The sequence below is a fragment of the Felis catus genome, chromosome C2, assembly GCF_018350175.1.
Source record: "Felis catus isolate Fca126 chromosome C2, F.catus_Fca126_mat1.0, whole genome shotgun sequence".
In the NCBI taxonomy this organism is placed as follows: Eukaryota; Metazoa; Chordata; class Mammalia; order Carnivora; family Felidae; genus Felis; species Felis catus.
In genome coordinates, this window is record NC_058376.1 from 8,550,416 (window position 1) to 9,093,011 (window position 542,596).

A 542,596-nucleotide genomic window follows, 5' to 3' on the forward strand; every position below is an offset into this window, starting at 1 on the left:
TATATTATTCAAATAGACCTCTGGAATATAAAGAAAAATGATAATCTTTTATATAATTTCAGAGAGAGTTTTATGCCTTACTTTAAAATCTACCTAAAATGTGGGCGCCTGGGTGGCTCAGTCAGTTAAGCATCCGACTTTGGCTCAGGTCATGATCTCACAGTTCTTGAGTTCAAGCCCTGCATCGGGCTCTGTGCTTACAGCTCAGAGCCTGGAGTCTGCTTCAGATTCTGTGTCTCCCTCTCTCTCTGCCCCTCCCCTGCTCATGCTCTGTCTCTCTCTGTCTCAAAAATAAATAAAAACATTTAAAAAAATTCTAAAATCGACCTAAAATAAAATCTCCACTTCCTTTGTAGAAAGCCCACCAGAATTTACTCCAAAGTCCTGAAAAGTAAAAATCTGTGAGCCTACTGGTTTGTCAGTGGTACATATTTTATTTCGTTGCAGCCTTCTTCGAGGACTAATGTTGTTTCCCCTGAGGGAACATAATGTTATTGAAGATGGACTGTAAACCAGGTGGTGGAACATTCCACTGGGGAGCAATGGGTCAGGTGGTACAGCAAGGCCCTGCAGCCTTATCTGTCTCTCTCCAGGCCGATAACAGGAATTTGCAGAACAAGGATTTGCTTATTTCTTTATTCAGAATGAAATTTTCTCTGAGCTAGTGTAACTGGATCGTATAGAAATCACATCTGCGTTGGGGAAGCCGTTAGCACTGTGCCTTTAACCAAGTCGGGGCTTCTGCACAGTGGGTGCACACAGCCCAGGGGAAGGTGCAAAGAAATCCATAAGGAATATTGGGAGTTCTGGAGTTTTAGAAGTCTAAAAAATTTTTAAATAATTTAATTTAGCCTCTATTAATTTATTTTATTTAAAAAAAATTTTTTACGTTTATTATTTTCGAGAGACAGAGTGTAAGTGGGGGAGGGGCAGAGAGAGAGGAAGACAGAGTCCAAAGCAGGCTCCAGGCTCCGAGCTGTCCGCACAGAGCCCGACGTGGGCTTAAATCCATGAACCGTGAGCTCATGACCTGAGCTCAAGTTGGACACCCAGCCGACTGAGCCACCCAGGCGCCCCTCATCCTTGTTAATTTAATGCACAGATCGACACTGGTACCTTTGCTTGGCACCTGGTCATGGATCATACAAGGTCTCGTGAGACAGGAAGAGGGTTTGCCTAACAGCAGGTGATGGAGTCACCTGTACTTATTGGGCCCAGTATATTGCCGTGTATACATGTGTGATGACGTAGATTTATAGGTTGTGTTAACCAATTGTAACTAAATTAACACACACCAGAAAGACAAAGCGTTTTAAAAATAATTCTGCCCAATTATCACAATTCAACAAGAAAAAGACAACCCAGTTAGAAAATGCACAAAGACTGGAATCGACATTTCATCAAAGAAGATGTACAAATTGCCAGGAAGCACATGAAAAGTGCCCATCATTAGTCATTAGGGAACTGCAAATCAAAACCACAGTGAGGTATCCATTCAGACCTACTAGGCTGGCTGTAATCAGAAAAACAGTCACAAGCATAACCAAGGATGCAGACAAATTGGAACCTTCATGTGCTGCTGATGGGAATGGACAATGGTGCAATTGCTTTGGAAACTTCTGGCAGTTTCTCAGGTAAAAAGAGCTATCATTTGGGGGCGCCTGGGTGGCTCAGTCATAAGCGTCTGACTTCAGCTCAGGTCATGATCTCAGTTTGTGGGTTCGAGCCCCGTGCCAGGCTCTGTGCTGACAGCTCAGAGCCTGGAGCCTGGAGCCTGCTTCGGATTCTGTGTCTCCCTCTCTCTCTGCCCCTCCCCCACTCATGCTCTGTCTCTCTCTCTCTCAAAAATAAGTCAACATTAAAAAAAAAAAAAAGCTATCTTTGACCCAAGAATTCCACTCCTGGGGATATTCCAAAGAGAGATGAAAATATTATGTCCACACAAACCCTTGTACACAAGTGTTCATAGGAGTATTATTCATAAGAGCCCCAAAGTGAAAACCCAAGTGTCCATCAACTGATGAATGGGTATATAAGATGGGGTGTAGCCATACAATAAAACGTTATTCAGGCCATAAAATGCAATGAAGCTTTGATACACGCTTCATCATGGAAGAACCTTGGAAACATTATGTTAAGTGAAATGAGCCAGACATAAAAGGCCACATGTGGTGACTCCATTTACACGAAATGCCTACAAAAAGAAATCCAGGGGGACAGAAAGTAGACTAGTTGTTGACAGAGGCTGGGGTGAAGCGGGCAATGGGAGCGACCATTAGGGGCTAATGGATATGGTGGGGTTTTTTGGAATGATGAAAATATTCTGGAACTTGATAGTAGGGGATGGTTATGCAACTCTGTGAATATGCACCGAAAACTGCTGAATTGTTACTCTCTTAAAATGTGATTTTAGGAGTGCCTGGATGGCTCAGTCAGTTAAGCATTGGACCCTTGATTTCGGCTCAGGTCATGATCTCACAGTTCATGAGTTCAAGCCCAGTGTGGGGCTCTTTCTTCACTGTCAGAGTGGAGCCTGCTTGGGATTCTTTCTCTCCCCCTCTCTCTGCCCCTTCCCTGCTCATGCTCTCAATCTCTCTCTTTCAAAATAAATAAACTTTTTAAAAAATTGAATTTTATAGTATGTAAATTATAGATCAAAAAAAAAATTTCTGCCCAAGAAATTGGGTTGAAAATAATACAGGTAATCGAAGCACAGGCAAACCACAAGAAAATGACAAAGCTGAAACCTGCTTTTCTTACAAGCTTATGTTCAGCCACATAACAAGTAAGAAGATCTGATAGGAAGCAAGCAAAAAATAATTGAAATTCTCAAGAAAAAAAAAATTGGGTTATTAACACATGATCATTGAACCTCAAGCAAGGCACAGATAGTACCTCAGATTTTACTGGTATGTTTAAAATCACGTGGGGGCGCCTGGGTGGCGCAGTCGGTTAAGCGTCCGACTTCAGCCAGGTCACGATCTCGCGGTCTGTGAGTTCGAGCCGCGCGTCAGGCTCTGGGCTGATGGCTCAGAGCCTGGAGCCTGTTTCCGATTCTGTGTCTCCCTCTCTCTCTGCCCCTCCCCCGTTCATGCTCTGTCTCTCTCTGTCCCAAAAATAAATAAAAGTTGAAAAAAAAATTTTTTTTTAAATAAAATAAAATCACGTGAACTTCAACCTAGCAGTCTACCAAATTTCACCGACCTTAACAATAAATGTTTAGATTATTTTGCAATTTCTTGTTTAATACAGAAGTTCAAAAAGAAATATAGCACTGGAGAGGATACTTTTTCTTCCTACCACAGTAACAGCGGTTAAAATAGCAAACAGGAAACAATATGGCCACACATTGAAATGCATTTTTTTGTCGGCAAATCCGCTGGAAGGCTCATAGAAAATGCACTGGAGACGCGAAGAAACAAATATTACAGCAAATTACCCAGCGTGGGAGGCTTGTCATACAGCTGGGTGAAAGTACAAATGTTTCCAGCGTGCTTCAGCCCCTGGTATTTGCAAGATTCTGTTTCAATAATCACATTCATTAGGAGCTATTTTTTTGTGAGCCACTAAAAGATGTCTCATAGAAGTCAGCCGGAACCACAAATTACTTATTCAAAATAACACATTTAATGGAAACCTGGCTAATTGTAACCATTGTTGGAGTGGCTGACTTGATTCGAAATTTTTAAAGATTCCGGAGAAAAAGTGTATAGATGGTACCACATGTGATCTCTGTTTTCTACATCATTATCAGGCAAGCTGTTGCAGAAAATGAAGGAGAAATGTAGGTTTTAGAAAACGCCATCAAGGTGACATTTTTTTCTTTTTTGTAAACGAATGGAAATGGAGGTCAAAACAGCCAAACATCAGCAATTTCAAATGGTTCCATATAATGTATAGTTTACAAGTGAATATATGGCAGACCAAGTTTGTTTTCTTGATGGGAAACGGGCAACTGGGCCAGATCTTTTTTTCTCAGTAAAACTGATTTATTGAGAAAACTAAACAAAGCCAAATGTGATGACCGAAGCTTCATCTCAAGCATCAGATGAAGGGACAGTAAGGGTAAGACTTCTAATGTTTTTCTGTTACAACCTGGCAAAATAGGACGCCATCGTAAATCCTTTCTGAAATAAGCCCAGGTAGAATTGTTTTAAAGTTTGAAAAAAGGTACTTTAAACAAGTAAAAGAATCATATTAACAAAAAAAATTTTTGAAGAAAAAATCTGAAAAGAGAAAAAAAACGCCAAAAAAAAAAAAAAAATCAAACAATCCGATTAAAAAATGACCAGAGGCTCTAAATAGACATTTTTCCAAAGAAGACATTCAGATGGCCAACAGGCACACGAAACGATGCTCAGTGTCAGTCACCATCAGGGAAATGAAATCAAACCACAAGGAGATACCACCTCACACCTATCAGAACGGCTAGTATCAAAAAGACAAGGGGCGCCTGGGTGGCTCGGTTGAGCGTCCGACTTCGGCTCAGGCCATGATCTCACGGTCTGTGGGTTCGAGCCCCGCGTCTGGCTCTGTGCTGACAGCTCAGACCCTGGAACCTGCTTCGGATTCTGCGTCTCCCTCTCTCTCTGCCCCTCCCCTGTTCATGCTCTGTCTCTGTGTCTCAAAAATAAAAAAAAAAAAAATAAGACATTAAATTTTAAAAAAGACAAGAAATAGGGGCGACTGGCTGGCTCAGTCAGTAGAGCATGTGACTCAATCTCAGGGTTGTAAGCTCAAGTCCCACGATGGGTGTAGAGATTACTTAAAAATAAAATCTTTTAAAAAAAGACAAGAAATAACAAGTGTCAGGGAGGATGTGAAAAAAAACAAAAAGGAACTCTTGTGCACTACAGGTGGGAATGAAAATTGATGCAGCCACTGTGGAAAACAAGTTATGGAGGATCCTCAAAAACCTAAAAATAGAATCCAGTAATTCCACAGCTCCGTATTTACCCAAAGAGAGCAAAAACACGAATTTGAAAAGACAGATGCACCTCTGTGTTTATGCAGCATTATTTACAACAGCCAAGACATGGAAGCAGCCCAAGTGTCTGTGAAGAGATAAATGGATAAAGATGTGAGATATAGATATAGATTAGAGATAGAGACAGAGATAGATAATGGGATATTACTCAGCCATAAAAAAGAATGAGATCTTGCCATTTGCAACACTATGGATGGACAAATACCATATGATTTCACTTATGTGTGGAATCTCAAAAACAAAGCAAATGGCCAGACAAAACAGACTTTTAAATACTCTTAAATGGTGGTGATTGCCAGAAGCAAAGTGGATGGGGGATGGGTGAAATAGATAAAGGGGATTAAGAGGTACAAATTTCCAGTTACTAAGAAAGAAAGAAAGAAAGAAAGAAAGAAAGAAAGAAAGAAAGAAAGAAAGAAATTTTTATTTTTGTTTTATTTTAGAAAGAGAGAAAGCATGGGACCATGGGTGCAGGACAGGGGCAGAGGGAGAGAGAGAGAATCTCAAGCAGGCTCCACACACAGCATGGAGCCCTATGCGGGGCTTGATCCCATGACCCTGGGATCCCATGACCCTCTTGATTTTGATCAAGAGTCGGATGTTCAACCGACTAAGCCACCCAGGTGCCCTACAAACAGCAATTTTTAAAGAGGTAGACAAAAAACAATTGATGTTGGGTATTTTGCACAGAGAAAGAGCAAAACAGGAGAGGGTGACTTACTATGCAAATGTATACTTTTCTATACTGTTTGGATTGTTAAAATATTTGCATATATTACACCAATTTTTTTTTCTTTTTTGATAGAGAGACCAAGCACAAGGGGAAGGGGCAGAGAGAGAGGGAGACACAGACTCTGAAGCAGGCTCCAGGCTCTAAGCTGTCAGCACAGAGCCCGATGTGGGGCTGAAACCCATGAACCACAAGACCACGACCTGAGCTGAAGTTGGACATTTAACCAACTGAGCCACCCAGGTGTCCCTAGCTCCATTTTTTAAAATATTAATGGACTTTTTGGGCATCGAGGTTACAATCCTGTCTACATTCTTTTTACACTTTTATATTCTTAAACACAATTAATATCATTTAAAGAGTTAAATATGAAAACACTCCGACAAACTTTTAAAAACTTTAAAGCAGGCACTAATTAAAATCTAAAATTGTTGGGGCGCCTGGGTGGCGCAGTCAGTTAAGCGTCCGACTTCAGCCAGGTCACGATCTCGCGTTCAGTGAGTTCGAGCCCCGTGTCAGGCTCTGGGCTGATGGCTCGGAGCCTGGAGCCTGTTTCCGATTCTGTGTCTCCCTCTCTCTCTGCCCCTCCCCCATTCATGCTCTGTCTCTCTCTGTCCCAAAAATAAATTAAAAACGTTGAAAAAAAAAAATTTTTTTTTAAAAATCTAAAATTGTCTTAAACATGGAGTGCCCGGATGGCTCAGTAGGCGAAGCGTGCAACTCTTGATCTCAGGGTTCTGAGTCTGAGTCCCACATGGGTGTAGAGATTACTTAAAACAAACAAACAAACAAACAAACAAACAAACAGGGGCGCCTGGGTGGCTCAGTCGGTTGAGCCTCCGACTTCAGCTCAGGTCATGATCTCGCAGTCCGTGAGTTCGAGCCCCACGTCAGGCTCTGGGCTGATGGCTCAGAGCCTGGAGCCTGCTTCCGATTCTATGTCTCCCTCTCTCTCTGCCCCTCCTCCGTTCATGCTCTGTCTCTCTCTGTCTCAAAAATAAATAAACGTTAAAAAAAATTAAAAAAAAATAAAAATTAAAACAATATAAATAAATAAAATTATTTTACACAAAAAAGGTGATTATCAAACATTTTTCTTTCAAAATATTTATTTCAAGTATAAATTTATATAATGTACTATATATAGGAAAACAACCACATGTAAGATAGTTAAGTGATAAACTTGTGGAGTGCACTCATTTAATCATCAAAATATTAAAAAAATGGAAATAATTTTATATTAGATAATTTGATTGAAAACAGTGTTATTCTATTCAAGTAATAAGCCCAAACCAGTCCCCAACTAAGAGTTAAAGTTCTTCTCTCCATTTATTCATACACTCAGCCCTTAGACAAGAATCACAAATTTTTATCCAGAATTGTCCCCTAAAAATCCACATTTAAAATTTCTGTTACTCTTATGAAAATTGTTCAGTTTTATTTATTTTTCATAAATATTTTGGGAATGCCAGTAAGCAAATACGTCAACCCTGGGACAATAGCTCCACCATTTTTACAAAAGTAGAAATCGCTGAATAAAGAGTCCGAGGTTACGTGAGAGGCACAGGTGGGGTCGTAACCTATACTGGAATAATCTGTCACTTGATGGCACAGTGACAATGGTAAATGGTGCTTTGAAAGTTGGTCCCAACTAGTAACAACCCATGTCAACACAAACCTTCTCCTGGTCCTGGAATCCCTTCTCAACGGTGTGCATGAGTGCCCTGAAGACAATCACCAGGAGAAGGAAAAGTTAAAAGCTAAGTTCTGGCTGTGAGTGGCGTCCTGGCCAGAGGTAGTCCCCGACCCCCAAACACCAAGGGAAATGCAAGGTGTCCTGGCACGGCTGTCCCCAGGAGTGCATGTGAGCCAGGACTGGCGTGGGAGAGAGACCCCATTTATTTGGGTGAGGAACACTCTGTGCTCCCCAGAGAGTCACCATGAGGGAGTAGACCCTTACCACTGAGGCCGCCGTGTCCTACAGACCTCCGTCCCAGGTTGGTGAGCTGGCCCTTGCCCTTCCCTCCTGGGCCATTCTCCGCCTGACCTTCTGTCTCCTGGCACTGAAGCTCGGAAGACTGGGTTTCTTCTTCTTGTTCTTCATCGTCTGAATCGGATTCATCGTTGTAGAAGTGGATTGTGGCTTGCACCGGGAAGCTGGCCAGCACTTTTTCCCCAGAACTCTGCAGATACTCTTGGCGCTTTGAAATGGGTAAATAAAGTCTAATATTTAAGAAAAAAACACACCATTAATCACCCCGAAACAATGCTGAACTCCATCGAGAGGGTCCTCTTCCCTAAAAGCAGCTAACTCCCAATCTCCCTCTCTGATCTTGCCTTCACTGTGCCCGGAGTGTTTTCTTTTCTTTCTTTTCTTTTCTTTCCTTTTTAAATTTTTCTTTTCTTCTCTTTCTTTCTTTCTTTCTTTCTTTCTTTCTTTCTTTCTTTCTTTCTTTTTCTTTCATGTTTATTTATTTTTGAGAGAGAGAGAGAGAGACAGATTGTGAGCTGGGGAGGGGCAGAGAGAGGCACAGACACAGAATCCAATGCAGGCTCCAGGCCCTGAGCTGTCAGCAGAGAGCCTGACGCGAGGCTTGAACTTAGGAGCCATGAAACCACGAGCTGAGGCCGAAGTCAGACGCTTAACCAACTGAGCCACCTAGGCACCCCGAGGTGTGTTTTCTAAGTCACCAGAACACAAGACTGTGGGCAGGTGGAGAGAGCTGGTGAGGAACCCTACACCAGTTCAGAAATGAGCTAAAACGTGAGTGAGCAAATCAATTTAGACCAACACAGGAAAAAGGGTCTGCTTCCGTGAAGGTAAGAGGGAATTGAAACACCAAGTTTCAAGATGAAGAGTCTCACTCTGATCGAATGGAGAACTTGATTTATCCTGGAGAATATATGTCCTATTTAGGTTAGGTCCCGCTCTCCCTAACACCCCTGAGCATGGGGAACATTGTAGCCCTTTGGGCCCTGGAGGAAACTTGACCCTGAGGCCCCAGTCTAGAGAAGCAGCTAATCTTTCTGGACGTTGCTCTAGAAAAGTGATAGGGGTGGGTTCCTCACTTTGCCAGTACAGAAGATGGTAACCCTGGTTATTTGTCTAGTCTAAAGAATAGGAAGAAAGAAAAGAAGGAAGGAAGGGAAATAACCTAAATATATAAATCTGGAACCTCTAAATCCAGGTTTTATAGAATTTATGATTCCAGTTACACATGGGAAGTATTTAAAATACCCCTCACTCTCCCCATAATCCTTTTTTCTTACCATTTACTCACTAATTTATTGGCGTTTTCCCCTGAGGTCTCCTGAGGAACTGAGAGGGATTATCAACTGATCACTACTTAGTTGCAAAGCTGATTTATTTTTTTATATTTTTAAGTAATTTCTACACCCAGCATGGGACTCGAACCTACAACCCCGAGATCAAGAGTCACACACTCTACCGACCGAGCCAGCCAGGCGCCCCTGTAGAGCTGATTTCCATTTCCCTCTTTTTGGATGGAGGAGAAAAGAGCGGAAACACCCTGCTATAAATAATGCGTGACAGTTCTGAACGTCCCAAGATTTCTGATAAGCCAGGGATTCTCAGCCTCCAGGGGACGTGTGGCAACGTCTGGAGACCTTTCTGGTTGCCACAACTGAGGAGAAGCTATTAGCATGTGGTGGGCAGAGGCCAGTGATCCCACTGAACATTGCGTCATGCCCACAACAGCCCCTTACGACAAACAATCATCCAGCTCAAAGTTCAATAGTGCTGGGGTTGAGGAACTCTGCAACAAACAGAAGAAAATATATATATATGTATACATATATGTATATATATACTTTAAATATATATATTTCTATATTATATAAATACAAGTAATGTTATATAAAAAGATAAATTTAAATATAACATAAAAATGTAACATATTTCTACATAAATATAAATAACATAAATTCTATATTATAAATATAAATAACATAAATTCTATATTATATAAAATGTATAAATAAAATATAAACTACAAACATAGTTTAGGGTTTGGCCATATTTTCTTTTACAAATTTTTTTAATGTTTGTTTATTTTTGAGAGAGAGAGAGCAAGTAAGCAGGGGAGGGGCAGAGAGAGAGGGAAACACAGAATCTGAAGCAGGCTCCAGGCTCTGAGCTGTGAGCACAGAGCCCGACATGGGGCTCGAACTCACGAACTGTCAGATCATGACCTGAGCCGAAATCAGCGCTTAACTGACTGAACCACCCAGGTGCCCCCAGGGTTTGGCCATATTAAAAGTTAGCTGTGGGGGCGCCTGGGTGGCGCAGTCGGCTAAGCGTCCGACTTCAGCCAGGTCACGATCTCGCGGTCTGTGAGTTCGAGCCCCGCATCGGGCTCTGGGCTGATGGCTCGGAGCCTGGAGCCTGTTTCCGATTCTGTGTCTCCCTCTCTCTCTGCCCCTCCCCCGTTCATGCTCTGTCTCTCTCTGTCCCAAAAATAAATAAACGTTGAAAAAAGAAAAAATTAAAAAAAAAAAAAAGCTGTAATGCTGAAGTAATTGCAGGGGAATGTGAATTAGTAGGATATCTGGAATTGCTTTAAAATATTCTGACAATAATTAAAAAAATAGGTTGGAGAAGGTGATAAACACCATCAGGTCTGAAGACGGCTGATAATTATTGAGGCTGGTGACAGGCATGTGGGTCCCTGTACCGTTCTCTCCACTTTTGTCTGTGTTTGAAATTTTCTGTAATAAAAAGATAAAATTGTGCACTCAGTTTGTAACGCATGCCTCACCAGTCACTGCATATTCAATGAAACAAAAACTGGGGAGCAGCCCCAGAGCGTCCGTGGCCGGCAGGTCCACGGGTGGGTCGTGCAGGTGGACGCTCACAGGGCAAGACAGAGGGTGGCAGGTTCATCCCCCATGCACACTGGGATCACCTGGGAGACCGTACAAATACAGACACCTAGGCCTTTCCCAGAACAAATGAATCAACACTCCCAGGGGAGCCCCCCAGCGTCTGTATTTTTAAAGCGTCCCCAGTCCTGTGGGGAATAAAGTCCACAGGTGTAAGGGACACTAGGAAAGCTTCCCTTTTCCAGAAATCACTCTTTGACTAGTCTGAAGGTCTTTCAAGTGCATCTCTAGCAGTTAGTATCTCTGGGTTTTACTAGAGCTTTCAGTTTTCCAGGATAACCAGGGTAAAAATACTTTCATGAGGAGTAGCACAGACTAGATTCATTCTGCTGTAGGAAATGAGAGATGGGGAGAGAAAGAGACAGAGAAACATAAAAAAATCCTGAGCATGAGCCACCCGCCTAAAATGGATGAAATGTGAGAGGGATACAGTAGTGAGGGTCCTGATCCCCACCAGGAAGGACCATGGGAGCACAGAGAGGCCGGAGAAGCCAACGGTGGGAGAACCCTCCAACCAATCCCTTGTTCGGTCACACACATATTTTCACGGTCTACTTTGCTCTAGACAATATGCTAACTTATATTCTGGGAAAGAAATAGAAATGTACTTAAGTACTTAAGTAAATAAGCAGATACACATATACAATTCATATCCAATTAAATTTAACACAAGACAGGAGCACCTGGGTGGCTCAGTCGGTTAAACATCCGACTTCAGATCAGATCATGATCTCACGGTTGGTTGATTCGAGCCCGAATCATGATCTCTGAGGTCAGCACAAAGCCCACTTGGGATCCTCTGGCCCCCTCTCTCTCTGCCCCTCCCCTTCCCCAAAATAAATATAAACATTAAAAAAATTTAACACAAGACATAATATGTAGTGAGAGGTATAAACAAAAGACATAAAGGAAAGAGGTCAATCCAATTTGCAACTGAAACACTGAATGAATGAATGAATTCCAGAAATCCAACAAAATATCCTTGAAGTTCCTTTGGGTAAGAACTAAATACAGAAGACTATACTGAATTATTTTCCACTTTGTTGAGAATGTACGCAGGTGAGGACACTAAAGTATACTTATGCTTCTATTAAAAAGAAAGAACATATTTCTTGCTGTGAAGTCATGTTACCTTACAGGATGCTGAAACCCAAAGGCACCCTTTGATCCTGGAGTTTGCCGGTCATCACCAGGTTCAAGCTGCAAAGACAGACACATCAAACACAGATATAGTCTGTCTGAAGTAGCATCCTGAAATTCTAAAAAAATATAATCTAAGTGGTCTGCCCTTCTTTTTAAAAATTTTTTTTTCAATGTTTATTTATTTTTTGGGACAGAGAGAGAGCATGAATGGGGGAGGGGCAGAGAGAGAGGGAGACACAGAATCGGAAACAGGCTCCAGGCTCTGAGCCATCAGCCCAGAGCCCGACGCGGGGCTCGAACTCACGGACCGCGAGATCGTGACCTGGCTGAAGTCGGACGCTTAACCGACTGTGCCACCCAGGCGCCCCAGCCCTTCTTAGTATCAATACCAATTTTAGAGACAATGTAAACACCTTAACAGTATTTGTGGGTTTTTAAAATTTTTAATGTTTATTTTTGAGAGAGAGAGAGAGAGAGACAGTGTGAGTGGGGGACAGGCAGAGAGAGAGACACACACAGAATCCGAAGCAGGCTCCGGGATCCCAGCTGTCAGCCCAGAGCCCAATGCGGGGCTTGAACCCACGAACCATGAGATCATGACCTGAGCTGAAGTCAGATGCTTAATCGACTGAGCCCCCCAGGTGCCCCTCATCCTCCTTATTCTTTTTTTTTTTTTTAATTTTTTTTTCCCAACGTTTATTTATTTTTGGGACAGAGAGAGACAGAGCATGAACGGGGGAGGGGCAGAGAGAGAGGGAGACACAGAATCGGAAACAGGCTCCAGGCTCTGAGCCATCAGCCCAGAGCCCGATGCGGGGCTCAAACTCACGGACCGCGAGATCGTGACCTGGCTGAAGTCGGACGCTTAACCGACTGCGCCACCCAGGTGCCCCCATCCTCCTTATTCTTAAGGGGAACATGGATCGAGTTCTCAATCTTTTTTTTAAAAAAATTTTTTAATGTTTTATTTATTTTTGAGAGAGAGACAGAGTGTGAACAGGGGAGCGGCAGAGAGAGAGGGAGACACAGAATCCGAAGCAGGCTCCAGGCTCCGAGATGTCAGCACAGAGCCCGACACAGGGCTCAATCTTGTGAACCGTGAGATCATGACCTGAGCCAAAGTTGGACGCTTAACGTTTAACCACCCAGGTGCCCCAACACCTTAACAGTATTTGATAAGTCTCTCTTCCTCTTCCTGTTGACAGTGATGTCTTGGGGACTGTAAAGGATTCAAAGATGGAAAGAGGAGTCCGTCTGACACAGTCCTTCAGTTCAGGGTTGTTTTTTCTTTTTTCTTAGAGAGAGAGAGAGAGAGAGAGAGAGAGAGAGAGAGAGAATCTCAAGCAGGCTCCATGCCCAGTGTGTTGCCTGATGCGGGGCTCAATCCCACAACCCTGGGATCATGACCTGAGCCGTATTCAAGAGTCAGATGCTTAACCAACTGAGCCACCCAGGTGCCTCTTCTTGTCTTTGAATCACCTGTTTGCCTACATTCTCTCTGGATGGTCTTTTCCTGTTGATTTGAAACCTGAGCCACCCACACGCCCCCAGTTCAGGCTTTTTAAATATAATTGGAAAAGACACACACACACTGTCAAATAGCCGCACTACAAAGCATCATATAGCAAGATGCCAGCAATTCTAAGCAGGGAGGAGGGAAAGGTTCATGGAAGGCCTGGCAGAGACCTCAGTGGCATTTGAATGTGTGATTCTGAGACCATTCCTGGCAGAGAAGAGCATCAGGTTCTGAGGGGCACAGATGGGGAAGACTGAGGAGCCCAGTGTGGAATGAACGAGAAGCTGTGGTAGTAAAGGGCTCCAACAGAAAGCTGAATCCTCATTACAGGACACCGTGAATACCTGTTTTTTTTTTTGTTAACATTTATACATTTATTCATTTTTGACAGAGAGAGACAGAGACAAGCAGGGGTGGGGCAGAGATGGGGAAACAGAATCCGAAGCAGGCTCCAGGCTCCGAGCTGTCAGCACAGAGCCCGACGTGGGGCTCAAACTCATGAACCATGAGATCATGACCTGAACCAAAGTCAGACGCTTAATCGACTGAGCCACCCAGGCGCCCCTTGAATACCTATTTTTGAGTCTCAGTTTCATTCTGGAGGCAGCAGTAAAGACCACTGCTGATTTTGAAGTCAGGAGTTCAATAGTCAGACCTGTATTTTAAGGATAACGGTGGCCCCTGGGAGTAGTGCATAGCCTAGGTTGGGGAGGTAAGGGCCCAGAGGCACGTAGCAAGAGGTAATAAAGATTTGGACAGTGACAGGAAGGGAAAGGAAAGATGGATTTCAAGGGCACTTCAGTAGTATTCAAAAAACCCTGTGACCACCTGAATATCAGGAGTGGAGGAAAGAAAAGCTAGGCTGAGCAACTAAGGACAACATTGATGGAGATAAGACACAGAGAGAGAGAGAGAGAGAGAGAGAGAGAGTGCCAGGCTTGTCCACGCTGTGACCAGAGTAGGTGCTAGTGAGAGAAAGGACAATCACTCTTCCGGTCCAGGGCTGACCCCTTTCTGCCCATTCTGTGAGGTCCTGAATCTCAAAGAATTTGGCCTGAACTGTGGCCAGATTATCTAAGGGGCTGAGAAGGCAGAAATTGCCATTTGATGTTAGAGCTCTGAAAGTTTTAGTTATATGGAAAGCACGAAGTGGGGTGTCTTGGGACAGACCATCCAGGGACAGCTTGAAAGTGAGCTGAAATGGGCTGGGGCCATGGATCAGAAACCCCAGCCCTTGGGTTGCATGGAGCCAGATCGAGAGGGAGACAAAATCTTCTGGAGTGTGACAAGGAAGGAGTCTGAGGACTGTCACCAATGATCATCACATCCTTCCATCCTGCAGTGATATGTGTGGTCTTTGTGAGCAAGCGTCATTATATATATATATATATATATACATATATATATATATTATATGTACATATATATACATTATATGTACATACATACATATAAATGTGTGTATATATATACACACACACATATATGTATATTTATATTTTTTAATGTTTATTTTTGAGAGAGAGAGCAAGAGAGTGCACATGAGTGAGGGAGGGGCAGAGAGAGAGGGAGAGAGAAGATCCAAAGTGGACTGAGCACGACATGGGGCTCGAACTCACAAACTGTGAGATCATGACCTAAGTTGAAGTTGGACGCTCAACCGACTGAGCCACCGAGGCACCCCAAACGTCATTATATTTTACCAACCATATGTCTTTCCAATATGCTGTGCTGAGCTAATAGGGAAAGAAAATGAGGCTCTTTGAGCAAGACCTTCTCCAAAATGAAGTTCATTTTCTGAGGACTCCAGAGAATCGTGTCTGTGTTAAGCTTTATTTGTCTTTATAAAATAGCTCTAAATGCTCACTCCACCACAGGAAGCAATCCTGGGCTGTTGGAGGTGATTTTCTATCCAGTGATGGCTGTGTCTAATACAACTTTGCACACACTTTGGTGGCACCAAAAGGCAGTGTTAGTACAGAGAAACAGCTTCCTTTAAAGCAAGTAATTCTAGGGGCACCTGGGTGGCTCAGTTGGTTAAGCATCCGACTTTGGCTCAGGCCATGATCTCTCGGCTTGTGGGTTCCAGCCCTGCGTCTGCTTCAGATTCTGCGTCTCCGGAGCTCTCTCTCTGCCCCTCCCCCACTCAAGTTCTTTCTCCCTCTCTCAAAAATAAATGTGGAAAAAAATTTTCAAACAGAATAAACTGAGTAATTCTAACCAGACTCTGAAACATTCAATACACCTTTAAAAACTGTAAAACTTTACCCACAAACATACACAGCCTTAAAAACTTTATGCCAGGGGGTCTGGGTAGCTCAGTCCGTTGAGCACCTGACTCTTGATGTTGGCTTAGGTCATGACCCCAGGATCAGGGGATCGAGCCCCATGTCAGACTCTGCATTGAGCATGGAGCCTGCTTTAGATTCTCTCTCTCTCTCTCTCTCTCTCTCTCTCTCTCTCTCTCCTCCCCCACCTCCCTCTGCCCCCGACTCATGCTCTCTCTCTCTCTCTAAAAAAAAAAAAAAGAACAAAAACTAAATAAATAAAAATAAAAACTTTATGTCACAAATACACTCTAATTAAAGATCCTTTTCTGATGACAGAAATGTCTAAACATTCATATTTTGATGATGCAAGGGGAACAGAAATGCATACAGAGGAAGTATGTCAATGTGTGTGTCCTTAAGAGTAAGAGAAGAGATACAAGCAGAGACTTTCATGAGGGTCTCCCCCTCTCCTCCCCATGCAGCCTCTGACTCCAACAAAGTGCAAGTGCGGGGAAACCTGTGAGATGGGAGGATGGGCCCATCTCCTTTTAGGGAATCACCTCCCTTGCAAGGTCGACAAGTGGCAAGGAGAGAAATGCAACAGAGGTCAACGAAGGATTAGGCTGTCGTTCATTTTCCCCAGGCAGGAGAGGCAGACAGCCCCCAAGGAGAGGGAGGGATACCAAATGGGTGAGGGTGAGTCCACGGCTCAGGGCACAGGGCCTCCAATCCAGCCCTACAATTTCTCCAGAAATACACAACAGGGCCCGGGAGCCAAGGAGTTCTCCCGCGTCGTCGGGAGAGGGCGCTGTTGAGCAAGAAGCGGTCCCTCCCGGTGCCGGGCGGCGCTCACCTGGCCCTGGCTCCCGCTGACTTCGCCCCGCCAAGTGGGCTCTACAAAGAGCTGCCCAGGCGTGCAGGGCGGCGGCGCTGCAGCCCCCACAGAGCACCTCCCCGCCAAATCCATGGACACAACTGCTTTATCCAGTGTGCCATGCTAGCGATTAACTAGAAAGTTGCTACACCTTAACAATTTTCTCACAAATAGCCTTCTCGTCATCATAGGAAAAAATCCACCTGCCTTGCGTTAATAAATGTGCTACAGTATTTTTATTTTTATTCTTGCAACAACCGCTCCATATACATTTCATTTAACAAAAAAAAAAAAAATCACACAATTGTAAACTATATTTTCTCCCTCTCCCAAGCACCTCTTAAATCTTATATTTAAGAACAAACTTAAGCTTGGATGCAAAAGATGAAATTATTTTCCATTATTTAGATATTGCATGTGTTTAAGGCTAATTTTGGCTACAAAATCATTAATTTGATATAGATTGTATTTTTTTTTCATTCTTTAAATAATAGCAACTGAATTAAAAACTTCCATTATCCAGGCTAATTTAATAAAGTAGTCTGGATATCAAAATACAGTCCAAGGTCAGCTTTCCCGCACCTGAATTTCTTATCATATTACAAATAACTGCACACATAACATATGCCACATGTTACGTAAATTAAATACACGGTCCTTCCCAGCCTGATTAGCTCTTCAGCATTATAAAAGTCATCAACTTACATTTTAAGATTTTAAAAAGGAAAGGTAAATTCTATGAAAGCAAGCCATTACTTCAGTAAGTATAAAGCCATTTAGTTACCAGTGCAGGAAACAAAAGAATAGTGGTGGAGATTAATCTTTACCCACAAAGCCCTCAGCCAGAGTGTATTTGCTCAGACAACATGAATTACCCCAGGAGTGCTTGCAGACTGGGCAAAAGTCCTTCAGAAAGGGCCAGATGGTGGGCTTTTAACAGCAACTTCTGGGCACCCCAGACTGGTCTCTGCCCTTATTTGCACTGTGGTACCAGCCCAGCAGTAATGGCACCCTCGGCTTTTCTCTAAGGAGAGGGGAGGCAGCCAGAGACAGCCAACCCCTCCTCTCTCTACCCGCTGGTTTGCAAGGGGAAAAAACAACATAAAAGAAATCTCCCTTTCTTTCTCTCAGAATGCCCTTGAAAGAACTAGGCCATAGCTAGGCTTTGCTTTTCAAGAAAGAAGCAAGCAGGGGCGCCGGGGTGACTCAGTCGGTTAAGTGTCCAACTTTAGCTCAGGTCACAATCTCATGGTTTGTGGGTTCGAGTCCCACATCCGGCTCTGTGATGGGAGCCTGGAGCCTGCTTCTGATTCTGTGTCTCCCTCTCTCTCTCTACCCTTCCCCCACTCATGCTCTGTCTCCATCTTGCTCTCAAAAAATGAATCAAGATTCAAAAGACAGAGAGAGAGAGAAGCAAGCAGGAGCCCAATCTGTGCATGTGACTCAGGTCTGATTAACAGCAGGCTCCCAATCCCAAACCCATAGGCACTTCTGTATTAGACCACCGAGAGAGGGACAGGCCTTCATGGTCATTTCTGAGTTGGTGCCACTCTCTGGCTGAACTGTTGGATACCACATTGCCCACCTTAACCTTACCGGGTTTCCAGTTGCGGGCAGCTCAGTTTCTTGGGGTGTCAGGATCCAAGGTCTCCATGGCGTGGGGCTGGAAAGGCAGGGACCAGAGATGAACCCCAGCATTTTCTGCTGTCTTTCAAAATTATGTCATAAGGGGCACCTGGGGGGCTCAGTCAGTTAAGCATCCAACTCGATCTCAGCTCAGGTCACGATCTCATGGTTGTGAGATTGAGACCCATGTGGGGCTGTGCCATGACCATGCAGAGCCTGCTTGGGATTCTCTCTCTTTCCCTCTCAAAACAAATAAACTTAAAAAAAATAATATCGTAAGAGTTATCATTCTTATCAATTCTAATGTTTGCCTGAGAAAGGGTCACTGGATACCCCAGAAAGTTCTCTCAAGTTCTCAGTCTGTGGATAAACCAGTACCATTGGGGGGGGGGGGGGTCTCTCTCTTTTTTTTTTTTTTCCTCCTTGCCACATTATCAGTTCTCTGCCTTCATTGGGTTTTGAGAAGTCCCAAATCTGATGCAATGATCACAATGATCAGAGGACACATTAGTTGAGGGATTTCTTTCCCAGCCTGACTGGATTCTTCCCTTGATTCCCCACTGTAGCTGGCTACTTTGTGGCTCATTAATTTCTACCGCACCACCCGCGCTGTTGAAGGATCTTGACTTTCGCAGAGACCATTCCACAAGGAGTCTAGGATGCAAAAGGGGCAAATGGTTTTCTCCTGTCAGGCTGCCTAGCCACGCAGCCCCTTCCACGCCTCCTTGGCTAATTCGATTTTAACCGTACTACCTTGAGAGGGCTGAGCCCCAAGCACAGGGCCAACCAAACACTGTCACCAAGCCTGTGACAGTCAACGTGAGGGGACCCCTGTTAGGCACGCCGAGAGGCCCCGAGACTTCAACGTTCCCAGCCCAGTGATTTCAGATCTATGAATGGAAGCGTTGGCTCATTTCCTCGCGGGGCGTTCCTGGGCCTCCGCGCTTCGGCGCTGTACCCCGAAACCCGGAGGACTCTGCGTCCCTGACTAAGGTTAAGGGACTTGCCCTGCGTCGCCGTCGGGCTCCGGAGCTCCGCCCGGATTCGGGGGGACTCAGCGGCGCACGGGGCATCCCGCTCTGCGCCCCCCTCACCGTCGCACCGCGGGGACACCCTCACCTCTCCGGCCCGCGCGGCGGCGGTGGCCTCCGGGGACCGTCGGCGGGGCAGTGACAGACGCGCCCCCGCGCCTCCCGGGCTCCGGCCGCCGCCTCGGGTCTCATGGTGCCCGCACAGCCAGCGCCCCTCCGGCGGCGCCAGCGACTCGGCCGCGCCTCTAACCGCTCGGGCGAGGGCGCTCACCTACCAGGGCGCTCGGCGCCAGGTTTAAAAACGGGGGCGGGGCGGGAGGGGACAGGGGAAACCGAGGAGGGGGCGGGGAGGGCGCGGGAGAGGCTCGGGGAGGGGACAGGGAAGGCGGAGAGGGGGAAGGGACCAGAAAAGGTCCCGAAGAGGCGCGGCGCGGGGGTTGGGGGGGGGGTGGGGGGAGTGGTGGTGGGATATCCTTGGAGAGGACTCTGGAAGCTCGGGGCAGGGGTGTGGCGGGGACAAAGGAAACGCAGGGAGGGTTGCCAGGGCGGGGGCGAGGCACCCAGGGGAATGGGCGACGGGAAGTGTCTCGGGAAGCGCGGGGAAGAGGACAAGTGCGGGGGGGGGGGGGGAGGGTGTATTTCTGCAAGGAAGTCACCCTTATGGGTCAGGGGTGGCGGGACCCTCGCCCGGGGGTGTCCCCCGCCCGCTGCGGGAGGGGAGGGGCCCCTGGCTTCTTCCCGCGGCCCCTGGGGTTCTGGTTGCTGCGGGAACGTCTGGGTCCCCAGATTTGCGCAGAACCTCACGTCCGCCACTTTTAAGCGGCAGGGCGATTTTGGGGGGCGGCTACGGAAGTCTCGGGACCCGGGTGGACCCGCCCTGCCTACGGTGCTGGAGCGCCCGGGACGCCCCGACGGCGCTGCGCGAACCGGGTGGGGTGGAGACGCGGCGACACTTCCAAGCGGGTGGAAGGCCGCGGAGAGGAGAGCGGGAAGACAGCGCGCTCCCCGCCGTCGCGGGCCTTCCTTGCAGAGGAAGGTGGCCCCGCGTGGGGGTGCGTGGGACTTGCCTCCGGTTACCCCGGGGGCCGCGCTTAGAAAGCGCCTGGATGAGCCTGGCCGCTGCCGAACGGTGAGGACACGTCCCCAGGCTGCAGGGCGGGAGCGGGACGCGGGAGCGCGGCCGCCACCGTCGCCGGCGCGGGGTCAGGTGGGAGGAATGCTGGTTTATCAGTTGCCCGGGCGACAGAGCACTGAAGGCCGCGGGCCCGGCCTGGGGGCCCCTTGCTTAAATAGCGTCTGCTCCTCGGTGCCCCACTGACTCTGCGTTTGAGAACTGGAGCTTGCTGCCTGTGATTTAAACTAATGGGGGGTGGGGGGTGGGAAAGCAATGAACTTCAGAGATAAAAATATTTCCACATTAAAAAAATTATATATATATATATATATATATATATATATATATGTATATTTCCAGATTTTCTTTCCTTAAAAGCAACAGATTTTGGGGGCTCCAGGGTGGCTGGGTCGGTTGAGCAGCCCCGCTTCGGCTCAGGTCATGATCTGTGGTTGGTGAGTTCAAGCCCCATGTCCGGCTTCGTGCTGACCGCTCAGAGCCTGGAAACTGCTCCGGATTCTGTGTCTCCCTCTCTGCTCCTCTCCTGCTCACGCTCTGTCTGTCTGTCTGTCTCTCTTTTAAAAACAAATACACATTAAAATTTTTTTAAAAAAAGCAACAGATTTTTTGGCAATTATTTGGTAATAATTAAACCTAATTAAAGGCAGGGGGGAATTAATAACTAAGTTTACTATGTAACATTTCATACAAACGACTAAAGAGGACCCTGAGTATATAACAGGGGTAGAGGAAATCAAAGAACATTGGCAGACATTACAACAATAAAATGCTATATTTAACGTTGGGCAACCTTAAAATGAGTGTCTTTCATATAGCCTGTGGTAATGTAGTCAGGTAACCGTTCTGAGAAAGCATGACAACGTAAATCATGTGCCTTAAAGATGGTCACATCTTAAAGATGGCTCAGTAATTCTCCTTCTGGGTCTATATTAAAGTATATTAGGGGCGCCTGGGTGGTTCAGTCGGTTAAAGGGTTAAAGCTTCTGACTTGAGTCTCTGCTTCTCTCTCTGCCCCTCCCCAGCTTGCACACGTGCTGTCTCTCTCTCTCAAAATAAGTAAATAAACATGAAAAAAATTAAGATATTAATTAACAGATGTTTATGATAGTGTTATTTATAATGTTGAAAATATGTCTAAACATATGGCAATGGCTAAATCAGTGATGATGGAATATCATGAAGGGAGTAAAAAGGTTTATTGAAGCATGCAACTACGTGGATGGAACTGGAGGGTATTATGCTGAGTGAAAGATGTCAGTCAGAGGACAGGTATGTTTTCACTCATATGTGGATCTCGAGAAACTTAACAGAAGACCACGGGGGAGGGGAAGGGGAAAAAATAGTTACAAACAGAGAGGGAGGGAGGCAAACCATAAGACTCTTAAATACAGAGAACAAAGGGAGGGAGGATGGGGGGGTGGAGGTGGGGGAAAGTGGGGGGTGGGCATTGAGGAGGGGACCTGTTGGGATGAGCACGGACTGTTGTATGGAAGCCAATTTGACAATAATATATACATCTATTTTTTAAGTTTATTGAGTTTTGAACAGCACGGAGAGATACATCTGTATAATGTCGAAAGAACAAAATTGGATGAGTGGAACCCAAACCATACAGAGGCTACAAATGACAAAACAGAAGTGGCCACTGACTACTGGGATTACCAAGGATTTAAAACACTTTAAAAAATGTTTTCTAAATTTTATTAAAAAAATTTTTTTTAATGTGTATTCTTGAGAGAGAGCGCAAGAGGAGGAGGGGCAGAGAGACAGGGAGACACAGAATCGGAAGCAGGCTCCGGGCTCTGAGCTGTCAGCACAGAGTCCGACCGTGGGGCTCGAACTCACGAACCGTGAGATCATGATCTGAGCCGAAGTCGGACGCTTAACTGACTGAGCCACACAGGCACCCCAAAAATGTTTTCTAAATTTTAAACAATGAGCATATATTTTTTGCGTGGGGGTAAAGTACACATAACAATATTTACTGTTTTAATCATTTTCAAATCCAGCCCCTCGGCCTTAAGTGCATTCACACTGGTGCATCCATCAGCATTGTCCATCCCAGAACATTTGCATCATCCCCAAGTGAAACTCTGTCCCATTAAACACGACCTCCCCATCCCCACTGGCAACCACTGTTCTACTTTGTGTCGCTGTGGCTCTGACGATTCCAGGCACCTCATACAATTGGGATCATTTGCTCCTTTTGTGGGGCATGTAATTAATTCATAAGCTATCAATTTAATCCTCATCCCAACTCTGCAAATACGCATTATCCTCATCTTACAGATTAAGAAACTGGGGTTCGGAGAGGTTAGGTAACTGGTGTAAAGTCACTATCAGGTTGGAGAACCAGGACTTGTGCTCCTGAGGGCACGTGGGCTTCAGAAACGGAATGCTGCTAAAGTCAGCTTAAAGGACAAGAAGGGGGTGCTCGGTGACTCAGTAGGTTAAGCATCCAACTCTTGGTTTCAGCTCAGGTCATGATGTCATGGTTCATGAATTCGAGCCCCGCGTCGCATCGCATCAGGCTCTGTGCTGACAGGGCAGAGCCTGCTTGAGATCCTCTCTCTCTCTCTCTCTCTCTGCCCCGTCCCTGTTCATGGTCTCTCTCTCTTTCTCTCTAAATAAATAAATAAATAAATAAACTTAAAAAAAAAAAAAAAAGGACAAGAAGGACCCAAGACAGCACCCTCACACAGTAAGCACTCTTTTCATGTCTTTTGTATTTTTCTTCCTTCTACCGAGCATATGTAAGACCCCATGTCCTGGCAGAGCAGGGACAATGACAGCACAGATACAAAGCAGTATTGGATTATAACCCAAAGTATACAATAAATACCAGAGAGTTCATGACGATACCAATAAATATTGAATGAGGAGAAAAAGCAAATCTCCCTAACAGGAGAGCTCTAAAGGATTTTGCAAATATGCCACCCTCAAACAGGTGGAATATAACTCCACAAACGATAATGGAAATGAATAGCGATGCATGTTTTTGCCGAAAATGTATTTAATGAAAAACAAATTCATTGGCAATACAGAATAAAGGTGGTAGTGGGTTTTGGGTTTTGTTTTTTTTTTAAGTTCTTTTTCTGCAGGTAGCGGAATTAAAATACAGTAACAGGGGGCGTCTGGGTGGCTCAGTCGGTTAAGCCTCTGACTTCAGCTCAGGTCATGATCTCATGGTTCATGGGTTTGAGCCCCGCGTCAGGCTCCTGCTTTGGATTCTGCGTCTCCCTCTCTCTCTGCCCCTTCCCCTGCTGTGCTCTCTCTCTCTTGCTCTCTCTCTCTCAAAAGTAAATAAATAAACATTAAAATTTTTTAAAATATATATAGTAAAAAAATGAAAAAATAAAGTACAGTAACAAATAAACTCCCGTTGAGGTAGTTGGGAATTCAAAGGGCTTTTGTCTTATCAAGTATGTTTCAATTATTTCTTCGACTTTTTTGGGTCCAAGGAAGATGTTTATGATAGAGGAAGTAATTTGCCAAAGGGTATAAAAATCTTAAGAAATTTAATTAGGCCCTTGGTTGATAAACCAGGGGAAATTGCATAACTTCAAGTGTATGAATTCCTGCCTGGGAGGTGATGTGGGAAACAGATAAAATTGAGGCTCTATTTCTTGCTCTGTTCTCTTTAATTAAAAATTCTTTTTTCGTTTGCTGACTTTCAGCCGTTGCTTAGAAACAAAGAGTAAAGATGTCAACCCTCAGGGTTTCCGGCTTGCCTAGGAGGAGGATACCAAAAGTCAAAACATCTCAGAGGGCAGAATATTTTTACATAAACAGTGTCGAAGACAAGCAGGGAAATGGGTGTTTCCTCTCCTTGTGTTTAGACCGACCCTGTTTCCTGTTCTCCTCTCCACAAAGTGCTCCGCAACTCCCAAAGCTGATTTAGAAGCTACAAGATGTTGTTACCGCTGTTGCTATTATTTTCTAAGAGATCTTGTGTGTGTGTGTGTGTGTGTGTGTGTGTGTGTGTGTGTGTGACAAAACAAAAAGTATATTTTTTCCCCAGGAATAAGATGCGTTGGGATATTTTTGTTTTAAAAAAATTTTTTTTTTATTTTTTTAAATCACGGTAAGATACAAATAACGTAAAACCTACCATTTATTGTAGTCGACACAATGTTACCTGAGTTACAGGTATACAGCATGGTAATTCACCAACTCTAAGGGATGCTGTGCTCACAACTGTAGCTACCCTCTGTCCCCACACATCACTATTACAATAGCATTGATTGTATTCCTTTTATTCCTGTGACTTATTTATCCCATAATGGGATGTTTTAAGTCTTTTTAAGTGTATAGTTCAGTGCCATGAAGTACATTCACACTGTTGCACCACCATCATCACCATTGTCTCCAGAACTTCTTCATCTTGCCAAATTGAAACTTTGTACCCATTAAACAGTAATTCCCGTTTCCCTCTCCCTCTGCCCCTGGTACTACTTTCTTTTCTACTTTCTTTTCTATGAATGATTAAGTGGAATCATGCAATTGTTGTCCTCTTGTTTCACTTTGCTTCAATGTCCTCAAGGTTCATTCATGCTGTAGCAGGTGTCAGAATTCCCTTCCCTTTCAGGGCTGAATAATATTCCATTGTATGGGTAGATCCATTTTGTTTATCCATTCATCCCTCAACGGACACAGGTTGTTTCGGCCTCTTGGCGATTGTGAATAAAACTGCTATGAACAGCATTCATCTGAGCTCCTGCGTTCAATTCTTTTGATATATATTCAGAAGTAGAATTGCTAGATGATATATATTTCATTTTGAATTATTTTTTAATTTTTTTAATTTTTTTTTTTAAGTTTTTATTTATTTTTGAGACAGAGAGAGACAGAGCATGAGCAGGGGAGGGGCAGAGAGAGAGGGAGACACAGAATCTGAAGCAAGCTCCAGGCTCTGAGCTGTCAGCACAGAGCCTGACGCAGGGCTTGAACTCACAGATTGTAAGATCATGACCTGAGCTGAAGTCGGATGCCTAACCGACTGAGCCACCCAGGCGCCCCTGAATTATTTTTTTAAACATTTATTTATTTTTGAGAGAGACAGAGAGAGAGCATGAGCAGGGGAGGGGTAGAGAGAGGGAGATACAGAATCTGAAGCACACTCCAGGCTCTGAGCTGTCAGCACAGAGCCTGATGCAGGGATCGAACCCACGAACTGCGAGATCATGACCTGAGCTAAAGTCGGATGCTCAACCGACTGAGCCACCCAGGGGACCCTGGTTTTTAATTCTTAAAGCTTGAGTTTGCTTTTAAAACATTTTTTAGTTTAGGGGCTCCTGGGTGGCTCAGTTGGTTGAGCATCCGCCTTCGGCTCAGGTCATGATCTCGCAGTCTATGAGTTTGAGCTCCGCATCGAGCTCAACGCTCTCAGTGCAGAGCCTGCTTTGGATCCTCTGTCTCCTCTCTCTGCTCTTCCCTTGGTCTCTTGCCCTCTCTGAAAAATAAATAAACATTTAAAAAAAAGAAGAAGAAAAAAATTATTGCTTCAAGATGGCCCGGAAAATCAGAACTAGGACATGAACCCAGGCAGACTCACTGGAGTCTGAGGCTTAGCAGGCATACCACACAGAAGACAGGACTCCCTCTGTCATCTGTCACAATTGGTGTCACTCTACCTTCACACTGGCTTCCCAGGGGAAGCCAGTGATAGGAAAGATAAATTATGCTGGAGATTGAATGGACATTGGCCTCAAGACCATAGCTCATTCTCAAATGAAATTATTCAGGATCGGGGTCCCGCAGAAACTGCTTCTATTCTGAGAAGTTGAAATTAAGACCCTCCATGTAAATTCTGCCTCTTTAGGATTTTATGTTGTTGAAAGTGAAGACACTTTTCTGTGTATCTATATTTTAATGGAGCTAGGAGAGGTATGGGAAACATGAAGAAGTAAAAGTAGGACAATCCTAGACATCTATGGCTCCTGAACATATACAGTAATTTTTAAAATATTTTTAAATGTTTATTTATTTTGAGAGAGTGAGCGAGTAAGGGAGGGGCAGAGAGAGAGGGAGAGCAAGAGAATCCCAAGCAAGCTCCATGCCCAACACCAAGCCTGATGTGGGGCTCGAACCCATGAACCCAAGAGATCAGGACCTGAGCTGAAACCAAGAGTAAGATGCTTAACCGACTGAGCCACCCAGGTGCCCCCTATGCAGTAATATTTTCTTCTAACCTTTGAAATAAAGACCAGCAAAACTTGTCCACATCACTGCTCATTCTCTCTGATGAAGAATGGAGAGCCCTCCCAGAAAACGGGCATAGCCTTTTTTTTTAAGTTTATTTATTTTAAGAGAGAGAGAGAGAGAGAGGGGACAAGCAGGGAGGGGGCAGAGAGAGGGAGAGAGAATCCCAAGTAGGCTCTGCACTACTCGAGCTCAAACTCACAAACTGCAAGACCATGACCTGAGCTGAAATCATGAGTCAGATGCTTAACCCACCGAGCCACCCAGGTGCCCCGGGCATAACCTTTTGAACGAAGTGTTTGCAACCTTCTGAGCGGTCTCCGTGGTCCATTAGTTAGGTGGGTTGAGGCTCACACCTAGAACAGGCAGCAGTCCGTTATTTTCCCAGGCTGGCAGAAGTTCAAGCACATGGTCAGGGAGATTGCTGCCCCCCTGTGGCATGTCTATGCAGGCACATGGAAATGGGGGTCTGTCCCGCGGGGCATGACCCTCAGATCATCACACAAGTCCATGACATGAGTCGAGTACACCTGCAAGCTCATCTTTCTGCTGGTGTGGACACCACCTGGATGAATATTCCCAGCCCCAGCCCCATCCTTTCTGATGTCCCCATTGCCTGTTCTGCCCCTGCCCTTGCCCTAAACCTCAGCCCTGCCCCTCTGGTCTGACTTGGCACTCTGTCTTGCTCTTTCGCTCTTTCCTATGGACACTGTCATACATTTGCTCCCGGGGCTCAGGCTCCATCCAGGGGCTCCAGGGACCCTCTCATGCACCTGTCTCCAGCCTCTGGGATTCCACAGTGAACCCAGTTATGCACCAGCTGGACCTGGCCTGGCTCTCCAGGAGGGGGACTGAATACATGTTGCCTGAGAGCCTTCACAGCTCACCAGAGCCCACTGTGATAACCTCTTCTTGTCCTGTCTCCATGGGGTGACAGGCATGGCTCTGTGCTTTGCCACCAGGACCCCATAGAAAAGGAGCCTGTTATGGGCTGAATCATGTGTCTTCCAAGTTAATATGTTGAAGTCCTAACCTCCCATTACCGCAGAACATAACTGTATTTGGAAATAGGGTCTTTATTTATTTGTATTTTTAATTTTTTCTTGAAGTTTTTATTTAAATTCTAGTTGGTAGGGGCGCTGGGTGGTTCAGTTGGCTAAGTGTCTGACTCTCGATTTTGGCTCAGGTCATGATCTCACAGTTCCTGAGATTGAGCCCCAAGTCAGGCTCTGTGCTTACAGCGAGGAACCTGCTTAGGATTCTCTCTCTCTCTCTGTCTCTCTCTCTCTCTGTCTCTCTCTCTCTCTCCCTCTGTACCTCCCCAGCTTGTGCTCACTCTCTCAAAATAAATTAATAAACATTAAAAAAAAATTCTAGTTAACATATGGTGTAATATTGGTTTCGGGAGTAGATTTTCACTAAAATCTTACATCACTTACAACACCCAGTGCTCATCGCAAGTGCCCTCCTTAATGCCCCTCACCCATTCAACCCATCTCCCACCCACCTCCCTCCAGCAACCCTTAGTTTGTTTTCTATAGTTAAGAGTCTCTTCTGGTTTGCCTCCCTCTCTCTCTCTCTTTTTCACTTCCCCAATGTTCATCTGTTTTGTTTATTAAATTCTACATATGAGTGAAATCACATGGTATTAGTTTTTCTCTGACTTATTTCACTTAGTTTAATATACTCTATCTCACAAAAAATACTCTAGCTCCATCCACATTGTTGCAAATGGCAAGATTTCTTTCTTTTTGATGGCTGAGTAATATTCCATTGTTTATATATATGCCACATCTTCTTTATCCATTCATCAGTCGATGGACATTTGGGCTCTTTCTATAATTTGGCTATTGTCGATAGTGCTGCTATAAACATTGGGGTACATGTGTCCCTTTGAACCAGTATTTTTGTATCCTTTGGGTAAATATCTAGTAGTGCAATTGCTGGGTCATAGGGTAGTTTTTTTTGTTTTTTTTTTTCAACATTTATTTATTTTTGGGACAGAGAGAGACAGAGCATGAACGGGGGAGGGGCAGAGAGAGAGGGAGACACAGAATCGGAAACAGGCTCCAGGCTCTGAGCCATCAGCCCAGAGCCTGACGTGGGGCTCGAACTCACGGACCGCGAGATCGTGACCTGGCTGAAGTCGGACGCTTAACCGACTGCGCCACCCAGGCGCCCCATTCAGGGTTCTTTATGCAAATACAAACAAATACACTTACATTTTCTTATCAGCCTCTCTGCCTTTGGCACAGAAGGTAGATTACTATATTCCAGGTATTTCTATTTAAAAAATTGTTTTTAATGTTTTCATTTATTTTTGAGAGAGAGAGAGAGAGAGAGAGACAGACAGAGCATAGGTGGGGGATGGGCAGAGAGAGAGAGAGAGAGGGAGGGAGGGAGGGAGGGAGACACAGAATCTGAAGCAGGCTTCAGGCTCTGAGCCGTCATCAGAGAGCCCGACTTGGGGCTCGAACTCATGAACCGTGAGATCATGACCTGAGCCCAAGTCAGATGCTTAACAGACGGAACCATTCAGGAGCCCCTAGATATTTCTATTTCTATATCAATGCACAGAGAGATTCTTCCTCTTTTTTTTTTTTTTTAAGAGTTGTGCAGTGTGCCAGGGTGTGGAGTACCAACATTTACTTAACTGTCCCTACCTGATGGACACTTAGGTGGTTTCCAACCTTCTGTGACTACACACAATGCCTCAGCCAATAACCTTATGCAGGCAGACAGCATTTTGCACATATGTGACTCTATCTGCAGGCTATATTCTTGGAAGAGGTGCCTGAGTTTGTCATCACTATACCTTGTCCTCTTTCCTTTGGAACCACCTATGGGCCTAGGCTTCAATGCCAGGAGCTTGTCCCACTCTCTTGTCCCTTGGAGAGATTTATTCGACAGCGCAGTTGGAGGAAGTAGCATATTGTACGTATGACTCATGGAACACGTTGAACACAACGTTACCTTTCACCATCTCTTTAAATGCATCCAGGGAAATAGTCTCATGGCCCGGGATGAAAACTCTAAGGGGCTGTAGGAGTTTCCCAGGGCTTCTGTAACAAAGTACCGCAAACTGGATGGCTTAGAACAACAATTTTATGGTCTCACAGGTCTGGAGGCTAGAGTTGGACTAGTAATTCTTAGCAGGGCCGTGCTCCCTATGCAACCTGCGGGGGAGGGGGGGCCCTTCCCGCCTCTTCCCCACTTTGGTGGGTTGCTGTGTCCCTTCAGTCTCTGCCTTGGTCGTCACTGCTGCATCCTTCCTGTTAGGATGACCTCGTCTTAACTCATTCCATGTACAATGACCCCATTTCCAAATAAGGTCCCATTCTAAAGCACTGGAGGTTAGGACTTCAAAATATCTTCTTCGGTGGGGGTGGGGGGTGGGTGGCGGGACATGATTTAACCCCTAACATAGGCCCCACCCTTTTCTGCTCATTTTAGGTAGGAGATAATGTGAGGGTTACTTTCGGTCACAAGCTCATTCTCAGTTCAGAAGCTATTTCTAGTCCTAGCAATTAATCAGTCCTTCAAGCCCCATTCCAAGGCCAGCTGTGGGTCAGGAGCTGGCAGGTGTCTGCCTGCAGGAAGGGGTGTGGTTGGAGCTTGCTGCTCTCTGTTGACTTCCTTGGTGCCCTGCCCATTCGCTCCCCACGCCCACGGGTTCAGCCTCCAACCAGGGTGGGAGAGGTGGGGGGACGGGACAGGTCTGATCCTTCCGACGACGGGAGGTTCCATGCTCTCTGGGGCTGTTGTTCAGGTCTTTTTCCTCTCGTGGGTATTTTTGGAATTTCTTTGGAGATTTCCAACTTGGAGAATTCTTGGCTGCCGATCTCCCGATTCTGGCAAATGCAACTTGATTTGGGGAATTAACTTGCAACTTCTTCAGCCCTAGGAATCCAGCATTCCTCCCTCTGCCCCCAGGCAGCCCTTTTGGGCAGGGCCCTCAGTGATTCAATGCCAGCCTCTGGGGCTGTTGTTCAGGTCTTTTTCCTCTCGTGGGTATTTTTGGAATTTCTTTGGAGATTTCCAACTTGGAGAATTCTTGGCTGCCGATCTCCCGATTCTGGCAAATGCAACTTGATTTGGGGAATTAACTTGCAACTTCTTCAGCCCTAGGAATCCAGCATTCCTCCCTCTGCCCCCAGGCAGCCCTTTTGGGCAGGGCCCTCAGTGATTCAATGCCAGCCTCCTACTCTCCCCCAAGGCCCACAAGTGATTCAAGGACCTCTAGAAGGACTGCAGACAGCTGCATACTTCAAGCCTTGCCACCAAAGCAGTTGGTCAGTCCAACTGGACTTCCTACAGGATATCAGACGCATGTCCACAGGGTCCTCCAAATGCAGGGACACAGACTAAGACACTCTCTGGGCTACTCCTGGTAGGAGGGGCTGGAAGAAACCTCTCAGCAAGCCCAGGACTGTCCCCAAATAAATCTCACCCCACTTCTCTCCTCACTCTGACCCCTTGTATTTCCTTGTTCAGGTTGATGCACTGAGGGACTAGGTCAGCATCACTTCCTTTGCAGCTCTGACAGGTGGGGCTCTTCCTCATCCTCCCTTTGTAACTGATATACAGGTATCATTATGGCATCTCACAGAAGGTTCTATTCTAGTATCTTCCTACCTGCCAGCATACTGACTATAAGTACAAGAAAGTGGTGGTTTATGGGGCACCTAGGTGGCTCGGTTGGTTGGGCATCCAACTTTGGCTCAGGTCATGATCTCATGGTTTGTGGGTTTGATCCCAGAGTCGGGCTCCGTGCTGACAGCTCGGAGCCTGGATGGAGCCTGTTTCAGATTCTGTGTCTCCTCTCTCTGCTCCTCCCGCACTCGGTCTCTCAAAAATAAATAAACATTAAAAAAAATTTTTTTTAAAAAGTGGTGATTTACATATTCTGTCCTTGCCTTTTAAAGAAGGTGGGTCCAGAAAACTGAAGGGCCTTTCCAAAATTAAAAAAAAAAAAAAAAACTTTATTTTTAGAATAATTTTAGATTTACAGAAATTTCGCAAGAGAGTGGAGTTCCTATAAACCATTTTACCGTTATTAACATATTACATTATTACAGTATATTTGTTACAGTTAATAAACCAATATAGATTGTCTGTAGTTTGTACTTTATTCAGATTTTCTGTTTTTCCATAATATTCTTTTTGTGTACCAGGATCCCATCTAGGCACACATATTATATTTAACCATCAATTTAGGCTCCTTTTGGCTGTGAAAACCTCTCAGATGGTCCTTGTCTTGAGTGACCTCGACAATTTTAAGGTCAGGTCAAGTATTTTGTAGAAATTTCCTCTGTTGGGATTTATTTGATGCTTTTCTCATGATTATTAGATCAGGTTATGGATTTGCGGGAGTGTGGTATAAATAATATATTGAGTCTCTGTCCCCAGTTCCTGGCACAAAGTTCCTAAACCCTTGAAGTTCCTGGCAAGGACAACCACAACTGAGTTTTTGTGAATGAGGTGATAATTGTGGGTTCCCAGGTGGCTCAGGATGGGGGCTGGTAGCTGGGAACCAACCGAGTAAGAGGGTTTTCACCTACCTCACCTTCCACCTATCTAAATGAAATCCTAGGAACCCATAAACGGAAGGGTTCGGGTTGGGGCCAAGTGGGGCCCCGGCAAAAGACACGGGAGCTCTGGACCCCCCTTCTGAGCTTCTCCTCCATCGCGCTGTTCCTGAGTTGCCTCCTTCACGGTACACGGGGAGCAGGAAGTGAAGCCCTTTACTGAGGTCTGAGTGTTCAAACTGGAGGGGTAGGTGCGGGAACCCAGGAATTTGTAGTCGGCGGGAAAGAAACGTGGCTGGCGTCTGAAGTGGGGGCAGAGAATCGGAGACCTGGTTGTTGGTGTTGGAAAGGACAAGACACCACGTGTTTTGTATCAGGAGAGAAAACACCCTTAGGGAGACCGACCAGAGAGGGCCAGCGGAGAGCCTCTGTTTTTGCTGAGCATCCCGAGGGAGGACCTATAAGGCAGTTGTAAGGGGGTGAGAGACTGGAGGGCTGCATGGAGGATTTAAAAAAAAAAAAAAGTCTACGAGGGACAAGGCGGGGACAGAAGGCTGGTACAAGAGAAGCACCCAATGGCTGTTTCCCCAAGAGCGTGGTCCCGCGTCTAACGCTAGAGGAGCGCCGGGCGCCGCGACAGCCCCGGCGTTTTCACGCCCTCCCGCGACCCCAGGCGATCCCGGCAGAGGAGCTGGCCCGCCTCCATTCCGGCCGCCGAGGGGGCGCGACAGGATCGGGCCAAGTCGCGGTCCCGGCCGCGGGGCAGGTCGGAAGACCCTCTCCGGCCCGCGAGAGAGGGCGGCGCTTCCGGAAGGGCGAGGAAACCTCTGGGATCCGCAGCGCCGCCGCACTCGCGCCCCTCCCTGCGGGTGCCCCGGCCAGCTCGACTCGCCCGCCAGTGCGCACGCGCGGCGCCGCCGCCCGGAGGCCCCGCCCTCCGCCCGGCTTGGTCATAGACGCACGTGTGCCAGGTGCAAGCGGTGGCGGGAAAGAGCAGGACCGGCCCCTGCGCGGCCGGAAATCGGGTGAAGTTTCTGTAGCGTGGAGGCGGCGGAGGCTTTCCAGTGACCCACATCCAGATACGAGGGGAAAAAAAATATTGGTACGTTTGCCAACATTGAAAAACAAAAATGGTTTTGGGGCGGCTGGGTGGCTCAGTCGGTGAAGTCCGACTTCCGCTCAGGTCAGGATCTCCTGGTTTGTGAGTTCCAGCCCCGCGTCGGGCTCTGTGCTGACAGCTCAGAGTCAGGAGCCTGCTTCAGATTCTGTGTCTCCCCCTCTCTCTGCCCCTCCCATGCTCATGTTCTGTCTCCCAATAATAAATGTTAAAAAAAAAAAAAAAACCAAACAAACAAAAGAGAAAAACAAAAATGGTTTTATGAGCAAACGAAAGCCTACCGGACAGAAAGTAAAAGAGGGGGAGAAAATATTTGCAACGTATGTCACAGGTACAGATAAGTAAATAAGACTGAGGGAACCAGAGCTCAAAATTCCAGTTTTAAAAAAGACAAGAGACATGAATGGACAATCTGCAAAAAATAGTATAAAACGGGCTCTTAAAGTGAAAAAGTTTGGTTCTTCTAATAGAAATGCATATCACTCTGCGATATTTCTAACAATCCAATTTGCAAAGGTCAAAAGCGAGGGACAGGCTGTGTGGCACTCACTGCTGGTGGGATTGTAAGAGCCTACGGCTCCTGTGGAGGGGAGCTTGGTAACGTCTGACAAAACTTGATAGGTGTTTGCCCTTTGACCTGGCAGTTCCACAGCTAGAAACTCAGCCTCAAGAAACACCTACACCAATATGAAAGTTTGTATGTGTACAAAGTTACCTATTGCAGCATTATTTGCAATGACAAAATTTTGGAAACCATTTTAGTGCCAGTACATACATAGGCAATGGATTGGCCAAACCGGGACATCCACACCAGGAAGTACTATGCGGTTGTTAAAACGAGTGAGGAAGATCTCTATGAACTGATACGGAATGATTTCTAGGATATATTGATAAGTGAAAAAAAACTACATACAAAAAAGTACGTACATTATGCTATTTTTATGTAAACTAAGGGTAAAGAGTAAACTATCCAAGTATCTGCTTTTTATTTAAAAAAAAATTTTTTTTTTCAACGTTTATTTATTTTTGGGACAGAGAGAGACAGAGCATGAACGGGGGAGGGGCAGAGAGAGAGGGAGACACAGAATCGGAAACAGTCTCCAGGCTCTGAGCCATCAGCCCAGAGCCCGACGCGGGGCTCGAACTCACGGACCGCGAGATCGTGACCTGGCTGAAGTTGGACGCTTAACCGACTGCGCCACCCAGGCGCCCCTCCAAGTATCTGCTTTTTAGTAAAAAAAAAAAAACCAACAACTTAATAATCAACTAGAAACTAATTGGTTACTTACAGTGGCTGGGTGGGAATGGGGTGAAACTCTAAGAGGGAATGACATGTATTCAAGCATACTTTTGGGGAGTAGTTTTGACTTTTAGAAACGGTGTTTTAAGCAAAAAGTAAAATTAAATCAACAAAGATGAGGGAAGAGAGAACTAAAATTGAATACAAACAGAAGTAAACAAATGAACTAAATGGTATAGTAAATTAACTGCAGGGGAGAAAGTAAACCCAAATTACTTTTGAACACAAATCTTTGTATACCTTCTGTGTGTAAACAAGCAAACAAAACTACAAAGAAATTGTGAACTTCGCTTAGTTGGCAGTGGTCTGGTGTAGCAATTCTGAAAATATTTTCTGCGTTTTGTGGGATTAAGTACATTGACGAACATAATACTGATGGGAGGCAGGATTCTCACTGGGAGTAGGGTGTCACAAACATGGAGGGAGGGATGGCAAGGACGAGCTCTGTGGGTTGGAACCAGAGCTCTGTGGATCAGAATCTATTTCCTAGATCTGCCTGCTGAAAGAGCCTGGGGAACAGGACCACTTCAAGAGCCAGGAGCCTTCCTGTGTCCGTATCTTGGTTTCTAAACACCATTGTCCAGCGCTCCCTGGAGTAATGGCAAGGAAAGTGAAAGATAAGGTAGGAACAGCTTGGAGTGCCAGCTGAGAGCTAAGAGGTGCTCAAATAATGATGGAAACAGGTCAGGAAGGACACAGTGGGGGCAGATTGACAGGGCTTCCAATGGCCAAATTTGCAGCAATTTGAAATCAAAATGAATTATGACAGTGGTGAATTATGACATTGGAAAAAAAAAAAGGATCCGGGAGCCTCGGTGACTCGGTTGAGTGTCTGACTTCAGCTCAGGTCATGATCTCACGGCTCCTGTGTTTGTGTGTTCGAGCCCGGCATCAGGCTCTGTGTTGTCAGTGTGGAGCCTGCTTGGGATCCTCCGTCCTCCCCTCTCTCTCTGCCCTCTCCTGCTTGCTTGCTCTCTCTCTCTTTCTCAAAAATAAAATGAAAACAAAAAGAAAAAAAAAGGACGCGTAAGTCCAGAATGATACTAAAAAGCAGATAATCTTACAAATACATACACAGAGGTAAAAGGGACAGCCCTTCTTTACGGTAGAATGCCAGCTAATAAATACTAAAGGAACAGCAGAGTTAGAAAAGTAACTGCATTACAACTATTATAGCAATCACTGATTCAGGCAGCAGTTGTTAATGGATGCTAAATCCACTGGTTGAAAGCTTGTTGGGGAATACTATGCAGGCTCACTCCACAGGAAACTTTATAGTGTGTGTGTGTGTGTGTGTGTGTGTGTGTGTGTGTGTGTGTGTGTGTGTGTGTTTTACTGTTTATTTTTGAGAGAGAGAGAGAGAGAGAGCAGGGGAAGAGAAGAGAGAGAGGGAGACACAGAATCTGAAGCAGGCTCCAGGCTATGAGCTGTCAGCACAGAGCCTGACACAGGGCTCGAACCCACAACCTGAGCCGAAGTCGGGTGCTTAACCAACTTAGCCACTCAGATACCCCTCCAGAGGAAACTTTATAGTGGAAAAATCTGGTAGATACCACTTTAACCGAGTGATCAAAGTCAGCATCATCAATAAGGGTAACCTGACATCATGTGCCCAAAATGCATAACCTGAATTGGATCATGAGGAAGCCTTAGACAAACTCAAATTGAGGGATAATGATATGAGATGGATTCTTAAAAATTGTCAAGATCTCGAAAGACAAAGATTAAGGAACCATCCAGATTAAAGGGGAATAAAGAGACATGACAACTGCATGAAATGTATGACTTTGGAAGAGAGAATATTGCCATAAAGGATGTTATTGGGACAACTGGCAAAATATGAGCATGTACTGAACGAGATATCGGCCTTTGATCAATGTTAAATTTTCTACATTTGAACATTGCAATGTGGTTGTGTAAGAGAACCTTCTTATTCTTAGGAAATTTATCCTGAAATACTTAGGGGTGAAGAGACACGATTTCTCCAACTAATCTCAAATGGTTCAGGGAAAAAGAAAAGTCTGTGTCACACCTTGTCCCACTTAGTGGACACACCCACTTTGCATAATATATTCCCTACTATTGAATGTTAAAAATTTTCCCATTAAGGGAGTGCCTGGGTGGCTCAGTCGGTGGAGCATCTGATTCTTGGTTTCCACTCAGGTCACGATCTCATAGTGTGTTAGTTTGACCTCCACATCAGGCTCTGTACTGACAGGGCACAGAGCCTACTTCGGATTTTCTCTCTCTCTCAAAATAAATAAATAAACTTAAATAAATAAAAATTTCCAGTTAAGGAGTGCCTGGCTGGCCCAGTTGGTAGAACATTTGACTTTTGATCTTGGGTTAGGAGTTTGAGCCCCATGTTAGGTGTAGAGATTACTTTAAAATAATAATTTGGGGTACCTGGGTGGCTCAGTCAGTTAAGCGTCCATCTTTGGCTCAGGTCTCAATCTCATGGCTTGTGAGTTTAAGCCCCACATCGGGCTCGGTGCTAACAACTCAGAGCCTGGAGCTTCCTTCAGATTCTGTGTCTCCCTCTCTCTCTGTCCCTACCCCGTTCACATTCTGTCTCTCTCCTTCAAAAATAAACAAACATAAAAAAATTGAAAATAAATAAATAAAATAATTAAAAAAATAAATTTTCCAATTAAAAAATCAATGTTGCTATCAATATCTTTATGAATATAATTTCTTCTTTTGTTACCATTTTTATTTGTTACTACTTTTTAATTTTTTATTTTTTAAGAGAGAAAGCGGGGGAGAAGGGTAGAGGGAGGGAGAGAGAGACACTTAAGCAGGCTCCCTGTGGAGCCCCAACACGGGGCTCAATCCCATGATCCTGGGATCATGACCTGAACCGAAATCAAGAGTCGGATGCTCAAACCGACTGAGCCACCCAGGCGCCGGTTGTTACCATTTTTAGAATAAATGCCCACAATTATGAATCCCAAATCGAAGAGTGTGTGAGTGTTTTTATGAGCTTTAAGAAGAGTAGTAGTTCAAGATGCCAAGAGTGGCTGATTTAAATAGAAGGTTGTGTGTAACAGGGTCGGTGACGGCATAGAGCTACAAATAGCAGGAGATTCTAAAAGCAGCTGCTGGAGCTACGGTGCAAAGGACTCTTGTGTCACACTCCCCACACCAAGCTCACAGCAGGACACTTAGCTGACTGAACCACCCAGGCACCCTACAGCAGACCTCATAGGTTAGTAACACCCCTGCCATTGTCCTGGGAACCATGGGTCTGATCGAAGCCACCGTGGCCTAAATTTGGTGCACAATAAGGGATTTGTGATAAGCTGGCTCACTGCCTCCAGAGGATTCTTGTAAAAACCACAATGTGAAGTTTTGTGTTTGACAACCTCACAATTCTCCAAGGCAGTTGTGAAAATCAGTATAACTTGCAAATCAGAAAGAACAAGCATGGGGTGCCTGGGTGGCTCAGTTGGTTGAAAAGTCCGACTTCGGCTCAGGGCATGATCTCGCGGCTCGTGAGTTCGAGCCCCGCGTGGGGCTGTGTGCTGACAGCTCCGAGCCTGGAGCCTGCTTCAGATTCTGTGTCTCCCTCTCTTTCTGCCCCTCCCCCGCTCATGCTCTGTCTCTCTCTCAAAAATAAATAAATATTCAAAAAAATTTTTTAAAAGAAAGCGTCTGGCTCTTGATTTCAGCTCAGGTCATGATCTCACGGTTCGTGGGTTCGAGCCCTGTGTCGGGCTCCTCGCCGCTGGTGAGGAGCCTGCTTGGGATTCTGTCTCCCTCTCGCTATGCCCCTCCCCTGCTCACTCTCTATCAAAATAAATAAATAAGCATTAAAAAAAAAAAAGAACAAGTATTTGGCCTAAAAGATATTCAGTTGAAAACAGATAAAAACCACTGGTAATTGGAGGTAAATTGGTATAACTATTTTGGAAAACAGTTTAGCATTATCTTTTAAACCTGAACGTTATTAGCTCAGCCTAGCCATCCCTCTCCTGGGTCCACACCCGAGAAGTGTTTGCTCACAGGCTCTGGAGACAAGGGGACGTTCAGAGCAGCGTTGTCTGTCACAGCAAACAAACTGGAAAAAACTCCCATGTCCATCATTTGAACAGTGGCTAAATAAATGATACTGTAGTCGTGCACTAGAATATTAGCCGTGAGAAGGACTATAATGCAGCTATGCAAAATTATATGTGTCAATCGTAGAAAGATTGCATAGAAAAATGCAAGGCTCAGAAGTGCACTTACTGAAGAAAACGTGCACGTACTTTTTAAAAAAAATGTTTATTTTTGAGAGAGCTTGAGCAGGGGAGGGGCAGAGATGGGGGGAGAGAGAGAATCCCAAGCAGGCTCCTCTCTGTCAGCACAGAGCCCGATGCAGAACTCGAACTCATGACTGTGAGATCATGACCAGAGCCAAAATCAAGAGTCAGACACTTAATCGACTGAGCCACCTGGTGCCCCAAAAAGTGCACTTATTGAATTTAACCCCAAACAATGTACTTTGTAGGGATACGCTCATTTGTATTTAAGATCTATTTTTTAAAGCAAGGGAATGATAAATGGAATAATAATGGAAAAATAAATGGAGGATGAGGAGTCTGTGGGATGAGATAGATAAGAAGTACAGAGGTATTGGCAATATTCTAGTTCTTTTCCTGTTTAAATGTGCATTGTGAATCTCCTTCACAGGTGAAGAAATGCAAATGGCCAGTAAAACATAGAAAAACAAAGTTTTTCTGGTAATTCAAAAGGAAAGAAGAACTACTCTTTTAATGTTTATTTATCTTTGAGAGACAGAGCACGAGTAGGGGAGGGGCAGAGAGAGGGAGACGTAGAATCCAAAACAGGCTCCAGGCTCTGAGCTGTCAGCACAGAGCCCAACACAGGGTTTGAACTCATGAACTGTGAGATTATGACCTGAACTGAAGTCGGATGCTTAACCAACTGAGCCACCCAGGCACCCCAAGAACTACTCTTTCAAAGAGAGATATCATGGGGCACCTGGGTGGCTCAGTCGGTTGAGCTGCGGACTTCAGCTCAGGTCATGATCTCACGGCTCATGGGTTCCAGCCCTGAACCGGGCTCTGTGCTGACAGCTCAGACCCTGGAGCCTGCTTTGGATTCTTTGTCTCCCTCTCTCTCTCTGCCCCTCCCCTGCTGGTTCTCTCTCTCTCTCTCTCTCTCTCTCTTTCTCAAAAACACTTAAAAAATTAAAAGAAAACAAAGAGATACCATTTTTCATTAATGGAGTAAAGATTTTTAACTTTATTTTTAATTTTATCTTTTTAGCAAAGACTTTTTAAAAAGGCTGTGCTAAAATAAGCCCCTAATCCTCCATTAGGAGATAAAATGATAACAACACTCAAGAAGTTTGGCCTTAGGTTGCAGTAGTCTTAGGTTCATATCCTTTGACCTAGTAATTTCACTTGTAGGAACGTAGGAATATATGCTGAACAATTACCAGAAAAGTGGCTAAAAAGTTTTGTATAGGACCCTGCTCTTCAGCACTGTGTGAGCAATCACTTGGGGAAAAACAAACAAAAAACAACAAAGCAGCCCAACAGAAGACTGTTTAACAAAATCATGGAACTCTCAGATGTGGAATATTTTGTATCTGTCGGCAATTATTCTTGAAGACATGCACTCTGGTCACCCCTGAATTCTCCTTTTTTTATGAGAATCCTCGGCAGTGATGGTAGATCTCAAGTTGAGGTTTTCTCTGACCTGAAGCCATCCCCATCCACTTACCTGGAGGTCAGACTGGATTCCTTTTCCCAGATGCTTAGTCTTTGCATTTATCTCCTTTCTTTTCTTTGGGGGGGGGGGGGGAGGGCGGGCAGTATTCCTGATAGACATCATGTGTCATTGAAGGTCCTAACACAGGATAATGAATTCCCTATTCCCCAAAACACAGATGGGGAAGGCTCAAGTTCTTGCTGGCAGAATCCACGCTTGGGGTAGCAATGGAAATCTACCAGGGGCCCCTAGGAAAGGAAGAGTAAATCCAGATCTCAGTCACTCTTGTGATGAAGAAGTGACACCGGCAAAGCAATGCACTGAATAAGCAATTTTAAACCCATACTCTGCATCTCCTTCACCAAACATCCCATCAAGAGGGGCTCAATTTGGCTACTTTTCCCTCTTATTTAGCAAAACCTTTAGCCACCTTCATTTCACTATGTACCAGGAATAAAGACAGATCCCGCCCTTGCCTTTGGAGAGTTTCCAGCCTCAAAGAGAAGGCAGACGCACGGTTCAAGCGATTACAAGGTGGGTGAGTTGTTGCTGGAGTGTGTGGAAGGTGGGGAGGGGAGGCTCACCTAGCCTAGGGGTCGGTCCAGCGAGACCTCCCTGAGGAGGTGACACTTTGACATTTAAGGCAAGACCTAAGGACAGGCAGGAGAAAGTTGGGGCAGGCCAGGCAGTGTTCCGGGCGGCCAAGTGGACGAGCGACGCGAGAAGGTGCTCTTGGTGGAGCCAGAAGTCCCCGTTAGTGTGGCCAGCGGTGCCTGAGCGGTCAGAGTTTGGGGTTGTGCGGCGGCAGTGGGGCCCCACCGAGGGGTATCCCTACCTGGCCTTTCCCACTGTCTGTTTCCGACGCCCCTGCTGCCACCTGCTTTGCTCTTGGCGGCGACGCCCCCGCGCCCCATTCGGGTGCATTTCACCGGGCAGGTGCAGGTGCGGCCCTGCCGCGCGGGCCCCGGGCCCTGGTAACAGGTACGTGCTTGCGCGGATTGCGGGGCTCCGTCTTGCCAGGTCAAGTGCCGGTCCGGCTCCACCAGGCACTAGGTGCGGGCGCTCCTCGGTGGGTTCTCCAGCTCGGGTTTCCTGCCTCTGAGCCTGTTTATGCCCCTAGGGGGAGTTATTTATAGAAAGGAAGCGTTTGATCGCCTCCTGCTCTTCTGGTTTTGCTTTTGCTTTTCTTATTCAAGATGCCTGACTGGGGGCTGGATGCAATCATCTTTTCGGGGTTGAAATCTAGTTCAAAGCGGGCTGTCTACAGCAGCTCCAATTCAGCTGCGTCATCTGCTCTTGGCTTCCCTAGGAACGGGCCCTTGTCTCTATTTAGGGCTTTACGAGCATTTTTAAACACTGTACATATAACTCTGTGGTTACTGAGTTACTTCTTCCTTTTCCACAGTCTGAATTTCTCCTTTATTCCACCAGATTTATATTATTTTATTGTAAACTGCCTGCAATGCTTTTGAGGCTAAGAAGTGGGATTTGCATAAACTCATTTTATTTTTTTGTTTAGCTATATTAGTTTCTTTTTAAAAATTTTTATTCAAAAGTTAGCTACCATAAAAAAAAAAAGGTAGCTAACATACAGTGTAGTCTTGGCTTTAGGAGGAGAACCCAGTGATTCATCACTTACATACAATTCCCAGTGCTCATCCTAACAAGTGCCCTCTTCAATGCCCATCCCCCATTTTCCCCACTCCCTCCTCCCACCTCTCTCAACCCCCAGTTTGTTCTCTGTATTTACGAGTCTCTTATGGTTTGCCTCCGTTTTTATCTTATTTTTCCTTCCCTCTTCTATGATCATTTGTTAAGTTTCTCAAATTCCACCTATGAGTGAAATTATATATCTTTCTCTGACTCACTTATTTTGCTTGGTATAATACCCTCCAGTTCCATCCACATTGTTACAGATGTCAAGATTTCATTCTTTTTCATCGCTGAGTAGTATTCCATGGTGTGTGTGTGTGTGTGTGTATACACCACAACTTCTTTATCCATCAGTTGATGGACATTTGGGCTCTTTCCATAATTTGGCTATTGTTGATAGCGCTGCTATATTATAATTTTTTATCTGAACTGTAGTTGACAATGATTTAGGTGTACAACATAGCAATTCGACAACTCTGTATGTTATGTTATGCTCACCACACGTGTGGCATAAATACATTAAAAAAATCACAGGTTGGGGTGCCTCGGTGGCTTAGGTGGTTAAATGTTGGACTTCGGCTCAGGTCATGATCTCACGGTTTGGTTTGTGAGTTCTAGCCCCTTGTTGGGCTCCATGCTGGCAGTGTGGAACCTGCTTGAGATTCTTGCTCTCTCCTCTCTCTGCCCTTCCCCTGCTCATGCTTTCTCTCTCCATCTCAAAATAAATAAATAAACTTTTGTAAACAATCAGGCAAACAAATAAATAATCACAGGTCAACCTGCAAAGCAAAGGACACCAGAAAGGGCCATGGCTGCTTTTCTGGGTCCCTTCCTGGAGTCATGATGCTTGTGCCTCTATGGAAACACAAATTCAGTGAAAATAAGAAACCAAAGCCATGATGGCCTGGGAAAGTGGGGGGCTGCATGTAAAACGCTCCTATTTTCCCACCGATTCTTTCCCCCAAACTTTGCTTTCTGACCCATGAAATTTCCAGTAGCAAAAGTTTATAAAAGGACTTTTTTTTTTTTTTTCTTGTTTAAGCAGTGATTGGCTTTCCCTCAGCACATGTCTTAGTTCCTAGGAAAAAAACGTCCAGGTTGGCTGAGGGACAAAATTCAGTTATGATGTGGTGCTTGCAGCCACAAGGGGAGAACTCATCTGTGCTGGTGTTACTGAAGCGTCTGTAATTTCCGGCTGAGTTTGCTCTTTGCTAAATTATCTGCATCTGTGCTTTGCTGGGTGACATTATCAGGGTGCTCTGCCGAAGGGCTCTTGAAACTTTTGACCCTCAGTCCTGTCACTCTCCCAGTTGTCCCTTGATGTCCCTTTGGTCTTTCTTGCCCTTTTCTAAGGGCTCAGACAGGCTCTGTCCTGGGTTTTACCCAACAAATTGTATCCCAATGGTTCTGTCCTCTTTCCTAGACATTGGGTGGGCGTGAGCAGAGATGGATGTCTACTCTGAATTTTCTAAATTAATGTGATAGATACTAATACAAGCAGTAATCCAGAACTTGACACCGACTTCTATTTAAATCTCATTCTGTTGGGACATTAAATGACTTAACCTACAGGAGGGGTTCAAATGGTAGAGGCGTGAGGCATAGTGACTGATCATCTCAGGAACATTCGGGGGCAAACACACTTTTCCATGCCTCAGAAGGCAAGCTGATCCTCTTGAAAGAACCCTGCTTTGGGTAGACCACAGCCCGAATTTCCTGTGTTAGATGGACATAATAACATCCTAAAAGGATGAAATGAAAGCACCTTGCCCATCTATTCCCCTCCTGTTGACTTGTCCAGGTGGGCTGTCCCTGGATCACATCAGGCACTACTCAGCCCTGCGTGCCCACCTCCTTCTTAGTCCTCACCAGCACCACGTGGGTACTGTTATTCTCACAGTAGAGCTATGGGTACAGAGGCACCGGCTCACGGTCATATGATCACTGTACGTGTCCATGCCCAGGTGGGGAATTGGGGGTCTGGGGCAAATCTGAACCCAGGATGCCCGAGTCCAGATGAGGGCCTTCACTATACAAACTGCTTCACTATACAAACTGCACCTCACACAGGCTCGGGATACAGTGCTGATGCTCTTTTCATTTTGGTTGTAAAGGTTTTAGTCAACTGCCACAGTCATTCATTTGACCTTTTACCAACCAGCCTTTTAAAAGTGAGACCTTTTGGGGCGCCTGGGTGGCGCAGTCGGTTAAGCGTCCGACTTCAGCCAGGTCACGATCTCGCAGTCCGTGAGTTCGAGCCCTGCGTCGGGCTCTGGGCTGATGGCTCAGAGCCTGGAGCCTGTTTCCGATTCTGTGTCTCCCTCTCTCTCTGCCCCTTGCCCGTTCATGCTGTCTCTCTCTGTCCCAAAAATAAATAAACGTTGAAAAAAAAATTAAAAAAAAAATAAAAGTGAGACCTTTTGTTCAGGAAATAGGAAGACAGCAACGATGTACTCGAGGCGAGTGGGGCTCCCCTGTTTGCAGTTCAGTCTCTGATCTATTGAGGGGGTTTAGACTTTTGAAGCTGCTGAGTACCATGTGTGTGTGTTTGTCTAATCTTCTGGAAGTTTATGGTACTAATCGCCCCAACTGGAGGTCCTGTCTGATGGGCAGGAAACTATTCACAGATGGTGACTCCCTTCCCCCAACCAGGAATGGATTTTTATGTACTTGGGATGAAAAGGACCACTCCTGTCTGTTGGATGAAGATAACTTTGCTTTCAGGGGAGAGAATTTTGTGAGCACTTCGCTCTCTAGTGGCCAAATAGGCAAAAGAGGTAATAGTTACACCTCCTCTTACAAATTGAGATAGGAGTCAGCTTAGTTTCAACAACTTTTATTGAGCACGCAGTACATCCTAGCACAGTGCTAAATACCAGGATTATGAATATGACTAAGATGTGACTGCAAATCATGTCCTTGTAATGTCAATCACGTTGTAAATGTAGTAGGATCCCAGAATTTTATTTATAAAAAAAATTTTTTTTTAACGTTTATTTATTTTTGAGACAGAGACAGAGCATGAACGGGGGAGGGTCAGAGAGAGAGGGAGACACAGAATCTGAAACAGGCTCCAGGCTCTGAGCGGTCAGCACAGAGCCCGACGTGGGGCTCGGAGTCACGGACCGTGAGATCATGACCTGAGCCAAAGTCGGATCCTTAACCGACTGAGCCACCCAGGCGCCCCAGATCCCAGAATTTTAGAGCTTGAAGATGATCTGGTGTGTGTCACTCCATTCTTTTTAAATAGTTGAGAACTTGGGGTCCAGAGAGAAAATGATGTGAAGACCACATGGCCAGTTAGGGACAGGGGGAAAAGTGCCAATGAAATTCAGTAGAAGGTCATCCCCCAATTTTTTAACTTTTTGAGATAATTTTAGACTTACAGAAGTTGTGAAAATAGTACAGAGTTCTTTGCTCAGCTTCTTCCAGTGTTAACATCTTACACAACCATGGATTTATCAAAACTAGTACATTAATGGAACTACCAGACTTCAGATTTCACTAGTTTTTCTACTGAAGTTCATTTAATTCCAGGATCCAATCCAGGATACCACATAGCATTTAGACGGTCTTAACCGCTTAATGTTCCTATACTTGAGATTAAGATGTTATTCAATCAGTGACATTCAGCTGTTGTACAGAAACTGTATCCCAAGCCTCTTTTGGCTTTTGGAGCAGGCTTTGTTTTCGGAGCCAGCTCTTTGCCTGGAGGATCTTGGTGCAATCTCACTTACAGCTTTTTGGGTGTGCCCAAGTTCTAGACCATCCCAGCCTGTCTGATCTGGACACAAAAGGCTGCCCTCAGGGCTGGCAGCTCAGCAGCCTGAACCTTCTGTCCCTGTTCCCTCTCCAGTCTGATTTCTATGTATTATTGTTGTGCGTAGAGCATTCTTTGCTCTCACGTGTCTAGTTTATCTGGTGAAGGACTTTGGGGTCAGAAAGACAGAAATTCAGCCTCCAGCTCCCCCATGCAGTCGTGGCACCTTGAGTGAGTCACTCAACTGCTCCTCCGCAAGATGGGGGCAACAGCCACCCTGTGGAGCTGACAGGGTTAAATGGAAGACTATACGTAGTGATTAGCCTAGTGCATGGTGCACTGATGTGGAGTGAATAAAGGAACGGGTGGATGGCACTCCGAGACCAGGCTAGCTGGGTACAGTGCAAAGTTCTCGAATGCCACGTGAGGCCCCCCCTGAACTTCCTGGTGGGTAAGGGCAGACCCTGAAGGGTTTGAGTAGGGGAGTGATGTGGTCAGAGCTGACTTCAGAAAGTCACAATGCAGAGATGGGCTGGATTACAGAGCAGTGGGAAGCGGAAGGCCCAGAGGGAATCCTTAGGAGGTTATTATGTTAGTTCTGGAGAGGAGATTATTCTGTTCGTTCTGAAGACAGGAGGTAGGGAACTTGGCCTGAAGGAGGGGTGGGATGGAGATCTGGAACTCTCTGGAGACTAGAGATAGTGTGGAGGTGCCACACGTATCATTTTGTGGAGCATTTTCCTTTCTCCAACTGCTGACATGCAGTACTGTAGTAAATTTCTTCCTCCTTATAGACATACCACACATACAATTACATCTGTATATTTATAGATATGCTTTTCTAGAGATTGTAACTGCTCTCCTTCATGAGAAGAGACAGAAGAGACACAGACATGGTGACAGGTGGGGACGGTCCTCCTGCAGTGGGTATTCAGCATCCCTGTCCAGACCTCAAGTCCTTCCTAAATTAAATTTCCTTATTATGTACTTCAATTGCTTGATTAAACAGTTTATATAAATTAAGCTTATCAGTACGGCAAACCTGATGTTGTCTTAGATGTTTCAATATTCTTTAAAAATCTTAGTAAGATTTCAAGTTAAGAGCTGGGCCTAAAAAAGCCTCATTGTCTAACACATTTCAGGCATATACATACTAAATACACATAGATTCCTTACTAATCCAGAAATATACATCTATGGTTTTGTTTCTTCTAAGCCTGTCTATATTTAACTCAAAATTTTATTGGATTGGGGGTGGATTTATTTATTTATTAGATTTTATTTTTAAGTAATCTCTATACCCAATGTGGGGCTCAAATTCACAACCCTGAGATCAAGAGTTGCATGTTCCTCTGAATAAGCCAGCCAGGTGCCCTAGAAGATGGATTTTTTTAAAGAAAACAGTTACTGCCCTGGTTAACTGAGATCATTTATCATCAGAGAGTTTTGCTGTTTTTTTTCCAGTCTTTAATGAGACACTGAATCCTACCAACACGATCCTATCAATGATTCTGTAATCTCTAAGAGTGCAATCACTTAGCCCTTCTCTGGATTCAAGTCAAAGCATTTATTTCTGAACCAGAGAAGCCTGTAGCTCCCACACTGGGCGATCAATTCTCAAGATTCATCGAAATTTTAAGATCTTTGGACCTAAGGACATCTTGTACTCTGCTATATTTTTAGGACTACCCAACTCTTCAGGAGCCTTAAAATGAGAGCCAACTGAATTCTGGCCCTCTCAGTTCTGGCTTCACAGCTTATGGGGTCTTTGTACTGATGATTCTCCCTTGGCTCAGAAATAGCCTTCTAAAGGAAGAACTTAGCATTTACTAACTTTCCTTCGATAGGATAAATGAGTCAGTACAACTGTAATCAAATAACAAGACTCACAATACTTTTATTGTGGATCATCATGAACTCATGGCTCTTCATAAATTTAATGCATTTCAATTTGATACTCAAATTGTCCTGATTTGGCTGGGGGGGGGGGGCTCCTGTATCCTTTTGACACAATTCTATTTTTCTTTGAAGCTTACCTTCTTTCTGGCACTGCCTTAACACCTGCACCAGGAGTTTCTGCGAGGATCTCTGGTTCCTTTTAATGGAGAAAACAGCACGCACACTGGGAGCGGAGCACTAGGGTGCATTTCAGGGTAAAGTTGCTTTGAGGCCATCTTCGTGAGCAAAGCTGGAAGAGGTACTTCTTTTTTTTTCTCTTAAAGACATGAGTTTCTATTTTCGATAGTTTGAGGTGTTCTTTAAAAAAAAATTTTTTTTTAACGTTTTATTTATTTTTGAGACAGAGAGAGACAGAGCATGAACGGGGGAGGGGCAGAGAGAGAGGGAGACACAGAATCAGAAGCAGGCTCCAGGCCCTGAGCCATCAGCCCAGAGCCCGACGCGGGGCTCGAACTCACGGACCGCGAGATCGTGACCTGGCTGAAGTCGGACGCCTAACCGACTGCGCCACCCAGGCGCCCCTAGTTTGAGGTGTTCTAAGTCAAAATTCTTTTGATCCTCTAATTTTATCTCCTTTCCTCTTTATGTTGATTAATCAAGTTGTCTTTTGCTTGATTTAACAATGTGCATGTTCTAAAACAGTATACTAATGTGAGCATTAAAGCTCATATTGAATCATATACTGAACAGATCTCAAGATTTTCCTACAGTTCCCTTGATGCTTAGTATCCCAGAAAGGATGTTTAGTAATTCATAAACTCTTGTTTGGTGTGGCTCATTGTATATTTATCTGATGGAGAATTTTCTGCCACTGTTTTCATTCTGCTTTCAACTTACGGGTGCTGGTCTTCTAATAGCTGACAGTTTCAAGTTCGTACAAGGTGGTACAATTTGGCAACTGGTCCCCAGCATCCTCCAGATATGGACTTACTGGAGGAGGGTCCACCTGGCCATTCTACCTGGAAATCAGCTCAGTCTACAACGTTCTCTAGAAGTTTCATTTCCTCATTACCATGTCCCTATACTGTCACTTAAACCGCAGTTGTAAGATACATGTGTGTGCGATCTTTAGCCAAACTGGTTCTGCCTATTATCGAACAACTGATATTAGAATCAATACATTTTACATAGTTGATAAATAAATTTTAACTATGCTGAATCCTATCTTAAAACTTACATCTTTTAAAATATATGTTAACACTCTCTTACCAATTTAATGTGTTACATACTGTTATGCCAAGATTTAGAATGAATAAATTAAAATGATTTCCCTAGTTAGCATTATCTTGACCTACTCCCAGTCAACATGTTTATTTTTACTGCAGGGACATAGCTATTATTTTGGCATTCCATATAATGAAGAAATGACATATTGAATATAAGCTCTTAAGGTTTTATGTGAAAGCATCCTTTAATTCTTGGGTCAAAATTCACATTTTGCCTTTATTATTATTATTATTATTATTATTATTATTATTATTATTATTTAAGTAATCTCTACAGCTGATCTGGGGCTTGAACTCACGACCCCAAGATCAAGAATCACATGCTCTTTAGACTAAGCCAGCCAGGAGCCCCTATTATCTGTATTTTTAATTACAGATAACTGTGTAGAACTTAGAGTCCTTTTAATAAATGTAAAACTTCCAAAAGCAACAATATTAGAAAAATAACCAAAGTTTATAAAAATAAAATGCAATTAAAATAGTAAGTTCTCAGCTTTCTTATATAATTATAAGGAATAGTTTATGGAACTGTACAAGGCATTTAATACAAAGGTTTCCTATTTGGAATAAATGTTTTTAAAAATTGGGATTCCAGAATCGATCCTTGACCAAAGGTGGGGTCTTTGACCAAGGGTGGGGTGTTGGTTGGTTTGATCTGTACCTTTTTGGGGCCTGGCATTTGTTAATCAGCAAGATTTAAAATGACAACTTTTTTCCCCCTTTGAGGCCCTGATCACTGCCCAGTTCTAATTTAAACGTTTCCTGGTAGCTTGTTTCTATCAGTCCAAATTGTAGTTTTCTTTTTGGTTTTAAACCAATAATAAAAAGGATTATTGGCTTCAAACTGTTTAACTTACTTAACAGTTAACTGCATATGCCAATAGTCACCCTGACACTTTCTGGCTTAATAAACATACCACAGACATTCAAATAGTTAAAGAATGTTATAGCTTTTACTAACAAAAACCTCATGATTTCAACCAAATTTGTATTTAAATAATTTTTCTGGAGGACATTTTTTTCAAACGGATGGTCATTCTTGAGACCCTGGGCTCTGTGAATATCATTTGTTTTAGCACTCCCAACACCGACGTGGAGGGAACAGAGTCTCTTACGTATAAAGCAGAGACTATGTACTTCAATTGCTAAACGTGAACTGTTTACAGTTACAGCTATTTAAAATTCAGCATCTGCTAAACGCTTCCCATTAGACTAAGCTCCCTTCACAAACTATCCTTCTCGGCTCTGGCCATCTGACTGAGTTCAGAATGCTTTCCCAAGGCAGACAGAGCTAATGTCAGTAGGACAGGCTTCCCCTGGGGAGGAACAGTTAATCTATTTAATGGGGGAGGACAGGTCCTCTGGGGGAGTGACACTCTTTTGGTTAACACTCTGCCTTGTCCCTAAACCATCATTTCCAGGGCATGCCTCCTAAGTGCAGACTAGAGACTGGGTCGGCTTTTCCCGTAGAAAGCCAGTCATGGTGAGGAGTTACTGAGCTGGTGTTCAGTTGCTGGCTGGTGAGCACTTCAATTCCTTCCTGCAGTGATGTTCTCCTAAATGACAGTGTCTTGCTTTTAAACTTCTAGTCTGTGGTTCTATTCCTAGTCTGTTCTCCACAACCATTTGGAAGAGTCTAGTTAACGGTCCAGAGCGACCCAGACCCAGGGAGTGATAGAAGTGGACTTCAACAGTGCTCCAATTTTTAACGTGTTTGTGAATCACCTGGGGATTTGGTGAAAGTGCAGATGCTGATTCAGTAGGTCCGGGGTGGACCCTGGGGTTCTGTATTTCTAGTGAGCTCCCAGGTGATGCTACTGCTGCTGGTCCAGGGACCACAGTTTAGAGTGGCGAGGGACTGTAAGTTGTGAATCAGGTACACACACAGTGAGACCCCCTGATGTCTTAGTTTTGCATCCTTCCCTTTTTCCTTTACTCTCTGGGGATGATGAAGCCAGGCTCCATCCTTGAGCTCGCCCTGTGCCTGTTTACTCCTCTGTCTGCCTTCCTGGGCGTGAATGGTGACAGTGCTCCTCAGTCCAATGGTCAAGAAGGAACCTCACCCACTTCCCAGTTAATGTTCACTCAGACCATGTTTGTGGTCCCCATTCTTTATAACCCAGAGCTGTATACAGAATTGATGCTCACATTTCCCCATGATGTCTTCTGAGACCACGACATCTTGAAGCATCTGAGGGCAAACCTGGAGAGTTCCTATTCTGGTTCGATGGAGTTACGGTATCCGGGAAGGGGGGGGTTACAAAGCTCTTAAGGAACGTGGAAAAACTAGAGATGCTTAGGACTTACAGACAGAAGCCATGACCTCTCCATACCAGGAATGGAGAGACTGGTCCTTAGAGCCTTAATTCAGCAAACTCCAAGAAGGCTATCTGCAGGGTTTGTCCAGTGAAACATTAGGGTTATCACTTTGTTAAGCCTTTTCATTTTCTTACTCCTAACTTGTTAGCCCCGTGTTATCCTGGAGGGGCTAAGGCCTTCCTCAGAGAGCATTCATTCGTGTCTTTCTCCAGTGACACAATTTCAGGCCTTGTGTCTATGCAGGAACTCCCTTCCCAACTGCCACTGTCCTGCAAGGAAGTGGAAGATATGGCTTCACCCTTGCTCATCGCTTACTTGTCTTCCAGTTCTGGTCCACCGTGATGCTTATCTAGTTTTTGAGCCCAGTTATTTCTTTTTGGATTCTCTCTCTCTCTTAAAATCTAGTGTTGCTGTATGCAATGAGAAGTTCCTATGTTCTCTGACTGTAAGTTTGAAGCTCTAAAAGTGGGTTATCTATACTGCTATTTTAAAGCAGACGAATAAATGGTCAGTGCAGTTTAAAAATCTATCCTTGGATTAAGTGAGATTTGGGAGTGGTGTACCTGGTTGCTACTGTATTATGCCGTCCACTTACAACGAAGGCCAGAGTAGGAAGCAGCACAGAGAAAATCCTTGCTATGCTTCAGAGGTGCTGGGGACGCCGTGTTTTGCAAACTGCCATTTAAACAAATGCGGTTCCAGGGGAGAAAGCTCTGTCACTGTCAAGAATAATTATGCTTCTCTTAGGGGACAAGAACATCGTGAAACATAACTGGTAAGTTTCCCTTTTTTCTCCTGGTGTTAGGATGCTCACAAATTGGTGACCCACATGTGCAAGAACACCCGACAGCCTTTTTAGGTCTGTGTTCAAGTCCTTATTTTAAAATATTTAGAGACCAGAATACATATGTATATTATGCGTGTATTATGTGTGTATATACGTATACACACATGTATCTGTATATATGTATATCTACATTTGTATATATAAAATATATAATTGCATTGTATGCATTTATGTAATTTATTGTAAAATCCTTTTTGCAAAAAGGCCTAGAATAATCTAACAAAAACCAGTCTCACTTTATATTCCCAACCGGACTGGGCAGAGGCTGTATGTTAGTTGAATCACAGTAGGGTGCGGATTAATTAATGTAAAAGTACCTGCAGCCCTTCTTCAGTCTGCCTCCCAGCTCTCCAAAGAAGGGAGGTTCGACTTTGGCTTAAAGCTGGCAGCCAGTGGGCCTAAACCCCCGGTCTCCAACCTGTCAACCCCCTCTCTCTAATGCCTTTCTCCCTCCATCATGCCTCCTGCCTCCCTCACTGCCGCCCGCCCTCCGCACGCGGCTTCCAACCTCACCCAGCCCCTCCTCACCCCGCCCCAGTGCGGCCTCCCTCCATCCTCAGCCGCGCGCGGCCTCCCTGCTCCCTCCATCCTCACCGTACACCCCCTGCTCCGCTCGGCCTCCCTCCGTCCTAAACCCCTCCTCTCAGCGCGTCCTCCCTCCATCCTCGTCCCCGCTCCCCCAGCGCATCCTCCCTCCTCCCACCCCCCACCCCCCACCCCCCACCCCCGGCGGCCTTCCCCAGCCCTCGCGGCCTCACCCCCACGGGGCGGCCTCTTCCGGCCAGCGGGAGGGCGGGCGGCGGGGGCGGGGCCCTGAGGGAGGGGCGGGCCGGTGGTGCGAGCGTCCCGGGCCCGCGCCCCGCCGCCGGCCGGCCGGTCGGTCATGCTCATCACGCTGTGCTACCTGTACCTGTGGGCGCGCTGGGGGCGCCGGCCGGCCGCGCTCGTGCGCGCCACGGTGCAGCGGCTGCGCGCCTCGCGCTGCTCCTTCACCTTTTGCGGCGCGGCCGTACAGCCCAGGGGCGCTCGCGTGTGCTTGAGCCGCGGCGGCCGCGTCTTCTGCGTCGGCGAGAGCGAGGTGGGCGGGCGCGGGGCCGGCGGGGCGCGGGTGGGGCCGGAGGCGCGCGGGGGGCGGGGCCGGCGGGAGGCGCGGCCTCGGGGCTCAGCCAGCCGGAAGCGCTCGCGGGCCCCGCGCTGCACCGGGGCTGCACGCGTGGGGGGGAGGCCCCGGGCTTGGGGGTCCCGGGAGGGCTGAGCTCGGGGGCGCTTCTACTGGCTATGCCCTCGGGAGCCCGGACTGGGGGGACCGGAGGTCCGGAACTGCGACAGGCGGCTTGCCGGGTCGAGTGTATGGGGAAGATTAGCACCCGAACGCCCTGGGCACTGTCCGCTCGGAACGTCTTTTCTGACATCCTCTCCTCTACTGTGGGTTCTACAGGTTCAAGTTTATGAACCTGAATTCACAGAAAGACAAATCCTCAGTCTTATGTCAGATATCTCCTAAGTGACAAAAACGGCTCAGTCAGTCGCGAGTTTTGCCGACCAGGGCACCCCGCTGATTGTCTTTGCATCTATTTTATTTCGGTTTGCACACGGCCTTTGTTTTTTGGATTAGTACTTAGCCCGATGGCTGCAAGTTCAGCAGGCCCTTTCACGTGGCGGTCGTTTAATCTATGCGAAACCTCCGTTCCCTTTCTGGAAAAGTGCGGTGCTGCGCAGATTTCCACTGACTTCACTAACACTGTTTTCGTTGACATTTAAAAGTGTTTGCTTTTAATCGGTTTCCCTTTCCTCTTCGTTCCGGAAAGTTGGCTCACTTGGCGTTAAAGTTAGGTTTCCCATGTGTGCGAAACCGTAGCACCTGCGTGGGAATTAAAATCTTATCTCAGGTTGAATACTTTGTTGTATGCTTAGGTACGGAATTATATTGTGCTACTAACAAATCAAAATTACCCTTATTTGTTAGTATAAACAGAGAATGAGTAACTTTTCTCAGTTGTGAAAGAGTATGCAGCTACTATCACCTAGATGCAAGACGTTTAGACATTCATTCTGCCTGAGGGTCTAATTAGGGCTTAATTGTCCAAGGAACCTGGATTGAGAGAATTAACAAAATAAAGAAAAATTGAGGGGTGCATTTTTCTATTGCAGTTTCCAATCTGGACTCATTTACTTAAAATAGAACCCTTTAGATTAAGGATTTTGGACATTCAAAAATATCGAGATGTAAGTATTTTTAATTTTCTTGGAAGACAGTTTTACTTTTGAACATCTCTATGACTTTATTGGCCTTCTTTTTAACTACCGTACCCATAACTAGTGCTTCTCAGCCCTTTCTGATTGCTCCAGCCTGGTGTGGGGGCACCCCGGCCATACTAGCCTTGGCCTTCCGGGATTCTGTAACCTGATGTGCTCTTGCTATTTGAAGTTAACTTTGCCTCATCCTAGAGCTTTGCTGAAATATTGTCTCAAGGAAATGTTCCCTCATTCTTCAGACTAGATGGGACTGTTTTGCACTGTGCCCAGATAAACTTTAAATTATCCTTCATATTTCCAGTTTTTTATCTTTTTCTCCCTAGGAATTGGGTCTCTTTCGCTTGGTAGCTTGCCTGTGATAATCACTCAGTACTTCAATGAATGATGGAGTGGTTAGTGGTTGTGGCCTGCGATTGGAAAGCTTGGCTATTTGTGATTGGCTGCTGTTAATTCAAGATCTAAAATATTGTGAGGCTAATGATCTGGTTCGTTAAATACCTTATTGTCAGTCTACCTACATTGAAGTAACTTTATAGAAATCAATCTTACGACTTTGTTGTCTCCACATTTTGCATGCTTAGAATCCGATAAATAGAATGTGTATGTTTATATAATTGAAGGTCCCACAGAAATTGATAAGTATAACCAAAGAGTTTTTTTTAATGTTTATTTATTTATTTTAGAGAGGGGGAGGGGCAGAGAGATTGCAGAGAATCCCAAGCAGGCTCTGCAGAGCCCATCACAGGGCTCGAACCTACGAACCTGTGAGATCATGACTTGAGCCAAAATCAAAAGCCGGCTGTCCAACTGACCACCCAGGCGCCCCCAAACTGGAAATTTAAGGTTTTTGTTGAATATGTACATATTCTGTGTTTGAGTAAGATGGACAATCTGTTTTTTGTTGTTGTTTTCATAAAAAAATGTTTTTAAATGTTTATTCATTTTTGAGAGAGAGAGTGAGAGAGAGCAAGCAGGGGAAGGGCAGAGAGAGAGAGAGAGAGAGAGAGGGAGACAGAGTCCAAAGCAGGCTCTGCGCTGTCAGTACAAAGCTGGACACGGGTTGGAACCCACAAACCTCGAGATTGTGACCCGAGCCGAAGTTGGATGCTCAACCGACTGAGCCACCCAGGCACCCCTGTTTTTTGTGGTTAACTGCTATATTAATAATATAGTTTACCCATGGAGAGGAGTTTTTTCTCCTTCAAATTTTCATTTGTTAATTAGCTCAGTAGATATTTATTAATACTGTACTATGTGCCAAGTTATTAGGCCAGGTAAAAGTGCCTTTTGATCTCCCAACAAGGGCGGATTTGAACTGGACTTGTGTGGAGCTTGACCATTTTGCTATTTTTTTGTTTTTTATTAAAATTTTTTTAATGTTTATTTTTGAGAGAGAGAGAGAGAGAGAGAGAGAGAGAACACAAGTGGGGGAGGGGCAGAAAGAGAGGGAGACACAGAATCCGAAGCAGGCTCCAGGTTGTCAGCACAGAGCCCGATGCCAGGCTCGAACTCATGAACCACGAAATCATGACCTGAGCTGAAGTCAGACGCTCAATTGAGCCACCCAGGTGCTCCTGAGCTTGACCATTTTCTGGTGGCGGTGACAGGGCTCACCTCCTGCAGCCTTAGAGTTCAGCTTTTCTCCTCTGGATATGCCTTGATTTTAGTGGGTCAAAGCCTTTTAAAATTAATTTACTGGCCTTTTGGAGGGATTTCAGGAAGGAGAGCACAGGTAAATGGACATACCCAATCTGATAACCCATGTTGATGCTATAATGGCTGGAGGAAGTGGAAGAACAGGGAAGAACAGGTCTTCAGGTTTCTGTTGGTAATGGGCTTCGTTTCACGGCTACGTACTTCTGAGCCTCCTCACCTTTATTTATTTATCTTTTACATTTATTTATTTTTGAGAGACAGAGACAGCGTGAGCAGGGGAGGGGCAGAGAGAGAGGGAGACACAGAATCCGAAGCAGGCTCCAGGCTCCGAGCAGTCAGCACAGAGCCCGACGTGGGGCTCAAACCCACGAGCCGCGAGATCATGACCTGAGCCGAAGTCAGACGCTTAACCGACTGAGCCACCCAGGCGCCCCGGGGCCTCCTCATTTTTAAATGGGCTTCTGAGTTGTAACTTGGAGAGCTCTCTGTACTGTAAGCAGTAAGGAATGGTGGGGGTGAGCCCAGCTTCAGAGTGAATTGTTGATAACAAATATCTAGAGATGTTAAAGTTGTCATGAATCATAGAAGGGATGTTGCAGGTGTTTAATAGCCACAGTTCAACAAGAAACACAGGGTTTATGTGGTCTGCAGGAGAGCATTTGATAAACTTGTATTGATCTCACCTGGGGTTCCAGAGGAAGGGCTGTCCTGGATATTGATGTAAGTGGCTGTTGTGATTTGAAGTGATACTGAATCCCCTCCCCTTTTTTTGTGTTTCTTTCCCTCTATGCAGTCCATTGACGACTTGAACAAATGGGCCCTGTTTCTTGTTTCTCCTTTTATACTCGAAGCAGAACACATAGCATTTGTGACTGAGAGCATCTGGGTGCAAGGTGAGACTTTACAGAGACCATCTTCCTCTTCAGAAAGCGTGAGTAGCATGTTTTTCACTTGTGTCCCATAAGAAAACTATGTCTTAACCAAAAGTAAATTTGTTTTTTTTTTTCATTTTCTTTAAAAAAATTATGTATTTTTTTTGAAAACAATTTTTTAATGTTTTATTTATTTTTGAGAGAGAGAGAGAGAGAGGGGAAGAGCGAGCGAGCAAGCAGGGGAGGGGCAGAGAGAGAGAGGGAGACACAGAATCCGAAGCAGGATCCAGGCTCTGAGCCATCAGCCCAGAGCCCGACGCGGGGCTCAAACTCATGGACTGCGAGATCGTGACCTGAGCTGAAGTTGGACGCTTAACCGACTGAGCCACCCAGGCGCCCCTTTTAAGCCCTATTTTACCACTCTTAGAAGTTCAGCAAAAGTTTGGGATCACTTTTTTTTTTTTTTAATTTTGTTAATGTTTATTTATTTTTGAGACAGAGAGAGACAGAGCACGAATGGGGTAGGGTCAGAGAGAGAGTGAGACAGAATCCGAAACAGGCTCCAGGCTCTGAGCTGTCAGCACACAGCCTGACGCGGGGCTTAAACTCACGGACCAAGAGATCATGACCTGAGCCGAAGTCAGACGCTCAACCGACTGAGCCACCCAGGCGCCCCAGGGATCACTTTTAATGGCATTTCTGAATAATATTTATCCTGTTTACAAGCTCAAATGTCTTAGAATATTTTATTTTATTTTTGGACTCTAGCTACCCAGACTTGGATTAATCCTAATCAAAATGTACTCTCATTGTTGGTTCACACGTGGCCCTCGTTCACTCATGACTTTGAAATTTGTATGATTAATACCCACAAATTTACCACTCAATATGGAAATGGAACACGTACCTATGTGGTCCCCTGGAGTCTATCCACCTGTCTACTTGCCCTGCCCCTCCCTCCCCAGACCAGTTTCTTTTTAGATATGTAAGTCATCTAGGTGAACAAACACCATCTTTCTGAATACCCACATAATTCTTATAAATTACTATTTTTTATTTTTATTTATTTTTATTTTAGGTTGAGAGAGAGAGAGAGAGAGAGAGCGCGCGCGCAAGTGGGGGACAGGGGCAGAGGGAGAGAGGGAGAGAGAATCCCAAGTAGATTCCTTGCTCAGCACAGAGCCTAAGGTAGCGCTCGATCCCACAACCCTGGGATTATGACTTGAGCCAAAATCAAGAGTTGGATGCTCAACCAATTGAGCTACCCAGGTGCCCCAATTTTATAAACTATTAAGCTTATAGTAAGCTTGATGTTTTCTTATATATGCTGATATTTATATGTATATTTTGTAAGATTTCAACTTAAAACCAAGGCCAGCACAAAATATGACTGCTGTGCTGTTAACTTCCTAAATCGTTGTTACTTAACTGTACTTTTTTTTTTTTAAGTTTATTTATATATTTTGAGAGCGAGAGGGAGAGCACACAAGCAGGGGAGGGGTGGAGAGAGAAGCAGATAAAATCCCAGGCAGGCTCTGCACTGTCAGCTCAGAGCGTTACATGGGGCTTGAACTCGCAAACTGTGAGATCCTGACCTGAGCCGAAAACGAGAGTCAGATGCTTAACCGACTGAGCTACCCAGGCACCCCTTACTTGTATTATCTTTATAGGGTTAAGAGATGTATAGCATCTGAAGGAACACAGTTACTGTGCCATGTAGGGTAGAGGCTAAGCTACTATATCAGAGACCCAGAAATGCAGCTATGCAAATAAGGTAGAATTTTCTCTCTTTCTCGGGAGGTGGTTCTGCTCTGTAAGACCATCCAGGGACCTAGTTCCCTTCTGTTTTATTGCTCTGTTATCTGCCCTCTGCCAGCCTTGTTCTCTCTCTTGGTAGAGACTGGTTCATACTGCCCCAGCCACCTCTGTTAACCTCATGCACATCTAGCCCTCAGGATGGGGGAGTAGAGAAGGTGGGAGCCAGCCAGCTTCCTCTTTAAAAACTGTGACTCAGAAGTTTCACGGGTCACTTCTGCTCCTGTCCCGTCAGCTGCAGGGCAGGCTGAGAACTGCAGTCCTAGCTGGACAGCCACGGGTTGAAGGGAAGAAAGACAGACTAGAAGACACTGGGAGATAATTAGCATTTCTCACAGTTACCATTTCATTTAATATATAGTCTAACAAAGATTTAATTAAGATCTTGCTTAATGGCGGGGTGCCTGGGTGGCTCAGTTGATTGGGCATCTGACTTCAGCTCAGGTCATGATCTCACGGTTCATGGGTTTGAGCCCCGTGTCGGGCTCTGTGTGACAGCTCAGAGCCCGGAGCCTGCTTCAGATTCTGTGTCTCCCTCTCTCTCTGCCCCTCCCATGCTCACGCTCTCTCTCTTTCAAAAATAAACATTAAAAAAACCCAAAAATTAAAAAAAAAAAGATCTTGCTTAATGGCAATACCTTACTTATTTCTGGATTTTCTGAGGTAGAAAGATGCCTGCCCACCAGGGAAGATAGCTACTATCCAGTTAATTCATTTCTTTATGATTAGAGGCTTGGTTGGTAGGTCCTGCAACCAGAAGCTGGAGACATTTAGAGCTAATTTTTGGACCACCCTATTACACCGAATTCCATTTTATAAGTTGGTCCTTTGGAAGGAATTGATCTCCGGCCCCTGGCTGGCTCAGCCGGTAGAGTATGCAGCTCTTGATCTCAGGGTCACGAGTTCAAGCCCTGTGTTGGATATGGAGTCTACTTTAAAAAAAGGAGTTGAGGGGAACCTGGTGTCTCAGTTGGTTAACGTCTGACTCTTGATTTCAGCTCAGGTCATGATCTCTCCGTCCTGAATTTGAGCACTTGAGTGCCTTGCTGGGGCTTGGGATTTTCTCTTTCCCTCTTTCTCCTTGCACCTCCCCCATGTGCGTGCGCGTGCACTCTCTCTCTCTCTCTCTCTCTGTCTCTCAAATAAACTTAAAAAAAATAAAAAAGGAGTTGATCTTGTATCTCACTGTCCTCATTCAGGTTGATTGCTTAATGGGATTTCGCATGGGGGGCTGTTATCAATCTATTTTGCACTTAATTCTAAAGTCATTTGAGTTTAACAGGACCCTAAGATACTAAGTTGAAAATATAAATGTAAGAAAAGACTTTTGAACTTAATGAAAAGTTACATTCTTCCATATTCCTAGGATTATAGAACTCCTACAGATACTTAAAATATCTTTTTTTTTCTTTTTTATTAAAAAAAAAATTTTTTTTTAACGTTTATTTATTTTTGAGACAGAGAGAGACAGAGCATGAACGGGGGAGGGTCAGAGAGAGGGAGACACAGAATCTGAAACAGGCTCCGGGCTCTGAACTGTCAGCACAAACTCACGGACCGTGAGATCATGACCTGAGCCGAAGTCGGCCGCTTAACCGACTGAGCCACCCAGGCGCCCCTTAAAATACCGTTTTGAATTTGGGATAGCTCAAATGGCTTTCGTTTGTGGTCATTCTATAGACCGTAACAACAAATAAGTGAATCTTGGGAATTCAGTTTTTCAAAAACCAGCATTCATATATTCATATTTTCACTTACTTAGTCATTCATTAACCTGTTTGTTGACCATCTACTATGTTCCAATTATTTTGCTAGGTGCTGTAACAAATACCAGTGGAGCATGATACATTCAGCTCAATTTTCAATATCTTCTGTACTGATATCAGCAGTCCTATTTAGTAAGAATTGATGACCCAAAAAACTTACATAATTCTTTGCTGCAGAAAATTCACTTATGTTCCTTGTACTCTTACCGAGGCATTCATTCACTCATCCAAGGTTTATCAAGTGCCTATTATATGCCGGCTTGTGTGCCAGAGCTGGAGTTATGTGTCATGTGGAGGTGACAGATGCATTCAGAGATGATGGTCCCTGTCATCTTAAGGAGCTCACAGTGTGGGAGGGAAGACAGCTAAGTAAAGGAACAATTAAAGTTTCAACATGCTAAGTGCAGTGAGAAGGCATGGATAGGGGTGGTGGGCAACCTGTCTATGTAGGGGTGAGGACAGGAAGGACCTTTCAGCAGAGGTCATGTCTGAGCTTTACAGGAAAAAACAGGAATTTGGTGCAGAGGAAGGAAGGGCTTCCCAGGCAGAACAGCAAGGGCACAAGCACACAGAAGTTTGCACCTGAGGCAACCGCACATGGTCCAGTAAAATTGGAGTCTCTGGTGACATGAGTTGGGGGAGTGGTCCAAGATAAGGACAGAGGGGAAAGATGGGGCTGGACTGCTGTATGGGAAATTACCTGGGTGCAGCAGTAGCTTCTAGGAACATTGCCAAGGCAAGGGTGCCTGGCTGGCAGTCAGTGGAGCACACGACTCTCAATCTCAGGGTTGTGAGTTTGAGCCCCACATTGGGTGTGGAGATTACTTAAAAAATAAAATCTTAAACATTGCCGGGCAGGTTCTCTCAACAGTTACAGAGTCGAGAAGCTTGCAGATCAAGTTAAGATGCACAATTCACAGCTTATTAAATAATTTTGGAACATGTACAAGGAACACCTGGAGAGATTAGGGGTCAGTTAACACTTAGGATCAGGGGCCTGCAGTGTGGAAGGACTGTACACCTGAATCCTGGGCTGTGCAGTGTTCACACATCCTGCCTCTTTGCTGCACCAGCCTTCCTCACCAAGGGCCTAGGTACAGGAGCCAGAGATGAGGTTAAAACTGGGGGCTCAGCAGATGGAGGGTGCATGGGGCCAGCCACACTTGTTCTCTTGGAGAGACTCAGGACGTGTATGTGCGTGGGGCCAGCCACACTTGTTCTCTTGGAGAGACTCAGGACGTGTATGTGCGTGGGTCCCCCCCACACTTGTTCTCTTGGAGAGACTCAGGACGTGTATGTGCGTGGGGCCAGCCACACTTGTTCTCTTGGAGAGACTCAGGACATGTGTGCCTGGAAGTGCTGTGCTGTGCCACCTGTGCTTCTTGTCTGTTTTTAGAGACTATACATGGGGCCCTAATGGGTGACTGATTTAGGGATGATATACTGCCAATCTGGAGGTGGTGTAATTTGTGTGTTAAATTTTTTTTTAACGTTTATTTGTTTTTGAGAGAGACAGCGTGAGCAGGGGAGGGGCGGAGAGAGAGGGAGACACAGAATCCGAAGCAGGCTTCAGGCTCCGAGCTGCCAGCGCAGAGCCCGACGTGGGGCTCGAACCTACGAACTGTGAGATCGTGACCTGAGCTGAAGTTGAACTCTTAACTGAGCCCCCCAGGGGCCCCTTAATATTTAAGATTTACTTGGTCCGTCCATGACTTTCTGCCTAGGGGTAATAAATACTCTCTGTTCTTTCCTTTTTATCTGGGTTCATTACAAATATTTTCCATTTGTTTCATCTATCTTTAGGGTGTCTGACAAGTTCCTAACTTGATGTACAAGTCCCATCCATGCTGTTGGTTTTTCTTGTTTTCTGTGTAGCAGAACTGAATATCCTTCAGTCGTACAAACACGCATGTGCACAGATCACGAGAAGTTTATGTGTGCTAGTTAGGAACTTGGACTTCACCCAATGGACAGTCGTTTTTGGTGGATGCTGGATCGTTCGTGGAGATCGGGAATATGGCAGGGAGGGCTGGTGGAGGGACTGCTGAAAGCAATGCAATTTTGTGCGTTGTTTGGTCAGCTTTGCTGAAGTAACACATGGCCCTAGCACCTCAGTTGCTTCTAACAAATATTGGTTTCTTGCTCATGTTACAATATAGGCTCAGCTGATTTGCTGTATTAAGCTGTGACTCTGCTCTGGGCTCTGCTCCGTGCATCCTTCTTGTGCAGGGACCCAGACTGAAGGAGCATGTCCGTCTGGGGACATGCCATTCGCGTGCAGATGGCAGGAGTACGAGCTGGCAGAAACTCGGTGTAGTAGATGGTTTGTACACCCAGGGTTATGTGGTGGAATGACGTTCTGGGACTTCCAAGGCCAGATCATAAGAAACTTTGCAGCTTCCGCCTGGGCTCTTGGAACTCAGCTCCCATGCTGCCAAGTGAGGAAGCTCCTGCTGGTGGGCAACCATCTTGGGGAACCATCTTGGATGGGGATCGTCTGGGCCCAGTTGAGGCACCTTAGCCGCATGGAGCGGAGTTGAACTGTCCCTGCCAAGCCCTGCCCCTATTGAGATTGAGCAAAATGAACGATTAGCCTAAGCCACTAAATTTGGGAGTTGTTGCCCAGCGATGGGTAACTGGAACACCTGGGGTATCTTTTAAATCTTCTGCTCTCAGCTTCCCAGGATCAGTGGGGTGGGCACGTAAAGTGGGCAGTGAGCACTTGGGGATGCTAATGCAGTATACCTTAGGGGGCCTCAGGTGCTTAGGGGACACATACGGAACCCAAGAAATAGAAAAAGGGTGTGTCAACAAGGGTATTTCTGTTATTTTCTGACTCTCACCTACTCAGAAGATTAAGGTACCTGAACCCTCCTTTTCCTTGGGTGTCTGCTCAGTCCTGGTTTTCAAGTACCACTTGGTTTCATCCATCAGCTCATTATAGCTCCTGCTTGCTATGGAGTTGTGACGCCCCTTACACTGTCACTCGATTTTCCGGTACCCTTCTCCTAAAAGTGCCACAGGGCACGTTATCCTTGGAAGTAACAGCGTGAGAATGAAGTTTGTCGTGATCCTTTCCCTCTGTGTTTCCAAACCTGAAGTCTGCAGGGTTACCCTCACGTCAGAGGTAACCCCCTTCCTTCGCTCTCCCAGCGTCACACGCTTCCCATCTCTGCGTGCCTCACACTCCTCCATCCAGTTTGTCACTAGAGATTTTAAAAACCAGGTGCGCCTGGGTGCCTCGGTTGAGCGTCTGACTTCGGCTCCGGTCATGATCTCACAGTCGTGGGTTCAAGCGCCACGTCAGGCTCTGTGCTGATTGTTCAGAGCCGGGAGCCTGCTTTGGATTCTGTGTCGCCCCTCTCTTTCTGCCCCTCCCCTGCTGACACTCTCTCTCAAAACTAAAATAAACATTAAAAAAATTATAAAAACCTAACGTGTGATTAAGTTGATTTGGAAGAAAGGAATAAGAGCCAGGTACATTAGCAACATCAATTATCTGACTGGAGAACTGATTGTAACTTGTTGTAGTCTGGGTTCTTCAGAGAAGCAGACCCAACAGGGAGTGTGTGTGTGTGCACCACAGTAGGTGTGGCTGTTGAGTCAGGAGGTCATCTGAGGGCAGAATTCCTTCTTCCTTGGGGGACCTCAGTCTTTTTCTCAGAAGGTCTTCAACTGATTGGGTGAGGCTCACCCACATTATGGTGGATAAACTGCTTGACTCAAAGTCCACTGACTTAAAATGCTAATCACATCTAAAAAACACCTTCACGGTTACATCAGGATGGAAATTTGGCTACATGTCTGGGTACCATGGCCTAGCTGAGTTGACGCATAAAATTAGTCATCACTTGGTTAACTATCAACTGGCTATTCCCACCTTTGCTGTAGAACTTAAGCCCACCGTGTGCTGCGGGCGGCCTTGGGAAGGACAGTTGGTTAGAGAGCCACCCCTGAGAATTGAAGCGAGTGCCTCTTGGCCCTGGGCCTTCCTCATGGACGTGCGCTGAGTGGAGCAGGTGCACCACCGCTGCCTGCTGTCAATCAGGGTGACGACAAGTCAGGAGCTTTGGTTATGGAAGGGATTTCTGCCAGGAAATCCCTTTGTGTAGGGCTGACCAGGGCTTCCTTAGCTTTGATCTTTGGGAGTAAGCCTTGGGTTTGACTTCCCCTTTCTTTCTCGGTCCCTTTGTTTCCACCTTGAAGGGCAAAGTGGAAGTGCCCTGTCTGCTCTCAGACAAACGGCCCTGGATGCATCAGTGACAGTGTGGCTTTGCTTTGATGGAGCACACAGCGCTGCTTGAGGAGTTTGCATGGTCTGTGGCTCCTGGACCACGTTTCTACAAAAAGGAAATGCACTTAGGTGAGGAAACAGCTGGCTGAGTTGAGAAACTTGATCAGGGACCTGTGTGTATTGTTCTCTGGCCGCTTCCTGTCCTTCCCCACGCTTCGTTTATCTCCCACTTCTCTCCTCCTGGGGGCGGGGTGGGGGGAGGATTTAATTATTGGCTCCTTTTACACTAAATGCTTTCTTCAAGGCATAGTTCCCCAGCAGTGCCTGCTCCAGCAAGGTGCTAAATCTGCTTTTGAGTGACTAAACTCTGGGCTGGGTCTCCACTGGCTGAGTGTTTTTCCTCATTCTTTGATAGCCAGCCATAGCCCTGAGAACACCGGTGCTTTTAGCCTCATTCAGGACGTTGGTTATCCTGTTTCTTTTCACGTTTCCCATTCACCCTCATCTGCAAAGTCCTCTTGCCAAGGCGATAGTTTATCTTCTTATCCTCCTGAGCTGACATCCTTCCTCTATTCTCAAAGCTGGAAATCAGCTAAATATGTGTCTGAACTGTAAGCTTCTGAGCTCTGCTCTCATCTTGGATCAGAGAGGTCAGATTTGAAATGCAGAGTCCTACTGAAACGCTGGTCAGGTGAACCCTACTCTGGCTGCACATCTGGTGGGAGGTAGAGAAGTTGGTGATCAAGTGGAAGGAAGGCCACATGTAGAGCCAGAAGGAAATTCTGAGGATTTTTTTTCCAAATATTCTAGACCCATTAGTGGGTTTCCACCTTTTTTTTTTTTTAAACATTCATTCTTGAGAGACAGAGCATGAGCAGGGGAGGGGCAGAGACACCGCACGTGCACACACACACACACACACACACACACACACACACACAATCTCAGGTAGGCTTCAGACTCTGAGCTGTCAGCACAGAGCCCGATGAGGGGCTCACACTCACGGACCGTGAGATCATGACCTGAGCCCAAGTTGGACGCTTAACCAGCTGAGTCACCCAGGCGCCCCAGTGGGTCTCCACCTTTTGACTGTGAAGGACTTGCATTTGTTATTTTTCCTTCTAAGACAGTGATTCCCATCTTTTAAAATGACTTCCTGAATTAGAAACATTAGATTCAATTTGGAATCTAAGGAGAGAAATGAAATACTAAGGAATAGGATTTTGTGGGGTGGAGTTCACCCTTGGAGGGCTACAAACTCTTGTGATATCTAGAACTTTTTCACCCTCCACCCCCACTCCCCTCCATCACCCTCAAACCAGTTTTGTCCCATTTGGCGGGTATACCGTCCCCACTGAGAATACCTGTTTTGAGGACTCCATGTTTAGAATAATATGACTGCCTCTCTGTGGACCAGGTACTTTGCGTATCACTCCCGTTGATCTCTCCCAGTAACCTTCTGAGGTAGGTAGTCTTACCACTTCTGCCTTACAGACAGGAAACCCAAGCATGGGTTTGAGTGACTTGCTTGGGTCATTTGGGTCATATAGCTATTAGCCAGGGGAGCCAGGACTCAGTTCCGGAAGTTGGGCTCTGGAGTCCTCCCACTATCTAGACTGCCCTGGAACAGTGTGGAAATAAGTCAACTGCCTTGATTCTTTTCTTTTTTCTTTTTATTATCATTTTTTTTATTAAAAAAAATTTTTTTAACGTTTATTTATTTTTGAGACAGAGAGAGACAGAGCATGAACGGGGGAAGGGCAGAGAGAGAGGGAGACACAGAACTGGAAGCAGGCTCCAGGCTCTGAGCCATCAGCCCAGAGCCTGACGCGGGGCTCGAACTCACGGACCACGAGATCGTGACCCGGGCTGAAGTCGGACACTTAACCGACTGAGCCACCCAGGTGCCCCTCTTTTTTCTTTTTAAAATGGAGATACAGTTCACATACCATAAACCTCATCCTTTTAGAGTATACAGTTATAATTCATTAGCTGTGCGGTCATCACTGCTACCTAATGCCATTTTCATTGTGCCCCAAAGAAACCACGTATCTACCAGCAGCTGCTCTCCACTCCCCCATCCCTGGCCTGGCCACCCCTAATCTACTTTCTAACTGTTTAGATTTGTCTGTTTTGGATAGTTCATACACATGGAATCGTGTAATATGTGACCTTTAGTTATTGGCTTCCTTCACTTAGCATCATGTATTTAAGGTGCAGCCATGTTGTGACAAGTAGGTGTGTTGTGATGTAGTTGTGACATGTGACATTCATCTACATGTGACATTCATTCTTTATCATGGCTGAATAATACTCCATTGTATGGATATATGCACTTTGCTTATCCCTCCCTCTGCTGATGGACCTTTGGGTTGTTTCCACTCTTTGGTTATTGTGATTAATGCTGCTGTGAACACCTGTATACAACTTCTGTGTGTGGACGTACATTTTCAGTTCCTTTAGGTACATACTTAGGAGTGGAATTGCTTGGTTGTTTGGTAATTCTTTTAAGTTTTTTTTTTTTTTTCAATGTTTATTTATTTTTGGAACAGAGAGAGACAGAGCGTGAACGGGGGAGGGGCAGAGAGAGAGGGAGACACAGAATCGGAAACAGGCTCCAGGCTCTGAGCCATCAGCCCAGAGCCTGACGCGGGGCTCGAACTCATGGACTGCAAGATCGTGACCTGGCTGAAGTCGGACGCTTAACCGACTGCACCACCCAGGCGCCCCGGTCGTTTGGTAATTCTATGTTTAACTTTTTGAAGAACTGTCAGGCCTTTTTTTTATTAAAAAAATTTTTTTAATGATTATTCTTGAGAGAGAGAGAGAGAGACAGAGTGTGAGTGGGGGAGAGGCAGAGAGAGAGAGAGGGAGACACAGAAACCGAAGCAGGCTCCGGGATCTGAGCTGTCAGCACAGACCCCGATGCGGGGCTCGAACTCACGGACCGCAAGATCATGACCTGAGCTGAAGTCGGAAGCTTAACCGACTGAGCCACCCAGGCGCCCCTAATGTTTGTTTATTTTTGAGAGGGGGAGAGAGAGACAGAGAGAGAGAGAGTGTGAACAAAAGAGGGAGGGAGGGGGCAGAGAGAGAGAGGGAGACACAGAATCTAAAGTAGGCTCCAGGCTCTGAACTGTCAGCACAGAGCCCTGTGTGGGACTCGAACTCCTGAGCTGTGAGATCATGACCTGAGCCAAAGTTGGATGCTTAACTGACTGAGCCACCCAGGTGCCCCAAGCCTTTTCCAAAGAGGATGCGCCATTTTATATTTCTGTCAGCAATGTAGTGGGTTTCTGATTGCTCAACATCCTCCGTAATACTTGTTAGTAGCCATCTTTTTGATTATATCCATCCCAGTAGAGGTGAAGCATCGCACTGTGGTTTTGTTTTGTTTCCCTTAATGACTAATTAGGGATGTTGTGCCTCTTTTCAAGCGATTATTGCCCCTCGTATCTTTTCTTTGGAGACCTGTCTGTTCAGACCTTTTGTTTTCTAGTTCTTTATGTGTTTTTGTAGATTGAAGATGCAAGTCTTTTATCACGTAAGTGATTTGCACACATCTTCTTCCATTTGGTGGATTGTCTTTCTATTTCCTTGAAGCTGTTCTCTGAAGCATAAAGATTGTGATGAAGTCCAGTTTATCTGGTTTTTCTTTTGTTGCTTGTACTTTTGGTGTCCTATCTGAGAAACCATTGCCTGATCCAAGGTCATGATGATTTACGCCTGTTTTCTTGTAAGAATTTTGTAGTTGTAGCTCTTACATTGAGGATTTGATCCAGTTTGAGTTGATTTTTGTACCTGGTGTAAATAGCGTTAGGTAGGGGTCCATTTTCATTCTTTTGCATATAGATACCCAGTTGTACTGGCACTGTCTTTGAAAAGTTTGAGGTTTCTCCGTTGCCTTTCTGGGCAACCTTGTCCAAAATCAGTTGTCTGTAGATAGGTGTGTTTATTTCTGGGCTCTCAGTTCTGTTCCATTGATCTATATGTCAGACCTATGATGCCAATTGGACCTTGACTTTTGAACCCCACGTTTCCTGGATGAGCAGGTAACGTCACGGTTTGACTTGTGGCAATTCCCCTTACTTCTAGGGTTGGGATTTGCCCCAGCCTTGGGCCTGACCATACTTCATTATCTAGTTGTTTCTTCAGTGCTGTTAGGATGATGTTCTATTGATGTTACCCAGCGTGTTTTCACTGTTTTCAGCAAGAGTCACTTCTAAAAACCTAACCTATCAATATAAACAAATGGAATTCAAAATCATTTAGGAAATTTGGGGCAGTGTATCGCCGAGACAATTTATTTTGGGAAGCAGAGAAATGATTCATGGCATCTTAACAAAAGACCACTCTGTTGCTTTTAAAACCAGCTTCATTAATAGCTAATAATAGTGGCTTTCACTAGTTGAACACTTTTTCTGTCCCAGGCTTTCTGCTGGGGGCATTACATATATTCTTTAATCTCATTAACACAACAAACCTAAAAGATGACTGGAATGAGGAAGCTGGGACTCACGGGGTTCTGAGATTTGCCTGAGGACACACAGCCAAGATAAGCCCAGTCTGACCCAGACCCAGGTCCTTGACTCCAGAGCCAGGCTCCTGTCCCTTGGGGCTCCCCTTCTTGTCCTAGTTTCACATTCTTCTTTTACAAAAACTGGAGCACATCAAGGACGGAGTTTTGAACCGGGACAGGCGGGAGCTTTCTGGAGTTTTCCAGTTTTAGGAATCGCTGGGAAGCCCCTTTAGAACTTCTGATTCCTGGGCTGCAGCTGCAGAGTCCGGCACGCCAGACGGAGCCCGGAGCCCAGACGGGAGGTGTTCACAGGCCCCTGGGGAGTTCCGGTGCAGTTGGTCCTGGACCACACTTAGAGCAAAGCTGGTCTCCAGGTTACATTATAAATCACTGGATATTGTGGACCTGTTGCTTTCTCCTATTTCCTGTTATTGAAGGCAAATTGATGTGTTTCCATGTCTGGAGAATGGCCCTTTCCCCTTTCAGCTCCTTGAAAAGTGGTTGGGACCTCAATCGCTTTTATTTATTTATTTATTTATTTATTTATTTATTTATTTACTTACTTACTTACTTACTTATTTTTTAGCGTTTATTTATTTTTGAGACAGAGAGAGACAGAGCATGAACGGGGGAGGGGCAGAGAGAGAGGGAGACGCAGAATCTGAAACAGGCTCCAGGCTCTGAGCGGTCAGCACAGAGCCCGACGCAGGGCTCGAACTCACAGACCAAGAGATCATGACCTGAGGCGAAGTCGGACGCTCAACCGACTGAGCCACCCAGGCACCCCCTCAACTGTTTTTAAAAGAGAGGATTGTATTTAGTACTTTGGAAGCCTTGTTGTCCGGTAGAAACAAGAATGTTCCAGCCCGAGCCACTTTGATGTTAATAAAATGCGATATCCGGTAACTCAATATGTTTGACTGTAATTTAGTGGTGGATGTGGAAGGGAAAAGTAAAGTATCAGGTTATTTTAGAGAAGAACAATCTCACCCTCTCTTTGTCTTCCTCCTCCTTCACCCGTGTATTCTCAGATCGTGAAGTGGTCCGACTGTTGTTTGCCATTAGCTTGCAGACCTGGGGATCCTTACCAATTAATCGCTGAAGCAAGTGTGGACAACTTCAGCAAGCTGGGGGTGGCGTTCATGGAAGATAGACTCCAGATGGCTGATGGACTGGTACCCCAAAAGATCGTTTGTAAGTGACTTTAGAAATGTTTCCAAAAAAAAAAAAAAAAGAAATGTTTCCATCAGGGGTGCCTGGCTAGCTCAGTTTTAAGAGCATGATACTCTTGGTCTCTGGGTCATGAGTTCAAGCCTCAGGTTGGGCATAGAGATTACTTAAACAAAAACTTAAAAAAAATGTTTCCATCATAGCTGTTGGTTATTAGCTTAAGGACTGTTGAGCACTCTTGTTCGGTGTGGCTTAAGGTCGATGCTTATCTTTAATGCATTAAATGGGTTGGATATAATTATAATAGAATGAGGTTCATACACATGTCAGGTTTTTTGGAGGTGTCTTTAATTTTTTAAAATTTATTTTACTTGTTTTTTAAATGTTTGTTTATTTTGAGAGAGAAAGCACGTGAGCGAGCATGGAAGCTAGCACACCGTGGAGGGGCAGAGAGAGTGGGAGAGAGAGAACCCCAAGCAGGCTCCGTACTGTCTGTGCAGAGCCCGACGCAGGGCTTGATCCCATGAACCTCAAGATCATGACCCAAGCCGAAATTGAGAGTCACGTTCAACTGACTGAGCCACCCGCCACCCCCATTCTAAGTTTTTAAACCAGGATTTCCCATAATTGCACTGTCCATGAGATGCTGTGCAAATGTAGAAGCCATATAGTATTTGTTTCACACAATCTAAAAAATATAACTAGTTTCTAGACTGTAGTTTGACTGAATGGAAAGCATAGCCAGTGTTACTATAAAGATATAAATCTAGGAGTTTTCAACTTAAAAAATATATATATTACAATATATTACAATATATATTACAATATTACAATGTCTTTTTTTAGGAAACATGCAAAATGTTTTTCCTTAATTAGGCTTAAAAATTGGGTTTCTATGTCCATGAAAGCCTTCATTTGTATCCTGAGCAAATGTGTATTACTAGCTCCGGAAATCTGTGTAAATTACTTAATTTTCCCATTTGGCATGTGCATGCGCCTGATACCATGTCAGATGTGTAACAAGTGCTCAGTAAATGCTTAAAAATTCTTTTTAATATGTCTATTAATGTTTATTAATTTCTGAGAGAGAGAGAAGGAGGGGGAGGGGCAGAGACAGAGGGAGACACAGAATCCAAAGCGTGTTTCAGGCTCTGAGCTGTCGATACAGAGCCCCATGTGGGACTTGAACCCACGAGCTGTGAGATCATGGCCTGAGCTGAAGTTTGATGTTTAGCTGACTGAGTCACCCAAGCACCGTTTTTTTTTTTTTTTTATGTTTAGTTTTGAGAGAGACAGCATGAAGTGCCGGGAGAGGGGAGGACAGAGGATCCGAAGTGGGCTCTTAGCTGACAGCAGCAAGCCCGACGCGGGCTTGAACTTATGAACTGCAGAGATCATGACCTGAGCCGAAGTTGGACTCTTAACCGATTGAGCCACCCAGGAGCCCCATCAATAAATGTTTTTTTTTTTTTTAATTTTTTTTTAATGTTTGTTTATTTTTGACACAAGGACAGAGCGTGAGCAGGGGAGGGGCAGAGAGAGAGGGAGACACAGAATCAGAAGCAGGCTCCAGGCTCTGAGCTGTCAGGACAGAGCCCGACGTGGGGCTCGAACCCACGAACCTTGAGATCATGACCTGAGCCGAAGTTGGACGCTCAACCGACTGAGCCACCCAGGCGCCCCAATAAATGTTTTTTGAATCAGAGATTGTAAACTTCTATTTCAGTCCTGAGATAAGATACTGCAAAGACTCTTCTCCCCCATGGATCCTATGAAGTGTCCCAAGAGCACCTGCTGCCTGGGGTGTGCTTGGACCCACTAGATATAGACCTATTTTTGTTTCTCAGTTTCATTCTCTTACAGGAGATGGATGCCCAAGAAATTGAATCTGTAAGGAAGTAGGCCTGATGACCTCTCTGATTCACATGGGACAGGTGTTGTGGAAACGCGGGGTTTCACTGGGAGGGGGTCATCAGGCGCCGTCCCCCCCGCCCCCCCCCCAGCAGCAGGAGCAGTGACTTGGATCCAGAGGATGCCACAGAGTTGTGGTGGGGACATAGGTGGGACTGGCAGGGGGCTGCCCTGAAGCGAGAGTCACAGAGTGCGGAGAGCACCGTGCGGTCGTGAACTGAGCTCTGTGACAAACCAGAAGCGTTGATGGGCTGTCTGTTCTGTTTGTATTTTAGCAGTGCACTTGCAGGACTCCACTCTGAAGGCACTTAAGGATCAGGCCTCAAACAAGCAAGCCCAGATCCTACAGCAGAATCCTGAACCTTCCGTTGAGAGTAAGCCTGAGCCAGACGTTATGGAGCACGTTGGTGGAGATGACCTCAAGGTCCTTGGTGCACAACCCACAGAAGGGGAAGATGGTACCTCTGGCCGCGAGCCTGCTGGGGAGGGTGACGTAGGAGTGGGCTCCATCGAGCACTGTCACCTCCATCTGTCTAGTTGCCATGAGTGTTTGGAGCTTGAGAATAGCACCATTGAATCTGTCAAGTTTGCATCTGCGGAGAAAATTCCAGATCTCCCATATGATCACAATGGCACTTTGGAGGATGTTGCTGATGACATCTGCCTGGACAGAGAAGGGAGGAAAGTCAACATCACGGGGAGGGCACCCAATATCCTCTTCTACATGGGTTCTGCCTCCCAGGAATCCTTGGGCAGGTTCCAGGAGGTCCGGTCCGTTCTGGCTGACTGTGTGGACACCGAGAGCTATACACTGTACCCCCTGTCAAGGGAAAGTGCTCTCAGAGACCCGTGGTCGGACAACTGTCTGTTGTTGGTCATTGCCACCAGGGAGGCGATTCCTGAAGATCTTTCCCAGAAATTCATGGCCTACCTTTCTCAGGGGGGGAAAGTGTTGGGCCTGTGTTCGCCCTTCACGCTTGCTGGCTTTCAGGTGACGAGCAAGAGTGTGCTGCGGGAGACAGTCCAGAACTTGGTTTTCTCCAAGGCTGACCAGACCCACGTGAAGCTCAGTGTCCTGAGCAGTGGCTATGTTTATGAGGAGGGCCCTGGGGGACAGCTCAGCATGGGCAAGCTCCAGGGTCACCTGGAGAATGAGGACAAGGACAGGCTGATAGTGCAAGTGCCTTTTGGACCACGTGGAGGAGAAGCTGTTCTTTGCCAGGTATGGAGACCGGCATCCATGTGATGACCTTTGGGGATCTCTGACTGAGAGCATGCTCTCTAAGGTCGCACACTGAAAGGCTCAGGAGTCTGTGTTCGTGGGTTGCTTTTTGATCCTTGCCTGGGAGTTTTTGCTGACGGGGAGTAGGTTTAGATGAGGGCTTTCCTGTCATTTGAATATCCCATTTCACCAAAATATTCGTGATGGAAGGACATAGCAGCAGGTGTCATGGCCAATTAGACTCCTGGTTAATGGAGGATTAGTCAGAAAATTCGTTCCTGTTTTGATCTGTACTGTTATTACTCTTTTCCAAAATATATTAGTTTACTCTTTTGTCTCAAAGCACAATATAATCGAACCTTTAGTTAATGTAGGGAGTTGAGTGCCTTGGGCTGGTGATTTTAAGTGTTAGTAACCATCACGTTACATTATAGGTGATGCCAGGGACTACATGAATGAATGAATGCTCACCAACTTCTGGGGTAGTGAGTGTTGAAAACACTTCAAATCCTCAATTCTTTTATGATTCTGTCACTCTTAAAATCTAAGTGCTGAGAAAAGTTGCAAAGAGAATATTGAAGCGATTTAGTTTTGTGGCAGATTAATACAACCTACCCTCAAATAATACGGCTTTAAACTGTGTGGGTCCACTTGTGTGGATATTTTTGGTTAAATACAGTACAGTACTATAAATGTATTTTCTGTTTCTTATGATTTTCTCTCTCTTTCTGTCTGTCTCTCTTTTTTTTTTTTTTTGTGAGAGGGAGAGAGAGAGCTCACGTGAGTGTATGCGAGTGGGGAAGGGGCAGAGAGAGAGAATCTTGAGCAGGCTCTAAGCCCAGTGCAGAGCCCGATGTGGGGCTCAATCCCATGACTCTGACCTGAGATCACGAGCTAAGCCAAAATCAAGAGTCAGACGCTCAACTGACTGAGCCACCCAGATGCCCCATGTTCCTTATGACTTTCTTAATAGTTTCCTTTTCTCTAGCTTACTTTATTGTAAGAATAGAGTATATAATACATGTAATATACAAAATACATGTTACTTGACTATTTTATTGGTAAGGCTTCTGGTCAACACTAGGCTATAGGTTAAGTTTTTGGAGAGTAAAAAGTTATGAGCATTTTCAGCTGCGTTGTAAGATTGGCACGCGAGCCCCCACATTGGTGAAGGGTCAGCTGTATGTAGGTAAGGAGACAGCGGGAAGGAAGGACTTGCTCTTTCCCTTCCCAAACCTTCCCTTTGGCTCATCTGCTAGGTTTTTTTTTTTTTTTTTTTTTTCCCACCTTCTTTTTCCTTTTAGTTTTTTGTTTGTTTAAGCAGGTGGAAGCAGGAGAGACTATTTCAAAATCCCTGATCATTTACTGCAGACTTTTTAATGCTTCAGGGCAGAAGTTTTTGATAGAGTTAGATGAACACTTGTTCTTAGGATTTTTTTTTTCTTTTTTTGAATGTTTACTTACTTTTGAGAGAGAGAGACAGAGACAGTATGTGTGGGGAAGGAGCAGAGAGAGAGGGAAACACATAATCCGATGCATGCTCCAGCCTCTGAGCTGTCAGCACAGAGCCTGATGTGGGGCTCAAACTCACAAACTGCGAGATCATGACCTGAGCTGAAGTGGGATGCTTACCCGACTGAGCCACCCAGGTGCCCCTTTAAGGATTTGTTACCTTAAATGAGAAAACTGAGTGATTGTAGGTATTTTTCCCAGAATAGTTCCCAGGATGAGTATAACAGATTTTGTTTTATTACAGGGATGTTTTTATTGAATTAGATAATCATTTCCTTTTTTTGTTGTTTATTTTCATTTCATATGTCGTCCTAGGAGCTAAGTCTTTTGAGGTTTTCTGACCAAATATTCTTCATGGAGGTATAAATTTGTCTCTTTACTATTCCAAAGCCCACTCATTTGTTCTTAAGCTAATGCTCGGGCAAAGATGCCTGCAGTGAAGAAATCTGGACATCAGGGTAGGTAAATGTGTGCAAACCAAGCAGGTTTCATGGAGGCTGCAAAGCACATGAATTAGTTTGGAGGCCTAATAAATGTTCCTCTTATCTTTTTCTCTGCAAAGATGGTAACTATAGCAACTGTGCATTCTCAGAAAATCCACTTAAAAACCTGACTTCCTAGAGCCGTATTTCAGTTTTGAATAGTGACTTTTACCACCCCTGTGCACAGACTTGTACTAGAAAATTGATTTGGCACCGTTGCGATGCATTTCTGGGAGTTACATGGCAACTCTGTTGGCTGCACCATTTAAATTGACCCCGTTACTGTCATAAAATTTGAAACTGCACGCATCGCTCTAGAAAAAAAGGCAATACGATGCAGCTTCAAAAATCAGATTCAGAGGATTAGAATGTCATTTTTGATTTTAAATCACTTCCAGTCTCTGTGTGACAGGCTCACTGCTTTCTCCTTGGGCCTGTGTCACTACGGTACCTCGCCACCGAGATCAGCCAATAAATGTTACCACAGACTGGCCAGTTTCCTCTTTCCTTGGTCAATTTCACAGTCTTCATCTCTAATAAATGGAGTAATGATGTAACCCAGTAAGAGGGTGCAAAGCACTTCAAGGGCAAACCACACCACAGCCGCACAGTAGGTGGTGGTCTCATGGCCTAGGAGCTGCGTGGGGATGCCTTTACCCTTCATCGTAATAATAAATGGAGTAATGATGTAACCCAGTAAGAGGGCTCGTAATAAAGAAAAAGGAAATTTTCGTGTGCTTGCTATAATGATCAGGTTTGCAGGGGAAATTTAAGGCTGTGGGTTCATGCTGACATTTGATTATCAAATGGACCAGGACCTTGGCATGGAGTTGCTCAAGTAAATGTCTCTCAAATGGATTTAAAAATATTTTATTTCCTTCTGTGGCTTAGCACATGGCAGCAGTGGTATGGCGTTTACAGTGGGGTTTCTCAACCATGGCACTGTTGACATTGGGGCTGATCCTACCTCGTTGTGGAGTCAGTCATTCGTGCATTGTAGGGTGTTAGCAGTATTTCCCAACAGATTCCTGTAGCAGCCCCCACCCCCAACCCCGCCCCGGTCCTCAATTTGTGACTGGAGATGCTTTAGTTCTGGCTTTTGGTCTGGTCAGAAAGCCTTAAGTTCAGAAGAAGCCAAGTTATAAAAATGGACCCATCAGTATGGTAACAGTATTCCAGCCAGAGGATGTAACATTCGTCAGATGCCATAGAGAACCAGGAGTGCAAATCCAGAAGCACATGCTTTTCTGTCCTGGGAACTGAGGCACAGAGCCCCAAATCTGTCATAGAAGCGCTGACTCTTGAAGTCCACAAAAGCACTCCTTGCACAATGTCTGTGTCACCTCCTGGAACCCTGGAGGCCTGCCCGTGGGGCTAGCCCTTCTTGTCTTCCTCAGTGAGTTCAGCACACCTCACGTGTGTGCTTGGATCTTGTGTGTATCACTCAGGCTGGGGTGTGCGTGTGCCATTCGTCACTCTCACGCCTTTCTCCTGGGCCCACTTTGCTCATTTTATTTCCACACCTGTAAGGGGTAAGCTCCAGGAGAGCCGCGTGCTCACATGAGTTGAACGTGACCCACAGCTCTGCTCATTGCCCCAGCACTGGCTTTGTCCACTGGAGAGGAGAGGCCACATTTAAGGAGAGAACCCAGGGGAGAAGGAGACTCGGCAGGCTTTGGATACTTTGAAGGATTTTACTTTCCTCCCTCCTCTTCTCTCCGGGGCTCTTTGGAGGACAGACTCACCCCTGCTTCAGTGGCCAGCTCACCCGCTGTAGTGGCAGGACAGTCTCTACAAACCTTTTCAGATTGACGTTGACTTTGAACAGTTGGACCATTTTGGACAGTATTTTTGACTTGGTGAAGGCTTGGGTGGGAATTGAGGGATTTTATATCGTCTGAAGGCTGGCACTTTGCTTTTTATTTTCATAATGCTCCTATAATATCAGGTCAGGAGCTCTGCGTACAACAGAAACCCACAGCGGACCCCTGTCAAAAGCAAAATAAAGCAAACATGCTTAGGTTGCTCAATGTTGTGGCACCCTCCAAGGCTCTAAGGGCCACTTAAAATCTGATCTCAAGAGGGCCAGAAGTTCGAGTCTGTTCCTTTATACCAAGGCACACACCACTGCTAGGAAAGTTCTAGGTGAAGGGAGCTAGAAGATCTAGCATGTTCCTTCAGACCATGTTGATAGGTGGGACTGGTTTGATTTTAAGTGGACAACAAAGCCTAAACGAGACAGATGAAGTCCTGAATCTTAAATTCAATCAGAGGGTGGTGGGTTGGGCCTTTCTGGGGTCCCTCAAACCCCACTGCTATGTGAAGGCCTGCAGACACTCTTACAATGGTGAATAAGGCTATATTCCTCCCTGGTATTGTTCCCCAGTGGTTGTGACTAACAGGTAGAGTGAGAGTTTCAACATGACCATCACGCCTCCCTGAGTTCAGTAGGGACTTCACTTGGGTTCTCAGCCTGATGGGATTTCTTTCTTTTTTTCTTTTTAATGTTTGTTTATTTTTTGAGAGAGAGAGAGAGAGTGAGCTTGCACGCACACGCCAGGGGGAGGGGCAGAAAGAAAGGGAGACAGAGAATCCAAAGCAGGCTCCACACTGTCAGCACAGAGCCAGATCTGGGGCTTGAACCCACGAACCATGAAATCACCACCTGAGCCGAAGTTGGAAGCTCCACCGACTGAACCACCCAGGCGCCCCGGAACTATTGTATTTCTAAGCATTTCGGTCGAATGATCAAGTTAAGCGACTTGCCCAGGATCCACTGCCTGGTTAGTGATAAACGTCTGGACCTGGACAGAGTCTGATCACTATCCAGGCTCGTTTCCGGCATCGCTTTTCTGCCTGACAGTCACCGTGTCAGTTGGCTCCTTTGCATCTTTTTATTGCTTGTCATTACTCTCCAAATGTTCAACATTTACATGCTGTTGATAATTAGGATTCCTGTTTTAAGTTTTCAGAAGAGCCGGCGAGGATATTGTTTCTATTGAGGTCGGTAAGTGCCCCGATTTACCAAGTGGTATCTTTTTCCCTCAGGCGCACTTAGAACTACCTCCCAGCTCTTCCGTGGTGCAAGCCCAGGAAGATTTTAATCTGCTCAAATCAAGCAATACGAGAAGATACGAAGTCCTTAGGGAGATCCTGACAACGCTCGGCCTGAACTGTGACCTAAAACGAGCTCCTGCCTTAACGCCTCTGTACTTACTGCCTGCTGCCGAGGTGAGTGTGTGCGCTCAGCCCAGAAGGGGGCGCCTTGGATGCCTTTCTTCCACACGGTGACCCTTTTCCTCAGGGGTTCCGTTGCGGTGGGTTTATGGTGTTGATTTCTGTTTTTATTTTGACTTCAGATTTGGGAGCTGCCTTAAAGATATCCAAGTATAGCTGATATTTTTGGTGTTTGTTAAGGGAGAGAGGGAGAGAAGGGAGTTTAGAAGGTATTAAATCTTAAAGGTCACATCCTATCCATTTTATGGTTAAAAAAAAAGGGTCACTCTTTTATGTGTCAAGAGTGTATTTGGAAACCACATTTTATTCATTTGGGATTAAAAACCTCTGTTTTGGTTTGGGCCTTTCTCAGTGAATATTTGGATGGGAAAACCCCAAGTTTTGTTTCATTTGTGCTGACGTCTGCCATCTTGTGGCGGAAGGGCTCTGGATTTCAGTTTAGATCTAGTTGTGTCTGAAAGGAAAATGCCCGTGGAGCTGGGAATGTATTCAGGAATTCTCCCGGTCTTGTGTCTGCACTTGATGCCTGTGGTTGTTACCTGGTTTGGGCAGGTTGCCAGGTTCCCTAGGGGTGTCTCCTGCTCACCCCTTTGCTTTGTTTTGTCAAGCTGTCAATTTCTTGTTAATTGTGGCAAATGATTTTGCGGGTCTTTTTCTCAGCTCCCCTAAATGGGGAAATTTGTGAGTTTAGTGATGTAACGGTGCAGTTTTAGCAAATATCTGATAGTCCAGGTGACTCTAAACACCAAACTTACCTGCTTTCCCTTGTCCCCCATCTCTCTGTCCCACTCACCCCCCGCTGCTGTGTGTGTGTGTGCACGTGCGCATGCACATGCTCTCCCTCTCTCTCTCTCAAAAACAAATAAACATTAAAAAAAATAAAAAAGAGAAGGAACTCCCTTTTAGGTTGTACTCTGTCCCTTGGCAAACTTAGTTTTCAGAGGAGAACAGAGCTGCAGGCTATCTGGGTGGGATTTGCTCACTTGTAGGAGACTGGTATGAACTCTGAGGGATCTAGTATTAAGATACCTTATAGGATTGGGGCGCCTGGGTGGCACAGTCAATTGACTGTCTGACTTCGGCTCAGGTGGTGATCTCGTGGTTCATGGCTTTGAGCCCCGCGTCGGGCTCTGTGCTGACAGCTCGGAGCCTGGAGCCTGCTTCAGATTCCGTGTCTCCCTCCCTCTCTGCCCCTCCCCCACTTGCATGTGTGCTCACTCTCTTTCTCTCTCTCTCTCAAAAATCAATAAACATAAAAAAAATTTAAAAAGATAGCTTATAGAATTGTATGAGGTCTACAGGAAGAAATTTCTACAAGAAATATGTGAGGGGTGCCTGGGTAGCTCCATCGGTTAAGTGTCCGACTCTTGGTTTCAGTTCAGGTCGTGGTCTCACGGGCATGGGATTGAGCCCTGTTTTGGGCTCCATGCTGATAGCACCGAGCCTGCAGCCTGCTTCAGATTCTGTGTCTCCCTCTCTCTCTCTGCCCTTCCTCCACTTGTGCTCACTCTCTCTCAAAAATAAATAAATAAACTTAAAAAAAAGCCCAGTGATTAATAGTATTATTATTAGATTGTTGAGAGTTTTGATAAATTACATGTGTATAATGTGCCCAAAAGTGCCTGATGCCCAGTCTAAAAATAGACTATAGGTAATAATTTTAAATTTTAAAAATGAATAGTATTGCAATGGATGATTTTTTTTTCATTTAAGAGACATTCTTTTATTGCATTTTCATTATGGCTTTCAGCCAGTTTGCATTCTTTTTATTTTATTTTTTTTATTAAAAAAATTTTTTTTTAACGTTTATTTATTTTTGAGACAGAGAGAGACAGAGCATGAATGGGGGGAGGGTCAGAGAGAGAGGGAGACACAGAATCGGAAGCAGGCTCCAGGCTCCAAGCTGTCAGCACAGAGCCCGATGTGGGGCTCGAACTCGTGAACCACGAGATCATGACCTGAGCCGAAGTCGGACGCTTAACCGACCGAGCCACCCAGGCGCCCCAGTTTGCACTCTTTTTAATGGGTGCTCTTAGGAATTAATGATATGACTTTGGTTTTGTGCCTTCAACTTGGGAATTCAAAACTCCACGTCATTTGTCTCTGTGTGCTCAGTTAATAGAAGGAAAAGCATCAGCTCTGTCTTGTGACTTTTATCAAAATAAAGTGGGTTCTCAGAGCTCCAGCTCCTTTAGATGACCCACGTGTGGTCCCTCCTGCTTTGGGGGGATGGGGCAGAGCCTCGTGGATAAGGGTTACTGGTCCCAGGGGAGATGTGACTGTCACTCTCCTAAATCTTCTCTGTCCCCCCTTTCCTGATCGTGGAGGGCTGAGACTGGAAATGTGAGGAAGTGCCTGCTTATTCTGAGGTCATGCAGCCAGAGAGACCAGGACTGCCCTTGGCAGTGGTCTTTGACCTTTCTCAGGAATTCTGACTGCGCTGGCCTTGGGACTCGCCCCTCTGGACTCTTTGACTCTCGCCCCTCTGGACTCCTCAGTGAAGAGGAAAACGTGTTCCCAAGGTTTGGGTTCTAGGCATTTCCTGTGTCTTTAAGATGGGTATGACCCGAAATACCTAAGCAGAGGCTGTGTGTTGCATGTCTGCTTATATTAACATACCCAGTAGATGCTTTATATTTTTGTCCTTTTGGTTCTTTAAACCGTCTGCGGGTGTGGGGGAGACATTTTCCCCCTACTGATTGGTAACCCTCATTCACAAATCTTGGGAATGAATGAAATGTTTGAACAAATGAAAACATGTACTTGTTCTACATACAGATTCACAAATACCCTATACAGGCACCAAACCGACCAAGTTCCTTATTACATAGTAACTTTGGGGAAGAGCAATTTTCAGAAATGTTCTCTTCTCATTTTGGGTCATCCAGTTGGTCTGCTAATCCTGTGCATTACATTTTCTCCCGATTGCCTTTCTCTGAGTTCCTTTTTACTTTGGGAGCCCAAGGAGCTGAGGGAGTGGGCATATGAGTGTTGTGTATATCCACATTTCTTAGTTTTATTACTCTTCTAGAAGACTTTGAATCTGCTGCTAAAAGAAATACAAGAATTCAGGATGTTAGAGCATGTTTTCCTGGGATACAAAATCTTTAAGGGATTATCATGCAAATGAATATGAAAGCAGAAGGATATTCACCGACTTTGATGGTCTTTCTGGAGGCAGGTGCTCATTTCCTCTGGCCATCCTCTTAATGTCTAGGTGGAGACATTTAGGAACATCTGGTCATTGTGCCGGTGATGGCTCAGCACTTCTGGCTTTTACAGATAGTTGGGAATGACAGATTGGGAACAGAGCTGGGTCGTACTTTCTATTTGATTTTCTTTCCCGCAGCCTTCTTACTAGGTCTCATTGATCCCCATGTAATGAAGGTGCGTGAGAGGATGTTGGTATCCTGGCATCTGTAATACACGGCCCATCCTTAGATTCATCACCTGCCTTGCAGATTCGATGCCTGTGCGGGCCTCTGCTTCCTGCTCCCTGTAAAATACTCTGTGCTGTTGAGAATCAACCACCTCTCACCGCACGGTGTCGCTGCTGAGCTAGGCTGCCTGGTGGACAGACTCCCTGGAATCTGTTCAGAGATTTTTTTTTCTCTCTCTGCATCAGCTTCACATACTGTAGTAGTTTTCCATTATATTGGTGGCACTTTCTTTTGGATGTGTAGGAATTATTTCAGTGCCACAGTTAATAATATCCATCTTCCATTAAACATTTGCTGGATGCTAGGTCCTATTACAGGATGGAATATGAAAGAAGAAAATAAACACACTAGTTATCTGAATAGTTTTACTGCGTACCAGCTGTGTTTACACAGTTTGGTGCCTAGGCCCTCGCTCTTCATAGCAAATGGTACAGAAGATTTATGAGGCACCTATGAGCTTCCACATTACTATGATACAAATGGAAAAGAATAGCATGGTGATCCAGGTAGGGGAAAAAAAAAACCCACTCACCCAGAGTACAGTCGACTCTTGGTGTTTGCTAGGGATGTGTTCTGAACCTTCACCGACACCCACACGCCACAGCAGCATGTGATTTCCCCTATAAAATCCAGTCATGTATGGCCTCAGAAGCGTCACCATGCATGACACCTTGAGGAAGCAGGGCTCCGCTGAGGTGCATTCTCTGGGTGAGCGGGGCTTCCCATTTAATTGAAACTCCCAGGGGCAGGATTGAAATTCAGCCCTCGGCAAGATTATGCTCTGTCAAAGCAGACAAAACACATGAACACATGTACACCACACACACACGTCTACAGAAAAAAGACTGAAAGGAAATACAGTATGTATAGGGCGTATTTCTAGATGGTGGGCTTAATTAGGGCTGATTATACTAAACTTTTGTGTTTTTTACACTTTCTGTAATGTACCTGTATTTTTATTATGAACAAACCTGGTTACTAAAAATACATACAAATTACTGTTACTAGACTTCGAAGACAGCCCATAAATGGTCACCACTTGAGTGTTAATGCTCAAAAAGTGAGAAAAGCCATTAACCAGGGACAGGTTCAATACCAAAATGGAAATATGATTATGCATTACCATAAGTAATCACTGGTGCCAGTAATATTGTGTATTCCTGTGCTTAAATAGCTCCTCTTTCAAACTATAGAAGATGCTTTTTGTGCGTTGTCCTAAGGCTCCCATACCTCAGTCCAGGTAGATGAGGGGATGGGTTAAATAGATGATGGGGCTTAAGTGATGAGCACCGGGTGTTGTATGTGAAGTGTTGAATCACTAAATTGTATACCTGAAACTAGCATTACACTGAATGTTAACTAACTGGAATGAAAAAAAAATTTTTTTTTTAATGTTTATTTATTTTTGAGAGAGAGACAGAGCACGAACAGGGCAGGGGCAGAGAGAGAGGGAGACACAGAATCCGAAGCAGGCTCCAGGCTCCGAGCTGTCAGCACAGAGCCTGACGCGGGGCTCGAACTCACGAACTGAGATCATGACCTGAGTCGAAGTCCGACGCTCGACCGACTGAGCCATCTAGGCGCCCCTTAACTAACTGGAATTTAAATAAGAACTTAAAAAAAAAAAAAAAAGTAAGGACTGTTGTGTAGATACGGATAACTTATTTAATATTTGACATCAATATTATTTTTTTTAAAAATGTTTATGTTTTTGAGAGAGGGAGAGAGAATGCAAGCGGGGGAGGGGGAGAGAGCAAGGGGGAAAGAGGATCTGAAGTGGGTTGTGCACTGACAGCAGAGAGCCCGATGTGGGGTCCAAACTCATGAACCATGAGGTCGTGACCTGAGCTGAAGTCGGACACTCAACCCCTGAGCCACCCAGGCGCCCCTATATTAATTACCTTAGAAGCGCTAGCTTTGTTAGTAATGACTTGACTCTGGTGAAAGGCTAGTTCCTGCTACACTGCTGGTTTAGCTGTGGCTCCCATGTTCCTGTGTGGGCACCATGGGCATCAGCAATCCGTTCATGCCTGTGGGTGGAAGGTACTACTGGGGGGCCTGTAGAAGTGCGTAATTCGAGCGCCCTTGCCCCCGCGTGGATGTTTCTTGACGGAACCCCTCGAACTGTTCCTCAGAGAGGACCACACGTGTGCTGACATCTACACAGTGAGTCCTTTCAAACAGATAACCTCCTTCCTGGAGGCGTGTGTTGAGTGAGAGAGTCAGAAGCTATGCGGTTGATCCTAGATTACTGGGTGGCTGCCGCACGGACCTCCCGCCACTGGTGCTGGTGGGAAGTTAGCAGGAATACACCTTTCCGTGGGGGAAGCCATATGCGTTTGTGAGCGACCCCGATTGGGTAGAAAACCACAGCTCTTTCCCTGGCACAACCTGAAGTCCCATGGAAAAACTCGCCTTTTTGTTTCTGTTTCTCTGGGCTCTGTTTCCGTTTTTCTCTCCACCGGGGGAGGGCGTGGGGCAGAGCCCGAGGCTCCGAGCAGCAGCTGGTTGATGGGGACGAGCCGGGATGGGACCTCCGAGCCGGGATCGGACCTCCGTGCAGAGTGGGCTGCCAGTGGATCCCTTTGGATCCCCCAGCCGGCCAGGGGAGGGGGAGGAGGGTGGACTGTGCACAGCTCGCCCGGCTCGCTCCCCTGCCCTGGGACATCCCTGTTTGAGGCCTGGGGCTTTCTGAAACTGCAAAGCTGGCATTCTCTTGGGCGTTCCTCATGGCTGATGGCTGATGGCACCGAGGTGTCCTGCAGGATGTTGGGGGTCCTGCCACGTGGAGGGGTGTGCGGTTCCTTTGCCTTGGGGTCGCAATGTCACCGTAACAAGAAGTGACAACCAGAGTTGTTGTGAAAGCAGCTGGGCGGAAGTCGTCCTGTTGTGTCTACGTGTGTGATTTGGGTAGTGTGTGGGTGTTGTGGGATGGGACCTGCATGCTTTAAAACAAAAACTAGTATCACATTTCATTTTGATTCAACCCCAAATCATTTGCTGTGGAATGCCTCCTCCCCCACCCAAAAGGCAGGTGGGAGTACTTTCCGTATCTGTCAACGTATTAATATCTCCTAACACAGTCCCTTCCACCCTGGGGAGTTCCTCTTCTGATGTTGGTTGCCTTAGGGAGAAACTGAGACGAAATCATGCTACATGGTTCCTCCCTCCTCCTCTCACCAACCTCTGCACTTAGCAAACGTCTGAGTGCCTACTGGGCGTGCGATGTTGCTGTGGAAGTTTCCGGCCGACAGAGACATTCCCATTTTGTGGCATGCGGCATAAGTAACTAGGTGCCTCCCCAGGCCTCACGTGGGTCTCACAACGGCCCTGACAGGTTGGAAGGGCAGGGTGGGGGTCCTTCCCCCTTCGGAAGAGCAAGCCAGGTTGTGGAGCAGTGAAGCATCTCTTGGGTTTTTCGGAGTTAATTAGAATTCTCCAATTAAAACAAAAACAAAAACCTTTGCTTTCCACGTTTTAGCGTAGGCAGTGCGTCCTCGCTCCTTCTGCCTTTCATCTTTGCTCTGAATCTCCAATAAGTGCGGTGAGATGGAAACTCCCCGTGTTACTTTAAAACACAGCTTAGAAAATAATTTTTAGGGGTCCAAATTAGAGAGAAACTCAGAATTCCAGGTGCGCCCTGAATAGCTTTTGACATGTGGCTGACGTGGTGTTGTGGTGACTCTTTTACAATACAGCACCAGCTCAAGAGCAGCTGGCAGATTAAAGCAAACATTTAAAAGCTTTTATAGCTACGAACGTTTCAGGGTCCTTCGTATACCTTTCTCTCCTTTTCTTTCTTCCTTCGCCCTTCACCTAAACTGGAAATGTTTTGTTCGTTTTAACTGACTTCCTGTTATCAAACATAATGCCTGTGTCAAAGGTGACATGATGTGTTTTGATGTTGAAATGCTAAAGAGATCATAGCTGGGGTGTTTTCCTTAGCTGCCTTTTATTTTGGTCTATCTTTTGGCGGGGTGGGGGCGGGACGCTTTTCGGCTACTGTAGGTACCATATTGTTATTTGAATCTTATTTCCACAAGAGTGCTTCCAAGCGACTCCTGCAGGAGTAGATACTTCTGGGCCACAGGGAAGGCGGGGACCGATAATTTGCTTGTAGGAAACACAGGCAGTCACGACTTTGGTTGTTTTCTATTGTGATGGGTGTTGTTTTCGTTTGGTTCTAGTTTGGTTCTTGCTGGCTGGCGTGGGGCAGGGGTAGGCGAGAGCGAGCTTCTCTCTCTGCAGTTTCCTTCTGGGGGGTAGCACTCTATCTAGGAAGGGCGCTTTTATTTCCTCAGACTATTTATATCCACCGCTTATGCAGTCACAGATCCGTGGATGGGAAACAGGCCCTTTTGGAAGAAAAAGTCCTCCCAGTCCAAATGCTTTCTGTCTCCTACAGCAGCTCCCTAATAGCTGCCATGTGTGAGCGGGGACGGATTATGGCGTTGCCTCCTGGGGAAGTCGATTGAAGCTGTCTCTAGAAGTCTTGCAGCACTCTTAGGAGCAGATTTTGGTCTCCCGGGCGTAAAAAGTACATCCCAGGGAATGAGCCCATGCTGGCACCAGGCTGGAGGGCATGGCCCAAGGGTCGAGCTCAGGTGCAGAGCCGAGATCCCCGCCCCCCCGGGTCAGTCCCGCAGTGCTGGGTGCTGAGACCTGAGCACCATCGAGAAATGTTCCGCTTAGTTTTCCGGTGTGTGAATTCCAGACAGGGAGCACATTTTGTTTCCATTCATGCTAAAAATTCGGGAACATTGCTCGGAGAATTGTGCCGTCTTGCAAAAATGTTTGATCCCGTTTCGGGGTTTCAAAACTGACAGGCAATTTGTGGCCCTGAAGGGTGTGTAATCTGGTATCCCCTGCCCGAGTGGGAAGGTAGAGACAACCCGAGGTGGTGGTGATCCTGTGTTGGACCTCAGCCGGGAGTACAGGCCAAGACCTCTCTGGCTACCGCTCCAGAGTGGGCAAACCCGGCTAAGGTTAGTCTGTCTGTCTGTCTCTCTTTCTCTCCGAGGTACGGGAATGCTATCATCCCTTGTTTAGTTTCTTCTGGTTCCGGCTCCTCGTAGCTGCCTGTGAGTGGATGCTTTTTCCCAGGCGCTGTTGGGCCAAGTTTGGCCACACACAGCCTTCCAGATACTGGATGTTTCTAGAACAACTCTGTATTATTCTTCTGCTTGTGTTGTATTTTTTTTCTTGAAACGTCTGCAGGCTTCGGGTTAATAATAGAATCAGTGGAAGAAATCCTGGAGTATGGGCTGTTCTTTTAGTTCTTAATTGATTGTTAGAAATATTGCCCTTCGTAAAAAATTCTAGGGGTCAAACCCCATTTGATGACTTGGGGAACATGGATTTGTATGAATACAATTAAGGGTCTTTAGAATATTTGTTTTAGGGGCACCTGGGTGGCTCAGGCGGTCAAGCATCCGACTTCTGCTCAGGTCATGATCTCGTGGTTCGTGAGTTCAAGCCCTGCATTGGGCTCTGTGCTGACAACTTGGAGCCTGGAGCCTGCTTTGGATTCTGTGTCTCCCTCTCTCTGCCCTTCCATTACTCGTACTCTGTCTCTCTTTCTCTAAAAAATAAACATTAAAAAACATTTAGAATATTTGTTTTAACTGATAGTTTTTAGTAGTATTTGAACCTTTAAAATTTTAATATATGAATTAGCATAAATAATGAATGAATTAATTAAATATATGTGTATTTTCCTCTGTTTGCTTTAACTAAAACTTGTAGAAAATGCTATACAATCGCTGAAATAGAACCTTCCTTTGTGGGGAGGTCTTTTTCCCCGAGGATGAGAGATTTTGGTGAAAATATCTACAGATTTCTGCTAAAAAGGAAACGTACTTTCCCATCGGCACATGGAGATTTACAGTTTAATCTTGTGACATGAGTGTCAAGTTCTCCTGTGTGTCTCCTGTTCCTGTGTCCGGGTGTGGGGAGATCGGGGTTCTAGGTGAAGAGAACAATTGTGTGGGCATTTGGCTCTTGTACCTCCAAGATTTAAATTCAGATTCTAAATAGAATGTCTTGCAAAGGTGGACTGACACCAGCCCTCCCTGGTCAGCGGGATCACTCGATTCTGAATGGGTGCCTCCCCGGGCTGTTTGCTGGTGTCAGAAACCACAAATCTCTCCTGAGTCCTGAGCTGTGAAAGCGTGTAGTTTAAACCTACTTGCTTCCTGCGGGCAAAGTAAAAGTTTGAAATGTAAAATTAAAGTAAAAAGTATTGTTCTAAGAAAACTTGCAAAATTTTCCAAGTATTTGACAAGTTGGTTTCTTGTCTTTGAGCAGAAATGAATCCATACGGCAGTTTATTAATGACTAATTAGGTGATGGCACCACTAATCCCCCCTTCCTGTTTTTAATCTCAGTAAATAAGGAAATATGTCTTTTAAAAGAAAACACTCAACTGTGGTTTCGTAAATTAAAAAATGATGGTCCGTTTTTTTTTGAGGGGAATGTCCAGACCCATTCTGCCTTAGAATTGTCTAGATTATTACTCCAGATCGTTGCTTTCCACAGGCAACCTTGATCTGCATGAATATTTAAGTTTTTCCTCTGGCTTTTTTGTCTGTAAAATGTTCTAAAGGGCAAAGGTCTGTGATTTTGAGGATTCCCCTTTTGGTGTGTACTTTCCTTCCGTGATGATGGGATTGCGTGTGCTCTGTCAGGTTGGCCAAGTGAGTTTGTCACGCAAGGTGGCTTTTTAAAGGACACCCATGGTCACCACATTGTCATTACCAAACCCTCTCTGTTCTTCGTGGGAGGATAGATGAGATGATCTTTCACATTCTTTCTAGGACTCTGGTATTTATGCTGGTCCCAGCAAAGCAATCAGATGCACAAAAAAAGAAAAGAAAAGAAAAAGTTACTACTATTTTCATCCTTATCCTGGCATAATTGAAGCAAAGTGAAAGAATGTTTTGCTCTCTGCTTTATTTTCTTTAGGTTCTTTCTCCAATGAATTTCCCTGTTAATTTATCAACACAATATACAGGAGCCTCAAATTTGCAATCAAGTTATGTTTTCAGAATATGTGTGCTAAGTTGGCTGTTGTAAAAACATCGTTATTTATGTCATTTGGGTTTCTGTACCAGCTCACATATGTTCTCATGCTCCGTAATGCAGTTAAATACCATCCTGTGGTGCTGTTTCAGCCAGACCCTGGCCTGGTTGGCTCATGAACGCACTGGGAATGCACGGAACATCTCTCTCTGCTTCTCCAGGGTTTGACTTGGAATTCAATGGCTCTGTTTCAGACGTTGCCCCAAACAGTCCTGTTGGACGCCTAATAATTCTGTAGTACATATATATCCTTACAGGGAGTCAGCGAATTTGTGTCGGTAGGTTAATACTTTCCTCATATTTAAGAAAATGTTTTTTTTTTTTTTTGAAACTGTTCTTTTTCTTTTTTTGTAGTAACTGTTGAATTGTATACACACATAAAAGGAAATGTTTTGCGGGCACCTGGGTGGCTCAGTTGGTTCAGCGTCTGACTTCAGCTCAGGTCATGATCTCATGGTTCGTGGGTTCCAGCCCCGCGTCGGGCTCTCTGCTGGCAGCTCGGAGCCTGGAGCCTGCTGAGCCTGGAGCCTGCTTGGGATTCTGTGTCTCCCTCTCTCTCTGCCCCTCCCTTGCTCCTTCTCTGTCTCTCTCTGTCTCTGAAAAATAAATAAATGTTAAAAAAATTAAAAAAAAAAGGAAACGTTTTGTAGAAAATTTGAAATGTACAGAAGTAAATGGAAAATGTAGTGAACTCATGAACTCGATCAGTCTGCTTCCTAGGTTTTTATTCTGGCCAGTCTTATTTTGTCTAATCCTACCCACTCCTCCGTATTATTTCGAGGCAAATCCCAGATATTCTGTCAGCTCTCTCATTTTAGTATGTGCTTCTAAAAGATAAGAGCTCTGTTTAAAATCATAACCAGAATACCCCTGACACACCTAAAATAAATCAGTTCTTTTGTATAGTCTCATAGCCAGTGTTCCATTTTCTAATTAGACAAATATAAAGGCTGGCTGTATTGTCTGTGCACAGTGTATAAGCGTGTTGGTTCCTTTATAAAACAAATGTAAGAAGAAAGCAACTAGATATAAGCCAGTATAACTTCTGGGCAAGTAATTTGGAAAGTAGATTTCCGTGTCTCTCGAAATGCTGTATTTTAGCTCTTGCTACTAGGGTGTTCTGAAAATAGCAGCAAATACTCATTTGTAATAGCATGCAAGACAGCCATGCGTTGAAACACGGGAGTTTTGTCTGACGCTCGTCCGTTCAGAGTGAGGTACGAGTCTCTCTCCCTCTCTTTTCTGCATGAGGAGTCCTGGCTTCTTCAGCGGGGACGGTATTGATTTTTGCTCCGTATGCTTTCAGTTCGGGTTGATGTTTAGCCTTTGACCCAGCCACTTTCTTACAATAAACAGTTTGTTGATGAGAGCAGCTGCCCACCAGATTGTTTCCAGATTGTTCTCTCCTGGCTGAGGACAGAGTGCACCTTACGAAGGAGTCGGCTCTAAGCTTGTGGCTTCCCCTTCTTACAGCTCTCCGCCTTTGAAGCCAACTGTCAACCTCTGAACATTCTAGTTGTATCCAGTAAAACGATGAATCCGCGACACTGGAAATCAGGCCTCCCTTACATAAAATTTTGACTATTTTATTTCATTCTCTGAAGGAATGATAGCATTTTCTAGAAGTTATCTGCCCTGTGGACCGGTTCCTTATATTACAGTAAGAATTCCCAGCATTTGGTATGTGGAAATTAGTGGTAGCGGGTGGATCTGCGTAGAGAAGTGGACAGAACACGCTTGATTTTGGGTAGGAGTCTCTGCTCCTTGAATATTTAACTGTTTTCCACACAATTAAGAAACGAGGTAACCTTCAAAACTAAGGTATTACCTGCCTTGTGTTATGATCTTACCCCTTTAAAATAAATTCTTTTTTTCTAAATTCTGTCTTTTTTTCAAAAGACAGTACTACATTTTTTTTTTTTTAATGCAAGCGACAGGTAACCTAATGACTTGTCAATTTATGTGACTCAGAGGTGCACCTTGGTTTGAATTTTTGCTGCTTTCCCTAATCACCCCACAGCTGTTACCTGGAGTGGACTGTCTGCTCGCAGCGACCTTCATTAAGACAAGGTTGGAACTTTCAAGCCTCAGAGCCAACACTTTTCGCTAAACTGGCCACCAGGGCCTGCTGTCAGAATGGCGAGACTGAGCTCACCTCCCTAGAGGCGAGTTTACTTTTTCTACAACCAGTAAATTTTGTTAAGCTACCAATCCTGGTTTCAAAACTCAGGTCTCACTACGTAGCCTCCAGTCACCAAGCATGCTTACAGCTGTATCCCTTCCAGCCAGGTATTACGTACGGCCTGGACCCAATTCAAGACCTAAGATTAAGACTTGTGTGTTTTTCATTCAGTGCCAATAAGCTGTTATTAATACACTGATTCCACATATACTGAAAAGCTTCACGAACGTACTGGGGTTTGTGTTCAGGGGGAGTACGTCCTGCGTTTGGACCGTTCAAGATCCAGGCCTCTGGAGGAACGGCCCGTGGCGATGGCAATCTGGATTTTCAGGAAGATGTTCTTGCCCCAAGTGGCCATAGCCTCCCTGCCCCAATGCGGGGGTCATGCTGATTCAACTAAAACGTGAAACACTAGAAGATGTTCTTGGTGGTGGTTTGGGTTTTTAAAATTTTTTTTATTTTTTATTGGAGAGAGAGAAAGAGCAAGAGAGAGAGAGAGTACACCAATGGGGGAGAAGGGCAGAGAGAGAGAGAGAGAGAGAGAGATTGATTCTCAAGCAGACTGCGCTCAGCACAAAGCTCGACTCAGGGCTCGATCCCACAACCTTGGGATTGTGACCTGAGCCAAAATCCAGAATTGGACACTGAACTGACTGTACCATCCAGGCGTCCCTGATTTCTTTTGATTTTTAACTTTTTTGTTATAAAGGCTGTGCCCATGATGATTCTAGGATTAATAGCAGAACAGAAATACATAGTGAATGTTGGAGCTGGAGGGGCCTTAGAGCCTCTGGAACAAATCCCTTCATTTGTCCTAAACTTTCTATTTAAAAAAAAAAAAAAATCTAAGAAAGGTGAAAGAATAGTACATAAACCACATGTAGCCTTCACCTTGATTCACCCTTGTTAACGTTTTTGCTACATTTTCTTGATAAAGAGTGTTTGGGTTTTTTGGGAAGATTCCTACGTTACTGCCTTTAAGTAAAACGTAAATAACTTGTAAGTTATTTATGAAAGCGTGAGGCTTTGACATTGTTGCTTCTAGGAGTTGGCAAGAGAGTGGTGCTAGTCTGCATTTGGCCCTGGGCTGGTTTTCTTTATTTGAAGTAAAACCATAGCCTCCTGGTCTGTAGTGGTTCTGGGTGGCTGGTCATCGCCCTACGGGCACATCCCCTCCTCACATCGGCCAGCATGTATGAAATTCTTACATTATAATGTGTCTTAAAATCCTGAATTATAAAACATAAAACATCTTGGAGCCACGTGTTAGGAAGACAACTAGTTGATCTTTTATGGCTAACAAAGGGTTTCTACCCCTGATCTAGGAAAATTCCACTGATGACCACGTCATGAGTATAGGATTTACAATTTTTCTTTCAACTTTCTAACTCAAGTATTGCGACTTGGGAACTTTAGATCTCATTGCTTGCTTCCATAAGAACTTTTTTTTTTTTTTGGTAAACTGTAAGTAGTGTACAAACGCTGTTGTATTATTTATGTGAATATCTGTCTGCCCCATTAAACTGTAATACAAGATCATTTGAAAGCAAGGACCATATGTTGTTAATCTTCCCAGTATTCGGCCTATAGTAGGCATTTAGTAAGAGCGTTTTGTTTGAACACTTAAGAAGCGTTTTGGCTTTTCCCACTAACGTATTGTGAAACGTTTCCCCTGCTCCTGTGTCTGGGACACCCGAGGGGCCTCAGGGGACAGGCTAGCAGCAAACAGCCCACCCAGCTCGGACTGGCTGCCCGTCCAATCTAGTTCTGTCACCGTTTATTCAGGTAGAATGGGAATTTCATAAACAACCATGTTAAACAGTTTAAAAGAATTGGCTGTTGACGTGCCCAAGGAACACCAACCAGGTGGAGTTTAGGAGAAAGGCGGAAGAGTTTTATCTGTTATTAACATGCTTTCCCGTGTAGAAATTTTAGCGTGTTCTCGCTGGTTGGTCAGCCGCTCGTTGCCGTGAACGAGGAGTTACCGTCTGAAGCACAGGCTTCTCCTGTGACTGTACCGAGGACAGTGTCCTGTGCCCCCTCCCCACCCCCCGCGGGTGTGGTGTGCCCCGGGATTTTCTGGGCTTTCCAGAATGTTCTGGTGGCAGCCAAACACATGAACCTTTGCTAAAATAAGTGGACTGGAGTAGGAGGCACTTGGTCTTCTCTGAATGCACCCCCAGCCGGCTCGTAACACGTGTTTTTCAGTATTGGAATCCTAGAGATGATGGTACAGTTAAAAAAAAATTTTTTTTTAAACGTTTTATTTATTTTTGAGACAGAGACAGAGCATGAGCAGGGGAGGGGCAGAGAGAGAGGGAGGCACAGAATCCGAAGCAGGCTCCAGGCTCCGAGCTGTCAGCACAGAGCCCGACGCGGGGCCTAAACTCACAAACTGCGAGATCACGACCTGAGCCGAAGTCGGTCGCTCAACCGACTGAGCCACCCAGGTGCCCCGATGACGGTACAGTTTTAACTGAGCATTAAACATTTGGGACTAAACGTTGAATAAAAAAAAAAAAAAAAAATTAATGTTTATTTTTGAAAGAGTGAGAAAAAGAGAGGGAGAATAAGTGGGAGAGGGACAGAGAGAGACAGAGACACAGAATCTGAAGCAGGTTCCAGGCTCTGAGCTGTCAGCACACAGCCCGATGTGGGGCTTGAACCCACATACTGTGAGATCATGACCTGAGCCCAAGTCTGATGCTCAACCGACTGAGGCACCCAGGTGCCCCTAAAGGTTGAATCTTGAACCTGAATCTTGAATGTCAAAACTGAAAGGGATGTTCTAATTTTCTTTCTTTTTTTTTTTTTTTTTAATGTTTTAATGTTTATTTTTGAGAGAGAAAGAGAGAGAGAGCATGAGCAGGGGAGGGGCAGAGAGAGAGGGAGACACAGAATCTGAAGCAGGCTCCAGGCTCTGAGCTGTCAGCATAGAGCCCACATGGGGCTTGAACTCTTGAACCTTGAGATCATGACTTGAGTTGAAGTTGGACGCTCAACTGGCTGAGCCACCCAGGCACCCCCAATTTTCTTGGTTTAAAAATGAAACTGGGGCTCCTCCTGGCTGGCTCAGTCAGTTAAGCATCAGACTTGGGCTCAGGTCATGATCTCGGGGTTTGTGAGTTCGATCCTTGCATTGGGCTCTGTGCTGATGGTGCAGAGCCTGCTTGGGATTGTCTCTCCCTCTCTCTCTGTGCCCCCTCTGTGCCCCCCCCCCCCCAGCTTGCACGTGTTCTCTCTCGCTCTATTAAAAATAAATAAACATTAGAAACATTTTTTTAAATGAAGAAACTGAGGCCCAGAACAGGCAGGGGCCTGCCCGCTGGTGGGGAGCGGAGCTGTGGACCCGATTCCGTGCTGGGTTCTGCTGCTTCCACGTACAACGACTAGAGGGCTGGAGGCCAGGCCCAGGGCTGCTGGGCCGGTGGCTCGAGGGGGGCCCTGGAAATCAGCCCGCGCCTGGCATCTTCCACATCCGCGCACGTCAGCGGGACACGCTGTCTGGGGTGAGCGGGACAGGCTGCCCGTGGGCGCCCCCACTCGCGTGGGCCCACCTGCTCCGTCAGGCCTGCTTGTGTTGGCCCGGGACAAAGGGCGTTTCGTACAGGCAGGCTTAATGAAGGCCCTGGAGACTTCTCCGGATGTGGAGCCCGGACCCGCGAGTCCTGTCGGTGGAAGTTAGCGCCTCTCGTGTGGAAGTGCCGGTGGAGCTCCGGCCGCAAAGCCTCCCTTTCTTTTAGTGCCGTCCACGGCTCCCTTCTCCTCTGCGCCTCGCGGACTAGATTTCACCTCGAAAACGAGCCCATTTGGCCCCGCCGAGGTGTGATGCCTATAAAAGCAGCCTTGTTAGAAATGCCTCATTCATTACCCCTGTTTTACTGCTCCGCCCGTGCCTTTTGTGGTCTCCCCTAGTTGGCAGGTAACAAAAAAACGCAGTAAATCTGTGGCCTTTCGGAGCCCGAGCCTGAGTGATACTTTCACGCAATAAAAGGAATACAGCTTCACAGACGTTGGTTGGGGGCCTGCTGTGTCCCAGGCACGGGGACCTGGAGTGACCGTGGCGAGTTCAGCTCACGAGGGCCGCCTGTCGCCGGGATTTGGATATCTGATGCCATCCTGAGGCCTCTGGAGTTGCTGGGTTGAGGTCCCTGGTGTGGTCTCGACTGGTGAAGGATCAGCATGTGTGGAAGGTCAACCTACTGCAGGGCCCAAGTGGAACTTCTGGGCCGGTCTTTGAAGACGGTCGGGTCAGAGAGAGCCACCCCGTGGGCTCCGAGCAGCTTTGGGTTCTCCCTCGGCAGTTGTGTGTCGGCCACTGTCCAGTGTGCCCTGTCCCCTTGTTCCCGGCCCTTCCTGGGCTCTGCTTGTTCTCGGCTACAGGGTTGCATGGGCAGGAGGGGAGCAAGGTGGGTGGATTTCCTCTGCCCTCTCGGCCTACGGCCCCAATGGGCAGCTCTGTCCTCCTCCTCCTGCAGGCCCGTCGCTGGCCCAGGTGTTCCCCATCACCGAGCTCTTAGCGTCTCTTAACTGCCCACAGTTCCGTAGGTGGCCCTTCTAGATACACCATCTCTCCCTGGCTGAAAGCAGAGAGGATGAGTGATAACTCACTTCAATGGTAAAACTTTTGTTTCTTTGTGAAAATGTCCTGGGGACACCTGGGTGGCTCAGTCGGTTAAGCAGCCAACTCTTGGTTTTGGCTCAGGTCATGATCTCACAGTTCATGAGTCTAAGCCCCACATCCGGCTCTGCGCTGACCGTGTGGACCCTGCTTGGGATTCTCTCTTTCCCTCTCTCTCTGCCCCTCCCATGTGTGCTCTCCCTCCCTCCCCTCCCCACCAAAATAAATAAATAAACATTAAAAAAAAAAAAGTTGGACTTAACTGGAAAGCAGCGTCATCGAGGGCCCCATGGGAGATCTTGCTGCATTGGGGCCAGACTTGATACAGGACCAAGATGAGTGGTTTCAAACCCAAATGCCTATGGGGCAGAAGGGATAGCACACCAGAGTCCAGCTGCAGAGTGTGTCCCCAGGTGATGAGGGCGGTGCCGCTTGGCCCCAGCCAATTACTACCGTGTGGGAAAGAGTTTCCATTTACTCCAAAGCCAACAGGATATTTGATGTGAAATGTCCTGGTTTGTGAGTGTTAGCAACTAGTTCGAAATGAGTGGGCCAAATAAGATACATCCCCTGTGGGGTCATTTTGGCCTGTGGGTAGGCTAACTTTTGGCAGTGGGTGACCTGGACGTGTGTGGGGATGGGTAGGTTTCAGCAGTGTGCCATTAAACTATCAGCCCCTCAGGTCCAGTCCATTCATTGTGGGGTAACAGTGCTTGGGACTGGTGGCCGAGCCTCTCTGGAGAACCAGTAAGGCAGGGGTCTTGGGAACTCAAACTGGGATGCAGTGCTGTCCAGAGTGGAATCTGGACAAGTTAGATGAGGGATGATCAGACTGCAGCAGGGTCAGGAGGGCTGGGCCAGAGGCACCTGCATGGGGGACCCACCGGGTGAGGAGGAGAACACGTATTTCAGACCCTGCCCTACTCTGTACCGGTGCTCCGAATAAAAGTCCACCCGGCAGTTGCCAAATGAGCAATCCCTACCTTAACTGAGGTCAGGACCAAAACTGGTCCTGCTCTTCCAGGAGTGACATCTTTTGATTATAAAGATCTGCTGCGCTGTGTGCTTTCATCACCTGCGTGAAGTCCACGTGAAATTGGCTCTGAATATTTTGTTTGGAAAATACTGCTAATAAGCATTGGGTTGCTTCATATAAATTCCATGAGAGTTAGAAGAACATCAGCTCCTGTTTCCTTGAGAGCATTTAACTGGGAATGGGACACCCATAAAAAAGAGCGTATAGTGCATGTCTTTGTAGACTCATTTTCTGATCTGCCCGCTTCCGGTTGCCTAGCAACGGACAGTGTTATGACTGAAGCACAACTAATTCGATTATTTACAATGAGGCACATGTTCTCTGAGATAGGAAACCTTTATAGGTTAAGATCAGTTATTTGGCGTTCCTTGGGAAAAGGAGCACCAAAACACAAACAGATGACAATCAATATTTTAATACATCCATCACTGAGTTTTCACCGGGTGGATCTTGTTAGGTGGGTAAATGTAGCAGATAAAGACGAGTGGTGGGGTGAAGTGGCTGTACTGTGACGTGACACAGAATCCAGTATGCCTCTGATCTTCGTGGCACTTCCTGTAGCAGACGTTACAGTATGTTAACTAACCATACAGCAGCCACTCCTGTGTATTTACACTGAATATAAAAGTAAGCATTCATCTCTCCAGAAGTTGGGATACTGGTAGTTTTTGGACATTAGTGAGTAATATTGAGTCTCATGGACTCTAGTTATTCTTCAGTGTTGCGAGGGCTGGTTACTATTTGCGTTTTTCAAAAAAAAAATCAACTTTAGGTATAAGTTAGATTTAAGAAGATGCACTCATTTCAGTGTAAGGTTTGATACATATATATGCCTGAGTCACCATCATTACAATCATGCTATAGAGTGTTCCAGTATCCTCCAAGATTCCCTTGTTCTCTTCCTCAGTCAGCCCTCATCCACTCCGCACTCCCGTACCGTGTCAGCAGTCACGGATCTGCTTTCTATCACTGTAGGTTAGATTGGTCTTTTTTGAAGTTCTACCTGAATAGAATCCTACAGTACATACTCTTCTCTGTCTCTTCTTTTTTAAAAATCAGAATTATGATTTGGCAGAATATAGCATCCATTCTTGATAAAAACCCTCAACACAGTAGGTATAGATGGGACGTACCTCAACATCATAAAGGCCATATATGAAAGATTCACAGCTCATATCATCCTCAATGGGGAAAAACCGAGACCTTTTCCTCTATGACAGAAACAAGACAGGGATGTCCACTCTCATCATTGTTATTTAACATAGTACTGGAAGTCCTAGGCTCAGCAATCAGACAACAAAAAGAAAAGGCATCGAGGGGCGCCTGGGTGGTTCAGTCGGTTGAGCGTCCGACTTTTGCTCAGGTCACGAACTCACGGATCATGAGTTCGAGCCCTGTGTCAGGCTCTGTGCTAACAGCTCAGAGCCTGGAGCCTGCTTCGGATCCTGTGTCTCCTCTCTCTGTTGGCTCCTGCTCTCTCTCTCTCTCTCTCTCTCTCTCTCTCTCTCTCTCTCAAAAATAAAGGCATCGAAATCGGGAAGGAAGAGGTCAGACTTCCACTGTTTACAGATGACATGGTACTCTATGTAGAAAACCCAAAAGACTCCACCAAAAAAATTGCTAGAACTAATACATGAATTCAGCAAAGTTGCAGGATATAAAATTAATATATAGAAATCTGTTGCATTTCTTCTATACAACAGCAATGAAGCAGCAGAAAGAGAAATCTAGGAATTGATCCTATTCGCAATTGCACCAAAAACAATAAGATACCTTGGAATAAGCCTGGCCAAAGAAGTGAAAGATCTGTACTCTGAAAACTATAGAACACTTATAAAAGAAATTGAAGAGGACACAAAGAAATGGAAAAGCATTCTATGCTCATGGATTAGAAGAACAAACATTATTAAAATATCTATACTACCCAAAGCAACCTACACATTTAATGCAGTCCCTACCAAAATACCACCAGCATTTTTTGCAGAGCTAGAACGTACAATCCTAACATTTGTACGGAACCACAAAAGACCCCGAATAGCCAAAGCAATCCTGAAAAAGCAAAGCAAAGCTGGAGGCGTCACGATTCTGGACTTCAAGCTATATTACAAAGCTGTAATCATCAAGGCAGTATGGTACTGGCACAAAAACAGACACACAGATCAATGGAACAGAATAGGAAACCCAGAAATGGACCCACAACTATGTGGTCAACTAATCTTTAACAAAGCAGGAAAGAATATCCAATGGAAAAAAGACAGTCTCTTCAACAACTGGTATTGGAAAAACTGGACAGCAACATGCAGAAGTATGAAACTGGACCACTTTCTTACACCATACACAAAAATAAACTCAAAATGGTTGAAAGACCTGTGAGTCAGGAAACCATCAAAATCCTAGAGGAGAACACAGTAACCTCTTTGAGCTTGGCTGTAGCAACTTCTTACTAGACACATCTCTGGAGGCAAGGGAAACAAAAGCAAAAATAAACTATCTATCGGGACTTCATCAAGATAAGAAGCTTCTGCATGGAGAAGGAAACCATCAACAAAACTAAAAGGCAGCCTATGAAATGGAAGAAGATATTTGCAAATGACATATCTGATAAAGGGTTAGTATCCAAAATCTCTGAAGAACTTAATCAAACTCAACACCCAAAAAACAAATAATCTAGTTAAGAAATGGGCAAAGGACATGAACAGACATTTTTTCCAAAGAAGACGTACAGATGGCTAACAGATGCCTGAAAAAATGCTCAATGTCACTCATCATCAGGGAAATATAAATCAAAACTACAATGAGCTATCACCTCACACCTTTCAGAATGGTTAAAATTAACAACACAAGAAACAGCAGATGTTGGTGAGGATATGGAGAAAGGGGAACCATCTTACATTGTTGGTGGGAATGCAAATTGGTTCAGCCACCCAGGAAAACAGTATGGAGGTTCCTCAAACAGTTAAAAATAGAAGTACCTGATGATTCAGCAATTGCACTACTAGGTATTTACCCAAAGGGTACAAGAACGCAGAGTCAAAGGGGCACATTCACCCCATTGTTTATAGCAGCATTATCAACAATAGCCAAACTGTACAAAGAGCCCAAATGTCCCCATCAACTAATGAAAGGATAAAGAAGGTGTGGTGTATGTACACACACACACACACACACACACACACACACACACACACACTGGAATATTACCCAGCCATCAAAAATAATGAAATCTTGCCATTTGCAATGACATGGGTGGAGCTACAGTGTATTATACTAAGTGAAATAAGTCAGTCACAGAAAGACAGATACTCCATGATTTCACTCATATGTGGAATTTAAGAAACAATGCAGATGAACATGTGGGAAGGAAGGAAAAAAAGAGAGGGAAACAAACCACAAGAGACTCTTAATGATAGAGAACAAACAGGGTTGCTGGAGGGAGATGAGTGGAGGATGGGCTAGATGGGTGATGGGCATTAAGGAGAGCACTTGTAATGGGCACTGGGGGTTATATGTAAGTGATGAATCACCAAATTATATGTATTAACCAGCTAGAATTTAAATAAAAACTTGAAAAAAAAACCCCAGCATTATGTTTTTGAGATTCATCCATGTTATTGCATATGTGGCTAGTTCAATCCTTTTAATTGCCAAGTAGTGTTCCATTGTATGGATAAGCCTTAACTTACTTATTCATTCACCTGTTAGTAGACATTTGGGTTGTCTGTAATTTTTGGCTATTGACCATTCATGTACAAGTGTTTTTGCGGGCACGTGTTTTTATTTCTCTTGGGTAAACACTTAGGAGTAGAATTGCTGAGTCATACGGTAAGTGTATGTTTAATTTGAAAATAAACTGCCAAATTGTTTTCCAGAATCACGGTACCATTTTATATTTGCATAAGCAATCTCTGAGAGTTCCCAGTTATTTCACTTCTTTGCCAAAACTAGATATTGTCAGAATTTAAAATTTAACCATTCTAGTGGGTGTGTAGTGATAGTTCATTGTGGTTTTAATTTGCATTTCCCTGGTGACAAACGATAGGAAGCTGTTTTTCATGTACTTATTGACCAACGGGTATTTTCTTTTGGGCAGTGTTCAAATCTTTTTGTTGATGTTGTATGTTGAATTTTTTTCTCTTATAATTCTGATTTAAGAATGCTTATTTATAGATTCAAATCTTTTATCAGATATATACTGAGAAGAGTTTCTCTCAGTCTGTTGTTTACCTTTTCATTTTTTTAACATTATCTCTTAATGAGCAGCAGTTCTTAATTTGAATTAAGTCCAGTTTATTATTTTCTTCTTTTATGGTTCATGCTTTTGATTTATCTGAGAAGGGCTTTACTTTTCCCAAGGTCAGAAGTTTTTCTCATTCGTTTTATTTTGGAAGTTTCATATTTGGGTCTGCAGTTCATTTCAAGTTTTGGGTACCTGGAAGGTATGAGGGTCAAGGTTATTTTGTTTTGCATATGGATGTTCAATTTTTTCAGTACCATGTATTGAAAGATGATCCTTTTTCAGGTGAATTACCTTGGTGCTTTTGTCAAAAATCTATTGAATATGTATGTGTGGCCTTATTTCTGGCCTCTATTCTGTTTCGATTATCTGTATCTGTAGGCTAATACCATACTGATTTGAATCCTGCAGTTTTAGAATAAGTCTTGAAATCACACAACGCAAGACTTCCAAGTCTTTTCTTCCCAAAATTGTTTTGGCCATTCTAGGTCTTTTCCATTTCTGTGCAAGTTTTAAAATCAGCTTATTAATGTCTACAAAAAAAAAAAAAAGGATGGGATTTTGATGGGATTGTGTTGCATCGATCAATTTGGAGAAGAATTGACATCTTAACAGTATTGTGTCTTCTGATCTATGAACATGGTATATCTCTTCAATTATTTAGGGCTTTAAAAATTTAATTCAGTAGTGTTTTGTAGTTCTGACACATATTTTAAATTATCCCTAAATGTTTCAGATCTATTGACACCATTGAAAATGGTATTTGAAGGGGCGCCGGGGTGGCTCAGTCGGTTGAGCGTCCGACTTCAGCTCAGGTCACGATCTCACGGTTCGTGAGTTCGAGCCCCGCGTCAGGCTCTGGGCTGATGGCTCAGAGCCTGGAGCCTGCTTCCGATTCTGTGTCTCCCTCTCTCTCTGCCCCTCCCCCATTCATGCTCTGTCTCTCTCTGTCTCAAAAAAATAAATAAACATTAAAAAAAAATTAAAAAAAAGAAAAGAAAATGGTATTTGAAAAAAAATTTATATTCTCAGTACTAATTGCTAATATATAGAAATACACCCAAGTTTTGTGTATTGACCTTGTATTTTGCAACCTTGCTAAACGCGTTTACTAGTTTAGTACTTTTTTTTTTATAGGTTCCTTGGGGATTTCGTGTTGTATGCAACATGTCCCAAAAAGAAAGAAAGCTATATTCACCTCCTTGAGAATGGCTAGTGTTTCCCCACTGCTGTGGCTAATTCAAAGGGCCAAGCATATATGTAACTATAAAACATTCAGTTTTTGGTTTCACCTGAATTGCATTCATTTGGGTTGAAATCTTGGGAAAGGTAAGTACTAAATTCTTGTGGTTCAAATGTTAAAAGAATAATATTTATCAGAAGGTTTTTATGAATTTCATTGTGGTGAAATTTGATAGCATTTGTTTTGTTTTCAATAGGACTGACTTGACTTTCAAAGATTTCAGATTTCTTTTTGAGGCTTGTGTATCCATATCAAGACCATCTCTTATCAGTGCTTTTTTTGGATTTTACCTCTTGGGATACAAACACACATTTATACATGTCTGCATCTATACGTATCTACATCTGTATATCTATATCTATTTCTATATCTATCTGTAACTTGTGGAGTTTTGATAAGGACTTTAATGTGCATTTATATGGTGAATGCTTACTAAGCATGGACTATTTGCCAGATCTCGTACTGGCTGCCATGGATACAGTTGGGAGCAAGACTGAAATGTATGTATGCTGTCTTTATGGAGCTTACATTCTAGCAAGACAGTGGGACGTTGAATAAATGGTTATACAGATTATGGAATTACAACTTGATAAGTGCTGTAAAGTCACTGTTCATGAATAAGAATCCTAGCCTAGATTGGGAGGATCTGTGGGTCGGAAAAGACTTCCCTAAAGAAGTGACATTTAGCTACACTCTGGTCATTGAATTCAAAAAGGTAGGTTTGGGGGTGGCATTTCCACACTGCCTTAGTGGTCATTAGTAGACTTAAGCCAAGAATCATGGATTAATTCTTTTTTCCTACGTGTGTTAGCAGCTACTTCCACAGCTCTTAAATCATGGTAACTTGAGTGCATCTGAGAGGATGTATCAGGCAGATTTGCACCCAACAGGTAGTAATTTTGATATGTCTTGTAACCAGAATTTTATTCTCCTGTCCAGGGATGATGGACTGTGTGTACTCAGTTTTACTTGATGGCGTAAAGTTGCATTTGTCTATCGTGAATATAAATATTTAGGAGATTTATAGGTAGTATACAGTTATCTTTCTTAAGATGTTACAGGTCTCATTTTGTATCTTTTAGAGTATCTTTATTCTGAGTAATATATTTGGCTCTGAGTAAGTCCTGAGAGATTACGTGAAAGAGGCATAAGAACAAAAATCCATGTTCGTTGCTTGCGTCAGTTTATTTTGCACGTTTGTGCATCTCAAGTATTGGTTTCAGAAACAAATAATTTGGAATATCACTTTAGTAATTAGTAGACATAACAGTGATAATGTAATTCCTTGAGAATCTGGCTCCCAACTTGTAGGCAAATAAGAATAAGTGGTTAAATTTAATGAGCCATGTTGACCTACTTTGCCAAAGGTTATGTATATTTGAATAGTTTGAATGAATTTTTTAAGCACGTGTCATACTAGGTTTTAGTTGTGTGTATGCATACCTGTATTTCCTCCTCTCTTTATTCTGTGGTACTATTTTTGAGGAATAGTGGGTGCTTGGGGCGCCTGGGTGGCTCAGTTGGTTAAGTGTCCAACTTCAGCCCTGGTCATGATCTCGCGGTTTGTGAGTTCAAGCCCTGCCTTGGATTCTGTGTTTCCCTCTCTGCCCCTGCCCCACTTGCGCTCTGTCTCTGTCTCTCTCTCAAAAATAAAAATAAACATTATAAAAATTAAAAAGAAATGGTGCTCCATACGTCTTTTTTTTTGATAACTTTTTTTTTTAATTTACATCCAAAATTAGCATATGGTGCAACAATGATTTCAGGAGTAGATTCCTTAGTGCCCCTTCCCCATTTAGTCCATCCCCCCTCCCACATCCCCTCCCGTAACCCTCAGTTTGTTCTCCATATTTATGAGTCTCTTCTGTTTTGTCCCCCTCCCTGTTTTCATATTATTTTTGTTTCCCTTCCCTTATGTTCATCTGTTTTGTCGCTTAAAGTCCTCATATGAGTGAAGTCATATGACTTTTGTCTTTCTCTGACTAATTTCGCTTAGCATAATACCCTCCAGTTCCATCCACGTAGTTGCAAATGGCAAGATTTGTTTCTTTTTGATTGCCGAGTAATACTCCATTGTGTATATATACCACATCTTCTTTATCCGTTCATCCATCGATGGACCTTTGGGCTCTTTCCATACTTTGGCTATTGTTGATAGTGCTGCTATAAACATATAAACATTGGGGTGCATGTGTCCCTTTGCAACAGCAGACCTGTGTCCCTTGGATAAATACCTAGTAGTGCAGTTGCTGGGTCGTAGGGTAGTTCTGTTTTTAGTTTTTTGAGGAATGTCCATACTGTTTTCCAGAGTGGCTGTACAATGCAAAAGAGATCCTCTTTCTCCACATCCTCGCCAGAGTTGTTGCCTGAGTTGTTAATGTTAGCCATTCTGACAGGTGTAAGGTGGATGTTTGTTTGTTTTTTTAAATGTTTTATTTATTTTTGAGAGAGAGAGGAGAGAGGGGGAGACCTCATGTGTGCATGAGCATGAATGGGGGAGGGGCAGAGAGAGAAGGGGACAGAAGATCCGAAGGGGGCTCTTCGCTGACAGCAGCGAGCCCAATGTGGGGCTTGATCTCGTGAGTCATGAGATCTTGACCTGAGCTGAAGTTGGACGCTAAGTCAGCTGAGCTACCCAGGCACCCCTTTCCTCCTCTCTTTATTCTGTGGTACTATTTTTGAGAAACAGTGGGTGCTCCATATGTATTTCTTAGATGAATGATGTGTGGGTGGCCAGTTGAATAATTCACTCCAGAGGAGATTCCCTGCTTTGTTTCTTTCTAAGTGTTACCTGGTGCCAACCGTTTCTTTTTGGTTTCGTCGACTTTGAATGGAGATTTACGTTGCCTCCAGCTGCTGGATCGCCACTTAACCCTCTGCTTGGATTAACGAAAACTGCAGTTAGTTAAGAAATACTTGCTTTCCAGATTATTTTCCCTTTATTTTTGTTACTTAACCTATTCACCCATATGTATGTTTAGCCTTTGTGGTGCACTTGTGACGTCCTGCTGACCTGGGGAATGTGAGGAAGGCAATACCTTAAGGGTGTTGACCAAAGTTTAAGGTGTTGGTCATAACTAATGAGGTTTGGAGCTATCTTAGTTCAGGTTGCTAAAACAGAAGTGCGTAGGCCAGGTGGCTTATAAACAACAGACATTTATTTCTGACACTTCTGGAGTCTCCACGTCTGAGATGAAGGTGACAGCATGGTTCGTTCTGGTGAGAACCTACTGTTGGGGTGCAGAGAGCTGTCTTTTTGCTGTGTCCGTGGTTGGTTGGAGTGGGTGAACGATCTCTGGGGTTGCTTTATGTATATGTATGTATATGTATATGTATATGTATATGTATATGTATACATATGTATATACCTATGTAGTTTTTTAAGTTTATTAATTTAGTTTTGAGAGACAGAGAGAGTATATGTACAGGCGTGCAAATAGGGGAAGGGCAGAGAGAGGTTGAGAGAGAGAATCCCAGGCAGGCTATGCACTGTTAGTGCAGAGCCTGATGCAGGGGTTGAACTCACAAACCATGAGATCATGATCTGAGTGGAAATCAGATGCTTAACTGACTGAACCATAAGAGCCACTCCCATAACCCATTCAGGAGGACTCCCCCCTCATGACCTCATCACCTCCCAAAGGCCGCCACCACCTGATGTCATCACCTTGGCGATTTCAATTTCAACATGAATTCTAGGGGGACGCAAATGTTTAGTCCATAACTGGGGGTTACCTTAGTATGTTTTTTATTCATTCATTCTGTCTTCTTTCTCCAGTAGAATTTGTATCAAAGAAATAATAGTGAACAGGGAATACTGTGTTTAAAATTTATCTTGGTTCTTTGTGCAGAGGTGGAAGGTCAGGGCTATCGCTTCTGGTAGCTCACGTCAGCTTGCCCTCTTCCCACAACTTTTCTGGTGCTTGTTCGAACAGAATCACTTCCTTTTTGCATTGCTCCTGGGCACATTGCTTTTCCCTCTGGAACTGTCCTCCGCTGTTCTGTACTCCTCTTGCTGTCCTTCCCCCTGGCTTGTGAGCTCATAGGGCAGGATTATCCTGTTTTCCATCTTTATGTCTCCATAGGGGCCTCATTTGCAGGAGGTCAGTAACTTTATATGCCCCCTCAGCCTCCTCGGTACCTATTCCACATAGCTCTGTGGCTGAGTGTGGCTGAATAAAAGCACAAAATTGTGCCAACGGTTCACTCTAAATTGAGAAACACTAACCTGGAGCGGACCCTGAACACTTCCAGTTGCTCATTCTATTTTCCCTGCTTCCTTCATTTTCTGCCTCTGCCTTCTCAAGCCTCCTTCTTCCTTTTCCCTCTTTGCTGATGATCTTGCCTGTTATTTATGAGAAACATAGAAGGAATCCAAAGATGATGTCGACAGCTCTCGGCCCAGGACTCCTACCTGCCTCCCTGCAGACTGGGAGCAGAGTGCTGGCAGTGTAGATGTGTTCCCAGGGCTGATCTGGATGGCTGTGTGGCAGGCAGGGGTGAGGGAGGGCTGCGACCCAGTGGGGGAGCAGGCTGGGTGTCTCCATCGGGGATGTGAGCCCTGTCCATCCCGGTGGGGGAGGGCTCCGCCCCCGAGGCCGACCTCTCTGCTTGAGCATTAGGATCCAGTCCTCACCTGTTCACCTGTTACCTTTCTGGATAGGACCATTCTCGTCATCGTTAAAAAAACGTGCTGTTACTTCTCACATTTGACCAAACCATACCTGTTTGGACCCCCTTCCTCCCTGCAGCCACTGCCCCAGTCTGCTTTTCCTCTTGAGGAAACTCCTTGCCAGAGTTTTGTTCTTGGAGTCTGTAGTCTCTTTCCTTCCCTTATTATTATTATTTTTTAATGTTTATTTATTTTTGAGAGAGAGAGAGAGAGCGCATGTGTGGTGGAGGTGGAGAGAGGGGGGATCAGAGGGTCCGACGTGGGCTCTGTGCTGACAGCCAAGAGCCCGATGCGGGGCTCAGACCCACGAACCGTGAGATCATGACCTGAGCTGAAGTCGGGTGCTCAACTGACTGAGCCACCCAGATGCGCTTCTCTCCTTCCCTTATTAACATCAGGTGTTGCCTGCATCCAGTGGGCTCTGTCTTGAGGAGTCCAGTGGTTACGGCTCAGCCCTCTTCTTACCGCCCTCGCGTCATCTTCATGCCTTCTTGCCACCTGTGAAACTGGGCCCCAGAACTCACAGGGCACCCCCCTCTACCTACACACACATGGACACTTGATTTTCCTTTGCCTTCTCGTCTCCCTGATATCTAAGCACTGACACCTGTTGTGGGTTGTATTTTGTCCCCCCCAAAAGGTACATTGACGTCCTAATCTCCAGAACCTGTGAATGTGACTGTATTTGGAGATAAGGTCTTTGCAGACGTAATCCAGTTAAGATGAGGTCACTAGGGCTGGCCCTAATTCAATATGGCGAGTGTCCTTATAAGAAGAGGACAAGAGAGATAGATGGACACGTGGAGGGGAGCCAAGGATTGCCAGCAACACCAGAAGCTGGGAGAGCAGCCTAGAACAGATTCTCCCCTAGAGCTTTCGGAGGGAGTGTGGCCCTGCCGACACTTGATTTTGGACTTCCAGCCTCCAGAATTCCGAGAGAATAAATTTCTGCTGTCTAAGCCCCCCCGGTTTGTGACACTTTGTAACGGCAGCCCCACGGGACCAGTGCAACCACTCTTTTCATCCACAGTAACTTCCTCATTGCTTTCAGCCTGTCTCCCGCCTTCAAATTATCATCCATAGTCTGGAGTTTCCCAAATTGATGTCCTCGGTGTGGACCTCTCCCCTAACTCCCTGACTCACGTGTCCCAGTGCATTTCCCAGTGCCTGTCTCAAACGTGCCGTGCCCGGAGCTGGCTCTTCCCTTCCAAGCCTGTCCTTCCCTGCCCTTGGTATTTCCAGTGGTAGCTCTGTTCTTCCAGGTGGTCAGGCCGGAAATCTTGCAGAAATAAGCCTTTATTTCCTTGTTTTGCAAATAAAGCTGGCTGAATTGGTTGCTTGGGCTCATTTTTGACTCCCCATTTCTGCTGACATCCTAAATGTGATCTCTCTGCCAATCTTCTAGCCACTATCCCAGAGTCCCTTCTCACATGCCCACTGTCACACCTGTCTAGGGGTTGTCGTCACCCTCCCGGGAACTTCAGAGGCTTCCTGACTGGTGTCTGCTTCCGTGTGTTTGTGTCCCTCAGGTTGCTGAGCAAGTGCTCCTGCTGTGACTCTGCCGAGTGGGTTACCACGCGCCCTTCTTCAAAGCCCCCAGGGCTCCTCGTTGGCCCTGGGCCCCATAGCGGCCCTGAAGCCTCTGCGTGGTGTGGGTGCTGCTACCCTTTGCCCTCTGAGCTCCTTGCCCTCCTCCTGGCTTGTTCTGCGTCCCGTAGGCACTTCCCTACCCCCTCATGCTCCCTTGGGGCCTTTGCTTCTCCTTGGAATCCTCTATATAAATAAAGGACAGCGGGGTGCCTGGGTGGCTCAGTTGGTTAAGCGTCTCAGCTCAGGTCATGATCTCTCAGTTCGTGGGTTCAAGCCCTGCGTCGGGCTCTGTGCTGACAGCTCAAAGCCTGGAGCCTGCTTCGGATTCTGGGTCTCCCTCTCTCTCTGACCTTTCCCCACTCATGCTCTGTCTTTCTCAAAAATAAACTAAAAAATAAGGAAAAATAGAGAAGAGTGATTGTATACGATAATAATATACAATTAATAGTATGTATATGTTGCATACAATTAGTAACATAATGTATGGGTTGTATATAATTAGTAATATAATATATACATTGTATACAATGAGTAATGTAATTCCTTCCTCAAGTCCGTCCCGTGTTTGTCTGCCCTCCCTACGATGTCTTACCTCTGAACTACTTCTCTCTCTTCTCTCCTTGGCACTTAGGACAATCTAATGTTCTGTGTCTTGTGCTGATGGATTTGAAAAATTAACTGGTTCCTGTTCTAGAATATAAATAAACCTTATGAGGATGGGAACTTTGGCCCCTTGGTTCACTGCCGAGTCTTAGAACCTCGGAGAACGTCTGCCATGTGGTAGGCGCCCCGTAAGATCATAATATTTGTTGGATGAATGGATTGACAAAACATTTTAGTGGAATGTGCTATTTTTATAATAGTTAATGTTTATTTTACCATTTGTGTGTGTGTGTGTGTGTGTGTGTGTTTGCTTTCTTTTTTACTTTTAATTATGATAGTTTTAAAACCTGGAGAATAGAGAGGATAGTGTAACAAGTACCCCACATATGCATGATCTAAATTTAACCGTTATTAGTATTTTGCCTTTTTTGCTTCATCTAATTTGGGGGTAAATTACAGACATTGTGGCACAGGCACTTTTCTAACATTAAGGACGTATCATTAACATGCCTACTGAACCTGACAGTGAATCTTTGTTATTTGATACATTCTGTCCATATTCAGATTTCCTCATTGTCTCAAAATGTCTCTTCCAGCTGGATTGTTCAAACCAGACTCTGGTGAAGAGCCACTCATTGTATTTGATCATATCTTCTTCTTCTTCTTGTTATCTTTTTTTGAGAGAGAGAGCGTATGTGTGAGCACACGCATGGGCGGGAGGGGGGCAGAGGGAGAGACAGAGAATCCCAAACAGTCTCCACACCCAGTGCAGAGCCCAGTGCGGGGCTTGATCCCACGAACTGGGAGATCATGACCTGAGCTGAAATCAAGAGTCCCGACACCTAACAGACTGAGCCACTCAGGCGCCCCTCTTTTTTTTTTTAAATAATAAAAACCCACTGAGAATTTCTGGGATGGTGATTATCGCCCCCCATCCTGAAGGGAGGAACCAACACTGTAGGAAATCACTCAGAAGTCAAACAGTCCCAACACCTCTGGCCAAAACAAGAAGGAGAAAAATCATTCCCCTGAGTATTGGTCAGGCTTTGTTCATCCAAGAAGGGTTGGGAGGACAGACACAGAAGGGACCCTCGCGTGACACTGGGGGTGGGATGGTGGTGTGCTGGACCCCAAGCTGGCTTCTTTTTTTAAAAAAAAAATTTTTTTTCAACGTTTATTTATTTTTGGGACAGAGAGAGACACAGCATGAACGGGGGAGGGGCAGAGAGAGAGGGAGACACAGAATCGGAAACAGGCTCCAGGCTCTGAGCCATCAGCCCAGAGCCCGACGCGGGGCTCGAACTCACGGACCGCGAGATCGTGACCTGGCTGAAGTCGGATGCTTAACCGACTGCGCCACCCAGGCGCCCCTACCCAAGCTGGCTTCTTCACAAGCTGGGGGAGACACAGATCCACTTCTTCTCTGGGGTTGGAGTTCTTGGTCACCGGGCTCATTTCTTACCCTTCATGAGGCTGTCACTGCCCCAGGGAAAATTTCCATTCTGTAGGTCCAAGACAAGTTTGTCAGTAGTGAGGTAGATACAGTTCTATGATGAAGCCATCATCTGGGAGATGTTCTGGGCTGCCCAGACTTTGTGTGGTCTGATACAGCCAGGGTTCCTGCTCAGGGCTTCTTCAGGGTGAGCAGGTTGGGGTCAAGGGTTCACACAAGGTTTGGTCTCAACCCCTGTTCCCATCCTTACTCCTCTAGCCCTTCTTTGGGCTGTCAGATCCAAGGTTATGCTCAGATAGCTCATGCCCGGTCCCACTTTGGTCCCCACCTGTGGACCCGCTTGCAGGCAGCTGCTGTATTTGGTCGTATCTTCTACGTCTCTCTTCCTCCAGACGGGGTCTCCCCCTCTTCTCTCACCCCCTCTCTTGCCTTTTTGTGCCCTGTGACACTGACTTGCGGATCACTGTTCTGTGAAATGTCTCACCTTCTGGATTCTTCTGATTCCTTCCTTCCAAAGTTGTTGAACTTGTTCCTCTATCCTATGTATTTTCTGTGAACTCAAATGAGTTTTAGTGGTCTGTTTGAATTGAGTTGAATAATATTTTATCTTTGAAGCTACTTCTCTGTGGCCACGTGCAGCTTTGGGACATACCCTCGTGTTAACAGAGGGGTACTTTTTCTCTTTTGAAAGGCCTAGCATTTGCATGAAGGTAGCATAAGAGCCTGGATGTGTGTTTACTGTGACAATTTGATTTTAATACATTTGGTGTTGACCTCTTGGGGTGATGACTCCCTCGACCCATAGTTCTCTGGTACCCCACCATGGAGGGAGGCCTGTGGGTCCTCCAGGGCCCAAGAGGAAGTTGCAGCCTCCTGGGAGGTTCTAGGACCCCTGCTTGTTTTGGGGTAGAATGGAGAGCTTTGTTCTGGGTTAGGTGGGGTTTCTGGTAGGCTCTACTTCACCCCCCCATCCCCACCCCCGAGACCCACATTTGGCAAAGAGAAAGCACGTGTTGGGTTTCCCATTATTTTCCCATGTGAAAGTCAGGTCTCCCCTGCTGGTGACCTGTCAGTGGCTGGTGGTGGTCAGCTTGTCCAGGAGAGGAGTTGAAGGTTCTCCAGAGGCAGAGAGCAAATGCTGTTGTCGCTGTGTCTGGTCTTCTGTGACTGCTTTCACCTGGCTTTTTATGGTATTTCCCCAGCTAGGATAATGAGTTTCCTTGAGGGGCAAAAGTAGAAAGCTGTAAATTTTCTGCAGAATGTATAGACTAGAGGATTACTAATGAATTCTAGAGCTGGAGAAGACATCTAAGGATTTAGGATATTATGTAGGATAGAAAATTTAATAATGAGCTGTGTTTATTTCTTTGGGTCCTGGCTTCTAAACAGTTTACAGGTTACCCTTAAACAACATGGGGATTAGGGGAGCCACCTGCCCCCCAGTGCGGTCAAAAATCCACAGCATATACCTTTTGGCTCCCCCAAAACTTAACTACTGTAGCCTACTGTTGAAGCCTTACTGATCACATAAACAGCCAATTAGCATGTGTTTTGTGTGCTATATGTATTATATACAGTATCTTTATAATAGGGCAAGCTAGAGAAAAGGAAACATTATTAAGGAAATCCTAAGAAAGGGAAAATACATTTATAGCACTGTACGGCATTATTTTTTTAAAGTTTTGTTTACATAATCTCTACACCCAACGTGGGGCTCCACTTCACAACCCTGAGACTGAGTCGTATGCTCTTCCGACAGAGCCAGCCAAGTGCCCTAGCACTGTATTGTGTTTATCGAAAACAGCCTGCGTGTGAGTGGACCCATGCGGTTCATAACCCACGCTGTTCAAGAATCCACTGTATTTTTATAGCATAAACATACTTCGTGGACTTATTGTCGATTGTGTGGTAGCACAAATGTTTGGAATATGTTACTTTAGCTGTTACTGGTTGTGATTTAGGAAGTGCTTCTATTACCAAAATGGCATTTTATTTTTTTTTTTATTTTTTATTATTTTTATTTTTTTTAACGTTTATGTATTTTGAGACAGAGAGAGACAGAGCATGAACCGGGGAGGGGCAGAGAGAGAGGGAGACACAGAACCGGAAGCAGGCTCCAGGCTCTGAGCCATCAGCCCAGAGCCTGACGCAGGGCTCGAACTCACGGAACGTGAGATCGTGACCTGAGCTGAAGTCGGACGCTTAACCGACTGAGCCACCCAGGCACCCCCAAAATGGCATTTTAAGGGAAAGCTACCCTCACCGAATGTAAGGCCAAATTATGACCTTTTCATCTCTTTCTTTGTAACACAGGAAATCTGGGATCCTCTTATGCAGTGGCTGGGGAAGCATGTGGATCCTGAAGGAGTAATCAAGTCCAGCAAGCTCTCCCTTAAGTTTCTTTCATCCTACACGTCCAACATAGAAATCACCCCATCTGCTCTACCCGTGGTGACTGACGTGGAGTCCTTCTTATCAGAGAATTTTAACTTAGAGATCTACCGACAAAATCTGCAGACAAAGCGACTTGGAAAAGTAATTCTGTTTGCCGAAGTGACGCCCACCACGATGAACCTTCTGGACGGGTGAGTTCTGGCCAGACATCGTGCACCGGCTCAGAGGAGCCTCATTATATCGATTGTTCTGTCTAACCAGTGCTGGGGGAGAAGGGGTAAAGATGACGAAGGAGAGTTCTCATCAACCCATTAGCAAGGTGGGAACACCCTTGTCCTGTCCGAGGTAAAGCACAGGGAGAAAAATTAAATAATGATTTCCTTGACCACAGATTCGTATTTTAAAGCAGGGGGATTTTGTACATTGTGACCCACCTCCTTTAGTATCAGGCCTTTCAGATGATCCTTGGCGAAAGAACTTTATGAAAAAATGTCTTTAATAGGTGGCCTTATTACTCAGGCCATCATTTGATTTTTTGTATTGGTATAGCCAGTGTTAAACATTTAGTTGAAAATGTTTTGCGGGAGCACTAGGATAGCAAATCTGAGCAACACGTATGCTGCGCTAGATGGAAACGCAGTGGAGATTTCGTGCTTTTGGAAACCTGTTTTGGTATGTTCCCATCCAGCACATTTTGTCGGCACTCTGCCGTCCCATTCGGATGTTCAAGATTTATTCTTCCTGAGTTTTCCTTCTTATTTTTTCTGTCTCGTGGACTTTTTAAAAAAAAAAGTTTTTATTTAAATTCCAGTTAGTTAACATACGGTTTTGGGTGTGCAATGTAGTGATTCAACACTTTCGTACCTCATCCTGTGCTCATCACGACAAGTGCATCCTTAATCCCCATCACCTATTTCCCCCACCCGACCACCCACATGTCCTCTGCAGTTAAGTGTCTGTTTCTTGGTTTGCCTCTCTCTTTGTTTTTTTCTCCCCTTTGCTCGTGTTTCATGGACGTTGGTTAAAGGTTAAAAAATGGCATCAGATGAAAGGATTTTTTTTTTTAATCTTAAATTCGTATTAATCAGTACTCTTCTATTGAGATAGTTTAAAACGTAGGCTTATAGGGGCGCCTGGGTGGCGCAGTCGGTTAAGCGTCCGACTTCAGCCAGGTCACGATCTCGCGGTCCGTGAATTCAAGCCCCGCGTCAGGCTCTGGGCTGATGGCTCAGAGCCTGGAGCCTGTTTCCGATTCTGTGTCTCCCTCTCTCTCTGCCCCTCCCCCGTTCATGCTCTATCTCTCTCTGTCCCAAAAATAAATAAACGTTGAAAAAAAAAATTAAAAAAAAAAAATAAAACGTAGGCTTATAGAAGGAGTGAATAAGAAAGACATCTTCCCTCAACATGGGACTAAAATTTCAGGAATGTTAAGGCTCCAAAAGAACGACTGGATTTACAGTTTCCAGGCATTTTCTTTCATAGGACTGCACAATCAGACGCATAATTCAATGCAGGGAAATATTTGGGGCTTTCTTAATAATTTCTGGAATTCGGTAATATGTTGATACGGTATGTTGAAATGATACAATACCTTAGTATTTTCTTGACTGTCCTGCTCACACCTACCCCCTTCTCATGGAACTGGCAGTTTTATGTGGGGATAGTATGTAGAGAAAGCACCAGTGTCGTGGAATTGGTAGAGCGAGGCAGCTGTAGTGGGAAGGGGAATATGAGCCATGGTCATGAACAGTTCTTGTTTGCTGTTTTTTCTTGTGTTGTCAGGTACTTTCATTTTTCAGCGTTCCCACCCTCTCCCGCCTCCCCTCCTTCCCAGTCCCCTGTTCTCAGATGAGCAGGAAAAAGCCTGTGTTGGTATATGGAACGATCATTACTTGCTTGTGTGAACTCTGTGATAATCCTTTGTTACTCAAGAGAACACTATATTGAAAATATTGAAAAGGTGACCTATTATTATTATATTTTCCAAATAAAAAATCAGACATAGTACTTAAGATAAGATTCGGAGAGATTAAATTTAAATAGAAAAATATTGGCACGTCTTGTCTGTTTTTGTTGGACAATCAGCGAAGAATATTTTATGTTGGGATGATCTTGAGTTAGTGGAATGACGGCCTCTGAGCTTATATAGCGGGCAGTGCATTACTAAGAGGGCTCTGAGCCCTTTCGAGTGGATGGACTGTGTCTCCTGTGTAATCAGATGGTTGGGTTTCTTTATATCCTGGTGAGCATGTGTTTTAGGATAGAAGAAAAATGCCATGTAAATACACCTGCTTTAGTGCCCTTGGATCTTGGTAAGTTCCTTTTTGATATTGAACTTTTGTTTTTTGTTTTTGTTTTTTTTTAACTCTGTCTTAAGCAACTCGAGTCTGTAAAAATGTGTAGGTGAGCTCAACAGTAGTGGAGTCAGAATATTCTGGAGGATAAAGAGTTTTTATTTTTACCAAAGAAAAAGAATATTTTGGCCTTTCTGAGGGCATTTGGGAAGCTTCTTTGTTTCTCTTCTTGTCTGGTCTCTGTAGAGCACAGAGAATGAAATGGCTTTGATGATTAATGATTAATCCCTCCGCCTGGCACAGAGCAGATATTGAATAAATAAATAGTGGCTGCTCCGTGTAACTTACAGATGTCTTCTTCCACTGCTCGTGTGGGTCCTGTCCTAACACTAACAGATAAAGTTACTCACTGCAGCCTCGTGAGTCAGCAAGCCTGGTGGGAAGTTCCTGCGGGTGGGGTAGATGGACTGTAGCCTTTTTTAGGCGAAGGACTTTGAAGTGGTCACCTTAGTGCCAGAAACTCAGTTGTGCACAAAGGGACCATGAGATAGATATGTGAAATATGTGGCTTATCACTCTCTGAGAGTGAGACCCAGACCATTTCTGTAGCTAATACTCTATTTGATCCCACGTGGGCCGTCCTCATGGAAGCACAGTCTATGGTCGTGGTAATAATAATAATAATAATAATAATAATAATAATAATAATAGCAACTAACACGTATTAGAAGCTTTTATCTTCCAGCCACTGGTGCTGCGTATGTTACACATATCCATCAATTTCATACGTCATCTTTTAGTGCCTAGGGCCATCAGAGTCAAACTCTGGTATCACACCAGCATGTAGGAAGCTATGTATCACAACTTAACTGAATTGTTCCTGTGGACTGACCACATCAATAAGTCCGGGGCAAGAAGACTTTTCAAAACTGTGGCCTGGGTTTGAACTCTGTGTGTGCCTCTCTCTTTACATCTGTTACCTCTGTGGCTCTTTCCTTATAGTCTGGAATAGAAGTAAAATGTAAATTAGATACTCTTTATTATAAGGTTTCTAACATCCTTTTTCTGTGCCCCTCCTCACCCACGGCGACTTATAGCAGCTAAAAATTGGGAGTTCTCTTCCCGAGAAGGGAGGGGGAAAGTACGCAGTGGGGAACAGCCAGCAATTTCTGCCACAGTCCCAAATATCTGTGTTGCACCTTTTTTCCCCGTTTCCAAAACTCTCGCCCCCTCCTCCAGGAAGATAGCCCTGCCAGTCTACTTGTTTATTTCCTCTCGAGCAGATTCAGGATCTCTGGGGATGGAGTCTTCTTACTCAGGGCTGGACGTGGCTCCCTGAGGCCTGGCGGTCTGCTGGTTAAAACAGACGTGTTCTCAAGGGCACCTGGCTCAGTTGATTAGGCTTTCGACTCTTGATTTCAGCTCAGGTCATAATCTCACAGTTTTGTGAGTTCGAGCCCCGCATTGAGCATGGAGCCTGCTTGGGATTCTCTCTCTCCCTCTCTCTCTCTGCCCCCTCCCCCGCTCACACCCTCTCTGTCTCTCTGTCTCTCTCTCTCAAAAAAAATAAAAAAATAAAAACTAAACTACAAAACCCCCCAAACCACAAACGCAGGCATGTTCTGTGTCCCCAGCACTCCTGTGCACTGTGCTGCTATGGGTGAAGTGGGGACTATGGAGTACCCTGGGCGGGGAGAGGAAAGACTCCCTGAGCTGGTGGTAGGCAGGTTTCCCGGCTGTGTCTGGCAGCCCTGGTTCTGTTCTCCAGGAAGGTCTCTCTCGCCTGGTGTCCGTGGGGTCATGGCTTTGCCTCTTGGGGAGGTCTTAACTGCACCACGTCTGAGATGTGCATCAGAGGGGCTGGGCGTATGACATCCACTGTCTATGAGGGTTTGGGGTCTGGGTATTGTTTTGAGGGTGAACATTCACAGCCTTTTCTAGGTCAGCCTTATGGTTTCCATGGAGATAGAAGTTTCTGAAGACTTTAGTAGGCCTCTGATGGTTCCGTGTGACTAGCCGTCAGTGATCTTATCAGGACAGAGTGTTTCAGTCTAAAAACTGGTCTTTCAAAGGCCTGGATACTCGGCTCATCCCCTTCTCTCCCAGTTAGATGGTGGCTCCCGTGGCTGAATGAAACGGTGGCTTGGATGAAAAAAGGCCAGGCCCTCCATGACATCTTTGGCACAAGGCTCCAGGCTGTCTTTGCTGAAGCACCTGTCTTAGCACCTACTGGGGCTGGTGAGACAGCCCCATAGGCTCCATCGTAGATTGCTGGTTGCCAACCGAGAGCCCCTCTTATCAGGTCTCTTTTCTTTTGCATCCTTTGAGGTCAGTTAGCTCTAGTGGAGATCATTTCTCTTTTAGTGAACTTTGCCGAGGGTGTCAGGAAGGACTGACAAACACTGACATTGTACGTTTTCAGAGTTCTTTATTGTAATGGTACAGCTTCTAACAGGTGCGTGGTCTTCTTCCCAAGCTATAGAAAGCCAGGCCTCTATTGAATGCTTTTTCTTTTTAAGTTTATTTATTTTGAGAGAGAGAGAGAGGGAGAGCGCGAGAGCGCGAGAGCGCAAGCAGGGGAGGGGCAGAGAGAGAGAGGGACAGAGAGAGAATCCCAAGCAAGCTCCGCACTGTCAACACAGAGCCTGAGGTGGGGCTCGAACCCATGAATCGTGAGATCATGACCTGAGCTGAAGTCAGACGCCCCTCTTTTGAGTGCTTTGCTACTGCGTGACTCACGATAGTGGTCTCCAGTTATGAGCCCCTGAGACCCATATTCTCTCCAGCTGCTCCCTGCCTCGGTCCTGCACGTTAGACTGCAGTTTTAGGCCTTGTTTTTTGGGACAAGTGTAAGTCCGAACCCTGGGGCACACCCTATTCAGGTACCAATTTCTAGGTCACTTAGGATTAGACAGATATTTCCAAATTAAAGTGTTTCAAGCAGGATTGAAGTTTATTTCTCTGTCCTATAGGTGAGGTAGACTAAGACAGGCAGTTCAGGGGTGGTCAGTGTGTGGCCACAGTGTCAAGGACGCAAGTGAGTTGCACTGTCACCCTCAGCAAGCTCAGGGCTTTTGGGCTTCCCTCTCCAAAAATAAAAAGTGAAAGCCATGTCCGTGAGTGATGTTCCCCCAAAAGTCTGACTTGGCTGAGCTACCCATCCAGTCTGGTTAGAATAGATAATTTCACCCTGTATCCCCTGCTCCGGTCATTTTCTTGGGCATGTGTTTCTGACCATGACATGTATTTTCTACTCCATTGTCAGGGTAACCTTTTAGATGTGATGCTGATGTTGATTGCCTTTAGACACCTTTCTTTTTCTTTCTGCCCTATTTCCTGGTAGGTTTCCCTGTGACCAGTTAGCTCAGCTTGTTGGATAGAGTCCCCAGGGCGTGGATTCAGTACTCTGTCTGGCCCAGTGAACTTCATTGTGTCCCATAGTCACATCCTACAGCTACGTTTGCAAATGTGAGCTCTTGGTGGTGGTGGGGCCTACGCAAGGGGGTATGGCAGGCCACTGCATCCATCGCCACTGCTGGGAGAAACGCTTCCAAGTGGCGTGGTCAGGGTGCCACACTCTGTCTAATCTGGTAAGTGGTGATTGGCCCTCTGCTGTGGGGAAGGCGTTAGGCCTAGACCATGGAGCACAGAGCTTGGGGGTAACTGAGTTGTGATCATTTTGGAACTGTCACTTATTAGACTTTGACTTATGTCATCTTTTTGATGACTTTTACCAGGTCAGTTGAGATATTGAAATAACTCACGTGTGAAGCCACAGTTTATGGAGTGGTAGATGAGGACAGACTTGTTCATACTGATTTCCTCGGCATACTTCTATATCCTCAATAAACTGGTCAAGGGTGGGCTCTTTTATCTGCAAAGGATAATACGGATTTCCTTATTAAATAAATTTATTTTCTTAGTATTGTTTTAGGCCCTTGATTTCTCAGAGGCATAAGTTTGCCTTCATCACTGATGGAATAAGCATTTATGGAGTGCCTTCTATATGCCAGGCCCTCTGTTAGGCACTGGAGGGAGAATGATGGGGAAGGAACTACCCAGCCCTTCCAGTGCATCGGAAGAATCAGATGCCAGTGCCGTTCAGTTCACACAAGCCACGTGTGCCCTTCTTGTTCTGAGAGCTGGGAGTTTGGGCAGAGAGAAGTGGGTGCGGTAGATGATGTGATGTAGGGAAGGAAGCAGACTGGTCACTGAATTGTTTTTGAGCAGGTACTATGTGTCAGGCATCATTCCTGCTACCAGAGATCTCCGGGTCTGGTAGGGGAAGATGCTGGCACTGAAGATCTTGTCACCAGGTAGCTCTGTACCCTTGGCAGCTTTCCTCAGCTGTGAGGTCTGGGGCGCTGGACGCTCCCTCCACGGGAGCAGACTCGATCGGGCCATCTTCCCGAGTCTGCCCTTTCCACCGGCCAGCCTTTCTGTCTTTCCATAACCTCCAGCGCCTTTAGAGGGCTGAAGTGGTTTTGGGAGTTGGGCTCCCGTCGTTTGAGAAAACTTTGTATGGGAGACCATTGCCTTTCTACGGGCAAAGGGAATGAAAAGGAAAAAGAATCCTATGACATAGTTTTTGCAGACATTTGGGGGAAATCGCATTGCGGAGAATGGCCGCCATCATTTGAGAAGGTATTTTTGTTTCAGAGTTTGGGGCCAGTCCCAGCTTTTCGCCTCCGCGCGTGTGTGTCTCCTCAGTCCCAAACGTCTCTTCCCCCTTTTCTGCTCTTCTGGTTCTGCTCCCCTAACTTGCTCTCCTGCACACCCTCCTCCCCCGAAGTCGAGGCCTGAGAGACAGAAATTGGGCTGGAACTAATTTAATGGCTGAGTGACCTCACAGTAGAGAAACAGCCGGATCCTAATAGGGGTCTTTGTCTACATTTCCACCCTGGCTGGTAGCATGCCCGTCAAGAGTCAAGCTAGAGACACAGGTGGAAGCGATTAGACCTGTCATAAGGTTTGAAAAATTGATTCTGGAGGCGAAGTGAATAGATTGAACTTGACAGTGTTGTCCTAAAGATTCTAAGGGAAAATTCTGTAGTTTAATTTGAAATCCCTTGATTATTCATTAGTTTTCCAGATGGCTTTTGTTGATGTTTTACATATTAATGCCTGTATTGTGTTATTGGTGTACTCTTAATGTGCACATAGGTAACGAGCAAAGAATAAATACGTGGTAAGTGTCCCAAATTAATGGGATGTTGGTGTAATCGTGAAGTAAAGGGTTTTTAAAAAGTTGATTGCTTTGGAATAATTACTCTGAGCTCTTTTATGGGCCGGTTTGGTGCTTTTAAAGTGGAAATTATTGAGGAATTTTAAAGAAACCTTGATTTTAATGTTTACTTCTAAACTAAGGTTTAGAACAGAACTCCAGCCTTTGACTCTGGAGGTCATGACTGAAGGGCTGTTCTGGCAAGTTCTCCATCAAATGCTCCCCCCCCCCACCGCCCCCAGTTCAACACCTGAATAAGTTAACCTTTCATGTGCCAAGCTCCTGGAAGTGAACTATGAAGTGGCCTATCATTTTCCAGAGATGCCTCCACGTCAATTTTTAGTGTTTGAGAATGTTTACTTTCACGTTCTGTAACTGATTTTTTCAGGCAGGGTAAACTTATTGTGAGGTTTGACATTTTACGGTGGTTACGGTGCGTTCTGTGTAGATGGCGTTTTCATTAGAATTGGACCTTCTTTGACTCTCTCTCCTCGTTCAACCACATTTAACTGTCCGACGACCTGAAGCGTCCCAGGTCTTACTGTGCGGGAGAGTGAGGGTGAGTGTAGCCGTCAGGCCGATGCCTTGTGAGCAGCCAACAAAGGACAGACTGCCCAGCCGTGACGGCGGTTCTGCTGTGCCCGGCACACGGGGGAGGTTCTTCCTCTGGAACCTTCTTCCAAACACACAACACAGTCCTTTGCATGTTCTCAGTGGTAGTGGTCTCACTCTTTTGAGAGTATACCAGGCTTTTAGAAAAAACAAAACAAAACAAAAAACAACAAAACAAGGTGTACCCCTTGTGCGCAGTATTTGCAAAAACAACTAGTTCCGTGGCTCACTCGTTTCTTCCTTCCTTCCTTCCTTCCTTCCTTCCTTCCTTCCTTCCTTTCTTGGGTATTTATTTATTTAAATTGATTTATTTTTAAGAGAGAGAGACAGAGCGTGAGAGGGGCAGAGAGAGAGGGAGACACAGAATCTGAAGCAGGCTTCAGGCTCTGAGCTGTCAGCACAGAGCCTGACGTGGGGCTCGAACAAACTGGGAGATCATGACCTGAACCTAAGTCAGATGCTTAACTGACTGAGCTACCCAGGCCCCCCCCCCCCCCCCCCCCGCATTTTCCCCCCACTTATTTCTAGTTACTGAGGATAGACTCTTGGTTTAACCTAAGGGCTTAGATCTCGGGATGGGATATTACTGTCCTGGGTTGGGATTCCAGTTCTGCCTTTTACTATATGAGTGACCTTGGGTAAATCAGAGACCATTCAAGCCTCCACTTCCTTATCCATATGATGTAGCTGGTAATAGTCTCTGCTTTCTTCTTCTTCTTCTTTTTAAATTCAGTCGCTCAACTAATTTGTCTTCAGCACCAGCCGTGTGCAGGCCTTCAGGGTAGGCTCTGGGATCCAGTGGGGAGAGGCAGCAGACATGCGAGACCTTTCTTCCAGGAGCCTGCATCCACCCCAGTATCTGAGGAGGATGTACTGAGATATGTCTGCAAAGCTGTCTGTACAGAGCTTATAGTTTTGAAAAATTTTTAATGTTTATTTATTTTTGAGAGAGAGAGAGCATGCGAGTGAGCAGGGGAGGGGCAGAGAGAAAGGGAGGCAGAATCTGAAACAGGCTCCAGGCTCTGAGCTGTCAGCACAGAACCTGATGCGGGGCTCGAACTCACGAGCCATGAGATCATGACCTGAGCTGAAGTGAGCCACCCAGGTGCCCCATCAGCACAGAGCTTATATCGACTGCACTGTCACTATCATTTAAACTTCGGTGTAATCCTTTTTTTTTTTTCTTTTTTTGACCTTCATCAAGCCTTCTTCAATGGCAGTGTGTGCATGTCCATGAAACAAATCAACACTGTCTTCACCCCAGATTGTAATATGTGTTTTCTTGGGGTGGAGTTTTTGTTGAAGGTTTTGGCAGTTTTTTCCCGTCAGACAAGAAGCATGATGGCTCATCACGAGTTACCATTTTGCCAAAAACGTGTTATTTTAGTCCAGCTTTTCTTGAAAGATGAGAAAACATAGTCAGTTGTCCATATTTGTGTTGCCCTTAAAATATGCAGAACGAGTTCCCTTTCTTTTTTTTTTTTTATCAAGCTTTCTCTATTTTAAAATCTTAACAATTTATCATTTTCTTAGGCAACAGCAATCATTTGGAAAAAGCTGGAACGTCTACCCTTTGAACATTTTCGTTGGTCCCACAGATATGCCTTGTGCGTAGCCATGACATGCACGTATCTTCCTTGAGCCCCTGAACCTCTTGTACCAGTTAGAAGCACTTGTGTTTGATGATGCTTCGCTGTCTTCAATTGCTTGAAACATCTCAGATACTTCTTACCCCACAGAGTTGCTCAACTGTATGCTGCACTTGATACTCATTTTGTCAGATGCCTCTGTTCCGTTCGAATGAGTAATAAAATTCCACCAAGGGTAATAAAGCCAAGTTTGCGGTTGGGAAAGGCCTTCACTAAGATGGTGATAGGGAACTCCCTAGGCTTGTTTTTTCCCCAGTTCAGATACATCTTGGAGGGAAAGCCGAGGGTTAACTGCAGTTGAGAAGCGAGCCGCGTCCCGTGGTGGTTGGGACTGTTTTTTCTCTCAGTTATTGAGGGCAGAGGAGTTATTTCTTAGCGACAGGGCCGTGTACATGCCCTGGGCGGCCCAGAGTGGGCTGGTGAGCCATCTGGCTTACACTGGCCAGGGCATCATGGGTACCGACAGCATCTCAGGTCTCGGAGCGTCGTTGGCGAATTCCATGACTTCCCATCTGAAAATGAGCAAATGTAGTGATATCTACTCATGGGAATGCTGCCCATGTTGAAAGGGTCAAAGGGAGTTAGTGAAATGCGGAGCCCTGTGCTCAGTCTCTGACATGAGTGGGTGGTGAATGCTGGTTCCGTCTCCTCTTTGTCTGCCTTCTAACATGGGTGCTTTCTCCAGATGGAGACGGCTGATGCCCACCTGCTTGGAAACTGCAGAAATGAACCTTGAGAATATGTTCCAAGGGTCTGATGCAGTAAAAGTGTATGATAAGTAAACACCATTTTAATTTTTTTTAATGTTTATTTATTTTTGAGAGAGAGAGAGAGAGAGAGAGAGACCCCAAATGTGATTGGGGGAGGGGCAGAGAGAGAGGGAGACACAGAATCTGAAGCAGGCTCCAGGCTCTGAGCTGTCAGCAGAGAGCCCAACGCGGGGCTTGAACTCACAAGCTATGAGATCATGACCTGAACCAAAGTCGGATGCTTGACTGAGTCACCCAGGCGCCCCAGAAAACAGCATTTTAAAAACTTGGTTAGGTGACAACATGAGTAAGGACATTGTGCTAAGGGAGAGAAGGGAGAAAAAGATCAGTACTGTGTGATATAACGTATATGTGGAATCTAAAAAAGTCAGACTCGTTAAAAACAGAGTTAAATGGTGGTTACCAGGGAATGAGGGGTGGGAGACTTGAGCAGATGTTGTTTAAGGGACAAACTTGCAGGGCGTCTGGGTGGCTCAGTTGGTTGAGCGTCTGGCTTTGGCTCAGGTCGTGGTCTCGCATCTCAGTTCGTGGGTTTGTGCCCTGGGTTGGGCTCTGTGCTGACAGTTCAGAGTTTGGAGCCTGCTTTGGATTCTGTGTCTTCCTTTCTCTCTGCTCCTCCCCTGCTCGTACACTCTCTCTCTCTCTCAAAAATAAATAAACATTTAAAAAAAAGGTACAAATTTGCAACAAGTAGTCCCCAAGCCCTCAAATAAGTCCTCATGCTCTAATGCCTAGCACGGTGAATATCGACAACAGTATCACATAACCACCAAACTTGCTTAGAGACTTAGAACCTAATTATTCCAACTGCTAAAAAGAAATGATAAGTAATGGGATAGAGGGGCCGATTATTGCTGCAATAGCCATCATATTACAATATCTAATTGTATCAAATTCACATCTACGTGTTAAATTTATACAATAATAGGCTTCAATTAAAAAAGTAAAACTCTCAATGCAAAAAAAGGTAACTCTCAGTTTGTGAGTTAACATTAGTTTCTGAGTGGAAAAATTTTAAATCTTCTTAGAATTTGGTGTTCATGACGACCCAAGTATGGCCACTTGCCTGTATACACGTGCGGAGGTAGAGGCTGAGCTGTGGATTAAAACATTGGTTAAAATGTGTTAGGTGAGGGGCTCCTGGTTGGCTCAGTTGGTTGAACGTCCGACTGCGGCTCAGGTCATGATCTTGTGGTTTGTGAGTTCGAGCCCCGCGTTGGGCTCACTGCTGTCAGCCTGTCAGTGCAGAGCCCGTTTTAGATCCTCGGTCCTTCTCTCTGCCCTTCCCCTGCTTGCTCTCTCTCTCTGTCTTTCTTTCTCTCTCTCAAAAATAAAAAATTAAAAAAATTAAAACAAATGTGCTAGGTGATCAAGCAGATATTTTTCCTTTGCCTTGTTCTGCATCCCTCTCTATCATTTGCATTTCCATTTCTCCCCTGACGTTGCTTTGTGACTCACTTAGAAAAACTTTGGTTTTTCTTGCACGTAAAACACTTACCTGCTTTGGAGGGGAGGGTTGATTTGCTTTCATCCGCCCCTTGAAAATCCTTTACACACCCACCGTTTATCTGCACACACTCGGAGCTCTGCTCTGCCTTTGTTTCTGCTTTTTGTTTTGGAGAGAAGCATGTTCTATTTCTGCATGAGGGGTATTCCGTCACTCTGAGACCCAGACGCCACATTTTTTCTGCATTGCACAAGGGGTCATTCATCATTTTCATTTTTTGTTTGGCTCTCCCACCAGAGTATTCAAATTAGCGAGAAGGAAAATGATGAAGTCATTGCCTGGCAGAGAAGTGTTTTCTCGGGATGTGGGAAGGGGTGGAGGAGACAAGAGAAGAGGAAGGGATTATGAGGAGGTCTGTACCTTACCTCTTTTTTCTGGCCTTTGGTTTCAGAGGTCACCTGGATGCTAATGTCATTTTCACAGTTTAAAACTGTGTAATATATAAACAGAATTTACCCAAAAATGCAACTACATGGTGGGATGGCAGTGTCAGTGACCTTGGAAACTTAGGCTGTCTTTTTTTAAATTTACATCCAAGTTAGTTAGCATATAGTACAATAATGATTTCGGGAGTAGAATCCATATAAAACCCAGTGCTCATCCCAACAAGTGCCCTGCTTAATGCTCCTTACCCATTTGGCCCATCCCTCCACCCACAACCCCCTCCAGCAACCCTCAGTTTGTTCTCTGTATTTAAGTCTCTTATGTTTTGTCCCCCTTCCAGTTTTTATATTATATTACTTCCCTTCCCTTATGTTCAATCTATTTTGTATCTTAAATTCCACATTGAGTGAAGTCATATGATATTCGTCTTTCTCTGACTAATTTTGCTTAGCATAATACCCCCTAGTTCTATCCACGTAGTTGCAAATAGCAAGATTTCATTCTTTTTGATTGCTGAGTAATACTCCATTGTGTGTGTGTGTGTGTGTGTGTGTGTGTGTGTGTGTGTGTACCACATCTTTATCCATTCATCCGTCAGTGGACATTTGGGCTCTTTCCATGCTTTGGCTATTGTCGATGGGGCTGCTATAAACATGGGGGTGCATGTGCCCCTTGGAAACAGCACACCTGTATCCCTTGGGAAAATACCTAGTGGTACAATTGCTGGGTTGTAGGGTAGTTCTATTTTTAACTTTTTGAGGAAGCTCCATACTGTTTTCCAGAGTGGCTGCCCCAGTTTGCATTCCCACCAACAGTGCAAAAGAGATCCTCTTTTTCCGCATCCTCACCAACATCTGTTGTTTAGGCTGTAATTTTATCTGTGTCGTTCTCACACACCAGCTGTGTGATGTTGGGTGAACCACCCAAATTCCCTGGATGTGTTTCCTTATCTGTAACTTGAGAAGGCTGTACTAGATTGGTGGCTTAATTATATATACATTTTTTAAGCAGTAAAGCCCCTTTTTACATAAACTACCCCACTGTACAGATGAGGCTAGGAAGCCTTCTCAGAGCCCAGTCTCCTCAGGGCATGGGTGTCAAGACCACTGGCCAAGAAAGTGCCCAAGGTCCTGCCATCTGGACACTCAGCACAGCTGACTGGGAGGGTTGTATCTTAATAGCAGGCTGAGTGGTTGACTGGATTATTTCTTTTTATACTCTGCCTTGTTCCAAGAGGATTTAAGGTAATGGGGATTTAAGGTTATCTGTTATAAGTTCTTTCTCCTCCTGTGGGTGTGCTGTATAGCTCAAATGGATTACACTGTGTTTCTGTGGTTGTTATTATATGACACGTCAAAGCTGTATGCATATTATTCATAAAACTCAGCACCATTTGGAGTTTCCCCGACTTCCCCAGACTAACAATGAGGACTGAGTAACTGTGGTTCCCTTCTGGAACCCAGGGAAACCTGTGTGGGTCCCCTGCCCCTGTTAAGCTGAATAGCTATTATCTTCAGGAGTGATTATCCAGTGGTTACTCAGATGTCTCTAGTTACAGAGGAGTGATGTCTGAGAGGAAAAATTTCTGCTGGTGTAGCTTGGGTTTCAAACACCCAGACGCCGAGAGGGGATGACACCATGGTGTAAAGATCTCAGCTTTGGTAGGGAGTGCCCCTCAGTTCCCAAACCCTTTAGGGAGTGTTCTGGGAGGGGATGCAGGGGATGTGGATTGGGGAGAGCTGTGGTGGAAATATGGGTGGGGGAGTTGGGGTGGGTGCATGGTTGTCTTGTATGAGGTCTTAGTCAACATCTTATCTCATCTCATCTCATCTCATCTCATCTCATCTCATCTCATCTCATCTCATCTCATCTTATTGTTTATTCATTTTTGAGAGACAGAGAGACACAGAGCATGAGCTGGGGAGGGGCAGAGAGAGAGAGGAGGACACAGAATCTGAAGAGGGCTCCAGGCTCTGAGCTGTCAGCACAGAACCTGACACGGGGCTCGAACCCATGAACCATGAGATCATGACCTTAGCCGAAGTCGGACCCTCAACTGACTGAGCCACCCAGATGCCCCTTGGTCAACATTTTAGATTTTGAAGTTTCATTAAAGCTTGCTTGACTCATTAACATAGAGTAGAATTTGCCCTGGAATCTGGGTATAGGTTGCGTGTGCTTGAACAGTGGTGCAAAGTTTGGGGTGCGGGATTTATACAAGTGGCTCTCATCCTGGTTTCCTGGAGTTTTTATTTTTAAACTTTCAGTATCCTTCTTACCACTGACAGTACTCTAGGGCACCTGCTCTTTTCTAAACTTCAACCAAATGAAATGTAATTTGATTTTTAACATTCTGTGCTTATCCATGAAGATAACTTAAGAAACTTGCATGGTGCCTGTCAGGATTGTAAGTCCCTGATGAGAAGCTCATCTTACAAAAAGTTGTTTTTGTTTGGGGCACCTGGGTGGCTCAGTCGGTTGAGCGGCCGACTTCAGCTCGGGTCATGATCTCGCGGTCCGTGAGTTCGAGCCCTGCGTCGGGCTCTGTGCTGACAGCTCAGGGCCTGGAGCCTGTTTCGGATTCTGTGTCTCCCTCTCTCTGACCCTCCCCTGTTCATGCTCTGTCTCTCCCTGTCTCAAAAATAAATAAAAGGTTAAAAAAATTTTTTTTAAAGTTGTTTTTGTTTTTGTTCTGAAGCTCAGGTAAATGCTTCCTGTAGCTTTGAGTTTAGGTGTTGTTCTATTCCGTTCCCTTCCCTTCTTTCTGTTGCAAAGTGTAGTGCCTCCCTACTGTTGAAGGTCGACGGAGGCCCTCTTGGGTTTGTCCTGCAGGCCAGTGGAGATAGAGCCCCAGGGTAAGATTGCGGGCACTTTTACTTTTTTGCTGTGGCACCTAGAAAACTATCGTAAAACAGACCAAATCTGTTCAGCGCAATGTTGTTATAGTTGGGATAGAATGATTTGACATCTCGTAAACTCGAGATCAAACCAGTGGTATATGCGAAAATGGTCATGATCTCTCAGATCTGGGGAGGGAGGGTACCCAAACGGCCAGTCACCCCCTGCTGCCTGAATGCCCTTTGCACTGCTTCTGGTGTGTCTGAGTCCTTGATGGTGAGAAGCTTTCTGGCATTTGTTCAATTAACAAATATTTATTGAGCTGTTATACCTTTAGGCAGCTCATTCCAGCATCTTAGGCCAGTGCTGTCTCCTGGGATGGGTCCTTTGAAACCCCTCCCATTCCAAAAAAGAAATCTGTCTTATGGATCCAAGTAGAGAAAATTTAACTTTCTCCCAAATGGTCGTTAAAAGATCTGTTAATTAGCTCAGATAGTTTAAGATATTTGAAGATAGTTATTGGCCTTTTTCATCCCCATATCACCTTTTTTTCTAAGCATCTCCTGTAATGAACATTTAGTCACATCCCTATGGTGGAGATGAAAATTTTAGGTCCCAAGATCAACAGCTTTGCATAAAGCCAGTCAGGGTACATAAAACTAATTATTTTTTCTGGAAATGTTTTTTAGTTATAAAGAGAATTCTTGGACATTGTAGAACACTAGGCAACGTAGTAATATATGGTAAGGAAATGAAAATCATCTGTAACCCCACCACCTGTAAATGATCGTATTAATCTTTTGGTATATTTTCTTCTAGTCTGTTTTCCTCCTACACAATGTATGTAAAACTGTGATTATGTTGTTTATGAAATAATCACTTCCCATGCAGTCAGTCTGTTGAAAACACATTCTTTTTTTTACAGTGCATACAGCTTGACCATGATTTATTTAAGCAATCTCCAGCGAATGCTTTTCTGTCCTTTCCAGCGTTTTCCGATTCTACATAATAAGCATATTTCTTTTTGAGCCAACAGTTCTGTATAATTCTTTAGTGACCCCATTACAATATTTCTTTTCCAGAAGGTAATTGGAAAATTATGAAACAAAAGCAGACATTGATAGAATTGAACAGGATGAGGCTAATAATACTTGTTGTTGATAATATTTCTTACTATTTCGTCACTGTCATGCAATTATCTCACATTATTTCATCTTTTGTCCATGGACATGTCATGCCTCAATAATAGCTAACATTGACTTGGCATTTACTTTGTGGAAGGTATTGTGTGCATTTTTCCTATTCAGTCTTGACCAGAATCCCATGAGATAGATATCATTTTAAGTTAAAAAAAAAAAAAATTTTTTAATGTTTACTCTTAGACACAGAGTGTGAGCAGGGGAGGGGCAGAGAAAAAGAGAGAGACACAGAATCCAAAGCAGGCTCCAGGCTCTGAGCTGTCAGCACAGAGCCTGACGCAGGGCTTGAACTCACGAACCATGAGATCATGATCTGAGCTAAAGTCGGTTGCTTAACCGTCTGAGCCACCCAGGCCCCCAGATTTCCTGTGTTAAGAAATGAGGGAGCTATTGCTTAGAGGGTTAAAATGGCTTGGGCCAGAGCCACATGAAGAGTTAAATGGTAGAACCAGCATTTAAAAGATTTGTCTTGACGGCCTTAATTCTTAGCCCCTAATACTATATTACTACAGGTGCTTTGCTGAAATCCTAATACACTATATCCCCCCTACTTCCAACATCTATGTGTGTATACACATACATACATACGTACATACTAATTTGTTATAAAAGGAAATCAGGTTAGCTGACATATCTAATTCTTAGTGATTTTCTTAAATTTTTTAGGAATTTTTTTTTTGTTGAAATGGATATGATGGGAATCATAAGTGAAAGTCTCAGCTCTGGAACTTACTAGTGGGACATCTTATGGAACTTGTTTTTTCTTCTGTACCATTATCTGTAAAACATGGACAGTAATGTCTGTATTAATGGGCTGTGATCTGGGTTAAATAGAAGTGTTTATATAAAAGTCCCAGTTCAGTCCCTGTACTGTACTTTTACTCAAGTAGTACTGGGTACTCAGTAGTAGTAATTTCCTTATTTCCTTGAATTCCAATAGGGATAGGACATCTCTAGTTAGTGTAATTTCCTCTGAAAATTAGAATGGCATGTTTCTTTTAGCTTGTCTAGTTCATAGTAACCCTTCAAAGATCAGCCATCTGAATTTAATTATATCTTCCTCATGTTCTCAAGTTCTGTAGACTTGAAAATAGAATAATAATAATTACCCAATTTGAAGAAGAGAGAAAAAAACTGAAAAAAATTTAAGGAACCTGGGGGAGAATCTAAAAATGTCCAGTGTATTATAATTCGAGTCCTTTGGGAAGATAGACATAATGAGGCAGAAAAACATATTTGAGGAAACAGTGGCCAAATGATCGCCCTAGTTGGTAAAACACATCAATTGGCTGGTTCAATATGTTCAGCAAACCCTGAGCAGGATAAATCTGATGAAAATACACTTGCGCACATTAGAGTAAAACTGCCGAAGACAAAGATAAAGGGGAAATACTGAAAGCAGCCTGAGGAAACATCACTTTGCATGCCAAGGAATGATGAATTGAATGTGCAGAGTTTCTCATCAGAAATCATGGAGGCCCGAGGAGAGCGGAACAGTATTTTTAAAGGGCTCAAAGGAAAAAAAAAAAAACCCCATCAACTCAGAATTCTACACCCGGCAAAAATAGGCTTCAACAATGAAGGCAAAATACATTTGCAGATAAAAGAACACAAAGACAATTTGTTACAGTGCAGATCTTCTGGATAGATTGCCAACGGGAGTCCCAGAGGGTAGAGGGAAATACACCAGAGGAAAACTTAGCTCCTTCAAGAAGGAATAAAATGGCATGTAACTGAGTAAATTTAAAACACTTTCCCCCACTTAATTGCTTTAAAACATATATGACTGTTTAAAGCAAAAATTACAACATCATCTTGCATAATCTCCTGTATGCTGATGTCATACATATGACAACTGTAGAATAAAGGACAATAGAAGGGGAGGTAAGTGGAGAGGCACCTGGGTGGCTCAGTCGGTTGAGTGTTAGACTCTTGATTTCGGCTCAGGTCATGATCTCATGGTTCATGGGATTGAGCCCCATGGAGGATCTATGCTGACAGTATGGAGCCTGTTTGGGATTCTCTCTCTCCCTCTCTCTCTGCCCCTCCCCTGCTTATTCTCTCTTTCTCTCACTCTGTCCCTCCCAAAATAAATAAATACATAAACATTAAAAAAAAGAAGGATAAGTGGAATTACATGATGGCAGTATTTCTACATGTGATGTGAAATGGTATAAACTCAGTAGATGTGCAAATTAAGCATTTATATTGTAGTCCCTGGAGTAACCACTAAAAACATAAGGCAAAGAGGTATAGCTAAAAAGCCAACAGATAAATTAAAATATCCGAAGTATCCAACAGAAGGCAGCAAGAAAAGGAATCCTGGAACCAAAAAATTGAAGGAAAAACCAAAAACGAACAAAATAGTAGACCTAATTCAGCTTTATCAATAATTATCTTAAATGATAATGGACTAAGCACTGTGGTTAAAAGTCAGAGAGCGTCAGAACGGATACAAAAAAAGAAAGCAAGACCTGAGTATGTGTTCTCTCTAAGACATAATTATAGAGACACAGGTTATAAGCAAAAGGATGGAAAAAGGCATATCACATAAATAGCAAGCTTAGGAAGGCCAGAGTGACTTTATTAACATCCAATAAAACAGACTTCCCGACACAGAATGAGGAAAGATAAAGAGGGATGTTTCTTAGTGATAAAAGGGTCGATTCATTGAGAAGACATAACAACCATAGATGTGCATTTACCTGATAACAGAGCTTCAAAAAAATGGACAGGATTAAAGAGAAAAATAGAGAAGTCCACAACGAAGGCTGGAGATTTTAATACTACTGTCTTAACAGGGGGTGGAGTAAGTAACCAGAAATAGTGAAAAACATAGAGGATCTGACACAATCAACCACTATCACCTAATTGGTGTTTATAGAACATGATATCCAGCTGAATCCACATTCTCTTCAAGTGCACATGATCTGTTCATCATGGTAGATTATGTGCTGGGCCATAAAATATGTCTCCTTAAAAGTAACGTGATGGAAATCACATAGAGTGAGTGCCTTCGCTGTCCACGATGGAATTAAATTAGAAGTCAGTAACAAAAATGTATCTCGGAAAATCACAAATATTTTAAAATTAAGCCACACACATCTAAATAATCCATGGCTCGAGAGAGAAATCAAAATAGAAATTAGAAATTTGGGGGCACCTTGGTGGCTCAGTTGGCTAAGCTTCTGACTCTTGATCTCAGCTCAGGTTCTTAATCTAAGGGTTGTAAGTTCAAGCCCTGTATTGTGCTCCATGCTGGGTGTGGAGCCTACTAAAAAATTTAAAAAAAGAGAGAAGAGAAAAGAAAAGAAAAGAAAAGAAAAGAAAAGAAAAGAAAAGAAAAGAAAAGAAAAGAAAAGAAAAGAAAGAGAAAAGAAATAAGTTAGAGAGGCGCCTGGGCAGCTCAGTTCGTTAAACATCCGACTTTGGCTCAGGTCATGATATCACAGTTCGTGGGTTTGAGCCCCACGTCGAGCTCTGTGCTGGCAGCTCAGAGCCTGGAGCCTCCTTCGGATTCTGTGTCTCCCTCTGTCTCTGTCCCTTCTCTGCTCACACTCTGTCTCTCTCTCTCAAAAATAAATAAGCATTAAAGAAATTAAAAAAAAAGTTATTCTTTTTAATGTTTATTTTTGAGAGAGAAAGAGAGACAGAGCATGAGCAGGGAAGGGGCAGAGAGAGAGGAAGACACAGAATCTGAAGCAGGCTCCAGGCTCTGAGCTGTCAGCACAGAGCCTCATGTGGGGCTTGAACTCATAAACCGTGAGACCATGACCTGAGCCGAAGTCGGATGCTTAACCCACTGAGCCACCCAGGTGCCCTAAGAAACTTTTGAAGTTAAGGAATAATTAAATAAATAGAGATACCATGATTATGAAAGAAAAGACTCAATATTGTTATGATGCCAGTTTTCTTTAAACTGATTTATGGATTCAGCATAAGCTTAATCAAAATCACAGGAGGAGTTTTAGTAGAAATGTATAAGCTGATTTTAAAATTTACATATAATTTACGTAGGATTGCAAGAACCCTACAATAGGGAAACTAATTTCGAACAAGAACAAAATTGGAGAAGTCATATGCTCTGACTTTAAGCCTTATGTAAAATTGTGATAATCAAAGCACATGGTATTGGCATTAACAAGAAATAAATCAATAGAACAGACGGAAGATTTCAGAAATAGACCTGCCCTTGATTGGCCATTTGATTTTTGACACAGGTGTCAAAACAATCCGACAGAGAAAGGAGTGTCTTTTCAAGAAATGGTACTGGCATAACCTGATACATACTCCATATAGGAAAATAAATGAATCTTTTTAAAAACATTCTTTTAATGTCTTATTAATTTTTGAGAGAGAGTACGAACAGGGGAGGGGCAGACAGAAGAGGAGACACAGAATCCAAAGCAGGCTCCAGGCTCTGAGCTGTCAGCACAGAGCCTGATGTAGGGCTTCAACTTGTGAATTGTGAGATCATGACCTGAGCCAAAGTTGGATGCTTAACCGACTGAGCCACCCAGGCGCCCCGAAAATAAATGAATCTTAACCCCTATCTCACATCATACACTAAGGTTGATTTGAGATAGATCATAGACCTTCATCCAGGAGCTAAAAATATGATGCTTCTAAAGGTAAATAGAATATCTTCATGACTTGGTGGTAGTCAGAGATTTCATAAAATGGTTACAGAAAGCAACAACTACAGAAGAAGAAAAAATTGACAAATTAGTCTTCCTAAAAATGAAGACATAATGCTCTTCAAAAGATAGTGATAAAATGAATAGACAAGCCACACACTGGGAGATATTTGCAAAAACCTAATTGACGAAAACTAGTATCTGTGAGACATAAAGAATGTCTACAAGTCAATAATCAAATGACAAACAGCTCAGTTAAAACATTTGAACGCTTGACAAAATAGGAGTGTCGGCGGCCAAGTAAGCACACAAAAAGATCCTTAATATTTTCTGCCTTCAGGAAAATGTAAATCAAAACCAGAATGGGGTACCATTACACGCCCACCACACCCACCAGATAAACTCAAAATAAAAAAGACGGATCACACCAAATATTGGTGAGGATGTGGAACAACCACAGTTCCTAGACATCACGTTGTTGGCGGGAATAGAAACTGATAGAGCCACCTTGAAAAAATGATGTGGCAGTTTTCTCATAAAAATAAACATATACTTCCCTTCTGACCTATCAGCAATACGCTTTCTTAGTTATTCACCCAGGATAAGTGAAAATGTGTCTATACAGTATCTTGTATGTCAGTTGTTCATAGCACTTAATTTTTAATAGCCAAAACCTGGAAACAACCCAAATGTCTATCAACAGATGAATGGAGACACTGTAGCATATTCATACACTTGAACATCACTCCGCGATAAAAAAGGATGACCCCCGATGCACGTGTCAACTTGTATGAATCTGAAAAACTTTACGCACAGCAAAAGAAGCCTTCCATAAAATAGTACCTAGTGTTTTACTCCCATTTTATGAAGTTTTGGAGTAGGCAAATCTAGTCTGTGGTGGGGGATCAGAAGAGGTGTGGTCTCTAGGGGCTGGGTGTGGAGATCAACCTGGATGGACAGGAGGAACCTTTTGAGTGATGGTAAAGTTTCTTGTTTTGATAGAGCTTTTAGTAAGACGATGTATGCATTTATCAGAACCCAGAAGATCTTATGATATCACTGCAGGTAAATTTTACATACAAACTAAAATATTGAACAGTAGTTACATGCAGGCTTAAGTATTAAGAGGGGGATGTCTGAGGGGCACCCCGGTGACTCAGTTAAGTGTCCAACTTTGGCTTAGGACATGATCTCATAGTTCCTGCATTGGGATCCTGTGTCCGAGCTCGCTTTGGATCCTGTGTCTCCCTGTCTCTCTGCCCCTTCTCTGCTCATGTTCTCTCTCCTCTCTCAGAGATCAATAAAAACATTAAAAAAATTTTTTTTCAAGTTAAAAAAAAGAGGGAGATATCTGAAATTTATGTTGTTGTTTTTTTTAATTCATTTTTGAGAGAGACAGAGACAGCATGAGTGGGGGAGAGGCAGAGAGAGGGAGAGAGAGAGAATCCCAAGCAGGCTCTGCACTGTCAGCACAGAGCCCGGCGTGGGGCTCAAACCCACGAAAGCATGAGATCGTGACCTGAGCTGAAACCAAGAGTTGGATGCTCAACAGACTGAGCCACCCAGGCGCCCCTGAAATTTATGTTGAAACGCAAAAAACGGAAGTGGATGCCTCGACTCGTTCACCGATATGTACTAAGGCTGGTGTAATAGCATATTAATGGGAGAGTCTAGCTGGGGGGTACATGAGTGTTCACTCCAAAATTCACCCTTGCTATAATGTGCCCTTAATTTCTGTAGTAAGTGAATCACTGTGGAAGCATTTTAAATAGTCATGATGGTATACTTAAAATAAATTTACAAAAATTGGAGTTGTGTTAAACACTTGGTCCCGTCACTTCCATACGAAAGCCACATCATAAAAGGAAAAGCGTGTTGTTTCCTACGTTCAGACATTTTTCTCCCTCGTCTTCTTTCTTTTACTTAAATGTCCACAACTTGCTCCCCCTTCCTTGAACACAGTAACTTAAAGTACATGAAAAGCATGAAGTTAACGCTGAAGTGTTACTTCTGGTGGCTTGCTGGATTATTTACTCCTTAGGTATTAGGTATTCTGAGTACTAAAATTAAAAAAAATAAAATCACAGTCTGTATTCTCGTTTTCCGAAATCCCAGTGGCCTAATTTCGCTTTATTTATGCCCCTAGTGAAAATATTTTAAAAATCTAAATTTGTCTGCACATAAAGTTTTCATTTCTCACACCTCATATTGTCCAGCCTGCTGTCATGGCCTTTACAAGGGCGTGCTGGATAGAGGCTCCCTGCTGGGCACGCGGTGAGTCTCAGAGTTGCCGTAAAGTGTTCAACTTCGTGTGAAAAAGAGAAGATATAATTAGCAGCGTTCTCGTTATTTAAAATATTCTCATTAATGTACATTCTGAGGTAATTTTACTCCACAGTCGCTCAGAAGAGCCTCTCCAAGCCTCTAGCCGGAGGAGGGGTGGGGGGTGTAGGGGGTGAGTAGGTGCTGAATTCTCTTCTAAGATGCTGTTTTCCAGGCCCTTCTGCCGAGGGTGGACCGGTGAGAAGTTAGCCGCCTTCTCTTAGCGTTTGGGTTTTAGTCGGATATCTAGCTCATAATATTATTGGGAATTCTTCTGATAACTAGTCTTTAAGATATGTTTTCTAATGTGATGTTTTGTCATGAAACAATGTCCCCCCTTCCCCATCCTTAAGACTTTAAGGGGCACTTTAAACTATGATCCCTCAGCAGTGACCCCTGGGAGGAGAATGAGATGAAAATCCTCATTATTTCCAAACTTAGCAAATTTGCCAATAACTAATGGAATGGTGACGCAGTTAGAAATACAGCTTCTTTCTTTTTATTGATAATCTAGTGGTTTTTTAAAAAAATTTATTTCCAGAGAGACAGAGACAGCACAAGTGGGGGAGAGAGAGAGAGAGAGAGAGAGAGAAAGAGAGAGAGAGAAAGAATCCCAAGCAGGCTCCGTGCTGCCAGCACAGAGCCCGATGCGGGGCTCGAACTCATGAAACCGTGAGATCATGACCTGAGCCGAAACCAAGAGTCAAGTACGTCTGTAGTCAAGCCTTAAGTACATCTGAGGAGAGACAGAGGTCGGATGGAGCTTTTTTGTGGGCTGCTGGTGGTCCTAACAACACGAAAGCAGCCAGATCTTGTCAGTGACAGTCCTTCAGAATCAGTTTCTAAAGTCCCTTAAATGAAAAGCACCCATGCTTTGGTGGGGAATTAATTTTAAAATAGCGGCAACCAACTTTGACTCTTGAGATTCTTTGCAGTTTGGGGTTGCGATAGCTAACCAGGGCACAAAGCTTTTATTTGAAGGGTGGGTGTCCACTGCTCCTATCCCTGTTCTATTCCTCTAGAAATTAAGCTCCCTTACTGTTCATAAAATAATTCTAGGTGGAAAGGCCTTCATTCTTTTTTTTGGGGGGGGGGCGGTTTTTTATTTATTTTTGAGAGGGAGTGAGAGCAAGCAGGGGAGGGGCAGAGGGAGAGAGAGAGAGAATCCAGAGCAGGCTCTGCACTGTCAGCATGGAGCCCATCGTGGGGCTGGAACTCGCAAACCGTAACGTTACGATCTGAGCCGAAATCAGGAGTCAGACGCTGAACCAGCCGAGCCACCCAGGCGCCCCCACCCCAGCCTTTTTTTTTTTTTTTTTCTTTTTTTTTCTTTTTTTAGGGCATTGGATTTGAGGCACTACCTTGAGGTAGCACTGAAGTTCGCAGTCTGCGGTTTCAACTCAGCTGATATAAACAGGAGATTATGGATGTCAGCAGATTTAAAGGGAAGGCTTAACAAAATAAGGCTCCAGTATCAGAAAGAGACTTTGGTACGGGGTCAATAATTTAACAGGTCTAAGTGAAGCCGGTAAAGACGAGAACTCTTGGAGGTAGTGTGCTGTGGGCACCATGAAACGTCTGAAGCGTGCCTCCTCCTTCTCATGCCTTTTAAGGCAAAGGCCATTTTGAAAACGCAAAATGCAGTTTACATGGGTAATCTACAGAAAAGAAATGCGATTTGAAAATGAAAATCTCTTTTCTGGCACATCATGAAATAGCTGGAAGCAACTTGTCTAAAATTAAACCTCTTTCCCCTAAAAAAAATTTGACACAGGTCATTAAAAAAAAAAAAAAAGTTGTAATTTTGCCTTTAAACGTTCCAGCTGAGGCGTGAATCCAAGGAGTCAGAGCTCAGACAGTCTCTCCAGTCTGTCCATTTTTCATGGGAAGAAAAGTGCAGCTTGCTGGGAGGAGGGGCTGCTATAAAACCTCTCCGAGCCTCTACCCCAGCTCCTGGCCAAGCCCAGGGCGCCCCTGGCCTGGGGGGGATGGGCAGCTCCCAGGGTCTGGAGACCACACTCCAGACCACACTCCATCGAGACAAGAGTTCTCTGCTTGTGCCGGGCAGTTCCGCGTCTTTCCAAGGGTGTGTGTGGCAGGCAGACTCTGTTCTCTTGGTACTTTTCTCCAGTACAGTTTTTATTTTGGTTGTCATTTTCCTTCTGCTCGGCAGAAAGATGTATTTGCTAGAGTTCCACCGGGACCAAAATACAAAACCCCGGGGAGCGTTTAAGGGAAAGATGGCATTGGTACCGAAAATCACAAAATTATATAGATTATTTTCACTTTTTAAGTTATAGATGTGACACACAAATTTATTTTGCTTCTAGAAGAGTAAAAATTGCAACTGATGTTAAAGGTCACCCAATCCTGTTGCTCCTATTTGCCCCATTCCCACCTTGGGAGGTTGATCTGTCTTTTTCAATGATTTTTCTGTATAGTATTATATAACAGGTGTTTGGCTGTATGTTTCTATATCGAGATAAAAAGGTAAATTGCTAAGTCACAGGAGACCCAACAGTAATTTGGCTTTAAAAGAAAGGCATTAAGTTCTGCCTCGTGAGAGAGTCCAGGGTAAGTAGCCTAGGTCATTGGGCTGCCGTGTTCCTCGCAGTCAGTCATTCGGGGACCCAGGCTGACAGTGGCTCTGCTCTGTGTCTTTAACACTTGGCTTTCTAGGTCAGTCTGGTCATTGCTGTTCTAGCCAGCGGGAAGGGCAAAAGGGTGAAAATAGAGGGCCAGAGATTTCCTCTTAAAACAAGGAGTGTGAAGTGTGGCACAGTGTGGCACACGCTGACTGTTGTTGGCAGGAGCCTCGTCCCTGGCAGCTTGGCTGAAAAGATATGCGGGAGATGCACAGGGCAGCCGGGAGGAAGGGAAGGGAGGATAGATTTGGGTGCCCTGTGCTCTGTCTTTGCTCCTGCCATAGCCTGTCATTCACCAGGCATCTTGGAGACTCACCTGTTACAGTGTATCAACCCAGCCCGTTGCTTTTCACTGTTCCACGATCTTCCACAGCAAGAACAGACCACTGTTTGTTCAGTCATTTCCTGCTAACGCATAGTTCGCTGATTTCCACCACTTGCTCTTAGAATTGCAGCACCCAGGGCATTACACGGAGGGTTACGGACATGTGCGATGTTTCTCTCCTGTGGGAACGGGTCATCAGGGATGTATCTTTAGTCTGGGTAGCTTTTCTTAAACTGCCTACCAAGCCGGGTGGATATGCCCGCTTTGGCTCTTGGGAGTCGAAAGAACCTGTTTTCCTACAATGGCCTGTCAGCTGATTCTTGCGTTTTAATTCTGCCAATAAGGGAGGTTGACCGCCACCCGCCCAAAAAGAAAAAATGAAACACTAATATGAAAGTTCTTTGGAGAAATATTTATGACTGAGTAGATTCATTAGAGCAGAACACTTTTTTTTTTTAAACTACTCAACTTTTTGGCTTTGTTTTATAGCCAGCATCTAATACTAATTTATTTCTACTTAGTTACCCAATTTAGTAATAATTTAAAAATTTGTGGTTGAAGATGATAGTTAAAGATGAAACCAAATTATTTAAAGGAAATGAAAGTTACCTTTTGATTTAGAACCAGCTGCCTTTAGAGCAAGATTGCTTTTGAGGAATTTATGATCGAAGGAATGTGATCCCCGTGTTTCCGCTGTGGATTTGCTCAAATCATGAGAACAGTCATGTAGATTAGAGGAACTGCGTCTTTCATAGACCAGAGCGGGATACATGGTGCTGGCACAGCCACTGAGATCCAGGTGGCTACGTGGACCTGAGTTTGAGCTTGCACAAATCTGTACCGTTTCTGGTAGACGGGCTTGCACACCACCCTCGCGTGAAGCACGGGGACAGAGTCGAAATGGTTATTTAATCAGAAAATCATGTTTATGATCATCTGCGCGTTTGCTGATGTCTTTATTTCCTGGCGTGTATCTTCCTTTGTGCTTTTTAGTTTCATTTTGAAAGGAAGATTAATTTTTCCAAGTCTCACGTTATCGATCTGATTCCGTTTTCAACATTCCTGCCTTCTCTCTTTCTCCGTCCCTTCCCCCTGCTGCTATCCAGAAACTTCAGTGCCTTATTACTCTGCGCTACTAACCAAACTAATTTTGTACAGATTGAAAGGTTATAAAATTTATACAATTCAGGCTCACAAAAGTAAGATAACACATGTGAATTCAAGAAGCTGTTAGTTATGAAGCTCTTTTCCTTTCTGAAAGGAAAGTAGTTTTAAGCTCCATTGAACGGATCTATGAAAAAGGTTGAGTATTATTTTACAATAATTTTAGACTTTCATGACTGGAAATTAAATACAGCAGTTTTAGAGGTATATTTTACTTGAACTTTTACAAGCTCAGGCCATGTTTTTATTAAAAAATCGGACTCAGCACCTTATATGGAGTACAATACCAGATGTGAGATATAAGGGAAGTTCCTGGGCCATCTGCTGACTGTGTATTAAAAACTTGTGTGGTAACTGATGTCATATAAAGTGCACATGATAGGGAATAATTTTGAGTTCTGGGACCGTATCAGCATGGTGGAGATGGAATGGTCAGAACGCTCTGTCACATTCACTATTCATTTGGAAAAACTGGGGTGCAACGATGGCCCTTTGCTTTCAAAACCACAACAGCAAGCACCTTGTGCAAAGAAGGAAGAGATTCTGTGAGCGCAGTCAGGGAGAGACGGGGGCTGGCCAGGAGACAGTCGAGGAGGGCAGACGCCTTCCTTTCACGCACTTCCTTGGGGCAGGTGGCAGAGTGCTCAGTTTTTTTTAAAAGCCCTTCCTGGTCTTTTTAGCTTTTCACCCTTTTCTGACTTTGCTCCATTCTGGCTTCCCTGGCCTTTCTTGGACAAAAGCCTCCTTTCCAGGGTGAACCAGAGTGGTAGACCCTGCAGTCTGCAAAAATGTGTGCCTGGGAGTGGGGGTCTTTTTTTTTTTTTTTATTAAAAAAATGTTTTTATGTTCATTTTTTATTTTTGAAAGAGAGAGAGAGAGAGAGGAAGGGACAGAGAGAGAGAGAGAGAGAGAGAGAGAGAGAGAGGCACAGAATCCGAAGCAGGCTCCAGGCTCTGAGCTGTCAGCACAGGGCCCGATGCGGGGCTGAAACCCACAAACCGTGAGATCATGACCTGAGCCGAAGTCGAACCCTTAACTGTCTGAGCCACCCAGGTGTCCCCCCCCCACTTTTTTTCCCATGTATTTTTTTAAGTTTATTTATTTTGAGAGAAAGCATGAACAGGGGAGGGGCAGAGAGAGAGAGAGAGAAAGAGAAAGAGAGAGGGAGGGAGAGAATCCCAAGCAGGTTCCATGCTATGTGCTGAACCTGACACGGGATCAATGTCATGGCTGTGAGATCATGACCTGAGCCAAGATCATGACCTGAGCCAAGATCAAGAGTTGGATGCTTAACCGACTGAGCCACCCAGACACCTCTGTTCATGTACTTTTTAAATAGATGGTGCTGGGCAACACGTTTTTGTGGTACTTTGATTTCTCTGAATACATTTAAAAGAGTGATGTAATGGTTTTATTTAAAATATCAATGTCTACCCTAAGTCAAATTCCATTCTTGGCAACTATCAAGCTTAGATTGAAAACCTTTATATGTCAACTTAAAAATATGCAAGACACAGTTTTTTGTAACTTTTTAAGGTGATACGTGAGCTGATGTTTAGAAGGGCACTGTTTTGGGACATACAGCAGGGTTCATCAAGTCATAGTAGCATTTCTTAAGCCCCTCGTAGGGGGTTGAAATGAGCTGTTTGGTCTTGAGCGGCAAAACTTCTCCAAGGAGAAGTAATACAAAGAGAATCTTGAACAAGTTTATGTGTTGTTTTATAGCAATTTTTAATTTTCATAACTCTGCTGAAGAAAAACCTGTATGATGTTCTGGGATTCAGTCACTGGAGTGATCTCTTTTTTTTTTAATTTTAATTTTTAAATGTTTATTTTTGAGACAGAGAGATACAGAGCACGAGTGGGGGAGGGACAGAGAGAGATAGACACAGAATCTGAAACAGGCTCCAGGCTCCGAGCTGTCAGCACAGAGCCTGATGCAGGGCTCGAACCCATGAACCTCAAGAACACAACCTGAGCTGAAGCTGACGGAGCCACCCAGGTGCCCCTGGAGTGATCTCTTTAAGTGCACATCTGATCACTTCCCTTCCTTCCTCGAAAACTCGCAAGGTCTGCATTTCCTGATCCACAAAAGCCCAGCCCATAGCATGACCGTAGCATGACCGTAGCATGACCGTAGCATGACCGGGAAGACTCCACCACTTGGCTCCAACCTTTCTTTTCAGCCCTGGGTCTGCCTTTGACCCTGCCGGTGACCCTGCTACTTCCTTCAGCTTCACTAAAACACCTGCTCTGTCCTGAACCTGGATCTTTGAATGTGCTGTTCCCACTGCCTGAATGTCTTCCCCACTATTTCCTGTCTGATCCGAGCCCACTGGGCAGGGTCTGTCAGCCCTCTACTCTGGACACCTGGTCTGTGTCTCCAGGTAGAGTGAGCAGCTCCGTCCTTAGACCCTTCTGCGTGTCCACATCACGCCGGCGCCCGTGTGCCACGTCTCCGCACTGACTGTGCACACCCAGGGACGGGCTTAGTGTTCTGCTGGTGCCACATCAGGCCTGGGGGAATAATGAGCACTCATATTATGGTTGCATGAACGTTTTTGGCTCCTGGGGTTTCGGGAATTTGCGGCAGTTAAGAAATGGCAAGTGTTGACTTAGGGGCGTGGCTTGGCTTGGTGGAAAGAATAGTCCAGAGACCTGGGGGCTTCACTTCATCCATCACTGAGTTGCTTTTGCTTTGGCAAGCCACCCGGCCCTGCCTCTGCTTCCTTCTCTTGTCTGTCAAATGTATAAGTGTTTGATTAGAGCTTCTTTCATCCCCTTCCAGGACTGAAAGCTGAGATTGCAGGTTCTGTGAGGCTCCCAGGCTGTGGCGGTGAGGCGCGGAAGCACAGGGAACGAGGAGAGCGAGGGACACGGGTGCCGAACGTTTGGCAGAATGTGCAATTTGAAAGAATACATAAAATCTTAGGAAGTCCGGTGAGGGAAGACAGATCTGTTCATAAACGCACGAAAAGAGGCTCAACATCATTAGCCATCAGGGACCTGCCAACCAAAACCACAAGGAGACACAGCCTCACACCCACCATTGTAGATGGCTATGGTAAAAAAGACACACCGTAACAAGTGTGGGTGAGGATGTGGAGAAATTGGAACCCTCCTACACTTCTGATGAGAACGGAACATGGTACAGTGGCTTTGGAATACAGACTGGCAGTTCCTCAAATAATTAGTTACCATGGGACCCAGCATTTGGACCCCTAGATATCTACCCAAGGGACATGAAACATAGGTCTGCACGAAAACTTGCACTGTGGATATTTATAGCAATATTATTCATAATAACCAATTGGTGGAACCAACCCAGTGCCCATGAGTAGATGAATGCATTAATGAAATGTGGTCTATCCATACAATGGAATATCATTCGGCCCTAAAACGAAATGAAGCACTGATCCATGCTACAGCATGGATGGACTTGAAACATTACCTGAGTGAAGGAAGCCAGTCACCAAAGACTGTACATTGTATGATCCCGTTTATATGAAGTGTCCAGAATAGGCCAGTCCGTAGAAACAGAAAGTAGGATTAGTAGTTGCCAGAGGTTGGCAGTTGGGGGATGGGATACAGGGATTGAATGCTAATGGGTACGGGATTATTTTGAGGGCAGTTTATAAAAATATTCTGGGATTAGGGGCGCCAGGGTGGCTCAGCCGGTTGAGCGTCTGACTCTTGATTTTGACTCAGGTTGTGATCTTGTGGTTCGTGAGATAGAGCCCCGTGTTGGGCTCTTTGCTGACGGCATAGAGCCTCTTGGGATTCTCTCTCCTCTGTCTGCTCCCCGCTCAAAATAAATAAATAAACTTCAAAATAAATTCTGGAATTATGTAGTGATGGTGGTTGTGTAACATTGAGGATATGCTAAAAACCACTGAATTGTACACACACACACACACACACACACACACACACACACACACACGCTCTTAATGAAACTTACCAAAGTTATTTCCTAAATGCTTAACTGCATTTGTTGGTTTTAGTTTTGCCTTCCAGCAGTCTTCCTGTAGGCTGCTGCACCATTGTTATTTGGAGACGTCCCCTTTGCCACCACCCTAGCACTGTACTTTGTGTCTCTTCTGTTGGGTCCCCTCTTGCACGGATCCCAGGGCATCCTCCTTTTTTGGCCTGCTTCCCAGTTTTGTGGGAGTCAGCAAATGAAGACATCTTGAGTGAGCGCTTAGATGTACTGAGGGGCTTTCCGGCACCTCCCTCTCCCTTTTACTGTACACGTGGGGAAAATGAGGCCAGAGAAGGTAGGCAGCTTCATTGCTTACAAGTAACTATGCCTCCCTCGCCCCTACCCTCCTGCCTGAGGGTGCACAGTCCGTCTGGTGATGCAGGTCTCAGTCACAGGCGTCTCCAGACCGGGGCCTCCCTGCTGGTCCGGAGGAATGATGGCCGTGCCACTCTCTCCTTCTGCTAGTGTCCATGTCTCCTTCTGGATGGCCAGTGTGGCTTTTGCTAGCAGCTGGTGCTGGCCTCTCAAGGCGGGAGCCCCATGCCTTCTCATCCCTTTTGTCTTTGACACTTTTTTTTTTTTTTTGAGAGAGAGAGAGAACAAGCACGAGCAGGTGAGGGGCAGAGGGAGAGAGAGAAGCCCAAGCAGACTCCACGCTCAGTGCAGAGCCCAACACGGGGATTGATCTCACAACCTTGGGACCATCGTCCTGAGCCAAAATCAAGAGTCAGATGCTCAACTGACTGAGCCACTCAGGTGCCCCCGACAATTTTTTAAAAGTATTTAAATTCTAGTTAGTTAAGGGGTGCCTGGGTGGCTCAGTCAGTTGAGCGTCCAACTTCAGCTCAGGTCAGGATCTCGCAGTTTGTGGGTTCAAGTCCCGCGAGCGTCAGGCTCTGTGCTGACAGCTCAGAGCCTGGGGCCTGCTTCAGATTCTGTGTCTCCCTCTCTCTCTGCCCTTCCCCTGCTCACCCCTGCTCACACTCTCTTTTTCTCAAGAATAAATAAAATGTTTTTAAAAAGTAAACATTAAAAAAAAATTAAAATTCCAGTTAGTTAACATGCAGTTGTACTTGATGCTTACAGTTCTCCATCGTGTGGCTCCGTGCTGTACCCAGTGCCCCAGCCCTGTCTGGCAAGCTGCTCCTTCCCCCTGTGCTGCCACTGTGCTCCTGCGCAGGGATGTGGTGTGGCTGCAGGGTCTCCTGTGACCTTCTTGAGGACCTCCTTGCTTTGCATTTGCATTTGGCGATGCTTGTGGGAGTCCTTTAACCTTTACATTTTGAAATAAAGATAAGCATAAAGGTTCACCAGTTGCTAGCATTTGGCCACATTTGCTTTCTCTTTTTCACTCAGTGAATAAATAAGTACACATCTGTTGTGTGTGTGTGTGTGTGTGTGTGTGTGTATTCTGAGCCATCTTGTCCTCCTGCCCCTAAATGCTAAGAACAGCACCTTCTCTTATGTAACAACAGCACAGTCGTAGAACTCTGGGCATTTAATGTTGGTACAATGCTGCTCCCTAACAGTGTGCCTTCACATGGTGCCCCTTGTCCCAGTCACGTCCTCTGTGGTCCTTCCCCCCCCTTTTCAGGATCACTCATTCCATTTTTTGCTGTGTCTCTGGAATCTCCTGTAATCTGGAGCATTACCCCAGCCTGCCTTTGTCTTCCTGGTGTGGATGTTGCGAAGAATATGGGATTTGATTCAGGCATGTTGGGACGGCCACACAGCCTGTGCGATGTGTGTCCTCAGAGCAGCCCATCAGGGGGCTCAGAACACCAGCTGCCTTGCACCGGTGAGGCTCATTTTCATCCCTTGCTGAGGCTGCGAACACAGATCCCCATTTTCCTTTTGTAATAAATAAATACGTAACCCATGAGGGAGATGCTTTGAGGCTGTTCTAAACTTTCACTCCACACTTTTATTATGATTCTTGGAGGAATCAGGTGGCAAAATGGCGAGTTTCTCTTTCATTCCTTGGGTGTTTGTTGATATTCTGTATAAGAAATAGATTTTCTTGTTCTTCGTTCATTTATTCATGTCTGTACAAATGTGCAGATTTTTACTTCGTTCAAGGGCTTATAATGCCTTAGATGTCATTATTTCGGTGCACAAAGTGTCCCAGATTTGCCCAGTGGCCTCCCCGTCAAGATAATTCCTCTGCCCTTTGACAGAGCTGTACCAAGTCTTGAGACTTGTTTTCTGGCACAAGAATCAACTTAAAAAAAAAGTGTTGTTTTATGTTACTACCTACCCCAGTTTACTGTAGCATCTTTATACGTATGCTCTGTTGGTTTACATTTCATTTTTCCATCATGAATTTCAGACAAAATTTTTATTGGTAAAAGGAGGGGTCAGGTTATTATCCACAGCTGAAGTGTGTTGTCTGAAGCTGGTGAGACCCATCAAATTTGACTAAGTTTTACTAAAACCTGTTTGCGCATAGCCGTCTCTGTAGTGTCACCCCAAACTATTTCTCCGTGGCCTTCTGGGGATGGCGATTGGTGGAGGAGAAATCCATTGGCGGAAGGGTCGTTGTTGTTTTTATAATTGACGGTTTTTCTTGGAAAGGGAGGATTCTTAGGGATTTTTGTTTTATTCTTTACGCTCTCCTGTATTTTCCAAATTTTGTCCCATAGCCATGAATTACTGGTGGAGTAAGAAAAAGTATAATTAATTTTTTTAACCACTTGTTTTTTGAGATAATTATGGATTATGCAAAACCAGAATTCCTCTAAAGTTTTCACCTATCTAACATCCCCTTATGTTAAGATCTGATAAAACCACAGTATCTTCATCAAAAGCAAGAGCGGCGCTTGGGTGGCTCAGTTGGTTGGGCTGTTGACTCCGGCTCAGGTCATGATCTCACGGTTTGTGGGTTTGAGGCCCAGCGTCGAGCTCTGTGCTGACAGCTCAGAGCCTGGAGCCTGCTTTGGATTCTGTGTCTCCCTCTCTCTCTGCTCCTCCCCTGCTCACACTCTCTTTCTCAAAAATAAATAAAACATTTTTTTTTTAAAGCCAAGAAATTCACCTTGGTACAGTTATTATGTTGGGGGGGTTCCCAGGACCACTCCCTCTGATTTACTAGGAGAACCCACAGGACACGCAGGCCTACTCATGGGTATTGGTTATTCCAGCAGAAGCATACCAAGCAGAATCAGCAAAAAGGAAAGGTGTGGGCACAGCCTATGTGCAGACTTCCGAGTGTCTTCTCCCATAGGCTCACACAGGACACACTGAGTTCCCCCAGCAGGGAGCAGTGACAACAGATACAAAATGTTGTCTACCAGGGAAGTTCATTAGAGACTCAGTGCCCAGGGTTTTTATTGGGGGCGGGTCATGTAGATACCCTTAGCCTGGCTCTTCTGAAAATTTTAGACTCCCAGAAGGAAAGAAAATGTTCAGCATAAACCATATTGTTGGAACAGACAGTGTAGGCACCGTAAGCCACCCTATCAGTTAGGAAATGGTAAGAATATAGCCCAAATCCAAGTTCCCAGAGCCAGTCCAGGACCCCCTGGTAGCATAAGATCTTTCTGAGGAGAGCATAAGAGGCAGCGTTAGCTCCTTTCTGCACAACTGTTAACCGGTGTTGCAGAACTTACTTGTTTTCACTAGTCTTTCCACTGATGTCTTTCTTCTGTTTAAGATCCATTCCTGGATGTCACCTTGCATTTATTTGTCATGTCTCTTTGGTCTCTTCCGATTTGTGACAGTTCCTCTGTGGTCCCTTGTCGTTCATGACGTTGACACTTCTGAAGACTACTGGTCAGGTATTTTGTAGAGTGTCGCTCGGTTTGGGTCTGTGTGATGTTTTCTCATGGTTAGATGGAGCTTGTGCGTTCTGGGGATGAGTATCACAGGTGATAGCCTCTTTTTGGTGCATCGTCTGGGTACGTAATGTCTGTTACATGATGCTAACCTGGACCACCAGGCTAGGGTGGTGGCTGCCAATGTTCTGTGCTGTAGGCTTACTCTTTTTCCCTTTGTGATTCATAAGTATTTCAAGGGAGATATTTTGAGACTATAATTTACTTTTTAGCATAGACCATCTCAAACATATACAGAAGCAGACAGAACATCCTAGTGAACACCAGTGTTATTTATCACTCACCATGTGGCTGATTTTATTTCACCTCTATTCTTACCCCTTTCCAACCTCCATCTTGTAGTTATTTTTTTTCATTTTTTTAATGTTTATTGATTTTTGAGTGACAGAGAGAGACAGAGTACGAGCAGGGGAGGAGCAGAGAGAGAGGGAGACACAGAATCTGAAACGGGCTCCAGGCTCCAAACTGTCAGCCCAGAGCCTGACGTGGGGCTCGAACTCACGATCCTTGAGATCATGACCTGAAGCTGAAATCAGACGCTTAACTGACTGAACCACCCAGGTACCCCCATCCTGTAGTTTTTTGAAGGAAGGCCCAAACAAGATGAGCTTTTTGGATATCAGGAAAGGGTTGGAGAATTACCCCATTCTGTGCATCCCGCATCTTCACTCCCTTATGCGCCTGTTTCTGGCTCTTGAATGGCACAGTTACATCTGCCCGTGGAATTAGCAGTGAGAGTCAGTGGCTCATTGTCATTCCTTGGGGCTGTAGAGATGGGCTGTCCAGGACCCGACACCCGACTTCACTCCCTGGGTAACTGAGGCAGGGTGAGCAATGTCTAACTTCTCTGTTTCACTTTCTGGATTGTAAATTAGAGAAAGAATATCTACCTTACGGTAGTCATAAGAGTGCTTCAGAACAGTGCCTGGCATGCTGCCTGTGCTCAGCTTACGTGTTGCATAGAAGGCACCAGGGGCCGGGGGAGAAATTTAGTCTTCACCTGATGGGAAGATCACAACAATATTTCAAATTGTTTAAAATACCTAACTGAACACATACACATCTTTATTCCTTTAAACAACCAGAGACAATGGTTGCTTTGGTGGGATAGTAATTGACCAGAGTTGGGAGGCTGGGCACAAGCTTTTGGAGCTTGGAGGGAGAGACCTCTTACCCTCCAGCAAGACAGACATTCCTTTCTCCACTCCAGAAGAACATGATATTGACTGCCTTAGAGATGAGTGGTCCCACAGGGGGATGTCACTTCAGTTACACTAGGACAGCTAAACCAAAAAAAGGCAGACCGTGAGAGGTGCAGAATTTGGAACCCTCGTACGTTGCTGGTGGGAATGTAACATGGGGCAGCTGTCTGGGAGACAGTCAGTCTCAAAAGATTAAACACGGAGTTACCACTGATCCAGCCAGTCTACTGCTATGTATCCGCCCAAGAAAATGAAACATAAAAACTTGTGCACACACAGAAATTGGGCACACACATCACTATTCACAATAGCCAAACAACCCAGATCCGTATCAATGGATGAATCAATGAACAAGACGTGGTCTATCGGTACAGCAGAATATTATTGAGCCATAACAAAGAACGAAGTTCTGATGCGTGATACAACATGGATGAACCATGAAAATGTTATGCTAAGTGGAAGAAGCCAGACACAAAAAATCATGTTTTGTATGGTTTTATTTACATGAAATGTCCAGAAGAGACAAGTCCATAGAGACACAAAGTAAATGGGGAGTTGCCAGGGGATGAGGTGAGGGATTGGGGAGCAGTTGCTAATCAGTAGGGGATTTCTTTTTGGGGTGATGTAAATATTCTGGAATTACATAGCAGTGGTGATTGCACAACTCTGAATATATTAATACCACCGAATCTTATAGTTTAAAAGGGTTGAATTGATGGTATTTGAATTATATCTCAGTGAAGCTGTTATTTAAAAGACATAAGTGTTGTACAAATTCAGAAGCGTAAGTCAGAAGTGACTAACAGGTAGGTACTCTTTAAAAATAAAATCTAGGGGCACCTGAGTGGTTCAGTCGGTTAAGTATCTGACTCTGGATTTCGACTCAGGTCTTGATCTCACGGTTCATGAGATCGAGGTCCGCGTGGGGCTCTGTGATGACAGTGCAGAGGCTGCTTGGGATTTTCTCTCTCTTGCCCTCTCTCTGCCCTTCCCCCACTCATGCACACGCTTTCTCTCTCTCTCTCTCTCTTTCTCAGGAATAAATAAAAAAATAAAATACAATCCAGTAGACACCTCTTGATGAAAAAGTATTTCCGTATCTGAAAGTAGCCGTAAGCAGTGTGCCAGGTATATAATAACCACTCACTGGGAGATTATCTGGGCAGAGCACAGAGGGTTTGGGTTTGTGGAGGTACAGGGGGCTCTGTTGAGGTTGTTGGGTCCAGAATTTCTTTGCCTTTGCCTCCATTTGGGCTGTGGAGGCACAGCCACGTTACAAGGTAGGTTATACGCACTCCTGAGCGACGGGGGACCACATTTCATTCCTCTTTGTCATATCCTGTCTCCAAGCCCTTAGCACCGAACCTGGTCAGCATTCCATAAATGTCTGCTGAAATAAAATGAAGTAATTTTTCTGTCAACATATCCACCATTGGGAGAGGTGAAAAATTGAGAAAATGAATAGAATGTGTTTAACTTATTTTCACACTCATTTTATTGAAGCTCTCTGTAAAAATAAACCCATGTGGATGGTAATTGATTGAGTGATAATTTCTAAGTAGCAAAGTGTTAAAGTAGATAAGTACTTCCCACTGTGGAGAAATTGCCTGGCCAGAATCTGAACCGCTGAGGTGTTTATTTTAACACTGGGAAACATTTATTACTCTAAACTTGTTTCCATTCATACACAGCATCTATCATTCCACATGTGCCGTGTCTAAAGTAGACATGGTTTAAAAAATGCAACAATCCCTGTATCAGGTGAATTTCTAAGAGAAATCATTTTCCTTTTTCTTTATTGCCTGTTTCTTCAGCCACTTTTCCTTTTAAAATAAAGTGAAAGTTGCAATTTGGCTTTTTTTGGACTTACATAATAACTGAATGAGCATTATGGCGTATTTTCCTCAATTAAAAATAGCTAGCAAATCGAATTCTACAGTATATTGAAAGAATTATTCACTGCAATTCATTCCTGGGCTGCAGGACTGGTTCAGTATTCGCAAATCAATGTGATACATCACATTAATAGAAGAAAGGATAAGAGCCATACGATCCTGTCAATAGATGCAGAAAAAACATTTGACAAAATACAGCATCTTTTCTTAATAAAATCCCTCAAGAAAGTCGGGATAGAAAGAACATACCTTAACATCATAAAAGCCATATACGGAAAGCCCACAGCTAATATCATCCACAATGGGGAAAAACTGAGGTCCCTAAGGTCAGGAACATGACAGGGATGTCCACTCTCACCACTGTTGTTTAGCGTACTGTTGGAAGTCCTAGCTTAAATTAAAATTTGAATGTCTCCAAAGAAAAGTTGGGCTTGGGGATCTTAATAACAAAGAAACGTCAGCAGTTTTCCCTGTATCTTGGTCTGACTAGGCCTCCCCACTTCATTAATTCAAACCTTGTCTTACGTGGCCTGTTTGGCGAAGGAGCATTGCGTCTGGGAGGGGCGTGGCTCCCCAGAGGGGTGTGGCTTTAGAGTCTGATGAACCTGGTTTGAGTCCAGCTCTACCGCTTACTACCTGGGTGACCTTGGGGAAGTTACATGACTTCTGTCTGTTCAGTTTCCTCATCTGAAAAATCAGAAATAATAATGCCTACTCGGACAGAATAAGATGAAATCAAACAGTAAATTTGATACTAGGGACAGAGCAGGTGTCAATGAAAATTAGCCCCTCCCCCAACACGTACTACCTACAGGGTACCTGTGTGCCCTCATGCAAGGATACCTGTGCGTTCTTGTCCTGCTAATTCTGACCTGTATCCTGCCATGTACTGGGCTCTGGATAAATATTGGTTCAATAAGTATGTGACCTGTAAGGAACAATTCTAGGATAAGATGAGGGTCAGTGTTGTCCCCAAGGCAGCCATTAGCCTCCATGGCTTGACTGAAGATTGCTAGACCACCTTCCCCATCTCCCTATCACTGTGCTAGAACACCAGCATTTAAGCAACGGTCCTGATGGAGACTTCCCCAGGAACACATCTGGGAAAGGTGGTTTCAAGAAGCCCAACTTGGACACTACACATTCCTTGTTCAAAATCTTTACAATTTCAAAACAAAACAAAACAAAACAAAATCCTTACAATTTCAGTATAAACTGTATTCAAAAGGTTGAGGGATAATGTTGGGTTTGTAGTTGGTTGCTCTTCACACACAAGGCAACCTGTATTAAAGACAGTTGTATGAAATGCAAAGGGTGTTAGGCAGTTCCACAGGGAAGTCATTGCACTGCGCAGTAATGCCCTGCCAACTGCAGTTTCGAGACGAACATTCGAGATCCAAAGGTAAAAATAAAATCCTCAGTCCTGGGACACCTGGGTGGCTCAGTCACTTGAGTGTGCAATTTGGGCTCGGTCGTGATCTTATGGTTTGTGGGTTGGAGCCCCGCATCAGGCTTTCTGCTGTCAACTCGGAGCCCACTTCAGATCCTCTGTTCCCCCTCTCTCTGCCACTCCTCTGCTTGCACTCTCTCTCTCTTTCTCTCAAAAATAAATAAACACGAAAAAAGAAAATCCTCAGTCCTGCTGATGTGAAGTTTCAATCCGCTTAAGCAAAAGAGCAAGATGGCAGCTGTCCCCTTGTTACCCTGCATTTGTGGACCATGTGCGTGTCTGTAGGGAATCTGAGGGGACAGTTGTGGGTTCAAGGCCAGGCCCCGAAACTGTGAAAAGCCAGAGTTTCATGGGAGGAAGAATGCAAGAGACAGTGAAGTTCAAGGCCAACAAGGGGTGATTTAAGGGTGTGGGAAGATCACAAAGCCTGCTGCGGACATCCTGAGCCTGGAGAGGGTCAGAGGGGAGGGTTGGTGAGGGGGTCACTTGGGAAGTGGGCATTAGATGGCTGGTGTGTGGTTCATGTGCTGTCCTCCACTGGAAGCTCTGCCTGCACATGGACATGGCCTGCTCTGATTCCCTTTGACTCTCTGCTCGGATGTCCCCAAGCCACCCTGATGACAGCAGGTGCCAACCCACCCCAGGGACCCCTGTCTACCCTTCCTTTCTTCCTAACCCCCTGCCCTTGTTTACCTTCTCTCTTTCCCTCCAAAACTTAAACCTCTCAAGGTCAGGGAGTTTACTGCTGTATTCCTCGAGTCCGGGTAAGGGAGGGCCTCAGCAAATGTTTGTTGAATGAGCGGATGCATTGAGAAAACACATTTGAGGCTGTTTTGATGGTTTCCCCTCAGTCCCGTGTTGTTTTCTTTTGTTTTGTTTTTTCAATAAGAGATTGATCTTTCCAACCTCAATCTTACCAATAGTGGTTCCTCTTAGAAACAAGTTCTGGTGATTAGGGAGACAGTCCCAACTTTATATTTCAAGTAATGTTTAGCCAGCAGCTACTTTTGGAATTCTCTGATTTGGGGAGATACATCAAAATAGGCTCCAGATGGATTAACTGGAGTTAATAGAATTGACTATTAAAAAAACCCGAGAAAAGAGAAGACAATAAACAGGATATTTAGTCATGCTCATGATGAAATAAGGCTTCTTAAGTTGAGGGGCAACAAATGAGATTTTAAAAAATAAATTTAAAGAACAAAATTTTTTTTAATGTTTATTTTTGAGACAGAGAGAGACAGAGCATGAACAGGGGAGGGTCGGAGAGAGAGGGAAGCACAGAATCCGAAGCAGGCTCCAGGCTCTGAGCTGTCAGCACAGAGCCTGATGTGGAGCTCGAACTCACGGACTGTGAGATCATGACCTGAGCCGAAGTCGGATGCTTAACTGACTGAGCCACCCAGGCGCCCCAAAATAATTTTTTTTTAATTAGAGGGAGAGCGTGTGAGTGGGGGCAAGGGGCAGAGGAAGAGAGAATCCCAAGCAGGCTCCACACTCAGCATGGAGCCCGACACAGGGCTCGATCCCACAACCCTGGGATCATGACCTGAGCTGAAATCAAGAGTTGGACGCTGAACTGATGGAGCCACCCAGGCGCCCCAACAAATGGGATTTTTAATAGAAACTTTTGATGACTTGAAATATTTAGTGAGAATGTTTAAAATATAATAAGATTTTAAAAAAGAAACAGGGCCCCAAGCTACATCATGGCAAGCCAAGAACTAGGCTTTTGTGGAGAAATCAGGGCCACTCTGCTTTGACAAGGGGAGCTTGTAGAAGCAAGCAGAACATGGTCCCCGAGATGCCAACATGGAGCCAGCTCTGAGAATCTGGGGAGCCCCGGGGAGGGCCCTAGAGGTTTGGGGTGGGTGAGCAAAGGGGGTCAAGGCCAGGGCCTTGGCACTATAGCTCACTGTTTCTATGAGGCCTTGCCCCGACTGGCTGGTCTCATAGCTGGGCCAGCCTCCCTCATGAACCACAGATACAACACAAACATGAATCTTTATGGGCCTCTTGGGAACAGGACTAGTGATGGGGGGGTGTAGCAAGGAGACAGAGGGTCTCTGTATTTCTCCTACCCCTCTCCTGCCTTCTGCCTTACTGTCTCCAGCTCTGGGATAGGGTCAGACAGACAGAAAGGGAAGGACAAAGCATCTAAAGGTTGTTCATTTTCTTGTTGCTGAAGCAACTAACTCAGAACTGGCATACGTTGGGTGCCTGAGTGGGAGATGGCCGCGCTGAACAAGAGACAGGCCATCCCGAGACAAGTTGTTACGTGAGTTTCCACGGTAGCAAAGGCTTAAAAGCATCAGCCAACCTATTTCAGTTGACCTGTTTCGTTCCTGACTTTGCACGGCACCGTGTTACCTGAAACCTGTGTATGTTGGAGCAGTGACCTTGTGGTTTGTGAGGACACGGTTCCCATATGCGTGCGGTTCAGTTCGCATGTACCGCGCAGAGTGAGAACTGCCTGTATCAGTGAATAAATACATTTAAGGTAATCACAGTATGACACTACCAGGGAGAAGGACGTGGGGTGCGTGTGTGTGTGTGTGTGTGTGTGTGTGTGTGTGTGTGTGGTTTCACGTGCTAGTAAATCTTAGTTCCTTTGAGCTAGTTTTCTGATTTCAAAATACATTAGCCATTTCATGCTCTGGCTCATACCCACCTCGTAACTAGAGGTGAGGGAACGTGATCTCTAGATGTGGTTTTCTCTTAACTAGGTGATTATTGGTGGTGGGTGCTATTTGGGCATTCACATATTTTTTTTTCCTTCTATTTTTCCTTTTGTTGCTGTGGGGGCTGTATTACGTTGCCTGACGATATACTTCCTACAGCAGGTTATGTTTTAATGCTTTTTCAGAGTGTTAATTGGCTCTGGAGGGTTTCAAAGGACCACTTTCAGTATGGTATGTGTTAGTTATGTCTTTCTGAACCAGAGAAGCCGTGGTATTTCCTTCTAACCTGAGACGGATTCTATTTTGGAAAGTCTCACCTATGATTATAGCCGTTTGTATGTCCTTTAAAACTAAAGCCATCCACCGTTGAAATACCAGCAGTGTTCTGTACCTTCAGGCATGGTTTTAACACTGCAGGAATCCCAGCGCGCTGTTCTGGTCTGCCTTTTCTCCAGCAGCTCTTTGCTGTGTGAGTAGCTCTAAATAGATTAGTGGTTTCCAACCAAATTAGACCCATACCAGAGTTTTTTTTTAACCAGCTTTTTTGAGATAATAGGATGTGAATTATACAGCTCAGCCATTTAAAGTATACAATTCAGTGGTTTTTAGGATATTCACACGTGTGTAGCCATCACCATGGTCAATTTTAGAACATTTTCATCACCCCAAAGAGAAACCCCATCCCCATTAGCAGTCCTCCCCCCACCCCTTCCCAGCCCTAGGCAACCTCTAAAGATTTGCCTAATCTAGATGTTTCATATAAATGGAACCATATAACACTTGGCTGTTTGTGTCTGACTTCTTTCACTCAGCCTAAGTGAAAGGGTCATTCTTGCCCATTCCTCTTTCTACAATAAATATTTTGTATTGCTATTGTTTACCTCTTAAAGTTAAATTCTTAGACCATATAACTAATCTACGTATGTAACTTAGGAAATTAATACAATATTCTGGGGGCGCCTGGCTGGTTCAGTTGGTAGAGCACGTGACTCTTGATCTCAGGATTGTGAGGTCAAGCTCCACATTATGTGCAGAAATTACTTAAAAAAATACATATACATATATAATATATATATATATATATATATATATACACACATATATATATAAAAAATATAACAAAACAGAGAAGTAAAGTAAAATACCATGCATTTTAATATGTGTTCATATATGAGTGTTAGAGAAGACACAATGAGGTAGTTAGATGCACCTGTATGTAAAATCATGCATGTGATGGTGCCCAACAGACTCATAAGGGTGTGTTGCACTTGGCAATTAAGACACCGCGAATGGTGTTGCCTCAGATGATGTGATTTTACATAATGGGAAACATCTCGGTACTTTGTTTGGACTTTACCCCATCTCCCCTTGATTTGTATGCTGGTAACATCCCTGGGAAAGTAAGACTATGATAAAACTATACAGAAAGTGCTTTTTGTTTGTAAGGAAACATAAAATCAGGTTCTCATGGCAGATCACTATGAAAAAGTTTTTCATCTGTGTGCGTGACCAGTAGGACGTTAACAATTTGTTTCAGCAGGTGGGAGAATCTGATTGTGCACTGTCCTCAGGGCAGTGGGAGTGCCCGGCCCTCTGAACACTAAATTCTAGTCACTGTGACAATCCAAAAAAATTGCATTCTGAAACGTCCCCTAGGGGGCAGTCCTGCACCCATAGAGGACCTCTTCTGTGGGGTCGACTTTCGGAGGAGGGCTTCATCAGCTAGTATCTCATATTAAGCTTTTTCCTCCCTGAACTGTTGAAATTATTGGCCATCCTCTTAGAAACAGGAGGAAAGCTGGTAACTTCTTCAGACATGATCAAAGGGATAAATACTCTTCGTCTGATTTTCCCTGCCCCCCACGGCCTCAGGAGCCTGCTGAAGCTCCACTTCTAAAATGTTGCGTTGTCAGAGCAATACCAAAAAGTCACTCCTGCAGAGCTATGAGGAGCCATACGGTCTGCACCTCCTTTTGATGTTTACTGCGACTGTGGCATGTTATAAATTATCTTTTGATGGGGACATCTTCTAAACGTCCCTCGCTGTGCCTGGGGCCTGTCTGCCTCGGGTGGGAGGGAGCCAGAGAGCATATGTCTGTGTGGTGGGGAAATGAATGGGATGCTGTGATACCTCGGTTGTTAATTTTTTTTTTTCAACGTTTATTTATTTTTGGGACAGAGAGAGAGAGAGCATGAACGGGGGAGGGGCAGAGAGAGAGGGAGACACAGAATTGGAAGCAGGTTCCAGGCTCTGAGCCATCAGCCCAGAGCCTGACGCGGGGCTCGAACTCACGGACCGTGAGATCGTGACCTGGCTGAAGTCGGACACTTAACCGACTGCGCCACCCAGGCGCCCCAGATACCTCGGTTGTTAAATTCTCACTTGGGCACCCCTAAAATAATTTTGAAAATCTATAAATCCCCTTACTCATGGTTAACTTTGACATCTAACAATTTTCATCCAAAGTTTTTTTTTTTGATTTTTAAAATACTGATTTATTTATTTTGAGAGAGAGAACGAATGAGGCAGAGTCGGGGAGAGAGAAAGGGAGAGAGAATCCCAAGCAGGCTCCGCACTGTCAGCACAGAGCCCGACGTGGAGCTTGAACTCATGAGCTGTGAGATTGTGACCTGAGCTGAAATCAAGAGTTGGAGGTGTAACCAACTGAGTCACCCAGGCGTTCGTCATCCAAAGTTTAAATCATTGCAAAGGATATAATTTTCAACATAGGATGAATGTTAATGTTCAAGAGAGTAGAATCTCTTGATAAGATTTGTCTGTGAATCTAAATGCTGTACCTATTTCTGGCCTAAAACTCTGTGAAGCTCTTTGCTAGTCAGACTTTTATGTTATTTTATCTCCTAGAACTCATATTGCCATTCCAGTTGCCCCTTAGAATTTTATACTAACGTAACACATTTATATGCTTGAAAGTCTTTTATCGATCACCCTAATATATTTCTCTGCCACAAAAATGTGGAATTTTCTGTGATCATAAGGCTTTAAAGATGAAGAAAAATTCTTCTGGATTGAATTCTCCTTATGATGATTAATGGTCTACAATATATGAAAGACAAATACATTATAAATTTTGACAAATACATATCAAACATAGTAAATTTTTATTGGAAATAGAGTTCTGAATGAAATGGTCATTTGTTTCAGTCAGTTTTTTGTGAATGGACTTGACTTTTTGATAGAATGAGACGGCATTAATTTTCTTCTTTTTAACGTGTGTAACCAAGGAGCAACTTTCTTCAAATAAAAAAGTAGATGGGGGGTGGGGGTGCCTGGGTGGCTCCGTGGGTTGAGGGTTTGGCTTCGGCTTAGGTCATGATCTCACAGTTTGTGAGTTCGAGTCCCGCGTCGGGCTGTGTGCTGACAGCTCGGAGCCTGGATCCTGCTTCGGATTCTGTGTCTCCCTCTCTCTCTGCCCCTCCCCCGCTCATGCTCTGACTCTCTCACAAATAAACATTAAAATTTTTTTTTTAAAAAGTAGATGGGAATGGGTTTTATTTTTTTCCTTTTTGTATAGCATTGTCACTCAGCATTTTGAAATGTCTTAAAGTTATATGCTAAAAATTACATTGCCTTCTCCTCAGTAGTTTTTACTCATCTGTTAGTTGAAAACTCAGGTAGGTCCTCCATCAGTTTTGTCGAGTGCAAAAAACTGGAAACCACCTGATTTATCAAAGGTACCTGAGAGACTCTATTATGACTTACCAAATTGTTATTATTATACTGACTATTGCATCATTTAGAGACACCTAGCTTAATCCACTTAAAAATAGTTGAGAAAGTGGAAATACTTTTACTACATCCTCATGAACATAGTATATATTTTTAAAGAAAATGCTTTTATTTTTATCTCGTGTTTTAAATGTACTTTTTTTTTTTTTTTTTTTAAAGAGAGAGACAGTGTGGGCTAGGGAGAGGGGCCGAGGGAGGGAGAGAGGGAGAATCCCAAGCAGGCTCCACGCTCAATGCAGAGCCCCATATGGGACTCCATCTCACAACCCTGGGATCATGACCCGAACCGGAATCAAGAGTCAGACACTTAACTGCTTGAGCCACCCAGGCTCCCCGTAAATAAACTTTCATAAACACCTTGGAGCTACAGACTTATTTCTTCCAGTTTTGGGAAAGTACCTAACCTAATTGGCAGAGCAAATCCTCATTGACAAACCACTCAGCCAAATAAGACTTTCATCATAATGGGTCTCTGCTTTGTGGTGTTTGATTAAAGGATCTTTTTTACAGCCATCAGTATTTCGCGTTACCCCTTTGTTACCCCTCTACATCCCAGGCTGTGCCTTGGTTAGATCCAGGGAGGGTGAGAGAGAGGTGGTCCTTTCCTTATCATGTGGCGGGGGAGGGAGTAGTTTAAAAGGAGGTTGAAAGGCAGAGCTTACGTGTGCCTGGACTCCAAGCTCGTTCTGAAATAGACTTGTGTTAGGGGAGAATGCATATAGCACGTTGAGGCTCTGGGGGTATCTTCCCTTAAGGCTGATCTGCCTACGTGCCCTCTTGGAAAGATATTTGGCTTCAGTTTGAAGATGACTGTATTTGAGGACATTTCCATCCCTCATTAATCGTGAGGGATCTTGCTATTGTATGCACCGAGTCCTAGAAAGACAAGAACATGTAAAAAGTTGCGCTTGCATTTGGAAGTTAGAGAACTTGTGTTTTTTCTTCCTCTTCCCTTCTTTCCCTTCCTTTTCCTACCCCGCTCTTTCCTGGAAATTATTTAAGGCAATTTATAAGGATGCTAAAATCTATCAGATCCTAATTAAAATTGGGAGGCGGAAAGGAGAAGCAATGGTAGAGACATACGGTGGTTGGGGAAACACCTACAGCAAGAGTAGGAATGCATAAAAGGAGCACAAAATAAAGACGTGGCTCTCTGTACCCAAGGTTCTTGTCAGGCAGACTGGTCTCTGTGCACTGGGATGTGGATGGGGTCTCAAGGCCACAGGGTATGGCTTAAGAAACAGGTTGTGGGGGCACCTGGGTGGCTCAGTTGGTTAAACATCTGACTTCGGCTCAGATCACGATCTCGCAGTTCGTGAGTTCGAGCCTTGCATCATTGGGCTCTGTGCTGTCAGCTTGGAGCCTACTTTGGTTCCTCCGTTGTTCCCCTCCCTCTCTGCCCCTCCCCCACTTCTCTCTCTCTCTCTTTCTCTCTCAAAAACAAACATTAAAAAAAAAAAAGAGGGGCAGCTGGGTGGCTCGGTTGGTTAATCGTAAGCGTCTAACTCTCGATTTCGGCTCGGGTCATGATCTCACAATTCATGAGTGTGAGCTCCACTGGCAGCTCAGAGCTTGCTTGGGATTCTCTCTTTCCTCTCTCTCCGCCCCCCCTCCCTCCCTCACGCTCTCTCTCTTTCAAAATAAATAAACATTTGGAAAAAATAAGAATAAAAAAAAGAAAGAAGACACAGGTTGTAGAGGGAGATTTGCCAGCCAAGGATCAGATCCGAGATCCTTCTGGTCCCCAGGGGAGTGGTGTACCGGCACGTGCTGGAATGAAGTGGGTGTACATTCTGGGGAAGGACTCTGTTCCCCTCCTGCTCTCACTTCATACGGGACAAGTAAGAGCCCCCTTGTCACTGGGACAGCAGGTGGCAGCAAGCAGTAGATCCTAGGTGACAGCCATGCACTGGAGCCACCTTGCACATGGAGGCTTAGGGTCCACAAGAGGCAGGGGTGGCCCTTTCTGCCAGGAGAGGAGGCCTCTGGTCTCACGGGAAGCCGAGAGGAGGGATGAGCCCCCAGTCCCATGTGGCCTGTTGTCTTGGGAACCCGGAGGGAACCTATAGGATCATCCTACCTATCTTATCAGAGTTACACCTTTTTTTTTCTTTAAATTTGCTAACAGGTAATGTAAAGGGCAAAGTCTGGTCTGTTGGACATGTCACAGATTAAAATAAAGAGACGGTCAGATGAAAATAGAATTCTCAGAGGTGAGACCGGGCAGGGATTTCTTCCAGATGGTCCTAACAGAATGCTAAGGAAAAAGAAGAGCTCCTCAGAAGCATCTTCACAGTAGGAACAACAGTGAGGTTCGTGGGGTAGCACTGGAGCTAGAGTGTTAGCTTAGAAATCACTTCAGGGGCGCCTGGGTGGCTCAGTCGGCTAAGCGTCCCACTCTTGATTTCGGCTCAGGTCATGAACTCGTGGCTCATGAGTGTGAGCCCCATATCGGGCTCTTCACTGACAGTGTGGAGCCTGTCTGGGGTTCTCTCTCTCTCTCTCTCTCTCTCTCTCTCTCTCTCTCTCTCTCTCAAAATAAACAAGTAAACTAAAAAAAAAAAATTTAAAAATGCTTTAAAATTTGCTTAGGAATAAATAGCCAGTCATGTGATAAATTTGGTTCTACTTTTTGTAATTTACAATTTTCAAATATGTGTTTCTGAAAAGGAGAAAGCTCTTAATTGTTGAACATTTTTCTTTACTCCATAGCCTTGTGTTTGGAGGAGGGTAGGGGTGAGGATGTACAAAAAAGCTTCTGCTGGGAGAAAATACAGCCGGTTTAGGACTGAATGGTTCCTGGCCCACCCTGTCACTCCGTGGCCACAAGACTGCCCCTTCCCCCCAGCCTGCCTTCGGGGGCTTTGGAGCTGCCAACGCCCAAATATTCAGGGTGGGGTGTCCCAGGTAGTCACCTTCTCCCCCTCCCCCTGCATCCTGGCCCACTTGGGGAATCGGCCCCAGGATAGGCAGCTCCTCATTGGAGTCGGGGGGAGGGGGTGAAGGGACACAGAAAATGCAAGACTTCAACCAGGACTTTAGTACTTGTTGGCCGATGCCACCCTGCTGTCTCCCAGTCCCAGAATCTCCAGGGGTGGCCACAGTGCAGTTCCTTTCCCCCCACCCCCATGGTGCCTCCCCCTTCCCTTTGCCCTTCCATGGGGCTCAGCGCACTGACAAGGCGTGTGCAGGGTCCAGTCTCCTGTGTAGCATGTGGTGGCGCCTTCCTGAGGCTGGGCTCGGTCTCTGTGCTGACTCAGGGCGGGCCTCCAAGAGCCGGGACGTCCCTGCGAGCCTGGGGGAGGGACGGGAGCTCCAAGGTGCAGGGTGGGAGTGCGGTCTCTCCTGCTTTCCCCAACTCCCCAGCCAGGGAGGAAGTCCAGCAGGCCTGGGCACACACCTGTTCTACAGAGCAGACCCTACGCAGGGGTGCTGAGGCCCGGTTGGTGAGCTGCCCTGAGGTTACCGCCACATGTGCCCTCTGCCCACTCTCCATTCCAAGCCCTTCATTGCATGCAGAGGGAATGCATATGTATCAAGGTGCAAATCCACATCTGGCACACTCTAGTATATTTATAGAAAAGGAAGAGGTAAAGTCTCTAACAGTGATAGCTACAAGAAGCTGCTGCAGCCATAGCGATATTCGATGAAAAGGAATGGAAAGTGACTGACTTCCCGTTTCCCTCTGTCTCTGCTCTCTCTGCTCCCCTCTCCTACCAGACCTGTTTTAGGGAGGGGGTGGAGCATGAAGAAAAGACAGCAAAAGGAACAAAATCGAGTATAAAACCCTGTAAGATGTACAGGGGGGAAAAAAAGAGCTGAAGCAAGGTAGCTGTTTATTTATTTTATTTTTTAAAGTTTGTTTATTTAAGTAGTCCCCGTACCCGACGTGAGGCTCAAACTCAGGACCCTGAGATTGATCAAGAGTTGCCTGCTCTTCCGATTGAGCCAGCCAGGTGCCCCTAAGGTAGCCTTTTTTTTTTTTAATTTTTTTTATTTATTTTTATTTATTTTATTTATTTTATTTATTTTTTATTTATTTTATTTATTTATTTTTGAGAGAGAGACAGAGCGAGTGGGTTAAGGGCAGAGAAAGAGGGAGAGAGAGAATCCCAAGCAGGCTCTGCACTGTCAGCGGCAGAGCCTGATGCGGGGCTCAAACTCATGAACCAAGAGATCATGACCAGAGCCAAAATCAAGAATCAGATGCTTAACCAACTGAGCCACCCAGGCACCCCTACCCAAGGTGGCTTTTTTTTTTTTTTTAAATTTTTTTTTCAACGTTTTTTATTTATTTTTGGGACAGAGAGAGACAGAGCATGAACGGGGGAGGGGCAGAGAGAGAGGGAGACACAGAATCGGAAACAGGCTCCAGGCTCTGAGCCATCAGCCCAGAGCCCGACGCGGGGCTCGAACTCGCGGACCGCGAGATCGTGACCTGGCTGAAGTCGGACGCTTAACCGACTGCGCCACCCAGGCACCCCACCAAAGTGGCTTTTTAATAGAGTATGCATACTTCAGGGCTGAGGATGTTTTGCATCAAAGTAGGTTTTAATTCGTGTCAGAAACGACTTTCAGAGTTTGTACAAGCTGGGGTTGGTGATTGCAGACAACAGAAATTGACTTGTGTCTCACGACCAGAAAAGGAATGGGTTGGAGGCTGGACCTTGGGTAGCTCACAAAAGGAAGGGGAAGTTCGGAGGCTGAGGCTGAGAGAGCCACAGTGACAGCATCTCTGGTGGGGCCGGAGGATGCTAGGCACTCCTGCCCATGTCTCCCCACTGGGGTCTAGGCTGTGTGGGCTCTCTAGCCAAAGAGAGTCTGGACCAGAGGGTCTCTGGTCTCTGTGGCCTCCTCCCTCCCTGACTCTCCCAGAACCTCCTCCGCCCACAGGAAGGAGGTGCAGGGACTTGGCCGAAAGCTGCCAAAGTCCTTGTTTTCTGTTGGACTCTGATGAGATTATGATTATGTTGAACAGCTGGATAAAATGATGAAGTTTCATAGATCTTTTACCTTCTGAAATGGTGAAATTTATATGTATCTGCACATAGATTTGTGTATAGTCTCTTTATAAACAATAACGAGGGAGCGCACCGGCACACAATTATTGATTAACTGATTGCAGACAAAGAGGCCTTTTCCAGGTACATTACTGAGAACCTGTGGTTTTCTAAGTGGGTTTTATCCTCCCCAAACTGGGCATGTAACAAACTACTTTAGTTCAACATTTTCTGGGTCATTGTTAAAATAACATAGCTTAAATGGAATTTATTCACAGTGCTGTTATATCAATATATTCTGTATTATTTTAGGGTTAGATTTCCGTGTATAACAAGAATGTTGTTATTGTCTTCAGAGGGGATTTTATTATTACCATTCTAGAATGGGCCTTTTATTCCTTCACCATCTCCATTTTCTCCTTCATTAACTAAGAAGCAAATTAGACTTGCATTTAGTCGATGTCTGCCAAATGTTATTTTTAGAAGCCTTCTCACCTCTTTCTCGCTCCTCTGGGATTTCTTCTTTCTTTCCTTAACTCTGCTTTGCCCTCTGAGTCATTGCAATCAAAATCAGTGCCCTCCCGATATTAGTTCAATATGTAAAACAGATTGTTTATTTGCTCTTGGGATAGGAGAGCTCTTTTGAAGCTTAAAAAATCCAAGGAAAAATGATAAAAGGAAAGGTTGGTAGGTTTCTCTATAGTAGTAAATTTCTGTATGTCAAGTAACACTATGCAATGGGTGATCGATGGAGAAAACATATTTGGAACACAGAAAGTAATCAGAGGGTTAATGTTTTCAGAACACAAAAAAAGTTGCACAATTGAGAAAGGGGTAGAAGAAGTAAGCAGTCAGTTCCCAATGGACGCAATCGGGTGACTGGTGAAAGTTCGGAAAAGCATCTGAATATCATTATCAATAAAAACGGAAAACCTTTTGCATGTTAAAGTGTGAAGAGTAAAAGGTATTTGGGCAAAGGTGTAGGAATATGGGTATTTCACACCGTGTTGGTGCAGAGTTAACACAGCCTTTCCGGTGTGCCTGGTGTAACACACGTCTTAAAATGTGCATGTATTTTGACATGACAATTCGGTTTGTTGAATTTAACCCAAGAATGTGTTCCCATCTATGAGAGACGTGGACACATTTCATTGCTTCTGTCTTTAGTAAACACAAACACAGAGACAGCCTCATGCTTAGGAACAGGAGGTTAAATTTCCTATCGATGTAACTGTTGTACAACAGGTAAAAAGTATAAAATCAGATAAAAAACCAATAGGCATAGTATGACCCAACTTACTTAAAAAAGGAAAGAAATAAAAAGGTTTGTGCATGTATCTAAAGAAGAGAATAGTTGACTGGAGTGTACTAAAGGCAATTTTGGGGGGAGTGATGGAATTATGGGAGACATCCCCACCTTCTCTGTGATTCTTCTGAAGTTTCTAAAATTTCTTCTGTGACTATGTATTGCTGCTATAAAACAGGAAGGGGACACAGTAAATCCTGTCGACGGAAATAGAGAGCCAGTGTTCTTGTAACATAAAATATTAGGAAGGTGCTGGTCTTGTCCTTCTAGCTCAGTGATATCCTGGCTCTTTGGAGTTTTGACCCAAATATTACTTTGGTTTTTGCAATTTTACCATATGAGATATTTTGAATAAAAATGACTTTTGAGAATTTGTATGGAGGTAACTTGGATATCAGTTACTTAGTCTATTTGCAGTTCTAGCGAACTGAGACCAATTATTTGGATAGTAAATAAGATGCTAGTATTTATGTCTGCTCTTAATGCTGACTACTAGAACTTTCTGTGCTGATGCTGTTGGCACTATGAAATTCCTTTTAAATGATTCATAGACGTGCATCTTTACTGGAACTCAGATGATCGTGATTTATTGTGCTGTGACTACCAGCTCTTTTTTATCCAATCCATCACTTTTTACACCGGGTCCTGTACTGCACTTGATTTTTTTTTTTTTTTAAAGGCAATTTTGCCCTCCAGGCTTTCATTTCAGTGTTAAAAAGAATGGCAGCATCTGGTGCCATTGGTATATTCTGAACCCCAGGTAGTTTTGCCCACCCCTGAGGTTCCAGCCCAAAGCTTTTCGCTTACAAGACTGTGGTCATTTGTTGGAAAAGGGAAAAATACAATCATTTTATGTTGTGGCAGTGGTGGTGTTCTGACCATCACTATTTTAAAAGGGGAGGGGGGGGGTGATTTTAAAATTAGTTTAAGCTGGATGGCCGAAACAGTGAGCCACATTAAGTCGATTTTTGTGTTTTTGAAAAGGCTACAGAAGTTGCAAGAGCTGTTCTTGGAATGGCCTTGTGAAAATCCCTTGGCATGCTGGACAGAGGATGAGCGGACAGCTCTAAGTCTGGCATTGTCGGACCAACTGAGCAAAGACGGGGTTTATTGACAGGAATGTTGCTGAAGAAACGCATGGAGTTGAGCTGTTTGCTTTCAGATTTAGCTGTTGTTTAGACAAGCACGGCTCTTTATTCTTGCTCAGACCTGAGCCTGCCGAGCCTCAAGGTTGAAAAGTAGAAAGGGAACTTAAAAAGAGAAAGTTCTTTCTCAACTTCGGTTTCTCCATGTTATACTGACTTTCCTTCAGCATTTGTTGTTGTTGTTGTTCTTAATGCTGTTTCTTCCCATCCGACTAACTGAAGGATTCTTTTTTTTAGAACTTACTTCATGTTTGCATAATCCAGTCTCTTTTTCGTTACATCAAAAACAAAGCATATAATAATCATAACATGGACAACAGAAAAAATGGAATAGACTTTCCCCCAAAGAAGCACATAGAAACTCAAGAGAACCGTTTCCCTGGTTGGGAATGCGGGTTCAGGCCACATACAAGTGCTTGGTATAGGTCCTGAAGGTCTCAGAAGGAGGACAGAAACCAACATATATTGAATGCTTCCTGTGTACAGCCTTGAGAAACGAACACTTATTGAGTGCCTACTGTGTATCAACCTGTAATGTTCTAGAAGGTGGCAGTACTCCCATTTTGTAGGTGAGGAAACAAACTTTGAGGTCACTTAGCTTGAATGTGCAGCATTTAGGTTTGTCTAACCTTGCTTTTTTTCTTTCTCTGTAAAGAGAATAATTCAGTGGTCTGGGTCACCAAAAAAAATGGGGGGGGGGCAACCATGCCCAGTGGCAATCACTCTGAGCTCATGGGAAAGAAGGTGGGTCAGGCTTCTTTCTTATCCCTGTCAAAGCAAGCTATTTTGATGCCTGGGGTACTTGGACATTTATACCTACCTAGTGATCCTAAAAATCAAACTGTTAACCTTTCAGCTTTAAGAAAAATTACGTAGTAGAGTTTGAGGTAGACACCCCTCCCCTTTGCTGACCTGCCCCACCCTGGGGGCAGCTATTGAACACAGGAGTCTTGAGTGTTTGGAGCACTGGCCTAGAATTTCCTAGAAGCGTACTCCCAGTAGTACCTCTGATGTGTGTGAACTTGTCATACTGTAGGGCAGTTTTAGTTTTTGCATACTTAGATTAGGGAGAATAACATTTGCCACCGTTTCGCTGGTCATAAACTTGATGATTTTCCCTCTAAGGCTGGAGAGGATGCCTACGGTAGAAATAGCAAATGCTCCCCCTTGCAAGGTCAGCACATCTAAGAGTGCTAAGTTGCATGTCACAGTACTGACTTTTCTGGAAGTGACGCCTGCCCATGTTCATTTTGCTTATTCCTCACCTCCCTGGGAACTTGTAACGGCAGACCCCCCCCTCCCCCGACCCCAGGCACTGAGCAGCAGCTGTGAGGGTGGAAGGAAAGGGGAAGCAAAGTGGAATTATCATCCAGGCATCATGGTGGAGAAAAAGGTGTGCAGTTAATGTCTGGAACAGAAAGTTTGTTGCTATTTTTGTTTCCATTTGTTGCTATTTGTCTCCAATCAAAACAGACAGAAGTTGTTATTAAACCCATTTCCTGTGCTTTAAAAAAAATTTTGTGGTTGAAGAAAATAGAAGCATAAAAAATCAAGTTACCTAAGCTTGAAAAGAAACTTGCAGTGGTGGATTTGCACGTTGGCCTTAATTGGCCCAATTGACCTTCTCTGCTGTATTTACAATTGCCTTAAAATTGTAAGCAGATGTTTGAAACCCCTTCTTTAATAGGTCTGCAACATCTGTTTCACCAAGGCTGCTGCCCACCAAAGCAGTCGTAATTAGGGAGCACCTAATGCATACATCTTTTCTTATGGACCCAATCGATCGGATTTCTCCCTCGGGTATTAAAGTCGACCCTTATTCTTGCTTTTATTTGAATACGTTTTGCATTATATTTTCTTGCACAGGAGAACAGTATGCCAGCCCAGTGTGCGCGCGCACGCGCGCGCGCGCGCACACACACACACACACACACACACACACACCCCCAAGATAGTCATTCTATATAATGAATTTTTTAAATGGTGTTTGTGAAGTCATTAACAATGGGTGAAAGATGTTTGTGGGTACAATTGTAAATGCTTGAAGATGTGTGAAGCCTTTTTTGTTTTTTTCCTTTTGTGCTCTAAATGAGGGATTTCCTGAAAAACCAGCAAGGTAAAAATGTGGAAATCTTAAAAGCTGGAGTGGAGCATTTATTTTATTTTTAATTAATAGGCTTCATTTTTGAGAGCAGTTTTAGGTTTATAGAAAGATTAATAGGTATTCCCTCCCTTCTCTCTCTCTCTGCCTCTAATTTCCTGTTACTAACATCTTGCATTACTGTGGTACATTTGTTACAATTGAGGGACCTACATTGATACATTGTTATTAATTGTAAGTATCATTTACATTACAGTTCCCTCTTTGTGTTGTACATTCTGGGGGTTTGGACAGATAATGACATGGATCCATCACTACAGTTTCACACAGAGGAGTTCACACAGTTTCACACAGAGGAGTTCCACTGCCCTAAAGAATTCCCTTTGTTCCACCTGTGGGAGGGAGCATTATTGACAGAAGTATTCTTGAGGATGTGTTTACTTTAAAAAGAACTTATTTCTCAGCATAATGGTCTGAAGAAATAGTCATTTTGATGTTTTAGAACTAACTGTACAGAACTTCAGAGGACTTCATTTTTTCACATGCTTTGCATTTTAAACGAACTGTGCGTATGTTTTATAAATTTTGCTAAGGTTGATATGGTATGGTATGATGTATGCCTAATAATTAGAAATTTCTATAAATTGCTAGCATTCGTTTCAGTTGCTTACAAATAAATTAATCTTTTAAGGATTCATTTCTTTACAATTGTATTTTCAGGGGCACCTTGGTGGCTCAATCGGTCAAGCGTCTGACTCCTGAATTCAGCTCAGGTCATGATCCTAGGGTCATGGGAACGAGCCCTGCGTTGAGCTCCATGCAGAGCATGGAGTCCGATTAATATTTTCTCCCTCTCTCCCTCTGCCCCCTCCCTCTCTCGCATGCTCTCTCTCTAAAATGAAAAATAAAAAAAGAAAGAGATCATGGGCAGGAGAATGCATTGCATCTGGCACCTGTGCCCTCTCCACAGGTGGTTACCCTGAGGTAGGGCAGTGGCATTCAGGGCTGGGAGTAGTAGGGTGGTATGGGCTGCCCTTGGTACATGGCACTGAGCGGGCACAGACTTTTTATCAGCAGTGGAGGCAGATGTTAAAAAATTTTTTTTGAAAGTATAAAATGCATACAGAAAAATACACCTATCCTAAGGGTGCAGCATTTGAGTTTTTGCATACTGAACTCATTGTGTAACTAGATAAAGAAATAGAAAGGCCTAGCATCCCAGAGGCACCTGTCATGGTCCCTTCTGGTCATTGTCCCCTCTGAGAGGCACTACACTACCACTGTCTTAGTTTTGCACGTGATAGGAATGGAAGCATATAGCACGGACTCTTTCCTGTCAGTACATGTGCTTACTTGGTTCATTGTCACTGCTATTCTGTACTCCACTGGGTGTGGGTGAATATTCCACAGTTGTTTACACGTTCTAGTATTGGTGGGCTTTCAGGTGGTTTATGGTTTGGGGCTATTACCAGTAGTGCTGTTAGGAACAATCTGGTTCCTTTGGTGAACATATGTAACCATGTCTGCAGAGAATATATACCCAGGAGCAGAACTGTGGGGCTGTAAGGTAGGCACTCGTCAGCCTGAGTGTTTTCTACTCAGCCTGCAAAACAGTTTTCCATCCAGCCGTGTATGAGAGCACAGGGTCATTAGACTGTCAAGGTCAGCACTGGCATTCTTACTTGATGACCCTATGTTATCCACAAAAGGATTTCTAGGATGACTGGCCTAACTTGTGGCTGTGGAGCAGAGCCACGTCAACCACGGACACAGCTAGCATTTGTAATTGCTGTGAGCCGGGCTTCGTGCCTCGTACTTCCACATGCATTAGATCACAAGAGTTGTAAATTGTATTATGCCCATTTCCAAGATCAGAAGACTTGCAACAAAGATGATCTAGTTTGTCCAAGCTCATATGTGACTGAGGACAGACCCAAATCCCAGCCTACGCCCTTGGCTCAGGTGCTCTTAGCTACCATATTGGGCAGCCCTCGCCTTTCCTATACTCAGGGGCTGAGGACATCCTCTTGCCTTCCAAGGAGGCTGCATTATGGGACTTCTGGATAACACGGGGAGGCCATTATTGTTATTCTTTATTCAGGCCTCAAACGTACATAGCGTTTTACTGTTACAGTGGTGATCGTGAACAATGTGCCGATGGCCCAGGGCTATTTATTGTCATGTTTTGTGAACTGTAGATCTTCATACACACTGTAAGTTGTTCCTAATATTCGGACAGTGGCTTGTTTTGTTGTTGATTTTGTTTGCAGATGGAACAATTACTTAAGTATAAGCCAGCTGAGTTTAAATATTTTTGGCAAATTAAGAAACACCTTTAATTTATAGCACTTAGATGGAAAAGAAGTATCCTCTGAGCATTTTGTGTATGTGTTTATGTGCCTAAGCTTTTCTCATTTTCTTTTTTTACATTAAACAACTTTTTTTTTAATTTTATTTTTTATTTTTTAAGATTTACATCCAACTTAGTTAGCATATAGTGAAACAATGATTTCAGGAGTAGATTCCTTAATGCCCCTTCCCCATTTAGCCCATCCCCTCTCCCACAACCCCTCCAGCAACCCTGTCTGTTCCTCATATTTATGAGTCTCTTCTGTTTTGTCCCCCTCCCTGTCTTTACATTATTTTTGTTTCCCTTCCCTATGTTCACCTGTTTTGTCCCCTAAAGTCCTCATATGAGTGAAGTCATATATTTGTCTTTCTCTGACTGACTAATTTCACTAAGCATAATACCCTCCAGTTCCATCCACATAGTTGCAAATGGCAAGATTTCATTCTTTTTGATTGCCAAGTAATACTCCACTGTGTGTGTGTGTGTATATATATATATATATATATATATCACATCTTCTTTATCCATTCATCCATCGATGGACATTTGGGCTCTTCCCATACTTGGGCTATTGTCGATAGTGCTGCTATAAACATAGGGGTGCATGTGTCCTTTCGAAACAGCACACCTGTATCCCTTGGATAAATGCCTAGTAGTGCAATTGCTGGGGCATAGGGTAGTTCTATTTTTAGTTTTTTGAGGAACCTCCATACTGTTTTCCAGAGTGGCTGCACCAGCTTGCATTGCCACCAACAATGCAAAGGAGATCTTCTTTCTCCACATCCTCGCCAACATCTGTTTTTGCCTGAGTTGTTCATGTTAGCCATTCTGACAGGTGTCAGGTGGCATCTCATTGTGGTTTTGATCTGTATTTCCCTGATGATGAGTGATGTTGAGCATTTTTTCATGTGTCAGTTGGCCATCTGGATGTCTTCCTTGGAGAAGTGTCTGTTCATGTCTTTTGCCCATTTCTTTACTGGATTATTTGTTTTTTAGGTGTTGAGTTTGATAAGTTCTTCATAGATTTTGGATACTAACCCTTTATCTAATATGTCATTTGCAAATATCTTCTCCCATTCTGTCGGTTGCCATTTAGTTTTGCTGATTGCTTCCTTTGCTGTGCAGAAGCTTTTTATTTTGATGAGGTCCCAGTAGTTCATTTTTGCTTTTGTTTCCCTTGCCTCCGGAGATGTGTTGAGTAAGAAGTTGCTGCGGGAAAGATCAAAGAGGTTTTTTGTCTGCTTTCTCCTCGAGGATTCTGATGGCTTCCTGTCTTACATTGAGGTCTTTCATCCATTCTGAGTTTATTTTTGTGTGTGGTGTAAGAAAGTGGTCCAGGTTCATTTTTCTGCATGTTGCTGTCCAGTTTTCCCAGCACCACTTGCTGAAGAGACTGTCTCTATTCCATTGAATATTCTTTCCTGCTCTGTCAAAGATCAGTTGGCCATACATTTGTGGTTCCATTTCTGGGCTCTCTATTCTGTTCCATTGATCTAAGTGTCTGTTTTTGTGCCAGTACCATACTGTCTTGATGATTACAGCTTTTGTAGAATAGCTTGAAGTCTGGGATTGTGATGCCTGCTGCTTTGGTTTTCCTTTTCAAGATTGCTTTGGCTATTCGGGGTCTTTTCTGGTTCCAGCTTTTCTCATTTTTTAATTGAGATATGATTCATATACTGTAAATTTCACCCTCCCTAAAGTATGCTTAGCTTCATATCACTTCCCCATCCTTCTAAGAAAAATGAAAATCTTAATGGATTTTTTTTAAAGATTACAAACTTAATCTAAAAGCAATATTATTTATGATATATATTTCTTTCTCATCCTTTAGGAACATTATTTTATAATCTCCATGTATCTTTACTGTGGTGAATGGTATTTTAAAATATGGGAGAAATCTTTGCATCTTTGCATATCATAATTTCACTATAAGCAATTTAAAAATACTTCAAATGAAATAATTTATCAGTTTTAATCAATAATAATTTTCTTTTTAGATACTTGAATATTTTCCTATGGAGAGTGGTTTTAGAGTTCTATCCATAGCTGTGGAAGCAAAACTGCTTCAATAGTAAAGGTAGATGGAATTAAAAACAACGCCCTTTTCCTAGAGATAGGTGATTTTTATATTTAGGACTACTAATTTTTGCCTTAAACCAAATTTAAGCGTTAGGCAATGTGCCCTTCTCAGTTCTGTGATTATGTAAAAATTAGCAGTGAAATTTCTACCAGGATAAGTAAATCTCTAATGTGTTGTATGTTTCTTAAATCAAGCCACAGATACTTTTTCTGTTTATGAGCTATTTAAGATCCTTCCTTAACCTTTATTGTGAGTAATGGGTCTTACTAAATATTAGAGTTTGTTTATATTTTGAGGGTTCTTCTTCCTCCGTTGGAAAGCACTTGTGCTAACAAATTACAAGGCTACCATTTATAAGCTAAATAACCCACTTTTGTTATTCAGTAGTTTTGGCACCCGGGAACTAAATGGTAGTTTTAGCCTTTATCATTAAGGTAATAGGCAGTATTGTGCTGTCTTGAGCTTTACTTGTGTTAATGCAGTTGGGTTGGAAAACACCCAAATAACATTATTTCAGATCCATATTTAGGTTTGAGGAGTCTTCCTGTATCTTAAAACACTGTGAAATTTTCAAAAACATGCATGTAAGATGTTAATAGTGAGTTGAGCCATCTTCCTATGAAGTTTTTGGCCACTTGGGTTTTTTTCTGTGATGAGCCTGTTAATTTCCTTTGCCCTTATCTTGAGTGTTGGCTTTGAAGTTCTTCTCTCTTGTGTACATCTCCTCATTTGCCATGTGTTCTCCCAGTGTCCTTTCTTCCCTCGGCATGTACCTGTCTCTTCTACCTCCTTCCAAGAAGCACCCCCTAATTGAATTGCACTGTAGTGCAATTGAAGTGCACTGTATAAACAGCAGTGTCCCCTGCCTTATCCACGGGGAGATGTTCAAAGACCTCCAGTGTATGGATAGTACCAAACCTTACATACTTGACCCTTAAGCAGTGCAGAGATTGGGGCACTGATCCCTACAACATCAAAAAAAAAATCCATGCATGACTTTTGACTCCTCCAAAACTTAACTACTCATAACCTGGTGTTGACTGACACCTTACCGATAGCATAGTCAACAACACATATTTTGTGTGTTATATTATATATAAGTATCCTTATAATAAGTAAGCTAGAGAAAAGAAAGTGTTATTAAGAAAATTATAAGGAAGAATAAAAAACTAGAAGGAAGAGAAAATACATTTATAGTGCTGCTCTGTAAAAAATCCACACATAAGTGGACCCATGCAGTTCAAGCCCATGTTGTTCAAGGCTCAACTGTAGCTACTGTGATTTTCCTATACATACATACATAAAGTTTAATTTATAAATTAGACACAGGAAGGGATTGACAACAACAATAATACAATAGAACACTTATAACAATACTGTGTAATGAAAGTTAGGTGAATGTGGTCTCTCTTGTCAAAATCTCTTATTGCACAGTATTCCACTTATTGTGCTGATGGGGGATGATAATGTTACAAGATGAAGTGAGATGAGTGACGCAGGCATTGTGACTTACTGTTAGGTTCCTGCTGACCTGATGATATGTCAGAAGGGGGATCACCTGCTTCCAGACGCTGGTGGACCGTGGCTAACTGAAACCAGGGACAGCGAAACTGTGGATATGGCGGGGACTGCTGTAGAAAGAAAAGCAAATTCTCACAAAATAATGAGTAATTGCAACGTGTGTGAGAGGGATTTTAGTGCTGGGCACTTTCCCGCCTACCTCCTAACATGCGAATCAAAGGATGATGGTCAACAATTTCAGACTCCTTTCTGCAAGATAGCCATCCCCGTGTGACTGAAACAAGCTTCTCTGCCTTTTAGTCCCGTATTTCCTAAAAAGCAACACTGGAAAATGTGTCATTGTTTTTTATGAAGTGACCTGCTAATGCTGTCCATTGACCTCCTGTGTCTTTTCAATCATGGGTATTTGCACAGCGGTTGACTCTGTGAAGCAGTGTTCATTTCATTCCCATTTAATTTTAGAGACCAAATGCTTAGGTTGCTGCAAACATGAGAAGTTGGTTCCAGTTACTGGTGAAGTGATGTTTCTTGGCTGCTCAGAAATGAGAATAGTTTATCTGTGTATCTGGAATGTATTAGTTTCTTGGGGCTGCTGAAACAAATTACCATAACTGGGTGGCTTAAAACAACAGAAAATTCTTCTCTCACAGTTCTGGAGGGCAGAAGTCTGAAATCAAGATGTTGGCAGGGCCACACTCCCTCTGAAAGCTCTCGGGGAGTATCTGTTATTTGCATCTTCTAGCTTCTTCTGGGAGCTCCTGGAATTCTATGGCTTGTAGATTCATCATCCCAGTCTCTGCCTTGGTCTTCATGTGGGCTTCTCCTTTGTGTGTCTCTGTCTTTTCCTCTTCTGTCTCTTGTAAGGATGTGTGTCATTGGATTTAGAGCCCATCTCAGGATTCAGGATACCCTCACCTCAAGATCTTTAATTACGTCTGCGAAGACCTTTTTTCCAAATGAGGAAATGCTTATAGGGTCTGGGTATCAGGACATAAGCATATATTAGGGAGGGAAGGGGGTACCACCATTCACCCCACGGAAGATGGAAAGACATTACTAAGAAACTGGTGGCAGGAAGGGCGATGAAATACCACTGGGAGAATGGAGCCTTGCACCCTGGTGCGGGTTAAGCTCAGGCAGGCCCTCTTTAGCTGTTTGAGATCCAACTGCCACCTAGCTTACACTAGTCCACTAAAAGTAGGATGAAATGACCTAAAAATAGTTCCTAAGTATCCTCTGGCTTGAAAAATTGGCCCAGATTCCCATGTTACTTAAGAAGTGGGGAAAGAAAAACTTGGGAAACTATCAACTGCATAAATGGTCATTACCTAAGGATTATTCAGATTTTGGCTTTGTTTCAGGAAACATATTCATTTTGTTTTCAACTTACATTTTGTTCCGTTCCCCACCCTCCCAGCCCAACCCCCAGTGTAAGAACTTGGTTATTAGCTCTACAGCATATCAGGGTTTTAGCAGGGGCTGGGCCGGACTGAGCCCACCAAGACAAAAGTGGCTTTCATTATTGAGCTTGATACGAAGTTCGTGATTGCAGCTGACTTGCACATTTCTCTAAAATTATACTTTTATGAAAAACCAACACTTGCAATGTGTAAAAATTACCACTCATTTCTTCGTGTTTGACCACTGTGGATCTTAGTAATGTTTGTTCTTCTATGGACTAGCCTTACTGGGAAGATAGTTTTTTTTAAATTATCATTCCATTCCTGCTGATAGTTTTGTGAGCTTGATATTAAGAAGCTGTGGTAATAGCACCCACTAGATAAATTAAATGTTAATTCCCTCTTGATTAATAAAATGTTTTCTCTGGGATTCAGCCACTTTCATTCTATTTGGACTTCCCTTTGGCAGGGACGGAGCCAAGATGTTGCCTTTTTAAATGTTAAAAACTTGTCAGAGTGTGTATTTAAGGAGATTTTGAGCTGCCTGATTAGTAGAGGTTTCTATGTAAAAGGATCTCCAGATTATAAAAACCCATAGAGCATAGTGACAGTTTTCATTACACTTCAGGTCTTCACAAAACCTTTATAAAATACCTTTCTGAACAGTAAGATCAGATCCCAATACTAAGAACGTCAAGGGCCAGTTTGCATATGTTGATCGTTGTTCAGCAGACATCTTTGGTACAGTGCTTACATGAGAAACTTAGAAGAACATTCCTTGACACTTACTGCCCCCCCCCTTTTTTTTTTTTAACATTTAAGGTTTCTTCACAGTGGTCCTGTCATAGCCTCAGGGTGAGCATGGTTTTGGTTCCTGCTTTACAGTAGAAAAAGCAGATTAACTCGCTTGGGTAGAAGGGTTGACGGTGGAGAGCTGTCAGCCCTTCTGATTATGGAGCAGGGCTGTTCCAGAACAGCCTTGTGATAGTGGCTGGGAACAGTGGTGGATCCACTTGGGAAATTTTGGGGGGGCTATCTCACCAATCAAAGCAAACCGTAATAAGGCTGAGATTCAGACTGCGGCATTGGGCATAGGGATTGGGAAGAGGCCATGGGCATATCTGCATGTGACAGTATGGAGTAATAAGAGGAGTTGGATGTGGATAGGGCTAGCTAGAGGATGAATATAAGCCAGGTGACTCCTGGTTGGATTTAAAAAAATGGCAATCAGCTCTTCGTAGCTGTGACCGAAGTACAAAGAGGCCCACACAATGCCGCAGAAAGAGGGCATCGCTCTGACATGCCTGAACGGATATTTTTGTGTCTAAAAATGTCCTGGTACTCATTACTGCTTGCAGAACAGGACATCTATAGTGGCTAAGGAGACCACTGAAGCAGCATGCCTGCCTGGGGACAGCTGATCCAGGGTGTGCAGGAGCCCTGTACTCCTGTGACACCTGATCTCAGCCCTGGAGTGGGAGACCCGCCCAGGTCCATAAACAAGCAAGGAGCCCTGGCATGGCCTCGCTGAGGGGAGTGAGGCCCCGCAGAGAGGAGCACCTTCCCTGGCTCTTGCACTGAGCAGGGATAGCGCCCTGCAGTCCAGAGTAGCTGTCTGAACTATATTTGGATTTACAGGCTAGGGAGGGGCAGTTATAAAATTACTGCTTCCAACTGTAATCTAGAGAAATTGTGACTTCATATTACAGCTTTGACATATGCTCTGCATTTAATCTTACTGCTAATAAAATACACTTTAGTTGTCAGTTGGTTTTAATCAGAATTTTGACCCCAAAGGTGATAGTTATGATTGCTGCTTTTGCCGCCTGATTTCTGTGGGATTCATACAGGAGTGTTCAGTACTGGAAAGTTTCTTGGCTCCATAAAACTCCTGACATAATGTGAAATTAAAGTCTTTGTCACAACATTTACAAAAGACAAAACCGTAATTTGCTTTACTGATAATCTGAGTCAGGCTCCTTGGAATCCCTTGGTTTTCAATCTTGGAAGCAGTTGCCCTGCTCTGCTGGAAAACAGCTTCTCCCCAGCGCTTGGGTGCCAAGCGGGGCTCCGTACGTCCAGGACACTGGGAATGGAGACACGAGGCTGAAACCTGAATCGGGGCATCGAGGAGGACAGCCCTCTCCTTGAGAAGTCTTCCAGCGGGCAAGGCAGCGCTCCGCCTGTTCCCGATCCCGTGCAACTCCCGACTGATGACTGCTCGTTTCTTAACAACTTGTTCTTGTTTCTCAACCCTGCCTTAGAAGTACGTACTGGAGGAGTCTCCTTGTACAGCCGCGAGGTGCCAGGCCACCTACAGCACGTAGACCTGCTCGCACAGCCTTGCCTCCGCTGGGTCCCGCACGTGGTAGTTGCACCGTAGGTCACTGGTGCTCAGTCTTTCTCGCGATACGTCACCGCCGCTTTTTCTCGCGATACGTTACCGATGGTCCGTCTTTCTCGCGATAGGTCTCGGTTGGCCTTGGCTGCTCCTGCAGTCGGTCTCGCGTGTTCCTGTGTGTCGTTCGCTGGATGTTCTCTGGCCCTCAGCCTGGCTCAGCCACGCTCTTATCTGGGGACCCCCATGCTGAGTTACTCTCTCTTTTTTCAGTTTCACACATCTGCTCACAACTAGAGAGGAAAATGCACTTCCACTTTCAGAATCAGGTAACCTCAGTGTGAAGGCGCTAGGTGGCTCCTGGACCATCAAGTATTGATGAAGAGCCGCCATGTGCCCGGTGATAACTGCTGAACACTAGCGAATCAAGTAAGTCAAGGAGGACCTTCCCTCTCAAACCTTAGGGCCATGGTTTCTGAGCTAATTTTGATGGCTGGAAACACTTTCAAAGGGCAATTATTTTAGTGATAATTCTGGTGTGGGAGTCTATTGGGTCCTCTACCACTTTCTTACTTTGAAACTTTTTCCTTTATCTGATTCATCCTTCTCTGGCTTGGATGCTGTTCTTTCCTCTCCTTCCCCCGCCCTCCTTCCCCTTCGCCCCCTCCCCTTCTCCCCCTTCCCCCTCCCCTTCTCCCTCTCTCCCCCTCCCCCGTGTTCCTCCCCTCCTCCTTCCCCTCCTACCCTTCTCTCTCTTCCCCTCCCCCCTCCCCCTTGTCCCCTCTCCTCCTCCCCCTCCTCCTTCCCCTCCTCCTTCCCCTCCTCCTCCCCTTCTCCTCCCCTTCTCCCCCCCTTCTCCCCCCCTTCTCCCCCCTTCTCCCCTCCCCTTCTCTCTTCCCCTCCCCCCTCCTCCCCCTGCCCCTCCTTCTCCTTTTAGGTGATGTGTTTCCATATCCTATCCTTACTATGAATAGCATATTATCATATTCATGAATATGAATATCATATTTCATAATATTGAAATCACGTGGAATCAGATACAAATCAAATGTTTTTATTATGTTTGTTTGAAAAAAAATTGTTTAAACTGTTCTACTTTTGGGGGTTCTGCGCTATCTCTGTGTCTTATGATGGCCTCCAAGGAGAGAAAGTTCACTTCTTTGGCCTTTCTAGAAACTGGAAAATGAAAAGCAAACTCCTCTACTTCCCTTAATCATCCAAGCAGTGAAACCAAAAGTCAAGTGCTAAACAAGGAGGCTGTGGATGTAGCAATTGTTCACAGTTCTTACAAGGTTCACGCTGCAGTGAGGGCTGCTTCTTGAGGGAACATGTTTTGGTTTGTTTTTTTTTTTTTTTTTCCTCCTGCCTGCCTTTGAGGATGCATTTTGCTGAGTCAAGTTAGCACAATATTCATTGTTCACGTGAGAAAAAACAATTTAATAATTAAAATTTTTCATGTTTATTTATTTATTTTGAGAGAGAGAGAGAGTGTGTGCACAAGTAGGGGAGGGGCAGAAAGAGAGAGAAAGAATCCCAAGCAGGCTCCATGCTGTCAGTGCAGAGCCCAATGCAAGGCTCAGACTTGTGAACCGTGGGATCGTGACCTGAGCCGAAATCAAGGGTTGGACATTTAACTGACTGAGCCACCCCGGGGCCCTCATGGGAGAAAGCTATTTAAAGGTAATGGTTAAAGCAAATAATGAGCAAGGAGTTAGGGAATGACTGTCAATATTAGGTCTGAGGATCTGCCGCTTACTGGCTGTGTGACTTAACTAACTCACTAGCTTACCAGTTAAGTTACTTAACCTCTCTGTGCCTCATTTTCCTTGTCTGTAGAGCAGAGATGATGTATTAAATGAGCGGTGGCTGTAAAGTGCTCAGCCGTGCCTGGCGTATGCCAGTCTCCCTACCTATGGCCACAGGAAGCCTTGTCTAGGCCGCAAGTGAGGTCAGGAGCTCTGGCGCCACTAACTTTATTGTTTCGTTTCGAACCAACTCTCTTCAGGTGTTAACTGGGTCACATGTTAAAGGAGAAAAGCTTCCTACTTGTGTGATCTGCGTTAGCTCCTTCATGGAGATTTTCTAGTATGAAATTCTGCCCGTTGGGGTTCCCAGTCAAGTAGACGGTAGGATAAATCCTTGTGTTCCTTTCCTTCCATCCCCTTCGTCCTCTTGAGGCATTTCTCTGACCTTTTTGTCCTTTCATTAGGTTCTGATCACATAAAAGCCAGAAGGCCACTTACCAAGCAGTAGGCAGGGCATATGTGAGAGGTGCTGACACATAAATGGTGGCTGGGACTTTCTTGCTTGGCTTCAAAGGACCAAGCCTTTGGTGTCTAACTGGGCCTGAATGTCAATTCATGTGCAAGAACACATCCCTTGGGGGAATTAAGAGTTTTTTTCCCCCCCTCCTTCCACCATGGTGGTAGAAAGGCTGAAAATCCGAGCTGTAGAGCTTAACTGTGTTCTGTATCTCAGGCTGCTTGTCTTATAGCTACTGAATTATCTTGATGCTCGTGGATGAAGGCAAGTCATTGCGGAGCATTACTAGTGAACTTCCTGAGAGGCACTGACTCAGAACCCAGTTCTGGAACCAAGGATATAAGAAACTGTGTTTTTTTTTTTTTTTTTTTTTAATTTAAAATTATTTCCTTCTACCTATAAAAAACACCTAACTCCAAAAAAACTCCATAAATGCTAATATATATATAATAATTTTCAGTTTCCAGACAAAATAACTCTTTTGGCGGAAGAACCTTATTTCCATATCAAAGATTTCTGTCTCTCCTGTTTTTTGTTTTGAAAATTTTCAATATCGCTTGAAAAAATTGTTTTGTATGACATGTCACATGTCCATTTGGCTGTTTGAGAAGGTTAATTGTAGTTAAGACTGTGGGGCCCATGATTTGATTTAATGTCGGGAAACGATATTTAAGTAAAACTATTGGCACTTCCAGTTCAAGACAGCAATCTGCACACACGTTTATTTTCTCTCCTACTGGATCCCCACTGAAATGACTAGTAAAACACCTACATCATCAAAGAAAGTAAGAGGTGGTTATCAGCAGATGGGATTTAAACCGATTTCTGGAGGAGGGAAAGCAGGTAGAAAACTGGTGCCGACGAAGCCTGGGGTGCACGTGGAGACCCGCAGCTGAGGAGGGGGTGACCTGCCCAGCAGAGCCCCCGTGAGCTCTGAACTTGGGGAGCGTCTACTGCAGAGGGCTGCCAACAGGGTCCCGTTGTATGCCAGTACCCTCTCTTCTCTGCCCCCAGCGCAGAATGGCAGGTAGTTTTACCCCAAGCAAAATACTCATCTCATTCTTACTTTTAAAAAAGTGGAATGACTCTCTGATGGGCAGTTAGTGTGACATTGGTACCAGAGGGTAAAGCCCTCCTGATCCTGGAGCTTAGGGGTCCCCAGTGTCCATTTTTGGTAAAGTGAAGCTTGTCTGTTGACTAGCCCTGTACATCACACAGAGCTCTCTGCTGTTGAGCGTGTGTGTGCATGTGCACGCATAGATAGAACTATTTTTTAAAATTTTTAAATGTTTATTTATTTGAGAGAGAGAGAGAGCACACAGGGGAGGGGCAGAGAGAGAGGGAGACACAGAATCCAAAACAGGCTCTAGGCTCTGAGCTGTCAGCACACAGCCCAACGTGGGGCTTGAACCCACAGACCGCGATATCACAACCTCAGCCAAAGCCGTGCCTAACTGACTGAACCACCCAGGCATCCCAGAGATAGATCTATTTTGACAAGAAACATGAGACTTCTGAATCCGAGGGCAGACCTTGTCATACAGAGCTTCTTGGTGTCCAGTCTCCATAGGACGACACAGTAAAAGGGTGATGTTACCTTGTGTTTGTTTTCTAGGTTTGCTCTAACAAAGAACCACAGATTAAGTGGTGTAATAGCAGAAGTTTATTTGCTTACAGTTCTGGAAGAACTGAGATCAAGGTGTCAGTTGGATTGGTTCCTTCCAAGGACCACAAGGGGAGGCCTGTCTCCTTGGCTTGTTGGTGGCCATCTTCTCCCTGTGTCTTCACAGTGTTTTCTGTCTGTATGTGTCTGTTCCTAAATTTTTTATTATGGATTGGGGGTGGACACCAGTCATATTTGATTAAGGCCCGCCTTAATGACCTCTTTTAACTGAGTCAACTCTATAAAGACCCCATAGTCAAACAAAGTCACATTCTGAGATATTAGGGGTCAGGACTTCCACACATGAATTTGGGTGGGTGTGGGGGATACAGTTAGGTCCGTAGTACCCTGCATGTGCAGCTGGGTTGTGCCCCAGGAAATGAACCCCAGAATTATGAGACTTGGAACCTCTATTAGGGTAGTTGACATGTCCACCCCTCCTTCCCTATGGGGAAAGAGAGAGAGACAGAGACTTTACTCTAGAAGATAAGCAAGTCTTCTCTCAGAAGAGGAGGGAAGAGGAGAAGGAGGAAGAGAGTGGAAGGTCCATAAGTTTTTACTACCCTGGAATGGAAACAGATGGCTCCAAGGGAGATTTATTTAAATCCCTCTGGAGCATTATACTATCTACAGCTTACAAGGAATGTTTTCTATTCAATCATGTTAGCCAGTGCTCTTAGATATGAATGCCTGGACTATGCAGAAATATGAAAGTATCTTTGGAAAATTGACTTCTAACATCCATCAGTCTTTTTTATTACTACAGGTTTGAAGATTAATGGAAAGCCAGGTATTACCAAGCATGTTGTTAAAACTTAAAATGAAAAAGACCAAGATAAACAGGAAAACTGACTACTGATGAAAGAGCTAATTGAATAAAATGCATAGAATTAAAAAAAAAACTCTCATTAGGGTATGAATGTGCAGTTAAGAATATTTCATCCTTAAAACAAGAATAAGATTCTATTAAAGAGTTCCTATATTGGAAATGTATGGCAGTTGCCAGACAGAGTAAAGATATAGTCCAGAAAATGTTCTAGGTAAAAACTAAAACTAACTGCTTGTGGCCATTTAAATTTAAATTAATAACTACCAAATTTAAAATTCAGTTCCTTAGTTCCTTAGCCTCATTTCAGTTGCTCAATAACCTGTATGTCATTAGCAGCTATATTATCGGACAGTGGAGACTTACAGAGAATTTCTATTTCAGAAAGTTCTGTTGGATAGCATTGGCAACCAAATAAAAGAGAGAGAGAAAAAGGTCAGAAGTGGGGAGTACTTTTTATTTTATTTTTATTTTTATTTATTTTTTGGTTTTTTTGGTGCCAAAACCCGGAAACGAACCAACTACTTTTTAGATAAATAATGCAGGAAGGCATGACTCTTCATGTTGAAAGACCCTACAAAAAGCCAAGCAGAGTAGTTTTTATTATTTAAAAAAAAAAACTTTTTAAAATTTATTTTAAGAGACCTAGACAGCTCAAGTTGGGGAGGGGTGGGGGGGGCTGTGGAGAGAGAATCCCAAGCCGACTCTGCACTGCCAGCATAGAGCCCAAAGCGGGGCTTGAAGCCATAAAGCCATGAGATCATGACCTGAACTGAAACCAATAGTCAGACACCAACTGAGCCACCCAGGTGCCCCAAGCAGAGTGGATTTTAAAAAGACATACCTGGACATATCAGTGTGAAATTTCAGGGAACCCAGGATAAAGGGAGTATTCTAAAAACTTCCAGAGAAGGATAAGTACAAATATCCACAAAGGGATGAGAATTAGTAGTGTTAATATTCCAAAGGAAAATAATTTTGAGTCTAGAATTTTTTCTATTAGTTTCAGCCGACAACGTAGTGATTGGACAAGTTTATACATTATACTGTCCACCACAAATGTAGTTACCATCTATCTGTCCCCGTACAATGCTATTACAATACCATTGGTTATATTCTTATGCTGTGCCTTTTATTCCCATGACTTATTCATCCCATAACTGGAAGCCTGTATCTCCCATTCCTGTTCACCCATTTTACCTAACTCCTTCCCTCCTCCCCTCTGGCAGCCATCAGTTTGTTCTCTGTATTTATAGGTATGATTCTGCTTTCTGTTTGTTTATTCATTTGTTGTGTGTGTGTATTAAATTCCACAATGAGTGAAATCATATGATATTTGTCCTTTTCAGTCTTGACTTATTTCACTTAGCATGGTACACTCTAGGTCTTGGGTTTAGAGTTTTGTTCCCATCCAAATACTCATTTGAATTTGAACACAGGTAAAGAGATTTGGGGATGCGCAAAGGCTCAGAAAGTTCGCTTAATTTATATCCTTTCTCAGGCAGTTACTTGAGGATGTGTTGTGGCAAAACAAAAAAGGAAAGTAAGAAAGATGAAAGCATGAGGTTCAGGAAACAGTGAGTACAGGGATCCCACCATGAAAGCACTGACGCAAGTCCTGGGAAGACAGTCATACAGGAGGCCTCAGTCAGCCCATTCAGAATGGAATAGCACAGAGCACTCCAGGAGGGAAGTCTCTGGAACAAAAAGGAAATTGATGGTGTGAGTATGTACGTACTGTAATTGGTAGTTTAGTAAAACCTGGATATATATACTAGTTTCCTACAGCTGCTGTAACTAATTCCCACAAACTGGGTGGTTTAAAACAGCAGACATTTATTCTCTCACAGTTCCAGAGGCCAAAGTTCTGAAATCAAGGTCTTGTCAAGGGCTCTGTTCTCTCTGGAGGCTCTATGGGGAGAACCCCGTCTTTGCCTCTTTCAGCTTCTGGTGGTTGCCGGTTTCCTTGGCTTTTGGCCCCATCATTCCAGTGTTTGTCTTCATCTTCCTCTGTGTGTGTGTGTCTTTTCCTCTTCCGTCATTGGGTTTGGGGCCCACGTGGGTAATCCAGCATGATCTCATTGGCAAAGAAACTTTTTATTTGTTATTTTTTTTAAGTTTATTTATTTATTTTGAGAGAGGCAGAGACAGCACAAGTCGGGGAAGGGCAGAAAGAGGGACAGAGAGAGAATCCCAAGCAGGCTCTGCGCTGCCAGTGCAGAGCCTCATGCAGGAGTCGATCCATGAAACCATGAGGTCATGACCTGAGCCGGAACCAAGAGTCGAAGTTTTAATTGACTGAGCCACCCAGGCACCCCAAAATTTTTTAAAAATAAGGTAACACAGATTCCAGGTATTAGGACACAGGACACGTTTTTTTGGGGGGCCCCACCATTCTCAATCCACTATATAGCAGTATCTGTTAGAATACAAAAGTATCTTTTTTACTTTGAAACGGGAAACATTCTCCATTAGGTGGCACAGTGAGCCCATTTAGGGAAATGTAAACCTAGCATACTGTTGGGGTCTGTAACAATATCTATATAGTTAATAATGTAGATAATGTGTCATAAAAAGCTGGTGTATGTCAACTTGTAGAATCGACTTCTAGACAGATAACAAAAGACCCAGTGGTTGCCATGGAATGGAGAGTACCTGTCGGGAGATTTGGGAATGTCATGGGCAGCAGAGTCGGAGGAGTACAGTGGGAAGTTGAGCACTGATGTGCCTTTCTCACAACTGCGCAGCAAGACATGGTGTGTGGCAGGTCAACAGTAAGTGGGGTTTGGTATGTTAGCTGAAGTTTTTTAGGAGTTTAGTCCAAGAACTGTCAACAGATGCAAAACAGTTAAGGGGAGAAGAGGATGCCAGGTGAGTTAAGTCCTCATCACACAAAGCCAAAGGACAACCTGTAACTTTGCCAAACCCTGAAAACCAGGAAGGGTCTGTTGGAACCAGTTAAATAGAGCACACTGCGTTTTTTAGAGCATTTATTATATTAGTTTAGGAGCTCAGCTAGACCTCAAGGGGCTTTTTAATCATACATTTTCCAAGATTAGCATCATGGTCTGATAATCACACATTTGTTTTCTGTGAATGGTTCAAAATGTAAAAATGGGTATCTTGTAATTTTCTGAATACTCAGTTCTGCAGCAATATTTTTATTACATTTTCTTTTCCAGTAAGTGAGATCAAAGGAGCGATCCTGAAAATTATGCTTATGGTGGACTTAAGTAAAAAGGATTTATGCAATCGAATTTACAGATTGTTTTTTATTGATCACAACTTTTTACACAAGGGATCAATTGTAATCTACTTGGCATCTTTAATTGCTTATCCACTTAAAAAATTAACTCTGGTGGATGGAAGAACCCCTTCTAATGTGAATTGTTATTGCTGTTAGTGAAAATATGGTATTATGTTATCTGTTATAGTCAGGGGAAAAAAAACACAAAGAATAGCTGAATAGGCCATTACTCCTTTGTAAAAAAGGAAGACTGAAGGAAAGAAAAGTCTCCCTTGAGCAGTTTCATTCGGCACATCCCTTAACATTCCAGGGTGTTGGACTTGGTTGCTCTAGCAGGATGTAACCACCCATTCATTCCACACACGTCTGAATACCGTCTGTGTACCAACTACTGAACTCTGGGGAGACACAAGTATGAATATTCACTCAAGAAATTTAGTCCTATTAGAAATACTTCACCCCTTTGTCAATGTGCTCTATCTTGGTGTCCGGTGTTTTTTTGTTTGTTTGTTTGTTTTTTTAAGTTTATTTATTTATTTTGAGAGGGTGAGAGAGAGAGAGAACAAGCAGGGGAGGGGCAGAGAGAGGGGGAGAGAAAGAATCCTAAGCAAGTTCCACACTGTCAGCGCAGAGCCTGATGCGGGGTTTAAACTCATGAACCGTGAGATCATGACCTGAGCCAAAATCAAGAGTCGGGCGCTTAACCACCTGAGCCACCCAGGTGCTCCTGGAACTTATTCCGTTCCTTCTGAACCTCCTGAATCAGACCTCAGCCTGCACTGACAACAAAATGTAGTATCTTTCTTCGGTGCTCAGAACATGGGAACACTGTAGAAATATGCTCATCGATTGAGTTTCTTTCTACTGGGGGAGTTAGTTGCTGATATTTTCCAGCTCAGCAGTATTTTTCACTTGCCAGTTGAATGTGCTCACCGAAGAATTCTGGGTGACCTCTAGTACTTTTCTTAGCTTTTGGCCTCTTGTCCTTTTTTTTACCCTCAAAACAAGAGTTTGAGTGTAAGCTCCTTGTGGATTCTACTAGGCACCTGCCTCCCAGCCTGCCACTGAATGTCTGCATCTTCCTGTCTCTTACGTTGTCCTTGATGCATCTTCCCTTCTCAGTTACTAGCTGTACTCTTAGCACTCTTTTTTTTTATGTTTATATTTTTATTTTTTCTTTTCTTTTTAAAATTTTTTATTTAATTTATTATTTTAATTTACATCCAAGTTAGTTAGCATATACTGCAACAATGATTTCAGGAGTAGATTCCTTAATGCCTCTTCCCCATTTAGCCCACTCCCCCTCCCACAACCCCTCCAGTAACCCTCTGTTTGTTCTCCATATTTAAGAGTCTCTCATGTTTTGTCCCCTCCATGTTTTTATATTCTTTTTGCTTCCCTTATGTTCATCTGTTTTGTATCTTAAAGTCCTCATATGAGTGAAGTCATATGATATTTGTCTTTCTCTAACTAATTTTGCTTAGCATAATACCCTCTAGTTCCATCCATGTAGTTGCAAATGGCAAGATTTCATTCTTTTTGATTGCCTAGTAATACTCCATTGTGTGTGTGTGTGTGCGCGCGCGCGTGCATGTGTGTGCGTGTGTGTGTGTGTATATACACCACATCTTCTTTATCCATTCATCCATTGATAGACATTTGGGCTCTTTCCATACTTTGGCCATTGTTGATAGTGCTACTATAAGCATGGGGGTGTTAGCACTCTTTTTACCCACACATTTGACTATCCATTTCCTGTTCTTCTTTATTCCTTTTGCCTATAAACGTGCTCAGCCTGTGTTCATACTTATTAAGCCAATACTGGGCCTTCTGTCACCTTCATTACTTGCCTTTCTCTCATGTGACTATTTGTTCTATATTCACTGTGAAAGCTTTGGGAGGCAGTGTAACGATGAAATCTCAGTTCCATTACTAACCGTGTAAACTTGGACAAGCTTTCTTGTTTGTAAAAAGGAATTAATGATAATAAGTATTTCATTAATGCTGTTCTGAAAGGGTTACTAACAGTACGTGGCATGATGTAAAACTTGATGTAACCATTTTAGAAAATGTCATGTGATAGAACTTTACTCTTTGCCCAGTTGGAGATGAAGGAGGACGCATTGTGGACGTGTTAGTCAGGCTTGGTTCCAGGTCTCCTGAGCAGGAAGGGACTGGATGCAGGTGATTGGGTACTTGGGGGAGTCCATGAGAAGGCTTGAGGCACTGACTCTGAGCTGGCTCCAGGAATGACCTAGAAAACAGCCCCTGAAGTGGCCCACTCTGAGGAGGGGGAGAAGTCAGGGGAACCACCAGAACTGCTTATCTCACGAGCACAGCACATGGCTGAGACCAGGGGACAGGTCCCCACTGCCAGTGCACCTGCTTGCAACACCCAGGAAGCTTATAGCCCTGGGATACTTGATCTGGCTGCTCTCACTGGGCTGCGGATGGGATGCACAACAGCCAAAGTGGCAGGAGGAGGGCATGTCTCTGCCTCTTTTCCCCCTTCCAGATCTTGTGTGAGCACATCTAACTGCAGATCTGTCAGTTGCCTCCAAAGCCTTACCCGTAGGGAGTCTGGGAATGCCATTTTTAAATGTTTTTTTCAGCCTCTGTGGGACAGGAAGGCAGCCTGAAGGAAGATGGAAGGATTTGGGGTACCAGGTCTCCTTATCTATCCTAGGGGTTAGCAAAGGCTTCTTAGAGAAGGAGGGCTTTGGCTTGGTCTTTAGGGATAAGTGGGATTTGGATCAATGGCACGTATTCTGGGTTGGCTGTACTTCATCCACCCGTTTCCCTACGTGTCATTGGGTGATCAAGTCCTTCTTCCTCTTCTAGCTTCTCCTCTCTGGCCTTGAAGTTCATTTTCAGAAAAGGCTTCTCCTGTTCGCCTCACTTCCATCCTCAACCCTTCTCCTGAGGTACTTCCTCTGTAAAGTGCCACAGAGATCTTCCATCAACTCTGGACCAAACCCAGGCTCCTCTTTGTGTTTAAAGACTCCTTACAGAGGCACCGGACATCTGTCGCTTCCTCTGCTCCTTCCTTTGCGCACTTAGCCCGGCTCTTCCTTCATCTCAGACCCAAGTGCCTGATGCCTCTTTCATGTGCCTGTTCCCTCTTGCCTTTGGGTCCTCGTCAAAACAGCAGCATCACATGCCTGGGATTGTCTTTCCTTATCACCTTCCCAAGCAGCTTTGCGGCTCCTGAGACCCCTTTCCTGGGGACGCCTTCCACATGAGCACCAGTGTGTGCTTTGTCTCACGCGGAGGGTTATGCTCCAGTATGTATATATTCTGACTTATGTTTTAGTGGATATTTTCATGCTAAATTATAAACACAAATGCATAGGATTGATTTGTCACCTAGAAAGTTAAAATTGACGTCTGGCATATGCCTTTAATGTATTTGGAAAAAAACAACTCACCAGCAACATAGTGGGATGGAAATTAGGGGAATTGACAAAACAACACCAAATCTTAAAGATCAAGAAGTAAAAAAGAAACACCGTGTGATCATTGGAGAAGCTCTTCCTGTCAGGTGGCCAGCTCCTCTTATGGGAAACCTCAACTTCTGGAACTCTCAAGCACATGAGAAAAATAAAGAATGCGATGGGTGAGGGAGGGAGAAAGATTAAAAGAGTAGTAAAAGGTGATTATGTATTTTAAGTATTGGCTTGGGGCACCTGGGTGGCTCAGTTGGTTGAACATCTGACTCTTGATTTTGGCTTGGGTCATGATCCCAGGGTTGTGGGATCAAGCTCCACATTGGGCTCCGTGCTGAGTGTGGAGACTGCTTGAAGATTCTCCCTCTCTCTCCCTCTCTCCCCTTCTGCCCTTCTCCCGTTCATGCACGTGCTCTCTCTCTCTCTCTCCCTCTAAAATAAAAATTTTTTTTAATTTAAATATTAGCTTAAAAGAACTTAAATTCATCTAGGCTTGTCAGGAATCGTTTCACAGGGTATGTAAAACCACAATTTTTGATATATTTCTCATCACTGTCACTCTTACATTAAAATCATAGTGTACAGAATGGAAGTAGGTAGGATTCTATTTTCTTAATATTTTTGTATCACTTTTTACTCTAACCCCTTGTAGTGGGTGAAAAAACTCCCATCTCCCTTCCCAGTAATTCCAGTCTTCAGTTGTGTGGAGAGGATGTCCCTCACTTTATTGTCCCTGCTCTTTGCTCCCTCTGCCCTCCGAGGTGTGGCTCAGCAGAATGCCAGATTTCTAGTTCTGTCTTCATTGTTTAGAGCTGTATCTCGTCTGTAGGCATCTATTATCCTTGAAATGGTTCTAATTCCCAGCTTGCCCCTTGTTCCATGGTAGCCAAATCCCCATAGTTGTCCTGTGGTGTCACTGATGTTATGATGCAATCTGTGGATGACGGTCACGGTCATCAATCTGTGCTCCCAGTTATGCTAGTTCTGTTCACAGAGCTGTGGAATCCTGGGACTGGGAGGGACGTGGGGATCCACAAGATCCCAAGCAACACTGACAAGAACCAAAACCACCTCCTGAATCTTAACTGGATCAAGAAGTCTAATTGATTTGCAAAATGAATGAAGTTCACCTTTTAAAAATCACTTACAACAATATAGATGCACATGTTTGCACACACACATCAGAACCAAACCAGTCTCAACAACCGGTTGACACGCAGGCTATAATTATTTTTTAATAGGGAACTAAAGTAATCTGAAATCTAGGCAGTATAATTTTCAGAGTTTTATAATGGCTAATTTTTTTGTCTTAAGGGAAATTTATTCTCATAGTTTTCGAGGCTAGAAGTTCAAAATCAAGGTATGGGCAGGGCTGTGTGCCCTCTGAAGGCTGTAGGGGAGGATCCTTTCTTGCGTCATCTAGCCTCTGGTAGTGGCCGGCAGTCCTGGGCATCTGTTGTCTTGTGGCTCTGTCACTCCAGGCAAATGACCCTTCTTTCTGTTCTTCACATCATCTTCCCTGTGTGTGTGTGTGTGTGTGTGTGTGTGTGTGTGTGTGTGTGTCACTATGTCCAGATCTCCCCTTTTTATAAGGATATCAGTCCAATTGGATTTGGGTCTACCCTAGTGACCTCATTTTAACTTATCTCTGTGAAGACCCCACTTCCCAAAGTAGGGTCATGTTTATGAGCTACTGGGGGGTTAGGACTCTAATGTTTTTTTTAGGAGGGGGACACAATTCCACCTATAATCACCCCATAGAATCAGCACAAGCCCAAACTCTAGTAGGTGGCTCCCAACTCCCACTTACTGGGATGTTCCATGGTCCCACTGTGAACTCCCTTCTGTTCCATGGTCCCACTGTGAACTCCCTCCCACTGTGAACAGTCTCCACTCTGACTTCAGATGGGTTCCTGGTGGCCTCTGACAGCTGGACTTCAGAAGTTCTAATGTCGTTTCAGATTGCCCTATATACCACCGTGGTATATACACCATGTTTCAATAAGCTCTTCTCTACCTGGGCCAGTCTGAGCTCAGTATTAACCACATAGACCGCCACACTTACCGTGAGTTACATAATATAATGGTTGAGAACTTTAACAGAACCACCTAACGAGCATTCAGATGGAAGCACCTGTGTTTACTAGCTCTAAGTTATTGATTCTTTCTAAACCATACTTATCTTCTCTGTAAAACAAAGGCTCAATAATAGTATTTACTTCACTTGAAGTGAGGATTAAATGTAATAATGCATACAAAGGGCTCACTCAGCCCAGCGTGGGCACATGCTAATTATTCCGTAAATGCTGGCAGTAGTGATAAGCAGTGATGTCCGCTACTAGATTAAAATTGTTGGGAGATGATCAGCAGCACTCATTTTGGGGAGACTTACCAGCATCCATACAATTTCAGAATCAGTGAGCTAGACAAGTTCTTAGAGATCCTGGTTGGTTGAATTTTAAGGTTTCATATTTATTACATAAACTGAAGTGAAATAACGTAAAAGAAAAAAAATCCCGTGATCACCCTAAGGTAGTAGATCAGTTGCTTTCGTTTTTCCAAAAGCTCTTCTAGGTTAAGTTCATAAGCAAACATCAGTTTATGGTATTACAGTTTTGTGTGAACAGAATTTTGTGGTGTTTATTTTTCACCAAGTTTTATACTAGAAACACGGTTCAGTGTCAGTACCCCATCATCATAGCTAAAAGTCACAGCAAAGGTCTCCCCAGGCCCCACTCATCTTCACTTTCCAGAACAGAACACCTGCACTGAAGCCCTTGCTGCAGGGCTCCTTTCTGAGGAGAGGGGAGGCTAAGACGGTCAGCCGAGTGGCCTGCCCAGTTGTTCATAGTGTCATGTCCTGAGTGATGTCTGCGCTGTTGGACGTTTGGGCAATTTCAAATTTCTGTGGTTCTGAAGCTGGGTTGAACATTTTTGTGCCAAAGTCTTTTCTTTCGTTCAAAAAGGTAAACTCAGGGAGCCAGGGTTCTGAGTTCAAGACCACACACCTGTTCGTGATGGGCTGTGCATTGTCACTGCCAACTCGCTTCCCCAAAGGGTTCATTAACTTAAAGCACCACCAACATGTGAGCGTAACCATTCAGCGGCCATCTCCCCCATGATTTCAGTCTGGTCCCAGGAACACGAGGAAAATGCTGCCCTTTACTGTTACTGCTTGTGTTCCTTTCATGGTTGGGAGGAACATACACGTGTCTGTATTCCGTTCCCTGTGTTTGTATCTCTCACCCATGTTGTGTCTTTGGTTCTGGCTCTCGGTAAGTCCCCAGAGGACAGAGTCTCTGTGTAGCGTGGATATTTCTTCCAGAAGCAGAAATTCTGCACAAGATAGCAGAGGTGGCATCAGGTTTGGCCTTGACCATTCCAGACGGTGTCCAGTAGTGTGGCAGGGAAGCCAGGGGAGGAGGCCAGCTGCCCATGGGTTGTTTCCTGAGATGCCTCTTGATGGCTTGTTAATGGACTTTCACCCATAACTTACACTATAAGATTTCTCTCTCCGTGTGTGCTACCAGGCACCCTGCAGCTGTAGTGGCCTGTTAATAAGTTTCTAATACCCTGACTTTTTTCTCCCATTTTTTTTCTGTTGAGAATTGACAGTATCTTAGTACTTATTATACTTATTTTCATTGCCCTCCATCTTCCTTATTGGTGTTCGGCAGATACGGCATCAGCCTTCTCTTCCGTTTCTGTTGATGTCGTGGTGTAAGGTACACAGAGGACTTCTGAGGACAACAAATTGAGTTCTGTCCTCTGTGGACAGGAGGGGGAAATAGTGAAATAGGCCTGGTCTACATAGTTCAAATGTAGAGAAAAATATTTATCTAGATAATGCAAACACAGAAACCCAGTTGGATTTAATTTACACAGGTGACCCTGACTCTGTGCCTTTGGTGGTAGACCTATGAAGTGAATTACATAGCACATGCTTGGCCCTGCAGCACGTGGGTGTGTACTTGCACGCACACTGTCTCCCTGCTCCATGAAGAAATGCGGAAAGACGGAGGCAGAAGAGGGGCACATCCCGTACACACCTGTACACTAATAGTCCATTTACCAGCCTTGTCACAGACCAAGTTCACACATGCACATATTTGCAAGCCCAGAGGACATGAAAGGATTTGATGAGCTTCTTGAATCCTTGAAGAAAGTTCATAAATTAGTATTTGTAGTTTTCGTGGAAATTCTCACATAGAGTGGAGAGGTATCCATAACGTTGACCTAATTGTTCTTTATAATGAAGCAGATGGGAGAGGTGTGTCCCAGGCATAGGCAAGTTCAGAGGGGAGACGAGATGGTGTGTCAGCAAAATGCAAGTAATTCTGTATTAACAGATGAGTATTACCTCCCAGACCATCCATTGATTCAGTCAATATTTACCTAGCTTCCACTCTCTGCCTGGCATTGTGCATTATTATCCAAATAAATAGGAGACGTCGTTTTGGTTGGCTTGAGCTTAATTTGATTACTGTTTCACCGGTTCTAACATATACATTTTAACACTTCTGAAATTGGGATGTATGCTACAGTCAACGGGGACTTAGAATAAAAAGCTATTAGTTATTATATTTATATAAAGCACTATTGGCAGTGCTTTAAAAGGAAAGAAAGCAAAAAAACAAAACAAAAGAAAACAGAGAGATCCAGGCTTACAGGTCAAGGAAACCTGAGTAGTTATGCCCTTGACCTAAAGAACAGGTAAATGCACGAGTGATACATTAACTTTTACTTGTGTGTTTTCATTTCTTTTAGCCTTGCTGTGAATTAAATGTTAGATTTATTGATAGTTTAAAAAATACTTGCTTTTTAAATCATGATCCTGCTGTGACTAAACATAAATACTTAGATCTTGTCCTTTGTTTTGTTTTGCTCTTCCATTTTCTGGGCCTTTGCCAGGCATGGATAATTTGCCTATATAACCATATGTATTTTTTTACGTTTTTATTCATTTGTTTACTTTTGAGAGAGAGCACGAGCAGAGGAGAGTTAGAGAGGGAGAGAGACACAGAATCTGAAGCAGGCTCCAGGCTCCTAGATGTCAGCACAGAGCCCGACTGCGGGGCCGTCTAGCCCACGAACCGTGAGATCATGACATGAGCCGAAGTCAGACGCTTAACCGACTGAGCCACCCAGGCGCCTCTATGTAACCATATTTTTAAAATACCATGTGTGGTAAAATTCATGGTAAGGATTATGTAGATCCTACATCCATAGCTACATCTCTGTGTTCCTGAACAAGTTGTTGATTGATTGGGCAAGCATGTGTATATGTGCTGGTGGCTGTCACACACACTAAGCCCATCACAAAGAAAACCACTGAAGTTGCCATTTCATTAAAAACAATGTAAATATAGGGGCACCTGAGTGGCTCAGTCGATTAAGCATATGACTTTGGCTCAGGTCATGATCTCTCAGTCCATGGGTTTGAGCCCCGTGTCAGGCTCTGTGCTAACAGCTCAGAGCCTGGAGCCTGCTTTGGATTCTGTGTCTCCCTCGCCCTCTGCCCCTCCCCAGCTCACACTCTGTCTCTCCCTCAAAAATAAATAAACATTAAAAAAAATCTTAAAACACCAATGTAAATATAAAATTATTCCAACATCAAAAGTTTATTAAAAAAAAAAATCTGGGGCACCTGGCTGGCTCAGTCAGAAGAGCATGTGACTCTTGAACTCAGGGTCATGAGTTCGAGCCTCATATTGGGTGTAGAGATTATTTGAATTAAAACTTTCTAGGGGTACCTGGGTGGCTCAGTCAGTTAAGCGTCTGACTTCGGCTCAGGTCATGATCACGCAGTCCATGAGTTTGAGCCCCGCGTGGGGCTCTGTGCTGACAGCTCAGAGCCTAGACCATGCTTCGGATTCTGTGTCTCCCTCTCTCCCTGTCCTTCCCAGCTCATGCTCACTCTCTCACTCTCTCTATCTTTCTCAAAAATAAATAAACATTAAAAATATGTAAAAAAAAAAAAAAAAAAAAAACTTTAAAAAAATCCCATCAGGTCTGATGGATATGCTTTGTTAAGTCTGCTTCACCTCTTAGATGAGGATCGACGCTGTATCACCACATAGGGTATATAAGATACATCAGCAGTAAATTACTGGCACAGTGTGACAGTAGCTCATTGGTGGGCGTGGGAAGGTGAGGACAACCAGCTTCAGCTGTCTGTGCTCGTCAGGGCCACCGGCTAATGGTTCCGCTTTCTTACAGCCTGGACTTTGTGTCTTAAACCTTGTGTCAGTTTTAGGATAATCTCTGACTTTCTTTGTAGTGCAAACCCAGCAGCAAGCCTTCTATCTATTGAGACCACATTCTTGAAGTTTAAAAACAAAAAACAGAAACAAGCACGAATGCTTGAATATCATAGAAGTCATTAGCAAGGTGTCCAGGAGGTGACGGCATGGGCATCCGGATTAGAGAAGTGCAGAAACCTTGTTTTAATACCGTAACATTGAGGTCACACGAGAGCAAAATGCAAAACACAACATTTGGGAAGGAAGGTTCTGCAGAGTTGGCCAAGGCCGAATCTCCCCATCTTTATTCTTTGGTCAATGTGACAGTGGTCATTTTAGCCAGTTAACCGAGTGAATGAATGCGTGCATGCCTGCAGGAGTGTCTGGCCGTTTCTCACTTTTACAAGTCTTCGTGGCAGTGGTTCAGCAAAACCGGTGAAGTACGGTTGTTAGATTCTCTGTTCTTCCTCCTCCGCACTCACTCTGACTATGTGCAAAAGGCAGATGGAAAGGAAGGCGAATCTGCAGAAGGAAAAATGTGTCCGGCCCGCTCATGATGCCCACCTTCCCTGGGCGATGTAAGAGGGGGTGAAATAAACCTACCAACGCCCAGGTGGACTGCGTCCCAGCTCATAGCCTTTTATGCTGAAAAGTGCTGTGCTCCGTGGTTTGTTTCACCCGTTCTTATGCGGGGACCAGGCCTCCCTGAGTGCTACTTGGTTTATCTTTTTACACCCTTGCTGGAGCACCCTCACATCCCAGGCACCAGGGCTGGCTCCAGTCCAGGCCACGAGGTCACCTCCCAGTCACGCAGTCCTCAGGCTATTTTTTCTGGTGTAGCTCCCCCCTCCCCCCAACTGGGAAGCCATCTGCAGGGCTACTTGTGGTTCCTCAGCTCTTTTTTGGGGCCACCTCTCTCAGGGCAATCTAAAAGACAAAAGCAGGGCTTTATAGAGAAGTGGAAAGAGCTTGGAGTTTGGAGTTTGTATCCCAGTTCACTCCTGGTCTCTGGCTCTTGCTAGCTGTGTGACCTTAAACATCCAACTTGCCTTCTCTGAGCTTCAGATGTTTCATGTGTAATACCAAGAGCTTCCTGAAGTACCGTGAAGATTAGAGAGAATATATATAAAATAGATGCTGTATCAGAAGCACTCCATCAATGGCTCTGTTAGTATTGTTACCGGGATTATTATTATGTTCCGGTGCAACGTAGTCTAGACTGATAAACGGGTTATAATGGTTTTGAATCCGTTCTGAAGAGGTGATGGATGCTGATGTGAAAATGAAAGGTGAGAGGGAATGACAATTATTTTCAGTGTAATGTTTGATTCAAACAAAAGAATAAACGTGCACGTATGTCAGTTGTGAAGCACAGAAACAAAGGACACGGTCACACCTCCATCTCTGCTGTTCTCCCTTCTCCTGTGCTTCCTCTCCCTGACCCCCCTCCCCAGGGAGCCCCTGTGCCGAACCACGTGTTTCATGTCGAGGATGAACTTTTGCAAAACCTGAGCCAGTTGAGTTGCTATAACTGTCCTGAGCCCAGCAGCCAAGTCCAACTCTGTCCATTCGTTCATTCAGCAGATACTCTGCATGGGGCTCCTCAGGTCTCTAGGGGTGCTCCCCGCTCTGCAGTTTTGTCTTACGGATCTCCCCTCCCCCCGCTGCTTCCTGTCCTGTCCGTTCCATGGTGCCTTGAGTGTTTCATTCTCGGCATGTCTGGGTTTAGGATCAGCACGGCTTTCTAATTGGCTGTGGCCATTCTTGAGGCTAGCCCAACCTGTCCCCGTGCCTGTAGACAGTGACCAAAACCTAACTCATCAAAATTCAATTTCCAGGCACCGTTAGGCCCACCACTATTGACTGTCTTCTAGCGATGGTCATAGGTTTCTGCCTGTGAGTAGAGCTGTACTAAGTGCCTGTATAAATGCTCAGCCCCAACTACGTCGTGACAAATGGCTAAATTATCTCTTAATTGAGTACAAGCAGAGTACAATGGGAGAAAAAGAGAAGTGTTCAAACACTGCAGCTTCTTCAAGGGAAATTGAATAAGCAACTCTTTCATGTCTGATTTTTTGAAAGTGGGTTTAATGACACTGTTGTGTGGCTAACCCTGTGGAAACAGCCTTCCCTGAGCGTAGGCGCAGAATAATGGTATTTAAGCCAGCTCACAGAAAAGGGCCTTCTTCCCTTGCCGTTTCATGTAGCGTTTCTCATGTGATTACTTGGACAACCTAATGTAAAAATATTTTGGCTGCAGGTGTCACAAGTGACACGCTGGATCCTCTCTCTCCAGTATGTAGGGACAAAAGCGATTTCTTTAAGACCTGCACTTTTAATGAACCGTCTTATTGTAGACACTCGGAATCTAATAGTGTGCCTTTTGGTGAAGTTGTTGAGAATTTTAATGCATTTTAGTTCTCATTCATCACGGCCTATGTGCCCCTGGCGGGATGGTCTTTAGAAATAGGATTAACTTCTAGAGGAATGCATTAGCCATGCCACAGAAATAGGCAATGCGCTAACTAGTCTGATAGATTGCTCTAGCCTTCAAATCCTTCTGGCCGTCCCCCCTCCCCGACTTTTCTCCCTTTATTGACAGCTTCTCATTGAATGGCCAGAAGCATTAGTGTGTTTAGGAGTTAGATGTTTTGTATGATCCTAGGCTGATCTCATATTCCCTTTCTGAAATTAATTCGACACTGCTTTACATGTTAATCCGCAAAGGATTGATTTGGAGAAGGTCAGAGCAGTGCAGCTTCAGAAAATGGAAGAAAAGCCCCACTTAGAACAGCTCATTTCAGTTCCCAGACCTAAGCCTAGCTGCCTTTTCATAGTGGCACTTAGACAGCTGTGGGCGGCTTGGACACCTCGCAGAATACATCAAACAGTGGGGTTTGATGTGGGCTGTAGGATCGTTGGACTAATTAAGTTTAGCTTGGTTAACCAATTGCAGTTTGCAAATTGAACAATTGCACTTTGAAAGCTTCTGACACAATAGAACACAGAATCTTCTTTTTAGGCATAAACATTCCCAATAATGGAGTAGTACTTTTTGAAAGAAGCTTATAGCAAATCCACCCAATTTGGATGTCTCTAATGTAAAGTTCGTTTCATTGGTAACAAAACTGCAGTCTCCTTTATTCACGGACCTGCATGATGTCAAAGATAAGAAGCCCCAGTGCAGTGGGTGGGGAAGGAGGTGGAGAAGCCGGGTGAGCGAGAGCACCCCGTGGGTGCAGAGTAGGTGAGTGTTTGAGAATTAAGAGATTTAAATTCTTCTTCTTTTTAAAAAATTTTAAATCTTGAGCCATGGGCAAACAAATGTTGGAGGACTGAGCGCAACTAAGGCCCAAGATAAGTAACGGTTCTTAGAAGATGAAAACCCGGTAAACCCAGAAAATCAAATTAAGGCGAATTCAGGGTCATTTGGTGAAAAGACTCAATTTTAGAGGAAAGGGCAGAGAAACCAATTAAGTCCAGACTGAGCAAAGGCACAAATGGTAAGACCAGAATAATTCCACATTTGAGTAGAAGGGAAAGTATCAAGGTTTATAATCTACCTTTACATTGAAGGATTCCACAGTAGTAGTTTTTTTTCATTTTGAAAATAATATGCCGTGTAATGCATCCTGTTATCTAATGCTTAGTCATTTGTTTTAATCTAATCTTAATCTTTATCAAATGCTTACTCTTTGCTCTGGAAAGTTCCTACGACAGCCATGGTGTATCAGAGCCAAACAAGGTTGCTCTGAATGATTGCCAGGAAGGAGGAAAGCCAGCTTTAATTTTTGCTAATGGAAGTCTTACTGGGATCTGAGCAGTAGCAACAGCTGACTTATCTGATCCTTTGCCTAAGTAATTAGTATCACTGTCAGGCTTTAAAAAAAGAAAAGGTTACTAGTCATGGAAAAAGAAATATTACCACCTAGTTCTTTACATCTGTGGGTATAAAGCATGAAAGAGGAGGGAGTGCTTGGATTATTCGCGGCCACGGCCTTTCTGCCTTTGGCAACATTGTTGTCGTTCATGAGAATGCAGTAATGTTCTGGGGCGCCTGGGTGGCTCAGTTGGTCAAGCGTCCGACTTCAGCTCAGTTCGCGATCTCACAGTGCGTGGGTTTGAGCCCCGCGTCAGGCTCTGCGCTGACAGCTCGGAGCCTGGAACCTGCTTCGGATTCTGTGTCTCCCTCGCTCTCTGCCTCTCCCCTGCTTGTGCTCTGTCTCTCTCTCTTTGTCTCTCAAAAATAAGTAAACAACAATGACAAAAAGAATGCAGTGATGTTCTGACCCTTATCTGGGGTCAGCTAAGGTCCTAGTGCCTTGAGCCAATGTGCTAGGCCGTCCCTTATATCAGTACAGCCCTTCCTCAACTTATGATGGGGCCACATTCTGATAAACCCTGCTCTTCCTTGTTTTACAATGGAGTTATGTTCTGATAAACCCATCGTAGGTTGAAAATAGGCTAAGTCAAGAATGCCTGTGAGACGCCTAACCTGCTAAACATGATAGCTTAGCCTAGCCTCCCCAAAAGGTGCTCAGAACACTTAATATTAACCCACATTTGGGCAAAATTTCTTAACTCAAAGCCCATTTTATAATGAAGGGTTGACCGTGACATGTAATTTATTGAAAATACCAAAAGAAAAAAACAGAATCATTGTATGGATTCAGAATGGTGGTTAGTGTATGGGTCAGTTACCCTTGTGACTTTGTGGCTGGGAGCTATGGGTCCCTGCCACTGCCTGCTGCCATCACAAGGGAGGATCCTATGCCCTATCACTAGCCCAGGAAAAGATACAAGTTCAAAATTCAAAGTATCGTTCTCACTGGATGCACATGGCTTTCGCATTGTCGTAAAACAGAGCCGCAGTTAAGACAGTCTTTTGAGAAAGAAACTTTGGGAACTGTTTCTGGCTACTCTTACATGTGGGTATGACAATGATAAAACAAGTGTGTGTCTCTTGCCTTCTTTTCTTCTTGGGACATGATCTCCTGTGTGCTAGTGAGAGAGGTGTCCGTCATCTGGAAAAAAGTCATTTCCATTTCTGAAATTAGTTAGGTGGGTCATCAGTTGCACCTTGAACAATGAATTCTAACGAGTAGAAAGATAGGATGTATGTTCATAATAAAACAAATGCATGTGTGTGCATTTAGGATTTCTTGGACCAGGAGTCTGCAGGCACCAACCAGAGCTGTGTATCTCCACTTCCCAAAATAAATATTTGAGATAGGTTACTATCTCTATCAACACCCTTCAGTAGCCGCATCGACTTACATATAATCTCTGTGTCCTTGGACCTTGCTAGAGACTTGGCTTTTGACTAGAGAAGCTGAATAGGAGGAGGTGATCTAAGGTGACTAGTCCATGGTTTACCCAGATTCCCAATGGCTCTTTTTATTCTGTTCTGAGTCAGAGGCATCAAGGATGCCCTAAGAATCTCATACATCTATGCCCCTGGATATGGATGTCCACCCCTGGCCCATATAATAAAGCCACTGAACCAGAAGGGAAATTTTTCTCCAAGTAACCCTTGGAAAGTGACATGTATGCACTCTTGCCTCCCTGCATATTCTAACAGTCCTGGAGCACCCCCGATTTTCCATATTCTCTATTAACTGCCTCCAAAACAGCAGCAGCCTTGCTCCCTCGCCCCCAGGAAACCAAATAAATACAGACCCTTTTGAACAATGCCCAAATCTGCAAAAAGTGCCAGGGTGGTAAGAATGCTCACCTTTGTCTAGCTACACCATGAGAAATTTACGTGTTGGGGTGTTTTTCCCAGTTAAGACCTAAAGAGAATTTAAAGAATGTCTGCCCCTTTTCTGGCCACTTGTCTATGTGTACTGATTCTGCATTTATATGTGGCCACAGCTCTGGGCGGCCAGGGCACAGGGCCATGCAGTCCTTGCCTGCTGAGAGTTCACATGGGCACAGCGTCATCTGGAATATAGACCCAAACCATCGGCGACAAGAGATGTTCTTTGGAGATCCAGGCCTCTCCTGTCTTCCAGCAGGCAAAGGAGAAACAGGAGGTGGTATCTGCAGCAAGTATGTGCAGGGAGAGACCCGGACAGCTTTCCCCAAGGGCCAAACCGTGGCCAGAGCCCCAGGTCTCAAGTGGGCCTTTAAGAGCACTGATTTGAGGCATTCTGCACAACCCATACCCTCTTTTCACTGGGTCGTTTAAATGTGACAAGGCTTTTGTGCTGGATTCTTAAATGTGTAGCTTTGTTTCTCAGCAATAATATGAAAAGGATGCATGTCTAGAATTCTTTGATGCTTTTGCTTTTGGTGTGTTTGCCTTTTTATTTTATTTTATTTTTTGCTTAGAACCTGTTTCTTAGTTTGTATGATGATGGTGGTGATGATGATAGTGGCTATGTCTCACAGTGGGGAATTAGAAGGAAATTTGGAAGAGAACAGATCTTTGTATTCAACCTTAGCTGCCAGAAAAGCTCTTTAATCGTTAGCCTCCTTCTTCCTCCCCAGCCACTCAGCCACACTGTTTGCATGGCCCCCACCTCATCTAGCAGGGCGTCCAAGGGCATGGGCTTTGTACCGGCAGCACCAGCCAGCATCACCTGGGCAAAGATGGAAACTGGAGCCCCTGGGCCTACTGAGTCGGAGTCCAAGATCTCTGGGTGATTTGTGTGCATGTTGAAGTTTGAGGAGCACCACACGGAATTCTACGAAAGCCTTTATTTTCTCTTTATACTTTCTTTTCCTTCACGGCCACGTCGCCCTCCTCATAGCTGCCTTTCTCTAATTCTCGAGCTGTCAGAAAGAGGTAAAGGTGTTAATTTCTCTTTCTCAGGATTATGAATCTTCTGTGTGGGTTTGCCAGAGAAAACAGTCTTTTTGACATACTTAAACTACTCAAGTATCTGTTATTTATCTAACATTCACACTGAACCGGGTATTCTGTTTTTTTATTTGCAAAATCTGGCGACCCTCGTTGGAAGAAAACAGAATGATCTCCCTTTTGGGAGAAAGTGATAGTATATGATAAGGTACCCAGGCGGGATCAGAGGGAAAGCCTGGAGGGTCCTCCATTCACTCCCTGCCTTTGGCCTGGCTCGTACTTTGAAAGGGATGGGATTTGGGGCTCGGAACGAGATGTCGGTGGCATGTTGCCTCTGACGGTGGTTGTAGCTGTATTTGGGCAGGGGGTGAGGACAGGACACAGGGAGAGAAACTTCTATATATTCTTTCCGAGCCTCCAAAGACTATTGAATAAATCAAGCTATCCTCTGGCAAAACCCACACCGATCTAGAATTGGGGACACATTTTTTTCCACCAGGTGGCTTTAGGTAAGGGAGCTGGCAGAGTTGAACCACAAAATTTGGAAGAGAAAATGCCCTCCACGTGAGTATTTTCATTTATACAGGGTTCGAGTTTGGGCCCTATTATGTCCGATTTAACTATGAGGTTTCCTTGTTTGATGGGGAACATGAAGCTCTCATTTATTCACCTCATTAGGTATAGGTACTGCAGGTGTTCATGTTCCTAAAACAGCTCGTGACCTAATATTTCTTATTGTTAGGTATTTCCAGATGATGGAGTTTGACTCAAATGCCCCAAAGCAATGAAATTCAGATTTAGGGTTTCGACATTTGCCATGACTCTTTGCTTTTTATGCCACTTAATAAGTTGTACATACACATTCTAAGGGAAATTATGAGCTGCCTTATTCATTACACATTTTTCCAACTTGTAATTGTGTTGGCATCAAATGTTGGCAACATTTGAAAGAAATTGACATATTACTTGATCATTGTAAATCTCCTGGTGCTTTTAACTGAAAATGGCATTAGAACCGTTTTCTTAAAATTTTGCTTTTTTACATTATCCCTCTTCAGGAAATATGCAGTGTTAGTAGAATTCTTTCAGGACTCACTCGAAAAGCTCAACCTTTCAAGCACGAGTCTCCTTGCTATTGGCACACTGACCCGATAGGCATAAGTAAGAATGCCTTTGGACCTCAGACACGAATGAGATTATTACAGGAAATTATGTGGTAGAAGAAATGGGAGCTTGAATATTAAAACATTGGTTGTTTGGCAGTGTGTTTGCGTTGCTTAGTATCACAAAGTAGCTTGCATGGGGGCGCGCAGATTCAGTTTATAATCCGGTGAAGAGATATCCCTGGTTGCAGCAGAATTATCCATGTAGTTTACATATTTGCAAATACATGTAGCATATTTGTATTGCCAGAATTGTATTTGTATTGCCAGAAAACAGGAATTCAAGATTCCTTGTGTATCTGATTGTTTTTGAGAGGAGAAAATCAGAGATGAAAAATTTAATAACTTTTCTTTCTCCATCTTTTTTGGTATATGGTCTCTGGCTTGCTCTTTCATATATAATTTCTTATTTTAAACTCACTAAATTTGATGAATAGCGTTTATTTCTTGAGGAAATGATTTTCTTAGCAATTTAAACAGTTGCAGTCAAGAGAAGGAGCGCTGCATTTGGGGGCTTATGAAGCCTCATGTAACAGTTACTTTTATTTTTTTTTAATTTTTTTAATGTTTATTTTATTATTTTTGAGACAGAGAGAGACAGAGCATGAACGGGGGAGGGGCAGAGAGAGAGGGAGACACAGAATCGGAAACAGACTCCAGGCTCTGAGCCATCAGCCCAGAGCCCGACGTGGGGCTCGAACTCACGGACCGCGAGATCGTGACCTGAGCCGAAGTCGGACGCTCAACCGACTGAGCCACCCAGGCGCCCCTAACAGTTACTTTTAAATTATCATTATCTTCTTTAATTTTAGAGATAGAGAGCCCATGATGGGGAGAGGGGCAAAGGGAGAGAGAGAGAGAGAGAGAGAGAGAGAGAGAGAGAGAGAATTAAAATTCTAAGACATAATTTGGTAGATTAGGCAATCATATCCTGCAACTAACAGTTGATCAGAGGTCAGTGGATAAAATACAACATGAGTGGTATAAAGGATATATGGAACTTTAAAATGATGCTTATTATTAACATACTCTGTGTGTTATAAAAATTATAAATAATACCATAGAAGGTAGATATTTTCCATTGGGAATCCATTATCTCCCAGTTCGATCAGACTCTACAATGGTTAGTAAGGAGGACACATTTACTAAGTAGAGTTTAGATGCAGAGTCGATTCCATAAAACGTCTAGTTTTCACCTTGACCTGGCTATTGTCCTTGTACTTTGTAGAACACCTTCCCTTGTGTTCATGAGGCTAGTGTGTGTCTCCTGCAGTTTCCTACTTAAGCAGAGTGATCATGGTAGGGTAGAAGGAGCTGTCCAGTGTTCCAGGTACCCCAACCATTCCTAGAACAATAAAGAATCACAGAATTTCAGAGGAGGAAGAGACTTAGCAAGGTATTCCCCGGCCTTCTGTTATTCCAGGTTAAGAAATGAGGGGTGCCTGGCTCAGTTGGTGGAGCACGTGAATCCTGACCTCAGGGTTGTGAGTTTGAGCCCCATATTGTGTGTAGAGATTACTTAAAAAAATAAAAGAAAATCTCTAAAAAGAAACCAAGACAGAGAGGCTGGCTTGTCTCTCCATTCACCAGGTCAGCGGCCTGTCCACACTGGCTGCTGTGGCTCCCAACTCTCATCCTGGTCCTTTCTGCTATCTCACACCATCTCGTGCTACTGGCCTTCTTCAGGCATCACATTCAGCAGCATGTGGGGGCATGAAAAGCAGGTATTTTTGAAAGTTTAGAGATTATTCACCTATTGATACATTGGTGTCATAAGTGGGAAGACATCTTTGTAAATTATTTGATTTTTGAACCACATTACTCTACGGATCACTACCAAATGAAACTTATTTTCATACTTAGTTTCCCAAAAGGCAAACCATGTCATCTCCCAATTTCTAGACTGTGAAGCTGAGATTCTACTTCTGCTGTGCTCATTATAGTGGCAATGGGAAGGCTGTTCTGGCTCATAAACAGCGTGGTGGTTGGGCCCTCCTTGAGGGATCTGAAGGCAGAGGTTTCTGCTTCTCTGGCCTCAACTGTCCTGCACTGGGTTATAGTTTTTGAAGATCAGTTTCTAACAAAGAGATGCATACTGTGCATAGTCCTGAAAGATAAGCAGGTCATTACTAGCTTGAACTGTGATATACTAGAATAATAAAATGTCTAAGGGCATGGCAGTTATATCACTAAACAGATGAAAGTATGCCCTCTGGGTAGAATCCAATAAATCAGGGACTAGATGCTTGGCAGTTAAAACTATAAAAACTAGAAAATACTATGAATGGTATTTACGGGATAATTTATTAAAATGTAATGAAGTTACATTGCATACTCTATGAAATGTATTGCTTTAGACAAACTGAAACAGGAGCTAATCTTTGCCCATAGCTATCAGGAGTAGGTCAGCTGTGAAAAAAAAAATACTCTGTTCATAGTCCCTCTGTGATTACATTTTTGTTTTTTGCATCCATTTAACCAAAGTTATTAGTTTCAAGGCTAAAATCTGTTTTGGTTATTTACTGCTGCAATTCAAATCCCCCCAAACCTTAATGGCTTATACTAAGCCTTAATGGCAACAATTTTATTTTATTATATCTTAGGATTTTCTGGGTAAGAAATTTGGTCAAGGCTGAGCTGGATGATTCACCTCTGCGCAGTGTGGGCTAAGGTCCCATGGGGATACTTACTGGTGGAGGAACTAAGATGCCTTTACTTGCTACACAACTGGACTCTCTTCTCGGTGGGAAGGCTTGAAGGCTGTGGTCCTGTGTTGGAACTGTTGGCCCCTCCAGTGTGACCATCACAAGGCTTTCAGACTTTTTACATGGTGGCTCAGGACTCCCAGAGAATGTTGAGAGCTACCAGTCTCTTAAGGCCTGGGTGGGAGATTATTCCACTGTATTCTATTGATCAGAACATTTACAGAGCCCACCCACGTGCAAGGAAAGGGGACATAGACCCCCACCTTTCAACGGGGCAAATGTCAAGGCATCTATGGCCATTCTTAATCTTCAACAAAGCCTTTAAACACTTTAAGTGACAGAGTTGATGGAGGTCTGACAGAGAGATAGAATTAAGGGAAGTCACAAAAATAAAGTACTTTAAATCTTTAGGAGTAAACTCTTTAGCCTTTGACTTGTTCTGATGATTGTAATAATTCTTTAGGATATTATTCTCCTTGTTGATTTGTAGAATCAACCAAAGTTCCTGAGTAGTAATTGGGGTGCCTGGGTGGCTCAGTGAGTTAAGTGTCTGACTTCAGCTCAGGTCATGATCTCATAGTTTGTGAGTTCGAGCCCCACATCGGGCTCTGTGCTGACAGCCCAGAGCCTGGAACCTGATTCAGATTCTGTGTCTCCCTCTCTCTCTGCCCCTCCCCTGCTTGCACTCTGTCTCTCTCTGTCTCTCAACAATAAATAAATGTTAAAAAAAAAAAAAAGGTCCTGGGTAGTAAGTAACCTCAGGAGCACATGAATGTCAATTTCTAGCTGGGTGTTATTTTGATATTTGAGCCAAATGTAATTTAGGGGCAGGCAGTGAGATGTTAATACTCTGAGCTGGTTTCAGGTCTGTAACTGGAAGATGACAGGGCCAGGGTGAGGAATTGGAAAAGGCCAGAGCTACTCTTAGGTAGGCATAAAGATGGGGTTTTTACCTCATACATACATTTATTATTTTAGCCAGTAGATTTTTAACATTTTTATATACTGTATAAATTGTCATTTTCCAAGTTATATTGACTTTGTTAGGGATGTATAATTTATTATTTCAAGGTTTATTTATTTGAGAGAGAGAGAGAACGCACAAGCAGGGGAGGGGCAGAGAAAAAAGGAGACACAGAATCCGAAGGAGGCTCCAGGCTCCGAGCTGTCAGCACAGAGCCTGACGTGGGACTTGAACCCATGAACCGACGTAGCCGAAGTCAGACACTTAACCGACGGAGCCACCCAGGCACCCCAACAAGTGGCTTCCTTAATGCCCATCACCTATTTACCACCCCACCCTTCTTCCCTCCAGTAACCCTCAGTTTGTTGTCTGTCTTTAAGAGTCTCCTGTGGTTTGCCTCCCTCTCTGTTACTGTGTATTTCTAACCAGAATCCAGTCATCACTGTGCATTGCACTGTTTGTTATGTTTCTCCTTAAGAAAATGACATCAAGTTTTTGGGGAGACCAGGGCGGTTATCTTAAAGAATACCCCACAATCTGGATTTGGCCATTTCCTTATGGTGACGTTTCTGTTCCTCTGGCCCCTGAGTTCTTGTAAACTGGAAGTTAGGTCTAAAAATTTGACCTGATTCAAGTTAAATATTTGGGGCAAGAAAGCTTCCTAGGTGATACTGTATACTTCGTATCGTGTCACATCACATTGTTCCGTTCGCATCAATACTAAGTTTGGTCACTTGGTGAGGGGTTTTACTACCTGTTCTCTCTGCAGTTAAGGTCTCTTTCTGTGAGTAGTCTATGAAGTATCACTTTGGCACACCAGACAATAATCTGTCCTGTAATCTTAGCGATCCTTGCTTGAACTATTTCTGTAGGTTTGCAAAATGGGGAATTTTCTTATCTGTTTTTCCTTCTTCATTTGTTAACTGATATTATTCTGTAAAGAATCAGTTTCAGAGTAGGAAGTTGATGTCCTAGTCAGTTGCTCCAGAAGCAGCAAATGAATGATTTACTTCTCTTTTATTCTCTGTCTTGGCTCTCTCTCTCAGCTAGTGCTACGGACTTATGAATTATTACTTTATAATCCATCACAAGTCCTTATTCTTTACTGAATTGATCCAGATTAGGCCAATTTGGTTCTTTTCCATAGTGAATAATACTTACAAATTGGGATCTTTAACTTCTCCTTCTAAAAATGTTGGACCAAGAGCTTAACAGGGCTCTTTTCCCTCCCCCCACCCCAAATAATTGTGCAAACTGAACATAATACAAATGGCAGTTACCCTAAGATGCTGAAGAGTGAACAGAAGCAGGCAGGCTCTGGTGGGGCTCCCTCCTTGGAAAGGGAGGGACTGGAGCCATCCAAAGTAAGCCCAGGCCAAATGCTTTCAGTGCAGAGAGGGGGCTACCAGAAGGGAAAGGGTCGGAGAGGGCATCTCGGAATTCTGTCTACGCACATCTTCAACCGCGGAACCACACATGCGCAGAATAGACTGAAAGCACCTGGGATAATGACAGAGGATTGGAACGGGGACCAAAGCTGCTGTCCACAGGAACAGAGTTTGCAGTTCCAGTTCAGCTAAAGTCGTTGCCGACCAAAACAAAAGAAACAACGTTCAGCAAAGAAAAAAAAAATCCAGAATCTATGCAGTTTAACATTTGTCACGTGTAGACTATGAAGCTAAAATACTCCATAATTGAAGAACCAAGAGAATGGAGCATTCTCTCAGGAGAAAGGAAAACCAACAGAGTCCAACAAGATGAAGCAAGTATGGGGAGGAGCAGAAGAGGATTTTGCTGTGACCATTATATTGTGCTTAAATGAAGTGAAACAGTATATGCTCACCATGAAGGAAAAGACACGATATCTCAGCAGAGAAATGGAAATGATAAAAAAAATGTTTTAAAAAGAACCAAATGGAAATTCTAGAACTGTGAAACTACAGTATCTGAAATAAAATATCTACAGGGTGGACTTCACAGTTGAATGGAAATGACAGAGAGAGAGAGCAAAGATGGGGCAGCAAAAAATGTTAGAATAAATAATGGCTTAAACTTTTCCAAATGTTATGAAAAGTGGAAATTTATAGATAGAAGGTGATCGAGGGGTGTGGAGAAGAGGAAATACAAAGAGGCCCATGCCGACTCTTTCAAATAAAACGCAAGGGAACTATAATCCGATTAACGGATGACTTCGCAACCCACAGAGACCAGAAGAGATGGAACCACATCTTTAAAGTGCTGAAGGAAAACAATTTTCATCTCAGAATTCTTTGTCCAGTAAAACATCCTTCAAGAATGAAGGGATCAGGGGCGCCTGGGTGGCTCAGTTGGTTGAGCATCCCACTTCGGCTCGGGTCATGATCTCACGGTTCGTGGGTTCGAGACCCACGTCGGGCTCTGTGCTGACAGCTCGGAGCCTGGAGCCCGCTTCGGATTCTGTGTCTCCCTCTCTCTGCCCCTCCCCTACTTGTGCTTTGTCTTGCTCTGTCTCAAAAATACATGAACATTAAAAAAAAAAAAAGAATGAAGGGATCGGGAAGATCAAAAAGTTCAGAGGTGGATGGCAGTGATGGTTGTACAACAGTGTTGAATGTTTCTCGTGTTGCTGAATTTTACCTTCAACAGTGGGTGGAATAGTAAATTTTGTGTTATGTGTATTTTGCTACCATACATTAAAAAAAAAAAAAGAATGAAGGGGAAATCGGGACATTTTCAGATAAAGAAACTGATGAGAATTCATCCTGAGCAGATCTGCACTTCAAGAAGTGCTAGAGAAACTTCCTGACACTGGAAGGAGATGACCCCACAAGGGAATGTGGACCCTTGGGGAAAATGAGGAACACTGGAAATGGTAAATATTTGGGAAGATACAAAATACTGCTTTTTTCTTTGTGCTTTTCTCTCTCAATTTCTTTCGTGATCACGTAACGACTAAAAGCAAAAATCATAACTGTCTTGAGGGGCTTATAACATTTGCAGATATGGTACCTATAACAACCATAAGGGTGGGTATGGACCTCTGTCAGTGCAGGAAGTGGTATGATATTGACTCTAAGTGGGCTATGAAAAGTTATGACCTATATTGTAATCCCTGATGCAGCCACTTAAAAATGCAAAGAAATATAGCTAAAAAGCCAAAGAAGAATTGAAATGGATATTCAAATAATTTTTGTTTAAGGCAGGAAATGAGAAACAGGAACAAATTTTTTATTTATGTTGTGACCCATTAAACGAGTAAAAGGAAATAGTTTTTAAAATTAGGTTATGATAATACAGTAGCCATAAATCGAATTATTTGAAGAACATTTTTTTAAGATATTTATTTTGCCCTGGTTCTTTTTTTTTTTTTTAAGAAATTTATTTTGCCCCCGTTCTTTTCTTTCTTTCTTTCTTCTTTTTTTTTTTTTTTTTTTTTTAAGTAGGCTCTGCACCCAGTGTGGGGCTTGAGCTCACAACCCTGATATCAACAGTTGCATGCTCTACTGACTGAGCCAGCCAGGTGCCCTGAAGAACGTTTATTAATATGAGTAAAATGCTCCCAATGCTTTGCTAAGTGAAAAAAGGATACTCAGCCACTGTAGGATGACAATTAAAAAATATATTCACATACTCACAGAATATAGAAAAAGTTGTAAGGAAATATACCAAAGTGTCTTTTAGTGGTAGAACCCTAGGTGACATAATGGCCTCGTCTTTGCTACATTTTCCATATTTTTTACAGTGAGCCTAGGTTATCACAAAATTTATTTTTAAATTTTTTTTAAGTTTATTTATTTTGAGAGAGATTGAGAGGGAGAGAACATGCACGTGCACACACGAGTAGGTGAGGGGCAGAGAGAGAAGGAGAGAATCCCAAGCAAGCTCCTCACTGTCAGTGTGGAGCCCACCGTGGGGCCTGAAGTCATGAACCATGAGATCATGACCTGAGCTGAAATCAAGAGTCAGGCACTTAACTGAATTAGCTACCCAGATGCCCCACAAAATTTATTTTTTAGCTAATACTAGTATATTGTATATAATAATGCTTGGTTTTTCTACATTCTCTGTTTTGATTCTCTACTAAATTTATTTTTATTCTAACAGCTTTTCCTTGATGCCTAAAATGACATCAGGGACCCGTGCCTAAAAATGACATCAGTCTGTCATGTGTGTTATGTTTTACGAATATTTAAAACCTTCACCTTGGGTGAAGATGTTCTCACTTATGTGAGGAAGGATATGGAATGTGAAAATGATGTGTACCCTAGGTATAGTCTTGAAGAGGCTCACTGTAGAAGAATCAATCTCAAGGTTTAATCCAATGAATGAGGAATCCCTCTGGTAAGCTGCCTTTGAGATGGTCCCAGTGATGTCTGCCTTTGGGCATGTATGCTCCTCTGTAAGCCCCTCAAGCCCCTCCCCTTGAGCGTGGGCTGGACCTAATGACTCACTTTTTAAAAAACGTTTGTTTAGGGGCGCCTGGGTGGCTCAGTCAGTTAAGCGTCTGACATCGGCTCCGGTCATGATCTCGCGGTCCATGGGTTCGAGCCCTGCGTTGGGCTCTGTGCTGACAGCTCAGAGCCTGGAGCCTGTTTCAGATTCTGTGTCTCCCTCTTTCTCTGACCCTCCCCTGGTCATGCTCTCTCTTTGTTTCAAAAATAAATGCTAAAAAAATTTTTTTTTAAGTTTATTTATAATTAATTAATTTGTTTTTAAATTTACACCCAAGTTAGCATATAGTGCAACAATGATTTCAGTAGATTCCTTAATGCCCCTTACCCCTTTAGCCCATACCCCCTCCCACAACCCCTCCAGTAACCCTCAGTTTGTTCTCTATATTTAAGAGTTTCTTATGTTTTGTCTGCCTCCCTGTTTTTATCTTATTTTTGCTTCCCTTCCCTTATGTTCATCTGTTTTGTATCTTAAATTCCTCATATGAGTGAAGTCATACGATATTTGTCTTTCTCTGACTAATTTTGCTTAGCATAATACCCTCAAGTTCCACCCACATAGTTGCAAATGGCAAGATTTCATTCTTTTTGATTACCGAGTAATAACTCCATTGTATATATATATATATACCACATCTTCTTTATCCATTCATCCATCGATGGACATTTGGGCTCTTCCCATACTTGGGCTATTGTCAGTAGCGCTGCTATAAATATTGGGGTGCATGTTCCCCTTTGAAACAGCATACCTGTATCCCTTGGATAAATACCTAGTAGTGCAATTGCTGGGTCATAGGGTAGTTCTATTTTTAATTTTTTGAGGAACCTCCATATTGTTCTCCAGAGTGGCCGTGCCAGTTTGCATTCCCACCAGCAGTGCAAAAGAGATCCTCTTTCTCTGCATCCTCCCCAACACCTGTTGTGCCTGAGTTGTTAATGTTAGCCATTCTGACAGGCATGAGGTGGTATCTCACTGTGGTTTTGATTTGTATTTCCCTGATGATGAATGATGTTGAGCATCTTTTCATGTGTCTGTCAGCCATCTGGATGTCTTCTTTGGAGAAGCGTCTATTCATGTCTTTTGCCCATTTCTTCACTGGATTATTTGTTTTTTGGGGTGTTGAGTTTGATAAGTTCTTTATAGATTTTGGATACTAACCCTTTATCTGATAAATTATTTGAAAATATCTTCTCTTATTCCACTGGTTGTCTTTTAGTTTTGCTGATAGTTTCCTTCGCTGTGCTTTTTATTTTGATGAGGTCCGAATAATGTATTTTTGCTTTTGTTTCCCTTGCCTCTGGAGATGTGTTGAGTAAGAAATTGCTGTAGCCAAGGTCAAAGAGGTTTTTGCCTGCTTTCTCGAGGATTTTGATGGCTTCCTATCTTACGTTTAGGTCTTTCACCCATTGTGAGTTTATTTTTGTGTATAGTATAAGAAAGTGGTCCAGGTTCATTCTTCTGCATGTTGCTGTCCAGTTTTCCCAGCACCACTTGCTGAAGAGACTGTCTTTATTCCATTGAATATTCTTTCCTGCTCTGTCAAAGGTTAGTTGGCCATACATTTGTGGTTCCATTTCTGGGTTCTCTATTCTGTTCCATTGATCTGAGTGTCTGTTTTTGTGCCAGTACCATACTATCGTGATGATTACAGCTTTGTAATACAGCTTGAAGTCTGGGATTGTGATGCCTCTAGCTTTGGTTTTCTTTTTCAAGAAACCAATTGCTTTGGCTACTTGGGGTCTTTTCTGGTTCCATACAAATTTTAGGATTGTTTGTTCTAGCTCTGTGAAGAATGCTGGTGTTTTTTTGATAGGGATTGCTATGTTTGTTTTTGCTATATTTATTTTTGAAGGAAGGACAAAGAGAGAGAGAGAGCGAGAGAGTGAGCATGTGTGGGGGAGGGGCAGACAGTGAGGGAGACACAGAATCCAAAGCAGGTTCCAGGCTCTGAGCGGTGAGCATAGAGCCCAGCGTAGGGCTCGAACTCACGAGCTGTGAGAGCATGACCTGAGCCAAAGTTGGAGGCTTAACTGACTGAGCCACCCACGTGCTCCCCTAATGGCTCACTTCTGACATAGAATATGGCAGAAGTAATGGGTTGTTACTTCTGAGATTAGGTTACGAGAAGCACTGTGACTTCTGTCCACCCTAGTGGACACCTTCTTATAACCCGTGGGAGGTATAGAGCCAGAGGCACCCAGCTGAGCAACCCTGTCTCCTGACCCTCTGAAACTAGGAGACAATAAAATGTGTCTTCAGCTGCCAAGTTTTGGGTAAATTTGTTACACAGCAGTTGGTAGCTAATACACTTTGTAAAGCAATTAGGTATCTTCATGGACTTTCCCTGCCTCATTCCATCCCCTCCACTTTGGTCCTTCAGGAATTGTGGCAGTTCTCCATGGCATCCTTTTATTTTTTTAATTTCACATCAAAGCATCAAATGCCTTTCCTGCCCATTCCTTCATCTTTCCATCTTGCTTCTGGCCCAGTCACCACTTTCTTGCTGTGTTAACAAAAGAACATGTTGACTATTGCTGTCCTTTCATCTGTCACTTTGGAGATCTCCCTTGCTCTTTTCAGAAGTCATGGGGAAATGGGGCCTCAGTGTGATCTAGAGGCCAGAGCAGTAGTTCACAGCCTGCTCTTTGGCCCTTTGTCACATCTCAAAGAGGATGTCACACACAGGGGCCACACTCAGCGTAGGTCACTGTGGGCCAGTGCACTAGGGCTGCCGGTGACCACGCATGGTCCCCTGTGTCCTAGCTCCAAACCCTCCCATCACCACCCGCCAAATACTGACTTACTGAGATAGAAGGGTGGGGGAATTCCCTAACCTACAGGGCCCTAAACTGAGTGGCTAGACCCCTGGATTCTAGTTCCATCTCTGCTGCAGCTTTGCTGTGTGAACCAGAACACATCTTTCTCTCTAGTTTCTATAACTGGAAGGCCTGGACAATAATAACCACCATTTCCCTCTTCTTAAGCAGAGCTTTAGGGAAGGATTTCCTCTAAAGTGATAGGAAATGAATGTTTAATATTTTAAACCTGAGCGCAAGGATTATACAATTTGTAAACTGTAATAAAAGCCACCAGTGTCCCTGGACCCATGAAGAGTTACGGGGGAAATACAGCTCATCTCACTCAATGAAAATACTTGCCAATTGAAAATTAGTTTCTCATGCATTGCCTCTTTATTCTTTTTGCTCATACTTAATAAAGTGGACATTTGGTGATGGACTTCTCAATGCTGTCCCTGTGGCCATCAGCCTATTCACACCATTCCTGGCTGCATTAAGTATCCCCAGTGCAGAGAATTAAGTCACTGTAAAAGTATACTCTGGATTTTGCCAAGAGGTCACGGAGAGCCCTCCTTGCCTGGGCAGTCAGCAGCATTCTTATTACACTTCATTTATCTATTTGGGAGGACTCAGGAGGACCAGCTGGGCCCCTGTCTGCACTCATCAAGAGTTAATTTCTGAGCGAGGTGCTGTGGTCATGAACAAGTGCAGAAGGTACCCTGGTGGTCCTGCCAGACGAGAGGGGCCCTCAATTAGCAGCAACGTTCAATCAGGCTGCTTAACCTGCCACGGAGCCGAGATGGTCATGTCCTTCCTGCTGCCCTCCCATAAACACGGAGCCACCGTCAGCCTTGGGTGTCTGTGTGGCCCGGGATGAGGAAGACTGCACAGATCTGAGCCCGACACACATTCAGGGGCTACCTGAACATTGCTTTTATTTTCAACAGAGTAGTGAGGGTTAACCATGAGGGATTTTTTTTTTTTTAACCTTTTGAAATTTGGAAGCATCTTTCTGTCTTTGCCAACTGCATATTTCCCAAGCTGGGTATCACACTGGCTTTGTTTCTTTGCTGTTAAACACAATGTCATGTTGTCCTGTTTCCGGCATGGCGTAGTGTGTGTTGAGACAGCTTGTTGTGGTAGAAAGTCAATGCGTAACTCACCGCTGTAAAGCCTCGTTCCCTCTTTCCGCATCACGGTTCATGCCGTGGCTAAATGGAGGTGATTGTCTCTGCCCTGCCTACCTGGCAGAACTGTTAGGAAGGTAAAATATAGAAACAGTTTGGAAACTGTCAAACATCATACAAATCTGAGGTAAATTATTGAATACCATGGTTGCATTGCTCCTAGTTGGCTCATCAGTAGGGCCGAGAGAGGTTAAAAAATTTTTTTAACATTTTTTTCATTTTTGAGAGACAGAGTGTGAATTGGGGAGGGACAGAGAGAGAGGGAGTCACAGAATCCAAAGGAGGCTCCAGGCTTCGAGCTGTCAGCACAGAGCCCAACACGGGGCTCGAACCCATGAACCACAAGATCACAACCTGAGCTGAAGTCAGATGCTTAGCCAACTGAGCCACGCGGGCGCTTCCAGAAGTGTTTACTTTAATGATCATGTAAAGAACACCAGAACCTGGTGTTCTTGCTGGGTATCTTGTATTTTATTAGAGATGCTATCTAATGTTGCCGCATTTAATCAATAAAAACCAAATATAAACGCTTCCTCAAGTTCTGGCCAAGCAGCTCTCACACATTTTGAGGACCATGGTGGACAGAGGGACCAGTATGGTAGGAGGAGGGTGGGTGAGAGTTTCTTACCTCAGTGTGACGTCTTGCTGAGTCATGAGACCCACTTACCTAGGGAAGCTATAGGTGGGTGTGGTGATTTCGTCAGTTCCTAGCCCAGGGCGGGTGATTTTGAGGACAGTCCACTGTGGAGTCATTGAGCAGGTCCCTTGGTTATCTCTGGTCAAGCACCTGTCCCAGATGAGTAACTGGATTTACTTACCTCTGGTGGCTTGAAATTCTTCTGGTCATCAAATAGCCCACAAAATAGAAGTGGAGGCATGGCCCCCATGCCCTTGTTAGCACCTGAGGGTATGATCGGGGGTTTGATTGTGTGGCATCTGCTGGGAGCATGGCATTGAACCTGGGGGACTGGCTTGGAACCAAGGGGCCTCCCGGAAGGCAAGTTGCACCTCAGCCACGGGGAGAATCAAACAAAGACCGAGAAGGTGTTGGTAGAACACATTCACGTTAGATGGAAAGGCTTAGCACTTTAAAGGTTACTGTAAATTTTAAGCTGCTTTCTTTACTTACCTGGCAGATCGGAGAGTGCTATGTCTTGGTGTAATGAAGCATTATGTTGGTACAGCAAAAAGGAAACTGCCCTCCTACAGGAATTCAGTCTCACTAGAAGCTCATGGTCTGGTGAGGGGCTCGCCTGGGAATGGATGTGTGTATACATGTGCATGTAGGCGTTTTTCCTGATGGGGAAGTCGAGACCAAATTGCCCATTACATTGCCGGATTTTACCTGATGGTTTCCTAAAATGGACATTGGATAGAAAATCCACTCCTGTTTGCAGGCTTTTTTTTTTTTTTTTTAACCTTGGAGTTTTGTTTTGTTTTTTTTAACCTATGGCTTTTTGTTTTTCCTGCTTTTGCCTTGGAAGCATGGAAATGATTCTTGTAGAATTATTTTGATGGAGGAAAAAAAGAGTAGAAATTGAGGAGTAAATCAGTCACCAGGTAGTTCTTGCAGCCAAAACCCGTCAGAGCCAAAAGCTGCCGCCATATCCGGAACTTCGCTCCAGACCTCGTGGGCATAAACTGGAACCTTGGCAATAAAGTTTGGGACACAGAGTTGTCCTATGCCAGGGCTTCTGGAATCCAGATTCGCACATTTCTCTGCACATTTCTCTTTGTTTTTAAAGGAGAAAATCACTACTTTAAACGTTAGGTTGGGGCGCCTGGGTGGCGCAGTCGGTTAAGCGTCCGACTTCAGCCAGGTCACGATCTCGCAGTCCGTGAGTTCGAGCCCCGCGTCAGGCTCTCGGCTGATGGCTCGGAGCCTGGAGCCTGTTTCCGATTCTGTGTCTCCCTCTCTCTCTGCCCCTCCCCCGTTCATGCTCTGTCTCTCTCTGTCCCAAAAATAAATAAACGTTGAAAAAAAAAAAAAAATTTAAACGTTAGGTAGATCTGTTTCATCCCGAACATGGAAATATTGATGCTGGACAGAAAACATGGGGAAGGAAGCTGGGGGAAAGTACATCTGTCCTGCTCCTGGCCAACAAGTACAGACCTCACTCTCCAAGATCGCGCCCTGAACCTCTGCCCATCTTGTCAATGGAGGATGGTGTGCCAAACAGCTACTCCTCTGATCGGCCTGGATCGCCTTGAGCCTCAGGTCCCCAGCTGCGTGTTCTGTCCTCTCTTCAGGCTCTAGTCATCTCGTTGTGACCATGACCATGAGCGTAACACCTGAGATTCACTTACAGTTCAGGGTGTAGGGCTGGGAATTGGACTCCCATTGCACCGAGTTCCTTTTCACGTCATTGATTTTCAGTTGAATCATACTTGTCTACATTTGTTCCTTTGTCTCTGACTTCCAGAATAAGAATCAGAGGTCATATTTTGGAATTGTGACCGTAGTCCTTCCTATTTCATTTTTGAAACACTCCCTGAGATGGTTGACACACAGCTGCTTCCTGCACTGTTCTGTTTGTTTACTCCATCCAGGATGGTCCTTTTTTTTATGGAATCTCACTGCATTAAATTACACTGAGAGTGAAAAGGCAACTCTAGTTCTGTGGTAAGTCTGTTCTATGACAGAAACTCCAGTGTTCTTGATGTTCAGTACAGTGCAGAGAACGGCAAGGGCTTGAGATCTGGACCCAGAGGGCAGGAACAGAGGTCTTAGCCACGTCACTCATCTGCTTGGATGCGAAGTGACTTCTCCGAGCCTTAGTTTCTTCTTCTGTAACATGGTGCTAACGAAAGCAGCTTTAGAGCTTTTACTAATGATAAGTAAATAAGACACGATTGAAAAGTGCCATGTAAACATTTGTAAGCTACAAGGCAAATGTTGATTGTATATGTAGAGAATGCGTGTGGCAGAGAAACTATTAACATGATTCCCGACTTGCTTCATTTTCTTCCTGGGCACATAGCTACCCTCTCAGCTGGGCTGGTGCTACATGGATGGCCAGTGGACAGGAGGAACATGAAGTATGTATGCATCTTCCAGGCGTGGCTCAGTAGATCCAGAAAAATGGCAGTGTTACCAGTGGGAAGAGGCCTGTCCCTGGGTCACCACTTGGAGGAGAGCTGTCTAACTAGCCTTGGACTTGGGCCACTGCCCTTGGGCCCCTGCCGTTGGGGCTGTTTCACCCAATGTTAGCCTACCCCAAATAATCACAGTTTTGGAAAAGAATATTATTTGCCACTGTGTTAGCATATAAAGTGCTTGGGGTTGTTTTGTTTTTTTAGAGCACAAGTAGGGGAGAGTGGCAGAGGGGAAGAGAGAGAATCTTAGCTTAGCGTGGAACCCAACATGGGGCTCAATCCTGTGACTCTGGGATCATGACCTGAGCTGAAATCAAGAGCTGTATGCTTAACTGAGTCACCCAGGCAGCCCAGTGCTTGTATTTTTATATACATCGTAAATACAATGTACTGTCATTTAAGGGTATTTTTATCATGTTATATATAATATTGTTGCTAAAAGTACAAATGAAAATCAACCTGTTTGCAGTTTTTATAAATAAAACCTAATTGCTGACAATGAGCCAGATCCACATTTTAAGATTTAGTAAAGTTTTGTACATATCTTGACCAAAAATACAAGTTAATGTTGACTCGCTTAGAGGTGAGTTCCTGCTATAAACATTAATAATTACAAGAGAAGAGTAACTGTCATTGATCAAGCACTTAGCGTGTGCCCAACGCACTACACTGAGAACCTCGCAGACGTGACAGGCATGCACCCGAAGTGACACATTTGCTTTTTCTTTCAAAATTGTTTTATGCCCATTAACACTGAATTATGAGACTAAAGCTTAGTATTCCTTTTCTAGATTGCCATGCTCCCTTCCCCATTGTTATAATAGAATGTGGCACCCACGAATTAAGCTGAGTTACTAATTCTATAAGAGAACCTTATTTCTAAAATGTCATAGGGCCAGCAACTACTAAAATCAATTTCTAGCCGACCATTGCAGGTTGAAAATTTACACGGGTCTCTATTGTGAACTGGGTTTGTTTTGGCTGGTGTTAGTAACAAGGACAATTATTCAGGGGGCATTTGTGGCTTACCAATGATTCACCAGTCTGTTCTTTAATTTTCTTATGTAAATATGTGCAGCCAAATACGGTTTCCTGCATGTTTCATCCATCTGCTTTGAAAGCATCCAAGCACCAGATCCTCAGTGTCATTCCCACAGAGTCAAATGCTGCCATTGATGGGACAGTCCCAGCAGCCACAGATGCGTTCTAATGAGTTGACCTTGGGTTTGTAATATTACCTCTTCCCTTCAACACCACTCTCCTACCCCCAAAACTAAGTGGACAGAATTCACACCCCAGGGGAAAGAATTGCAGCCAACAGTAAACTTACTAGAGGGTTCTTGAACAGCTGGGCTTGTGTCCTCAAGTTGTGTGAGTTAGGGTGTGTTAAGACAACAAATGATGGAAAAGGGATGTTCAGATACAGCCTTTATGCTTGTGGTAAAGGAAATGCTGGGAAGACAAGCCTGGTGGCTGAAACATAGGCTGGGGAAACCCCACAGCCGGACCTCCCAGACCGGCCCTGGTTTTAGTTTCCTTTCCTTTCTCCTTTCTCCTTTCTCCTTTCTCCTTTCTCCTTTCTCCTTTCTCCTTTCCTTTCCATCCTTCTTTTCTTCCCTTCTTCCCTCTTCCCTCTTCCCTCCTCCCTTCCCTTCTCTCTTACCTTGCCTTCCTTCATTTTAGTGTTTATTTTTGAGAGAGAGAGAGAGTATGAGCAGCAAGGGATATAGAGAAGGAGACACAGAATCTGAAGCAGGCTCCAGGTTCTCTGAGTTGTCAGCACAGAATCTGACACAGGGCTCGAACTCACAAACCACGAGATCATGACCTGAGCCAAAGTCGGACGCTTAACCGACTGAACCATGCAGGCACCCGTGGTTTTAGTTTTCTTATCTGTCAAGAATCATGGTACCTTCCTGCCTGTTTCCTCACCAGTAAGATGGAGCTAATGATAGTACTACCTTCCAAGATTACAGTCATTTGATGTGAAATGCTGGTACGGGGACCCACAGGGATAGAGGGATTGGCTGCTCTTGTCGTTGTTATCACTACGATGACATCCGTTCACTTGTACTGGTGATGTCCACATTCCTGGGAAGCCTGATGACAGATTCTCTGTTTCTGAGCTTGCTGTACAGATTGTGTGTGTCTGTCTGTTCACCAAGTATGTGTGAAGTACCTGCTGCATGCGAAACAGTGTGCCAGCAGCGTATTCCAAGTATGTCTACGTCCATTTTGTCTGTTCTCAGTAGGGAGCGCCCTGCGGTGCTGACCTCTGTGCATCAGCATGGAGTCTAGTTTGCACTTGAGGTGCTCCCCATGATCCCCGGATGATGCAGAGTCTGCAGGGTCTTGTAGGCTCAAGATGAACTGTCCAGAAATTGTTTGCAGGTGTGCTCTGCAGCTGATATTAAGCACCGTTAGTAAATGTGCAAGGGCGCCTGGGTGGCTCAGTTGGTCAAGCATCCGATTCTTGATCTCAGCTCAGGTCACGATCTGACAGTTCATGAGTTCAAGCCCTGCATTGGGTTCTGTGCTGACGGCGTGGAGCCTGCTTGGGATTCTCTCTCCCTCTCTGTCTGCCCCTCCCCTGCTCGTGCTCGCTCTCTCTCTCTCTCTCTCTCTCTCTCTCTCAAAATAAATAAACATTTAAAAAGTAATTATAACGGGTGCCTGGTGGCTCAGTTGGCTAAGCGTCTGACTTCAGCTCAGGTAATGATCTCTCGGTTTGTGAGTTCGAGCCTCATGTGGGGCTCTATGCTGACAGCTCAGAGCCTGGAGCCTGCTTTGGATTCTGTGACTCCCTCTCTCCTCCTGTCCCTCCCCCACTTGTGCTCTGTCTCTCAAAAATAAATAAAATGTTAAAAAAAATTAAAAAATTAAAATGTGGAAATGAATTCTGTGAAACTCAGACACCCTTCAGTAGAAAGAAAGATGGCTGGATTTTCCTCATGAGGCTGTTTCTAAATGTTTACATGTTACTGTTAACTAATTGTTCACTCCTAACCCTGGTAATTTTGGCTTGTTACTGAATTCCTGGTTTCTCAAATTGGAGAAGTGAGGCTTGGAATCCTGGAGTGACTTCCTGAACATCCAGGCTGACTCTGGGATTCAATTTGGTCCAGTTTTCTGCTCTGTGGAAGTCTAGTGGATCCAAATTCGATAGCACTGCATTGGACCCCGCTGGCTGTGCTGGGAATGGCAGCCTAAGTGCTCATGGATCACGGAGGTTGTGTGCTTTCTTAGCACGAGTAGATCAAAGTGTGATAAATGGGCTTGTGTGTGGGCATCGTTGCCTTGGGGAGTGTCCCCTGCTTTAAATATCCTTTCCGAACTGGTGGCTTCCAGTCCAATCTCTCCCCTGATCTTCAGATTCTCACGTTTATTCACTAACTGGATAGATAAGTAAATTATAATTACACTTAGCTAATTTTTACATATCCAAGAGACAGCTTAAAATGAACTTACCCCAGTTATCAAGACATATGTAATTGTCAATTAGCATAGAGGAAAATGGAAGAGAGTAGGGAGCCCAGAAATAGACATTTACATGGCCAATTGATTTTTGGTAAAGATGCCAAAATCATTCAATGGGGAAAAGATAGTCATTTCAGTACACGGCTCTCCAACAACTGGTTGTCTGTATGGGGGGAAAAATGAATTCCAACCTTTACCTTGGCACCACATGGAAAAATTAACTCTAAATGGACCATAGGTGTAAATAAGAGAGCTAAACTATTAAACTTATAGAAGAAAACGTTAGTGAAAATCTCTGTGACACTGGACTAGGGAAAAAATTGTTAAACAAGACAGAACATGAATTGTAAAAGAAAACAGTGATTAGTGTTTAAAAATCCTTGTTTTTATGACACAATTAAGAAAACAAAAAGGCAAGCCACAGGTTGGGAGAAAATATTTGCAAAACTTGTATCTGACAAAGAAGTTGTGGCTAGAATATATAAAAAGCCTTCCAACTCAGTATTAAGAAGACAACCCAATTTTAAAAAAAGGCCGAAGAATGGAATGGAAGCTTCACCAAAGAAAACAGGAATGCCAGAAAGTACGTGAGAAGATGGCTCAATATCGCTAGTCTTCAGGGAAATGCCAGATTATGAGATACCATTAGGCGTCCATTCACAGGGCTAACACAGCGGCTGACAGTGTTGACAGGGATGCAGAGAAAGGGCAATTCTGTTGCTGGCCGGAATGCAAAATGATACAGCCAGTTCTGAAAACATTCTGGTGATATCTTACGAAATTAAAGATACACTCGCTGTATGATCCAGCAGTGCCACTCCTAGGGATTTACCCAAAGATGAATGAAAACGTATGTCTACACAAAGACCTGCTATGTAGATGTTCACGGCAGACTGGAAACAACCCAGCTATTCTTCAGTAAATGGATAAACGAATTGCTGGATACAAAGGAACAAAATCTTAGCACCTGCAGTAGCATGGGTGCATCTCAGAAATGTTATGCTAAGTGGAAATCCATGGATCCTACCTGCCTGGAAGCCCTACGTGATTGAGCCCCACCCCGACTCCCGCCTCACAGACCTACGTGTTCGCGCACTTTCGCACACACACATGCGTATTGGGGCCTCAGTCATGGCGCGCACCCACTCCCTACGTCGGCTTCTTTGTGTTTGTTCTTCCCCTGCCTGGACCCTTCCTCTCCCAGATATTCCTCCTGTTCTCACTTCCTTGGGGACCCTGCTCGCATGTTAGCTCAGGAGAGAGGCCTTCCTTAATTGTCTTTAAAAAATCTCAAACAGGCTCCACTCGCCCTTGGGTAACTTACCCCTTTACCTAATATAGAATGTATTTACTTGCATATTTGCTTAGTATTTGCCTCCTCCTGCCAGAGCGTAAGCCTGTTTTGTCTACTGCTGCATTTCTCGCTCTCTGCAACACTATTACATGGTAAGTGCCCAGTCAAAAATTGTTAGGTAAATAATGTGAATGCACAACGTTAGGAACGCGGAGAGCGGGATGGGATGAGACCTCGGGTATGGTGTGCCGGGTCAAGATATAGGCTCTTGCATTCTGTGTTAGCAGCTTCTCCTTAGCCTTTCCATTCACTCATGTGCTGAGCAGGCTCTGACCGTGTTTGGCTTTGAGAAACCGAACTGAGGAAATACACACCGGAAATGAGCGCCAGTACATATAATATGTTCAAGTGGGAAATTCTCAACATTTTTGCAAAGGTATTAAAAGAGAGCTTTTTAGGGGCGCCTTAAGCGTCCGACTTCAGCCAGGTCACGATCTCGCGGTCCGTGAGTTCGAGCCCCATGTCGGGCTCTGGGCTGATGGCTCAGAGCCTGGAGCCTGTTTCCGATTCTGTGTCTCCCTCTCTCTCTGCCCCTCCCCCGTTCATGCTCTCTCTCTGTCCCAAAAATAAATAAACGTTGAAAAAAAAAATTAAAAATAAAGTAAAAGAGAGCTTTTTGCATAGGGAACTTCTCAGTCTATAGCCTACCGATTATTAGTCTTCCTCACCACACCCTTTCCCCATTTATAAAAACAAAAATATAAGGCAAAACTAGGAGAAAAGAATTGTAACAATATTTATGAAATGTCGGACTTAAATGCTATTGAAACAACCGTGGACATACACTGTTTTCTGACATTACCAGTCTATTCTGTTGCTAAAGATTTGTTCGTCTTAAAGCCAGATTGGAAGATTTTACACGGAGCGCAAATTACTGGCTTTAGATGGCATCGCCATGAGTTATGTAGGGATAGTGTTAAGAGAGACTGTGATCGGAAGTCACTTTTACAGAGTAAACTTGCTAATTTAGGTTCGATGATCTTTTCTGTAGATGCTGCATTATTTCCTTTCCCCATTTCTGAATTCTTCCTTCTGGAAGTTACTGCTCATTAGCACGGATGCACATGTGTCCTCTGGAAAAAGAGCCAAAGGAGGCAATGACCTTGAAGTAGTTTTTTTTCCCTCTTTGTGAGTGGTCCAAGTCAGTGTGGTGGGTTCTGTGGGAAGACTGAAGGGATACAGTGGCGCTTGGGATTATTTGCCAGTTTTGGAGAGTGGTGGCCTTTTTGATTTCCAGTGTCCCAGATTATCTTAGTCCTGGTCCCCTGCCATTCTCATAGGCCTGCTGATACGTCTAATACAAATCGTTGTACTATTTTATTTTTAAAGTTTGTTTTGAGAGAGAGAGGGAGAGAGAGAGAGAGAGAGAGAGAGAGAGAGAGAGAGAGAGATAGCATGAGTGGAGGAAGGGCAGAGGGGGTGCAGAGGATCCAAAGCAGGCTCCTCTGACAGCAGGGAACCCAATGAGGGGCTCAAACCCATGGACTGTAAGATCATGACTTGAGCTGAAGCCGGACCCTCAACTGACTGAGCCACCCAGGTGCCTCTGCACTATTTTAAATAGTAAACAGAAACATGCTTTTGGGAATCAAACAACTTGGTAAATTTGGGAAACCAGTCATCTGACTAATAGGTCTTTGGAGAACTGGCCTAGATTCACTGACGTGTATCATAAATCTTTTCTGCATTTGCTGACACAATCATGTGATTTTACACATTTTGCCCTCCTGATGGGTTCCACTGGTACGTTTTTCTGTTGTTAAACCATCCTTGCATTTCTAGGATAAACACTACTTGATTATAACGTATTGTACATAAGATGCACAATTAAATTAATATAGCTAGCATTTCATTCGGGATTTTCACATTTCTGTTCATAAGTGAAGAGGGCCCATTATTTTGTTTTCTTACTTACCTAACTTAGAATTGAGATTAATTGTACTGGAACCATAAAATGAGTCAGGCAGCTTTTCCTCTTTTTCTAATTTGTGGAACATAATGGAATGTTTTCAAAGTTACAAAATTGCAGCTGTTTAGAACCCCAGTTGTGTTTGGTTTACTTAAGCCACCAAAATATTTTTTTTAACTTTATCCTTAATTAACCTTTTAAATTAAAAAGATACTTTTCTAGTTTCACTGTTTTTCTTTTTTCCAGTGAGTGACTTAAATTAACTGTCCAGTTAATTTTTAATGAATATTTATTCACTCATTCATTGGACATTCATTACGATTTACTGGGCATTTGCTCTGCACAGGGCATTATCCCAGGCACTGGGGGAGAAATGAATGGCAAGAGTTCTTCCCTCATTTTTTTCTGGAAGGGAAACAGAGCTCATTTACCTAAGGCAGCATGTTTCATTATGAAAGAGGGGGTTTGGATCCCCTGAGACCTTCAGCCATTTGTCTCTCACAGAATAGTCATGTTGCATGTTTATTGAGCTGTAAAGGATTCATAGTCCCAACTTTTCTAGTTTCAGTTAGAAATGTACATAATTCTTCCTTCATCATGTATTTATAAAGTACCTACTATGTGCTAGTCAACATGTATGGCACAGAAACTCTGAATTAGTTAGTGTCAGAGGTCATCATTATTTTTGGAAGATGCATGTTTTCATCATTTACTCCTGTTCTTAACGTAATTAAAAAGTGTTTGAAGGCAGGAGCATCTCAGTAGGGGCCCCCTGTGTTCCGTGTCGCTCCTGCTCTGCACACGTGTGCAAGAACAACTTGTTAATGAGCGCCATCCATGGCTCTTCACAGAGGAGCAGGTGCATTTCCACCTTTTCTCCGGGTTGGCAGTTCAGGTGTGCTGACCTGGTGTGGTCACCATGCTTTGTGTTTCTGAGAAAGAAATCAAAAACAAAGTCAAGTTGATCAGACATCTTCCCTCTGTAGTCAGACTCATTCCCTAACTTACCTGGTCCCATGGCTCTGAGTACCATCTCCACGATGATGGTTCCCAATGAATAGCCTTGTCCAGATTTCTCCATTCCAACCCCACACTACCTTATAGATCCACTGGACCATCCGATAGGCCTCTCATACTTGCTGCGTCCAAATCCAGTGCCTGATCCACCTTCCACCTGTTCAGCAGCCGGCTTCCTCTTTTCAGCAAATGGCATGTCCCCTTTTTACCAGTTGCGTGGGCCAGAAATCTTGGACTCATTCTTGATCCCTTCCTCCCTTCCTTTCTTCCCCTTCCTTTCTTCTTTCCCTCCCTCCTTCTTTCCTTCCCTCCTTCCTTCTTCCTTCCTTCTTCCTTCCCCCTTTCCTTTCCTTTCTTTCCTCCTTCCTCCTCCCTCCTCCCTTCCTTTCCTCCTTCCCTCCTCCCTCCTTCCTTCCTTCCTCCCTTTCTTCCTTCCTCTTCCCTTCCTTCCCTCCTTCCCTCCTCCTTCCTTCCCTCCTTCCTCTTCCTTCCCTCCTTCCTTCTTTCCTTCTTTCTTCCTTCTCCCTTTCCTTTCGTTTCCTTTCCTTCCTTCCCTCCTTCCTCCTCCCTCCTCCCTTCCTTCCCTCTTTCCTTCCCTCCTCCTTCCCTCTTCCTTCCTTCCTTCCTTCCTTCCTTCCTTCCTTCCTTCCTTCCCTCCCTCCCTCCCTCCCTCCCTCCCTCCCTCCTTCCCTCCTCCTTCCCTCTTCCTTCCTTCCTTCCTTCCTTCCTTCCTTCCTTCCTTCCTTCCCTCCCTCCCTCCCTCCCTCCCTCCCTCCCTCCTTCCCTCCTCCTTCCCTCTTCCTTCCTTCCTTCCTTCCTTCCTTCCTTCCTTCCTTCCTTCCTTCCTTCCTCCCTTTCTTCCTTCCTCTTCCCTTCCTTCCCTCCTTCCCTCTTCCTTCCTTCCCTCCTTCCCTCTTCCTTCCCTCCTTCCTTCTTTCCTTCTTTCTTCCTTCTCCCTTTCCTTTCGTTTCCTTTCCTTCCTTCCCTCCTTCCTCCTCCCTCCTCCCTTTCTTCCCTCTTTCCTTCCCTCTTCCTTCCTTCCTTCCTTCCTTCCTTCCTTCCTTCCTTCCTTCCTTCCTTCCTTCCTTCCTTCCTTCCTTCCTTCTTCCTCCCTCCCTCCCTCCCTCCCTCCCTCCCTCCCTCCCTCCCTCCCTCCCTCCTTCTCTCCTCCTTTCCTCTCTCTCTCTTTTTTCTTTCAGGAACTCAACCTATCATCAAATCCCATTGGCCCCACTTTCGAAATACCTAGAATATTGACCCCTCCCCCACCTAGGCTGTTTCTTGTACAGCAGCCAGCTGCATCTTTTTTAAGAAGTCACACTATACCGTCCTTCTGCTTAGAATGGCTCAGCATTGCTTATTTCATTTAGTATAAAATCTAGAATCCAGACCTTCAAAGCCCTAAACCTGCCCCCCCCCAACCCACATTCCTATAGCCGTCCCTGCCCCCTACACCCCTACACACATTCACAACATACCTTGCTCTTCCCCATACCCACTTTAGGGCCTTTGGCCGTGCTGTTTCCACTGCCTGGAACATTCCTCTCTCAGATACATACCTTCACGGCATATTCTCTTACTTCCTTGTTCTCCCTGAACAGATGTCTTACCAGACGGGCCCTTCCTGACCATTCCTCACGCAGTTGACACCCATCCCTCGTCCCTCTTCATCCCCTTTACTCTGTTTTGTTTTCACCATATTGCCGCCTTACATATTTACCTGCTCTGTATATATTTCTACTCCATAATCCTGGTGCATATTTTTTTAACTTAAAAGTGATATTTTAACCTGTCAGCTTACTAGCATTTTTGCTTCATAGAATAAAGCTGATGCATTGGTAAGAACATACCCTGTTTTCATGAGTCGTCCTGTGGGCACAAGTCTCTGCATGTCCTTCAAGCTCTTGGGAGAAGCAGGGGCCTAGAGTAATGTGCTTGTACTAAGAAAGCATCCAGAAATGAACGGGACATTAGAAAGGCTACTTAAGATTTCAAGAGCCTTAACTTTTTGTCTCAAGAAAGTGAGGGTTTCTTCTCTTTGTAGAAACTACCTGAGTTCATTTCATCAGTGATAAAGTACGTTAGGGGCCTCAAGTACAAACATGAACATGTCTGTGAGATTGGGAAGCAAGTGCAAAGCTCAGCAAGAGGGAATGGAGAGGTAATTCCCAGTTTCCCTCCACGTCCATCCGTCTGTCTGGTGTGGTTAAGCAGACCCATGTTCTGGATCATCTCAGAGGCGGTTCCCACAATGGACGTGGTACCATGTGATTTCGTAAGTAAATAAAAGGGAAGTGAAACCAAACCAGCAGGCTGGCCGTCATAGTTCAGGTGGAGATGGCGCTTGGGTCTCCGTCATTCCCGTAGGGAATGGATGGCACAACCTTCGTTCCCCAGAGCCTCCCTGCACCTTCCTCTGGCCTCAGGTCCAAGCGTGCCACCCGTCTTAATAGCTCTGCGGTTCTGAGATGCGACATTGGCTGCTGGCTTCATTGTTTGGGAACACTTATCTGTGGTGGGTACCGGACTTGTCACTTACTAGCTGTGTGGTCCTGGGTCAGTCACTTAAGTTGCCTGCTCCACAAATGGGGTTGAAGATCCCCACCTAGGAGCACTGTCCCAAGGGTTAAACGGAATCACAAGCAGCAGTTCACTCAGGGGCTGACGTCACCAAATCAGCTGATGGCGATTCTCCTCCTCCTCAGTGTGAGTCACCGGAAAGTGCCATTTTTGCAGACCTGAAACAGCGGAGGCTCAGCCACGCTTCACACGGTTCTGCCCGATGCTTCTGCTCCGACCCGTCTACAGTGGATGGTTTGTAGGCAGATGGCAGCTGTCCCTGGTCACACAAATGCCAAAGTGAGCTCGTTCTCCTGCCGTGTGACCGAAGAAAAGGCTGCCTGTCCCCAGGGATTAGCGCTGGGAGCCTGTTGAGCAGCCGCCAGGTGATTTAACTGGGGTCCTGTTGTAGGCTTCACTATTGGCACCTGGTTAATGGGATGGGGATTTAGGGACGCGGTACTGAGATTGTCTTTTCCTGTCCTGTGCAGCAAAGTCCCGAGTGCCTTGACGGGCAGTGCTTCCCCGGCTGGGTTTTCCTGTGTTCGTGCTCCTGTTTCTGTGGCTGGCCCGTGCCGTTCCAGAACACTGGTTGCATTCCTCTGCTTTTCCTGGGGGCTCACAGTGTGAAGCTTGCTCGCGCCATCCCAACCAGCCCTTGCTTTTTAGGTGGTGGGAGGACACCCATTCTAACCTGGTTTCTCTAACCCCCCCCCTTTTTTTTTCCCTCCTTTCCTCTTTCCTTTCCCTTTGCAAAGAGTGTTTGGTGGCGTTTTGGGGGTGGGGGGATGTTGCGCACAAGGTTTCTGAAGCCACAGAAACATGATCCTTGTGTCCTTGTGCGTCTAGCAGACGGGCCTCTTTGAAATGACCGCATTCCACGTGGCCCTGTGGCCCTCCCCCGCTTATGTGACCCCCTACTTATGTGGCCCTGGCCCCCTGCTTATGTGGTTGGTGAGGGCCCGCCTTCCAGGGCGCTCTCGGCTGGTGGCAGCTGCCCTTGGGCATTTTTCCTATCACTCTCTATTTCTCTCACGTGGTACAAACCCACCTCGAGTAGGTTACGTTTAATGGGGTGAGAAAAACCCACACTGGAAGAGAAAAGTTACAGGTGAGGTCAAGCCTCTTCCTCCCGGGAGGGAGAATGATTTTCTCTCCTCTGGCTCCCACACCAAAAATTCATACAAAAGAGCTCTTTTTATGTTTGATGTATTGCTTTTAAAAAACAAATCCTTCGTGTTTTTTCATTTTTGGTTCATACCTCTTGGCCGACCCAGCAGGAATTTGGCAGCTGACGGTGCTGCTTCTCGAAAATGCTAAAAGCTGCCTCGCAGAGTCACTGGCTTCTGGGAAGGCTGGATGCAGGGCAGGGACCCCGGGAGGGTGGGGCGCCTCCTTCCAGTCTGCGTGTATTAAAGGGCTTTTTGGTTGTTGACAATGATTGTGCCAATGGAGGCTCCTTACGCCATTCTTTTTGCTTACTATATGTTGGAAATATTTTTTATGATGGAGAGTGTTTTTTAGGCTTACCCAGGGCCCAGCAAGATGTGTGTCCGTTTTGTTTTAGATACACGCACTGCTATTTTTCCCCCTGTGCAGAATCTTTTCTATGACGATTTATATTCCAGAAGATCTTTGATAAGGCATATTTAATAACCCACTGTAAGTATAAGCAAGCTCAAACCTCAAAGGCACACCTTAGTTGTTTCATTTTATTCTGTTTACAAAGCATATTGTCCAGCACCTGAAATCTTTGCTTTAAAAAGCATCAGAAGTGAGACGCCTGGGTGGCTCAGTCGGTTGAGCGTGCGACTTTGGCTCAGGTCATGATCTTGTGGTTCGTGAGTTCAAGCCCCGAGTCAGGCTCTGTGCTGACAGCTCAGAGCCTGGAATCTGCTTCGGATTGTGTCTCTCCACGCCCCGCCCTCCCCCCCTGCCCCTCCCCTGCTCACGCTCTGTCTCTCTCAATCTTTCAAAAATAAATAAAGCTTAAAAAAGGTTTTATAAATAAATAAATAAATAAATAAATAAATAAATAAATAAATAAAGCGCCAGAAGCCACATCAGTACCAAATCAGCACAGACAGGCAATGATGGTGTGAACAAAACAACAGAAGAAAATTCTGCCGACTTCATAGTTTTTCTAAATGGAGGGAACACCAGAATTCTGCCATCTCCTGATTCTGGAAACTAAAGTGCTCTGCAGGCTGAATGAAACGATGCCCTGCCAGAACAGTAATCTAGCATAGCCCGGCCTGCCTTCCAGGGCAGACAGCCCCCCTTGCTGTCTGAGTCCTGACAGACCAGATTGGAGCATTCCTGCTGCCTTCTGGACCTTTCTCTGCAGATGAGCAGAAACATAAGACTCTTAGAATGGGAGCCAAATACAGAATATGTCTTTGTGATTATTTTTATGCCTTTACTCTGGAATATAGGAGCTGAAATAACATCATGGAACCCTACTTCACAACCCTTCATAATTCACTGAACATGCTTGTCACCCACTAAATTAGCCAAAAAACAAACGAACAAAAACATGGATTTTTTTTTTAGTGATACTGTCCAAGATAGGCAAGGATATAACGAAATAGGTACTCTTAAACCAAGTTTAAACCTTGATGGGAGTGTAAGTGGGAACAATCTTTTGAAAAGCATTTTGGTAGTGGGCATTAGGGATCATGAGAAGTTCCTACTCTTTGATCCAGTAACCCTGCTTTGTCATAATCTACACAAGAAATACATGGGAAAATATATGGGAATATCCTTTGGGAAACTCGTACTTATGAAACACGTTGTATATAGTCACTCGATGGGATATTACCCATCAACAGGAAGACTAACAATATAGAGCGATGCTCAGATCAATTAAAAAGTAGGTTAAAATAAGTTGTTAGATTAAAATCTTAAAACAGACATCTGAAAAAGGACCAGGAAATGTGGAGAAGTGGTTATGTTGTGTTTGGATGATTGTATCTTTTATTTCTGTTTTCCAAACTATCTGTGGCGTGATTACTTTTCATAAATTAAATATCCTACATCCTCCTGACCATGGTAAAGGAAAATGTTATTGAGCCTCCACTAATTTAGAATTTATGATTATCCGGTCGGAGATTAAATTGGAATTTCCTTGGTTTATGGGCACAGACAAAACTGTAGGGAAATTGTTTAAACTACTTGAGGAGTTCAAGCCCAAAGTCATACTGCAGCATATTTTTAATTAATTGAATGCATTTGAAAGAAGTAGAACTGCATGAAAAACATTTTTTTTTCCTTCACCGTATCAGACTACAGTCATCTATCTGACCCAGTGATTTCATTCTGTCTGTGGTATTAAATGGATGAGGTGGTGCATAGTGTTTGAGAAGTAAGAACAAATGTTGTCAGGTGGCTTGTGTGGCTGTGGGGATGGGTCTTTTTGTTGACTTTTCCTAACAGGATAACCGAGGTATTCATTTGCTAACCGGTAGGGTTCTCTCAGACCAACTTTCTTAAAAGATTTTGTTCCTGATCTTTCCAGAATTAAAGTGCTGTACAAAAACAATGAAATCCAACTACTGGCGATTGAAGATCTCTGTCACAGGGCTGCACCCCCGTCTATAGGAAATGGGGTGACTGCTTTCGGGACTCCCCTGTGCAGCAGAGCATTATAATACAGGTTATTCATTTTGACCAAAGAAGTTATTCATCCTCGCTTAAAAATTCCTTTGACTTTTTATGACTTCAGGATCCTTTTAATAACACACTCATTTTATATAATAATCTCCCACTGTAATGCAGTGCACACACCTCTCTTCCAGACCCCGCCCCTCAGGCCTCCGCCCCCGCCCCCATTACAGACCAGGGTCTGTAGCAGGAACTCCCATCTTTCCCCTTTGCATTTTAATGCTTATCGTAAAAAGCGTTATGAGAAGTTCCAGGCAGTTTCATTTTGTGAAAGCACACCCAGCAATGTTGATTTCATTAGAACGTTAAGCTCCGTTTACTGTTCTTGGCTTTATGAGGGTCATTTGCTGGGACCCGGTTTAGCAGTAGGTCGAGAGGTGTGTCCGTCCTTGGGTTCTGCAGGAGAAGCCACTCGGCCCCCTCTGTGGACACAGGGTGGCTGTGCTGTGTCGAGTGCGTGACAGGCGGGCCCAACGCATCGTGAGCTCAACATGCCCTCAGTTCTACCCCTTCTGCGTGTTCCTTGGGGGATGTGCTGCTGGATGCTTCTCGAAGCCTGGAGCGTGGGTGCAGACGGGTGTGCACGGTACAGTGGCAGGAAGACAAAGTATCACAGTCTCCAGGAAGTGCCACAGTTTTGATTTTTCTGGGGAGTGGTTACCCAGGAGTTTACTGGGGGCTTGAGGGAATTGGGTGAATCTAGCAAAATAAAAACAGAATCTTCCTGTGATCAGAACTGAGCCAAGCAAGGGATGAAAGCAAAAAAGAAGCACAAGGCAGTGGCATTTGCCCAAGGAGTCCTGTCGGCCCGCCACCCCCCAAGCCCCCGAACCGTGGATGGGCCAAGGACAGAGACCAAGGGCAGCCCCCGGCTTGCTCACCAGCACAAGTGAACTGTGTGTTTACCACCTGGCAGACAGCTTCATCAGGTGTTTTCACAGGCCTTTCCTTGATTTCTTTTTAAAAATTTTTAATGGTTTTATTTTTGAGAGAGAGAGAGAGAGAGAGAGACAGAGCGTGAGCAGGGGAGGGACAGAGAGGGAGGGACAGAGAGGGAGACACAGAATCTGAAACAGGCTCCAGGCTCCAAGCTGTCAGCACAGAGCCCGATGGGGGCTCGAACCCACAAACTGTGAGATCGTGACCTGAGTCGAAGTCTGGTGCTCAACCAACTGAGCCACCCAGATGCCCCGTCATGGGGCCTTTTCTTTTAATCTGAGGGAAGACAAGATGATTCCTCTTTCTCCAGAATATCCTGAGCACCTCAGACAAGGGTGACATGTGGCCTATTGTAAAATGGCCCAGAACATAGGAGCTGCCCCTTCTCCTAGAAGAGATGCTGCCAAGGAGCCTTCTCTCCCTTCCATCGTGTCAGCCTGACAGCGGGAGGGATCCAACGTTAGCTGAATGCCCGCAGTGTGCCCGGGGCTCTGCTCAGGGTACCTGTGCAGTGTGACACATTTATTATTGGAGGGTTATAGGGAAGGGTCTGGGCTTATCTGTGAGGAGCCTGGGGCTCAGCATAGACAGGTGACCCCCATGAGTGCCCCCAGCAAAGCACCTGCACCAGGTTTTCTGTGACGCTGGGTGTGACAGAGGATCCTGCACCAGCTGCCCCTCGACGGGGACAGATCAAGTGCTGTTCGGTGGTGGCTGGAGTCCCAATTGCCCAGAACTCCCCAAGAGACTGGCGCTTAATTGCCAGTTTCCGCGTAAGATTAAAGTGGCGCCTTATCCCACCGCTCCCCAGGGGGCACTTTTGGAAGAGCATCCCAGACTGAGTTATACCAGGACTTGGAGTGGAGGTGACAGTGCCCTAGGCAAGCCAGCATGTACACACACGCCTGTGTGCCTGCGCGCGCACGCACACACGCACACACACACACACACACACACACACACACACACAGCCAGCTGAAAAATCTAAGTCTATATTCTTGCAATTTGTTCAGTACTTCGTGGCCTTGATAAGTTCCAGCTTTGGGCCATGGCCGAAGCCAGAGCTGTGCGTATGAAATTATTACCTACAAAGGCGAGCTTATTTCCTACACGTGTTCACATCTTTAAGTGCAATCTGGGTTTGCCGCGCTTTGACCTGCCCCCACCACGAAGCCAGCCGTCTCCCCTTGAACTCTGGCCCCTCGTGTTGTCCTTCCCTCGTAGGTGGTCTACACCGCCTCATGTCACTGATTATCCTTCCCAGTGAAGTCTTTTCTCCCCAGTTTGATTATACACTGAGCGAGAAATGCAACTTCACTTAAGATTCTTTTGCATTCCTCCATATATCTAAAGTGGCATTTTAAGTATTAGGAACCCAGTAAATAAATATCTGTTATTAAAAACTCCACTCCATTGACTTACCCTGTCATTGTTTCTGATGGTTCAGGATGCCTTTAAAGTTGTTGTCGTTGTTGTTGTTTAAGAAAAATGAAACAAAACGCGTGGAAAAGATTTATGTATTTGGTTGGGGGAGGGGGAAATTAAACTTCTCATAATAGTTTTTAAATTAAATTTCGTACTTGTCCAAATCCTTTCCTTCTCCACCCCTTCCTCTGATATTCCCTCACTCATTAAAGCCTAGGATTTTGATGGTATTCACAGGGAAGCTGATTTACTGGAATAAAGAAGTTCTTTAAGTTTTAAATTTTGGAACATTCCCAGTGTGTCTGAACCCGGGTTTCAGATTTTACTGGCATTTTGTTGGCAGGGCGGTCTTTGGAGCCCGTCCTTATTTTGAGCGTGTTTCCTGACACCTTTGGCGGTATGGTACTATGTTTTTTAGATTTAAAAAAAAAAAAAAAGTTTAAATAGAAAAGCATATATAAACATATACAGAAGATTGATTATAAAATGTCAAGCAAAATAAAAGGGGGGTTAAAAACTCTCTAAAATTAACAAACGGGAAGCACTTTCTTTTTAAAGGGGCAGTTGAAGGCAGGATGAGGTAGTTATCCGGAGAGAAGATTTCCAGGAAACCCCAGGAAAAGCTGACTTTTCCTTTCTGTTCATTCTCCTCTCCATGCACGAGTGTCTTGTTGAAATAAGGTCAAGGAGACTGTACCTCCTGCTGTGCTGGGCACATGGTCGCTACCTGCAGTCATCAGGGAGACAGATGTTACCCAGCTGAGATGTGGGGAGACTGACAGAGGGAAGGACAAGGGGACAGGACCCTCCCCGGGTTGAGGGTGTCTCCAGAGACCAGCCACACAGGGAACCCCGTGCCACTCGGGGCCTGAAACAGTATTTCCCAGAGCCCGTGGGAAGATCTGTGAGAGGAGAGGCCGAGGCCCGGTGTTGGGAGAAAGTGAGTGAGACCCTCTGAATCCTAAAGCCGACGTCCCATTTCGTGAGGACACCTGAAGAGTATTTCCATGAAGACCAGGAAGCCCACTGTCTCCACTTCTACTTAACATCATCCTAGGGATTTATTAACCACTTTGGGTAGACAAGTGAAGTCAAATAGAGGTGTACAAATTGAAAAGGAAGTGAAGCTGTCTCTGTTTGCAGCCGATGCGATAGCGTGCCTGGGAAATCTTAGAGAATCGACGGTAAAATTCGCTGCAACAATAAAGGAATTCAGCAAGAGAACAGGATATTACATGGCCTGCCAGCGCGGAGCCTCCCCAGAAGCCGGCCTCAAGGGGCCGACAGAGTTGGGTAGAAAATGGAATTGGGGAGAGGGGGTGGTTGGAAAATAACCATTTGAACAAAAATCTGTTCTAGAATTGAATTCTGAACCAGGTTTAGTTCATGGGGGCCGTAAACCCAGCATATCATGGAGCAAAGCCGTGCATTAAAGAAAGAGGCCCCTTGTCCCAGTGAATGAAGAGTTAAGCCGGTGCTAAGCTTCCTCGTGGAACGAGCCGGGGCATGTTGGTTGATCTCTGGCAGGGTGGGGAGCAAGGAGGGCTCTGGAGAGAGGCCTGGGCCACCAGAGGGAAAGAGGAAGGGTGATACTCAGGGCAGCAAGGTGGTGAAAGAAGCAATGGTTTTGAGGCCAGCTGGCAGGGGCAGGAAATTCTTGCTCATAATTATCCTTGAAGCAGCGATGGTATTGGGGTGGAAAAAGGGGCCCAGCGAGGGCCTGAGTGGCAGGGTGAAGCCTCACTTTCTAGAGGAAGAAATTCATTACCTTCATGTTGCTTTGTCTGCCCAGCTGTTTCAACAGCCCCTTGGCTCTGTAGGTGGAGAAACTATTTGAGTTTTTATGTAAATTGGTGAAGAGAGACTGGCATTTTTGAAACAAGAATGTGTACAGAGTAGGGAAAACACCTACTCAGACAGGCAAGGCCGAGCTGATGAACTGTGGCACAAGCGTGGTAGCTCTATTTCAGTTCTTAACAATGCCAAGAACCCCATTCTGATACTACACTCTGGATGTACGTTTTCATAACTTTCCAGAAAAACTTGCAACCCCCAGGACCATCAAAGTTACACAACTAGAAAGCACGTGTTAAGAGACCGGTGGCATTTCCGCCTTCAGATTTTGTTTTGATAGTAGAAGAGATTTTTTGGTAGTGACTCAGGGAGTGGGCCTCTGAGCCAAGCAAACCTGGTTAACTGTTCTGGGACCTCACCAGGCCATTAACCTGGGCAGCCTCCACTTCCTCGCGAGTGAAATGAGACCACATGGTGATGACCGTCACGGGAGTGTTTAAGTGAGAAAACCCGCCCATACTAAGGGCCCAAGAGCACGGTTGGGTGCTCGGGAAATGGGACCATTGGATAATGCGGTAATCTTGTTGTACTTTCTGAGGACCTGAAGATCCCATTCTTTACCTGTGGTTGAAGATGTGTGACTTGTTAATCAATTTGCTTACGAGGCCTTGGAGAAATTCTTGAGGTCAGTGGGAAAATGGTGCTGTGTTGGCTGGTGTACTTACTGTTGGAAGCCTGTCAGAATGAGGTAGGCTCTAGAGTGCATGGGTGAGAGAGAGGGAGGGAGAGAGAGAGAGACTGGCTGACCGAGCCCTTAACATGCTTGGTGGAGCTGAAAACTAGTCAGGCCTGACATTTGGTGACCGTGAATGATGCCAGTCTAGGGGAACAGAACACTAACAAGGAACTCAGACATTTTCAGTTCATAGCCTTGTATACAGTGGCGCTCTCTGGCGCACACTTTCTGTCTGACTGCCAATCCCTTATGCCTTTACCCTGGCCCCTTGTCCTCAACTGTGAATCACCACCTTAGCTCTAGCAGATAAAACCTCTTCATTTGTGGGCATGTTTCTGTGTTATCTCAGAGGGTAGAAAAAGAATGCAGTACTTTATTTCACTAGTTGTGATGGCCAGAGGAGAGAGGGGAGTCTTTTATGTTGTAGCTCTGGGGATTTTTCAAGAAACACAGTTGGGTTTTTTTTTTGTTTTTGTTTTTGTTTTTTGTTTTTTAAAGTCATTGAGAAATACCTTTTGGTGCACTGGTTTCAGGACACCAGGCTTTGGACCAGCTGCATCCTGATTACCTAGAGCATACCCAAGCTTTGGCCCTGGAGATTGGGATTTGATGCATCTAAGATGAAGCCTTAGCATCTATTTGTTTTGTTTTGTTTTAACTGCAGGTGGTTCCATGTGCAACTTTGTTAGAAGACCGAGCTGTAGAGGCGACTTTGATTCTATGACCTTGATTCTCTGGGCAGATCCCACATTTGTTGAGCTTGGTGGTTTCTAGCAAAGACGGAGTCATCTGTTAAAATCGAGTGAAAAGTATAGCACAAAACATCTAAATAGGATCTCAGTTTTTTCTAAAGTTTCTAATGGCGATGATTGACAGTCTCAAAATGGTTTCCTTTTTGACCTCTGGCTTGTTACACATGAGGAATGCTCTGTGGAATGTCAGGGGACTTGGTCATTCTGGCTGATCTCTACCAGACCTGGTCCGTACCTTCCTGAGAAAGTCCAGTGTCTGTCTAGCCTGACCAGGGTGAGGTGAAAGCCTCCGTTCAAGGTTCGTAGGCTTAAATTCCTTAACCTAGTCCATGTTAGTGGGACTCATTGCCTTGATCCCCACGTGTTGCAAATGACCCTCACAGAGCTACAGGTGCAAAGAGATTTGATGCAGACTAGAAGTACTAAAGCCATTTCAAGAACAAATAGAAAAGGCTTCCCTAGGAATTGTTCTATAGGATCATTAGCCAAAACTGTTTAGTCTTGTTGATAGGCAGGACTCCAGTAGAGAAATTCAAGAAAAAAATTCAGAATCTCTTTAATGGAGTAAATGTTGCTAGTTAAATCTGTCAAAGACAACACAAAAAATTACAGACCAGTATCACTTCTGAGCATCGATACAGACATAATAAATATTAACAAGACAGAATCCAACACTACGTTAACAAAGTAATATCCCATGATTAAGTATCTTTTCCAGGAATGCAAGGTTGGTTCAATACTGGAAAAAAATAAATTGATATATTTATAGATACATTTATTCATTAATGTGTCAGTAGAGTGAAGGAGAAAAAGCATATTGTTATCTCCATAGATGCTGAAAAAGCGTTTCATAAAACTCAGCATCCTGTCTTGATAAATACATTCCCAAGTGGGAATTAATGGGTATTTTCTTACTATGATTGTATGTGTGTTTGAGTACTAAAGATAGTGTTTTCTTTAGTGGGGGAACCCTAAAAACTGAGGGTTCCACTAAGGACAGAAACAAGGCAAGAATACTATCTCTACTTGTACTTAACGTGGTACTAAAGGTATTAGTCAATCCAAGTAGACAACAGACGTCAATTAGAGGCATAATTGAAAAGAAAGAAAAGCTATGTCTGTTTGCAGATGTCATTATAGTATGCCTGGGAAGGCTTAGAGAATCAATAATTCTTTAACTCACACAATAAAAGATTTCAATGACAGAACAAGATATAAAATTAGCATGCAGAAATTGCTAGTCTTTGTATATGCAAACAATAATTGGCGAAGGATAGGTATGCCATTATAATAGCAACAAACAAGATAAAATAATTAGTGAGCTTAAAAATGTGTAAAATTTACAGGAGATAACTTTAAAACATGCCTGAAATACACAAAGGTAACCTGGAAAAAATGTAAGACATTGCCTATTGATAGGACAATTTGACATCATGAAGTATCAGTTCTCCCCAAATTTAATACACTTGTACTAAAAATACCATGTTTTTACCCATTAAGCTAGACAAGTAGATGCTAATGTTCATTTAGAAATGTATGCAGTAATAGGAAAACAATGATAAAGAAAAACCATAAAGTGCTACTAGCCTTGCTAGATTTTAAAACATGCTATAAAGCCTCTGTGATTAAAACAGTGTGATACTGGCACATGAATAAATGGAGAGACCAGCAGAACGGAATAGAAAGTCCAGAAATAGACCCAACTAAGTATAGAAAAATGGTCTATGATAAAGGTGACCTCTCAAATTCCTAGGCCAAAGAAAGACTTTTTTTAAGTGTTTATTTATTTTTGAGAGAGAGACAGAGCATGAGCAGAGGAAGGTCAGAGAGAGAGAGAGAGAGAGAGGGAGACAGAATCCAGAGCAGGCTCCAGGCTCTGAGCTGTCAGCACAGAGCCCCACGCGGGGCTGGAACCCACAAACCACAAGATGGTGACCTGAGCCGAAGTCGGATGCTCAACCGACTGAGCCACCCAGGCGCCCCAAGAAGGACTTTTTTTTTCTTTTTTTTTTTGAGAGAGAGAGAGAGAGAGAGAGAGAGAGAGAGAGAGAGAGAGAGAATGCCAAGCAGGCTCCACGTTGTCAGTGTAGAACCCAGCATGGGGCTTGATCTCATGAACCGTGAGATCATGACCTGAACCAAAATCAAGAGTTGAATGCTTAGCTGACTGAGCCACCTAGGTGCCCCCAAAGATAGATTTTTTTTAGCAAATGATCCTGAGACAATTTGATAGATATTTGGGGAAAAAGATAAAATCAGACCCATCCCTGTCATACATAAAATAAACTCCAAATGGATCAGGGATCTCAACTTAAAGTGAAATCTTACAAATATTAGACACAAGTGGATGAGTTCCTATAGAATTTGGGTGTAGGGAAAGGCTCAGAAGACACAAAAGCAAGAGGCAGTAAAAGGTTGATATAGCTGACTACTACATAGATATAAAAAATCAAACAGTTTTCCATGGTAAAAAAACACCATAAACAAAATTAAAAGATAACAAAGTGGTAGAGAATATTGGTAAGATGCCACAGATAAAGCACTATTATTCCCTGATATATAATGAACTCTTAAAAATAGGCAAAAGACAGGGCGCCTGGGTGGTTCAGTTGGTTAAGCATCCAACTCTTGATTTTGGCTCAGGTCATGATATCAAGGTTCCTGGGATGGAGCCCCATGTCGAGCCCCGCTGTCAGCACAGAGACTACTTGGGATATTCCCTCTCTCTCTCTCTCTCTCTCTCTGTCCCTCCTCTCCTCAAAAATAAATAAATAAAACTTTAAAAAAATAGGTGAAAGATATGAACAGGTAGTTCACATACACTATATATATTATGGCTCTTAAACATATGGAAACCTCACGTGTAAGAGACATGCAAATTACAACTACACTGAAAGCCATCTCACCTGGCCAAAATGAAAGCATGGGACATCATACTATACTGGTGAGGCTGTGAGGGAACAGGTATGCAATCTGTGGCTGGTTCATTAGTAATGCAGGGGAGTCTGGCAGCATCTAACAAAGCTACATGTGCATTTTCCTTATGATCTAGCATCCCACTCCTAGGAACTTATCGTGAAGATACACTTAAACAACACAAAAATACGTGAGAACAAGGGTATTCGTTATACTGTCTTTTGGAGACAACCTAAATGCCTGCTTGTAAGAGAGTGGTTGAATAAGCGATGCTACATCCACACAGTGGTGTGCCCCTCAGTTTAGAAAAGAATGAAGAAAAGCTCTGTGAACTTAGAAAGCATATTTCCTGGTTACAGTAATGGAAGAAAAAAAAGGGCAAAGAAGTATCTACAAAATGGTAACTTTCTAAAAAGGAATAAAGGGGGGGGGCAGAAAATATGCATGCATCAGTTTATTTGTGCAGAAGGAAACATGGGAAGAATAAACCAGAAACTAGTGATGTTAGTTGAATTGTTATTTACAGAAAGGAGTTAGGAGAGATCCAGGTAGATGAGGTGAGTCGGGGAGTGGGACACTTCTCAGTATACGTCTCTATATAATTCTGATTCTTGGAACCGAGTTAAAAAAATAAGAAACAAAGATTGGAGGAGGGGGCGCATAATAGGATACATAAGTACAATTAAACCTAACCTCATTTCAGATGAATAACAACCACACTATAGTGAAAGCAACAAAGAACAAGCCCAGGGAATGTTTGAACACAATATTTGACTATATACCCTCAGGCTAAAGACAAAAAAGAACTATAGATAAATAGTGAAGGCTAGTTAGTAAGTTTGTTTTTCACAGTAGCATGGGTCAGCAATTCTGAAACCACTTTCTGTGTGTTACAGTATTGAGCAAATAAGTAAATATATTTGAGATAATGGGAGCCAGATTTCTCCTTATTGAAGAAGGAAGTTACAAATATAGAAAGGGGGAAAACAGAATGGACCTTGTGGTGTTGAATTAGAATTCGAGTTTTCAGTGGACTTCAATGGTTTTTAAGATGGATGGATGGATGGATGGATGGATGGATGGATGGATGGATGGATGTTTGAACGGATGGATGGGTGGATGGGTTGGTGGATGGTCGGATGGATGGATGGATGATATGGGAGGAGGGGAGGAAGGAAGGAAGGAAACACACTTTCTAGCTATTTCCTCATACCCAGATCTGTTTTATAAATGTCATTTTTTGCTAAAAGGAACCAGAGCTCCATGGAGAAAAGGCTGATTCCAGGGCTAAGACCGAGAAAGTGAGCCTGGAACCTCATCTTGTGCCAGAAAGTAAGGAAATGCTGAAAGATGACAGGGACGTGTCAGTAGGACACAGGAGCCAGCCTGAAGGAGCTGCCACTTGCCAAATCTGGGGTAATTTGAGCATCAAAGGAAATAGTGATAGGAAAATATGTAGTGTGTTAAATAAAATATGAATCTACAAATCCATTCTGATATAAATAAATAAGTGGGGAGACAAAAAAAAAAACCCCTTCCTTATAATAGCATCCCATCAAGTATATATGGAATCAGAAAATCATTATTTGGCAACCATCAAATAAATAATCTATTCAAGCAAGATTCATCCACAGATGCTGAAACCAGTAGGTTAAATCTGATAAGAAACATGATATTTATCTCCCCACAAATACTTCTTAACTAACAGTGGAAAAACAGTAACTTTACATGGAAAACCTGGCACACACCGCTTAACCAAGTGGATCAGAGTTAACTCACCAACACTGGGACAAGGCGACTCCATGTGCCTCCTGATGTGGTGCACCAAGAAGGACACAGCCTCACTAAGAACTCTGTTCCTGCCCCCAGGTGCTGGCCTGAATCTCATTGTGAGGAGATTTCAGATCATCTGAATCAAGAGACATTTTACAAAATGACTGTAATGTCTTTCTTCCACTCTTCAAAAACGTCTAGATCATGAAAGACAAAAGTGAGACCAAAGAACTGAACCCAGTTGAAGGTAGCCAAGGAGACATGGTAACGAAATGCAACAAATGATCTGGATTTACCCTAAACCGGAAAGAAGACCATGCTTTACTGCCAAGGTCATTGTTAGCACAGTGGGTAAAATTTGAATGAATTCTGTAGATGAGATCAGGAGTTGGCAGACTACGGTCTTCAGGCCAAATCTGGCTTGCTGCCAGTTTTTGTACCACTTGAGAACTCAGAATCGTTTTTCACAGTTTTAAATGATTGGGGGAAAAAAATTAAATGAATAAAATCTATATGACATTCTGGAAAAGGCAAAATGGTAGAGGCAATAAAAAGATCAGTGGTTGCCAGGGTTGGGAGGAGGAAAGGAGGGATGAATAGGTGGGGTGCAAAGGATTCTTAGGGCAGTGAAACTATTCTATATGGTACTGTAATGGTGGATAGAGAGCATTACACATTTGTCCAAACCTATAAAACTGTACAGTACAGAGAGGGAACTTAATATTAAACTGTGGCCTTTAGGGACACCTAGGTGGCTCAGTCAGTCAGCGTTTGACTCTTGATTTTGGCTCAGGTCATGATCTCCACTGAGTGTGGAGCCTGCTTAAGATTCTCTCTCTCTCCCTCTACCCATCCCCTGCTCATGCATGTGCTCTCTCACTCTCTTTCTCTGTCTCTCTCAAAAAATATTTAAAACTGTGGCCTTTAGTTAATAATAATGTATCAGTGTTGGTTCATCTGTTTTAATGACCATACTACACTAAGACAAGGTGGTAGTAATAAGGAAGCAAGTGCAGGGAGTGAAGGTACCTAAGTGAATTCTGTACATTCTGCTTAGTTTTCTGTAAACCCACAGCTGCTCAAAAAATAAAGTCTATGATTTTTTTTAAGTACTATATCGTGATGCATGAGCAGTACATGAAAGTTAAATTTCTGTGTCTATAAAGTTGTGTTGAAATAAGTAAGCCACACTTGACTTATTTACAGGTTGTCTACACCTGCTTTTTGTGCCTGGCTAGCAGAGTTGAACAGTTGCAACAGAAACCCAGTGGCTCCCAAAGACTAAAATATTTACTATCTGGCTTTTCACAGAAGGAGTTTGCTGACCCCCAGATTAGATAATAGTATTGTATCAGAATATTAAATTCCCAAGTTTGATCATCGTACTCTGATTACATAAAATCCTTGATTTTTAGGAAAGATACACTGACATATAGAGAAATAAAGAGATGTTATGACTGCAACTTGCACGTAATTCAGGGAAAAAATTATGGACGGAAAGACAGACAGATGGAACAGGCTCTGTGCTTAAAAAGCTAACATTTAGGAAATCTGGGTGCTGGGTGAAAGTCATGTAGGAGTTCCTCCTACTGTCCTGCAGCTTTTCTGCTAGTCTGATATTATTTCAAAGAGAAAGGTTCAAAACAAAAGCAAAATAGCATGAGCCTGAGAACCAGCCAGAACTTGATTTGAGTTCCTGACCTGCTGGCCCTGTGGCCCTACAGAAATGGTTTCACTTTTCCAACACCGTATCTTTGTCTAACTTGTGAAGCTTAGATGAGATACTGCGTGTGAAGTGCCACTCATAGCCTAAAAATTTGGCATCAGTTCTGGACAAGTTGAAAGTCTACCCAGTGCCTGCAGGGAAACGGGTCCCAGATGTCTGCTCACCATGTGGTCAAGATGCGTCAGCGCCTGTCTTCTGAAACAGCAGCCACGTCCCGCAGCAGAAGGCCCTCTGTTGGGGTAGATGACTCATGGTAATGGCTGTGGACACGCTCCCTGAGGAGCCCCCCACCTTCAGCCACAGATGATGGACTCTGATTGGCTTGAGCCATGGGTTGAGATCCTGTAATCTGGTGACCTGTAGCGGAGGGGCTTAGCACGTGGTCTGAGTGCCCGTGTGTGGTTGTACAGCAAAGGCTCACGTCCAGAAGGTGAGGAGCTAGGATCAGGACCACCGTTGAGGCGTGGTCATAGAGGTCGCAGTGGGTGCCATGACGATCTCCATCTACACAAGCCTGGTTGTCCATCTGCAAATTCTGTAACTGCACTGGTCTAAAGTGGAAGGAGGTGATGCCCAGACATCCATTGTTTATGTTACAGTGTCACGGGTGAGAAACTGTGGTTTGTGTTCATCTTGATTGAATAATACGGGCCAACAGCAATAAATCTTGGTCTAACTAGACAGGTGCCTCGTTCTGAAAGCTGAATCCACAGGACCCCTTCCCTGTGAACAATGAAGTGATTTAGCAGTAGCGTAGATGCTATTATGATGTTGGAGATGGGGAAGATTAGCCGGAAACCTATGAGTGGTGGTTATGTTAGGAGATACAGAAATTAAACAGCATTTCCAGGAGAGGGTCTGACCCACAGCATCCTTCAACAGAGGTACAGGTGGGGCTTCTGCTTCTGGGGAGCGCTGGAGGGGGGTTGCAACGTGGTGTTCTTGAACAATCCAAATTCCCATTTCACCTATAATTGAAATACTCATCCAGTTATACACTGAAAGAGAGAAAGGGGTATATAATGTAAAGTTTACTTACAGTATTCTAGGGGTTGACTGAGAACAGGTTGTTATAGCTTTAAATGTCAAAGCCAGAAGGTGATGAAAATATGTTAATAAAACTGTTGTGTGCCTGTGTGCATGAGTGGCTGAAATTATTCACGAGTAATAATAACCTGAAGAAAGTGCTGCCTTTAAAAAGTCAACCAAATAGTTAGTTCACCCAACTGTTTATAGCTTTGCTAAGTGGGTTCAGAGACCCAAGATCTAAAAGGGAATATTTTGCAACCCCAGTTACTGGTGTTAATCTAAATGCTTTGTAGCCCTATGTTTAGATGTTAGTGCTTTGTAGATAGAAGCGGGAGAGGGGGTGAGAGGTACAGAGGAGAGGCATTATCTAGAATTTTTGAGGAGTGCTAAACCACACATTTGGGGAGTCTGGGTGGCTCAGTCGGTTGTGCACTGAGAATCTGCTTGGGATTCTCTCCCCTCGCCCCCGCCCCTTCCTCTCTCTGTCAAAATAAATAAATAAACTTTAAATACACACTCGCGCGCGCGCACACACACACACACACACACACACACTCACTCACTCCACTGGTCCTCCCTCTCCCTGACCACCCTCTTTATCCCCAAGAGGGGGTCATGGGACAGTAGGAAGCTGTAGGATCCATGCAACAAAGAGGAAGTGCTCTATTTAAATACCCACCCAGTGTCAAACCACCACGTGTGTTCTGTCTTCTTCCTACCGGAACCAGATTTCCTGGGTGACTGGAGAGATTTAGAGAGACGAAGCCCCTTACTTGATGGTTAGTTCTGTCAACACTGGGATTTGAATTTGAATCTTGATCTGATTCCCTTGGTCTGACTCTGCTGCACTGTGGTGTTTTCAGAGTTTCCTCAGGAACCTTGCCTTTCCTGTCCTGCCAGGAGCAGTAGCCACCCCACGCCCCAGTTCCTGGATGGCACTGTGCATCTTTGGGACTGTCAATCTCAGCTTTGCACCCACATGCCTAGCCACTTGTTCAGAAGTCACCAGTGTGTCCCCAGGCATCACAGAGCCCTCTGGACCGACCCCTTACTCCATGTGTTGTTGTTAAAAAAAAAAATAGTTAAGCAGTTTTTCTAAAAAAAAAAAACAAAAAAAACCAAAAAACGGGCACCTGGGTGGCTTAGTAGGTTAAGCATCTGACTTCAGCTCAGGTCATGATCTTGCAGTTTGTGAATTTGAGCCCCGTGTTGGGCTCTGTGCTGACAGCTCAGAGCCTGGAGCTTGCTTCCGATTCTGTGTCTCCCTCTCTCTCTGCCCCTCCCCAGCTTGTGCTCCATCTGTCCCTCTCTCTCCAAAATAAATAAAAACATCTAAAATTTTTTTTAAAAATGCGTGTTCTTACATTGAAGACAACTTTAAAAAAAATTAAGAAAATTGACTCCTAGAGTCAGACTTTTTCAAAATGAAAATATCTTGATATTTTAGCTTTTTAACTTAAAAAAAGTCTTCCTGAACTAATGGTTGGTGTTTGCAATGTAATACATTAAAAAAAATTTTTTTTTAAGTTTCTGAAGTGAAGTTTAGCGCCGTTTCCTTTGAACTATGCAGACATCCGCAGGGTTGTGCGTAGTGGGAGTATCTCTTCCAGTAAAGCTTTTAAAAATCAGAAACGGTGACTGAATGAATGTCTGGCTTCCTGGGTCCTCCTCCCCCTGCCTCATCCCTACCCCATTAATTGGGTTATTTTTTACGTATAGAAAACGGGAGGGGGACTATCTGAGAATGCGTGTTTCCGAAAGCCAAGTAAAGGGAGGGGTCAGAACTGAGAATACCAGGGGGAAGACATCAAAGAAAAGACACAGCATGGGCACCAGGAGCAAGAGTTGATGAAGACCCCCCATGCTCCGAAGATGCCGGTGGCCACACGCATGCCACCTCCCGAGCCCAGCGGCAATCTGTGCAGGGACAGGAGGCAGACTCAGCCTGCCCGTTGCACGGGGCACATGCTCCCCAGGGAAGGACGGCAAGGGACCGGCACAGCCGTACGTGCAGCGTTTGAGTCATGGGGGATCCTTACAGGGAGCCTGCTACCGCTCAGTCGGTTGGCAGTCTACCGTCTCTGGAAAGGAAGAGAGTGCTCCCCAGCTAGTGAGCTGGCGGATGCATGCTTCACCTAAGGAAGCAAAGTTGAGTTTCGATAAATCTTCTTTTAAATAGCATTTTTTCCTGATTGTACAATGAATGCACTCCCAGTGCAGAAACACTGGAAAATTCAGAGAAGTATAAAGAAGGAATTCAAAACCACGTGAAATCTTACCACCCAGAGACCACATGAGACAGCATGGAGGAGTTAACATCACCACGTATTGGTTCCACCTCCACCTTCTGGAGGTAACAGCCACTGTTGATGTGTGTCCTGTATTTTTCTCTAAATGCACACAGGAATGGACAGCTTACATAGAAGGGGATCACACGCGCTGTTTTCACTCATTCCCTTTTTTATTGTCTGTAAGATTAAAATACCAGTAAGATATCAATCAAATAAGGTATCAATAAGATGTCCATAACTATACATCCGCAACATCCTTTTAATAGTTCCACAGTCAGGAATTTCTCCAATCATCAGAAAACCTATTTTGTAAAGTATATCTATGTGTATTTGTTTAAAAGGGGGGAAAGTCTAGGAGAATATGCACTTTTAATGAGAAGAGGGACTTATTTTCTGCTCTGCACTTTTCTGTATTTTTTTAAAAATGAATACACTCCTCAGAATAACCAGAGCTAATATCGTGGTATATTTCTTAACAATTTTAAAAAGGGTATTTTAAAACATCTTTTAGAATAATGCTGTATATAGGGTTTTGCGTCATAATTTAATCACCTGAAGGAGTCCAGTGGACATTTGCGGGTATCACAGACGGCTACATGATAGGTTTTCATGTGAGGATGCTATGATTTTTTTCATTCCTTTATTCATAGACTGTTCATATTGTTTCTGATTTTCACATTGTAAAGCTGTGATGAATAGTTGTGCCCCTGAATTATTTTGTTTCTCTGTCTGAATACTCCTTAGGATTTATACCTAGAAGGACAGTCACCAGGTCAGAAAGCATAAAGTTTTTGGGGCGCCTGGGTGGCGCAGTCGGTTAAGCGTCCGACTTCAGCCAGGTCACGATCTCGCGGTCCGTGAGTTCGAGCCCCGCGTCAGGCTCTGGGCTGATGGCTCAGAGCTCTCTCTGCCCCTCCCCCGTTCATGCTCTGTCTCTCTCTGTCCCAAAAACAATAAATAAAACGTTGAAAATAAAAATAAAAAAATAAAAAACAAAGTTTTTAAGGCTGATTGCTTATGAACAGACTGGTTTCAAGAATTTCTACTTCTTAATACTATCAAATAAGCTTTTGCTCATAATAAAACGGGTGCTGTAGATAACTCTTATTTAATTTTAAAGCAGATCTTTTAGTTCTTTTCTTGGAAATATTGATGAGGAATTAATTACAAATATTATATCTAAACATAAAAGCCATGCTTTTTTTGCCAGAATTTTTCAGCATAATTTTTTTAATGTTTATTCTTGAGAGAGAGAGACAGAGCATGAGCGGGGGAGGGGCAGAGAGAGAGGGAAACACAGAATCCAAAGCAGGCTCCAGGCTCTGAGCTGTCAGCGCAGAGCCTGACGTGGACCTCGAACCCACAAGCAGTGAGATCATGACCTGAGTATAAGTCAGATGCTTAACCAATTGAGCCACCCAAGTGCGCCAAATTTCAGCATAACTTTTAAAGGTAACCAGTCATCTTAAAGGGAAGTTTTAAAATAAAAAATCATCCTATAACGCCTAATAAGTAATAAAGCCTGAATAAGTCTCACTCCGTTTTCTATGAATTTTACATAGTTGGAATAAAAGTATATGTAGGTTTTTGTATACTGCTTTTTAAAGTTTTTATTTATTTTGAGAGAGAGAGCAAGTGTGTAAGCGTGTGCTCAAGCTGGGGAGCAGCAGAGAGAGAGGGAGAAGAGAATCACAAGAAAGCTCTGTGTTGTGAGCACAAAGTCCGACATGGGGCTCAGCCTCACAAACCATGGGATCATGACCTGAGCCGAAATCAAGAGTCAGAGGCTTAACTGACTGAGCCACCCAGGCGCCCCTGTATACTGCTTTTTTATTTAGCAGCGTGTTGCAAGCATTTCTTTCATGTTGCCACATACTCTTCATAACCACCCTATTTAATGGGAGTTATTCCATTGACTTCATGTACCACAGTGTACTCAACATTTCCCTATTGAACACATGGGCTATTCCCACAGTTGTATAGCTCTTGGTGAATGTGGACCGACTGTTTCCTTAGGTTTGAATCCCCAAAATGGATTGAATGGGTCTGAATTTAATGTAATTTTTATTCCTTAAGGATTTTCACACAGGTTCATACCAGCCTGTCCTCTAGATCAGTCTTAAATTATTGAAGCTTTATTCCAACGGTGAAATTCGGGAAGTTCCCGTTGGCCGAGCACCCACGAGGTGCTGTGATGTCCTTAGGAACTGAAGTGGTCATATTTGCAAAGTGGCCTTTTGAGGTCTGGATGTTGGAGACTCCAGAGAAGAGTAGAAAAACAGAGCGCTTTTCCGGCATGCCCCGTCAGTACCGAAGTGAGTGCATTCAGCTACCACTCACAGAAACCTTTTATTCCACAGCCTTCGCAAACAAGGACAGAAAATATACAGCAGCAGGGGCATAATCATTATGTAACCTCATCCTTTTTTTTTTTTCTTTCTTTTTCTGTTTCCTTTTGTGAGAACATCATCAACTCAGGATGGAAATGCATTTATGGTGCCTCCTTTCTGCTAAAGCAAACCCTAGCGGCTTCATTTTCTGAAATGCAAAATTCGCGAAGTTCATAAATGCTTCTTTGTTGACCGTAAGCCGTGTGGTTTGGCCCCCAGAGTTATCTCAGATAGCACAAATAAATCTGGCGGCCCCTGGTTGTCTCAGACCGCGTATTACCTCCTTCCCTCGTTGTCTCCCTCTTGCAGAATTTCCTCCTGGCCTTCAGCTGCACAAACTCCGTCTTCTCATCAATATGCCCTGTTAACTGCTGCCAAACCTCCAGCAGTTGAGTGCATATGTTCCCTTAATCATTTCTCTTTGTTCTAGAAGTCTGTGTTTGGTTTCTAAACCTCCCCCACCCCCTCGCCTAATTCCACCATCACCAGCACTGGCTATCGACAGGACCGTGTTCTGTCTACATGTTTATTTAAAGAACATCCTAGATTGCCTGCCGTTGAGAGAGCTTTTGCAGTCTGCTCACAGTGTGCTAAATCATCCCCCCCCCCACCTACTCCCCTAGAAAAGGTTGTTAGCTGCTCCCCACCGCCACCAGAACCTGTGGCCTTTGGAGCCCAGGTGAGGGGTTGCCGGAACTTTCTGGAAAGCGTGAAGCCCTGAGAAGACAGTGTTACCTCCCTGCATGGACAGAGATCCCTTCTCTGTTTTCCGCTGGTCCGACCCAAGAAAAGGACGCTTTATTCTTGGAGCCCAACATTGCATAGGAACAGTTGGTCTCAATGGGTTATTCATGGTGTCCAAGAGAAATACTTCTGGAGCTGTGTTTCATGTAAGATGGAAGGTGGGCTTGGCACGTCGACGCAGGCGGCCTGCTCTCTGGGAGTGCCCTGTGCCTGTCAGACCAGCCGGCCCCCACCCGGTGTGGCCAGGCTCTTCTTAGCAAGGAAAAGGGGTTTTCCGGGCCCCTTGCTACTGGGGTCCACGCGCATCAATGCCAAAGTCTGCCGGCCATGGTGCACAGAGAGACACTGTGCCGTTTCTCTACACTTTTAAGTGTGTTTCTTCTCTTACCATCTGTGGAGGCCCACCCCCTTCCCTGAGCCCCGATCGTGGTCTTTCTTCAGGGCCCTTTCTCCTCAGCACCTGGGGAGCAGGGTGCTATGGAACCTTGGAAACTATTATTGGAAACTTCATACAAATACCGTCTCTCCATCATCCCTCCTCTCACCTCTTCCCTCTCCCGAAAGTACTTCACAGAGCCAGCAGCTGCACCCGCAGTGGGCAAACCTGATTTTTGCTTGGTTTAATAAATTCTACCATGAGCCTTGCCCACTCGGTACCTGGTCGGCAACTCCTGGGAATGCAGAGGAAAGTCTTCCTCACGCAGAGTTAAAATATGTAGAAAATGGCTGGGAGGAAATTCTCAGTGTGAGGGATTTTTTTTTTCCTCCTTTCCTTTTCTGGGGGAAAAAAAAGGTTAATATTGACTCATTTGGTGGAGATATAAGGCACTTTTCTACCTATCCCCAAAGGGAAGTTTGTATTCTTTTAAATGAAACCATTTTAAAAGCAGAACTCAAGCCTAAAATGATCCAAGGTTCTCCGGAGTTCTCAGAAGGTGTAGATTTATTTACTACAGTTAAAACATAATTAGTTCTCAGGGGATAGTGTATCTTTTAAACGGCTTTATTGCCACCATATTGGTTTTCTGAATAATCAGAAACTTCTGTTATGATTATGTTCTAGTGTTCGGACAGAAACGCACCGTAAGTAGAAACAAATGTCAGGAACTGCTAGTTGTCACCCAAAGAAGGGGCACCACATCAGAGTGGGGAAGAAAGAACTTGGTAGGATATTCCGAAGAAATAGAATCGAGCAGTCTTAAATAAACTAAGAGCTCAGGCAGGTACACAGCCTTTCCCCACCCCAATCTTGTTTGATTAAATGGTGTTTTCTTGGGCTCTTCTTCCTTGTTCCCACTGCAGAGGCTGGGAAGGGGGTCATTATCCCTCGAAACCTGGAAAATGGCCCTTTCTTTCCCCCACATGCTCGCAAATGAGTGCCGACAGGGTCCCTCCTTGTGTGTGAGCTGTGGGCTGCCCTATCATGTCCCCGTTCTGGCTGACCAGTCTTTCCCACCGTTTGCAGGTTGATGTTTGAGATCCCGCCGGAAATGGGGTTAATAGCCATCGCAGTCCGCCAAACACAGGGCAAAGGTCAGTCATCTTCTGTTATCGTTTCTGCTGTTTTGTTTTCTAAAATCTGTGACTCCTGTGTCCAGATTGCCAATGGATCGTGTGTGCTGATCGCGGAGGAGACGCACATTAGAAGTGCTTGTGTTCACACCCCCTAAAATGGAGGAAGAGGGCGGGAAATTGATCAGAAGATTGAGCCTTTTAGTACAATTAAAAGCATTGTCTCAAACTGAGATGGTTATTAATCACTGGATGTTCTACTGGGAATTTTTTTTTGTTTATTTATTTTTGAGAGAGTGTGAGCAGGGGTGGGGCAGAGAGAGAAGGAGACACAGACTCCCAAGCAGGCTCCAGGCTCTGAGCTGTCAGCACAGAGCCCGACAGAGGGCTGGAACTCACAGACTGCCAGATCATGACCTGAGCGGAAGTCAGACGCTTGACCGACTGAGCCACCCAGGCGCCCCTGGGGATGGTTTTAACATTCAGTCATCTACATCTTGTAAATTCCTCTTTCTGACACATTCTAGGCATTGCAGTGTGTGAATCATGACTGTGTTATAGAGACATTTATTTGCCTGAAGGTTCTCCGGGAGGTGCCTTCTGTGTCCCTATTGAGTGTCACACAGGGGAGGCCTTCCGTCTGCCAGCCCCCACCCCGGCTGCCCTGGAAATTCCATGCAGCGGGCGCTTGATCAGTGGTCAGTGCCCGTTCACAGAGTGATCACAGAGAAGCCAAGGGCTGCTCAGAGCTTCTGCCACCTGCTGACCCTCGGAAACCAGAGCCCGCATCCTCCCAGAATCCACTTGGGGTCCAACCACAAGCAGATTCCATGCTCGGTGGTCATGCAGGAGGCACTTGGCCCTCGCCCCTGCTCCAGACAGCGCCGGGCCAACCCAAACGTGCTTGTAACTCTCAAGAGAGGCTCCTTACGCCTTTCTCAGAAGGAGCAATGAAATAAGAAATCCACTGTTTCCCACTTCTTTCCTTTGAATATGTCTTTTGAACATAACTCAAAGAGAAAATTCATTTTATCCAAAGCCGGGGGGGCTCAATATGGTGGTTTAAATAAAGGACATAGAAGGACTTTGATTATACCTCTCATTTTGATCACTTTATTTTCTTGGCTTCTGTTTTAGGAAAAAATAGTTCAGAGAGTTAATGCTAGGGCTTACTTTTTAAATTCAACTTCCTTCCCCCCCCCCTTATAACAGTGAGATATAATTCACATGCCATACAGTTCCCTCATTTAAAGTGTACAATTTTGGGTTTTTTTAAATATGTTCACAGGTTGTGAGACTATCACCACAATATAGGTCACTTCTAAAATGTGGCTCCCAGGACTTCTCCTGGACAGGACAGACCTGGCTCATTTTCCCCACTGTTTCTGTTTTTGCCTGCATGACCGTATGGAGAAAATTAAGCTGACAGTCATGTTCAGACACTGTAAGACTTTGAATCATCAAAGCCTAAATGATACGCTCACTGAGGCTGAACATTCTGCTACTTATCAGAAACTTGTTCAGCAACACAGCATCAGATTTTAAAAAGCTTCTCTGTTCTTGAGTTAACCCTAGAATCTCCAAGCATCGTAATCAGTCTGGGTTGATGGCGCACGTGGCTGCTCGGCCCATTTTCTGGCGCTGTGTGCATCTGACTCTGTTCGCATGGCCACGTGGCCACTTTCCTGATGGGGCCTGTGTTCCAGGGCGGGGATCGAATGCTTGGCTGAGCCCCATGGGATGCGCCGTGTCCACCCTGCTCGTCTCCATCCCGCTGAGGTCCCAGCTGGGACAGAGGATCCCATTTGTCCAGCATCTGATGTCCCTGGCCGTTGTGGAGGCGGTAAGGTCCATTCCTGAGTACCAGGTACGTGCAGCTCCTCTGTCTAACATCCCCGCCCTGCGCGTACATCCCAGCTGATGAAGTCGGTATATGGAGGATGTGTCCGGACGATAGCTGCATATAGAGTTGCAGCCTGCTCTTTGCAAAGCTGGGCAGCAGAGTGTTCTTGGAGCTTTGAGAGTTTGGAAAGCACCAGCAGCTTTTACAGCGGCGTGAGGCTCGCCAGATGTGTTTCTTTCCCAGAGTTTCCTTTCTGTGCTGTTGTCCAATTTATCAAGCATCTTAGGGCGAACCTCTTTTTATTTATTTTTTCCTTTCATTGAAGCCCATTGGACGGGATGGGCCACTTGTGTCTTCTGGTGAAAAGCCTTATTTTATAGACCTAAACAACCTTCTCATTTCCCACCTTCATTTTGCACAGTCACTGTTGGGCAGAGCAATCCTTTGTCTGTGGCCGCCCAGGTTTAACGTGCAGGTTCATTTTGGGGTGTTGCTCCCAGCTCTATGGCAGGGGTGCCTGCTTCGTCATTACCATTGGATACTTTAGTGTCACTTATTAAGGAGACAGACCAGTGCACACAGTCACTGTATATCCTCTTCCTCAGTTTTCCTGGAAGAATTTCACATGAGTGTAAAAAAGGGAGTTCCCGGGGCGCCTGGGTGGCTCAGTCCATTAAACATCCCACTTCGTCTCAGGTCATGATCTCACGGTTCTTGAATTCGAGCCCCGCATCAGGCTCTGTGCTGACAGCTCGGAGCCTGGAGCCTGCTTCGGATTCTGTGTCTCCTTCTCTCTCTGCCATTTCCCTGCTCGTGTCTGTCTGTCTGTCTGTCTGTCTCTCTAAAATAAACTTAAAACAAATTTTTTTTCAAGGGCGTTCATCCCCAGGCTCCCTCCCACCTACAGCTCTTATGTCAGGCTGAAAACAATTATTGTATTAACTCCTGAAGTCAGAGGCTAAGATCATGACTTTCAGTGGGGCCTGTCCTCATGTTCAACAGGGAAGCCATCATCGCCAGCGCCCCTTAACCCCCTCTAATGTGGTCATGTCGTCATGGTCACTGTGTGTAGGGCTGGGGTATGTGTTTCCCAGGCATGCACACTGAAGTCCCAGGCATGCACACTGAAATATGACATTTGTTACCAGGTACTCAGCACACTTGCTGTCTGTATCTGAGGGGCTTGGGCTTAAGCTACAGATTTTCCACACCAGCGTTTCTCGCCGTCGGCACTGTTGACATTTGGGCCCCACATCTCAGGTGGGAGGCCTTCCTCTGCAGGAGGTGGGACAGCGTCTCCGGCTGCTCCCACTAGGTGCCAGCGGGATTCCCCGCAACCTTCACAGGTTCAGCCTGCAGCCCCCTGAGCCAGACGTCTCCCCTCGTAGAAGGCAGTTGAGAAGATCAAGTTCTGTTGGGAGGTGGGGGGGGGGGGCGGTATTTTTAACCCTAGCAACAGGTTTGTTGGTCTTAGGAAAATAAATGAAAATTTAAATTTTAAATTAGCCTGGTTAGCTTTTTCTTGGCTTTGATTTTGACCTTGTAGCCTCACCTGTTAACTTAGCGAGCATTCTTTGAGTGCCTGCCTTACGGGAAGGGCTGGGGGCAGCGGGATGTGAGGTGGGCAGCCCGCCCTCAACAGCACACCTGATGGGTGTTGTCCCTCACGCTCCTTCTTCTGTCCTGTTTCTGTAGTCACGCAGCCCAGTCTCACCTGTGTGATGTGACTTTGGTTTGGGGTTGGACGTATTCTTCCTTTATTTCATTTTCAGTTTTTACTGAGATAGAATTGACCATGTAAGTTTGAGGCGCACAGTACAATGACCTGACCTACTTGTGAAGTGGTCACCACAGGAACTTAACACCCATCACCTCCTACAGTTCCGAGGAAACATTTTTTTCCCCTTGTGATAAGAACTTTTAGGATTTACTTTCTCAGGATTTATTTATTTAAAAAAAAGTTTTTTTTACAGTTTATTTATTTTGAGAGAGAGAGAGAGTGCAAGTGAGGAAGGGGCAGAGAGAAGGGGGAGGGAGAGAATCCCAAGTAGGCTCCATGCTGTCAGTGCAGAGCCCGACACAGGGCTTGAACCTACAAACTGAGATCATGACCTGAGCCCAATTAGGATGCTTAACTGACTGAGATCAACTCAGGTGCCTCTCAGTATTTATTTTTAACAGAGTCCATTTAGCTTACACAGTACAAATCCAGGATGGTTGAAATAGGCCCCAGTTACGTAGAGTTTGCCTTTTTTTTATATAAAAATTTTAATGTTTACTTTTTGGCGGGGAGAGACAGCGTGAGCAGGGGAGGGGCAGAGAGAGGGAGACACAGAATCGGAAGCAGGCTCCAGGCTCTGAGCTGTCAGCACAGAGCCCAATGTGGGGCTCGAACCCACGAACTGTGAGATCATGACCTGAGCTGAAGGCGGACACTTAACTGACTGAGCCACCCAGGCGCTCCGTACAGTTGGCCTTTCTTACATCTTTGGTCAGATGTCACCATCAGCACACAGATGGTGCCTGTCTCCCTGGTCCAGAGGGAGTGTCACGGAAATGCCCATTACTCCTTCCAGAGCTTGCAATCCACTGCCTACCATCCCTCCCACTGTTTCTTCTGTTTGCGAGGTCCCCGCCATGCCAGGTGCCTGTAGCCCTCCACCCTCCCCTCCCCTCCCCTCCCCTCCCCTCCCCTCCCCTCCCCTCCCCTCCTCTCCCCTCTCCTCCCCTCCCCTCCCCTCCCCTCCCCTCCTCTCCCCTCTCCTCCCCTCCCCTCCCCTCCCGTCCCCTCCTCTCCCCTCTCCTCCCCTCCCCTCCCCTCCCGTCCCCTCCTGTCCCCTCCTGTCCCCTCCCTGTACCTGGAAGTTCTGTTTGCCCTGGGAGGCCCTGCTCCGATGCCATTCCCGGAAACTTCTAGCTACAAACTCCCTCCTCTAACCTTTTGGTGTTTGGAAGGTCTGAGCCACTTTTATGGTTTCTCCCGTGGCTCGCTCTGGAGCAGTGTTATTTGTGCTTCTGGTTCCGTCTCCTGTAAAGGAACCAGCTCTGTGGATGAACGAGTAGTTTTATTTTGATCCCAAAGAGCCTAACATAGCACTTTGTACCCGGGAGGCCCGCGGCAGCTGTTTGAATATGTGGTTGAGATAGTATAAAAATAAGCACGCGGCCTTTCTCTTCGTTGAAATAGATGCCATAGTTTCCCCACAGGAGAAGCCACGATTCTGTAAGCTGCCATTGACCAACTAGACCTGAACATGTGAAGTAAATCAGGAACCCGGGAACGGGGCCAGCGCGGAAGAAAGCCGCTGCCCACCTACCGCAGGAGCCGAGTTTGGGCAGGGACCGTGTTGGGTACATGGGGGCCTGGGAAGGCGAGAGAGGACAAAGAAGGGGACCTGCGAGAGTGACCAAGGCCAAAGTCTCCAAGCTACAGATTTTCCACACCAGCGTTTCTCACCGTCGGCACTATTGACATTTGGGTCCCACATCTCAGGTGGGAGGCCTTCCTCTGCAGGAGGTGGGGCAGCGTCTCTGGCTGCTCCCTCTAAGTGCCAGTGGGATTCTCTCAAGCTGTGACAACCAGAGATGTCTCCAGCATTGCCCAGTGTCCCCTGGGGCAGGGTAGCAGAATGGGACCCTTGCTCCGGCCCCCATGGAGATCCCTGTTCTAGACACGAAGGATTATGAAGCTCCCTCCCTGTCAGTTACAGGTCCCGGTGCTCATCCCCACGTCTTCTTTATGCTTTTGTTCCTTTGTGCTTTTGCATTTCTCCTCTCTGCCTAGAGTGCCCTGCAGGGCAGAACAGAAATGTATTCCACTGGCTGAGATGCAAAGAAGGCCTTGTTGAAGGGAGAGAAGGAGATTTCGTGGAAGCAGCAGGCTCTGTAGCACAGTATTAAGCTCCCTGGGGGCTTGGTGTCAGAAAACCCTGGGTTTGGGGGCACCTGAGTGCCTTGGTCAGTTGAGTATCTGACTTCGGCTCAGGTCATGATCTCACGGTTTGTGAGTTCAAGCCCCGCATCGGGCTCTGTGCTGACAGCTCAGAGCCTGGAGCCTGCTTCAGAATTTGTGTGTCCCTCCCTCTCTCTCTGCCCCTTCCTCAGCTGGCGCTCATGCTGTCTCTCAAAAAAGTAAACATTTAAAAGGAAGGAGGGAGGGGCGCCTGGGTGGCGCAGTCGGTTAAGCGTCCGACTTCAGCCAGGTCACGATCTCGCGGTCCGTGAGTTCGAGCCCCGCGTCGGGCTCTGGGCTGATGGCTCAGAGCCTGGAGCCTGTTTCCGATTCTGTGTCTCCCTCTCTCTCTGCCCCTCCCCCGTTCATGCTCTGTCTCTCTCTGTCCCAAAAATAAATAAACGTTGAAAAAAAAAAAATAAATAAATAAAAATAAAAGGAAGGAGGGAGGGAGGAAGGAAGGAAGGAAGGAAGGAAGGAAGGAAGGAAGGAAGGGAGGGAGGGAGGAAAAAAAGGAATGGGAGGGAAGGGAAAGAGAGGGGAGGGGGGGAGGGAGAAAAAGAATCCCAGCTCTGCTGCATCTGAGTGTAACTGCAAGCCACCCAGGCAGTCTCTGTCAGCTTCAGTTTCTTCCTAGTACCCCCTGGGGGTCTGGTGTGAGTAACATAGGGACTAGGGCTGAGAAGGGGCTCTGGGTGGTACTGGCCCTCAGGGAAGGAAGCGAAAGCACTGTGGGATCAGAGGCCATCAGCTACCCTGCAGTCTTTCCGTTTTATTTGCTGGGTGTCTTTCTTTCAGCCTCATATATCCCGATTTCCTTCTTCCCCCCACACGTGGCACAACTTGGCTGCCACCCCCGGCCCAGGAGTCCTGGCAGCTCCAGCACCCACTGGGTCTCACCCGGTCTCTGTGCGCCCACTTAGGAGTCCCGGCAGGAGGTGGGGGTCTGGGTGGCCCAGCTCAAGGCGGTGACCGGCACCGTTCCACTGCGATCGGGGCTCAGGCAGGGTCGCCCAGGGTTGCTTCAGGATAGAGACGCAGTGAGCCACAGAACAAATCGTTTCTGTTAACTGCTGTTGGCAGTGTTTTGAGATCCTTCCGTAATAATTCAGTAAACCGTGTTCCTACCCTGCATCTCTGTAGCATTCTCCTTGAAACATTTCTACCCACCTTTTATGATATTGGTTAACTTAGGGCATCTTTTCTCTCTCGGGCATGAGCTCCTTAAGGGAAGAGAACCCAGAAGTATTATTCTCTCCCTGCCCCCAACCCAGCACACAGTAGGTGCTCACTGCTGGTGGATTTTGGTTTCCCGGTGCATGTAAGTTACGTTTGCACTATACTGTGGTCTAAAAAAGCAATGGACACGCCTTAACTAAAAAATATTTTATTGAGAGAGTGCCTGGGTCTCAGTCACTTAAGAGTCCAGCTCTTGGTTTTGGCTCAGGTCATGAGCTCACGGTTTGTGAGTTTGAGCCCCTCATCAGGCCCTGCACTGACAGCCCAGTGTCTGCTTGGGATTCTCCCTCTGCCCCTCCCCTGCTCATGCTCTCTCTCTCTCTCCCTCTCTTTGTCTCTCAAAATAAATGAAAAACTTAAATATATATATTTTATTGCTAAAAAATGCTAACCATCATCTGAGCTTTCAGTGAGTTGTGATCACTGATCACAGATCACCATGATCACCAAATAATGAAAAAGTTCGAAATGTTGTAAGAATTCCCAAATTGTGACACAGAGACGCGAAGTGGGCAAGGGCTGTTGGAAAATGGTGGCACCGATCGATCCGCTTGCTCCCCTCAGGGCTGCCGCCAGCCTTCGGTGTGTAAAACACACAGTGTCTGTGAAGCGCAATGAAGACATATGCCTGTACTGAGATAATGAACAGTGCTGGGGGTGGGGAAAATGCCAGAATCTGTGCCAGATATGTTCTTTAGGTCTCTCCCAGCCCCAAGGTGGTCCTTTCACACTGGATTGTCCCAAAGATTAGCTGTCAGGACCAGAAGAGAGGTTGAGATCCCATGTTCCATTAGATTCGAGAACATCCTGCCTGTCTTCCTTTGGGCTAGATGACCTGTCCTGATCCCTTTGTGTCCTGTGCTTGCTTGATTAACACACAGATTTTCCTTTAGGATATCAACTTACGAGTGAAGTGGCCCAACGATATTTATTATAGTGACTTCATGAAGCTTGGTGGAGTTCTGGTTAACTCAACGCTTTTGGGAGAAACATTTTATATACTTATTGGTAAGCTTTTAAAGCCCTTTCCTCCACATTTTTAGATTAATAAAAGCAAAAATAAAAATGGTTTATACATGGCTACATTGGGGGGGGGGAGTGGATTATCATATGGGATTACTTTTTCTCGGAGTCCTAAGTTACAGAACACAATATGTATGCAAAACAGGCCAGATTGGTTGAAAGCCCTTCAAGGGGTTTAGCGTTCCTGTCTATGGCCATGGAAACCACCAAACTGGTATCACATCAAACAGGTTTTTTATTACACCTCTCCACGTGCCCGCTTCTTGTTGAATTAGAAATGGTGAAAATAAACATTTGACATGCCATTTTGTAATAAGAAAAGAAAGTTAATTTCAAGGATGGGTCTCCTGGTGGTCTGGCATTCTTAATGGGACCTTCCCAGGCCATGAAAAAGTTGCGCTCTTTTGGACCTTCAGAAGAAGCTCCAGGCTGGTCAAGGTGGGGTGAAGAATCCTGCTTCCCTGCAGCGCACCCGCATCAGGCGAGGAGGTGGGTTCAGAAACAGTTTCAGAAATTCTTAGGCTCCTGCTCCTCCGAGCACCGGCTTCTCCCTGATGTCCAGGAGAACTCAACATTCAAAAATTAGTACTGGACAGAAAACACGTGACGACGTGTCAGAAATGCCAGCCAAAAGATGCAAAACTTATGTTTCCAGCGCTGCTACCAAACTGTTTCATATCGTCCAAGCTCTGCTTCCCATTTTTAAATGTGTTAATGAGGCTAGATGTAGATGTTCTGAAGTAGGGCCCATAGGTATCAATGGGGCCCAGGGATGGCCTCAGGGAGCTAAGGAAGTCTGCCATTGGGGGCGGGGGAGGAAAGGGAACATGTTCCTCTGGGGAGAATTCATAGCTTTTGTTAAATTCTTAAGGCCATGGGAGGTGATGGGGGGAGAGGGGGCATCTTTGAGGAAAGATTCAGAGCCACCAACAAGGGTACTCTCTGGTTCTTAGAAAGGTGTAGCCGAAGTTGGCACTAGTCAGTGTTGCTATTTTCCCCAGGACTTGGAATTTTCTGAATATAACGGAGATTTTCAGGACTGTATACACATACTCTAATGCCTCACCCTCCATGCTGTGTGTGTTGTTGAATGAATGAACAAATGAAAAACTGCTGATTCTGTCCCTGTTGCTGTAGTTATGTGTTTTTTGTTTCCAGATGTAATTTATATTGCTTTGTATTTTAATAGCCAGTATATTAAAAAAAAAAAAAAAATCTGAGGCCAATCAGTCTTTCCCTTCACGCTGAAAATGGCTCCAAACATTTACCAAAGAATACTGCTATTGTAAATGTCACCATTCTATCTGAGGCGAGTATTTGGGGAATTTTTTCTCAGAGGCACTGAAAACAAGATAGTCTCACTGCTTCATTCTTGCCGTATTTCATTTCTTATTGAAGACCTCTTTGAGGTTGATTCAGGGCCCTGTTGAAAACTGAGGCTTGACTTCTCTGAAGACTTCCAACTCTCCCGGAGAGGATGGTGATATTAAGTAACAGCAGAGACAAGCCTGTTCAAACCCCACTGCTGGTAACTCGCTCTCCCGAAGCTGTGGTTTAGGAGCCTGTAAAAGAGCCACTGAACATGGGTTGGCCCCTTGCCAACAGCGTAACCCTAGCACCAGAGACTTCCAAGGGTAAAGTATTAAAAGATGTGTTCTAGGTTTATGCCATGACCAAGGTTTGAAATCTCTGAATCCAGAGTTTACTCCTTAAGACCTGAATAAAATTCTTTATTTTCAGACATGTGTTCTGTTACTCAAGTCGGAAAAGAAACAAGAAATTTTACTGTATATTGGGCTCAGGGCAGACCTACGATTCTTGGCTCGACCCCGTGAAGGATCGTTTCAGAGGCCAGTCTAAGGAGCTGGGTCCCGTTCATAGCTTCTGTTTAATCGAATCGAATCTGCCTTTCTCACCCCAACCGGTCTTTAGTAAGGTTGGGGTGATCCCAGCTTGAACAAGGATAATAAAGGAAGGATGAAAAAAGGAAACCGGTCCCAAAGAGATAAGTCATTCTTTAAGTGGCCAGAGATCATAAATTTGAAATGAGGACAAGGAAGCAGGGGGCAGGGGATCCAGGCTGTAACTTCTTCCAGGTGGTTGAGAGGAATGTGTGATCCTCCCAGTACTCGCGTTTTTCAACCGTTTGCTTTTGTTGCAGGCTGTGGATTTAACGTGAGTAACAGTAACCCCACCATCTGCATCAATGATCTCGTCGCGGAATACAATAAGCAACACAGGGCAGAGCTGAAGCCCTTCAGGACCGATGATCTCATCGCCAGAACTGTGACCGTGCTGGAGAAACTGATCGACACGTTTCAGGACAAAGGGCCCAATGGCATTCTTCCCCTTTATTATAAGTATTGGGTACACAGGTCAGTGCTGGCCCGTCTTCACTCTTTTAAAATGTCTTCATTCAATTAGTAGTTCACTATCTTAAAACAAGAAACTGAGCACAGGTCTAGATAACTATTTTTTCCCTTTCTGATGGAGAAAAAACTGGCGGACACTATTTTGAGCAAGTTACCATCAGCAATGCCAGGACGAACTGGCATCCCAGGTCTGCTGCTGATGGGATGCAGCGAGGAGGACACAGCATCACCGGAGAGTTTTCCCGCATGTTTATTTAAATCGTAGAACATTCTAGATATCAACAGTTTTCAAAGCAAGATCCCCCCAGGGGCAGTAGCATCCTCACCTGGGAACTTGTTAGAAATGCAGGTTATTCTCAAGTTCCACCCTGGGCCTCCTAAATCAGAAACTCTGAGGCTGGCCGAACACTCGAGCACAATTCATGTTCCAACAAATGCTCCAGGGGATCCACACGCACCCAAAGCCTGAGAGGCACTGGTACCTATCAGCAGGCCTCTATGCTTCAAAAATGTTAATGTCCTCTAACACAAAAAAATAAGAAGAAGGTGGGAGATTTGTTTGACATTAAAGAGGACTAAAGAGGCATGACAATAAATGCAAGATGTGATTCATAATTAGATCCTGGATGGGAGGAAATAGCCACAAAAAATATTAATGAGACAATGGGGAAATTTAAACATGAACTGTATTTTAGATGTTATTATACCAAGATTAGACTTCTTGAGGGTGATAATGGTATTTTGGTTTTGTGGGAGATTGTTCTTAGGAGGTACATGCTGAAGTATTTAAGTGTAAAGTGTCATGATGCCTGCAACTTATTTTTAAACGTCAGCAAAAAAGCATGTGTGTGCACCAAGAGAGAAAGCAAATATGGAAAATGTTATCAGTTGGTGTGAATATAAGCGAAGAGGGAGTCTGAGGTTCATTGTACTATTTTTTCAACTTTTCTGCAGGTTTAGACTTCTTCCAAATAAAGATGAGTGGCGGGGGGAGGGGAGGGATCCTCTATTTTAAAAACTATTTACAAGGATGTAACGCCGCAGGTACATTTGGAAAAGATTAAAAGTAGCATTAGAGCGAGTTTAACTCGCGGGCGATGCCACCCAGCTTTGTTTTATAAAATTAGCTTCCCAGCTCAGTTTCTTTGGCCCCAATCTCAGCCAAGAAAACCTAGAGCTGCACTGTGGTTCTTAGAAGTGCTGGGGGTGGGGGGTGAGGAAGTAGGTACACATCATCCTCCGGATGAGCAGAATGAGGAGAAAGTCCGAACTCTCTGTTGGAATTGCCATCAACCTGATTATGCTAGTAGTTTATGAAAACAGTTCATGAGGGACCAGTGAGAGTCCGAGCATCCTACCCCGCCCCCCGCCCTCCCGAACCCTTTACCCAATGGGTAAGTACTTAACCACCTGTCTGTAGACACTGCGTGACATTTCCCAGTGACTGTCTGCTCTTCTTCATGTACAGTGGCCAGCGGGTCCGCCTGGGAGGCCTCGAGGGCCCGGAGGTGTGGATAGTCGGCCTGGATGACTCTGGGTTCCTTCAGGTTCAGCAGGAGGACGGTGAGATCGTGACGGTGCATCCAGACGGCAACTCCTTCGACATGCTAAGAAACCTCATCATCCCCAAACAGCAGTAGCCCGAGCCTGGGGTCACTGTCCTGGCCGCTGGGCAGTGGGAGGGCAGGCGGAGCCACTGCATCGAACATTCCGGTTCAATTTCTGCTGCCTTTCCTAGCCCGAGGAGCTGGAAAACGGATTTAGAGTTGTAGGCGGATTTTTTTTCTCCCTCCAATTAACCTCCTTAATTCCTTAATTTTGTTCTGTCTGTTGCCATTTGACTTGGTGTCAGAAGATGTTCTGGGGAGTAGCAGAAGATCTAGTTCAGATAAAGCACTACCACAGGTGTGAAATCTTTCTCCCCTCTTGGGCTTGGATGTGTGTTTATTGGCCCAGAAGAAAAACAAAAACACAAAAGTTTTTATTTGGAAACAGCAATGGAATAATTCAGATGTTTCCCCAGTAGCAGAGACCTTCACTCCCAGACTATTAAAAAATAAATCAAAAAAAGCTTCCAGGCCCAGACCAGCAATGAGGTAGAGGGTTGGTAACACTGTTTATGAGCATCCAGGGAGGTGTTTTGCTAGAGGAACACTGGCAGTTCGTTGTTTTATTTATTTATTTTTTGTCCATAAGGAAAGAGAAAGTAGATTTCTGAGGGTTACTCTGGACCCACTGGTTTGTGGTCCAGTCACAGTGCCTAAGTGGCCGCAGAGATGGGTGTCACTGGCAGGCTGCAGTGACCTTGGAGAGGAAATCAGTTACTTGCTTGCACATTAATGTATGAGCCCTCTTTTCATAAATTTGAATTTACTGCATATCCTGAAGTGATGGGATCAAGTTCAAGAGCCTTAAAGTGTTGATTAGGCCTCGTGTGAATGTGGGGTGGACGACGGGGCCCTAACAGCTGGAGACGAAGACGCATTCATACCACACACAAGGGAGGCTTTGGGGCTTTTAAGCCAGTTGTAGGTTCACTTTGAAATGTGGCGCATTCCTGAAAGACGGTTTGGTGCGCAGAGAACAGAAGTACATGGCGTTTTATTTGTAAGCCGTAATTTTTACCCCTCTTTTCCTAAATTGCTAAGAAAGGAAATACAACTGATACTGAGCGCCCATCATCTAAGAGGGAGGGTGTGTGTGTGTGTGTGTGTGTGTGTGTGTGCACGCGCGCGCGTGCGTGTGTGAGAAGCTTTAAAAGAAGATGTTCAAGATCTGATGCCCCAAAAGTCTCCATGGAAGAACAAAAGAAAGGAAACCTTTTGATATACATTTGTGACTTCCAGATGTACTCCATGCTCTTTCCATGTAACTCCTATCTCTGTTGAACTTGTGAATCACACGCGTTACTTTTCAGCCTTAAAAGGCCAGTTTTTGTCCACTTTTCTCTCTTCCTGCCAGTCCCAACTGAAGTTAGTGGAAAGAAAACTTGATGGAGCTCTCAGCATTGAACAGAATCCCTTGATCATACACTAGCACTATCTTTCTCCAGCTTTACTTAGGCTAATTCCAAAAACTTGCGGTTTTCGGTATAAAATGTGTCCACCTTTTTAGCCAGGCACAGCCAGCACCATAGGAAGGGGGAAAAAATAGCATGTTTAGTTAAGTACAACAACCCGATACGTGTTTTTGGAACTGTAACTTTTAAAAGAACTTCAGAAGTAATTTTTGCAAATAAGGCTTCAATTAGAATTTTGTCAAAAAAAAAAAATGCTTCTCTCCTAAGTGTCTAGGTCTTCTTATGGAATTAGTGACAGGTTTAAATAAAAGTCCACACCACCCCAAAATCACCAGATGAACTCACCCTTGAGAGGGCATCTGCAAAATATCATCAAGAGGAAAGATCTCCCCGCTGATGCTGCGAGTTTCATTTCTCAAACTTTGTAATATAAGGCAAGTCCTCTCTCAGAGCTGCCATTGTTACTGTTTGAATTTCTTTGGGGGGTTCTTTAATGAAAAACATGCTACGTTTTGTTTTTAGCTGAAGTCCTATTCTAGATAGTTCTGCTTTGGGGGAAAAAATGTTATCATTTCATTTCCTTTCTGTAAATTAAAACTAATGAAGTGTGGCCATGTCAGCGCAGATGGAGATGTTCCGAGCATAGACCACTTTGCCTCTGTGCTTTTAAGACTGTTCTTTCTCGTGTCGTCACCCAGTCGCCTTGAGGGACACGAAGTAGACTTGAAGCAGATGCTACGTTTTCCGTAAACCCGATTTTGCCTCAGATGAACCAAAGACTTTTGAAATTCTGCTTCATAGAGAAGAGCTGAATAAAAGCATTTTACTTGTAGCTATTAGCGTTAGGGAAATTATTTACTTGCTACGCGACACTCATGGATTTGAGGTCGTTTTGTGCACCTGACGATCTCTGATCTCAAGGAGCTTTAAAGTCTTAACGGAAACTTTGCATTTTCTTCATAATCTTGAAAACATGGTAACCGAACTCAGGATTGGCGTGGGCTTTCCGGGCATTTGATTGGCCCCCGCGTGTGGAGGCTGCACATTGATTGGCCCCCGCGTGTAGAGGCTGCGCCTTGATTGGCCCCCGCGTGTAGAGGCTGCGCATTGAGCATGTTACCTGGTTTTGTAAAAGACCAGACCCCCTCTCTTCCTGGCTGGTGGCAGATTTCCGAGGAAGCCGTGGAAAAGCACCCCCGAATGTGCACAAGGAAGTTTTCCCTAGGACTCGTGGCCCCCGCCGAAGCAGCACCCCTTGATGCTGGGCCTCCTGGCAGCATTCAGGGGGTGTGGGCAAAAAGTCCAAGGATTCGTGTCTGGTCTCAAACATTCCATGGGGGTCGCTACCGCAGACTTTGCCCGATGTGGGAATGAGTGGGCCGATGAGGGGTGTGTGATGGGTGGGTGCACAGGCCCAAGTGAGGGTAGTATGCAGCCTCCAGTCCCCGAGTCCCCCACGTACACCCACGGGGCTGGCCTCTGTGGTTCCCCCTGCCCTTGACCTGGGAAGCGGGAGAAAAGCCAGCCTCACCCAGCAGTTTCAGGATGTAGCAGGGAGACATTTTCAGCTTGCATTCTGGAAGCTCTGTTTGCTCCTAACGGGCAGAAAATGGAGAATCCTTATTCCTGCATAATTACTATGCACATCAAAAATGTTTAAAAGCGTACACCTTCCCATTTTTACCTTTTCAAAGAATCATCTCTGGAAAGTAATTACTTTAAACCAATGCCTATAAAAATCGAGTCTTACCAAAATAAACTTACAGGTTTTCTGTACAGTTTGGGCTCGTTGTTATTTTTACCACAAGTTTCATTTTTAAAAACAGGCAACTACTCTTGGTTACCAGCATTTTTATTCATATTTAAACATTTTTACAAAATAAATAGTTTTACATGGTAAGGAGTATGTATGTATTTCTAAGTTATTAAGAAGCTGGGTGCTTTTTGTTGTTTTTGATTTATTTTTGACAAATGTGTCATACAAAAGAGAGATATTATTACTCCAAAGAATGAAACCCAAAGTAAAACAAAAACAAAACAAAACAAAAACCTTTTAGCTCAGGTGAGAAAGAAATTTAATATAAATTTTTAAACTGAAAAACAAATTTAATGTGACAACAAATTTAATAGAAGAACAAATTTTGTTCTCGGAGAATTGTTCTTTTGTAAGAACTGCTTGACTTTTGTTTTGAGGCTTTTCCCCAAGATTTCAACTTTATATGTCATACTTAAGTTTAGGAACAGCTTGAGTAAATGCATCTTCGATAGCCCAAGAGTTGCGATGCACTACGATTTTAAACGACTGTAATTTTCTGGCATTTGTTTGAAAACCTTTTTATGTCATTTTATCGCAGCAGCCCCCACAGTCTACCTTAACTGTCTTACAGTTACAATAAATTACAACTTCGGGTAGACTTTGTCCGGGATTCATTGACCGTGTAAACCTCTCCCACCCTTAGGGTCCAAGGGGAAAGGCTTGGTTGGCCCTAGGACTGTTTAAAAAGGACAAAGGGGTGGGGGGCCAGGGAGTGGAAAATACCGCTCTTGCAGATCTCCTGAAGCAGCCCCGTTCCCTTCTCTACAAAGGTATGAATGGAATGGCTTTTCTAGAAAGGGCTTCCATGAACATAAAGGAATTCCTTTCCCTGGGAGGCCCCTTGGAGGGCCCAGCCAGTCTTAAACTGGGTTTCTTTCTCAAATCCGTTTGATCTGGTATTTTTCGTCGTGTTAGGAACCCACTACAATTTTTGTTTTTTTTTTTGTGAAAGAGAGTCGTATTTATTAAAATGCTTCCTCTTCCCCTGCCGGAGCCTCATCGAAGTCAAGAAACGATACCCCCAGCTTAAATGTGCAGACTCTTAAAGATGGGCTAACAATATTAGGTTGCCATGGTAACTCCCGTTCACTTTAAACTGAGCTGCTGGCCGCCTGAAAGCCGGCTTGCGTAGGAATCTTCCTTCACGTTCTAGGCTATGAAAACCGTGATGTTTGTGTAGACAAGGACGTTTTCCCTAGTACCCATTTTATTTTTCAAGCACACACGCACTCATTGTTAAGCCTGTTTACGTTATCATTTGTGAATCTATAACGGTCTTATCTTTTTCACCCAACCTTTAATCTTAAGCTGCTCGAAAGTCTTCATGGTCTGTATTTACTCATAAACACGGCCCCCGATGGTTCGCAACAAGTTAGACACAAATGCATTTTGCGGTACTTTATTGAGAAACGTCGGGTGATCGCTCCCGCTCCTCAAAACCGCTCCTTCCAGGAATCATGGTTTAATTAGGACGGTTGTGAGCATAAAAAAATAATTACCCCGTGGCTTATTTTCTGTATGCACAAAGACCTGCTGATGAGGTATAGCTAAGCGCAGGACAGGGGTGTATGCGTTCGCTTCTTTTGACTCCGTCCCTTTGCCACACCACACGTGTTCCAAAATTTGCAAATTTCACCCCCCCTCCCCCACCACGAGGCAACTGACACCCTGCTCAGAAAGGAGGCAGACCCTCACTCAGTGTGACACCAGGTCGGCAGACGATCATTTCACATTTTGAGAACAGTTGGTTACAGGTGCCCTTTGATTCTAGAACGATGCCTTAAAGACTTTTGTGAAACATCTTTCCGCTCAGGCGCAGAGTTTCCTAGAAGAAAACCGTTTCTGACACAGCGAAATGATGGAGTGTTTATCGGGTGAAGCAAATTAGAAGACGGTGGTTCAATGCATCGAACCACTTCAGAGCCATGGTAGGATTTTTAAGTGGTGAAGTCTTGAAGCAAAAACATAAAAGACAAAAATGAACGTAAGTTTATTTTTAAAAACACTGCTGGTGCTTTATAAAAGGATTTCTGTTTACCTCCTACATACAGGACATGTTCATGGAGTTTTCTTGCTATGCAGAAAAGGCAGGAAATGCTAAAGAAAATGTATGCACCATTTTTATCAGATCCCTTTAGCGACTTTTCTTCCACAAGGCGCAGTCCATTGACAATTTTCCATATTGCACATGCAATTTAACTAACTTTATTAGCACTACTTGTAGCAAACACGAGCCTAGGGAAATACAGGTCTGGGTGGACCAGAGGGATTTCGCCTTGTAATCAAACCTGACAGGGGTAGCCAGTCGCCTTGGGCACCTAAATCATCCACATGTCATTCTCAGAAAATATCTGGCTATATATAATTTTTTGCATTTAATGCCTATTCAATATACTCTGAAGGTGCTATTCTCGGTATCAAGAGTTCACAGAGGTTAGGAGGAAGTAAAAGCACACCCATGCTCATTCACTCCCTTGGTCTTGGCTTGTTGATTTTTGTACCGAAAAAAAAAAAAAAGGCTTAAATTAAAACAACTTTTCATGAGGCTCATGAATGACTTTTAAAGACATGAGAGTTGTCGATTCCTGGGGCTTAAATCATCACATCCTGCCTTAAGAATCTAAGAGCGCTCTGAATTCTGGAGCCTCCTCCTCCGGGTGGGCCACCGCCTGGCGTATCTGACTGGATCGGGTTGGGCTTTCGTCTTGACGGCGGAGGCTCCCCCGGAGCGGAAGCTCCTTCAGTCCCCAGTGGGATTGCTGCTGCGCATCGGGGACGAGGCGAGGCGCGCGGGCCTGGTGGCGAGGCGAGGAAACCAAGTCCGTCCCCGGAGACGGGGCAGGTGGAGGTCGCGCGGGGGACGCGGGGGACGCTCAGCTCTGCCCCCTTCGGGACCGGGCTCTTGGAGAACAAAGGTCTGGCGGGCCTTTCTCCCCCGCCGCGGGCGCGCCGCAGTCCTCTGCACCGGCGTTTGCGGGATCTGCGTAAAAATCTAGAAGCCGGCCGCGGAGTTCTATTAAAATAGTCGTCTCTGTATAAATTAATTTAAACCGTGCATATACAGCCCGCCCCTCGTAACTCGGCTGCACTCTGGACAACAGGAGCCCGGGGCCCGGCCTATGGCTTCTCCCTGCGGGCAGCCCTGCGCGAGGTCACCTGCCGTTGGTGATGATGACCGAGGCGCCCAGGTAGTGCGGCAGCGGCGCGCCGGGCGGCGAGGCGGCGGCGGGGCCCGGGAGCCGGGGCCGCAGCGCGCCGGCCGCCGCCTCGGGGCCGCCGGGGCCGCAGGCGAGGGCGGGCGCTCCGGGCGCAGCGCCCCCCAGCGGCCCGCGCCGGGCCAGCACGCGGTGGTAGTTGAGCAGCACGAAGGGCAGCTGCGCAGGCGCGCCCGGGGGCTCCGGGGCGGGCGGCGCGCAGCACTCGGGCGCCGCGCGGGCCAGCGCCAGCCGCGCCCCGTCCCTGGCGGCCTGGCGGGCGGCCTTGGCGGGGCCCAGCGCGGGCTCCTCGCGGTAGTGGCCGCAGCTCGGGAAGCTCGGCGGCGGCGGCGGCGGCGGTGGCGGCGCGGTGTCCTCGCCGAACCTGCGCGCGGCGGCGGCGGCGGGCGCTGCGGGGACAGGCGACACGTTAGACGCCCGCGCGGGGGGAGGAAGGGGACACGCCCAAAGCGGCACCAACCGGGCGGGCCCCGGGCGCCGCCACCACCCTCTGGGCCACCCGCAGCGCGCTCCGCCCCCGCAGCCGCCCGGCCCCTGCCCCTCCGCGCCCAGGGCCGCCCGCGCTGTCCGGTCGCAGGCTGCGCTCTGCGGCGGCGTTCGGGTGGTCGCATTAAAGAGCGAAGAGGAACAGGTGGAATTCATGTGAACAGCGCGCTCAATTTAATGCCACATGTCCGAAAGGTCATTTCAATGTGGGATCAATAGTTTTAAATGATTGCGGTATCTGATTCTTTGTTCCTGCCTTCCAAGTGCAGGCCTACCCAGCAGCACCTCTCATTCTCCTAGTAGCCGCATTTCAGTGCCCAAGAGCCACACGTGGCTGCTGGCTACCTTCTTGGACAGCGTTGGTTTACAGGCTTGCTTGCTTGCTTTTTTTTTTTTTTCCCCCTTAGCCCTCGGTGGGGAGAGTGGGGTGGTAATCACCCTGCTCCCTTTAGAGGGGTCATGACTAAAGTAATAACCACCCTCACTAACTAGATGCCTGCAATCAATTAGCTCCCTTTTTTTTTTTTTTTTTTTACCTTAAGACAACCTTTGTCTTCCTTTAATATCAAAAAAGACTAGGAAGTGGATCGCAAATTGCCCCAAATTAGCACCTTTGGTCCTTTTTTTTTTTTTTTTTTACCAAGTGTGTGATAAACGAGGTGGTTATTAACCTCTTTCGCTTTCAAAATAGCAACTTTTAAAAAAATGTAACACTGTGTGTTAGTTATATCATTGGCCAACTTCCACAGACCAAGAAAAATAATTCTTTCAGGTCAATCTCAAGTGGATAATCTCTTCAGCTGTTATCGAGATGCCTAGCTTTCTCTTTCTTTCATTGGCTGTCAGGGGATATCCCTTCCTTGGTTATTCGAGGGACCCAATACACTGATGGCTGTCTCTCCAAATCTGAGACACTGGCGGCTCCGAGGACCGGCCCAGGCCGAAGGCGGGACCATGCTGCCCTAGTGGCTGGTGTGTTCTTTTCTAAGCTCCCCACTTTTGAAAAACGTGTCCTAGTAACCTCCAAGACAGTTGGCTTTCTCCCACGGTCTATCCCTCGTCTCACCTTAGGGACAAGACGGGTCTCAGCCTTGTAAAGATTGGGTCTGAACAAGAGATTCCCAAAGCCGCCGGGGAGGAACAGAGCCCTACCTGCCTCCAAAGAGAGAAAGAGGGGAAAGGAGGGGGCCCTGAGAGAGCGCTCCTCTTTAAGCAGGTGATTCGTTGCTGGGGGCATACATTTCCCCCGCATTTAGTGGCCACCGCAGGACATTGGTACCATCTTGGTCTACACCCCGAGCAGCAGTTAGGTCTGCGTGCAACGGGAACATACCTGTCGCAGCCACCCCTCAATCCCCACCTACCCTCTGCCTGGGGTTGGCTCAGTGAGCAAACAGGAGACTGCCTGGGCCTGGGGAAGCCGGTGGCACATCCACAGAGGACGTTTGCTTGTCTGCCACCAGGAAGGCTGCTGGAGGGGCCATTGAACCAGCAGTTGTCGAACCAGCAGTGCGGGCAGGCACCTAGCGTGTGCCCAGCCCTGGGGCAGGCCTATCACCTGGCCTCCGATCCCATTTTGCAGATGAAGAAACTGAGTCCTCGGAGCGCTTACATCATTTGCCCCGGGTTGGTGAGTGACATTTCTGTCTCTGAGCTCATGAATTTCCACCACTGTTTCTCCCACTTTGAAAACTGGCGTGGGAAGAAAGCCAACAGGATCCCAGATTCATTTGGGGGCGGGCTGGAAAGTAATCTTTTAAAATAAATGCGGTTGGAGCATTCTCCGCACAGGGGAGCTGGTCCTGAAAACCACTCTGTCTCCCTCTTGGGGAAGCGAATGGGGCCGGAGCTTTTTTTTGGGGGGGGGGTGGCTGAACGCCGGTTTCCTCCACCCTTTATGCCGTCACCGGTGCCACGTGTGGCACACGGGCGCGGTCGCCCAGCTTTCCAGCCTGTCACGAAGCGACTCCCGTTGCCAGCAGGAGAGCGTGGAATCCCTACTTACGAGCAGAAAAAGGAGAAGTTTGCCCAAAGCGTGAGGATCCTTTTTCCGCTTGCCACCCACCGCCACCGTTCGCAGTCCTGCCCCCTCCCCTCGTGCAAACATGACCCACCTTCGTAGTTTGGCACGAGGCTGTGCCGAGCAGTGTTCACCGGCGGCTCAGAAAGGTTTTTAGCTGGAGACTGGCCGCGAGGCACTAGGGGGTTGGCATAATGCCACTGGCATTCGCCACCGGCTGGCAGTGTGCTCAGGAAAAAGCGTGCCACCTCGCACGGGGATCCTCGGGGCTGCCCGAACTTGGCCGGCAACATTGGCTTTTTGCTGCTGAAGACGTGAGAGTCCAGAGGGAAGTGTCCGTAATGGTAGGAGAAAGGCAGGCTGTAGGACGGGGCGTACAAAAGGTCGCTGCTTTCTGAATGGAGCTGCTGTTCTGGGGGCGCCGGGGCGTTCGCTGGGGGGCTGGCTCTCCAGTTTCCCAGCTGGCCGCATTCCAGTTTGTCCATTTGGAACGAGCTGTATTGCTGCACGGCAAAGGAGACGGACGACAGGGCCGGTGAGGAAGTCCCCTCCGGCCTCGCCGAATCCCGCCCTGGAGTCCGCCTGACCGCACCCCTGGGCTGGGCCCACCCCCGGCCACCGCAGTGAGGTCCCACTGGGGACAGGTGTGCAGCAAGCAGTGCCACAGAGACGCCTCCCCGCCCCCCCGCCCCCGCCCGGGGTGGGAGGCGGTCTCAGCCCAAGTGGAAAACATACCAGATACATGTAGCCACTTTCTGAGAGGTTACAAAGTATTAAAACAAAAAAAGGTTTTCGTTTTAAAAAATGCTATGGAAACACGCTGCGCACGAAGGCGGATTCCAGCAAGCTGATGTGCCTTCCCAATTTAGCCTTCTTTTTCCAGCCCTGCTGAGCCTTCCCAGATGTTAGCTCCGAGTGCCTCAGGCCGTGTCTCTACTGTGTGGGCAGGACATCCCCCCAGGGCCTCTGCTGCACTCCGCGCGGGGAAACTTCCAGGCCCGAGACCCGAGACCCGCTATGCACTGAGGCTCATTGTTCCTTAACAGGCTGGGTGTCCTGAGCCCCCAGCAGGAGGTGTGTGTTACCTGTGGCGGGTACGGGTTTGTTCTCAGCTTCGTCTTCATCTTTGTATTTTTGGGTTTCGCTAATTTCCTAGTTTCTTGTGAGGTAGACAAGGCGGTCCTCCAGGAGTCCTGGGACTTGGATGTGGACACCTGGTCCAGGGACAGCTGCAGTTCCTTGTATTCGATATCCCTGAGAAGCAAGAGCAGGACAAGTCATGTCCAGTGGGCCGCCAGGGGGGCAGAGCGGCTTCCCTGCCCCTCCCCCAACTCCCCCCCCCCCCCCCCCGGCAAGTTTGTTCCCCAAGCTCCAGCGAATCGGTTCACTGAGGTTGCGAATCGGTCCACTGAGGTTGCAGGGCCCGGGACTTGAGCAAAGGGCCGCCCACCTTCATCGTCAAAGGCCCCCTGCAGCCCTGGGCAGTGCCGAGAGAGGTCAGCATTATCCAGCCAGCAGATTTGGAGGTAGCTGTCTCCAGTCCTGTAGGTCCCAAAGGTCCCCCAGGGACACCATGGGCCACCAGGAAGCATGTCGGGGCCAAAGCAAGGGCAGGAGCAGTACTCATCGCCTTGAGTGTCTGTGGCCCGGCTGTTTCTCCATTTAGCACCCAGGGAGGCGCGAGTGGGGGACTTTCAAGGGTCCAGGAGCCTGGCTGCCAGCCTTGCCCATCTCCACATCAGGCGCCCATTTCGGCCTAAAGAGCCGGCTTGACACAGTTGTGTTCGTGGGAGGGGAAGTCGCCTAAAGTACCAGCCCACGCTTGTCTGCTCAGGAAGAGTCAGTAGGGGGCTAAAATGCTCTCTTCCCTGCAGTTTTGCCAAAATCACACTCCTAAAAAAATAATAAAACAAAACCCAAGAAACCAGGGACCCGGAAGTCATTCTATGAAAGGAGTGAGAGCCTAAATCCAGGAGTGAGTTCAAATCCTTGAACACACAGGAGGACCTTGTTCAAGGTGGGGCTGGGGTACAGCAAAGGTGTCAAGTTCAGGGACAGAGCTGGGTGCAGGTGACTTAACACACAGTAGCCACCGTGGGTCCACAGTAATATATGGTCCCAGGGAGACTTATGTCCTGTTGTGTGTCTAATGGTCCTAAAAGAATTTGCAACTGAACTTGGCCTCCTGAGATTTTAAAGAGACCAAACATTCATCATCATTTGCAACAGGCTATATAGAAATACGGGGGAAATGTGAGAGATCCCCATCCCAGATGGTGGGAGCACGCAAGACGGCCCTGATGTTTGTGGGCACAAGGAGCATAAGTTCATATTCCTGGTCTGGACGCGTCTCCTGTCCCTCCTGTGCAAGATGGGGGGCATCTCCCACCTTCCCCCCACCCCCGCGCCCCTCGGCTGGTCTCTCGGATCTGATCTTCAGCTGTGCCTGGGGCAGGGCTCCCTTCGTGGTATTCCCACCGCAGCCCAGCACCTGGCCCTCGGTGCCGAGTTCAGAAATAGTTTGGACTTTCCCGAACCACCAGATTGTTCAAATAAAAACAAAACAGGAGACGAACAGTTTCAGAGAGAGAGAGAGAGAGAGAGAATGGGCTTGTGGCTTGTGAGAGCGGGCTGATGAGGGGCAGGGGAGAGGAGAGAGCAAGGAAACAAATACGTCGGACTTACGTGAGGACATAATTGACACTCACGATGCAGTGCGGCCGGGACGAGCGGCTGTTGTGCACGACGGTGGCGTAACTCTGCACCCACACCCAGCCGCCCAGCTTGGACAGCAGCCGATAGTACTTGGTGGTGACCTGGCCCTTCACCAGCACTGCAAGCACAAGGTGACATGAATCCCGAGGGACAATTAGCAGGCTCTGCTTGGGGGGCTCTGCCCCCACCGATGACCTCAGCCCCAGTTCCGGACCTTTCTGGGGTCAAGGACACCTTTGGGAACTCGACAAAGAGATGGGCTTTCTCTACAGGAAGGTGCATGCTTGTGTGCGCACAGGCACAAACACACGCACACACGCAAGATTTTTTGCCTATAATTTCAAGAGGTCCAAGGCGCGTTCTCTCCCCTCCCCTGTTGAGAACTCAAATTTAATAGTCATTGATTTCACTGGGAGAAACAATTAGTCCCCATAAAACATTTGCATCTGGCAGAGTGATAAAATTGGTTTGGCTTTTCAGTTTCCAAAATGCCACGATGATGTGATAATCCCTCAAACCCTTAATCCCCACACCCTCAATAGGTGGCGGCGGCAGGAGCAGGGAGTGATGTAGCTGTTTAAACAAAATAATAAGTACATTCAACCAAGCTTCAAATTGTTGTTAGTATTTACTACTCTCCAGAACATGTGTGCATTCACCTTGAGACTGTTTGCTACTCTGTTGCCATCTATATTTTCTTCCCATCAGCCCCACTTTTCATCAGGCCTATTAATTTCCTACTGTTGCTCATGTAGGAAGGACCTCTGCTTGGCTATTTAGTTTCTGAAAACTGGGCCTCTGGGCCCATCTTCTACGCATGGGTGCAAACTCCAGACTGCTGAGCCATACTCACTTCCAAAGCCTCTGTACTAATTTCCCTCAGGGCCTGGAGGGCACAGGCTGGAGAGAAAGGAAAGTGCCAGAAGCACTGGGTGGGCAGGAGAGAAGAGAAAGGCCCAGTTATCCTTCTCCAAGGAGGGGAAGGCCAGCACAAATCTAAAAGGCATCCCTTGGTGCCCAGGTCATGGCTACAGGGCATTCCTGTTTCTCAAATCAGGGCTGGCCCCAGGGCCCTACTAACAGCCACCTGAGCAGGGGTTTGGGGAGGTGGCCAAATTCTGTGACTGCACTAGCTGGCACTGAAGGAACCCCTTGGAGGCTCACAGACACAGAAATTCAGCCCCCATCTTATGCCACTAGGCAGAGCCCCCACGCCGTCTGCCCAAACCCTCCCGAGGCTCTCCATGGCCTTCTGTGACTTCTTTCCACATTAAGAGCGCCTCTTTATCATCCACTTTAACACCTGCAGCAAAATATTCTGGTGCAGAAGAAAAATTACTGCAAAAATGATAGTCGAGAAGTTGTTAGCCTTCATATGTAAAGAGTTCATACACATCAATAAAAACATTAAGACCTAGAAGTAATATGAGGAAAGGACTGGAACAAACAATTCACCAAAGATTAAATATAAATGATGATCAAATGTTCAATGTATTTGCTTAACTCAGAGCTAGATACCATCCATTAAATCAGCAGACGGTAAAAAAGAAACAAATATTGCATGGTTCCATTTATGTGAAATGTCCAGAATAGGCACATCCGTAAAAACCAAAAGCAGATTAGTGGTTGACAGGAGCTGGGGGATGAGGGGAGCCAGGAGTGACCGCTGATGGGTACCAGGGTTCTTCTGGGGATGAAGAAAATGTTCTGGGACTCAGTAAAGGTAATAGTTTCATGACATTATAAATATACTAAAAACCTCTGAAAACTGTTAAGATGGTCAGTTTTATATTATATGAATTGTATCTCAAGGGAAATAAAATGACAACAATGATGTCAGCTGATCTATGGGGAGAGGCATTGTCACGTGCTGATAGAAGCATGGACTCGTACCATCCTGGAAAGCAGTTTGACAGTTCACATCCACTGACACAGTGGCTTCACTTCCAATCATTGATCCTATTACAAGCAGTCCTGCTTATAATTCAGGGGGAAAAGGAAGGGGACGCTTAATTGCCCATGAATTAGGAAAGATGAAATAAACTTTGGAATACTATGCCGCTATTGAAATAATGATTAATAAGAATTTGAAATATTATGGAGAACGTGTATGATATCATGTTAAATGAGAAAAAAGACAGGATTCAATATCACGGAAATACAGAGATAATAACAGACTACTATGAACAATCATAGTATGTTAACTAACTAGAATTTAAATAAAAATTTGGAAATAATTGTAGCACACTTTAAGAAAAACAATTATATGCCAACAAATTGAGCAACTTACAAGAAAACAGATACTTCGCTAGAAATATACAACCTATGAAGACTGAGTGATGGAGAAATAGACAATCTAAACAGACTAATAACTGGTAAGGAGTCATCAAAAACCTCACAATAAACAGAAGTCCGGGACCAGATGGCTTCCTTCACCGGTGAATTCCACCACACATTTAAATAAGAATTAATACCAATCCTTTTCAAACTCTTTGGAAAATGAGAGGAGGAAAGAACACTTCCAAACACATGTATGAGGTCAGCATGACCTTGATACCAAAACCAGACAAGGACACTGCAAGAAAAGGAAAATTACAGGTTAATATCTCTGATGAGCGTAGATGTAAAAATCCTTAACAAAATAGTAACAGATTGAATTTAACAATACGTTAAAGGGATCGTACGGCGTGATCAAATGGGATCTATTCCTGGGATGCAACGATGGCTCAACATCTACAAATCAATCAATAGGATACACCACATGAACAAAGTGAACAATGAAAATGGATAAAGAAAAATCATTCGACAAAATTCAATAGCCATCTATGATAAAAACTCTCAACAAAGTGCATATAGAAGGGAGATGCACTTCAACATAATAAAGGCCATCCGTGACAAGTCCACAGCTAACATACTCAACAGGAGAAAGCTGAAAGCTTTTCCTCTAAGGTCAGGAACAAGTCAAGGATGCCCACGTTTGCCACTTTTATGTGACACAGAATCAGAAGTCCTAGCCAGAACACTTAAGCAAGAAAAAGAAATAAAAGACAACCACATTGGAAAGGAAGAGGTAAAACTGTCATTATTTTCAGATGGCATGTTATAGATAGAAAACCCTAAAGACTCCATCAGAAGACTCTTAGAATAAGAGAATTCTGTAAGGGTCAAGAATACAAGATAAGTACACAAGAATCTGCTGAGTTTCTACACATTCATAACGAACTATCAGAAAGAGAAATTAGGAAAACAATCCCATTTACAATTGCATCAAAAATAATGAAATAGCTAGGAATAAATTTAACCAAGGAGGTGAAAGACAAGACACTAAAAACTATAAGACATCAATGAAAGAAACTGAAGGAGACACATATTAATGCAAAGACAGACACTCCATGTTCATGGAGGGGAAGAATTAATATAAAGTGTCCATACTACCTAGAGGCATCTACAGATTTAATGCAATACCTATCAACATTCCAGTATGATCCTTCACAGAAATAGACCAAACAATCCTAAAATTTGTATGGAACCACAAAATAATCCTTAAAAGATCAAAAGCAAAAATAACAAGTAGCATTACATCAAACTAAAAAGCTTCTGCACAGCAAAGGAAACCACCAACAACATGAAAAGACAACCTACCGAATGGGAGACAGTATTTGCAAATTACGTACCTGATAAGGGGTTAACATCCAACATATACGAAGAACACATACAACTCAGTAGCAATAAACAAACAAACAAACAAACAAGTAAATAAAATAGTCCAACTACAAAATGGGCAGAAGGTCTGAATCAACATTTTCCCAAAGAAGACATAACATACAGACGGCCAACAGATACATGAAAAAGTTCACAGCATCACTTATCATCAGGGAAATGCAGATCAAAATCACATGAGGTTTCACCTTACACCTGTCAGAATAACTATTATCAAGAAGACAAGAAATAACAAGTGTTGGCAAGGATGTGGGGAAAAGGGAACCCATGTGTACTATGACTAGGAAGGTACATTGGTGCAGCCACCATGGAAACAGTGAGGAGGTTCCTCAAAAAATTTAAAATAGAACTACCATATGCTCCAGAAATACCACTGCTGGGTATTTCTCTGAAGGAAACAAAAACATTAACTCGGAAAGACCCCTGCACCCCCATGTTCACTGCAGCATTATTTACAATAGCCAAGAAATGGAACCACTCTGTGTCCACCCATGGATGAATGGATAAAGAAATCGTGGTATACGTACGTACACACACTCACAAAGGAATATTGTTTGGTCATAAAAAAGAAGGAAATCTTGCCATCTGCTATGACACGGGTGGACCTCGAGGGCATTATGCTAAGTAAAGTAAGTCAGACGAAGACAAATACCCTGGCACCTCACTTACATGTGCAATCTAATAAAAAAAAAACCATAGATACAGAGAACTGATTGGTGGTTGCCAAAGGTGACGGAGGGCAGGTGGGAGAAACGGGTGAAGGAGATGGTCAAGAGGTACAAACTTCCAGCATCGGAGACTTCAGTTAATAACACCGTGTTGTGCATTGAAAGTTGCTAAAGGAATTAGCTCTTCAAAGCTCTCAAGACAAGAAAAAAAATGTATAACTATATATTGTAACTAGATTTATTGTGCTGATCATGGAGATGTGTACAAATATCAAATCACTACGCTGTACATCTGAAACTAATATAGTGTTATATGTCAGTTAACTCATTAAAAAAAGAGACAAGAGGGGCGCCTGGGTGGCTCAGTCGGTTAAGCGTCCGACTTCGGCTCAGGTCATGATCTTGCGCTCCGTGAGTTTGAGCCCCGCATCGGGCTCTGTGCTGACAGCTCAGAGCCTGGAGCCTGCTTCAGATTCTGTGTCTCCCTCTCTCTCTGACCCTCTCCCATTCATGCTCTGTCTCTCTCTGTCTCAAAAATAAATAAACATTTTAAAAAATTAAAAAACAAAAGAGACAAGATTCAGAAGAGCATAGAGTACAGGTAAGAAAAAGTACATGCACACTCACATATACACCCCAACTAACTGCGATCTCGGACACGTTACAAAGCCCCGGTGACTCAGTTTCCCTGTTTGGAACAAGAGCATAATCACACTCCCTACCTCGCATGGTCACAGTGAGGATTAGATCATCTATGGGAAGCTTTAGACTAGTGGTGGCAGTCACACAGCAAAGACTCAATACATATTAACTCTCATTATCTGGTCAAATTACAGGTAATTTTCATTTTCTTCTGTTCCACTTTTCTTGATTTTCTACATTTCCAACACTAAGGAGGTATCAGCTTTATAATAAAAGTGAAAAAATTATTGGGGCGCCTGGGTGGCTCAGACAGTTGACCGTCCAACTTCTCAGGTCATGATCTTGTGGCTTGTGGGTTCGAGTCCCGCATCAGGCTCTGCACAGAGCCTGGAGCCTGCTTCGGATTCTGTGTCTCCCTCTCTCTCTCTGCCCCTCCCCTACTCATGCTCTGTCTCTCTCTCTCTCAAAAATAAATTAAAACATCTAAAAAAATTTTTTTCCACAGGCAGGTAGTTTGTGTGGGGTCAGGGAAGTGGAAATACAACACGGATCAGGCCCCCCACCCCTTCGGTGCGTGACCGCCATCCCCCCCTCCACCCCTGGGACGAGGGGCGGGGCTCCCGGGAACAGTGTAGACACAGGCTCTCTTCTTCCCGGGTTTAGCATGTGCACCTCCGTGGACGCTCGGGGCAGCGGCCAGAGTCCGTGCTGGAGGGCACAGAGATAATAGGAAAGAGCTATCTTTACAATGTTTCTCCTCTTGGGGTTTGCTTTTTTAACAGCAAAATCCATGGTTTCGGGTGCCCGCTCATGTCCGAACCCCTCATTTCACACCCCCTACAGCTGTGGGAAGTAGGCCCCACCAGGAAGTGGGGCCAGCAAATCTTGAGGGCATAGCCGGGGCCCCCAGCCCGGGTGTTCTGACTCCCTTGTCTCAGAGTGATCCCTCTGGGAGGAAGGGGCACGAGTCTCCAGAAGGTTCTCTAGCTCAATGTGCAAGGAGAGGTACAAGGAAGGTTAGCGGAGACTCGGCCAATTTGCTTTTGGCCCCAAAAGACATGCTATAGGACCCACCTGGGGCCCCACATGTGGACTTCCCCGGAGGTCATTCCTTCAACAGAAGTACTTGCTCAGCCCCTCCACTCTGAAATCCGTCCCTCGCGGTACCCGTCACGCCCCTGGCAGCAAGATGGTGTATTTTTCCTTTTCCCTCTCTTGGATTTCATACTTTCCTTATTTCTTACAACATTCCTAAAACCTACCCATAATCATCTAAACTGGATACAATAAAGCCAGTTTATCCCAAATATTTTATATTAGGATGCCAAGGGCAGCTCTGATGCGGCTTAGATACAGAGACCAAACAAACACGGGCATAGAATTGTTTTTTGCTTCTCTATGACCCATGGTGATAGTCCACATTATCAATCCAAGCTGAAATCCTAGACGCTTAGTCACAACATGCCTTGCTTCGGTCTAGCTCCCCCTCCAATCTGTTGCTCTTAATTAGCTGCCTGAAATGATCCCGTGGAGGGTGGGGGGAGGAGGATAGCGGGGGGGGGGGCGGGCTATAAAGTAAGGCTCTGCTTGGCGGTGGGGGACCAGGCAGGCTGGAGATGGCCCGTAAGCTGTAAGCTCCGGGAACAGAGGCCCTGCTCCTAGCACTTGGGGCCACAGCACCTCCAGCATCGGGGCCTCAGATGGTTCTGAGATCAGGGTGTCCCATGCTGAGAGGGAAGCCAGCGGTCACGGTTTGCCGAGGCTGCTTTGGGGTGGAAATTCTAGTTCCGTGAATCTGCTACCCAGAAAAGTAGGTGGCCTGCCTGGTTCCTCTGGGAGGCAAGGGAACCTTGGCCTGGAGCATAATTTCTATTTCCGTTTTGAATTGTAAGAGCTGATGATGTCAGATGCCAAAAATCCCTATGGTGACTGAATGGGGTTCCCCCAAACAATGTGTTCCACGTCCTGGCCCCCGAAACCGATGAATGTGACCGTATTTGGGAAAAGGGATCTCTGCAGGTGTAATTAAGTCAAGGATCTCAAGATAGACGAGGTCGTCCTGGAACAGGGTGGGCCCTGCCTCCAACGACCCCTCCCCATAAGAGACCAAAGAGGAGACACACACACGCACAGGAGGGAAAGTGGAGGCACAGACTGGTGAGCTGGGACTGCAAGCCAAGGACTCCAGCAGAAGCTGGCAGAGGCAGGAAGGATCCTCCTGCAGAGCTTTCTGAGGAAGCCCGGCCCTGCTGACCCCTTCACTTCGGACTTCCGGTCTCCAGAACCCTGGGAGAGTACATTTCCGCTGTTTTAAGCCTCCCAGTTTGTAGTATTTCGTTAGAGCAGCGCCAGGAGACAAAACCACCCTCCACAGAAACACTGGTGAGGTTGATCCCCTCCTCCTGCTATGTCCCCTCTGCCAGCTCGGACCTGCAGTGGGTGACCCTGATGGAAAGCCGTGCGCTCCTCTAGGGAGTCCGCACGTCTGGCTGGCAGAACGACACGGAACGCACCGCGAAGAGAGAAGCACTTTGAGGAAGAACGCCCACAAGGGCCACCTTGTGGGATGTGTCCAAAGTGACCTTGACCACGGATGATGGGCAGAGCTTGACCCGTCTGGCAACACCGAGAAGGTCCAGCCCACACCTCTATGTCCACAACTGCTTCCGGGTCAGGACAACGTGGAGATCACGCGGTGCTTTCTCCCATGATTTACCACTCCCCTGCTCCTGGCTCCCTCTCAAGGTGTAGGCTTCCCCACACATCCACCTGCAAGCCAACACCTCCTCTGCCTCCAGACCCTGCTTGCAAGACAGCATCTAAAGGGATCTGAGCATGAATTAAACGCGATCACCCGTTTCCAGTCCAGAGGCAAGGCCAGCAGCAGAGGCTGGCGCCCCCCTGACATGTAATTGCCACAGTGGATTGGAGACTTGCAAGTTTGTCTTCCGTTTCGAGACCTTTGTGCCCTGTTCCACAGCGATGCCACAGAATGGTTGCACACCAGTGTCCCATGGACTGCGTAAGCTCATGGGTGGGTTCTGTTGGTGGCTCAGTGCTGTTTTACTGGGAATGCCTCTGGATGGTCACGTGTTAGCCATTCCCTACTGCCCTACAGATGCCCATTCACACATTCATGCTACATGCCTGGCCCCATAAGCACTTGAGTTTGTGACTCTCGTGTGCCACTTCATTTGTTTTAAGTTTATTTATTTTGAGAGACAGAGGCAGAGAGAACGAACGGGGGAGTTGCAGAGAAAGAGAGAGAGACAGAATCCCAAGCAGGCTCTGCACTGTCAGCACAGAGCCTGATGCGGGGCTTGAACTCACGAACTGTGAGATCATGACCTGAGCCGGACCCAAGAGTCGGACGCTTAACTGACTGAGCCACCCAGGTGCCCTTAAATTTTTTTTAAGTTTATTTACTTATTTTGAGGGAGAAAGCCAGAGAGAACAAATGGGGGGAGGGGCAGAGAGACAGGGAGAGACAGAATCCCAAGCAGGCTCTGCACCGTCAGTGTGGAGCCAGATGCGGGGCTCGAACCCACGAACCTCGAGATTGTGACCTGAGCTGAGATCAAAAACCGGATGCTTAACCAACTGAGCCACCCAGGTGCCCCCTGTGCACCATTTAGGGTGTGTTCTCTATGGGTGTCTACCAGATGTCCTGGAATTTTGTTATGACAGTTTTCCCTGAACTCTGTAGACCACATATTCAGGCTTAGAAGCCTTTGCGTGAGATTGAAAGTGTTATGACAGTTGGACTTGGCCTGCACTCTCTGTGATCTGGACTTGGCCCACTCTGTCCAGGGGCCCCAGGTGGGGAGCTGGGTGCAATTCTCCACCATCTTGGACATCATGGTTCTTCCAAACTGCTGTGTCTTCCAGTAATCTGCCTGGTGTCCCTCAACAGATCTTCAAGTTCGGCGATATCAATCCCTTCCCAACTGTGCATCACCCCCTCCCCACCCCCAGGACCTGCAGGTCAAGAGAATACAGACCTCTACTGGCTCCCCTCCACGCAAGAAAAAGTCACCCAAACACCTGACAAAGACAGGAGGGAGACAGCAAGGGCAGACCCTAGCTCAGGGCCCCCATTGCCCTGAGGCCACATGAGTGTCATGCCTGCACCAGGGCCCACACTTAGCTGAGCTGTGGGGGCCTTCCCTCGGCCACCACAGGACAGTGGGCAGGGCACAGGGTTGGAGGGGGGCTCAAATATGCTCCCTAGAGGATCCGTGTTCATTTTCTCTACAGAAGCTTCCGGGGAAAGCCCTGGCACGGTCTGACTCGCATGGCTCATCTGGGAAGGCCCAGGCCCACAGTGACACGAGGTGTCCGGGCCATGCCAGCCCCTGTCCTGCTGACCCCTTGGAAGCCCATGCTCCCCGAAGACTGCCCTGCACAGCCCTGCTTCTCCTCATGAAGCTGACTTTCTGGAAGGTGTTGAATTCTCTTTCGTTAGGGGCTATGCTTTCTTTGGACCCTGTGGATCCCTGCACTGGGTTAAGATAATATTTTGAACAATGTGTGAAAACAATTTGGCTGACTGTGGTCATCCAGAGCCACCACCGCCTGATGTCCAACTCTGCTGCTGGCAGAGCCCTTCGCCCCATCTCCAGGGAGTCCTGGGGTTGGGACGCTGGTGTGGAGAAAATCTGGCCTTGGAGAATCGGACAGCGACCTCCCTGGGTATTGGTAGATGTTTCTTGCGCTCAGTGACCTCATCAACTGCGAAGGAAGATGCGTCTGTATGTCTCCTTGTAAGAGGGGGCCAGCCGCCCGCCCCCTGACCCGTGGTCTTGGAATCCTGAGGGTCACCGTGGCCCCTGGCCCCCTCCAGCCATGTGCAGCTATGGGGGATGGGGAGGAAGTGGGAGAGGCCACTCTGCATGCCTGTGCTCCTGGGACAGCCACTAGGCCAGCTCCAGCGGTGACTGAATTGAAGGACTTGAGCCCCCAGCTTGGCAGGGGCCACCGTGCGGATCTGGGATCCAGGTTGGGATCCCAGGCGGGAGGGCGGGAGGGCGGGAGGCTTGGGCTAGGTTCCTGAGCCCTGCGTTACTGAAGCACCAGGAGACAGGACCGAAAAGCCACATTTCCAAATGACGCGTCCTGCCTTCACAGACCTCCCACCTGCCCTCCCCAAGCCAGCCTGCCCAGCTGGGCCTACTACCTGGGTAAGGACACAGAGCTATTAAAGAAAGTCCCTGTCACGGGCTGACCTGTGTTCCACCCAGATTCGTACGTTGCAGCCCCGACCCTCAGGACCTCAGAATGTCCCTGCATTTGGAGATGGGGTCTTTAAAGAGGGGGACCCTAATCCAATATGGCTGGTGTCCCTGTCACAGAAAGAGATGAGAAGGCAGACACACACAGAGGGCCTCACGCATGTGAGGACACAGCAAGGAGATGCCCACCTACAGAGGCAGAGGCCTCAGGAGAAAGCGGTCCTGCTGATAACTTGACCTCAGATTTCAGCCTCCAGAGCTGTTAGGAAACCAGTTTCTGTAGTTTAGGCCCCTCAGCCTGTGTTATTTTGTTACAGTGGCCTGAGCAGATCAATATAGACCCCATAAGAATGTGAACAGCATGAGGTGAAAGCATTGTCCAGAAATAAGAACCTAGGGCCCTTGGGCTGGGCTGGGAGGAGCTGGACACACCCTCCTGAAGGGATGTGGCAGCAGCTGACATCATGGCAGTAGTGAAAACAGAACTGGAAAGGGGGGCGGTGCTTAGCTCCCCCCCGCCCCCCCGCTGCCCATGGGGCAGGAGTTTGGGGACAGAGGACACTCCAATGGACCAACAGGGACCCTGAGCAGTGAGGGCAACAGGGTCCCCCCAGAGGGGCGCCTGCTGGCTCAGTTGGTGGAGAGTGCAACTCTTGATCTCAGGGTGGTGAGTTCAAGTCCTACATTGGGTGTGGAGGTGACTTAAAAATAAAATCTTAAAAAAAAAAAAGCCCCCCACCCCACAAGAGAAAGGCGACTAAGGTGTGCAAAGCAAGGACAAGATGACCAACTAGGCTTGGCTGGGGGGTGAGGAGCACCTTACAGAGGGATGGCTGGATGGAGAACTCTTCACAAAGCCTGGAGACCAATGAGGGGAGGAGGCTGAGGAGACACGGTAAAGAGGCGGACCTTCGCTCTGGCCGATGTCTCCTCACGTCCCTCCCCTCACCATGGATTGCACCCAGGAACTTCTGATGGCCCCATCTCCCTCCTGAGGCCTTTCTTTGGCAGAGCTCACTCTAACAGATGAGGGGGGACAGGGAGATTAACACCCCTAAGAGCAGCCTTCAGCTCATGACAGGCAGGAGCAGGAGTCTTAATACCTCAGCTCACTCCCCTTGACTGAGTCCCAGTCAGACAAGCCCGTCTTGTGGCTCCTTCCCTTCCATGGCTTATTCCTCTCTCTCCCCAACCCGTGTTTCAGTTACTGTCCCAACAAACTACTGTACTTGAACCCCAGGCTCGAGGTCAGCTTCTGGATTTGGCCCCTCTGGCCCCAGTTCTGTGCCTGGAAAGGAGATGAAGCCCCAGGGACCACACAACAGAGAGATTTCAAAACTTCCCCAGCTCCGCACCAATAAAGACTCTGCTTCCAAAAATCATGCTCTGTTTTGTTGAATATCGCCCCTTTCTTCATCTGAAAGACCCAGCTTTGGAGGGGAAAGTCATGTCCAGGTTAATGTCATGGCTTCCCTGAGAGGGACACCCAAGTGAGGTTCTAATCCTGGAGCCAAGGTGTGAGCTCTAGAAGACTAATTCCCACCCCCATCTGTGGGCAAGGGCCTCTCCCTGTCAGCTCTCCTCTAGTTTACATCTGGAAAAGTTGACAGAAGTGAGTCAGGGACAGATGCAAGGCTCATGGTGGATCCCAAGGCCACCCCCCCCCCCCATCACCTCCAGCCTGGCTGGGATATGCTCTCTGCCTCCTGCCCCTGGGGTGGTTTCTCCACCATAGTGAAGGTCACCGCACCATAGCAATCGTTGTCAATATTGCTATTATTTATTTTCTTTGATTTACTAATTCGAGCCCATTTGAAAAAACAAAAACAAGAACACGTGCTTCCTCTGGTTTCTAAATGCTTCTGCCTTTTCTGTGTGTCTCCGGGAAGCCTGTGTATGCCTTCCCTTTCAGGGTTCTCTTGGATAATTGAAATGTCTGGAAATGCTAAATTCCAGGTGAGCTGAGGCAAATTTATCATGCAAATTGCAGTGGACCTCTCAGATACACTCCCTCTGCAGGCCGGGTGAGCTCGGGGAAGATCAGGGCTCCTGATGAAGCGAAGACGGGCCGTGCCTCCAAGGCTCAGAGCCATCACGTGGTGGGAACCGCTCAAGGCCTGAGAGCCCAACAAACCCGGGCTCTGGTCCTGTCTGACTCAGCTGCTGCCCGCCCACAGGTCTCCACCCGTGAGGCTCACCGCTCATCTGGGAAATGGACACAGGGCCAGCCCCGCGCCCCGAACTGGATACGTGAGGGGCACCTGGGTGGCTCAGTCCATTAAGTATCCAACTCTTGACTTTGGCTCAGGTCACGATCTCTCGGTTTGTGGGTTCGAGCCACACATAGGGCTCTGCGCTGACAGTGTGGAGCCTGCTTGGGATTCTCTCTCTCTCTCCCCCTCTCTCTCTTTCTGCCCCTCCCCTGCTTGCTCTCTATCTCTCAAAATAAATACAAAATAAAGGTTAAAAACACACAAAAAACAATGGATACGTGAAAAGCTTCCGTTCTGTGTTGGGGACACAGGAGCCCTGTGCTGGTCATCGCTGTGGCCTTCGTTACACTTCCCAAACACAAACTGTATTTATTTCTCCCAGGTGGTGGCAGGGCGGAAATCCCTGATCCTCTGTTAGCCAGGTAGTTCGAGAGAGAGAGAGAGGATATGGGATTTAAAACGAAGACTTTCAATTCCCTAAGTTTTCATTCTCTGTGCTTAGAGGCCTAATTCCTCCCAATGGAGCCCCACTTGGAAGAGGATCCCTTCCTGCAGGTAATTTGGGGGCTTGCTTCCAGCTCCCTTGCTGGATATCGGGGCTCCTGCCATGCTCCTGCCTCCACGGAAAGGGGCGGGGGACCCCCGGGGCTGGGGTTTTCGGAGCAATCACCTGCCCTCTCCACCCAGAGGGCCCTGCAGAGCTGGCTGCTCCGGCCATCTGCACCCCATTAGCAAGCACCCCTGAGTCCAGGCATGGAGGGCTGGACGTGAGGTATCCCGCCCCGTGTCAGTTATTTGCTGCCTTGATTTGGATTCTAGAAGAAAAGTGTCACTTCTTTGAACATTTCAGTGACTAGAGCCCCACCCCCCTCCCCGTCCAGATGTTCACCAAACCTTCTGCACTGGCCAATCGAATACTGATTGTTCATTCTTTCCATGCTGACTTCTCCCATCCTGGGAACCTGTGGTCTCCCCTGAGCCTCCCAGCCAGGTGGTGGACAGTGGTCGGGGGCCGGGTCCTGGCTGCTTTGGCTCCAGACTCTCCAGCCTCTCACTGTGTGACCTCAGGCAAGTGGCTTAACCTCTCTGAACCTCAGCATCCTCAGTAGGAATAGGAGGATCATGAACAGGAGAATCTCCTTCACTGGGTTAGTAACATCTTTAATCACCTAAGCCGGTGCCCCACAGGAGCAAGGGCTCTGTACGTGTTGGTGCTTCTGCTGTTGCGCTTTGTGTAAACGTGTCCAGATGTCCTAGAGAAATCTAGGTTCCAAATACACCCACCATCTCGAATCAGCAACTTGTGCACCATCCCACACCTGCCAGAGTTTCACTGGAAGGTAAGCCTGGATGCTTGAGAACTGACCAGTAGCTGTGCTAAATGGAGGGGTGGATGGGGTCAGTCTGAGGTTTAGAATTCATGTGTGCACAACGGAGGACTATTGTACCAAACAAGGGTGGGCTTCCCGCCCCGCTTCTGGCCACCCCCTCCCTGGCCAGCCCCGGCCCCCGGCCCCGCACGGTGAGCGAGGTACTCACGGAGGTGGTGCGCGTAGCGGAGGTGGAACACGTCACAGCCGTGCACGTGATGGTAGAGGGTCTTCTCGATCAGGTCCTGCGGCTCATACCCGGTCAGCTCGGTCACCCTGGGGGAGGACAGTGGCTCCGTGTGTTACCCTGTTCTGTAGGTTGCCTTTCATTTAAACTAATATTGGTTTTGCCAACTAATCAAGTGCTAAAAGGCTCAGGGTGGGGGGTGATGTTGGTTTTGGAAACCGAGAATGATCTTTTTTTACAAGGAGAAAGGCTTTGAACGCTAGCCCAGTGCAGGATGTAGCACTATTCATGGGCAGGAATGTTCTTCTGAAACTGCTGGCTAGAAGAACGTTTGGGGTGGCTTCAAATGTTTTCCTTTTTCAGGGTGAAGCTTGTCTGGGGGCGCTTAAGAGTGAACTCTGATGGGAGAAAGAACTACCTTCCAGTGGCTTCTGGGTCACAGTCCAGTGGGAACCTTTTTTAAAATTATTATCGTGGGGGCGCCTGGGTGGCTCCGTCCGACTTCGGCTCAGGTCACGATCTCACAGTTCGTGGGTTCAAGCCCCGCCTCGGGCTCTGTGCTGACAGCTCGGAGCCTGGAGCCTGCTTCGGATTCTGTGTCTCCCTCTCTCTCTGTCCCTCCCCCACTCACACTTTGTCTGTCTCTCTCAAAAATAAACATTTAAATTTTTTAAAAAAATTATTATTGTGGAAAAATATGCATTACACAACCTTTGCCACTTTGACCATTTTTATGTCTACACGTAGTGGCAATAACTACAACCACGATGTTCTTCAGAACTCCCCATTGCCCCCCGCCCCTCCCCCCACAACAGGTAACCTCCCTCTCCCTCTGTCTCTAGGAATCTGTCGATTCTAGATATCTCGGATGAGTGGAACCACCTGGTAGATGTCCCTTTGTGTCTGGCTTCTCTCACTTGGCATCCTGATTTCAAGGGTCACCCACGTTGTGGTGTGGGACAGAATGCCGTTCGTTTCTATGGCTCGATGATGTTCTATTTTATGTAGATACGTTTTGTTTGTCTGTCCGTCCGCCGATGGACGCTTGGGCTGCTCCCACGTCCTGGCTATTGTGTGTGTGAGCCTTTTTATCTCCCACTGGCCCCTGCGACCTGGCACAACGGTCTCACGAGGTTCTGGTCGGGCGGGAGCATCTGCAGAAGAACTGGAGACATTAGCGCGTCCGATCAACGGAGGCTCGTGCAGCGTCCAAAAACCAGTACGACAACACCCGAAGATACTGTGGCTGCGGGGTAAATCATAACGTTCGCTGGCAGAAGGGCAACACGTGCCCGGTGCCCCCGTGCCATCACCGCCTCTCTGTTCTCATCAGGCCCCAGGAATACTGACTTCCCACCTCCGCTCTTTGAGGAAAAGTGGCTCCCAGCGTCCGAGACCGCATCATCCGTGGCGTCTGGATCACTCCATCCGCAGGTGGAAATTGCACGTGGCAGTGGTGTCACTTCCCGGGGCCCCGGGCAACCGACCCGGTGACTATGCCCTTGGAAGAGGTGGCCGAAAAGCCTTGGTGACAGATATTGAAGAACAGATGAAAGAGAAGGACAGGAAGCTTTTCCAGAGGAAGGGAGGTCCTGGTGAGAAGTCAGTCCCGAGGGGGCAGAGGTGGGGCCTGAGGACGGCCCGGACCAGGGGGGTCCTGCTGGCTTGTCTCTGAAATGTCAGTTGCGAACTCAACGGGGGAACTCGACCTCACTTTCGTTCCGTAACGCGCTCCCCTTTCTGTCGAGTTCTGCGCGGGCTCCGGGTCGTAAATCTCGGAGAGCCTCATATTTCCCTGGAACCGCTCACTATTTGGTGTACACATTTCCATGGTGTTCCTCCAGGGCGGGAAGGAGACGGGGCTGGAGGTCGGTGGAAAGGGAACCTGTGCAGGCCTTTCCGGGCTCGGGGACTTATCTAAGGGCCATCTAGAACTTCAGGCCCCATCGGAGTCTAACAGTGCGGCAGGAAAACTGAGACCTGGCTTCCCCACCCCACCCCACCCCCCCAAGAAAAAGAAAACCAGGCGTCTCTACGGTGTGGGGACGAAAGAGGCTTCCCAGACCCTTTGAAAGTAAAGTTACAGAACAACAGCCCCGAACGTGTAAATGAATCAGAAACACATGTATTAAGTTTCTCATCAAAGCGCACACTGGCTTTAAAAATTAAAGGGAAAGAGAAGGGTCTGGCAGCATGCCCTCCTGGTTTTTTCCAAGCCTCCAGTGTCTGAAGACCTGTCAGAGGGATTTGCCAAACCCCAAACATGGCTGGGTTCACCCATCCTTAGCAAAAGCACCAGCTACAGTTTCAAAGTGAAATACCACAAAACCCCTCTGAACCAAATTTCAGGTTATGCTGAGTTCAGTTGTGTCTGGGATTACACTGGGTGGGGGGCCAAGTGGCCACCCCCACCGCTGCAGGCCCCCCACCCAGGACCCTGTGACTTCAGGGCTGCTGGGCTTCAGGCCAACCCGTCGCCGTGGCTTCTGGGCTTTGGATGGAGGAGCTGACATCTCCCACCCTGCTGGGCCATTCTGCTGCCCTCTGTCCCTGACCCCCAGCGGCCCCTCAGAGACCGAACTGCAACAGACTGGAGGCCAGAGCGAGTTCGAGGAATTCTAGCTCGTCTCTGAGCCCTTGAAACGTCTACACGACAGGAGTTCAGGAGATCTGTTAGAAGCTTCCTGGTACGTAGCTGGGAGAACAGCAGGGGACTTCTGTAGAAACAGTTTCCTGTTTCCTTCAGGAGCAGTCTGGCCTCTGAGCTACCTTCGAACACCCTCTTCTGCAAAGCCCTCCATTTGTCCTTTGTGTTTCAAAGCTGTGTGCTTCAAACAATTTGAGAAGATCTGAAATCTCTCCTCTGGGGAGACCTCTCTCTTTCCTCTTCTAGAGAATTCACCAGGCCTCAGAGGCTTTTCCTAGAATCGTCAAGGAAAAACTAGGAGACAGAGGTAACAAGGGGGAACCTGGTCGTATCCTCCCAAGTTTCTAAAGTAATGAGCTCAGACGGCCACAATTCCTTTCCGTTCACTTTTAGAAGTGGCCCCTGAATCCAGAAAGAACTCCTTCTCATGCTGCCACCATGGGCCCAGACAGTCCACGGGCCCGGGGCCCCTCTGGTGGCAGGTGCCTCTGTCTTCGATGCAGTAGGGCAGCATTTGTCAGTCCGGCCAGCCCCAAGGTGCTGGCCTCCCTCCCGCAAAGAGTTTTGGGTACTCTTTGCTTGGAGTTTCTGGGAGCCCGATGGCAAGCCTGTCAGGCCAACCCTTGTCATTTCTCTACCTTTGAAGGGCTCTGAGGTTCACTAACGATAAACTAGGCTACTTTGTGTCTTTGTCTCCCGCCCCTAACCAGGTATGTTTGGTTTTCTCCCATAACTGGTTAAAATGGTCAATTTTATGTCATGTATATTTTGCCAGAATAAAAAGGTGGGAAAAATCAATAAATATTAGCAAAATTTTATACTTATATTTACACATATGTGTGTATATACGTATATACATGTACACACACCCACACATATATACCTCTTTTCTCCCAGACAGCTTGGCCACACACACCGAAAGGCAAAAGTGGGGTCTCTGAACATTTGTTCCTTCCTGTACAGCTGAGGACTCTAAAGGACTAGGTGCATCAGCTTTTTACTTTTGCTTGCTTGTTTGTTTGTTTTTTTAGTGTTTATTTATTTTTGAGAGAGAGTCAGTGCAAGCAGGGGAGGGGCAGAGAGAGGCAGACACAGAGTCTAAAGCAGGCTCCAGTCTCCGACCCATCAGCACAAAGCCTGACACGGGGCTCAAATTCACAAACTGTGAGATCATGACTTGAGACAAAGTCGGATGCTTAACCAACTGAGCCACCCAAGTGCTTCCAGGCTTTACTTTCACGAATGCTTCACATCTATTATCAAATTTCATCTTTCCTAACAGCCTGTGGGTAGCCGAGTGGGCAGGGCGAGGCTGACCTTTTTACGGATAAGAAAATGGTAGGCGGAAGGGGCGCCTGGGTGGCTCAGTCGGATAAGCGCCCGACTTCCGCTCAGGTCGTGGTCTCACGTCTCGTGAGTTCAAGCCCCGCACTGGCCTCTGTGCTGACAGGTCAGAGCCTGGAGCCTGCTTCAGATTCTGTCTCCCTCTCTCTCTGTTCCTCCCTCGCTCGTGCTCTGTCTCTCTCTCTCTCTCTCTCTCTCTCAAAAATAAATAAACATTAAAAAAATAAAAAAGAAATAAAAAAAGAAAATGGTAGGTGGAGGAAGTCCCAAGGGCCTGGGGCCACGTGAAGCCGGCAAGCCCTCCTGGGGGACAGGCCACGGCTTCTCCAGCACACACCTCCCCTGTGTGGCCAGCTTCGGCAGGCCAAGCGAAACAACAAATTAGTGCTTTTGCCTCATTCGCTCTCCCTTCTCTCTCTGACAAGAGATCCTCAGATGGGTGGACATTCTCAGGGAGGAGGGGAAGGTAGGTTGGGACAGACAGTTCAGGGGCCACTGTACCTTCGCCCTCACTGCCAGCCAGAGGTGTCCTCCCAGCCCAGATAGGGCACCCACTGAGCTTGTAGTCACAGCTTTTCCCGGCGAAGGCCACCTGTCTGCTCTCAGCCTCAGCTCTGTGGCCATCAGAGCTCCGATGGCTTCCCACCAGCTCACTGCAAAATCTTTTCTTTGCCTTAAGGTCCCACCTACTTGACGGACACACAAGGCAGAATCCTGACATCGCAGGCCTTCGACAAAGGCTAACTTGTGTCCACAGCACATATTTCCAGCTCCAACTCCAGTGAGATGATGAAAATATAAATAAATAATATACAACAGGTACCCAGCACCTGGAGAAGCTGGCTATCAATTCTTTCAATTCCTGACTTGGTTCCACTAAATACCCTTCTAACTCACATTCTTTTTTTTTTTTAATTAATTAATTAATTTATTTATTTATTTATTTTGGAGGGGAGGGGCAGAGAGAGGGAGAGAGAGAATCCCAAACTGGCTCTGGGCTTACGGCCCAGAGCGCAGGGCTCAGACTCACGGAACTATGAGATCATGACCTGAGCCCAAGTCAAGAGTCGGACGTTTAACCAACTAAGCCACCCAGGCGTCCCCTAACTCCCATTCTTAGTACGGCTTATTTCCTCGTTTCATTTTGGCTTAACAACTCAGCGTTCAGGCCAGTTTCCACCGTCAGTATCTTCTGGAATTCTGCAGCAGCAGCAGGTGCCAAACTCACCTGGAATCCAGGAAGATCAGCTTCAGGTCAAGGCTGGCCCTGAACATGAACATGTTACTGTGCAGCTTGATCTCTGTGATGGCACTGGGTGGCAGCGACTGGCCCACGGCCACCAGCCCCACGATCTGGTAGCACGAGTCGTACAGGGACACGTCCAGCATATACTGCCTGATCTTCAGGTAGCCGCTGCAGTGGATGACCTGGCAAAGCAGAGGGCAGGGTCAGCCCAGGGGTTAGACCGGTACCCACTCCTCCCGGCTCTGAGCCTGCTGGCTCTCTTGGGCACGCTGGACTCTCCCCGGCCCAGCCTCTACGGAGCTGGTGTGACCCCACAAAGGTCACACCAACGTGCTGACGACACCCAACTCATTGCTCAGAAGACACGAAGTGATGCTTCTTCCTCAGGAAACAGTAGTGCAATCAAATGTAAGGTCGTCTTATCCAATTGACTCTGCCCCAGTAACTCCCCGAGTTGAGACTCTAATATGTAATGGATTGATACCTAATTAACTCATCACCAAACCCACTATTAGGTAGCAAACAAAGGCACCATGGGAAGCTAACCTCTGGTTCCAAGACACTCACTTTACGTTCTTCGTCCCCCAATGGGACTGGATTTGACATCTGTCAACTTGACATTTATATCACTTGACAAGCTATACCATTCCAGTACGTTAAGAATTCATTCAGTAGAGGGGCGCCTGGGTGGCTCAGTCGGTTAGGCGTCTGACTTCAGCTCAGGTCACGATCTCACAGTCCGTGGGTTCGAGCCCCGGGTCGGGCTCTGTGCTGATAGCTCAGAGCCTGGAGCCTGCTTCCGATTCTGTGTCTCCCTCTCTCTCTGCCCCTCCCCCGTTCATGCTCTGTCTCTCTCTGTCCCCAAAATAAACAAACGTTAAATAAAAAATTTAAAGAATTCATTCAGTAGGATCAAAAAAGCCTTCCTCTTAATGTGTTTTTATTTACTTTATTTATAGGTCAAGATTTTATTCCCTTATGATAAGCAAAAAGCCAGAGAAGCTATATAGAAACCTCTGGTTGTTATAGTCAAAAAACACAAAAAAACACAAAAAACAAACCATGCAGGAGAGAGGGTATAGTGTTCCAAATGTCAAACAGGAACATTTGTGCAACCTTCAGCCTCCATATTGGAAGCATTTATAGAAGTTAGGATCAGTAAAATCTCGAAAGGATCATGACAGCAGTGATGAACAGCTAAAATCTTCAGCTCTCTTCCTCCAGGACTGCTGAACGCATTCAGTCCTTGGGGCTGCAACAGATCTTGAAATCCTTCTGGTCTATTGTCCCGTTTTACTGAGGAGGATATTGAGGACAAGACAGGCGATGTGTTTTGCTTACGATCAGACGGTTAATAAGTGGCAGAAACAATTCAAGACCCAAGTCTGTTGGGTACAGGACAGCGCGGGGTGGGGGGCTCCCCACAACCCTGGTCGAAACAGGCCTCGAGTTTGGGTCAGCAAACAAAAAAATGCATCCCCCAAACTATAAAAGAGAGTGGGGTAAAGTCAAAGGGAAGAAGAGCTCAGTGTGGAGTTCAAAGGAGAGGGCTGAGGAGATGCTGAAGGGGAAGCAGCCCCTGGGGTGGGGAGGAGCTCAGGAGGGGTGTTCCAGAAAGAGAATAAGCTTCAGAGGCACAAAGCTGTCCCCTTTCTCTCCCCCACCCTTTTCTAACATGCAAATGCTCCTGCACAAAGGCCCCCATCCCCTCCATCTCCGGAGCCACGGGCTTAGCACCTCTCTCCTCTGAGGAGGGAGAAACAGTAACTTCAGACGCCAGGGAGGAATCAAAAGCTTGGAAGGGGACGCTCAGTGCACGCTTCCCCCTACCGGCCCTTCCGTCTGGGGGTGCTGATTCTGGCGCTGCCCGTGGGCTCTTCGGGGGACCTGCTCCTGGATTCCAGAACTTGCCAGAGCAGGCGGCCACATCTGCCGGAGAAATGCAGCCTGAAGGGGCTCTGACCCCCGGCCTGCGGGCCTCTGCCCGTCTTCTCCCTTCCTTGCTTGCGTCCCTGAGGATCATAAAATGGGGCCAACAGTACTCCCCCAGAGGGCTGCTATGACTGTTAATTAAATTAAGTAGACGTGGGGCACCTTGGGGGCTCTGTTGGTTAAGCATCTGACTTTGGCTCAGGTCATGAGCTCACAGTTTGTGGGTTCGAGCCTCTCGTCAGGCTCTGTGCTGACAGCTCGGAGCCTGGGGCCTGATTCGGGTTCCATGTCTCCCTCTCTCTCTGCCCCTCCCACACTTGCACTCTCTCTATCAAAAAACTGTTTTTTTTAGTTAAGTAGATGAGATGCTGCTGCTGAAGCCTCGCTGCTCCTCAGAACAGGTCTATCATTAGTCGAGCACATCACAGTCGTCACCACTGGACTTGGCGAAACATTCCGAGGGGAGAGGCGACATGTCCGGGCTCTGAACGCTCACTGCCGCCCCCAGGGTGTGGATCCTCAGCGGCCTCTGGGGGCCGCCGACCCGTGTGAAACACCAAGTGCACGTGCCAGGGTGACATTCTACCCTTCGCCACGCTTATTCGTGGTCTCAGATGACGAAACCCAGTCCTCCTGGAGTTTCCTTGTACGACACCAGCTCCCCTACCTGCTGCATGAGCAGCGTCACTAGAAAGTTGTCTCATGTTTGGGTCCCTGTGCCTTCCGTCTGCAGGTTTTCTTGAGTAGCAAGCAAAATACAAACCGGTGAAGACCCTCTGCCCCTTCCTTCAGACCCTCTGTCCCCTCCTTCAGACCCTCCTCTGCCCCCTCCTTCAGACCCTCTGCCCCTTCCTTCAGACCGTCTGCCCTTTCCTTCAGACCCTCCTCTGCCCCCTCCTTCAGACCCTCCTCTGCCCCCTCCTTCAGACCCTCCTCTGCCTCCTCCTTCAGACCCTCCTCTGCTCCCTCCTTCAGACCCTCTTCTGCCCCCTCCTTTAGACCCTCTGCCCCCTCCTTCAGACCCTCTGTCCCCTCCTTCAGACCCTCCTCTGCCCCCTCCTTCAGACCCTCCTCTGTTCTCTCCTTCAGACCCTCTTCTGCCCCCTCCTTCAGACCCTCTGCTCCCTATTCAGACCCTCCTCTGCCCCCTCCTTCAGACCCTCTGCTCCCTCCTTCAGACCCTCCTCTGCCTCCTCCTTCAGACCCTCCTCTGCTCCCTCCTTCAGACCCTCTTCTGCCCCCTCCTTTAGACCCTCTGCCCCCTCCTTCAGACCCTCCTCTGCCCCCTCCTTCAGACCCTCCTCTGCCCCCTCCTTTAGACCCTCTGCCCCCTCCTTCAGACCCTCTGCTCCCTCCTTCAGACCCTCCTCTGCCCCCTCCTTCAGACCCTCTGCCCCCTCCTTCAGACCTTCCTCTGCCTCCTCCTTCAGACCCTCTTCTGCCCCCTCCTTTAGACCCTCTGCCCCCTCCTTCAGACCCTCTGTCCCCTCCTTCAGACCCTCCTCTGCCCCCTCCTTCAGACCCTCCTCTGTTCTCTCCTTCAGACCCTCTTCTGCCCCCTCCTTCAGACCCTCTGCTCCCTATTCAGACCCTCCTCTGCCCCCTCCTTCAGACCCTCTGCTCCCTCCTTCAGACCCTCCTCTGCCCCCTCCTTCAGACCCTCCTCTGCCCCCTCCTTCAGACCCTCTGCCCCCTCCTTCAGACCCTCCTCTGCCCCCTCCTTTAGACCCTCTGCCCCCTCCTTCAGACCCTCTGCTCCCTCCTTCAGACCCTCCTCTGCCCCCTCCTTCAGACCCTCCTCTGCTCCCTCCTTCAGACCCTCTTCTGCCCCCTCCTTTAGACCCTCTGCCCCCTCCTTCAGACCCTCCTCTGCCCCCTCCTTCAGACCCTCCTCTGCCCCCTCCTTTAGACCCTCTGCCCCCTCCTTCAGACCCTCTGCTCCCTCCTTCAGACCCTCCTCTGCCCCCTCCTTCAGACCCTCCTCTGCCCCTTCCTTCAGACCCTCTGCCCCCTCCTTCAGACCTTCCTCTGCCTCCTCCTTCAGACCCTCCTCTGCTCCCTCCTTCAGACCCTCTGCTCCCTCCTTCAGACCCTCCTCTGCCCCCTCCTTCAGACCCTCCTCTGCCCCCTCCTTCAGACCCTCTGCCCCCTCCTTCAGACCCTCCTCTGCCCCCTCCTTCAGACCCTCCTCTGCCCCCTCCTTTAGACCCCCTGCCCCCTCCTTCAGACCCTCCTCTGCCCCCTCCTTCAGACCCTCTTCTGCCCCCTCCTTTAGACCCTCTGCCCCCTCCTTCAGACCCTCTGCTCCCTCCTTCAGACCCTCCTCTGCCCCCTCCTTCAGACCCTCCTCTGCCCCTTCCTTCAGACCCTCTGCCCCCTCCTTCAGACCCTCCTCTGCCTCCTCCTTCAGACCCTCCTCTGTTCTCTCCTTCAGACCCTCTTCTGCCCCCTCCTTCAGACCCTCTGCTCCCTATTCAGACCCTCCTCTGCCCCCTCCTTCAGACCCTCTGCTCCCTCCTTCAGACCCTCCTCTGCCCCCTCCTTCAGACCCTCCTCTGCCCCCTCCTTCAGACCCTCTGCCCCCTCCTTCAGACCCTCCTCTGCCCCCTCCTTTAGACCCTCTGCCCCCTCCTTCAGACCCTCTGCTCCCTCCTTCAGACCCTCCTCTGCCCCCTCCTTCAGACCCTCCTCTGCTCCCTCCTTCAGACCCTCTTCTGCCCCCTCCTTTAGACCCTCTGCCCCCTCCTTCAGACCCTCCTCTGCCCCCTCCTTCAGACCCTCCTCTGCCCCCTCCTTTAGACCCTCTGCCCCCTCCTTCAGACCCTCTGCTCCCTCCTTCAGACCCTCCTCTGCCCCCTCCTTCAGACCCTCCTCTGCCCCTTCCTTCAGACCCTCTGCCCCCTCCTTCAGACCTTCCTCTGCCTCCTCCTTCAGACCCTCCTCTGCTCCCTCCTTCAGACCCTCTGCTCCCTCCTTCAGACCCTCCTCTGCCCCCTCCTTCAGACCCTCCTCTGCCCCCTCCTTCAGACCCTCTGCCCCCTCCTTCAGACCCTCCTCTGCCCCCTCCTTCAGACCCTCCTCTGCCCCCTCCTTTAGACCCCCTGCCCCCTCCTTCAGACCCTCCTCTGCCCCCTCCTTCAGACCCTCTTCTGCCCCCTCCTTTAGACCCTCTGCCCCCTCCTTCAGACCCTCTGCTCCCTCCTTCAGACCCTCCTCTGCCCCCTCCTTCAGACCCTCCTCTGCCCCTTCCTTCAGACCCTCTGCCCCCTCCTTCAGACCCTCCTCTGCCTCCTCCTTCAGACCCTCCTCTGCTCTCTCCTTCAGACCCTCCTCTGCCCCCTCCTTCAGACCCTCTGCCCCCTCCTTCAGACCCTCCTCTGCCCCCTCCTTCAGACCCTCTGCCCCCTCCTTCAGACCCTCTGCCCCCTCCTTCAGACCCTCCTCTGCCCCCTCCTTCAGACCTTCCTCTGCCCCCTCCTTCAGACCCTCCTCTGCCCCCTCTTTAAGACCCTCTGCCCCCTCCTTCAGACCCTCCTCTGCCCCCTCCTTCAGACCCTCCTCAGCCCCCTCCTTCAGACCCTCCTCTGCCCCCTCCTTCAGACCCTCCTCAGCCCCCTCCTTCAGACCCTCCTCTGCCCCCTCCTCCTTCCCTCCCCCGACACGAGGCTCCTCGCACCTTGTATCCGCTGCACGTCAGGCCCGCGTTTCTTTTCGCCAAAACACACTTCATTCGCAGAAAGAAGGACCTCTCTATCTCGTACTCTGAAAGCAGGAGTGAGGTTAGATGGGCCAACTGTTCCACGATGCTTCCCCCGATTTTGTCCCAATAATATCAGTCGACGCTCAGGACCAGATGGGGCAGCCGGAAGCCTCATCCCAGAATGCCCCGACCCTGACCCAGGGAGCTTCTGCCTGGGGCGGGGACCTGGGTGGGGTGGGGAGACTGGCCCCAGACCTGCTCCAGAAGCAGGCAGCTGGAAACGCGGCCAAAGCAAGAGCTCAGGAAACAGCCACCTGGGGCCAAGGTGAGGACTGTAAGCGCAGTGGGCCCAGCCCCCCTCGGCATGCCCATGGCCCCCTCCTGGCAGGCACAGAGAGGCCTTGGCTAGTCCTGGGGTGGATGCCTGGGTTGGCCAGGAAGGCCCAGAAGCATCTGGCTTCCCTCAGGGTAAAGGACACTGAGTAAGGGCTCACAGGTACAGCTCTTTCCCCAGCAGAGGGAGACAGCCACAGGGCCCTGACACTGCCCGGGACTGCCTTGGAATGCAGAACCCCCTCAGCCAGATCAAAGCCTTTGCCCTCATACGTAGCCCCCTCCTTTCTCAGGGCTCTTACCTGCCCCATTCGGTCTTTCTCTGGCAGGACCAAAGGCCTCACCCACCAGTCTCTGACCTCACTAGTGCAAATGCAAGTGAGTCCCCAAAGGAAACTAAATCTGCTTTAGTGAGCAGATGCCAGTTCTCTGGAATGATGTGTCCATGCCCCCGGGTAAGGGTGAGGTCACTCCACGCTAAATAGAGTTATTTGGTGGCAGTTAATAGATTAATTTTTAAAGAAAGGTTACCATTAGGAGTAGAGGCAAGGCTCCCAGCCATCGCCTATGAGGCTCCTCCCTTCCCCCTGCTTGGAGGGGTGGCCATATTTACCCACAATTCCTCTGCAAGCAGGCTATGGTCTGTGAGACATAAGGCTTCCCTGTAACGTGGCTGCCTGTCTGCACCATATCCAGCCAAGCACTGAGGTCTAAAAAAACTTCACCTGGTAATTAACCATGGAGCTTTGGAGAAAGCCAACAATACAATGACCATGACATGATGGGGCAAGTTCAGACGCACAAAAACAACTCTGTGGATAAGAAGCCAGGGAGGGGTCTGAGCGCCTGTGAACCTCAGGCCTGGCACACTTGGGTGGAAATGAATCTGGGGGCAACCCCATCTCTCTTAGACCTCTGTGCTTCTCTTGTGTTGTTGCTGTGCCTGAGACATGAACCCCACAGAGACTGGGATCGAAAGGGTCTCATGATATTCCCAAGACTCATGCGCTGTCATTGTACAAACACCCTTTTAAGGCTGTGACACAGAGGGATGATGGGAAACCAGAGCTAGTGAGAAAGCGCCCGGGCCCATGTAATTAACACGCTGTGGAACTTTCTAGAACAATAACAACCCAATATTCTTAGGGAGTTCTCCAAGACTCCCACCGCCTCTTCCAGCTTTAAACAGCCCTACAGTGAAAGAATGAGATTCAGGTACATTCCCCCCCAGCCCTCATTTTGTTAGAAATTACTTCTTCAGGGTCTTATTTGTGTGCATTTATGCAGCCAGACCATTTGCAAGGAGTTAAGAGTCACAGACCATGGCTAAAAGCAAGCTGCCAGCTCAGAAACCAGGACAGCAATCTCTCTCCCTCATAAGGAAAAGTGAGGCTTACAGCGACTAGTTCTGGGGCTAGAACGTGCCGGCGGGGGGTGGGGGGTGCACAGAGTTGAATCTGCAGGTGGTTTTACAACTGAGTGGGCTCTGGGGCATCAGCTAAGCTTCCGACTTCAGCTCAGGTCATGATCTCACAGTTTGTGAGTTCGAGCCCTGCATTGGGCTCTGCTGACAGCTCAGAGCCTGGAGCCTGTGTCAGATTCTGTGTCTCCCTCTCTCTCTGCCCCTCCCCCGTTCATTCTCTCTCTCTCTCTCTCTCTCTCAAAAATAAATAACACATTTATATGGGGCGCCTGGGTGGCGCAGTCGGTTAAGCGTCCGACTTCAGCCAGGTCACGATCTCATGGTCCGGGAGTTCGAGCCCCGCGTCAGGCTCTGGGCTGATGGCTCAGAGCCTGGAGCCTGTTTCCGATTCTGTGTCTCCCTCTCTCTCTGCCCCTCCCCCGTTCATGCTCTGTCTCTCTCTGTCCCAAAAATAAATAAAAAATAAAATAAATAAATAAATAACACATTTATAAAAATGTTTTAAATAAAATAAAATAAAATAAAACTGAGTGGGCTCTTCCAGAGTCTCTCTTTCTAGCCTAGAACAGCCTCCCCAGGAGGAAGCAGTAAGAGTGGAACTCGAGCTTTTCTCTGGCTAGCGACCCCATTCTCACCCTGCCTCACGTTTCTCCTTTCGCATTTTGTTCTACTGGGGAAGTCTGGCCAAGTTGGGATACTATAGTCCAGAGCAGACAGGAGACCTATCGATCAACATGCTGGTTGGTCTCATTGGACTGTCACCGGAGTTACAAGCCCAGGGCCCCCCCGAATAAGTTCTTCTCTGTCTTCCCAGCATGCACTGCAATTATAACTTAGGAAGTCATTTGTGTAATGATGTGCTCCTCACCCTTCACTGAATAGTCAAGCCACATCATGTCCTAACACGGTGCTTATGACCATAGAACCCAGTCAATATGTGTTAAATGATGGGACTGTCAGGTGGAGGAACCTGCCCCCGCACGGAGACAGGCTGGGGAGGTGCACCTGCCTCCGTCTAGACAAGGGTTTCTTAACCGATGCGTGCCATGGCATCTCTACCCAGAATAATGTTTTTAAGTGCCAAAGATAAAATATGTGAGATCACAAATGGAACCAGCTGTGTTGAAAACAGTTACCAAAATATTAAAACAAGTGGTGATATGGTTATAAATGTGCTGGTTTCTTAACACGTGAGATAACAAGACCCAGTAGCAGGCTCATAACTCTTGAAATTTTGAAGTAGCAATGAGCCCCAGTGATATGTTTAAGTCCCTACAAGAACACCGTAAAGTGAAACGAACACATGTGATTCTCGTTGTGGGCAAAGCCGTGGGTTCTAGTGAGAGTAAGGGGACAGACAGTCTACAGTCTATATGCAAAGGAAAAGTGGAATTCAGCCAGACGGAATAAAGATGTAATTCCTCCCATGCAGTTTCACAGACCCCCTGAGTTCCATCGGGGGGCCCTCTGGTGAAGAAGCCCAGGTCTAGATTGTGTCCCTGGAACTCTAAACCAAGAGCACTTTAGGGGAGAAGCCTCCGACCATGTTTCTTTACCTCCTGCAGCACCTCACGTGGTCTCTGGCATGAGAAATGAGATCCATAGTGTTGCTTTAAAGGACAGAGGCAGAAAAGCAAATGCCCCGTGCTGTGTGTTTTCTGGAGAGGCCCTGCTGGGCGGCCCCAGTCATGCTTCCCCCACCCCTTGGCAACACAGGAAGCAAAACCCTCAGGTCACGTTGAGAGAGAGAGAGAGAGCAAGCGAGAGAGAGAGAGAGCGCTTTGTTTGGTTTTCATTCTGGTTTCTTCTTATCTGGAGGAAATACCTTGTAGCAGGTGATGGTGGAGGGGCTGGTGGGCCGCGAGGACAGCTGTCATCTCGTCGTGGTCGGAAGGATGGATGTACTCGTAAATACTGTTGCCCGTGAGCTCCACCTGCCACAGAGGGAAGGGAAGGGTCAGAAATCCCCTCGGGGTTGCCTGGGTGGAGGAAGGGGAAGGTGCACCGTAGGTGGGCACCACCAGGGACAGGGGTCCCACCTCTCCTTGCAACCTTGTCCCCACGCAGAAACGTGTGGCTTTCATCAAGCAGCGCTCTGAACCGCCTCCCACATGGGGATTGGGGTCAAAGCCAAGACAGTTCTGAGCAGGAGGAACTGGGAAGTGAAGGATGAAAAGGTGTCATGGAGGTGGGTGACCCCCATGGCCCAGGCAGTGTCCTTTATACAGGAGACAGCTTAAAACAGACTGGAGCTAGGGCCTTGCCCTTCCCCCGCGCACTCCCATGCTGCCTGAGGGGACTGGCCAGCTGGGACACCAGCTGCTAAGTCCAGACTATCGTCCCTGCGAGAGCCAAGTCTGCCCTCTCAGAGGCTGAGCAAGTGGGAGCCACAGGGGCTCCAGTTCACTTCTCCATCAGCTCTGAGCTGTGCCCCTCAGGCACCGCCGGGCCTCTTTCACGTGGCTGGAAACGTGTCCCTGGCCTTCCGAGTCTGGGATGACTGTGTTGCCCGATGGCTCCCGCCCACGGGTGTGGCGGGGAGGCTGCGGGACCTGCGGGAAGGTTTGGGCCCGCTCCAGACAGCCATGTGACAGGCTGGTTATTTCCCCCGGGGGTGCGACCCCAGCACTTGGGCACCACCTACTTCCAGGCACACCCTGCAGAGGACAAGACGGCAGGCCTAGTGGCCATGTGGATGTTGGCCAGGACCCTGCCTTGCAGGGATGGGGGTCTCTAGGAAATAGCATCATTATGACCTATCCACAGAGGTCCCTGGTGATTCGATGCCTAAACGAGAACTTTTCCACTGTTCCCCCCAAGCATAAGTGCCATGATAGGGGATATTAGAGTCTCAAGGCCTGGACCCCCTTACCCCATCTTAAGATGGGCAGTGGTACAGAATGTTCCAGAAACTCTGACCATCACAACGGCCTTCTGAGCAGTGCCGGGTGGATCCTATATTAGAGGTACACCAGTATGGATGAGGGCTGTGTCAGTGCATCCGGGATTAATCAGGGGCCCAGGGCACTGATGGCTGTTCCACCATGGCCAGGAAGAGCCCCCAGGCCCAGGGTGGAAGAAACTGAAAGCCTGTGGAGAAAATGCCCTCGGGAGGCAGAGAACCTTGGGCAGGTCTGATGAACTCTCTTAGCTCTGCCCCACGGGGAGAGGAGGGCAAGCTAAAAGAGCAAAGGCAGGCTTGTGACTGCTCTGTCCCTAACCACCCCCTTGTTATTTTTAAGTGTGTTGTGAACCACATGTTTTGTTGGGAGGCTCACTGGTCTCGAGCAGAGCAGAGACGACACGATCTTCTGTAAAGGGGCAGCTCTGACCGTGCCACCTCACGCAGCAGGACGGAGGCAGCCAGGCAATTTAATGGACAAGTTCTCCTGGGAGCCACTGTTTCAAATTAGCATCGAGGCCACGAGCTCTTTATTTGGGACCACGCGGCCATGGAGAGGTGAAGTAATTTACCCCGTCCTCTGAGCCAGCTCTTCCAATGTCTTAAGACGTATGAGTTGCCATTTTATGCAGAACAAATTATGTTTCTGGCCCGCTAAGGCATCTTGTCTCTAAAACGGCTTTCGCAGCTCTGTTTTCTGCATTATTCCTGGAATGTTTCTTTCCAATATTGTGCCAACAGAGCCACGGAGGGAGTCCCGTTACAGAGAGCCTCCCTCCCTGCCTCCCTCCTGGACACTCGCCTCCCAAACCCGCACTTTGCTAATGACCGAAAGGAGACTTGCCTGTGACAAAAGTTATTATGTAATTTCACTCCAAACTATAAGGAATAAAAGGAAAACATTCTTCTTTCAAGTCGTTTCTGTTCATCCTTAAAAAAATTTCGATAAACCAGCAGATGTTAAGTCAGCCACGTGGGACAGGACAATCTCCTCTTCCCTGAGGACAGCAGTGGGGGCTCCTTGTGAAGCTCTCTCAGGTGGAGAGGGACAGAGGCTAATAAGTAAGGGAGCTGTTTTTTTTTTTTTAAATTGATTTACAATTTCAACAGCTTGTTTTTAAAATGAAAAAAATAATGCGAATTATTTTTGTGTTGGTCCATCATTTTTCCCTTAGGCATGTTTTTGAGGGAAAAAAGAAGTATTCTAGTTTGCTCTGAGTTCTTACTTAGGAAAAAGAAACACGTCTTTTTATTTTTATTTTATTTTAAAAATTTAACTATTTATTTTAAGTAATCTCTACACCCAGCGTGGGGCTCGAACTCACAACCCCAAGATCAAGAGTCACGTGCTCTTGTGACTGAGCCAGCCGGACGTCCCAGTAACTCATGTCTTTTGAAACGTATTTATAAACTTGCAGAAAGATTTGCATCTCTGCTTATAGGGATTCGATCTGCGTTTTAATCCTAAAGTAGCTTCATCTGTTTTCAAAGATCCCATTCTCGCCATATGCGTTTGGAAAAAGAACAGAAAAGGTCCGTGAATGAAGAGGCTTGATTTGCTGAATACTTGGGTCAATTATAAACTCTAAGTCTGTCCAGGAAGTAAAATGGTCTTCAAATAACGGAAATGTTTTTAGAGAACAAATTTTGGAATGATAAAACAGTGCTGACCTTGACTCAAAATTATGGTTGACATGGTGTTTCCTGTATTTACATATCTACTCGTGCTTTTGAATGGTTGAAAGAAATGTGGCTACCTCACCAAAAAAAAAAAAAAAAAAAAAAATTATAGTTGTCGCTATAAAACTCCCCAGGTCTCATACATCAACCTTATTAAAACAGACCCTCAATGTGATATTTTAGTATTTGTAAAACCCTGCTAACTACAAAATGAATTGCTTTCCTACTAAGAGCGTTTTTATGTTTTGCTGAATACCTTTCCTTCCCGGCAAGAAAACTATATATGATAAATACAGCACTAAATGGATATATTCTGGGCCAGAAGGGGAAAGTCGCCCAGTGCTCTGGAAATGCACATTACTCTGCTTTGGGCGTTTTGCTGACTATGGTAAATTAAGCATTTTAAAATAAGATGGTTTGGGTTTCAGGGTTCAAGTTATGTCAACAAACATAAAACGCTGTCCTTTCTCTTTATTTCAAAAGTGAAAGGATTAGGTCTATGGCCCCAAACAATGCCGTGGCTATTTTTACGGTTGTGGTTCCGGCCACAATCTCAAATATTACATTTTCCTTTATATGTCTCGTAAATGGCCATTTCACACATACCTATAGTTGCTTGAAAATTTACATTAGTTACCTAGATGTTATATAATACATGCAACTTTGGTGAGGAAATCTAAACCACAGGGATACTTAAAAGTGTCTGAGGAAACACACAGCAGGTTTTACAGGGCTTTTTTCCTTTTTCAAATACAAATAGGTTAATTACACCAACCAAAAAACCATGGAACTAACCATCTAATAAACCTGTGTGGATAAAGAATGCTTCCCCAACTCTACCCCTCCAAATAGATATAAACGTGACTATATGAATTATTACGTATCCTTTGCGTGCACATAAACCGAATGGAATTTTCAACCCTGAAGCCTGACTCTGTTTCCCAACACTTGGACGGTGAGCTGCGAAGACTTACTTGTACTTCGTGGTTGTCTCTGTCACTTTCTGGTAAGAAAGTCTGACAGCAAGGGTCACTGTGTCTCCTAATTTAAAAACAAAAATAGTAAACTCTGCCAGATTTCTTACTCTAACACTCGTTTAAAGAAAGCTCAATAAAACGCTTTGAATTAGGATGGGCTTATCACACATAAAGAATCATTTTTATACCCTCCAAAATAGATAATTGACATAGTTATTTAGGTAGTGCAGATGTGAAAAAAAAACACCACCACCACTTTGCCGTGAATTATCACACAATTATGACAAACCTAGGAGCTTATGTTCCCCAGGAGCTGCTAACACAGAGTTTAACCCTGAATTAATGTGAAAGATGTTGTTACTTAATGAGATAATGTCATCGAGAGTAATTGAAAATTCTTGGAACACAGAAGGACGCTATGTAAATATAAGCTATTACCACTATCGTTATTCATCAGAAAATCTGTCTGAAGGGTTACTCTGCTTACTGGATAGAATTTTAACATTTTCACCTCCGACGATTAAAAAAAAGATCCTTAATTAAGCCTATTTTAATAAAGTTCTCATGTTTGACATCCTTGCCTGACTTTTTGCTACTAATAAAAATAATCTAAAAGGTGCAAAAAAAATTTTTTAAAGGAGAAGTTGGGCGTTTGACATCCTATTCAATACTTCATTTTACTATTTAAGTAAAGAAGACAGAAAAAAATACACATTGTGATTCTGCCTAGAGTTCCTTCTGCAGAGTTAATCGTGAGCAGGAGGCAGATTTGTGGGAACGGTTTGTTGTTGCTTATTTAAACAGTTCAGCATGGAACACTCCCCAGACACTAACGAGGGCTCACGTCTGCATTAAAGTGTTTTTGTAGCTGGAGGCTGATGCTGAGGCAGTCCCACTAAGAGACCAAGAAAAAAAAAAATTCAGTCGCTCTGCACAGTTTATCTTTTTTTTAAACTGACACTTCTCCCGGCCAGCAACATAATAAACAAAAGGCATCTCTACAACATTCTTGAAAAGTGATCATGTATAACTCCCTGCCCTTCCAAAATTATGGCACCAAGGTTTCTCTCTGCATTGTGACCAAAGGGAAATATAATTTTAATTGTGCCTAAATTATTCTGTTTGGATTTCCTTTTGTAGAATTCATCGTGAACAGGAGGCATACTGGTCCCCTATCCAATATTTTGTTCATTCTTAATTAGTGTTCATGGACAATTAATTTCATTTCCCACATAAAGAGAGAAAAATGACAGAGAGAGAGAATATCATACTAGACTGAGCAGCCTGCGTGAACCAGACCATCCTGTTGTGCGCACAGGGCCTTATCATGTGCCAGGCCTTGTCACATGACTAAGCAGTCCTAATATGTGCCCACCAAAGGACACTATTTGAAGCAACTTTTGTGCTACTTGAAGTACAGTTCCAATGAAACCGTGGGGACACCCGGCTTTTGTGTAGCTCCCTACGGTTTGTAAGTCACATAAAATGGGCACTTTGATATATTTCTTACCACAGCCCTGAAAAAGAGGTAGAGCGGGCATTATTTTCTTACTTAAGTTATGGTTCAGGGAGGTTAAGTACCTGCTCTATCAAGACAATGAAACCATATAACTATACATTTCCCTTTTTGCTTTGACTGCTAGGGAACTCAGATCTGACTTTAGTATTTGATACTAGTGACTTTACCTGTTTTATCTTTGTGCAGTCCTTTTTTAAAAAAATTTTTTAACGTTTTTGTTCATTTTTGAGACAGAGAGAGACAGAGCATGAGCAGGGGAGGGACAGAGAGAGGGAGACACAGCATCCGAAACAGGCTCCAGGCTCTAAGCCGTCAGCACAGAGTCCGATGTGGGGCTCGAACTCACAGACTGTGAGATCATGACCTGAGCTGAGGTCGGACGCTTAACCGACTGAGCCACCCAGGTGCCCCAATGTGCAGTCCTTTTTAAAGAATGTGAACTGTTTTGTCTTTTTTGTGACATTATGATAAGACTAACCAAAGATTTGATAACTTATGAGGAAAAAGTCAAGTAATCTACTCAAAATCATTCAGCCACATATCAAATTAGGACTAGAAACCAGGATGGTTATAACTAAAGGGCCTTAAATAATTCTAAATAGGGCAAGATAGAAACTCAGAGTATAATACCTTGGAAAATATATAAATAGTAAATATCATGTTCCCAACAGTATTTCCTCTTCCACAAGTATACTACTAACATCAGTCACGTAAGTGTAAGAGCCAAGCCTTAGCAAATCTTATCTGGGAGACCTGGTTTTGTAAAGGAAGAGAAGAGGAAGAGAAAAGGAAACACTAAATAATCTTAATATGAGATTCTCTTTAAAGGACTTTGCATAAGAAACGTAGGCACAGACACCACCCCCTCCTTGGGCGTGGATAAAGATGTATACACGTTGGAAGAGAAGATTGTAAACAAACAGCAAATTTTAAAAAATGCATCGGCAGAAAAAAGAAAAGGAATACGCCAGATGCAGGCTTCCAAATTGGTAATTTTGTTTTTCAATGAAAAAACTCCAGCCACGTTAATTGGCATGTTTTATTTTGGCGTAACTACAGAGGGGGCCGGTGCAATACAGAGTATTCATCTGCCTCCTGGGAGCCCATTTCCTGTATCTAATTAATTCTAGCGTGTCTTCAGTTGCGATGGACACAAGCACTCTGATACTTCACAATGTAAAGAAACATTTAGTCTCTACATGTATAAAAAGTGTGACTTTTGGAACCACTATCCACGCTTATTAAATCAGAAATGTGAACGGCAACAATCAGTTAGACTCCTCCCCTCCCCCCACTGGGAGGAGCCCAGACAGCAGCCGAATTCTCCCCCAAACCCTCGCTTGACGCAGATAGATAAAGCTGTGTGCACCTCTTTCCTTTATGGGATGCACCCCCTTTTAGAAGACAGTTGCAGAAAAATCGGTAATATTTAAATGTTCTAAAGAAAACAGGACCTTGCTGAGCAAAACAGTAGTAAACTGAGTTTTATGAGTTTCTATCACAAGCATATAAAATGCTTTACTGAAACGACCACTGAACTGGAAAAACTCAGGAAAAATTACCCTGAATTCCATGTGAACACTCATAAATCTACACCCCCCCCTTCTCTCTCCCCAAAGCACAGTCTGCATAAAATCCACGTTCGACATCAGTTTCCCTCTTGCTTTCACGGCAACTCACAATACCACGTGCCGACCAGCAAGCGTGGACTGAAAAATCTCCCTTTGTGAAGCTCTTGTTAGTGGCAGAGTGTTAATGCAGAAGCAGAGTCCAGGCTGTCAGACAGAATCTCACAACAAAGCTGACTGTTGCAAAGATCTACTGGTCATTAATCCCAAAGGAAAAAGAAAGTAAAACCTTCAAAATGCAACACGAAGAGCCCTGCGGGATGGCCTACGAAGAGGATTTTGCAATTTCGGATTATTTCACACACGAAAGCAGACGCTTGAACAGAATCATTTTCAAGTTGGACAAGACTGTCAAGGTCCGCCAACACTGAATTCTGTATTTTGGTTGTACATAAAATTAGGGAATACCTACCTGTGACAAGCCTAAATGTACAGAAGCTGTTTCCGATATATACATGATTTTGCCATCAGATGCTACCACGAACACAAATCCGTCCAAAGTCTGTAAAAGAAAGCGACAGAGTGAGAGGTGGCAGTTCTACACCAGAGTTAAATCAAATAATTGTGCCATCACTGGAGTGGAGGAACATATAAAATATTATCATCAACACATATTTGTTCAATGCAAAATGGAGTGCAGGGCCATAAGAGGGACTGTGGGTTACAACGCTCACGGTGCAATTCCCGGGACCAGGCTCTCAAATGCTTTTAAAGCACTTTAAAAACAATCTTACAGCCACATCACAAAAATCATGCAAAACATTTGAGAATTCCTAACGTGCTCAGTTTAAATGCAGTAGCTTTATTGTTTAGGGTTATTTTAGCACTTAGCACAAATCCGGACTTCTATGGTACTTAGGGGGAAACCTACCACTATATAGACCATTTTATGTCATAATTGGCAGTCCTTTATACCGCTAGGACACATGCTTTATTTGCCACAATTTTCTAGTTACCCCTAAGTACCATTTGAATAATAAATTCCGAACACTACCACTCCCCTGAAAATAAAATACCCGGTTATTTTAACAGACTATGTCTACAGAATTAACTACTTAGAATTTGCAAGAGATCAAATAACCTTTGCAAAATTCAAGGAGAAAAAGTATCAATTTCTGAAAAATTAAAACTACCTAAATGATATTGCCTAGGTTGGCCAGCCCTCAAAAAAATAAAGTAAAATTTTAAGAGCTAATTAAGACAAATAAAAAGGTAATGATTATATTTATATGTGGCAAGGATAAAAAGACTAAATTATTTTTGAAAAAGGAAACTGCATTTTATTTACCCATTCATATTTTAGATCCAGAACCAAAGAGAAGCAATAAAGTTGGTGAAAGGTCCATACAACCCACAATGCTGCCCCCATAAAAAATATTCCAAATTAATTTCTGGCCACAAATTCTATTTTTACAGCATGTAATTGAAACCAGATTACCTTCGGTTTTGCTAAATCTGCCCCCTCTTTGGAGGGGGGCCTAAAAAGAATGTAGTAGAACTGAAACTTGAAAGATATCCTTACATCCTGTTGTCTCAAGTACAGTTTTACTGTAACAACTCTTTGCCAACTCAACTATCATCGTCCCAACCTATGCTCAGGTTGAAATCCACATCTTGATTATAAGCCTTCCTTTCTCGTTCTGAACTCAGCTACAACATATTCTCCCAACTCAATTCCGTTTCAAAAATATAAAACATACCGCAATCTCTAAAGTTATAAACGCTTTGGCACATCTGCGCCCTCGTGCTTAGCTCCAAAATCATTGAAGAGATACATTTATCGAAACGGTATCTGACAGCCAGCCATGTGAGTAAAAGAGAAACAAAAATCATCGTAATTGAATTCTGAAAGTTGCCAGCAGTAGCTAAAAAAATAATATCCTTAATGGAAAACGTTGGATATACCTTCGCAGCTTCAGATTACCGAATTCTCTTGAATGTATGTTAACTGCAAACATGCCCGTGCATACGGCATTCCGGCATTAAAGAAACGCACATCGGAGGAACCGAGGCGAGTTGACTTTGCCCGCCAGGTTTCCACGGGAGTTGTTCCTGGTGTTAGTGTTCACTTATACCATGTAGGAGTATCAAACAAGCAAAATACCGCGCACGGTGCTGGAAGCGAGCGAGGGGGTAGGCACAGGGCGCGGGAAAGACTCCAAGAGCGCCATTTCCCAGCCCAGGCTGCCACAACGTTTGCTTTATGCTATAAAAGCTTCAGGTTTCAAATATTCTCGGGATCCTCTCTTCCTCAGAGCATGCAAGGGGGCGGGCGGAAATCCCACCAGGACATTCAGGGAAAGGGGTTTTTAAAAGATCCGCTTTTTTCGAAATGCGAAATGCGGTGCTCTTGGCTGACTCGATGACCCAAGTCACTGCCTACTGTCGCCAACTTTTTTTTTTTCTTTTAAAGAAAACACGAAATAGAAGGTGGAAATGCAAAACAGCTCTTGGTGAGCATTTTTCGATGGCAGAGACAAATGACGGGTGGGGGGGGAATGAATCGGGTCGTTGATGAGGCTCTGTAAAGGGCATTTGAAAGATTCTGGGACACTAGGCGTTGCTGTCCCCACTCAGTGCCAGCTGCTGATTTGGAAATGGCCAGTCGTGTGCACGCTTACCCGGCCAGAGCTGTGGACACCGCGAGTGAAATCCGAGGTCAGGAGCATTTTAGCAACCATGGACTGAATGATTCCGAGCTGGGGGCGCTAAGAATGACTCAGAGGCGGGGGCGGGGGGGGGGGGGCTAAGTGGCTGACCACAAACCAAATAAGGGCTCCCTCTGTGACACCTGAGGCTGCACCAGGTTGTGACCTGCAGCGCTCAAGAGCTGGACGGCTTGGGATGAACCAGGCCCCAGCACTTGCTGTGTGATCTCAGGCATGTTGCTTAACCTCTCTGTGCCTCGATTTCCTCCTTTACAAACATGGAGCCAAAAATAGAACCTACTCTAGGTGGTCGTGACCCAGGATCACACAGTAAGACTTAAAACAGAATCTGGTCCTCCGTAGAAAACTGCCAATAAATGCCAACCGTTAATATTCTATTATAGATGCTGTCTTTTTTTTTTTTTAACCCCCTCCAAACATACACGACTGTCAAAGGCTTTAAAACTGCCACACTGGCTCAGAGCCCCGATTCATTCCTTCTTTGGCTCAGGCACCTGGCACACGTCTGGCACAGAGCAAGCGCTCCACAAAAGTTCGCTAAGGGCAGTAAGGTTGGAAAGAACCCTGCCTGCGACCACGGGCGTCCTTAGGCCTAGGTCTCAAGGTCTAGTGAGTATTGAGGCTGGGAGACAGATCAGATCACAGTGGGGCTGGCCCTAGGTTACTCCGGTTGAGCTGAGTCCTCCCCCAGTCCCGGCCTCCCAGGGGGAAGCAAGGGGCAAGGGGGATCCATGGGGCGAATGGGGTCGTCAACTGCCTGGAGGTTCAGGAGCTGTCCCTTGCCTCTGGCGACCTCTGCATTCCGATGGTGTCCTATTGACCCACCTGGGGCTCCTTGGGGAGGGTCACCTTGAGACTGGGAGTGGGGTAAGAAGGGAGCCCCACCCGGCACGGGTCAGAGCCTTAGGCCGAGGCGGCACTCCTCTCCGCGAGGAGGCTTTACCTGAAGCAAGTGTGATCCCAGCTCCTTGGCGACGCTGTCTAGGGGCCCGGCCTGGCTCGGCTGTCCCCATGCATCTCCTAAACCTGGATCCAGGAATAAAGCAAATGGGTCAACAGCAGTGCCGATCTACCGGCCCCCACGCCAGGCAGAGCACGGGGAACTTCTGCATCCGTGCCCGGCGCCGACTGGAGTCCCGAGCGTCCCCCTGGCCGCCTCCCCGGCCCCGCAGGTCGCTGTCTGTGTCCCTGCCATCGTCCCTTTGCTCTGGATTACAGAGAAAGAAGGCCAGAGGAGATATTCCCGCCGAGGCCTTGGGTCCAAGCACCCCCAGTGCACGCTGAGCTCGCCAGGCCCATAGCTCCCGTGGGTCGCCAACGTGCTCACGGCTCTGAAATTGCCGTTTTATTTGAAATGCCACAAAGTAATCTAATCTGCTTTGAAATTGGCCATCCTTGAAGCCAAACGGGGATATCGATTTGACCTGTAAATATTCCCCCAAGGACCCTCCCTCCCTCCCTCCCTCCCTCCCTTTGCTGAGTTGCCAGCAAACAGGCATTTTCCCAAAGGCAGAGAGGCCCAGACGAAAAAGACCTCACCGTCCAGGACGCAGCTCTTCCAGCATAGTACGTATAATACATACGATATGATACATATATTAACCTCACATAATCCCTCGGACTCCCCAGCCCCTGCAGGCACCTTGGGAGCCCCGACCTTCTTCCAATCCAAGTGCTCCAGCTTGGGAAGGGTTTGGGGGAGGTGGGTTTCCCTAGGGCCAGCTCCAAACATGCCAGAGGTCTGTGGGGGTATGGGCAGAAGGCGGTGGGAGCCCTGTAAGTACTCGAGGATTTCTGGAAGGTACCTGTTACCACATAATTAGGGTGCCCCAGTTTTTAACTGCCCCCCCCCAAGGCCTCCTGCTTCTCCCCACCACCTCCTTGAAGGTCACCAGGGTTTCAGAAACCACACCAGGGGACAGGGGCCCTGCCCAGGGAAGCCTCCTCTCCTGTGTCTCCGGGCTCAGCTGCTGCGACCCCAGAAATCCCAGACTTTCGTCTGCATATTCGGGAGCGAGGAGGAAAGCTGGGTGACGTTGTGGAGCTAAGTGTTGCTCCCTGGAGTCCTGGGGTTGGGAGCCTGGCCTGCATCCGTCCAGTTAGGTCCAGTTAGCTCCACGCCCCGGCGCGAGGTGGCGAGGCCGGGAGTGCTGTCTCAGCCTGCGCCCCGTTCCCCCCAGCGGAGATGGCGGCTCCAGGCCCATTCCCGCGGTCCACCCGCCCCCTCTCCCCGGCAGCGACCCCCTGAGGGGCGAACTGTGGGTCCTGTGGGGGCGGGGGGGGGGGGGGGGGAATCCGCCTCCCCTCCGCGCAGAACCGCAGGCCAGAAGGCCGGACCAATCCCTGCCCGCCCCCCTGTGCACCGGGAGTGCGGGACTCGAAGCCAGAGCAGGACGCGTGGGTTGGGGAACCCTGCCTAGTCACAGTGAATTCAGGGACCATTCCCGGGACCACACAACTCCTCCAAACCCTCGGCGAGTGGATTGCCTGGAAAGTCGCCAGGTAGGCACTCTGGTCTCCCCCACTGTTCCCTTGGGTGTGGGGGCATCTCAGTTTCTGGAGGCCTCCACCCCAAGCCGGAGGGAGCCGCGGGGCCCAAGACACCTAGGAAATCAGAGCCCCCCAACCCCTGCAAAAGCTTTGGAGGCCCTTCCCAACAAACTCTGTCCCGCAACTAAAAAAGGAATGACCTTTAATTTCTCCTCCTGGGCTCTAGGGATTTGGGGTTTATCCTGGTCTCCTTGTAAGAAAGTGGGTAGTTTCATCATATCCTGATCCCCCCGAAACGGGATCCCAGCACCTCAGTCTCCACCACGTGAACGGAGGTGTCTTCTGAACCCCAGGAAATCACTGTGCACTCACTTTCCCTCCCAAGGATTACCACGGTGACCACAGTACTAGGGAGCCACTGACTTTCACTAGCAGATCCTTCCCTGCCCCCCGCACCCCCATCTATACAGATGGCTTGGTGGGGCCAACGTTTATTCCATTTAAGGAAACAAAATGTAAAAGCCCTGGGGCCTAAATGAAAGAAGAATTTAATAAAGACCCAGGAATTGTGATTTCTGAAAATGGACAGCTGTGCCCAGGTAACTCTCCTTTACCCAACTCCTGGTTCCTTTCCCTGGTTTGCACCACACTGGCCTTGCCTGGCTCAGTGGGAAAAGTGAACTCGGCCTCCCAGACGAGGCTTCTTGCAGTGTCTGCAGCCAGGTCACCTGGGGAAATCTGCACCTTCAGGAAAGGTGCAGACCCAGACCAGACTCCCCTGCCCAGCTCTCCCGAAAGCTGCATGGGCGGCTCTGGCCTGATATGCAAAAGTGCACTGGGTACACAGGACAGTTTTTCATATAATTCAAATACCCAGATACTTCAATAGAGCTTGTTCTCTTCTATCATTAGAATTTTTCCTGTAATTTCCTGACACCTCTGCCTTGCTGCTAGAATTTGGTCTGAATGCCCCTTCTGGACCTAGCCTGAGGTGGCAGGGCTAATGGACAGGTTCCCCTCAAGCTTCCGTGCCCCCATGCCATCACAGCCAGCTCTTGCATTAGAAGCCTCTGTGGGTAAGGCACCTCTGTGGCCTAGGTTGACCTAGGACTCCCGATTTCAGCTCAGGTCATGCTCTCACCAAGATGGAGCCCCTTGTTGGGCTCTGCGCTGTGCGTGCAGCCTGCTTGGGATTCTCTCTCTCCCTTTCCCTCTGCCTCTTCCCCACTTGCATGTGCGTGCCCTCTCTCTCTCTCTCTCTCTCTCTCTCTCTCTCTCTCAGGAAGGAACCTCTGTGGGTGAGGCCTTTCCACTCCACCCATAAAAATCTATCTAAGCTGGGCTGAATGTAGAGACTAAATAAGGTAAGGTTTGTAACAGCAATGAACATCTTGGTGCTGTAAAGCCATATACACCGAAAAAGCAGGCGCTGGGCTCGTGGCCCTCATCTGGACCTAACAAAGGGCTTTATTTGTTGGAGAAATGAGGGGAGAAGGGTAAGACTGAGCTAAACTCCTACAAGGTTATCATCGGTTGGTGGTCTATCTCACCTGATCCTGGGAGCACTCCCCGCCTCCACTGACTGTGGGGGAGCTGCCGGATGGAGGGGGTGGATCCCAAGCCTGGCCTGTGGTTCCCCTGCCAGGGTTTGCTGTCCCAATTGACCTACATGTGTCTGCAGGGGACTCCCTGCTACTAGGAACCCAGATGGCCAGGTCATGGAAGAGGAGGTCAGCCACCGGGTCAGAGGAAAAAGGAGCCAGGAAACCCCTTTCTGCCACCCCTTGCCTCCGAGGGTTCCTGCATACCTACACTTGGTATTCACACTTGGTGGTCTGGCTGGTTCCCTTGCTGTTTGGTTTAAAACTTACCAGGCTCTCTTGCCACTGAAGCTATCTAAATATGGTCCCTCCTCTCTGAGTGCTCAGTTAGTCAGTCAACAAACAGCTGTTGAGCTGTGCAACCTCAGATAAAGGATCCAGAGTTTGGTAAGAACTCCCAGGATGGCCAGTTCTTGAAGGCAGCCTTGGGTATCTAGAAGGTGACACAAACATTCCTCACAGGGATCTTGTGAAAACCAGGCGGGGTTAATAAGGGAATGCCTGACCCTGCCACCACCCATCCACGGAGAGTTGGATCTGAGATTGAGAAAAATCCAGGACAGATTTTCTGGAGTCCCCAGGGGACACGCTGGGGTCTCACCTCCTTCTGTTCCCACTCCTGCGTTTAAGATGGCAGCTGGGCGGGTCTGGATGGTCTGATCTCCAGCAAGAGCCCTGACCTCTAACCTCTATTTTTTAACTCCAAAGTGGGGGTGGGGTGGTGGGGTGGTGGTTGTGGAATTAAATGAGCTAAACCAGAGGGTGCTGACAAAGCCCTGGGTCCAGTGGAAGGCCTCGGTGGTACCAACGCCTTGGTCCAGCCTTCTCCTGCCTTCCCATTCCTTCCCTGCCTCCAGCTCTCTCCTCCACCTTAGTCCCCCAGTTACCAGCGCCTTGCCAGAGAAAGAGGCGTGTTATTGGGGAGCACGGCCTCTTGCGAATCCGTGGACCATGTGAGGACACAAGGTGATGCTGGCTGACTGCAGACTACTCCAGAGTCCAGAAGGGTGTGTGTGTGTGTGGGGGGGTGCTGAGGTGCTGCTGAGCTCCTCCACCGAGAGCCACCCCCCACCTCCGAACGCCGGGAGCGAACCAGTGACGCCCGTCACCCTGCGGGGGCGTTTACAACCGGCATTCGGAGCATTACCACCGGCGGGGCCCGCAGGCTCGGGGGCTCCGTCCTTGGCTACCGGGCGTCGCGCGCCTGGGCGAGGGCGTAACGGGGGGAGTACGAGCCCGGGCTCCCGCCTCGACGCACCAGGGGAGCCCAGAGCTGGCACTGCCGCCTCGCTCGACTCCAGGACCCAGGAAACTGTCACGGGTCTGGGGTCCTCCGCGCGCTTCAGCCTCTGGCCTCGGAATGCTTCGTTCTCCCCGGGGTCCCCGGGAAGCCCGGCTTTGGGGCCCTTTTCCAAACCAACCGTCGCACACCGAGTCCAGGCACAGGGTGTGAAGGCGGGGGGTGGGTGGGGGCGCCCCGAGAAGGCCTCGCTGGGCCCGGCCGGACGGGGAAGGGAGGGGGCTTCCAGCCCGGCCCCGCCTGGCCGCCGGCCAAGTACGTGCTCAGACGCCCGACGGAAGGCCAGGGGCGCCCAGAGCTTCGCGCCGAGACCTCGGAGGCTGGGGCGCAGGCCCGGCCGCTGCCCGCACTCCGCAGCGCGCGTGGCCCCGCGCGGTCCAGTCCGGCTGCCCGTCCGCGCCCCGGAGCGCGAGGCCGCGGCCCGGGTTGTGGCCCCCGGGGGGCCCGAATGGGCGGCTGGCGCGCTCCAGGTCCTGCCTCGAGCCTCCAAGGCTCCGCAGCCCGGAGTTCCTCCCCACTGCCCGCAGCCTCCTGCTCGGCGACAGGGAGCTCGCCCTCCCGGACCCCATGCGGAGAGGGTTGTAAAGTTCCACCTTATTCTAAAAAAAAAAAAAAAAAAGTCAGCTTTTTTTTTTTTTTTTTTTTTTTAATCTACATTATTCCAGGCTTCGGTAGAAAATGGGCTCGGATCTGTTGAAGTTTAGTTCAGCAAACCCTCTAAATCAAAGCGTTTCCATTCCCGACAACAATTTCCAGGCGTCTGCCTGAGTCTCAACCCAGACGCATTCCACCACGGTAATGATTCCGGGCTCAAACTCCCATTATTTTTGTGTGAGAATGACAATGTCGCACTCCCTTCCCCTGCTTTCACCCGCACTTGTCTAGAGTCTTCAGGTCTGGGAAAGGAGGAGGAGGGGCTCTGTTCTCGTTGCTATAGTCAGCCTCACTTTCCAGCACCATTCCTAAGCTGGGACCACAGGCCAGTCCCTCGGGTCAGCTGTCTGTGCACAAGGGCCCACAAGGGACACCACCCTCTACCCCACTGCTGAGAGCGAAATCGGAATCCTGGCTCCTAAGAAGGAGCTTAACCAGCCACCCGATTGGCCTCGGAGCTTCTGCGGTTTTGACTCGGGCTTCCTGAGGCCCAGCATACATCACCTGAAGGAGGAACTTGTCCTTCGTCCTGCCTGGCATGGCTACCATGCAGCTATGGCCAGGGAACAGCAGAGTTCTCCCACCCTGTGCCTCTGTGCTTGCAAAGCGCCCCCTCTCCTGAAGGGAAGGCCACAGTGCAAAGAGGGCAGGCAGACCCTGGGCCCCAGCATTTCCCTGAGCCCTGAGTGTACCTTCCTAGCCTTCCTAGCCACCGGTGAACACTTTCAATTCTGAGTCCCACTTCCAAAGCCAGCCTTGCTCTCCTGCCCTCTTCTCTGTCTACCTGCCACTTCTTAGCTGTTAAAGGGAAGAAGACGTTGGGGGCCCAGAAAATAACGGGTCTTCCAACTGCAGTGAGGCCCAGAGGTCCACACAGTGGGGCATTCTGCCATCTAAGCCACATCTGGCCCAGGCAACACCGTGAGCTCCCAGGAAGCAGTGACTGGAGTAAGAACCAGTTAGATTTCCACCTGCACTGCCTGGTTCCTCACGCTTGATCCCAGGAAGCTTGCACAGCTATGGAGTTGCTGAAGGCCCATTTTTCAGACCAGAAGACCGAGGTCTAGTGGGGCCGCTTAACAGAGCAGAGCCTTGGAAGGGTTGTGAAAATTGCAGGCACTCCTAAGCTTGCAGTCTGACCTCCCTGGGGAGCGTCCACCTTGGCTCGCGTGGCCTGTTTCTGCCCCTAAGTGGAACTCTTCCGAGCTCCTCTCTCTCTCCCCTGCCCCAGGTGGTCTCTGGATGAAAGGAGCCAAGGCCAACGGCCTCGGGCCCAGGGAGAGAACAGGCGCTGGCCGCGGGCACAGCAGCCACCGCCCCGCCGGCGCTCGCCCTTGCTGTGGGACCCTGGGAAAGGCCCGCCCCTCCCTGGCTGCAATTTTCTCAGGGACGAAGGGTTAATCGGCGATGCCAGTGGCTCCTTTGGATTTTCCTGTTCATTTTCTAGCTTGGCCTCTAGATCCTTCTTCACCGGGGATTCCGCTTGCTCCGGGGGTATGGAACAGTGGTTTCACTCGGCAACTTTCCGTCCGCAGACGAGAGTCAGTCGGGGCAGATCCGGGAGTTGCCGCCGCAGCCGCGCAAGACTGCCTTGGCCCTAAACCTCCCTGATGCCGACTCCCGGATCCCCGCGGCTCCTCCAGGCCCGATTCCATGCCCCCCCCCGCCCCCGCCCCCAGCGCAGACCCAGGCTCGAGAACAGAGGCTAAATCAATTACGGCGCGGCTTCCGCAGGCCGCCCTTCGGAGCTACCGGAGTGGTGAGCAAGTCATTTTGCATAATTGAGGTCTCTCTAAACCCGTCTTTCTCGGCCCAGGCACCCAGCTTCACAACTCCGTGACCCAGACGGACTTGAGAGGAGCCGGGCCACCTCCCAGAGCTCCAGGCCCAGGGCCTCCACGTCCACCCTCCAGGCAGGCCCCCGGCTCCCTGCTTCGGCCCTGCAGGGGGGCCCGGGGCACACCACCCCTCCTTCCTTCGTCTATCAATCTAGACCGTAGATTTAGGGCCATTTGCAAAACCATAGGACCAAACAACTCCCTCCGACCGCTCTGGGAGTTCCAAGTGCGCTACCCAACAAAGCACAAGGGCCTGGTGCTCTGAGTCCTGGACCCCCAGCTAGCCCACCCCTGCAAAGGGCTCGGGGCCAAGTAATTCTGGGCCCAAATGGCTGGAGACTCACTTCCCAGAGTTAGAACACCCAGATCTAGTTTAAATATCTGCAGAAGCAGTACACCCACCACTTCCCAATTTTTAGCAAGCTTTCCTGGAAATGCTCCAAACAATAAATGGCTTACAATTAGTCCTCTTTCTCCAGGCCTCTCTAACTAATTTCTGGCTTACTCGAAATCGCTGGTAACAAACTACTTAATATTCCGATCCTGGCTTCTCATGTGTTTCCCTCCATTGGGGAAGTGATAGGAGCCAGGGTCCTGTCCTGTCTCCACACCTGCTGGTATTGTGCAGATTAAGAAAGGGCTCACTCGGAAAAAAATACATAAATTTTGAAAAGAAAGAAACGAAGAAAAAACAACGGCTCACCACCACTCCTTCCCCGGGTGGGAAGGAGACCTGGCCCTCATAAAACGTATTTCTCTTTTAATTTTCAGTGAAATCTCAGCCATAGAGGAATCTATTTCTCCGGTGGAGAGGTCACCCTTGGGCAGACTGATAGCGACCACCTGCTAGACAGCTCCCAGTAGGGGCTGGAGTGGGGGCCCCTCGGTATACCGGGGTTGGAAAAGGAAAGGTGTGTCGACCGGTGCGGAGGCACAGGTCACTGGCTCCCGCACCAGGGAGGAAAGCCCTGGAGGCTTGGAGCCCCAGCTGGGAGGCAAGGGCTAAGCCGGGCTACTGCTTCCGTGGCCCCTGGATCCCCCGCCCGCTGTCTGCAGGGTGCAGGGCTGCAGGTCACGATGGCCGACAGGCCCCCTGAGCTCCACTGGGGAGCTAGTGTGAAGTGTGGCTCCAGACCCAGAGCCAATTACATGTAACAGGCTTTGGGGCCACCAACACAGAGGTCAAGCTTACCGACTCCTGGTCGATCGCTTGGCCCGGCACTGCCTTAACGGAAGCACCCTGTGCCCACAGGACACCTGTCGCTGCACTGCAGCCACTCTCTGGTGTCCTGCCGCTGAAGTGGTCTCTACTCCCCCACCGGCTTCTGGGGCTCCACAGCCCTACCGGCTCCTCAGTCCTGCCCAACAGGTCCCCGTGCAGAGTGTCCCGGCCAAGTGTCAGGATCTCTCACCCCAGGCTGCAGGCAACCCTGGCTGGGGACAGAGCCACTGAAAGGTGATCGGTTCAGAAGCACCGGGACACCAGAAGGAATGCTGTGGTGACCAGGCCTCCATGGCCCTGCTTCTCAGAAGTGCCCAGCCTGGCAGCCATGGTCACCCGCAGGCCATGTGCTAGCAGGGAATGCTGGCCGTCACACCAGGAGTCTGCTGGACCCAAGGGTCCTGGTGACCCGTGTCCACCATGGCACCTGCCCCTCCGGGTTTATAATTCCAATCGGGAAAAGACTAAGCTCAGGCCTGCCTGCCATGTTCGTACTATTTGCCCCTCTCTCGTGTGGGGGGTGGGGTGGGGGTTCAGCTCACCTACTTTCGGTATCTCCTACCCTGCTCTGCCCAGCCCTCCCCCTACCCCCACCCCCCCCCCCTCCAGGGGAGGTGAGCAAAGTAGATGCAGCTCCAGAGTCCCAAATCTAAGGCCCGGGCCTCAAACAAGTGCCCTGCTTACAGCCAGGGCCTTCCGGGCCTAGGCCTCTGGGTGCACTCTGCTCTCTCTCAGGCCACGATCAGCAAGTACGTCTTATCCCTGGTCGGGGTGCACACACTTCCCCTCCGCGGAACGAGAGCAAGTAATGAAAGAAGGACAAAATAAAAGGGAATTAAAGAAATGAAAGAAAAGACAAGAAGGGAGGCAGGTAAACCAGAATAGGCTAGCATGCTCACAGAACAATGCCTGGGTCACCTGGCCCACGCTTGGACCAGAAGATGGTCCGGTTCACCCGGCGACAAGACCTGTCTCCTCTCTCCGGCAGGAGCCGAGGCTCCCCGCGCGGCCTCCCCCAAACGCGCTGGCACTGGCCCTCCAAGCCAGCTCCAGATCCCCGCTTGGGCCGAGGCTGCCGGGCTCCCCCAGCCCTCTCGGCCGCCCACCTGCGGCCTCACCTTCGGGGAAGACGGCCCGCATCTTCAGGTAGCTGGTGGTGAGTCGGATGATAGACGCCTTGTCCAGCTGCGAGGTGATGGCCGACGGCAGCGGGAGCAGCTTGGCCAGCTCATAAAACTCGCCATTTTCCTTCTCCCTCCTGGTCTTGGCCGCATTCTTGGACTTCTCCTTCATCGCGCCTCGGCTCCGGGCATATTAGACCCAGCCGTGCTCCAGGCCCGCGGAGCCTCGCTCCGGCTGCAGCGGCGGGGATGGGGAAGGGGCCTCCGAGGCCCAGGTGAGTCTGGGGCACCGCCCGGGGCAGGTGCGCGCGGCCGGCCTGGGGCACCGAGTAGCCTCTCCACAGCCGCTGGGCCCCGGAGCTCCGCGCGACCCAGCGGCGCCGCTCCGCGCTCCGCCGCCCCGGGCGCAGCCTCCCCCGGGCCGGACTGTCCCGCGGTGCCCAGAGCCCGACTTCCCGCTCGCTTCTGCTCGCTCTTCCTTTCTCTCTCCTAGTCTCCCGCGCCTCGGCTTTCCTTGGGGGGTGGAGAGCGGCCAGCGAGGAGGCAGCGGTGCCGCTCAGTCCTTGGCCGAGTGTTCGTACCCGCTGCCGCGAGGCCCCTCCGGACTGGAGGGCGGCATGGGCGGCGGCGGCCGCGGAGCCATGGAGCAGGAGGGAAGCGAAGGGGAGCTGGGGCGGAGGCGGCTGGGGCCCTGCCCGGGCGCGCTCTCCTGCCCTCCCTGGCCGTTCCCTTTGCCTGGAGACGCGGAGTCCGGAGCCCGCGATGTGTCGCGAGCCGCAGCAGCTCCGCGGTCCACGTGCGACCGAGCCGCGTTTGTTTATGGCGGACCCGCCTTCGGGCGGAGCACTCGGCAGCCGCGGCCCTGGGAGGGGGGCGGGAGGGGGGAGGGACCGCGGCGGGGGCGGGGGCGGCGAATCTCGCCTCCCGACCCCGCCGCGGCCCCGGAGTCACAGGCGCGCCTCCGCGTCGCTGCCTCCAGGGACTCTCCCAGGAGAGGCCCGCGCGCTCCCGGCCTCGAGGAAGTTGCGGTGAGTGCACACGGCGCGCGGTGGGGACCGGCTCCTGCGAGCGGGTCGCGGGACCTGGGCGCTCGGACGGGCGGCGGGGAGGGGCGAGGGCGGGAGGGAAGTGGGGGAGTGATGCCTAGACCACCCCAGTTGCTCCCCGACCGGTCCTGGGCGCGCGTGGCCGAGGGAAGGCGGATGGACCCGCTGGCCAGTGCCGTTCCGGGGTGGACCCAATCCTCCGAGCCCGCGCTGGTCCCGCGCCCTCACCTCCGCACTTTGCAGGGCCGAGGGCCAAAAGGGGGGGGGGAGCCCCGAAGGGAAGACCCCCCCCCCCAATCTCAGGAAAGGGCGGGAGAGAGAGACTCGGAAGTGACCTTTCTGCCCTTTCTCCCCCCGAAACACGGGAGCGAAAGAAGATCGGTGCTTTCCCCGGAGGGGCTGGAGGCCGCGGGGACGCGCGGGCCAGACGAAAGGAGGGGACCGGGAGCTGCGCCTAGCGGCCAGGCCTCGCCCAGGGTGGCGGCGGGAACAGGGCCCAACACTACCCATTCCCGCAGCCGGGCTCGGCGCAGCCGGAATTTCGGGGAATCGCGGCTGGGGCGGGTGCTTCAGGCCGGGGGGTCTGCGAGCGGGAGACCTCGAGCGAGCGTTGGCGGGGGCCAGGGTGGTGGGCCGGGGGGCAGCTGGAGTAGGGAGGAGCAGTCGGAGAGGCGGCCGTGGGGCGTCCTGGTGCTTTCTCTCAGGATCGCACTGGACCGCAAGAGTCCTCTTGCCCACCCCCACGCCACCCCCGCAGCTCCTCTCCTGCGACCCCGAAGGGCCCTCATCCAATCCGGGTCGCGACGGGCGCACAGACGCGCACCGTTCTAGCAGTTTGAACGCCCAGGCTACCATGCGGACGCGCGCGCTGGGAGGCGCCAGCTTCCCCCGCACGTGGGGTCAGAGGGCAGCTGCAGTGGACGCAGGGCACCGGGTCTTGCGGGTCCTTCGGCCGCGTGCCGCAGACTGCCCGGCTATGGGGCCCCTGATTTTGAGGTCGGGTCGGGTCGGAGACACGCCAGGGCCTCGGGGCTCCGCAGCTGGGATCTCCATTTCTGGTGCCACCTTTCTCCCTCCAGGCCCTTGGAGGGGCCAGCTGCTCCACGCATCCACTGACCCGGGACCCGCCTCCTTCCCCCCGCGCCTGGGGGTGCGGGGCGGCGGGCAAACCACCAACAACTCTGCAGCGGGCGCCCCTGACCATCTCTAGGAGTCCCTTTGAAGGGCAGAGGTGCGACAACGTTGAATGCGCCTTAGCTCCCTTGGTGGGCAAGACAGCGTGCGCACACTCCAGCTGTGCCCGCACCTGCCCCGCGCCCTGCCGGAGCCACAGGTGGCCTTGCCAGCGGGGCCGGCGCTCGGAAGCCACTGAGAAGCGCGAATTTCGGAGTTGGTGCCCCCCACCCCCGCAACGCTGAGCTCAGCACTTTCCCTTGCGGTTTTGGATCTAGGAGCAAATTCCGGTTTCCAGCAGTGCGTGCGGAGGAGTCCGGGCGGCCGCGAGCGGTGAGGATACGCAGTACCCGAGCGCAGGGCGCCGGCCCGCTTCCCTGCCCTGGATCTCGCGCCTGACTGCGCAGTTGTCGTCTTGTGGCTTCCCGGAGAAGGGGCTCCGCGAGGTAGGGACTGCCGGTCGAACTCCGCCGCAGCCAGCGCAGGCCGCCTGTGAGCGCGCTCCGGCACCTCCCTGGCTCCGGGAGGATTTAACGCTTTCCTCACCCCCACGATTTCCGATCCTCAGTTACGGACCCGGGAGAATTACTCCGGGACTTGAAAGGGATTACTCAGATCGCCGAAACACCGCTAAGTGGAAGTGGGAGAACCCAACAAGTAACAAGAACAGAAACTTTCCTTAAACCAGATTTCCCGGATTTTGCGGGAAAGTGTACTTGAGATCTAGTTATCTTATCTTCACAGCGGCAGCCGCTGTTCTCGGATCCGCAGAACAGGTTCGAATCTCGGGGCTTGAGCGGTAGCATTACGGGGCGTTTGAAGCGCGGGTGTAGGACACTTCAGTCCCTAAAGCCTAACTCAGCAGACTCCCAGGCGGGCATCGTAATTCCCCCCAACACACACCCAGTCAAGATACACACACACGCGCGCGCGCTCGCATGTCTCTCGCGTATCCCCATCACCGAAAGTGCCCAGGTGCTCGGAGGCAGACCTCGAAGTTTCCCAGGTGGGAAGAATAGTGGTGTCAGCGTGGAATAGTGAAGGAAGAACGTTCCCCACCACCCCGTGTGTGCCCTGTGGGATCTGTTCCAGAGTTCTTTTTACTGGACAAAGCCTGGGACCCCTGTTACACTTAGAAAGGGCATCCACAGGCTCTGTGTACAAGTGGGAAAAACACTTAAGACGTGCTAGTTAGACGGACCCACTGGTTGGGACACCTGCGGCATGCCCCTTGCTCCAGGGCTCCTGTGCCGGGAGTACCTCCTGGTCTATGCTTTGGGGCTGAATCCAGCTGCCTCGCCCAGAGTATGGAGTCCGGCCTGCAGGGGAGAAGTAATAGCTGCACGAAAGACCCTGAAGTCCAGGCATCATTCACAAACAGCAGTTCCCCTGCTGGCCTGGAAGGAGCCTGCAGAATGTAGAATGAAGAGAAGTTGGGGGCAGGAAGAGGACAGGTGGGAAGCCACCCCCCCCACACACACACATTGAGGTCAGTAGGCTTCGGGATCACCGCCAGTTCGCCAGGCGCCCCCACTCCCAGTCCTGGTTCTCAGGATTTGGCTCACAGAGGTGCACCAGCACGCCTTTACGCACCCCCCCCACCTCTTAGAAAGTTTCCATTAGGAAACCGATCTGGAAGAAATTGAGGCCCCAGGAGGAAAGGGGCGGGCCCAGGCCGCCCCACATCTGCTTGGATTTTCCGCTTCAGATGCTCCGCAACTGTTCTTCCCCAGGCCGCGCCCCGCGCCTACCTGAGGCCCATCCCCCGCGGAAACCGACTTTCGAGGGAGATCAAGGGGGAAACTCACAGATGTTCTACCGGGGATGGGGCTCCCGGAGAGGCTGCCGCAGTGGGAGATGAGGATCAGAGACTTTGTCACTAAGGATGTGGGGGCGGGAGGCAAAGTCCTCCCGTCCCTAGCACTAGATTTGGGGGAGAGGGTAGCGACCCTCTGAAGTGGTGTCTGAGGAGGACTTCAACCACTGAAGCAAACCGAGACAATAGAAAATCCAGGACTACGGCCATTCCAATCTATTCGATTTCCAAGCAAGATACAGTTACTGCAGAAGGTCCCACGAGCATCTAGCATCGCGTCTAGGACTATCATGGCTGGGAGGCGTTTTTGGTCTGAGCTGTCCGAAAGAGTACTTCGATTTTTCGCTCCTTTCCTTGGGTAAGCCCCATGGAGACAGCATCAACTTTTCCTGGAGTCATCGCTACTCTCAGAAAGGATCAGCCGACAGTTACAATACCACTGCTCGTTGTTTAAAAGAAGTCAGAGGTAGCCAGAGCAATTTCCTAGTGATTCCAGTCCTCCAGAGGTCTAGACAGTAACTGGTCCTGCTCATGTATTTCCAAGGAGAGGAAGAAAAGTTTATCTCTTTGGGTTTTTTTTTTTTTTTAATAAATTTCTTTCACTGGAAGTTACTCCGTTGGAGAAGCTGGGTGGGCAGTAACTTGGGCAGATCCGCCCTTGTGTATCGGGTCCAGGGACCCCCTTCCTGGCTGAGTATCTGGCCCTCCGTGTGGTGCCTCAGGCATAATTTTGGGGCCGGGGGCAAGAGAAGGAGGCACTCCAACGTGAGGCTGTGGGGGCTAATTTGCATCTTCTGGGCTCCTATCTGGGCCTGCTGTAAGTACTCTGTTCTCTGGGATTTTGAAAAGACCACAGACTCAGTTATCTAGGACGACTTTGGGTTCTGAGACTGGAGTCTGGAGCCTCAGGTGGAGGCAGTGCTTCCTGACCTAGGAAGGGAGTAGCTACTGTCTATTTATTTAGGGGAACCCAAAACAGTGCCACTGGTAATTAATTGTAGTGATTAGCAAAGTCCCTGAGCATGGGCCACAGGGAGCCAGGGAAGCTGCATCAGATTTGGATGGAAGAAACCTGTGGGTGAAGGGGTAGCCCCTCCTTTGCACTTCCCTTCCCTGTCTCCCCAGCCGGGCCCCACTTTCTCTCCATTCTCTGAAAAGAGGTGGGGAGGACTTGGGCGTGCCCCTCCCAATGCATTCAGACTTCCAGTGTTCTCCAGGGAGGGGCTGAAGCAGGCCCAGAGCTCTGGATCCGAGCTCAGGGACAGGAAGGGATCCTTGGCAGGGGGAGAGAGAGAGAGGGAGGGAGGGAGGAGCTGAGCGACCTCCTCCAGGACCCAGCAGCCTGAAGCCTCCGCTGTTCTCTTTTCACAGAAAAAGATCACAAGATCACAGTTCTGGGAAGAGATTGCACATCGTCTCCCCTGCAAAGCCATCGCTTTTCGCCTCCAGCTAGTTGGGGGTCGTGCCTGGAAACCTTTGAGCTGGAGGAGTCTTACTAGTCCGGCGTGCGCCCAAATTCCTCAATGGTTATACCAATTATATACCGCCTTGAAATCTGAAAATCAGTTCCTTGATTAACAACTGCGCTGAAACCGCCTTTCAGAAACATCAACCAAAATTTTCCCCTAAAAAAAAAAAAAGAAAGAAAGAAATCTTATTCACCAGAGATAAATATTTCTGCACATCAAAGAGCACAAACCTGATGGGCTTAATTTTTTTTTTTTTTCCTAGCAGGTCTTTGATATAAGGCTGACTACAGACCAGGGTTATTAAGTACTTTGAGGACATAAACTGGTTTCATTTAATTAATATAACGGGGTTGTTTGCAAAGCAAAGCAAATATTGGGGATCCTTCCCCCTAATCGAAACAAATCTGTAAAGAGAGGTATGCTAGTTTATTCGTGGTTCCGTAGAGAGAGAGAAAGGCCCGCGGGCCGGCGGGCGGGCTGGACTAGCCCCCTCCAGCCTGCCCTGGGCACGCGAGGCCGCCCCGGCCCGGGGTGTGAGTGTTTTACTGCTCTGCGAAGATTTTTTTTTCTTTTCTTGCAGCGGCCGGCGTGGTAGGCGGGTTTCCCAAGAGGTGTGTGTCCAAGAAAACACTCTTCTCTCCACGGAGGAGAAAGAGGCGACGCCCACGGCAAAGAGCAGTCCGGCGTCGGGGTTCGGGACGCGCCAAAGCCGGACTTCAGATCTGAGCGGCCGCGGGCCCAAGCCGGCGTGGAGACGTCACCGCATCTGGCCAGGCAGGGAGGCGGTGGCAGGACCCCTCCTCTCCAACTGTCCCTACCCTGCACCGAAGCCCGGCTTTGGGAGCTGCGGGCCACACCCGGAGACACCGGCGGCCGGAGAGGGCCAAGAGTCAGGCTTCTCCGACGCTACAGGTCTTCTTAATTCTGCGGAAAGGACTTGGGACTCCTACTCACCGCGGTGGGTGCGGACTCAGGAAGAGTTAGTTGTAGACAGTTTGCGGCGGCGTCCCGCTTCTTTCGCGCGCAAAGTCTCCGGGCGGCCCCGCGTGGTTAGAAACGCGGCGCGCGCAGGTTGGCGGAAGGGGGCGCAAGGCGCACGGCCGCCAGAGGGGCTCGATCAGCGAGAAGAGTTGAAGGCTCAGCGAGCGCTGGCAGATCAGAGCGCACGGGGCGGTGGTGGGAGTCAGTACACTCGGGGATTGGGGGGGGGTGTGGTGCGCACGGAGGGGGCGCACTGTACGCGGAGCGGGAGGTGCAAGAGCGCGCGGGGGCGCAGTGTACTAGCGGGTGGGCCTCGGTTCGCCCGGGGGCGGGGGGCGCGCGGCGCGCTGGGGCGCGTGCGGTTTTGTGTGCTGGGAGGTGTGCGTGACGCTCCCGTGCCTGCTTGAGGCAGTCAAGACATCATCCCCGCCCTGGCACCGGCAGCGGGTGCACACCTCCACCCTACCCACTCGGGTTGCTCGGCCTCCGCTCTGTCCCTCCCTCCTCCCAGATTCTTTCCACGCGAGAAGTGAGGACCAGAGGGAGATGGGGCGCACGGGAGGCCTGCGGGAGAGGACAGACCCGGTGCCGTTGGGTGAGGGATGTCTGGTGGGAATTAAAGGCTGGTGCTTTCATCTGGGCCTCTCCAAAGCCCCGCAGACCGCTCCCAGCTCCCGCGCATTTAGTCCGGCTCCGGAGTCAAATCCTCTTGCCGGCGGCACAGCCTTGTTGGTGGGAGGCCCCCCCGTGGTCCGGGACTGGTGACCTCCACTGTCGCTTGCCCTCGTTTAACTGCCCCAAGACAGAATTCCTTTTAGATGCTAGGGAAGAATCTTCTGGAGGAGAAGGCACGCGTTAAAACACGTTTTCATATAAAACTAATGACTAAAAATTAGCAATTTTTCTCAATCCAAGAATATTTTCCCTGGCAAAAGCATCGGTTAGCTGATAAACTAGTTACAAGGTAGATTCAAATTGTGTGGCTGATGAATATTTTTAACCGCCAACTCCAGCACCGGCTTCGTTTTTTGGAGGGCAGAAACAAGCTAATCCTGGTTATTGCGCTAATGCTCTTTTCGCCAGGGGGATGTGGACAAAGACATGATTTAATCTTACTGTGGAATATTCTGTGCCTCTCTCTCTCTCTCTCTCTCTCTCTCTCTCTCTCTCTCACACACACACACACACACACACACACACAAAAGATTTTGAACCAGGCGGGTGAGCCCTTGGGCACCTTCCGTGCTGGCTGTGCAGATTTGCACATTCAGGGGTCACTTCTCCTGGTTTCCTTCATTATGAGAGGGGTGGTCAGGGTGCCTGTGTGACTCAGTGGAATTGTGCAGGTGCTACTCTGCTCCCAAGGTCAAGGCCAATTAAACCGGTTAATCAGGTGGTGTGAGAGACCTAGTTTCAACTTCGCTTTAATTTTATCTATTTTTTTTTTTTTTAATGTAAGCTCTTTGCCCAAGGTGGGGCTTGAACTCAGGACACCAAGATCAAAAGTTCCGTGCTCTACCAACTCAGCCAGGCGGGTGTCCACTCAATCTTCCTGTTAATTTTGGAGAAGCGCTACCAATCACCCGCCCCTGCCCTGGGCGTGGGGGTGGGGACGAGAGAGGTGGATACTTGGAAGAGTTTATTGAGAAATCTAACTTTAGAATAAGTGCAAGCAAGTACGGGGTAAGGAAGGGCCCAGAGGCGAATGGCAACGGCAGGGTTGGATCATGGTAGTCGATGACTGGCGTAGCGAGGCCACAGGCACCGTTTTCCACTTGTTTGGGAAGTGTCAGCACTGCAGGGGCACAAGTGACGGCCCCAAACCCCCTTTAAGCACTTTAAACAAGGGAGTAGACACTGCAAAGCTCATATGCGACTGGGTTTTACTTCCTGGGTAGTTGGGAGGCCAGGGAGGGAAAAGATCCACGCCGTTATTAACCATGCACAAATAATCTTTGTGTTTATTGAAGCCTACTTAAGATAACTGACCAGAAAACACCTCCCTGTTTCAGCAACATCAAGGGTGCTCCACTGAAAGCTAATGAGTTTGTATTTCTGTTTAGCCTGATGTCTACACCACGGTTTTGGAGAAGCTGTCAACTCTGGCAAACGAGGGAGCTGAAGGAAGCCACGGGAGCCGCACCTGCCAACACCGCTGAAGCCCCGGGGCCAGCCCCTCCCTGTCTGTTCTTTAAGGTGCTTGGACTTTACTTGATCCTTTGAGGTCCAGCAGTTGGACTATCTGAGCGTAAGTTCCCGAAATGGAAATTCGCACTCACTATCTTGCACAAATATTTTAATTTCTGAATGGCCTGGACTGAGCCAGGGGGCAAGGGTCCTTTGTGCCATAGCCATTGCGAATCCTGAAAAAGCTGCAACCCTTCAGCTGAGAGTGGAAAGACAATTCCCAGCTAGAAAGAAAGAGAGGAAAAAGCTCCAAGTGTAGTTAGAAAACTCATATTTGTACAAAAATCCTTTGAGCCTTATTTGACAGTGAATGTCTTTTTCCAGTTTTGTTTGTTCTTGAATCTCTCAGCAACCTTTTGCCTGCATGACTCTTGAGGTTCGTTCCCAGCAAAGGTGACTGACGGATCTTCTAGGAATTCATGCTTTCAAGTTGATTTTCCGTGTTGGTCATCGAAGCTGCTTCACTTTAGATACTTTATGGGATGTTCATGAAGGGAACTGGGGGGTGAGATTTCTCAGAGTGTCTCTAAAGACATTATTCATAATTAAAACAAATGATGCATGGAAATCACCAGAAAAATTATGGCAAGTAATGTTCAAACATGTTTTCAGGCCATGTGGAATAAATAAAATCATTAAGGGCTGGCTGGGTAATGTGACCTCCCAGCTTTATTCTGTGCCCGGATGACCTGATAGAGATTCGTAGATGTGGCAGAAGCATCTGGGATGGGAGCCAAAGAACATCAGTGCTTTCTCCAGGTATTTTGTGTATTGATAATGAAAGTTAGAATTCCATTTCTTCCAAGACCCCGTGCACAGTACAATCCTAGAGGTGGGTAAGATAGCACGAAAAGGAAAATCTTAAATCTTAAGATTATCTTCAATCTTAAAATAATCTTAAATAATCTTAGATTGTTTTTTAGGGGAAATAAAGACTGGAAAGCCCATGTGATAGAGTCTGAAAGACAGAATGAACCTATTAGAACTTAGACCCACCTGGTGATAGATCAGTTGGTGTTCAACAGGTTTTTCTCGGCCCCTCAGTGGTGAATTTCCCAAAACAGACCATCTTGTTCTGAAACTTAGCTGTGCCGGGAAAAGCAGTAGACGGAGGTTCCAAGGTTTTGGAATTACAAACCTCTTAAGGTGGTAGTTATGTGGGTACAGCCACTTCCTGATAGCAAAGTAGAGCAGGGCCTGTGAAGGCTGTTGAGTGGCCTGCACTGGGTTTAAAAAAAATTTTTTTAAACCTTTTGATTTATTTTTGAGAGACAGAGCGTGAGCAGGGGAGGGGCAGAGAGGGAGACACAGAATAAGAAGGAGGCTTCAGGCTCAGAGCTGTCAGCGCAGAGCCTGACATGGGGCTCGAAGCATGAGATCACGACCTGAGCTGAAGTCGGATAGTCAACTGACTGAGCTGCCCAGGCGCCCCTGGCCTGCACCAGTTTAATGCAGCTTCCAAAAGTATTGGGTTTACAGTCTAACTTACTTGGAGCATTGGTGGACCGGGCTGGTATATGTCCATTTCTAATGTTCCTATGGAGAATCAGCATTTAATAGGACAGTTAACTTAAATTGGTTAACTTAAATTGCATTAAATAATGCAAACCAAAGAAGCAGTTGCCCTTCCTAAGAAATGGCCCCATTTACATACTTGAAAGAATAGATACGGGGCGCCTGGGTGGCGCAGTCGGTTGGGCGTCCGACTTCAGCCAGGTCACGATCTCACGGTCTGTGAGTTCGAGCCCCGCATCAGGCTCTGGGCTGATGGCTCGGAGCCTGGAGCCTGCTTCCGATTCTGTGTCTCCCTCTCTCTCTGCCCCTCCCCCATTCATGCTCTGTCTCTCTCTGTCCCAAAAATAAATAAAAAACGTTGAAAAAAAAAAATTAAAAAAAAAAAAAAAAAGAATAGATACAATTTCCAGAGCCATTGTGGTTGCCCAGATGCACTGTAGTGTGACTTACTCAGATCATTATATATATACATATATACATACATATATATACATATATATCTTACTTACATATGCATATATATACATATATGTGTGTGTGTATATATATACACACACATATGTATATATCTATAGATATATATACATATATCTATATAGATATATATACATATATATCTATATATATATATTTTTTAAGCTCTACACCCAAGCTGGGGCTTGAACTAACAACCCCGAGATCAAGAGTTGCATGCTCTACCGACTGAGCCATCCAGGCACCGTCTTAGGTCATTTTAGACTCTTCACAGTCCACTAAGTCATGGGCCCATGTGGTGACTCAGTGTGAGGGTGGCTGGAACACAGGGATCAAGGGCAGTGTGTTCCCAGGCACTCATTATTCATTGCAGTCTAGAGCCGGACTGACTTAGAAGCAGCTTGTACTTTACCCAACAAAAGGAATGCGGTTCTTTGAATTGGGGAGCCCTCACGCACTCCTGCTCGCACACAAGCTGTTACTCATTCAGGAAACATCCATCCAGTGGCCCAGAGTGCCAGGCACCTAGCCAGACATTTGCATGATAAAAGTGAGTTCCTGCCTTTGAGGCCATTCTCAGTGCTGATAATGCTTTGATTGAGAATCTGACCTGCTAATGTGTGCCTTAGAAATGTCCCTGGGTTTTGAGCCATTGATTCCATCTCTGATTATTTGTGCTATGGAAAGCATTTCCAAAATGAAAAAGGCCTTTTCTCATGAGTATTTGTGTAATGGTTAAGGGTGCAGGCGTGGTGTCACGTGTGGATTTGACTCCTCTTTACCCCCCCTCAGTTTTGTTATCTGTACAATGGGGATAATAGCTACCTCATAAGGAGATTATGAGTTTTGACTAAAAAATGAATGACGTGTATAGTGAGTGTAAAGGGCCTAGCGCATTACCTGGGCGAGGTGCCCCAGTGAATATGTTTTTGGTGTGTGTGTGTGTGTGTGTGTGTGTGTGTCAGTGTTAGCATGAGACCCAAGAGCGTTGTGCTGAGGCCAACACTTCCAGTGATGGTGTTTTCATCCTAGGCTGGAAGCTAATGCTGGATTCAGCCAGCCCGTCCTGCAGTCTTTCCTGAAGTACTTCCTGTAGTTTGGAAGCACCAGAGTTCCTCCATTAAATCTCTTTCTGCCCCCTGTCCCCCCAAAAAGACAATTTGTTATCCGCCACTAAATCAATTTGTTATCGACAACTAAATCCTGACCGGCATGTGTTGGAAAGTGTGCCAATACTATGAAATGTTGTATGATCACCAGCAAAACAACAGAACTACAGAGAGAGAGACCAGATATCCCTTCAAGTGTTGGTGGTGAGTATATTTGGGTAGGAAGACCATGAATGATCTTTCGGTGTACTTTTTGTTGCCTTTCTTTTTTAAACAGCAGCTTTACTGAGATCTATTCACATCTCATTTAAATTCACTCATTTAAAATGTGCAATTCAGGGACACCTGGGTGGCTCAGTCGGTTGAGTGTCCCACTCGGAATTTCAGCTCGGGTGGTGGTCTCCAGGTTGTCTGACTGAGCCCCAAGCTGGGCTCTGTGCTGGGTGTGGAGCCTGCTTGGGATTCTCTTTCTCCCTCTCCATCTGCCCCTCCCTCTGTTCACGCTCTGTCTCTCCATAAACAACAAACAAAAACAAAAAAAATGTGCAATTCAGTGGCTTCCGGTATATTTACAGATGGGTGCAGCCATCAACACACACGATTTTAGGACATTTTCATCGCCTCCCCCCACAAAAAACCCCATTAGTTATTAATTCCCTATCTTCCTGCCCCCACCACCAGCCCTAAGGAACTGCTAACTTACTTTCTCTCTCTATGGATTTCTCTACCTTGGACTTTCATATGAATAGGGTCGTACAGCATGTGGTCTTATGTATCTGGCTCATTTCACTTAACATAATGTTATCAGACTTGTAGCATACACATTGTAGTGTATATCAGTACTTCATGCCTTTTCATAGCCAAATATTCCACTGTACGGAGAGCCCATCCACTGTATGGATAGTCCATGGGTCTGTTGATGGGCATTTGAGTTGTTTACACCTTCCGGCTGCTGTGAATAATGCTGGTATTTCCCTCCAACCTTTATTTTGACCATGTAGCAATTTTATGATGAATATTTAGTAAATTTTATAACGAAGAAAATCTGGCCTGGGTAACTAGGACATTTCAATTTCGTATTCAGAAGAGGGCAAGATCGTAGATTGCATCCTTTTGGATTGACCAATTAGCTTAGTACACATTAAAACTCTATTCCGAGCCAGATTTACAGCCTCTATCAGCACCTATGTCCAGCAGTCCAGTCTATACGTGGTATTTTGGGTCAACAGAAGGATGGGAAGAGAGACTACAAACTCATTTCCACCTCTCAGCGGCTCTGAAGTGAACAGGGCAGATGTGCTAAACTCACACAAGTCCCAAGATTTGACTTTTGGTATTTTCACTGTAAAAACTGTATTTACTGGGGGTGCCTGGGTGGCTCAGTTGGTTGAGCGTCCGACTTCGGCTCAGGTCACGATCTCATAGGTTCATGAGTTCCAGCCCTACATCGGGCTCTTAGCTCTCCGTGAAGAACCCACTTTGAATCCTCTGTCCCTCTCTCTCTCTCTGCCCCTCCCTGCTCACACACACACTCTCTCTCTCTGTCTCAAAAATAAATAAACATAAAAAAATTGTATCTACTGGGGTGCTGGAAATGTTCTATATCTTGATCTAGGTGGTGGTAACATGAGATTCGTGTGAAATTTGCATCAAGCAGCAGACTTTAGGCTCATGTGTCCTGTTATATTTAACTACGTGAAAGTGACACCCTGATTAAAGAAAAGAAGAAATTATAACCTGTGCTTTCCCTTGTATTTCCCTCCCGCTCTCCCATGTCAGCTGTTGCTGCTTCTTTTCTGACCATTTCTAAGTGGCCACGGGTTCATGCCACACAGTTGGTAAGGGACAGAGCTGGGATTTAATCCAGCTCTTATTAACTTAGTGTAAAGGGCTGCTTTCACTAGGAACCCTTCCAGTGCCTGGAATCGACATGATTTTTGAGATTTGGTTCCAAACCATATGGCCAGTAAGTACTGAGACTCTGGGGCCCAGATCTCACTGCCCTGGGGCACATGCTCTGTCTATCCCATGTACCTCTTTGCCCCCAACACCCACTTTGTACCAGGCACATAGCCGATGGCCAGTAAATATTTGTTAAATCAATGTGACCGGAGTGGGGTTATCATCGAAGGCCAAGCAGGCTGTCCATGTGGAAATTGCTATAAAAACCAAGGCAAGAAACCCAATTCTTATTTTTTTTTCCTATGGCAACACCAGTGGATGCTGGGCTGTCACAAGAGCACGGAAAGTTCCCACTGGAGATATCAGAACTCTCTGGCAAGACCTGTGAAGTGTTAATTTTAGCTTTCAATGACTGATGCCCTTGTGCAATTTAATGGGTCAGGAGGAGCACGAGCCAAGATTACTCACTCAGAGAGGTGCCTTTTCCTGTAGAGTCCTTGGTGAGTTAATTCAGTTTGTAGAAACTTGCTACTTACACATTTACTTGAGAGAATTTTTGCTGTTGTGAGTCTAAGTCTGAGAATTACGAGCTCTACCTTAGAAGAATTCGTAATTTCTCCTATCAGTCAAATTTTCCCCGAGTTCATTCATTAAACATGAGTTCGACTCACAATGTCAGATGCTAAAAGGCTGTTAGTAATAACCATAAGATAAACAAAATACTTGCATGTCCCTGGATATTCTGAGTTGAAAGATACATAGGTTGAATATCAATTACTCGGATTAAGGAAGTGCATATCCACAGAGCTTTCCATGTCTATCCACTTTTCGTCCTGGTATCCTGGTAGAAAATGAGGAAGTTCCGTGATGTCCCCCGGTGTCACCGGTTTGTCACTGGTGTCACTGTGTGCTCCAGCAAAGCAGAGCACACATTGAGGAGGCATAAGAGGATTTGTGCACCTTCTCAGAGAGTCTGTGCTCTTTACGTGACTAGGTCACAGGTGCCCTTGATTCCCATGCATTTGACATTTTCTCTTCTGCTCATATGTTGGGCATCACCCATCACACCTGGTCTCAGATACCTCAGGCGATGAAGGACGACTTTGAACTGCTACCTGGTGGTGACCCCTGCTAGCCTGCAGAGCACCTTCAGCAGCTTGTATTCTTTGCTCGTTCTGTGAGGTTTGCTCAATTCTTTGGATATTTTACTGCATCCTTCCCCAATTAATTAAGAAAAGTTAGCGGAGGGAACCTGGCTGGCTCAGTCAGAAGGGCATTCAACTCTTGATCTTGGGATCATGAGTTTGAGTCCCACATTGGGTGTAGAGGTTACTAAAAAAAGAAAAGAAAAAGAAAAAAGAAAAGTTAGTGGCAAATGAAGAAAGGAAATTATAGCCCTCATGAATGCGATCGGTAGAATCCGAAAGGAATCATTAAGTGTGGTGATACTGTGGGTCTTTAGACTCAATCAGGCACCCCAAGAAATTGAACTGCCCAACTGTGGATTCAGTTGTGAAGGAAAAGAACAGTAATAAAGAACACACATGCTGAATACAACATTAGAATTGTACAACATCGTACATATACATTACAATGTATACAACAGTAGAATTGCCTCTAAGGGTAAACACATTAGTTAAGGAGGGAAATTTTATCTCCCTAGGAATGTTCTGACAAATATAAAAGATGGGAGGATAGGGGGCACCTGGGTGGCTCGGTCGGTTGGGCGTCTGACTTTGGCTCAGGTCATGACTTCGTGTTCGTGAGTTCGAGCCCCGCGTCTGGCTCTGTGCTGACAGCTCAGAGCCTGGAGCCTGCTTCGGATTCTGTGTCTCCCTCTCTCTCTCTGCCCCTCCCCTGCTCATGCTCTGCCTCTCTCTGTCTTAAAAATAAACAAAAACATTAAAAAAAACAAATTTAAAAGATGGGAGGATAGAATTAGGATATCTGATGCTGTCAAAACATTGCTGTCAATTTTGTAGGTATGATAATGATATTGTACTTTACGTATTTTCAAAAGAGTTCTTATCTTTTAGAAATACTTACCAAACTATTTACAAATTTAGAAAAATATCCACAGGAGAACCTGTATTGTTCAGGCTGCTTACGTTTGGCCCCTGTGCATAATTTCACGAGTGCGTTACAGACAAAAGCCGGGGGCTGCAAAGTAGACTTGTCCAGATCCATCATTTTCTTCTTTTTTTCTTTTTTAAAAAGTGCATTTGTTTTGAGAGAAAGAGGGTGCGAGTGGGATAGAGACCGAGAGAGAGGAGAGAATCCCAAGCAGGCTCTGCACTGTCGGCACGGAGCCCGAAGCGTGGCTTGAACTCACGAACCGTGAGATCACGACCTGAGCTGAAATCAAGTCAGAGGCTCAATTGACTGAGCCACCCAGGCGCCCCCAGCTCTGTTATTTTCTGACCTCCTCCAGAGGACAGTCCCAGGTGTGTGTTTCCTTTTGAGTGGATTCCGCCCCCTTCCCTTTCTGTTATATCTGAGACATCAGCTGGTCTGAGCTGTGCCTTGAGGTATAAACAGAAGCAGGCCATCAAGATTTGCAGGACCCAGCGCAAAATAAAAATGTGAAGCCTCTTATTAAAAAAGCAGGAAAAAATTTACATTGACATTGAAGGTACTAAGCCATCAAACTTTTTCTTTTTTTCCTGTGGTCTCTCTCTCAACCTGTCAGCGTGTGTGTGTGCGTGTGCGTGTGCGCGTTTGATCAGTTTTACTGATTTGCCCACAAATAATTTTCTTTGTGTTTAGCCCGCTTTGATGTCTTTAGTCAGTCTGGGGGACTTCTCAGCTAGTATACCTTCCAATCAGACCAAACCTGACTTCCCTTTCTCTCTTAGCACAGTCTTCCTGGGGTCTCAGTGGAAAGTGTGGGGTATTTACTAGGACACCTCCTCTCTGGCAGGCCTTGGATTCTAATATTTGCATCTCCGGCCCTGTGTAACTTGTGTCATGTTCCTGGGGCCGCCATAACAAATGGCCAAAAACGTGATGGCTTAAGCAACAGAAATGTCTTCTCTCACGGTTCTGGAGGCCAGAAATCGAGGGCCATCAGGCCATGCTCCCTGTGAAGTCTCTGGGGAAGAATCCTTTCTTGCCTCTGCTGTGACACAGCCTTCTCCTGCATGTGTCTGTGTCCTTGTCTCTTCTTATAAGTTCATCAGTCATTGGACTTAGGCTTCACTCCAAATCAGGATACTTTCTTTTTTTATGAGTATCTTTATTTAAAAAAAATTGTTTTTAAAAAAAATTTTTTTTAACGTTTATTTATTTTTGAGACAGAGAGAGACAGAGCATGAACAGGGGAGGGGCAGAGAGAGAGACACACACAGAATCCGAAACAGGCTCCAGGCTCTGAGCTGTCAGCACAGAGCCCATCGCGGGGCTCGAACTCACAGACCGTGAGATCATGACCTGAGCCGAAGTCGGATGCTTAATCAACCAAGCCACCCAGGCGCCCCTAAAAAAAATTGTTTTTTAAATGTTTACCTATTTTGAGAGAGAGAGAGAGAGAACAGGGGAGGGGCGGGGGTGGGGAGGAGAACAGGGGAGGGGCAGAGAGAGAGAGAGAGGGAGAGAGAGAGAATCCCAAGCAGCCTCCTCACTGTCAGCATGGAGCCCAACATGGGGCTCGATCCCAGGAACCGTAAGATCATGACCTGAGCCGATATCAAGAGTCAGACACTTAACCGACTGAACCACCCAGGCGCCCCAAATCAGGAGACTTTCATCCCAAGATACTTCACTAGTTACATGTCCAAATGAGGTCACTTGCTGAGGTTCTAGGAAGACATGATTTTGGGGGGTACACTATTTAATCCACAAAGCTATTGAAAGTTCTGCTTAGATTGTTAACCTGTCTACAAGCCACCTTCTGATTTGTTTATGAGGTCTGGGCAGCAAATACATCAAGCAAAAGCCACGCAGAATGTCAAGTTCATATCTCTCCAGTTCTTCTAATTTCTTTTTTTCCCTGGGGCTTTTGCCCCCCAGGTACTGGCTATCTTGGCCGTCCTAAACCAAATTAATTTTTTCTTTGCAGCTTAATGAGACCAATGTAGGGGCGCCTGGGTGGCTCAGTCGGTTAAGCCTCTGACTTCGGCTCAGGTCACGATCTCGCAGTCCGTGAGTTCGAGCCCCACGTCGGGCTCTATGCTGACCGCTCAGAGCTTGGAGCCTATTTCAGATTCTGTGTCTCCCTCTCTCTGACCCTCCCCCGTTCATGCTCTGTCTCTCTCTGTCTCAAAAATAAATAAACGTTAAAAAAAAAAATTAAAAAAAAAAGAGACCGATGTAGACTTCAGGCCGCTGCTTTTCACTCATCACGTGTGGCCTGTGCTTCAGACGGGAAGAGGTTCTGAGGGACAGAGTTGGGGCTAGTGTTTCTTCCGCCATTTCTCTCCACTCCAGGGTCTGTGCAGTTGGCGTCTTGGTCGCTCTCTGGTGCACTCAGACAGCGGCTTTTGTCTGTCATCCGGCTTTTGTAGTTCTTAGCAACAAGTGTGCTCTGATACGTCTTCATAAATGGAAATAGAAGTCAAATGTGGCATTTCTTTTATTGTAGGCTCATGCCTGCAGACCGCCAGGTGAATGTCTCAGGTGCGTCGCTTTCAGAAGCCCCGTTCCTGAGGGCTGTGCCTCTTAGTCTCCCTCACACCCCACCTGCTTCTTTGTCCTGGGTGTAGACAGAGACATGCCCATAAGCTTGCCTTTGTTCTCTGTATACATGGATGCTTGGGGATGCTTCTGAAATGCAAAGAAATAATTGGGGGAAAAAGACTTAGGAACTAGTGGAACATATCAGAGCTATATGGGGCTCTTGTCACCTTCCTGCATAGGATTCTTAGTAGCAGGCATAGAAAAGGAAAACCTCCATGAATGAGCCACACAGTATCACTTTGTGTGCCGAGATACCAGAGCAAGGGAGAAGTTATGTCTATAAGGTATGTTTCTCAGAGTGAGCTTTTCCATAAGGTAGTATGACTGCTACACATTCGACTTACATAATCCTCAAAAACTATAGCATAAGCTAGTAAATACTGTTATTAGTCCATTTTACAGATGGGAAAAGTGAGGCATAGGGAAGTTGGTTGCTTGCAGCCTACATTGGGGTAGATGCTATATAACCTCTCAGTTTCTTTGCATTTCATTTATTTATTAAGTTTTTAATTGTATTTCTACCGTAGTTAACACGTTTTATTTAATTTTTTTTATAGTTAACACATTTTAGTCTGTTTATTCTGTTGGTAAAGCTACATGAAAAAAATCTTTTTAATGTTTATTATTTATTTTTGAGAGAGAGAGACAGAGCGTGAGCAGGAGAGGGGCAGAGAGGGAGGGAGACACAGAATCCAGAGCAGCTCCAGACTCCAAGCTCTCAGCACAGAGCCCAACACAGGGCTCATATTCACGGATGGTGAGATCATGACCTGAGCCAAAGCCAGACGCTCAACAGAGTGAGCCGCCCAGGTGCCCCGGTAAACCTACATTTTTAACCATAAAATGCAAACTTTGATGAGAGTGAACTCTGAATGAAGTGAATGAGACTTTTTGTACCTTTTAATTTGTACATAGTTGCAAACTCACAGAAGTGTTACAAGAAGAGTATGGAAGCTCTCATACCCCTTTACCTAGATTTACCAATTGTTTACATTTCGTCTTATTTGGTTATCACTTTGCCCCCCCCCAATCATTTGAAAATAAGCCATAGACATTATGCCCTTTTACCCCCAAATACTTAAGTGTGAATTTTCTAAGATCAAGAATAGTCCCTCCTGTAACCTCCATACAATTATTAAAATTATGAAATTTACTGTTGTAACACTAGTACTATGATTTAATCCAGAGTTTATATTCATATTTCATCAATTTCCCCAATAATGTGCTTTATAACCTTTCCGCCCCCAGGATCCAGGTCCCAATCCAGGATCACATGTTGCATTTAGCTGTCACCTTGCATTAGTGTCCTTTAAACTGAAACAGTTCCTCAGCCTTTGTGTCTGTTGTTTTTCATGACTAGATCCAGGACGTGTGTCTTTCACTGCCCATTGATTTGAAATCTGATCATCTGACTAACGTGACATAATCATTTGTTTATAATGGTTTGATTATAATCATTTGATTAAGGCTTCTCCACTATAAATAAATCCTATCCCCCTTGTAATAAGTACTTTGTGAAGGAGCTTCTTTGAGATTCTAGAACCTTGTTTCTCTTGGGGTGCCTCTGTGGCTCAATTGGTTGAATGTCCCAACTCTTGATTTTGGCTCAGGTCCTAATCCCCGGGATCATGGGATCCAGCCCCATGTCAAGCTCTGAGCTGAGTGTGGAGACTGCTTAAAATTATCTCTCGTTCTCGCTCTGCCCCTCTCCTCTGCTCCTGCTCTCTCTCTAAAATTAAATTGAAAAAAAAATTAGAAACTTATTTCTCATGAAACCCTATTGGGCTCTGACATCCTGTGTCTCCCATGTGTTAGTTCTCTCTCCCTCTCCCTCTCCCTCTCTCTCCCCCTCCCTCCCTCCCCACCTTGTTCCCCTCTTTCCTCTCATCCCTGTGGCTTATTTGGCTTGTTTTTCAGTTGGTGATGCACAACCTCAATTAGCTTCATGAGAAAGGATGCCTGGAAGGACACATTTTTGAAAATTTTCATATTTGTGTCTTCATTCTTCCCTCCTTTTTTAAAAAAAACTTTATTTAAATTTGTTTGTTAACATACAATGCAGTATTGGTTTCGGGAGTAGAGCCCAGTGTTTCATCACTTACATATAACACCCAGTGCTCATCCCAACAAGTGCCCTTCTTAATGCTCATCCCCCGTTTAGCCCATCCCCCCACCCACCTCCCCTCCACCAGCCCTCAGTTTGTTTTCTATATTTAAAAGTCTTATGATTTGCCACCTTCTCTGTTTTTGTCTTATTTTTCCTTTCCTTCCCTGTGTTCGTCTGTTGTGTTCCTTAAATTCCACATATGAGTGAAATCATATGGTATTTGTCTTTCTCTGCCTGACATATTTCGCTTAGCATAATACACTCTAGTTCTATCCATGTTGTTGCAAAGACAGGAAACCATCAAAATCCTACGGGAGAAAACAGGAGCAACCTCTTTGACCTCAGTCACAGCAACTTCTTACTAGACATATCTCCGGAGATAAGGGAAACCAAAGGAAAAATGAACCATTGGGACTTCATCTTGTTAAAGTTTCAAACTTGTTAAAGTTTCAAACTTGTTAAAGTTTCTGCACATAGAAGGAAATAATTAACAAAACTAAAAGGCAACTGACAGAATGGGAGAAGATATTTGCAAATGACATATCAGATAAAGGGTTAGTATCCAAAATCTATAAAGAACTTATCAAACTCAATACCCAAAAAATAAATAATCCAATGATGAAATGGGCAAAAGACATGAACAGACACTTTTCCAAAGAAGACATTCAGATGGCTAACAGACACAAGAAAAGATGCTCAACATCACTCATCATCAGGGAAACAAAAATCAGAACCACAATGGGATACCACCTCACACCTGTCAGAATGGCTAAAATTAACAACTCAGGGAACAAGAGATATTAGCAAGGATGCAGAGAAAGGGGAACCCTTTTGTGCTGTTGGTAGGAATGCAAACTGGTGCAGCCACTCTGGAAAACAGTATGGAGGTTCCTCAAAAAAATTAAAAATAGAACTACCCTGTAACCCAGCAATTGCACTATTAGGTATTTATCCAAAGAATACAAAAATGCTGATTTGAAGGGGCCACATGCACCCCAATGTTTATAGCAGTGCTATCAACAATAGTCAAAGAATGGAAAAAGCCCAAATGTCCATCAACTGGTGAATGGATAACCAAGATGTGGTATATATATACACAATGGAACACTACTTGGCCATCAAAAAGAATGAAATCTTCCCTTGAATTCCCTTGAAATCTTCCCTTGAATTGTTAGTTTGACTAGTTATAGAATTCTAGATTGGAAGTTTTTCTTTAGAATTATAAGTGTATTGCTTTACTATCTTCCATCTTCTAATGTTGCTGTTGAGAAGTTGATGTCATTCTAATTCCTAAAAATTATACCATTTTTCCTCCTCTGAAAATAAGAAAGAAAATAAAAATTTAAAAAATCTTTGGTGGAGGCGTTCCTTCCCCCTGCACCCCCCCCCCCAACTCATTATGCTGGATATGTTTTGAGCTATTCCATATGGAAAATTATGCTCTTTGGTGATGACAGTTGTTATGGGTATTCTTTCTCTGTTGATTTCTCACTCTCTGCATTGACTGTCGTCTTTTTTTTTTTTTTAACTTTTTTTAATGTTTATTTTTCTGTGTGAGCGAGAGAGAGACAGAGTGTGAGCGAGGGAGGGACAGAGAGAGGGAGACACAGACTCTGAAGCAGGCTCCAGGCTCTGAGCTGTCAGCACAGAGCCTGACACGGTGCTCAAACTCACGAACTTTGAGATCATGACCTGAGCCGAAGTCAGAGGCTCAACCGACTGAGCCACCCAGACGCCCCTGTATTGGTCTGTCTTCTATAGAACTCCTGTTTTTGGGTGTTGACTTCTGCATTGATTTTCTGGTTTTCTTTTATAACTTTCTTCTCTTGTTTGTCGCTTTGACATTTTGTTCTACTTTCTGGGATATTTTTTTCAACTCCCTCATCCAGCTATTGAATTTTTCATTTCAGTTAGTACATCATTACTTTCTAGGACCTCATTTTTGTTCTCTGGTGGTACCCTATTTTCTGTCACTGTATTCTTGTTTTGTAGATGCATTGTATTCTCTTGGAGAATTTTGCTATATAAATTGTTGATGTTTTCTTCTGCTGCCTACATTTATCTTTTTTTCCCCCTGTTTTCTGCCATCTTGTTAGAATGCTAGAAAAAAAGTCTCTAACATGATATTAGAGGATGGTGTCTTATATGGTAAAACAAAACAAAAAAGCAGAACAGAGGCAAACACAGAGAGCAAAAACAAGCAAAAGGGAAAGGTCCTGATCTGTCTGCATGTCAGAGAAGGAGTTTGACTCGAAGCCCTATGGATTCAGGCGGGCTATGTGGCAGTGGGGCTTCACTGTAGGGTGACTGAGAAGTTATCTGGTTTTCGCATTGGGGGCCCCAATTGTCAATATCTATGTCTTTTCACTGGGGCTATTTAGTTTCTTCAGGGACAAATCCTCCAATTTCCTGCCTAGGGAAAATTGCCTTATATCCAGTGTTCTGGGAGGTGAGTGGGGGAACATTACTGTTCAGCATATAGATGCTCATTTAATTCTCCTATTTCCCCACCTTCCAGTCTACGTGCTCTCCCTGAGTTCAGGGCTTCTGTAAATGGAAGATTTTGAGAGAAAGGCATTTAGAAATGAAGCTTACTTGAAAAAGATCTGCAAGATTGTCCAGGGGTTAGAAGGACGAGATCATCATACAAAATACAACAGGAATTTAAAGGAAACAAATTCCACAAAACTACCAAGCTACTGCAATTGTGGTTAGTCTGTGTATGGTAGAAAAACACCCAATTTCTCTCATGATTGTCACATCCACAAAGGTTCTGGCAGATGTCCAAATGGCAGCACCACAGAAGTCTGGGATCAAGTTGTTTTTGCTTGGGAGTTAGAAACATAGAGGAAAGTCACGAGATTCCCTTTATTTTGCTGACCCTGGTTTAGGTTGTCTCAGATATGATGCGCTTTTTTCTCTGTGGTGTGAGATGCCCATGATTGCCCATAAATGAGATGCTGTTTTGTTTCTATAGTTCCACCTAGTGGCCAAGTTTCTGGCCCTGGGGCACATAGTTAACCGCATGGGTTTGTTTTTATGATTTTTTCGTGGCAATACTCATTCATTTGATATCTTGTTGTATTCGATTAGTATTTTTTTCAAATGTTTATTTGTTTATTTTGAGAGAGAGAGAGAGTGGGGAAGGAACAGAAAGAGGGAGAGACAGAGACTCCCAAGCAGTCTTCACGAAACTCACAAACTGTGAGCTCATGACCCGTGCCCAAACCAAGAGTTGGATGCTTAACTAACTGAGCCATCCAGGTGCCCCTACCCCTCTTTTTAATTTTCTCTATTTTCTTCTGGGTTCCCAGTCACACACACACACACACACACACACACACACACACACACATTTTAGACCGGGGCAATTTTTTTTTTTTTTTTTTTTTTTGGTAAGAGGCCGGAGAGTAAATATTCTAGGCTTTGGAGGCCAAACGGTGTCTGTCACAACTACTTAACTCCATGGTAGTGTGAAAGATGCCATGGGCAATACGAACAATAATGAGGGTGGTGGTGCTCCAGTAAAAGTTTACTGTGAGAACAGGTGGCCAGCTGGCGGCACCTGGGCCAGAGCGTGTCAACCCCTGTGCTCGACCGTCTCATTCTGTCCTCTATATCTGTTGCACTTGTCATATTTTCTTCTCTTCTCTCTGCTGTGTTCTGGATAACTTCCTCAGATATATCTTCTAGCTTATTCGTTCTTTCTTTAAGAGTGTAATCTACGGTTTAATTAACCATAGCGGTTTTTTTGCAGCAGCTATCTTGTTAATTTTTAGAAGTTCTGTTTGTTCTTCCCCCCTTGATTCTACCAATTCATGGTCCTGTTGTTTATTCACACATTGTGTCTTTTCTTCTTTTAGATGTTTTTTATGCATAACTCTGCACAATGTTGCCACCACATCTATAGTCCTTGGGATTCTAAAGTGGTTTCTTGTTTCTATTAGCTTTCATTCACAGTGACTTGCCCTCCCAAATATTTGTTGATTTTTGTTTGTGAGGTGGTGTTTAGTCTTAATTTGTGGGATGCCTGCAAACAAACTTGGGGAACCTTTCCTCCAAAGAGAGTCCACATGTCCTTTTGTCAATAGATGGGGAAGCCCCCTTTCTCCCATGCCAGATCATTCCACAGGACTTCGAGATCTTTTTCTACAAAAAGAATCCCAGATGTCGGTCCCCCTATGGGACTCTACTGCAGTGCAGCCTCACCGCTCCCTGTCACTTTAGGTTCAGTTCCTGCCTCTCAGATTTCCAGATACCCCAGTCTGATCTCTCTGTCTTTCAACCAACCCCAGGGCATCCCGGCCCTAGCCCTTGGTGATTCCTGCTTAGCCTCTGCTCACAGAAACCTGGTGACACCCATCTATCCTCCTTCCCTCCCTGCCCCCAACCCCCGACTCAGTTTTCCCTCATCTGTCTGTGTCTGTTTTATTGTATCCCTGCAAATCTCTTCAACCTTCAGAAATATGTCACATCTGAGATCTTGCTGGGGAGGAATTCAGCCCTAAAGTACCTAATTTCTCATGGTCTGGAGACAGTTCTTTTGTGCAACTTAACTTATGTGGACAGACACACTCTGGTAACTTGTTTCGTGCCACTTTGGACCTGAACAAATGGGCTTATGTGCAGCCTCTTAGATCCCACTGCTCATAAATGGAGGAACTTTGGTGCCTACCAGGTGGTGATCTAGGTGCAGGAACATATCCCTGGACACAAGGTTGCATTTTATTTTATTTTGAAATATCAGCACAGAGCCCAATGTGGGGCCTGAACTCATGGACCGTGAGATCATAACCTGAGCTAAAGTCAGATGCTCAACCGACTGAGCCACCCAGGCGCCCCTAACGGTTACACTTTAGTTCACCTTTAAAGTTAAAGCCACAAGGGACCCTCTCCAAGCATAGCCCGGGACCCAGCCTGGCCCTTGATTACTCATTTCCAGCCTCAGCACTGTCTCCCTGTCCTGTCCGGTGGACTATCCTGTATGCCCATCACAACACTTGCTCTGAGAAAATACTAGGGTAAATGTATAAATAAAACCATGCTTAAAGAGTGACCCATTCCAGCAATATTAGTGTTTTGATCAGGAGCACATCCAAAGGAAGGAAGCTCTAATTGCAGAATTTGGGACATTGATCTGGTTGTTTTGCAGGGTCAGAGGGAAGGCGTATTGTGCTTCTGAGCCTTTCTGGCTCCCCCGAAATCACACTTAAGTGTTCAGTGGCCACTTGCTTGGTCTGATGATCGAGACTGCTGCATTTGGAGAGACAGCCTGCGATTATTCCTGGCTTTAACAACGCGAACAGCTGAAAGAGCCTGATGCGGAATCCTCTTACATGTGACGCCCTGCTGAAAAAACAATCCACTACACCCTCACATTTATTTAAATCTCCGAACAGAGTCGCGTTCTCCGCTGAGTTACGATGAGGAGTGAGTTTTCCGAGGGTGTGATTTATGAGCCTTTCACAAATGGGTTTTAAATGGGGGCACCGACACTTCCACGCTGGCTGTGGCTGGGGTGGGGGCCCTTCGGCCCGAAGAGGCTGAAATGGGCGGCGGGAGGCCGGGCGGGTGGATCCGGGTCATCACGAGTGAGCGGCTCGCAGCCAGCCAGGCTCTTCCATGAGTGAGCCGCTTCACTCAGCGACCCTGGATTATTCGTTTGTGTTTCTCTCAAGGCAGAAATAACACACATTGACGTGGAGACGGAAGGCTGGGTCTCTCCCGTGCCGCACACACTCGGCACCAGCAATGGAAACATTAGCCCTTTCTCCTGCCCGTGCTTCTCTCTCGGCACAACTGTCTGGTGGCGAAGTTAGCATTTCCCAGGATCTTTTCTCTTTTCTGTTTCTGCTGTGCGTTCCAGCCAGGAGAGTGAGGACGGCATGGCTGGTTGAGAAGTGGTCCCCTAAGAAATGGTCCACATCCTAATCCTTAGAAGCCATGAATATGACCTCGTTTGGAAAGTGGACTTTTGCAGGTGTGATGCAGGCTCTTGAGACAGGAGATGATCCTGGATTATCCGGGTGGGCCCTCGGGGCTGCCGCAGGAGCTCCTGGGGAGGCAAAGAGAGATTAGATGTGGAGAGGAGGGGGGCCCGGCAGAGATGGGAGCAACGCATCCAGAAGCCAAGGGCGGCCAAGGATAGCTGGGACTAGCAGAGGCTGGCAGAGGAAGGGAAGGATCCTCCTCAGAGTCCGGGAGGGGAACGCAGCCCTGCTGACACCCTGACCTCACACTTCAGGCCTCCAGAACTGTGAGAGAAGCCTTGAGTTGTTTTACGCCACGAGGTTTGTGGTCATTTGTTACAGCCCCCCTAGGAGACGGATACCGATGCCTCTGACCCCCATTCCAGGAAATTGATGAGGTTAGAGCTTATATTCTGGTAGATCTCACTGCTCTGTGAGGGTGCCCTTGTGCCCGTCCCCCTGCTCTAGATGATAGAACATGCAGCAAAGCTGTGTGCTAATAGGGTTTTGGGGGGTGGGGGAGTGCGCTCCCAGGGAAGCCAGAGTGAGGGAGAAAGGGAGACAGTGCATTACCCAGCTGGCCACAGCTTGTCAGGAGAGCCCGGCTGCATGGCCACAGGAGACCCTGTTGAGCCACCGCTGCTTGGAACAGGCTGGGGAGGGGGAGGGGGTGGGAGAGGAGGGGCCAGGGAGGGCAAGTAATTTATCTGCCGGCTCCTTCCTCTGTCTCTCCCGGGCAACGATTACTCCATCCTTCTAGACTGTAGTTCCCACCAATGGCTAGAACCTTTGTGGGTTGGGCGAGACCAGCCCCAGGTGCCAGGGTGGCTGCGGCTTTGCTGTGGGGGTGGCAGGTGGAGGCTGTGCTCAGGCCTCACCCCTGGGGGAGGCTGAGAGGTTTGTGATGATGACGGCACGAGCGTCCCTGGGGGTCATTCCAGCTGGGACTGAGGCCAGGAGGCCGCAGGGCTGGGCAGACTGGGGGGCCTTGTACACTGAGTCAGGCACCCACCCGGGTGGGTGGCCAAGGTCAACTTCCTCTTGCTTTATGGACCTCTGCAAATGGGGGACATCCGAAGGCTCCTTTGGCCCCAGCATACACACCCTGCCTGGGGCCCCCGGGCTACAAATCAGGCACATGATTCTGCTTAGGGGTCTGTCACCAGCTCCAGCTCCTTTCATCCTCCCTGTAGCTCCTCTGCTCCTCGCCCCAGCTGCTGGGCCTTTCCTGTTTCCCTTTGTCCCTTTGCCTTTGCACACAGAACCTCTTGTATCTTATTCAACTGCATATCCAACTTTGCTGTCCTTTGAGTTCAAGAGAGCGGTCCTATCTCTGCACTCGGTTCGACATCGCAAGAGAAATTCCCTTAGCACATGGATAGGGCATTGGGAAGGGGAAAAGATTCTTCAACAGACGAAAGAGGCGTCAGGGACACTGTTTTCTTTTGACGTTTCAAGCGGAAGAAAAGACTTGGAGGGAAGAGAACGTAAGTGGTTTTTAGACTGAGTTTTGTTGGCTGGAGGATGGAGCGAGGTCATGCATATGCAACCCATGTGTATGTGGCGCCCCTCCTGGGGTCTCCTGCTTGATCCACAAAGCCAAAGAGGGAATGGCCTCTTCATTAAGATGAAACACTGAAGCCCCCACGATGGAGGGGGAGGGCAAGAGAGAAGGTGGGCCATGCTCTCAGCCCTGAATGGGGCCCTAGGGTAACAAACAGTCCCCAAACGGAAGATGCTTACAACAGTAAAGATTTACTTCTTGCGCACGCCATGTTCATTCTGCTTCGTGTTGTCCTTATCCTGGGACCCCAGCTGAAGATCCAGGCCCCCGCTTCCCTCCAGGACTCACTGGTTCTGTGGCAAAGACGGAGCAAATGGCTTTACAAAGCAGTAACTCCTAACGCTTCGGCTCAGAAGCATCACACATCACTTCCACTCGGATTTCATTGGCCGAGTCCAGTGCGAGGTGAGGACGTATAATCCTCCCACGGCGAGGGTAGCGAATTCTTTGAATAATAGCACAAGGAAGCCCTGAAGGCACACTGCCCATGCACGGAATCCCACCTGCCTCAGTGTCACCTGCCTCTCTGCTGGGATCCAAACCAGCCCAGAAAAGGCTCTCCTTCATGTTGACACATGGAGATTTTTTTTTTAATTTTTTTTAACGTTTATTCATTTTTGAGACAGAGAGAGACAGCGCATGAACAGGGGAGGGTCAGAGAGAGAGGGAGACACAGAATCGGAAACAGGCTCCAGGCTCCGAGCTGTCAGCACAGAGCCCGATGCGGGGCTCGAACTCACGGACCGCAAGCTCATGACCTGAGCTGAAGTCGGCCGCTTAACCGACTGAGCCACCCAGGCGCCCCTTGACACATGGAGATTGACAGTGAGAAGTGCAGCCAGCTCACTGGTTTTGAAAGGGGCCAAACTGAATTCCAAACTGCAAATTTAGGAACGCCTCTCCCTCCAAGACTGCACCAGACTTTGCAATGCCATTTGATGGTCGAGTTTATCTCCTTGTTCAGAGAGCATGCTTGCCGTGTCCTGCCCTCAGCTGGGTCCGGCGCCCTGAGTCTGTCTGGTTTGACTGGTCAGACGAAACTGCCGGTATTCTGAAGGGCGAGCAGGGAGCAGACATTCAGAAAGAGGGTGAGTGGCTCACCATTCAGGGCGCAGAATGACAAATGGGCCCTGGAGGAAGGGGCCTGAGTGTGTCACAACTCCTGGACAATCTTTCAACCAGTCCTGTTTTCAGTATGACACTGTATTGTGGCCTTCAGATACACCTGTTGCCCCCCAGTTCCTAAGACTTCCTGCAACTCTATGGTAGGGACAATATTGTTTCTTATGATTCTCCCCCCTTTACCTCCCTCCAGCAGGTAGGGTTCAACTTTCTCCCTCCTATTACGTCAGATACCATTTGTCTATTATTTTTACCTTTCAAAATACTATTCATTTCTCCTCTCTTCTCTTGTCCAAACCTTCTGTTGTTGGTTTTTCTGTTGCTTTAGTGGGTTTTGAGGAGACCACAGAGGTGAACGTGTATATGTTGCAGCTGCTAGGCTTACCCAGAACCCTGCCTACAACATCTCCATGTCTAGGGTAGCCTAAACTGCTTCTCATGTGGAGGCCTTCCTCCTCAGGGGGCTTAAGGGCCAGGAGTGGTCAGGGAGGGAGCAGTGGGGGTCCTGTAGGGTTTCTGTTCTCCCTGGAGACCGGCCAAAATGCTAAAGTGCATGCTTACCTAAGCCACGACCCCCTTCTTTTATAGGGGAGCCTGAAGCCAGGACAACCAAAGCAATCCCCTGCGCTCCACAGTCAATGACATGGGGCAAAACGACTTGGTTATGGGTGTGGCCAAAGAAGAACGAAAGGACTGGGCGTGGCCAGGTTAGACCGAGGTCTGGGCGTGGCCAGGGAGAAAAACGACTGGGCGTGGCCAGAGAAGAACTAGGTCTGGGCGGGGCCAGGGAAAACGGACTGGGCGTGGCGAGGTTAGAAAGAGGTCTGGACGTGGCCAGGGAGAACCAGTCAAATTTTGTGGAACTGTATTGCCTTTCAACTTTGACTTATTTCCATTCATTCAGGCATCTCCGCAAGGTTTTGTTGACTAAATGGAATTTACCAAATACGAAATGCAGTGTAATTTTCCTTTATTTCCTCCAAGAATATGCCCAAACTGTGTAGCCTTACCCTTTTTTGAATTCTAATACGCAAATGTTTCCAGCCTTCCCCGTGTGTGTGTGTGTGTGTGTGTGTGTGTGTGTGTGTAAGGAAAAGAGAGATATCGGGTCTGGAAAAAGTGTGTCTAGACTGGAACAAGTCCGAGCTCCCGTCCTCCAGAAGACTGGGCGATGGTTCTCTGCTGGGTCCTCCCCGTGATGCTCTTCCTCCAGAAGCTTCCAGACCCCACCACTCGCACCCCCTGCTTGGCTCCCTTCTTTCTCACCCCCACCCCTAAAGTTCTCCGACTTTATCTCCCCGCCTTTTCCAACACAGGTCTCTCCACCTCCCCTCCCCCTCCCCTGGCGACTCTGGCCCCTCCTGGAGCTTTGGAGCCGCTTCCTCCCCATCTGCAGATCCGGAGGTAGGTCCCTCAAGGGCTCCTGTGCCCCTACCTCTGTCTCCTGGCGCGGGTCCCACCAACTGTACCGACTCGCCCGGAGCCCTGAGCTCTGGGAAAGCAGGGACCAGTTTGCACCAAGCCCTGCAGTGTCCCTGGACCGTCGCAAGCACTGCACGCACTCCCGGGCAGACTGAAAAGGTGGAATTCATCATACTAATTCTGCATTTCCTCAGTTGGAGTCCCGCCTTTCAGATCATATTCAATTTCGCATCTGTTTTCTTTTTAATTATCATTAAAAGCGTTATCATAAAAATTTACTTAGGCCAATTGTCATTTCCTCTCAGTTGACTGTTTTGGTATTTTAGCACAAAAATGACCCTGAGAGATGTGCAAAGCCATTAGGTAAAAATTAATTGGCATAATTAAAAGCAAATCGTTTTCCTGGAAAGCCCAGATTTTAAGAGCTGGTGCAGGGCAGTCTGCTGGGGAGCCGCGGGTCCTGGGGTTTACTCCGCTCTGCTCTCTGCTTTGTTCCACGGCTGCTGGTGGTTCTCACTGGTAGCCGCTATTAGTGGCGGTGACACATTAATTGAACCTCACTACTTCCAGGTGTGTGGCACACTCCGAGGTCACCAGTGCAAGGGGGGTTTCATGTGCATTCAATTACTGCCGCGATATGAAGGAATGCAACATGTCATACGTTAAAGTGTCAATTACCACCCCTGGGGGGCTGCCCGCAAACTAAACCAATCAGCCCTTCCCTGTGGAGCACGTTCTGTTTGCCCTGCAAACTCTGTAAACCGGGTGCGTGCGTGTTGGGGAGAAGTAGGGAGGAGTAGAGAACCGGCTAATGGGTTGGTAAATGCATCTTGAAAATTCAGGCGACGTGTTCTCATTGGCTTCAAGAGTGCACTATGGAGTGTTGTAGCAGGTAGGATTGCAGTCATGAAGCCACCGAGAGCTGAAGGAATTCATTCAAGGATACGACCACCTGCTAGGGGTTCTGGGATGCCGACAAAATATCTGTCCTTATATATGTAAGAGTTACTATATGGGGCTAGTTTCGGACGTTTACGTTTTAAATGCTTACAGTTAGCATTTACATACATAAAATGAAGAAGTGTATACTTACCAGCGAGTTTTGGCCCCAAGTGTAGTAATATAAAACTGTGATAATTTGACAATTGAAACATGAAATTAATTTATATAAGAAGAATTTTTTAAAACAGGGTTTTCTGTGTGTCTTTTTCTTTTTGAGTGCATTCAGATGTGCAGGAGGCCATGACACCCCATGACGGCCTCCTGAGGCCCTCTTTGGAAGGAATTTTCTTCCCTTCCCTTCCCTTCCCTTCCTTTCCCTTCCCTTTCTTTTTCTTTTTTAAACCTTCCTTCCTTTCCTTAAAAGGCATTTTTCTTAGAAGCCAGGAATAGTTATTATAATTAGTATTTATTATACCTTCTTCCTTTTCCAAACTTGCAGTGATCAATCATGTTTACCCTCCTTTAGAACTGCCCCGCATGGAATACGTATTATCCCCCCTTTCTCATAGCAGCAAAAAGAGGGTTAACAGTCTCATTCAAGGTCACCTGGCAAATTATTCTGCATCAGAAGCCACAGTTGCTTAAGCTCCACTATTGCTTAGACAAACACGCCATGTTTTTGCTCTTCATTACTGTTCCTTCATTTTGGGGTGCTGGTAGCCCTCTTCCCTGTGTTGACCTGTGAGTCCATTCATCAGTCAGCAGACACTTAAATGCATACTTTAAAATGTGTTAATTGTAGGAAAAAGATTCCCTGGCTGAAAGAATACAGATCGAATTCCAAACCTCAAAACCACACCGAATTCCCATTGCTCGGAAAAGTGGTCATTGTTGGTACAACTTAACTCAATGGCCATTTCTCTGCCTTCCCCGTCTTTCTGCATCTCGTCTTCTAACCTTCACTTCTCCAGGCCTCTTGCTGACTCGCGTTGCTTTCTCCTCCAAATTTGGACATTGGCTGCCAAATACACTCAACAGCGTGAAACTACGGATAACCAACCATTTGTGACTTACAGCGCTGGCAATGTTCAGGTGAGTCAACCTAATACGAGTCTGCTACAGAGCTCACTGGATTTTGCAGTTGTCATAATCACACTGCTCAATGCCCAGAAAAGAATTTGGAGAACAGCGGAATGCTACACATCTGAGGTGCACGTTACTGTTTTTATTCTTGAAGTAAAGACCTATTTGCTTCTGGAATGAACTGATAATTTACGTAGGAAAACCCTCACTTAGGATCTTTGAACAGAAGCCACCTTCTTCTCTCTTTTTTGTGGGGTGGTGGTGAGTGGGGCCTGATCAAGGAGGAACACAGCTGGGCGTGTGCCCTCACACACTCTGCCATGGACAAAAATAAGATGAGGTCTATGTTGAGGATGAGACTACCCCAGGGAGAGAGCGAGTGAGAGCCAGTGTGTCCAGAAGCAGCCCTGCTTCCTGTCTCACTCGCTCATCTAACATCAGCCGACCATAGTTTCATCATTACACGAGAGCAAACTCTTTACTATGTGACCATATGTGCTTTTCCTTTTTAAAGTTAATTTATTTATTTTGAGAGAGACAGAGACAGCGTGAGCGGGAGAGGGGCAGAGAGAGAGGGAGAGAGAAAATCCCAAGCAGGCTCCACATTGCCAGCTGCTGAGCCCGATGCGGGGCTCAAACCCACAAACTGTGAGACCATGACCTGAGCCGAAACCAAGAGTTGGGCGCGTAACTGACCGAGCCGCCCAGTGCCCTATCCACATCTGTATTAATTATTCAAAAATAACAAAAGGCAAAGAAGAGAAAGTGTTCTGATGCTCTATTCTTGACTGGGTTTTCTTGACAGAATTTGAGCAGCTAAAGACTCAGTCCCAGACCCAGAGGAGCTGGAAGCAGGGCTTTCTAGACTTTTCCTCCTGGGGCTGCACCAGAACCCAGTGGGGTGAGCTGGCACATGGGGCCCACAGCCTGGTGCCCTTGCTTTTCTGATGACTTGGGCTCCAAGGCGGGGCAGGGATCAGATCAGCTGGCCTGGCCACGGACCTTAGGTTGGGCCATTGTAACAAAATGCCAGAAACTGGGGAGCTTAAACAATAGACATTTATTTCTCACAGTTCTGGAGCCGGAAGTCTAGGTTCAAGGTGCTGGCTAGTTCAGTTCCCAGTGAGAGCCTGCTTATTGGTTTGCACATGGCTGCCATCTTGCTGTGTCTTCACATCCCGGAGAGAGGAGTGTGGGGAGAAGGAGGGAGGCAGGGAAAGCTGTTTTGTGAGTCTTCCCGTAAGGACACTAATCCTGTTTATGAGAGCTCCGCCCTCGTGACCTAATTACCTCCCAACGACCTCACCTTCAAATACCACCACTTTGAGGAATAGGGCTTCAACATACAGATTATGGGAGGACACAAACATTCACTCCATTGCATCGTGTTCACCAGGCAGTTTAATGAAATCCACTGAGTGGACTTATTTATAATCTCAGAGCCTCTGTCTCTCCCATGTCAATTCAGGAGACTTTCCCCTTTTTCTTCAACTTGTGCATCTTTTAAAACAGCTGTCTTCATTCCTTAGAAAAGAGAGCCTGAGGCAAGGATTAAGTACAAATGCCTTATTTGGGACATGCAATCTCAACACAATGAGAGTAAGGGAAAGGGGAACTGAGAAGCAAGGCTGCAGCAAGCCATGAAGTCAGAACAGTTGCTTGGCAGATGTACTCATCGGCTTCACGGATGTCACTGTGCCCAGCAGTAGTCTGTTGGAGAAAGGGACAAGGCATTTCTCTCCCTGGCTTCCTCCAGTTTCCTGCTTCCCTCTGTCCACATCCACCCTTTGGGGCGTTAACTGCCCTGTACAATCAGTTGTCTCTCTCAGCTCCTTCCCAGCCAGGCAGAAGTCAGACCCTACGCCCTATAGTGTGGATTTCATCCTACTTCAGAGAGTCCACAAGGGTCAGGAGAGCCAGAAACGCTGGGCATGAAGCTGCCGGGCATCACGCAGTGGAACTCCTGGGCCCGATGGAGTTCGTCTGCCTCTGACAAAAGCCCAGGAGGAAGGGGACGCTGAGAGAATGTGAAGGGTGCATCAGGCGAGCCCATTGATGTGTTGATTAATAAATAATTATTAATGTCTCCTTGGCTTAGGGTCTACGAGGACAAATCATACCACAGGCATTAATTACACATGTAATCAGGGAGATTCTAGCCTGGCATGAAATACACACCCAATAGCACAAACAAAGTGATGGGATCCAGGTGAGGGGAAACATTTGTTTAAAAAAAAAATGTCAGCATCCACAAGTTTACAAATGCTTATTTAGCTTTATGAGTTTGAAGATTTAGCTACTGGAACCATCAAGATATTATTCAAGTAACAGAAATAAAAGCATTTCTGTTTTCACTTCCTTGGTCGCTGCCTCAACGGAGATTTGCTGAGAATTACTGCGGTCGTGCAAGGCTCTTTCTCCAGTTCTCTTATTCAGCACCCCCCACGGCTCCCTGGAGCAGGTTCATGACCCCTACTTCATACAGGTTAGGTAACCGGCCCAAGATCATGCAGCTTTCAGGCAGTCAAGGATGCTTTTCCAGGTTTGATTCCAAGTTCATTGCTGTTTTGTGGGCAGTACGATATGAGGAAGCGAACATGGGTGCAGTGAATGCCCACTTGGTAATCAATTTTCGAGGGTGTGCTGAGTAAGGGGTCTGTGACTCAAACATCTTCAGCAGTGGACTGCAGGTGCTGACGAGCTCTGTGGCACACGGATGGTTTAAAAGCTAAAGTGACTCTGGCCTGCACCTGACTTTTTTTTTGTTTTTGTTTTTTTTTTAAGTAGATCCCCTTCCCTCTTTATTTTGTTTGAATCAGGGTTAAATGGAACTGGCATGTTGGGATTTGGCAGCCTAATTTCCACTCCATGGAGGTAACAGAAGGCTGAGGGTGGACGTGGGGTGCAGGGTCATATGGGATGGAAACTTTGCTGGCCCCACAGAGCTGGGAGGGACAAGCCTGGAGGTGACGAGGCAGGATGAGCTTGGAGCAGCCGTCTGTGAGGTCCGTTCTGTGACCTGGGGAGCTACATGGAGATGGGAACAGAGGCTGGCTGACAGGACTCCTAAGACACCGAGAGCCGTTGCGGGGAAGAGAGAGGTGTCCACAACTCCGAGGCAGAGCTGAGCCTCGAACTGGAGCTGGGTGGCGACAAGCAGGCATACGGGGAATTTGGATGTGGTTGAAAGACCTCTTTTCGAAATATTCTCCTGACCTAGATGCCTCCTGGCTTCAAGAGTTAGAAGACAAGTGTAAATATGGGTCAAAGTGCACAAAACAGGATGCCCTGGTTGGGGTACAGGTTTGCAAAGGAGTCCTCAGTGCACTGTGGTTTGTAAAACCAACCCGATGCGAGAAGCCAAAGGGTTTGCATCATGGCCTTAATCAGATTTGTAAAGTCCAGATATTTCTTTCTTTCTTTTTTTTTTTTAATGTTTTATTTATTTTTGAGAGAGAGAGAACAGAGCACGAGCAGGGAAGAGGCAGAGAGAGAGAGAGGGAGACACAGAATCCGAAGCAGGCTCCAGGCTCGGAGCTGTCAGCACAGAGCCCGACGCAGGGCTCGAACTCATGAATTGTGAGATCATGACCTGAGCTGAAGTGGGACGCTTAACCGACTGAGCCACCCAGGCGCCCCTGAACTCCGGATTTCTGTTGGCCAATTCTTATCAGATCCAGAACTTGTTCTGCCCTTGCCACGGGGGCAACCATTCTCGTACCAACCACGGCGTGAGGGGCAAGGCATACCAGCCAGGGCCACCGGAGTGCATTTGGAATGCCATTTCCGAATCACTGGAGTCTCCTAGCAGCTTGGGCAGGAGACAGGAGGTGGAATCGGGAGAGAAGCTGGTTACGTCACTCCATCCCCTGGTCCAGAACCCTGGATTTCATCTGTGACTTGCTTCTTCTCTTTCTTACTTCCCCAGAAGGTGCTGTGGGCACGTCTCCATCACCCCAGGCTGGCTCAAGATCAAGTCTGGAGTCAGGAAACTCCTCCTTTCTGAGTCACAGAGGCCTTCCCTTGGAGCCCCCTCCCCCTTGACAAATAAAACCAGGGCATGGAGATCATTACGCCGCACATTATTAGGCAAAATTGGATTAATTAACCTCGTCTGGCCTCTCAGCTTGGGAGACAGAAAAAAAAACGAGGCCTAGTTCAAATGCAGCATTTTGCAAATGTCAGCCATGACTTGGTGATAAATATTTATAAATATATATGCTACATATCAACAGGGTGGCCAGTGTATTTTTACATTTAGGTACACAAAGGCACTCTGTTGTTAACACGCATTCAAAGCAGCAACCTTGAAAGGGCCATTATGGCCTGTACTATGAATGTTTATTAAGAATAATATGCGAAACGGGGCTCCATCTGAATGGGCCCATTGATGGGGTATCAGAGCAGCCAGGGCTGGGATGGCGGATGGTCAGGAATGATAATAATGTTCCTGACAGGGCTCACCCCGGCCTGAGAGAGGCGTGTGATGTGTCAGTGGCCCCAGTCACTTCTGGTTGTGGGTGTTTGTTCTAGAAACATTGACTTAGGGCTTGAGCTTGCCCTTAAACCACGGTGCTTAGGGCTTGAGTCATGGAGCCATGGAAAGGATTTTCCCCTCGAATTGAGCTCCAAGTAGTAACTGGAGTTTTAGATGTGCATCCCAACTAAATCCTTTCCTGGGGATTTTCCTGCATCTGTCCCTTCCCAGGCTTTCCTTTGCCTTTCTTAGTAGAGACTCTCTCGGCTTAATTTCTTCTGGGCATCCCAGGATCCCTTCCTCGTTTTAGGGGATGCTCATTCATTTATTCAACCAATATTTACTGAGTGCCTACGATGTGCCCGACACAGACCTGATCCTGAGGCCACAGTGATGGGTAATATGGACACAGTTCCTACTCACCCTCCTGGGAGGAGGCATAAAAAACAAGTCGACAAGGAACAACGAGGACTTCAGACAGGGACGTGTCATCAAAAGTCAAGCGGGTCCCATTGGGGAGGGTTTTGGCTGGGAGTGGAGGGTGGTGTTTTAGGACAGAAAGTCCAGGAAGCATCTTTAGGAGTGAGAGTGACTGGCATGAAGGAGCCAGCCTCCCACAGCCATGTGAGCATCTGAGGCTGGAAGAGTTTCTAAGTAGAAGGAACAGCAAGGGCAGAAGGCCAGTGACATATGTATTTGTCATGTTCAAGGATCAGAAATGTAGAAGGGTGAGTGTGGCAGAAGCCAGAGAGCAAGGGACAGGTGGCCAAAGCACCAGAAGATGTCCACCCTGGATGTTAGTCTTGGGAAACTGCAAATGGTCCCCGGCATGGCTGGCTCCTCTCAATCTGGAATTATCCATGCTAAGAACACTCGGGGAAGCCAGGAGACATTTCCCAGGCTGTTGATTCAAAGTCACCCTATTCCTCGGCTTACTTAGAAACATCCTGGGAAAAACAGCCATAGTTCATGGATTTGGGGAATTTCCCCCCACCGTGGATTTGAGTTTAACTTTGTCTGCCATAACATTTTTCATCACAGAGCTTGATAGAACCTTCTTTTTTGATCCCAGTTCACCTGGAGGCCTCCAAGGTGACTTATTTGCCTTCAGACACTCCTTGGCTCACCTATCACTCAGCATGGTTAAATGATAAAATTTAAAGAATCAACTTTATTTATTGTTCCAAGAATAGTTGACATCACGATCAATATATCTGGACAGAAGCTATTAACATTTTAATGAGTTACTCAGTAATATTCCAAAGATGTGTCAACGAGTCATGGCCCCTTTGATTAAGGATGTACTTTGGAAACTACTGTAAATATATATAAGAAAGGCCTAGAATGAGGAACTGTCACCCATCAATCCTGGGAAGAAGAGTGAGGATTCATGAATAAAGAAACTCACAGGGTGACTGTCCCTGGGCTGTACAGTTTACTCTAAGAGTAATAACCTTTTAAAATGCCATTGGTCTCCACTAAATGACAAACAAAGAGGTCTACCTTTGTCAGCTATCAGGTGTGTGTGTTGGGGGCCTGGGGAGAGGTGCTGTTGCAGATAAGTGGTGGGGGGGAGTGTCTACACATCTTTCTTTTAGATTCCGATCTGGGACATGAATGAGAGGAGACATAAAGCTTTGGAGGGGAAATCAAATCCAGAAAAAGGGAAAGTTATTGGAAAAGAGGACTAGGCAGCTCTGAGAATGAGGGGCAGGGATGACAGAGACCAACAGAAGTTGGTACCAACATGTACCCATATGCTTCTAGTCTAGTGTGTTGAAATGCTTTGGCATCAAGACCCTTTTGGGTCTCCTCTCTTCCCTCCTTTATACAAGTCCCTAAAATTTCCTGGACAGGTACTCTTGAGGTCTCCCTGGATCTCATTGGGCTCTAGATTGCTGTGATATAAAGCTCACCCCTTCCCCAGGGAAGGTGGCTGTTGGAATCCGGTTCTGACATTGGCCTATTCCTGGTAGTGTTGTCTCTGGAAGGTGCAGTTAATTCTGTGTTTGTGTGAAGGAGTGAGGGCATGCCATAAGACCTAGATTACCTTTTGGTGCAGACACAGCATCCATGGTTTGCTCTTGGGCTAGACTTGCGTTTGGGGGAAGAGGTGGGAGACTGGGGAGAGGTAGCACATGACTGATATTCATTACCCTGTGAAGATTCTAGTGATGAGCCATTGACTCATGAACCAGAGCATGGAAGATTGCGGGCTTCAGCAGTTTGAATCTATGGCGGAGAAAAGAAGTTGGTAAGTGGGAGTGAAGTAGGGTTGAGGACAAGCCAAGGAAACCGGCCAAAGATGTTAATGCAGTTCTGGGCTAGAAGGAGGATACAGGGGTGGAATGGGGAAGGACTGAAGCAAATTAACCAGTGTGCTGTGTTTTCACAACATGGAGACTGTGAACCCCAAAGAAATTTAAGTCAGAATAGATCCAGCATTTTCCATTCACTCTGCCGTTTTGCTTTTATTTTTCTTTAATGAAAATAGGCAGACTTTGAAGTCTGAATGCCCTGAGTTTCAATCCAGCATACCAATTTACTCGCTGTGGATTTACTTCTCTGGATCACACAGGTTCAACATTCCTAAAGTGTGACCCATAATACTGTTGCTACCCTACAGAATTATAATCAAAATCAAATGAGATACTGCATATAAAGCACTTCCTTCAGTGTAGTGCATGGTGAATAAACCATGTCTAGGGGGCATGGTTTATTCAGTTGATTCATAAACTATCTAGATGGCAATCTGTATTGTTGCTAACAACAGTGACATTAGGCTGCTCTTCTCTCTTAGCTGATGAGAAAGGAAAGACAGATGGGAAAGGGAAAGATGAGTGGCACCTATAATAGTCTCTATACTGTCTTTCAAATAGTTAGAGAATAATAGGGCTGACAGGTCACCTAAACATTGCTCTTATTTTCCCTGATATGACAAGTCATTGGTGCATTTCTCCATTATCCTGAAATTTGACAATTTCAGTGTCTACAATAGACTTCTGGCTTTGGCAACATAGTGGGCCAAGCAGGTATGGGATAGCTCTAGGTGCAAATTCCCATAAAATATGGTCAGCCGAAGCAATTAAAAAGTCATAGCTTTAAAAAAAAAAAAGAGAGAGAGAGAGAGAAGATCCCAGAGCTAGAGACACAGATGGAACTGGAAGTCAGAGGGAGAGGGAGTGATCTGTCACTAAAGTTGGAGCTACCAGGGTGGAGTGTCACTTGAATTAGGTCTTAGCACTCAGTTTTAACACCCACTTAAGGACAGCACACCTGGAACTTAGACCACCTTCATAAAGTGAAGACTCTCCAAAGGCAACACCTTCTGTGAATGGGAGACTCAGAGACCAAAAAAAAAAAAAAAAAAAAATTTTTTTTCTATTCAAGACTCTGAGTGGGGAAAAATTTTCCATTTATAAGTATCAATTTATCTCATTTGTGTGATGAGTAATTCCTAATCTGAGAATAACATAAAATTGGTCCCGCAACCAGGCGACAAAGAATCTCTTCAGAAGAAACAATCCCAGATGAAGATAAGCTCATAACAACTCTAGGACAGGACATCATAATCATGTATTGACAGCAGAGTCAGTAAGGAGGAGGACTCATTGTATGTCAGCCATTGTGCCAGGGACTGGAGAGATTGCAAGCCATGCAGGGTACAGAAGCCCCTGGAACCTGTAGAATGGGTCTAAAATAATGGCCCATCACAGCCCACTCTGTAGCTATTCATGGAAGAGGTAAGAGGTCTCCTCAAAAAGTTCATTAGTGTAAGGGACACCTGTGGCTTTGGTTTACTCGGTATTCTTTTCCCTGCCTCCTGGTAACAGCCATCTCCTTGTTGTGGTTCTCACAAGACTGCCAGTCACAACCCCCACTCTTAGGCACAGTTATGGACACATGATCCTGCTTTGTCAATCCTAGTAGCCCATCCCCTGGCTACAGTGAGTGACCAGAACCCAGACGTGGGCATGAAACCAAGGCCAGGGCCCGAGAGTCCTTTCCTAAGGTTTTATGTATAGATGCTGGATGACTGAAGCTTTCTCTGTCCTTGAGGTTTGCTGAGATGGAATAGCATAGGCCTGGAGCTATCTGTGGCTATTCCTCACACTTCTGCAATGCCTACCCACCCAAACCACATGCAAAGAGCCCAGCTGTAGTAATGACAGTGAGAGCTGATGTTTATGGAGCAGACAGGAGGTGCCAGTCACTCTTCTGAAAGTACCAGAGTAACTCAATTAATCCTCACATCAGTCTTATGAGATGGGTTTATCCCCATTTTGCAGATGAAGAAGCTGAGGTACAGAGAGTAAATACATTGTCGCAAGGCCACACAGCTACAAATTATGGAACCTGGACTTAAACCCAATAGTTTGGCTTCAGAGCCTAGTGTCTTGACAATACACATAGAGAAGCAGGATCATGAGAGAGATGGGTAGATGGATGGATGGATGGATGGATGGACAGATGGGTGTGTAGTTAGATAGGTAGGAGATCTGGTGATAACACGTGGGTCCCTGGAATCCCTGAAGCTAGCTCTACTCTAGGAATTCCAATTTTTCATGCAATTAAGTTTCCTTTTTGGTATAACTTGGCTTCAGTTGTTATAGCTGGCTTTGATGAGTTTATTCATCCAACACACTTTTCCATTGTCCTTCTAGTAGAAGCACCAGCTTTGTCATTGGGGACCATCCCCAATAGCCTGTGGTTTCTGATAGAGCTGTCAATCAAGATGCCCCACCCTCTGGCCATGTGGACACAGCACAAGACCCAGGCATGGCCAATCAGGATGCCCTGTCTCCTGGCCAGTGATGGGTTCAGGGAAGTGACTGCAGCTGGCTCTGTCAACGATCCTTGGGAATTTGGGGAATTTTATTCTGCAAAGGATGGGGGAGGCTGTCTCTTTCTTCTGGACTTACTGCTCCAGGAGAGTGGGCCCTGGGGCTGCTGGAGGACCGCATGGGCTCTTCTGTTTCCTACAGCCGACTTCTCCACTGGGATGTCCCACAGTTGCCTCGTGCCCAGCTTATTCTAGCCTCAGCTCAGCAGCTCCTCTCCAAATCTACCGCCTCTCACCGCCTCTCACCATCTAAGTCCAGGCTTAGAACACAGATAGATGAATCTGTCCAATTTTTAGGTACTGTTCCTAGAACTTGGGACCCCTTCACTCAGGATGGGGCTTAAGTTACTGAAGTCTGTTGTGTCTCAACCTTCCTGCCACCTCCCCTCTCCCCACTGCTTGGCCGGCATCGCGGGCCCAGAGAGCCCAGCGCTTAGAAGGCCCCTTGCTTGGTTTGAAGCTTGCTGTCACCTTCTTGAAATTCTTGATAGTTTTTGAGTAGGGTCTCAGCATTTTCATTGAGCATTAGGCGCCGCAGACTATGTAACCTCCTTCTGCCTTCAAATTTTCTCCTGTTCATAGAGGGAAATGCAGCAAAAAGGGTTCCTCTTGGTTTTTCCTTCTCCTTTCTTTGACTTGCTTGAGTCCTTTTGCAGAGGTGCTATTAAGCCAAAAGGGAGTAGAGGGGAGGGAAAGGAAGCAAGAAGCCGGAGTGTTTCCCAAACTGGTAAGTCTGCTTCGGAATAGTCAAGGGTGGACAGTCCATGGTGGTTCTTCCTCTGACACCACCTGGGGGTTGAGTGATGAGCTTCTTTGGGGTGAGTTGGGGCAGGAGCCTCTGGGGCATCAGTGAGGCAAAGCGGGGTCCCCCCTGAACCTGTGATTTAGCGTCTCACCAAATCCCCTCATCCCCGAGCCTGACTGGGAAATCACGTCACCACAGAGGACAGGACTTGGGACTCGAGGCTCACCCTGGAAATGGCAGAAACCAAAAACCTGACTGAGAAAAATAACTCTCAGCCAATAGCTTGTTTCTACAAATTGCAATTACACAGCCACTGGCACTTCCAAACAAACATGGTACCGATTTCCATCTCTGTGCAGCTTTACATAATGCCTTGTGACGTCTGACATCCCACATCACTCCTCGAGCACTGAAACAAGAAACTGTGTGTCACTCAACCCCTAACGCAGATGTGGAAGCCAGAGCTTGGCTTCCCAAAGAGGCTGTTGTCACGGCCACAGTTTTCTTTTTTAATGTTTTTATTTTTGACAGAGAGAGAGAGAGAGCACGAATGGGGTGGTGGGGGGCGAGGGGAGCAGAGAGAGAGGGAGATACAGAATGTGAAGCAGGCTCCAGGCTCGGAGTTGTCAGCACAGGCCCGACGCAGGTCTTGAACTTGTGAACTGCGAGATCATGACCTGAGCCGAACTGGACGCCCAATCGACTGAGCCTCCCAGGTGCCCCTGGTCACATTTTCCTAAGGGGACATCAGGGACACAAGCTGGGCAGGAACACCCCCCCCAAAATATGTTCTTCCCTAAACACCCCATTTCTGAGTTGTTGATGTTTCTCCTGGAGGGGAGAGACCCAAATATTTAGGAATTGTGGTTTATCCCCCCCCCCCCAACCATGCAAATTACTCTTACAAGTCTTCTCAGTGTATGACTCCACTGAAGACGAAGAATTAGCAGCTGGGCCCCCAACTCCAGATGCCGCTTACCTTAAAAAAAAAATTAGGGGCGCCTTGGTGGCTCAGTCAGTCGAGCGTCTGACTTTGGCTCAGGTCATGATCTCACGGTCTATGAATTCGAGCCCCGTGTTGGGCTCTGTGCTGACAGCTCAGAGCCTGGAGCCTGCTTTGGATTCTGTCTCCCTCCCCCGCTCACGCTCTCTCTCTCTCTCTCTCTGTCAAAAATAAACATTAAAAAAATTTTAAAAAATTATTATCAGAATCCAGGAATGCGTCTTGTGCGTTTCGAAAGGGATTTTCTTGAGACATAAGCACAACTTACAAAAGATATCCAAGGGAAATTGAAGGTTTGAAATCATGGCTTCCTTTTGGGTTGCAAGTCACGAGTGTGGGTGTTCGCTGAGGTGAGATTCATGTAACACGAAATTAACCACTTGAGAGTGAAAATTTCCGTGGCATTCACGGCACTCACGGTGTCGAGCGGCTTCTGCCTGGTTCTGAAACACTTCCATCGGCCTGTAAGGAAACCCGTTAGTCTTCATTCCTCCCTCCCCTCAGCCCCTGGCAACCACCAGTCTGCTTTCTGTCTGTGTGGATTTTCCTCTTTTGGACATCTCACATAAGCACCGTCCCGAACACGTAGTCTTGTGTGACTGGCTTCTTTCACCCAGCATCATATCTTCAAGGTTCATCCGCATTGCAGCAGGTTCCAGAATTTCATTCCTTTTTGTGGCTGAACGATACTCCAGCATATGCATATGGAGTGTGCGTGGTTTCCTTTTTAAAAACGTGACTTTGAGGGGCACCCAGGTGGCTCAGTCTGTGGAACGTCTGACTCTTGATTTCAGCTCAGGTCATGACCCCAGGGTCGTGGGTTCAAGCCCCACGTCAGGCTCCGCGGTGAGCGTGGAGCCTGCTTGAGATTCTCTCCCTTTCTCTCTTGGCCCCTCCCTCCCCACCACACTTGCGTGCTTTCTCTCTAAAATTAAAAAAAAAAAATAACAGAAGTGGCTTTGACTTTGAAGCGGCTTTGAGCCTGTTACCTCGGTCTTCTGTGACCAGGAAGTCTGGTTGCCACGACGTCTCCCACCTGGTTTTGCGCCCACGGCGGATGGTGGCTCCCTGATGGGGAAGTGATTAAGCGACACCGTGACACTGCCTTCCACCTCCACTCTGGGACGCAGTGGGACAGAGTACCAGCGCCGAGAAGCGCCTGCAGCCGCCCGTGAGGAGCGTTAGAAGCAGAGTGAGATTCTGTCGCTGGTGAGGCCTGTGAGGCAGGCCCCTTGGGCTTGTGGGTCGTCGTTACCAAGAACGGAGTTTTGAGCCCACAGAGTTAAGCAGACACTAAGTAGAGAAATACATTTGGGGCTGGGGTCCTGGCAGGACATTGGAAAGGTAATTCAGTTAGCGTTCTTGGGGTGCGCTCCTAAAATAAACCATCTGGGGAAATCTCTTGCTGGCGTGGAATTCAGGCAATAAACAGAGTCTCTCATTGGGAAGGAGGGTCCCTCCCCTCGGACTACTTGTAAGGCCGTTATTATTTTATTTCATTTTGACAATGAAGGACTTTACTCCAGTTTTCAATGCGCTGCGCACAATTTCTTTACGCCCCTTCTCCTTCCCGTGACCGTCGCTCCCCTTGTCCCCAGCTGACAGCATTTCCTGTGCTCTGTAAATGCTATCAGATAACACCCGAGCGTGGAACCGCTTGTCATTGATAAAGTCTGAAAGCTGAGCCCCCCCTCTATCCTCTCAGGTTGGATGAAATGGTCACTAAGGCCTGTTTAGTGTTTTTCTTTTTCCGACCAAGAAGCATAAATGTGCGTTTGAGATGAAGACATACGATTCTTGAGTGAAATGGGGTTTTATAAATGGGGGTGTTTGTTTATGGGTTTGAAACATTGAAAATCAATACGGTACCGACTCTCAAGAGGAAAACGAGTTGTTTTTTTCTCTCTAATGAAGTGTTTGAGACGGTCGTTGGAGAAACTAACGACGGGGGTTTGCTTTTAATGGTTCCTACTGGGCGTGTCAGGAGCTGACTCCCTCATCCGCTCTCCCGTTTTCTCTTGTTCTCTCTCACACGCACACACAATTTAAAATCTTTATTGAATCTTCGCTCTGTGACCAGGAGTCTGAGACTACTAAAAATAAATAAATAAAGATGGTTTGTGCCTGCCTTCTGCCCAGAGGGCAGGGCCCGCGTTTGCTCGGCATCTAGCCCGGGTCCCGGCACATAGTAGGTGCTTCGTAAATGCTGACAGGTGGAATAAATGCGCTTCCCCTTGGGCTATATCAGCGTTTCCTGGTTCTGGCAACGCTGTAAGCCTTTCACGTCTGCAGGCCTGCGGGGATGGTGAGAGGTGGACATTCTCAACCCGGCCAGCTGGAGGGCCTGCCAGCTAGGGAAGTAGAGGGATGCGCTGATGGAGTTCGGTCTGGCCAGGCCCAGCAGCCCAGTCGGGGTGCAAGGAGACAACATGCTCCCTCTGGAACTCTTTAGGGGTCCTCCCCCATAAGGGCAAGCCAGGGTGGCCCTGTAACAAGGCCCATTCTTTGCAATGTCAAAGCCAAAATGAGGAAGGAAATGCAGCTACTCCCAGAGTGACAAATGGTGTCCCTGTGGGGGGAGGGGGCGCCTGGGTGGCTCAGTCGGTTAAGCGTCCAACTCTTGGTTTCAGCTGAGGTCATGATGTCACAGTTGGTGAGCTCGAGCCCCGAGTTGGGCTCAGTGCTGGTAGCACAGAGCCTGCTTGGGATTCCCTCTCTCTCTCTCTCTCTCTCTCTCTCTCTCAGAATGGATAAATGAACATTAAACAAAAAAAGATGTTCCTGTTGGAAATGTCTTCCCAGTGGACGGCTTCACAGGAGCTGGAAAAGAGCTGATTCTCGAATTCATGGGAAGAAGGAGCCCTCATCCACTCTCTTACCCATTTTGCCCCTGATCAGAGCCTAGGCCCAGCTTCTGGAACTTTCTGAAGCTCTAAGGTCAAAGGTTGGATGGCCAGCAGTGAGCATGCTGAGACAATTTCTTGCTTCCTGGGAATGTGACATCAAAGGGGTGGGCATGGTCTTAGCCAAGGTGCGTGTCAGACAGGACAGAGTTAACACACAGCCCAAGAGGAATTTTCCAAAGTGAATTGACTATGCTTACTCAGTATTATTGGCTAGACTTTAAAAAAACATTTATGTGGGGGACACCCAGATACAAGTATGAGGTCACACGGAATTAGACCAAACAATTGTAGTTGGGTACGATGTTACTTGTGACCTCGCTGAAATGGAACATGTGTGTGTCCGTGGAATCTATCAGGCATCTGAATCTAGATGGAAGTTTTAGGACAATGCAGGTGCGCTGTTTAAGAGGAGAATTATTATTAGGTCATTGGTGGCCGACCCAGGATCATAAGAAGAAAACAGATAAAAATTTTAAAACGTACAGGACAAGAAAAGATTTGTCAATGAGTAGCGATACTTTATCATTATAACTCCTTGACAGTTGTTTCTTTAATTTGGAGGAAAGATTTGAAATAGAAATGACACCTGCACTAGGGTTCTCCAGAGAAACAGAACCAGCAGGATATACATACAGAGATGGGATAGATCTAGAATATGTACAGAACCGATAGGACAATAGGTTTATAAAGAGAAAGAGGGAGAGAGAAGGAGAGATTTAAGGAGTTGGGAGCTGATTGAAATGTGTCATGGTGAAATAATGGTTCAGTGTCATTATTTTTAATTTCTTATTTATTAAGCAAGTATTCACTTATTTGTAGTTTCGTGTTCATCATGAGTACTTCTCGGCCAGAGAATCCCTAGATCAGGGTGCTGGTCACACAGCCGCCGTGTCCCAAGCAGGCCTGTGTTTCCTCCCGGGTCCCTGGTGGCCCAGCTGCCTCTCAGGGACACAGCACACAGCCACACAGCACTGTCCCTCTTTCCCCGCGGTCTGGGTCAGCACTTGGGACGTGAGCGGGAAGTGAAGCGGGAGGCACCAAAAGTGGACAGCACCTTCTGCCTGTACCTCCTGTCTTTCCGGCAGGGACGTGTGGCCATGACACTGCACTTCTGCTACCGGAGTGTGAGTAGGGACATCAGTGCTTCTTCTGGGTCTGGAACTGGCATCTCATGTTGTCCGTACTCTTTCCCCTTCCCACCGGCCGGAGCCCGGATTGGTGCAAACTCAGCTGCAGGTGTGTAGACAACGAGGGAGCCGCTGGGGATGGGGGAACGACCCAAGGGTGGGAACTGGGTTTCTGTGTGACCGCGTGGACCGGAGCTGCTCTAACCCCCTGGAGTTCTTTGTAAGAGAGAACTAAGCTGCTGTAGTCTAAATCCACAAGAACTGAATTGCGTCCCAACTGATAGAGAAGACACACACGATGACACTGAGCCATGTGGGTCTGAGGAAGAACACGCATGCAGGACCTATGAATGTGCAAGATTGCAGACCAGCTTTCTTCCACCGAGATGCTTGGAAAAGGGCAGAGAGTACCTGGCGGAGACAAGGCGGGCGACTATGGGTGTCCCAGGGTGGCAGAAGGATCTCCGCTGCACCAGGGCCCAGAGTGAGGGCCAACGGTTGTGCGGGCTGAGCTCACGAGGCAGGCAGCCGAAGGGTCGGGCTGGCAGGTTGGGTCTGTTGCCATGAACCCGGGCCTCAGGCCAGAACAGGAAGAGGCCGCTGAGATCAAGTCCTCAGGCCATCTGCAGAGCAGGGTCTGGCCCAGCCTCAAGGAGTCTGTACAGCAAAGAGCCCCATCAGGGGAGATGCTGTCGATGTTCTGAGAGAAAGCAGGGCAGGGAAAGAGCGTCCGTTGCACACGCATCGGATGTCCCACACCGTGTGCCTATCATCTCATTTCACCTCTAGTAACACTTGAAGTGGGTGTTATTATGCCCACTTTGTAGATGAGTAAACTGAGACCCCCTGGCCTGAGGTCAGCCAGTGTGTGATCATCAGTTTTATGTGTCAACTTGACTGGGCTATGGGGTGCCCAAATATTTGGTCAAACATTATTCTGGGTATTTCTGTGAGGGTGTTTTAGGATGAGATTAACACTTTATTTATTTATTTATTTATTTATTTATTTATTTATTTATTTATTTTTAAGTTTATTTATTTTGAGAGAGAGTGCAGAGCCTGATGCAGGGCTCAAACTCACAAACCATGGGATCATGACCTGAGCTGAAACCGAGTCAGACACTTAACTGACTGAGCCAGCCAGATACCCCTGAGATTAACATTTTTAAAAACAATTTTTTTTAACATTTATTTATTTTTGAGACGGAGGGAGACAGAGCATGAACAGGGGAGGGTCAGAGAGAGGGAGACACAGAATCTGAAACAGGCTCCAGGCTCTGAGCCGTCAGCCCAGAGCCCGACGCGGGGCTCGAACTCACGGACCGCGAGCTCATGACCTGAGCCGAAGTCGGCCGCTTAACCGACTGAGCCACCCAGGCGCCCCGAGATTAACATTTTAATAGGTAGATTGGGTTAAGCAGATTGCTCTTCTTAGTGTGGGTGGGTCTCACCCCATCAGTTGAAGGCCTGAGTAGAACAAAAAGGTTGACTCTCTCAGGAATAGGAGGCAACTCCTCCTGCATGACTGCCTTGAGCTGGGTCTTTCCCTGCCTTTGGACTTGAACTGAAACACAGGTTCTTCTTGGATCTTGAGCCTACCAACTATGTCATCGGCTCTCCCGGATCTCCAGTTTGCCAAATGTAGATCATGGAACTTCTCAGCCTCTATAATTGCATGAGCCAATTTCTTGTAATAAATCTCTCTCTCTCTCTCTCCACACACACACACACACACACACACACACACACACACACCCTATTTGTTCTGTTTCTCTAGACAACCCTGGCTAATACACACAGGTATTCCTAACGGAAGCTGTAACTCTGTGGGCTTGGGTCCCATCTGGAAACCCCTTCCACTACACCACATGGCCTTAGCATACGCCAGAAGACTGGAGATGGTTTTTCAGCTGGAGCAATGCAGGTCTGCTTGCTCTGGGTTGTTGACCAGACCCTCACGGGTCCCCAGCCAAGGCTCTGTCACTGTCCACTTCCCCTGGCAGGAGTGTCTTCTCCAGATGATCTGGGGTGCTGAGGGAGGGGGATGGATAGCCCCCAGGAAAAGGACCCAGGTTGTCAGCCTCCTTGTGGACACTCTGCCCATATATAAGGAGTGGAAAGGACTTTGGTGGTAGGAATCTGCATTATCCCCAGGTTTCAGATCCTGTCCCCTCCCAGCCACAGGATCAGAGGGTTCCAGCAAGGTACGGCACATCCTGGCAACAGCAGGAAAAAGTAACATCTCGTGGCCTAGGAGGCCCTACACTAGAGAAGCCTCGATTCCAGAAGAGGGAGTGGGTCCATTCACTCAGCAAAGACACGGAGTACCTCCGTGGAACAGGCATTAGATGTACTGTGGGAACAAGGCAGTGATGGGACCCAGGCGAGGCCTCAAAGAACTTGGCCACAGACAGCGGGGATTCTGTATTGACTCAGTGAAGTGATAGAGGAGGCTGGGCCTCCAAGGGACACCTAGAGGTTTCTTTTGTCCTGACCGGTTGTATCTACTAATCCGATGTTTGGTCATTAGAGATCGCTTCCTTTGGACACGAAAGACTTAAGATATCGAGACTCCCAGGAAAGTCCTGAAGACGTCAGGGAAAGGTAACACTACGAGCCATTGCTACTTGAGAGTCAGGGTGGAGGAAGCCTGTGCAGGAGGACACAGGACGTGTAAACGAAAATGAAAGGGCATCAGGAGGGACAGCGTTGCTCAGAACAACACTGTGGGGGCTGTGACTTGCACAGCCCTAACCCTCCCTGTCCCTTCATTTCTGGAAGTAGCCCAATCTCACTTGGTGACCCCCCCCCCTTTTCTTCCTTGTAGCCACATCTGTGCTTTTGTCAGGGCTTCCAGTCTTGGGGGAGAACATCCCATGGGCAGCTGAAGAGTAAACCTGATTGGCTTGTGCCAGTTAAGGTCGGTCCATTTTCCTTGCAAAGGATTGAGTTAGGGCTGAGCTTGGGATTCAGATATCGGAGGGTGGGGAGGGGCTTTTCCCAGGGACTATGGAAAAGCTTCCTCGTTTTTTGAAAAGAAATGGGGAGAAGACCACACCTCCTTTCTCACTGGGCATCGATGTGGCTGGGTGAGAAGCAGAGCAGGAAGGGAAGACCCCGGAGCCTGTGACGGTGGCCTCGCTGAGTCAGAGAAGCCTGGAGCCCCCTCACCCAGCACCCTGGCCGCGTGGAGAGTGCGTCTCTTCACTGCTTACACCATGTAGAACTTGGTGATCATCCACTCGTGTATTGAACAGTTGTTTTTTTGAGCACCCACTCTGTGCCCAGAATTGCATATATTTTAGTAGTGGAATTAAGAATATTAATAAACATGATAAATAAGAAGCGGGAATAGTAGGTGAGTGTGAATAAATAGGGTGGTCAGGGGAGGCTTTACGGAGGAGGTGGCATTCAAGTCCAAAGTGGCATAATGGATTCCCCCTGTGAAGGCTAATGAAATAACACCATATAAAATGAATGATTTGAGGGGCACCTGGGTGGCTCAGTCGGTTGAGCATTTGACTCTTGATCTGGGCTCAGGTCACGATCCCAGGGTTGTGGGATCGAGCCCCACGTTGGGCTCCACGCTGACTGTGGAGCCCGCTTGAGATTCTCTCTTTCCCTCTGCTCCTCCTCCCCCTCTCATGCTCTTGCTCTCTTTCTCAGAAAGAAAGAAAGAAAGAAAGGAAGAAAGAAAGAATCAAAGAAAGAAAGAAAATGATTTGAGAGGCACCTGGGTGTGTCAGTTGGTTAAGTCTCCAACTCCTGATCTCAGCTCAGGTCTTGATCACCAGGGTCGTGAGTTCAGGCCTCGCATTGGGCTCCATGCGGGGCATGAAGCCTACTTAAAAAACAAACAAACAAACAAACAAACAAACAATAAAAGGAATGGTTTGAGCTCTTTCCAGCAAAGTTCCTTCTAAACAACTGGTTCTCAGCTGTGGCTGACTTGCCTCCCCCTCCTGGGGCCATCTGGCAACGTCTGCAGACGTTTTTGGTCATCGCGACTGTAGGAGACACGGCTGGCATCTAGAGGGCAGAGGCCAGGGAGGAGGCCAAACGTCCTACGGGGCCCGGGACAAAACCATCGGCGCCCAAGGGTGAACAGTGTCGAGGTCGGGAGCCCTGGTCGGGACCGGCTTTTGCAGCAGGCGCTGGGAAACCAAAGTGTGTCCGTCTGTCCCTGCCTGGCAGCGTGGGCTGAAAGGCGGACCACACAGAGCTCGCGGGAGCAGATGTAAACGCCTGGTGCCCTCGGGTCCTGCGGGCACATGCGCTGATGGGGGGTAAGAGGGAGGAAGATGATAATTTGCACTAACTGGCGCAACCTGTTGCCAAATCACGGGGGAGGGAAAAGGAAACACATCCCGAGACACTGTTTATGGAGCAGGAAGGGTTTAGTGACTTTACTGCTCAGATTACCATTTGGATATCAGTTTCATCATCACCGACCTCCAATTTCCTGTTTCGCTTATCTTAGAGTTACTTTTTTTTTTTTTTTTATGTTTGCACAGCCCATATGGCTTTGGCTTCAAGTTGATTAGATATGGAACTGCTTTATAATGGATTAGAATGCAGGATTTGTTTGCTTTGTAATATTTTAAGAAAGAAATGAAAGAAGTTGCAGTGATGGAGAGAGATATTATATATTTACAGTCTTATTCTTTTTTCATTACCGGAAAAGACAACTATTTAGGAATGTGGATTATGGCTCTTGGTCACTTTTTGATTTGTGTTTCACTTTAGGGTTTTCCTGAGTTACAAATCCCCGTAGATTTGTGGGACTTAAGAGGTACACTTGCACATTTATGTTCTTTTAGCCTTTTCCCTTTTTTTTTTCTCCCCTCCGGAGTTGGTTTTCTTTCCCCCCCTCATTTCTGTTTCCCTATAAACCAATCTGTGGGTTACTTTTTCCTGCGTCGCCCGTATACTTGGAAATATTGTTCAAGATAGTCCTGTAATGCCGATGGGCTGCCGTCCGTTAAACACTGACCTCCTGTACAGTGACACTCAGCATCTGACATCCTATTTCAGCTCATTTTTGGTAAATATATTTTTTCTTGATCATTTCAAGCTATGTCACAAAGCCACATCCTGCCTTTTGTTAGATGCTCAGAACAGCACCATATGCCATGAGCGGCTTTGCAGGTAAGCAGAGGAAGGCTGCACGTGCTCTTCCTGTGGCAAGGGGACCACCAAGGCAGGTCCACACTCACCCTAGTGACTGAGAAGATGGCCTGCTTTGGGGACCAGGACTGAGAGTTCAGATTTCTGGGGCTTTCTGGGTCTCAAGGTTAGAGGCATTTGACATATTACAACATGAGTAGCATTTATGAATTTTTTTTAAAGTTTATTTATTTATTTTGAGAGAGAGGGAGAAGGAGGGGCAGAGAGAGAGAGAGGGAGAGAGAGAATCCCAAGCAGACTCCATGCTGTCAACACAGAGCCTGACATGGGGCTCAAACCCAAGAACCATGAGATCATGACTTGAGCCGAAATCAAGAGTCAGATGTTCAACCGACTGAGCCACCCAGGCGCCCCAGCCTTTAGGAACATGTTGATGTCATCATTAGAAACAGTATGCGTCGCCATGGGTTGAGAACTTGGGATCTAGGATTTTTTTGTCAAATCACTCTAGATCCCCACTTCCAGCAGTATAACCACACCAATGTTTGTGGGACTTGGTAGGCAGTTGTTGTGGGTTGTGTCCCCCCAAAAGCTATGTTCAAGTCCTAACCCTTGGTACCCATGAATGTGACCTTATTTGGAAATAGCGTCTTTTCAGATGTAATTAAGATTAAGCTAGAAGAAGAGGAGACTGGACACAGAGACCATCATGCGAGGCACAGACACATGGAGAGAAGACGGTCACGTCACAACAGAGGTAGACTGGAATTATCCAGCTGAAGCCGAGGCACCCCAAGGGTTGCCAGCATCTGCCAGAAATTAGGAGAGAGGCACGGGGCAGACTCTGAGTCTCCGAAAGGAGCCAATCCCACCAACACCTGAAGTTTGGACTTCCGGTTTCCAGAAATGCAAGAGGATCCGTTTCTAAGCTCCCCAGTTTGTTGTACTTGGTTACAGCAGCTCTAGGAAATGAATACAGGCGCTCATTAAGAGCAACAGAAGGATTCTTCAACTTCCAGTTTCTAGGAAAAGTGAGAGCCAGATGTATGTACCTGAGAATAATTAAATTGAACTTATTTTTAAAAACTGGGAGGGAGACCTGGGTGGCTCAGTCGGCTGAGTGTCTGACTTCGTTTCGGGTCATGATTTCACGGTTCGTGAGTTCGAACCTCACATCAGGCTCGCTGCTGTCAGCCTGTCAGCACAGAGCCCACTTCAGATCCTCTGTCCACCCCCCTCTGCCCTTCCCTGTTGTGCTTTGCCAAAAATAAGTATTTTTCAAAAGAGAGACTTTGGGGATAGAATACGGGTATTTGTATTAAAAAAATTTTTTTAAGGTTTATTTTTGAGAGAGAGACAGAGAGACAGAGAGTGAACAAGGGAGCGGCAGAGAGAGAGGGAGACACAGAATCCGAAGCAGGGCCCAGGCTCTGAGCCATCAGCACAGAGCCCGACACGGGGCTGAACCCACAAGCTGTGAGATCATGACCTGAGCCGAAGCTGGACGCTTAACCAACTGAACCGCCCAGGCGCCTCCAGGTATTTGTCTTTTTAATCAAAACGAAGAACTAAGGAGGGAAAAGATAGAGCTCTTACTCTCATTTCGATCCCTGGTGTTTACTCGTTCAGCTGGATAACTGGTCAACCCGGAAGGCTGCGGAGATCAGCTTTGAATACCTCAGGGGCACAGAGTTCAAAATACTCTTGTTTTACCAGTTGCCGTGGAAACCAATTTTTTTTTAACTCTTTCACTGGAAAACCCCCCTTGGGCAGCCTCCCTTCTCTTGATTCTCACAGTTCAGCTTTCACGCAGAAGCTGATGGTAAATTGGTTAGTTGATAGTAAATAACCTGTACTCAGTTCCCACTGTAGCTCCATCAGAGTGGAAAACACATCCAACTGTCTTTCATGTTAATCGCTGGACTGTGTTGGCTACTGGACGTAGCTATTCCCAGAAACAGTCCTACCTCCAGCCCTCAGTTTCTTGAGATCCTCTTATATATAAAAGGCAAAATGAAACAAAAATAGCACTTCTGCGGTAAGCATGAGTCTCAGACTGCGGAGAGTTGTTAAATTCCACGCCAGTGCCTTAAATCTCAACACCCAGGTCCACTTTGATGGCGGTGGGCGACCCCATAGCAATCTGAGAGCACCATAATGGTTCACCAAGAGCCACCATATCAAAAGGACTCTGAAGCCTGGTCAGTTCGGTTGTAGCACATCTGGATAGATTATACGTATGGACGCCAGCAGACTGTATGGATTGCTTGGGGGCATTAATTTCAGGGCTTCTAACACCCTGTCGACAAAATGCTCCATACTTTGGGCAGACGAGTATCTACTAGGCACCTGAAAAATGTGCTAACCCCGGCATCCTTAGGGATTTGCTCCAGTGCTGCAGAAGCCCTTACAGAAATAGTCTAGGTGGGTTCACACTGTAGGTGTGCACTTCTTGGAGTTGTTGGATGGGAAAGAATCCGGTAGAGGGGAGGACTGAGTGGTCTATGCGGGGCTGAGGAGGGAGCCAGAGGTGATAGATATGATGTGATAAAGAACAAATGCTTCACCCAGGCAGCGAGTCAGACCTTCACAATAACAGGAAAGAGCCACCTGTATGAATCAGTCCTGTAGTTTGGTGAATAAATCTGAATGACAGCCAAGGAGCACCGCACGTCAAGAGGAAACATGGCCCTGAATGGAGGGCCGCGATGGTTACCAGAATAATTGAAGCCAAAGGACACACAAACGGGGCACCAGATAAGAACTCAAGAGAAAATTCTTACCCAAACGTCTGATAAGAACCTTGGAAAATTTTTAGAAGATATTATAGCTATAAAATGAGAGTGGTTGCTCTGAAAAAGGAGCAATTAGAGGACAGGGAAGAGGTTTTTAAATATTAAAAATATTATTATTGAAGTGAAACCTCTAATAAAAGGCTTGGGAGAAAGAGTAAAGGCGGTCTTCCAGAATACAAAGGTGGAAAATAAAGAAGAAAATGTAAGTGACAGGGAGATCAACTCAGTAAGTCCAGTGTTTTATCAGAGGGCCATTCCAGAAATACAGAAAATGAAAAGTTAAAGGAGAAAATATTCATAAAGAAACAGTAGGCTGAAATTACCAGAGATTAAAAAAAAAAAAAATCTGAGCTGAAGAGAAACATGGGCTCAGCTAGAAAGTGCTCAAACGTTGGGTACGTTGAATGGGTCATCTCACAGGTAGACACATCCTTGTGAAATTTCCAGACACCTAACGTAAAGAGAAGACCCTAAAAACTCACAAAGAGTAGATACGTACAAAGAGACTAGAATCTGATTTGCACGGGGTTTCTCAGCAGCAGCACTTGGTGTCAGAAAACAGTGGGACAACGCCTTCAAAGTTCTGAAGGAAAGCGGTTTCAAACATTTTAACCTGTCGGTCAAATGAGAAGACAAAACAAAGACGCTTCATCCATAAAAAGACTCAGGAAGTTTTACCTTCCGTGTAATCTGTCTGGAGAAGCTACTTAAGGATACGCTCCAGTAAAATAGTGACAGTAATTGCTAGCACTTATTGAGGGCTAACTAAATGCCAGGCACTGTTTTCAATACTTTACGTGCATAATTTCACCCTTACAACCACCCCGAGTTCGGTTACCGTGTGTACCATCTACACACAAAGAAGCAGGCATAGGCGGCTTCTATGTGGAGGCCCTGGGAGTTGGCTCCAGTCCGGCACTTACCCACCGTGATGCACTCTCAGAGCTAGAACGAATCCAAGGAAGGGAAGACAAGTCTGCAGGTACAAGTGACCCTAACCCAGGAGAAAATGGAAAAGACATGTCGGGATGAGAGTTACTCATCCTGGATCGGGGAAGCAAGCATTCCAACCTAGAACAAGAAGAACGGACTCTGGAAGTATGACTTTACGGTGAAACTCGATTCTCTTAACAAGTGTGTGAGTGAGAAAGCTGGATGATCTTATGATGGGGTGAAGGGCTATGCTTCAACATTTAAAAAGACAGAAGTCCATCAAAATCGAGAACCGCACAAGGATGTCAGGATTCAAATGTGGAGCAAACTGGAGTGGGGGCATGATTGGAGCTACTGATGAGGGGCAAGAAGAGAGAATGTGGCGGACCCTGACACCTGGCTCCGTCTCCCCAAGTGGGTGGCAGAGAGTCACATTTCCTTCTCCGTGGTCGAGTCACTTCACATGGTTCAGAGATCAATATTTACATAATCATGGCATTGTAAACGCTCTGCAGTGAGTTTGGGATTTGAGAACCAACATTTAGACCAAACTCTCAGCTGCTGATCTAAATAGAACGCAGATGATCAAAGCTTGACTTGGCCGAAAGAGAGGGAAGTGATCGAAGGCAGTGGAGAGACTTTATCCTGATGATGCAAAGTCCAGTATTGTCTAAGCTGATGGAGCAGGAGATTTTAATGTATTGCGGAAAACAGTGTTTCTCAACCTCCGCCCCGTTGGGATGCAGGCTGGATCATTCTCTGTTGTGGGGCTGTCCTGGGCACCAGGGGGTGTTTGGAGGTGTTGCCTCTACTCACTAGATGTCAACAGCACCTCCAAGTTGTGACAGCCAGAAACTGTCTCCGGGCCCCGGGGTTGAAAACCGCCGGTTTAGAGTTACAAATCTAATCAGAAGAACTACCAGTGAGATAAAACTCACAAAGGTTGGGAGAAGGTGGAGGTGTTGAGGGTTATAGATAAGCTAAATCACTCGTCTTTCACAGCTATGAAGTTGTGAGATTTTGCTCTCGAGTTGATACCTCCAGAAAAGGCGCTGTAATTTTCATGCGACATTTTGAAAATTCTGTGTGATAAAGTGAAACGTGAGCCTCCTGGCAGCCGGGCTGTGAGAGGAGACAGAAAGGAAACAGAAGCCCACAACTTGCAAAACCGTGCTAAGACTGGAAAAAATAGACGGTCCTAAACCGTGACATGCAGGACACGTCAGCCTTGTTCAGGTCTGGGTTTTTTTTTTTTTTTTTTTTTTAATTTTTTTTTTCAACGTTTGTTTATTTTTGGGACAGAGAGAGCCAGAGCATGAACGGGGGAGGGGCAGAGAGAGAGGGAGACACAGAATCGGAAACAGGCTCCAGGCTCCGAGCCATCAGCCCAGAGCCCGACGCGGGGCTCGGACTCCCGGACCGCGAGATCGTGACCTGGCTGAAGTCGGACGCTTAACCGACTGCGCCACCCAGGCGCCCCTGGGTTTTTGTTTTTTTAACGTATATTTATTTTTGAGAGACGGAGAGAGACAGAGTGCAAGCGGGGGAGGAGCAGAGAGGGAGACGCAGAATCCGGAGCAGGCTCCAGGCTGGGTGGAACTCACGAACCACGAGTTCATGACCTGCGCTGAAGTCAGGCACTTAGCCAACTGAGCCACCCAGGCGCCCCATGCACTTGATTTTTATGATAACGAATGTGGCTCTGGTGTTCCTCATGGCGCCAGAGGAGAAGGTGAAGCTGAGAGAGATTCAGTGACCTGCCCCAGGCCTCCTGCCCAGGAGGTAGCGGTGGGTATTGATGCGTTCGATGCGGGTTCCTCTGTTCTCGCCAAGCCAGGCTGGGCCAGGGGGGGCAGGCTGGGTGTAAGGCGTGGGGGTGAGGAAGCCTGGGGTGGGAGTAGATGTGCCGAGGGCCCGTGGGGCCCACGTTCTCAGGGTGGGATATTTGTACCTGGGCCTGCACCCTTGTCACTGGGAGCCTCACGGTTACCATCGTCATCCCTCCCCGGAACGGCCTCACTAAGTTACCACAGGGAAGGACCTGCTTCCCCAACCTTCCTTCCCACGCCCACTTCCCCTCACGGTCTTAGTTCCACAGATGCCTTTTCTGCGTGGCCGGGTCACACGGCGCTCAAGGACATCCACGCGCCCGGGCTGAGACCTGCGGCCATGCGTGCCCAGCAGCCTGGCCCGCTCCCACCTGGAACTTTCTACCGGGGCTTGGGGCCCACGAAGAGAGTCAGGAGGTCAGCCCTTCTCTGCCACCTCTGGGACAAAAACTGATGTTTACAACCTCAGGAATCTGCATTGTGTTTCAGCGGAGGCACACGGCAGTACAGGGGAGCCTCCTATCCGCACGGGGTGCCCCGAGGAAGGAGAGCGTGGAAGGCCTGGTCTCACTGCTCCTGGCTGCAGTGGGGAAGCCTGGCGAGGTGCGGACCTCCGGGCAGAGTGGGTGGGGCAGGAAAGCGTGTTCTCTCTACTCCAGAGCGCTTGTCTACACAGGCTTTGGTTCCAGGCCCGCCCCCCACCCCAAAGAACAGCCTGAGATTATGATGCATTTCTCCCGAGGCTGATGTTATCTTCTGGGACCACGATGCCGGGTCCCTAGATCTTCTTCCTTTCCCCTTAGCTTCTGCCCTTCTTGGGGAAAAAGAAAAATTAAAACAACCCAGAGTCGCAACATGGCTGTCGTTCAGATGATTCCCACCAGAACACTCTCGTGGCTTGTGTCTCAGCCGCCAGCAGCACTCAGCCTGCATTTGCCCAGGTGACCGAAGCGAACCCGGCTCCCTGGCTTGAGGGATTCGATGGAGGAGGGGAGCGTCTGGTGTGCGAGATCCCTGGCGTGTTCGTCATCACGGAGGCCAGCCCCTGTGTCCCAGGGAAGGTGTGACTGCTGTCAGCCGGGCTGCCCGATTCCATCAGTTCCAGAAAGAGAAGGGCCCATTCTTCTTAGAAGTTTCTGGTGCTCAGTCTTCATAAGAACTAGTCACTCATCCACTTGGGTCTATGGGCGCTGAGGCCATGGGGCTATGAGGCTCTGGAGTTCATCATGCAGGAGTCACCCCCGCGGGCACATGTCCTCCATGAAGAGTGGGCAGAGAGCAGGTGGAGGGCAAGGGACACACTGCGAAAACACAGATGATTCCTGCCAACGCCTGACCTTCTCCCTTTCAGCGTGAGGACCGGCTGCCTTTGTTGTTGCCGTTTTAGACTTACTGGGAAAGATGAACGATTGGTAGTTTGATCAGACTCACTACAGGTTACAACCCCAAATTCGTCTAAAGATTTTTTTTAATGTTTACTTATTTTTTGAGAGAGAGAGAGAGAGAGAGCATGAGCAGGGGAGGGGCAGAGAGAGAGGGAGACACAGAACCCCAAGCAGGCTCCAGGCTCTGGGCTGTCAGCACGGAGCCCGATGCAGGGCTCGAACTCACGAACCGCAAGATCATGACCTGAGCCGAAGTGGACACTTAACCGACTGAGCCGCCCAGGCTTCCCCATATTTGTGTGTCTAAAGATGGAGACAAAGAAGCTATTTTTACTCCAGGTCAGTAAAGGGTGAAAGGCTCCCCGCTCTTATCGATGGCAGCAGAAAGCTAAACATTAGCCTTCTTGTTAATGGGTTTTTGCAACTCAAACAGCAATGCGGGTCCGGTTTGAATGTCAGCTGCTCAACCACAGTGCTTTCCATCTTTCCCAAGAACTGCGATGGAGACCAGATAAGACTCCTCCTTCCTTATCTCGGCTGCCTTATCCTCCTGAGGGGCCGCCCTGTGTCAGCTGGGGGCTGACTGCCGACTGGGTCCAGCCTGAGTCCGTAGGCAGTAAGAGTGTGTTTTCAGAAGCTTGGGGCTCTCAAAAGATAGCTGTCTGGTGGAAAAGGTCAACTGAGTGATGGTGTTAAGACACTGGAACGTCTGGGGACGCCTGGGGGGCTCAGTCAGTTAAGCGTCCGACTTTGGCTCTGGTCATGATCTCGTGGTTGGTGGGTTCAGGCCCCACGTCGGGCTCTGTGCTGACAGCTCGGAGCCTGGAGCCTGCTTCGGATTCTGTGTCTCCCTCTCTCTCTGTCCCTCCCCCACTCACACTCTGCCTCTGTCTCTCTCAGAAATAAATAAACATTAAAAAATTACCAAAAAAAGACACTGGAGTATCTGGGGCATTTCAATAGCTTTGGGGACAATTTGAAAACCTGTTGGAACATTTGGATCCCAAGAGCATAGCTCTTGGACTGGCCTCCGTCCTCCACAGCTTGTTAGACCCACTCTGTGCCCCTCCTCTTCCCCTTCACTCCCCACTCCTCCTCCCCAGTTGGGTACTGACCTCAGGCTTGCCCTACGTTCAGGAGCTTGGCTTCTCGCTCCTGCCAGTCCATTTGTGAGAACTTGGGCCTTTCTCTCTGTCTCTCTCTTTTCCCAGAGACACAACTGTTCCCTGCCACCAGGCCAGGATGCTGGCTTGAGGTCGTGCTCTCAGTCAGGGCAGCCACTCCTTATGCGGGTGAACTTCTAAGCCGCCCTCGGAGAAGGGAGACTTGGCCTTGCCTAGCATCACCTCCACTCTCTCAAGGTCTGATGTTTTCTTCGGGAACCGTGGCCTGTTGGCTGCAGCCTCTTGTGGCCTTCTCCCAGCCCAGCTGCCAGCCCCGTCGGATCTGAGGTCTCTTCTCCTCTCAGGTCTCGTGCCAGGACCCCTCAGCGCCGCACGGCGGTGGGCCAGGCCTCTGGACGCCGGCCTGGACTCCTGTCCCCCCTGGCCCTGTGCACAATGTGTTCTGCTTCCGGGCCGGCCCTCCCTCCAGCCCTGGAGCCTGTGTGCCCCTCATCACCTGCCCTGCCTGGGATGCAGGGCTCAGCCCTCCTGGCCTGCCCTGGCCCAGCCACATTCTGTGTCTGTCTCAAGACCCACAGCGAGAACCCGATGGCTGCCATGGCCCCAGAGCTCTCCTGGGAAGGACCACTAGCCCACCCTGTGGGGAAAATGATTCAGGCTCCTTGGCTCAGTAGGTTGGAGTTTCCTAAGAGGAGGGGTCTCCTCTTTGCCTCTGATTTTTTTTTAAATGTTTATTTATTTTTGAGAGACACAGAGAGAGAGAGAGGGAAGGAGGGAGGGGCAGAGAGAGGGAAACACAGCATCTGAAGCTGGCTCCAGGCTCTGAGCTGTCAGCATAGAGCCCGACGCAGAGCTTGAACCCAAGAACTGCAAGATCATGACCTGACCTGAAGCTGGACACTTACCCAACTGAGCCAGCCAGGCGCCCCTCCGCTTTGCCTTTGAAGAGCAGCACAAAATTAGTATATTTGTATAGAATGCTGTGCACTGAAGAAGGTCGGTGTTCTCAAAGCCAACTGCTACTCCAGGGTTGACCGTAGGGTCCCGAGGATGCTCCCCCATTGACCAGCCCGACGTGCAGATGCCACGCTGAGGTTCAGAAGGCACTTTGATGTCCTTTCCACGTCAGGGTGGGACATGTGGGCCAGCTGCCGGCTGCCGGCACTGTGTCTGTGGGTGGCAGGCCCTCCCAAAGCGTCGGCTGAATGGAGAAATACCCAAGAAGTAAAAGAGAGAAGGAGGAGAGGGACAGGGCCTTCCAAACCTGCTTCCCCAAACCCTCCCGTGAAAAGCGGAGTAATTAGCCACCGAAGGAGCTGCGCAATGCCCTGTAGGAAGTAAGCTTGTCTCTCACTGACGGTAGTGGGGCGAATGCAGTCCTGCAGGGCAGAGGATGGGAGATGATGGAGTGCACTGGTGGGTGCCCCCACACCTCCTTCCCAGCCTGTCCTCCTGTCTCCTTTCAGGAATCCTTTGCTCCTTCCAAATGGTCCTCTTAATCCCTCGATCCAACCTGTGCTCGCTCTCCCTTCCCCTCCCACCTCCCAGCCTCTCCCCTGACTCCCAGGAGCAGGAGCTGGTGGAGAGGGCCCTCCCGCCACTGTGCTTCTTTGCTGGGGCTGCCGTAACACAGCACCGTCAACTGGGAGGCGTCAACAACAGAAGTGTAATGTCTTGTGGTCCCAGAGGCTGGAGGTCTGTGATCAAGGTGTCTGCACAGTTGGTTTCTTCCAAGACCTCTGTCCTGGGCTTGCAGACGCCGTCTTCTCCCCGTGTCCTCACCTGGTCTTCCTTCCATGCGTGTCTGTGTCCAGGTTTCACATTTTTATAAGGACACCAATCGGTTTGCACGAGGGGCCCTCCCTGCTCCGGTATGACTTCGTCTGAACTAACTGCATCTACAATGACTCTGTTCCCAAATAAGGTCACATTCTGAGGTCCTGGAGGTTGGGGGAGGGACACACTTGAACCCATAGCAGGGGCCTTGGTGGTCTTTGACTGCGGAGATCACGAGGGGAGGAGCGTGCATGTTCAGGGGACAAGCCGCTCGTCATCGCCCTGAGCCTGTCACCTTAGTTCCCTCTATTTCTTAGAGATTCATGTTTAACTTGAAGGAGGATGAAATCTGCCCCAAGAGCTGAAATCTCCTACCTGGTTTCCATGTTCTCAGTCTAACTCTGGCCCGTCTTGAGGTTGGTCATTGGGTTCACTCCCGTAGTGGCGGTTAGGACGGGGTGATGCGTGCCATGTTGCCCCAGGGTGGCTCCTACAATGTCCAGGTTCCAGGAATAGGGAGGCAGGAGGCAGCCTGCTGCACAGGAAACAGGTGAAAGCCTGCTTCGGGAGCCCGTAAGCATCCCAGAGAAGGCGAGAACATGTTTCCCAGGGAGGCAAGACGGACGCTGGGCCAATGGCTGGAAGGGTTGGCTTAAGGAAGTTTGAGGGCGTTGGGAAGGGAGGCAGTGAGGAGGACGGGGCTGGGGTGTGTTTCAGTATGGCTGGTGGCCTGGGTTGGCAGGAGCGGGCTGCCATTTATGAGGGTCATGGCTGCCTTGCTACGGAGGCGGACTTATCCTGGAGTGGTCCAGTGCCCTCAGGGGTTTTCAATGTGAGGTGTGCATGTGGCAGCGAGATGATGACTGACTGGCACCAGGGTGGCACATACAGATAGAATGATGCAGGACAGGCCGGGAGCAGCCAGGAACCCTCAGGGTCCAGGGGCAAAGCCAGGAGGGGAGGAGGCTGAGTCTGGGCGTGGCCAAGTCAGAGGGAGCAGTCAAGGTGACCGTGTGGGGGTCACTCTGCCAGAAGAACAGCCCTTGTTTGATGGGGATAAGGATGCTGGGACAGAGGAAGGCATTTGGTGGCAGGAGGCCTCAGGAGGGATCGTGGAGCAGCAGGCCTGGAAGCTCAGAAACCCAAGAACGGGGAGGGTTGCAGATTTGGGGTCTGTTCCTATGACAAAGCTTCAGAGAGCAGGGGGACAGAAGGGGCCGTGGCAGAACCTGGAATCCCCCTACTTAGTCGGTAAGAAGAGGAAGGAAGGAGCAGAGACAAATTGGAAGATTTTAAGCTGCCTGGGGCAGGGGCCATTTCTGTCACTGCAGCCATCGCCCTGGGCTGAGCACTGTGCTTGGCACATAGTAGGTGCTTCTTAAATATTTGGTCAGCGAAGGAAGGAAAACTGGGACAAAGCAGCAGCAGCCAAGTTTGGGGAGTATTTTAGAAAGGGACAGTGATCAACCTTGGAGCAGAACACGTAGACCGTTGTCCCAGTTCCCCCCCCCCCCCAGTGCTGCGCAAAGTACCACAAAGTGGGGGCTTAATGCAACAGAAATGGACTCTCTCACAGACCTGGAGGCCGGAAGTCCAAAATCAAGGTGTCAGCAGCTGACACCTGCAGGGGAGAAAGGCTTCCTTGCCTCTCTTGGCATCCGGTGTTGCTGGCCCTGCCTGGCGTTCCTCGGCTCGTAGAGCATCACTCCGATCTCCGCCTGTCATCATACAGCCTTCTCTCTGTGTGTCCGTGTCTGTGTCCTAATCCCCTCTTCTATAAGAACACTAATCATGTCGGATTAAGGGCCCACCCCAGTGATCTCTTCTTAACTAGTTACGTCTGCAACAATCCTGTTTCCAAACAAGGTCACATTCACAGGTGCCAATGGTTAAAATTTCAACATATGTTTCTGAGGGACACATGACCCGTAACAAACAGGTTCTACAGAGCTTGGGAGTTTCTTCAAAAGCCTTAGGTATAGCACCCCGAAGAATTCAAGAAGCCTCAGTGGAGGCACAGAAGAATCTGGTGTCTGGATGTAATTGTACCCAGAGAAGTCTCGTTTGGCCTGAGACTCCAACAATGGCAGCGGTTGAAACAGCTTATTTCATCCATCATTGACTGAAGCTTCCTTTAGAGGAGACGCATTCAGAACATCCGGGGAGAATAGCACAGCATACCCTCCACCTTTATGTCCCCTTCCCCTCTTCCCACCATCAGGGACCCTCCTTGACCAGCCCCCGCTAAATCACAGTGGTCGTGCTGGCCGCTAGCTCAGTTCCCATTGTCCAGGGATTGAGGACAGGAGATGGAGACTTTTTTTTTTTCAATTTCAACTAGCTCCCGGTTTCTCAGCTACTGCTGGAAGTACAAATGAGTGAACTGGAAAGATGTTCCCCCATAGGCAGATGGCCCCAAACTACCAAATGCTAGAAATTTCAGAAGTAGAGTTGTCCAGGCCAGCTGCTCAGAGGTGGGGATAAATTGCAAAACAGGCTATTAGAAAAGATGGAACGATTCCAGCCTAACCCCCAGGAAGACCCAATCTTCTTGGAAGTCTGGAATCCTTCTAGGACTGGAGGGAAAAATTGGAGTCCGTCACCCTCCCTGCCCAGAGGTTGTGCTGACCCCAGGCCACTGTTTGCGGTGAATCAGGCGCCCCCTGCTGGACATTTTTTAACACTCCCCTTAGGAAGGTTGTGAGCTGGCAATTCTAGGAATGACTGGTTCCACCCAGATGCGGTAGGCTCAGAATAAGAGGATACGTTAAGATCAAGACACATCCCTGATTTCAAAGGTAGAAAAACGGAGGCCAGGAAGCAAAGTGACGTTTCCATGATTACAGAGCTACTAAGGGTAGAGCCCGGATGAGAATCCTTGGCTAGCAGAACACCAAGGATCATCCATCATGTGGAACGGGTCCTCTCATCTTTTCATGTCTTTCACTGGAAAAACCTGCAGTCAGAGTGGAATAGTTTTAAGCTCCTCCCCAGCTCCTGTTTGTGATTGATAATAGGTTAGTTATTAGGTGGGGTCATGGAAAATAGCGGAAACGACAATATTTTTTTAATTAAAAAAATGCTTTTTTTGCGTAGGCTCCATGCCCAGTGTGGAGCCCAACGCGGAGTCTGAACTTGTGACCCTGAGATCAAGACCTGAGCTGAGATGGGGAGTCGGACGTGGACATTCAACTGACTGAGCCACTCAGGCACCCCTACAATATTTTAGTCACCTTTCTGAGAGGCTAGTGCTGTAGGGTGCTACTTCTAGAATGGTTTTTCTTTTTAATCAGCGACAATGTAGAGTTTCTAAAAAGGACATTTTAAGAAATGAATATTCTCGGGGCGCCTGGGTGGCTCAGTCGGTTGAGCGTCCGACTTCGGCTGAGGTCATGATCTCACGGTCTGTGGGTTCGAGCCCCGTGTCGGGCCCTGTGCTGACAGCTCAGAGCCTGGAGCCTGCTTCGGATTCTGTGTCTCCTTCTCTCTCTCTGCCCCTTCTCTGCTCATGCTCTTTCTTTCTCTCTCAAGCATAAATAAACATGAAAACAATTTAAAAAAATGAATATTCTCGGAAGGGGTGGGGTGAAGGTGTGCTCTTATATTAAATACTTCTCGTAGGAAGTACTGCATGTGTCCTATCATTTCCCAGGATTGGGTAGAAAATTGCTATTCTCACAAGCACCTGTTGGTGTTTGGCCTCCAGTCATAAAATCAGATCTGACGGGGATTTCTCTTCCCCATATTTACAGGGTTTGCAAATTTCTTAGAGACTTTTATTAGTGGGCACCACCACTTGGTGCCATGGGGGTATTTCCAGACTTGAAGATACAAGTGACTCTCGCAGGCACCCAGAACAAAGCTTGTTTATGGACATCAACAAACTGGACAACCTAAAAGAAATGGATACATTTCTAGAAACATACAGTCTTCCAAAACTGAGTCAAAAAGAAATAGAAATCTGAACAGACTGATTACTAGTAAGGAAATGAATCCGTAATTTAAAAATTCCCAATAAACAGAAGTCCAGGACCAAACGGATTCACAGGTGAATTCTACCAAACATTTCAAGAAGAGTTAATACCTGTTATCTTCAAACTATTCCAAAAAATAGAAGAGGAAGGACAGCTTCCAAATTCACTCTACGAGGCCAGCATTACCCTGAAACCCAAACCAGACAAATACACTACGAAAAACTAAACGAAACAAAAAAATCCTACAGGCCGATATTCCTGATAAATATAGATTCAAAAGTCTTAACAAAATATTAGCAAACCACATTCAACAATACATTAAAAAGATCATTCACCACAGTCAAGTGGGATTTATTCTGGGGATACAGGATAGTTCAACATCACAGGTCAATCAACCTGATACACCACATTAACAAAACAAAGGATAAAAACCATGTGATCATCTCAATAGATGCAGAAAAAGCGTTTGACAAAATTAAATATCCATTCATGATAAACACTCAACAAAATGGATTTAGGGGGAACATACCTCAACATAATAGGAGCCATACGTGACAACCCCCATCATACTTAATGGGAAAAGGCTGACACCTTTCCTCTAAGATCAGGAACAAGACAAAGATAGGCACTCTCACCAATTTTATTCAATATAATACTGGAAGTCCCAGCCACAGCAATTAGACAATAAAAAGAAATAAAAGGCATTCAGATTGGTAAGGAAGAAGTAAAAGTCACTATTTGCAGGTGATATGATACTATATACAGAAAACCCTAAAGACTCCTCCAAAAAACTATTGGAAGTAATAAGAGAATTCAGTAAAGGTGCAGGAAACAAAATTAATATACAGAAATGTGTTGCATTTCTACACACTAATGACAAAGTAGCAGAAAGAGAAATTATGAAAACAACGGACATATGAAAAGGTGCTCAGCATCACTAATCATCAGGGAAATGCAAGTTGAAATCACAATGAGATACCACCATATGCCTATCAGAATAGTTAATATAAAAAAGATAAGAAGTAATAAGTGTTGGCAAGGATGTCGAGAAAAGGGATCTCTTGAGCACTGTTGGTATGAATGTAAATTGGTGTAGCCACTGTGGAAAATAGTACGGAGATTCCTGAAAAAGTTAAAAAAAGAAATATACAACCCAATAATTCCACTAGTGCGTATTTACCAAAGAAAACAAAAACATTCACAAATGTATATGCATGTTTATATTTCTTGCAGCATTATTTACTTAATAGCCAAGATACAGAAGTCACCTAAGTTTCCATCAATAGATAAATGGATAAAGAAGGTGTAGTATATTAATCGTGGCATATTAGTCATAAAAAAGAATGAGATCTTCCATTTGTGACAATGTGGATGGACCTATAGGATATTTCAGTAAGGGAAAGAAGTCAGAGAAAGACAAATACCATATGATTTCACTTACATTGGAATCTAAAAAACAAAACAAATGAGCAAACAAAACCAGAAACAGCATCATAAACACAAAGAATAAATTGGTGGTTGTCAGAGGTGAGGGGTTGGGGGTATCGGTAAAATAGGTGAAGGGGATTAAAAGGTATAAACTTTCAGTTCTAAAATAAATAAGTCACAGGGATGAAAAGTACAGCATGGGGAATACAGTCAATAGTATTGTAATAATTCTGTGTCGTGTCGGATGGGAAATACACCTGTTACGGTGAGCATAGCTGAATGCATAGAATTGTCAGATCACCATGTGGTTCACCTGAAACTAACATAACATTATAGGTCAATTACGCTGCAATAAAATAAGAGAGAAAATAAATTACTGTCTATATTTTCTATGCCACGCAAAGGAGTTCAATAAAGAAAAAATACCGGTATATTTCAAAGTTTCAAGAACTCAAAGCAAGAAAACACTGTGAGCCCTGCAAAGAGATAGTGATAAACTGTCATGCTCCAAATAAACCTTGTTTATGGAGGTAGCAATATCTAGCAGTAGGTTATTTATATTCCCTCTCTTTCCCAGAAGGCTTGGAAGCAAACCATATATATGGCAACGTTAATGTGGCAGAAAAACCAGGACCGTGCAAAGGAGGAGGAAACAGATACAGCGAAGCAGAGCCCAAGTCACTACTGTGACTTCTTGAGTTTGGCTCTAAACTTCCTAGCAGCCACTGGCTTGCATAACATTCATTATTAGGAAGAGGGGAGCCAGCCATCTTGAAAGGGTTCCCTCCCACCCGTGCACATGGCATTATATCCTTCAAAAAAGTCTTTCTTGGGCCTTCCCCTGGGCTCACCGGGTGACAAAATGAACCCCGCCCTTGACAAGCATTTTAGCCCAAACGCAGAAGCAATCTTCATCCAGCTGCTTCTTGTAATGACCTCAGTTAAATCTAAGGGCATAACCATAAACACGAACACATTGAAACATCTCTTCCTGGGCCAAACTAACGGGGTCCAGATAGGTGCTTTCCTTATACATGAGCGCTATGGAGGGACGGGACATAAATCCATTTGGGACCCAAGACCGTGGCATGGCCCGGGAGATGGTGGGGGCGTCCTGAGTGGCAGGAAGCATTCCTCCGGAAAGAAGCTTCGGAACCTCCCCACACACTGGGTGTTGCTACCTCTGAAGCTTCACCCCAGGCTGGTCCAGGCGGATGATGGCAGGGTGATCATCTTTTTGGGGCAACCCTCCTTTCGGGATGTTGGCGCACGGCAATTAGCCTATCCTGACGCGCTTGAGATGTTGTATCTTTACTGCCTCTAAGCATTAGCGAAAGTTGCAGCTTTTATTAAACCCACCCCCCTGCAGACGCCTGTTTAGTGTGTGTTAGAAAGCCAGGCTCAACTCCGAGGATAATGCAACCCACATGTGGAACTGCTTGCTTCACTGACTTGCAGAAATATCTCAGGTAGCAAGTATTTTCTTACTGCCCTGTTAGAAAAATACACGCCGCACGCACACACTGTTTGCTTTTCGCCCCCTTTGCTGTTACCAAAACGGAGTGGATGTGCTGGGTGGGAGGCGTGTTCGTGGCACCCTGGGCATCACCTTCGAGTGGGTGGGGGGTGGTTCAGGGTTCTCCTGACAAAGCCGCACCCGTGACGATGATCCACACGGTATTTCAGCATTTTGTGATTTCCAGCAGGTCAGTCAAGGGGCTGGCTGACGGCGGCTGCTTCCCCTCCAGCAGTAAGGAAAAGCAAGTGGCTTATGCTCCCTGCCTTCGACACACCGTGCTGTCCTGCCCAGCGGAGCCCGATTTAGGAGGATGGTGCACCGGGGGATCTGCGGGCGGTGCCTCCAGCCGTGGGGGCGCTGGCAAGGGGGAGGGGAACTGTGGCCCGAGGCGTGCGGGCTCCGCGGGGCCCCCAGCTCGACTGCATATCGCTCTCTGGGTGTGTCTTCGAGGATGAAACCGTGGGCACAGGAGGCTGAGGGTGTGTGCGCACTCATTAAAATGTTCTTTCCTCCTTCCCCCGAACAATGGCTCACTGTTTCCCTACGAGACCAGGATGGACCCCAGCGGTGAGCAGAGGCCTCCAGCTCGCTCAGGTGTGGATGTGGGAAAGGCAGGCCTCCGGGCTCACGGAATGAAAACCCTCCAGGTTCCCCAGGACAGACCCAGGCGGAGCCCAGGGAGGACTGATCGACTCTCTTCTCCAACCTCTTTGCGTTCTTTCGCTCAACCTGTCACAGAAGCAGCATTGGATGGGACATGAAGGCGACACCGCGGAGGAAAGACCTGCCCTGTGTTGTCTGCAGGGGTCTGTGATCTGGTGAAACAGGAGTCTGTCTAAGCTTTTCTTTTGCCACCATATCTAAACGTTTTAAATTTTAAGTACATTTTCAAGGCTATCGGGAAAACAACCTAAAGTCTTGGATTTCGTATAGACAACTAATAAAAATGAAAAACCACTTCATCCTAGAGCGGTAATAGGATTATGCAAATCTATGAATATGACTTAAATGATATGTGTATATAATACATAATATATAACATATAACACACACCACACACACACACACACACACACACACACACTCATACACTCCAGTGGCCTATTAATCAGGGTAACTGCAGCAACAAATAGGCCCAAATTCTCAGTGTGTGGCCCTGGGTAGAGAGGCCACATCATGGGGGCACCTGGGTGGCTCATTTGGATAAGCATCCGACTCTTGATTTCGACTCAGGTCATGATCTCACAGTTTGTGAGATCGAGCCTTGCATCGGGCTCTACACTCACAGCCCTGGGCTTGCTTGGGATCCTCTGTGTCTCTCTCTCTGCCCCTCCCCCACTCATGTGCGCGCGTGCGCGCTCTCTCTCTCTCTCTCTCTCCCTCTCTCAAAAATAAATGTTAAAAAGATTTTTTAAAAAAGGTCACATCATGATAATGTGGGGACACAGTTGTGATGACACATGATGCAGTGAAGGAGACAAGACCCTCCAGCCAGCCACATGTGACCCTGGCACCACCTGCCCTCCACTTGTCCCCACCCCCCGGGGCTGCAGCTGCTGGTGTTGGCATCATGGACGCATGGGGCTCCTTTAGGCCGATATCTGTCTCCAGCAGCTGAAGAAGCTCAGAAACATTGAGGCAGGAGCAGCCCGGGAACGGTGAGTGTTTGAGAGAAAGATTGGGAGAAGGGGGACGGTCTCGAAATATTTGAAGGGATGGTCACGGAACAGAGGGATTAGGCTAATTTTTCCCTTCCCCAAAGATGGGAATTGTAGGCAAGTATAAAGGACAGTTTTGTACCATTCGAGGTAACCCAAGGAAGGAGTCTTTCCCCAGGGTCTGTGCAGTGACCTGGAGGGACATTCCCGAGAGGACCCAGGCTCTAGGTGAGCTGTTCCAACCCAGGAGCTCATGATCTGTGGGGCTGCCTGCCTGAGAGCCCTGGAGAAGGCACTATCCCTCCTTGCCTGCTTATGATCTATTCCAGTGTGTCAGAAAATTCTGGTAAAGGGTGACTGGAGTATGTCCACAGTTTCATTTTTGAGCCATTTGAATCGAATTTTACTTTTTGAAGGGTTTGGGGGGAAAAAACTGTATAAAGTGTATTTTAATTTCACATATGTTACAGATCAAAAGAATGGTCGTGGAAAAAAACACCCTAATGATCTGAAATGATCTAACCTTCGTAGCCTTTTTTCCGATAGTTCCATGGTCCCAAGCAGAGGCCACGTGTGACCCTTTGAGACGTCTTGAGGATGACGTGCTGTGTTGCCGTGATCGCACCAGAGCACAGGTTTTTGTTGTGTTAAAACACACTTTTTTGGTTGAGACATGATATGTAACATTTGTTGTCTTTGTCAAAGAAAAAAAGAAGAGAAGGCTCACAGCAGAGAGGCAAGCACACTTTCCAGATCCCCATGATTCATCCACCAAAGACTTTATGAATATGTTTCATTGCATTTATAGCATTTTCAGCTGCAACTGAAAAAGAAATGGAAGTGGAAAAAATAATCAAAAGTAATGATGGCCTCCCAAAATAACGTGAACTTGCTAAAAATGAGAGCTGTGTCTATTTCTAAGCTGGGAAGAATTTATATGAAGGTTGCGTTATTTTAAAACATTCCTTATAGCAACATAAAACTTCAAGTTCCACGTTCCCGATGGTGAGTTAGGGTCTATGTGGTTTGCTGGTGTGGTGCTGCTGCATTTCCCAAAGTGTGTTCCCGGGAGGGCCAGCACCACAGGCTGCTCCTCAGCTGGCTCTGTGGGTTTTGTGGTCAAAGAGGTTGGGAAAGGCCGTAGACCACTTTCCCGATGTGCAAAGCCATAAATCTCAATGGCATCGTCAGAGGCTCTGAGGTATCTTATAACACAGATCCTCGACAATATCTCTTGGGACACATTTTGGGAAGCTCTGGGGTAGGATGAAGAGCCCTGGGTTGGTTGCCAGGAGGTCTGGTGCTAGTCCCGGTTCTGGTGGGTGGGCCTTGGTCAAGCTTTCCCTCACTGGGCCTCAGTTTCTCTGGGTGTATCATAGATTAGGGATGCGCTGCGTGTGGTAGCTAGAGTTGGCATTCACGGTTATTCACTCTCCTCTCCCCTGTGAAGGTATTAGACGCCTCTGCTCCATTGCTTTGGGCTTCTCCATGGAGTATGCTTTGGCCAACGGAACATGAGTGCATGGACTTAAGCCATGTGTGAGGAGAAGCTCTGTCTAGGAAGCTGTGGGGAAGCCCCCGGCAGCTTTCCTGCTCTTTTCCCTACCTTCCGAGGTAGGACAGTGCTGCTTCTTGAGCCGGTATCCTGGAATGAAAAGATGGTTGGAGCAGGGCCACCGTAGCACAGTGGACCCCATTACATAGTGAGGAAGATGTTTTCGCTGTTGTAGCCCCTGAGAATTCAGAACTGCTTGTTACTGCAGCAGCACTGACTAATACACCCACTCCAGTCCCTTCCAGCTCTGACACTCCAACATTCTTAAATGCATGTGAACCTCACCCCAAGTTGTCTCCTCCAGTCTCTCCAACCTCACCAGCCTCCTGCACGGGGCGGGGGGGGGGGACACCCATAATAGTCCTCCCACAAAATCTTCAAGTGGCCCTGTCACCTCCCTAGATACTGAAGATCAACAGCCTAGGGTGGAGACACAGCAAAAACTTAAGCCTACTCACTTTAGGATTTTGATGGGTTTGGGCATTTCCTATGAGCACCTGAGCCATGGTCTGGAGGCCTGAGAAGCCCCCTAGGAGAGAACCTATCCAAAGATAAGAGCCAGAAGACTTTCCAGTCCAGCCTAGAATAATAAATAGTGCCCTAGAGTGAGGGTTCTGGAATCTTCCAGCCTTGCCTATGTTCTGCTATAAGAACAGGGACCACGGGATCCAGAGAAGTGCTAAGCTTGGGCTGTATGTGACTGTGTGACAGACCTGGGGATGACTTTGCCATTCCCCATTCCTCCATCAGCTTGGAGACTTGCAGTACCAGAGATGGGAGTTCGGTCCTCAGCATGGGACACTGGGCTCTTGACATCTCATAAGACGGGCATAGGGAAGGTGAGATGAAGGTGGAAGAAGCTTCAGCGTGGCCTGAAAGTCCATGTCATGCTCCCCAGGTGTAGCGTCTAGGGGGGCACCACGACGAGGCTTGGGGGTGGTCACAGACAAAAGCCAAGAATGCAGAGTGTGTCGTTACCGTGATGTGGATGTTTTACCCTCAGTATGTGTGGCCCAGCATAATATGCATGGTGACAATGGCATTTTAAAACCTGCCATATAAATATGTCCTGATGAAATACTTTGAGAGACATGGAGATGTGTGGATATTTGGGAAATGTTCATTGCAGGGTTGTTTATATATCACGACCCTGAAAACAACCTGCCTGCCCGTCAAAGGGGGATCGTTCAGTTGGGGTCCATTCATTGATGGAACACTCTACGAACTTAAAAAAAAAAAAGATAAACTGCTTGGGAAGGGTGTTGCCATGGCAACATAGATCTGAGAGGTGACGCATCGTGACAAAGGCAGGTACACAATGTTATGTGTCACGTGGATTCTTTTTATTCTAATTATGCACCATCATCTATAGTGATTCTTACAGAGTGGGGAGAAGAATTACTGAGGCTCTTCTTTTTATGTTTTTGGACATTGTATAATGAATGCACACGTCCTTAAAACAAAACAATATAGATATTTCCATTCTGAAAAAAAAAGGGGGGGGCCTTTTATCCAAAGAGATGCCTTCAGTTGCCTGTGAGTGATGCCTTGCTAGCCTCGTGTTATGATGAGGAGGTCATCCTGCCTGATTTCTCCAGTTGATATTGGGGTGAAAACCATGCAGAGCAAAGTTGCTTTCGGATTCATGTTAACTTATGCATAAATCTTTCCAGCAGAAAACTTCCCACCTTGACCCAAACATAATCGATGTCTGTGGCATGTTACTGAAACGTTAGGGGCTGTACTGCAGTCACACAAGAGTGGGTTTGAATCCTATAATCACGAGCTCCTAGCTGTGAGCTGGACCTGTGCCATGGGCCTCAGTGTCCTTGGATGACAAAGACTGGGTTCCAAGAACTCCATGAGATGATGTGTCTTAAGAGCTTGGCACTGTGGGGGGTGCCTGGCTGGCTCAGTGGAGAGAGCATGTGACTCTTGATCTCAGGGTTGTGAGTTCAAGCCCCATGGTGGGCCTGGAGCTTACTTAAAAAAAAAACAAACAAACCAAAAAGCTTGGCGCCCTGCTTACACAGCAGACAAACGCAAGGAATGGAGTGTTTCCACATCTTATTTCCTTTTGTATGCTTCTCCTGCCTGCTCTTTGTTCCCCTTTAGTATATGTCGCCCTTCTGTCTCATTTCTGTTCCGATGCTATCAGCCCACTGTCTTCCACAAGTACTTTATGTCCAGATGGGCTATGATCCTTCCCTTTCCTGCCATGGAAGCCAAGAGAACAAATGGCCTGGGTTTTACTGATCTATGTCTGTGCCATCCAGGATGGTAGGCACCAGCTACATGAAATGTGAAATCTGAGCACTTACAATGCGGCCAAGTGCAAGCTGAGATACGCTGTAGCTATAAAATCCATACAGATTTCAAGGACCTCGTAGGGAAAAGGGTTACGAAAATGTCTCATAAATAATTTTTATGATGATTATGTGTTGAAATGAAATGTGTGTTGGATGCTATATAGAATAGGTTCCCAAAATCAATTTCACCTGTTTCTTTTTATCTCTCTAATGTGGCTTTTTAAAATGACATCTGTGGTGTATAGTCAGTTCCTACTGAGCTGGGCTAATCTAGATCTATCAAACTCATTTGTTTCTCCCAACACACCTCTCCCCTGCTTCTTTCTCTCTGTACAAACTTCCACACACCCAGTGCCGGTCGTGGGGGACACTGGGTCTGCACATGGAGGATGGCACAGAGGACACAAAGGCCGATGGTTCTCCCTGCCTCTTGGGGCCTCGAGCTCTGACAGCCGCAGAAATCTCACAGGTGTGCACATAAGCATTGCCTAAACAGATGTGTTCTTCTTAGTACACTTGATTCTCCCCAGCCCAAAGATGCAAGGTGGGTCTGAGGCAGGAAAGCAGAAGTGAATCGTTAACTTATGGAAAAGATGAATCATGCAGCCATAGTGGAAAACAGTATTGAGGTTCCTCAAAAAATCCAAAACAGACCTACCATATGATCCAGCAATTCGACCTCTGGGTATTCATCCAAAGAAAATAAAAACACTGACTCAAAACGATACGGCACCCCCATATTAATTGCAGCCTTATTTACAATAGCCAAGATACAGAAGCAACCTAAGTGTCCATGGATGGATGAATGGATAAAGAAGGTGTGGTATATACATACAATGGAATATTACTCAGCCATCAAAAAGAAATGAAATGTTGCCGTTTCCAACAACGTGGATGGAGCTAGAGTGTACTATGTTAAGTGAAACAAGTCAGGCAGAGAAGGACAGATACCTCATGGTCTTGCTTATATGTGGAATCTAAAGAACAAAACAAAACAAAACAAAACACCTTACCAAGCTCATAGATACAGAGAACAAACTGGTAGTTGCCAGAGGTGGGGGTGGAGAGTGGGAAAAAATGAATGTCAAAAGACACAAATTTGCAGTTATAAAATAAACAAGCCTAGGATGTAATGTACAGCATAGTCACCAGAGCTAATAATCCTGTATGGCGTATTTGAAAGTTGCTAAGAGAGTAAATCTCAAAAGTTCTTATCACAAGAAAAAATTTCGTTAATTATGTATGGTGATGGGTGTTGGCTAGACTTGCCGTGATCATTTAGCATTATATGCAAATAGCGAAAATCATGTTGCACATCTGGAACTAATACAATGGTATATGTCAATTATACCTCAATAAAATGTTTTTTAAGGAAAAGGTGAATCACAAGCTTCCTTGCAAATGCAAATGTCCCTGAGACATTGACAATACCATCCGACCAAGCTTTGGTGACTTCCAGGGGGAAGGTTATCCTAACCTTGTATGTGAGCCTTCTGTCTGTCTTTTGCTAACAAAAATAAGCTCCCAAGAGTAGGATGTGCACCTTAATCAGTTCCTGTGCTCCCGTGAGCCAGCTGTGGGTAATGGGGGAAAGAAACATTTCACAGGGTTGAACCCTATGTTGGACTGGGGCTGGGAGGCCTGGTCTGAACCCTGGCTTTGCCCCTGATGACCTGCACGAACCCGTGTAGTGACTACTCTTTGTTATTTTCTGTATTCCGATGGTCTGGCATTTGGGGCCTTGAACCTGGAGAAACAGCCCCTTCCGGGGGTAGCTAGTTCCTAGAGGCAGCAAACGACTCCCCTGCAAGCGTGCCTTTGATCACAAACCAACCAATTGACAGCCCACACCTCAACCACAACCTAAGTTGGAGTCTCAGATGCTACACCAATCCTCCCCCTGCCCTATGTCACCACAGCCAGGTACCAGACTCCAAGGGACAGTTCTATAGCTCAGAGCCTGCCATAATTATTGAAACTCGCTAATCCTAAACCGTTTATTTGGCCTTGTCTTCCCTTCCCACGAAAACCCCAGTAAAGGCTGTCAGCCATGCTTTCCCCTTTCCTGCCCTCTGCCTCCCGACAGACCCTGTGCTTCCCCGTGTGGCCCTGCCTGGCCTTCTGTGCCTCCTCCCCTCACGACAACTACTTCTGGGTTTGTGTGCCTTTACCACACATGATTAAAACAAATCCCAGGCTCATCCTTAGAGGATCCTGTCTTCTCTGAGTCTTGGCTTCCTCATCTGGAAAATGGGGGTGATGTTGTCCCCTCCACAGGGAGATCCTGTGTGTGAAAGTCACTTAGCACAGTGCCCTGCCCCACAAAGCTCAAAACATGGGGAATGACTTTTGCTTTTCAAAGTTTTTAAATTTATTTTGAGAGAGAGCGAGAGAGAGCGAGGAAGAGAGAGAGGGAGACAGAATCCCAAGCAGGCTCCAGGCTCTGCACTGACAGATGTGGGATCGAACTCACGAACCACAAGATCATAATCTGAACCAAAATCTAGAGTCGGATGCGTAACCAACTGAGTCACCGAGAGTGACTTTAAAAGAAGTTACCCGCCACCCCCCCCCCGTGATTTTATTCTCTTTCTCTACTTTCTTGCATAATTTACTATGAAGTCTCTCTCCAGACAAACAAAAATAAATAAAAATAAAAGCAAAAGCCCCCAACCTTAGAGTTTGTACACACACACAGCGGTGAGCAGTGTATCCTGTCCAACACGTAACAGCTGACTGGGAGCATGTAACCCAGATGACTTGGTGGGTTAACTCCCCCCACTTGTACCCGCACACAAGGAAGACAGTGGAAGCAAGTGTCTCCACTGGAGTCTCCACACAGATGGAAGCATTTCTCCTCTCCTTCCTCCAGAATCTGCCCATTGATGAGGGCTGTTTGGGAGGGGACATGGGAAGGGACATGGCAGGCACTTCAGGAAATGGCAATGATCAGTCAAGGGGAGCTGACCTCATGGCCACAAACGGCCATGGGATCCCACCAAAGCCTGACCTGGCCAGGGAATATGAAAAATCAGGTCTGCTCTACAGAGACAGCCAAAAGCTCATTTATAAACTAGAAATAAAAGAGTGACATTTGAATATTTTAATTAATCACAGAAATGTGGGATTTCAAGTGGCCAACGGAAGGGAAAAAAAAACTAGAAAGCGCTGTGCCTCCATGATGAGGGAAATAAAACGAAATAATAGATGGAAGGTGTCCTGGGGGTGACCAGAGCAGAAGGCCCTCCATGCCACAGGCAGGGGCGTTCCATCAGAGTGGATTCGAATCTTGTGACTGTCCAGCTTTGCCCACACAAGACATTTCTTCTGCATAATTTATATGATGACATCAAAGTTCCTGGTTAGGAAGGAACGAAAACACCATATATTAGCCATAAGTTACAAGGTCAAAGGAAATTTTTGGACAGATACTCAACTGTATTCACTTACGAGAAACGTCTGTTTGTTGTAAAATACGGTAATCACCTTGTAATGAAAAAGAGGATTTCAAAACTTTTTTTTCCCCCATTTACAGCAGAATGTCTTTAACCAAATAAGAAGTTGAATCAGATTTTCATGATCATATATTTCAGTCAGCTGCCTTAAGCCCTTTCTGGATCAAGGCAGGGTACGATAAATAATATACATTTTAAAGTCAGATCTGGAAAATGTCACAGTGAGCCTGCTAGTTAGAGCCTGGACCACATAGATGTTCAAGAGAGGCGCCTGAGTGGCTCCACTGGCTAAGTGTCCGATTTCGGCTCAGGCCATGATCTCGTGGTTCATGAGTTCGAGCCCCAAGTCGGGCTGTGTGCTGACAGCTCAGAGCCTGGAGCTTGCTTCGGATTCTGTGTCTCTGTCTCTCTCTGCCCCTCCCCCGCTTGCACTCTGTCTCTCTCTCTCTTTCTCAAAAATAAACATTAAAAAAAATTTTAAAAACAAAAAGAGAGAACCTAACAATAGTTGTGTCCATGAGGCAGGCAAAGAGTGGTTGGCAAATTTTTCAAAAAGGAAAAAACGGGGAGGCTCCTGGGGAGCTCAGTTGGTTAAGGGTTCGACTCTTGCTTTCGGCTCAGGTCGTGATCTCACGGTTCATGAGTTCAAGTCCTGCATCAGGCTCTGCGCTGATGAAGCAGAGCCTGCTTCAGATCCTGTCTCCCTCCCTCTCTGCCCCTCCCTCCCTCACGCTCTAAATAAGTAAGTAAGTAAGTAAACAAACAGACATTTGAAAAAAGAAAAGGAAAAATCAGGGTTAAGACTTCCACCAATCCATTTGCTCTGTCTTTCCAGAGCTCAGTTTCTCACTCCCTGGCTTCTGCTTAAACTAGACGGGCTCCCAAATAGAATGTTGCAAGTGGGGCAGCCCTCAGGGCTTATGAGGTCAGATTGGTCAAACCCATTCTGTGGCCCTCTGTGCAATGTTGTCTCAGGCAAGTAAGGAAAATCTCTGACCTGCCGGGCTGTAGGGGTAGAATTCCGTTGGGAAGTCACAAAACTACCTAATTTCATTCACGTCACTCCAATGATAGGGTTGGAATACGACAGGGAGGGCCATCCATAGAGGAAAGAGCTGGAGAACTGGGTTAGACACAGGGCAGAATGTAGAAGGAAATAATAATATGTGTGTTTTCAACCATGGCCTAAATTGGGAAGACCCATCCATGGACAAGGGATTATCAACCAAGATCAATGGCGCAAAGGGACCGTTTCATCCCGATCAATTTATGGCACCCGTAAGGAAACAATGGGAGTAGCGCCTGGAATTTTGCGCTGATAGAATCCAGTGAATTTTCATCTGCTTAACCCATGCTTTCCTGCCAAAGTGCTATACCCTATGCCGATCCAACAAAAACACATTTGAGAACACACCGGCACCTCTTAAACCAATGAAGGAGACAAGAAAGTTGGAACATTAAGGCTTAAAATAAATGTTGGTCTGTGGAACCATTAATAAAAAATGGACTGCATTTGGCGTGGGTTTGTCCCACTGTCTTATTCCGAGTTGAAAACACTAATAAAAAAAAATAATGTAGTCCTGAATGTAAAAACCATATTACCCCAGTCCTAAAGATTTCTCCTGTCAGGCAACCCCAGGGAGTTGTCAAAAATAAATAAAAGCTAAGCTAAAGAGAAAGTTATTGAGAAGGTGGGATATGGTAAGAGCTTTATATGTGGCATTCAGGAATGCTGGGTTGACAGACATAGCTAATTCTGGAAGAATAACTTCCTATTTGAATAACAAGTAAAAGGTGTTTAAAGAGAGAAAGGTTATATTTTACTTCAGCAAGTCCAGCTTTGGGTGAGTGTTACATAAATATTGATTAAAAGCACTGTGTTTGTGTCCTTCACTTTGACGGATAGAAGGAACGGAAGGTCGTCAGCGTCTTTCCTCCTTGGCTGATGTCTTACAGAGATCAGATCTGCCAAGGCTCTGCTGCTATATTCAGGGGAAACCAAGAGTGTAGATTTGATATAATCTTAATTCAAAAAGTGTGTGTGTGGGGGGGGTGGTGGTGGGGAGAGTGCTTGTTAGCTTGGTATTTGGTCTGGCTTGCAGTTTGCAGTGTTGTTTTTCTTTTTTCAAACCTTTCTACACTGTAGAGTTTTTCGAAACTTAATGACATCAAACACTAAGCACTCGAGGCACCATTTTTTTTTTCTGCTACCGCTTGAGGAACGTCCACAGACAGTCCATTTCTGCTTGCAGCATCCATCCATTTCTCGTGTGAAATTAAGTAATTTTCTACTTGTACGAGAAAGTTTATCCACACAGTTCTCTTGGTTTTGACCCATCGCAGCGAAGGCACCGTACATCAGCAGATCCACAGACTTAAAAGATTTTTAAAGCATTCAAACAAAAAATAACAGTACTAAAAAGGAGTCACATATCATAGTTGGACGGCAACAACAACAGCCACATGAAAGGTAGGTAACACAATGTTTCTGGCACGATGGCCCAGCCTGTGTCCGTTTTGGGGACATCCCACTAAGACAGGGATAAGAGCCGGAGGTGAAGAAAGCAAGTCCTCCTCCCAGGTGAGAGTCTATTCTTTCTGGTTTTCAGAGGGAGGTCCTTGCAAATCTCCTGTGCTGTCCTTGTTTTGTAAAAGACTTGACTCGGTTTGCAACGTTTTTAATGGTGACCATCAGCATGGTGGCGTTTACTAGACCCAGAGCGGGATGCCTTTCTTTGGGCCAGATCGTATAAGATAAGTCATCTCCCCGGAGGTTGAGCCCTGAAGAAACGGTTGACAGGACTATCTATTCCTGCGGTTTCCCAAAGGGCAGTTTACCAGCCAGAGATGGTTTGCGCAAAACCCAACAGAGAGGTCAGGCCGGACGGTCGGAAGGACGCCCAACCCAGAAAATTGGTTATGCTCAGAGATCACGTGCTCGAACCTTCTAACTACCCTTTTGGTTCCTGCTCGGTTGGGAAGGCACACTAGTGCCCGCCTGTCAGTCTTTTAATTCTGATACTGGTGATAGTAGCAATAATACTGCAATGGAAGTAATTGTACTTTAGTGTACCAGTTATCCATCGCTGTGTAACAAAGTACCTCAACACTCTGCAGCCTAAAACAATCATCATTTTATTACAGTGCCCAGTTTGGTGAGTCACAAGTTCAGATAGGGCTTGGCTGAGCAACTTCTGTTGTACATGGTGTTCTTGGATGGAGGTCCTGGGTGGCACTCACCTAGCCAGTGGGCTAGTCTGGAGGGACTATGATGTCTGGCACCCTGGCAGGGATAGCTAGACTATAGCCTGGAGCACCCCAACATGGCGTGTCTCTGGGTGGTCGGCCTTGCAGATAACTCAGGGCTCCAAGAGCAAGTGCTCCCTGTGAGCGAGGAAGAAGGTCATGACCTTTTATGACTCAGCCTCAGAAGTCACACTCGCTCTGGATCCTGGTGGTCGAGGCAGTCAGAGAGCTCACCCAGAGTCAAGCAGAGGAAGCTCCTTTCCCCCTTACCCCACCCCAACAAAGGGAGGAGTGGAACAAAGTACAGCCCTGTTTTAAAATGGCCACAAATATACATGCACCCTATGTTTATTGCAGCATTATTCCAAGTTCTGGAAGCAGCCCAAGAGTCCATCGACAGATAGATGGATGAAGAAGATGTGAGATCTATCTATCTATCTATCTATACACACACACACACACACACACACACACACACACACACCGGAAGATGTGGTAAGATTTTGAATGGCAAGATTTCATTCTTTTTCATGGCTGAACAATATTCCATTATATATATGTGTGTGTGTGTGTGTGTGTGTGTGTGTGTGTGTATGATGCGGTATATATATATATATATATATATACACACACACACACACAAAGAAGATGTGGTACATATATGTGTGTGTGTGTGTGTATATATATGGAAGGTGTGATATATATATGATGTGGTAATATAGAGAGAAGATGTGTTTTATATATATATATATGTATGTATATATATATATATATATAAAGACGTGTGTGTGTGTGTGTATGATGTGGCATACACACACACACACACACACACAAAGAAGATGTGGTACATATATGTGTGTGTGTGTATGTGTATATATATGGAAGGTGTGATATATATATATATATATGATGTGGTATATATATAGAGAGAAGATGTGATATATATATATAAAGAAGATGTGTGTGTGTATATGATGTGGTATATATATATATATATGATGTGATATATATAAAGAAAATGTGAGATATATACACACACACACACACACACACACACACACACAATGGAATATTGTTCAGCCATAAAAAAAGAATGAAATCTTGCCATTTACAATGACATGGGCGGAGCTAGTGAGTATAATGCTAAGTGAAATAAGCCAGTCGGAGAAAGACAAATACCATACGATCTCACTCTCATGCAAAATTTAAGAAACAAGACAAATGAGCAAAGGACACAAAAAGAGAGAGACAAACCAAGAAACAGACTCTTAACTCTAGAGAACAGACTGATGGTTAGCAGGGGAGGGGGGCGGGTGGTGAGGAAAAGAGGGGATGGGGGTTCAAAAAAAACAGGCTCTGAATCACTGGCTGGTGCACAATAAAAATAATAGTAGTTTACATTTTTAGAGCATTGACTTCGGGCGACTAAATGGTCTGAAGGCTTTCTTCCTAATTCTGGCAGTCGTAGGAGGCAGGCGTTCTCACTGACCCTGCTGGCGCAGAGAAGGGACTTGTCCCTTTCTCTCAGCTCCACACACAGCTTCCATGTGCCGAAACCAAGATAAGAACTGGGGTCAGAACCAGCCTCTGGCCCTGGGCCGCAGGGCAGTGCTGGGTCGGCGTGGAGAGTTAAGTACGTCTGTTTTTCTCATTTGAAAAAGAAGGTGGGGCACCTGGGCGGCTTAGGCGGGTGAGTGCCTGATTTTAGCTCAGGTCGTGATGTCACACAGTTCATGGGTTCAAGCCTCAAGTCGGGCTTTGCGCTGACAGCACGGAGCCTGCTTCGGATTCTCTGTCTCCCTCCCTCGCTCTCTCTGTCCCTCCCGAACAGCCCCCCCACCTCCTAAAGATAAATAAATAAAACATTTTTAAAAAATGAAAAAAGAGATCAAATTAGATGCTGAGAATGGTTAGTGGGGTGGTCACTGAATGTTGCAAAGGTTTGGAATGACTACTGAAGTGATAAACAAAGTTACTACAAGCAGCAAAAGCTCACAATTGCTGAGTACGTCCTATGTGCCAGGAAAGCTCTTTGTATTCATCTCTGTTTGCAAGGTTTCCATGCAAACTTTATTTGTATTAAGTTATTTAACTTCCACAACCACCTTATGAAATAAGTATGATATAAACCTCCATCTCACTGATGAAAACACTGAGGACTGAGAAGTTAACGCATACGCCAAGGTCAGACATCTAGTAAGCCATAGTGGGAGGATGTGTGCTCTTAAAAGATTGTTTTGAAGTTCATATAAGAGTGTGTGAAAGCCCTTCTTATAAGTATAACTTCGGGGGGTGCCTGGGTGGCTCAGTCGGTTAAGCGTCTGACTTTGGCTCAGGTCATGATCTCGCGGTCTATGAGTTCACGCCCTGTGTCGGGCTCTGTGCCGACAGCTCGGAGCCTGGAGCCTGCTTCGGATTCCGCGTCTCCCTCTCTCTCTGCCCCTCCCCTGCTTGCACCCTGTCTCTCAAAAAATGAGTAAATGTTAAAAAAAAATTTTTTTTTAAATGGAGACCACTGTCTTCCTTGGGGTTCCAGGGAAACATTGCAGGGCTGACCTCCCTGTGGGACCATCCCTCCGGGGCAGGCAGATGGCCCAGCTGTACTGCCCTGGGGAAGAGGCCTGACAGGGAGAGACATGGGGGTTTCACAGGCCCACAAAGTGTGTTTGCGCTGTGACCCGTGTGACAAATCCCCCCGCTACTACACGAGTTGACAGTAAAGTCTACGTTATTTGCTGAGCCTTTCCTGGCTGCCACACACATAATTTCAACTTCCCAGCCTTATATTTTTCTCTTAGCACATACCGTTCTTTCTCTTTTGAGACTGTCTCCTTCAGCAGAATGTAAGCTCCATGAGAACAGATATTTTGATCTTTTGCTTTATCCCCGGCTCCTGGAAGAACACCCAGAATGTAGAAAGGCCTCGGTAATTGGACTGTTTCAACGTTCCCTGAATTGCTCCCAACCACAGAAGCCCTGTGAGGGTGGCCCATAGTCCCAAGGACTCAACGGCCATAGGAAGGACTCAGTAGTTCGACGAATGAGAACTTTAATATAAGGGGATTTCTTACGGTGGCTGGGGTTCAAGGAGAGTCCCATCTCAAATTTTAAAGCAATTGAGGACACAGGAGGTAAGACAGGAGAGAGCGGAGAGCAGAGGACTTGGCGATGGCTGTAATGGTCAGGGTTGGGCAGGATGTGAGCAGCACTGAGCTTCCAGAATCAGTCCAAGGCCTTGCTACAAAATTGCAGCCTCTGGACCCGAGGCATCGGTGTCCCTGGGAGCTAGTGAGTAGTGCCCCAGCCTCAGGGGATGTATGTGCGTGAGAGTCCTAGAAGCTCTCGGTGAAGGTGTCCGGATGCAGGTTCTCCAGAGGAAGAGAGGGCGGGAGCCATCTGCTCCGGAAGTCTCTCCCCTGAGGCGGGGAGTGCGGGCTGGGCCAGAGCTCAGGCCTGAGGAGGGAGGCTTGCTGTGGAGGCTACTGCGTGGGAGGAAGCAATGAAACCCTTCGGGCTGCGGGCGGAGGAGACCACACCAGGGCCCTAGGACATAGTTACCTAAGCCGGCCCCTCTCTGGTGCCCTTCGTGCCTCCCTCCGATGCCCTCCAGTCACCCCCAGCATAAACCACCCACCTCCACCTCCCAGCCCCCCACACAGAGCAGGGAGCTGGCCCATCCCTGCGAAGTGGGGCCCTCCTTCCCTTTATTCTTCCTTTTCTGCCTCTCTCTCCTCCCCATCTCCTCGCAAATTCCATCCACCCTGGAGGTCTCCACTTCCTAGTCACCTCCTCCCTGGCTGGTTAGCTTCCCTGTTACACGGGCCCCAGAATTCTAACTCTTGCACCTACTCATCACACCTGACCTTTCAAGTCCAGTGCAGATGCCTCTTCACTTGGTTGGAGGCTTCGGGAGAGAAGAGGCTGTTCCCAGCACCCAGGCCAGTAGGGTTCGACACATATTTGTTCAATAAATGAATATTTGAATGAATGAATGAATGAATGAATGAATGGTCTTTAAGACTCTGCTCTGTTGGTTAATTAGAAAATTGCATTTTTTCATGAACACTCTGCCAGATGTTCCATCCTGGGGAATAAAACCCCCAACTCTGTTCAAGTGTTGGGCAAGCCCAGGGGAGGCCTTCCTCTCCAGCCCCAAGGAGGGAATCATGACAGCAGATCCCTGGCCTCTTTCTAGGCACTGGCCCAGTGTTGAGCATGTGTCCTAGGTCTGGTCCAAAAGATGTAAGTGGAAATTGCTCCTGGAGGAGATATCCTTCCCTAATAACAGGGGGCCAGAGGGTGACCAACTTGTCCGGATCTGCCTGAGGCATCCAAGGGAGGCCTCCCACCCTTCAGTCCTGGACAAAGGGGGGCTGGTTGGTCACCGTAGGCATCGATCACCGTTTCTTTCCTTTCGGAGATGCTGTCATATCTGCAGCTGGATCATCTTATGACCGTGAGATGACGAGTTTAAGGATGAAAATCTAACTTGTCAGAAATACCTAAGCAGAGAAAGAGTCCTCTGTGACCTCACTGAGCCACACCAGAACAACAGGAACTTTCAACTTCTCATTTCTTATCACGTGCCCTCATCGATCATCTTGACATCGTAAGCCCGTCTTCGATGGGTTTGCCCATTACTTGCAGCTGAAAGCAATCCTCACCGATACAATCGATAAGCCGTAGGGGGAAAACGCTGGCAAAGACGAGACCAGTTGGGTATAGGCACTACAGGAGGCGAGAGCTTGGGGCGCTCCAATTTCTACAAACGCATCGGCCGACAACGGGAGACATTTGGATCCGGGTCTCGGGCTGGAAGCCGCTCAGGCATCTTGCTGTCACAGGCGCCTGCCACACACCCCATCTGTTCAAATATTGTCAAACAGAGAAATCCTGTGTTGAAAAACTCTGGCACAATGAAACCACACGTCCTACCTGCTGCAGCAGGCAGAACATTCTTTGAGAATTTCCACTAAACAAATAAGCCTTCGCATTTCGTTGGGAAAACCGACTATTCAGCGCACATGAAACCTGAGTCACCTGCATCATTGTGTCCCGTTGACGGGCACATTTTTCAGGCGTTGAGAAAAATCCTCTGCCCTTCCCCGTCAGTTTAGAAACAAAAGTGCTCTCTTTATGTGTCTCTCACCACCCTTTCCTCCGGAGCCCTCAGGAGAGCTGCTTGATGGAGTGCTCTGAATTTCAGGGCCCGAGGCGGGGGGCTCCCAGAAACACGGGGACCTCCGGCATTCCCCCTCGCGTTCATCTACTGGGGGTGCCACACGCCCTTTGCCTCGTCTCCCGGTTAGAAGCCTCCTCTAGTCCTTCATTCCTCGGTTTCTCTGGGATGGTGCCGGTGGCTTCTTTCCCTCGGAAGGTTAAAGGGCAGATGCCAACTCACGGTTGGAATCAAAAGAGACTGATCATCTAGAAGATGCACTTTGTGATACGTTTCCTAAATGGAGCACAGCAGCCTAGCGGGGTGGTCACCCTCGGTGCTACGGATGCTCGGGGCTGGATGGCTCTCTGTTGCGGGGGTGGTGGCGGGGGGGGGGTGGCGGTCAAGCCTGTGCACTGTAGGATGTTATCAGCAACCCTGGCTTCTACCCACTCGGTGCCAGCAACACCCCTCTCCCCAGTCGTGACAATCAAAAGTGTTTCCAGATTGCCAAACGTCCCCTGGTGGAGGCAGGGGCTTTGCTAAATCACCCCTGGTTGAGAACTACAGATTTAGGGGAACAGAGGTGTTATCACACAGAAGTTACGAGGTTCTGCGAGGCTCAGCAACTCATACTAGGGGTGGGGAATGGACATTTGGGAGACCTCGACAGCAGCGACGGTCATGGCCAGGATGCCCAATCAGCTCCATTTCCGGTGACTTCTGGGGAAAGTGGGAAAAAGGAGAGGTCACTTTGGAAGTCCTTCTTTGTGTTCGATGAAGACGTCACTGTAAGTCCTGGCCCATAGAGTGTATACCTTTCAGTTCCCATCTGTGTGATTGTTGGCACAAGGGAACTGGACACCAGGGAGGCTCCTGTTGGCTGAAGCCTGAAGCCTCTGTTAGTCTCCACGATATCGGAGTCACAAACGGGGGGGGGGGTCCCTGCAGTGAGGGAGGAAGACCTGGGAGGGAGAACATGGCAGACCTGCCTCTGCTCTTTAAAGGGAGGTGATTCCAGTGGCTAAACGCCATCGGAACGTTCCTGTGGCCCCGTTATTTTATCGACCAACAGGCGTGTGTGTTGACTTCTGTGTGTCACTGATGTCACTCTAGTGTTGGGGCCTAGACCACACCGGGGAGCCCCTGGGAGTTCACAGGCCAGCTGGGGAGCCAGGATACACAGAGGAGGGGCCACCATGAACTACAGACCCACGAGGGACAGAGGGCCAGCGCTGGGAGTTTGCAGGGGAGGGTTTGGCGAAGCTGGAGGGGGCTGGGCAAGGATCCCCAGAAGAGGTGAGAGCGGAGGTGAGCCCCACAGGCTGCACAGAGCTGGCAAGAGCATGAGCAGACTGAGGGTAGGGGGAAGGCTGGGGCAGGTGAGACACACGGGCCTCTGCAAAGGGGCCAACATAGTGATTCACGATATCCTTCCTGGATAGAGTGGCTGAGCTTGGACAGAGCAAGTTGTTGGTCTGTCTGGGGGGCCTGAAGGAGATGAGGTAGACAAGGAGGGCAGGAGCAGCGTTGGGGAGCCTTGAGTGCCAAGCCAAGGAGGCTGAGGTCCTGATGTGCAGTCAGGGAGGAAACCTAGACCAGGGATTTGCACAAGATCAGGGTTTGCAAACACCGAGTGAGTGACCGAGTGAGTGGGGTCTGGGCCAGATGGCGGCGGTCCCGCTGGGGACCAGGCCCCAGATCAGCTTACACCAGCCCCTTCTCTCCCTAAGGAGCCACCCCTGCCCCTCCATGGCCCCCACACGCTCCCTGGTTGTATTCCTTTCATTTTAATGGCAGTAAACAAAACACTCCTCCACAAAGGCCCAGTGTGTGGAAAGCAAGGGCCTGCACGTTTCTCAGCGTCACACCCCATTTATCCCACGCGAGAAGTGCACCCCCACCTGGAAGTGAGGAGCTGGGCAATTATCAAGAGAATGTGATCGATGGAGACAACCAATTGGGAATAATTAGGTCAAAAGCCCTTCTGTTTCCTAAGCACCACTTGGCTGTGGTTGAGTTTCTGCCGGAATCATCTGGAGATCGGCCTGGGCTCTGCAGGCCCCTGGGCATGGAGGTGTGGGCAGGCCTGGGAGCCCACACAGCCCCCGGGCCCCTCCTGGCTCTGGGGAGGTGAGGGTGGGGCCTCTGAGGTCTGGGAGGCAGCCGAGAAGTCAGCTCCCGCGTCCAAGAGTCAAGTCCTGGGGGCAAGTTCGGAAGCTGCCTCCCCTGGGCCCCTGGGCTCTTCGAGGTGCTAGCTTGCTTCTCTGGCCCTTGGTACCCCTGACAGCTCCCTGGGTTTCCTTATACCTGCCCCCCCGGCCCCGTAAGACCTGTGTGAAGGACAGGTTGGAGGGCATGTCCAGGGGATGGGTGCCCAGGATCCCTGCTTCATTTATCATCTGGCTCCGTGTGTCAGTAGGAGTGAGGGGTGCCCAGCTTCCCCGCAGGAGATGCTTCTTTCCAGGGGGGTTTCTGGTCCCCAGCACTCACCCTATTCACTCTCCAATGTATACCAGCTGGAACCACCAACGTTGCACAGCTCAGTCTCTGTTCCCTGGGACCGGCTGTCTTTGTCACAACCACACAGAGATTTCCTGCCTGGGTCTGGAAGCCACGCTGGCCGGGCTGTGGGGTCTTGGTGGTGTTTGCTCTGCAATGCCCTCCTGTGAGTGAATGGGCCACCTCATTCAAAACATGGTTTTCGGGGCCCACACGCCAATGTCCTAGAGGCTGGGGTACGAACATAAGTGAAACAGAGTCCCAGCCCTTCCGGAGCAGGGAGTGAGGTTGGGGACAGATGTGCACGCTCACAAGAAGAAATGCAAGGTGGCGAGTGTTTTCACAGTGCGGTGGGGGCATCCTCCCACCTGGGGAGTCAGAATCAGCACCCCAAGAAGGCAGCCTGCGGGCTTCATGAGGACAGAGGGCGGGAGCCTTCCTCACAAAGAAGGGGGCTTTCTCGGAGAAAGAGTCTGGAGTTGCATCTGGGGGTGAAAAGCTTTTGCGAGTGCCTGGAACAGAGTGGAGCCGGTGGAAAGGAAAAGGGTAGGGGAAGGGGACCATTTTCCATCTCGGAGCCCCACCACCCAAACTTAGATTTCCTGGAGAGAGACTGTGAGGGGCCAGCTCTGAGCCATCCTGTGGCCAGCTCTTGGTCCAGGAGGGCACTCTGACCAGCAGCCAAGCTTGCACGTATAGACAGGTGCGGTTCCCCAGGAGAAACAGTCCAAGGTGCTGCTGGCACCCTAGAGGTGAGGTGCTGTCATGGGGGGCCAGAGGGAGAAGGAGATTTGTTCCCCAGCCTGTGATGGCCTGGGGAGTAAGAAGAAGTAGAGAGAGTGAGCCGCTCGTTGGCCACACTAGCAGGAGGGCCCAGGAGTCAGGAGACGTTGGTGGGTGACAGTGGTCTGCCTAGTCCGTGGGGGTCTTCCCCCCCAGGATGGCTGTTGGTGTTGGCTCTGTTACTGAGAACAAGTCACTTTACCAAGGGCCTTTAATACGTTAAGAAAAGTCACAATTCCACGGGGCTGGTGATCTTTCCTCATTCTATGGACGAGGACAGTGAGGCTTGGAGACTCCAAGCTCCTCACCTAAGGCCAGATGGCTCTAAGGTCCCCGTGATGCCACATGTCTCTGTTGAAACTACTGGATGCTCCTCTGGATGTGCTATTGAACTCATCAAAGAAAATGAATCCATAAACTCGAATGTTCTTGAAAATGCCATGTTACCCTTTACAAGAACAGTGACCCACCTCATCTGCCAGGGGGCGCTGCTCTTCCCCCTGAGCCCCAGCCACGCTGCTGGGTATTTATAGGAGGGAGTCTCCCCTTGGTCAGGACAGGGGAGGAAAATCAAGTATGTGGCCAAGGAACCAACTGGGTTGGAGGGGTGCCTGGGTGGCTCAGTCAGTTAAGCATCTGGCTTGCTCAGGTCATGATCTCACGGTTCGTGGGTTCAAGCCCCGCAACGGGCTCCGTGCTGACAGCTCAGAGCCTGGAGCCTGCTTTGGATTCTGTGTCTCCCTCTCTCTCTGCCCCTCCCCACTTGCAATCTGTCTCTCTCTCTCTCAAAAATAAATAAACACTGAAGTTTTAAAAAATTATTTGTCTTGGGGCGCCTGGGTGGCTCAGTCGGTTAAGCGGCCGACTTCGGCTCAGGTCATGATCTCGCAGTCCGTGAGTTCGAGCCCCGCGTCGGGCTCTGTGCTGAGAGCTCAGAGCCTGGAGCCTGTTTCGGATTCTGTGTCTCCCTCTCTCTGACCCTCCCCCGTTCATGCTCTGTCCCTCTCTGTCTCAAAAATAAACGTTAAAAAAAAATAAAAAATAAAAATTATTTGTCTTGATAGTACATTCACGTGGGTCAAAAATGAAAAGAATACAGGAAGGTCCGGAGTGAACACTCTTGCCTCCCTCCTCCCCTTCCCGGATCCTTCTCCTATTGTGTGTCTTTTCAGAGTCCCGTCAGAAAGTATCGTTTACAGACTTCCCACATTCGCCTTCAAGGCTGTAGGTCACCTATTCAGGAAACCCACCGTGTTTGGTGAATGTTGAATACACTCTTCAACTCAGAAAAGTCTCTCTCTCAGCCACGTGAGGGAGTTTTAAAATGCTATCCTGACGACTCTCTGCTCTGAGGGAAAAGCATTAACTTCATACCTTTGTCCATTGAAAAAATTGGAGGGAGATCTAAATGCTCGCTCTTGAAAATGTAATCTATCATCTCAGAAGAGACTCTGTTTCTTTGGCTTGGAAACACTGCTGTTTTGTCTAACCGTCAGAAAATCCATTAATAAAGCCCCACGGACCCTTTGCATTTGGAATTGCCTCTGTCATAACAAGATCCACAGATGCCCTGTTTCCTTCCCCACGATAGACACTTCTGTCACTGGTCCTACCGGGCCACGGCAGAAGCACCAGAATGGAGGAGGGCACAAGAGCTCATGAGCTGAGAAATCGATTGTTCTTTCCTATGAAGCAGATGAGCAGAATCTCCCGTCTCTTCATCTTTACAGGCTTGGCATTCTCTCAGCAAGAGGTGGCAATAAAACATTCTCAAAACAGGGCCAGTTCTGAGAGTTTACAAAGGGCACACTGGGGGGGGGGGGTGCATTCCTTCGGGAGGTTCTGGGTTTTTAACGAGCAGCAGGGTGCTCTAACGAACTGGTAGGGCGTGAGGAACAGCCAGTCTTGGCGGCGGCCGAGACCCGGAGGCCACTGTTGAAACGCTGTCTGCCCCCCGTGGGGTGCACACGTTAGGAAGAGCCCAAGAGACCCTTCTAGAAAAGTGGAAAGGGAGTCCACCTTGCTTTGCTCAGGGATTCCAACAGGAAAGCTTCTGACCTTTTAGATTCCGTAACCTCACAGGCCGGGGGTTGGCAAACAATGACTCGAGGGCCAAATCTGGCCACACGGCATGTTTTTATCAATAAAGTTTTATTGGAACAGAACCACACCCATCCACTTATATATATGAAGCAGCTGTGGTAGAGACCCCTGAATAGCCTGCAAAGCCCGGAATATTTACCACCTGGCTCTTTACAGAAAATGTTTGCTGATCCCTGTTGCAGGCAATAAAAAGGGAAATTCCTGTAAAGGAAAGAGACGAGGCATTTTCTGGGCTGTGAGATTATCCGAGGAGCAAAGAGAAGGGGACATATGGCAGGTGATGTCCCTTCTGCAGACTCCCCGGCTGGACTGTTTGCAGGAAACTCCAGCCCTGGCTTGTGGTTGTCAGTTTTACCTGGGTATCTGGGGGACGGAGGTGGATGTTAGCATAAGAAGGGCACCAGGGCTGCCTCGGGGACACCTGGCACCAGAGAACCCTCAGAGCTGCTGTGTCTCCGGCAGAAACCCTACCGATGTGTGGCCTCTAACCTCGGCCACCTGGGGCTCCTGATGCCAATGCCTCGGGCCAGGTCCGTCGCAGACCATCCCCAAAGAGGCTCCTCTTTGTCCATTCTGGAACCTCAGCGCCGCTCTGAGGGGAGCGGCCCTGCCCACATTCAGCTGAGGGTTTTACCCCCTGCCCGGGTCAGGAGGAGGCCCCTTAGGCAAAGAGCTAAGGGCTCTGGGCTAGCCACACCTATGAGCTGATGAGCCTCCCGTGATGGGGGTGATGTTAAGAGCATTCTGGTGTCATACTCCAGTCTCATAATAAAACACTAACCGAGTCCTTCACACCATCGGGGTGCACCAAAGGGTTTCTGTCCGGGGAAGGGGGAGGAAGAGGGAGGCAAACAGGAACAGAGCGAGAGGAGGGAAGTGGGGGGGGGGGAGACCGGAGAGTAGAAGCAAAGAGCAGGGAAGTGGGGGGAGGGGAAGAAAGGCTGTCCTTCCGCCGAGGGCAGCCGTGAGAACCCGACTGCCCGAGCTGTGACCTTCTTAAAACGCTGATGTAATGATTCCTGACACAGCGAAGAGCTCGCGGTTCCGAGCCAAGCAAAATGCAGTCTTTCCTCGATTTACCCCGTGGTTGCATTCCTGGAAAACACAGTGCAAAATTCCCCTTGCGCGCATATGGAGTTAGTTTCTAGGCTCAGACCCTCACGAGCAGGTTTTCACGTCCAGGAAAGGTGCGTGGGACAAAGGGCAATTTTCTGATGAGGGCTGCTGTTCTGTGCCTGCCTGGTCCCTGCCGCTGTCCCTTTGCTGCCAGGAGGCCCCTCCTCCTTCTGCCCCGATGGCTCCAAAAACGCCCTCTCCGATCTGCAAAACAGCCCTTAGGGGGCAGCACCGCCCCTGTGGAGAACCACCGTCTACCGGCTCCTCACTCCTGTGCCGGGCCCCGTGCCAGGCTGGGGACGCAAATGAAGCAAGCTTGGGGCCCAGCCCAAGAAACATGTACTCTCACTAGACGAGGGTTGCCAGACTTAGCAAATGAGAACATTGCCTGGGACATACTGACACCAACAATTAGTGGTTGTCTATTTGAAATGCAAATTTAACCGGATGCCCTGTATTTTATCTGGCAGCCGTCCTGCTAATACAGAGACCATGGGGACATGATGGCAGTGCCAGCATAAGGACCAAAGGGACTCGGGGAAGAGGTCCGCAGGAACGGAGACTTGGGGACTGTGTCCGGCATTGGCGAGACCCCGGCCATTTGCGGAGTCCTTCGTGCATAGCGGCTCCTTGAATGCCCACGCTAAGCCAGGGGGCACATGGTGACCCCTGCTGGCCAGCGAGGCCACTGAGGTGCCAGAAGGACCCGGGACTCCTCCAAACACACATTCGATAGGGGCAGGGGAGGGGACGCTGACGCAGCTTTCCCCAGGGCCTTAGGCGGGAGCCTCTACCCCCCAGGGTTGGGCAGGTGGAAACCCGCCACTGGATGTGGCCTCATGGGAGCATCGAGTGTCAGGAGCCTGGGTTAGAACTGGGATTAGGGAGCATGGGCTTAGGAACAGGGGTGAAGATCTGCAGGGGTGCGGCAGTCAGAAGCTGCCTGGAATGGGGGAAATTTGCTTTCAAGTCTTCTTGCATCAAAGACTGAAGCCCCGCCCCCTGCCCACCCCCCACCCCCACCCCCACCCCTCCCCGAGGGTGCGCTTGGGCTGAGGGGAGCAGTGCATGCCTCCCCTTGGCAGGTGCCTCCAGCCCAGCCCAGCACCCGCAGTGCAGCTTCCCGGCCCTGTCATCACCTCCTTACCGACCCCGTCCTCTACAGGGATGGGACGAGGCCGGGACACGCTCTCAAGATGCTGTGGGACGAGCCCAAGCGTGAAGACTGTTCAGGAAGCCAGGTGCTGGTGAAAAGTTTATCCCCTTCCGGACTTAGGGTCTCCTGGGTTTCCCGTTGGCTCTGCGGAGACAGGATGCTCTCCTAACCGTGGGGTGAGTGAGGGCACTCCGTGGGGTCCCCAGTGGCCCGTCTTCAGGACAGAGAGGAGAAGCTCCCGCTGATGCTCGGTCACCCAGGCAGAGGACAGAGAAGCTGCTGGAATCAGCAGGCCTCATTCTCAGCTTAGGCGTGTTCGTATTTGTACACGGCTTAACTGTACCGGCTTCCACTGAAACTCAGATGTCATATCTTTGGGGGGTGAGTTCACAATTAGTCCTGGAACGTTCTCTCAACTAACAGCAGCGGAGAACTTGTTCAAGACCTGCTGCGGGGTAACTGCTTCATCACGGGAGGGCTGGAGGCTGAGGTCTTGGCCATGAGCAGTTGAGCAGGACACTCAGGAGAAGACATCCTGTCCCGTGGGGGCCCCGCATCCTCAGAGTGGGTGCGGAATCCAAAGGACATTACCCTCAACTTCCAGGGGGAAGAATAAGGGGAAAAAATCCAAAAAAGGAAAGTTTGAAGGAGACGGAACTGCAGCAGAAGGTTCCATGGCTGTCTTTAGAATACTCAGGAAGAAGCCAGACTGGGTTTGTGGAAAATCCCGGGTGTAGAAATAGAATTGATTTTGTTGGTTTAAAAAAATCATATCAACTTCTCCTCAATTATAAAAACATTGTTTTAAGTGTATTTATTTATTTTGAGAGAGAGACAAAGTGCGAGAGGGGGAGAGGCAGAGAGAGAGGGAAAGAGAGAGAATCCTAAGCAGGCTCCATGCTGACAGCCAAGAGCCCAATGCGGGGCTCGAACTCAGGAACCATGAGATCATGACCTGAGCTGAAGTCAGACTTTTGACCAACTGAGCCACCCAGGCTCCCCTAAAAACATTTTAAATGCTGGTATATGCCAGCATTGCAATGTCATGCCTGCTGAAGAAAATTTAGAAAAAAAATATAGGGGTAAATCCCAGCAAGTGAAAATCACACATCATCTTGCTAACCAGAGTAATTTCTTTTTTAAAGTAAAAGGAATAACTTAAACTAAGCGTTTAATAATTGAAACTTCTAAACAATGCTGGTCAGTCAGAGCTCTGTGAAGAGATAAGAGCCATTCGTCACTAATATATAGGTGGTTTGTAAAAAAAAAAGAGATACAAAGCTGGTTTTAAAAGATTCTTGAGAATATTGAAGTCTCCTTTTAACCTTGCTTACCTCTCATTTCCTTGTTAGACCCTGGCGGTCGCATAGATGGCCTAACGGTAAAATATCGTTAAAATAGTTAACAAGGAATGAGGTCTTGCTATATGGATCCTAATACAAGCCTTGATATTTCTTTTTTTTTTTTTTAATGTTTATTTGTTTGTTTGTTTAGAGAGTGCATGAGGAGGGGAGGGGCAGAGAGAGAGGAGAGAGAGAGAATCCCAAGCAGAGTCCCACATTGCCAGCACAGAGCCCGACGCGGGACTTGAATTCATGAACCGTAAGGTCATGACCTGAGCTGAGCTCGAAAGTTGGACGCGTCACTGACTGAGCCATCCAGGAGCCCAGGGCCTTGATATTTCAAAACTAGATGCAAAGTCACCCATGACCAGGGTGAGAAGAGTGGGGGAAGAAACAGAAGGAATTAATAGTCATTCCCCAGCTTGGCCAAACTGTAACCAACAGGCAGGACATATAAGCTTCTGAACCTCAGTTTCCCTTTCTGTAAAATGGAAGGTGAGCCACATCAGTGTCTCACCTGAGGATATCCATTAGAACCACCCTGGTGAGCTTTTTAAAATATGCGTGTGGGGTCCCCACTCTGGGGGCCTCTGGCAATCGTGTGGTGGCAGGAGAGAGTCAGGTCTTTGGCATTTTTAGAACGCTTCCCAGGCAGGGATATGCTGGAGAGGCTTATTCTAACTCGAGCCAATTTTTAAATTTTCGGAAATTTAGTGAGCTCATTGTTGAACGTCATTATTAAAAATTAAAATACATCAACTGAGGGGCGCCTGGGTGGCGCAGTCGGTTAAGCGTCCGACTTCAGCCAGGTCACGATCTCGCGGTCCGTGAGTTCGAGCCCCGCGTCGGGCTCTGGGCTGATGGCTCAGAGCCTGGAGCCTGTTTCCGATTCTGTGTCTCCCTCTCTCTCTGCCCCTCCCCCGTTCATGCTCTGTCTCTCTCTGTTCCAAAAATAAATAAAAAATGTTGAAAAAAATTTTAAAAAAATAAAATAAAATAAAATAAAATACATCAACTGACAATTAAATAAATTCTATTTCAAACAAAGGAATAAATCCTCAAAACCATCACTTCCTAATTATTTCAGGACATTTTACAGCTGGCCCTCGAGAACACGGGTTTGAACTGTGTGGGTCTACTTATACATGGATTTTTTTTTCAGTAAATATTTTGGAATTTTGTGGAGATTTGTGACAATTTTTTAAAAAGTTATAGGGGCACTGGGAATGCAAGCTGGTGCAGCCACTCTGGAAAATAGTATGGAGGCTCCTCAAAAAACTAAAAATAGAACATCCTTACGACCCAGCAATTGCACCAATAAGTATTTATCCAAGGGATACAGGTATGCTGTTTTGAAGGGGCACATGCACCCCAATGTTTATAGCAGCACTATTGACAATAGCCAAAGTATGGAAAGAACCCAACTGTCCATTGAGTGATGAATGGATAAAGAAGATATGTGTATATATACAGTGGAGTATTACTCGGCAATCAAAAAGAATGAAATCTTGCCATTTGCAACTCCGTGGATGGAATTGGAGGGTATTATGCTAAGTGAAATTAGTCAGAGAAAGACAAAAATCATATGACTTCACTCATATGAGGACTTTAAGAGACAAAACAGATGAACATAGGGCATGGGAAACAAAAATAATATAAAAACAGGGAGGGGGACAAAACAGAAGAGACTCATAAATATGGAGAATAAACTGAGGGTTATAGGAGGGGTTGTGGGAGGGGGGGAGGGGCTAAATGGGGAAGGAACACTAAAGAATCTTTTCCTGAAATCATTGTTGCACTATATGCTAACTAATTTGGATGTAAGTTATTAAAAAAAAAAAGTTAGAGGGGCGACTGGGTGGCTCAGTTGGTCGAGCATCCGACTTTGGCTCAGGTCATGATCTCACGATCATGGAGTTCGAGCCCCACGTCGGGCTCTGTGCTGACAGCTCAGAGCCTGAAGCCTGCTTCGGATTCTGTGTCTCCCTCTCTCTTTACTCCTTCTCTGCTCATGCTCTGTCTCTCTCTGTCTCAAGGATGGATAAACATTTAAAAAAAATTTTTTTTAATAAAATTAAAAAAATTTTTTTTGACTAAAAAAAGTTACAAATCACGCAGCCTAGAAATACCAAAAAAAACCCCCAAAAACAAAAAAAAATTAAAAATTAAGAAAAAGTTAGGTATTATTGTAAGAACACAGTATATAATACATATAACACACAAAATACATGCTAATCATCTCTTTACATTATCGGTGAGGCTTTGGTCAACAGAGGCTATTAGTAGTTAGGTTTTGGGGGGAGTCAAAAGTTACTGCGGCTTTTTGACTGCACAGGGGTCGGTGCCCAGGAACCCCAGGTTGCTCAGGGGTCAATTGACTATTACCTATGCTCAGCCGTGGGGGAGTGGAAACAGTAGAAAACAGCAACATGCTACTCCACATCTTTCCCAGCCCCCTTCAGTGAGTCATATGGGTCAAGTAGCTTGAAATCAGCTACTGCGGGAGTATTTACACCACAGAGATGGGCAGATGCCACAACTCAGGGTTGTTTCCCCCCTGGAGGTTCAGTTGTGAAACACGCCCAGCAAACACTCTCCAACCTACCACTGTCCCCAGCATGAGGTAGGGTTAATTCTGAACTGCACTCATACAGTGACCCTAGGTTCATTTTTGAAAATATTTATTTATTTTTGAGAGAGAGAGAGAACACGAGCAAGGGAGGGGGAGAGAGAGAGAGGGTCAGAGGATCTGAAGCGGGCTCCGTGCTGACAGCAGAGAGCCCGACGCAGGGCTTGAACTCACGAACCGTGAGATCAAGACCTGAGCCGAAGAAGGATGATGCTTAACCAACGGAGCCTCAGGCTCCCCAATCCCAAGCAGGCTCCAGGCTGTCAGCGCAGAGCCCGGCGTGGGGCTCTGTCTCACGAACGGTGAGATCGTGACCTGGGTCAAAACCAAGAGCTGAACGTTTAATGGACTGAGCCACCCAGGCGTCCCTTCATTTCTGAATCCTTTGATCTGAAGGCTGATCTGGATTTAAAGCCTCACTGGCTGAGACGCTAGCGCCTCCTGCGGGGACTGGCTTTGTGGCCACAGTGTCTCTTTCCCTACATGTTTGCTCTGTTCCCCCCCTCCACCCCCCTGCACTGAAGAAGCAGGTGTGTTTGTGCAGGTCTTTAAGGTACCTTTAAAGTAAATAAGCTTGATAAAATCTTTCCTTTTCTCTTTTCTTCATTCTTCTGTTACTTGTATTGATCCAGGTCTTTCCACGGGCACAGAGTAGGCTGGCTGTGTTTGTACATTTCTGCAAATAGATAATCGTGGAAGCCTGTTCTATAGAAACAGGTTCTGTTACGATGAACCGTGGCCAAGGGGGTGGCCAGCTACTTCCTGTCCTTTGAGATTTTGGTGTTTGGAAGATTTTCACTTAAAACTCCTTTCGGCAACTTGGCCAGGCGCCTTTGTTGCCTTATTTGGAATGCATACCAGCTATTGTGGGGGAAATAATACCGGAAGAGAAATCAGTTCCCTCCTTGGCCTTTTATGGAAAGTTCAAGCTTGCCTTGGGTTGGGCACTCTCCTTTTCAGCCTCATGTATATATTTTTTGGCAAGTGGGGAATGAGGCTGACGTGAATGGATGGTGCGTGAAGTGCTGTGAGCTTAGTTGATGCTGAGAGTGAGCCCTGCACGTCTCTGTCTAGGGTGCCTGATACACAGCATGTGCATTCTGAACCAACTGAGAAATGACATCCCAAAGATCACCTTTACAACGGATAAAGTCTAGGTGGGAAGATATGGCTTCTATCTATGGGTGAGTAAGTTCCCTAAGTCTGAAGACCAAATTTAGGCAGGGGTATGGTGGATCTGGGCATGACCCCCCCCCCCAGTGGAGGCCCCCCACCCCCACTCCCAGAGGTACAGCTCACTCCTAAGAGTAAACCAAGGAGCAAGGCCTCTCACTAATCATGTCTGACTTCTTTCCAACATTCCAATTGGGAAGGAGGAGTGGGTGATGGGCGGAGGGAGCCAGGGTTGTGTTAATGCACCCCCTCATCCTGAGGGGGCTGGCCTGGCCAACAGTTATCACCAGCACATGTCCTTGCCTAGAGTGGCTCTGGAAAACTCCGTTATTTGAAAGCTGAGCCCTGCCTGTATTAGACCAGGTTTATAGAATGGGAAAAGGAGACCCATGGTCATTTCAGAGTGCTTTTGGGAGGAAAATGGGATACTGTAGTTAAAGTTGGCTATACCACGGGGTGCCTGGGTGGCTCAGTCAGTTAAGCGTCCGACTTCAGCCAGGTCACGATCTCGCGGTCCGTGAGTTCGAGCCCCGCGTCGGGCTCTGGGCTGATGGCTCAGAGCCTGGAGCCTGCTTCCGATTCTGTGTCTCCCTCTCTCTCTGCCCCTCCCCCGTTCATGCTCTGTCTCTCTCTGTCTCAAAAAAAAAAAAAAAGTTAAAAAAAAAATAAAGTTGGCTATACCTACGAAGCCAAAAGTCCTGGCATTCTTTATCCATAAGTTATGTACTGGGTTGACCAGTATCTCCGCCTAATTCATGTCCACTTATAACCTCAGATTGTGGCCTGATTTAGAAATAGGGTCTTTGCAGATTGCAATCAATTAAGATAAGATCATCGGGGATTAGAGTGGGTCCTAAAGCCTGTATGACTCCTGTGCTTATCGGAGAAGGACAATCTGGACACAGACACAGAGAGAATGCCACGTTGAGTATGAAGGCAGAGACCGGAATGCTGTCATCACCAAGCAATGCCAAGGGTTGCCTGTACGCAGCAGAAGCTAGAAGAGACAAGCAAGGATTCTCACCTCAAACCTTCCAAATGGCAAGGTCCAGCCTGTGGCCACCATATTGGCCCTTCTAAGCAGGGGGAGGTAGAGTTTCTTTGGTGGGAGAAGGTGAAGGAATGGCAAAACCCAGGTGTTATTGGACTTGTACAGGGGGGTGGCAGGGGTTGGGTGGCCCTGTGGCTTAATGTCTAGTTGGGGCCCCATGTCTCTGAGAAGCTTGCTACCACATCCCTGACTGGAGCGATTTGTCTGCAGAAACAGCTAGATTGTACCTGGGCTGCTGTGAAGAGTCACCAGGCAGGCCCCCACAGTTCATTCAGGACCCGTGAGACGGTTTTCCTTGAGTTTCACATGTGGTAGGTAGGGCTTTCCCCCGACCTCCTTCCAGCCCAGCATCCCCCCGCCCCCAACTTTCTTCACAGGTTCGACAGGAAGGGAAACCTGGCTGAGACTCTTTTAGCTCCCACACAGCACAGGAGGGCTAGGAAGGAACTGTGCGGGGTGGTCCCACGAGGACCGAGCAGGTTTGGGGATCTCTGGACATAGTTACAGGATGCCCTTGTATCCTTCTAGCTGCTGCTGAAGACCTGACCACTCATTCAAGTCGTCGGCCCGGCGCTCTGCTGTCACTCTTGACATTAAGGAGGGCTGGGGGCGGGAAACCTGAGCCGCAGGTCTTGCTAGGCCATTACCAAGTTTAATTTTCAAGGTGATGGAATGTTCTGTGAAGAGAAGCCTCCGTTCCTGGAGATTTAAGACCCTTTCCCTACAGCTGGTTTGTCGTAGGTGGAACCTGGGTCAAATTCTTGGTCTGGGGCGAAGCAGTGCCCGTTGGATCAACAGTGAGGCACACGGGTGGGCTGATGAGCTGCCCGTGGGAGCCAGTCCTTGTGTGGAGACGGGACAGAGATCAGCAGACCGAATCTGACCTCGGACATTCGCCTTCTCAGCCCCCCGTGCTGGCCTGACTCTCTTCGCCACTTTCTCCTGTTTCCTCTGGGGAGTCAGTGCCTACTCGGTATCTGTTTTCCCTCCTCCCTCCTGACCACTGAGATACGGGCACATTTATCAGGTTCCCGTCCACCAAGCGTCTGACTCTCATTGCTAAAAAATGGCCATTCTCAAGCAGAACAGATTTTCTTGGCGAGTTCTTGCCTCTTTTGGTTAAAGGGGGAAGGTTGCATTTTTCTACCTAATCCTGTTGTGAAATATTCGCCTTCATTCGATTTATTCATTCAGATAACACCTCTCAGCTTTCCCATTTCTCACTTCTTATCTTTTATTTCTCCTTTCCAACTTTTATGACTTACATATGCATCTGTCTCTCCCTTTAAATTTATTGCACTGCCTCCTTCTCTTTCCTCTCACACCTTTGCATCCACTCTGCCAGTCCGTCGCGAGTCGTTGGCAGAACCCAGATGCCAGGATGCGTGTCCTGCCACCCCTGCCCTTCCTTGACCCCGTACAACCCATTGTTCTGATCAAAACACGCCACCTTCTCAAGTGTCTTCACTCTGCTCAAAGACGATGTGCATTTTCGTGTTTACCGCTTCTGGAACGGATTGAAAACAAAGCAGGCTCTAACCTTCGTGAAATAAAAACCGCTTGCTTTGTCTGCAACTCTAGTCAAGGGCATTTACTCGAAGCAACAAATATATGCAAGAAGAACGATCTGGGCATAGCGTCTTTTTTGGGGGACGTTTTTTATTAGGTTGGTCCCAGAAGTCCCCCTCCCCGCCATCCGCGGGGAAGGTGGACACAACAGGCAGACAGGGCGCGTGAACATTGCGTAGCCCAGGAGTCAGGCGTGTGGGCATGCCGTCCCACAGGCACCGATCCTAAGCGAGTCAGCCAAGCCCAGATCTCTCCCCTTGCTTCTTGCTGTGTGTTTTGAATCAATTTAATAAATCGTGGGATTGGAGCATCTTGCCTTGGTCTGTGAGCCTTTCTGTTCCATGACAGCCTGCCTGCGTTAAGTATGGGATCATTCGTCCGACTGAGACCACAGACGTCGCACTGATGTTCCCCAGTTGTGTCCTGTGTCCTGCTGGCAAAGGGCACATTAGTCAGGGCTCTGCAGAGAAACAGAAACAATAGCATGTGTACTTATATATTGTGACAGTTAATTTCATGTCAACTTGACTGGGCTAAGGGATGCTCAGATAGCCGGTAAAACATTATTCTGGGTGTTTCTGGGCAGAGATCAGCATTTGAGTTGGTAGCCAGAGTAAAGACTGAGTAAAGATGGCCCTCACCAGTGTGGGTAGGCGCCATCCCATCTGTTGATAGAACAGAAAAGCAGAGGAAGGGCAACTTTGCTTTCTGCTGAAGCTGGGATGTGCATTTTCTCCTGCTCTTGGACATTGGCCCTCCTGGTTCTCAGACCTTTGGACACGTAATCATATTTATACCGTCAGTCACCCTGCTTCTCAGGTTTTCCAGCTGGGACTGGAACTACACCATTGGCTTTCCTGGACCTCCAGCTTGCCAATGACAGATCTTGGGGTTTCTCATTCTCCATAATTTCGTGAGCCAGTTCCTATAACAAATCTCCTTCTATATATCCATATATACCCTATTGGTTCGATTCTTCTGGAGAATCCTGACTAGTGCATAGATAGATAGAGAGAGAGACAGATAGGTAGGTAGGTAGATAGATAATTTTAAGAACTTGCCTTACACGATTATGGAGGCTGGTAAGTTAAAATCTCCAGCAGGTTGGAGACCCAGGAGGAGCTGGTGTTGCTGATGAAGTCTGAAGGCCATTGTGCTGGGGAGAGGTCAGTGTTTTTTTCTATCTAGGCCTTTGACTGATTGGGTGAGGCCCACCCACATCATGAGTCAGTAATCTGCTTTACTTTCAAAGTCCACCAATTTAAATGTAAATCTCACCCAGAAGTATCCTCCGAGAAATATCCAGGATAACATTGCACCAAATATCTGGGCACTGTGGCCCAGCCAAGTTGACACATAAAATTAATCTTCGTAAGAGGAGTGCTTTGCAAGTGTGCTGTAGCACCGAATAAAAAAGTTCTGTGTTGAAATGGTTTAGGAAAGGCAAGGTTAAGCAGAATTATGCAGGGCCTGTTTTACTGAAGGACTTATCAGAACCTTTATTGGGCAGGATAGAGTATACAGTGTTTTGTAAACTCTGCCCATGGGATCCCTTCCTGCAGGCCATCTTTGGGATGGGTGTACCTCTGAACACAGTGTGGAAAATGTAGGGTTAGGCCATGCATAAGGAACCATGCCAGAAAGTCAGGAGGCCACCGAAGGAACTAATCTTGGGGACTCTTTGATCTTGAAACTTTGGCCTTCAGAATTGTGAGAAAATAAATTCCTGTTGTTTACAGCACCCAGTCTGTGGTACTTTGTTGTGAAACTAGCCAACCGCTCTACCTACCCACGGCCATCATAGAGATGTGCATGTCCGTTATGCAAATATAAGCAAATGTTTTCCCGTGTTTGGTGAGCTGCTCTGGTAAACCAATCAAACTCAGGAAGGAAGTTGTGGGAAGCTCTGATAGCCAGTCAGAAGCACAGGTAACAACGTGGATTTGTGACTGGTGTCTGCAGGGGGTGGGAACAGTCTTGTGGGACTGAGCCCTTTACCTGTGGTATCTGACGTTATCTCCAAGTAGATACTGTCAGAATGTAGTTAAGTTGTAGGACACCGGGTCTGTGTCCGTTGAGAGAGAATTGCTTAGTGGTATTGGAAAACACACGTCAGAGGCATAAATGCAGGAAGCGGGAAGGATATGGCACCATTTATAATCAGAGTGCAAGGCACTGTGCTAGCCTCTTTATATCTATTCTTTTACTTAAACCTGCAAGTATTTCCAACTTCCTTTTAAAGACCAAAACAGAAACTCAGAGGGCATATGGCGTTCACGCAAGGGCACACAGTTCGTGAGTAGCAGAGCTGGGACTCCAGCCCAAGCCGGCTCACCTCCCACATGGATTTGCTTCCTGGCCCACCATGCCGAATCACCCTGGGGCCCAGGACAAGTCTTACACACTAGAGGTACCGGTACTCATTACACTGTTGACTGAACTTGACTCGGAGGACGGACTTTGCAAGATAGGGATGAACAATGAACAAGGATGAGCACACCAAGTTTTAGGTCAAGCTCTAGAATAACACGGGGCCTCCCAAGGGGCTAATGCTCAACCTTTCTAGACCCCGGACTTCAGCTGAACAACCAAGACCATATTGGCTGCCTGGTTTTGGTCATTAGGATGAGGTTCACGTGGGAAAATGGAAGAGCATGTGCTTGGAAAGGTTTCTTCTCCCTCCCCCTTACCCAGACAACAAAACAGTTTTAATCCTGATCTTCAGGTTTTATTTTTATTTTGGTGATGATCTTGTTGTCTTTCCTCAGACTTCACCTCTCCTTAAGAAGTCACTTCCTGCGTGGATTTCCCCTCACTTCCTGGGTGGGCTTCACCCACCGGCCGCCTCGTCCCTGTGTTCTTCCCTCGCCTCAGGGCCTCGCTGCCTGCTTTCTTCACACTCTTGCTTTTCCTTCAGGTATCTTCCTGTTGCCTAATGCCACTCGCAGTCTGGGCTTTCTTCTGAATTTGAACACCAAGAGGCACCGGCGTGACCAGCAACAATGAGGCCTAAGAAAACAGGTCATTTGAGCCGAGAGACACGTCAGTGAAACCATCTTAGTATTTGATTGGCCTTTTGTTAAGAGAATAGTGACTCTTTAAGCCGGGCCTGAGAGAGACACTGGCCCCTTTTTAGAGTGGACAGAGTTGGGATGGCAGGTACTCGAAAGGGCAGGGTTGATCGCTGAAACTAGGTATGCCACACGCCTGGACAGTCGGGGGGGTCTCAGAGACATCTCGTGCAGCAGCAGGCTGGACACCAGCTGAGAGTCCAACAGCCTCGGGGAGGGGGGGGGGATGAGCAAATAAGGTCCAACGGGAGGACCGGGGGTGGGGAGGGCTCAGATTGGTGGAAAGGTCAAGCTGGGGGTAGATAGGGAAAGAGCACACACGACCCAGCCAGGCAAAAGTCAGGAGCCAGGGGGGCACCTGAACAAAAGGCTCGGTAAGATGTTCAAGGGGAGCCCGGAAGAGCATTCAGACGCGGCACCGGACGGGGTGGGCGGCACACCAACACGGTGAGTTGAACTTCTGGTTTGTAAATTACTTCTCTGCTCAGTTTTATCTTGAATTTGGAGTCTATGTGGACCGTGGAAGGTTACAGTAATTAGAGCAGGCAAGTTAGCTGCGAAGAGGATGGGCAAGGAGGTCAACCAAGGAAAGAAAGATGGAAGGAAGGCAACGATGAGAGACTTCTTTGCTTCTTAAAGAGCAGGTTGGGTGGTCCATGATTAATTCACCAGCTTTTTAATTAAGCGACTCTGATTGCCTGCAATCTAGCCAGATCTATTTATCTAGACTCTAGAAGATGTCAGCAAAACATACGCCTATTCTCACCTTACTTTGGTAGGAAGAGATGGTTCGATTGCTTTTCAATCGTTAAGTACGTGGGAATGCGATAGCGATTTTAGGATCCGCAGACTTTATCTTCATGTAGATGAAGGCAAGATTAGTTTCCAAAGGAAAGATAAACTCCACTGCATTTATGGACTGTGTGGGGGTCTCCCGGAGAGCCACTGAAGAAATGCCATTGCGTTCTCCACTGAGGAATTCCGGAGAAGCTTGTTGTCAGGGTCTAAGAGCTCATCTTGCCAGGAGGGCGGGTGATGTTTTGTATGCTCCCAAAGCAAGATGGCTCCTTCCTCTAGGGAGTAAGTGAAACCAAGTATGGATCACAAGTATAGGCTGCGATATTGTAAGGTTCACGATATTGTAAGGTTCACAATATTGTAAGGTTCATAAACACCTATGAAATCACGAGAATTGCATTTGGGAGTGTCTCTCTATGCTGACAAATGTCGTTTGTGCCTCCTGTGGACAACATACCCACTCCCGAGACTGTCCCCATCATCAAATACCACGCAGGGCAGGACCACCTGTTGGTGGTAAGAGTTGGTGGCCAAATTTGCTAAAGCATTAGTGAAGTTGCAAGACATGGTAACCAAAAACATGAACTCCGAGGGCAAACCACCTGGATTCAGACCCTAGCTCTGCCACTTACTAGATGTAAAGGACATAGCCTTTCTGAGCCTCAGTTTTCTCCTCTGTAAAGTGGGGATAACGACAGTCCTATCGTATAGGGCAGTTGTGGAGATAAATGGTAGTGTCAGTACCTGGCATGCAGCATGGGCTCCATTCGCACAGTCCATTATTCCTGGCTGATTATTACAGTTTGACCTCACTAAACATCAGGATCAATTCAAGTTGATAAATCCAAGGGGAAGCCAAGAATGGACCCTGAACATTGCCTAACGGCAAATGAGACAAAAAACAAACAACATTGACCAACGTTGGTAATCTGAGTTCATTTGCAAAAGTAGAAACTTTCTATAAAATTCTATAAAAAAGAATATGGTATAGAGAATTCTGCAAGAAGATAACATGGTGATGTGTTCTAGTATTTTCATTCTCAGGGAGAGGCAGGGCTGTCTGCTTTTCAGTTTGACTTTTCTTGCTCAATATGATTTCGTTTCCGAAAACGATCTCAGCAGTAACTGAAGATGTGGGAGTGAGGGAGGGGTCAAGGGGAAGAGAGCATAGCATCGGGAGCCGGGTCAGTAAAGTTATAGGGTTTTATCCCTGAGTCCTCTAGAAATGTAGCTGGTTGGTAAAACAATCCAATCAAAGTCTTGTCACTTGGGTTATGTGGAAAAGATAGTTTCTTTATGTTAGAAACTATTTCACCACAAACACTATAAAGTTTCTATTGTGTTTTCATTACTCCAAATAGTTTCACACGAAAGGAATTCCAAAAATTTCAAATAGGGCTACAATTTAAGAAGTCACACAATATGATCAATGCCATCACAATACATCTATTCTTTGCAAAAGCATGTAGGGAAAAGTAGAGACATGGCAGCAGTTCACTCGTTAAACATTTCATCTCCTAAGAATTTTTCATTTCCTATTTTTAAAGATGTTATTTAGGCATAATTAACATAAATGAAGTGTACAAATATTAGGTGTTTGGTTCGTATATACTTTGGTAGTTACCACTCAAAACAAGATACAGAACATTTTTTTATCGCACCAGAAATTCTCTCCCTGGTCGGTCTCCTTTCCCCTTCATCACCTTCTGACTTATATGTAGGTTTATATATATAGATTAATTTTGTCTTTATTTGAACTTCCTATGAATTGAATCAGACTGTATGTATTCTTTTGAGTTTGGCTTCTTTTGCTTAACATATTGTATTTGAAAATCGTCCATGTGGTTGGGTATATCAACAGTCTATTCTTTGGTTTTTAAATTTTTTTTTTTTAGTGGTGAATAGTATTCCATTGTATAAATACGCCATATCCAGTTCTAGCAACATTTATTACAAAGACTTTTCTTTCTCCATGACTTTGGCATCTTTGTGGAAAATCATTGGTCTGTCTGTATGTCGGTCCATTGATTGCCTATTTTATTCAATTGATCTATATGCATATCTTTATGCCAACACCCTGCTGTCTTAAATATTGTAGCTTTATGATATACCTAAAAATCACATAGTGTAACACCCTGCTGTCTTAAATATTGTAGCTTTATTATATACCTAAAAATCACATAGTGTAAGTCCTCCAAATTGTTATTTTTTTTTCAAAATAATTTTGGATATTCTAGATCCTTTTGGAATCACCTCATTTGTTCCTTTAAGAAAAGCCTGCTCAAATTTTTATAGACATTGTGTTGAACCAATACATAAGTTTAGGGAAAAGGGGTATCTTCACAGTTTTGAATCTTCCAGTCAATAAATATGATATATCCATTTATTTAGGTCTCTTTCCCTTATCTCAGAAATGTTTTGTAGGTTTTTTAAAATTTTGTTTATTTATTTTTGAGAAAGAGAGAAAGAGAGCATAAGCAGGAGAGGGGCAGAGAGGGAGGGAGACACAGAATCCGAAGCAGGCTCCAGGCTCTGAGCGGTCAGCCCAGAGCCCGATGCAGCGCTTGAACTCACAAACTGTGAGATCATGACCTGAGCTGAAGTCAGACGCTCAGCCGACTGAGCCACCCAGGCGCCCCTAGAAATGTTTTGTAGTCTTTATGTAAGGTCTTACACATCTTTCAGTAGATTTATTCCTAAGTATTTGAAGTTTTGGATGCCATTGTAAATGGCACTGATTTTTAAAATTTCAGTTTTCAAGTTTATATTATAGGTATATAGTAATAAGACTGATTTTTTTATATTGACTTTGTGTCTTATGACCTTGATACATTCATGTAATTCCAGTGATTTTTTTTTATTCATCCATAGGGTTTTCTTGATATAAAAAAATTAATAGCTGGCTAGACAGTAAATAAATTAAGGAACTTAACCATTAAGAAACTTTCACCATCTAGTAATGGGCTTCTGCTTCCAAAGGTTTTATCGGTGGTGCTATTAGATTAGATGGGGATGATTTGCCTAGAGAAAATCCTTCATGTCAATTGCAAGATTTCAAAACCATGTGCTTAAGCTTCTAAATAACCCCCAGACTTAAATGAATCCCAAGACTCTGCAACTCTTTACAATGTACACCTTTGTTCAGAGAATTTTCGAATTGCAGTCCCTATAGTGTTGATATCTATCTAGTACTGTAACTTTCCTCCAATTCCTAGAGCGTGTATTCCCTGCATATGCACGGTAGACACAGTTTGACATACCCTCCAAGTGTCATTTGGCAAATCTCTTGCTCAGTGTGGCATGGAGTGGGAGCAGCAGGACTGGAAATGACGACAGCCATCACTCAGGGTGCCCCAACTACGTGCCAGGAACTGAGCTAACACATCACCTCATTCAATCCTCTCAAAGAAGAAGTTAGGATCATTGTTAGACCCATTTTACAGACCAGGCAACTGACGCTTATATTCAGTTGCTTGCTAGGTCACACAGTTAACGAGTAGCAAAGTCAAGATCTGAGTCAAAGTTCTTGACTTTGGAGCCCTCCGTGTTGACCAGTGTCTTCCAAAACATGTGCTGAAAAAGCAAATGCCAGGGGCACCTGGGTGGCTCAGTGGGTTAAGCATGGGACTCTCGATTTTGGTTCAGGTCATGATCTCTCCGTTTGTGAGTTGGAGCCCCGCATCAGGCTCTGGGCTGAGTGTGCAGAGCCTGCCTGGGATTTTCTCTCTCCCTCTTTCTCTGCCTCGCCCCCCCCCCACCTCAAAAATAAATAAGTAAACTTAAAAAAAAAAAAAAGCAAACACCATTCGTATAGAAAAAGGCATTTAACCAGCCTTGAAAATTCTTGGGCTGATAAGGAGTGATACCAGCTTCCATTTATTACTATGTAATGGTTGAGGTGTGGCAATAAATTTCTTGTGTATCTGCTGACTGAATGAGGTTCTAGGAAGACCAAGGTCTCCTCTGCAATCCCTGGGGAGGGGTGCAGAGCTCCGCGGCTGGAAAAACAGCGCCAAAGCCAACCTCGGCAGAGGGCAGGTCACCCACGGCGCATGTCCGATGGGGCCACATCCAGCGAATTCGAATGCTGCGAGGTGCACGCTCGGGGTGCCCCCTGCTGTTTCCGGAGGGCGTCGGCTTCACTTGCGCGCACCCCACACAAGCCCCCTGTGCAGATGCGGATGACGTCAGGGCTGGAATTACGTGGCGACCCCCAAACCAAACCAAACCAAACAAACCCAACCAAGGGCAATAAAAGCCTGGGATAACAAGCCCGAAAGCATCGGCCCCAGAATTGCAAAAGGTTCCCCTGTACGCTGCCGATTACAGAATCATAAAGAGACGCTTGTAAAACAAAGCCCGTTGTGCTTCAGCGCAGGCCGAACTTGGCAGTCCTGTGGCTGGATCTGGTTTCACTGAGGGAGGAGGGAGCCCTTAAGAAATGGACCTGAGACGACCCCGCCAGACACCGTCTTCTGTAGATCCTTCCCGGTTAACTCCATAGCGATGCTTTCGTGATCATTTAAATTTTGTTGGTGTTGACCTTTACCTTCATACCTTAGACTCGTAGGGGTGGGGAGAGCACTCTATAACTCCTGGTGACGGTCCAAGAAAGTGTCACTCACAGGTACCAGCGCTATCCTGGAATTTCCAGTCTGGAGAATGGAATTTGGCAGCGTCCTTCTACATCAATCAGGGCGGGTAACGGTGTCTTCTCCGGCTCCAAAAGGCCTGCCATTCCAAGAATCTCCATCTCTTCCGTTGGTGGTTGGGTTGGAAGTTCACTCCTTTGCAGGCATCTCCTTCTTCCACCCCTGGAAACCCACCCAAGCCTGAGGCTTCCTTTGAACCTTGGTTCCACAGCCTTAGCTAGGGAGTAAGAGTGGATACTGCTTGGGGCACCTGGATGGCTCAGTTGGTTAAGCGTCCAACTCTTGATTTTTGGCTCAGGTCATGATCTCACAGGTCAGTGAGTTCAAATCTGGCATCGGGCTCTGCATTGATAGTGCGGAGCCTGCTTGGGATTCCCTCTCTCTCTCTCTCCCTCTCTCTGCCCCTCCCCTGCTCAGGCATACATGCTCTCCCTCAAAATAAATAAATTTAAAAAAGGAGAGTGGGTACTGCTTGCTTCTAGACATTGAAGGACACATTTTTCTCGGGATCTTGTGTACCACTGGACACAACTGACCATGTCGCGCACAAAGAACATAAGGGAGAAACAACGGTTGTCAAACCTTTGCGATACATTGAATAAGCTCTGTGTTATAAAGCATGGAAGAGGAGGTTTAAAAGTAATTTCATTGTACTCCCTTACAGAGTTTAACCACACTTGAGAGTTACTTGTGTTAATATACTTCAGTAAGGGTGTTGCAGGGAATATGCTGTGCATTGCTATTCTCTGAATGGCTTATTTTTTCCAACTTGAATTGTTTCTAAACTGGGCCAGGAATCTTATTTTCACAAACCCCCTGAGAATATGTGGCTTTCTATGCAGCGCCCTTAAAACGCTTGGTAAAAAGTAGGTGTTTTCTCTAGGAGCTTTTCTGTAAAATGTTTTGTCTTCCAGCACCTCCCTCTTTCACTTTATGTTGTGAAACTTCCAGCACACAGAAAACAAGAACAAATAGTATCATGAACACCTGTGTACTCACCATCCAGATGTAACAATTATTAACATTTTGTCCTAGGTGCAGCAATGTGGGTTTTTGTTGGAATCTAAAATAAATTACAGACATTACTACAGGGATGTAGTTACTAAGCATCTCTGAAAAATATGGATCTATTCCCCCATAGCCTGCCCTGCCTCCATTGTCTTGGCTGGCAACGCACTCTCTGGCCATTTCCTGCTCGCTGGCATTTACTTCTCAAGGATTGGGGAATTCCAGGCTACACATTTTTTTGCCCAGAACCCTTCACCACTGATGTTGTGCCTTTCTTATCGCGTCATGGCGGTGCCGGGTTATCCCACTCTCAGCGGCTTGAAGCTTGATGGCTTGCTTACGAGGGTGCCCATGGGTCTCTCTATCCATTACAAAGCCATCTCTTTTTACTCTTTTGATGAGCAAGTCATTCGTGGGTTATGAGATTCCCCATCACCTTCCAGCATCCACTGATGGTCCTTGACAAATCACTTATTTCATTTAAGGTTACAAAGTGGTGGTTTCCTAATTTGATCGTTGACTTGATCATTCCTAGCTAACATCCTTTCGTAATGAAGGGTTTTCTCTCAAAATCAAAGCTGTTTGGTAGCCCTGACTGTAGAGCCTAATACCTTCCCTCCAGTTACCAATTTTTAAAGTTGGCTTATTACCTGGACCCTTTGAGATACAATAATTCACTGTTCTTCTATTGTAAATGCCGTATTATTTATAGTTTACTGGCGAAAATGGCTTTAGCATACCGGTATAACTCCAGGCGTAAAAGACACCAGAGCACCAGTGAATTCAGTAGGATCACTTAATTCAGAAATAAACAAAAAAAGTCAAAGCGGTTGATTAAGTTGATTGGTTATTGGATTCAAGTGGCAGTCAATTCCATAAAATGGCTTGTCCGGTAGCCTCACAGTGACCCAGCCCCAGGGTGAATTTTTAAAGGAATAATCGGAAGGGTGTGTTTCTGAGAAGAGGGAGGGGGTCGAGAAAGATGAGTTTCCCTCACTGTTTCCTGTACGAGGATTTCAAGTTTTGCATTGTCATCAGCCAACCATCAGTTACTGATGGTGACTTCAATACCATCAGTATTGAAGTTACTACAATATTATTGGCTATTTTCCCCTATGCTGCACATTACATCCCCACGATTTATTTATTTTATAACTGGAAGTTTGTACCTCTTGATCCCCTTCACCTATTTCACCCGTCGCTCCACACCCTCTCCCATCTGGCAGCCAAGTGTGTTTTCTATGAATCTATTTCTGTTTCATTTTTGTCTTTAGTTGCTGTTGTTTTTTAGATTCCAAATGTAAGTGAAATAAAATCGTATTTTTCTTTCTCTGTCTGACTGATTTCACTTAGCATAATACCTTCAAGGTCCTACCATGTTGTTGCAAATGACAAGATTTCATTCTTTTTCATGACTGAGTAATACTCCATTGTACATATACACCACATCTTTTTTTTTTTTTAGTGTTTTAAATGTTTGTTTATTTTTGAGAGAGAGAGAAAGAGAGACAGACAGACAGACAGAGCATGAGCAGCGGAGGGGCAGACAGAGAGGGAGACACAGAATCCGAAACAGGCTCCAGGCTCTGAGCTGTCAGCACAGAGCCCGATGCAGGGCTCGAACTCACAAACTGTGAGATCATGACCTGAGCCAAAGTTGGACGCTCAACTGACTGAGCCACCCCAGCGCCCCACATTTTCGCTATCCATTCATCTATCGATAGACTCTTAGGTTGCTTCCATAGCTCAACCATAATAAACAATGCTGTGATGAACATGGGGGTGTAGGTGTCTCTTTGAATTAGTGTTTTCATTTTCTTCAGATAAATACCCAGAAGCAGAATTGCTGGATCATATAGTATATCTATTTTTAATTTCTGAAGGAAAATCCATACAGTTTTCCACAGTGGCTGCACCACAGTGAGGCCTTTTTTTTTTTTTTAATTTTTTTAAGTTTATTTTTTATTTTTTTAAATTTACATCCAAATTAGTTAGCATATAGTGCAACAATGATTTCAGGAGTAGATTCCTTAGTGCCCCTTACCCATTTAGCCCGTCCCCCCTCTCACAACCCCTCCTATAACCCTCAGTTCGTTCTCCATATTTATGAGTCTCTTATGTTTTGTCCCCCTCCCTGTTTTTAGATTATTTTTGTTTCCCTTCCCTTATGTTCATCTGTTTTGTCACTTAAAGTCCTCATATGAGTGAAGTCATATGGTATTTGTCTTTCTCTGACTAATTTTGCTTAGCATAATACCCTCCAGTTCCATCCACATAGTTGCAAATGGCAGGATTTCATTCTTTTTGATTGCCAAGTAATACTCCACTGTGTGTGTGTGTGTATATATATATATATATATATACCACATCTTCTTTATCCATTCATCCATCGATGGACATTTGGGCTCTTCCCATACTTGGGCTATTGTCGATAGGGCTGCTATAAACATGGGGGTGCATGTGTCCCTTCGAAACAGCACACCTGTATCACAGTGAGGCCTTTCTTGCAGGAGGTCAGAGCAGCACATCCCATGTCGTACCCATGGCATTCAGGACCCTCCGTCTGGCTCGCCAGCTGCACTCCACCCCCATGCCCCACCCAGACTGGGCTTCCTGCAGTTCCTTGGGAAGCCCAGTCCCCTCACACATCCAGGCCTGCTCACCTCGCCCCTGCCTCTGCACTTGGCCTTCGGTGTCCAGCTCCAGGCTCTGCAGTCCTGGAAATGCTTCCTGGAGGCATTTCCTACTTGCCTTTCCTCAAGGTCTCTGATTTTCTCAGCTGTCTCCCCAGCTGAACTGTGAGCTCCCGCGAAAGGGGGGAAATCGTATTTCTACCCGGATCTCCCTGGCCAGCATTGAGTTGCCACCTAGTAGGTGCTAAGGAAATGTCCTCTGAGTGGAACAAATGAATGGAAAAACAAAAACAAAAACAAAAACGCACGGCTTCGGCTCATCCTAGGGAATGCATGGACTTCCTTCTCCCTTTCAGAAGGGAAACGGCTCAGCTGACTTCCTCAAACCACCCTGGGTAAAATACACCGGGGACTGAGACGCGTGGAGCCCGGACAATTTCAGGCTCAGAGACGAAAATGGTTTGCATGTTAAGAATAGCCAAGGAGGAGCTATGTGGGACCAGGGAAGGAGACCCAGAGGGGACTAGAGGCGGGGAAGCTGATCTCGGTTTACAAAAATGCATCGTAGTAAAAAGCTTACTGTAGCTGAACCAAGTAAACAGACCCCTCCCCCGCACCCCCGAATGAAAGTAGTCGTGTAATCGTGCTATGATTAAGGAATGCTGTGAGCGAAATGCTCCAGAATATGTGAATAGACATAAATCAGCAATTCCGGCTTCGAATGCAACATTCTTTAACATCCATTAATCTGTGGTTGGCTCCTTTTGAGGCTCCGGGGCCCCTCTGGGCTTCTCTATCTCTTAATTGAAGCGGTGTGCCTTGGAGAATTATTGCTTTCCTACATCAACTCTCCCTTCCAAGGGTGGATTGCAAAACAAACACAGGAAAAAGAAACTGGATTCAATTTCTAGGCAAGAGCTTTTTCTGAGCGCGTCTGTGTGAATGGGCAACCCCCCCCCCCCCCCCCGCCCCAACCTGGGGCCAGGCAGGCCTCCCGGGCCAGGCAGGCCTCCCGGACCAGGCTCCTAATTGCTGGTGAGTACTCCATGTCGGGCCGTCTTTCCCGGCTGACTCTGGGGTATCATGTGGCTGATGAAACCCAGGGCTGCAGATCAATTCACAATGGGATGAAGAAGTTCTCTGGGAAATGTAGCTCCGGCGTCTTTAATATTCTCCTTCTCCTTTTATCCCAACCTACACGCCCCCGGAAGCTTAAGAGTTTGTAGTCAGCTCCGTGGCTGCAAGTACCTCTCCCTTCCCCGCTGGCAGACAGATGTCTTCCGGCCTCTCTGCCCATCGCCGTGAATCCCCTGATTTATAATCCTGAACCCAAGGAGCAGGCCCTGCTGAGGCCAGGCCCTCACCTGGCCTTTGGAATTAATTTGGAGGGGAACAAGGAGCCCAGGGTAGGTGGGCCACCTCATGTGGGCTTGTGCTGCGTTATTGTGTGAACAAGAAGATGCTCTCGCACATGGCATTTGGAAGGGTTGGAGCCCAGGCCGACTAAGGCATGCAGAGAGGGCAACTGTATACAGCATCTCATACACCGTAACGGGGAAAGCTTACGCGGGCGGGATAGGGTGACCATGTGGTCCCCCTATGGGGACCCCGCCCATAGGGAGCCCCCATGGACGACAGAGTCACTGCTAGTGTCCAGCACAAAAACGAAAAAAAAAAAAAAAAAGCCTTGATAAAAAAACACAGGGCAAAAATTATTTGGTTACGCTATGATTTGCCTTTAAAGGGCCGGGTGATATCTGACTAAGTTCTCCTAAGTCACAGTCCTCTTAAGTTCTCAATTAAAAAAAAATCATATTTTTTTGTTTACATTTGTTTAGCAAGCACTTCTAAAGCACCTACTGTGCACCTAGTGCTTTACAAATATTATCTTACTTCCTCTCTCTAGCAAATCCATGAGGTATCTTTCTCATATACCGATTGCAATTCAGTAGTGATATTATTTTGTTTTTTTAATTTTTTAAATGTTTATTATTTATTTTTGAGAGAGAGAGAGAGACAGAGGGTGAGCAGGGGAGGGAAAGAGAGAGAGGGAGACACAGAATTCGAAGCAGGCTCCAGGTTCCGAGCTGTCAGCACAGAGCCTGATGCGGGGCTTGAACCCACGAGCTGTGAGATCGTGACCTGAGCCGAAGTCGGATGTTCAACCGACTGAGCCACTCAGGTGGCCCTTCAACAGTGATATTATTAAGTACATAGGATATCTCCTATGTACTCCTATGTGTTAAACTTCCTCCAACAAAATGATTTAGTCATTTCATACCAATTTACTGATAGGTCTAGTACCATCAATGATGGAAATATGACTTACTACGTCACTTAGGCATGATGGATATAAAATAGAAAATGAGGGGCGCCTGGGTGGCGCAGTCGGTTAAGCGTCCGACTTCAGCCGGGTCACGATCTCGCGGTCCGGGAGTTCGAGCCCCGCATCAGGCTCTGGGCTGATGGCTCGGAGCCTGGAGCCTGCTTCTGATTCTGTGTCTCCCTCTCTCTCTGCCCCTCCCCCATTCATGCTCTGTCTCTCTCTGTCCCAAAAATAAAAATAAAAAACGTTGAAAAAAAATTAAAAAAAAAAAAAAAAGAAAAAATAGAAAATGAGACACATTGATCTGATCACAGATCTCAATGCTTTTCTGAATACTGATGACTTTAGGTTTTGATGGTTTTCAAGTAACCTTATGGAATCAAAGGAAACTGAAGAATAAAAAGGAAAAAAGAATTATGGAAAGCACGTTCTGGAATCAAAACTGGTCTTGACCACCGGCAACCAGTGTCTTTAATCAGCTCACGGCTGCCTGTGACTCTGCCTTTTGGCTCTTTGGGGTTTTCCATTGGTTCTGAGCAGCTGCAGGAGGGGAATGAGGGAATTTAGTTACAGGACAATCTGTAAAACAAAACATAATTGCTTTGAAAGACTCCACATCACTGCTTATGGTAAAGGCCAAATTGTTGCAAATGTGCTGTGCTTTCTGAAGGTCTGGGGCTCTGCACTTCCCTCTTGAAGGGTGGGGGGTTTCAGACAGGCTTCAAGGGGTGCTGGAGGCTGCCCAGTCCAGACCATGAGCATCTCTTCCCATCTCTGCATTCAGTGACATTGGTAGCTTGACGTCAGCCCTAGTAGAAGCATTTACACCCCAGAAATGGGCAGATGCCTCCCCCAGAACCAGATGAATAGCACACCACCAGCAAAGGAATTCTGAAACTTTATGGATCTTTCCAGCAAGACAAGGTTACGTATTAAAAGAAGCAGAAGAAAAGGCGATGGGGGGTGGGGTGGGTTGGGATGGGGATGGAAACCATAGGATTCTAAGAAGATTGCAGGATTAGTTCTGAAGAACCAGTGGCTCTGGTGTTCAAGAAGTTTCCGTCATCAAAGTCAGCCATGGCAGTCCAGCCTTTTTTCACATCATACCCCTCAGACATGACACTGCCTCTGTCTCCCACGTTTAAGGGCCCTTGTAATGACATTGGGCCCACCCAGATAACCCATGACAATCTTCTTATTACAAGGCCAGCTGGTCAGCAGTCTTAATTCCATCTGTGACCTTAACTGGCCCTTGCCATGGCCCATAACACATTCACAGGTTGTGAGGGTCAGGACATGGGCAACTTTGGTGAGAAATGACTTTGCCTATCACGGCGACAGATATCACCTAAGGTCTTCAGTGAAACACCCTGGAAGTGACCTTAGAACCACATCTATCCTTTTCTGGAGGGACCTAACTGAAGTGACTAAACCCCAAGCAACCCCAGCCTCTTTCCTCAGTGACAGCCAAGGAAGTGTAGGGGTGAAACCACATCTGTTCTAGATACCGGGAATGGGTTTATCTGTCACTCCTGCAGGCTTAGGGTCTCAGATCGGAGGTGCTAGTGTTTTCCTCCCCCCAAAGGTTCCTCTATCCAAATTTTAAAAAATTATGTCCCTAGTTTCTAGCTCTGCTTGGCTTAGATATAGCTGGAAGTTCCCTGGTGCCTGCTACTCTTGCACACGTGTTGAAGCCCAGTACACGGCGAGCACAGCCAACTTAGAGAACCAGGGTCCTTCCTGATGCACAACGTGGTTGCATAATGGAAGACTTATGTATGAACACAGCAGAAGGGTAATTGTGCTGGCCTCAGGGGACTGAAACACAGCCCTGGCCCTTGGTGTCCTTTCCCAACCGGCATCATCTTTGGCATTGGCAAGGACTCCACGGGATGGGGTGAAGCCAGCTGGGGAGCCGTGGCGGCCAGACTCAAAAAACATGGCCCTAAGCATCATCAAACATACTTTCCTACCAAGGAAGGAGTATAGTTCCTTAGAGTTTGGGGGATCGGAATTGAACCAACATCTCTCTCTCTCTCTCTCTCTCTCTCTCTCTCTCTCTCTCGATAACAATTCAAATATGGTGTAATAACATCTGGGGGAGTGGATTTGGGGATTATCAGTTTCACTGTTGGGAATGGGTCCCAGAGGAGACCACGCAGAGGGAGACCCAGCCTAGCAAATTATTGAACGTCTTTGTGTTTGCAGAGCCCTGTCAAAGGGCCCTCTGTCTCACCCATGTCTCTGCCATCCCCAACATAAGGCCTACCCTCCCACAAACCTCTAAGCCACCAAGTCAGCCAACATTTTCTAATAATTATTTCCTACATAAAATCAACAAGGGGAAAAATTCCTCTTCAAGTACATGTCTAGATGATTACATTTCTCTTTGACAGAGAATTATCAGTGACGGCCCCATGGCTCATAAGACTGTAGAGATTGCAAACCTCTGATTAATGGGGTAAGACAGATTGTTGATATTCATGGAATTCAATATTCCAACCTCAGACCCATGTTTACAGCACATTGACTTGCAACTTTGAAAAAGGCCCTGCTTTTTTATGTTGGGTTATTAAGAGAGTGCTCTAGAGCGAGGAGCCAGGCCAACATACCTAGTTGGGTAGCCTAAACCAGACCATGCATTGTAGGTAGTGATTTAGGATTTAAAACCCAAATAATGCATGGAGATACTCTGGCCACAATATTTTTTTCCCATTGTTCCTGCAACTGGGCCCAGATGCAATCCTTCAAAGTCCTGTGTGATCAACTTTTCAAAACAGCATGGCATTTTTCTTGTTCGAACAAGTAGCAGAGAAGGTACCCCATGGATCCTAGGCAGCAATGTTTATTTCTTCACTTATGTTATTAAAAAGAAAAAAACCAAAAACAAAAAAATGAGCGAGGAAAACATGGAGCTCGTCACGAAATGTGACTCCCCCAAAGAATGATAACTTTTCATTCCTCCATTTGTGCGGCACCCAAGCTCATGGTTAGATGAAGGTGACCGCTTTCATTCCCATCATCTTGTTATGGCTTCAAGATCATGCTGTGTTATTATTTGTCCCATTTTGCAGAGGAGCTAAATGAAGAACAGAATGAATAACTTACCCCAAATTACCCATGAAGTCAGGGTTATTAGAATTCCCAGGCCAGTGGGCTCACCACAAAACTGCCCTGCTTGACAGATAGACAAGCCAAGCACAAGCCACCTCTCCATCCCTCGTGATCACCGTCTACTTCCCAGGTGGGAAAGAGGCCAGATGTAATTTGCTCATGAAAAAAGAGCAAGGAGCGGGTAGGGGGCCGTTTGAGTATTTTGAAGATAGGAGAGAAAGTATTTCTTTAGAGTTACTAAAAATTATTTTTTAAAGCAAAGCTGACGAGTAAATCATAAATACAAGATGACACATGGGCTGGAAGCTATCCACTGTGGAAGATTGGTGGGGCTTTACAGTAAATGGATCCTTTTCCTCAGGAATACTCCAGAAGAGGTATTGTTATGTTTTTAGAGCCAGAACGTGGGGGAAAAGTTTAGTATTTAGCTGAAGGATGAACCAGAGCAGAATCATGAAGGGGGTAAAGGTTATCCTTGTGCTTTTCTTATTTCCCCTCGCGTCCCACCTCTTTGCTGCAGCCTAATTCCTATCCTTGGGTCTTCCTGGTGACCCATGTCTGTTAAGAGTGCGGCACTGCAGGTCCCATGGGAAGCCCCCTTGTCCCAGATTTCCCACCCCCAACATTATCCACCCTAGCCCTATTCCTTCAGAGTTTCTGTTTCCTGCATGAAAAATTGATGTGAGTGGATTAATCAGAGAAATTACCCAGCGAAATACATTAGCTAGGCGGTATGTCACCTCTCACAGATGATAATAATGACTGAGATAATAATAATGGCACTTTCATGCATGGAGAGATTTAAGAGTATCAGGGAAAGAATGCAAAGAAAATGAAAAAATGACATTTAGCTTCTGCCTTTCAAAATAGGATTTTGCGGCCAAACGATAAACTTGGAAGTCAGGTGTTTTTGAGATAAGGGATGTCCTCGACTCTTTTCTATCCCACTGGCATACCAAGAGCCAGGTGTGGAAGACTAAGCCATAGAGTTTTATGTTCAGAAGGAAGGAGGGAATGATGCCAGCTCCTTTGAGCCCTGGAGGATTGTGGGACGCAGGCGGCTGGCAGCAGGAGGAGTTAGTAGTGAGATGTGTGGGTCCCAAATCATCTCTCCTGGCAGAGACCCAGAGAGAGAGAGACATGCGTTCACTAAGTTGAAGAAAATACAGAAGGTGGAGGGGGTCTGTGAACTCTCTGTTTAGAGGACATCGCTCTGCTGGGTAGTTCCTCACCAACATGGAAGGCTCCAGAGAAACCAAGAAGATGGAGGAGATTTGACTGGCAGAGAGAGTCTGGTAGCACTAGACCGAGGCCACTTGATGACTCAGCTGGATGGTGAAGGGTTCGCCAAGTGGCTCGGGATGGTGGGCACCATGGTACCTGTATCAGAGAAATGTCCAGAGGTAGGTGGAGGCCATGGCAGAATCCCTATCTCAAACCGTGGGACGGGGCCACCTGGTCCTTACTAGTCAAGATGGTTCCTGAGCCTTGGACTTCAGCTGGCCAACTCCATGCCAGTGAGAAACAGCCAGCCCCTCCCATAGACCTGCATTGGTATCAGATGGCTTCCCCCAACGCCTCCAGGGCACATAAGCCATCCTCCTATCTCTAAACACCCAGATATCACCTCAGAAGGGGCAACAGAGTGAGGATGGAATCAGACGGGTCAAGTTAAGCCTCTGGAGACTGTTTAAATCGGTGCCACTTGAGTGGGTCTGAGCACTGGGGAGGCTCCCCAAACTGTTGCCACCATAGGATGACATAATTATAAACATCTTGAGGGCAGACATTCAGAAGTTCTTGTTGAGGTAGGAATGATTTCATCTTTATTGAAACAATTGTTAAAAAAATGGCTTGTGCTTTGTGTGTCCTTAATTAAAGTTTATTTTTAGTAAGTCATTTCTATTGGATTGTATGGAAGTATCTGCAACTAGGTGGAAATTAAAAACAACAACCAAGAGAGTTCTTTACCACACGCAGCTTGAGAAGCCCTGGGTAAGGGATGGAACTAGGTTTTCAACCAGAATAAATGCATTTTCCCCCCTTCAGCCCAGTGAATAGGACTTGTAAAGGGAGATCAGATTCGTTTTGGGGAAAAAAAAAATAAAGCAAGTTTGCAATGTTTCCTGTGTGTCTGAACCATAACAAGAATGCACGTTTTCCCATTTTTACCCCCACTGCATCACCCAGGCCTTTCCTTTGGCCCCAAGACATCTGGTCCCTTGGGGGAGCATATCTGTGGTGTGGCTCAGTGGAGGGCCCTGGCTGTCCTTGACCTCCTGGAGAATACCTCTCCCCAGGCTGTGTCAGCCCCACGGGTGATGTCCTCAGGGGTAACCAGTGTGGGGCTTCAACACAGGCGGGCTGCAAGGTTTGACTCCAAGGTGCAGAGTTGGTCCAGCTGGCGGAGAACATGAGAGTGCAGTGAGGAGAAAGAAAGAGACTTGTGTCCCAGTGAAGTATGACTTCACAAAACAGAGAGACCGAGTTCTGAGTTCAGGGGGCTTACATTCCAGGGTGCCGTGATCATGGTCTTGGCTTGTCCACAGCAGTCATTCCAAAGACAAATATCTGTTTACAGATCCTATACAGAAAAATCCACAGCTACTAGACCGGTCATTACAGAGGAATATTCTTGAATTTTGAGAATGCCTCACTTTCAGATAGATGCATTTATGTCTGAGTCCCTTAAATAGCTACCTCCCCAAATGCATGCGAGTGATGTGTTGGGGATAATTAACTTCCCCAGAGTGAGGGAAAACCTCACACACACACATACAGTAGGACCCTCTTCAGCAATCAGACACTCAAGAGATGTTTGGCCAAAATTGATGTAAGCCAATGGGGACAATGGTCCCCTTCACTGACACTTTCTTCAGGAAGACAGCTCTGTGTAAAGAGAATTCACAACTGATACATCTCAGTCGTGTGATGCTGTTCTGTTGTAAGTGCTTTGACATGGGTCATCCCATTTAATGCCACCCTCACACGGGGATAAGACCGCTCAGAGTCCAGATAGGGAATTTCCCAAAGTCACACTCCTGGAGGGTTAGAGCTAGCCTTCCAAATCGCATCTGCTGGACTCAATAACTACAGTCTTTCTACCACATTCGTGGCCCATTGGCCGCGAGACCCAGGCAATGGGACTTGATCGAGTGGCCTGCAGTGTCCGTGGCCACCTTCTGTAGACTTCCGCCCTTGATCATCTCCAACCCTGGTCAAGTCCTATACAAACGGGAGGGAGACTTTCCCCACCCGTGATGGAGGCCAGCTTGACCAGAAAACGCGGGAGGACACGCTGGATCAGTTGAGGACTCCAGAGAAGCAGACAAGTCCTTGTGCTCTGGGAATGTAAACCGGAAGAACAAGGGTCCCCTGAGGGGGAGTCGTCCCTGCCACTGTCATCTGCCAGCCCATAAACATGGCGGCCACACTCAGCATCAGGAAGCGATGCAATGAAATCACTCACACCGACCAGACAGCTGGGACTCGTGCAAAGCGGCCTGTTGTAAGGCCGAGATTTGGGGCTGATGTTTATGGAGCGCCCTGGAGGTGTGTGCACCCGCACGCACGCACGCACGTACGCACGCACGCACGCTGACCTACAGAGAAGCGGAGGAAGGCTGCCTGTGCGTTCAACCTGCAGTCTTGGACGTTTCTGTTGAAGCGAAAAGCGCCAGGTGGGACCTGCAAGTCTTTGGAGACCGTCACACACACACTACGGATCAGCCTTCACTTAGGAAACAGAAACTGCCCGTAGCCCATGGAGTTGTAATGAGCTGGCTTTTCAGACGGCCTGGAAAAGTTCTTCGCAAACTGCACATATATCCATCACCCCCGCGAGCCCCAGTGGGCCCGGCGCTCCTTTGGTTTTATAAACCATTGCAAACGTTTGAACGTTGCAGAAAACTTATGACCTTGGAACACGTTGCCTGTTTTCTTACAACTTAATGAGACTAAATCGTTGATAAGTTCTGTTTTGAAGCCTAATCATTCACCCCCAGGCAGGGTGCGGGGAGCCAAATCCTACTTTCCACGGGACGGATTCCTGCACTGAGGGCTCACGAGGGTCATCAGCCCACGGCCCCCTCCTCTGGCTTGTATTCTCCAGTGATTTCTGGCAAAGCCAAGGCGGTTTTAGCCTGATGTATCTTGGCAATTTATTTGAAACCCCTCCTAATACATTCCAAATACTGGAAAAGCAGCACTCTCCCGTCAGGCAGGGTTCTTACGGGTATTCTAGAAATCGGCATGGTTAGGGCCCTCAGAGTTAGGCAGTGGCAGAGGTATTTCTTCGTTCATTTGACAAGTATCCACCAGTGGCTCGGGGCCTGCCAGCCCCCTGGATGCCCCGGGGGACCCTCGGGATGTCAGAGACGCCGACCCTCGCTCTCAGGAGGCCCACAGTGTGCTGGGATGGCCAGCAAATGAGGAAACCATTCTGTCAACATCTAGGAGCCTGGAGAAAGGCATTTGTGGCTGTGATTTGGGGGAGGCTTCGGAATTGGAGGGGTCTTGGGGAGACACGTCAGATTTCACAGATCCCTCCCAGGCAGCCTCAGGCCCCTCGATGCTGCGGAGGTAAAGGCAGAACATAATCGGTGTTTATTAAGTGCCTCCTCGGTGGTAATACATCCCGTGGGGGAAAAATGTGCCTCCCCCCACCCCAAGCCCTCGAGGGGCTTACGACGTAGTTGGAGAGGTGGGACATCCGCAGGCCTGTGCTTCTGGAAACACGGTAATGCAGGGGTTAAAACACCAGAGTACCGCTTCTCAGTCTCAGATCTCAGTTCACCATCTCAGCTGTGTGACTTTGCCCCAGTTTCTTAACCTCTCTGTGCCTCACTCCCTCCATTTGTGACATGGCAACACTAATAGCATGTATCTTCTAGGAGCGTTGTGAGGAATGAGTAAGAGAAACCTTCAGAACAAGGCAGGCCTCCGTACCTGTTCTGTGTAGCCTTTTATATTACCGCCCTGGTCCTTTGGTCCTTCTTTGGGGGCAGGGCCTGTGTTGCTGGGGTACTGGGCCCAGGTTGCAGCAGGAGGCACTCGGTGTCCTTACGGGAAGGAGGGAGCAGGAGCAGCACTATAATTCCCGCGGGAGGTGCAGAGAGAGGCAGTGATGGCTTCTGGGCCAGGAGGGGCTTACGGGCAAGGTGTGGTCCAGCCACAACACCCTGCCCATCTCAGACACAGTTGGCTCCACTGTGGCAGGAGTGAGAATAGCTTCCTCTATTAGCTTCTGTTGACCGTCTCTGGGTCCTGCTGGCGGCTGACCAGTGAACCCAGTGTCCTCTCCGTGGTGGGGGGAGGTTAGCGGACCATGAAGGGGAAGGGTATTCCACTCGATGGCCCCGCCGCTGGCTCATCACGGCGAAGCCTGGACCTGCCCCAGGAGTCACCAGAGCAAGCCAATAGTGGGCTCAGGGCTCCCGGGAGTGGGGGTGCGGGGTGGCAGGAGATGGAGAGAAAAGGCTCCGGGGAGGTGGGGTTGGCTGTCAGGGCTCCCCAAGCATTGCCCCAGGAAGGAACACCAAGCACAAAAGCACTGGAAGGTGCATCCTGCATGAGCCCAGGAGCAGAGCCTGGGCCAGAGACCCCCCCAGGTGTCTGTCCCATAGGAGGGGACCCTGCCTCACCTGCGCTGCCAGGCCTCAGCTGTGTTGAGATACACCCACCTTGCCACCCTCACCTTCACCTTCCTCTCGCCCCTGAGCCAGGAGTCCAGTGAAGGAAGAAGTAACACCACCACAGGCTCTACCAGTTCCTTGGATCGGCTCGAAGGGAGTCCTTTGGATGGATGGGGTCCTCTGAGGCCACAGCAGCCTGGAGGCACAGAGTCTCTGTCACAGCTTAGCAGCCTTTGGAAGAGTCTGGGCACGTCCGGCCCATGCTGGAATAGCTCCTGCGTGTCGAGTGCCCAGGGCTGGGCGTGGTTTACCTCAGCAGCCCCCCCGGGGGCGGGGGGCAGGACGGCGGAGTCGTTGTAGGTAGAGACCGGGGCAAAGAGGGGGTCTCCGCACCCCCAAAGCCCAGGCAGGTAACATGCCCGGGAAACAGCCCGTGAGCAGCAGCCAGAATCCGTCAGAAATCCCAAAGCTCAGAGCGGGAAAGGCGCACGTGCAAGGCTTCCTTCCACTGGCGAGGTCAAGGTCTCAGAGCCGAGACTGCGCTGTTCCAGGCAGGCATTCCGATATATCCATTTCGGCAAATACAGGCGTCCTTTCCAGCCCGTGGGTCTTTGTGTTTCTGTCTTGTTGTGTGATAGGGGCTCACATTTCGTTTCCTCCGTAAGTCAGTAAAAACCGGCGTGGCCAAGAGCAGGGTTGGTTCCTTGGCTCCGGTGAGCCTTAATCTAATTCATCCGTGGCCACCCCGAGACGGCTGAAGTCAGAGCACTGTGGGCAATAATCTGCAACAACTGTCAACAGCAAACCCTTTTAGGATAATGAGGCTCGCAGCAGGTCAGCTCGGCTTGGCCACGAAGGCAGCCTGGTGCCCACGGGTTCACCCACTCAACGCGACCACCGGCTCCCTCTTCCCCACGGGGCGAGGGCAGGGACGCAGAAAGCCCGCTAGTCCGTTAACACAGGCAGGGAAAGCACACGCGCCTCTGAGGTTGCCGGAACCATTCTTTATTGTTTTTTAAAGGGCAACAGTGGATGCTTTGCTGCTGAGGAAAGCAACTACCCGTCTCCAGATCTTTCTTATGACTTGGGAGGATTTTGCTTCTGCGTGCGTTTCAGACGTACCTTCTGGATTTCCTGCGTTTGGCTCATGCCGGCGGGCTGCTCACCGAAAGGCCTCGTGACTCGGTGCCAGCTCTGAAGAACAGTCCGTCATTGCGACTGGTTCGGAGTGGATGACTGATGGATGGAGTAACTTTATCGCTTCTCCCGTTTTTTACTGTTAGCAAACGGGAGAAATCCCGCGTGAGACAAGCACCCTCCCGACGGCCTCCCACCCGCCCCCACCTCAGCAATCCTTTTAAAATGACGAAACCGGCCGCCGAGAGGGATGGCTCGTCCGTGGCCCGGGTGGCAGGACTGGCGGGGCTCACGCTCGGCCGACGGGACAGAAACGGTTGAGCTGAGTGGCCCTCTGTTTCCGCGATCTCAACAGTGAGTGAGAATTTCGCTTGGCATCGTTTTTCCTTGCCATGTGATGCTTGTCCCCCGGTGTGAGACAAGGCGCATCGGGGGGTCTCCAGGAGGGGTCACTAGGACGTGGCTTGTTCAGGGGCTCCCCCTCCCTCCCAGGTTGTCTCGGACCCAGATCAGGAAAGCAGCCTCCCTGACTCTTGGGACCCGTTTCCTCTCCAAATAACGTGCTGGCCACGACCCGACAGCGTTCACGGTGTCTCTGTCCCCGGGACCCTGCCCGAAGCTGGTTTGCGGGCCGACGAGGGCAGCCCGCCCAGGAAACTGGGAGGCTGGAGAGCAGCGTGCTAAGTAGGGGTGGGCCAGCTGTGGTGAGAGGATGAGGTTCCAGGGACAAAGCCTGTCCCCAAAGGTGTCTGCCCGGACATCTCCCCGGGGCCACGTCTTCCTCCCCATGGAAAGGCCCAGGGGAGGTCAGCCAGGTGCCAGCCTGTCGTGTCTCTGGGTCAGTTTCCGGGGGCCACCAAATAAAGTGCCGTAGACGCGTGGTCTTAAACAACCGAGAGCTATTTTCTCACGGTGCTGGATGCTAAACCAGGGCTGGTTCCTTCTGGAGGCTCCGAGAAGAGTCCATTCCGTGCCTCTTGTGCAGCTTCTGGTGGTCCCCAGCAACCCTCAGCTTTGGCTCACGAATGCATCACTTCGATTCAAAGACCCTTCTCCCTCTGCCTCAGTGTGTGCCTGCATCTCTGAAGAGCCTCCCTCCAAGGACACTGGTCATATTAGATTCGGGGCCCACCCTGCTCCACTATGACCTCATCCTAACTATTTATGTCTGCAAAGACTCTGTTTCTAAACAAGGTCACATCCTGAGGTTCTGGAGGACATGAGTTTGGTGTGTGTTGGGGGGGGGGCTGGAGCTGGCGAATTAAATTAAGAATGTGCAGATTATGACCCAGGGTCAGCAGGAAGCCCCCTCAGCATCTAAGCTCCCACTGTGGGGAAGTGAAAACCATGGGGTCCTTTTCTGATTGAAGGGCAATGTCCATACACCCACACAAAGGAAGTAAAGTCACAAGATTTATTACTGACACATCCCAGAAACGGGGCGGGGAGAAGGTTCGCAGTGAGCCAGGGGAAGGGGGGGGGTCCTCTGTCCCAGGTCCCAGGTGGGGAGGATAGTAGACAGCAGGGTAGCAAATGCTTATCACTTGTCAGGTGATTGGGGCAGAGGTCACAAACTTTTCATGGGCGCAACTCTAAGTGGTTATTTTATTTTATTTTTTTAATGTTTATTTATTTTGAGAGAGAGAGACAGCACAGAGAAAGAGCACAAGCAGGGGAGGGGCAGAGAGAGAGAGTCCCAAGCAGGCTCCGTGCTCTCAGCTCAGAGACCAACTCGGGACTTGAACTCATGAACCATGAGATCACAACCTGAGCCAAAATCAAGAGTTGGTTGCTTAACCGACTGAGCCACCCTGGCGCCCCAGATAAGCTGTTTCAAAAGCTGCCCCAGGACGATGAGAAAGAATGAAATCATGCCATTTGCAGCAACGTGGATGGAACCGGAGGGTAATATGCAAAGTGAAATAAATCAGTCAGAGAAGGACAGATATATGTTTTCACTCATATGTGAATCTCTAAAAACCTAACAGAAGGCCATGGGGGAGAGGAAGGGGGAAAAAAGTTACAGAGAGGGAGGGAGGCAAACCTTAAGAGACTCTTAAATACAGAGAACAAACTGAGGGTTGATGGGGGGTGGGGGAGAGGGGAAAGTGGGGGATGGGCATTGAGGAGGGCACCTGTTGGGATGAGCACGGGGTGTTGTATGGAAGCCAATTTGACAATAAATTATATTAAAAAAAAAAAAGGTGCCCCGGAGAAAGCAAAGTGGGAACTTCGGGCAGAAATCCTAAGCTCAGGCCCTTACCGACACGTCCAGACTCAAGAGTGTGAGCTGGGCCGTCCTGCTATAAAATGTCAGGGCAGCAACTCCAAACTGCTGTTGTCTCATCACAGGGGACACCTGTCATCCCACCCCGTCTCTGCAGGGAACGTGGCTGGTGGCATATTGCATCTCCCACCAGCACGGTGGCTGTTGTTGGCATAAGGAAACAATCAGAGAGAGCGGGGCCGGGACCTCTGAACAGGTCACCCAGAACGGGAGAAGGCCAGATAAGGACCGAGTCCTATAGAAGGGAGGTGGCAAGAACCAGGTGGGAGCAGATGATCCAGGCCGATGTTGGAGAAGGGATTGGAAATGGGGACAGCTGTGTATAAAGGGCAGCGATGGGACAAGCACTAGGCACCTAATGCCATGGACCCAGCTTTCCAGGGGCCACTTGAGAAGTCCCAGCAAGGGGGAGGTGAGGCTACCCCTTCTTTGCTCTCTCTGGACGGGATGACTCTTAGCAAACTCACCTTAGGGTGAGTTGAGGGTGCCCTCAACTGGCAATGATTAAAGCTCTGCCTCCAGGTGCTTTGAGTAGTCTAACCGCAAAACCAGGTTTATAAACGTCTCTATCTACTTTCCACCCAGTGAAGAGAGAGTTTCTTCTACCTTTCGGGTCCCAGCAAGAGGCGCTAAGCTGCTGTTGGGGTGACAGTGGCCAAGCCTCCCGATGCAAAGGCAGCATGTCTCCTCTCTGTCAAGGTCACCTGTAAATCACTCAATACATCTTCAAAAGAAAATTACTTTTAAGTCACTGAAATTTACATAGAGGTTGGGACCATCTGGTGCTTGGGGAATTTAGAAAGGCAGTGTCTTTAAATGAATCAGAGTCCCAAAAGCCAGCCTTCAATGACAAAGCTCGTCCATTCTTTCAGCCGCTCACCATCTACGGGCCAGGTGGCGTTCTGGATGCTGGGGACAGAGCAGTGAGCCGTGCAGGCTGGGGTCTTATTGTAGCTTATGGTCCGGGGGAGAGAGGGATGCTAGTGAATGAGAAACGCGCATGGGCGTCAGAGAGCCATGCTCAGGGCAAAGTGAAGCAGGGGAAGGAAGGGAGTATGTGCGTGCCATGAGGCCAGAGAAGAATGGTAGGTGGGAAGCCGGCCAGCGAACTCCCTGGGGTGACACTTGACGAAAGACCCAAAAGGGGAGAGAGAGCTCCCTGAGTGGAGTCCAACCGTGGCTTCAGCATGCTTACCTGGGGCAGGTGACTCCCTCCGGCGATGGCGAGAGCCTACGGCCCCACCCACTGTGTGCTGACGAGCAGTCGTGAGGTTGGCTGGAGTCTTGGAGAACGGCCTCCCCCCACTCCCCCCACTGCCCACGCCCACGCCACCTGCCCTTCCTCTGGGAAACATTCTGGAGGAGTCGGTCTCTGTAGAAAGAGAATGAAAGAAAAATGGCCTCCAGGGTCTCTGTGGGGGTCTCCTGGGGAGGCCCGCACACCTGCCAGCGGGCTCTCCGGCTCCAGCCGGGGCCTCTGCCTCTCCAGGGCGGCTCGTCTTACCCAGGAGCCCACACATTACTTCTACTCATCAATTCACTTTTCAACACCAAATATATCTTTCTCATTTTGCAGCATTTTCTTACACCTCTACCACTTTTGGCTTCAACAAGAATTCTTGGTAGCTGAGAGATATTGTGTGTGTGTGTGTGTGTGTGTGTGTGTGTGTGTGCGTGTGTGTGTAATGAACACCTGAAGGAATAGAAAACTCTGGCTTGAAGCAAACACCCTTTCTTCTGGTCTCCGTTTCTGCTCTTGCTGACAGAAACTGTGGCAAGATGGACAAGTTAAAAAAAAGACTCCAAGAATTAATCATCTAGGCCTGGTGACACATGATCAAGTGGGAATCCCATGCCAGAGACATTTATCAAGCACCTTGATAATTGAGGCATTGTGCACGGCTTAGGGATTAAAAGGAAGAAAAAAGCCCACGGTCTTGCTCTTGGGGGCCCACAGCCTGGTTCGGTACCAGACATAACAAGGGCACAACTGCCATTGCTTAGCAACTGGAACGTGCCCAGGGCGTTATGGGAGCCCAGGAGGGGGCATCCAATGCAGTCTGGGGTCACTGTAGTCAGGGTGGGCCTTGCTTTTGTAGAGAGGAGAATCCCTCGCCCCTCTCAGGTATCAACCTGGAAGGGGGTTTTTTGTCTTCCCCTATCATCCGGGAGGATCTCCTAGCTCCCCCACTCCTGAACCCCCACCACCTGCTGACCAACCTCAGGAGGTAATCAATTCATAACTGGAGCATCGGTGAGGTCTGTCTTGCTCCATCGGGACCAGCTGGGAGAGGGGACAAACGGAAGAAGCTAAGGTGTGGTCAGGGTACCCATCCAGGCGTGTCCTCTGGCAGAAGCCAGACCCGGCCACACACCGACCCCACCCCTGGCAAAGTCACAGAAGGTCCTGCGCTGCCCAGGCCCACTTCTTCCACATCTTGGAGGCCCCTCCGCTCCGCCCACCTCGTCTGCTCTTCCAGGAGTGACTTGACACGTTTTTAGCGGCACACAATTCTGGGGCAGGGCCATTTCTGTGAACTCATTTTGTCACTTGGTCAACAGATAACTTGTCGAATTCCAAGTATGAGCCAGATGCTGCTCTGGAATCAGGCACACACACCGGTCTCAGACCCTGCTCCCACGGAGCTTACAGACCTGCAGAAAGACAGACATTTATCACATAGTTGCACACACAATATGAAGATGCATCCCTTCAAGTGCTAGGAGAGAGAGGTCCCAGGACCGGACAGCCTGTAAGGAAGGGACTTGACCTCCTAGGGGAGTCGGTGAGTGCTCTCTGGAGAAGATTAGCAAACATTAACTAGGACAGAGAGGAAGGAAGAGCGGGCCTGGTAGAAGGAACCGCATGTTCAAAGGCCCTGTGGTGGCGGGCAGCCTGGCAACTATGAGGGACTAACAGAAGGTCCTGGGAGCTGGAGTTGAGAGGCCAGGGGGAGCATAGAGGATGAGGAGAACACAGAGGTCGGGGGGGCCTTCGAGCCCCCAGCACAGCAGCCTCTTCCCTGGACCTGTTGAAGAATTGGAAAAGAACTTGGAAAGAAGCCAGGGGCTCACTGCTCTTCTGTCACCATTTACAGCCCATCGTAGCTATCTCCTCTGGAAGATCAGGCGGAGGGCACGTGACTCCCCTGGGGTTCATGGCTACTAGCCGTCGGGGCAAGGACTCAGTGTCAGGCCTGGGGGTTGCTCCCCCCTCCCCGCACTGTGACTGGTTAGGCTGCACGTCACCCCCACGCCTCGCTGCCTGGCCCTGGGAGACCCGCTACCCGAGTTGAGGGCTCATTAGCGTCAGAGGCTTGGCATGGGGACCATCTCATTTAACTTCACTCTCCCACAATTGATCCATCATGCCGGGACTAGACGGCCGCCCCTCCACCTGTTTCTGATTCCCTTAATGGCCCCCGCGCTCTGTGAGCCCCAGTCGGTGTCTGACAGGCTCACGGTGCTCTGGAAAGCCCTTTGGAAGGTTCTTTTTGGTCTCCTTACACAACCGTTTTAAAAGCTTTTCTTAATAAGAATTTTGGGTTTTCCGACCCTTTGAAAACAGTCGGGTATTCCATGTTATTCAAATGTACTCTCTCAAGTAGGTAAGACACGTATACGTTATAAAATACAAAAGACACGAAGGGAAATGTGGTGAAAAGGAAGTATCCCACCCCGGCCCCAGTCCCCCAGCTCCCCTCCCCAGACACCCACTAGTGAGCAGTTTCTTACGGTGTTCTGGCATGTGGTACCCAAATGTACCATAAACCACCAAACCTATGGTTTTTAGAACACTTTTCAACTTGAAAAGGCCAGTTTTTGCTTTATTCAAACTCAACTCCCTAGCAACTTTTTAGCTCGGAAAATACTCCTTTTCATTTAGTGTGAGATTTCTCCCCCTTGGTACTTTGCCCTTTGGGGCCGACCACGCTTTGCTGTGGGGGCCGCCCTGTGTTTCGTAAGACATTGGACGGCACCCCCGGTTCTACACACTAGATATCAACGCAGCACCACCCTCCACCCAGTTATGACAACCAAAAATGTCCCCAGATATTGCCAAATGTCCTCGGGCCGGAACAGGCAACACCCCCTCCAGATGAGAACTACAGACTTGTTGCGGTTAGGGACAACGTACTCTCCGTCTCTGAAGAAAAAAGGTCTGGGGGACTTGCAAAGACTCAACACGCCAATACGAGTAAACACAAACATTAAAGATCAACTCTAAGTTGAAAATTATTGAAGCTTGGTGATGGGTACGGGAGGGCGCCTTACGGCACACTTGTTACACCCCGTGTGTTTGAAGGGGTTTCTTCCTAATAACGAAGATAAATGTTTACATGATGTTTAAAATTACTCATCACAAAAATGATTGATGAGTAAGTTGAGGCAAGTACGGCAGAGGGGAAGGAAAGCAACGACAGTAATTAGAAGCTGAACATAAAGTACAACGTGTGCCTACGACCTCGCCTCTGTTGCTGGGAGGGGATTGGAATCTGAGATTCGTACAGTCGACCCAAAGGTGGAGCGTGCTCAGTTAGAAGCACCAGTGGCGAGGGATAAAAAATAAGCCAGTGGCTCAAAGCAAGCAAAGTTCTTCCAAGGAATGAAAGAAATAGTCTGGGGCAACTGTCCCGACACAAAATCGGCAGATACACGTTCCTTGAGCTCCTCTGGAAATGCTGAATCAGAGTCTAGCCCGGGGCCTGAGAATTTGTGCTCTTAATGAGTATTCCTTAGACGCCAGTCAATAAGGCAAGAATAGCACGCGATTTAGTGAAAGTAATTCTGCAAAGAATGACAACAATGCCCTCCCATATACAGGTCTCGGAACATCTGGATTCATCCAAGAATAAACTTCGGAGCGGCCACAGGACGGACAGCCTCAGAAATATTATTTCTCTCCAAATTTTAGACAGTCCAAGGTTATAACCTCTATTTCCTGGAAGGCAGCTGCTCAGGGGAACCCATTTAGGCTGGCCCCACTGGCTCTAGCAGCTGGAGGGAGGGCTCAAGGCTTCCTGGAGAAACTTCCCATCCCCAGAAGAGCTCGCGGTACCCCTCCCCCACTCGGGCTCCCAGCAGGGCTGGCCGACCTCTCTGGAGGATGCTCCCGCAGCAAGAAACCCCGTCTTTAAAATTTCAAAGTTTCAGGCCATGATCATTGTAACCGGGAAGGAAATCGTTCAACTGTTCACTGAAAGGATAAAAACATCACAATAAAGTACCAACGGAACCCTCAACTTCTGAAATATACCTTCCCATTGATATCTAGTCAAACACATAGTAGAGGCAGATAGGAAGGTAGTTTTAAAAAATACTTTGGCCTATTTTTTCTGAATATTTCAGAGACGAAAAAAAAAAAGGAGATTGAATGATCCAAATCCTTGAAGACTTGGGCAACTTTAAGAGAAATGTGGACACAAGATGCCCATCTACTTAGCAGACCTGCAGTGCTGTGCCCACCTGTGAGCTCTTGAAGGTGGTACATTTGATGGTTTTCTCTGATCTTCTGGAAGGATAAGGATTCTTCTGGGCTCCAAACATACTGCATTTATACCTGATACTGGGGTGCAATGCCTAATTTCTGATGAAGAATCATCTGTGACAAACAGCCCCAAAGACTTGGGGACCTAAAGATTGAAGGCTCTTGGGGCGCCTGGGTGGGCCAGTCAGTTAAGCATCAGACTTCAGGTCATGATCTCACGGTTCATGGGTTTGAGCCCCAAATCGGGCTCTGTGCTGACAGCTCAGAGCCTGGAGCCTGCTTCAGGTTCTGTGTCTCCCTCTCTTTCTGCCCCTCCCCTGCTTGTACTCTGTCTGTCTCTCTCAAAAATAAACAAATATTAAAAAAATAAAGATTGAAGGCTCTTTACCCAACGTAAGAATGACTCCCTGCATGTACTTATTACCTCATTTCTACCCATTCAACCTTAAAACTCCAACGCTCTTTAAAATACTGCATTTGAGGGGTGCCTGGGTGGCTCAGTCAGTTGAGCGTCCAACTCTCAGGTCATGGCTCAGGTCATGGGATTGAGCCCCACATCGAATTGTGGGATCAAGCCATACTGAGCACAGAACCCACTTAAGATTCCCTCTCTCTCTCTCTCTCTCTCTCTCTCTCCCCCTCCCTCCCTCCCTCTTCCCTTCACCCCTGCTCATTCACCCCTGCTCAAATGCTCTCTCTCTCTCTCTCTCTCTCTCTCTCTCAAAAGTCAATTACTTAATTTAAAAAGAAAATAAAATACTGCATTTGAATCTCTACTTATTAAAAATCAATTCTTAAGCCTCCAAAACCTGAGTAACCCCAATCATGGACAAAGTACAGAAGGTGACGAGAGTAAAGAGAGACACAGCAGGAGAGAGGGACCCTGACTCCTGCCTCGCTCTCCAAGGTTTAAGAAATGCCTCAAACCCCTGGGCCCCTTGAATGGGTTTGAGGCTAGAGAGTCATTTACTTTTCAATTACCAGAAGTCATGCAAATTTTTCTGCCGGCTATCCCCAACCCTACAGGCTGGCCTGATATTTGCAATGCCTCCAGCAAGCAAAATGGGACCCGTTGCAGTAGCTGGGACTAATAACAGAGAGCATTGTGGTTTTGCTATTAAGTTACTCTCAGCAATTAGTAAATTTATTGTCCTAATTGTTTCCACATGGCTGCTCTGTGCACATGTCTTGCCTCGAAGGTGCCCTTACAGTCTTGCCCCTGTCATCATATTTCAGCATGATCGCTGCCCATCTCTCCAAACTGTCCAACCCCATCAAAAGCTGATTTGCAGTCAGGTCAGCAGGAAGGAGGAGTAAGAGTTCATTCCAAAGTCCGCGGCATATTGGGATAAAACGCAGAGAAACTATTTCGTTGTGGCTCTTTGGGGGTCTGAGAATGTACTTCAGAGGGAGAGAATCGCTAGCTGCCTGTGACTAATGCACAGCAAAGTCCAAATTCTCCCCAGCCTCGAATCTGCTGCCCTTTCAAATCCCAACTCCAATCCTCCACGGAAACAGTCAGGTGGTGGGGGTGGGAATGGCTTTCTGGGGCCTGGGAGACCTTTGTTCTAGGCTCAGTGGCTGAGTGAGATTCTGAGGGTGCACAGACTCCAGCCAGACCTGCCTACGGATGGGGTCAGGATGCCCCTGGTTCTACGTTCAGGGCCTTGATTCCCTGGCACCCTCTGCCAGAGAAAGCTCACTGTCCTGGGCATTGCCATCCTCAAAAATTGAGGTGGATGGCCGCAGAGTGGGGTGTCGGGTGGGGACTGTCCGGGACATGATGTGTGTAACAGTGGCTCCTGGAGGGAACCCATCACCCTCCGGGCTGGCAGGCAGCACCCTTGTAATGGAAACCTGGTTGACAGGAGCCGGGAGCTGGTGTCACTCCTGTGTTCTCGAGTGTCACCCGCTCGGGCCCCAAACTGAAACCCAGCCGGAGCAGGTGCAGCCTAGCATCACAGGTGGAATCCAGGCAGCTGGAGGATATTTGTGTGACTCACCTAGCCAATGGCCCCTATAATCGCGCATTCTTTTGCCGCTCTAGGAATCAACTAGAAATCTAGGCAAGAGAGCAGGAGATGTAATGAGGTGGCCCTTTCCTTTTCAGAGCTTTGATGCATATTAGGTTATCTCGGTCTCACCTCACATTTGGGAAGGAGGGAGAAACCATACATATATAATTTATAAAGTCTATATAATATATAAAACTATGTATGTGTATAAATCATAGCTTAGCATTTCAGAATGGGGGTTCAAGTCCCAGCTGGATGATTCACTAGCTCCGGGGCCTTGGGATCCACTCAGTTTCCTCAGATCATCGTCATGATTGCATAAAGCGAAGGTGTTAAAGCACTTACCTGGCACCAAATGCAAGCTAAGTGCCTAGTAAATACTATCATCAAATAACACTTACTAAATTACAGTAAGGATCTAAGAATTGCTAGGACAGGGCTGCATCTCCTGAGCATCTAGAAAACTCCAATATTCTTTTATGGGCAATTGCTCTTATCATCCCCCCCCACCCCCAACGATGTTATTTCTGTGTTGTCTGCTCCCCACCCACCCAAATGGAGGCTCCATGAAAGCAGGGACTCGTTCACGCGCTGCCGTGGCCTCCCCCCTCCCCCCTTACACAGAGCTGGCACATAATAAATGCTCAATAAATGTCTGCTGGAAAAAAATGAACGGCAAAGGGCAGAGAATGCGGGAGCAGCTGGTAGCTCTCCTGGCTCCTTCGTGGAAGCTGGGGTTCTTTCCACCCCAGATGGCACCCCCCCAGCCCCAGCAGATGGGTCCCTCCGCCCTCCCCGGGGGATCTGGGGTGTGTTGCAGCCTGCTGGGGTTTTCACACTTCTCCTGCCGGGCAGGGGAGGAACCTCCCCAGGCTGTGCTAATTAATCCTGTTTTATGCACACGCATTTGAACCTGAAATGGAGAATGCAAATGTATTCCCAGCCAGAAGGCCATGCATTTCGCGCGTGCTGGCACACAGGTCAGCTCCGAGGAGGGCAGGACTCCCCAGGGTAGCGGCGGGGGCAGCCACGGGGCGGCGTGGGCTGCGCGAGGGCGGGCACCCGCCGCGGTAATTCCACCCAGCTGCGGCGTCAATTATTCATCCCGCGCCGCGCGCACGGCCACCGGCCACCTGCGGGCCGCTGTGCTCCCAGCGCCGGGGGCCCCCCACGGCTACCCGCCCCCCAGGACGGAAAGGGGCGCGCGGTGCTCCAGCCACAGACCCATGAGCGGCCATGAGCCGCTGTGAAGCCGCCCGGGAGGGGTGAGTTCGGGGGTGCCCCTGGGCGTGGCCATCAGGGCACTTCCTGGGTGCCTCCACTTCAGCCCGCGGGGCGTTCTTAGCGACACTTGGAGTGGAATCTGGTTCAGGCCCACCCTGAGGGGCTTCCAGCACCCGGGGTCCCCGGTAGGCGGGTTGTGATATAAGAGGGCTCTGCCTGGCGGTCACAGGAGGGTCCGCTGATCAGAGGACAGACACAAAGGAGTTCATGGGTCTTTATTGTCATTGTGACATCAGAGAGGTCTGGAAACTGTTGTGCGAGGTTTGTTTTTCCGGAGGCAGGTGAAGTCCGAATTTTCCAGGCAGGGCCAGGGAGGGTGGGCATGCGTGAAGTTTACGAAAATGTATTAGAATGCCTGCAACTCACTCTCAAATGGTACACACACAGAATCACAAAAGAGATGTACATAAGACAAAACATGGAAGTCAGTGGATACCAAGAGAGCCAGCACAATGGCACTATCAAAAATAAAACCAGGGGCACCTGGGTGGCTCAGTCCGTTAAGCATCGGACTTCGGCTCAGGCCATGATCTCATGGTTCCTGAGTTTGAGCCCCGCATCAGGCTCTGTGCTGACCGCTCAGAGCTTGGAGCCTCTTCAGATTCTCTCTCTCTCTCTCTCTCTCTCTCTCTCTCTCTCTCTCTCTCTGTGTGTGTTTATACATATACGTGTAAATATACCTAATTACAATTACAAATTGATTTGCTCTTGAAAGGAAACAAATGCTTCCTGTTATTAGACGATGAACTCTATAAAACTCACCTTCCCCTTTTTGCTTTGGCTGCTGGGAAGCTCAGAGTCAAGTTTGTTGTTGTTGTTTGCTTACAATTGTAATAAGTTCTTGCAGAATGAGGACTAGGATATGATTATTTCCATCCTTTGGTTACTTGGCTCTTATGCTCACACACACACACACACACACGCACACCTTTTCAATAGTTTTCTTGTATCTGTGACTTCTATTGCAAGACCTTTCAAATCATCTTTGAAAAAAATGTGGCCAAGCTAACTGTGCAGAATTTGATACATGGTGAACCCTCAACAAGTAAGGGAGGAGGCACGGCCATTTGCTCACACCAGAAATCTAGAAGTCACCCTTCTCAACCCTCACATGCAACCCATTAGCAAAGCCTGCCTGCCAATTCCATCCACTTCCCCCTTCCTCCCCAATCACAGTCCTAGTTAAGGAATGTAGGAGTCACTCAAACTACAGCAATAGCTTCTGCTCTTGCCCACGTGCAGTCTACTTGCTACATACAGGGTGGGGTTTTAAAACCTGCGTCACGCCTATGTCTATGCACTGCTTAACATTATTCAGTGGCCTCCTACCCTCTTAGAATAACCCAGATCTGCTTATTGCCACCCACAGGGTCTGGCCCCGGGTCATCACAGACACCGTCTTGAGTCGTTCTCCCCCTACCCACCCTGGCCCACCTCCTGCGGCCTCTGCACCTGTGCTCTCCTCCCTGTTTCCCCCCCCCCCCCCCCCACCGCGTCTCCCGGAGCTGCCTCCCTTCTTCCCTCCTCTGGCACTTGATCCCCAGTGCTTCCTCAGAGACTCTCTACCTCAACCACTGCCCCCTCCCACCTGTACGTGATGCAAAAGGGACAGGATTTCAGAGGGTCCCGCTGCCCGGTGTCTGCTACCAATCAACCACACCCTGTTTGTTTCCTTTCAAGAGCAAATCAATTTGTAATTAGGTATATTTACATGTATACACACACACATGTATTTGCTTGCTTGTTTCGTTGTTTGTGTCTCCCAGTAGACCTTAGACGTCATGAATGCGAGACCCTTGTCTGATTTATTCACAAATGTAAGTTCTCATCTGGCACAGTGCCTGGAACATAATAGGTGCTCATTAACTGTTCTCGAATGAGGGAAGAAATGATGCGTAGCTCGTTCTCGGCATCCCTTAAATTGATGTGAGCAGCAACAGAGCCTCTCTAGCCAACAGTTTGGAGGGGGGCAGTGTAGGATGCGTGGCTCCGAATTCACGGCTAGAAGCATGGGTCACAGCGTCACTGGTCAGGCACAGGTGAGGAGCATGCGCCGTGTGGTGGGTGGAGCCAGCGGGGAGGAGCCTGGGACTTTGGCAGCCTTGGAGTTGGTGCTGGTGGTCAGTGATAAGGGCTTCCAGCTGCTTTCATTTGTGTCTATATTCGGGTGTGGCTGATCTCCATAGTCACGGGGGGCGGTCCATGAACGTCTTGGTGGTGGCTACGTGGCGTATATACATTGAACGTGCCCTTGAAAACTATGGAAATAAACAGGTGTTAATAGTGGTGGCGTCATTTGGAGCTACAGCACCCTGATTCCGGTGCATGGGTCTTGTGGGACCATTTAGGGGCAGCTAAATTTAGGTGCTCCATGTGAGTTGGTGCGCAAAGCATGGAGGGAATGTGGTCTCTTTCCTAACTATGGTGGCCATTGGGCACCACCACCCTCCGAAATCCTATCCCTTCCTGCCGTGCTGCTCCAAACACATCCTCCACACGTGACAGTAAACTTGTAGCACTTTCCCTTTCTTGCCAAGTTTTTCTGTTTCTTGAACCCTAACGTTTATCCCAACCGTTTAAGCTTGGGGTATCCCTTGGCGGGGGGGGGGGGGGGTTCCAAAACTGATTTGCCATCAGGTCTAATATATCTTTGGATCTATACTGTAAGTGTTGGGATTTTGTATAACTCTGCCCAACCTACTGTGAAGATTTTCAAACACATAGCCAATAGCAAAGAATGCTACGATGAACGACTGGAGACTAGCCCCGTGATCTAGCAATTACGCATTTTGCCATATTGGCTCTCTCTTTGCATGTATGTATTATATATGTGTATATGCACACATTTGTGTTGCTTATCCATTTAAAAACAAACTGTAGGGGGTGCCTGGGTGGTTCATTTGGTTAGGCGCCCAACTTCGACTTCCGCTCAGGTCATGATCTCACCGTTTGTGGGGTGGAGTCCTGCTTCGGGCTCTCTGCTGTCAGCACAGAGCTCGATTCAAATTCTCTTGTCCCCCTCTCTGTCTGCCCCTCCCCTGCTCGAATGCTCTCTCTCTCTCAAAAATAGATAAACATTTTAAAAAAAAAAAGTAAACTGAAAACAATCATGACACTTCACAGGAAATATTTCATCATCCCAAGGACGTTCTCCTGTATATCCACAATACCATTATTGTATCTATTAACATTGACTTTACTGTAACATCATCTTACCATCCAGCAGATGTTCAAATTATCCCAATTGCTTCAACATCTCTTCTATAGCTGGAGGGTTTTTGTTTGTTTGTTTGTTTTTCCCCTTGAACCAAGATCCAATTAAAGGTCGCCATGAGGGTTGTTGTGACTATTTATCTCCTTTAATCCAGAACAATCTCCAAGACTTTTTGTTACAGTTTTGACTTGGGAACTGTCCAACCCAGTTGTCTGATAGAAAGCCCCGTGTTCTGTATTTGTCCTGGCTGTGGACTTGTTTCTGGTTAAGCAGCATTAGCAACTTTGCTTAATGTACAAACCCGTGCCTCTGCCAATGATCAATTTCTTCAAGATATGGTACTGTGTGGGTTTATTTACAAAGTGTCTATGCTTAAAAAGTATTTAAGGTAGTTTACAATAGAACAGAAAGTCTGTTGAATAAAAGAGAAAATGTTTTTTTACCATGCAGGAAGATGGCAGATGGGTTGGAAGAGGCAAACATACCGTAAACACACATTAGGGGCGCCTGGGTAGCTCAGTAGGTTAAGCATCCAGGACTCTTGATTTCGGCTCAGGTCATGATCTCACAGTTCATGGGATTGAGCCCCGTGTCCAGCTCTGTGCTGATAGCACAGAGCCTGCCTGGGATTCTCTCTCTCCCTCTCTCTCTGCCCCTCCCCTGTTCGCACATGCACGTGCTCTCTCTCTCTCTTAAAATAAATAAATAAACTTTAAAACACCACATTAATGTGGTTCGTGTAACCTAACCATGAGATTTGATGTTGAGTTTTCTGGCTGCCAAAGCAAAAATGAAAAAAAAAAAAAAGCCAAAAAGTCATCTTCAGGAAATATGAGCTTTACCCATAGTAGATTGTAAAAAATAATTCGTCCAGGGGATCCTTAGACAAATGATATCAAAGAAAATAATGAGTAGCATCTTTAACAGCTTCATCAGTGATTCAGGAACATTCTTCCTTGAGCTGCTTCTGTAATACACAAGGTCAATGCCAAGGACACAACATTAAAATGTAATGCAGTGAAGTTGTTCTTTTTTTTTTTTTTTAATGAGTCCAGTCTAGGCAAGTTTGATTTCTTGATACAAGGAGAGAACTGGCGTGCCCTGAGGACAGATAGACAATAGACCACCTGGCCACCTGGCCACCTGGCCTTGGCTCTTGTCCTCAATCCCCCCCCTGTGGACGCCGACTCCCCTGGCCAGGTCCCCAGGAGCGGGCAAGTCCCCACTGGACCCTGGGGATGGAGACAGAACGAGTGCAAGGCTGGCCCCAGAGAGGAAGCTGACAGAACCTGAGCCCTGGACTCCCAGCACAGACAGCCCCCCACCCCTGCTCCTGGCCCACTACCTCTGTGCAGAGGTAGCCGCACCTGAACTTGCAAGCCCTACCAAGATTTTCTGATGATTTCTTTTTCTGTCTGTGCAAGTGCCGAACCCAGGCTCAGAGCAGCACAGCCATGCTGCCTTCCCCCTCCCCTGGAAAACACTGAGAGAAGATTCTTGAATCTTGAACGGACTCCCGTTCTCCATGAGGAGGGAGGACCTGTCTGGCTCTCTCCGTGCTATCCTGCCTCCACCTCCAGGCAGGTTACCAGGGCGACTTAGCTGTAAAGTGTACTCCTTGCAATCACACAGTTCAGTGTGTCCATTCAAACTTTGGAAAGAGTCTGCCAAAAAAAAAAAACCCAGAATACGTGTTCTTTCAGATAATAACTTTCGATTACATGTTATGTAAGATGTCATAGAAATTTGGGGCAATAAAGAAAAGAATCCCCCACGATCCCACGACTCCTGAAAATCAGCTAAGTCACTCGCGCACCGACCCTCCTGTTCTGTCAGTGGACCTGTTTATTCCCTTCTGCAATAGAACTTGCGATTATATAGCTATCTATATTCAGACGCATCCTCATGCACCTCTCCATATTTGTATTCTCTTCCAGTCTCTAAAATATTTTTTCCGTATTTATAATCATTCTTTGTATACGTCTTGTACAGTACCTTTCCTCACTTAATTTTGTGTCATGTGCTTTGTTTCCGTTACTGCAGTCTTTACGAAACCACTTTTTTTCAAAGAGATAAGTGATTTTCCATTGGAGGGATGGGCTGCAATTTAATGAACCGCTGCCCTGTTTGTGGACAAAGCCTATTATTTTACGGCCCCTTTTCATCCTGCATAAATCACACTCCTGTGGCTGTAATTCTACAGTAAGTGCAGGGCCTGCCGCGACGCTTCCTGGCTCGCAAGGGTTCGGTTCTGCCGTCATCAGGGGGAAGGCGACTGCGTTTCCTCTTGCTGTGGCTGGAAAAGAGGCCGCCAGCTCATCGAAGGTTGGGGGACGGTGTTAAAATGCCAAGTGTTGGGAGAGGGGTGAAGACGCGGGCCGTAGCATGAATGAACCCAGAGCTGGATGCCGTTGTGACAATGGAACACCCAGGCCGGGGCAGACACGTCAGGGGCTGCTTCCGGCCTCGGGTGTCGGGCAGACGTGGCCAGGACCGCGCTGGGCTGCGAAGGAGCCTGTGTGGCATCTTGGTGGGACGGTGCTATGGTGATTCGGCCGCCCCGGCCTCTCTGCAATGCGTTTGCACCCAAAGCACGCTGTGTATTCCTAAGAAAGAGTGAGCTGAAGGACCCGTGGGTATCAGCCACGCTGGAAGACGTGGCACTATAAGCTGCCCGCCAGCCATATGTTTTTATCGTCCTGTACTTGTCAAAGGGCTTTGAAGTTTGTGATCTTGCCCCGGGTCCCGCGGGACTTCTCTCATAACTCTTCAAGGTTGACCTTGTGTTTTTTCACACCGAGCCCCCACACCTCCCCCGGGACTCTAGTATTCCGAAAAAGTAGGGATTATGTCTTTAAAAGGATTAATTTCCATGAGTGCAACTTCCATTAATATAATACAATTTTTTTTTCATTCCCATTAATAGCCTTTTTTTCTTTAAAAGCATCCCTTCACCCCAGTAAACTGAACTCTCGTTATCCTTCTGCGTTTGGCCCTAGCCCTGGGCTGCAGGTGTAAGTCAGGTCTGGCCAGTTGGTTACCGTGGCGCTATTTTGCTGCCCAGGATCCTGTCTATTCTCTGTCTCCGGCTTTGTCTGCCCATCACTATTTTCCCACACTGGTACAACATACAGCTAGCCACCACTTTTAAAGGTTCTGCGATAGCCAGGAGACGGGGGGCGGGGGGTGCTCAGGGTGCTTCACTCTCTCCTATGGGGAGCACAAAGCTGAATCCACGATCATAAACCATGAGCATCTTGAAACACGGGGTCGAGCGGGTAGTGCACTATCTCAAGAGGCGAACTGCACAGAAACTCCCTCTCAACAGCGTGGCAACAGGAGAGGCCCTTCCCCAGGCTGACTGTCCCCAACCCTCTCTGCCCAGCTGGACTCTGGCACCCCCAGTTCCTCCTTCCCACATTTGCTAAGGGAAGGTGCGGCCAGATGTGCGGTCCCGCCTGAGCTAAGCCCTGCTCGATTATCGACCAGCCCCCCCCCACCCCCCCGAATGTGTTTTCTGTAGAGTTGTTTGCTATGTTCTGGAATTTCAGACCATGCTGAATTTCCTTGTTTTATGGCTCGGAATTTCAGGAGCAGCACCACAGATGTTAAACGTGTGAGTCTCTTGGCGCTAATAAAATAAACCCTAATCAAACAGGGGTGTCGTGACTCCAAGAGTTAGATAGCCCTTAATACATTGTGTCAATCACCATTACAGATGTTGCAAGTTGAGTCATTTGGTAGCATAGTAACTTTATACGGTCCCCGAGAGCCAGCTGTGAATATTTAAGGGGGAAAAAGTCCTTTTTTGTTGCTCTGCAAATATATTTCCAATCATAACTTAAATATTTTCTTTAGTCAAAATACTGATTTCTCTTTCTCACCATATTCTCCAGAGAAGTCTTTACTTTCCTTTTTTCACCTCCACCAAACTAGCTTATTATGTATTAGAGATCTTGCAAGACTTCGGTTAGAGCCTGGCTTTAGGAATGCTTGAAGCACCTATTTTAAGGCTAGCGTTCTATCCTCACAGGTTTAAGTACCCTCCCTCCCCCCTTTGTGGTGAAGTAATAGTATTTCTTGGGGGCTCAGAAAATCCCCAGTGTTAGGATGGGGACACTGAGGTTATGTCAAGGTCACATGGTGGCACTTGGGCCGAACTTGACTCCTGACCCAGTTGCTAGCATGTTACGTTCAAGCATGTACCAGAGCTCCCCTGTGCAGTGAAAATGGCTTTTGCGGTTGGACAAATGAATTTTTTTGAAAACAAATATTTTAATGTAGTTTTCATAGCTGCCTGGAAAGCCTAAAGGCAACAATGACTTCTCCATGAATTATTTTACGTACTTCCTCCTGTACCTATAAACGAAAAGACCATGAGAAACCCACATTTCCTCATTTGTAAAATAAGAGAGTTGGACCCAGTGAACCTTGCTTTTTATGGACCAGGAATTCCGTTTCTCCAGAATCCATTTGACTTTGAAATACCAAACCTAGTCAGACATAATGTAATATTCTCAAGTGCCATGTGTTCTAATGAAAAGTAAATAGATTATTGGTTACATTTAAAAATATATATATATTCTAATTACATAGGTAATACAGAATATATTCTCCTTAATTAAAAAAAGTCAAGATTACAGAAAAAAAATTGAAGGGCACCCTGCCCCTCACCCCCATTTAATGCCCTCCTGCCCCTCCTAGAGACTATTATTGGTTTGGGGTATATGTGTAATAGAGACCTTTAAAAATGCATTTACTGGGGCACCTGGGTGGCTCAGTCGGTTAAGCATCTGACTTTGGCCCAGGTCATGATCTCACGGCTCGTGGGTTCGAGCCCCATGTCCCGCTCTGTGCTGGCAGCTCAGAGCCTGGAGCCTGCTTCGGATTCTGTGTCTCTGCCCCTCCCCTGCTGGTGCTCACTCTCTCTCTCTTTCTCTCTCTCAAAAATCAGTAAATCTTAAAACACTTAAAAGCAAAAAAAAAAAAAAAAATGCATTTATAGACACACACATACATATATTGTTTTTAGTGTTGTTTTTTTTTTTAAATGTAACTTGTTTCACATCTTGTTTTCTCGGTCACCAGTCTGTCTCGGAGCTCTTTCTGTTTGTTTATAGAGATGTAGCTCTTATTTCTTTATCGGGGCTGTTGGAAGATTTGCTTCTGGCTTCCCTGCTCCGGGCCTCCTCCGCCTCCACCAGGTGCATCGGTAACACAGCCTCCTCCCGCTGTTTGAAATATTGCCCCTTTCCTAGCTGCCCCTTCCTAGCCCTGGTGGCCATCCTCCCTGCCGGAGGGCTCTCTGCCCCTCTGCCTCTGTCGGAATCCAGCCTTGTCTGCACCGTCCCTGTGATCTGCACGCGTTTCCCGTTATTACTTGTGTCTCTATTATCGCATGCGCTTCCCTAAATTATAGGTATCGTTAACCCAACCCTAACCTAATACATATTTTTCTACCAGACTATCTCTGGGAAGATGGGGATAGTGTTTATGTTATTGATCCGCCCAGCAACTATGCTCAATGTCTGGCACATAATAGGTGCTCAGTAAAAGGGTGGTTGGCCTGCTTGAGGTGGGGCAAGTGAGCTTGTCAGAAGACAGCTGCACAAAGTTGAGGGCAAACAGAAGGCAGCAGTTCTGCAGAGCAGCCTAAACAGCAGGGGCCACCGCGCAGGGCGGGAGGGGGGCAAGATTGCTCCAGAGCTCCCCCAGCTCGCTTTTTCATTAGGGAGACTCAAGGCTGCTTTTTTGTTTGCAGAGCACAGTCTGTGAATGAAACGGAACCTGCAAACCAGCTTCCCACAGTGCTTCTGTTGCTGTTAAAAATAAACTAACTCTATCTATGAGGGTTTTTCTTTTCTTTTTTTTTTTTTTTTTTTAATTAAGAAAGTATTCCACATCCCTCCCAAACCTGCCTTGGAGCTACAGCCTGCTGCAAAGACTTAATCTTTAACTGAAATGGAGGGGGAAGCATAAACCAATCACGGAAATGCTAACCTTTTTAATAGTCCTATTAAAGCCCACCTCTCTGGGAGTCGGCCGCTCACGTATCTATAGGGCTGGATCCTTGGGAGACAGACAGATTTAGCAGGCTTGCAACTTCACGTTAGCAGAGTAACTATGCATTAGGAGTTTGCTCTGCATAGAGCATTTCCCTCACTACATTTATTTCCTGTATCAGGCAATGCTATGATTTTAGACTAACAAATATAAACGAGGGATAAAGGAAAATAGAGAAAAATTTCCACCGTGGTTCATTCCTCTGAACCCCACACAAGTGACCAAGGATGATGTAAACGGGGTATGAATCTGATGTCTCACCTGCAGGGGAGGAGGTGGTGATGAGATAAAGACACAAAGCGAGCTGTGCATTCTCTCTGTGTTGGAAACCGCCATTAAATACAAGTACAGCTCGGGGAAAGTGGGGTTTTTTTTTTTTTTTTTTTGGTTGAAGCAAACCCCTTGTATGAAAAGATACATCCTTTCCAACATGATTAATATGTCTTGCCTGTAGCTTTCTGCTCAAATTATTGGTAATTCTAGTGAGGAGAAAGCATTTCTTTCTAGCCAAAACAGCCGTCTGGATGAATACAAATGAGTTTATAAAAGGCTTGAGTTACTAACGGGGTAAACTCCCGGGCAGGTGACCTTCTTTGTTTAAGTTCTGTGGCCGAGTGCTGTCAGCCGCAGCCTGGCTTGCGTTCTCCTTGGGCTTGGTGGATGGAAGGCCATGGCAAGGTTGTAGCTCCCTCTGTAACAGGCTCTGCCTGTGCTGGAGAGGGGGGAGAGGAGGAAGGAGGAAGCCATTTCCAGAACATCTGCAGTTTCCCACACCTTCTGCTGCCTCTAACATGAAGATTATTTCATTGAGGAAAGTTGATTTGCATCAGCCGACCTGGGGCCCCGGGTGAATCACCCATCTTCAGGGCAGGGAGCGATGCCCCCTGCACGGATGGGACGGCTCGAGGGTCCCACGAGGACCCCCACCCAGCTCCTTAGCTCTGCCCTCCTGTGAGAATCAGACAGGAAGAGACCTGTAGCCCAGCAGGAAGAGCAGAAACTGGGAAGTAGCTGAGTCACCTTCTTTCTGAGAAGGGAAAACTCGGAATGTTCCAGAAAGAAGCGTTCCCTAGCACTTGGCGTCGCCAGTGTGCAGGGGTTAAAAGCTGGAAATCCGATATGTGGGTTCAAATCTCGCTCAGACTGTAGGACTTGGGCAGGTTAGTCTTCCTCTCTTGTATCACTTGTCTTTACTGGAAAAGTATGGTGGTAATGGCACTTGCCCCAAAGGACAACAGAGGCAATTGAATGACTTATGCGAGGATACTCTTACCACACTGCCTGGCCCACGCTAAGGATTGAAGACGTGTTTGTTCTAACTCTGCACACTCTATTCATAATGTTATCATTCCTACTTATTCGTCTTTAACAATAATTACAGGGAGTGTTAGCCAAAAATATTTACCTCTAAGGGTGACATCAAACAGGGAAGTTGAAAACCAAGGATGAGCTCGGTACAGTATTGACTGTATTGGGTCAAACACGGAGGGATGATAACTAATATTTCAAGAAGTCGAAATTCGAAAACAACTTTGAACAAGAATTCAGTGCGTTTGAGTAAGTCTGCACGATCCGGCTGGACTTTTTTCCAGCAATTTTTGTCACCTCCGCTCTGTATCACACCGGTGTTTGGAAAAAGGACATCCTGGTGATAGACCAACATCGGGGTGTCTGAGAACCCCTTCTCAAACCTGACCTTAAATATCTTAAGCAGCAAAAACAAACTCTTCTTTCCCTCTAAGCAACAGAAAATAAGCAATAGAAGACAAAAATCGGAAATTAAATTTAGCTGTCCCAGTGAATGCCGTAACAGTGACGCTTCCTCTTCCTGCCAAACACCGTGTTGTTTCTCCTGTTTTTTCCCCAGAGAGTTCAGGAATGATTGCATGATAAGTCATTTATCTTCAGTGCAGGTACAGCAAGGCTGTAACCACATATTACCCCAAATGGGGAATTCACATCCCATTATTTCCCATTGGTGAGTAATGGACGGGAAATGGGAAATGTCACTACAAGGCTGGCTGGCCATCTGGCCAAAGCCGCTCTATGAATACAGCAGCTGATCTACATGGAAATATTAAGGCAACAAAGTCTGAATCTGTTCTGCTTCTCCAGGGAACCTCGGTTCATGCATGGAAGGAAGGCAATAAAGTCCAATTATTCTAGACGGGGCTACACGAGGCATATGAAAATTATCTCATGTAGGGTAACTCTAAAGCTAAGTATTTTTTAAAGCAGCCATCAGTCACTCTGAGTAACAAAATCAAACAAACTGATCAATCTCTGAGGAACTACCCATTAATCAAGAGACGGTGCTGAGATGTTGGCAATTTTTCATCATTCCACGTGTAATATTTTAAACCTGACATGCTGACGGGGTGGTCCAAGAATATGAACTTATCACGTCCAAAAGGAAGGACAGTGAGGCTTCGTGGTGTTGGCCCAGCTGTGCCCTGCACCCTCCCGTTTTCCCCTTTAAAGCGTTGCTTTCGTCTCATTTGGGACGCACAGTTCCTCTGGTTGACAATGACACTGTTTTTTATTTTCTCTTCCTCAGTGAAAACACAAACATCGCAACAGGCCCGATCGGATTTTCAGTTCTCTGAGTCTTTGGTGGAGTCAGTTCATTTCTCGGGGTTCAGCTTTACCATCTATAAAATAAGAATCTCAAACACTAGGTTGGGGGGGGGGCGGTGACAAACTGTGATCCGTGGGCCGCGTCTGGCCCTCTGCCTGTTTTTATAAATAAAGTTTTATTGGAACACAGCCACGCCATTTGCTTCCTTTTTGTCATGGCTGCTTTCACACCACGACAGCAGAGTTGAGCGGTTGTGACAGAGACTGTATGGTCAGCAAAGCCTAACACGTCCACTGTCTGGCCCATTACACTAAAAGTTTGCTGACCCCTGGACTAGGTGATCCTCCTGTAAGTTCCTTCCAACTCTGAAATCTATGATTCTGGGAGGAAAGAAAGAATACGAGGCTTTTGGGTGCCTGGGTGGAAGGGACGGCCCTGAGATGGAGACGAGGTCAGAGAGGGGAGCCTAGATAGGCCGAAATTCCCCTCATGGTGTGCTTCCCTCTGGCCCAGGGGCCATGCTTTGGGAGCCCACAGTGGAAGTGTAATGGGCCGAGCAAGGGGCCCCAGTGCACCATTCTGAAAGCTTGACCTTCCACAGGCAGGACAGCTGTAGCTCATGGGTCAGACGTGGTCGGTGGCGCTTCAACGGGCAACACCTGATGCAGCCCTGAGGGCATCCTACTCCGGGCATGCCACGTGTGGCCGCCCTGCCCAGCCTTCGCTTCTCTGGTCAGGGAGTCCCCATTCGAAGTCTCTGCCCGGTTTCCAAAGCCCCCTCAGCCCAACCTCCCCGATCCCTCCATCCCCATGCTGGCTCCTCTGGTGCCACCTGCCGTCCCTGTCTTGCCCGTGAGCTTCTCACCCTCCTCTCACCCCACCTCCCCGAACACGGTGCTGCTCCCTAGCTCCAGAACCTTCTCTCTCTCCCTGCTGTTAGCTTTGCCGTCTTCGTCTCTCAAGACGCGGCGCCATGGCTCCCCTCCAGCGTATTCCAGCAGACCGACATCTCATTCTGTGCACTGCGGTTTTGGCTCCATGCATGACTATGTGTTCTTGAGGGTGGGATCTCTGTCTCCTATTTCCCGTGAGGTCACAGGATTGAGCCTTGACTAGGGAGTCAGTGTGTAATTGAGTTTTGAGTGGTCTGGCCAACCTACCTTTCTTCTCCACGAGCATGTCCCACAGAGCACCTGCGTGTGACTGGAGGGTCTGCTCAGCTGTGTAAAGGTCCACGGAACAGCTGCGTGAGTGGCAGGAGAGGAGAAGGCTCCCAAAGGGCCCGGGACTCCATGGGTGTGAGTCAAGGTGGCCCAGCAGTGGAGGGAGGGCCAAGTAGAAAGCACCTTGCACCTGTGCATCATGTCCCAGCATGCGCCCAGTATGACCTGAGGAGAGGGGTGCATCTCTGGACCCTCACCCTGGTGCAGGTGCCACTGTATGTCATGGCCTGGGGCAGAGGGCGTGGGGTGGGGCAGGACATCTCCACATGGGTTCTATTTCCCATCCTAACAGATACCTGCTGGTACACTGGACAGTGACCGGTGGCTATGTGTCTGCACGTAAGGTTTGCACAACAAGTGGCTGGGGCTGCATTTGCCCTAGTGGGCCCAGGTCCAGCAGGGTCTGGATATATAAGCCTGGCTATCGCATGGCACCCGCACTGCCCATTTCCCTGGTTTCTGGGCCTCCGCCAGGGTCATGTGACATCTCGTTTGCAGGGAGGAGAGCCTAATTTCTCAGAGTACCTGACTCCCCATTTCCCTGTGCAGGTTGAAATTCGGGACAGATGAACGTGGCCAGTAGCCTGCCCTGCTGCAGCAGACTCATCTAGAAGAGGGCTCCTCGTGCTCCTAGAGGGCAGTCGGCCCTGGTACCCAGGTCACGTGTCTCCCCATTCTGTCCTGTTACTGCTGTAGCGTCTGTCGTATAGGATGGTGCCTAATCCACTCTCCACCGAAAGTGGGATACTTCCTAAATCATCTTATGATGGGGTTTAAGTCCTAAGTGCAATTCCTTGTTTGCAAAAGTTTAGGTGAACACAGATCATCTAAACAATTTAGCTTAAGGATGTCCCAGTTTTCACACACACACACACACACACACACACACACACACCCCATGCATTCGTATCCAAATGAAATCTCAAGAGGACGATCAGTGCTTTCTAAAACCTGGGACAGCCATGGCATGACGTACAGGCAGCCAAGCTATTATTTGATGCCGTCTGTCTGCTCTGTACAGTCAGAAGGACCAACACACGCAAAGGGTGATGGAGCCTGTAGCTGTCTGTCCGTGGGATTCCTGGGTGCCCTCAGGCTCATTCCCTGCTCCCTGTAGCTGGGAGGGTAGAGGCACAAGGTGAGGAAAGTGTCCATTCAGGACACCGAGTGATGCTGGGCAGACCGAGGTGGGGCGCGGAGGGGGACAGCCCATACCAAATGCCCTGGTCGGTCTCTGGCTTTGGATGTCTGCCTGTCTGTGTGTGCACCGTCCCAACTCCCCCTTCCCTTCCCGAATTCCTTCTGCTCCCAGGAAAGACCATGCATGAGTAGTACGGATCCGTGGCTGGCCAGCGTCCGAGCAGCAGAGGCAGGGTCCTCGCTGCTTGTGACCTGGTCACAGAGACAGACGTCCTCACTGTTTGTGGAGGACCCAGCAGATAACTGAAACAGGATGGGAAGAAGTCATCTTGGGCGAAAGCTACACTCCTCTCAAACTCAACCTGGAGCACAAAAGGCCAAAGTTCGGGAAAGAGAGGAATGTCAATACTTTCCTTCAAATTTGAAATCGTGGTTTGTAATTTATGTGTTGAACTCCGGGGACAGAAGCATCTTCTTGGACTGTGCTCGGGTTACCCTCCCCCACGCATCTGTATCCTGTTCTCTGGAAGGCACCATATATCACCACGGCCTCCAGAGGCTGCTGCATGGCGTTTGTGAAAATGAGGGCAGCCGGAATGGGCAGGGCTACCCTTCTGTCTCCAAAGGGGCTGCGGTGGGGGCCGGAGGAAGTTCTGGTCTCTGTTCCTCAGGCCTTTGCGGGGCCTGGGGCAGGAATGTTTGCAAACCCCCCCGCCCATCCCGGGGAGCCCTCAGTGCCTCCCCAAGTTAACCAGAGCTGACAAGGAAGGACACGGGTGCCAAGTCAGGGTGCACGATTTGGGTTTGAGTCGGTCCCCTGGGGTTCTGACGCTTTATTTCAAGACAGGCTCCGAGTCCACCAGGGTAATTATATATATTCTCACATAAAGTGGGGTCTGGAATTGGGGAAAGGAAGGCCAGGCCGGCTGAGCGTGGGGTGTGGCTGCCTTGATTATATTGGACATGAAAAGAAGACGGATTTTATAATAAACCTAGGTGCCAGAGAGCCTGCCATTTTCTCCATTTGGGATCAGTTTAATCCACAATGGGGAGCACAGAGATTCTGCTTGGCGGCCCAGGCCTTTATTTTTAAAGTTACGACATGAATAAACTCCCTATAATGATTTGATAGGGATATTTTTAGCTGACATTTTGCTGTTGATAGAAAATTCTGACGCCCGAGGGCATGATAATGGCCACCGGCCTTCATGCATAAAACACTAAACATTCTCCAGCGTGATTTTCAGTTGGGAAATCATGGCAATGCTTCCATTTCCATGGAGAAGGAGGGGGTGGGGATGGGGAAGAGAAATGCATTCCTGAGTCCTTACCCTGCTGCTCCCCGTCTCTGGTCTTGCCCCTCCCCCCCAGCAGTTTCTCTGCCACAGGGGACGCTTCGCCCTCCTGCCTGCATTCTGGCCCCCACCCCAGCAGTGACCACCAGCTTTGGGCCTCCCTCCCTCCGCTGATCCCAAGACATCTGCCCACACAGATGCACCTCTGATGCGTGGAATATTATTTCCTTGGCCCAAAAAATTCCAAGCCATCTACAGGACTCAATTTCAGGATTTTCTTGGAATGTTGTGAAAATTTGTGTCTTTGCCATGGGAACATTCAGAAGTAGAGGTTTGCGTGGCTCTAGTTACAAGATGCTATGTCTGAGGCTGTATTTCTGTGCTAAATAGATATTCAGCAAACCCCTTAACTCTCGCCTCCTGTGTATCGGGAAGCCGGGAGGGGAGGAAACCACCTTTAGAAAATGTTTCCACCCACTGCCTCCCTTTGTTCTCCTTTCTTCCCTCCACGTCCCTGCGAGCTGCAAACCAGCCGGGGCCATGTGATTCCAGGCTTCTCCCAAGCAAGCCCAAGGTAGCCCAGCTGATGCCAGGAGCCCGTTGGAGGGGCTGCTGGTTTAAGAAGAGGCTGATCTTTACAGACTAGCTCCACTTCAGACATTTTGTGGTCATAGGCAAGTTCTTAAACTTTGGTACTCAGTGCCTATAAAAAAAAAAAAAAGTGGATTTTCCCCTTCCTTTCTGAAATGACAGCTTTTCGGGCAAGTCTGGCTGTCCCCCAAGCCACTGCTTGGGACTCAGGAACTGGAGGGAGCTGCTGTTCCAGTGCCCAGCCTCTACCGCATCCCACAAGAGCCGCTCAGCAGAGCCGTGAGCCTGCTCCGTGGGGAGAGGTAAAAGGAGGGCAGTGTTTTGGGTTTTTTGTTTTGTTTTTTAATGTTTCTTTGTTTTTGAAGGCGAGAGAGACAGAGGTGAGCAGTGGGGAGGGACAGAGAGAGACGCACGCTCCACCGACTGAGCCACCCAGGCCCCCAGGAGGGCAGCATTTTAGGAGACATATTGGGTCTTCTGCCAGACGTCTAATAAAAGCGGATGACTTCTTTTCTGTTCTCTGCCTTGGGCCTCTGGGATGGCACCTGTGTGCACACGAGTGGCTGGAGGGTGGGGCTGTGCCGGCCTCGGGAGGAGTTGTTCTAAGTGGCGTCTTTGTGGCTTCTGGGGAATTGTTTAGAGTCTGTATGGAGTCCGTGTCTGTGGCGGGTGGAATTGTGTCCCCCCAAAAGAGATGATCAGACCTTAACCCCTGATAGCTGGGAGTGTGGCTTCCTCTGGAAGTAGGGTCTTTGCAGACATGATCGAGTTGAGACCAAGTTATACTGAGGAGGGTGGGCCCTAATCCACTGACTGGCATCCATGTGAGGAGAGGGAAATTTGGACACACAGCACACAGAGGGAAGATGGCCACGCGAAGACGGGCGGGTGAGGAGACTGGAATGTCGTGTCTATAAGCCAAGGAGCACGGAGGATTATGGGTGAGCACCAGACGCCAAAGAGGCCCTTCCCTAGAGCCTTTAGAGGGGGCGTGGCCCCACCAACACCTCGATTTCATACTTCCAGCCTCCAGTACTGTGAAAGAATATACTTCTATTGGTTTTGTTCTCAAAACAAAGTTTTTTAAGTTTATTTATTTATTTTGAGAGAGAGAGAGCAAGCTGGGTATGGGCAGAGAGAGAGAGGGAGAGAGAGACTCCGAAGCAGGCCCTGTATTGTCAGCACAGACCCCAACGCGGGGTTCAACTCCCCCCAACCGTGACATCATGACCCGAGCCAAATGCTTAACCTAGTGAGCCACGCAAGCGCCCCTGCACTTCTATAGTTTTAAGCCACCTAGTTTGGGCTGAGTTGTGACAACAGCTCCAGGTCTCTGAGACATTGTCTCTGATGCCTGTGGCTCTCGCATTGATTCACACGTCCTCTCAGGACTCTGTACTCTGTGAACTCTCCCGTGGGGAAGCACGGAACTGAGTGGTTGGGAGCAGTGTAGAAGCCGCTCTGGCCAATGGCGTCAACATCAGCGGGTTTCCTTCCCCGGGAGCAAGAAAGGCTGACCAGAATGAGTTGAGGGAACGGATGGAACAGATTTCTACATCCCACTTTCTGAAGAGTTGCAGTTTGAGTCCAACGGCTATCACTGGGTAAAGAGCCTTCTTGCTCAGGGAGGCCAGTCCTTTTTTTGTTTGATTAAGGCCTTCAATTAATTGGGGGAGGCCCACCCACATTATGGAGGTAATCTCCTTTACTCAAGGTTAAAAGAATAACGTTTGACCAAATGTCCAATCACCGTGGTCCAGTCAAGTCAACATGTAAGATTAACCATCACAGTGATTATCTGGATCGTTATTTATCAATGGATGTGCCATTGATGTTTGGGGCAGAACAGCTTTGGGTAGGTCTGTCCCACGCATCGTTGGATGTTTCAGATCCCGAGTCCCTGTCCACATAACACCCATGGTATTCCCATTATGGTAACAACAGAAATTATGCCCACACGCTTCTGGATGTCCCACTGGGGACTGGTTCTGCCCAAGCTGGAGAGCCGCTGACCCAGATTGAGTGACTCTGCAGTAACATTCCCCAGTGCTGGGAACGTCAAGATTATTGGTGGGATTCTCAGGTCTTGATATTCAGACTACACTTGGTATAGCCATTGTCTAATCCAGGGGCTGGCAAACTCCTTCCGTAAAGGATTAGATCGTAAACATTTTAGGCTTCAGGACTAGGTGGTCTTTATCAGAACTAGTCAATTCTGCAATGTAGGACAAAACCAGTGATGAAAATATAAAAGTGAATAAGTGTGACCGTATTCCAGTAAAAAACTTTGCTTCTGGACACTAAAGTTTGAGTTCCACATAAGGTTTCATGTGTCATGAATTATTCTTCTGTTGATTTTCCCCCACCCATTTAAAATGTAAAGAGCATTTCTGTCTTACAGGCAATGTGAATTTAACTCTCTTCCTTGGCTTCCCCCATGAACTTACTGTGAGTTCAGCTAATAATTGAACAGAGACTTCAATAAATGTTTACCAAATTGAACCAAGTGGGATTTGAGCAAACACGGTGCTTTTCAAACTTTCTCCCTCAGCAGAAATTTTTTGGAATTCCAATCTTATAGCAACCCCCATTTTTGAAACGAACATGGTATTTTATTTGCAAAATTTTATGAGTTCAAATGGATGACGTTCGTATGTTCTGATGAATACGAAAATCAAGAGCAAGTTCCAGATGGCTGTGTCAAGATGCTCTTTGATTAAACTTGAAAGAGGAGAGAGAGGGAAGTTTCTGTTCCAAAGCAGAGCACTGACAGTATCTAATGGTAGTTTGTGTTCTTATTCAGAAACATCAAAGTGATGCGTGATGCATCGGAAACTTAAATAAGTAACAAATATAAAATGATTGGGCACATCAGACGTGTTTTTACACAACTGGGTCGGGGGCTGTGATGACAGCAGGTTACAGCTAGGCTCCCACAATTTTATCTGAGTGGATAAGAGTAGGTCTGAATTTTTAAAAGATTAGGGCGGGAGATACAAGCTTCTTAACCCCTGGCATATTTGTGATACATGCGAACTCCCTCAGAGAAATGCTGAGAGAAACTTGATTCCTGAGCGGCCACAAAGAGAAAGCAAGAAGGAAGCCCAATTTAACACACAGGTGGTCTCCAATGTATAAACGGGGTATTTTTTGACTATCTGAATGCTTATGATGTTTTTATTACAGTTTTCCATTATTAATTTATTTCTTATTTAATGTTAATAATTCTAAATATTATGTTAATTTTTAAAATTGTAAAATTGGAGCGTGTGGGTGGCTCAGTCGGTTAAGCGTCCGACTCTTGATTTCAGCTCAGGACGTGATCTCACAGTTCGTGAGTTCAAGCCCCGCATCGGGCTCTGCGCTGACAGTGCAGAGCCCGCTTGGGATTCTCTCTCTCTGCCCCGCCCCTGCTCATCCTCGCTCGCTCTCTCTCTCCCTCCCTCCCTCCAAAATAAATAAATAAACACTTAAAAGATAAACAAACAAAGTAAAATTGTGGCAAGATTTATGTAACATCAAATTTACCGTTTTAACCAGTTTTGAAGGTACAATTCAGCCACGTTGAGTACTCTGGACTTTTTCATTATACCAAACACAAACTCTGTACCCATTAAACACTAACTCCCTGTGCCTCCCTCCCCAGCCCCTGGAAGCCACTAATCCACTTTCTGTCTCTATGAATTTGACTCCTCTAGGTACCTCCCAACCATGGAATCACACGACTGGTCCTTTTGTGTCTGGCTTCGTTCACTCAAAATGTTTTTGAGTCGTAGCATATATCAGAACTTCAGTCCCTTCAAAGACTGAATAACACTCTGTTGTATGCGTATCCACCTTTTGTTTCTCCATTCAGCCATCGGTGGACATCCGAGTTGTTCCCACTGTTCGGCTATTGTGGCTAATGCTGCTGTGAACATGGGAATCCGAGTATCTGTTTTGAGTCCCTGCTTTCAATTTGGGGGATATATATCTAGGAGTGAAATTGTAGGATCATATGATAGTAATACTATGTTTAATTTTTTGAGGAGTCTCCATACTGTTGTCCATAGTGGCTGCACCCATTTATGTCCTCCCCGCCCCCAGCAATGACCAAGGGTTCCACTTTCTTTACCACCTCACCAACACGTTTTTTTTTTAATTTTTCTCTTATATATATTATATGTATAACTATATATATAGTAGCCACCCTACTGGGTGTGAGGTGGGGAAATCTTTTTAATGAAGTTGGAGCTGAGCGTTTGGGGCCTCTGGAGCACAGTCACGTCACTTTAGAGTGCCACAGAGTAGTTTGAAAGCGGGGCTGGGTTTTGTACCCCCTCTCAGAGTTTGTGATTTAACAGTAAGCCTTCCTTGACTTCGCTCCAAGAAGTGAGCAAGGTGATTGATTTCAAGCTGGAGGTGAGACCAGGAAAAGAAACAGATACCTCCATGCAGGGTTGAGTGTTCAGAGCCCAAGTAGAAACCAGTCACCCCCTCCTTAGGACCAGGTTTAGGACCAGAAATCATCCCTCTCCTCCCTCTCTCCTTCTCTCCCCCTCAAGCAACCACAGTAAGTAAGACTTCATTTCCCTGCCCTCCCTTCAGGAGCCCCAACACACTAAAAGGAATCACCCCAGTGTAAAACATTTTAAATCAATACCAGTTTAGGGGCTGGAGTTTAATTCAGGTAGACTCCTCTACAAACCAATCAAAACCATCATCGCTTCTGGGGAAATTTGTGGGGGGTCCTGGGAACACCTGCAGGAGGCCGACTCCCAGCCTTTCTCGCCTCTTCCCCGTGCGTGCGGCTGCGAGCCACCTCCAGCCTGCTCAAGTCCACTGCTGCCTGGCCCGGGCTCCACAAGGCTGTGGTCCTGCTCTGGGCAGCCACCCCTCCAACCCCACACTCAATTCCCACTCTTGGGAATCTGCTCAGGTCCTCCTATCTCACTCCTCCAGAAGCGCCGAGGGGCTCTCTGCTCCGAGGAAAGGAAACGTTTCCTCCAAGTAGCATTTGGCTGTGATGGCTCTTTTGGCCTTCCGAGTGTAGCTCCTGCCTCTGTTAGGAACTTGTATCAAAACCCCCAGGGGCAGACTTTGGGGCTATTTGTCTGACGTTCTCCTCACCCGCTGACATGCCAGGGGAATGGGTCCCCCGGTCTCAGGATGAGTTCCCAGGCTCCTCCCAGCCCAAAGGGTTCACGACTCCTTCTCTGTTCTGGAGAATGTTCTACTGCCCAGGAGGTGTGGTGCTGAGGGCCAAAGGTCCCCTCAGAGGTGCCCAAGGGGCTTGAGGACCCAGACAGGTCTCCAGCTGACTGATAAGTCCATCAGGCTGAGTTGGGTTGCAAGTAATGGATAGTCCCACTTCAACCAAAAGAAAAATGTGTTCTCTCGCTGGAGCAGAAGTCCTGAGGCAGGGCAGCTCTGGGTAGCTTGATTCAGTGGCTCCATAGCGTCTTCAAGGACTCCAGTTTCTCCGTCTTTCTCCCAGCATCCTCAGTGTTTGGCTTGGTCCCTGGGGTAGCTTCCTAAGGCGCAAGATGGCTGCTGCATGTCGTACTGCATGTACTGTGTGCCAATACTCAATCCAGACACTGCGATATCCAGTAGAAGGAAGGAGCACTTTGTCCCCTTTGCTCCTCTCTTTAAGAGCAAAGCTTAACCAGCAGCCCCCTGGGCATTCCTTTAAATCTCACTGGCCCTGATTATATCATATGGTCAAACGCAAGAGATCATTGCAGAGGGATGGGAACCATCACCATTTGGTTTTCTTCAGGTGTGTCCAGAGACATGCGCACCCATTCCTGAGCAAAGCCGGGTTCTGAACACCAGGAGAAGGTGGAAGGGGCAGCTGAAGAGCTTACGAGACCACCGCACTAACCTTTGGGGTCACCCATTGGTGTTTCTCATGTACTTGCTTTGTTACATTTTTACACTCTTTTCCTTTTTTTTTTTTTACATAAGAAATGTATACGTATTTTCTTGTTCTAAATAATTTACTCCATACAGAAGTATGTGGAGTAGAAATATGAAAGGTGTCTTTCACCGCCCTCCCCCAACCTCACTTCCCTCCCCAGAAGGAACTTCTGTCTCTACATTGGTGTCTCCTCTTCCTATCCCCTCTATGCATCTGCATATATACATATGTTCATTACACACATAGGTGCTTTGCTTTCCTCTTTACGTAGATGGTATCCTGTTCTGCCAATGGCCTTTTTCCACTTGGCTCTCAGTACTTCTGGATCCACTTGATTCACTGTAATGACTGAATATTATCCCTAAGGGTAGATATTCCACTGCCTTGTATCTTAGGTAGCTTTTCAATCTTGGGCCTTATCTGCCTAGCTAGAATATCCTGAGGGCATATTTTTCTTTCTACAGCCAAACACTTAATATAAAATGTTCCTGCAAAGTGAAAGTCAATTAATAGCTATTGATGAAAGGATCCTCTCTCCCTTGCCACCTGAGTTGTCTTAGCACCTCTGATGGACTGACAAGGAGCCCTTTTCTGAGCCAGTAAAGGTATCCGGCGCCATGGTCTATCAGTTTGTCATTCTTTGGCCCATCGACAAGAGTGACAAATCAATCTATGAGCAAGAGAAAGTTGGTCATCTTCCACTGGTGCTTTGGTAGTGTTTTCTGGGTATAGGATGGCACAACATCTCCCTCTCCCTGAGCAGGCTGTCAATTCAGAGCACTTTGGGCTACTTGCAAAGTTATACATTATCTCATTGTTCAGCTCACATAGGAGCATCGGGGCAGAGTTATTAACAGCCCACACTTCCTGGAGAACCATTTCAAGGGCAACTAATGGTGTTCACAGACTGTTGAGCTGGAAAAGTTATCCATTTGCCTAGACACACACTCTTAATAACCCTTTCCAGGTTTCTTAAGGCAGTCACAACTACATAAAATAGATTACAACTGAACCTATTCTAGACCCTTTGGTGGGGAGAAATTACTTCAATATGAGGTTATCACCTGCAAACAGACCAACCAAATGAACCTCTCAGGGCAATCACTCTTTAAGCAGATGTTGGCATTCAGACCTGCTGATAGCATCAGCGGATATCATCTTAGGCCTTGGTGGGGCTCCTTGTACTTCTGAATCCACGAGCTTCCTGTAGTAGCCGAAAAAATTACCATTGTGAAAAAGCAAAGAAATGAAACACATGTCTCCCAGATGTGCTCTTTGCATTGGGGAAGACTCTTAAAGCTTGGGCCTTAACAGGAAACTTGGGACGATGAAAAGAAATCAAGCAATAGGAATGAAACTGAAATTAGTTTATGTCCCTCAGCTGATAACACACAAGGGGAAACTGTTTGATCAATCATTTTAATTAATATTGATTATGAAAACTCTGGTCCCGCCTACTCAAAAGCCTACATGTGAATTAGGGAAATAGGACACCCACATGAAATATTGGACACCACCACCAGGTGATATGGGATCAAGACTAAGTAAATGCCTATTGTGGGTTTAGAGGGAAAATCTATTGAGCTGCAAGGCTATGCTTCCCAACAGGACTGGCAACCTGCCTTGTTATACTCCGAAAGGATTGTACTTGACCCTCCACTTGTATAAAAAATACAAGCATTTCTCTTTGGGAACCCAGCCTGCATTTCTTTGCTGACTTGCATGCCTCTGTGTGTGTGTCTTCATCTGTTGGGGTTGGAGGATTCCCAACCCGCCTCCCTCTGTTTCTACCACCTCCCTGACCTTGAAATAGTCATGACCATTGAAGACCTTTATGACCCTTCTCCCCTCACCTACACCCACCATCTCACCCTAATTCGTTGAGAAAACTATTGCTGGCAGATAGAGAAGGTAGAATCAAGAGAAAATCTAGACACCACTTGCTAAAACAGGGTAAGAGGGTTCATGATAAGTAGGTCAGAGCTGATTTGAGGGATTTGGCTGGGGGTTACCATACAGGCTCCACCTCCATGCCCTGGTATTGGTGTCCCCAATACCTCATGTGGGTATTTCTATAAACAAATATTTTTTTAGGCCAACATTGGATTATATGGCTGCAGATCTTGGAATTCAAAAGGGAAAGATGAAACCTTTACAGTAACGTGGGAGTTTTCTTTCAAGTGGAGTTTTCTCTACAGAATGTTTTTGCTTTAACTGGTAATTAAAGATGAGCAAAACACTCCTGAAGAATCGGGCTTTCCTCCTCACCAAGCCTGTCTCTCCAAGAGAAACAGGCACAGGTAGGGCCACAGAACCCACCCTCCCAAGGAACCCCAACTGCTCCTGATAGTTTATGGTCTGGTCCATGTCAATTTCTCATGTGTTACCGTTTCTAGGGGCTGCAAGGCCCAGCGATCTGGACACAGGCCAAGAAGTCAAGAACTGTTGAAGCCAGCGTCTCCACTCTCCTACTGACACCAGCGACCACCCAGCCCAGCCCAACCATATGGCTTCTTGTTTTCCTGATGTATGAGGTGGGTAGAATGCTCTCCCCCTAGAAGAGGACTCCAAGGGATCAATTAGTTAAAACCTGTAAACATGTATCATTATAATTATTATTCCAGTTTCTAGTTAAAATTGAACCGGCCAAAAGGAAAGAAAATACCGAGGCTGCCTCTGAGGGCAGCTCTCTTTGCTTTTCTGGTATTTCTAGTCTGACTGGTGGAAGAATGTCCTGAGCAGCTCTATGCTGGGGAGCTGAGAGGGAGCCGTGCTCACCGCATTTGAGGTTGAGGAGGCCAAGAAGACGACTGAGCCCTGGATATTACGGGGTTCTGGCTATTCATACCACCCTCTCTAGCCAAGGCTGGACGGCTCCCGTGAGCCCCAAGGGTGAAAGCGCATCTCAGGCAGGGCTCTGACTGTGCCCCTTTGGCAGGTTGTGCAGGAGATCGGTAAGCAGACTTGGTTTCTAGGGTGTCGCTCTAAACCAAAACCTCCAAGGCAGTGACCACTGTATTCCTCAAGAGAAGAACCTCAGGACTCCCGACGTTGTTAGAGAAATTTTCAGCGTGGTGGGGGCAGCCTCCTTTCAGCATTGCCTCTACCTTTCTCCTTATTTCTTCATGGAGACTTTCAGACAACACCTCAGTCACCTTACCACAGCTCTCCTTCTTCTCTGGGTCTGAAAAGTTCCATGGCATCTCCACTCCTACTTTCCTGTGGACACCTCCATGCCCATCTACCCTTCTCTAGCTTAGCCCAAAAGGAGGCCCGGGGCACTGGCCACGCAGCTTCCGGCCTGAGCAGCTTCCGGCCCCAGCAGCTTCCGGTCCGAGCACAGCCCGAGCGTGGCCTCCTCTCAAGATGGCCGTGCCGCCACCGGAAGTGTACGGGGCCCAGGGCCGTTCCCCCACCCGCAGGCCTTGGGGGATGCGGTTAGCACAGCGGCCGTGCCCGGGGCCGGGTGGAGACGAGCTAATAATTCCACACTGTTTAAACGGTGGTTTTAAAATATTTGCTCAGTATTTACTCAGAGGAAAGGCTGAGTGCTCTGAATAAATCAAGGAAGGGCCCAGCAGGAAGAAAGGCCCTTGGGGGCAGCTTCAGCCTCTCCCCTCCGCTCCAGAGACTTTATTTCTGGCTCCCAATTTGCAGCCCGCTTGCAGCAAAACAGAAGCCCGGCAATTAAGGGCACCGGCCTGTGTCAGAAGACACTGTTCTGGCTCTGGGAACCCCTCACTCCGGGCCCGGCCGCATTCAAGAATCCTTCCCTGTCCCCCTCTGTTCCCCCCGAGGGCGGTAGTGGAAAAGACTATTGTCTCTGTGTCTTGCCGTGTTTTGGTTTTTCTATGATGGTGCAGGCGTTCCCCTGCCCCTGCCCAACCTGGCTGATAGAACAGGGCGTTAGGTCTCTTTCCAAGCACACCGGTGCTCCTGCGGGTGGTGGCCCCCTGCCGGCCTGCCCCTGCCCGCCACCCCTGGCCAGGCCCCCCAACACGGTGTCTGATAGACCGTGACACAGAAGGGGAGCAGAAGTCAGGAAGGTTTGCTCTTCACGTCTTTATCAGCTTGATTTTGGCTTCCATCTGGACGCTCCGTCACCCCCGGCCCCGGTGGGCTCTCCCAGGTGTGCAGTACTGCCTGTGAGGCTGCTTCGGATCGCAACGTCTCCCACCCGGTCCCCAGGGGCTCGCCGAACCTCGCCCCCAGGTTCCTGTACCATTTCGCCCCAATCCCCTTTCTGCCCATTCTGTGTCCACACAGTAATTCAACACTCAGGCCGTTGTCTCTGGACTCTTTTACCTGGTGATGGCCTCAGATCCTGGAAGCCTCAGATCCCCTGCCACACGTTCCCCTGGATTTGATGGGGTCCCCCCAGGCTGATACTGCCTGTTACTAGAACTATTCACCAGCCATGGGTGAGAGCAATCTAGGAGTTGCGTTTCTTGCTTTTGTCGATGCCTCTTGACCTTTACAGCATGACTGACTTTATGCGACCCCTCGTTTCACGGTACACCTTTGGCTGACCGATACCTGCTGCCATTTCCGGCAGCTCTTGCGTCTCTGGGACGGGCACCTTGTTCCGTGTTAAATTAATACATACTGTTACTTAAAAGAGAAGACAGAAGGGTGTGATGGCGGATACAAAACTCCCTCTCCTTTGTCTAGAGCCTTTGCTTCACTCCCCAGGGGTAACCATTGTGAACAGATGCTTATGCAGCTTCCAGAAGCGCTCTCTGCGTGATCAAAATGCATATGCTTCTTGTTTCACACGAATATGATCACACTGTAGCCATTGTGCTCAACTGGCTTCTTGTACTTAAAATTGCGCCTTAGAACTCTTTCCACAGGACTACACAGAGGAGCGCTGAGCCTTTTAATGGGGCGCTCTCTTCCACCGTGCGGGGTGCCATTGGTTAACTAGACTCTCGTTGAGGGCCATTTTGGTTTCATCCAGTTTTTTCGCCAGCAAAAAGAAATCAACGAGTGTTGCCTTTGCTTGCTGTAAGAGAGTACCTGTAGGGTGAATTTCTAGCAGGCAAACCGCTGGGTTAAAGAGTATTCACAATTGACGTTTTGATAGTATGATAGCATCAACAGGGCATTTTTTCAGAGAAGCAAAATTGTCAACTCGGCTATCCATACGTGGAAAGCCATGGTGCTCTAAGCCACGTTTCCATCAAAGCCAGCTGGTTTGGACCGGGCCAAGCCAGGAAGGAGTTAATGCACTTCTCTCACAAAACTAAATACGTAAGATTGGAGCAATTCTGAGTGGTTGTGTGTTTTCTTTTCACTGTGGCCCCCTGAGTTCCTCTTATCCCAAGGTCAGGTTGTTGTGTGTGTGCATTTGGCAAGGGGGCAGCTTAAGGGTGATGGTGAGGAGTCTCTGAGCCTCAAAGAGCTCGTGGGGTTCTAGGGTGAGCTGCCGACCGTGGGCTCAGAGGCTGCGGCTCCCGAGGTGCACTGTTCTTTGGATTTCTTTTTACCCCTCCAGTCATTCTGTGTCTCACAATCAAAGTGCCTGTTCTTCAGCCCTTTTTGACCTATGTTGTCCACTAGAAAATTAGTCAGGAGTTTAATAGGGTGGTTGTCCTGGGGTCCCCCTCCCGCTACAGCTCAGGGGGGCTTTCTGCAGTCCTTCGCAAGCTATTTGGGGTGAAAGACTGTTTTTTAATACTTTCCAATGTGTTACGGACCAGTACTTTGGTAGAATACTAGATATACTGAATTACTAGAAAAATGAAATCAAAAATACATACAAAATATGAGTTCAGTTTCTTTCTATTACATTTCACAGACATAAAAATGACTTTGTTATTTTGCTATAAAAGTATTTTGAAATGCTGAATCTCAATTTCTGTTCTCATCTCATTGGAGATCTGGAACAGTTTGAGCAGCAGTACTCTATGCACTTTTCCAGAAGCTTTTGCAAGCTTCCTTTTGACCCAAAGCCTCTATTATTTTGCTGGGAGAGTGATTCTCACCCAATAGGGGGATTCATCCAGGTTTTCATCCGTGGAGGCCTTGGTTTAATTCCCAGGGCTTACACTGGGCTTGGGTTTAAGCTTGAGGCCCAGTCCCGTTGACCCTGGCTCCTCCCCCCTTTCCCCCGACCTTTCTGGTGGTGGCAAGAAATAACTCATATGCACAAGGTGCCATGATCTGCCGCCTTCATGAGAAGACATTGTTTTCTGTCCTTTAGATTTTACTTTTTCCTTGATTTAAGTCAAACACCAGCCTTCCTATTACTGTCTCTTCTCTATAACCCACTACAAACAAGAGAAATGTGAAATCTAGGGGTGTGGATCCAAGGGAAGCAATAGCACTTTTTCTTTCAAGCCTTTCAAACTTTTCAATTCACATTTTACATAATTTTACACCTTGGGATATACTTTGGTTAGGTCTTAATACAAGGGACGTAGTGAGCAGCAGCTCCTCAGAATATGAGACTTTTAAGTCTTTTGTCTTCAAAAGAGGTGGATTATTACAATTTTAGGTACTTGGAGAACATTGGTTTTTAGATTGCCTTTGAAACCTGAAGTAGCAGATTACAGCGGCATCTAGTGGACACTAATAATATGCACTGCACTGCATTTCATCAATTATAAAACAGATTTTTCCCTGTTTTGAACTTTTTTGAAACTGGGAGTGTAGCTCATAATATATGACGTATTAGGGTTTAATTAAAAATGTTTCTGTCTCACCGATAACTTCTTACAATTATCTTTGTTTTGTCAAAATAGGATTTTCGATATGAAACTTTGTAGGATGTTCATTCTTTCAGTAATATTTATTGAATATTGAATTGTATCTGTAACTTACAGACTTATTGCATGTATTATATTCAAAACTATTCATTTTAATGCATAATGTAGGTCTTTATCCTTTATGTTACACTAATGCATTGATATTCTAACTTCATAAATTTAAAAATCCATTATTGTCTAGACCCAGTAGTTCTCAACACTGGCTACATGTTGGAATCACCTGCAGAATTTTCTAAATTATAACTAGGCAGAGCACGCTTCTCAGAGACCTGACCTAATTGCTCTAGAGTTAAGAATTTTAAAAGCTTCCCAAGCCTTTAAATGTGTTGCCCAGACTGAGAACCTTTTCCTTTATTCATTCAAGTCAGATGTCTCTGACATTGTATAGATTTTTTAATAGTCAAGAAATGTTCAGTATTTTGTTTTATAAACAAAAACTAAACAACTCATGTTTCTTATAACTATTATAATTATGAAGGCAAAGAAACTACTTATTAAAGCAATCATGAATAACATTAAAACCACGATACTCAAGAAAAAATTCATTCCTAAAGATATCATCATTTAGTGCATCATCAAATAACGTACAACTTGCATTTGATTCTTACACATTCATCTGTGCAACATTATTTGAAGTGAACACCACAATAAGATCAGGAATGTCAATGAAGTGTAAAACGGTGGCTATAAAATTTACAAGACGTCACAGTAATATATCTTTAACATACCGTAACCCTCTCACGTAATGTCTATCCACTAAGGCAAAAAAAAAAAAAATCTAAGGTATCATTTCCTTGGAATATTCTTTTCTTGGCTGGGAGTGGAACCCTGCTAATTCCGGGGCTGACCCCCCAGCATATTACAAAGATGGCGTAACTGCTCTTGACCTGGCTAGTGGAGCAGTAGAATGTGATACCGCGTGAGACTACAGTGGGGAGAAGAAGAATAGTTCATGGGAGACAGTGTCAAGAAGAAAGGACCCCGTTCATTTCTGGGCCTTACCACTTGCTAACTTTGTAATTTTGTGCAAGTTACCGAATTCGCCAAATCTATTGTTCCCCACTACGCAAACTGGGGATAACAGCACCAGCTTCAACTATTGTGGCTTCTAGAATTCACATGTGTAAACACGGAACACAAAATGGGCAGCTGATCGAATAGTAAGTACTGTGGCTCATGGTGGTTTATTCTTACTGCTTTTAGCTCAATAGGAGAATCAAACGATGGTGTTTTTCTGCATATTTAAGGCAGAGCAGTACCATTAAGCCCTTCCAGCTTGTCTGGTTCAGACTCTCTAAACTGTGCTGTACAAGGTCCAGGCATGCAATTCATGTTTAAATAATAGCTGAGGGGTGCCAAGTGGTGCCCGGGTCGAGCACCCAACTCTTGATTTTGGCTCAGGTCATGATCCCAGGGTCATGGGATTGAGCCCCGGATCTAGCTCTGTGCTGAGTGTGGAGTCCTCTTGAGACTCTCTCCCTCTCTCTCTCAGACTAAAAAAAAACCAAAAACAAAAGTTGAGCCCCTTTTGGGGTCTTTGGACTTCATCAATCACTGGGCTTTTTAAATTCAGAGAACTCTTTTCTATCCAGTGTTCCTTCATGGCCGAGTAACCAAATCCTAAACTATTCTCATTTCAATCTTCCTCATTCCATGAAAAGCCACCCTGACCCAGGACCAGGGACTGGCTGGGAGCCTGCCATGTGTCCCTTATATTGAGAGAACCACGGGTCCTCTAATTCAGGCCCAGGCTGCTGCTCAGAGAGACTGAGAGAGCCTGCAGTTGCGATGGACCGCAATGGCCACCCTTGGGTACAGGGCAGGAGGGCTGCGCCCATGCCCTTGGTGCAGGAAATATGGGAGGGAAGCCGCATGAAAGGGACATTCGAGTGGGAAATGTGGGGTGCTTGGGCCCATTACCTCAAGTGCGTAGGTCCCCAGTTCAGCTCGCCGGTCTCAGCCTAGAGACGAATGTCTCAGATTCCAAACGTCCCAAATTCCACCCGACCCCCACACCTTTGAGCATGACGCTTCGTGGGTCAGATGACAGTGGCCATATCCCAAAGGTGCTGATTATGTTCTGATTGGATCTTAAGCTGTTTCTGCCACTCACACTAGTGACTCTCAGTCGTGCTTCTCAGGTTTATGGAAAGAAATATGTGAACAGAAGCTCTCTGCAGACATGTCAGTGTGAATGAGTGCATTTCCTCACTTTTCATTTTGCTAACACAAACTAGGAGGATAATGCAAGTCTTTCAGCCCTCAGCCAGACTTGGTTTTTTGCCTTCTTCCAGGCAAGAGACAAGGCTCAGCCTGGGGTAGGTCATCAGCAGACCGAGAGGGCTCATGGTGCTGAGAAAACATGGAGCTGAGTTGCAAGCCCCGGTCCCCATTTATGAGCTGGGTCATGTTGGGCCACTCACTTAACGTCTCTGAATTTGTCTTCTCATTATTAAATTTTTTTTAACGTTTATTTATTATTGAAAGACAGAGAGAGACAGAGTATGAGCGGGGGAGGGGCAGAGGGAGAGAGAGACACAGAATCGGAAGCAGGCTCCGGGCTCCGAGCTGTCAGCAACAGAGCCGGACGCGGGGCTCAAACTCACAAACCGCGAGATCACGACCTGAGCCGAAGTCGACGCTTAACCGACTGAGCCACCCAGGCACCCCTGTTTTCTCACTATTAAATGGGATCTAATGATGCCGACTACATAGAGTTTTATGCGGATTAAATGAAACGATGTAAATGAGACGGCACAGTGATGGCCATTAGGTTATTATGAAAATGTAATATGGCATCTATTTGAAACTTGAAAGTAAACATCAAGAGGACCAGCAATTTACTATTGAAAGGTAGTTGTTTTAAAACAAAACAAAACAAAAGGTAGTTGAAAGATGGACTATATCTCCATCTTGGAAAAGGATCCTTCAGACCCTGTTGTAGGGCGGGCAGTGGCTGGACGCGTCACTCCGTCCCGAGGCGCCTTAGGCCGCAGTAACAGGTCGGACCTCAGCTGAGCTCTCAGCCAGGAAGGTGGGTGGGGGACGCGATTCAGCCCTCCCACCATTTCCTTTCATTTGCCTGCCCTCGGCTTCTGTCAGACCCGGTGTCGGACTCCTGGATACGGGGCCGTGTGCTAACTTGCAATAAATAGACTAAAAAGGGGGAACTTTGCAACTAAGCCAAGTCAAACACCGCTGTGGAAACCTATCCCGAGTTGCCCTGAGGTGTTTCCAAAAGCAAAGCAAACATTATAAATGAACAGCATGCTCTAATTCTCCGCCTCGGGGGAGACCAGCATGGGAAGACACGTAGGCTCTGTCTGCAGCTGGGGCAGCCCGGCACTGCCCGTGGGGTCACTCAGGAGACCCCCCAGTTTCTCCCCACCAGCCACCTGATTCTGTGAGGCTATCCCTCTGCACCAGGAGACCATGGCAGTCCTCGAAGCCGCTGGTCACCCAGAAAGCAGTAAATCGTTTCTGGCTTTGCCCCGGCTGGCTCCGTGAGCTCTAATAAGCCACTCGTGTGTCCTTGACCCCACCAGTGTATTTCGAATCCACATTTGTTACCCACGGGTCTGGATCCGTGATTCTCAACTTTACCGTGCACAAGAATCACCTGGATTGGGCTGGAGCTGACGTAAAAACACAAATTCCCACACCCGCCTCCTGAAACTCTGCTTCGGTGGGTCCGGGTCGGGGCCCTGGAACCTGCCTTTGAACAAGCAACCGTGCAGGTGCTAACACAGGCAGACCTCAGGTCCACCTTGAGAAACTCAAATTGCATATAAAACAGCTCGATTTTACCCCCGGTCGTGCTGTGTTAACATCCTCAGCTGACTCAGTCCCTAGTGAGTAATTCTTTCTAGGAACCCAGGCCCATAACGCAAAATGGCTGCATTCATACACGTTTGAAGGGAACAACTTACTAAGTGTTCTGTCCCTGGATCGTGCCGTGGGGGCAGAAGCAGATATATCCTGGCCTCAGCCTTTCGAAAGCCTAAAATCTAGCTGGGGCGACGGCTTGTGAGTGAGAGAGAGACACCAGCGAATGGGAGAGGCAGCGAGTGATTCAGGGAAGGAGTGACCTCCACATCGTCCCTCTGGGTACTGGACACAGAAGCTGTGGGTGCAGCCTAACGTGCTTGGGAGCGAGTCAGAGAATCCCGCTCAACGGACCAAGCACGAACTAAGACCCACTGTGTGCCGGTGTGGTGACACAGCCGACGGAAGCTCACTGTGAGGATGGGGAGGGCTAGCTGTCAGGAGGGAGGACAGGGGCCATCGGACCAGAGCGTGGTGGCCGGAGGGCAGAGGAGGGCAGGACTGGAGATGCGGTGAGTGGGAGCACACAGGGACAGTAGGGTGAGGCACGGGGGGCAGTGGGGAAGGATGTTGATCATGCAGGTAGAGGAGTTTGATCCTAATGACAGAGGGAGAGGGGGAATGGGTTTCTTAGTAGCAGCATAATGTTAAGAGAAGGGCTTCTTCTGGGACAGGAGCTGTCAGAGATGAACCGTGAGACCGGGAGCTTCCATGGATGAATTCCCTGGGATTCCAAGGACCGAATTCTGTGGACTTCAGTGTAGGTGGAGAATGAGGATGTGCTGGGTTGAACAGTGTGTCCCCTCCCCAAATCCGTGTCCTTCTTAGGACCTCAGAATGTGACCGTATTTGGAAGTAGGGCTATGGCAGATGTAATTAGTAGAGTTAGGATGACATCATACCCCAGGAAGGTGGCCTCTTAATCCAATATGCCTGGTGTCCTTCTGAGAAGAGGACAAAAGACACAGACGCAGAGGGATGATGACAGAAGCAGAGACTGGGGTGATGTGTCTGCAAGCCAGGGGGCGCCAGTGATTGTGGGCAACCAGCAGGATCTGGGAAAAGAGGCCTGGGCAGACTCTCCCTCTGAGCTCCCATGAAGACTCAACCTGCTGACACCTTGGTCTTGGACTTCTGGCCTCCTGAAGTGTGGGGGAATTAGCTTCTGCTGTTGGAAGCCACCCGGTTTGTGGCCATCTGTTCGGGCAGGCCCAGGAAGTTATTGCAGGGGGCTTGAGGAAGAGGAGAAGGTGAGGACAGGTCCTGGGGAGAGAAGGATGGTGAGGCCATGGCAGAGGCCCCAGAGATAGGGCTGCGGCCCCAGGACGCCGGGCAGGCATCTGTCCGGCCCCCCAGCGGTATCCACGGAAAACAGGAGGCAAAATCCTCCGAGGAGGAAGCCTGCAGCCGCCGTGGGCTCCCCCCTCTGCCCCCACCCCTGCACATCTTCCTATTTCCTCTTCCACGTATTTCCTAAACAGGTAGCACAGTAGGCACATGCTTAGGAGAGGTTGCTGAGCCTTCTCCGGAAATTAAAGGATTTTTCTGGTCATTAAATGTGTGCCCAACGATTGTTAAGAGCGGGTCTTGTTTTTCCACTTAAGTATTGGGTTGTTTCAAAGAGAAAACACAATGCCCCCATTTTCCTCACTAAATTATAGCCCCGGACTTCCCCTATAAATTCAAAATTGGAGAAGGCTGAGGGCAGAATGGCCCCATTCACACAAAAACTCTCAAGGCTGGTTTCCCATGAGTGGCGGGCTTCCGTGGCTCCCCCGACCGGTGTGTTAAGTCACTTGCGGCGTGCCTTCGTTGGTATCATCGCTGTGTGTCCCCTTCCCTCAGTGAAATTTCCTAAATGCAACCAAACATTGCTCTTCTGTCATATCAGGGTGGCTCGTGTCCACCAACATGACCAATTGGTAAAATCATAATAATAATAATAGTAATAATAATAATAAATTTTTTAAAAAGCGGTCTCACCCAGATGACTGGATAACAGAAGGAGGCCCCTGTCTGGGTGGCTAAATTACAAAAGGTGTCCCTGCCCGAGGGAGCCACTTAGGAGAAGATGACGTGACCCCATGGCAGGGAGGGAGGCTTGGCCAGCAGAGCCCCGGTTGAGTTTCAGGTCTGTGAGCCCCCCGTTTGCACAGGTGGGCCCAGCAAGCCCGGTCCCAATCCGGAACCGAGGATCGTTGGGTCCTCTTCCTTGGAGCTCAAGGTTCAGCGAGGGGTGTTCCCACCTTGCTGTGGGCGGTCTCATGTGCATGTCTGTCCCCGGCACTGTCAGCCTTAACCTTCTCCAATCACAGGGCATCCCAGCCTGTTTGTTGCACTTAAATCCACGTATCTAATCTGACCCTGGACATCTCATTTTCCTCCACCAACCTGCCACCATACAAACAGCTTCTCCCCTCCATTGTCCCACTGGTCTTTCATAACTAAACCCAGACAAGAGACGCAAAACAAAATTCTGTGCAGGAGGAAAGGGCAATTTTTCATCCTCCAGAACCAGGGAAAAGGCATCATTATTATCATTTCCCTTTTTCTTCTCTCTCCACTCGTACCTGTCCCCGCGCACAAAGGCACCCCCTCCTTGTCAACAATGTCACCACCAGTGTTGAGACCAAAGACTGACCACCGGGGAGCACCACCACTTCCAGAGGCTTCCTTCAGGGCTGCCCTGAAAGCGGCAGAGGAAATTAAACCACAACCCCCGCGAGGCCGCCCCAGCCCTCGCACCCCTGGAATAACATCGAAGTCACTGGTAGCAGATCTGAGGCGCAGCTCATAACTCAGCCCCTGCACGGGGGCTCATGCAGGTGTCTTGAGGTGGTTGGGACCCCAGTGACAGCAGTTAAGGGGACAGGTGTGACCTGTGCGAGGGAACAAAGTCTCCGTCACACAGCGATGAAATAAGGAGTGATTTCTCCGCCTCGTTCCGGCTTCCCCGGGCTCGGGGCAGGCCTCGAAGATGATTTATGTGAAGGCTTTGAAGTTAGGTACTTTCACTGCTCTCGCCGGGCCTGCTGGAGTTTGCTGAAAGGTAGAAGTTACTGGAGATAGGGAAGATCAGTCCGATGGAAGAGAAAAGAAAACAGACTCAGAACTGCTTCCTTCCGGGAAGCAAGAAAGCCTTTGTGCCCTGCAGGTTCCGTTCCCTCCTCCCCCGCAGCTGGCTCCTCAGGAGTGAGTCCTGCGTGGGTGACGGGCATTTGGTCTAAGGGCTCCAGACCAGATGACTTAAACCAGGAAGCAGGTGCGAGGGATGCTTCCCGGAGATGCCCTGCCGCCTCCTGGACCCTGAGTTCCCCGCCAGGTTCTAAATCTGCAGGAATCCACCCTCAGGAGAAAGACTTTTAAATCCACTTGGATTGAACTTGGCCCTTCAGAAATCTCGACCTTGACGCCACGGTGTTTTAGTTCCCCAGGGCTGCCGTAACAAAGTGCCACCGATTGGGTGGTTTAAAACAACTGACATTTATATTCTCACAGTTCTGGAGGCTAACGGTCCAAAATCAAGGTGTCAGCAGGGCCGTGCTCTCTCTGAAGGCTCTAGGGAAGAATGCTTCCCTGCCTCTCCCAGCTCCTGATCATTGCAGCAAACCTTGGTGTCCCTTGGGGTGCGACTGCTCCACTCTGGTCTCTGCCTCTGCCTTCACAGGGTCTCCTCTCCGTGTCTCCTCTCCTTTTCGGATAAGGACACCAATCAGATTGGATCAGAGCCCACCATTATGACTTCATTTTGCTTTTTTTTACTTTTATAAAGGCGCTGCCTCCAAATAGAGTCACATTCTGAGGGCCTGGGTGTTAGGACCTCAACACAAGAATGGGGGGGGGGGGAGGTCACAGTTCAGCACATGACAGTCATTCTTCCATGCCAAGATGGTGAGGGCTCAGAGTCACTTCCACCATTCAAGTGTGGGGGTGCCATGAAGCTTCTTTAGTTCTCTTCCTCCTGAGCCCTTGTCCCCTGGGTAGCAGAGGGGACTTTTATTTGTCATCAGGATTACCTCCGCCCTTTCTGTTGAAACAATTACTTTGAGGGGAGCAGGCTTCATGAGGGAAACCCTCACCGGTTTGCCTCTCATGAGTTTACCTCTCATGAGTGCTGGGTCTCTCCTTCCTAGGCTCATACCAAGATGGCAGCTAGTACACAGGGGAGATCATGGGCCCCATGGGGAAGGGACAGATCTCCCATCCAGTCCCTGCACTGGCCTCTTCTACCTAGAAGCCACATTGGTCCTGGTGAGCGTGCTGATAGTTACCCACTCAGGGAAGCATGGGCTGGGTCTGCCTTCTGGGCATTCAGCTGATGTCCTTGCTAAAGACAAGGAACTGAAGGACTAGGCTTGGGCGTTCTCACGTGTGACCAAGCCACTTTGGAGATCCCCCAGTGACTGGTGGGATGCCCACTCTATCCCTGGCCAAGGTGGGCTCTTTGCAGCCATTGACTCCCAGCCAGACTCTTGGCTACATGCGATACCTGCTTTGGGGACATATGAGGGTCCCTGGGTCCTCTGTAGGCCTCAGAGGAGACAAAGGGAGCCAGGAATCCTGAACCCAAGCTCATCCATCCCCCCTTCCTGTGACCACATTGCACTCCCAGCACCCACGCACCCCAGTGTTAGGATGGGGTTGTCTCCTCCGAGGATTCAAACAGGTAGCAGAAGAAAAGCCCATTTTCTTTGGGGTCCCCAGAACGTTCAATGTGGGGGAGATGGGGGCAAGCATATGTGACCACAGGCTTCCCCTTCCTTATCCACGAGGGCTGGAAAGAACGGAGTTTCCCCTGCTCCTCGGGGCAGAAACTTATATGCAATGTCCTGAGTTTTCTAGATTATAAGAAGTTCAGGCATCAAATCTCTAGGCCCAGATCTTTATATGGTAATAGGAGCTAAAGGAATTTTGAAAATTATCTCTTGCCAATCAATGCCTGGCTTTCACGAACACTGTCTTTCTGAGAACATAAACACCTATATTGAATATCACAAGCCAGAAACCTAGTCCTTCTTGCTATTTCTTCTCCACGCCCTGCCTTCCAGAGCAGCCGGCAGAGCAGCCCTCGCTACCCACAGAATCCCAATTCAGCTGGGACTCCTACGATGTGCCACCTCTCTGTGGAGCTCGCCCTGAGACCAGGAGGGTAGGGCAGAGCCTCTCATCAACTGCTCTCTCTAGGGCTTGCTTCTTTCATCCTTGGACCCAGGAGCATCTAAGTGGCCATCCAGTGATCTCCTCTCAGGCAGCAGAAAAACAGACCAGCTACCAAAAAAAAAACTGGCTCAATAGGTATTCTTTCAAGGTCAGTTCTTCCTGCTTCTCAGCTCCTTACTTAAGGGCCAAGACTTTGACCAAGTTCTCCCGGGTTCTAATATGCCCCACCTCTCCCAGTCTAAACAGCTCCCAGCCTGAAGTGGGGGTTGTACGCATTTTCTGCGACTGCCATAATAAATCGCCACAAACCAGGAGGCCCAAAACAACAGAGCTTGATTCTCTCACAGTTCTGGAGGCCAGAAGTCCAAAATCCAGGTGTCATCAGGGCCATGCTCCCTGAAGGTGCCAAGAGCCACAGGGAAGGATCCTTTCTTAGCTCTTTCAGCCTCTGGGGTCTCTTGGCACCCAGTGGTGTTCCTTGGTTCGTGATGGAATCACCCCAATCTCTGCCTCGTCTTGACATGGCCCTCTTCTCTCCTGTGTTTCTCTTCTCTTATAGGGACACTAACCAATAGATTTAGGGCCCACCCTAATCCAGTATGACCTCTTTTTTTTTTTTTTTTTTTTTTTTGAGATAGAGCGTGTGCATTAGCAGGGGAGAGGCAGAGAGAGGGAGGGAGAGAATCTCAAGCAGGCTCTATACTCAGCACGGAGGCCGACATGGGGCTCGATCCCACAACCATGAGATCATGACCTGAGCCAAAATCAAGACTGGGACGCTTCACTGAGCCACCCAGGTGCCCTATGACCTCATCTTAACTTAATTACATCTACAAAACCTTGCTTCCAAATAAAGTCACAAATAAGGTTCCAGGTGGACGTAAGTTTTGGGGCCAGGGGAGCAGTATTCAACACTACAGGGTCTCATGGGTCAATGCTTCCTAATATTGTTCTCACTCTGGTGGCAAAACCCCAAGCAGATTAGGTGCTCGGGAAGAGAAAGGCGCCTGTTCATCCTGCCCCATTCTGCCAAAATGTACCATATTTATGTGCAAGCTGTGTGGGTTTTCATAATAGCCTTACACATACCTTCCGAAGGTAACAGCGCCTGCAAACACTGGCCTGTGGCATTTGCTCCAGGCTCACCCACACTCCTGCTTCTGGAACAGCCCTTCCCCTGGTCATTTATGCCCCTTTGCTTATTTGTTTATACCCTTTCTTGTTCCAAAAAGGATTTCGGGCAGATGGTTTTTATTACCGGGCTAAATGAACACAGAAAGATCCTGTAGCAAATACAGTGCTCTCCGCAAACATAAATTTCCATGAAACCAACATGAAAAAACCCAAAAGCACTTGGAAATTAAAATGATGGTGTTAAGTTTGACATCGGGCTCCTTTCTTATTTTCGTTGACTTTCTGAAACATATTACATTCCTCGCTGCTCTGGTTTTGCAAGCTTTGTGCGTTCTTTCTTATTTTCTGGTTAACCTCTTTATGGAAGAGGCCCCTGGTCAAAGAAGGGAGATTCTTGAGCTAAAGGTGGAGATTAAAGTGTCTTGTTTTAGGGCACAAACTCTAGAAAGGAGATTGTGAGGCAAGTCCATCAGGGCATAAGCACACGTCGCTCCGTACTTCTCAAACTGAATATTCAGAGTATTCCTCTCCCTTTGGTAAAGGGCCTGATGGTGTCTGAATGTATCCTGAGAGCCTGACTTTCTCATCCACATGCTGCCTGATCTGTGGCAAATGAGATATTCTAAAAGCGTTTGAAGCTAGGACCCAGCAAAGCCATGCTGGTCGCTCAGCTGCGCTGGACGTAAGCCAGGAATGGAACTGGAGAGCAAAGCTTTTCTGAAAATCGTGCTGGAGACCCACCCTTGTTCACTCACCAAATCTTGATGGAGCGTTCAGTGCCCGCCTGCAGACCTCCACCCGGAACCCACTTGCTCGTCACCGCTGCCTTTTCTGACGGCTTGAGGGAGGGCTGGTGACCCTGGGCGGGCAGCCTAGGGAGGAAGGAACTTGAGCTTGGGTCAGAGGCCCAGATTTTTCTGTGATCAGCTGTAAGGACTGGACAAGATGCCTAGACTTGATAACGGATGACTCACAGAGTCGTCTGTATGATGAGATGATAGTCTGTGTGCAAGCCCTTGGTAAATTAGAAGGCGCAGGAAACCCGGAGGTGTGACACCAGCATCAGCCGACTTTCTGCACCATGAGGGGGTAGCAATTAGGAGGAATCCAGGGTGGGCGAGTCTAGAATGGCAAGTGGATGACCTGACGGTCTTCGCAGGCCCCAGCTGATGCTTCGCAGGTCCCACAATGGGGCTGCATGGCTGCTGCCTCTGCGGTGGCCCAGCTGCCGGCACCTGGCTGAGTAGGAACTTCCCACAGCGCACCCTTGAGGCCAGGAGGGCTCACTGCAGGGAGGCCACTAAAGCCTCTGATAGTCCTTGGTCCTCCCAGGTGGACCAGGGTCAGGCTTTGGGCATTTGGCTCTCAGCACTATCTAGAACAGAGACAAGAGGAAAGTTGTTGTTTGGGTTAATGTCTGAGAATATTTATTCCAAAGAAACTCCTTGCACGTAAACTAAAGAACTACTGCGAGCACAATGGATGGGGCGGTCCCACTCAGAATGGCTAATATAGGACACACAATTTGTGAGTGTGCGTGTGTGTGTGTCTTTCATTGTGGTAAAATACAGGTAACATAAAACTTACCATTTTAATCACTTTTCATTGTATAGTTTATGGCATTAAATACATTCGCATTGTACAGCCATCACCACCATCCATCTGCAGAACTTGTTCCTCCTCCCAAAAGGAAATCTGTCCCCATTAAACTCTGACTCTCTATCCCCCCTCCCCTGCCCCTGGAAAACACTTTTCTACTTTCGGTCTCTATGAATTGGACTCCTTTAGGGACCTTAGATAAGTAGAATCACATAATATTTGACCTCATGACTGTCTTATTTCACTCAGCATAACGTCTTCAAGGTTCGTGTGGTAGCGTGTGTCCAAATTTCCTTTCTTCCTAAGGCTTATAAATAGTACTCTACTGCATGGATAGACCTCATTTTGCTTATCCATGCATCCATCATTGGACATCTGGATTGTTTCCACCTTTAGGCTACTGCGAATAATGCCGCTATAAACATGGATGTACAGATATCTGTTTGAGTTTCCAATTTCAATTCTGGTGATCTCTTAATATTTAAGACATAATTCTTTGGTTGTCACATATCAGGTAATCTCTGGGCACTCTGATTATGAAGTTACTAGTATCTATTTCGTCCGAAAGGTTAAATCTTCCTGTGTCCAGAGTATGAAAGACCAATTAGCACATACAGGATCATGCTGATATGTGTGTTGCTGAGATTGCTGACAGCTAAATTATGGGCACCAGATAGAAAAAAAAAAAGTGAGGTCATGTCTCACAGATGTGTTGTTTAAATTTCAGAAACTTCTCATTTCACACCAAGTGGCCAGCATTAGCCAAAATATTTATGTTCAGACAACATCAGAGAAGCCCAGCTTGAACTAAGATCTACCTAGTCTTCCAGGATAAAAGCATAAACAGGGGTGGTGGGGTGGGGGGTGCCTGGGTAGCTCACTTGGTTGAGCCTCTGACTTCAGTTCAGGTCATGATCTCACGGGGTGTGAGTTCAAGCCCCGCGTTGGGCTCTGTGCCGACAGCTCAGACCCTGGAGCCTGCTTCAGATTCTGTGTCTCCATCTCTCTCTCTGCCCCTCCCCCACTCACGCTGTCTCTCTCTCTCTCTCTCTCTCTCTCTTTCTCAAAAAAAAAAAAAAAAAAAAAAAGCAGGCAGGGAAGGAGCTTCCTCCACCAAGCCTGCTCCTCTGTAGATAACACCATGGTCAATGCCAGGACCCCAAAAGGACCCCAAACCAGGACCATAGCAACCTGGCACCCACGAGAGCCCTCTCTGTGAAAGAGTGACAAAAACTCTCCTTGTGCAACAGGAGCCCAGCAGCTGCCAGCACGTTTTGGAGATGTGATTTATATATATGGGGATATGAGCCCAGATACTAAGGCCAGTCTGCCTGGGTTCAAGTCTTGCCTCTGCTACTTAAAGCTGGATGACATTGGACAGGTCATTTATCTCCTTGAAGCCTCCATTTCTCCAACCATTAAATGGTATTAATAGTAGTGCCTTGTAAAGCAAAGGGCTATTTTGAGGGTTAAGTTAGTAAATATATGTAATGTGCTTAAAATCACATGTAGCACACAGTGGGTGCTATGTTAGTGTTTGGCATCATTTTATTATCATTATTACTGATAAGAGGAATCCACCAAAGTCAGGCCTCTGTCAAGTTAACGTGAAACCTAGAACAATGGTTTCCACTGGAGTCTAGTGGCTTTGACTAGATATGCTGTCAATAAATTTAGCAAGGTCAAGTTTTGCAATGGCCTTTACCCCCAGGAAGAGAGCTGAGAGTCTGCTAACTGCAGACCCAAAAGGAGCCCGAACCCCAAACCACAGGCCTACTGCATATATAGCTTCCCTTTCATTAAATTGTTCACTCAACAAACTTTTTACCAACTTCCTAATGTGTGTCAGACCTTAGCCCAGCTCTATGAGGAATCAAAAAATGAATCAAGCTTCAAAGACCAATTGAGAGCAGAATAAAGGTGATATATTCATCTGCCCATCCACCCATCTATCCATCCCTCCATCATCCATCCATCCCTCCATCCATCCCTCCATCCATCCCTCCATCCATCCATCCATCTATCCATCCATCCCTCATCCATCCACCTATCCATCCATCTGTCCATCCATCCATCCATCCATCCATCTATCTATTCATCATCCATCCATCTGCCCATCCATCCATCTATCCATCCATCCATTCCTCCATCCACCTATCCATCCATCTATCCATCCATCCATCTACCTATCCATCCATCCATCCATCCATCCATCCATCATCCATCCACTTATCCATCCTTCCATCCATCCATCCATCTATCCATCCATCCATCCATCCATCCATCCATCCATCCATCCATGCATCCATTCATCTAATGTGAAGTATCTACTGGCTTCTATCATATCCACAAGGACAGAGGTCACCCTAACTCAATGGAATGATTTTAAGGATGTTAGGAAAATGCTGAAGACTTCTTTTGCCCAGTTCTCCTTTGCATCCTGATTGGTGTTTGAAATTTCACTATTAAATCTTTATACCTTATATTTAAAAATACCTCCCGGGTGTGATAAAATGTTAAGCCATAATGAGTCATTTGCACCTGAGAGCTTTAAAAAAGGGACCCAAAAGTGGACTTTGATGGCACGTCGAAGAAACGAGGATGAGGGTCGTGGGTGGGAGAGGAGGGCTGGAGCCCCCAAGCCTAACCTCCCTGCCTGCCAACTGTCCCTGGTGCAGCTGGCTCTGCGTGCCTGTGACCCCCCACACTCTGAGGGGCAGGAGTAGCGTCTGTCTTGCTCACCAAGCACCCTGTTGCTGACATGTGCTGGAGTTCAATAAATATTTAATGAATGAAAAAAATGAATCGATACATTTATACACAGATTGAGTCACACAGTGAACCTGTAACTTTGCCCTCTGGCCCAGAAAAGGTTCATTCGTCCATCAGGAGCCACAGGCCAGGGCCATGGGTCTGGGAGCTTTCACACTTCAGCCCAGAACAGGAATGAACTGTTCCAGAGAAAATAAAGATTAATAAAGGTTTAATTAAAGTCTATAAAACATAACATAATGTCCATTCTGTTGATGGTTACATGTAGTATTTATAAAAATACTATAATCTTTTGAAACAATTTGGGGTGTGCATTTTCTCTCTCTTTGCAGAATTTCCCAAAAATACATAATCAGTGCCAAGAAATCAAAGGCAGTTGCCAAATCTTCCCCAAAGACAAAAGTCCAAAAATCACTCCCCCAAACTCCCTGCCTAAAATTATAGATCATGCAGGTGCATTTTACTACAGATGATATTTACTAAACACAAGAGGCTCTGAACCTATGAATGCCTCTCAACTAAAGATTTTGTTTACAACGGTTACTTTTGGAGAAGAGATTAAAAAGCTTCGTGGATTTGGGTTGTGGGTCAATCCTCAATCAGTCATATCTAACAGACATTTCTAAACCACTCCAAGCTCCCAGCACTTCCAAGGGACACCCTCTCTGCCATCACCGTCCCATTGCCAGGGACATAGGGATTAGGTTTCTGGTCCACACTCAGGGCCATTTGCCCACGGCTGAGTTCCTTCATCTTTTTTTTTTTTTAATGTTTTTAAATTTATTTATTTTGAGAGAGAGAGAGAGAGCATGAGTGGTGGTGGGGGCGGAGGTGCAGAGAGAGAGGGAGAGAGAATCCCAAGCAGGTTCCATACTGCCAGCACACAGTCCAACATAGGGCTCGAACTCACAACTGTGAGATCATGACCTGAGCCAAAACCAAGAGTTGGACTGAGCCATCCAGGTGCCCCCTTCACTGTCCTTAAGCACCACCCAAAGCCACACAGATTGAGGGGTGCCGCTAAAGGAATACAGAAGCCCAAGTCCCTGCCCTTGGACCGTCACGATGGAATCAATGAGAAAGGGACAGACACAGGAATCAGGTTAAATGGTGGTTCTCGGCAATTCTGTACCTGAGAATGACCAGCAGCACACCTGGAGAGGCTGGAGGCATTCCCAGCACAGTGCGGTTCCCTCGGCCACCCTTGGGTGCTGTCCTAACTTTTAGAACTATGCCCAGCCCCACTGGGCTCTCCAGGCAAACTCCCTGTACATCCCAAGAAAGCCACCTTCTTCTTTTGGCACTGGCTTCACATTTCACCTTGTCCCTTATCTCCAAATCACGGCACATCGTCCCTCCTTCCATGCAGTGCCCCATGGCCCACCCAGCTCCATACTCTACCAACAGACTCTCCTAATGGCCCATATCTGCCATTGTACCCGGAAAAAAACAAACAAACAAACACAGTTGCACCTTGGTCAAAATTCAGTGATTTGCAACCAGAGCATAGCAGCCTGCAAGTTGAGAAACCCTTGAGTTGCTCAATATGATCAAAGTCCCAAGCAGTGTGGGGACAACTGCCAGGTGACCGGCCCAGAGCAGGATGGGTGGACAGGGTAACAGGAGGTGATCCTCGGCGGGAATCAGGCCGTTTCCCGGGGACCCGTGAGTAAGGATACAGGGGAGGGGTGTGCCGTCAGTGGGCCCAGTGCAGGGAGTGTGGGCAGGCAGGCTGGGCTGACAGTGGGCGGCTCTCCGTGCCGGGCTTGGCAGTCAAGGCTTTATCTCACTAGCCCCAGAGAGTGACCGGAGGGTGTTTTAGGGAGATGACTATGTGTATCGGGCATTTTTCCAAAGTACAGAAATGACATTTCTGGTTGGTCCTGAATGTCCGCCTTGGCCCAGCTGCCTCACATCGTGCACGGGGCAGTGAACCATTCAACCAATGACACACGTGCCCACACAAGCCCTTCTCAAAGAGCAAGGTAGCACTTTTCTCTCAAATACTCTGGCTTTGAAGCTTCCAGCTGGAGGGAGAGGGAGGACAGGAGGGCGGCAGCGTCCCTGCAGAGTCCTGTGTCACACAGGCTGCGCCCCAGCCAGGGTCCAGAGCAGCCCCACTGGCGAGGGACCCCATGAAGTGGATGGGACGCAAAGACATGTGAGTTTGGGGTGAGGCTCTGAGCCGGGAGGGTTTGGGGTTGACAGTCATGTGTCTCGGGGCTGTGAGGCCCCCGCCTACCAGAGCTATGGGCAGGCAAGGGTTCTCCAGGTGACACAGTCAACGTCCCCCCTTCAAAAGGGCAGCTGCAGTGGGCCGGGGACCCCTGGGGAGCCCAGCAGCCGACTGTGAGGGCAGCTGGGTTCCTAGTGAGCCAGAAAGGACAAGATCCCGTCCCTGAGTGTTTGGGAAGAACTCTTTCATTGCCTGCCGGGTCTAGGGCTAAATCTGTTGAGTGTTTCAAAGCGGTGTCAGCTTGAGCTCGCTGTCACTGACCCTTTGCACTGTGACAGGCTTGCTTCTCCTGCGAAGAGGGCCAGGCGGGGCACTCAGTTTCCAGACGTGGGAGCCTTATCCTCCCCACGGCCCTCACCCCTCCCACCAGCTCACACACACACTGGCATGGGAGAAGGGGAAGGGAAGGTATAGATCTCTCTTAATAAGGGTAAAACAGGGGAAATTCCATGCAATCTGACCCCTGACTTAATCCTTCAACTACCTTGAACCCCACACCCCCAACAGCTGCCATGGTCTTCCCGGGATGGGCGGTCTTCCCGAGGCCTGCTGGGAGGGCCACAGGCAAAGTAGAAAGGGATCCGGGATTAGTGCCCTGACAGGGTCCCCAAACCGTGGAGTCACTCAGGACACTGGCTTTTTTGGTTGCACATTCCCACCAAGAGATTTAATTCCTGCAGTTTCCAAGGTCCAAAACCTCTTAATCGCTCGGTTTAGTTGTGAAGTCTTGGGAAACCGGAGAAGAGCCCCGTGGTTCCATTCTCCAGCGACTCAGCGCCAGGTCTGGGCTCAGCCCGGGTGCTGGGGTCGCAGCTTCGATGGACTCGGGAATGGATTCATCCATCATGATGATAAATCTTTAGCAGCACAGGCCTTGCATATGTTGGGCGTCCTTACAGGGCTTACAGGTTTTCACATATATTATCTTAGCATCTTCTAGACGGCTCTGGGAAGCAGCTGTTATGATGTAGATAGCCAGGTGAGTCACGTAAGGCTGAGCTGGTTGCTCAAAATTACTCAGACCTGAAGCCAGCCTCCATTCTTATCTGGCACCATCTGCTTTGCAAAAATCTTTTAAGCTGACCGTGTTTTACTTACCTGCATATATAATGGGATCAATGCTTTTTAAGCCTCTACAGAGAAATCTGTAAAGAAAAGGAAGAAACACAGATTCGTCCTCTGGTACCATGAAAATGTTACTATAAATACTTGTTTTCCAGTTAGGTGTTTGTTTTTGTTTTTAGATAAAAATCAATACAACTGAAGGTCAGTTTTTGTTCTTAAAAGGCTCTTTCTCTTCTATCAGAGACTGTCTTCCATTACAGAAGAACAAGAAGTCTAAAAGCCTGTTTTCAAGGCTTCTTCCGATGTCTTTTTAAAAATGCAGACAGTCAATCTTGCCAGTTCAGGGGTGATTCTTGGCGCTTTTAAGCTCAAACATTCCTCCCTTCAGCTAATCTTCATATTCCTCACTCTGCTTGCGGGACGGATGGCTGCCAGGGCCACAGTTCTTGGCCCCGGGTTGCCAACGGCAATAACGCACCGGGAATTTTCCACTGGGGGCCGTTCTTGGGGAGGGCACCCAGCGCTTGGTCTCCGAGATCCTCCTATGTGGAGGACCCTGGAAGCGGCACTCTGGAAGGAACAAGGAGTAGCTGGGACTCAGAACCCTCGGCCACTTCTCGCTAGGGGCTGGGGGCCCTGCCAGAGCTTGGGGGCTTGGAGCAGAGTCTCCAAGAAGAAGCAAGCCACCCAGAGGCAGATGTTCCCTCTTCAACTCTGGGACGTGCACACCCACACCATGCACACCAACAGCTTCCCTGGAACAAGAGGGAAGTGAAAACAGATTTAGAACGACAGGTCTGTTTCCATCGGAGGCCACTCTTGGGCACAGGAGACCAGCAATAGCTTTGTTTTCGAAAGGCTCCTCCTTGGCAAGTACTTACAGCGGGCTACACTTAAACGAAGAAAAAATAAATATATGAAACCGTATTTTTTTATTCTTCAGAACACTGCAAAAGTGTCTGCTGTTCCTTTCAATATCTCACCTAGATGTACTCATGGGTTTAAATAAGGAAAAATCCCAACCTCCAGTTCCTGGCTCCATCTGTAACAGGACCCACAGGAACCCACCCTCAGGAGAGGCCCATGCTGGTTTGATGCACTGTGGTCGCCATCTTGGAATTCTTCATGATTTTTGCACAAGGGGCCCCACATTTTCATTTTGCACTGCCTTCTGCAAATGACGTAGCCAGTCCTGAGAACAGGCAAAGGTAACCCATAGTGCCCTGTACTCTTCAGAGAAAAAGCACAAAATGGCCCTTTGTATTATGTCTGAAGACTAAGCTAGAAACACCACACGCTATTTCATCTGCGAGGCCTTTGCCTTTATGAAGAATTGTGCAATCTGAAATTTCATACTTGACCCAATTACTTCTAAACTTCTTAAGTGTTTTAAAAACACATGCCTGAAGGTATCACTGGTCTCCCTCCGAGGGCTGACCCAGTCATATTCTTACCAACGCAAGTGTTATTTGTTAGGGCCAGGGACAGGAGATTTGTTTTCAGGGGCCATCTGGGAAAATGTAAGTGTCCTGTGGAGTAACTTCTTGGCCAGGATTAATACATGAGGTGGAGTGAGTGAGTGCTCAGGAGGGGCTGGGGTCCCAGAGGAGGACTGTAATGGTAAGAACAAGTTTATGGGGGGCTCTGGGAGGGCACTTGATGTCCAAGTCCTTAAAACAATGTTCTGGGCTCATGTGCCCCATTCTGATTCTCTCTTGAACCCATTACAATCACTCCACCAAAACTGTGCCTACCAGGGTCTGTAGTTTCCTCCATGCTGCTAAATCCAGTGATCACTTCTCAGTACTCATATTAGTTGATTTGTCTGAGGACTTGGCATGGTGGCTCACTCTCTCCAGTGTGGACCTCTGTCTTCACTCACCACTCTGGGTTGCCTCTTCCCTTGTGGCCACTCCTGTGCCCCATGCGACTGGGTCCTCCTGATCACCCAATCTCTGCTGTTGGAGGATTCCTGGAGTCACTGGCAAGGCCCTCCCCTTTTCTGTCTACAGCTCTCATCCAGTCTCATGGCTTTCAATCATAAGTCTATGCTGTTGTGTCCCAAATGGCCTTCTCCAGTCCAGTCTCCTCGCTGAACTCTACACCTCTATATCCAACCATGGGTGTCCCCACCTGTGCAGTGACAGTTATCCCAAACTCAACATGTCCAAAACAAAACTCCTCTTTTGTGCCCATCACCCTCCAAACCCAGATTCTTCCACCTCCCACTGTCTTCACCTTCTCAATAAGTGGAAACTCCATTCTTCAGCTGCCCAAGCAGAAACCTTGGGGCTATGTTTGACACCTGTCTCTCACACCCCACAGCTAACCCATCAGTGAAACACTTCCAGCACTCACTTTTGTCACTGCCGGCATCTCCTACCTGGATGATCACAGGTCTCCCTGAAACAGCCCAGGCGTGACCTTGGGCAAGTTACTTAACCTAAGCTCCAGTTTCCCCACCTGTAAATGAGGACAACAACATACACGTGATAGATTTCTTGAAGGATTACATAAGTTAATGCCAACGGAAGCGCTTAGCACATGTTTGGCACATCACAAGCCACTCCTACATTTAGCTGTGGTTATTTTTATTCCGATCATTAATAACTAACAGCTTCTGTGAAGTTGGGTTCAGAAGGCTAAATTTATAGAGAATGAGCATTAGACATTATATTTAACTGTATTTTATTTAACATTAGTAAATCTCAGTCTCATGTTTTCATTTAACACTATATTTTTTATCACTGCAATGTTTCCAGTTCATTGCCCAGATAAATCATTCTCACAAGCTTAAAAATTTCATGGAAGAGTTATCTTGTTCATGGAGGTTACCAGTCCAGCTAGGACAATGTCCTGTTGCTTGTTTTCATTTCTGTTTTGACGTTAAGCCCCAAAGGGAGGTCCCACTGAGCTTTACTGGATTTCCAAGGGAAAGTCTGGCAGGCTGGGATCCGTGGATTCATACACTTTTCCAATCTGGAGAGGTTGAGTCATCTGATTGCTGTATGGGTTACTTACTGTAGTTGGCACTTGCTCTTGAGTTTCCACAACTACAACGAGTCTTCCAAATTCTTCCTTCTCCATAGATTCTGTCCTCTATGCTTTGGGGCACAAAGCTAACTACTGCCTTGTTGTTTTCCATGACAGATGTGAAGCCACCAGACTGTGATCAATACCCGTTCTAGAAAGGACCCACTTCTATTCAGACACGAGTGCTTTTTTTCTACAACTCCGCATATTGCCGTTCAGCTAGTCCCCTGTACTGGCTTCCTAGGGCTGCTGTAACAAAGTATCACAAACTGGGTGGCTTAAAACAACAGATTCTTACAGCTCTAGAGCCCAGAAGTCCAAAACTAGGGTGTCAGCAGGGCTTGTTCCTTCTGAGAAATGTGAGGGAAACTCTGTTCCACTCCCCACTTCTGGTGGTTGCTGGCAAACCTTGGCATTTCTTGGCTTATAGACATATCATTGCAATCTCTGTCTCCTTCCTCACATGGCGTCCTCCCTGTTTTTCTGTGTGCTCGCAAGGCCATCTTGTTATAAGAACACCAGTCTTATTGGTTTAGAAGCTTACCCTAGTCCAGTATGACCTCATCTTAACTATATTATAATGAGCTTACCTGCAGTTATATCTGCAACGACCTTATCTCCAGATAAAGGCACATTCTGAGGCACTAGACATTAGGATTTCAACATTATCTTCTTGGGGGGGATATAATTCAACCCATAACATCCTTTATTATATAAAGCTTTCCCATGGAACATTTTAACTATGAATCATCTAATCTTTGACTCTCTAGACAATATTCTTATAACCTGTGTCTTTTTACTTTTTAATATTTTTCTTGTCTAACAGGTTTTTATCCACCTATACCTTGAAAAGGGAAAACAACAACATGGCAAATCTAGACAACTATCTTGTCAGGAAAAACAGCTATGCAAAGGCACCAATGTATTTTATTAAATGAAATCTGATCATTTCATTTAGAAATATCTATCTGCTGTACTTTTAATGGCTTCTAATGAAATTTGGTGAGTTGGAATTAGAGAGATAATGCCTCCTGAGAAATGGTTTGGAATTTTTATGACTGTGGTTACTTAAACTCGGAGTTTTCACTAAATCAATAGATTGCTCAATCTCGCTGAGTTGAAAATGGTCTCTACAAGCATCTAACCACATACCCATGGTTTTCATTTGTATTAACACGGGCTTCTCCCCAAACCAGTTCTTATTATGAAAAATAGGTTTTTCTTTAGTCCTCCAAAAGAGAGGGGAAAAATTTAATCTATAAATTGTCATTTCTCTATGATGTGGGAAAGATGTTTCACATTGATATCCCTGAATGACATGAGCAAGCCCTAAACACCATGGTAGTAAGAAGTTAGCCATACAATTATTCTGTCTCTGCCTGTCACAGAAAGACTGCAGTTCTACAACATGGGTAGATGGCAGAGAAGTCCTCATAAACTTAAAATACAGATGCATGCCAGTCTGAAAAAGAACCCAAGGAAAGTTATAGAATGTTTGGAGCTGTAATGAAGGAAACTTCATTTTTAGAGCCAAAAAAAACCCCACAGTGTGGCCCATTCTGAATGAATATGAAATGGTTTTTCAAAGGTATTACTTGATCACTTTCACATAATTCTTATATATTTGTGTAAGAAGGTGTACTAAAATCGCACCTCCAGCTTCTAGGAAAGAGATCCATTTGCTTTGTACGTTAATAAGGAACACGGCAGCCAGCATGTGCTTAGCAAGTACTAGAGTATTGCCGCTGGAGTCCAATCCAATTATTCGGATATAGCATAAAAGGTCTTTCTTTTCTCATGTTAGTTTTGCTCATTTATATCATTAAGGTGAATCCAAATCTTCCTTGAGTTTATTCTTAGTTCCCAAGTTGTAGCATTTGTGAAATATCTAAGCGATAATGCACAGCCAAGCTAGCTGGGGCAACAAGAACAGACGGTTTTTTGAGCCATTTTCTTAAACTGCTGAACATCAAGGTTGAGACAACTCTGCATTCTTTCAAGGTCCAAGGACCATTTTCATTTAAAGGCAGCTCTTCCTCTTTCTTGATAAGCGCTAGGAAACAAGGTTGTATGCTGTCTCCACAGTGGATCCAACCCCATGTCAGGAGCCCTTGGGGACAGTGTAATGTGTGTGATGAGGTGTGTGTGATCGCCCGTTCCCAGATGGCTTGATATCTCCCACTGCAGGGCAGACCAAACCTAAAAAGGGGCTGAGTGGCCGAATCTTCCAACTCTTCACCAAGACATGAGCCCAGGGGGTTCTGGGTAAAGAAATTCCCACACGCCTGGCTCATGAACCTCCTTCCCCACGGGCTGCACCGCTCCCACGCCGGGTCTGACATGCCCTTCAGCAGTGTGGGTGGGGAAGGGCCAACGAGCCCCGTGTGTCCACAGGAGAGCTAAAGTAACCAAAGGTGAGACTTCTGCAGGATGGGGGCATCGTGTGACTCAAAGGTCCTACTGGCCTCACATCTGCACCCCTCCAGGCAGCCTGGGGGGCAGGGAGGCCTGAGCCCACACCTTATCCGGCAGGAGAAAGGTCTTCGGGAGACCAGACAAAATGAAGAATGGATGTGCCCAGGGACACTGGACAGTAAAAAAGCAGGAGCAGGGGCTAGGCAAACATTGCGTCTGTCCCTTGTCCCAGCCAGGCTGTCCCCACTGGCCCCCACTGTTGACACCTAATTAGGAGACAAAGCTCCAAAGCTGACGCAGCTAGACTCCAGGCGGGCTGGGAGGTTGAATGCAATGGAGAGACTACACCATGTTCCTGCTCCTTTTTTTTTTTTTTTAATTATTTATTTCCTTAAAAAAAAAAAAAGAAAAAGAAAAAAAGGAATGTAGCTCACAGACAACAGAGGAAGGAGCACCATAAAAGTTTATATGGAAAAAAACCCTCACCTTTCAGATCTGGTGCTCATAAAACCAGATCCAGTTTGAGGGGCCGAGCGTGCCCTGGTGTGTTTCACAGCTGGCCTTCGAGGATTTTCGTGTTACTTTATAGCCCCGGGGCTTTCTGAGACCCTGCTGAGGGCAAACCCTACATCCTGCTGGCCTTCCTGTCTGTGCTCATTCACCTTCCCGAAAACCAAATTGGTTTTTTGGTTTTTGGTTTTTCTTTTAGCAATTCTAGCTCATCACTGCCCCCATGAAACTTTCAGGGGACTTATAACCTCTCAGCCTGCTTGCCAAAGTGATTTGACTTCAGGCCGTTCCCTGGAAAAGTCAGGAGAGGATGTCTCTAGTCAAGCAAGTTTAGGAAACGCCGCACAGTGTTTTCGAGAAGTTCACAGTGCACACCTGCATAGTAAGGGCGGTGAGAAGGTCTGTGGTTACCGGCTTTCGACAGACCCACCTGACATTTACATCCTCACAGGAGACATCCTGCAAACACAGCGTGGCAAGAAACACTCACTGGGAAACACCATCCTAAATCGTGCTCAAGCACACACCTAAGCCACGTATTGCCCACCCAGGAGTGTGCTTTGGAGGCTTTGCAAACCCAGATGCAAGACACAACATTTATTCCTGGAATGCATTATCTTGTTACGCTCAGCCTCACCCACCCAGGCCGTCAAGGTCTTTTTTGGAACTTGATTCTTAGAACCATGTTTGTCTTGGACTCACATCTCTCTAGCGCACGCTTCCACAAGCACGCGCACGTCTGCAGGAAAAAGTGGCCCGCAGGTGAAGCCAGTTGCAACTCTACATGGCCCGGCGGGTCCTGTATGCACTGCCCCTCTTGGGAGGCATGCTTGGGCAAGATCCTTCCGGAGCATCAGGGATGGTTTTAGGTGGTTTCCGAGGAGGTGCGTTCATTTGAAATTGTTTTTCCATTGAATGGCCCCACGGAGAACAGTGGTTGCTGGGAAGCTGAATTATGACCTAATGCCAGTAGCAGCTGCTGGTAACTCCAGGGAAGGGGTGGGGAGCTGGTGTCTGGGAGTTGGGGGCTCATTAACACTCACTTCTTAAATTAGCAAATCCTTCTAGTACAAGTTTAAAAATAGCAGCCTAATGGTTTCTAAAATTAGCAGTCACAGCTCTCCATAAATATTTAGACCTCCAATAAACTTCTGGTCCACTTCCCTAGACTAACGGGGTCAAGCGGGCTTAGCTTTTATGCCACATTCTTGAGGATCAGTGTACTTAACGATTGACCTTGACAAGCAAGAGCTTTGAGAAGCCTCAGAATGGCCAGGACCAGGGACAGCCTAAGCGGCCATTAGCCTGGGGACAACCTCCATGCAGGACTGGAAGGATCTCAAAGGCCACTTGGAGAAGTTGGGAGCCTCCAGGCTACGTGTAGGAACCGACTGTCCAGGCTGGCCTGGGACTGTCCCAGTTTCACACTGCAAGTCCCCTGCCCCAGGCAACCTCTCAGTCTCCAGCAAACCAGAACCGTTGGGTCACCCTGGCCACCTGAACCACTGCAAAAGGATCAAGACTAATGTTCTCTGGGGACAAGCGGGACAAGTGTTGACTCTCCAGAATACACTGATGACACCACCCCTCAGTCTTCATGCCAACGTCCGTCCTATTGACTCGCGAAGCGTAGCATTTGAAGGAGGAATTAAACCAGGGAAAAGACCAGCCAGGCCAGGCAGAGAGCTTCACCCCCTGCACCCGGATCCCCCATGTGTAAAACAGGATGAACAGTTGCTGCATGACCGGGTTACTACGGGGACACATGGGGCAACGTTATGTCAGTGCTCTGCAAAGTGCCCGGCATCCCTCAGGCCCAGAAACGGGCACTTTTGGTGGTAGCTCTGTTGGGGCACTCAGCACATGGGGCGGGGGGCTCACTGCAGCAGCCCTGCCTCATCCATCGGAGTGACCCCCTACCCGGGTGCCATCTCCTCCCCGGCAGTGGCTGCAAGACAGCCGGCCCCGCCCTGCTCCGGACAGCAGAGATTGTCGGGCGCCCCCCACCCTGAGCCCAGCCCCTGCACAGAGTGGGTGCTCGCTAAGTGGAGGGAAGAAGCCTTGGAGCAGAGTCTAAAGAAAGCCAGCATCATGACAAGGCTCAGGTGGCCTGTCAGGGCGAAGTGCGTGTGGAGACCACCGCGTCCTGAAGAAAGCATCATTTAAAACGCCTGTGAAAACCCTAACATTGACCACTGCGTGTCCTGCTGGGCACCACGCTGTTTCGTTGTCCCCTAGTTTTGTTTGTCTGTTAAGCAGCACGGAACTAAGAAATACCCGCTGCAATGCTGAGACATCGAAGCCCGGTGTTCTAAATCCCCCAAGATGACGGTACGGGCCCCCCGTGGCAATGGCACTTGTGTTACTAACCAAATCCTGCGCTGTAACTTAGTAGGGGGTTTCTCCACAAGGGGACCCAGGGTTAAAGACAGTCGCAGTGAGCCTCTGTGCCGCCTGGGAGATGCCCTCCCAGCCCACATTTCGCTCCCTGCAGCCTTCCTGCGCTTAACTGAGATGAAGGAAGTAGGTTTTGCCCACTGGGTTCTTCCTTGGTTTGGGATGCTGAAGTGACTTGTCATCAGCAGAGAAGCTTCCAGAACCAGGAAACACTCTGGGGCCATGGAGTCCAGCTCCCTCATGTTAGAGAAAGAAGCTGAGCCCAGACAGACACCCTGAGTCACTCAGCGGGTGGGGGTGACAGGGTGGATTGGTACCCTGCCCCGGGCAGGAGAGAGGACCCAGTGGTGCTCACAAGGGTTTTCTGCTCACCTGCCCGCCTTCCCTCCTCCCTTCCTCTCCTCGTCTCGTCCTTTCCCCTGCCTCCCTGCCTCTCTCCTTCCTCCCTTCCAACACTTCCCGAGTGTCCCCTATTCGTCTGGCACTACCTAGGTGCCGGGTCCTTGCCCCCAAGAAGCGTTCTGGATTTGGCCATGGTTAGAATTTCTGAAACCTCTGAAATGGCTCCGCATTCCCGTCTCTCTGCAAGTCAGGTAGCGACAAGCACACCGCTCCGCAGACAGGTGTGAGGGGAGGTGCCCTGGTTTGTGGTCCTGGCCCCGGCACCTAAGGAGCTGTGACCTTGGTCACTCCCTGGCCCCTGACATCAGTGCGCAATCTCGAAGTTCACATCCAGCTCTGGGGTTCTGGAAGAAAGCGTCAGACCTGTCTGTGGGTATTAAACCTTTCCCTCGCTGAGAGCCCAGGGAAGTCACCCCCTTTCGGGAGACGTTTCATCCTGACAGGCAGTCTGGGGCTAATTTCTCAGGCACAGGTAGCGCACACCTTAGCTCTTGTCAGTCCACGTGTGGGTTTAACAACGGAAGTGATTACGGACCAAGCAGCACGAACTGAGATTCAAACGCAGCCGAAGTGTTTAAGGGTAGCCAGAAGGTAGAACTTTCCACGCCGGCTTGCTAAGTGCTGATAGATCAGAAACTGGGGCTCTGGATTGCCCTTGCGGGGCGGGGCGGGGGGCCCCGGGGAAGGGCAGGCGGGCCAGATTTCTGCTGTCATCCCTTCCCCTTCTGGCCTTGCAGGGAAAATGTCTTGGACACCCAATGAAGTGTCAGAAACTGTTTTTAAAAATATGTTAATTGTCCTAGCAACTGCCCACGGAAAACTCGGTTTCAGGGGCAGAAATAAACGCAGCAAGATAATCTTTAACCCATTTCCCTTCTCTCCCTGCCCCGCCTCCCGGCCTCATTAGGACTCCGGCGGGCGCCTGAGCGAGCCCGGCAGCCGGCCACCGGGGCCATGGCCAACACCGCCGTGCAGCTGCTGGGCTTCCTGCTCAGCTTCCTGGGCCTGGTGGGCACGCTGATCACCACCATCCTGCCGCACTGGCGCCGCACGGCGCACGTGGGCACCAACATCCTGACGGCCGTGTCCTACCTGAAGGGGCTGTGGATGGAGTGCGTGTGGCACAGCACGGGCATCTACCAGTGCCAGATCTACCGCTCGCTGCTGGCGCTGCCCCGCGACCTGCAGGCGGCGCGCGCGCTCATGGTCATCTCCTGCCTGCTCTCGGGCGTGGCCTGCGCCTGCGCCGTGGTGGGCATGAAGTGCACGCGCTGCGCCAAGGGCACGCCCGCCAAGACCACGTTCGCCGCGCTGGGCGGCGCGCTCTTCATCCTGGCCGGCCTGCTCTGCCTGGTGGCGGTGTCCTGGACCACCAACGACGTGGTGCAGAACTTCTACAACCCGCTGCTGCCCAGCGGCATGAAGTTCGAGATCGGGCAGGCCCTGTACCTCGGCTTCATCTCCTCGTCCCTGTCGCTCATCGGCGGCACGCTGCTCTGCCTGTCCTGCCAGGACGAGGGGCCCTCCAGGCCCTACCAGGCCCAGCCCAGGGCCGCGACGGCCACCGCGCCCGCCTACCGGCCCCCCGCCGCCTTCAAGGACAACCGGGCCCCCTCGGCCACCTCGGCCTCGCTCAGCGGGTACAGACTGAACGACTATGTGTGAGTCCCCGGGGCCCGTCCCTCCCCGAGTCCACAGCGGCACCAGGACCCAGACTGGCTCCGATGCAGGGTCCCGGCACAGAGTTTACTTCCGGGCTACTTTTTTGTCCAGAGGAATTAATATGAGTATGAGGCAGTGGGCTGAGAACACAGGGAAGGAAGGGAGAATAGGAGAGGGGAGGAAAGCTCTGTATACCAAAGACTTAAAAAAAAAAAAAAAAAAAAAACCTTTCTGTTTTTGTATTTATTATGTGTATTTATGTGGGTGATTTAATAACAGCTGAATGAAAAGCGACTTGGGAGTTGGGTCAGTGGGGTTTGTTTGCGATACAGGAATAAACCTCTTGGATGTGGTTGTTAATGAAATGGACAGTATTTGTTTCTGTTTCCAGTCTGTTCTGTCTGCTAAGGTCTTGTAACCACAACCTACTGTCAGGACTCCATATCGCCAAGCAATGGGGACCCTCAGAGGGTGGCCACAACCTACATAGGATGGGAGAATCAGAGGAGGGCCGGGCTGATGTTCATGGAAATGATGCTTGAGGGATATTCACCAAGAACAGTCACTCCAGCTTAAGCCCAGAGGCAGGGCAGGAAGTACAGGGTCCCTGGGGGAAAAGATGATTGCTTTAAATCACAAAGTAAAGATAACGGTTGTTTTCTCCTGGTAGCCTCCACTAGTAAGGAAGCAAAAGTCAGAAGAAAAAAGACAGAGCAAAAGGTGCCTGGCCGCTTGGCTCCCGAGGCATTGGCAAGAAGCCCAGTTAGGAGCACGGCTCAAGCCCGACTGCCCCGCAGATCACCGCTGGCTTTTCTGGGGACAGAAGCATGATGCCAGCTGCCTTCAGAGCAGGTACCAGAGTCTGTTGACTTCTTTAGCTGGAAAGAACTGCTGACAGGGTCACATGAGCTCTGACTGCTGTCAGAACATTGATGATGTTTTCTGGTTGTGATCTAAATCACGTGGTCACACACACACACACTCACTCACTCACTCACACTCAGACTCTTACAGCTGTCCCATTAGCTGGTCCGGGGAGCTTGGTCCTGTTCCGTGGCCTTTCATTCCACAGCCTTGCCCATGATGTGCCCTGATGGTGCCCTGCTCTTGTCTCTGTCCCGAACCTCAAGTTCTGAACGTGTAAAGAAAATACCCTGTTGAGGGAAGAGTGGAGACTGAGACCTACCCACAGAGTGGCACTTTCACGAATTCCTCCATTCTCAAGGGGTTTTGTAGAAGGGCCACCAGGGCTCCAGGGTCCTAGCATTACTGCCTGCAGGGAAGAGAGCCACAACAGGTCAGCACAGACCCGGAGCCAACTGGCCAGGCTTGCTGCCGTGGCCTGGTGAAACCCTTGCCCCAGGACCAGGGGGGGCTAGAAGGGGAGGCTCCAGGACAAGGGTCAAGAGGCCAGGCAGGCCGCAGCCTGGGGCCCCCGGATCCAGTAAGGCCAGAGGTGGGTTTATACTCTACGAACTTCATGCTTCCTCCTGACAAGGTCCTCCAGGCCCTCAGACCAGGCCACGGAGATGGTGACGGGGAATCCCAGCCGCCGTGGGCTTCTCCTGCCATTGGTGTCTCCCCCAGACGGAAGCTCTCACCAGTAATGTATGAGCACTGAGAGCCCATCTGGTCCCTTTGGGCCTTACCAGTTAGAGCTACTGAACTGCACCACTGCTGACTCGTAACAGCATGAAAAATGAGGGACTAATGGAGCAGCTCCGTACTGTTTTTTGCTGACCTTCAGACCCCAGGCAACAAATGCCATGTCTGTTCGGAAGGACGGGTGCGGTCCATTTTAGCTTTTATCCGACCGCGGAGAAGCTATGCGGGCTGGGATCTGCCATTCCTTTCAGACCAGGGATTTACACCCGAAACGTCATCATTTCGTGCAGGTTGAAACCAGCAATTTTAACCTACGGTTTAAATTACACAAATCAATCAATCTGAACCAATAAAGAAGGCAAAGAAAGTCTAAAAATAGCATGATGTTCTGTTAGTCCTACCTTGATGGTCATGGTCTAGAATGTGCCTGGTGAAGTTATTCTAGGTAATAGACTTAGTACAAACTAAAGAAAAAAAATAGGTTTCTCTTTTCAAACTCTTTCTCGAATTCTGTCACAACTAAATTAAATATGTCTGTATCTCCTACTCAAGTGAAAGACCAATAATAATAGTGATTAGAGTGTATTGAGCACTTACTATATGCCCAGTTCATTCTTTTTGTTTACTAATCTGGTCCAATGAGATAAACGCTATTCTTAACTTCATTTTACAAAGGAGGAAGTTAAATCCGTTAAGCATTGGACTTCCACTCAGGTCAGGATCTCACAGTTCACGGGTTCAAGCCTGCCATTGGGCTCTGTGCTAACAGTACAGAGCCTGCTAGGGATTCTCTCTCTCTCTACCTCTGTCTCTCTGCCCTTCCTCCACTCACTCTCTCTCTCTCTCTCAAAATAAATAAACTTTAAAAATATTCTTTAAAAAAAAAAGAAACAAAGGAGGAAATGAAAATATAAAGAGATAAGTTGCTTGACCAGTATTTGCCTGGGGTCACAGCGCCAGTGAGTAAAAGACCCAGGATTAAAAGACAGGTGAGCAGGGGACAAATACGTTCACTCAAGTAGCAACGTGACCCATAGTCTCATTACTTTTGTGTCCAGACTATTTGCAAATAATTCAGCGATTATTTCAGGACCACACACGGCTCTTTCCACAATCATCATCCCACAGAGCTTCTGGCTCTGGCTGGATTGATGAAATGTGATGTCAGACCCCAAGGTCCAAATTTGAATCCCCATAGGAAGCAGGAAGTGACACGCAAGACAGCGACACATGGATGGCTCTGTCCTATAGCCTGGCCAGCCCAAACAGGAAGTAGATCTGAACAAGACCTTGACTCCCTCCCTCAAGTAACGGGGTATAGGGATGAGTTCCCAGTTTCCTCCTTCACTCCCAACACAAGTGCCAGGCCCTGCTCCAGCCTCTTTTTTGCCACATTACCACCAGGGCCGTCACATAGATGCATGTTTTTGGTTTTGCCCAAATCTTTGGGACTGGCTGGTCTTAACTAAGTCTGCTTTGACAACAGTCTGGTCTCCTTTTGGAGGTATAACACACAACCCCAAATTTCAGAATAAAAAGGAAACTTGAGTCAGACAGTTGTTATGGATTTAAATTACAGCAAGACCCTTATGGGATAAGAAATGCTACATTTCTTTGCTTCTCTAAATCAAATCAAACTTGGCTCTGATCCAGAGAGGTCTAAAGCCAGCCATGTTTTCTGGTTCCCTCCCCTGCGTTTAGGTCTCAGGGCCCCAGCACTAAGGGAGGCCCTGGATTTGCAGGAGCCTTTAGTCCTTGGGGACACCTTGTTACCCACTGACGGCCAGCGTCGATGCCTTTACAGCCCAGGGCCTCCCAATGCTCCTCCCAGGCCACAGCCCGTGCATCCCCAGTCATCCACGTCGTGTCCCAGACCCTCCCGGGCCCTGTGTGAACAGACACTGGAAACCTCCACCCTGTGAACGCTTTGTCCCCGTCCCTGACTCTGGGAAGCCACTTCCTGAGATGGAGCCACACCCCTCCTGTACTCAGAGCACCTGAGTGTCCCCTCTTGGATGACACACCTTGAGTGCTTTCATGAGTTCCCAGAGAAGCCTGCTTTCGTGTCAGCCACTGTCGCCCTAAATGGAAACAATTTAAGAACTATGGCTCATTCACAACCTGTGTGGTAACCGTCCATTACCTTATAGCGATACACTGAAGACAGGGCTAGGATTTTCACCCGTCAGTGTCCGACCCCAAAGTCCCATGGTTGGCCACAGTGCCACCCTGCTGCTCCCTGCTTTGGTCCCTCCTTGCTTTCTCCCTGCCCAGCAAAGGGAACGGCATGAATGGCGACAATCCAGGCAGGAGATGTGGGTCTGGACCAGGTGGCAGGTTGGAAGGGGAAGAAATCGGGATGCACCGGAAGGCAGAGCAGTGGGATTTACTGGCGGGCTTGGTTGTGAGTGTGAAAAAAAAAAAAAAAAAAAAAAGAAGGCATAAAGGATAATGCCAAGATTTGAGCCTGGATCACCTGGAAAAATGGGGCTGCTATTTTCTTTTTTTTTTTTTTTTCAACATTTATTTATTTTTGGGACAGAGAGAGACAGAGCATGAACAGGGGAGGGGCAGAGAGAGAGGGAGACACAGAATCGGAAACAGGCTCCAGGCTCTGAGCCATCAGCCCAGAGCCCGACGCGGGGCTTGAACTCACGGACCGCGAGATCATGACCTGGCTGAAGTCGGGCGCTTAACCGACTGCGCCACCCAGGCGCCCCGGGACTGCTATTTTCTAAAATGAAGGGGATTCCGGAAAGAAAAGGTTTTGGTCCCGGAAGGGAGACTAAATCGTTCTCCAGGTGTTTGGTCTGAGCTGCCTCAAGTGGAGACGTGGAGTGGGTCTTGGATATATGAAGCCGGAGTTCAGGAAGAGGTCACTCTGGGAGCCATCGGCCCAGGAATGTGCAAGCCAGCGGCTAGAAAGGATCACGTTGCAAGTGAACACACATGAGGAATCAAAGAGGCCAAGAGAGATTCACGTTTCGAGGCTGGAAGGATGAGGCGGATGGAGCCAGCAGCCAGAGGGGGAATGCCCAGCGAGTGAGGAGAACTGAAGAGAACGTTCTAGAAGCCGAGGAGAAGGATGTGATCAGCTGTGTTAAATTAACTCCTCTGCTTTCACGCTCACGCGGGATGTAGGTGCGGTGGCTGGCTCCATTGGCAGGGGAGGCAGCTGGGCTTAAGACAAGCAAAGGGAAAGCTGAGGGGGCTGCCAGGTGGAAGCAGCAAGCTGCCTGAGTGGAGAGCGAACGCACTAGAACAGTCTTGTTTCCAGTGCAGAGGTTGCGAGAGCCCGCAAGGAAAATACGCAGTTCCCGCTCTTCCTGCGTAAGTACTAAGGCAGACCTATGGATCCCTCCCAAGGTAATACATTGGGGGTCCTCTCACCGGGTTCTGTATAGGTTCCCATGAACTCCACCTCACATTAGTACTTTTAGTTTACTTATTTCTTTATTCTGAGAGAGAGAGCAAGTAGGGGAGGGGCAGAGAAAGAGGGAGAGAGAGAGAAAATCCTCCCGGCTCCCGGCAGCTCCCGGCTGCCAGCACAGAACCCAACATGGGGCTCGAACTCATGAACCCGTGAGATCATGACCTGAGCCGAAACCAAGAGGCTGACGCTTAACCAACTGAGCCACCCAGGTGCCCCAAATGCTTCTGAACAGAAAGAAAAAAGATAACTATGTAAGATTTCAAAAGGAAACTAATGATAATTGACATGGTTGTCAACATATTTACAAAGTGTGGCATAGCAATATTTGTGCTCCTTTTCAAATGCACTACATGACAATATCCGCCAATAAATTCTGGAAGGCCAAAGCAGTAACGAGCATAAATAGTATTTTAAGACATTTGCAACGACTGTTATTTGATGTGAAAATATTTGTGATTTCCAGGAGTGATAAAGTCCCGAGGGCCGAAATAAAAAAAAAGAAAAAGAAAAAGAAAAAAAGCAAATTGCTCGGATGACTTAAAGATACATTTAAAGCCCCTTCACATGAGAAGAGTTTGTGCAAGCAGAAATTCACATTTTCTTCTGCACGCACGTAATAGTTTACTGAAATAAACCCTAAGAGGGGCGCCTGGCTGGCTCAGTCAGAAGAGAATGCAACTCTTGATCTCAGGGTGGTGGGTTCGAGCCCCACGCTGGGTGCAGAGATTACTAAAATAAATAAGTTTAAGAAAAATTTTTAAAAATTAAAATGAAATAAGGCCTAAGAGCTTCCCCAGGCACCCCAGTGGCCTATGTGTATCTGTAGGGGTTGGGAGACCCCAGAACAGCAGCCCAGACCTGGAGCACAGTTCCTGAAGACAGCAGGAACCTGGCTCCACATTGAACTTCTCAAGAAGAGTCGTCTCAAGGCCCCAGGGGAAGGAATTGCAATGGCCCGCAGGCAGTATTCCCACCTGTTATAGACCCAGCAGGAGCTCCTCACGGTGGCCAGGGAAGCACCAGGCATAAGTACCCATAGTAGGTTTCCAGGCACTGCCATTTGCATGATCCACAGACAGGAGGGAGGGAACAGAAAATGAGTCCCCGGGAGCAGCCTTGCAAAACGAAGTCAGGCCAAGAGCGAAGGCAAACCCGTTACACATTTCTTCTGCCAGAAACGTCAGTTTTAGACAAATGACATTAGAATTAACAACGCCCAGTAGCTTAGCAGTCACTGTGCACTGGAGAGGGAGGAACAAGCAGAGGTAGCCTGGGGCGGTGGGTGGGGAGGGGGAAAGACACACGAGGAACCCTGGTTGAACTAAGATTTAGAGGATTAAATCCTCTGCAGTGTCCTATAGTATCTACATGCCTTTCTCCCCCAGGACGAGACACAGCGGTGTGTGTGTGTGTGTGTGTGTGTGTGTGTGTGTGTGTGTAAGAGAGAGACCGAGAGAGAGAGACGGAGCCAGACAGAGACAGAGATGGAGACAGAGGAGGAGAGATTGAAATCTAAGGTCCTGGATATTTGAAGCCATTTCTTTCTTGAATCAAAAAGCACAAAGCCAATTGCTGGGCAACTATCCAAATGAAAACACAGAAATTTCATTCTAGTAAGTTATTTTAAAATACTACCAACTGGCCTTTGCAGGTGCGTGTGGCAGGGGAAAGGCATTAGCCAGCAGCCCATTTCCTGCCTGGGAAAGGCCAGTGGAGGTCACCCCATAAATCTGGGCGGGCCCAGCCCCTGGGGGCGATTCACCTGCATCGTCCTCACACCTCTCGCTCTGGCAGCTTCACCTCAGAAAAGCTCAGCACGCGCGCACTCTGCACTTTAATTCCTTTCTCCTGAGGGGCTCTCGACTTAAAAGCTTGCCACCCGCCATCCCTGCTGGGCGACCGAGGGACCGGCCCAAGCTTCCCGTCCCACAGGGCGGCCCACCAGCTCCTGCCAGCAGCATCAGCCGCCTCCAGCTCTGGGGAGGTCTAGGGCTTTTTCAGTCATCCCAAGCATTTTTCCAAAATAAAGCATTTGCATAGATTTCCCACCCAGCGTAGTAAATAGCAAGAAGGCAGGATTTAACAGCCAGGACAGCATAGGAGAGTTTGGGTCTAGTGGCTTCAGCAGGTGTCTAGGGAAGCTGGTGTCTGCCTTGGGGAGGAGCTTATGTGAATAAGGGGACCCAGTGCTACACTTGGGAGTCCTTGAGCCTAGACAGAACCTGACCCCCAGCCTCTCCCCAGACAACCCTCTCAGCGGGAGAAGGAGCCTTTTTCCATTCACGGCTTCACAGATACCTCATTACGAAATTCACCATCCCCTTTGCAATGACTGTGAATTGCTCTGCGATGCCCAGGCATGAGACTATCACAGGACTTTGTTATTCTAACATCAACTCCGGTTCTGATTTTTTTTTATAAATTTTTTTAAAATGTTTATTCATTTTTGAGAGACAGAGACAGAGCATGAGCGGGGAAGGGGCAGAGAGAGAGGGAGACACAGAATCCGAAGCAGGCTCCAGGCTCTGAGCCATAAGCACAGAGCCCGATGCAGGGCTCGAACTTACAGACTGTGAGATCATGACCTGAGCCGAAGTCGGACGCTCAACCGACTGAGCCACCCAGGCGCCCCTAAAATCCGGTTCTGATTAAAACCACAATGAGATACTGCCACGTGCCCGCTAGAGTGGCTAAAATGTAAAAGATCGACAATATCCAGTGGTGGCAAGGAAGTGAAGCAACGGCAACTTTTGTTTTCAGGAGGGAGAAGGCAAATCAGTATTATTACTTTGTTCATTGGCAGGGGGCACTTGGGGGGCTTCTGGGTGCTGGTAACGTTCCTGCTCTAGACCTGAGTGGTAGTTATGCAGCTGTATTCGTTCTATGATCATTTATCCGGGTGGATACTAATCATTGGGTATGTGCATCTTGTTGTGTTTTGGTTTTTACAACTTGCCCCGTGCTCGCCTCCTTTCCCCACAAGACTGTGAGCCTTCCTGATCTAGTCACCGTTTGATTCCCATGGCCTTGAACATGGCAGCTCCTCAAGAAGAGACTTGTAGTTGAACGCACAGCTTTGTGATTCACAAAAAGCCACCATTGAATCCCTTTAGATATACAACTCTTCTCACATATTTTACATATGAGTTAGTTTATTTTAAAATCCATTTGCACAGGGGCGCCTGGGTGGCTCAGTCAGTTAAGCCTCCAACTTTGGCTCAGGTCATGATCTTGCAGTTGGTGAGTTTGAGCCCCGCATTGGGCTCTGTACTAACAACTCGGAGCCTGGAGACTGCTTCGGATTCTCTCTCTCTCTCTCTCTCTCTCTCTCTGTTCCCCCCCCCCCCACTTGCACTCTGTCTCTCTCTCAAAAATAAACTTAAAAAAAATTTTTTTTTTTAAATCCATTTGCACAGAACTTCCCAGGACCTCAGAGTGTGGAAAACAGGGTCTCCTGGCATCATGGGCCACTCTGCTATTGGAAACTCAACTTGACCAAAGCTGAAAAGGAGGAGAAAATGTAGGGCGATGCATTTTGTTCAGTGGCCCCAGAGCCCATCCCTTTTTCCAAGTGGAGGCTGAACCTTGTTTCACCAGGAGAGTCGACAGTAGAGAGCCCAAATGTGTCAGGGTCACGGTTAAACCGGGGTCTTTGGGGAGAGGCTCTGAAGTGCCATTCTGGTGCCCGGAAACATCTGTACATCTCATCTTCCGCGCATGAAATTCTTGTAATGAATGCAAAGCCTTTCCATCCCTATTTAAAGAAAAGGCTTTAAGCTTCCTGCACCTTCTATCCAAATCCTCCGACTTACTTGTCGATTCCCCTGTTCTGCTTCCTCTCTGCTTCTCTCCCTCTCAAGAGCCTTCTTCAAATTGGGGTCCCACCCCCTCCAGACTTCTCCAGATTGCCTCCTCGGCTATTTCTCTCTGCCCTGTGCTGTTCAGTTCTTCGATATCCTTCCTGATTTTTCTACCTGGCCTACCACTTATTGAGAGGGAGGGGTTGGAGCCTCCAACTATAAATTGTGGAGCAGTCCGCTTCTCCTTACAATTCTATGAGCTTTTACCTCATGCATTTTGAAGCTCTGTTATTAGGTGCAGAAATTAGAATTATGTCCTTTTGATGTCAGCCTAACCATATCAATAATCACATTAAATGTACAGGGACTAGTAGCTTCAATTTCAGAAATAGAGATGGTCAAACCGGATAAAAAAAACAAGACCCGGGGTGGCCCAGTTGGTTAAGCATCTGACTTCAACTCGGGTTATGATCTCACAGTCCGTGAGATCGAGCCCCACATTGGGATCTCTGCTGTCAGCCTGTCGGTGCAGAGCCCGCTTTGCATCCACTGTTCCCCTCTGTCTCTGCCTCTCCCACACTTGTGCTCTCCCCAAAATAAATAAATATTAAAAAAAAAAAAAAAAGCAAGACTCAGCCGTATGATGCCTGCATAGAAATCCACTTTAAAAATAAGGACAGGGGCGCCTGGGTGGCTCAGTCGGTTAAGCAACCGACTTTGGCTCAGGTCATGATCTCACGGTCCGTGAGTTCGAGCCCCGCGTCGGGCTCTGTGCTGACAGCTCAGAGCCTGGAGCCTGTTTCAGATTCTGTGTCTCCCTCTCTCTCTGCCCCTCCCCTGTTCATGCTCTGTCTCTCTCTGTCTCAAAAATAAATAAACATTAAAAAAAATTAAAAATAAGGACAAAAATAAGTTAAAAGCAAAAGGATAGAAAAATATACAATGTTAACACTAACTTAAAGAAAAAAAGATGGACTGGCTCTAATATTACCGGATAGAATAGATTCCAGAGCAAAGAATATTAAGAGGGATATACAAGTTCATTTGTTAATGAAGGGGTCATAACAATTCTGGACGGTTCTAGAACCAGATTCACTCTTATGCTCCCTTCTCATAAGACAGCCAAAGTAATCTTTTTAAGTTGGGAACTTCCAATTCAAGACAGCAGACTAAGTTTATGTGTTTAAATGCCTCTCCCTGCTTGGACCCCTTTAAAATAATAGTAAATAATTGGGGCGCCTGGGTGGCGCAGTTGGTTAAGCGTCCGACTTCAGCCAGGTCACGATTTCGCGGTCCGTGAGTTCGAGCCCCGCGTCGGGCTCTGGGCTGATGGCTCAGAGCCTGGAGCCTGTTTCCGATTCTGTGTCTCCCTCTCTCTCTGCCCCTCCCCCGTTCATGCTGTGTCTCTCTCTGTCCCAAAAATAAATAAATGTTGAAAAAAAAATTAAAAAAATAAATAAATAAAATAAAATAATAGTAAATAATAAAATAGTAAAAAGCACAACAAAGAGAACAGAAGAAGGACTGTTAGGGTTGGTTTGTTTTTTTTATTCTTGAAAACAAAAAGCTGATGTCAAAATATAAATTTTTTTATTTTTAATTTTCTTAAATGTTTGTTTATGAGAGAGAGAGACACACAGTGTGAGCAGGGGAGGGACAGCGAGAGAGAGAGAGGGAGACACAGAATCTGAAACAGGCTCCAGGCTCTGAGCTGACAGCACAGAGCCCGACATGGGGCCTGAACCCACGAATCACGAGATGGTGACCTGAGCCGAAGTCAGACACTTAAAGGACTGAGCCACCCATGCACCCCTGAAAATATAATTATCAAACCAGAGTGGTGGAAGGCACAACCGGGAGTGCAGTGGAGGGTCTGCAACTGGGGGGGGGGGGTTGCTCCCTTTACTGCTTCCCCCCACCCCCACCTCACACACACAGAAGATCCGGCTAGAGCAACTGAACACACTTTCTGGGGACAAGGTCATAGGGCTAGTAGCACAGGTGTCTGCCCGTCACCATGAGCCCCCTACTGGCATTTCAGAAGTTCTCCAGAAGTCCAGCTTCCTGCTCCATTTGGCTAAAGGCAAGCCTGCCTTTTGACAAGTCCTGCTTGCATAAGCCACACTCCCCACCAGCTTCTGCATTGCCCCAGGCTTCAAAAAAGCGTCAGACATTTGAGGAAAGCCTGTGCCTGTAGCACAAAAGGGAGAAAAACTGACACCAGAGGAAATAGATGCTTCAGGGAAGAGAAGAGAATGTTTCAAAATCTCCCTTCTAGGGGCGCCTGGGTGGCCCAATCGGTTGAACATTTGACTCTTGATTTTGGCTCAGGTCGTGACCCCAGGGTTGTGTGATGGAGCCCCACGCTGGGCTCCGTGCTGAGTGTGGAATCTGCTTGGGATTCCCTCTCTCTCTGCCCCTCTCCCCTGCTCTCTCTCTAAAATAAATAAGTAAATAAATAAATACAATCTCTAATCTATATTTTTACAGAAATTCAAGGTCTTACTTCTTCCATAAGAAGAGAATGCTATGAAAAGAATTGGAAAATGGGAAAGGCTCTTAAGTTAACATTTTTTCATAGAATATTTAAAAGTTTTATATAAAATAAATACATCTAAAAAAATTAAATAGACAAATTGAAACATAAAGTAGAGAAAATACTCCAGAGCATGACAAAGATTAAAATACAAATCAAAGGGCACCTGGCTGAGTCAGTTGGTAGAGCATGTGACTCTTGATCTTGGGGTCATGAGTTTGAGCCCCACATTAGGTGTAGAGATTGCTTTAAAAAATACAAATAATAGGGAACCACAGACCAGAAGACGAAAGACATAGAGGATCCCTGTGGGAGGTCAAACACCTGACAGATGGGAGTTCCTGAAAATAATAAAGGAGATGTATGAATAGCAATTATCCAAAAAAATGAAAAAAATTCCCAGAACTGAAAGAAAGAAGACATGAATTTCCAAATTGAAAGGGCTTAACAAGTATTAAATAGAATTAATAAAGATTTTTTATTTTTTAAATGTTTATTTTTGAGAGAGAGAGAGAGAGACAGAGCGTGAGGGGGGGAGGGGCAGAGAGAGAGGGAGACACAGAATCCGAAACAGGCTCCAGGCTCCGAGCTGTCAGCACAGAGCCTGACGCGGGGCTCAAACCCATGAACTGCGAGATCATGACCTGAGCCGAAGTCGGATGCTTAACTGACTGAACTACCTAGGTGCCCCTAGAATTAATAAAGTTTACACAGATAAATAAGATACAACCTCATGAAATTTCAGAACATTAAAAAAAAAAAAAAAAAGATGTTTGAAAAACTTCCGGGGGAGGAGGGAGGAGCCAGATCATATAGAAAGAATAATTGGTTCCTTCTCATCCACATCCCAACATCCCTGTTAGGCCCTATCTCAGCATACCTTTAACTCCCTCCACCCTTCTCAGAATGGGTAATTGTTTTATAATTTTGTATATACATTTTTTTCCCTGACCCCTCCATTAGACTCCAGATCCTTCAGTGCAGACATCTTGTCCATGGCATTCGCTGTTGTATGTGAAAGAACTGCCATAGCCCTGGGTCAAAAATAGGTCTATGATGATTTAATTAGAGTTCCCTGGAAGGAGGGAAGGCAAGAAGTGTGAGTTCCTCCTTGGATCCCTAGCAAAGCAGCGTTGACTCACACTACAGTGTGAATGACTGATCCCTTCAGCAAGTTCAAGTTCCTGAGGGTGGAGGGAAAGGGGCACAAAACGGGGCAAACACCAAGATTGACTGGGGTCCTATACCATCTGGCAGCCTATACAACTAAAGAACATTCTTCGGAGAGGCCTCACTCAGCCCAGAGGCTGCCTTTGGAGTTTGGGTCAAATTCACTCCAGAGTCAACGTGGTGTGCCGGAACGTAAAGCCTGGGGTAGAGGAGGATGGCACACGGGGGCGCAGCCCACGGAGGAAGCTCTGGGAGCCCCCGGAGCGGCAGCTGGGTCCTCAGCCTGTCCTGTGCATCCCAACTCCATCCCGCTGCTCAGGCAAGGTGGCACTCTGTGAGAGTGGCCACTCTGGTCAGACCCCTCCGCTCGAGCCCCAGGGCCACAGGTGTTACCACTGACCCTCCCTCCCTCGGGGTGCTGTTCTGGGTCACTGGTCCCCCAGAAGTAACTCACTCTGTGGGAGCTGAGGCTCCAGTGGCAGCCAGAGAACACAGCTCCCCTCGATCGCTCTTGCCCTCCCACGTTGGCCGGGTCCCGGCCGCAGAGCAGCCCTTCTCGACGATGCCCTTGCTCCATTTCAGCGCCTCCTTCTTCCACTCCCGAAACACCAAACTGCAAATCGAGAGCCGTGTGTGAGGGCCCAGGATTAAGAAACCCTAACAGCGTGTACCTTGGAGTCCATGACCAGGACTGTGGGAGTATTTCCAGTAGGTGAGACTGAAGAATTGAGAAAGTGTGCGAGGATGGGTGGGAGTCCTGTAGAAAGTCCCAGAGAGTGGCTTCACCAACACATCTTGAGGAGTGGAGAATCCTTCTAATTAAAATGTAACGGTGGCCCAGAAACTCTACCCCTAGGTGCATACCCAGAAGAGTTGAAAACAGATACTCAACTGCTTGTATACGAATGTTTCTACAGCAGCACTATTCACAATAGCCAAAAGGTGGAAACAATCCAGATGTCTGTCAGCAGATGAATGGATAAACAAAATAGGGTGTACCCATACAATGGAATACTCCTCAGCCATAAAAAGGAATAGGGTTCTGAACAGATGCTTTAACGTGGATGAACAGCAAAAAAGAAGACAAGCTAGATGAAGAAAATGGACACAAAAGGTTACATATTGTATGATTGCATATATATATATATGATTGCATATATATATATATATATATATATATATATATATGCAATTATGTAACATCTTCAGGATTCGTCCCCGTCGTGGTATGTATCAGAACCTCGTTCCCTTTTTATGGCTGATTCATATTCTTTTGTATGGATCGTGCTCTGTGTGTTCCCTGTTGGAGCAGCCCAGTCAGATTGGTGGTTCTCAGGGACTAGGGTGAGAGAGAACAGAGAGTAATTGTTTGAGGGGTACGGGGTTTCTTTGGGGGTGATTAAATGTTTGGGAGCCACATAGATGCAGTAGTTATACAACAGTATGATCAAATGGCACTGAACTGTACCCTTTGAAATGGTTAATTTTATGTTACTGTGATTTTTTTTTTAAATGACTAACTTTATGTTATGTAAATTTCACCTCAATTTTTGTTTAAATGTTGTAGTAGAGGCTCTCCATGGCTGGGGATCTCACAGCCTGAGGCTGCAGCCCGGCAAGGTGCAAGGGACAGCAGCAGCCCTGCTTCTCTGCTCTGACCCCCCACATACAAACCACCACGTGTTGGCACTCGCTCAAGAGCGACTGTAATGCCCCCGATTTCAAATCCGAGAGACCACCAAGGAGCCGATACCGATGCAAACGCACGAGGGTTTATTTGCAAGCTCGAGCTTGGGCCCAAGTATACCCGGACACAGCGGAGCAGGGACTTGGACCCCTAGGTTAAGAGGTGTAGCAATTTTATAGGGGCCAGGGGCCAATGAGATTGTAACACACACAGAAAGTTGCATAGTCATGTCAGTCTACACGCAGGTGGCCAATTGAATTACAGTTTACCCTATAGTAACTGTTTGAACTAGCCTATCACTCTCGTCAGAATTGGCACACAAGCTTGGGGGGCAAAAGGCGGGGTTTGCATTCTTTGGTGGTTAGGGGTTCCGCATTCCTATTTGAGCCGGTTTCCAGTAAGGGTGCGCTCAGCGGCTTGACCAGGGTGGGGGAGTGTCTTAAGCAATAAGTAGGTCATGCAGGGGTTATACATGAGATGGTGTGTGTAGCACAAAATGGAGTTAGTCTTGCTCTGCTTGTCCAGGGGTAGGGGATTTTTGTTAAATTCCTTGGGTCCCACACGACCTAAAGAACAAAACATTTAATGATGATCTCTTGTTTTCGATGAAGTACAAGATATAACTAACCCCTCTGTCTCCCTACTAAACCTTCAGTAAAATCTGCAAAATCACTCATGCTTTTGGACAACCGTTTGCCCAAATGTTTGGAGGGAAATTGAAGAAGTTCCTTGCCTGGGCTGGCACACGTTACATGTGGATTCAGGAGCAAAAGGACACAGGACAATTGATATCTGGGTTCCGTGAGAAAGACAACTCCATTTAGGCTAAAATTATGAAAGGCCCCAACCCCTTCTCAACTTCGAAGACCATTGTCAAGGGACACCTGGGTGGTTCAGTCAGTTAAGAATCCTATTCTTGATTTCAGCTCAGGTCACAATCTCATGGTTCATGAGTTCAAGCCCTGTGTTGGGCTCTGTGCTGGTTGGAGCCTGCTTGGGATTCTCTCTCTCCCTCTCACTCTGCCCCTCCCCCCACTTGTGCTTTCTCCCTCTCTCTCTCAAAAGTAAATAAGCTAAAAACAAAAACAAAAAAACAAAGGCCATTGTCCAGATATGCATGAGAAATGGCACACCAAGAGTATACACAGGAGTACTTGGCTTGTGAGCACAGTGAGTGCTTTCAGAGAAAAGGAAGGAAATTCTGAAAGAATCTCCCCCTCCTGAAAACATCCCCTGGCTTGAAAGAGTTAATGGCATGTGCGGGCTGGGGAAGGACAGAAAAGCCCTCACTAGAACAGCTCCCGATGCAGATCAGTAGGCACATAAGACTTAAAGAAAAGGCTCTCAACTAAGGAGCACCAAGATTTCTCCCAGCTCTGAGCTTTATGTGCTGTTCCTTTTTCCTAGAATGCTGTCCCCCTAAATCTTCAAATGGCTTATTCCTTCCCTTCATTCGTGCTTCTGTTCAAATGTCAACTCCCTAGAGAGTCAACTCCCTCCTTTCCTAACGGGAAACTCTGGAAGCTGCAGACAAGCAGCAGCTCTTGGATAAAAATAATTGTACTACAGTCCCCACAACACAATTCTTACAAACCAGGCTGCAAGGCATCATCACACCCACTCAACTTCTACTCAACTTCTCGCACCAGAGGAACAAACTGAAAGCCAAGGTAACTCCAAATGCACAGAACAAGATAAGACATCAACCCAGTTTCCCACGGACTCAACAAATTCAGAGAGAAACCACAGGGCAAGAGCTTCCAGAATGCAGCTGCCTACAACCTTGGTCTTCCTCCCAAAGTCTTAAGCAACTGAAGATCTCAACAGAGAACATAGGTTATTAACCTCCCATCTTTCAGAATAGATGCTAAGGGAAGGATTGAAATAGTGTTCAGGAACACAGGAAAGTCCCACCCACATTACTTTTGAGCAATCAAGACAACAAACATTTCCATCATCTCCAAAAGTTTAGTCATGCCCCTTAACATCTCCTGCTGCATCTGTATACCCAGATAACTGCAGTATGGCTCCATATAAAACTCTAGAATATTCAAACAGGGGTAAGTACACTGTGTCACTTCTTATCTTCATGCCTTTTATTTCTTTAACTTACCTTATTGCAATGTCTGTAACCTGCAAAACTATATTGAATAGAAGCATTCAAAATGCATATGCCTTATTCCCAATCTTGGGGAAAACAACTCAGTCTTTCACCATTGATATGATATTAGCTTCAATCCAGTATATTTTAGAGAAGTCTATATGAATGATATAGCTCATGAATTCCTGACCATTTGATAACATCTTTCTGCTGCCTTGTCATACGAATGATAATTTGGCTGGGTATGGAAAATTGGGTCAAATAGTATTCCTCAAACAAAACCTTCAATGGACATTGTACCATTTTAGCCTTTCATTTAAAATTGCTAAGGAGAGGGGCGCCTGGGTGGCGCAGTCAGTTAAGCGTCCAACTTCAGCCAGGTCACGATCTCGCGGTCCATGAGTTCGAGCCCCGCTCGGGCTCTGGGCTGATGGCCCAGAGCCTGGAGCCTGTTTCCGATTCTGTGTCTCCCTCTCTCTCTGCCCCTCCCCCGTTCATGCTCTGTCTCTCTCTGTCCCAAAAAAAATAAATAAATAAACGTTGAAAAAAAATTAAAAAAAAAAATTGCTAAGGAGAGGGGTGCCTGGGTGATTCAGTCAGTTGAATGTCCAACTCTTGATTTCAGCTCAGGTCACGATCTCACGGTTCATGAGATTGAGCCCTGCGTAGGGCTCTGTGCTCACAGTGCAGGGCCTGCTAGGATTCTCTCTCTCCCTCTCTCTCTGCTCCTCCCCTGCTCACGCATTCTCTCTCTCTCTCAAAATAAATAAAATAAACTGTAAATAAAATAAAATAGCTAAGGAGAAATCTGAAGTTAGACTAATTTTTTTTAGTAGACAATTTTATTTCTGCCATATTCCCTTCAAACTCATCTTTCAATAATTTCATAAAGAGGTTATAGTTCTTTATTATTTTTGTCCCAAAAAATAAAAAACTCTTTTGATGTACAAATTTATGTCTTTCTTTATTTCAGAAAACTCTCGTTTTTATTATATCTCCTAATTGTTTTTCTATTCAATTCTATTTTTTTTTAGGTCTACAAAATTAAGTATATATTGGATATTTGGTTATCTGTCCTCCATACTGAGCACTGCTTTTCCTTCTATAGAAATGTGTGTTATCTTGTGTGTGTAAATGTGTGTTCTGTATGTGTTTTTTATAAATTTTTGTTACCTTGATTGTAGCAACAGTTTCACAAATGCGTGTGTGTGCAGAAACTGATAAAATTGTGTACTTTGTATATGTGTAATTTACTGTACTTCAATTATATCTCAATAAAGTTGAAAAAATACTTAAAGATGTAATCCGAGAGATAAAAAGAAACAATTCAGAAGTGGGGAAGTCATAGGATTAGAAAAGCATTGAGCATTGACTCTATGAAATATACAGAAATTCTAATAACAAGAATATAATTATTATAATTCCTGGGAAAGTAGGGACTATTTAGTTATTTTTAATTGATAATTATATAAAGTAGGACAAAAAATTCCAGAACAAGCAAATAAAATTTGGGAAGAGAATCCAAGAATACAGTAGTTTCCCCTTCCCTAGGATTTCAGTCCCCATGGTGGTTTCAGTTACCCATGGTCAACCAGGGTCTGGAGGCAGATGATCCCCCTTCTGACATATCATCAGATTAACAACAGCCTAAGGCGATGTCACAACGCCTGCATCACTCACCTCACTTCATCTCATTACGGAGGCATTTATCATCTCCCTTCATCACAAGAAGGGTAAGGACAGTGCAATAGGGGATTTTGAAAGTGAGACCACATTCACATAACTTTCCTTACAATTATTGTTACAATTATTCTATTTTATTAGTAGTTATTTTTTAAGTTTATCTATTTTGAAAGAGAGAGAGTGCACGCTAGCAGGGGAGGGGCAGAGAGAGAGAGAATCCCAAGCAGGCTCCTCACTGTCAGTGCAGAGCCCAGTGCAGGGCCCGAACTCATGAACCATGAGATCATGACCTGAGCTGAAATCAAGAGTCGGACACTTAACCAACTAAGCCACTCAGGTGCCCCAATTAGTTATTGTTGCTAATCTCTTACTGTGCCTAATTTATAAATGTATGCATAGGGGAAAAAACCCAATATATATATGGTTCAGTGTTATCTATGGTTTCAGGTACCCACTGGGGATGTTGGAAACTATTCCTCACAGATAAGGAGGGACTACTGTGCTAATTGTCTCGTCTTTTTTTTTTTATATGAAAAAATAAAAAGGGACGGTTGTGTTACTGAAGTTGATAGTGTGAAAAAAAATAGGCTTACGCATACTATATAAAATTATAAAGGTAAATTCCCAGACTATATACTTTCTAAATTCAAAGGAGAAAAAAAAAAAGTCAGCACAGCAAAAGGAGAGAAACAGAAGAAACAGCAAGAAAGTACTAAAAATATACACATCCAGGGTGCCTGGTGGCTCAGTTGGTGGAGTGTCTGACTCTTGATTTCAGCCCAGGTCACAATCTCATGGGTTTGTGAGTTTAAGCCCCACATCAGGCTCAGGGCTGACAGTGCAGAGCCTGCTTGGGATTCTGTCTCTCTCCCTCTCTCTCTGCTCCTCCCTTGCTCATTCTCTCTCAAAATAAATAAACTTACACACACACACACACACACACACACACACACACCAAAAAATGCTTTCAGATAAATGTAAATCAATTGTAATATAATCAGATGGATTTAATAAAAGCTTTAAAAAATCTCATACTGAATTTAAAAAATAAAATCTAACTATATACTGATATTAAAACAAAGTGACTCAGAAAAGCTGAAAATAAAATTACAAGTGAAAGGATAGGAAGACTGATGAATAAGTAATGGGTAAGATGATGGCAAGTAAAAGGAAGCAGGGGAAGGTGTCTAATATTAATATCAGAAATTTGAATTCAAGGAAAACTCATTAAGTGGCACATAAGGGTCACTTCATCATGATGGATTTTATAATCCACAATGAAAAGCTATTTCTCATGAACCGGGGAAAAAAATGGCAGAAACACATTAAGAGTAAGATATTTTTTTAATCTTTTTTTTAATATTTGTCTTTGAGAGACAGAGATAGAGCATGAGTGGGGGAGGGGCAGAGAGAGAGGGAGACACAGAATCCAAAGCAGGCTCCAGACTCTGAGCTGTCAGCACAGAGCCCGACACGGGGCTCGAACTCACAAACTGTGAGATCATGGCCTGAGCCAAAGTCAGATGCTTAACCGACTGAGCCACCCAGGCGCCCCGAGAGTAAGATATTTTAATTCACTTCCTTTGGTCCCTATCATCAAGTAAAACAAACAAACAAACAGATATAGATGATCCAAATAATAGGATGAACAAGGCTGATCTTGTACATACGTACCTACTTCTGTGTCCTAAAAAGAAAGAAACAATACAATACACTGCCTTTTCAAAAAAAAAAAAAAAAATAGAACACTTACACAATTTTACTGTATATTAGATTACAAAGAAACCTCAACAAATTCCAAGAAGTGAAGCAGAAACCACATTCTCAAGCTAATAAAACTAAAAATAATAAAGTTAAATAAAAAATATATTAATACCCAGCCTATCAGAAATGTTAAAAAAAAAAAGTCTGTTTTTCCTTGTTTCAAAGAGGAAATCGAAGTAGAACTGCAGCCTATCTAGGAAATTACAATAATGAGGATATTATATATCAACCCCCATGGGAGAAGGTCAAAGCTGAAGGAAAAGTAATAATCATATCCTTAAACACGTCACACAAAAATTAATCAAGCATTCTAGAAGGAAGAAAATTAGAAAGATTAATATAAAACTTAAAGAAAACATAAGGGGGAAAAAAACAAAAGAACTGATCATGAATTTAAGATTTAGGGGTTTTTTTGAAAAACAGAGTAGAAAGACCACAAGGTAGCTTGCTCACTTCTTTTTAAAAAATTTTTTAATGTTTATTTTATTTTTGAGAGAGACAGAGAGTGAGTGGGGGAGGGGCAGGGAAAGAGGGAAACGCAGAATCTGAAGCAGGTTCCAGGCTCTGAGTTGTCTGCACAGAGCCCGACACAGGGCTTGAACCCACAGACCATGAGATCATGACCTGTGCTGAAATCAGATGCTCAATGGACTGAGCCACCTAGGCTCCCCTGATCCCTTTTTTTTTTTTTTTTTTTTTTTTTTATAAGACAGAGATGGGAGGGGCTCCTGGGTGACTCAGTCGGTTGAGCCTCTGAGTTAGGCTCAGGTTATGATCTGGTGGTTCGTGAGTTCGAGCCCTGCATCGGGCTCTATGCTGACAGCTCAGAGCCTGGAGCCTGCTTCGAAGTCTGTGTCTCCCTCTCGCTCTGCTCCTCCCCCACTTGTGCTCTGTCTCTGTGTCTGTCTCTCTCTCAAAATTAAATAAACATTAAAAAAAATTAAAAGACAGCAATGGGAGAACAGATAAAATTCAGATTAAATAGGAAAATAATTATAAAACAATATTTTAGCCAACTCTATGCCAGTTAATGGTATTCTGGGGAAGTATATCTCAATAAAACTGGACTGAGGAAAGATGGAAAGGCTAACTCAACAATTTGGGTAAAAATTGTAAAAAAAAAAAAAAAAAGCTGTCCATGAGCTATTCCCCCACAAAGGGCTCATGCTCAGATGGTTGATGGCAATTTTTTCAAACTTTGAAAGAACACATGCTTTCAAGACTATTTAAGCTAGTCCAGGTCATGGAGAAAGAAGGCAAGCCTCCTGATTCTTTCAGGTGCTCATTATTTACCTACAGTCTCTGGTCTACACTACCCTTCTGTGGCCGGGTGGATACCAGGACTGGGACCCCTTTGCCATTCAGATTCCAGCAGCAGCTGGTTCTGACGTCTGGGTTCTTCCCACATACCCTGTGGTAGCCTCACTGCACCTCTTCAGCGGGGCCAGTGGAAACCAAGCAGTGACCTACACTAAAATCCCTCCAACGCACCTAGTGTGACTTCTAGCTGGCTGGACCCCGACTCATACAAACACCGCTAACAAAGCCAGTTAAAAATATCCTACACACACCAAACAACAGACCAATCTCAGCATCTCAGTTAAAAATACTGATATAAATGCGTGATAAAATACTGGCGAATAGATCACATCAAGATAAACATACACCATGAATAACATAAGTTCATTCAAAACAGATGTCAGAGGTCTCCGGGCGCCTGGGTGGCTCAGTCACTTAAGCAACTGCCTCTTGATCTCAGCTCAGGTCATGATCTTGCCATTGGCGGGATCAAGCCCCGCATCAGGCTCTGTGCTGAGCGTGGACCCTGCTGGAGATTCTCTCTCTCTGCCTCTACCCCTCCCCACGCCACGCGTGCACTCTCTAAATAAATAGATAAATAGATAGATAAATCTCAGAGGTCTCAATAGGTCAAAGAAGAAAAACAAACAAAATGAACATCACAAAAAGAGCCCTTAACGTTTGATAAGCTGTCATGGCCTTTTCTTTTTGGAAGCAGAGAAAAACAGAGTCAGAAAAAATTTCCTTAAGTTTATATTTGCATGAAATATCTCTGCAAAGACACACAAGAAACGGATAACTTTAGCTGCCTCTGTGGAAGGAGACAAGGGTGGGAAGATGATTTATTATAACTTCTTGCTATATAGCCTTTTGTACCTTTGAATTGTGAACAATAGGAATGTATCAAATATTCAAAAGCCAATAAATTTAAGGTTAAAAAAGAAAAATGTTTTAAAAATCTGAAAAATACTTGGGTAAAATAGGATTAGGTTACTATTCCTTTATTTATTTTTTTATTTTTTTTTAACGTTTATTTATTTTTGAGACAGAGAGAGACAGAGCATGAATGGGGGAGGGTCAGAGAGAGAGGGAGACACAGAATCGGAAGCAGGCTCCAGGCTCTGAGCCATCAGCCCAGAGCCCGACGCGGGGCTCGAACTCACGGACCGCGAGATCCTGACCTGAGCTGAAGTCGGACGCTTAACCAACTGAGCCACCCAGGCGCCCCAGGTTACTATTCCTTTAAAGTGAGAATTTATTTTCTGTACGTGTGTGAGCAGATATGC

At 46.8% G+C, this 542,596-nt stretch overlaps 4 protein-coding genes and 1 long non-coding RNA gene across 16 annotated transcripts; 2 read left to right on the forward strand and 3 right to left on the reverse strand.

The window, feature by feature from the left end:
• Nucleotides 1–6,900: 6,900 nt before the first annotated feature.
• RIPPLY3 (ripply transcriptional repressor 3) lies at nt 6,901–19,385 on the reverse strand. The gene is made up of 5 exons (XM_023238748.2): nt 19,168–19,385; nt 18,019–18,085; nt 11,752–11,819; nt 7,678–7,940; nt 6,901–7,441 (listed from the first exon to the last, which is right to left on the reverse strand). The coding sequence occupies exons 1-5, from the start codon at nt 19,269–19,271 to the stop codon at nt 7,155–7,157; spliced, it is 789 nt and encodes a 262-aa protein (XP_023094516.2). The 5' UTR covers nt 19,272–19,385; the 3' UTR covers nt 6,901–7,154.
• A 13,506-nt stretch (nt 19,386–32,891) lies between these two features.
• On the forward strand, nt 32,892–267,771 carry HLCS (holocarboxylase synthetase). Of its 8 annotated transcripts, XM_045036627.1 has the most exons (13): nt 32,892–33,045; nt 40,533–40,615; nt 47,526–47,691; nt 56,551–56,688; nt 69,995–70,157; nt 72,320–73,266; nt 78,309–78,491; nt 112,965–113,236; nt 253,445–253,512; nt 255,198–255,358; nt 261,419–261,533; nt 263,710–263,923; nt 265,389–267,771. In XM_045036627.1, the coding sequence occupies exons 5-13, from the start codon at nt 70,106–70,108 to the stop codon at nt 265,558–265,560; spliced, it is 2,184 nt and encodes a 727-aa protein (XP_044892562.1). In that variant the 5' UTR covers nt 32,892–33,045; nt 40,533–40,615; nt 47,526–47,691; nt 56,551–56,688; nt 69,995–70,105; the 3' UTR covers nt 265,561–267,771. The 8 variants fall into 8 exon arrangements, with proteins under 8 accessions (XP_044892562.1, XP_044892563.1, XP_044892561.1 ...); XM_045036628.1 differs by lacking the exon at nt 40,533–40,615 and having other exon boundaries at nt 32,893–33,045; XM_045036626.1 differs by lacking the exon at nt 32,892–33,045 and having other exon boundaries at nt 40,306–41,062.
• Nucleotides 267,772–270,721: 2,950 nt separating this feature from the next.
• On the reverse strand, nt 270,722–325,651 carry SIM2 (SIM bHLH transcription factor 2). Its single transcript, XM_023238754.2, has 11 exons — nt 325,446–325,651; nt 316,166–316,248; nt 312,966–313,055; nt 305,673–305,781; nt 302,068–302,153; nt 296,442–296,641; nt 291,205–291,311; nt 277,162–277,309; nt 275,562–275,730; nt 274,571–274,979; nt 270,722–272,359 (listed from the first exon to the last, which is right to left on the reverse strand). Exons 1-11 carry the CDS (start codon nt 325,618–325,620, stop codon nt 271,908–271,910), a joined length of 2,028 nt encoding a protein of 675 aa, XP_023094522.2. The 5' UTR covers nt 325,621–325,651; the 3' UTR covers nt 270,722–271,907.
• Nucleotides 325,652–452,019: 126,368 nt separating this feature from the next.
• On the reverse strand, nt 452,020–453,292 carry LOC123379862. Its single transcript, XR_006584797.1, has 2 exons — nt 453,084–453,292; nt 452,020–452,311 (listed from the first exon to the last, which is right to left on the reverse strand). It is a non-coding gene; the product is annotated as an uncharacterized LOC123379862 (long non-coding RNA).
• A 9,764-nt stretch (nt 453,293–463,056) lies between these two features.
• CLDN14 (claudin 14) lies at nt 463,057–520,603 on the forward strand. Of its 5 annotated transcripts, XM_045036631.1 has the most exons (3): nt 463,057–463,227; nt 487,649–487,786; nt 519,478–520,603. In XM_045036631.1, the coding sequence occupies exon 3, from the start codon at nt 519,525–519,527 to the stop codon at nt 520,233–520,235; it is 711 nt and encodes a 236-aa protein (XP_044892566.1). In that variant the 5' UTR covers nt 463,057–463,227; nt 487,649–487,786; nt 519,478–519,524; the 3' UTR covers nt 520,236–520,603. The 5 variants fall into 5 exon arrangements, with proteins under 5 accessions (XP_044892566.1, XP_044892568.1, XP_044892567.1 ...); XM_045036633.1 differs by lacking the exons at nt 463,057–463,227; nt 487,649–487,786 and adding an exon at nt 508,064–508,181; XM_045036632.1 differs by lacking the exons at nt 463,057–463,227; nt 487,649–487,786 and adding an exon at nt 508,103–508,177.
• The last annotated feature ends 21,993 nt before the right edge of the window (nt 520,604–542,596 follow it).

Coding starts and splice junctions, on each gene's coding strand:
- SIM2 (XM_023238754.2), bottom strand. CDS start 325,620: ATGAAGGAGAAGTCCAAGAATGCGGCCAAGACCAGGAGGGAGAAGGAA. Junction 302,154..305,672: donor CCACCATCACCTGCTACAAG/GTATTTCCTCCA, acceptor TCCTGCTTTCAG/AGTACGAGATAGAGAGGTCC. Junction 272,360..274,570: donor CCTCGTGCCAAACTACGAAG/GTGGGTCATGTT, acceptor CTGTCCCCGCAG/CGCCCGCCGCCGCCGCCGCG.
- RIPPLY3 (XM_023238748.2), bottom strand. CDS start 19,271: ATGAGACCCGAGGCGGCGGCCGGAGCCCGGGAGGCGCGGGGGCGCGTC. Junction 11,820..18,018: donor TGCCCGCAACTGGAAACCCG/GTAAGGTTAAGG, acceptor CTGTCTTTGCAG/CTTGAACCTGGTGATGACCG. Junction 7,442..7,677: donor AGGACACGGCGGCCTCAGTG/GTAAGGGTCTAC, acceptor GATTGTCTTCAG/GGCACTCATGCACACCGTTG.
- HLCS (XM_023238750.2), top strand. CDS start 52,729: ATGCTCATCACGCTGTGCTACCTGTACCTGTGGGCGCGCTGGGGGCGC. Junction 54,072..56,550: donor ACATTCAAAAATATCGAGAT/GTAAGTATTTTT, acceptor CCCTCTATGCAG/TCCATTGACGACTTGAACAA. Junction 263,924..265,388: donor TATAAGTATTGGGTACACAG/GTCAGTGCTGGC, acceptor CTTCATGTACAG/TGGCCAGCGGGTCCGCCTGG.
- CLDN14 (XM_019839394.3), top strand. CDS start 508,458: ATGACACACGTGCCCACACAAGCCCTTCTCAAAGAGCAAG. Junction 508,498..519,477: donor AGCCCTTCTCAAAGAGCAAG/GTAGCACTTTTC, acceptor CGGCCTCATTAG/GACTCCGGCGGGCGCCTGAG.